The 576,716-nt window shown below is 44.6% G+C and overlaps 1 protein-coding gene across 3 annotated transcripts; it reads right to left on the bottom strand.

Moving 5' to 3' along the window:
• Nucleotides 1-253,088: 253,088 nt before the first annotated feature.
• Nucleotides 253,089-508,197, bottom strand: TRPA1 (transient receptor potential cation channel subfamily A member 1). Of its 3 annotated transcripts, XM_073583844.1 has the most exons (28): nt 508,064-508,197; nt 429,258-429,407; nt 423,588-423,750; nt 411,926-412,101; nt 407,172-407,279; nt 401,935-402,043; nt 401,705-401,853; nt 394,382-394,518; nt 364,541-364,589; nt 353,681-353,780; nt 349,740-349,840; nt 348,053-348,222; nt 343,350-343,514; nt 341,154-341,268; nt 339,959-340,125; nt 333,354-333,444; nt 331,331-331,390; nt 327,212-327,343; nt 319,319-319,389; nt 303,647-303,794; nt 296,596-296,685; nt 292,277-292,452; nt 289,405-289,534; nt 287,840-288,022; nt 284,943-285,011; nt 282,938-283,057; nt 268,048-268,145; nt 253,089-260,323 (listed from the first exon to the last, which is right to left on the bottom strand). In XM_073583844.1, exons 2-28 carry the CDS (start codon nt 429,381-429,383, stop codon nt 260,125-260,127), a joined length of 3,402 nt encoding a protein of 1,133 aa, XP_073439945.1. In that variant the 5' UTR covers nt 429,384-429,407; nt 508,064-508,197; the 3' UTR covers nt 253,089-260,124. The 3 variants fall into 3 exon arrangements, with proteins under 3 accessions (XP_073439945.1, XP_073439944.1, XP_073439946.1); XM_073583843.1 differs by lacking the exon at nt 508,064-508,197 and having other exon boundaries at nt 429,258-429,740; XM_073583845.1 differs by lacking the exon at nt 508,064-508,197 and having other exon boundaries at nt 401,708-401,853; nt 429,258-429,740.
• Between the last annotated feature and the right edge of the window lie 68,519 nt (nt 508,198-576,716).

Below are 576,716 nucleotides of genomic sequence, written 5' to 3'. Positions count from 1 at the left end.
ACCGTACCCTCAGGGGCACCATAGTACTTTTTATCAACTTTCTATACTGTTGTCGGATCCATACTGGGCCTGAGAGCGTCTGTGTTTGCCTCCTGAAATGTATACGGAGATTCAGTATGTTTAAACTATACTATATATACCATGTATCTAGTGATACTGTACCCTTTTGCAAATTTTTAAATTATTGTGTAATCCATACTGAGCCTGTGACCATCTGTGTCTGACTCATGAATTATATACGGAGATTTACAATTATCCCTAGACTGTATAGAGCTGTCCACTTCTGAAACAGTACCATATATCTCCTGGTAATTTTAGTCCATTTTCACAAAAATTATTATGTATGGTGAAAGAGGCCGTGGAAGTGGGTGTGGGGGGGCCAGCTGGTACTGATGGTGGTGGTGGTGCATCTGCTGGTATTGCCAAAAGCACAATAGCAGCTAAGGCAGGAGGAGTTGAGCCTGCATCATCAGCTGGCACAAGAAGGCCTTCAAGGCTCCTTTTTCTGGGAGTAGGTAAACTGCTTTTAAAGCCGGAGCATCAGGAACTGGTTTTGCTTTACATTGCAGAAAAAGACTCCAGCTCTATCGCCTCCTATTCTAAAGTTTAAAAAAAAATGCAAGCACTGAGTCGTCAGTGCAGGCTTCTGGTCAGGAACCACCCCTTTCCTTGTTTCCTTCACCCCCACTAAAAGTGAAGGATGCGGCAGCCCACACTTCAGATTACTCCATGGAGCTCTTTTCACAGGCAATGCCTGTGTTATCAAGTGAAATTCTGAATTCCCCAGTCCAACATGAATTGGAGATGGAGTGCACTGATGCACAGCCACTGCTAGATGATTCTGCTGGTACATTGACCCACAGCACTACATTCCCCTCGCACTTTACAGAGCCAGAATGTGACACTGATGAAACTCAGGTGCCCCTTCCCACATACTATACCACCTTACACGGTGACACAGAGGAAGGTGCAGATGAAAGTGCCAGTTCCCTGAGCAGGTGGGGGGTCCTACTTGTGGGCGACGGCAGTGGCACAGGGCCCCTCATAGTACGCAAAAGTGTCTCTGCCAGTGGGAGGGCCCACTCGCCGTCAGACATACCGTTGTACTATGAGGGGCCCTGTGCCAGTGCTATCGCCCACGAGTGGGCCCCCCTTGCTTGCTCAGGGCCACAGCACTTGCAGTACTTACCTCTCTCTGCTCCACCGCCATGACGTCTTCCGCCTTTCCTGACAGTGACATTCAGGTTACAGAGTGCGATGACATCACGTCTGTATGCCCTCTACCGAAACAGTACAAGTGCAGAGAGCTTGAAGATGGCAATGTTGAGGAGACCAGAGTAGAGCAGAGCCCAGCGAGGAGAGGTATTTAATTTTTTTAAATGTTGGGAGAATTTTTTGGGGAGCAATATACACTGGAGAATGATATATGGGGCCTATCATACACTAGAGCATCATCCATTTGGCCCATCATATACTGGAGCATTCCAAATGGGGGACATCAGACACTGGAGCAGCATTTATGGGGCCCATTATATACTGGAGCATTAGAAATGGGGCCCATTATATATGGAGCATTATTTGGGCCCATAACACACTGGAGCATCGTCCATGGGGACCAACATATACTGGAGCATTCCAAATGGGGGACATCAGACACTGGAGCAGCATTTACGGGGTACATTATACACTGGAGTATTAGAAATGGGGCCCATTATATATGGAGCATTATTTGGGCCCATAAGACAGTGGAGCATCATCCATGGGGACCAACATATACTGTAACATTATGTGGAGCTCATCATATACTGTATGGAACATTATATGGGACCAATTATTCTGTATGAAGAAATATATGGGGCTCATTATTCTGTATGGCGCACTAGGTGGTGGCAATAATACTGTATGGGGTTATTTACTGTCCATTTTTTGAGCTATTGTAAGTGACCCATAGTAGAAATTTGCAAATGGCACAGCAACAGTCAGCCATGGGTCATGCATATCAGAATCTGGCCCAGCATTTACAGCTTGGAATTTAAGTTTTAGGGTATGTGCACATGTAAGCTTTTTCTTGCATTTTTTTCACGTTTTTAGCAAATAAAACGCTTAAAAGAAGCATCCCATTCATTTTTATGAATTACGCACTTTTTGTGCATATTGATGCGTTTTTCCGTGAAAAAAACGCATCGTGGAAAAAAAATGCAGCATGCTCATTAATTCCGCATTTCTAGCTATTTTCTATGAGACTGGGATCGTTCCGGAAAAAAACCCACAAAAAACGCGATTTTTGCTCAAAAAACGTGCAGAAAATGCGTGGAAATAAACGTGCGTTTTCTGGGAAGGAGCCCGGTTTTCATGCAGAAATTTTCTGCACACGTGTGCACATAGCCTTAATGAGAACCTGGTGGTTAAGGGAGTGGTGTAAGCCCTCTTAGCGTGGAGACCTCACACCTCATGCAATACCTACAATTTTTTTTTTATTCCAGCTACACTCAGATGACACAAACATCAGTTTTATAGACTACTATTGATAGAAAAATGTAAGAATAGTAACACAGGTAGGTGTAGACGTTATGGTGGGTTGAGAAAGATGTGTTGTGCTAGGCGACACAAAAGCAGTAGTTGTGTCTACTTTCATAACAGCTGACCATCTCTCACTCTATCTGTGATAGGTAAACAAACGCACAGACAGGAGTAAGAAAAAACTTCCCAAACAGCTAAAATTAGGGGCAAAGACCAAGAAAAGTGGCATCAATTGACCCGCAGTAGAAATTTGCATATGGCACAGCAGCAGTCAACCATGAGCCATGCATGAGGTATCAGGCTCTCGCCCAGCATTTACAGCTTGGAATTTAAATTTTAATGAGAACCTGGTGGTTAAGGGAGTGGTGTAAGCCTTCTTAGATGAGAGACTTGATACCTGATGCAACACCTCCAATTTTTTTTTATATTTTCCAGTTACACCCAGATGGCACAAACATCAGTTTTATAGACTATCATTGGTAGAAAAATGTAAGGAAAGTAACACAGGTAGTTGACTGAAAGTAAGTGCGGGCCTGCTTGTCTGGAAGACCTTCCACCGAAGTCAACCTACCTGATGAAGACCCAAGTTGGAGTCTCCACATTTCCAAAAATAATTGTCACACACCTCTAGTGGCATCAATTTCCACAGAGTAGAAATATTATATTACAGTGGGTATAGAAAGTACTCAGACCCCTTTAAATTTTTCACTCTTTGTTTCAACGCAGCCATTTGGTAAATTCAAAAAAGTTCATTTTTTTTCTCATTTTTCCTCTGTACCCCATCTTGACTGAAAAAAAGCAGAAATGTAGATGTTTTTGCAAATTTATTAAAAAAGAGTAACTTAAATATCACATGGTCATAAGTATTCAGACCTTTGCTCAGTATTGAGTAGAAGCACTTTTTGAGCTAGTACAGCCATGAGTCTTCTTAGGAATGATGCAACAAGTTTTTCACACCTGGATTTGGGTATCCTCTGCCATACTTCTGTCAGGTTGGATGGTGAATGTTGGTGGACAGCCATTTTTAGATCTCTCCAGAGATGAGATGATCAATTGGGTTTAGGTAAGGGCTCTGACTGGGCCAGTCAAGAATAGTTACAGAGTTGTTCTGAAGCCACTTCTTTTATTTTAATTGTGTGCTTAGGGTCATTGCCTTGCTGGAAGGTGAACCTTTGGCCAAGTCTGAGGTCCAGAGCACTCTGGAAGAAGTTTTCATCCAGGATATCTCTACTTGGGCCACATTTATGTTGCCTTCAATTGCATTTCCTCCTGTCCCAGCAGCTGAAAAACACCCCCACAGCATGATGCTGCCACCACCATGTTTCATTGTTGGGATTTTATTAGGCATGTGATGAGTAGTGCCTGGTTTTGTCCCCACATACTGCTTAGAATTATCACCGAAAAGTTCTATTTTCATCTCATCAGACCAGAGAATCTTATTTCTCATAGTCTGGGAGCCCCTCATGTGTTTTTTAGCAAACTCTATGTGGGCTTTCATTTGTCTGGCACTAAGGAGAGGCTTCTGTCAGCCACTCTGCCATAAAGGCCCAACTGGTGGAGGGCTGCAGTGATAGTTGAGTTTGTGGAACTTTCTCCCATCTCCCTACTGCATCTGTGGAGCTCAGCTACAATGATCTTGCGGTTCTTCTTTACCTCGCTCACCAAGGCTCTTCTCCCATGAATGCTCAGGTTGGCTGGACAGCCAGGTCTAAGAAGACTTCTGGTGGTCCCAAACTTCTTCCATTTAAGGAATATGGAGGCCACTGTGCTTTTAGGAACCTTGAGTACAGCAGAAATTCTTTTGTAACCTTGGCAAGATCTGTGCCTTGCCACAATTCTGTCTCTGAGCTCATTGGCCAGTTTCTTTAACCTCATGATTCTCATTTGGTCTGACATGCACTGTGAGCAGTGAGGTCTTATAAAGACAGGTGTGTGCCTTTGCAAATCAAGTCCTATCAGTTTAAACACAGCTGGACTCCAATGGAGTATAATCATCTCAAGGATGATCACAAGGAAATGGACAGCATGTGTCTTAAATATGAGTGTCTTAGCAAAGGGTCTGAATCCTTGTGACTACGTGGTATTTCAGTTTTTCTTTTTTAATAAATTTGCAAAATTTTCTACATTTCTGCTTTTTTCAGTCAAAATGGGGTTCAGATTGTACATTAATGAGAAAAAAATGAACTTTTTTGAATTTACCAAATGGCTGCGATGAAACAAAGAGTGAAAAATTTAAAGGGGTCTGAATAATGTCTGTACCCACTGTAAGCCTATGACACACCTTCCACCACAAGCAATCCACCAAATGGAGACCCAACTTGGAGTCTCTACATTTTAAAAAATTGTTTGTAACATCAGCAGCAGTAGCAGGCACAGAAGACACCACAAAGATTGCACAGACTGCAATATAGAAAGATCAATACACGACACTAAAAACACTATTGCCTAGTCTGCCCAATCTGCGATTGGGATGCAAAAGTCAACGGAGATCCACGACTTTTTCATTTAAATTAAAGTTAGGCGGTCTACATTTTGAGGGGAAAGCCGGATGCGCTTATCCGTCAGGACATGTCCAGCAGCACTGAAGACACGTTTTTAGAGAATACTGACTGCCAGGCATGACAAAACCTCCAGAGCGTGACAGGCGAGCTTAGGCCACTCTTCCATTTTTGAAGACCAAAATGTAAAATTGTCTAAAACCTCCCTGATGGTATTGATGTTGAGCTCCAGATATTCCTGCACCATCCTCTCCAGTAGTTCACAACGTGTCAAACTATTACTCTGTTCTGCTGGTACATGGGCGGGTCCAAAAAACTACTCGCAGAAATTGCTTATGCCACTTACACTGCTGCTGCTTCTAATGTTTTGGTGATGATGCCTTGATGTTCCCGGGGTTGGACGTCTACAACTGGGATGCATAGAGGCGTATCCAGGGGGGACAGCTGGGGCAGGGGGGCACAGTCAGGCCGCCTAATCGAACAGTCCGCAGTGTCTCCCATGGTGGCTGCATTTTGCCACCTTCCCGAACTGGGAGTTGGCTGTTCTCTGTGCTGGTTGTCAAGCTAACAGCCGGCGCAGAGAAACTGCTGCATGCGGGCTCCCAGGGACACACACAGACTGACACCTAACAAGACACAAACGCAGCTGCTGTCCCGAGCCCTCCCACCCATGTGACGGATCACATGAGCGTGACATCATCGCAGGTCCTTCATGCTACTCGGATCTAGCATCTAGTATTAATAACAGCTATGTATGGCCTTACAGTCCCCTGACACTCCCCTATAACACCCCACAGTCAACAGCAGGGAGTCAAAGGGGGCAGCCATGAACCCCAGCGCAGTCGCCGAGGGATTTTCCACTGTTCAGTGTGAGTATTGGGTGATCATGCAGGTTCCAGGGAGCCACTCTGGACACAGAGTGTTAAGTGGTTAACCCTGGAACATGGTTGTAGTTATAAGAGAGAACTGCTTGTGCTATTAAACATGATTATTAAATCTTCCTATCTCACATTAACACACACACACCTCTGCTGAATGCAGTCTCACATGCTGCTTTGCTGTACATGGATTTCACAGGGACAAGTATTGGGGTGTGTCAAGATATGTTTTTTTTAGCAGTTTTTGGAGGGGAGTTCTCCAAAATCCTCTTCAATAAGTCAAAACGCATCATAAAATTGAAGCTTCTGCTCAGTGTCTATGTGCACATGGATTTTTTCAGAGAGGTTTTGGGTCAGAATTCTGAAAGGAAGCTCTTCAAATCCTCCTCAAAAATGCAAAACTCCTCAAAAACTTGGAGCTTCCACTCAGTGTCTATGTGCACAGTTTTTCAGGGAGGTTTTGGAGCAGAAACTGAACGGAAACTCATCAAATCCTCCTCATAAGGCCAGGATCACACTGCCATGTGTGATGTGAGAAACTCGCACGAGTCTCTCACATCAACACCGGCGCTGCCACCGGCACTCAGGACCGGAGCTGTGGCTGCATGTGTTTCTATGTATTTCTATGTAGCTGCAGCTCCGGTGTTGATGTGAGAGACTCGTGCGAGTTTTGTGCATCACACACGCTAGTGTGATCCTGGCCTAAATGCAATGCTCTTGAAAAACTCAGAGCTTCTGCTCAGTGTTTATGTGCATATGGAGTTTTTCGGGGAGGTTTTGGAGCAGAAACCTCATAAAAGATAAAAAACTCACAGACAGTTTATAAACGGGGGGGGGGTGTTGCGCCGAACCAAATTCTTTCCCCGGGTGCCAGAAAGACTAGATACACCTCTGGGGATGCACACTTTGTGCCTCCCTGCTGTCTTAGGGAAAACCACTCTTAAGATTGTCTACAAGAGTGTTTCAATATTCCAGCATTCGTGCATACCTTTCTGGGGGGAAATCATTTGGCTAAATTTACTTTTGTACTGTGGATCTAAGAGAGATGCAACCCATTAGTAAGAATTATTTCTAGCCCTAGGAGTATGAGCATCATGTTGAAGGTAGTGCAGCAAGAAGAAGACACCCATGTGTTGGGCACTTCTATGAGGTCCAAGTCCATGCTGTCTTGGTGGTGGAGTAACACTCAAGGTTGCATTCTCTGTCCCCTCCTGCCAAACACAGAAAACAGTGAGCGTATCATTATCCTTTTCATCTCCTGACTGTTTTGCGTCCATTACCTCATCCTCCTCAATTTGTTCCACGGCTCCTGCATCTTCATTAACAGTTTGCCTGGTACCATGAGCCTCCTGGATCACTGTAATCCATCCTCCCATGGCACCCTCCTGTGTGACGACAGTTCAGAAATTTGAAATATTGTTATCCCACCACTTTAGAGGAGCTCATTACGGTCTCTATCCGAAATGACATTCGCTTCACTGAGCGAGGGCTGGAGCGCTCCAGGTCCTGCCAACGATATAAGTTGGCTCCAAATTTTGCTAGACTACTGGAACCTCCCGGTCAGCACCCCGAGCCTCCTGAGGCCATGGAGGTGTCCCGCACGGGGTCCAGGGCCCGGTCCGCGCAGGTACCTCCAGTCTGCTTCTGCTGTCGGCAGACTGGGCACCTCGCTAACCAGTGCCCACAGCGCTCGGAAAACGCTCCCGTCTAGTTTTTATCGGAAGAGGCCTACTAGACACCGTGACTTTCTCCTCCAAGCTCCTGTTTAAAGGGGCGTTAGAATTTAATTCTTCCACTCTGGTTGTGGAGGTTTGCATGGACTCTGGGGCAGATGGCAATTTCATGTCATCTGCCTTCGCTCAACAACACGCAATCCCCCTGGTCTTACTTCCTCAACCAGTCACCATCAGAGTGGTGAATGGGGCGACACTCCCGTCCCAAATCACCCACCCGACGGCTCCACTGAGACTCCCTTTGTCTCCTTCTCATCAGGAGATGCTGTCTCTCCTTATTATGCCCGAAGGGATTGACCAGGTCCTCCTAGGGGTTCCCTGGTTACGATCTCATTCTCCCCACATAGAGTGGTCTTCGGGGAAAATCCTCGGTTGGAGCAAGTCCTGCGAGGGTAGGTGTCTGAGGGACTGCATACAGGTCGCTACTTCTGAGGTTCCTGCACATCTCTCCTCGCTTCCGGCCACACCACTCCACTGAAACTGCCCTAACTAAGGTCACCAATGACCTACTAGCCGCCAAGGTCAAGCAACACTACTCTGTCCTCCTCCTCCTGGACCTGTCCTCTGCCTTTGACATAGTGGACCATTCCCTATTACTACAGACCCTCTCATCTCTTGATATCACAGACATGCCCTATCTTGGATTGCGTCATACCTAGCAGACCGGACATTCAGCGTCTCCCATTCGCACACCACCTCCTCACAGCGCCCCCTATCCGTCGGAGTCCTGCAAGGTTCAGTCGTAGGGCCCCTGCTCTTCTCCGTTTACAACTTCGGCCTCGGACAGCTCATAGAATCTCATGGCTTTCAGTATCATCTCTATGCTGATGACACAGATCTACATCTCTGGACCAGATATCACCTCCCTACTAAACAGAATCCCTCAATGTCTGTTTGCTATTTCATCCTTCTCCGCTAGATTTCTAAAACGTAATGTGGACAAAACAGAATTAATCATCTTTCGCCCATCTCACATGACCCCCCCAACAGACCTATCCATAAAAGTAAACGGCTGCCTACTCTCTCCAGTCCCACAAGCTCGCTGCCTCGGGGTTATCCTTGACACTGATCTCTCTTTCAAACCACATATCCAAGCCCTTTCCACTTCCTGCCGACTACAACTCAAAAATATTTCACGGATCCGTACATTCCTCAACCGAGAATCTGCAAAAACCCTAGTCCATGCTCTCATCATCTCCCGCCTTGACTACTGCAACCTCCTGCTCTGTGGCCTCCCCTCTAACACTATCGCACTCCTCCAATCTATTCTTAACTCTGCTGCCCAACTAATCCGCCTGTCCCCCCGCTATTCCCCGGCCTCTCCCCTCTGTCAATCCCTGCACTGGCTCCCCATTACCCAAAGACTCCAATTCAAAACCCTAACCATGACATACAAAGCCATCCACAACCTGTCTCCTCCATACATCTGCACGAAACCTCCGATCCTCACAAGATCTCCTTCTGTACTCCCCTCTTATCTCCTCTTCCCACAATCGCATACAAGATTTCTCCTGCGCATCCCCTCTACTCTGGAACTCTCTACCACAACATATCAGACTCTCGCCTACCATGGAAACCTTCAAAAAGAACTTGAAGACCTACCTCTTCCGACAAGCCTACAACTTGCAGTAACCACCGATCCACCAAACCACTGCACGACCAGCTCTACCCTCACCTACTGTATCCTCACCCATCCCGTTGTAGATTGTGAGCCCTCCCGGGCAGGGTCCTCTCTCATCCTGGACCAGTCGTGACTTGTATTGTTTAAGATTACTGTACTTGTATGTATTATGTATACCCCTCCTCACATGTAAAGCGCCATGGAAAAAATGGTGCTATAAATAATAATAATAATAATAATAATAATAATAATAATAATAATAATAATATCAGCAGTATGCAGATGTGTTCTCCAAGAAGGCGGCAGAGACCCTTCCACCGCACCGCCCTTACGACTGTCCTATTGACCTCTTGCCCGGTGCTGAGCCTCCCCGGGGTCGAGTATATCCCCTATCTATCCCAGAGACAGAGGCCATGTCTCAGTATATCAGGGAGAATCTGGCAAGAGGATTCATTAGGAAGTCGGTGTCACCGGCGGGAGCGGGATTCTTCTTTGTCCAAAAGAAGAAAGGAGAATTACGTCCATGCATCGATTACAGGGGCCTTAACCGTTAAGAACAAGTATCCTCTGCCCCTGATATCGGAACTGTTTGATCGGCTACGGGGAGCGAGAGTGTTTACTAAGCTCGATCTGCGGGGAGCCTATAACCTGATTCGCATCCGTGAGGGGGACGAAAGGAAGACGGCTTTTAACACCAGAGATGGACACTATGAATACCTGGTGATGCCCTTTGGGCTATGTAATGCTGAAGCCGTCTTCCAAGACTTTGTGAACGACATCTTCCGGGATATGCTTATCACCTCGGTAGTAGTCTATCTGGACGATATTCTCATTTATTCTCCAGATATTGACTCCCACCGGAGAGATGTTCACAAAGTTTTCGATCTCCTGAGGGCCAACTCTCTTTATGCCAAATTGGAGAAATGTGTGTTTGAGCAGGAGTCCTTGCCTTTCCTGGGCTACATCATCTCAGCCCAGGGTTTGGCCATGGATCCTGCCAAGCTACAGGCAGTGATGGATTGGCAGGAACCCCATTTTCTCAAAGCGGTGCAGCGCTTTATGAGGTTCATAAATTACTATCGCCAATTCATTCCCCATTTCTCAACTTTGGTAGCGCCCTTGGTAGCCCTCACCAAGAAGGGTGCAAATCTCAAACTGTGGTCGGAGACTGTCTCTAAGGCCTTCGCCTCCATTAAGTCCCACTTTGCTAGCGCTCCCATTCTACATCGCCCTGATGTAGATAAGCCCTTCATCCTGGAGGTGGATGCCTCCTCCGTCGGTGCTGGAGCGGTCTTTTTCTGAAGGACTCGCAAGGTCGGAAGCACCCATGCTTCTTCTTCTCTAAGACCTTCACACCAGCAGAGAGGAATTATTCCATCGGGGACAGGGAGTTGCTAGCAATGAAGCTGGCCTTCTCAGAGTGGAGACACCTCCTGGAGGGGGCTCGCCACCCATTCCAGGTGTTCACCGACCACAAAAATTTGGCCTATTTACAGACAGCCCAGCGGCTGAATTCTCACCTTGTTCTTCTCCTAATTCCATTTCACACTGCATTTTCTCTACGGGGAGAATGTCCGGGCCGATGCTGTATCTCGCTCCGTGGTGTCATTGGAGGAGGAGCCACGGCTGATAGTCCCATCAGAGAGCCTGAGGACCATGGCTCCGGTTGCTCTCGAGTCTCTACCTCCGGGCAAGACTTTGGTCCCTGCCCATCTGCGACCAGAGGTCCTCTCTTGGGCCCATTCGTCCAGGGTGGGTGGCCATTTCTGGATCAAACGGCCCTCTGAACTCCTGGCGAGGACGTACTGGTGGCCACATATGGCCCATGACATCAGGGACTATATTCAGGCGTGCTTCTCTTGCGCCCAGAATCGGCCCTCTCGGCAGCGGCCTGCTGGGTTACTCTATTCTCTGCCGGTTGCGGCCAGGCCCTGGGAGATGGTCGGTATGGACTTTGTGGTGGGTCTGCCCAAGTCCAGCGGCAACACTGTAATTTGGGTGGTCACCGATAATTTCTCCAAGATAGTGCAACTGGTACCACTGTCTCGGCTACCTTCAGCACGGGGTCTGGCAGCGTTGTTTATCAAACATGTTTTCCGCCTGCACGACATGCCGGATAAGATTGTCAGCGACCGGGGTCCTCAGTTTGCGTCTGGGTTCTGGAGAGAGCTCTGTTCTCTGCTCAGCTTTGAGCTAAATCTCTCCTTGGCCTATCATCCCGAGATGAATGGGTTGGTTGAGAGAGCCAACCAGGCCCTGGTGACATATCTGCGATATTTTGTCTCGGCTAGGCAGGATGATTGGGCATCCTTGCTGCTGTGGGTGGAGTTTGCCTTGAACAACGCTGTGGCTGACTCCACCGGTCAGACCCCTTTCCTCTTAAACTATGGCCAGCATCCGCGCGTCCCCGTGCCCATGCTTGTGTCGTCCACCGACTCTAGGGTGGCGGACTGGGCGGTGGAGGCACGTGACATTTGAGATCGCACGCAGGATGCTATCCAGGACTCCAAGGAGAGAATGAGGTCCTCTGCTGACACTCGCCGGCGCCCGGCTCTGACCTTCACCCCTGGCGACTTGGTGTGGCTCTCCGCTCGAAACATCAGGCTGCGGGTGAAATCCGCTAAGTTCGCACCACGCTATATTGGTCCTTTCAAGGTCCTCAAGAAGATCAACCCTGTGGTCTATCGCCTGGCTCTTCCACCACACTTGGCCATCTCGGACACGTTTCATGTGTCTCTCCTTAAGCCGGTTCACATGTCCCGGTTTTATGAGCCATCTGCCAAGACATCAGACCTGTCGTCAGACGAGTTTGAGGTCAATGCCATCGTGGGATGCAAGATGATGTGGAGCAAAAAATTTTATTTGGTGGATTGGAAAGGTCATGGTCCAGAGGCTCAGACCTGGGAGCTGGTGGAGAACATCCACGCTCCTCTTCTCATTGCGGAAATTGAGCGGAGTAAGGCAGGGGCCCTAGGAGGGGGGTAATGTTAGGCCTCGGGTTCCTGTCGTAGCACAGCAGGAATCCCGAGGCTTGCTTCCGGCGGTCTCCCATTCCTCTCCAGCCGCAGAAGAGGTTGCTCAGCAAACTGGTCGGTCCCGGCGCTCTGCCCAGACCAGATCCGTGGGTTTGCTTGCTGCTGCCACCTCTGGCACAGCTATGGCAATACATGCTGCTCAGCAGCGAGATTCTCCAGTGACTAAGTCCCCATGTCGGGCCACTGAGCATGCCCGCGGAGTGATCTCCCATTGGAGATCGAAGGTCACGTGCTCAGGTCCTGCTTCTGCTCGGATTAGCACATCCGAGAAGCCAGGAAGGTCCCGGACACTCGCGGCTATAAAAGGTTCGCATGGCCGCTCGGCCATGCGCTAGGATAGACTATTTTCAGACTATATGGAGTGAGTGATTATGCCCGTATGAATGTCTCTGGTGACTGACTCATTATGAAACCCCTACCCTTGGTACGCATGTGTTGTGCAGCCTAGCCTGCTAGCACCCAGGCTTAGGCGTAGGTAGGTCAGAGTTGAGTCAGGTATTAGTCATCATCAGTGACTCGGCACGCCTCAGTGCAAGTGCTCCACACTCCATAGCCAGCGTCTATAGCGGCGTTCGTGGTAGCAACGCTGCGCGCTCAGTGGGCCTAGAGGGACTCTAACCCCATGTCATTGGGGTAGAGTTCTGTGGCCGTTTGCTGTGCACCCTTTGGCCGCGCTCTGTGAGCTAAACAGGCTCCGGCATCCACGTTCAGTGGTTGTGCGGCTCTGTGAATTAACAGAGTCCGCTCCTGCTCACACTGGGTGACGTAACCCACGTGTGACTGTTTTCACGCCACTCTGTTCTTCCGCCATTGTCTAGCAGCAGTGCACCACCTCTGCACGGTGGACCCCAGGCTGCGAACGCACCTACTACTACTTTATAACACCGAGGACCAATGGTCCTATGTCGGTTGGAAAACCGTTGGGCTTCTTCCTGAGAGAGGGACAACTTATCCACCACTTGGTCCCAAATTTGCTGCATTCTCTCTATCACAGTGTCCACACTTGGGCAGGTCAAGTATTCCACCTGCCCTGAAGAAAATCGAGGATGAAACCCAAAGTTACAGAAAAAGGGCGACATCAAAGTGGCAGAACTAGCTCTATTGTTTAGCGCAAATTCAGCCAAGGACAAAAATGAGACCCAGTCATCCTGATCAGCAGATATGAAACATCTCAAATAGGACTCCAAAGTCTGGTTTGTTCTCTCAGTCTGCCCATTGGTCTGAGGATGAAATGCAGAGGAGAAAGATAACAGAATTCCCAGTTTGGAAGAAATAGCTCTCCAAAATCTGGAAACAAACTGGACTCCTCTGTCCGACACAATGTTCTCAGGAATCCCGTGCAACCAAACCACCTGTTGTAAAAGCAAGGGCACCGACTCAGAAGAAGATGACAACTTTGGGAGTGGTACAAGATGGATCATCTTAGAAAATCTATCACAAATCACCCAGATAACAGTCATTCTCTGAGAGACAGGAAGATCGGAAATAAAATCCATTGAGATATGGCTCCATGGTCTCCTGGGCACCGGCAGGGGCATCAACAACCCACTCGAATGAGAACAGGGCTTGGACCGAGAACAAGTCCCACAGGACTGCAGAAAATTCCTGACATCATGAGATAAGGCATGCCACCAAAAAGACCGACTCACCAAATCTCTGGTACCAAAAATACCTGGATGACCAGCCAACGCGGAGCAATGAATTTCAGACATTACTCTCTTCCTCCACTGGTCAGGGACATACAATTTTCCCATAGGGCAACGTTCAGGTTTGTCCTTCTGAAATTCCTCCAGGGCACGTCTCAAATCAGGTGAGATGGCAGAAAGAACTACACCCTCATTTAGAATGGTAGTAGGCTCGGTCACCATAAGAGAATCCGCAAAGAAACTCCTAGAAAGGGCGTCCGCCTTAATATTCTTAGTGCCCGGAAGAAAAGAGACCACAAAATTAAAGCATGTGAAAAACAAGGCCCACCTAGCCTGTCTAGGATTCAAGCGTTTGGATGATTCCAGATAAATCAAATTCTTGTGGTCGGTGAGGACCACAACTTGATGTCTAGCTCTCTCCAACCAATGTCTCCACTCTTCAAATGCCCATTTCATGGCCAACAATTCCCGATTCCCCACGTCATAGTTACGTTCAGATGGGGAGAATTTTCGAGAAAAGAAGGCACAGGGATTCATCTTAGAAGTCACAGGATCTTTTTGGGACAAAATGGCTCCTGCACCAATCTCAGAAGCATCTACCTCCACCTGAAATGGGAGTGAGACATCAGGTTCCGTAGAAGCAGAAGTGAATCTCCGCTTAAGCTCCTGAAATGCCGAGACTGCCTTTGGAGACCAATTCACCACATCAGCGCCCTTTTTGGTCAGATCAGTCAGTGGTTTAACAATACCAGAATAATTACTTATAACTTTACGGAAGAAATTAGCAAAACCCAAAAACTTCTGAAGAGCCTTCAAAGAAGTGGGCTGAACCCAATCATATATGGCCTGTATCTTGGCCGGGTCCATTTCAATAGCAGACGGGGACAAAATGAATTCCAAAAATGAAACACTCTGTACACCAAAGAGGCACTTCGATCCCTTAACATACAGAGAATTTTCCCTCAAAATCCGGAACACAGTCCGGACATGTTCCACATGAGAATCCCAATCACTGGAAAAGATCAAAATATCATCCAGATAAATGATCAAAAACTTATCCACAAGGTCCCAGAAAATATCGTTCATAAAAGATTGGAAGACAGAAGGGGCATTAGTGAGCCCAAAAATCATCACCAGGTACTCAAAATGTCCCTCCGGAGTACTAAACGCCGTCTTCCATTCATCCTTGTGCTTGATGCGAATAAGATTATACGCCCCCCTGATGTCAAGCTTGGTAAACCAACAGGCACTTTTAACTCTGGAAAATAAATCAGAAATCAGGGGTAATGGGTACTGATATTTAACAGTGATTTTGTTAAGGGAACGATAGTCAATACATGGCCTTAATGAACCATCTTTCTTGGCCACAAAAAAAAGCACCTAAAGATGAAGAGGATAGTCTAATAGGACCCTTCTCCAACGACTCCTTGATATAAGATCGCATAGCATCACATTCGGGTACCGATAAGTTGAAAAGCCGACCCTTGGGAAATTTACAACCGGGCAACTCAACTGCACAGTCATAACTCCTATGAGGAGGCAAAGACGCAGACTTACTCTCACTAAATACATCAGAAAAATCAGCCAAATAGTCAGGAATATCATGAGACTGGGGAGAGGTGGAGAAAACATGAGTGTCACTATGAACACACTGACAACCCCAACTCACCACAGACACAGATTTCCAATCCAAAACAGGATTATGAGTCTGCAACCAGGGAAAACCCAGAACAATAGTATCATGCAAATTGCGCAACACCAAAAATGTACAATTTTCATGGTGGTCTGGGGCAACCCGCATTATCACCTGGGTCCAAAACTGGGGTTTATTCTCCGCCAAAGGAGTAGCATCAATACCCCTCAAATTGATAGGAGTCCGCAGGGGTATCATGGGAAAACCACAATGTTTAGCAATGTCCAAATCCATCAGATTCAAAGCTGATCCTGAATCTACAAAAGCCTTAGCGGAAAATGTAGACAAGGAGCAGATCAGGGTAATTGCCAAAAGGAACTTAGGCTGTACACTGCCCACAGCAAATGTGTGAGCAAAACGTTTTTCTCATTTAGGGCAGGCAGAAATAGTATGAGTGGCGTCCCCACAGAAAAAAACACAGCTTATTACGCCTTCTAAACTCCTGACGTTGCGCCCTAGACAAAACCCTATCGCATTGCATGGGTTCAGACGTTAGTTCAAAAGGCGGCAATGCCTCTCGTGTAGTTTTACATTCACGTAAACGCCGATCAACTAGAATGGCCAATGACATAGAATCGTCAAGACCAGAGGGAACAGGAAATCCCAAGATAACATCTTTTACGGTTTCTGCCAAACCCTTCCGAAAGAGAGCTGCTAGGGCATTGTCATTCCATTTAGTAAGGACCGCCCACTTTTGGAATTTTTGACAATATAACTCTGCAGAATCCTGACCCTGGTTCAATGCCAATAAGGTTTTCTCAGCTTGATCAATAGCACTAGGTTCATCATACAATAACCCCAAGGCTTGAAAAAATGCGTCCACATTAGCCAGAATAGGATCTCCAGGTGTCAGAGAAAAAGCCCAATCCTGGGGATCGCCGCGCAGCAGGGAGATGACAATTTTAAAATATATATACAATATACCAACGGCGCTAGTGTGCAGGGTTGATTCAGCAGCGAGTAAGGAACCCCCACACCACTAGGGGTGAAAATAAACAATTTAAACAAAATGATATTCGAGCTATGAATCAATGGAGAATAAAAATATATATATATAGTTACCTGTAGGATCAAGGCAACAAACTCATAAGCATTAGATGTTAGAGGATACTGAGTATTGATGGATCAAACATATAACTGCAAACATATTTCTGTTTTTATTTCTGTTTTTATTTCTGTTTGTAGTTATATGTTTGATCCATCAATACTCAGTATCCTCTAACATCTAATGCTTATGAGTTTGTTGCCTTGATCCTACAGGTAACTATATGTATATATATTTTTATTCTCCATTGATTCATAGCGCGAGTATCATTTTGTTTAGATGACAATTTTAACCTGCTGCACAGAACTCCCCGATGAGTTAGGTTTCAAGGCAAGAAATAGTTTACAATTATTCTTAAAATTCAAAAATTTACACCAATCCCCAGAAAACACATCACGAGTAGGAATTTTTGGTACAACAGCAGATGATTGAGCAAGATAGGCAGAAATTCCCTGCACTTCAGCAGCGAGCTGCTCAACACGATCGGACAATTGCTTAATCTCCATTAAAGAAAAAATCCTCCTACGGCCCCAGAGAAAAAGAGGAAAAAAATATGTTAAAAAAATTCTGACACTTTTTTTTTTACAATTCTTTCCTTCTTTTGAGTACCCTAGAGTCTGCAGTTAGGCTGGTGATTCTGCTATGATTGGGTCACTGAGGAGGAGAGCAAGCCCAAGCTAAGCTACAGAAAACCAGAGAGTTTGGTAACTAAGCGGATTGCAGACCCCTGATCCTATCCACACAACTAGCAGTAGCCGTGGAGCATGCCTACGATGATCCTAGATGCCTCAGCACAGCCGGAGAGCTAACTAAGCCTAAAGCAAGAAAGGGGAAATCTACACTTCCTGGGAGCAGACCCCAAAGGAAGAGACAGCCCCCAAACATATATTGTCGATGAGACAAGATGAAAACATAAATGCAGGCAGGAAAATAGACTGAGCAAACGATGGGGTCCACACTGACTAGACAAGACAGGAAAGGAAAGACACTGTCTGCAATCACGCAAAAAACCCTGCAAAAAAGTCCAAAACGTCTGATGCAAAAAATACTGAAGTCGCAAGACTTCGCCCACTATATCAGCGCTCTGGTATATTCTGAAAGTAGAGCAAAAAGAGGCCAATCTAATAAGGGCCAAAAACAAACTGGCACAAGCAGTAACATATGGATGGTGATTCAGCACAGCCCCAGCCGGAGCTGGCTGACCACACAAAACTGAAATAGACAAAACCAGATCAAATGCAAACAGAATAGCAAATGAACACTTAGCTGAACATGCAGGGACTGAGCTGGAAACTAAGACCTCAGGAGGCAGGAAGAAAATCACCAGCAGGGATAGAGGGAGTCAGCTGTCTTAAATCCCAATAAATATACTTGAAATTAGTTCAAAGACCACATATATTCTGGCACTTCAAAATATCCGAAACAAACATTTTTGGGTCAATATACCATGACAGCACCAAAAATCATGAAGAGATCCAGTATGAGAATAAAATATCAAATTTTATGGAAAAAACATTAAAAATACTATAAAATTACAAAAATGCCCAGCAGGAGGCGCTCAAAACATTCATGCCATTGGCTATTATAGTCACACAAACAAATGTGAATCCTTGCACATAAGTAATTATAAATAATTTCCAACAGGAGTATAATCTCTATAAATGTAGGGAATGTTCACACCACAGTATTAAAAAATATATTGAATATAAATCAGGCACAATATATGTAACTTAATTAAATAACCTCAGTGCCAAAATAACTAAATATATCATCAAAATAGCAAAAGGAAGCCAGATCCAAATAATGAATAAAATATAAATTTTATTGAGATATGATTAAAATAATCACATGATGATTGCTAAAAATATTAAAATGAGGGTACTACACAAAAAAAACACCACAACAGAAGGTAAGTGTGCAAAAAGTACTGCTAGTGCAAACAACGTAATACAGTTAAATGCAAAAGAGAATAAAGTACAAGCTCATTAGAACCATTATTGCCATTTACTTAAATGGAGGTAATAGTAACCAGGTAAAGGAGCGTAAACAAAGGACATCAGTAAACCGATATAGGCCTGTGCAACAAGTGGCTTAAGATGTCCTTTGAAAACGGAAAGGTAGAAGGAGGAAATGAGCCGACTTAGATTACCTCAAGTGGTGGGCAGAAGGTCCCCGACGCGCGTTTTGCCGCTGCTTTCTCAAGGGGCGCATGGAGAGACTGCTGAAGCGTCCTTTTATAATGAAATCAACTAAAGCTAAAGGTGTGTGGCGCTGCTTCCTGTGGGCGGTTCAGAGAAGAGACGTCACTGGTCGGCGTCATGCCTGACCGCGCCTCCCGCCCGCCCGACGCGTCAGAGCGGGGGAGAGGAAGCGGGGGCATAGAGACGCATCACCATAGCGACGCTCCGATCCGGCCGTCACTGCAGCGCATGGTGTAGCTTGTGCAGGGTAAAAGAACATGGCAAACCCGGGAAAAACCATATATACCACTAATACATGACAGCAGAGACATCAAATATGGTGCAAGTGCAGAATATATAGATATAATGGTATCAATTAGAGTGCGAAATACAACATTATATATTAGTATAAAGAAAAAGGAATATATATTTATTTTACATTAGACCACTAAAGGGTTTATACTGAACTATAATATATAAGTGTTAGGGACAAGCCCCAGTTATAATATTTTGAGGTAATTATAAAAAAGCGAAACAGATACATCAAAAAATTCATAAAAAGAGCACATCATTTGCAAGATAAAACCATGTGAAGTCATATGGCATCATGGGTGCAAGGACGTAGAAGGACGACATCAAACAGCATCGAATATCGAAAATAGATAGCCAACTATGAGGAAACGGAATAAAAACACAATTAACTACAAGGAACATTAAAATAGGATGATGAACAAGATTAAAATAAAATAAAATTAAGACTGAGTTACAAGAAATAGGCGAAGCTAATAACCTCATTGAGCCCATTAGGCTGTAAAGATTTAATTTTCGAAATCCAACGTGCTTCTAATTGCGCAAGCGCCCTTCTCCAATTGCCACCTCTGGCATCGATGTGTATTTTATCAATGCCAAAGGCTTTCAATAGATTGGCATTGCAATTATGCACTTGCTTAAAATGTCGCGCTATAGGTTTAAGAGAAGGAGTGTCCTGATTGTCCATGGCATTAGAGATATCACGAAAATGCTCCCTAATCCTAGTTTTTAAAGGTCTAGATGTTAGGCCTATGTAGATTTTAGGACAAGGGCAATATGCATAGTAGATTACTCCTATGGAGTTACAGGTAATGTGCTGCGTAATAGAAAAATTCTTACTATCACTAGAGCAAAAGGAGGAAGTCCGTACCATATTGGGGCAGGCAATGCAATCCCCGCAGGGGAAAAAACCCCAAGTGGGGCCTTGGGATCCAAACGACTTTTCAGGGAGAGGCCCAGGGTAGTAGCTATGGACAATGCGATCTTTGAGATTAGGTGATTTCCTAAATGTGATGGAGGGATAGTCAAGCAAGTGTTTAGCCAAACATGCATCCTCCCGCAAGATAGGCCAAAATTTCTTTAAAATACTTTGCATATCAAGGGAGCTGGCATTGTACGTGGTGATAAATCTTACCTTTGCTTCTTGCCTGTGCTTGGGTTGTGGTTTCAACAGCTGACTGCGATCAATTTTATTAACTGCCTTCAAATTCTTGCGGATGCATCTTCGCGAGTATCCTCTTTCCAAAAACCTGTTAGATAGCTCATTTGCTTGCTCTTTAAAGTTGACTTCGTTTGAACAAATCCGTTTGGCCCTAAAAAATTGTCCTTTGGGTATGCTCTTGATGAGCGATTGAGGATGCGAAGAAGATGCATGCAGTAGTGAGTTAACGGCAGTTTCCTTGCGAAAGATGTTGGTCTCCAAAAATCCACCTGGCGGGATGGAAATTTTTATGTTGAGAAAGTCAACAGAGGTTTGACTGTACTTGCACGTGAGACGTATATTCAAATTATTACTGTTGAGGATCTCAACAAAGTCGAGGAGATCCTGCTCTGAGCCCTGCCATACCATGAAAATATCATCGATATAGCGGGCCCAGAACAGGACCCCCTCGATATGCGCCACGGGTTTGGTAAAGAAGATCTCCCGCTCCCACATTCCCATGAAAAGGTTTGCATAGGCAGATGCAAAAGCCGCACCCATGGCGGTGCCCTGCTGTTGCAAATAGATACTCTGCTTGAAGATGAAGAAATTATGCTCCAGAGCAAATTTCAGCAGGGATAACAAGAATTTTGCAAAATCTGGGCTGTGTTCAGATGCAAGAAGGAAGGTTTTTACTGCCAATAAACCATCTTGATGTTGGATTGAAGTGTATAAAGCTTCTACATCCATGGTGACCAGCCACATATCATCGTCAAGGGGCATACCATCTATTTTTCTCAAGATATCTCCTGAGTCCTTTATGTAAGAAGGAAGGTCACGTACTAAAGGTTTTAGGTGAAAATCCAAAAATTTTGAAATGGTTTCAGTTAAATTCCCATTGCCCGAGACAATGGGACGCCCGGGGACAATGGGGCCTCTTTCTTGTAACTCAGTCTTAATTTTATTTTATTTTAATCTTGTTCATCATCCTATTTTAATGTTCCTTGTAGTTAATTGTGTTTTTATTCCTTTTCCTCATAGTTGGCTATCTAATTTCGATATTCGATGCTGTTTGATGTCGTCCTTCTACGTCCTTGCACCCATGATGCCATATGACTTCACATGGTTTTATCTTGCAAATGATGTGCTCTTTTTATGAATTTTTTGATGTATCTGTTTCACTTTTTTATAATTACCTCAAAATATTATAACTGGGGCTTGTCCCTAACACTTATATATTATAGTTCAGTATAAACCCTTTAGTGGTCTAATGTAAAATAAATATATATTCCTTTTTCTTTATACTAATATATAATGTTGTATTTCGCACTCTAATTGATACCATTATATCTATATATTCTGCACTTGCACCATATTTGATGTCTCTGCTGTCATGTATTAGTGGTATATATGGTTTTTCCCGGGTTTGCCATGTTCTTTTACCCTGCACAAGCTACACCATGCGCTGCAGTGACGGCCGGATCGGAGCGTCGCTATGGTGACGCGTCTCTATGCCCCCGCTTCCTCTCCCCCGCTCTGACGCGTCGGGCGGGCGGGAGGCGCGGTCAGGCATGACGCCGACCAGTGACGTCTCTTTTCTGAACCGCCCACAGGAAGCAGCGCCACACACCTTTAGCTTTAGTTGATTTCATTATAAAAGGACGCTTCAGCAGTCTCTCCATGTGCCCCTTGAGAAAGCAGCGGCAAAATGCGCGTCGGGGACCTTCTGCCCACCACTTGAGGTAATCTAAGTCGGCTCATTTCCTCCTTCTACCTTTCCGTTTTCAAAGGACATCTTAAGCCACTTGTTGCACAGGCCTATATCGGTTTACTGATGTCCTTTGTTTACGCTCCTTTACCTGGTTACTATTACCTCCATTTAAGTAAATGGCAATAATGGTTCTAATGAGCTTGTACTTTATTCTCTTTTGCATTTAACTGTATTACGTTGTTTGGAATAGCAGTACTTTTTGCACACTTACCTTCTGTTGTGGTGTTTTTTTGTGTAGTACCCTCATTTTAATATTTTTAGCGATCATCATGTGATTATTTTAATCATATCTCAATAAAATTTATATTTTATTCATTATTTGGATCTGGCTTCCTTTTGCTATTTTGATGAATTATTTTTTTAAGCTTTCCTATATCTAGGCGTTCCTAATTAAGATTTATAACTAAATATATCGTTGCTGAAAAAAATACAAAAATACAGTGTAGTACTAGAAACCCACATTAAATTGCACCTTAATGGTCGTGGCCCGATCTAATATATGCTACAGACTAAAATAAAAAGCCTCAATATGAGCAAGATTGAATAGTGTCAGAGCTGAAAAAGTGCTAGAGGATTGCTGCATAAAGCCTCAAAGGTTCAACATTAAGATTCAAAAAATACTGTGTGGAAGTAATCAGTGACAACACTACAGGCCACTCACACTGAATGTAACAAAAACCCACATTAAATTGCACCTGAATGATGGTAACCCAGTCTGATAAATACTGCAGATAAAAATAACCTCAATGTCAGCACAATTGAATAATATCACGGCTGAGAAAGTAATAGAGGATTGCTGCATAAATCCACAAAGGTTATACATAAAGGGAAAAAAAAGTAATACCTTTGAAAACGCTGATGCCAGGTCTCTGGTGAATGTGAATGACGCGACCTCCTTCACCCCAACATGTGTTTCGCACTAGCTTCTTCCGAGGGCATGTCTATGCAGTTGGCCCTGTGTGCTTACATATACCCGGGAACCAATCAGAGAGCATCATAAGGTAATGAAGGGGTGACCTTTCTGCAACATCACAAAACACCTCTTGTGGGGCATGCCCAGATCTGCACTGATGTATGAATCACTTCCCAATGATGCGCTCCCTTAGACTCCAAGCTGACATGCAAGAGGTCTAAGTGTGGAGCACTCATGAAAGCGAACACCAATGCCTAAACTGTGCAGGCGCACCTAGTGTTTGAGATACAGTGATCACAAAAAAAATTGTGTATAATAAAATTCCCAAAAGAAAGGGTTTTCTAAGTTTCATATATAATGATTTTACCCTAGAACGCATGACCATAAAAATCTACACTTTCACATACCTGGGGCCTTTTAGGCCCGTGTGCAAATAACATGGAATAACTCAAACAAAAATAATTTTCAAAGTTTATTTGAAAATTGCAAAGTAAGGATGCATTTCCACTAGCGCTGGTGTCTGCCAGGAGGAGATCTGTAATGGATCTGACCTCCTGGTGACCCCAGCTAAGGCTGGCGGAATCCCGGCATTCCAGCAGCCTTAACTGGAGTTACCAAGAGATCAGATCCATTACGGATCACCTCCTGGCAGACCCCAGCGCCAGTGGGAACACAGACTAAGATGTGAATAATTCAAAACATTACTATGTGCAAAAAAAAACAAAAGAGTAACTGAACGGGCTTAAAACGCCCAATATACGCATTTGATATAACTCTTTATAATAATGTTTTTTTGTCTAAAAGTTTTTTATATAAAAGTTGCAGTAAACATGCTGCAGGAATATCTCTTTTCAAAGGTTCCTTTTCTACTTTACTAATGACCGCAACAACTGATAGGACGAGTTCTCTTGTCATCAAAATGAAGGCTTCTCTGAATATCCTCAAATCTATTGACTGACATTGTAGCTTTGTAATGTGGATCTGAATAAGGGTTCATAAAGAGTTCTCTGATAGGAACATCGCATGATTTTGTACTCCCTGCCAGAAGAGTAAGGCCAATATAAGCATAGAGTTCCTCTTTTGTTATATTTTTCCATGTTTTTTTTCTTCCTGAAGCGATACGTTTTCCTTCTAAGTTAGTACACAAAACTACCTCATCTACAATATCATCTGAAAAAAATTTACAGAACATATCTCTTTTGGACAAGAATTGTGGAATTCCTACAGTTCCTTGAGCAACTCTTACAATATTCTGTGATGGGGTTGATCCATGAACCTCAGCAGTACTGTTCCAAGAAACATTAGTTTTGGATGTTCTATTTGTACGTTCTGCTGGATCCATTACTTCTTCATCATCTGAAGAATCACTGGACGATGAAGTAGAGACATTAGCTGGTGGCATGTACTCTTCATCAGACAAAGAAAGTTCACTGTCTTCATCACTATCAAAAATAATTGCTTCGATTTCTTGGTCAGTCAAACCCCTGGATGTAGACTGTGCCATTGAAACCTTAGAAGTCAATAAGCTAAAATGAAAAAAAAAAAGATTACAATCAGGGTTGTACACTCTTTGTTAGTGTGTGTGCTAATGGTAAAGTGCAGACCCCTCCTCTCACCTTCAGCAGGTCACCACTTTCTTTTAGGTGCAGTAGAAGCTTTTGGATTTTTGTAACTCAGAAAGTTTCTTTTTCGAGAAACAAGAAAGCTGACTCCTTCCTCCAAAGTCTCTTCAGCAAGTAGCACACAATGGACAGTGTTCAGGATGATGTCAGAGACGCATGACGTTGTGAGGGAGCTTCCTTCCCAAAATCACATGACCATGTAGTCAGGCAGAATTCACACTCTTCATAGCAACAGCAGAGTCATAAAGACTGAGTCAAAGTCTTCCCCAGCAACAGTGAAGACAAAAAGACTTAGGATCACATGTAAACCTAGTACGGGCCTAAAAGGCCCCAGGTATGTGAATATGGGGTATTCACAAAAAAGAGTTGTTATACCGAAATGCCTGTAACATAAAAATAAATGAACAACTGGAAATGACAAGCAACTATATAACTGAGGAATACCTAGAGTTTCAAAATTCTAACTAAAGTAATCTTGCAGAAAATAGAAAACAATTAACAGGGCGGGCCTGCAAGGCCCCAGGTATGCATTCTAGGGTTAAAGGAATAATATAATATAACTAGATGTGTATTTCCTGAAGGAAGTACAGATAGTGGTTTGAAATGGTGCCCAGGCTGCCCCTTTAAGAGAGACTTGCCTTCTGCCCCTGCAAGACTTTCAACTCAGGATCCGTTTTAACTGTGGGTGCCTCTCCGGGGCCACTTTGGCCTCAGGGTCCGATTTTGTGGGTGGGGCCCCTTAGGGCCCGATTTTGAGGGTGGTGCCCCTCAGGGTCCGATTTTGTGGCCGGGGCCCCTCAGGGTCTGATTTTGTGGCCAGAACCCCTCAGGGTCCGATTTTGTGGGTGGGGCCCCGCAGGGTCCAATTTTGTGGCCGGGGCCCCTCTGGGTCCGATTTGGTGGGTGGGGCCCCTCAGGGTCTGATTTTGTGGTCGGGGCCCCTCAGGGTCCGATTTGGTGGGTGGGGCCCTTCAGGGTCCGATTTGGTGGGTGGGGCCCCTCAGTGTCCGATTTTGTGGCCTGGGCCCCTCAGGGTCCGATTTTGTGGTCGGGGCCCTTCAGGGTCCGATTTGGTGGCCGGGGCCCCTCAGGGTCCAATTTTGAGGGTGGGGCCCCCTGGGTCTGATTTGGTGGGTGGGTCCACTCTGGGTCCAATTTGGTGGGGGGGCCTCAGGGTCCGATTTGGTTAGTGGGGCCCCTCAGGGTCCGATTTGGTCAGCGGGGCCCCTCAGGGTCAGATTTGGTGGGTGGAGCCCCTCAGGGTCCGATTTTGTGGTTGGGGCCCTTCAGCATCTGATTTTGTGGGTGGAGCCCCGCAGGGTCCGAATTTGTGGTTGGGGCCTTTCAGAATTCGATTTGGTGAGCGGGGCCCTTCAGGGTCCGATTTGGTGGGTGGTGGCCCATCAAGGTCCGATTTTGTGGCCGGGGCTCCTCAAGGTCTGATTTTGTGGGTGGGGCACCTCAGGGTCCGATTTGGTGGGTGGAGCCACTCAGGGTCCGATTTTGTGGCCGGGGCCCCTTAGGGTCCAATTTTGTGTTCGAAGCCCCTCAGGGTTCGATTTGGTGGCCGGAGCCCCTCAGGGTCCGATTTTGTGGGTGGGGCCCCCTGGGTCTGATTTGGTGGGCGGGGCCACTCTGGGTCCAATTTGGTGGGGGCCCCTCAGGGTCCGATTTGGTGGCCGGGGCCCCTCAGGGTCCGATTTTGTGGCCAGGGCCCCTCAGGGTCCAATTCTGTGGGTGGGGCCCCTCAGGGCCCGATTTTGTAGCCGGGGCTCCTCAGGGTCCGATTTTGTGGTTGGGGCTCCTCAGAGTCCGATTTTGTGGGTGGGGCCACTCTGGGTCCGATTTGGTGGGTGGGGCCACTCTTGGTCCGATTTGTTGGGCGGAGCTACTCTGGGTCCGATTTGGTGGGCGGGGCCCCTCAGGGTCCAATTTGGTGAGCGGGGCCCCTCAGGGTCTGATTTGGTGGGCGGGGCCCCTCAGGGTCCGATTTTGTGGCCGGGGCCCCTCAGGGTCCGATTTTATGTCTGGGGCCCCTCAGGGTCCGATTTTGTGATTGGGACCCCTCAGGGTACAATTTAGTTGGCGGGGCCCCACAGTGTCCGATTTCATGGGCGGGGCCCCTCAGGGTCTGATTTCGTGGGTGGGGCCCCTCAGGAGCCGAATCGGTGGCCTGGGCTCCTCAGGGCTTGAAATGGTGGACAGGATCCCTCAGGGTCAGATTCTGTGGCCGGGGCCTCTCGGTCCGATCTTGTGGGTGGGGCCCCTTAGGGTCCAATTTTGTGGGTGGGGCGCCCTGGGTCTGATTTGGTGGGCAGGGCCACTCTGGGTCCAATTTGGTGGGGGGCCCTTCAGGGTCCGATTTGGTGGGTGGGGCCCCTCAGGGTCCGATTTGGTGGGCGTGGTCCCTTAGGGTCTGATTTGGTGGGTGGGGACCCTCAGGGTCCGATTTGGTGGACGAGGCCCCTCAGGGTCCGATTAGGTGGGCGGAGTCCCTCAGGGTCCAATTTGGTGGGCGGGGCCTTTTAGGGTCTGATTTTGTGGCCGGGGCCTCTCCAGGTCCGATTTTGTGGCCGGGGCCCCTCAGGGTCTGATTTTGTGGGTGTGTCCCCTTAGGGTCCGATTTTGTGGGTGGGGCCCCTCAGGGTCCGATTTGGTGGGCGGGGCCACTCTGGGTCTGATTTGGTGGGCGGGGCCACTCTGGGTCCGATTTGGTGGGCGGGGCCACTCTGGGTCCGATTTGGTGGGCTGGGCCACTCTGGGTCCGATTTGGATGCCAGGGTGGCTCAGACTCCTTTTTGTAGGCCAGGGTCTATCAGCCTCCGATTTGGAGCCTTGGGTCACTCAGCTTTCGACTTGGCGCGCCGGCCCTTTAAGACTCATTTTGGTGCGCCGGCTCTTTAAGAATCACTTTGGCGCATCGGCCCTTTAAGAGCCAGGGTGGCTTACTGGGCTTCTAAATCCACTTTGGCGCACATTCTCTCTCTGGGGCATGCGTCATGTGATGAAGCTAGATTTGCATTTGTGCTGTGGGTTTTGCTTTAAGAGCTGATATTATGTGGCAGAAGCTCTCTCCTGGGGGCGTCATGTGACTTTCGTAGGCGTTGGCATAGTAATTGGGTGGGCCTGCGCATATCAATGAGCTCAACTGCTATTTCAATCGCCTCAGGGCATGTTTTAAGCTTCCCATTGAAAAGCATTGTAGACAGTGCTTCCCAATGACGGGAAAAAAAATTTTCAAACACAAATTGCGTAAAAACTACAAATCCGATCGACACGAAAAATACTTAGCACACCTCTCATGGACGCTGGCTTCGAAACGACACCTCAACGGAGTCTGTGCGTGTAGCGGTTCGGGCCTCATTAATTGCGGAAATCAACTGGAAAATAATAATAATAAGAATAAACTAGATGTGTATTTCCTGAAGGAAGTACAGATAGTGGTTTGAAATGCTGCCCAGGCTGCCCCTTTAAGAGAGACTTGCCTGCTGCACCTGCAAGACTTTCAACTCAGGATCCGTTTTAACTGTGGGTGCCTCTCAGGGGCCACTTTGGCCTCAGGGTCCGATTTTGTGGGTGGGGCCCTCAGGGCCCGATTTTGTGGGTGGGGCACCTCAGGGTCAGATTTGGTGGGTGGGGCCCCTCAGGGTCAGATTTGGTGGCCGGGTCCCCTCAGGGGCTGATTTGGTGGGTGGGGCCCCTAAGGGTCCGATTTTGTGGCCGGGGCCCCTCAGGGTCTGATTTGGTGGTTGGGGCCCCTCAGGGTCCAATCTTGTGGCCGGGGCCACTCAGGGTCCAATTTTGTGGGTGGGGCCCCTCAGGGTCCGATTTTGTGGCCGGGGCCCCTCAGGGTCCGATTTGGTGGGTGGGGCCCCTCAGGGTCCGATTTGGTGAGCGGGGCACCTCAGGGTCCGATTTGGTGAGCGGGGCCCTCAGGGTCTGATTTTGTGGGTGGGGCCACTCAGGTTCCGATTTTGTGAGTGGGGCCCCTCAGGGTCCGATTTTGTGTCCGGGGCCCCTCAGGGTCCGATTTTGTGGCCGGTGCCTCTCAGGGTCCGATTTTGTGGTTGGGGCCCCTCAGGGTCCGATTTTGCGGCAGGAGCCTCTCAGGGTCCGATTTTGTGGTTGGGGCCCCTCAGGATCTGATTTTGCGACCGGTGTCCCTCAGGGTCCGATTTTGTGGCCGGGGCCTTTGAGGGTCCAATTTTGTGGGTGGGGCCCCTCAGGGTCCGATTTTGTGGGTGGGGCCCCTCAGGGTCCGATTTTGTGGTTGGGGCCCCTCAGGGTTCAATTTTGTAGGTGGGGTCCCTCAGCGTCCGATTTTGTGGCCGGGGCCCCTCAGGGTCCGATTTTGTGGCCGGGGCCCGTCAGGGTCCGATTTTGTGGTTGGGGTCCCTCATGGTCCGATTTTGAGGGTAGGGCCCCTCAGGGTCCGATTTTGTGAGTGGGGCCACTCAGGGTCCGATGTTGTGGCCGGATCCCCTCAGGGTCCGATTTTGTGGGTGGGGCCCCTCAGGGTCCAATTTTGTGGCCAGGGCCCCTCAGGGTCCATTTTTGTGGGTGGGGCCCCTTAGGGTCCGATTTTGTGGGTGTGGCGCCTCAGGGTACAATTTGATGGGCGGGGCCACTCTGGGTCTGATTTGGTGGGCGGGATCTATCAGAGTCCGATTTTGTGGCCGGGGCCCCTCGGGGTCCGATTTTGTGGCCGGGGCCCGTCAGGGTCCGATTTTGTGGTTGGGGCCCCTCAGGGTCCGATTTTGTGGGTAGGGCCCCTCAGGGTCCGAATTTGTGAGTGGGGCCACTCAGGGTCCGATGTTGTGGCCGGATCCCCTCAGGGTCCGATTTTGTGGGTGGGGCCCCTCAGGGTCCAATTTTGTGGCCGGGGCCCCTCAGGGTCCAATTTTGTGGGTGGGGCCCCTTAGGGTCCGATTTTGTAGGTGGGGCCCCTCGGGGTCCGATTTGGTGGGCGGGATCCCTCGGGGTCCGATTTGGTGGGGGGGCCCCTCTGGGTCCGATTTGGTGGGCGGGGCCCCTCGGGGTCCGATTTGGTGAGCCGGGCCACTCTAGGTCTGATTTGGTGGGCGGGCCACTCTGGGTCCTATTTGGTGGGCGGGGCCCCTCAGAGTTCAATTTGGTCAGCGGGGACCCTCAGGGTCCGATTTTGTGGGTGGGGCCCCTCAGGGTCCGATTTTGTGGTTGGGGCCTTTCAGAATCCGATTTAGTGGGCGGTGCCCCTCAGGGTCCGATTTGGTGGGCGGGGCCCCTCAGGGTCCGATTTGGTGGACGGGGCCCCTCAGGGTCCAATTTGGTGGGCGGGGCCCCTCAGGGTCCAATTTGGTGGGCGCGGCCCCTCAGGGTCCCATTTGGTTGGCGGGGCCCCTCAGTGTCCCATTTGGTGGGCGGGGCCCCTCCGGGTCCGATTTGGTGGGCGGGGCCACTCTGGGTCTGATGTGTTGAGCGGGGCCACTTTGGGTCCGATTTGGTGGACTGGGCCCTTCAGGGTCCGATTTTGTGTCCGGGGCCCCTCAGGGTCCGATTTTGTAGCCGGTGCCTCTCAGGGTCCGATTTTGTGGTTGGGGCCCCTCAGGGTCCGATTTTTGGGGCCGAGGCCCCTCAGGGTCCGATTTTGCGGGTGGAACCCCTCAGGGTCCGATTTTGCGGGTGGGGCCCATCAGGGTCCAATTTTGCGGGTGGGGCCCCTTAGGGTCCAATTTTGCGGGTGGGGCCACTCAGGGTCCGATTTTGTGGCCGGGGCCCCTTAGGGTCCGATTTTGCGGGTGGGGCCCCTCAGGGTCCGATTTTGTGGCCGGGGCCCCTCAGGGACCGATTTTGAGGGTGGGGCCCCTCAGGGTCTAATTTGGTGGGCGGGGCCCCTCAGGGTCCGATTTTGTGGGTGGGGCCCCTCAGGGTCCAATTTTGTGGGTGGGGCCCCTCAGGGTCCGATTTTGTGGCTGGGGCCCCTCAGGGTCTGATTTTGTGGCTGGGGTCCCTCAGGGTCCGATTTTGTGGGTGGGGCCCCTCAGGGTCCAATTTTGTGGGTGGGGCCCCTCAGGGTCCGATTTTGTGGCTGGGGCCCCTCAGGGTCTGATTTTGTGGCTGGGGTCCCTCAGGGTCTGATGTTGTGGGTGGGGCCCCTCAGGGTCCGATTTTGTGATCGGGGCCCCTCAGGGTCTGATTTTGTGGTCGGGGCCCCTCAGGGTCCGATTTTGTGGCCGGGGTCTCTCAGGGTCCGATTTTGTGGCTGGGGCCCCTCAGGGTCTGGATTTGTGGGTGGGGCCCATCAGGGTCCGATTTTGTGGGTGGGGCCCCTCGGTCCGATTTTGTGGCTGGGGCCCCTCGTGGTCTGATTTTGTGGCTGTGGCTCCTCAGGGTCTGATTTTGAGGGTGGGGCCCCTCAGGGTCTAATTTGGTGGGCGGGGCCCCTCAGGGTCCGATTTTGTGGGTGGGGCCCCTCAGAGTCCGATTTTGTGTGTGGGGCCCCTCATGATCCGAATTTGTGGCTGGGGCCCCTCAGGGTCTGATTTTGTGGATGGGGCCCATCAGGGTCCGATTCTGTTGGTGGGGCCCCTCAGGGTCCGATTTTGTGACCGGGGACCCTCAGGGTCTGATTTTGTGGGTGGGGCCCCTCAGGGTCCGATTTTTTGGCTGGGGTCCCTCAGGGTCTGATTTTGTGGGTGGGGCCCCTCAGGGTCTGATTTTGTGGCCGGGGCCCCTTAGGGTCTGATTTTGTGACTGAGACCCCTCTGGGTTCGATTTTGTGGCCGGCGTCTCTCAGGGTCCGATTTTGTGGGTGGGGCCCCTCAGCGACCGATTTTGAGGGTGGGGCCCCTCAGGGTCTAATTTGGTGGGCGGGGCCCCTCAGGGTCCGATTTTGTGGGTGGGGTCCCTCATGGTCTGATTTTGTGGGTGGGGTCCCTCAGGTTCTGATTTTGTGGTTGGGGCCCCTCAGGTTCGAATTTTGTGGCTGGGGTCCCTCAGGGTCTGATTTTGTGGGTGGGGCCCCTCAGGGTCCGATTTTGTGACTGGGGCCCCTCAGGGTCTGATTTTGTGGTTGGGGCCCCTCAGCGTCCGATTTTGTGGCCGGGGTCTCTCAGGGTCCGATTTTGTGGCCGGGTCCTCTCAAGGTCTGGATTTGTGGGTGGGGCCCCTCAGGGTCTGATTTTGTGGGTGGGGCCCCTCAGAGTCCGATTTTGTGGCTGGGGCCCCTCAAGGTCTGATTTTGTGGCTGGGGCCCCTCAGGGTCTGATTTTGAGGGTGGGGCCCCTCAGGGTCTAATTTGGTGGGCGGGGCCCCTCAGGGTCTGATTTTGTGGGTGGGGCTCCTCAGGGTCCGATTTCGTGACCTGGGCCCCTTAGGGTCTGATTTTGTGACTGGGGCCCCTCTGGGTTCGATTTTGTGGCCGGGGTCTCTCAGGGTCCGATTTTGTGGGTGGGGCCCCTCAGGGTCTTATTTTGCGGCTGGGGCCCCTCAGGGTCTGGTTTTGTGGGTGGGCCCCTCAGGGTCTGATTTTGTGGCCGGGGTCTCTCAGGGTCCGATTTTGTGGCCGGGTCCCCTCAGGGTCTGGATTTGTGGGTGTGGCCCCTCAGGGTCTAATTTGGTGGGCGAGGCCCCTCAGGGTCCGATTTTGTGGGTGGGGCCCCTCAGGGTCCGATTTTGTGGGTGGGGCCCCTCATGATCCGATTTTGTGGCTGGGGCCCCTCAGGGTCTGATTTTGTGGGTGGGGCCCATCAGGATCCGATTCTGTTGGTGGGGCCCCTCAGGGTCCGATTTTGTGACCGGGGACCCTCAGGGTCTGATTTTGTGGGTGGGGCCCCTCAGGGTCCGATTTTTTGGCTGGGGTCCCTCAGGGTCTGATTTTGTGGGTGGGGCCCCTCAGGGTCTGATTTTGTGGCCGGGGCCCCTTAGGGTCTGATTTTGTGACTGAGGCCCCTCTGGGTTCGATTTTGTGGCCGGCGTCTCTCAGGGTCCGATTTTGTGGGTGGGGCCCCTCAGCGACCGATTTTGAGGGTGGGGCCCCTCAGGGTCTAATTTGGTGGGCGGGGCCCCTCAGGGTCCGATTTTGTGGGTGGGGTCCCTCATGGTCTGATTTTGTGGGTGGGGTCCCTCAGGTTCTGATTTTGTGGTTGGGGCCCCTCAGGTTCTGATTTTGTGGCTGGGGTCCCTCAGGGTCTGATTTTGTGGGTGGGGCCCCTCAGGGTCCGATTTTGTGACTGGGGCCCCTCAGGGTCTGATTTTGTGGTTGGGGCCCCTCAGGGTCCGATTTTGTGGCCGGGGTCTCTCAGGGTCCGATTTTGTGGCCGGGTCCTCTCACGGTCTGGATTTGTGGGTGGGGCCCCTCAGGGTCTGATTTTGTGGGTGGGGCCCCTCAGAGTCCGATTTTGTGGCTGGGGCCCCTCAGGGTCTGATTTTGTGGCTGGGGCCCCTCAGGGTCTGATTTTGAGGGTGGGGCCCCTCAGGGTCTAATTTGGTGGGCGGGGCCCCTCAGGGTCTGATTTTGTGGGTGGGGCCCCTCAGGGTCCGATTTCGTGACCTGGGCCCCTTAGGGTCCGATTTTGTGGGTGAGGCCCCTCAGGGTCTTATGTTGCGGCTGGGGCCCCTCAGGGTCTGGTTTTGTGGGTGGGGCCCCTCAGGGTCTGATTTTGTGGCCGGGGTCTCTCAGGGTCCGATTTTGTGGCCGGGTCCCCTCAGGGTCTGGATTTGTGGGTGGGGCCTCTCAGGGTCCAATTTTGTGGGTGGGGCCCCTCAGGGTCTGATTTTGTGGCTGGGGCCCCTCAGGGTCTGATTTTGTGGGTGGGGCCCCTCAGGGTCTGATTTTGAGGGTGGGGCCCCTCAGGGTCTAATTTGGTGGGCGGAGCCCCTCAGGATCCGATTTTGTGGGTTGGGCCCCTCAGGGTCGGATTTTGTGGCTGGGGCCCCTCAGGGTCTGATTTTGTGGGTGGGGTCCTTCAGGGTCTAATTTGGTGGGCGGGGTCACTCAGGGTCCGACTTTGTGGTCGGGGCCCCTCAGGGTCCGATTTTGTGGGTGGGGCCCCTCAGGGTTCGATTTTGTGGCTGGGGCCCCTCAGGGTCTGATTTTGTGGCTGGGGCCCCTCAGGGTCTGATTTTGTGGGTGGGGCCCCTCAGGGTCCGATTTTGTGACCGGGGATCCTCAGGGTCTGATTTTGTGGTTGGGGCCCCTCAGGGTCCGATTTTGTGGCCGGGGGCTCTCAGGGTCCGATTTTGTGGCTGGGGTCCCTCAGGGTCTGATTTTGTGGGTGGGGCCCCTCAGGGTCCGATTTTGTGACCGGGGCACCTCAGGGTCCGATTTTGTGGTTGGGGCCCCTCAGGGTCCGATTTTGTGGCTGGGGCCCCTCAGGGTCTGATTTTGTGGGTGGGGCCCCTCAGGGTCCGATTTTGTGACCGGGGACCCTCAGAGGGTCTGATTTTGTGGTTGGGGCCCCTCAGGGTCCGATTTTGTGGCCGGGGTCTCTAAGGGTCCGATTTTGTGGCCGGGGCCCCTCAGGGTCCGGATTTGTGGGTGGGTCCCCTCAGGGTCCGATTTTGTGGCTGGGGCCCCTCAGGGTCCGATTTAGTGGCTGGGGTCCCTCAGGGTCTGATTTTCTGGGTGGGGCCCCTCAGGGTTCGATTTTGTGACCAGGGCCCCTTAGGGTCTGATTTTGTGACTGGGGCCCCTCTGGGTTCGATTTTGTGGCCGGGGTCTCTCAGGGTCCTATTTTGTGGCTGGGGTCCCTCAGGGTCTGATTTTGTGGGTGGGGCCCCTCAGGGTCTGATTTTGTAGGTGGGGCCCCTCAGGGTCTGATTTTGTGGGTGAGGCCCCTCAGGGTCCGATTTTGTGACTGGGGCACCTCAGGGTCTGATTTTGTGGTTGGGGCCCCTCAGGGTCCTGTTTTGTGACTGGGGCCCCTCTAGGTTCGATTTTGTGGCCGGGGTTTCTCAGGGTCCGATTTTGTGGTTGGGGCCCCTCAGGGTCTGATTTTGTGGCCGGGCCCACTCAGGGTCCGATTTTGTGGGGGAAGCCCTTTAGGGTCTGATTTTGTGGGTGGAGCCCCCTGGGTCCATTTTGGTGGGCGGGGCCACTCTGGGTCCGATTTGGTGGGCGGGGCCCTTCAGGGTCCGATTTGTTGGGCGGGGTCACTGGGTCCGATTTGGTGGGCGGGGCTCCTCAGGGTCCAATTTGGTGGGCGGGGCTCCTCAGGGTCCAATTTGGTGGACGGGGCCCTTCAGGGTACGATTTGGTGGGCGGGGCCACTCGGAGTCTGATTTCGTGGGCGGGGCCCCTCAGGATCCGATTTGGTGGGCTGTGCCACTCTGGGTCTGATTTTTTGAGCGGGGCCACAGTGGGTCCGATTTGGAGGCCAGGGTGGCTCAGCCTCTGATTTGGAGGCTGGGGTGGTTCAGCCTCCGATTTGGAGGCCGGGGTGGCTCAGCCTCCGATTTGGAGGCCGGGGTCGCTCAGCCTTCGATTTGGCGCGCCGGCCCTTTAAGACTCATTTCGGTGCGCCTGCCCTTTAAGAATCACTTTGGCGCGTCGGCCCTTTAAGACCCAGGGTGGCTCACTGGGCTTCTAAATCCACTTTGGCGCACACATTCTCTCTCAGGGGCATGCGTCATGTGATGAAGCTAGATTTGCATTTGCGCTGTGGGTTTTGCTTTAAGAGCTGATATTATGTGGCAGAAGCTCTCTCCTTGGGGCGTCATGTGACGTTCGTAGGCGTTGGCATAGTAACTGGGTCTGCCTGCGCATATCAATGAGCTCAACTGCCATTTCAATCGCCTCAGGGCATGTTTTGCCATTTCCCCATTCAAATGCATTGGAGACAGTGCATTCCAATGACGTGAAAAAAAATTTTCGAACACAAATTGCGCAAAAACTACAAATCTGATCGACACGAAAAATACTTAGCACACCTCTCATGGGCGCTGGCTTCGAAACGACGCCTCAACGGAGTCTGTGCGTGTAGCGGTTCGGGCTGTATTAATTGCGGAAATCAACTTAATAATAATAATAAGAAGAAGAAGAATAAGTTAGCAGCGTTCGGATTACAATATAGTGGTTTTTTCAAACCACTATAATTATTAAAGTTCAAAAAGTGCCTATAGTGCAATTATAATAAAAATAACTAAAACCGCAGTATAATGACTCGGAATTAATTTTTATTCCTATACCATGTATGTGATAATTATATAATATTATATATTCAATAGTGTCTACGGTGCTAAGATAGTCACAAGAAGGAGTGGAATGGTCACAGAAAAGACTAATACCTTACATCAAAAATTAGAATAACCACAGGGAAATTCCAATACAAATATTCCACGCAGCAAAAAAAGGGAGAAGAGAGGAGAAAGAAAGAAAAAATCACAAGAAAAAGTAGAAAAAATAGGGTAGAAAGGAGCTTATGCCAACCTTTTTCTAGGGGCATGGGAGCGTAGTATCTTTCAGGATGACCTCATCCAAGGTGTGGACAAGGTCCATAACGGGATGAGGTATATTGATGATATACTCTTTACCTGGGAGGGTTCCTCTGATGAATTATGTGCTCTTATTGACAGGCTCAATCAAAATGAGATCAATGTGAAACTTACCTTTAAATATGGAAGAAGTTTGGAATTTCTAGATATTTTGATTTCTACCTCTCCTGACGGTCATCTGAATACCGACATTTTTCGTAAGCAAACAGCATCTAATTCCTTTTTGCTGGCACAATCTTCACATCTGAGATCTATGATAAATAGAATACCGATTGGTCAATTCCTTTGGGCAAAAGGAATTTGCTCAGATGATCAAGCATTTGAAAAACAGTCTGAAGATCTTGTCAGAAGATTTATAGAAAGAGGCTACAGCAAGAGATCAATTAAGCGGGGATATTCGAAAGCTTCAAAAATGAACAGGAACCAACTTCTCTATGGGCAATCCAAAAATAAGAAGGAATCATAAAATATGGATACGATACGATTTATTTCTACTTTTATTGGCCAATGGAAAGGTCTCACGGAGATAGTCCATAAACATTGGCACACTTTACTAATAGATCCGACTCTTAAGCAATTGCTTCCATCTACCCAGAATTTTGTGGCTAGAAGATCTAAAAATTTGAAGGACATCTTGGTGCATAGCCACTACGTTTCAGAAACTAATAAAAAAAGAGCAAAGAAAAATACGGGTAAACCCGGTTTTTCCCATGTGGCATTTGCAAGGGATGTCTTAGTTTGGTAAAAACAAGTACTTTTCAGAATCAGGATGGGTCCAAAACTTTTGAAATAAGAAGGCATATCAATTGTTCCTCACAGGGTGTTATTTATCATGCCCAATGTCCGTGTGGTAAGATCTATGTGGGTCTTACCTCACGTGAACTTAAGATCAGAACCCGTAACATGTGAGGGACATTGAAAAAGCCAAGAACATTACAGATGACTCCCTTTTGAAAACCTTGCCTAGGCATTTTAAACGTTACCATCAATGTAATGCAAGTGGTTTGATGATTAACCCCTTACCTACAATTGACGTAATATTCCGTCCATGTGACCATGGACCTAATTACCATGGACGGAATATTACGTCATCGCGATCAGCGGCGCCCACGTGGTGAGCGCCGCTGATCGCGGCCGAGTGTCAGCTAATTATCATAGCTGACACCCGGCACAATGTGTCAGGGGCGGTCACGGACCGCCCCCGACACGTTAACCCCTTGCACACCGCGATCAAACGCGATCGCGGTGTACCGGGGGTTAAAGGGAAGCATCGGCAGGGAGGGGGCTCCCTCCGTGCTTCCCTGAGCCCCCCACGGCAGCGCAATGTGCAGCGCTGCTGCGGGGGACTCCCTTCCTCCAGGCCCCCGAATCCAAGATGGCGACGGGGGCCTGAGGAAGCTGGCTTCCTCAGTGCCTGCAAAGCGCAGGCATGAGGAAGTCTGCAGCAGTGCCTGTGACAGATCGCTGATCTGTCACAGTGATCTGTGATGTGACAGATCAGCGATCTGTCACAGGACAGTGATGTCCCACCTGGGACAAGGTAATAAAGTAAAAAAAAAAAAAAAAAAAGTGTTAAAAATAATTAAAAAAAAATCGCTAAATAAATTAGTTAAAAAAAAAAAATATTCCCCAATAAATCCATTTTTTGAAAATAAAAAAAAAACAAAACAATAAAAGTACACATATTTGGTATCGCCGCGTCCGTAATGACCTGCCCTATAAAACTGTCCCATTAGTTAACCCCTTTAGCGAACCCCTTAAAAAATAAAAATAAAAAACGAAGCAAAAAATAATGATTTATTATCATACCACCGAACAAAAAGTGCAATAACGCGCGATCAAAAAGACGCATATAAATATCCATGGTACCGCTGAAAACGTCATCTTGTCCCGCAAAAAACGAGCCACCATACAGCATCATCCGCAAAAAAATAAAAAAGTTATAGCTCGCAGAATAAAGCGATGCAAAAATAATTATTTTTTATATAAAATTGTTTTCATTGCAAAAAACCGACAAAACATAAAAAAACGACCTAAATGAGGCATCGCTGTAACCGTACTGACCCGAAGAATAAAAACGCTTTATCAATTTTACCGCACGCGGAACGGTGTAAACGCACCCCCCAAAAGAAATTCATGAAAAGCTGGTTTTTGTTCATTCTGCATCCCAAAAATCGGAATAAAAAGCGATCAAAAAATGTCACGTGCCCGAAAATGGTACCAATAAAAACGTCAACTCGTCCCGCAAAAAATAAGACCTCACATGACTCGGTGGGTCAAAATATGGAAAAATTATAGCTCACAATATGTGGTGGTGCAAAAACTATTTTTACAATAAAAAGCGTCTTTTAGCGTGCGACAGCCGCCAAACATAAAAACCGCCATAAATCGTAAATCAAACCCCCCGTTATCACCCCCTTAGTTAGAGAAAAATAATAAAACTAAAAGAAAATGTATTTATTTCCATTTTCCCGCTAGGGTTAGGGTTAGGGTAGGGTTAGGGCTAGGGTTAGGGCTAGGGTTAGGGCTAGGGTTAGGGTTAGGGCTAGGGTTAGGGCTAGGGTTAGGGTTAGGGCTCAGATTAGGGTTAGGGGTGTGTTGAGGTTAGGGTTGGAGTTATAATTGGGGGTTTCCACTGTTTGGGCACATCAGGTGCTCTCCAAAGGCAACATGGCGTCTGATCTCAATTCCAGCCAATTCTGCGTTGAAAAAGTCAAATGGTGCTCCTTCCCTTCCAAGCTCTGCCATGTGCCCAAACAGTGTTTTACCCCCACATGTAGGGTATCAGCCTACTCAGGACAAATTACAAAACAACTTTTGGGGTCCAATTTCTCCTGTTACCCTTAGGAAAATAAAAAACTGGGGGCAAAAATATAATTTTGCGGAAAAAAATGTTTTTTTTATTTTCACGCCCAGGCGTTATAAACTTCTGTGAAGCACTTGGGGGTTCAAAGTGCTCTCCACACATCTAGATAAGCTCCGTGGGGGGTCTAGTTTCCAAAATGGGGTCACTTGTGGGGAGTTTCAATAGTTTAGGTACATCAGGGGCTCTCCAAACGCACATGACACCCGCATACCAATCCATCAAAGTCTGCATTCCAAAACGTCACTACTTCCCTTCCGAGCCCCGACGTGTGCCCATACAGTAGTTTTCTCCCACATATGAGATATCAGCGTACTCAGGACAAATTGGACAACAACTTTTGGGGTCCAATTTCTCCTGTTACCCTTGGGAAAATAAAAAAAATGGGGACTAAAAGATGATGTTTGTTGAAAAAATACGATATTTTTATTTTCACGCCCGGTCGTTATAAACTTCTGTGAAGCACTGGGGGGTTCAAAGTGCTCACCACACATCTAGATAAGTTCATTAGGGGGTCTAGTTTCCAAAATGGGGTCACTTGTGGGGGGTTTCCACTGTTTAGGTACATCAGGGGCTCTCCAAACGCAACATGACACCCGCAGACCATTCCATCAAAGTCTGCATTCCAAAACGTCACTACTTCCCTTCCGAGCCCCGACGTGTGCCCATACAGTAGTTTTCTCCCACATATGAGATATCAGCGTACTCAGGACAAATTGGACAACAACTTTTGGGGTCCAATTTCTCCTGCTACCCTTGGGAAAATAAAAAAATGGGGACTAAAAGATCATGTTTGTGGAAAAAATACGATTTTTTTATTTTCACGCCCGGTCGTTATAAACTTCTGTGAAGCACTGGGGGGGTTCAAAGTGCTCACCACACATCTAGATAAGTTCATTAGGGGATCTAGTTTCCAAAATGGGGTCACTTGTGGGGGGTTTCCACTGTTTAGGTACATCAGGGGCTCTCCAAACGCAACATGACACCCGCAGACCATTCCATCAAAGTCTGCATTCCAAAACGTCACTACTTCCCTTCCGAGCCCCGACGTGTGCCCATACAGTAGTTTTCTCCCACATATGAGGTATCAGCGTACTCAGGACAAATTGGACAACAACTTTTGGGGTCCAATTTCTCCTGTTACCCTTGGGAAAATAAAAAAATGGGGACTAAAAGATCATGTTTGTGGAAAAAATACGATTTTTTTATTTTCACGCCCGGACGTTATAAACTTCAGTGAAGCACTGGGGGGTTCAAAGTGCTCACCACACATCTAGATAAGTTCCTTGGGGGGTCTAGTTTCCAAAATGGTGTCATTTGTGGGGGGTTTCTACTGTTTTGGTACATCAGGGGCTTTCCTAATGCGACATGGTGTCCGATCTCAATTCCAGCCAAAAACGTCAAATGGCGCTGCTTCCCTTCCGAGCTCTGCCATACGCCCAAATAGTGGTTTACACCCACATGTGGGGTATCAGCGTACTTAGGATAAATTGCACAATATCTTTTAGGGTCCTGTTACTTTTGGAAAAATAAGAATTGAGGGTGAAAAGATCATTTTTGTGGAAAAAATATGATTTTTTAATTGTACTGCTGTACGTTATAAACTTCTGTGAAGCCCTTGGGGGTTCAAAGTTCTCACCACACATCTAGATAAGTTCCTTGGGGGGTCTAGATTCCAAAATGGTGTCATTTGTGGGGGGTTTCCACTGTTTTGGTACATCAGGGGTTTTCCAATCGCGACATGGTGTCCGATCTCAATTCTAGCCAAAAACGTCAAATGGCGCTGCTTCCCTTCCGAGCTCTGCTATGCGCCCAAATAGTCATTTACACCCATATATGGGGTATCAGCGTACTCAGGACAAATTGCACAAAAACTTTTAGGGTCCTGTTACCCTTGGAAAAATAAAAATTGTGGGTGAAAAGATCATTTTTGTGGAAAAAATATGATTTTTTAATTGTACCGCTGTACGTTATAAACTTCTGTGAAGCCCTTGTGGGTTCAAAGTTCTCACCACATATCTAGATAAGTTCCTTGGGGGGTCTAGTTTCCAAAATGGGGTCACTTGGGGGGGTTTCCACTGTTTAGGTACATCAGGGGCTCGCCAAACGTGACATGGCGTCCGATCTGAATTCCAGCCAATTTTGCATTGAAAAAGTCAAACGGCGCTCCTTCCATTCTGAGCTCTGCCATGCGCCGAAACAGTGGTTCCCCCCCACATATCAGGTATCAGCGTAGTCAGGACAAATTGCACAATAACTTTTGCAGTCCAATTTCTCCTGTTACCCTTGGTAAAATAAAGAAAATTGAACCTGAAGTATTTTTTTGGTGAAAAAAAGTTAAATGTTCATTTTTTTTTTAATATTCAAAAAATTCCTGTGACGCACCTAAAGGGTTAATAAACTTCTTGAATGTGGTTTTAAGCACCTTGAGGGGTGCAGTTTTTAGAATGGTGTCACTTTTGGGTATTTTCTATCATATAGACCCCTCAAAGTGGCTTCAAATGCGAAGTGGTCCCTAAAAATAAAATGGTGTTGCAAAAATGAGAAATCGCTGGTCAAATTTTAACCCTTATAACTTCCTAGCAAAAAAAAATTTTGGTTGCAAAATTGTGCTGATGTAAAGTAAACATGTGGGAAATGTTATGTATTAAGTTTTTTGTGTGCCGTATCGCTGTGATTTAAGGGCATAAAAATTCAAAGTTGGAAAATTGCGAAATTTTCAAAATTTTCGCCAAATTTCCGTTTTTTTCACAAATAAACGCAAGTTATTTGAATGCAATTTTACCACGAACATGAAGTACAATATGTCACGAGAAAACAATGTCATAATCACCAGGATCCATGAAAGCGTTCCAGAGTTATGACCTCATAAAGGTACAGTGGTCAGAATTGTAAAAATTGGCCCGGTAGTTAACGTGCAAACCACCCTTGGTAGTGAAGGGGTTAAGGGAATAGATCAAGTTGTTTTGGATATCAGAGGGGGAGATCTATCCAAGATCCTTGCCCAAAAAGAAAGCCAATGAATACATTGGCTGGGCACGATGAGTCCATTGGGCCTTAACGAACATTTAGGTTTTGCCTCCTTTTTGTAGAGATCTATTGTTTGTGGCAACTTTTTATGCGGTGGGTGGGATTTATTTTATTTTATTTGGTTTTAATTATGCCTGTGTTTGTTCCTATCTAGATTGAGCATCTGTTCCTTTTCATCTGCATGATTTTTTCCTTTGGGATATTCCACACTTTAGAGAAGATCCTTCCTGTTATATGAAGAATTGTTGAGGGAAGAAGAATAATTATATTATGAGGACTAATAATTACTATGTGTATTTTGCATGGTTATTCCTATGTACGTGATGATATCTTGGCTATAAGGGGATGGACTACGTCCGAGAGAGGACCCTCTGGGTCGCGGGTCTGGAGCCCCTGGGTCGAGCGCACCAGGTGATGACCGACCCCTATACAGGGATCGTTAGGGGCAAAACAGAACCGCGACAGCCGGTACCAGGAGGGACGGCTCAAGGACAAGGAACCAGAAGGTGGCTAGGTCACAGGACAGAGACAGGAGTGCCCGAGCAGGGTTATAGGAAACGGGGAACACCCAGGCGGCGGATGCTAGTAGGGAGAGCAGGATTAGCCACGGGAGCAGGAGGTATGCAAACGAGGGAGACGCCAGGGGAGGAGAGGGTGGCGATAGGCTGAAGGGGAGGGAAACAGGGGAGCAGGAGAGCGAGGGAGGAAGGCAGGACAACAAGGGAGCTGACAGGAGGAAGCAGGAGGAATAACAGGAGTAACTATAGAGGCAAGGGCGGCCAGGAAAGACGTGGGTTTAGCACAAAAATTCTCAGGCGTCCTCTCAACAGAGAGGACGCCTGAAATACCTTAGGGACCGGAAGGAGGAGAACACACGCCGCCCTCAATGCCGCCCACCGCCAGCAGAAGAGGAAGTGCTGGCGCGCACCCGCGGCCTAAGGAAGGGGTGCAGGGACGCCGCAGCGCTGGAGGCAGGACAGGTGTGCGTGCTGCGATGGAGGAGCCGGTAAGGGGAGGCAGCGTCGGGTGCCGCTGCAGAAGACGCGGCCCAGGGCATGGCCGCTGATGTTGCAGTACCCCCCTCCTTACATCCCCCCTTTTTGCATTTGGCCAGAAATCTTTTCAATATTAGGGGGGCGTTAACATTCTCTCACGGCTCCCAGGACGTCTGTTCAGGACCAAATCCCTTCCAATCAATAAGAAAGAGAGTCCTCCCCCTGACTCTTTTCATGGCCAAAATATCTTTTATTTCAAAGATGTCACCCGACCCAATAGGTAAAGGAGGGACTGCGGAGGCAGGTTGGAACCGATTCAGAACTACAGGTTTCAGAAGCGAGACATGGAAGGTGTTAGGGACCCGAAGTGAAGCCGGCAATCTCAGTTTATAAGCCACCTCGTTGATGCGTCTCTGTACTTCGAAGGGGCCGATTAAATGAGGACTCAACTTATAGGATGGGACTTTCAAGCGGATGTGTTGGTCGAGAGCCAGACCTTGTCGCTGGGATGATATGGAGGAAGATCCCTCCGTCTCTTGTCCACATGCTTCTTGATTCGGGCACTGGCCTTCTCGAGCGCCTGTCTGGTCTCCTTCCAAATCTCCGAAAATTCTACGGCGAGAGCATCTGCTGCTGGAACTCCTGATGATGCAGCAATGGGCAGCGGAACACCCGGATTCTGACCAAAGACCACAAAGAATGACGAGTAGGTGGTCGATTCGTTGGGATGGTTATTATGAGCGAACTCTGCCCACGGTAGAAGCGAGACCCAATTATTCTGATGGGCGTTGGAAAAGTGACGTAGGTAGGTCGTCAGGCCCTGATTAATCCGCTCCACTTGTCCATTGGTCTGTGGATGATACGCGGAGGAGAAGTCGAGAGATGTACCCATAAGCCGGCAGAGGGCCCTCCAAAAGCGAGACGTAAATTGGACCCCACGATCAGACACAATGCGGAGCGGGAGACCATGTAGCCTGAAGATCTGGTGAATGAAGATCTCGGCCAACTTCGGGGCTGACGGCAGTCCGGGCAAGGGGATAAAATGAGCCATCTTAGAGAAGCGATCCGCTACGGCTAGGATAGTGGTGCAACCAGCTGAGCGGGGCAAGTCGGTTACGAAATCCATTGCAATGTGCTGCCACGGAGCGTCCGGAACAGGTAACGGATGGAGAAGGCCAGAGGGCAGGGTCCTTGGGACTTTGTTTTGTGCACAGGTTGTGCAAGAAGCGACGAAATCCACCACGTCTTGGTGAAGGGTGGCCCACCAGTAATAACGGGAGAGAAGGGAGAGGGTCTTCTTGGTCCCCACGTGCCCAGCAACCTTGGAGGAGTGCCCCCAGCGCAACACCTCTGGACGTTTGTCTTTAGGAACGAAGGTCTTGCCTGGTGGGGGAGTAGAAAAGTTTACAGGAGCCACGGGGATCACCTTGGTGGGCTCGATAATATATGATGGACCCTCGTTCTCCTCAGGCGACTGTAAAGACCGGGAGAGTGCGTCCGCTTTGATATTTCTATCACCGGGCCGGAAGTGAAGCTTGAAATCAAACTGAGAAAAATACAAGGCCCACTTGGCCTGTCTGGAGTTGAGTCTCTGAGCGGATTGCAGATAGGCCAGATTTTTGTGATCCGTGAAGATAGTAAAGTGATGCACAGCCCCTTCGAGCAAGTACCGCCATTCCTCTAGAGCCATCTTGATGGCCAGCAACTCCCGGTCTCCGATGGAATAATTGCACTCTGCAGGCAAAAAGGACTTGGAAAAGAACCCGCAGGGGACCAGTCATCCCGAGGGAGCCTGCTGGGAAAGGACTGCCCCAGCTCCGGTGGAAGAGGCGTCCACTTCTAGAACAAAAGGCCTACTGGCAACCGGCCGATGTAGGACCAGTGCAGAAGCAAAGGCTCATTTCAGCGCCAAAAAGGCGTCTTCAGCCTCGGAGGGCCAGCTGTTAGGCTTAGTTCCTTTACGGGTCAGGGCCGCGATGGGCTTGGTCACCATGGAAAAATGCGGCACAAACTGTCGGTAGTAGTTCGCGAATCCGAGAAAACGCTGGATGGCTTTTATACCGACAGGACGGGGCCACTTGAGTACCACAGAGAGTTTCTCGGGATCCATCTTCAGACCGGAATCTGTGATTATATAACCCAAGAAGGGTAGCGAGGTCTGCTCAAAAAGACACTTCTCAATCTTGGAGTAGAGGTGATTCTCCTGAAGGCGATGCAGGACCATGCGTACGCTTCTCCGATGAGAGAATAGGTCTGGCAAAAAGATGAGAATATCATCTAAGTACACTACTACGCATGAGTACAGAAGGTCCCTAAACACCTCGTTCACAAATTCCTGGAATACAGCCGGAGCATTGCAGAGACCAAACGGCATGACTAAATACTCATAATGACCGTCACGGGTATTGAAGGCCGTCTTCCACTCGTCCCCTGCGTGGATCCGGATCAAATTGTAGGCTCCCCGTAGGTCCAGCTTCGTGAAGATCCGAGCCCCTCTCAGCCGATCGAAGAGTTCCAGAATAAGTGGAAGCGGGTATCGATTCTTAACCGTGATATCGTTCAGGCCCCGGTAGTCGATACATGGTCGAAGGGATCCGTCTTTCTTCCGAACGAAGAAAAAGCCTGCGCCAGCAGGGGATGAGGATTTCCGAATGAACCCATTGGCCAAGTTCTCCTGTATGTATTCAGTCATAGCCGTGGTCTCTGCTGGGGACAAGGGGTATGTTCTCCCTCTGGGAGGGGTGGCTCCAGGAATTAAGTTGACAGGACAGTCGTAGGCCCGATGCGGAGACAGAGAATCCGCTTCTTTCTTGCTAAAAACGTCTGCGTACGCGTAGTACGGTGCGGGAAGACCCGGAAGATCGGCCGGCATAGGCAGGGACCGAGGATGGAGGACGGACTGCAGGCAACGTGCATGGCAGGAATGGCCCCAGCGTAGAATCTCCCCCGAGCGCCAGTCGACAACTGGGGCTCGTGCAGCCTAAGCCAGGGTAATCCTAGGAGGACAGCGTGGGACTATTTAGGCAGGACGTAGAAGGCTATTTTTTCATGATGAAGCGCCCCAATTTGTAGGTCGACTTCGGCTGTAACCATGGTGACGAGCACAGGAAGAGGCTTTCCATCAACGGAGGCGATAGCACGCGGGTCTTTTAAGATGACCACCGGAATCTGGAGTTTATCCACCTCTTCTTGCCAGATGAAATTCCCAGCCGCACCCAAGTCCACATACGCCTCCACAGATGTGCGCTCCCGACCTGCAATAATTAAAGCTGACAAGGTAAGGGGCCGAGAGGAATCATGATCACCTAGGGAGGCCTCTCTTACCTGACCTAGGTGGAGGCGTTTCCCGGTCTCTCAGGACAGGTGCGCACAAAGTGATTGGCTCCCCCGCAGTACAGGCAGAGCCCGTTCGTCATCCTCTCCCTGCATCGCTGCTCGGTCAACCTGATCTGATCTACCTGCATGGGCTTGGGAGCGATGCTAGTAGCGAAAGGCGAGGAGCGCGGAATGGGCGCTTGATACAGCCTGAAGGGTCTGCGCTCCCTAACCGACTCTCGAGCGCGCTCCAAAAACCGCAGGTCTATGCGAGTGGCCAGGGATATGAGATCCTCCAGAGTGGTCGGGGTATCTCGTCCGGCAAGCTCGTCCTTAATTTTACCCAAGAGGCCTCTCCAGAAGTCCCCTACAAGTGCCTCATTATTCCATCCAAGTTCCGACGACAATGTCCGAAAGCGGATGGCGTACTGTCCCACAGTAAGGGAACCCTGGCGGAGTTTAAAGAGGGCCTCTGTAGTAGACGTTAAGCGTCCGGGTTCATCAAACACTCTACGGAACGTCTACAGAAAGATCTGGATACTAGACACGACAGGATCATCCCTTTCCCATAAAGGATTCACCCAGGCCAGAGCTTCTCCCTCAAGATGGGATACAATGAACGCCACTTTGGAGCGATCTGTGGGATATTGTTGGGGCAAAAGCTCAAAGTGCAGTCTGCACTGGTTTAGGAAACCCCGGCATAGCTTAGGATCTCCACCATACTGGGGAGGCTTTCCCAGGCGGGGTGGCGGAGACGAGACTGCGTCCCGGGGTGGGGTAGGGGCGGCCGCAGCAGACTGCAAGGCAAGCAGTCGATCATCAACGGATGCCATGTAACCCAAAATGTGAGACTGGGCATCGCGCTGCAGCACGAGCTCCTGCTGAAGACTAACTAGGAGGGGAGCATGCCCTGGGTCGGAGGTCTGCAGCGCGGATAACCGGGTGTCTATGGACATTATCCGGGTCTGATTTTCATGCAGGAACAGTAGTTCCTTCTGCGTGGCGGCCGCGGCACCGGCGGGGTCCATGGCCTGAGGATACTGTAACGTTCAGGGGATGGACTACGTCCGAGAGTGGACCCTCTGGGTCGCGAGTCTGGAGCCCCTGGGTCGAGCGCACCAGGTGATGACCGACCCCTATACAGGGATCGTTAGGGGCAAAACCGCAGAGGACAGAACCGCGACACCCGGTACCAGGAGGGACGGCTCAAAGACAAGGAACCAGAAGGTGGCTAGGTCACAGGACAGAGACAGGAGTGCCCGAGCAGGGTTATAGGAAACGGGGAACACCCAGGCGGCGGATGCTAGTAGGGAGAGCAGGAATAGCCACGGGAGCAGGAGGTATGCAAACGAGGGAGACGCCAGGGGAGGAGAGGGTGGTGATAGGCTGGAGGGGAGGGAAACAGGGGAGCAGGAGAGCGAGGGAGGAAGGCAGGACAACAAGGGAGCTGACAGGAGGAAGCAGGAGGAATAACAGAAGTAACTATAGAGGCAAGGGCGGCCAGGAAAGACGTGGGTTTAGCACAAAAATCCTCAGGCGTCCTCTCAACAGAGAGGATGCCTGAAATACCTTAGGGACCGGAAGGAGGAGAACACACGCCGCCCTCAATGCCGCCCACCGCCAGCAGAAGAGGAAGCGCTGGCGTGCACCCGCGGCCTAAGGAAGGGGTGCAGGGACGCCGCAGCGCTGGAGGCAGGACGGGAGTGCGTGCTGCGACGGAGGAGCCGGTAAGGGGAGGCAGCGGCGGGTGCCGCTGCAGAAGACGCGGCCCAGGGCATGGCCGCTGATGTTACAGTACCCCCCTCCTTACATCCCCCCTTTCTGCGTTTGGCCAGAAATCTTTTCAATATTAGGGGGGCGTTAACATTCTCTCGAGGCTCCCAGGACGTCTCTTCAGGACCAAATCCCTTCCAATCAATAAGAAAGAGAGTCCTCCCCCTGACTCTTTTCATGGCCAAAATATCTTTTATTTCAAAGATGTCACCCGACCCAATAGGTAAAGGAGGGACTGCGGAGGCAGGTTGGAACCGATTCAGAACTACAGGTTTCAGAAGCGAGACATGGAAGGTGTTAGGGACCCGAAGTGAAGCCGGCAATCTCAGTTTATAAGCCACCTCGTTGATGCGTCTCAGTACTTCGAAGGGACCGATGAAACGAGGACTCAACTTATAGGATGGAACTTTCAAGCGGATGTGTTTGGTCGAGAGCCAGACCTTGTCGCCGGGATGATATGGAGGAAGATCCCTCCGTCTCTTGTCCGCATGCTTCTTGATTTGGGCACTGGCCTTCTCGAGCGCCTGTCTGGTTTCCTTCCAAATCTCCGAAAATTCTACGGCGAGAGCATCTGCTGCTGGAACTCCTGATGATGCAGCAATGGGCAGCGGAACACCCGGATTCTGACCAAAGACCACAAAGAATGGCGAGTAGGTGGTCGATTCGTTGGGATGGTTATTATGAGCGAACTCTGCCCACGGTAGAAGCGAGACCCAATTATCCTGATTGGCGTTGGAAAAGTGACATAGGTAGGTCGTCAGGCCCTGATTAATCCGCTCCACTTGTCCATTGGTCTGTGGATGATACGTGGAGGAGAAGTCGAGAGATGTACCCATAAGCCGGCAGAGGGCCCTCCAAAAGCGAGAAGTAAATTGGACCCCACGATCAGACACAATGCGGAGCGGGAGACCATGTAGCCTGAAGATCTGGTGAATGAAGATCTCGGCCAACTTCAGGGCTGACGGCAGTCCGGGCAAGGGGATAAAATGAGCCATCTTAGAGAAGTGATCCGCTACGGCTAGGATGGTGGTGCAACCAGCTGAGCGGGGCAAGTCGGTTATGAAATCCATTGCAATGTGCTGCCACGGAGCATCCGGAACAGGTAATGGATGGAGAAGGCCAGAGGGCAGGGTCCTTGGGACTTTGTTTTGTGCACAGGTTGTGCAAGAAGTGACGAAATCCACCACGTCTCGGTGAAGGGTGGCCCACCAGTAATAACGGGAGAGAAGCGAGAGGGTCTTCTTGGTCCCCACGTGCCCAGCAACCTTGGAGGAGTGCCCCCAGCGCAACACCTCTGGACGTTTGTCTTTAGGAACGAAGGTCTTGCCTGGTGGGGGAGTAGAAAAGTTTACAGGAGCCACGGGGATCACCTTGGTGGGCTCGATAATATATGATGGACCCTCGTTCTCCTCAGGCGACTGTAAAGACCGGGAGAGTGCGTCCGCTTTGATGTTTCTATCACCGGGCCGGAAGTGAAGCTTGAAATCAAACCGAGAAAAATACAAGGCCCACTTGGCCTGTCTGGAGTTGAGTCTCTGAGCGGACTGCAGATAGGCCAGATTTTTGTGATCTGTGAAGATAGTAAAGTGATGCACAGCCCCTTCGAGCAAGTACCGCCATTCCTCTAGAGCCATCTTGATGGCCAGCAACTCCCGGTCTGCGATGGAATAATTGCACTCTGCAGGCAAAAAGGACTTGGAAAAGAACCCGCAGGGGACCAGTCGTCCCGATGGAGCCTGCTGGGAAAGGACTGCCCCAGCTCCGGTGGAAGAGGCGTCCATTTCTAGAACAAAAGGCCTACTGGCAACCGGCCGATGTAGAACCGGTGCAGAAGCAAAGGTGCGTTTCAGCGCCAAAAAGGCGTCTTCAGCCTCGGAGGGCCAGATGTTAGGCTTAGCTCCTTTACGGGTCAGGGCCGCGATGGGCTTGGTCACCATGGAAAAATGCGGCACAAACTGTCGGTAGTAGTTCGCGAATCCTAGAAAACGCTGGATGGCTTTTATACCGACAGGACGGGACCATTTGAGTACCACAGAGAGTTTCTTGGGATCCATCTTCAGACCGGAATCTGTGATTATATAACCCAAGAAGGGTAGCGAGGTCTGCTCAAAAAGACACTTCTCAATCTTGGCGTAGAGGTGATTCTCCTGAAGGCGATGCAGGACCATGCGTACGCTTCTCCGATGAGAGAATAGGTCTGGCAAAAAGATGAGAATATCATCTAAGTACACTACTACGCATGAGTACAGAAGGTCCCTAAACACCTCGTTCACAAATTCCTGGAATACAGCCGGAGCATTGCAGAGACCAAACGGCATGACTAAATACTCATAATGACCGTCACGGGTATTGAAGGCCGTCTTCCACTCGTCCCCTGCGCGGATCCGGATCAAATTGTAGGCTCCCCGTAGGTCCAGCTTCGTGAAGATCCGAGCCCCTCTCAGCCGATCGAAGAGTTCCAGAATAAGCGGAAGCGGGTATCGATTCTTAACCGTGATATCGTTCAGGCCCCGGTAGTCGATACATGGTCGAAGGGATCCGTCTTTCTTCCGAACGAAGAAAAAGCCTGCGCCAGCAGGGGATGAGGATTTCCGAATGAACCCATTGGCCAAGTTCTCCTGTATGTATTCAGTCATAGCCGTGGTCTCTGCTGGGGACAAGGGGTATGTTCTCCCTCTGGGAGGGGTGGCTCCAGGAATTAAGTTGACAGGACAGTCGTAGGCCCGATGCGGAGACAGAGAATCCGCTTCTTTCTTGCTAAAAACGTCTGCGTACGCGTAGTACGGTGCGGGAAGACCCGGAAGATCGGCCGGCATAGGCAGGGACCGAGGATGGAGGACGGACTCCAGGCAACGTGCATGGCAGGAATGGCCCCAGCGTAGAATCTCCCCCGAGCGCCAGTCGACAACTGGCTTGTGCAGCCTAAGCCAGGGTAATCCTAGGAGGACAGCGTGGGACTATTTAGGCAGGACATAGAAGGCTATTTTTTCATGATGAAGCGCCCCAATTTGTAGGTCGACTTCAGCTGTAACCATGGTGACGAGCTCAGGAAGAGGCTTTCCATCAACGGAGGCGATAGCACGCGGGTCTTTTAAGATGACCACCGGAATCTGGAGTTTATCCACCTCTTCTTGCCGGATGAAATTCCCAGCCGCACCCGAGTCCACATACGCCTCCACAGATCTGCGCTCCCGACCTGCAATAATTAAAGCTGACAGGGTAAGGGGCCGAGAGGAATCATGATCACCTAGGGAGGCCTCTCTTACCTGACCTAGGTGGAGGCGTTTCCCGGTCTCTCAGGACAGGTGCGCACAAAGTGATTGGCTCCCCCGCAGTACAGGCAGAGCCCGTTCGTCATCCTCTCCCTGCGTCGCTGCTCGGTCAACCTGATCTGATCTACCTGCATGGGCTCGGGAGCGACGCTAGTAGCGAAAGGCGAGGAGCGCGGAATGGGCGCTTGATACAGCCTGAAGGGTCTGCGCTCCCTAACCGACTCCCGAGCGCGCTCCAAAAACCGCAGGTCTATGCGAGTGGCCAGAGATATGAGATCCTCCAGAGTGGTCGGGGTATCTCGTCCGGCAAGCTCGTCCTTAATTTTACCCGAGAGGCCTCTCCAGAAGTCCCCTACAAGTGCCTCATTATTCCATTCAAGTTCCGACGACAATGTCCGAAAGCGGATGGCGTACTGTCCCACAGTAAGGGAACCCTGGCGGAGGTTAAAGAGGGCCTCTGTAGTAGACGCTAAGCGTCCGGGTTCATCAAACACTCTACGGAACGTCTCCAGAAAGATCTGGATACTAGACACGGCAGGATCATCCCTTTCCCATAAAGGATTCACCCAGGCCAGAGCTTCTCCCTCAAGATGGGATACAATGAACGTCACATTGGCGCGATCTGTGAGATATTGTTGGGACAAAAGCTCAAAGTGCAGTCTGCACTGGTTTAGGAAACCCCGGCATAGCTTAGGATCTCCACCATACTGGGGAGGCTTTCCCAGGCGGGGTGGCGGAGACGAGACTGCGTCCCGGGGCGGGGTAGGGGCGGCCGCAGCAGACTGCAAGGCAAGCAGTCGATTGTCAACGGACGCCATGTAACCCAAAATGTGAGACTGGGCATCGCGCTGCAGTGCGAGCTCCTGCTGAAGACTAACTAGGAGGGGAGCGTGCCCTGGGTCGGAGGTCTGCAGCGCGGATAACCGGGTGTCTATGGACTTCATGAAGGACATTATCCGGGTCTGATTTTCATGCAGGAACAGTAGTTCCTTCTGCGTGGCGGCCACGGCACCGGCGGGATGGCCTGAGGATACTGTAATGTTCAGGGGATGGACTACGTCCGAGAGTGGACCCTCTGGGTCGCGGGTCTGGAGCCCCTGGTTCGAACGCGCCAGGTGATGACCGACCCCTATACAGGGATCGTTAGGGGCAAAACCGCAGAGGACAGAACCGCGACAGCCGGTACCAGGAGGGACGGCTCAAGGACAAAGAACCAGAAGGCGGCTAGGTCACAGGACAGAGACAGGAGTGCCCGAGCAGGTTTATAGGAAACGGGGAACACCCAGGCGGCGGATGCTAGTAGGGAGAGCAGGAATAGCCACGGGAGCAGGAGGTATGCAAACGAGGGAGACGCCAGGGGAGCAAAGGGTGGTGATAGGCTGGAGGAGAGGGAAACAGGGGAGCAGGAGAGCGAGGGAGGAAGGCAGGACAACAAGGGAGCTGACAGGAGGAAGCAGGAGGAATAACAGGATTAACTATAGAGGCAAGGGCCGCCAGGAAAGACGTGGGTTTAGCACAAAAATCCTCAGGCGTCCTCTCAACAGAGAGGACGCCTGAAATACATTAGGGACCGGAAGGAGGAGAACACGCGCCGCCCTCAATGCCGCCCACCGCCAGCAGAAGAGGAAGCGCTGGCGCACACCCGCGGCCTAAGGAAGGGGCGCAGGGACGCCGCAGCGCTGGAGGCAGGATGGGAGTGCGTGCTGCGACGGAGGAGCCGGTAAGGGGAGGCAGCGGCGGGTGCAGCTGCAGAAGACACGGCCCAGGGCACGGCCGCTGATGTTACAAATTGATTTTTTGGCCTGTTTTTCAGGGATTCCAGCATTATAATATGTTTTGTATTATTATTCCTATTCTGTATTTGATGGGGAATAGGGAATTATTAGTCTAATTTTTACATCGTCTCATCAGAGTTCTGGTAGATTCTGTGAGAGCATGCTTAGATAAGTGTGAATCCTATTATTAGGTTTTTCTAGTCTCCTTTCTACCCTATTTTTTCTATTTTTTCTTGTGATTTTTTCTTTTTCCTCTCTTCTCTCTTTTTTTGCTGCGTGGAATATTTGTATTGGAATTTCCCTGTGGTTATTCTAATTATTGATATAAGGTGTTAGTCTTTTCTGTGACCATTCCACTCCTTCTTGTGGCTATCTTAGCACCATAGACACTATTGAATATATAGTATTATATAATTATCACATACATGGTATAGGAATAAAAATGAATTCCGAGTCATTATACTGCGGTTTTAGTTATTTTTATTATAATTGCACTATAGGCACTTTTTGCACTTTAGTAATTATAATATATTATTCCTTTAATAAAATCATTATATATGACATTTAGAAACCCCTTTTTTTAGGAATCTTATTATACACAATTTTTTTTGTGATCACTGTATCTCGAACACTAGGTGCGCCTGCACAGTTTAGGCATTGGTGTTTGCTTTCATGAGTGCTCCACACTCAGACCTCTTGCATGTCAGCTTGTAGTCACACTCACCAGAGACCTGGCATAAGCATTTTCATAGGTATTATCTTTTTTTTCCCTTTATGTATAACCTTTGTGGATTTATGCAGCAATCCTCTAGTACTTTCTCAGCCGTGATATTATCCAATTGTGCTGACTTTGAGGTTATTTTTATCTGCAGTATATATCAGACTGAGTTACCATCATTCAGGTGCAATTTAATCTGGGTTTCTATTACATTCAGATTGAGTTGCCTGTATTGTTGGCACAGATTATTTCCATACAATATTTTTTGAATCTTTATGTTGAACCTTTGAGGCTTTATGCAGCAATCCTCTAGCACTTTTTCAGCTGTGATACTATTCAATCTTGCTGATATTGAGGCTTTTTATTTTAACCTGCATCATATATTAGATCGGGCCATGCCTATTCAGGTGCAATTTAATGTGGGTTTCTAGTACTACACTGTATTTTTGTATTTTTTTCAGCCATGATATATTTAGTTATTTTGACACTGAGGTTATTTAATTAAGTTACATATATTGTGCCTGATTTATATTCAATATATTTTTTAATACTGTGGTGTGTATATTCCCTACATTTATAGAGATTATACTCTTGTTGGAAATTATTTATAATTACTTATGCGCAAGGATTCACATTTGTCTGTGTGACTATAATAACCAATGGCATGAATGTTTTGAGCGCCTCCTGCTGGGCATTTTTGTAATTTTATAGTATTTTTTAATGTTTTTTCAATAAAATTTTATTCTCATACTGGATCTCTTCATGATATTTGGTGCCATCATGATTTATTGGCCCAAAAATGTTTGTTTCTGTCTGAAACTCCAGATCTCCAATCGTCGTCCTCATTATCAGGTGGCAAGCCTCTGATAATCAGATCAGCTCCATTACCTCCAGTATCCACCAGAGGGAGCCCAGAAAGAGAACTCGCAACCCCTCTGTCAGTTTGACCAGCTCCACTACCTTCAGTAGTAACCAGAGGGAGGACTGAAGGAAAATTCACAACAGACTACTCAAAGTGTGCTCCAGCACATAGATGACCAGGAAAGTGAGGCTGATGAAGGCATCATTAGCGTTAACCATCTTAGTAGCCATTTCAAAACTGTGCACATGGGTGCAGAGGTTCTTCTCCTGTGCCCACTTTGCAAGCGTGATTTGCACCACGTCTGGACTGTGTTGGTCCAAGCAATGCAAAAGGACATACTGCACCAGGGTGCATCGCTGAAACATGTGCAAAGTTCAAATCAAATAGGAAGACCAAAAGACCCCTGTCAATGACCTGCATCGTGACATCGGCGGAAGTGAGCACACAGCGACCGTGCTTTCTGCAGCAGCACATCCAGGCCGAGATAGTGGTGTAGAAATTCTTGTACCACCAGGTTGAGGATGTCAGCCACGCAAGGCACGTGTGTGAAATTGCCATGGTGAAGGGCCACCACCAGGTTTGAACCGTTATTGCACATGGCCTTCCATGGCTCCAGGTTTAGTGGAGACAGCCATTGCTCTAGCTTGGCATGAATAATTGTCATTACTGCCCTCCCGATGCGATAGCATCGGGCCTCCATCTAGTATCTTTATATACATCATACAAATGTAGCAACTAAACACTCATAGACAGGCATGGAGTTGTTGCACCAAACATATTCCAATACCCCCACTCAACAACTTCTTATGCTGTTAGTCCTATTGCATTTCTGAAATCCACAAACTTGGCTCTTGATAATGGCTTTGTCAACCATCAGCTATCATCTTGTTAGACTCACAATAAACCAACTCGAGTACACCATGTTCCACTAAGTCACGTAAGTGGTGATGTTTTACTTCAATGTGCTTAGTCCTTGCACTAATCTTCTCACTGCTGGCAAGTTTAATGCATCCTTGGTTGTCCTCATAGACAACAGTTGGTTGAGCTAATGGCTTGCCGAAATCTTCCAAAAGTTGTGTTTCAACCAAATTACTTCTTGACTTGCATAAGCAGCAGACATATACAGTATTCTGCTTGTGTAGAAGATAATATGACTGACACTTGTTTTCTGCTAGATCAAGAAATTGAATTTTCTCCTAACTTGAACAAGTAACCACTTGTTGATTTCCAATCACTTGAATCTCCAGCCCAATCTGCATCCACATAACCTCTGAGAGTGAGATCTCCTGATACAGATATCTTAAGATTTAGCCTTTGAGTTTCTTTAAGATATTGAAGAATTCTCTTAATTGTATTCCAGTCTCTTTGGTGTGGCTAGCTTACATGTCGGCAGAGAATTCCAACTGTGGCTGTGATATCCGGACGAGTTGTGGTTGCTTTGTACAGAAGTGCCCCCACTGCTTTTCTGTAACTCTCATTGCTGTGTATCCAATCTTCTTCTCCTTTCAACTTTAAGTAGGATGGATCCATTGGTGTTGATGCACCTTTGGCTTCTGACACTCCAAACTGGTTTAGGATTGTGGAAATTTTAGAACTTTGTTTGAGAAGAAAACTCCCATCTCCTTCTCTCTGGATTTGGATACCCAAATAATATGTCACATTTCCAAGATCCTTAGTCTCAAAGTGCTGGTTGAGAATTTCACCTAGCTTTGCAATTTCTTTTTCTTCTTGATGACACATGATTACATCGTCTACATATAGGAGAACATACATCCACTTCTTCGCTACAATTTTCAAATACAAACATGGATCAGCTTGAGATCTTTTAAAGCCTTCATCCATCAAAACTTTGTTAATTTTCAAGTTCTAAGCTCGTGCCGACTGCTTAAGTCCATAGAGAGATTTTTGCATTTTACAAACAAGGTGCTCTTCACCCTTTTTAATATATCCCTCGGGCTGGCTCATGTACAACTCTTCTTCAATGTCACCATGTAGGAAGGCTGTTTTGATGTCAAAATGTGTCACTATCATCTTTTGAACTGCAGCTACGGACATTAAAGTTCTGAATGTGGTTTGTTTCGCAACTGGAGAAAATGTAGCATCATAATTTTCACCATACTTTTGCGAGTACTCATTTGCGACTAATTTTACCTTAAGCCGGTGAACTTTCTGAGTCATATTTGTTTTTGAAGGCCCACTAGCATCAGATAGCTCTTTTTCCTTGTGGTAGATCAGCAAGTTCCCATGTCTGGATTTGGTGAAGGGACTCCCATCACCTCACTAGCAGCATTTGTCCACTTCGGCTTCTCGTGGACAGTCAGTTTTTTCATCTTTTGCCATGACTGTAGCTCTGGTTCAGGAAGTGTTCTGACCATATAAGAAAGGCATCTAGCTGGGATACCTTTGTTTGGCTTTTCTGATCTTCTGACTGGAGGTTGACTTGGTTCTTCTGTGTTTTCCTTGGTGGCTTCAGAGCCTATCCACACTTCAGTGTTTTCCTTTTCGGCGTCTGGGTTTGGTGATTTGAGATTCTTGTTCTTGCTTCTTAGGTTGAACAACTGGTGTAACTTCATGGAATTTGAGAGATACAGAGTTTTCATCAATCACTACATCTCTGCTGATTGTTACTGTGTTGGTCACTGGGTGCAGGATTCTGTGTCCATTTTGAGTTTCGCTATAGCCCACCAGGACTCCTTGTTTTGCGTGTGATTCCCACTTGGAACGTTTTTCTTTGGTAACATACATTAACGTTTTTCTTCCATCCTGGGGTGCTTCAGGTTAGGCTTCTCGCAGTTCCGTAGCTCATATGGAGTTTTATTTATGGCTTTACCTGGCATTCAGTTTTGAATATAGCAAGCTGTCTTGATGGCCTCTCCCCAATATGTTGTAGGTAGATTCCCATCAAACAACGTATTTGTTCCACTTTCACAGAGTATGGTTCTTTCTCTCTGCAATGCCATTTTGTTCTGGGCTGTATGGAATGGTAGTCTGGAACATGATTCCATCCTGTTTCAAACTGGTTTGCACCTTACTACTTGTATATTCCGTTCCATTATCTGCACACAGGGCTTTTGTGATTCTTCCAAATTTGTTAAACACTACAGCAAGATGTTATTCAAGTTTCTGTGGAACTTCATCCTTACTATGACGCAGGTGGGTGACTGTATATCTGGCAAAACATTCACGAGTTTCTCTTAGATTGCTCTTATATTTAGGGAAATCCTGTGTCTTTAATGCTGTTTCTGCTCTGGATTCATTACTGCTGGTTACATGCTGTGCTTTTCTCTTGAATTCATCCACAAGTTTGCCTTTAACATACTATAGTGTCAGCTCATCATCTGGCCGTGCATTTAGTGCAGTCACGAGTGTGTCATAACTTTCTGGAAGACTACTTAACAGAAGTGCAGCAACATGAAAATCTTTACTTTCTTCTCCAATACCCCTTAGATGCTCCACAATCTCTAGGGTGTTTCTTATATAGTCCTGCATATTCTGTCCATCACTTAGCTTAGACTGATACAGCTTTCTCATGAGATTACGCTTATTGCTGAGCTGTGATCTTTCATGCACTTTCTGTAACTCATCCCACATCTCCTTTGCAGTTGCACACTTGCATATATGCACAATCTGATTATCATCTGCACTGAGGGAGATTGTGCTTTCTGATCCTTCTCTAGCCTATCATCTGGTAATGGATGAGGCACTTGTTCCTGAGTATAATGTCATGATGGGGGCAGACTTTGCAGCTTTAAGAATCTCTCCCCTCCCCCCATGTGCTCACCCACATATCCACTCTCTCTTTCCCCATGTGCTGACTTCTCCAATCTGTGCTCTCTTCTTTGACCTGTCTACCCCATGTGCTACCCCCTTGTCTGCTGTCTCTCTCCTTCCTGTGTTGTGTTCTCCCCTCATGTGCTGTCCCGTTTGAGTTGTCTCCCCCTGTGCTCTGTCTTTATCACCCCTGTGTCTGACCGATTCACTGCACCTGTGTGGAATTCGTGCAGGCACAGTGCGACGGTGTTCCGCTGGTGATACCGCGCAAGAGGCTGCGTGAGTGTGTGAGTGTGATAGAATGTGAGTGTCTGAGTGTGCGTGTGAATATGAATGTTAGTGTGTGTGTATGTGAGTGTTAATGTGAATGAGAGTGTGTGAGTGTGACTGTGAGAGTATGTGTGATTGTGACTGTGAGAGAGTATGACTGTGAGAGCGAGTGTGTGTTTGTGTGTGTTTGTGTGTGTGTGTGTGTGGTGCGACGGTGTTCCGCTGGTGGTACCGCACAATAGGTTGGTACCAGCAGCAGTTTCCATATTGAGACACCCAACACTTGGGTGTCCCAATATGGCGGTCGTTGAACTTCCTCCACTTGGAATTTTGGGATACGGTGACATCTGGACAGAACAGGAAATGAAAACATTGCAAGGCAATTATATAAATAGATAACAAAAAAATATTCCCAGAGGCTCACACAGGGAGAGCATGTGACTGTATTTCCTGTGTCTGTGTATGAGAGAAGCAGCCTGCTATAGATGCTGCACAGATAAACACACAATTTTTTTATTCCTGATCTGTTAAGCTTATCATATATTGTTTCTGTTTGTTCCTGAATAAAGAAGCTATGTTGTCACACACTTGGAGAGTATCCTGAATAATCTGCTGCCAACAAAAACCACACAAATACAGGAAGAACATACAAATTCCTTGCAGATGTTGTCATTTGTTGGATTTGAATTAATGAGTCACAACCCAAGCGCTGCAACAGGCATTACAGTGCTAACTATTAAAACACCATGCTACCCCGTTCACTCCTAAACATTGACAGCTCTTGCTGGCAGCTGGGCTGATGTGGTGGAGGCAGCTTTGCTTCTACAGCATAGGAGCAGGCAGTGCAGGGATGCTGAAGGTGGTCAGATCCATTGATCCAGCCAAATCTAGAGATCTGATCAGCTTCAGAGCAGTGCTTGCAAGCTGCATAGCAAACAGCTTGCAAGTGCATGCTCTTGCCTAGAAGACTAGCCACCTAAAATGGACGCTAATCTTGGCAACAAACTGACTGTTTACTACAAAATTAAAAATCCCTCTATTCTTGAGAACAGCAAGGATTTCTAATAAGTGGTAAATTGCAGCGTTGCTTGTTTTGATATGCACTTTGTAATTTCACCAATTTAATAGGATGAAAGAACCCCATTCATCCAATATATTGATGTACAATTTACTTTCATACTATGGACATATTGTCCTTGACAGTTGACGGATTCCATGGATAATATTCTGGTTTACAGATGATGAATATTTATCTGTAGTTAATAAAAGTGTTTACTTAGAGGTCTTAAAGGGAAGGTGGGTAGGAGGAGGGTGGGTGTTGTGAATTCATTTTCTGATCTGCCTCTGGTTTCTGGTGAGGGAACTGTTTGTGCTCACAGAAGAGTTGTGAGTTCTCTTTCCGGGCTCCCTCTGATGGTGGCAGGAGGTAATGAAGCTGATCTAATTAACAGAGACCTGCCACCTGATAATGAGGATGACGATTGGACATTTGGAGTCTCAGACTGGATTTAAGACAGCTGACTCCCTATTCCCACGCTGGTGAATTTTTTCCTGCCTCCTGAGGTCTTGGTTTCCAGCTCAGTTCCTGTCTTGTCAAGCTAAGTTTTCTCTGCTAATGTTCACATTTGATTTGGTTTTGTCTATTCAGTTTTTGTGTGGTCAGCCAGCCCCAGCTGGGGCTGTGCTGAATTTCCACTCTTATGTTACTGTATGTGCCAGTTTGCTTTTGGTCCCTTATTAGATTGGCCTCTTTTTGCGCTGTTCTCAGAATATGCCAGAGTGCTGATATAGTGGGTGAAGTCTAGTGACTTCAGGGTTTTTTTTGCTATCAGAAGTGTTGGACATTTTTTTGCACTGTTTTCTGGCGTGATTGCAGGCAGTATCTTTCCTTTCCTATCCTTTCTAGTTAGTGTGGGCCCCATTGTTTGCTCAGCCTGTTTTCCTACCTGTGTTTGTGCTTTCATCTTGTTTCACCGTCAATACATGTGTGGGGGCTGTCTATTCCTTTGGGGTCTGCTCTGGGGCAGTTTAGATTTCCCTTTTTCTTGCTTTAGGCTTATTTAATCCTCCGGCTGTGACGAGGCGTCTAGAATAATCGTAGGTACGCTCCACGGCTGCTGTTAGTTGTGTGGTTAGGATCAGGGGTCTGCAATCCACGTAGTTACCAAGCTCTCTGGTTTTCTGTGACTTAGCTTGGTTTTGTTTTCCTCCTCGGTGACCCTATCATAACAGGTGGGTATTATATAATGTTGTTACATAAAAATAATACAAATCCCCCCAAATAGAATATGTCAGTATCCAGCAATACACAATTTGTGTTTCTCACAGTATTGAAGCTTGCACAGTGTATCTTCACATGCCTCAATGTTCATGCCGATTCAACATATTTGTCAGTGGCTTTCTACATGATAACCTTAACATCACAAATATTTCTTGGTCACTTCTGCCACTATGTCAAGAGCTCTAAATTCCCATAACAGCATGTGCATTAAGAGGGTTTTATACCCACTCAGGGGACTTTCACAACAGCTGAGAGCTTTTCATGAGAATGTATAAATGGCAGAAGATTCTCTCATGACCTCTGCTGAGAAAAGATTTCATAGGCTTCCACATTTCTTAGGGGTGTGAATACAAAAACAAATCTATTATATAGTGTGCATTGTTATACTACATACACAAATAATAGATAGATTGATAGAGTAGAAAAACAGGCAGCAATCCAAACAAAATTGCATCAAAAAGTGCGGGTAATTTATTGATCCAGCTCAATTACAGATGATCAAGCACGCAAATGCTCAAGTGCCGGTACTCAAATCGACCAGGTTGGACACTCTGACGGGCTCTACTCGAGTAACGAGTATAATGGAAGTCAATAGTAAACTCTAGCATTTTACCGGAAAAACCTAAAAGGAAGACTGGAAGACAGGAAAATCTCTGAAATGGATGGAAACAATGCTCAAATATAATGGGAACAGCATGGGGAAGATGCTTAGACGCATTTCTGACTCTCAGGTCGTTGAGGGGAACAATGTTGTCAGAATATCATAACACTTTTACGGACTGAAAATAAAACATAATTAACACAAATGATCCAAAATAAGCGTGAAAAAAACTCAAATCAACTATATACACACAAAAGGAGGGTTTGATGAATGTATCACAACCAAGAGTATATATCACAAAAGTAGCATTTATTAATGTAATGTACCATTAAAATACATCATCAGAACTGCAAAGTGCCACAAATTCAGGGAAGGGTTATCTCCATATAATAGTCACTATAATAAATGCCACACCTAATATAGCCACATAATATTAAGTTATAATGATTGCAAATAGCAAAGTAAAAGTGCCCAAGGAAATGCAGGTTCTAATCTTAAAACATATGAAAGGATAGAAACAGGTTATAATTACTAAATCATAAAGTACATCAGTGCAATACTTGTAACTGTTTCAGAGCCTCCCATAAATGTAGCTAGATTGCTAAAAGACACCCATGTGTACCGCCATGACAGCAATGTATACTTACAAGGATAGACAAAATGGAGAGTGACCCTGTCCCTAAACGCCCCAACGCACGTTTCGTCAAGACTTCCTCAGGAGGCGTGCTGCAGGTTAGGGGTTCTGACTATTTAAATGACCACCAGCCAATGAAGAGCCCTGTTAGGAACGGCGGAACGCACTAAATAAAAATAAATAGTAAAGTGCATTCGCCGCTCGGGGTCCACCGTGCAGTAGGTGTTACACCGCTGCTGGGTAATGACAGATGAGCAATATGGCGGTATAATGCGCACGGGTTCAACTTCACCCGAAGTGCGCAAAGCAGGCTCTGTTCACACACAGAGGCGCCGCAACAAAAACATACAAAAATGCTGAGCCTGTTAGTGTCACAGACCACAGGGAAATGCACACACGGTATCGGGTCACAGGAGTGGAACCCAAGGCAGAGGAGCTGCATCCGTCTAGACCTACCGTGTGTGCGGCGTCGCTACTACGGACGCCAAGGAGGACTGCAACTGCAGCGTAGGACACTGCCGCTAGTCGACAAAGCTAGGAAGCAGGCGCTATGTCAGACGCTAGAGAAGAGGTGCAGTGTGCACAGTGGCCTAAGGCTTGCCACTGACTGGTGCTGACTATCTCTCTAGTTCCCTATCCACATACGTAATAGGAGGGAGGGGAATCTTAATGAGTCAGTCACCAAAATCATACATCCGTCACCATTCACACATAGCAGTATAGTCTAAACTAGCGCGTGGCCGAACGGTCATGCGTGCTTTTTATAGCTGTGCGGGACCTTCCAGATCTCCGAGATGGACCAATGAGATCTGGAGCAGGACCTGGGCACATGACTCCCGATTTCCAATGGGAGATCGTCTCATGAGCATGCCCAGTAGGAGCACAGAGGAACTTAGTTTCTGGAGCTGTCTGCTGCAAAGTAATCTTCTCTGCAGTAGATAGACAGCAGGAGACCGCAGAATGTGAGGCCCTGGATTCCTGCAGAGCAGATGCAGAAACCTGACGCCTAACAATCCTCAATTATATAAATAATTAAAGTGTAGACACAACAACATGTAAACAAAATAAAATAAAAATAAAAATTAAAAAATTCTCCATAATGTTCATATAGAATAGAAACGGTCCCAAATGCCGATCTTCAAGGCCTCAAAATCACATGGATCAAACAGAATAGGCACAGTCAAGTAGAAAACCATTCAACTAAAAAAAAAATGAGTAACGAGTACAATGGAAGTCAATAATGGAAGTCAATAGTAAACTCTAGCATTTTACCAGAAAAACCTAAAAGGAGGACTGGAAGACATGAAAATCTCTGAAATGGATGGAAACAACGCTCAAATATAATGGGAACAGCATGGGGAAGATTCTTAGATGCATTTCTGACTCTCAGGTCGTTGATGGGAACAATGTTGTCAGAATATCATAACACTTTTACAACTGAAAATAAAACATACAAAACCAAAGAGAGAATGGATTTTACAAGAAAAAAGTATTAGGAAACTATCTTTCCTTTATAATGACAATAATTGGCACAAATGGAAACTAGATGGATATGGACACTTAACACCAAATATCCCCTTGGTTTGAATGAAAGCATAATTTTTGCCCCTTTTCTATGACCAGTTATGCTTTTATTTTTAAAAATATTTTGTATTACTTAGTCCATATGACAATATTGAATATGTTATTTCTATTTTATTCTTTTATTACTTGATTTTAGCGAACACTCTATTTATTTACTTATAGATCTACTTCTATTTCATTCCTTTTATATAGTGTACATTTGCACTGTATTCGTCTTTGCACTTTTGTCATGTTCTTATATATTGTACTTGTATATTTCTTCATATGTAGCTACCTTTCGTTTGATACTGGAATTTTGTGGATCTTCCTCCTGCTGTATACACTTCATCAGTGTCTGTCGGATTCTCATCCCACAAAGTTTTGCCATCCTGCTCCTTTTGTTTTGGGGTTTGCTACCTTGGAGCAGTTGTATCTGGGAAAACAAAAGAACTGATTATTTTATTATTTTACTATCACTTTTACGTTTTATTCACTTTATATTCATTAATTATCTTTTATATTTGTATACATCAATTTTATTCACTTAGCATTATGTCATTATGTATTTATTGTATGTGATGAATTGTATCTCACTCATATCAGTATATTACCTTTCACTTAAAGTATTATTATCATTATTTTTTCTCATTAGTTTCCATCAATGATCTGTTATCTTTATTCATCTATTGTACCTTTATCCGTTACTATTTATGTCCCATTCATTATTCCAATCTTCTTTCACACTCCATCACTTTTCATGGATTATTACTTATTATTCTAATCTTCATCACTTAATAATTTTTACTTTCTTTTTCTGTTTCATACTTATGTGTCATATATTTTCACTTTAGTATTTAATCATTTCGTCATTTACCCATATTAATCCCTCCATTTGTAGCTCCCTTAAGGACCTTTTTCATTAGTTTTACCTTCCAGGACCTTCACATCACATGACCTCCTCTATCCAATAACAGCAGGTCGGGTGGAACACACGCTGTCATTGCATTCCAGGGGGCTCTACCCTCTGTGCTTATGTCCCTTGATGCCGTATCAGTTGATCGCGTCATCGGGGGTCACGTGGGCCGGCGACGTGGGACTCCCTGGCAACCTCCAATGTAGGCGCGTGTCGCTCATACCTGTTCCCTCTCCCATTGGCTGCTCGCTTCTTTTTATACCCTCTTTCCCTGGATGACACCACCCCCAGACAAAGGCAGACGCCGAAACGCGTGTCAAGGCTGGGCGCATCCTTGGGATTTTGCAAGTGTGCATATAAGGTATTTGTCCGGTGTTTCTGGGCTAGTCATATGTGTATATATATTTACATTACCACTCTCTTACCATTTGATCTCTTAGCCATTGCTGTAGCCTGCCCCCCTTTGTACCTAAAAGCACATGCACTTTATTATACCTCATATCTTGCACACATCACTTTTTTGTTTACATCTTCTTATGATTACAATTTTGAATGGCTTTCTTATATACGGCATTTGATTTATTCTAATATGCAGTTTCATATATTCTTTGCCATTCTAATATAATACCTTGCAGCTATTTTTTGTCCCTTGTTTTGTGCCCCCAAAATTCTGGTTATTGTTTTCCCACCTTACTATTGTTTTGTATGTTTTCAATAAAATTTGGCTCCTATATACTGTTATTTTGGACATATTTTGTTTTTTTCTTCATTCATGCTTTATAATGACTTGTATATAAGGCAACATTAAAGAGTAGAGTTGAGCGAAACGGGTCGAAAAAATTCAAAAGTCGCCGACTTTCGCCAAAGACGGGTTTCATGAAACGAAACCCGACCTTAGCGTGAGGTCGGCCACGAGGTCGGCGACCATCGCGCCAAAGTCGCGTTTCCAAAGATGCTTTTGCGCCCTTTTTCAGCCAATCAGGAAGAACGGACACTGTGGGCAACGTGATGACATAGGCAGCAGTTAGCACCATGTTTGTGAAGGGCATGCAAGTGATTGGCTTGCTTTGTGTGGCGTCACAGGGGGTATAAAAGGGCGTGCACGCTGACCGCCATGTTATTTATGCTGATCTCAGAATAGGGAGAGCTACTGCAGCTGCTGATTCTGTAGGGAGAGCGTTAGGCAGGGAAGAAGATACCAAAAACTACTTATGCTGCTAGCGATTTTGCCTGTACAACACACCAGTTACTGTGCAGTGCAAGGGGAGGCTATATTTCGGTGCATCAGCTCTGTTGGTTATTAGGCTGCCTTTTAAGGCTCCCTGATAGCTGCATTGCTGTTTTCACAATGCTGAGCAAACTGCTTTTTTCAAAGCAATCCAAATTTTATTGTTTTGTCCTGGTGAGTTACTGAGCGTTCATTTTTTCACACACCGTACAGCGGTGTACGCTCCTCACACAGTACCCTGTACCAGCTGTTATCACGGCCAAATTGAAGCTATCTACGTGTGTGACTCTGTAAGGAAAAGTCGAGGAGTTTGTCTGTTCTTACAGACCTACACTCTAGGGAGATTCCAATTCTGCCCAAATCTATTTACACCTTGTAGTTAATCATACACTAGGCAATTTCTGCCTGTCACATTGTGGTGTAATCTGTCCTGGGCCTGAGACAATAGTTCAGCGTCCTCCAATCTACAGTGAGATTAAAATTCTCACCAATACTCTATACAGCTTCTGCCTTCTCATACACCAGACAATTTCTGCCTGTCACATAGCGGTGTAATCTATACTGGGTCTGAGACAATAGTTCAGCATCCTCCAATCTACATTGAGATTCAAATTCTCACCAATACTCTATACAGCTTTTGCCTTCTCATACACCAGCCAATTTCTGCCTGTCACATTGCGGTGTAATCTATACTGGGCCTGAGACAATAGTTCAGCATCCTCCAATCTACATTGAGATTCAAATTCTCACCAATACTCTATACAGCTTTTGCCTTCTCATACACCAGCCAATTTCTGCCTGTCACATTGCGTTGTAATCTATACTGGGCCTGAGACAATAGTTCAGCGTCCTCCAATCTACAGTGAGATTCAAATTCTCACCAATACTTTATAGACCCTTTTCCTTGTTTTACAGTACCATATAGCTGTTATTTTGGGTACGTTTTTCAAAAAAATGAAGAAGTATGGTGGAAGAGGCCGTGAAAGTGGGCAGGAGTTGCCAGCTGGTCCTGATGGTGGTGTTGGTGGTGGTACTTCTGCTGGTTGTGGCAAAAGCACAGTAGCATCTAAGGCAGGAGGTGGTGAGCCGGCGTCATTGTCTGGCTCCACAAGGCTTCCTAGGCTTCCTTTTCTGGGAGTAGGTAAACCGCTTTTTTAGCCGGAGCTTCAGGAACAAGTTTTGGCTTACATTGCTGACAAAGCCTCCAGCTCTATCGCCTCCTCTTCTGAAGTTTCAAAAAATAAAAGCACTGCATCGTCAGTGGAGGCTCCTGGTCAGGAACAACAACTTTCCTGGTGTCCTTCACCCCTACCAAAAGTGAAGGATGCGGCAGGCCACACTACAGATTACTCCATGGAGCTCTGTTCTCATACCATGCCTGGGTTATCAAGTCAAATCGTGAATTCCCCAGTCCAAGATGAATCTGACATGGAGTGCACTGATGCACAGCCACTGCTAGATTTATCTGCTGGTACATTCACTCAGAGCACTACATTGTCCTCGCAGTGTACTGAGCCAGAATCTGACCCTGATGAAACTCAGGTGCCCCTTCCCACATACTATACCACCATACATGGTGACACAGAGGAAGGTGCACATGACATTGAAGAAGAGGTGATGGATGACCCAGTTGTTGACCCAAATTGGCATCCATTGGGGGAAGAGGGTGCCGCTGCCAATAGCTCAGAAGAGGAGGAGGAGCATCCGCAGCAGGCATCGACATCGCAACAGCTGTTATCTGGCAGGCCCGGAGCAGTCCAAAAATGGGTTACAAAAAGCAAAAGAGTTGCAGGACAGCTTGGCCAGACGGTCAAAATAGCACAGCGTGCAAGGCCTCAAAATGTCTTCCATAGTAGGACGTGTGCAGTGTGGCACTTTTTTTAACTAAATCCTAATGATCAGGCAAAGGTTATCTGTAAGAAGTGCACAAAGACCTTTAGCCGAGGGAAAAATCTGAGAAATTTGAATACCAGTTGCATGCTTAGACATTTAACCACCATGCACTTGCAAGTGTGGACGGACTACCAAACCTCACGTACCACAAGTGCAACTGCTCCCAAAGAAGGTAGTCAGCAATGCTACATTGTTTCCCCCACTGTAAGCCCACCGTTTAGCACACCACCAGCAGCAAATGTTGAGGTGTCATCGCAAGGCCAAAGCAGTCGTTGAATCACAATGTTATATCAACGAAAGACTGAATCTAGGCCATCAGAAAGAACACCAACTCCATCACCATCATCAACCCTCTCTCAGTCCGCCATGTCAACCGCTGCTTCCACCATATGCAGCTCTCAAGTCCAGCTCACCCTACCAGAGACTATGAGTATGACAAGAAAGTACTCATCCTCTTATCCGCGTACACTGGGTTTGAATGCCCACATTGCCAAACTAATCTCGTTAGTGATGATGCCCTACCGGTTGGTTGAAAGCGCAGCTTTCCGCGAACTCATGGCCTACGCAGTACCACGCTATGACCTACCCAGTCGCCACTTGTTTTCTTGCAAAGCCATCCCAGCCCTCCACCTTCATGTGAAAGACCGCATTGTCCATGCACTCAAGCAATCAGAGAGTGGAAAGGTGCACCTCACAACTGATGCATGGTCCAGTAGGCATGGCCAGGGCCGTTACGTGTCCATCACTGCGCACTGGGTTAATGTGGTGGATGCAGGGACCACAGGGGACAGCGGTGGTGGGACAGTGCTGCCTAGCCTACGGTATAGGAAACAGTTGGCTGTAGGCGGTCGACCCTCCTCCTCCTCCAGAAGCGAAAGCTCATCCACAGAGCGCAGTCGCACGAGCACTCCATTCGTAGCTGCCAGTGTTGCACACGAGGTGTCCCCCTATCGATCAGCCAGTGGAAATCGTCAGCAGGCTGTGTTGCAGATGATGTGTTTGGGCGACAGACAGACCACGGAGGTACTGGCCGACTACTTTCAGCGACAAACTGAGTCATGGCTGGGCAGTCTACATCTTGAGGCAGGCAAGGAAGTTAGCGATAACGGCTGGAATTTTGTGGCAGCCATAGCCCTTTCAAAACTCGGACACATACCTTGCTTGGCTCACACCTTGAACCTGGTGGTGCAGTGCTTCCTCAATAATTATCCGGAGTTAACAGGCCTGCTTCATAAGGTTTCAAAGACTGTGCTCGCACATCCGCCAGTCGCCGGTACACTCCAGTCGTGTGCAGAAGCTGTAGTGATTGCTCCACCTTCCCAAGCACCGCCTAATTATCGACGTTGCAACAAGGTGGAACTCCACCCTGCACATGGTTGAGCGGCTGTGCGAACAGAGGCAGGCCGTAATGCATTTCTGGGAGGATACACGGGCAGGCACTTTGAGGGCAGACATGGAGTTGACAGGTGTGCAGAGGTCGAAGCTGAAAGACCTCTGTAAAGTCCTTCAGTATTTTGAGGAATGCACACGGCTGGTAAGCGCAGACGATGCCATCATAAGCATGAGCATCCCACTTATGCGTCTGCTCATACAAACTTTGACGCACATTAAGAAGCAGGCGTCTGCAGCCAAGGTAGATGAAGAGGAGGAGGGAAGCCTTGATGACAGTCAGCCATTGTCTGCTCCGGGACCTTTCCTGGACGAAGTGGAGGAAGAAGAGTAAGAGGAGGAGGAGGAGGATGATGATGGGGATGATTATTTAGGGGAGGAGGATGCTTCTCGTGGGGCAAGAGAAAATGTTGGCGTGGCAAGGTCTAGTACAGGGTTTGTGCATGACTGGAGGGATGTGGATTTGCCAGAAAGTGCTCCTCCACCCAGCACTCGCAGTGCATCATTGACACCGGGAACATTGGCCCACATGTCAGATTATGCCTTGCAGATCCAAAAAGGGACCCCCGCATTGCCAAAATGATGAACGATGACGACTACTGGTTGGCCAGCATCCTGGATCCACGCTATAAAGGCAAATTCCAAAACATAATGCCACAGGAGAACCTTGACCTAATATTGGCTAACAAACAAGCAACTCTGGTAAACCGGTTGGTTGAGGCATTCCCAGCACACAGCAGCGGTGATGGTTCTCACACGAGCCGTAGGGGCCAGAGGCAGCTTGGAAGAGGTGTTCGTGGTGCACACATCAGAAGTGGCATTGGAGACAGGGGATTCATGACCATGTTGTGGACTGATTTTTCAAGTCCCGCTCACACGACTGGTAATACTGCATCGATGGAAAGTGACAGGAGACAGCAGTTGTCAACTATGGTTACAAACTACTTCTCGTCCCATATCGATGTTATCCCTCACAGGTCATTCCCATTTGACTATTGGGCCGCTAAACTGGACACCTGGCCTGAATTGGCACAATATGCCTTACAGGAGCTCGCTTGCCCAGCTGCAAGTGTGCTATCAGAAAGAGTCTTCAGTGCAGCTGGATCAATCCTGACAGGACCCATCTGTCAACCCAAAATGTGGATGATCTAACCTTCATTAAAATGAACCATGCATGGGTTTCCAAGGACTTTCTCCCACCTTCCCCTGATGACACCTAGGTTGTCAGAAAAATGACTTGCTTTGGTCCTCCTCTTCCTCGCACTTGCCCAATTTCGCCTTTTGCAGCAGCTGAATGTCCAACATCAACATATGCCATTTTGTAAACCTCCCTAACTGGGCTGCCTCCCCCCCCATGGCCGGGGTCACCACCTAGCACACCCAACCGTGCGAGTGCCATTGCCCTGGACAGGTGGGTGGGCTGACTCTTGGGCGCGGGCACTGGCACAGGGTCACTCATAGTGCAATCAAGTGTCTCTGACGGTAGGGGTGCACACCCGCCATCAGACACACCGCCGTACTATGAGGGGCCCAGTGCCAGTACCGACACCCACGAGTGTGCCCCCCTTGCTTGGGCAGGGCCACAGCATTTGCAATGTTTACCTCTCCCTGCTCCTCCGCTGTGTAGTTTGGGCCGTCAAATCCTTCACTGGGACAGCCACTACAAATTTGTTGAACTGATAGATGATGATTAAGACGTAGCTATGCCCTGTCCCGCTGGCCGGGCTCTAGCTTCAGATGATCAATGGCTTCCATTTCTTTTGGACCTTGACTCACAATGACATGCAGTGGTGGTTTATCATCAGCTTTCACAGTTTTCCTACTCACAGACGCGTGACATTCCGGCGCACATTTTTAAATGAGCCCTCTCATGCCAATCCGATAGAATCGCCTGTGGTTTCTGTCTTTTGCACTCCAAAGTTACGTGACAGATCATGATAGGCAGTGAGCAACATGTTTACATCTCTCCCTGTGATTAAAATTTGATGGAGATGAGTAACGCTGATGGGATCAACGGTACTGCGATACAGCAACACTTTCTTCACAAAGTTATGTTTTCGCTGTCTCCACACACAAATTGAGGGTCAGCATCGCCTCAGAGAATTGTGACGGCAGTTTTTCCCGTGATTGTTAATTCCTAGATTTCTGCAATCACTAGACTTTATGTCAGTAATTGTATGCATCTCATTTCCTTTGTCGGAGAGGCTGGACTGTCTTACTGAGACAGAAATATATATGAAGATTTAAAAATACCACCAAAAGTGTATACTGGTGTACGCTTCAAAAACAATTCCTTTTTTCTACTTTTTAGATTGTTGTCTAATCCATACTGAGAACACGGAGATTTTAAATGTTTAAACTACGCTATATATACCTGCTATCCAGTGATAATGTACCCTTTCTCCCCTTTGTCCAATCACGTCTAATCCATACTGGGCCTGAGACCATCTGAGCCTGCCTCCTGATCTATAGACATAGGTTTTTAATGTGTAAACTATGCTACATATATACGTGTTATCCGGTGAAACTGTACCCTTTATCAACTTTCTACAATGTTGTCGAATCCATACTGGGCCTCAGAACGGCTGCCGAGCTGTTAAGCAAGCTACAGCACCTGTGGTTTGGACATGTAATTTTTTCATTTTGTCAGGAATGCCGGTTAGGCCTAATTCCGTAATTGCGGTTGACCTGCACTTACTGGAAAATCATCGTTCGTGGGGAATAATTGGAATCCCAGATCCCCATCACTAACGGTGTTCAGCGGGTTATCAGCACCTGTAAGCGACAAAAGCTGGTCCTTTCAGTGTAGCGCGCATTTAGCCCCGGACATGTTAGGGCATGATAGACCTGCTATTGCTCGATCTCGCGTGTCAGAGCCTCGCGTATCCCTCTAGTAAGCTTGACGCGTACCGCGGGGGGCATGCCGGAGTCTCGGTCGTTAACGGAATAAAGCTGAGAAATTGCTGGCACAACTACAAACGGACATACCACACCACAAACAGAAACGGCAAAGCTTGCAATCTGTCCATCTTTTCTGTACCTTGTATGGTTGTGGTTTCCCGGGTGGAGTCAAATTAAGCCACAGGCTCCACTCCTGGTGGTGCCCTTTTGGACATTCCTTTAAGGTTCAGCTTTGCAATCATACAGCCCCCAGAAACCAAACACTTTGCCTTCATGGACGCAGTTTGGAGGTTCGTGGAAATAATGCCGCCCCATCGGCAGTTGCCATAATTTATTGGTGGGCAGTCCGACGGTATATGATCGTGTTCGATTTCAGAATTTTTTTTTTTTGGGGTTTGTATTTTACATTTTTATTCCAGCCTTTCTTGACTTCATAAGGGTATGATAAGCCTATATCTGTGTCTCCTCCACCTCCTCCTTTTACTCCTCCACCTCTTTTCTAAATGTAGTTGCCCTTTTCCATGTTATTTTTGTCTTCTGAGCATTTTGTCTGCTTTGGGACACCTTTAAAGGTGTTTTGTAATTGTTTTCTATGTGTTTGTATGTGTTTGTGTTTGCCTGCCATTGTTTTGAATGGGGTTCGACGGTGTTCTTCGAACGTTCGACGAACATTTGACGAACTTGTCTCCTGTGCAACGAACCAAAACACTAGCGGGGTGGCTCAACACTACTCCTGATATATTGAAGTACAAGGTTAATGTTTAAACTATGCTATATATACCTGGTATCTGCTGATACTGTACCCTTTCTGCCAGGAAGTCCTCCTCCAACCAACACTATAAGTGTATCATTGACACCTGGAACATTGTCCCACATGTGTGATTATTTCTTGCGGATCTTCTTGTTATATTGTGGTGTGATCCATCCTGAGCGTGGGCGTGTCTATGGGTTACTCCTGCAATTTAGATGTACATTTAAAAATTACACCAACACTGTATACAGCTCTACGCTTGGGATACATTACCCATTTACTGCTTGTTATATTCTGGTCTAATCCAAACTGACCAAGTGAGTTATTTTCTGACTGTGGAAATAAATACTGAAATTGACAACAATGACACCTACACTGTGTACAGCTGTACTCTTGAGATCCGTTACTGTTTTACGGCTTTTTAGATTGTGTTGTAATCCAATACTGAGCCTGAGAGTGTCTGTGTGTGCCTCCTCAAATATCTACAGAGATTTAGAATGTTTAAACTATACTATATATACCTGCTATCTGATGATACTGTACACTTTGTCTAATTTTTATATTCTTGTCTAATCCATACTGAGCCTGTGAGTGTCTCTGTGTGACTGATGGAATATATAGGGAGATTGACAATTATCCTTTGACTGAATAGAGCTGTACGCTTCTGAAACAGTGCCATATATCTGTTATTTTGGGTCTATTTTCTGCAAAATTTTGAAGTTTGGTGGAAGAGGCCGCGAACGTGGGCGTGGGGGGGGGCAGCTGGTGCTGATGGTGGTGGTTCATCTGCTGGTAGAGGCAAAAGCACAATAGCAGTTAAGGCAGGAGGTGTTGAGCCTGCGTCATGGTCTGGCTCCGGAACGCCAGGAAGGCTACCTTTTCTGGGAGTAGGTTAACCGCTTTTAAAGGCGGAGCATGAGGAACTGGTTTTGGCTTACATTGCCGAAACAGACTCCAGCAAATATGCCCTCCTCTTCTGAAGTTTCAAAAAATGCAAGCACTGAGTCGTCAAGTGCTGGCTCCTGGTCAGGAGGAACCCCTTTCCATGTGTCCTTCACCCCCACCAAAAGTGAATGATGCAGCAGGCCACACTTCACATTAGTCCATGTAGCTCTTTCTATCATACCATGCCTGGGTTATCAAGTCAAATCGTGAATTCCCAAGTCCAAGATGAATCAGACATGGAGTGTGGGTGGCCAGTCAGGGCAGTGGGGTTAATTGGTACTGGGCCGGTGTCTCACAGGGATGTGTCACGGTGGTGGTGACCCGTTCCGTGGCCCTGGGCGTCCATGCAAAGGGGTGAATTACGTTTATAGGTGAATGATACATGACGCCACCTGTCGTTTCTGATTAGATTGACCAGCGCTGCAGTGTCGCTTCTCTGGGACAGATGTTGTGGTGCAGCTAAGATGTAGAAGCCCTGCACAGGTAGGGCCGTAGTCGCAGGGCAGATGAAAGAGTTGATAGATGGTGTGCAGTGCAGGATGTAGCAGAGCCGTACGCCAGGCGCAGGAGAGAGATGACAGACACAGTCATGCAGTTCCTTTACCTGTACTTGGTAAGTGCCGTCCAGGACCCAGAGTACAGATGGAGAAGGAGTTGGTCAGCCTGGAAGTCAATTTGGAATTCTCTCTCTGCAGATAGGTAGTGTGGCCTCCGTTCTAGCGCATATCTGAGGTATTCGCATTGCTGAGTTCAAAGAAGTTACCCCTGTTGACTCTCTTTTGGAACTTTCTCGTATGGCAGGCAGCCATAGCCTTTTCCTTCTGGCTCCCACACGTCGATGCTGGGGCCTCCGAGTCTTAGTTGGGTACAGAGCATTTACAACTGCTACTTCCTCCGGTTTCGGCTGCAGGAACGTCAGTGTCCCTACAAACTCGGAGACCGGAATCCGGACCATGCGCTCCAGCTAGGAGTAAGCCTTAACTCTGCTCATCCTCCAGCTCCCCTTCTCACGTCCACACACTTCCCCTTCCCTGCACAGAGTGCCCTAACTTACCTCCTCCCGACCACAGAGAGCAGCTCCTCAGCAGTCAGGTTCAGAGGTCTCCCTGCTGGCCTGGAGTGGGAAGTGTGTTGTGTGTTGGTTGAACTGCTGGAGAGATCCTTCGTTGCTCCCAAGCATGACATCACACTCCCTAGGAGGAAGGTAATGCCACTGTGGTGACTGTACTCCTGGGGATGCCACGAGTGCACTGATGCCCAGCCACTGCTAGATGATTCTGCTGGTACATTGACCCAGGCCACTACATTCTCCTTACACTCTACACAGCCAGAATGTGACCCTGAGGAAACTCAGGTTCCCCTTCCCGCATACTATACCACCTTACAAGGTGACAAAGAGGAAGGTGCAGATGAAAGTGCAGGTTCCTTGAGCAGGTGGGGGGCATACTCATGGGCGATGGCACTGGCACAGGGCCCCTCATAGTACGCAAAAGTGTATCTGCCGGTGGGAGGGCCCACCCGCCATCAGACACACCGCCACACACCGCCGTACTATGAGGGGCCCTGTGCCAGTGCCGTCGCCAACGAGTGGGCCCCCCTGCTTGCTCCGGATCACAGCACTTGCAACATTGAAATACTTACCTCTCCCTGCTCCACCGCCATGACGTCTTCCGCGTGTCCTGACAGTGATATTCTGATCAGAGAGCGCAATGACATCACGTCTGTACGCCCTCTGCCTAAACAGCCAAGTGCATTGAGATGGAAGATGGGGACGATGAGGAGTCCAGATTAGTACAGGGGTTCTCTAGCGAGGAGACTTATTTAATTGTTTTCAATGTTGGGACAGCAATATTTGGGGAGCACTATACTCTGGAGAATGATATATGGGGCCCACCATACACTGGAGCATTCCAAAGGTGGACATCAGACACTGGAGCATCATTTACAGGGCCCATTATACACTGGAGCATTAGAAATGGGGCCCATTATATATGGAGCATTATTTGGGCCCATAAGACAGCGGAGCTTCATCCATGGGGACCAGCATATACTGTAGTATTATGTGGATCTCATCATATACTGTTTCAAACATTATATGAGACCAATGATTCTGTATGGAGAAATATATGGGCCTCATTACTCTGTATAGCGCACTATGCGGTGCCCATAATACTGTATGGAGTAATATACTGTCCGTTTTTGGAGCTATTGGAGAATTTAAAATCGATATCAGTCATGAGATGTAAAAAGTGAAGTATTTTTCATTGTACTATACCGCTATTTCTCTACCGTATCGGAGCATCATGATTTGGGGTATGTGTTAAAGGGGCGCTCTTTGGCCCAGGGCACAGGAAAACCTGGAGCCAGCCCTACCCCTCCACAACTTTAGCCAAATAACCCCCAGTTTTCAGTGCGTAACTATTATTATGAAGTAAATTAAGGTAGACAAGCTTCAGTAATAAAAACTGATGTTTTTGCCATTCAAATCGGCACTGTAGGTGTGTTTAATGTCCTCCACTCCCTGCCGACTTTGCTTCCCCATTTACTTGCATTGGGTTTCGTGTTTCAGTCAGCCTTCGACTTTTGACGATAATCGGCCGATTTCGTTTGACCCGACTTTTGAGAAAGTCGGGTTTCATGAAACCCGACTCAACCCGAAAAAAGGCTAAGTCGCTCATCTCTAGTGGCCATCGTTGCTTTAAGAAATGAAGGTCAGTCAGCCTGAAAAATTGGGAAAATTTTAAAAGTGTCCCCAAGTGCAGTAGCAAAAACCATCAAGCGCTACAAAGACACTGGCTCAAATGAGGACCCCCTAGGAAAGGAAGACCAAGAGTCACTTCTGCTGCAGAGGATAAGTTCATCTGAGTCACCAGCCTCAGAAATCACAGGTTAACAGCAGCTCAGATTAGAGACCAGGTCAATGCCACACAGAGTTCTAGTAGCAGACATATCTCTACAACAGCTGTTAGGCTACGTTCACACGTAGCGGAACTCTCGCGGAAATTACCGCGAGAATTCCGGAATTCCATTCCGCGGGAAAATCGCATTTTAAATTCCCGCGATTTTCCCGCGGAAAAACTAGCATTTTGCAAGCGTATTTAGCTTGCAAAATGCTAGCGTTTTCCAAGCGATCTGTAGCATCGCTTGGAGAACTTATTGACAGGTTGGTCACACTCGTCAAACATAGTGTTTGACAAATGTGACCAACTTTTTACTACTGAGGCCACCTATGCAGCATCAGTAGTAAAAGATAAAATGTAAAAAAAATAAAAAGTGGTGTTATTCTTACCTTCCGACGTCCCGCGCAGCCGTTCCCAGTAATCCTTTGCGAAAATGCCCGCGATGATGTCCGTTCTCGCGGGATCGCGATGTCTCGCGGTAATTCGCGATGACATCGCGCGAATGACCGCAAGACTTTGCGATCCCGCGAGAACGGACGTCATCGCGGGCATTTTCGCAAAGGATTACTGGGAACGAGAGCGTGGAGAGAAGCGGGAAGGCTGCTTCTATTTTTTACAGGAATATGGTACCCAGAGCCCGGAGGACAGTCTCCTCTCCTCCGGACCGTGGGTACCATCCGCAAATGTTCTGCTTACTTTCCCTATGGTGTGCACAGCCACATGCGGGAAGTAAGCGGAACAATGCATTCCTATGGGTGCGGGATCGCCGCGATTCCGCAAAATTAATGAGCATGCTGCGGTTTTTACCGCGAAGCGATTCCGCCGCAGCATTAGCACAGCATTGCGGAATCCCATAGGAATGCATGGGATGCTTATTTTTCGCGGCAAAATCGCATGGTTAAAACCGCCGCGGAAACGCGAAAAAACGCCACGTGTGAACTCAGCCTTAAGAGGAGACTTTGTGCAGCAGGCCTTCATGGTAAAATAGCTGATTGGAAACCACTGCTAATGACAGGCAACAAGCAGAAGAGACTTGTATGGGCTGAAGAACACAAGGAATGCACATTAGACCAGTGGAAATCTGTGCTTTGGTCTGATGAGTCCAAATTTGAGATCTTTGGTTCCAATGACAGTGTCTTTGTGCAACACAGAAAAGGTGAACGGATGGACTCTACATGTCTTGTTCCCAGCGTGAAGCATGGAGGAGGAGGTGTGATGGTGTGGGGGTGCTTTGTTGGTGACACTGTTTGGGATTTATTCAAGACTGAAGGCATTCTGAACCAGCATGGCTACCACAGCATCTTGCAGCGGCATGCTATTCCATCCGGTTTGCGTTTAGTTGGACCATCATTTATTTTTCAACAGGACAATAACCCCAAACACACCTCCAGGCTGTACAAGGGCTATTTGACCAAGAGGGAGAGTGATGGGGTGCTACGCCAGATGACCTGGCCTCCACAGTCACCAAACCTGAACCCAATCGAGATGGTTTGGGGTGAGCTGGACAGCAGAGTGAAGGCAAAAGGGCCAACAAGTGCTAAGCATCTCTGGGAACTCCTTCAAGGCTGTTGGAAGACCATTTCCGGTGACTACCTCTTGAAGCTCATCAAGAGAATGCCATGAATATGCAAAGCAGTAATCAAAACAAAAGGTGGCTACTTTGAAGAACCTAGAATATAAGACATATTTTCAGTTGTTTCACACTTTTTTGTTAATTATATAATTCCACATGTGTTATTTCATAGTTTTTATTCCTTCAGAGTGAATCTACAATTTTAATAGTCATGAAAATAAAGAAAACTCTTTGAATGAGAAGGTGTGTCCAAACTTTTGGTCTGTACTGTAAATACCACACAACTTTCCCCTATTTTATCACTGGACGCCTCAGGGCCACAGACCAGGTCACCGTCACCGTAACATCCCCGCTGAAGTTAACGGGCCCGGTACCGAGTAACCTAAGGCCCTGTGGGGTGCTCCACTGTCAGACCGAAAAGCATTCAGCAGTTTCTCTACCAGGGTCTACTTGTATTCATGCATTTGGCGCTACTATATCAGTGACGAAAGCAATATTGGTATGTTGTCCTTGTAGCAGGGATCCAGAAGAGTAGCTACCCAGTAATCTGCACTGAGAATGTGGTATCCCACAAAGTGGCCATTTCTATGGGATATCGGGTATATAGTGTGTTTTCATATAAATGCTGTGAATTTTTATATGGACTGTGCATTTTAAATACATTGGGAGACCTAATGACAGGCAGCACAAAAAGAGTTAATCTTCTCACAGGCTTGATCAGGTGACCCATCTCTGCTTTAATATGCAGAATTTTCTGTGAAAATAGCTCAGGGCAGTCAGCCAATGACTGCAGCTCTACAGTCACATAGAAGGAGGAGAAGCCAAGTCCTGTGAGATAGTTTTAATTTGAAGTGGCAGTTGGTGGTCAGACATCTTGAGAAGAGGATGCCATTTTGTAGGTGAAGGAATTACCTACCTTCTCCCGGCCTGCTTTGCTGAAAAAAGGGACTGACACAGTAAGAAGAGTTAATAGTCTTCATTTGAGGAAGACTACCATTGCAACTCTAGGAGGAAGAATTACCTGAGGGCATAAACAGAGCACAGTGCTGAAGAAGAAATATTCAGACTTAATAAAACCAGAGGTTAGTAAGATCTGCTGGTCTGCAGGTACTCAGCAATCATCAACAGTGAGTATAATCTGGTACCTCAGTTTTCTGCTGTTTGTAAATAATAATTTGCCCCATTACCTTCAGTAAAAACAATTCTGTTTTAAATTCTTACCGCTGCTTAATGACTGGGGCTCAAATGCATCAACTACTACCACCATCATCATCTTCTGCCTAGAGGCAGTTACTGTGCAAACATTGTATTGTGGAGTTTCCTGTGTGTGTGTAATTTGAGAAGGAAAGACTCTTCTCCTGACAGAAAGCTTGGCCACCGTAAGATACATCATACCCTGTCAGAAGTACAACCCTCAGCCATACACCACATGAGAACGATAGGGGCAACTCGGGGGTCACCACACAGGCACTGCAGCATGTATTGGCTCATGCATGTCAGGCTGCTGAGAGTCAATATCAAGCTGTATAGTCTGGGTCCTCTGTATCCCTCCAACCATGCTCCAGTGATGCACGTCAGCTGGTCTGAGTGTCACCGTGCTCTGAATACAGTTGTTCCTCATCATCATCATCCTCACAAACTGTCCCCTTGCTGTACAGTTGGAAACCTGGCCACTGTTGGGACAGTAACCCACCCTTCAAGTCATGTGTGAATGACATGCCTGATAACGGTGTGAATTGGCCTATCTCCTCCAGCTCCTCTATCTCCGGTGCCATCTCTTTCATTATGGCTTAAATTGTTTTTTGCAGCTGGCATATAAGTGGTATAGTCAGTGGCATTATCAGCGCTAGACATATTGGTGGAATATTCAAAGCAGCACAAGATAGCGCACACATGTCCCGCATTGGATCCCCACTCATTGGTGGTGAAGTGGTGTTGCTCTACCAGGCAAGCTGCAGGTAAAACTCCACTGTTGCTTGCTGCTTGCACACTCTCTACAGCAGAGGCAAGGTGGAGTTCCACCTTGTTGGTATGTCTGATATCAGCCAGTAAGTGGGAAGGCAGAGGTGATGCTTCGGTGCAGACAGGCGAGCAACAACAGGGTGAAAACAAAAAAATTGCACACATTGTGCCTGCATTTTCAGCAGAAGCTATGACATATGTGGGTAGTTTTTAGGAAGCTCTACACCACCAAGTTCAGTACATGCACCAGGTAAGTGGTGTGAATCAAACCAGCTAGGCCCAGAGCTGCCTCTCTAGGGCTTGGGGGATGAAAAGCTGAACACTTCCATGAGACGGTGTGGAGATTCTTGGTGACATTGGTGGTGGTTGTGGTGATGCTGTCATACCTCTCTTTTGTGGGAGGCCGATGGCCCTGTTATTCATGAGCTGAAGGAAGAGGCTGAGACCACAGTAGAAGAGGGAGCAGGAGGAGTTACCGATCTGTTAAGTTTTTAGAGGTGTGTATTCCACTGTGCCTCATGCTCGGAATTCAGATACCTCATCATACAAGTGGTGCTCAGGTTCAGAACATTTATGCAATGCTTTAGGATATGACGAGACAGCGTGCAAACCACCTGTCACTTGTCGGCAGCACATTCCATGAAGAAATGCTATGCCAAAGAACTCTTTTTAGCTGTCTTTGGTGTGCAGTGGCAGAAGCAGCAAACATACTGGCTAGGGGCCACCCATAGCGCTTTACAGATATTTGGAAGAGTGGTATATGACAGAAACTCATATTAAATCACTAATCTATGTGGTCTGCTTTTTTATTGCTTTTTTCTTGTACCATTGGTTTTAATTCTAATTAATAAAAGTATATATTTTACAATAATGGATCTATTCATTTTCTCTGGTGTAATTGTGCACCAGGGTTTGTATTTAAATCATTAAACATATGGTAATTAGTGTGGAGCGATACCTTCCGATATCGGGAAATATCGGATCGGATTGGATCGGACCAATACCCAAAAAGTATAGGATATCGCCGATTCAAATGGGACAGAAATATCGGAATTAAAATAAACCCTTTCTTTCCTTGTAGGTTAATTCTACATGAAGGAAAACAACTAAGAATAATGTAGAATGTATTGGGGGAGGTGGAGGAGACATTAAAGGCATAGAGGTTTAGCCCAATCAAATGGAATAGCAGGAATAATTTTTTTTTTAAGACGTCCGGAGTTACAAAGATATTGACTATGTTAACTTTTTTTATATTTTGTCAGATATGTATGTTTCACTACTTCCATGCTCTTCACCTTCTTTTTTACTTCTCCCACACTTTCTCCTTCATGATCCTCAGCAGCAGCATCTTTTTCATCAACTTCTTCTTCACCTTATTCATCTTCTTCTTCTTCTTCTTCACCTTCTTCATATTATTCTTTTTTTTTTACATTTTTCATATTCTTCTTATTCAACTATTATTCTTCTTCATATTCTACTTCTTCATCTCCTTCTTATTCTTCTTCATCATATTCTTATTTGTGACAGGCATTCCTGTAGTTGTTATCTAGAAAAGTTTGAAGATTACACCTTCCGTTCTGCCTGTCACAAAAGATTTACAAAAGGATTTGTACGCGTTCAGTTTGGCCTGCAGCAGGCATTTTCCAGGGGCACCACGAGGAGGAACGGATTCACCCCCATACACTGCTTAGTCTTCTGCTTATAATATCTTTTGCTCTGATTTTTAGTCTTATGCTTAATGTTCTTCTGCTTTTTGTTCTTCTGCTTTTTGTTCTTCTGCTTCTTGGTCTTCTGTCTCTTGTTGTTCTGTATCTTGGTGGTTGTCTTCATGTTCTTTGTCCTCTTGGTCATCTTCTTCAGGGTCATCTTTTTGGTCTTCTTCAGGGTCGTCATCTTCAGGGTCGTCGTCTTCAGGGTCGTCTTCAGGGTCGTCGTCTTCTTTGGGGTGGTCTTCAGGGTCGTCGTCTTCAGGGTCATCGCCTTCGGGGTCGTCGTCTTCTTCGGGGTGGTCTTCAGGGTCATCGTCTTCAGGGTCATTGTCAGGTAGATCCAGAGTGATTACAAAATACCATTTCAAAAAGCTTGAACTTGGAAATGTAGCAGAAGGTACAAGAAGGCTGAGGAACTGCCGAGAACCAGCTGACGGTACTGGAACCCGGATGGGTAGCAGAAGGAACAAGAGCCAATGGCACTACCGGGGACCAGCTGATGGTACTGGAACCCAGTTACTAAGCAGGAGGTACCTGTGCTAGAAAGCACTACCAAGGACCAGCAGACATTGCTGGAACTCGGATACCAAAAAGGAGGCACCTAAGCCAAAGGCACTGCCGAGAACCAGCTGACGGTACTGGAACCCGGATGGGTAGCAGAAGGTACCCATGAAAAACAAAGTTGCAAGGCCGTGAGCCGGCCGCAGTTACCGAAACCCACAGTCCTACAGGGGGTGCTTGTCCTATTAGCACTACGGAACCAGCCTTTATTGCCAGATCCCACAGCCCACATAGGAAGCACCTAAACTGCAGGCACCATAGAGTCGGCTAACCCGACCGCAACACGACAAGACAACGTTTTGGAGGCAAAGTGACGTTGACCTTACCCGGAAACAGCTGGCGTGCTGGAACCAGGCTGGGCAGGAGGGAGTACCCGTGCTAAAGACACTGGAACCAGCTGTAAATACTACCAGGGTAAATACTACAAACAGAGTGGAGACAGAGGCCTAATTGGAGCAAGTTTAAAATCTGTAGTTGTGTGATTGTGGACAGAGCAGGAGAAATTGCCGGACACACAGCTGGCGATCAGCTGACATTACTGAACCCCAATAACACTGGAGCATATGTTGACTGTGCAGACAGCACTTCTGAGCAGCAACTGGCGGTGTTGGAGCCCAGGGTAAATAGTACAAACAGAGTGGAGGCAGAGGCCTATTTGGAGCAAGTTTAAAATCGGTAGTTGTGTGAGTGTGGACAGAGCAGGAGAAATTGCCGGACACACAGCTGGGGATCAGCTGACATTACTGAACCCCAATAATACTGGAGCATATGTTGACTGTGAAGACGGCACTTCTGAGGACCAACTGGTGGTGTTGGAGCCCAGGGTAAATACTAGAGACAGAGTGGAGCCAGAGGCCTAATTGGAGCAAGTTTTAAATCAGTAGTAGTGTGAATGTGGACAGAGCAGGAGACATTGCTGGACACACAGCAGGGGAGCAGCTGGCTTTACTGAACCCCACAGGAGCTAGTGTTTTTCTCTGTGCAGATGGCACTTCTGAGCAGCAACTGGCCGTGTTGGAGCCCAAGGTCAATCAGGGTGTAGGCTGAGGCCTAATTGGAGCAAGTTTAATATCTGATGTAGTGTGAATGTGGGGGAAGCAGTAGACATTGCCGGACACACAGTAGGGGAGCAGCTGACGTTACTGAACCCCACTAACACAGGAGCTAGTGTTTTTCTCTGTGCAGATGGCACTTCTGAGTAGCAACTGGCGGTGTTGGAGCCCAGGGTCAATCAGGGTGTAGGCTGAGGCCTAATTGGAGCAAGTTTAATATCTGATGTAGTGTGAATGTGGAGGGAGCAGTAGACATTGCCGGACACACAGCAGGGGAGCAGCTAGCGTTACTGAACCCCACTAACACAGGAGCTAGTGTTTTTCTCTGTGCAGACGGCACTTCTGAGCAGCAACTGGCATTGTTGGAGCCCAGGGATTACAGTTCAGGTGGTAGAAACCTGAACACAACAGGAGACCTGGATACTGTTGCCAGCCAATTATTTAATCTGGAAGAGGACTGGCAAATTCCGGCGAGATCCAGGCCTTGTTCATTTTCAGAAAAGTAAGCCGGTCAACGTTATCCGAGGATAGTCGCATGCGACGATCTGTTAGTACACCACCTGCAGCACTAAAGACGCGTTCCTATAATACACTAGCAGCAGGGCAAGCCAGCACCTCCAATGCATACTGGCTAAGCTCTGGCCATGTATTCAGCTTAGAGACCCAAAACTTGAAGCGGGAAGAGCAGTCTGGGAGTACACTGAGAGGGCAAGACATGTAGTCTGTCACCATCTGACGGAAACGTTGCCTCCTGCTGACTGGAGCCGTCTGTGATGGTGTAGACATTTGTGGCGGGGACACAAAACTTTGCCACATTTGGGCCATACTAGTCTTGCCTTGTACTGAGGCACTGCTTCTGCTCCCTCTTTGTGCAGAGCTTCCTCCACTGCCTCGACGCACAGAGCTGCTTTGTAAAGCACTAGCAGCACTGCTCTCGGGTGGAATGAAGAACATGTTGGAATGCACCAGTGTGTCTTGGTATTCCCGCATTTTATGCTCCCGGTTCAACGGTGTTATGAGGCTTTGTAAGTTGTCCCGGTAGCGAGGATCTAGGAGGGTGTACACCCAATAATCAGCCATGTTGAGAATGTGGGCAATGCGGCGGTCGTTTCTCAGGCACTGCAGCATGAAATCAACCATATGCTGCAGACTCCCAACTGGCCAAGAAGCGCTGTCCCCTGCTTGAGGCGTCATATCTGCCTGCTCTGCATCACCCCACCCTCGCTCTACATACTGACTACTAGAGCATTGTGTACCTCCCTCCTCTGGAGAGATATCTTCCTCCTCCATTGACTCCTCCTCATCCTCCTCACAAAGTGTCCCCTGCCTAGGCCTTTGTGAGGAACCACGTTGCGCAGACTGTCCAGAAGCAGATGGCATTTGTGACTCCTCATCCTCCACCTCTTCCAAAACTTCCTCCCTTAGTGCTTGCAGTGTTTTTTGAAGCAGGCAGATAAGGGGGACAGTCATGCTGACTAGTGCATCATCTGCACTCGCCATCCACATGCAATCATTGAAGGCATGCAAAACGTGGCACATGTCCTTCATAGAGGCCCACTCAGTGGTGGTGAAGTGTGACCGGCGCGCAGTGCGACTTCTTTGTGCCTGATGCAGCTGGTACTCCATTACTGCTGCCTGCTGCTAACACAACCGCTCCAACAAATGTAACGTTGAATTCCACCTGGTGGGTAGGTCACATATGATGCGATGTTCCGGAAGGCGGAATCGGCACTGCAGAGCTGCAATGCGCGATCTTGCCATGCTGGAACACCGCAAGTGAGCGCACTTTATGCGGACCTTGTGCAGCAGCGCATCAAGATCCGGATAGTCCCTCAAAAAACTCAGCACGACCAAGTTGAGCACATGTGCCAGACATGGGATGTGAGTGAGGTTGCCTAGGCCCAGAGCTGCCACCAGATTTCGGCCATTGTCACACATTACCAAGTCTGGCTGTAGATTTTCTGGCAAAACCACACGTCGCTCTCCTGCTTGATGGCATTCCAGAGCTCCTGCACTGTGTGCCTTCAATTCCCCAAAGAAATTAATTTCAGTACGGCCTGTTGACGTTTGGCCACGGCTGTGCTCATATTGGTTGTAACAGGTAAGCGTTCACGGGTCCATGTGGAGGTAGAACGTGACGGCTCCTGCAGCGCTGATTCAGAGGAACTGGAGTATGAGGAGGAGTCAATGTGTACAGACTGGATTCCTGCAATTCTTGGAGTTGGCAGAACACGTACAGCGCCACTCTCAAGATCTGTACCCGGCTCCACAACATTTACCCAATGGGAACTGAGGGAAAAGTATCGTCCCTGTCCTTGGTTACTGGTCCACGCATCGGTGGTCAGGTTGACCTTGCTACTGACGGCCTTTAGTACCGCATGTTTAATTTTTCCCTCCACATGCTTTTGCAGGGCAGGGACAGCTTGCCTGCTGAAATAAAAGTGGCTGGGCATGTTGTATTGTAGGACTGCCAATGCCATGAAGTTACGGAAGGTGTCAGTCTCCACCAGCCTGAATGAGAGCATTTCAAGGGACAGTAGTTTTGCAATGCCAGCATTCAGAGCCTGTGTTCGGGGATGGTTTGCCGAGTATGGCCGCCTTTTCTCCCATGCCTGTGCTACTGATGGCTGTAGAGTGGTCTGGGAGTGTGAGGATGACAGGGAACGTGGTGCTGTGGGTGGAATTACACTGGGTCTCTGTACAGCAGTGCCAGAGGTTCTTCCATGGCGATCCTGTGAGGAAGCCGAACCAGCTGTGTGTGAACTGGAGGAAGAGGCTACAACACGAGCTGAAGAGGTTGTAGGTGGTGCTGTAGGTTGGACTACGTCTTCAGTGTGTCTTTGTAACTCCACCACGTGCTTGGTCTGCACATGTTTCCACATATTTGTGGTATTGAGGTTGCTGACACTTTTCCTTCTTTTCACTTTCTGATTACACAGCTTGCATTTGACAAAGCAAATGTCATCTGCAACTGTGTCAAAAAAGGACCACGCACTGCAAGTCCTGGGAGCATCCATTTTGGGTTTTGGAAGAGGAATCCTCCTAATGGGTGCTGAAGTGGAGGCTACAGGCAACCAATTCTGCCCCTTCCCTCTTCCTCTTGTTTTGGCAGTTCGGGGAATCTCTTCCTCAGAGCTGCTCCCACCACCTTCCTGTTCCTCACGCCATGATGGTTCAAGGACCTCAACATCTACACTACCCTCTTCAAACACCTGCTTCTCCTGGGTAGTCTCGCCAGCACAGTACGCACCAGAAAGTGGCACCTGAGTCTCATCATCAGACGCGTACTGAGGTGTGCTGACCATAGGCACTGGCCCACCCGCCTCTGCAGATTCAGAGAGACAAAGCAGTTGTGCATCACTGCATACTCCCTCTTCTTCACATTCTAGAATGCTGCTTGGCTGGCCCCCTCTTTACAAGCCAAGAGATTCAGAGAACAGAAGTAGAGATGGCTCCTGTCCTGGGCTCTCTGACTGCCTGGGCAATTTGGCAGGTGGTGAAGAGACAGATGGCTTCTCTTCAGTGCTCTAGACCTGAGAGGATGTGGAAGTAATTGAAGTCGATGCGTTAGCTGCCATCCATCCGACAACGGCTTCAATTTGTTCGTCCCGCAGCAGTGGGGTACGGCGAGCTCCTACAAAGCTGCGCATAAAGGACTGTTCCCTGGTAAAACTGGGGGATGCTGAGTCACTGGTGCCTGCAGCAGGCACAGAATCCCCACGTCCTCTCCCTGCTGAAACTCCACGCCCACGACCATGTGCCTTACTCCCTGCCTTCTTCATCTTGGTAGACTGATAAAGATAGGCAGAAAAGTACTAACGGCTTAGTGTGCTTATTACTGAACAGCTGCTAACAGGTATAAGAAACACTAATTTTATAAAGTGTGGACTACACTTTAATATGAGCTAATGTGGCCTACACAACTGTAAAGTAGAGTGTTTGGTGAACTTTATTTACGTGTTTTTTTTTCACAAAAAAAAGGATGTGACCAAAGATGTAAAAGCGATAGTATCACAAACTTTTTGTAGCTATTACAATGCAGGAAGGTAACCTACAATGCAATAGATGAGGCTACAAAAAATGCAGGGCACAAGCCAGCAGAAAGGCTCTTCTATCTGCTCCAATATAGTGTTTGCAACCAATCTAGCTGGATATGGATGGAAGCACACTAATAGGAGAAATTCAGGAAAAATAAGCAGCACTACAGCAAAAAAAGGACAATGTATGAGGCAGTGATGCATTTCTGAGCGGACTACAACCAGAAGTGGCTGCAGAACACACTACAGCGTGAGCTGCACTCACACACAGAGACCTCACAGACAGCCGTGAACAGTGCAGAGAACAGTGCACTAGCACTGAAAGGCTCCGCTATCTACTCCTATATAGTGTTTGCAACCAATGTAGATGCATACGGATGGAAACACACTAATAGGAGAAATCAGGAAAAATGAGCAGCAATAAAACAAAAAAAGGACTATGTATGAGGCAGTGGTGCACGCTGAGCAGACTACAACCAGAGGTGGCTGCAGAACACACTACAGCGTGAGCTGCACTCACACACACAGACCTTGCAGACATCTGTGAACAGTGCTGCAAAGCAAAAGAAAGCTTCACACAGCGGTTGCTAAACTAGCCTGGGTAAAGCACAATATAGCAAATCGCTATCTCTAACTGTCCCTCAGAGTCAGAAGAGCAGCGTCCTGTCCCTAACTGAATTCACAGCAGAGTGAACCCAAAATGGCGGCGGCGGCGGCGGCTTTTATAGTGCATCATGACATCATTTCAGCAGCCAATCACAGCCATGCCATTAGTTAACATGCCTACATGCCTAACAGGATGTTCCCACACTTCTTAGGATTCCTCATTGGCTGAATCAAATCAAACTGGCTCATAGCATTATGGGAACTTCCGATTCCGGTATTCGATATGCAAAAAGTATCGGAACTCAGTTTCGGAATTCCGATACCGCGAATATCGGCCGATACCCGATATTTGCAGTATCGGAATGCTCAACACTAATGGTAATATTTTAATACTAGAGGTTAAGACTATCTCGAATAGGGTCACCATGACGTGGTAGGATTAGAGTTGAGCGACTTTTGCTTTTTTAGGGTCGCGTTTCGTTTCGTGAAACCCGACTTTTCCAAAAGTCGGGTCGAGCAATATCGTCCGATTATAGGGAAAAGTCGGGGTCGTCCCGAAACACGAAACCCAATGTAAGTCAATGGGGAATAAAAGTCGGCAGTGAGAGGAGGACAGGAAACACACCTACAGTGCCCATTTGAATGCCAAAAGCATCAATTCTTCTTACTTAAGCTTGTCAACCTTAATTAACTTCATAATACAAGTTACGCACTGAAAAATGGGGGTTATTTGGCTAAATTTGGGGGGGAGGAGGGCTGGCTGCAGGTTTTCATGTGCCCTGGGCGAAAGAGCGCCCCTTTAACACATACCACAACTCATCATGCTCCGATACGGCAGAGAAATAGCGGTATAGTACAATGAAAAATACCTCACTTTTTACATCTCATGACGAGGCCCATCTATTTCTCCATACAAAATCATTGGTCCCATATAATGTTTGAAACAGTATATGATGAGCTCCACATAATGCTACAGTATATGTTGGTCCCCATGGATGAAGCTCCACTGTCTTATGGGCCCAAATAATGCTCCAAACATAATGGGCCCCATTTCTACTGCTCTAGTGTATAATGGGCCCTGTAAATGCTGCTCCAGTGTCTGATGTCCACCTTTGGAATGTTCCAGTGTATGGTGGGCCCCATCTATCATTCTCCAGAGTATAGTGCTCCCCAAAAATTGCTGTCCCAACATACAAAACAATCAAATAAGTCTCCTCGCTAGGGAATCCCTGTACTTGCCTGGACAGGTGCTGTAGCTTGCTTAACAGCTCGCCAGCCGTTCTCACGCCCAGTATGGATTGCACGTGATTGCACAAAGGTTAGAAAGGGTACCGTATCCCTGGATAACATGTATGGATAGCGTACACATTCAAAATATATGTCTATACAGCATGAGGCAGGCTCAGACGGTGTTAGGCCCAGTATGGATTGCACGTCATTGCACAAAGGTTAGAAGGGGTACCGTATCCCCGGATAACATGTATGGATAGCGTACACATTCAAAATACATGTCTATACAGCATGAGGCAGGCTCAGACGGTGTTAGGCCCAGTATGGATTGCACGTCATTGCACAAAGGTTAGAAGGGGTACCGTATCCCCGGATAACATGTATGGATAGCGTACACATTCAAAATATATGTCTATACAGCATGAGGCAGGCTCAGACGGTGTTAGGCCCAGTATGGATTGCACGTCATTGCACAAAGGTTAGAAAGGGTACCGTATCCCTGGATAACACGTATGGATAGCGTACACATTCAAAATATATGTCTATACAGCATGAGGCAGGCTCAGACGGTGTTAGGCCCAGTATGGATTGCACGTCATTGCACAAAGGTTAGAAGGGGTACCGTATCCCCGGATAACATGTATGGATAGCGTACACATTCAAAATATATGTCTATACAGCATGAGGCAGGCTCAGACGGTGTTAGGCCCAGTATGGATTGCACGTCATTGCACAAAGGTTAGAAGGGGTACCGTATCCCCGGATAACATGTATGGATAGCGTACACATTCAAAATATATGTCTATACAGCATGAGGCAGGCTCAGACGGTGTTAGGCCCAGTATGGATTGCACGTCATTGCACAAAGGTTAGAAGGGGTACCGTATCCCCGGATAACATGTATGGATAGCGTACACATTCAAAATATATGTCTATACAGCATGAGGCAGGCTCAGATGGTGTTAGGCCCAGTATGGATTGCACGTCATTGCACAAAGGTTAGAAGGGGTACCGTATCCCCGGATAACATGTATGGATAGCGTACACATTCAAAATATATGTCTATACAGCATGAGGCAGGCTCAGACAGTGTTAGGCCCAGTATGGATTGCACGTCATTGCACAAAGGTTAGAAAGGGTACCGTATCCCCTGATAACATGTATGGATAGTGTACACATTCAAAATATATGTCTATACAGCATGAGGCAGGCTCAGACGGTGTTAGGCCCAGTATGGATTGCACGTCATTGCACAAAGGTTAGAAGGGGTACCGTATCCCCGGATAACATGTATGGATAGCGTACACATTCAAAATATATGTCTATACAGCATGAGGCAGGCTCAGACGGTGTTAGGCCCAGTATGGATTGCACGTCATTGCACAAAGGTTAGAAGGGGTACCGTATCCCCGGATAACATGTATGGATAGCGTACACATTCAAAATATATGCCTATACAGCATGAGGCAGGCTCAGACGGTGTTAGGCCCAGTATGGATTGCACGTCATTGCACAAAGGTTAGAAGGGGTACCGTATCCCCGGATAACATGTATGGATAGCGTACACATTCAAAATATATGTCTATACAGCATGAGGCAGGCTCAGACGGTGTTAGGCCCAGTATGGATTGCACGTCATTGCACAAAGGTTAGAAGGGGTACCGTATCCCCGGATAACATGTATGGATAGTGTACACATTCAAAATATATGTCTATACAGCATGAGGCAGGCTCAGACGGTGTTAGGCCCAGTATGGATTGCACGTCATTGCACAAAGGTTAGAAAGGGTACAGTATCCCTGGATAACATGTATGGATAGCGTACACATTCAAAATATATGTCTATACAGCATGAGGCAGGCTCAGACGGTGTTAGGCCCAGTATGGATTGCACGTCATTGCACAAAGGTTAGAAGGGGTACCGTATCCCCGGATAACATGTATGGATAGCGTACACATTCAAAATATATGTCTATACAGCATGAGGCAGGCTCAGACGGTGTTAGGCCCAGTATGGATTGCACGTCATTGCACAAAGGTTAGAAGGGGTACCGTATCCCCGGATAACATGTATGGATAGCGTACACATTCAAAATATATGTCTATACAGCATGAGGCAGGCTCAGACGGTGTTAGGCCCAGTATGGATTGCACGTCATTGCACAAAGGTTAGAAGGGGTACCGTATCCCCGGATAACATGTATGGATAGCGTACACATTCAAAATATATGTCTATACAGCATGAGGCAGGCTCAGACGGTGTTAGGCCCAGTATGGATTGCACGTCATTGCACAAAGGTTAGAAAGGGTACCGTATCCCTGGATAACATGTATGGATAGCGTACACATTCAAAATATATGTCTATACAGCATGAGGCAGGCTCAGACGGTGTTAGGCCCAGTATGGATTGCACGTCATTGCACAAAGGTTAGAAGGGGTACCGTATCCCCGGATAACATGTATGGATAGCGTACACATTCAAAATATATGTCTATACAGCATGAGGCAGGCTCAGACGGTGTTAGGCCCAGTATGGATTGCACGTCATTGCACAAAGGTTAGAAAGGGTACCGTATCCCTGGATAACATGTATGGATAGCGTACACATTCAAAATATATGTCTATACAGCATGAGGCAGGCTCAGACGGTGTTAGGCCCAGTATGGATTGCACATCATTGCACAAAGGTTAGAAGGGGTACCGTATCCCCGGATAACATGTATGGATAGCGTACACATTCAAAATATATGTCTATACAGCATGAGGCAGGCTCAGACGGTGTTAGGCCCAGTATGGATTGCACGTCATTGCACAAAGGTTAGAAGGGGTACCGTATCCCCGGATAACATGTATGGATAGCGTACACATTCAAAATATATGTCTATACAGCATGAGGCAGGCTCAGACGGTGTTAGGCCCAGTATGGATTGCACATCATTGCACAAAGGTTAGAAGGGGTACCGTATCCCCGGATAACATGTATGGATAGCGTACACATTCAAAATATATGTCTATACAGCATGAGGCAGGCTCAGACGGTGTTAGGCCCAGTATGGATTGCACGTCATTGCACAAAGGTTAGAAGGGGTACCGTATCCCCGGATAACATGTATGGATAGTGTACACATTCAAAATATATGTCTATACAGCATGAGGCAGGCTCAGACGGTGTTAGGCCCAGTATGGATTGCACGTCATTGCACAAAGGTTAGAAAGGGTACCGTATCCCTGGATAACATGTATGGATAGCGTACACATTCAAAATATATGTCTATACAGCATGAGGCAGGCTCAGACGGTGTTAGGCCCAGTATGGATTGCACGTCATTGCACAAAGGTTAGAAGGGGTACCGTATCCCCGGATAACATGTATGGATAGCGTACACATTCAAAATATATGTCTATACAGCATGAGGCAGGCTCAGACGGTGTTAGGCCCAGTATGGATTGCACGTCATTGCACAAAGGTTAGAAGGGGTACCGTATCCCCGGATAACATGTATGGATAGCGTACACATTCAAAATATATGTCTATACAGCATGAGGCAGGCTCAGACGGTGTTAGGCCCAGTATGGATTGCACGTCATTGCACAAAGGTTAGAAAGGGTACCGTATCCCCGGATAACATGTATGGATAGCGTACACATTCAAAATATATGTCTATACAGCATGAGGCAGGCTCAGACAGTGTTAGGCCCAGTATGGATTGCACGTCATTGCACAAAGGTTAGAAAGGGTACCGTATCCCCGGATAACATGTATGGATAGCGTACACATTCAAAATATATGTCTATACAGCATGAGGCAGGCTCAGACGGTGTTAGGCCCAGTATTGATTGCACGTCATTGCACAAAGGTTAGAAGGGGTACCGTATCCCCGGATAACATGTATGGATAGCGTACACATTCAAAATATATGTCTCAGGAGGCAGGCTCAGACGGTGTCAGGCACAGTATGGATTTGACGGCCCAGATTACACAGCGGAGGAGCAGGGAGAGGTAAAGATTGCAAATGCTGGGGCCCTAGCCAAGCAAGGGGGGCCCACTCATGGGCGTCGGTACTGGCACTGGGCCCCTCATAGTACAGCGGTGTGTCTGACGGCGGGTGTGCACCACCGCCGTCAGAGACACTTGATTGCACTATGAGGGACCCTGTGCCAGTGCCCGCGCCCAAGAGTCGGCCTACCCACCTGTCCAGGGCAACGGCACTCGCACGGTGTCGTGCGCTAGGTGGTGACCTCGGCCATGGGGTGGGGAGGCAGCACAGTTAGGGAGTTTTAGAAAGTGGCATATGTTGATGTTGGACATTCAACTGATGCAAAAGGCGAAATAGGTGAAGTACCAGGAAGAGGTGGACCAAAGCAAGCCATTTTTCTGTCACTCTATGTGTCATCAGGGGAAGGTGGGACAAAATCCTTGGAAACCCATGCGTGGTTCATTTTAATGAAGGCTAGATCATCCACATTTTGGGTTGACAGACGGGTCCTTTTTTCTGTCAGGATTGATCCAGCTGCACTGAAGACTCTTTCCGATAGCACACTTGCAGCTGGGCAAGCGAGCTCCTGTAAGGCATATTGGGCCAATTCAGGCCAGGTGTCCAGTTTAGCGGCCCAATAGTCAAAGGGGAATGACCTGTGTGGGAGAACATCGATATGGGAGGAAAAGTAGTTTGTAACCATAGTTGACAACTGCTGTCTCCTGTCACTTTCCATCGATGCAGTATTACCAGTTGTGTGAGCGGTATTTGAAAAATCAGTCCACAACATTGTCATGAAACCCCTGTCTCCAACGCCACTTCTGCTGTGTGCACCACGAACACCTCTGCCAAGCTGCCCCCGGCCCGTACGGCTCGTGTGAGAACCATCACCGCTGCTGTGTGCTGGGAATGCCTCAAGCAACCGATTTACCAGAGTTGCTTGTTTATTAGCCAATATTAGGTCAAGGTTCTCCTGTGGCATGATGTTTTGTAATTTGCCTTTATAGCATGGATCCAGGATGCTGGCCAACCAGTAGTCGTCATCATTCATCATTTTGGCAATGCGGGGGTCCCTTTTTAGGATCCGCAAGGCATAATCTGACATGTGGGCCAATGTTCCCGGTGTCAATGATACACTGCGAGTGCTGGGTGGAGGAGCACTTTCTGGCAAATCCACATCCCTCCAGTCACGCACAAACCCTGTACCAGACCTTGCCACGCCAACATTTTCACTTGCCCCACGAGATGCATCCTCCTCCCCTAAGTAATCATCCCCATCATCCTCCTCCTCCTCCTCCTCTTCTTCCTCCACCTCGTCCAGGAGAGGTCCCTGAGCAGACAATGGCTGAATGTCATCAAGGATTCCCTCCTCCTCTTCCTCCTCATCAACATTGGCTGCAGACGCCTGCTCCTTAAGGTGCGTCAAAGTTTGCATGAGCAGACGCATAAGTGGGATGCTCATGCTTAGGATGGCGTCGTCTGCGCTTACCAGCCGTGTGCATTCCTCAAAACACTGAAGGACTTTACAAAGGTCTTTCAGCTTCGACCACTGCACGCCTGTCAACTCCATGTCTGCTCTCAAAGTGCCTGGCCGTGTATCCTCCCACAAATGCATTATGGCCTGCCTATGCTCGCACAGCCGCTCCACCATGTGCAGGGTGGAGTTCCACCTTGTTGCAATGTCGATAATGAGGCGGTGGTTGGGAAGGTGGAGCAATCGCTGCAGCTTCTGCATACGAACGGAGTGTACAGGCGACCGGCGGATGTGCACGCACAGTCTTCGCACCTTCTGGAGCAGGGCTGTTAACTCCGGATAATTTTTGAGGAAGCACTGCACCACCAGGTTCAAGGTGTGAGCCAAGCAAGGTATGTGGCTGAGTTTTGAAAGGGCTATGGCTGCCACAAAATTACGGCCGTTATCACTAACTACCTTGCCTGCCTCAAGATGTACACTGCCCAGCCATGACTCAGTTTGTCGCTTCAAGTACTCGGCCAGCACCTCGGCGGTGTGTCTGTCGCCCAAACACATCATCTGCAACACAGCCTGCTGACGCTTTCCACTAGCTACTCGATAGGGGGACACATCGTGTGCAACAGTGGCAGCTGCAGATGGAGTGCTCGTACGACTGCGCTCTGTGGACGAGCTTTCGCTTCTGGAGGAGGAGGAGGAGGAGGAGGGTCGAACGCCTACAGCCAACTGTTTCCTATACCGTGGGCTAGGCAGCACTGTCCCACCACCGCTGTCCCCTGTGGACCCTGCATCCACCACATTAACCCAGTGCGCAGTGATGGACACGTAACGGCCCTGGCCATGCCGACTGGACCATGCATCAGTTGTGAGGTGCACCTTTCCGCTCACTGACTGCTTGAGTGCATGGACAATGCAGTCTTTCACATGATGGTGGAGGGCTGGGATGGCTTTGCGAGAGAAGAAGTGGCGACTGGGTAGGTCATAGCGTGGTACTGCATAGGCCATGAGTTCGCGGAAAGCTGTGCTTTCCACCAACCGAAAGGGCATCATCTCAAACGAGATTAGTTTGGCAATGTGGGCGTTCAAACCCAGTGTACGCGGATGAGAGACTGAGTACTTTCTTGTCCTACTCATAGTGTCTGGGAGGGTGAGCTGGACTTGAGAGCTGCATATGGTGGAAGTAGCGGTGGACAGGGCGGACTGAGAGAGGGTTGATGATGGTGATGGAGTTGGTGTTCTTTCTGATGGCCTAGAATCAGTCTTTCGTTGACATAACAGTGGGATTCCCTGACTGCTGTGGCCTTGCAACGACACCTCAACATTTGCTGCTGTGCTAACCGGTGGGCTTACAGTGGGGGAAACAATGTAGCATTGCTGACTACCTTCGTTGTGATCAGTTGCACATGTGGCACTTGAGGTTTGGTGTTGTGTCCACGCTTGCAAGTGCATGCTGGTTAAATGTCTAAGCATGCAACTGGTATTCAAATTTTTCAGATTTTTCCCTCGGCTAAAGGTCTTTGCGCACTTCTTACAGATAACCTTGGCCTGATCATGAGGATTTTGTTCAAAAAAGTGCCACACTGCACTCTTCCTACTTTGGCAGACATTTTGCGGCCTAGCACGCTGTGATCTTTTGACCCTCTGGACAAGCTGTCCAGCAACTCTTTTGATGTTTGGAACCTGTCTTTGGAGTGCTCCGGGCCTGTCAGATAACAGCTGTTGCGATGTCGATGTCTGCTGTGGATGCTCCTCATCTGAGCTATTGGAAGCAGCACCCTCTTCCCCCAATGGATGCCAATCTGGGTCAACAACTGGGTCATCCATCACCTCCTCTTCTATGTCATGTGCACCTTTCTCTGTGTCACCGTGTATGGTGGTATAGTGTGCGGGAAGGGGCACCTGAGTCTCATGAGGGTCAAAATCTGGCTCTGTACACTGCGAGGACAATGTAGTGCTCTGAGTGAATGTACCAGCAGAATCATCCATCAGCGGCTGTGCATCAGTGCACTCCATGTCAGATTCATCTTGGCCTGGGTAATTCACCATTTGACTTGATAATCCAGGCATGGTATGTGAAAACAGCTCCATGGAGTAATCAGTAGTATGGCCTGCGTCATCCTTCAATCTTGGTTGGGGTGAAGGACACAAGGAAAGGTGTGGTTCATGAACATGAGCCCCCAATGACGACTCAGTGCTTTTACGTTTTACAACTGAAGAAGAGGAGGCGATAGAGCTGGAGGCTGAGTCAGCAATGTAAGACAAAACTTTTTCCTGATGCTCTGCCTTTAAAAACGGTTTGCCAACTCCTAGAAAACTAAGCGTTCGAGGCCTTATGTAGCCAGACGATGACGCAGGGTCAGCACCTCCTGCATTCGGTCCTATTTTGCTCTTGCCACTACCATCAGATCCACCACCAACACCATCATTACCAGCTGCCAACCCCCGCCCAATTCCATGGCCTCTTCCACCAGCCTTCCTCATTTTTGGTAGAAATGTAGACAAAATCCAACAAACTATATAGTAATGTAAAACAAGGTACAAGGTGTCTATAGGACAGGGGAGTTTTAGAATTTCTGCACACACTTGTGGACACTGGACACTTGTGGATTGTGTGCGGCCCACTGATATCTGAGCGCTATGTGACACGCTCGATGGCACAGCTGCCTGTAACCAAAGTGACGAGAGGATAATGGAGATTTTGAATCTCTGCGTACACTTGTGGACAGTGGACACTTGTGGATTGTGTGCGGCCCACTGATATCTGAGCGCTATGTGACACGCTCGATGGCACAGCTGCCTGTGACCAAAGTGATGAGAGGATAATGGAGATTTTGAATCTCTGCGTACACTTGTGGACAGTGGACACTTGTGGATTGTGTGCGGCCCACTGATATCTGAGCGCTATGTGACACGCTCGATGGCACAGCTGCCTGTGACCAAAGTGACGAGAGGATAATGGAGATTTTGAATCTCTGCGTACACTTTTGGACACTGGACACTTGTGGATTGTGTGCGGCCCACTGATATCTGAGCGCTATGTGACACGCTCGATGGCACAGCTGCCTGTGACCAAAGTGACGAGAGGATAATGGAGATTTTGAATCTCTGCGTACACTTTTGGACACTGGACACTTGTGGATTGTGTGCGGCCCACTGATATCTGAGCGCTATGTGACACGCTCGATGGCACAGCTGCCTGTGACCAAAGTGACGAGAGGATAATGGAGATTTTGAATCTCTGAGTACACTTTTGGACACTGGACACTTGTGGATTGTGTGCGGCCCACTGATATCTGAGCGCTATGTGACACGCTCGATGGCACAGCTGCCTGTGACCAAAGTGACGAGAGGATAATGGAGATTTTGAATCTCTGCGTACACTTTTGGACACTGGACACTTGTGGATTGTGTGCGGCCCACTGATATCTGAGCGCTATGTGACACGCTCGATGGCACAGCTGCCTGTGACCAAAGTGACGAGAGGATAATGGAGATTTTGAATCTCTGCGTACACTTGTGGACAGTGGACACTTGTGGATTGTGTGCGGCCCACTGATATCTGAGCGCTATGTGACACGCTCGATGGCACAGCTGCCTGTGACCAAAGTGACGAGAGGATAATGGAGATTTTGAATCTCTGCGTACACTTTTGGACACTGGACACTTGTGGATTGTGTGCGGCCCACTGATATCTGAGCGCTATGTGACACGCTCGATGGCACAGCTGCCTGTGACCAAAGTGACGAGAGGATAATGGAGATTTTGAATCTCTGCGTACACTTTTGGACACTGGACACTTGTGGATTGTGTGCGGCCCACTGATATCTGAGCGCTATGTGACACGCTCGATGGCACAGCTGCCTGTGACCAAAGTGACGAGAGGATAATGGAGATTTTGAATCTCTGCGTACACTTTTGGACACTGGACACTTGTGGATTGTGTGCGGCCCACTGATATCTGAGCGCTATGTGACACGCTCGATGGCACAGCTGCCTGTGAACAAAGTGACGAGAGGATAATGGAGATTTTGAATCTCTGCGTACACTTTTGGACACTGGACACTTGTGGATTGTGTGCGGCCCACTGATATCTGAGCGCTATGTGACACGCTCGATGGCAGAGCTGCCTGTGACCAAAGTGACGAGAGGATAATGGAGATTTTGAATCTCTGCGTACACTTTTGGACAGTGGACACTTGTGGATTGTGTGCGGCCCACTGATATCTGAGCGCTATGTGACACGCTCAATGGCACAGCTGCCTGTCACCAAAGTGACGAGAGGATAATGGAGATTTTGAATCTCTGCGTACACTTGTGGACAGTGGACACTTGTGGATTGTGTGCGGCCCACTGATATCTGAGCGCTATGTGACACGCTCGATGGCACAGCTGCCTGTGACCAAAGTGACGAGAGGATAATGGAGATTTTGAATCTCTGCGTACACTTTTGGACACTGGACACTTGTGGATTGTGTGCGGCCCACTGATATCTGAGCGCTATGTGACACGCTCGATGGCACAGCTGCCTGTGACCAAAGTGACGAGAGGATAATGGAGATTTTGAATCTCTGCGTACACTTTTGGACACTGGACACTTGTGGATTGTGTGCGGCCCACTGATATCTGAGCGCTATGTGACACGCTCGATGGCACAGCTGCCTGTGACCAAAGTGACGAGAGGATAATGGAGATTTTGAATCTCTGCGTACACTTTTGGACACTGGACACTTGTGGATTGTGTGCGGCCCACTGATATCTGAGCGCTATGTGACACGCTCGATGGCACAGCTGCCTGTGACCAAAGTGACGAGAGGATAATGGAGATTTTGAATCTCTGCGTACACTTGTGGACAGTGGACACTTGTGGATTGTGTGCGGCCCACTGATATCTGAGCGCTATGTGACACGCTCAATGGCACAGCTGCCTGTGACCAAAGTGACGAGAGGATAATGGAGATTTTGAATCTCTGCGTACACTTTTGGACACTGGACACTTGTGGATTGTGTGCGGCCCACTGATATCTGAGCGCTATGTGACACGCTCGATGGCACAGCTGCCTGTGACCAAAGTGACGAGAGGATAATGGAGATTTTGAATCTCTGCGTACACTTTTGGACACTGGACACTTGTGGATTGTGTGCGGCCCACTGATATCTGAGCGCTATGTGACACGCTCGATGGCACAGCTGCCTGTGACCAAAGTGACGAGAGGATAATGGAGATTTTGAATCTCTGCGTACACTTTTGGACACTGGACACTTGTGGATTGTGTGCGGCCCACTGATATCTGAGCGCTATGTGACACGCTCGATGGCACAGCTGCCTGTGACCAAAGTGACGAGAGGATAATGGAGATTTTGAATCTCTGCGTACACTTTTGGACACTGGACACTTGTGGATTGTGTGCGGCCCACTGATATCTGAGCGCTATGTGACACGCTCGATGGCAGAGCTGCCTGTGACCAAAGTGACGAGAGGATAATGGAGATTTTGAATCTCTGCGTACACTTTTGGACAGTGGACACTTGTGGATTGTGTGCGGCCCACTGATATCTGAGCGCTATGTGACACGCTCGATGGCACAGCTGCCTGTGACCAAAGTGACGAGAGGATAATGGAGATTTTGAATCTCTGCGTACACTTGTGGACAGTGGACACTTGTGGATTGTGTGCGGCCCACTGATATCTGAGCGCTATGTGACACGCTCGATGGCACAGCTGCCTGTGACCAAAGTGACGAGAGGATAATGGAGATTTTGAATCTCTGCGTACACTTTTGGACACTGGACACTTGTGGATTGTGTGCGGCCCACTGATATCTGAGCGCTATGTGACACGCTCGATGACACAGCTGCCTGTGACCAAAGTGACGAGAGGATAATGGAGATTTTGAATCTCTGCGTACACTTTTGGACACTGGACACTTGTGGATTGTGTGCGGCCCACTGATATCTGAGCGCTATGTGACACGCTCGATGGCAGAGCTGCCTGTGACCAAAGTGACGAGAGGATAATGGAGATTTTGAATCTCTGCGTACACTTTTGGACAGTGGACACTTGTGGATTGTGTGCGGCCCACTGATATCTGAGCGCTATGTGACACGCTCGATGGCACAGCTGCCTGTGACCAAAGTGACGAGAGGATAATGGAGATTTTGAATCTCTGCGTACACTTGTGGACAGTGGACACTTGTGGATTGTGTGCGGCCCACTGATATCTGAGCGCTATGTGACACGCTCGATGGCACAGCTGCCTGTGACCAAAGTGACGAGAGGATAATGGAGATTTTGAATCTCTGCGTACACTTTTGGACAGTGGACACTTGTGGATTGTGTGCGGCCCACTGATATCTGAGCGCTATGTGACACGCTCGATGGCACAGCTGCCTGTGACCAAAGTGACGAGAGGATAATGGAGATTTTGAATCTCTGCGTACACTTTTGGACACTGGACACTTGTGGATTGTGTGCGGCCCACTGATATCTGAGCGCTATGTGACACGCTCGATGGCACAGCTGCCTGTGACCAAAGTGACGAGAGGATAATGTAGATTTTGAATCTCTGCGTACACTTGTGGACAGTGGACACTTGTGGATTGTGTGCGGCCCACTGATATCTGAGCGCTATGTGACACGCTCGATGGCACAGCTGCCTGTGACCAAAGTGACGAGAGGATAATGGAGATTTTGAATCTCTGCGTACACTTTTGGACACTGGACACTTGTGGATTGTGTGCGGCCCACTGATATCTGAGCGCTATGTGACACGCTCGATGGCACAGCTGCCTGTGAACAAAGTGACGAGAGGATAATGGAGATTTTGAATCTCTGCGTACACTTTTGGACACTGGACACTTGTGGATTGTGTGCGGCCCACTGATATCTGAGCGCTATGTGACACGCTCGATGGCACAGCTGCCTGTGACCAAAGTGACGAGAGGATAATGGAGATTTTGAATCTCTGCGTACACTTTTGGACACTGGACACTTGTGGATTGTGTGCTGCCCACTGATATCTGAGCGCTATGTGACACGCTCGATGGCACAGCTGCCTGTGACCAAAGTGACGAGAGGATAATGGAGATTTTGAATCTCTGCGTACACTTGTGGACAGTGGACACTTGTGGATTGTGTGCGGCCCACTGATATCTGAGCGCTATGTGACACGCTCGATGGCACAGCTGCCTGTGACCAAAGTGACGAGAGTATAATGGAGATTTTGAATCTCTGCGTACACTTGTGGACAGTGGACACTTGTGGATTGTGTGCGGCCCACTGATATCTGAGCGCTATGTGACACGCTCGATGGCACAGCTGCCTGTGACCAAAGTGACGAGAGGATAAGGGAGATTGGATTGCTTTTAAAAAAGCAGTTTGCGGAGCAGTGGGTAAACAGCAATGCCAGCGTGTCAGGAAGCCTTAAAAGGCAGCCCAACAACCAACACCACTGATACACCACAATATAGCCTCCCCTTGCACTGCACACACAGTGACTTGTGTGTTGTGCAGGCCAAATCGCTAGCAGCAGAAGCAGTTTTTTTGTCTTCTTCCCTGCCTAACGCTCTCCCTACAGAATCAGCAGCAACCTCTCCCTATACTAATATCAGCAGAAGTAAGATGGCGGTCGGCGTGCACGCCCTTTTATACCCCCTGTGACGCCCACCAAAGCAAGCCAATCACTTGCATGCCCTTCTGAAAGATGGTCGTGACCCGTGCCTATGTCATCACGTTGCCCACAGTGTTCGTGGATCCTGATTGGCTGAAAAAGAGCGCAAAACAAACTTTTGAAATGCGACTTTGGCGCGTAAGTCGCCGACCTCGTGGCCGACCTCATCCTAGGGTCGGGTTTCGTTTCATGAAACCCGACTTTGCCAAAAGTCGGCGACTTTTGAATTTTTTCGACCCGTTTCGCTCAACTCTAGGTAGGATGGCTTTTACATTTTTTAGCAAAATTATGTTAATCAAGAATCACATTTTATTTTCATGCACTATTGCTATTTATTTATTTGCAGGGTATTTTTTCATTTTTTTCTAGCTTAGTTTTTTTTCTGTTTAATGGGAGTGTGAACATGTGCCTATGCATGATAATTTATATTCCAGTTCATTTGTTTCGTTTTCTTGGTTTGGACTTTAGTTTTACCGGTATCACTACTTTCCTAGTCTAAGCCTATGATGCCCTAGGCAATGACACGGAGTCCCAGTGACATTTAAAATAACCTATAAAGAAGGTCCCCCAACATTTATCAAGGTTAAATTTACAATTTACATTTTACTCAAAAATATACGTATTAAGAGAAAAATCAGACAGACTGAACATTTGAAAGTGGTCTCTTAATTTTTGGCAGAGCTGTATATGTACCATCCAACAAAGATGTCTGAATCTATCATATACAGAAATGAATAGCTGACCGATAACATGAACCATTCATCACTGTGAATACACTGAAAGTAGTTACAATCATTTAGAATGAGGAAAAAGGTAAAAAGTGCATAAATCAAAATCATGAAGTAGATTCATAACAAAGTGCCAGTTGCAAAAAGTGCAATGTGCATCAATGGAAGAGATCACTAAGAAAATACAGGTAATCCTGGGGGATGTTGGAATATCCCCTGGATATGCACTGCAGACAGAGCAAGATCCAATATATTATGCAAAAGTAATCCTAGAAAGTCAATCAATATCAGTTATCAGTATAATCCAAAGCCCTTGTCTGCAGACAAACCTGAGGTGTATTTACCCATACAGTAATGAACACGAGAGGTTATTCACAAGAACATTGCTATGAATAGGTATCCCAGAAAACAATTATAATCACAGTGATACAAAAGCAAAGCATAAGATCATGTTATCAAATCATGGCAAAAAGTATAATTACCCAAACCACAGATCACGTCAGTGTCATCCCTTGATGCACGTTTCTTTCAGTCTTCCGAATGCTGCTCCCATGGCAATTCCATGGAGCTGTAGGTAGAGGGTCTACTTGAACAGGAAGAAATTGTGTTTAAGGGTGAAGTCCAGAGCTTGAAGAAAGTCCCTTAGCCCAGATTCAATTGTGGTCATGGAAAGATAAAAGGTGACGGCTTTGAGGCTGTCGGTGTACCTTATTGAGGTACACAAAACCTCAATGTCCATTGACAAGCCACATATCAGACGCCAAGTGGATGCTATAAAACCTCTGCAAACACTCAGTAGAATCCTTTAAGTAAGAGGTTGTCCTGGTGGATTCATCCTGTCTTTATGGATCTTGGGTAATATATAGAGACACTGGCTTCTTTCATTGTCTGTGTATTCCATATTACCTACAGGTGTGAGATTCCAAATAACAAAGAAAGAAGACAGATTTAATGTGTCATACAGAAGGAGAATGAGTTGCATTGCTAATCTACAGATATAAACTTCACGTAAACAACAAAAAATGCAGTCCTTCAAAAATGAAACATTATTCTGGGTCCTCCAAGAAATGTGTACCCTATTCTTTTGAAAGCAACTTCTTCAACATAATTATTCCAGATGGGTGCAACCAGTTTTTCTCACTCATATTCTGAAAGCAATTAAAATGACTGTTAGGTAGTGATTTTCATTGGTCTAAGGAACTGGCCGCTGTACACAAAAATAGATTACAAAGGTTACTTTCCAAAGTACATTGATCATGGACAGTGGATGTGGAGTAGAATAATAAGGCATATATAAATTTACCAGTAGTTGCTGTATTTTCCACCCTAGGCTTATACATGAGTCAATAATTTTTCCCAGTTTTTTGTGGCAAAATTAGGGGGGTCGGCTTATACATGGGTCAGCTTATACACGAGTATATACGGTGTGTATATATATATATATACACACACACCATATATACTCGTGTATAAGCCGACCCATGTATAAGCCGACCCCCCTAATTTTGCCACAAAAAATGGGAAAAATTATTGACTCATGTATAAGCCTAGGGTGGAAAATGCAGCAACTACTTCTAAATTTCAAAAATAAAAATAGATACCAATAAAAGTAAAATTATTTGAGACATCAGTAGGTTAAATGTTTTTGAATATCCATATTGAATCAGGAGCCCCATATAATGCTCCATACAAAATACACCCCTTATAATGCTGCACAAAGGTGAATAATGGCCCCATAAGTTGCTCCATAGAATAATATGCCCCATATAATGCTCCATAAAGGTTATGGCCCCTTAAGATGCTGCATAGATTATGCCCCCATAAGATGCTCCATAGATTATGCCCCCATAAAATGTCCCATAGAATATGCCCCCATATGCTGCTCCATAGAATATGCCCCCATATGCTGCTCCATAGATTATGCCCCCATATGCTGCCCCATAGACTATGCCCCCATATGCTGCCCCATAGACTATGCCCCCATATGCTGCCCCATAGACTTTGCTGCCATATGCTGCTCCATGGAATATGCCCCCATATGCTGCTCCATGGAATATGCCCCCATATGCTGCTCCATAGAATATGCCCCCATATGCTACTCCATAGACTATGCCCCCATATGCTTCTCCATAGAATATGCCCCCATATGCTGCTCCATAGAATATGCCCCCATATGCTGCTCCATAGAATATGCCCCCATATGCTGCACCATAGAATATGCCCCCATATGCTGCACCATAGAATATGCCCCCATATGCTGCTCCATAGATTATTCCCCATATGCTGCTCCATAGATTATGCCCCCATATGCTACTGCTGCAAAAAAAAAAATGCCATACTCACCTCTCCTGCTCAGGATCCGGCACCTGTGATATTCACCTGTCTGGGGTCCATCGCTGCTCACCACTGTCTGCGCGTCCTCTGTCAGTGACTGTTCAGCCAGCAGAGGGCGCAGCGTGCACTAACCATGTCACTGCGCCCCCTGCTGTCTAAATGTCACTGACACAGGAAGCAGCAGATGGCGGTGAGCAGCGTGGGAACGAGGACAGGTGACTATCGCTATACTCACCCATCCTGGAACGTCTCTGCAGCCTTGCTTCTCCACTGTCTCCCTTCCTGCCTTCAGCGGTCACGTGATACCACACATTACCACTCATGAATATGCGCATATTCATGAGTTTAATGAGCTGCACCACGTGACCGCTGAAGGCAGGAAGGGAGACGGTGGAGAAGCGAGGGGGCTGCAGAGAATGCCAGGATGGGTGAGTATGATCTGTGCCCCCCACCCCCGCTGACCCCCAGGTATATGACTCGTGTATAAGCCGAGAGGGGGAATTTCAGCCCAAAAAAATGGGCTGAAAAATCTCGGCTTATACACGAGTATATACAGTGTGTGTGTGTATATATATATATATATATATATATATATATATATATATACCGATATATATATTTATTCTAATCCTCCTGCTTATGGAAGAATCTTTCAGCAACTGTATTCACCCTTACTTTCTGTTATGATTGTGCTGACACACTAATGCCCCTTTCACACATCAGTTTTTTATCATCAGTCACAATCCGTCGCTTTTTGAAGAAAATGGATCCGGCGACTGATGCAGCTGGATCCATTTTTTTTAATAAACTTGTATTAATGATGTATTGCGATGCATGGCCTTACGTTTCATCCGTCGTTCGCCGAATCCGTTGAAAATTTTTTTGTCCAGCGACCAGACACGACGCACAAAGAAATGTTTTTTTTTGTCCGTTGAAAAATCGGACAGCGGATTCGTCGCTATCTGTCGTTTGCTGGGATGAAAGCCTATGGGTGCAGGATCCGTCATCATCCGTCAAATGATGGATGCCGGCGACGGATCCGTTTTTTTTAACTGAGCATGCTCCTGACAGGTTAAAACACAAAAGAAAGAATAGATATATACACATAGAATATATATATATATCATTCAGACACATGTGTATATATATTTATAGTTCATAGAGTTCTACATAGCATAATAGCCGCTAAATCAATTGCCGGCTTCAGTAAAACTGAACTGACAACAAGGGAAAAAGTTCTGAAACTTTCCCATGCTAATCAGTTCATCTCCGGTCAGCCAGGGTGCCTGCGCAGACATGATTTAATTCATTCTGCAGTGGTTTACAGCAAGGCTGGTAGCATTAGCACCGGTCCCCATTGTAAACTAGTTAACCCCTTGTGATGGATTGCAGTGGGGGACCTGACTGAACGGCGGAAAGGTATGGATATTGTTGGCTTTTATTTTATTTTTTTTTACAAAACAAGGACTTTTGTTGGATTGGCAGAATAATAAATTTGGTAGAAAACTTTGTGTATTTATTTCATTAAAATAATTTTTAATTAAAGTGTGTGTCTTTTTTTTACCCTTTACTGCGATAGGATTAATAATGGAGAGGTGTCTTATTGACACCTCTCCATTATTAACCCGGCTTAATGTCACCTTTCAATAACAAGGTGACATTAACCCATTATTATTAACCCATGAGCCACTGCTAAAGGCAATGGGAATAGAGAGGCTAAATGTCAGAAAAGGCGCATCTTATAGATGCGCCTTTTCTGGGGTGGCTGGGGGTAGATTTTTTTAGCCGGGGGGGCAAAAACAACTCTCTAGGCTATTAATATCTGTCCTCACTCACTGGCTTTCCCTCTCTGGCGGACAAAATTGCACAGGAGCCCACGCAATTTCTTTCCACGATTATAGCCTTAAATTTAACCCCTAGAGTTCCAAAGTTTTCCTTGCACAAACGTAAATTGATTAAACACTGACATATATAAATTGTTATGATATGACATGGTTTACTATATGTAAACCATGTGTCATATCATGCCGGGTTCGGGAATGATTTTACAGAAGTCGGCAATTGATTTAGCGGCTATCATGCTATGTAGAACTCTATGAACTATAGATGTACATTATATATATATGTGTCTCAATGACATGTGTGTGTGTATATATATATATATATATGTATTCTATGTGTACTGTATATATCTATTCTTTCATTTCTAACATGTCAGTGTGATTTTACTGTACAGCACACTGTATTGCCGGCTTTTAAAAAACGGATCTGTCAAAACACAGAAGAAACGGATGGAAAAAATGTTGCGACGGATCTGTTTTTTTGCCGGATCTGCTAGCCAGCGGATTGTGACTGATGGCAAAAAACTGATGTGTGAAAGTACCCTTACACACTGGGTAACATTAGAGAGAAAGAACTACCAAAAAGAATAGCCTCACCTGTACCCAACTGGACCCTGTACAGACTAGAAAAGGCCCCAGCCATACAACTAAATATACATCCTTGAACTTGGCTCACTAAAAGGCAGTCTACTGGTTTCTTCTATCTCCTGAGGAAGCAGAGGGTAGGCTGCAACACAAATCCAACAAAGGTAAGTTTGCATGGAGGCACGAGAACCCAGGGTGAGAAACTAAAACAGGTTCACAAAGTATAGTCAGGGATAAATAAGGAGAATAAAAAAAACAAACAGATTAAGTGAAACCTCCCAAATCTAGTGATCACATAAATAGTTAACACCTAACAGAGTGTTATACATGAATTTTTAGAAATACACATGACTCTTTATGTCTACCTTGCTGTAGTTAAGGTCTCAGTATTTCTTCTTAAAATATTGAAGTAACATCCATTATCAATCTGGAAACATGCTAACTGTGTGGTACCCAAACCTTCACCTTCACAGCTCTTCTCCTTTGGCAACTTAAGGACCCAACATGTCAACTGATTCTCCAATGGGATCGTCAATTTTGGTGTTGAATGTTAGTGATAATCAGACTTTAGGAGCAGAAGGACAAAGTAAAGAACTATTTTGAGGAGAATAAATCCAGATCTTTTTCCATGACACAAATGTCAACATTTTCATAAAGGTTTTCCTTTCATTATCCTCTGATGACCACAAACCATGTTCCTTTTTGCACTTGTGAGACACAACAACACCAGAGGTTTTAAATCTATCACCACAGGAACATTAACAATGCAGGAATCATCTGTCATTACCATCCAAGAATTCTGTGTTTTCTCCCACTTTTGATTTAAGTTTGTAGTCACCATGTTTGTAAAAAGTTAGCTGTCACATGATACTATAGTATTTGGCCATTATTGGATTTATTTTCTCAGGAGACAGTGAAGAGATTTTCGTTATAGCACTGATGAGGTTGATGTCTTTGACAGATGTTGACCTATGATAAAAGTTTACATCTTTCAGTTACTTAGAGAACCCAGCTCTCAGCTCTACTGCAGGTGCAACATATTTATCTTGACTTGTGTACAAGAGTCAGATGATACAAGGGAATAAGGGTTATCTCAGATAGTAATGAAAATTTCAGTAAAAATTACTAAATATTTTGAAATTAGTTTTTTCTCCTAAATTGAATTGTTTTGTTACAACCCAGAAGAATTTTGTTTGTTGAAGCATCACTCCAGCGAATTTTTTTTTTTTTTTTTTTTTTTTTAATTGCACTGCTGGAGTAGTGTTTTAAACATAAGTCTCCTGCCCCTGTCTCATACTCACCTGTCGTCCCATTCATTCCTTTTCAGCATCACTCTGGTCCGTCTTCAGTGCAAAGTGAGCTGTCGGATTGCTCCAGTATCTCCTAAAAGCATAGGAGGTCCATAAGTCTTTGAAAACCTCATTCTGGCTCTCATAGACTTGTATTGAGAGCTTGTGACGTAACTTCTGACTTCCGACCAATCAGAATTTAAGAGCACCAGATGGCGCTGAGGGATCGGAGCGGCATCGGTAAGAGGTGAAAACACCGGAAGTTGAGTGTAAGAATGGGGGTAGGTGGTTTACATTTAAAGCACAGCTAGAGTACTAAAAAAATGCTGGAGTGGTGCTTTAACAGTTAACTAGAGATGAGTGAACCCGAACAATAACGTACAGGGTTTGTACCAAACACCTACTGTTTGGGCACAGACACCGAACACGGACTTCACCAGTAAATCCGTGTTACTGTTCGGGTTCGGGTCCACCACACACCAGTTGTTGGTCATGTTGTCATGTAAAATCATTACCGCCAGTCAGACAGCCGTGGCTCTCACAATGTCAAATGACAGTATGAGCCCGCAGCTGTGATCGGAGATAAAAAAGTTTACCCCCATCACTCGCGTCGGATGATGGGACTACTACTCCCATCAGCTGATAACAGTGAGAGCAGGAGGTGGCTGATGGGAGTAATCATCGGCTGCCGATGCTGTAAATAAATAATTTTAAAAAAAATGAGTGGATTCCCCTGTATTTTTGATAACCAGCCAGGCAAAACTCACAGCTGGGGGCTGAAACCCTCAGCTGTCATTGTTAGCAAGGTAGGTTATCAAGAATAGAGGGGTCCCACTTCCCATGCTGTTTTTTTTATTATTTAAATAAATTATTTTAAAAAAATGACATGGTGTCCACAAAGATTTAGTAACAGTAGAATTGGTAATGGATAAGTACTTTATGGACGCCTCTCCATTTTTAAGCTATGGGCTTGATGTCACCGGACAATACAAAGGTGACATCAACCCCACAAATATGAACCTCACTTGCTACCACTAAAGAGCAAGCGGGAAGAGCAGGGCAAAGCACCAGAATTGGCGCATCTAATAGATGCGCTTTTTCTTTGAGGTTGTGGGCTGCTGTTTTTAAACTTGGGGAACCAATATCAATGGCCTCTTACCAGCCTGAAAATACCAACCCCCCCAGCTTCTGCTTTAGCAAGGCTGGTTGCCAAAAATGGGGATCCCACATCATTTTTTTTAAATTATGTTTTTAAATTATTTATTTAAATAATTTAAAAAAACAGCGTGGTGACCTCTCTATTCTTGATAACCAATCTTACTCTTTCTGAGAGATGAGGGTTGCAGCCCCCCAGATGTCAGTTTTGCCTGGCTGGTTATCAAAAATACAGGGGAACCCACACCGTTTTTTTTTTTAATTATTTATTTACAGTGCTGACAAATGAATATTACCATCAGCCACTGCCTGCTCTCGCTGTTATTAGTGGCAGCAGGCGTAAGCTGATGGGAGCAGTGGTCCCATCATCTGACACCAGTAACCGGAGGTAAACTTTTTACCTCTGATCACAGCTGCGGTATCACGCTGTCATTTGACAGGATGGGAACTGCGGCTGTCTGACCAGCGGTAAAATATATGAAGCAGTGATTGCCGCACTGTCATGTGGCAAACACTGGATGTTTGAGCCAACCATTCAAGTGAATGGGGTCGGGGTTCAGTTCCAGGTACGGTAGTGGTGTCTGCCAATCTCTATTGTTAACCAGAGCAATATCTTTTATCCATGATGAACCTTAGTAAGACTGAAAGATTTGTCTTACCTTTGTCGAACTATTTTTTTATTGGTTAAATATTTAACTGACAAGATACAATTTTTTAAGGTAATACAAAGAATGAAGGTATAATAATTTTAGAAAGTATATGCAGAAAAGCAGGCAATCCGCACTCATGTACCACCGAACCAACCAACCCAACAGCGGGCTCACAAACGCAACAGGTTTATATGCCCGGACACACGGGTGCTCAATCCAGGAAGAAACATCACCAAAAGTCCATGCACAAAGTATGAATGGGATGGCACTCACCATCCTGTAAAATCCATGATTTATTGGAACATTAAAAAAATTTTAAACACTGGAGTAATGCGTGGGATACGGGTCATTATGACCCGTAGAAGCGCAACCACGCGAAACGGCCGTCGTCCTTGTATCCCACACATTACTCCACTGCTTAAGAATTTTTTAATGTTCCAATAAATCATGGATTTTACAGGATGGTGAGTGCCATCCCATTCAATTTTTGTGCATGGAATAATAATTTTAGGCATCATGCATGCAAACTTTTAAAGAATGGTATAAAACTAAGCCTCAAAAACATGCGGAAGACAAAGGCAATCCATGCACATGCTGCCCATTATGAGAAACCAAGAACCCCAGAACTGCAAAGCAACACAGCTAAACACTCTGCTTCTTAAATTTGAGGGACAGTGGGGAAAAAAGTGTTTTTTTATATTGCTTAGCCTCAAATCAAAGCATTTGGCACCTAACAAGTTAACTTTTGTTAAGCCCAAGTCGGTCTATTAAGACAGCAACTCATATATGGAGAAGTCCACACCCCCAATGAAAATACCCACTTGGCTTAACTAAAGATAATTCATTAATTTCCAAATATTTTGATGGCTAATATCTCCACAATGGAAAGGCGAAAAAAAATTACAATAATGTTTTATTCCACTCCGCAGCCACTATTACATCGTGAGCCCAGTTTAATATGTAAAATTTAGTGAAAGGTCCTTTTTACCACTCCTAATCCCTTCCCACTGTGTGACATAGATGAGGGGCTTGGCTTTGTTAAGATGGTTGATCCTGCCTCTAACAGCAGTAATCGGTTCTAGCTAGCAGTGGGTTACCATGATCATGACAGCTGGGGCCTACTCAAGGTCACGTCACTGCTCTCTTTTTACTCTCATGAAGCGCACCCATATGTTTGGCTTCATAGGAGATAATGAGTTTGTCTATATTTTGCAAAAATATACTAATTTGGTATATCAAACAATGGCAGGATTAAGTTCCCCAGGAGGCTAAAAGTTGTAAAATTGAAGAAAAAAATGTATTTACAAATGAAAAAAACATTAAAGCTTGAATGAGCTGAAAAATAAAGAAATAAAAAAATAGTATATTTAGTAGTCTGATGTATGAAAATGTGGAATTAAGTATCCTGTATAGTTAATACCATAAAAAGGAAAAAAAAATCAACATGGTACAGAATTCATAGCGCATCTATCAAACAATGCAATAAATAGCAAAATGTTATCCATAAACACAAGACAGATTGCCATACAAAAAGCAAGCCCTCATGAACGTCTATTGATGGAAAAATGAAACAACTTTGGAATCGCAGAAAAATAGTAAAACTACTATTTGTCCAGCAAAAACTAAGCCCTCGTATAACTATATTGACAGAAAAAAAAAGTTATAGCTATTGGAAGAGGTGTAGAAAAAAAAGAAAAGACATAAATGGATGTCCACGACTGCACAACCCTTTATTAATGGATTCAGGCAGGTTAAATAAAATTGATGATCCCCGCCATAACTTCTGTTGCTCCTCGGTATTCAGTGATGTATCCAACAATAGTCTCTTCGATGTCAAACACTATTTCTTTCTTTTCAAATTATATATGAATGCTGCAGCCAATCAGCAGCCACCAAGAGCTGCTGGCATGGAGACACAATAAAGTCCCAGCAAGGACAGTTGGAGAAACTTTACCCACTACATGCAGAGTGAAGAAGAATGGTGATATTGGCTGCAGGTAGGCTTCTTCTGGCTTTGCTGGCCACACTATTCCGGCCGGCAGATGGCAGTTTCTTTATAGATGATTGTATCCATTTGCAGGACTCCAGTCTACCTGTCATGTACCACTGACCTGTTCCCTGGATCTGGGTTCCTCAAATTGATCCACTAATTTCTATTTGCTGCCTAGCTCTCTCCACAGACAGAAATGAACGATCTTGTGTATGTGCACCTCGCTCCTCCAATGGCCGACTATAACAACAACAGTAGCTCTTCCTTCCACCAGGACTTCCTCTCAGGTAAGATGCCTTCTGAAAGTGTTCTTTTTCAATGCACCCTAGATTCCTTGTTACAAACCATCATTTTCTCCAATAGGAAACCTCCCAGGCTTCCGCACATTTTCCGAAACCACCTCGATCTTATCCATGCAGTCTTCTGCACCCTTATCAACGATTTCAGGGCCAAAAAGTCACTGTTGCTTAAAAGTAAGCTTCCATACATATAATGTCTGAATGTATAGTGCATCTATACATACAGTATTTCTACAGTGTATATATTGTATGTGCTGTTTGAACAGCTTAGGAATAGCTTTCAATAGTGTCCGGAGACTGAAATGATTCATTGACAGACTACAACGCGTTTTTCTGCATCGTAACCTACCTGCAAGATGATGAAACACCAGGTGAAAAAAGTGCTAGTATACAGTGCTCAGCATAAATGAGCACACCCCATTTAAAAAAGTAATATTTCACTGAACACAAGAACAATTTGAAAGTAATGTTAATCATATAACTTTTCTTACAAATTATTAATTTTTGTCAAGAAAAATATTCAGAATTGTGAATCCTCAGTGGTTGATACCTTTTAATGGCTAACTGAAAAGATGGTAACACATTGCAAGCTTTCGAGACTACTCAGGTCTCTTCATCAGGCATTGACTAATACAACATCTGAAGAATCACATATATGCACAACACAGCACAGAAAAAATGCAATAGATAAGACAAGTGACGTGAAGCAGAATTATCATTATGGGATAGGGAGAAAGATAAATATTGGACTAGTTCATAGATAAGGAGTCTGGATGTTTTATTGTCCTCTAATTGGAGTCTCCTAATGTGTTGTGATGCCCCCACAAGGTCTTAGGAGCAAATTCCTTAATTGATGTAAAAAGACATAAATCCAGTATGAATTTAGACAAAAAATTTGTATATATCAAAAAGTCAAAAACTGCCTTAATTGGGACAGCATGACTTAAAGAGGATCTGTCACTATTAGATTTCACAATACAACTCAACAAATTTTGGCCTACAAAAAATGGCGCTTACCCAAAAGGTATATGTATCAAACAAGTTCAGGAAGCATATAACCATAAAGTACACAAAGCTTTATTTTAATTGATACAAAAAGACAAAGACAATTATAAAAGGAGATGGATAGCAAGTTGAATACCACAATTACATATGTCTCAACAGGGTGTCTGGAGCTGCATCAAGGGATACATGTACATCAAAGAAGAATCACAATGCAATGTACTTAGTGTGAAAAATAAGTAAAAGGTATCAAAATATTGACATGTATAGAATTAAGGCTGCATAGGAGAACCACTAAAATTATGTCATAAAATATGCTCTCTGCTGAATATATAATTATGATGCTAGATCTCATCCATGCACTTAAATAATATAAAGAAACCAAAAAACGAGGTGTAAATCCCATATATATAAAAATACAATACTTCATTAGAAAATGTAATACAATATCACAAACATGATTAATTACATGAAAACTAAGTTGTTCATTCCAACCAACTGGTGTCATTGTATCAAGGGTTGAGATCCATTGGCATTCCCTACGTGCCAATGCCCACTTAACGTCACCACCTCGGGTTCCTAGATGAATACAATCTATCCCGCAAATCCTCAAATCCTTGATGTAATGCGGACCATTATGCGGACCATTATGAGACGACATTGGTCCATACTCCTGACTGACCCTATTTTATCAAAGCATCTGTCTAAAGGTCCACTTATGACTGCTCACCGCAGTAAAAATCTTAAAGATATTCTTTGCAGGAGCCACTATGTGGGAAATGTGAAGCCTATGTTATCTTTTGGAGGGCAAAGGATGGGTTTTTTCCCATGTGGTGACTGCCTGGCCTGCAAAAATCACGTGAGGGCAAGCAGCTTCTTGTCATCTAATGGTCAAAAAGAATTTCAAATTAGGCAGCATATCACGTGCAGGACGACAAATGTGATTTATTATGCTCGATGTACCTGTAAACTTATTTATATAGGTCTTACCTCAAGGGAATTACGTTTAAGAATGAGAGAACACGTGAGGGATATTTTGGCAGGACGTTAAGTAGATGATGTGAGCAGTCTAAAAACTATCCCACGCCACTTTAGGGTAAAGCATAATTGTAACCCAAAGGATTTGAGGATTTGCGGGATAGATTGTATTCATCTAGGAACCCGAGGTGGTGACGTTAAGCGGGCATTGGCACGTAGGGAATGCCAATGGATCTCAACCCTTGATACAATGACACCAGTTGGTTTGAATGAACAACTTAGTTTTGTTCCTTTTTTGTGAACCTCTGGCGTTGTCTTTTGGTTTTAAATATATTTTATTTCTCTGTGTGTCTTATTTTATTGTTAATATTCTTTCTTTTTCTTTTTTAGTATTACTCTGCTTTTTAGATATTACACATTAAGATCTCTGCTGGAATCATCTTATGATTGAATTGAAAGACTGAACAATAGACCATGTCTCAAGAAACAACTACATTGTTAATAGTCTGTTGTCACTTTATATAATAAATTTTATCTATCACTATTTAGTGGTTTTTTTGAACAATCCCTTCTGTTTCACTTAATGTATTATATTTTCATATATTTTACACTTTATTATTGTGTCACTATTTGTACTATATTGTACGCTATATATATATTTTCATAGGGCACACATATTCCCACACTTTTTATCATGGTCCATCCTATCTATGTCCTTCTTGTTTGGCATTTCAGTGTGTACAAGTTTTTATATTATTGGCGGTTTTCTTTTCCCACATCCAAAATGGCGGTCCGGTTACTTCCGGTACCGGAAGTGATGAGTGCGCATGTCTCTGTGGCCGTGGCGCCGGAGCGTCGCGTTGGGCGCTCTTTCAATGATGTATGCGGGTCTTTGACGTCAGCGGGGAGTTTTCCCCTGACCTGCCTCATCATAGAGCGCCGGGCGCGTCGCAACTTCCGGGTCGCGGCGGCATGACACACGCCGCTAATTGAGTCACAGGTGGACGCCTTATCCTGCAATGTATTTAAAGCAGTATGGACACACATAGGACACAGCCCCCCGAGGAAGCCAACGCGAAACGCGCATTGGGGCTGCGTGTCCTGGTATTCTGAGTAGAGGGACTATGGGTAAGAGTGGCACTACTTATATTTTGTGGCTATTCTTTGTTATTTACTTGGAGATTACTTTTCCTATTGGTTTTTCTAGCCATAAGGTTTTTCTATATTAAATTCTTAGTACTGGTCTCTTGTGACCTAAGGTTCTATTTGTTATTCTGATTCAATACAAATTTTGGCCTCATTTAATATGTGACTTTTTTGTAATTTTTTGACGGTTATTATGATTTATGTGCAGTAGTCGCCGCTCTCCCACCTTTTTATACATTCTTTCAGACCTGGTGTGACGTATCCTTTTGCTTACCCTTCCCTCGTATCATGTAATTAATCATGTTTGTGATATTGTATTACATTTTCTAATAAAGTATTGTATTTTTATATATATGGGATTTACACCTCGTTTTTTGGTTTCTTAATTTCTATGGTTGTCCCGATTGTTCGTTTTGGTCCTGTTTCGTCCCAGTATATTTGATTCTGGGAATTGGAAACATGTTTATATTATGGAGTCTGTTCTAATTTGTTTTTACTTAAATAAAATAGTAGTAAATGTAATCAGAGAGCACACAGTATAGTATAGACAATAATGCCATGTGAAAAAATGACTAACATACCAAAAATATATAGGCCTTAATATCATATAGTCAAATGACTGTCAAAAGATATAACACTCTATAGAAAAATGGGATGAAAGTACTAGAGATGATAAGCACCAAGTTGCCAGCATAGATGGCTAGAAATGACTGGCTCATAGGGTTCCTCCATAGACTGGTCCCATCCCCTGGATATAATGCAGCTACCCTTTAGAAAACAGCAAAATAATGATAGGCATATGACCTTGTGATACTGAAGTCCCCGATGCGCGTTTCGCCTTAGCTTCGTCCTGGGGGGTGAGTAGGTATGGCTACATGACTTTCCAGGCCATATATAAGGGCATAATCATAAAAATCACTCACATGTGTGAAGGCACAGCTACACAGCGCCTGGCATGTGACGTCATCCCGGTGCGCGTCCCACGGCCGCCCAGCCACCTCCTATCAGACACGTCATGATGTGGGTGCGGCAGAGACAGGCCACAGGGGACACGTCTACAAGGTAACGCACCACGCTGCGAGATGACGTCGCGGACTACGAGGCCCCTCCTCCACCCGGCGTGTCAAGGCAGAGGGGTGGTCCCAGCATCCAGCGAACACATACCCGCCGAGTATGCACGGGATGCTGGTGTATTGAAGAAGAGCACTGAGGAGAAAGAATTTTTTAAAAAAGAGGAAATAAGGAAAATAAAATAAAAAGAAGGGGCTAAATGTTATCACATAACCAATGCCATTATCCATGGGATTCCCTACACAAATAGGCAGTATTTCTATACACACACATGATACATAGTTATGTTGCTATAATGTATGGTGCCTGAAAGAAGGGGGGGGGAATGTTTTCTACCACTTCATTCCAGGGCACAGATGCATCACAACAGCATGTTTGATTCAACAGAAAGCAGGTATCTGTGAAAATAAATAATGACTTACTTAGCTATAATTTCCCATGTTAGGGGATACATCCATCAGGGACACTCGTGGTAAATAAGTAGAGGGACACCAGAAATACTATGCCCAGAGTTACTAATACAGAAAGGGAATTAAGTTCCATATAAACAAATTAACCCCTCATTTATTTTACGATGATATGTCAAAACCTAATGTCACAAAGCACTAGAGTCTCCCAGTACATTTGGAATAAGAATGGTCTGATAGGGTTGATTACAGACATCATAACAATGTAACAAACAGAAACTTTTATCTCCGCACATATACAAAGTAAATAGGACCACTTAAAACATAAGTGTATGTGTTAGGGTCAATAAATAGAGACCCTCCACATGTCCATCATGCTTCCAAGGGACCACAGATCGTCCAGATTTCCCATGAGTGGGAGCAGTTTCTCTTCAAAATCCAGTACTTGTTGCGGCTCGACGATTACTCAATCTCTCTACTGGAATCAACGATGCCACGATCGATTTGCCCATATATGCCACCGAGAGATCATAGAAATATAAAAGATACGATGCACTACAATAAAACTGACAATAAAATATAATTAAAAACACATACACCAAATGAATTAACCACACCTCTTATAAGAAAGAGGCAAAGCTCAGAACCTCATTAAGTCCTTTAGGCTGTACTGTGTCCAGTCTATATATCCACTCAACTTCTATCTGGGCCAGTTTTTTCCTCCAATTGCCACCACGTTGGTCAATAAAAACCTTATCTATACCACACACTTTAAGCAATTTAGGATTGCTGTCATGGAACAGCTTAAAATGTCTTGGAACTGGTTTAAGTGTGGTGTCATCTTCAGTCTCGAGAGCATTTTTAATGTCCCTATAGTGCTCTCTGATTCTGATTTTTAGTGGTCTAGAAGTCATGCCCACATATATTTTCCCACATTGGCATATGGCATGATATACTACACCAATAGAGTTACAGGTAATATGCTGAGTGATATTATACGTTCTACTACCATCACTGGACAAAAATGAAAATGCCTGTACCATGTTCGGGCACGAAATGCACTCTTTACAGGGGAAAACCCCCAATTTTTGACCCTTCACAATACAAATATAATTCTAGCTGGACTATTAATACTACTCATTTTAATGTCAGACATGGAAATGTTGATAAAGGATTACGGAATGTAGCCATTCTAAAACAGATTTTAAAAGTAAGTATACCATCCTCATCTGGTCTAAGATATCTATTAAGAAATGTATGTAAAATCGTATTATGAAATGTGGTGCAGGTCTGCTTTATCACTTAAGAAACAAATTAATTCAATGGTAAATATTCACTTGGTATTACATTTATCTAAAAGATGGGCTCAAAAGAAAAAGTAGCAAGTTTTTTAAAGCATTCCCACAACTGGACTGTCGGCTATCAACTCTAACGGAATGTGCTCTACCCCAGTCTCCTGTAAATAGGCATCAATAAATGATTATGAACACTTCTAAACATTCTTTTCTCAGTACAGTAACATTCACTTCAGAAACATGTGTCCTACATTTCAAGCAATCTCCATGAACAGCAGCTCATCAGATCTACATTTTTCACAAACAATGGAATTCTGGGTCTGATGTAAAAAAAAAAATCACAGATGTGCAATAAATGAGGAAGCAACCCGGAGTTACCAATGTAAAAACTAATTTTAACAAACGGTTATATGTCATGTCCTTAGCTCACACTCCCATGAGGTCTCCAGGCTAATTCACTAAAAACTCTATTTCATTTAGGCATATTCCATAGAGACTTCCAAAATATTAGGATTACATTTTTTAGTACATTATTTTTAGGAAAGAATTAAGATATTGATTAAAATCTAGATATGCACTTTAATGACTTGGATAGCAGTATCAAAATCAAGTATGATGGACAGATCATCAATTGTAAGGAGCTTTTACAAGAAATGAAGACTGCATTAATAAAAAAAAGTAAGGACAATAAGTCTCTCCAAATTATTAGTTAGTAGGGATGCATTTCATGTTTTCTGGCAGTAAGACATTTTTGTTGCATAGTTACTTAGGTTGAAAAAAGACCTAGGTGTAACAACCCTGCCAGCATCACTGAATGGCCTCCCATTCCCCACACACCAACTTACTCACTGCTCCAGGCCTTGCTGTGTATTCTATCTGCTGCTGGCTCCAAGTGTGCCTCTTGCTTCCTGGCTGTGTGCATAGGGGGGCAGTGCCAGAACTCTCTGGTTCTTATGGAATCAGGGTGCACTTGTCTAATTTGTCCCTAGCCAATTACTAAGAGGTCTTCAGTATTTAGGGCAGCTCCACCCAGTTGGTAGCTGCCTGAGCAAAGATTTACGGTAACTCAGTGTCTTGCTGCTGAGTAAGCCAGGTCCTGTCCTATGTTTTGCCTTCTCTGGAGGCTTTATTCCTAGTCTCTGTAGCTCTGTACTTTGCCTAGTACCTCCGTCCACCCTCCAGGAGGCAGAATATCCTGATCCCTGTACTATAGTTTCTTACGTTTCCTTGTACCTCTCTGCCCGCCCTCCAGGAGGCAGAATATCCTGGTCCCTGTGCTATTATTCCTTGTCTTGTCTTATCCTGGTCTCTATATCTTTGTTCTAGCCTTGTCTTGTACATGTCCTCTCTGCCCACCAGGAGGCAGTATTTCCAGGTCCCTGTGTCTTTGGTCTTGTACCTTGTCTCGTACAGTTACCTTGTCTGAACTCTGTCTTACCTCGGTCTCCTTGTCCGTGGCTCTTTTCCCTGCTGTGTCTTTCCTTTTGTCCTCTCCATTTGCCTGTGCTCCGCACTCCTGCGGCTCTGCCTGTGTTCCGCACTCCTGCGGCTCTGCCTGTGCTCCGCACTCCTGTGGCTCTGCCTGTGCTCCGCACTCCTGCGGCTCTGCCTGTGCTCCACACTCCTGCGGCTCTGCCTGTGCTCCGCATTCCTGCGGCTCTGCCTGTGCTCCATCCTCCTGCGGCTCTGCCTGTGCTCCACACTCCTGTGGTTCTGCCTGTGCTCCGCACTCTTGCAGCTCTGCCTGTGCTCTGCACCCTTGCAGCTCTCCCCCTGTGTGAACAGGTCCAAACCTGGTCCGTCATACTCCACTTCTTCCTGTCAGTACCCGTACCTGCACCTCATGTGTGAACAGGTCCAAACCTGTTCCATCATACTCCACTCCTTCCTGCCTGTTCCAGTACCTGCACCTGCTGTGTGTGTAGGTAAGGTGACCGGACGGACGGACGTGTCAGAATAGAGAAAGATAGGTTTGCACAGTTTAGACAGGTGTCAGTTACTACAGTGGGGAAACAGCTAGGAAAGTGTAGTGGACGTGCAGTACCTTGGGTTGACCATTAGATGGCAGGGAGGAGTGTGAGCAAAGGACTTGACATCAGCTTAGGGCTTTAGAAACCGTTGGTCATGGGGGGCGGAGTTACAGTGACAGGGGACCGGGAGAGATATAAATACTGAGGAAGGGTTCCAGAAGATTCCAGTCCCCAGGGGGAGCTCAGGTGACAGGAGGACTACGACAGTTCATGCTCTCTGAGGAGAACCAGACCAGGGGGACTGAGGAGAGAGAACGTCAGGGGGGTGGTCCTGACAGGAAGAACCGCAGAAGGGACGAGGCACTGGGTGTAAGACACCGTATTTGACACGACGACTGAACAGTAGAAGCGCTGTTGGTTTACGGGCCTAAGGCGGCCACAGTGACGGACCTGTCAGGAGTGTCGACGAGTGAAGAGGGGACGGTGTATGCATACACATCCCCAGTGTAACGTACAGTGTGTGGGAAGCGGCCCTCGAAATGGAGGGCCGTGAGGTGAAGGAAGTGCGGTGTGCTTCTGAGGCCGTCAGGCGGACGGCTAGTGAAAATAAACTTGGACCTGTTGCACCCAGAACCTGCCTCCATCTTGTCTCTGTTACATCTCTGCGCGGTAAGAAGAGGGACCACCCCCCACCCCCCAGCCCGGCCCACCGACCCTACATTTGGCGTAGCTGGCAGGATCACCGCCGCTAATATGCTATCTTCTGCGGCAGGCCTGCGTCTGAAGGACTGAGAAAAAACTTGGGCTGCTCTATTTTGGATTATAAACATCTGTGGACTACCAATTACTGACCTGTGGATTACAAATTGGGACGCTGTGGTGGATCTGCGTTGCTGCAGAGGATCCAAGGCAGCAGCTGATTCTGCCCAAGATGGCGGTATTACTCCAACGCAGGAGAGAGGTCCGGGTGTTTGCCATGGTTCTGGATGGACTGGGGCCCCCTCCATCGTACCCCTGGGGGAAATGATATGTGCCAGGAGGCCTCGGGCGCCTGGAGTGGCGATGGCGTCGGGAGATCGAGTCCCGCTGGGAGTCATGGACAGTCTTCCAGATCTCAGGAGGAGAAGAAGAGCGGTTGCGGACCCTACAGGAGTGGCCGCCAAAGACATCACCGGGAAGCCTCCCCGCGGAGCCCCTGAGCCTGGAGGTCAGCCCCGCCGGATGGCGGGGTGAAGAACAGAGACTGCGGGAGAAGCTGCGGGAAGATGTGACGGAGGCCGCGACGTTGGGGAAGGTGAGAGTTCCCCCGGCTCTGCCAGCGGCTCCACAAGAAGTCCCCACTACTGAGCCACAGCACGCGGCCCCCTGTGTATCCGAAAGGAGGAGGCCCTTACTGTTTACGCTGAGCTGAGCAGGGCCTCCGTTCCCGTTCCTGATTCATCATGCCCGGTGGCGACACGTCTGGTGTCGCCGGTGCGGAGACTGTCTACAAAAGGCGCTGCTGCGTGTCCCCTGCCGGTAGCGACCTCATTCCCGGAATCGGCAGCTACTCCGGCTCCGTCTGGAACTCCGGGTGCAGCCTATCCCGCGGCTGCGGCTATGCCGGCGTTGGAGCCGGCTGCGGCCTATGTGTCAGGCCCTGTGGCCCAATCTGTGAGAAATCCGACTGTCCCTGCCCGCCACCCGGTCCCAGCGGCTGCTGGGCCGCTGACATCATCAGCCGCCTCTGCCCGCCGTCATCATCGGTTAAGTCCCGCCCACCGGACTCCAGGGCTCGTACCGGACCCTCTGTTTGGGTCGCAGGAGTTATAAAGAAGAAGAGGGCCAGGGAGCAGGAAGTCTGGAACCTGCTCCATGAGAGGGGAGAGGCTGGCATGGCGGCTGCACGATCCCCGGGATGGCTCGTTTATACTAACTTGCAGAAAGGGACACTTCTTGCATCCTGGGAGCTCCACGGTTGTGGGGTCCCTTGCTACCAGCCACCAGGAGATGGCTTGAACTGTTGGGAATTCGTTATCTGCATAATGGTGTAATAGGGACAGTTTGCGTCCAGGTTAAAGGAAAATGTTTTTCTTGTTATAAGTGTTGAAATTGGTTTGCCTGACATAGCGGGGATGCAAAAAGAAAAGTGCCAATGTTAAAGGAAGGGGGAGAAAGCCTGTTATATATTTTTTTTTGTTTGTTTTGTTGGTTAAAAAGAAAAAATGGTAAATGGAAAAAAAAATAGAAAAAGGGGTACTATTGCTATTATAAAGTTGATTTGTTATGTAATATGTAGAGTTGAGCGATACCGTCCGATACTTCAAAGTATCGGATCGGAATGGATCGGCCGGTCTTAAAAAAAAGTATCGGTATCGCCGATTCCGATACCGGAAGTCCCATTCAAGTCTATGGGACTTCCGGTATCGGAATAAGAAAAACCCTGTTTTTGCCTCTCTGGGGTCTGTACGGGCCTTTCGGGGGGCTGTGCCGGCCTGCCAGGGGGTCTGTGCAGGCTCCGGTGGTCTGTGCCGGCCTGCCGGGGGGCTGTGCCGGCCTGCCGGTGGTCTGTGCAGGCTCCGGTGGGCTGTGCCGGCCTGCCGGGGGGCTGTGCCGGCCTGCCGGGGGGCTGTGCAGGCTCCGGGGGGCTGTGCCGGCCTGCCGGGGGGCTGTGCAGGCTCCGGGGGGCTGTGCAGGCATAGTCCGATGGGACTACAAGTCCCATCGGGCGATGCCTGCTACCATGACAGTGATTGACACATTAGCCAATGATGGGACAGTAGGAGTCCCATCATCCGGCTAATGTGTTGAATGTAAAAAAAAAAAAAAATTACATGCTACATACATGCTCCATACATACTACATGTAACATACATACTACATATATACTACATGCAACATGCATACTACATACATGCTACATTCATACTACATACATGCTACATTCATACTACATATATACTACATGCAACATACATACTACATATATACTACATGCATGCAACATACATACAACATATATACTACATGCATGCAACATGCATACTACATGTAACATACATACTACATATATACTACATGCATACTACATACATGCTACATACTACATGCATGCAACATGCATACTACATATATACTACATGTAACATACATACTACATATATACTACATGCATACTACATACATGCTACATACTACATGCATGCTACATACATACTACATGCATGCTACATACATACTACATGCATGCTACATACATACTACATGCTACATACATACTACATATATACTACATGCATGCTACATACATACTACATGCTACATACATACTACATACATACTACATGCATGCTACATACATACTACATGCTACATATATACTACATACATACTACATGCATGCTACATACATACTACATGCATGCTACATACATACTACATGCTACATACATACTACATATATACTACATGCATGCTACATACATACTACATGCTACATACATACTACATACATACTACATGCATGCTACATATATACTACATGCTACATATATACTACATACATACTACATGCATGCTACATACATACTACATGCATGCTACATACATACTACATGCTACATACATACTACATATATACTACATGCATGCTACATACATACTACATGCTACATACATACTACATACATACTACATGCATGCTACATACATACTACATGCTACATATATACTACATACATACTACATGCATGCTACATACATACTACATGCATGCTACATACATACTACATGCATGCTACATACATACTACATGCTACATACATACTACATATATACTACATGCATGCTACATACATACTACATGCTACATACATACTACATACATACTACATGCATGCTACATACATACTACATGCTACATATATACTACATACATACTACATGCATGCTACATACATACTACATGCTACATACATACTACATACATACTACATACATACTACATGCATGCTACATACAATACATTCATATAATACATACATAGACATACAGTACATATAACATAGAGTAACATACTTACCAATACTTGTCACATTGTTCCCCGAAGCCATTGTCTTTTACGGAATAAATATTAACATAACAAACCACAAAAATACTCACCCATGATCCGAAGCAGTCCACGAGTGTGTCCCACGACGATCTTGGGTAGAGAACTGCAGCATCAGCTGATGCTGCCGTTCTCTACGGGCTGCAGGAATCCAATGACGGAAGGTAGGTATCCTTCCGCACTGTATTCCTCCGCCACTTAAAAAAAAAAAAAAGTCCCTAGTCTCACTTTATGCCATTGCTGTGTGGGAATATTGAAAAAATATCGGAAGTCGGTATCGGAATTCCGATACAGCAAGTATCGGCCGATACCCGATACTTGCGGTATCGGAATGCTCAACACTAGTAATATGCAAAAGTAAATGCAACAGGTCCGGGTAAGGGAAGGTCTAAGGGACCAAAGGAAAGTGTGAGATCCGAAAGGGGTCTGGATGTGGAGGAGGTCTGGGAGACCGGGACGCCGACCATGACATATAACTGAAAGAAAATTAAAAGAGATGGAAGACGTGAGAAAGACAGCCATCCTAGGTCAGGTCCCCGACATCACGGACACCCCGGAAGAAAGAAGGCGGGCGCCGACAATGATCTGGCAGGTGTGAGGCCTCAATCATGGCATACCGGATAGTGGAAGGTGAAAGTAGGGGAGAGTAGGGGAAGGTACACGCCATAGAGAGAATATGGGTGTACCTAGCCCAATTTGAAAGACATTGTCATGTGGCGTACACGCTGGTGAGTAGCAGTAGGCTACTCAGAGCATGGTACTCTCAGTATGGTTCGGCCCCCGCAGGAAGTGGGTTTGGCCCAACAGCTGGTCCGACAACAGAGTGTAGGTGAAGCTTCAGAACGACGAAGGCAGGGATTACGACTGAATAGTAGAAGCGCTGTTGGTTTACGGGCCTAAGGCGGCCACAGTAACAGACCTGTCAGGAGTGTCGACGAGTGAAGAGGGGACGGTGTATGCATACACGTCCCCAGTGTAACGTACAGTGTGTGGGAAGCGGCCCTGGAAACGTAGGGCCGTGAGGTGAAGGAAGTGCGGTGGGCTTCTGAGGCGTCAGGCGGACAGTGAGTGAAAATAAACTTGGACCTGTTGCACCCAGAACCTGCCTCCATCTTGTCTCTGTTACATCTCTGCGCTGTAAGAAGAGGTACCATCCCCCACCCCCCAGCCCGGCCCACCGACCCTACATGTGAACAGGTCTCTACCTGTTGCTTCATATACCACTCCTGCCTGCCCTGTGTCTCAGCTGTGCCTGCCTGCCCTGTGTCTTAGCTGTGCCTGCCTGCCCTGTGTCTCAGCTGTGCCTGCCTTCCCTGTGTCTCAGCCATGCCTGCCTGGGTACCAGCTGTGCCTGCCTTGCCCATCTTCCTGCCTGTCAGTCGCACATGTCCAAGTGTCCTGTCCCCCAGTGGGATCAGCAGCCACAGCCAGACACCACCCTGGAGTGGCACCTGGCAGCTACCTGCCGCACAAGCCTGACCTCACCATCAGAGGCTCCAGCGAAGACCGAGGTAGCTGTCTTAGTCATGCCCCTTCCAGGGTCATCTGGTTTGTGGCACAGTTGGGCCATAACCCCCTCGCTTGCGCCAACCAGCCAAGGCATCAGAGTGACACTAAGTCTATCAAAATCAACCATTCTCCATCAATTATACATTTTTTTGTCACTAATTATCTATAACCCACAATGTTATGTGTGCTGAGGAAATCATCCAGCAATTTTTCTAAAAGCTGTTACAGTGTCTGCCATTACTGTCTCTTGTGGTAGGGCTTTCCACAGTCTGACTGTTCTAACTGTAAAGATCCCTTTCCTATTAAGCTGCCATAATCGCCTTTCTTCCACCCGTAGTGAGTGCCCCCTGGCCCTTAGCATGGTCTTTGGAAGGAATAAGTCATGTGCCACTCCTTAGTATTGACCCATGTATTCATACATATAAATAAGATCTCCTCTGAGACATCATATAAGAGGCCTTCCATCCCTTGTAATAATCTAGTCGCCCGCCTTTGAACTAACTTCTGAATATCCTTTTTAAAATGTGGAGCCCAAAACTGGATCTCATATTCTAGATGAGGCCTCACAAGTAGTGTTGAGCATTCTGATACCGCAAGTATCGGGTATCGGCCGATATTAGCTGTATCGGAATTCCGATACTTAGTTCCAATACTTTTTTCATACCGAATACCGGAATCGGAAGTTCCCATAATGCTAGGAGCCCGCTCGATTTGATTCAGCCAATGGGGATCCTCAGAAGTGTGGGCATATCCTGTTAGGCATGTAGGCATGTTAACTACTGGCATGGCTGTGATTGGCTGCTGAAATGATGTCATGATGCACTATAAAAAGCGCTGCAGCCGCCATTTCTGGTCACTCTGCTGTGAATTCAGTTAGGGACAGGCTGCTGTTGAAGACTGTGAGGGACAGTTAGAAATAGCGATTCTAAAAACAATATTGTGCTTTATCCAGGCTACATAAACCACCACTGTAGCTTGCTTTTCCCTAGCAGCGCTGTTTTCACAGCTGTCTGCAAGGGCTGTGTGAGTGCAGACCCACGCTGTGTAGTGTGTCCTGCAGGCACGTCTGCTTGTAGGCCGGCCAGCGTGTGTCTCTGCCTCATACACATTTTTCTTTTATTGCTGCTTTTTTTTTCTCCTGTATAGTGTGCTTCCATACGTATCCATATACGTTGGTTGCAAACACTAAAGGAGTGGACAGCGGAGCCTTTCAGCAGCCTTTCAGTGCTATAGCCCATTTCTCTGCACTGTTTTTGGCTGTCTGATAGGTCTCTCTGTGTGTGAGTGCAGCTCACGTTGCAGTGTGTTCTACAGCCACCGCTAGCTGTAGTCCGCTCAGCGTGCGTCACTGCCTCATACATAGTCCTTTTTTTGCAGCAAATTTAGCCAGATTTTTGCTCCTATATTAGTGTGCTTACAACCGCATCCATTGTCATTGGTTGGTTGCAAACACTATATAGGATTAGATAGAGGAGCCTTTTTGCTGGCTTGTGCCCTTCAGGGCCAGCCAGGCTAGTATCACCCTATTTTTTGGAGCCTCATCAATTGCATTGTAGGTTAGCTTCCTGCATTGTAATCGCTCCAAAAAGTTTGTGATACTATAGCTTTCAAACTTTGGTCACATCCTTTCCTTTCCTTTCCCCCCACCCAAAAAAAAAAAAGGAAATAAAGTTCACCAAACACTCCACTTTACAGTTGTCTAGGCCACATTAGATCATATTAAAGTGTAGTACACACACTCTTAGCCAAATTAGTGTTTCTTATACTGGTTAGCAGGTGTTCAGGAATAAGAACACTAAGCCACCCCTTTTTTACTTTTCTGCCTATCTTTATCAGTCTACCAAGATGAAGAAGGCAGGGAGTTAGGCACGTGGCCGTGGCCGTGGAGTTTCAGCAGGGAGAGGACGGGGGGGTTCAGCAGGGAGAGGACATGGGGATTCGGTATCTGCTGCGGCCACCAGTGACCCGGCATCCCCCACTTTTACCAGGCAACAGTCCTTCATGCGCAGCTTTGTAGGACCTCGCCGTACCCCACTGCTGCGTGACGAACAAATTGAAGCCGTTGTCGGATGGATGGCAGCTAACGCATCCACTTCAATGACTTCCGCATCCTCCCAATGCCAGAGCACTGAAGAGCAACCATCTGTCTCTTCACCACCTGCCAAATTACCCAGGCAGTCTGAGAGCCCTGGACAGGAGCCATCTCAATCTTTACTTCTGTTCTCAGAATCTGTTGGCTTGGAAAGAGGTGGCCAGCCAAGCAGCATTCTAGAGCGTGAAGAAGAGGGAGTATGCAGTGATGCGCAACTGCTTTGTCCCTCTGAATCTGAAGAGGCGGGTGGGCCAGTGCCTATGGTCAGCACACCTCAGTATGCATCAGATGATGATGAGACTCAGTTGCCAATTTCTGGTGCGTACGGTGCTGGCGAGACAACCCAGGACCAGCCGGTGCTTGAAGAGGGGAGTGGAGATGATGAGGTCCTTGACCCATCATGGCGTCAGTCACAGGAAGGTGGTGGGAGCAGCTCTGAGGAAGAGATTCCCCGAACGACCAAAAGAGGAGGGAGAGGGCGGGGGCAGACTTGGTTGCCTGTAGCCTCCACTTTGGCACCCGTGAGGAGCAATCCTCTTCCAAAACACAAAACGGGCGCTCCCAGGACTTGCAGTGCGTGGTCTTTTTTGACACAGTTGCAGATGACATTTGCTTTGTCAAATGCAAGCTGTGTCATCAGAAAGTGAAACGAGGGAAAAATGTGACCAACCTCAATACCACAAATATGTGGAAACATGTGCGTACCAAGCACGAGGTGGAGTTACACAGACACACTGAAGATGTAGGCCAACCTTCAGCAGCACCTACCACCTCTTCAGCTCGTGTTGGGGCCTCTTCCTCCAGCTCACACACAGCTGGTTCGGCTTCCTCACTGGAACGCCATGGAAGAACCACTGCCACTGTTGTCCAGAGACCCAGTGAAATTCCACCCACTGAACCACGTTCGCAGTCATCAGCACCCTCCCAGGCCACTCACCAGCAATCGGTAGCACAGGCATGGGAGAAAAAGCGGCCATACTCGGCAAACCATCCCCGAGCACTGGCTCTGAATGCCGGCATTGCCAAACTACTGGCCCTTGAGATGCTGTCATTCAGGCTGGTGGAGACTGACACATTCCGGAACTTTATGTCATTGGCAGTTCCACAATACAATGTGCCCAGCCGCTTTTATTTCAGCAGGCAAGCTGTCCCTGCCCTGCAAAAGCATGTGGAGGGAAAAATTAAAAATGCACTACTAAATGCCGTCAGTAGCAAGGTCCACCTGACCACCGATGCGTGGACCAGTAGCCATGGACAGGGACGATACCTTTCCCTCACTGCCCATTGGGTCAATGTTGTGGAGCCGGGTACAGATCTGGAGAGTGGCTCTGTACGTATTCTGCCAACTCCAAGGATTGCAGGAATGCAGTCTGTACATATTGAGTCCTCCTCCTACTCTAGTTCCTCGGAATCAGCACTGTGTGAGCCTGTTAGGAAAGATATGAGCACAGGTGTGGCCAAACGTCAACAGGCCGTCCTTAAATTAATTTCTTTGGGGAATCGGAGCCACACAGCACAGGAGCTCTGGAATGCCATCAAGCAGGAGAGCGATGTGTGGTTTGTGCCAGCGAATCTCCAGCCAGGTTTGGTAGTGAGTGACAATGGCCGAAATCTAGTGGCAGCTCTGGACCTAGGCAACCTCACTTACATACCATGTCTGGCACACGTGCTCAATTTGGTCGTGCAGAGCTTTCTGAGGGACTATCCGGATCTTGATGCACTGCTGCACAAGGTTCGCCTAGAGTGTGCTCACTTGCGGCCTTCCAGCATGGCAAGATCGCGCATTGCATCTCTGCAACGCCGATTCCGCCTGCCAGAACATCGCATCATATGTGACCTCCCCACCAGGTGGAATTCAACGTTACATATGTTGGAGCGGTTGTGTGAGCAGCAGGCAGCAGTAATGGAGTACCAGCTGCATCAGGCGCAAACAAGTCGCGCTGTGCGCCGGACACACTTCACCACCACTGAGTGGGCCACTATGAGGGACATCTGCCAAGTTTTGCGTGCCTTCGATGACTCCACGCGGATGGCCAGTGCAGATGATGCACTAATCAGCATGACTGTCCCCCTCATCTGTCTGCTTCAAAAAACCTTACAAGCACTAAGTGAGGAGGTTTTTGAAGAGGTTGAAGATGAGCAGTCAGAAATGCCATCTGTTTCTGGCAAGTCTGCGCAACGTGCTTCCACACAAAGGCCCAGGCAGGGGACACTTAATGAGAAGGATGACGAGGAGTCAATGGAGGAGGAGGAACACATCTCTCCAGAGGAGGGAGGTACACAAGGCTCTAGTAGTCAGTGTGTACAGCGAGGGTGGGGTGATGCTGAGCAGGCAGAGATGCTGCCTCAAGCTGGGGACAGCGTTTCCGGTCCAGTTGGCAGTCTGCAGCACATGGTTGATTTCATGCTGCAGTGCTTGTTAAATGACCGCCGCATCGCCAACATTCTCCACACGGCTGATTATTGGGTGTACACCCTCCTAGATCCTCGCTACCGGGACAACTTACAAAGCCTCATACCACAGTTGTACCGGGAGCGAAAAATGCGGGAGTACCAAGAAACACTTGTGCAGGCCATCATGTTCTCCATTCCCCCCACAAGTGTTGCTGGTAGTGCTTTTCAAAGCAGCCATGTGGGTAGAGGCAGTGGAGGAAGCTCTGCACAAAGAGGTAGCAGAGGCAGTGCCGCAGGACAAGGCAAGGCCAGTATGGCCCAAATGTGGAAAAGTTTTGTGGGACCGCCACAAACGGCTACACCATCACAGACGGCTCCAGTCAGCAGGAGGCAACGTTTCCATCAGATGGTGACAGACTACTTGTCGTGCCCTGTTAGTGTTCTCCCAGACCGCTCTTCCCCGTTCAAGTATTGGGTCTCTAAGCTGGATACATGGCCAGAGCTTAGCCAGTATGCATTGGAGGTGCTGGCTTGCCCTGCTGCCAGTGTATTATCGGAACGTGTCTTTAGTGCTGCAGGTGGTGTGGTAACAGACCGTCGCACGCGACTATCCGCCGATAATGTTGACCGGCTTACTTTTGTGAAAATGAACAAGGCCTGGATCTCACCTGAATTTGCCAGTCCTCTTCCAGAATAAATAATTGGCTGGCAACAGGATCCAGGTCTCCTGTTGTGTTCATGTTTCTATGACCTGAACTTTATTTCCTGGGCTACAGCAACGCCCGTTGTTGCTCAGAAGTGCTGTCCGCACAGACAAAACACTCGCTCATGTGTAAGTGGGGTTCGGTAACGTCAGCTGATCCCCTGCTGTGTGTACGGCAAACTCTCCTGCTGCCTACAACTTCTGACTACCTCTGATTTAATATGTTCTCTGATTTGCCCTCTGTCTCCACTCTGTTTTGAGTATTTCCTCTGGCCTACAACACCGCCTGTTTCTGCTCTCAAGTGCCGTCTGCACAATCCACACTTGATCCTGTGGTACCTGGGTCCTGTAACATCTGCTCATCTCCAGAGTTGAGCACGGCAATGTCTCCTGCTTTGTCTACATTCCCACTACTTGTAGTGGAAATGTGGACAGAGCAGGAGACATTGCCTGACTCACCTCTAGGGAGAAGCTGCTGTTACAGAACCCCAGTAACACAGGAACAAGTGTGGGTTGTGCAGACGGCATTTCAGAGCAGCAACTGGCGTGGTTGGAAGCCAGCGGAAATACTCGAAACAGAGTGAAGACAGAGGCCTAATTGGATTACGTTGACAGTTAGTAGTAGTCTAGAAACAATCGCAAACTGCCACCAAGTAGGCCTCGGCCTACTACCTGATTTTCCCTGGGCTCTGACACCGCCAGTTGGTGCTCAGAAGTGCTGTCCGCACAGACAAAACTCTCGCTCATGTGTAAGTGGGGTTCGGTAACGTCAGCTGATCCCCTGCTGTGTGTATGGCAAAGTGTCCTGCTCCCTCCACAGTCAAACAACCTCAGATTTACACCTGGCTCCAAGTAGGCCTCGGCCTACTACCTCATTTTCCCTGGGCTCCGATAACGCCAGTTGGTGCTCGGAAGTGCTGTCCGCACAGACAAAACACTCGCTCATGTGTAAGTGGGGTTCGGTAACGTCAGCTGATCCCCTGCTGTGTGTACGGCAAACTCTCCTGCTGCCTACAACTTCTGACTACCTCTGATTTAATATGTTCTCTGATTTGCCCTCTGTCTCCACTCTGTTTTGAGTATTTCCTCCGGCCTACAACACCGCCTGTTTCTGCTCTCAAGTGCCGTCTGCACAATCCACACTTGATCCTGTGGTACCTGGGTCCTGTAACATCTGCTCATCTCCAGAGTTGAGCACGGCAATGTCTCCTGCTTTGTCTACATTCCCACTACTTGTAGTGGAAATGTGGACAGAGCAGGAGACATTGCCTGACTCACTTCTAGGGAATAGCTGCTGTTACAGAACCCCAGTAACACAGGAACAAGTGTGGGTTGTGCAGACGGCATTTCAGAGCAGCAACTGGCATGGTTGGAAGCCAGCGGAAATACTCGAAACAGAGTGAAGACAGAGGCCTAATTGGAGTACGTTGACAGTTAGTAGTAGTCTAGAAACAATCGCAAACTGCCACCAAGTAGGCCTCGGCCTACTACCTGATTTCCCCTGGGCTCCGACACCGTCAGTTGGTGCTCAGAAGTGCTGTCCGCACAGACAAAACACTCGCTCATGTGTAAGTGGGGTTCGGTAACGTCAGCTGATCCCCTGCTGTGTGTACGGCAAACTCTCCTGCTGCCTACAACTTCTGACTACCTCTGATTTAATATGTTCTCTGATTTGCCCTCTGTCTCCACTCTGTTTTGAGTATTTCCTCTGGCCTACAACACCGCCTGTTTCTACTCTCAAGTGCCGACTGCACAATCCACACTTGATCCTGTGGTACCTGGGTCCTGTAACATCTGCTCATCTCCAGAGTTGAGCCCCGCAAAGTCTCCTGCTTTGTCTACATTCCCACTACTTGTAGTGGAAATGTGGACAGAGCAGGAGACATTGCCTGACTCACCTCTAGGGAGAAGCTGCTGTTACAGAACCCCAGTAACACAGGAACAAGTGTGGGTTGTGCAGACGGCATTTCAGAGCAGCAACTGGCGTGGTTGGAAGCCAGCGGAAATACTCGAAACAGAGTGAAGACAGAGGCCTAATTGGATTACGTTGACAGTTAGTAGTAGTCTAGAAACAATCGCAAACTGCCACCAATAGACCTCGGCCTACTACCTGATTTTCCCTGGGCTCCGACACCGCCAGTTGGTGCTCAGAAATGCTGTCCGCACAGACAAAACACTCGCTCATGTGTAAGTGGGGTTCGGTAACGTCATCTGATCCCCTGCTGTGTATGGCAAAGTGTCCTGCTCCCTCCACAGTCAAACAACCTCAGATTTACACCTGGCTCCAAGTAGGCCTCGGCCTACTACCTCATTTTCCCTGGGCTCCGACAACGCCAGTTGGTGCTCGGAAGTGCTGTCCGCACAGACAAAACACTCGCTCAGGTGTAAGTGGGGTTCGGTAACGTCAGCTGATCCCCTGCTGTGTGTACGGCAAACTCTCCTGCTGCCTACAACTTCTGACTACCTCTGATTTAATATGTTCTCTGATTTGCCCTCTGTCTCCACTCTGTTTTGAGTATTTCCTCCGGTCTACAACACCGCCTGTTTCTGCTCTCAAGTGCCGTCTGCACAATCCACACTTGATCCTGTGGTACCTGGGTCCTGTAACATCTGCTCATCTCCAGAGTTGAGCATGGCAATGTCTCCTGCTTTGTCTACATTCCCACTACTTGTAGTGGAAATGTGGACAGAGCAGGAGACATTGCCTGACTCACCTCTAGGGAGAAGCTGCTGTTACAGAACCCCACTAACACAGGAACAAGTGTGGGTTGTGCAGACGGCATTTCAGAGCAGCAACTGGCGTGGTTGGAAGCCAGCGGAAATACTCGAAACAGAGTGAAGACAGAGGCCTAATTGGAGTACGTTGACAGTTAGTAGTAGTCTAGAAACAATCGCAAACTGCCACCAAGTAGGCCTCGGCCTACTACCTGATTTTCCCTGGGCTCCGACACCGCCAGTTGGTGCTCAGAAGTGCTGTCCGCACAGACAAAACACTCGCTCATGTGTAAGTGGGGTTCGGTAACGTCAGCTGATCCCCTGCTGTGTGTATGGCAAAGTGTCCTGCTCCCTCCACAGTCAAACAACCTCAGATTTACACCTGGCTCGTAGTAGGCCTCGGCCTACTACCTCATTTTCCCTGGGCTCCGACAACGCCAGTTGGTGCTCAGAAGTGCTGTCCGCACAGACAAAACACTCGCTCATGTGTAAGTGGGGTTCGGTAACGTCAGCTGCTCCCCTGCTGTGTGGAGGGCAAACTGCTGCTGCCTCCAAATTGTAACTACTTCAGATTTAAACATTCTCTGATTTGGCCTCTGTCTCCACTCTGTCTCTAGTATTTCCCCTGACCTCCAACACCGCCAGTTCCTGCTCACAGTTGCCGTCCACGCATTCGACACGTGTTCCTGTGTTACTGGGGTTCTGTTACGTCAGCAGATCCCCCAATATGTGTCCGCCACTGTCTCCTGCGCTGTCCACCTTCCCACTGCAAGCGGTGGGAATGTGGACAGAGCAGGAGACAGTGGCAGACACACATCAGGGGATCTGCTGACATTACAGAATCCCAGTAACACAGCAACACGTGTGGATTGGGCAGACGGCTACTGTACGCATAAACTGGCGGTGTGGGTAGTCACGTGAAATCCTGGAAACAGAGTGGAGACAGATGCCTAATTGGAGCACGTTGACAGTCTGTTGTAGCCTACAAACACTGTAAAACTGCCACCAAGTAGGCCTCGGCCTGCACCCTGGTTCTCCCTGGGCTCCAACAACGCTAGTTGGTGCTCAGAAGTGCTGTCCACACAGAAAAACACACTCGTTCATGTGAAAGTGGGGGTCAGTAACGTCAGCTGATCCCCTGCTGTGTGGAGGGCAAAGTGTCCTGCTCCCTCCAAAGTCAAAATACCTCTGCTTTACACCTCGCTCCTAGTAGGCCTCGGCCTGCACCACGATTGTCCCTGGGTTCCAACAATGCTAGTTGGTGCTCGGAAGTGCTGTCCACACAGAAAAACACACTCGTTCATGTGAAAGTGGGGTTCAGTAACGTCAGCTGATCCCCTGCTGTGTGGAGGGCAAACTGCTACTGCCTCCAAATTCAAACAACGTCTTATCTTAAACTGCCTCCAAGTAGGCCTCAGCCTACAAAATGACTATCCCTGGGCTCCAACATCGTCAGTTGTTGCTCGGAAGTGCCGTCCATACAGAAAAACACACTCGTTCATGTGAAAGTGGGGGTCAGTAACGTCAGCTGATCCCCTGCTGTGTGGAGGGCAAAGTGTCCTGCTCCCTCCAAAGTCAAAATACCTCTGCTTTACACCTCGCTCCTAGTAGGCCTCGGCCTGCACCATGATTGTCCTTGGGTTCCAACAACGCTAGTTGGTGCTCAGAAGTGCTGTCCACACAGAAAAACACACTCGTTCATGTGAAAGTGGGGGTCAGTAACGTCAGCTGATCCCCTGCTGTGTGGAGGGCAAAGTGTCCTGCTCCCTCCAAAGTCAAAATACCTCTGCTTTACACCTCGCTCCTAGTAGGCCTCGGCCTGCACCATGATTGTCCCTGGGTTCCAACAATGCTAGTTGGTGCTCGGAAGTGCTGTCCACACAGAAAAACACACTCGTTCATGTGAAAGTGGGGGTCAGTAACGTCAGCTGATCCCCTGCTGTGTGGAGGGCAAACTGCTGCTGCCTCCAAATTGTAACTACTTCAGATTTAAACATTCTCTGATTTGGCCTCTGTCTCCACTCTGTCTCTAGTATTTCCCCTGACCTCCAACACCGCCAGTTCCTGCTCACAGTAGCCATCCACGCATTCCACACGTGTTCCTGTGTTACTGGGGTTCTGTAACATCAGCAGATCCCCCAATATGTGTCCGCCACTGTCTCCTGCGCAGTCCACCTTCCCACTGCAAGCGGTGGGAAGGTGGACAGAGCAGGAGACAGTGGCAGACACACATCAGGGGATCTGCTGACATTACAGAATCCCAGTAACACAGCAACACGTGTGGATTGGGCAGACGGCTACTGTACGCATAAACTGGCGGTGTTGGTGGTCACGTGAAATCCTGGAAACAGAGTGGAGACAGATGCCTAATTGGAGCACGTTGACAGTCTGTTGTAGCCTACAAACAATCTAAAACTGCCACCAAGTAGGCCTCGGCCTACACCATGATTGTCCCTGGGCTCCAACAATGCCAGTTGGTGCTCGGCAGTGTCTTTGGCACGGGGACTCCCTGTTGCCCAGCCTGGTTCCAGCACGCCTGCTGTTTCCGGGTAGTGTCAATGTCACTATGCCACCAATCCGTTGTCCTGTCGTCTTGCGGCCGGGTTAGCCGACTCTACGGTGCCTGCAGTTTAGGTGACTCCTATGTGGGCTGCGGGAACTGGCACTGAAGGCTGGATCCGTAGTGCCAATGGGACATGGACCCCCTGTAGGACTGTGGGTTTCGGTAACTGCGGCCGGCTTGCGGCCTGGCTACTTTGCTTTGAATGGGTACCTTCTGCTACCCACCCGGGTTCCAGCACTGTCTGCTGGTTCTCGCCAGAGCCTTTGGCCTAGGTGCCTCCATCTCGGTATCCGAGGTCCAGCACCGTCAGCTGGTCCTTGGTAGTGCTTTCTAGCACAGGTACCTCCTGCCTAGTAACCGTGGTCCAGCACCGTCAGCTGTTCCTCGGTAGTGCCATTGGCTCTTGTAGCTTTTGATACCCATCTGGGTTCCAGCACCGTCAGCTGGTTCTCGGCAGTGTCTTTGGCACTGGGACTCCCTGTTGCCCAGCCTGGTTCCAGCATGCCTGCTGTTTCCGGGTAGTGTCAAGGTCACTATGCCACCAATCCGTTGTCCTGTCGTCTTGCGGCCGGGTTAGCCGACTCTACGGTGCCTGCAGTTTAGGTGACTCCTATGTGGGCTGTGGGAACTGGCACTGAAGGCTGGATCCGTAGTGCCAATGGGACATGGACCCCCTGTAGGACTGTGGGTTTCGGTAACTGCGGCCGGCTTGCCGCCTGGCTACTTTGCTTTCAATGGGTACCTTCTGCTACCCACCCGGGTTCCAGCACTGTCTGCTGGTTCTCGCCAGAGCCTTTGGCCTAGGTGCCTCCATCTTGGTATCCGAGGTCCAGCACCGTCAGCTGGTCCTTGGTAGTGCTTTCTAGCACAGGTACCTCCTGCTTAGTAACCGTGGTCCAGCACCGTCAGCTGTTCCTCGGTAGTGCCATTGGCTCTTGTAGCTTTTGATACCCATCTGGGTTCCAGCACCGTCAGCTGGTTCTCGGCATTGTCTTTGGCACGGGGACTCCCTGTTGCCCAGCCTGGTTCCAGCACGCCTGCTGTTTCCGGGTAGTATCAAGGTCACTATGCCACCAATCCGTTGTCCTGTCGTCTTGCGGCCGGGTTAGCCGACTCTACGGTGCCTGCAGTTTAGGTGACTCCTATGTGGGCTGCGGGAACGGGCACTGAAAGCTGGATCCGTAGTGCCAATGGGACATGGACCCCCTGTAGGACTGTGGGTTTCGGTAACTGCGGCCGGCTTGCAGCCTGGCTACTTTGCTTTGAATGGGTACCTTCTGCTACCCACCCGGGTTCCAGCACTGTCTGCTGGTTCTCGCCAGAGCCTTTGGCCTAGGTGCCTCCATCTCGGTATCCGAGGTCCAGCACCGTCAGCTGGTCCTTGGTAGTGCTTTCTAGCACAGGTACCTCCTGCCTAGTAACCGTGGTCCAGCACCATCAGCTGTTCCTCGGTAGTGCCATTGGCTCTTGTAGCTTTTGATACCCATCTGGGTTCCAGCACCGTCAGCTGGTTCTCGGCAGTGTCTTTGGCACGGGGACTCCATGTTGCCCAGCCTGGTTCCAGCACGCCTGCTGTTTCCGTGTATTGTCAAGGTCACTATGCCACCAATCCGTTGTCCTGTCGTCTTGCGGCCGGGTTAACCGACTCTACGGTGCCTGCAGTTTAGGTGACTCCTATGTGGGCTGCGGAAACTGGCACTGAAGGCTGGATCCGTAGTGCCAATGGGACATGGACCCCCTGTAGGACTGTGGGTTTCGGTAACTGCGGCCGGCTTGCGGCCTGGCTACTTTGCTTTCAATGGGTACCTTCTGCTACCCACCCGGGTTCCAGCACTGTCTGCTGGTTCTCGCCAGAGCCTTTGGCCTAGGTGCCTCCATCTCGGTATCCGAGGTCCAGCACCATCAGCTGGTCCTTGGTAGTGCTTTTTAGCACAGGTACCTTCTGCTTAGTAACCGTGGTCCAGCACCGTCAGTTGGTCCTCGGTAGTGCCATTGGCTCTTGTTCCTTCTGCTACCCATCCGGGTGCCAGCACTGTCTGCTGGTTCTCGCCACAGCCTTTGGCCTAGGTGCCTCCATCTCGGTATCCGAGGTCCAGCACCGTCAGCTGGTCCTTGGTAGTGCTTTTTAGCACAGGTACCTTCTGCTTAGTAACCGTGGTCCAGCACCGTCAGTTGGTCCTCGGTAGTGCCATTGGCTCTTGTTCCTTCTGCTACCCATCCGGGTGCCAGCACTGTCTGCTGGTTCTCGCCACAGCCTTTGGCCTAGGTGCCTCCATCTCGGTATCCGAAGTCCAGCACCATCAGCTGGTCCTTGGTAGTGCTTTTTAGCACAGGTACCTTTGGTTAGTAACCGTGGTCCAGCACCGTCAGTTGGTCCTCGGTAGTGCCATTGGCTCTTGTTCCTTCTGCTACCCATCCGGGTGCCAGCACTGTCTGCTGGTTCTCGCCACAGCCTTTGGCCTACGTGCCTCCATCTCGGTATCCGAGGTCCAGCACCGTCAGCTGGTCCTTGGTAGTGCTTTTTAGCACAGGTACCTTCTGCTTAGTAACCGTTGTCCAGCACCGTCAGTTGGTCCTCGGTAGAGCCATTGGCTCTTGTTCCTTCTGCTACCCATCCAGGTGCCAGCACTGTCTGCTGGTTCTCGCCACAGCCTTTGGCCTAGGTGCCTCCATCTCGGTATCCGAGGTCCAGCACCGTCAGCTGGTCCTTGGTAGTGGTTTCTAGCACAGGTACCTCCTGCATAGTAACCGGGGTCCAGCACCGTCAGCTGTTCCTCAGTAGTGCCATTGGCTATTGTTCTTTCTGCTGCCACTACGGGTTCCAGTACTTTCAGCTGGTTCTCGCAAGAAGACAACCACCAAGATACAGAACAAAAGACAGAAGAACAAGATGCAGAAGAAGCAAAAGCAGAAGAACAGAAAGCAGAAGAACATTAAGCATAAGAACATTAAGCATAAGACAAAAAATCAGCATAGAAGAAATCAAAATTATAAGCAGAAGAAGACTAAGCAGTAAATGGGGGTGAGTCCGTTCCTCCTCGTGGTGCCCCTGGAAAATGCCTGCTGCTGCAGGCCAAACTGAACGCGGACAAATCCTGTTGTAAATCTTTTGTGACAGGCAGAACGTAAGGTGTAATCTTATAACTTTTATAGATAAGTACTACAGGAATGCCTGTCGCCATAAGAAAATGAAGAAAAAGAAGAATAGGAAGAAGATGAAGAAATAGCATATGAAAATTAATAATAGCTGAATAAGAAGAATATTTAGAATGGAAAAAAAAAATTAATGGGAAGAAGGTGAAGAAGAAGATGAATAAGGTGAAGAAAAAGTTGATGAAAAAAATGCTACTGCTGCGGATCATGAAGGAGAAAGTGTGGGAGAAGTACAAAAGAAGGTGAAGAGCATGGAAGTTGTGAAACATACATATCTGACTAAATATAAAAAAGTTAACATAGTCAATATCTTTTTAACTCCGAACGTCTTGAAAAAAAAAATTGGAATTAATGCTATGCCATGTGATTTGAATAAACCACTATGCTTTTAATGTCTCCTCCACCTCCCACAATACATTCTACATGATTCTTATTTGTTTTCAATTATGTAGAATTAGCCAACAAGGAAATAAAGGCCTTTTTTTAATTCCGATACCGGAAGTCCCATTGACTTGAATGGGACTTCCGGTATCGGAATCGGCGATACCCGATATTTTTTTCGTATCGGGCGATACCATCCGATACGATATTTTTGGGTATCGAACGGTATCGCTCAACACTACTCACAAGTGATTTTTAGAGAGGGGTAACAATGCAAAGAGATCAGCGGATTTTATTTCACTTTTCTACACCCTAAAATCTTGTTTTCTTTTGCAGCTTCTGCTTGACATTGAGTACTGCTGCTTAGCTTACTCTCCTGTTTTTTTTCCCCAAAAATACTCCCATTTAGCGTATATGCAGCAATAGGATTACTCCATCTTAGGTGCATTAATCTACATTTTTCAATATTAAATCTCATTTGCCAAGTGTTTGCCCATTCAGAAAACGTATCCAGATAGTTTTGTATCACGGTCAGTTTTTAGTATCCTACATATTTTGATGTTGTCAGCAAAGACTGACATTTTACTTACAATCTCATCCATGGGGTCTTTAATAAAGAGATTAAAAATAATTGGTTCTAGCGCAGATCCCTGTGGTCCCCACTGCTGAATATATCCCATTTATAGAACGTACAATTTATGACGACTCTTTGTTTCCTGTCAATAATCCATTTACCCATCTTCATATAGTTTCCCCCTCTTCCTGCTTTTGGAGCTTTAGTATAAACCTGTAATGTGGTACAGTATGAAATGCCTTTGGAAAGTCCAGATAAATCACATCAGGCGCATTACCAATATCCATCATAGAAACCCAACATGTTGGTTAGACATGACTTATCTTTCATTAATCAATGGTACAATGCTGCGCAAATTAATTGGGACAAAGCACTTTTTTAATTAAAATCGTAAGTTGGTTACCAGTCAGTGATTCAAACCAGTTTTAACTGCTTTGAACAGGTGTGAAAAAGGTGTCTAATATCTCAGCCTTTTCTTTGTCTTCTATAATCATTGTGTTATTTTCATCTTTTAAGCGGCCAATCCATTTTTTTCTCTTTGTCATTGATGTATTTATAACATTTTGGGGGATTTATTTTATTGTCGCTAGCATTTTTTTTTGCCACAAGCTTGATTTCTTTTTTACATTTTTTATTGAGAGTTTTATACTTTATATGAGGTTTGGTGCCACTCATGTGTGGTTTACCATATATGGTTCTAGACTAGAATTGATTAAATGTGATTGGCAGGCTGAACTTAGTCACCTAAATAAAGTTGATCCATTTGAGGTGAGTCAGGGATGAAAAAGCATTGCTGATTTGGAGATCATAGACCAGAAATCAAGAGTCATAAGGAAGAATTGTAGAGAATGGTCAGCTGTTTATATGCAAGTAATGTTGCATTCTACTTATCAGGGTGGCAATTACTATATTGGCCCTAAATGTATTACTTTATCTACTGAAGCCATAATCCCGCATAAAGTTCATATAGTCCAATGTTGAATACTTAGCAGCATGGTTTGGAAACTTTAAAGGAATCTGCTAGAAAGAACAACACCTTGAAACATCATAAATGAGCATGCAGGTCTTTGAAAACTAAATCCATGAACACCTTTATATCTTCTATTTGTTGCATTCCCAAGAAATTATAATTTCAATTAATATGCAAACGAGGCATTAAGTGCTCTGGGAGTGACAGTTGAATTAACAAGCCACTGCCTCTGAAAGTTCCCCCCCCCCCAACACCAGCCTCTTTAGCTTGATTATTACCTCACAGTCCCATATCCTTGCCTGATGACTGACATAACACAAACAGTGAGCTATCATTTAAGCTGTTCTTCAGCTTGTGCTGAGTGGGAAACAGAGGTTCCTTTAAGTGTGCTATCTGGTCCAGAGCACTTAAGGCCCCATTTGATTCTGAATTAAAATGCTAAGTTCTTGGGAATGCAGCAACTGATGGAAGATATAAAGGTGATGATAGATTTACTTTTCAAAGACCTACATGCTTATTTGCAGTTTGAGGGTTGATCTTACTGACAGATTCTCTTTAAAGATAATTTTCGCAACCTATGTCTCTATAGAAATATAGAAATTTGATTACAGTATAATGCTACAAGTTGCAATAGTTTTATTGCTGCACAATCCTACAAATTAAAAAAAAATCAGTAATAAAAACAATACCTAAACCAACACACAGTCAGACTTTAATTCTACTCATATTAATAAATGAAGTCATAATATTTAGACAGAGAATACCATTTCTATTTAATTCCAATGCCCAAAACATCTTCTAAGTGTCTGTGTGGCCTGACAGATGCATCGCAGACCACAGGAGCACTGCACCATTTAACACAATTGGCACAGTTCTTGGAGCATTAATGTCATGTTAAAAATATTTTTGTGAGTGAGAGAATGCAAAAAAGTGCTATCCATTGTTCATGGGTTTTCATGGGTTTACTGAGAAATGGCTCTCTAAAGTCTGTAGAATAATTAGATATATTTCATTATACAAAAAAAATCTGTCTGGGAGCTTACCTATTAGGCAAGCTATTTGTTAGTGCACAGACCATTGTTGTGAATTCTCTTGCTGGCTTCCCTCTGATACAGGAAAGATGTATATCTTTGTACCGTGTTAGCCAGTAGATAGAAACATATTTAGAATTGAGAGTCCTCAGTGGTTGATACCTTTTAATGGCTAACTGAAAAGATGATAACACATTGCAAGCTTTTGAGACTACTCAGATCTCTTCATCAAGCATTGACTAGTACAATGGCTTCCCTCTTGGCTTCTCTCTGGTGATTACTGTAGATAGTGGAGCTGGTCTGATTGTGAGTTCTTTTTCTGGGCTCCCTCTGGTGGTTACTGGAGGTAGTGGAGCTGATCTGATTGACAGAGGCTTGCCACCTGATAATGAGGAAGACAATTGGAGATCTGGGGTTTCTGATTGGGATTTAAGACAGCTGACTCCCTCTATCCCTGCTGGTGATTTTCTTCATGTGCCTCCTGAGGTCTGATGTCTCCTGCTCTTTCCCTGCATGTTCAGCTAAGTGGTTCATTTGCTATTCTGTTTGCATTTGATCTGGTTTTGTTTATCTCTGCTTTGTACGGGTCAGCTAGCTCTGGCTGGGGCTGTGCTGAATCACTGCCCATATGTTACTGCATGTGCCAGTTTGTTTTGTCCCCTTTTATATTGGTCTCTATTTGCTTTGCTTTAAGAATATACCAGAGTGCGGATATAGTGGGGGGGCGAAGTCATGCAACTTCAGTGTTTTTGTGCATCAGACGTGTTGGACTTTTTGCAGGGTTTTTTGCGTGATTGCAGACAGTGTCTTTCCTTTCCTGTCCTGTCTAGTCAGTGTGGGCCCCATGGTTTGCTCAGTCTATTTTTCTGCCCTCGTTTGTGTTTTCATCTTGTCTCACTGACAATATATGTTTGGGGGCTATCTATTCCTTTGGGGTCTGCTCTGGGGCAGTTTAGATTTCCCCTTTCTTGCTTTAGGCTTAGTTAGCTCTCTGGCTGTGCCGAGGCATCTAGGATTATCGTAGGTTCGCTCCACGGCTACTGCTAGTTGTGTGGACAGGATCAGGGGTCTGCATCCGCTTAGTTACCAACCTCTCTGGTTTTCTGTAGCTTAGCCTGGGCCTGCTATCCTCCTCGGTGACCCACTCATAACAGACCATACTTTGGGTCTACCACACGTCACCTTGGTGTATTATACACAACTTCATTAATGTTGATGTAGCGTAAGTCTTTGGGCCAAAAATGTGTGGACAACTCCACATTTAGAGCTTATACAGCCTGTATAGAGCTATACTGCAGTCACATCTAGGATATGATGGCATGCAATTGTATTTTACGAGTAACATCTATATCGTTATGTAGATAGCCAAAGCAATGACTCACTTTGACTTTGAAATTGAAAGGGTGACATAGATACATCTCCACCTCTTCTTGGTGCTGTATAGGATTGCAAAATAGTTATTAGGGACTCTTAACTGCCAGTGTCTAAACTATGATAGATCTAAAAAGAATGGAGAGGTCTGTAATTTTTATCGTAGGTACACTTCACCTGTGAGAGACTTAATCTTAAAAAACTTCCAGAAAATAGCATTGTATGATTTTTACATAATTAATTTGCATTTTATTGCATGAAAAAATTATTTCATACAATAGAAAAACAGAACTTAACCCCTTCATGACCGGAGGTATTTTCATTTTTGCATCTCTGCTTTTTGCTCCCCTTCTTCCCAGAGCCATATCTTTTTTTAATTTTCAGTAAATATGGCCATGTGAGGGCTTGTTTTTTGCGGAACGAGTTAGAAAACAGGAAAAAAATTTCCAAGTGCGGTGAAATTGCAAAATGGTGCAATTTCACAATTGTTTTTTGTTTTGCCTTTTCGCTATGTTCACTAAATGCTAAAACTGACCTGCCATTATGATTTTCCAGGTCACTACAAGTTCATAGACACAAAACATGTCTAGGTTCTTTTGTATTTAAGTGGTGAAAAAAAATCCAAAGTTTGTTAAAAAATAAATAAATTGCGCCATTTTCCGATACCAGTAGCATCTCCATTTTTTGTGACCTCGGGTTTGGTGAGGGTTTATTTTTTGCGCGCCGAGCTGACGTTTTTAATTATGCTATTTTGGTGCTGATACGATCTTTTGATCGCCTGTTATTGCATTTTAATGCAATGTTGCGGCAACCAAAAGAAAGGCAATTCTGTCGTTTTGACTTTTTTTCCCATTACGCCGTTTAGCGATCGGGTTAATTCTTTTTTTCTATAGATTGAGCGATTCTGAACTCGGCAATATAAAATATGTGCATGTTTGATTTTTTTATTGTTTTATTTTGAATGGGGAGAAAATGGGGTGATTTGAACTTTTATATTTTTTTTCTATATTTTTAAAAACTTTTCTGTAGTTTTTGCATGATTCAATAGTCTCTATGGGAGACTTGAAACTGCCATAACCCGATCAGCTCTGCTACATACAGGCGATGATTAGATTGCCTGTATGTAGCAGAATTGCTGCTGGGTGGCACTCATAGCAATCAGGCAGTGACAACCATAGAAGTGTGCAGGAGACCTCTGGTTGTCATGCCAATCACGATCACCGATGGGTGGATTTCCAGTGCTGGCGGAAGCGCATGTTAAATGCTGCTGTCATAGTTTGATAGCGACATTTAAAGGGTTAATAGCCGCGGGTGGATCGCAATTCAACCTGTGGCTGTTCCAGACACATCAGCTGTTCAAAACAGGTGACATGTGCTGGGAAAGTTGTGGGCTCACCGCCGGAACCCACATCAAAGGGAGGATGTCTGACATTGGTGTATCATTACGCCTGATGTCGTAAAAGGGTTAATATTTGATACAGAAACCTTTGTTTGCAATTATAGTGCTCAAACGTTTCCTGTAGCTCTTGACCAAGTTTGCACATACTGCAGCAGTGATTTTGTGCAATCCTCCAAACAGATCTTCTCCAGCTCTTTTATGCTTAGGGGCTGATGCCAGGCAACAATGAGTTTCAGCTGGCTCCAAAGATTCTCAATTGGGTTCGGGTCTGGAGACTGGCTAGGTCTCTCCAGGATATTGAAATTCTTCTTACAGAGACACTCCTTAGTTGCCCTGGTCATGTTTTTCAGGTCAATGTCATGCTGGAAGACTTAGGAACTACCCATCTTCAATGCTCTTACTATGGGAAGGAGGTTGTTGGCCAAAACCTCACGATACATAACCCCAGCCATCCTCCCTTCAATACAGTGCAGTCTTTCTGTCCCCTTTGCAGAAAACCTCCCCTCACAGTATGATGTTTTCCCCACCATGCTTCATGGCTGTGATGGTGTTCTTGGAGTTTTACTCATCCTTCTTCTTCCTCCAAACACGGCAAGTGGATTTGACACCAAAATGTTCTATTTTGGTCTCATCTGACCACATGACCATCTCCCATGCCTCCTGTGTATCATCCAGATGGTGGTTGGTGAACTTCAAACGGGACTGGATATATGCTGTTGGTAGCAGGGGGACTTTACGTGCCCTGCAGGTTTTTAATTCACGATGGGGTAGTGTGTTACTAACAGTAATGTTTGAGACTGTGGTACCAGTTCTCTTTAGGTCATTGACTATGTACTCTTGTGTAGTTCTGACCCTTCTCAGAATCATCATTACCTCACAAGGTAAGATTTTACATGGAGCCCCAGACCGAGAAAGATTGACAGTCATCTTGTGCTTCTTCCATTTTCTAATACTTGTGCCAACAGTTCTTGCCTTCTCACTAAGCTGATTGCCTATTGTCCTGTAGCCAATCCCAACCTTGTGTACGTCTGCAATTTTGTCACTGTTGTCCTTAGACAGCTCTTTAGTCTTTGCCAGGGTGGAAAGATTGGAGTAAAAATGATTGAGTGTGAGGACAAATGTCTTTTATACAGGTAATGAGTTCAAACAGGTGCAATTAATACAGGTAATGAGTGCAGAGTAGGACGGCATCTTGAAGAAAAACTAACAGGTCTGTGAGAGCCAAAAGTCTTGCTGGTTGGTACATGACCAAATACTTATTTCATGTCATAGAATGCAATTTAAATATTTAAATATCATGCAATGTGATTTCCTGGTTTTCGTTTTTAGATTCTGTGTTTCACAGAAGAAGTGTACCTACGATAAAAATTACAGACCTCTCCATTCTTTGTAGATGGGAAAACTTGCAAAATGGGAAGTGTATCAAATACTTATTTTCCCCATTGTATTGCATGTTTACATTCACATATACATATATCCATGTAGAACAAAATGCATCATGTACAAATCATGATACATGAGGAAAAAGCTTAATTGTTCAAACAATCCTCATGTGCCAGTGACTGTATTCATTGAAAGGCTCCCCCCCTACACAACTAAAGTTAATAAAAGCACTGCTGAACTCAACATCCAGGAATTGCAAATTACACATAATCAAAGCAAATCTGCCCTGCCTGAAGGAAAAAGAAAAAGAAAGGGGTCTAGCATGTCTGAACATGTGTGTCCGCCATATTGGAGACTAGCAATGTACAAATGCTAGAGAAAACCGAAGAAGACTAAGGCATGTCTGCACATGTGTGTTGGCTGTAATAGAGATCAGCAGCCATCTTCTCATGTCCCAATCCATTGAGCATTTCCACTAACATATTATCAACACCTAGATTTTGTACAATCGTCATATGCATTTGACGTTGTACGTCTGATTACTTCCCTTTATTTACCTAACTATAGAAGTATATATCTATACACCGTGTTAGTACTGTGCTGTATACCTTTAATGCACTAAGCCAAGCACTTTCTTTATGCACAGCACTTTTTTACTCTTGGAATTGAGTTAACATCATCAATACTGATTATAGATTATGCATTGCGATACCTGTAATTACCTACATTCATTATGCATTCATGACCAGCTATAGCAATTAGTTGCACGACTATCTGTGTGAATTATATGCACTTTAGCCTTTTGGCATATAGAATACATACTGTACTTGAATGATTCTCAAATATGAATATATATACACACGCGGCCAAAATTGTTGGTACCCCTCGTTTAATGACAGAAAAACCCACAATGGTCACAGAAATAACTTAAATCTGACAAAAGTAATAATAAATCGAAAATTTATGAAAATGAACAAATGCAAGTCAGACAGTGCTTTTCAACCATGCTTCCACCGAATTTTTTAAAAAATAAAATTCATGAAATAATGGTACTCTTGAAAATAATGTGACAAAAGGGACATGTTAAATCAAGGTGTCCACTAATTAGCATCACAGGTGTCTATAATCTTTGAATCAGTGACTGGGCCTGTATAGAGGGCTACAGATACTCACTGTGCTGTTTGGTGACATAGTGTGTATCATACTCAACATGGACCAGAGGAAGCAAAGGAAAGAGTTGTCTCAGCAGATTAGAAAGAAAATTATAGACAAACATGTTAAAGGTAAAAGTTATAAGACCATCTCCAAGCAGCTTGATGTTCCTGTGACTACAGTTGCACATATTATTCCATAGGTCTGTAGCTATCCTCCCTGGATGTGGCCACAGGAGGAAAATTGATGACAAATCAAAGAAACTGATAATAAGAATGGTAACAAAAGAGCCCAGAAAAACTTCTAAACAGATTACAGATTAAAGGTGAGCTTCAAGCTTAAGGAGCATCAGTGTCAGATCGCACCATCCATCGTTGTATGAGTAAAAGTGAACTTCATGGGAGACGACCAAGGAGGAGGACACTATAGTTGAAAAAAATCATAAAAAAGCCAGACTGAAATTTGCCATACTACATGTTGACAAGCCACAAAGCTTCTGGGAGAATGTCCTATGGACAGATGAGACAAAAATTGAACTTTCTGGCAAGGCACATCGGCTCTATGTTCACGGATGGAAAAATGAAGCATGTCAAGAAAAGAACACTGTCCCTTCTGTGAAACATGGAGAAGACTCTGTTATGTTCTGGCACTACTTTGCTGTATCTGGCACAGGGAGTCTAGAATCTGTGCAGGGTACTTTGAAATCTCAAGACTATCAAGGGATTGAAGAGAGAATTGTGCTGCCCAGTGTCAGAAAGCTTGGTCTTAGTCGCAGGTCATGGGTCTTGCAACAGGATAATGACCCAAAACACACAGCTAAAAACACCCAAGCATGGCTAAGAGGAAAACGTTGAACTGTTCTGAAGTGGCCTTCTATGAGCACTGACCTAAATCCAGTTATTCTTGAACTACCCTCTTTTCAGTAACAACGTTATCGTGAAGAACAAAATGACCGCAATGATGAAGAATTTGAAATTTAAGATGTCTCAGTTTATAAGGCATTTGACCAGCATGCGTTGTGTGATTTGGAATGAGATTTGGGACTATCAAAAAAGACTTCAGAACTCCTAGCTTTAAGACTGCATGAGAAAAACTTGCTCAAAAAAGGAGCAATGGTTTCCTACTTTTGATCCAAAGAAAGTGCGTTTCTGAAATATTTTAGAAGCGACAGTGCCTTTTTGTATTGCCATAATATGTAACATTTAATTGATGAATTGGGAATTCCAATCTATAATTCAAATGAATGGCAAATATTCATCGATAGCTCAAAGCAGAACTTAAAATATGTCCTCCTCTACAATGGAAATTTATTTGGTGCAGTCTCATTTGGCTATTTCAATTCTCTTTGTGAAGGATATGAAGACATAAAGAGAATCATTGAGGTCTCAATATCACACACAATTGGATCATCTGTGTTGACCTTAAAATGGTATGCTTACTTTTTGGTCAGCAACACAGATACACCAAGTATCTTTGTTTTCTGAACATGTAGGACAGCAAAGCTCATAAGAAGCATTACATGGAGAGGTAATGATCTCTAAGATCTGACCTCAAACCTGATGATTCAAACATTCTACATGAGACACTTGTTGGCAGAAAGAACATTATATTCCCACTTGTTCACATGAAACTGGGTCTCATGAAGCAATTCGTTAAAGCTTTGACATCGGAAGGAGACTGATTCAAGTACGTCATTTTGTCATTTCCTAGCCTGTCATTTGAAAAACTAAAGGTCGGTATGTTTGATGGTCCACAAAATCATCAGCTCATCAAAGATGAACATTTCACTGGGACAATAACAGAACTGCAAAAGAATGCTTTATTATCATTCAAAGACTTTTTGGGAAATACAAGAGCAAAAAGTTACACCGAAATTGTTCAGAAACTCATGGATAGCTACAAAATGCTTGGTTGCAACATGAGCATCAAGGTTCCTTTTTTATGCATTGCCATCGTGCTATTGTAGTAATCACAAGTACGGGGGATGCAGTGACGAGGCGTGAGACGGTTTGAGCTTTAAGGTGTAACTTTTATATCTATAGATGCCTTTGGGGCTGTCTTGAGCAATCGAACAAGCTAACAATAACTGCCCACGCAGGGGATCAATACAAGAAACAAACGGTAATGCAAACACGACTAACCCAGCGAAGGCCGGTCACTATAGAGCCGCGGTATGGCCGACTACGGGTCCTTAGTTATAAAAGTGTCACTTATCCTCTCTGACATCAGGCAGGGTCCTGAACGATGATGCTTCGGCGTTGCAGCCGCTGGGCCCAGCCGACGAGGATCTGACGAAGACTTCGGGTGTTCCTGTGCCCAGGCGAGATGGGGGCACAACAGGCCTTGGAAGAGTTCCGCAAGGCAGCGACCCCGGTGGAGGCGGTGCAGTGCCGCTTGGGGGCTGAAGAATGGAGGCCGCAGCCACGAACTGGAGCGGGGCGTCGTCTGCTGCAGACGGGAGCTGACGGGCAGCACCCGCTGGGCGGAGTCAGGCGGCGGCTGCCGCGGGTGGGAGCGGACGGACTGCACCCGCGGGGTGGAGTCGGGCAGCGTCTGCCGTGGGAGGGAGCGAACGGACCGCACCCGCGGGGTGAAGTTGGGTGGCAGCTGCTGCGGGCGGGAGCGGACGTGCCGCACCCATGGGGTGGAGTCGGGCAGCATCTGCTGCGGGCGGGAGCGGACGGGCCACACCCCTGGCGTGGAGTCGGGTGGTGGTGGCCACTAGGAGTGCGGCTGAACAGTCGGTGTCTCCCTCCTGGACGGCTAGGTGCCATCTCCCTTCTGCCTGTGATGAGTCTCCCTGCAGTCTCTCTGGTCGCTGCTCTCCCCGCTCTGCTCTGGCTCTGGCTTTTGCTCTGGCTCTCTGGCACTTCCTGGCTTCCTTCCTCCACCTCTCCTGTTCTGCTGACTCACCCCTCCTGGCATCCTCAGACCTTTTTATACTGGCTCCTTCCCCAACCTCTCTGGAACTCTCTATGTCCCGCTCTCTAATTCTGTCCCCCGGAAACAGTTTCCCTAGGAACCTTGGTGACAGCCCCCTTGGTTGTGGCCTGGGCACACAGCGGGGACGGCTCCTCCTACACTCCCCCATCCTGTATGCTTGTCAGTCCTCGGGCAAGGGCTTAGGGAGGCCTGGGCTGGTTTTCTGCAGCGAAAGTTTCTTTTGCCATACGAACTGGTCCTGTTCATAGTGTTCATGGGGCTTTCCAGCTGTCGTTCGCTCAGAGGGCCATGGTCCGACTGCGGTGGAGTCTTCTGGGGTGGCGGAAAGTGGCGGATCGACTGGGAATGGTGGGTTGATGGGTCCACAGGAGTATCATCTTCTGTACAGTCTGGGGTTCTTCTTCGTCGTCTTCATCCCAGACTGGTGGTGGGGGTTCCAGGACCTGAGGAGGGGCCTCAGGTCCTGCAGGGTCTGCGGATGTATAGGGTCGTAACATATTGTGATATACGGTACGAGTGGGGAGGTCCTTGTCTTTTTCTGATTGTATCTCCTACACTGGCCCATCGGGGCTTACCCTGCGCAATACCCGATAGGGATCCTCTTCCCAGCAGGGTTATAACTTGTGCTGAAGGCGCTGATCACGCACAAGTACTCGATCTCTGGTCCGGAAGTCAATGAGTTGAGGCAAAGCACCCCCGGGGTGTTCCAGGTCCTGAAGTTTGGTGTATACAATTCGGTGCAAGGTTTGCAACCGATGCCGATGGTTCCGGACCGACGAGGAGACCCCTGTCCATGGTTGTTTCTCTTCTGGATTCAACTCTACCTCCGTAATTCCTTTGCCTTCCCGGCCGAATAGCAGCGAGTAGGGAGTGTACCCAGCAACTCGGTGCACCCGGTTGTTATAAACCCATACCAGTTCAGGGATGTATTTAGGCCAGCGGGCATTACGGTCACTCTCCAGGGTGCGCAACATTTGAATCAATGTCCGATTAAATCGCTCGCAGGCCCCATTCCCTTGTGGGTGATATGGAGTGGTACGGGATTTGTCGATGCCATACAGTCGATGTAGTTCTTCCATGACTTTTCCCAGAAAGCACGCACCTTGATCTGAATGGATCCATTGGGGGCAGCCATAAACTTCGATACAGTTTTTGCAAATCGCATAGGCAGCTGATTCTGCGGTTTGATCTCGGGTAGGGGTCACCATGGTGAACTTGGTGAAATGGTCCACCATGACAAGACAGTGTTCATACCCTTGGTATGCCGGGCCAATGGTCACGTAGTCCACCATTAAGAGTTCGAGGGGCGCTGCGGTAACAATTGTCTGGACTGGAGCCCGCTGCATAGGTGGTTTAGCTAGTTTGCCAAGGCAAACAGGATCATGGGGTGCATTAAAAGAGGTCTGGATACACATGATGAGAGCATTATACTGCCTCTGTACAAATCTCTGGTTAGACCGCACATGGAGTACTGTGTATAGTTTTGGGCATCGGTGCTCAGGAAGGATATAATGGAACTAGAGCGGGTACAAAGGAGGGCAACAAAATTAATAAAGGGGATAGGGGAACTACAATACCCAAAGAGATTAGCAAAGTTAGGATTATTTAGTCTAGAAAAAACATGACTGAGGGGCGATCTAATAACCATGTATAAGTATATAAGGGGACAATACAAATATCTCTCCGAGGATCTGTTTATACCAAGGAAGGTGACGGTCACAAGGGGGCATTCTCTGTGTCTGGAGGAGAAAAGGTTTTTCCACCAACATAGAAGAGTATTCTATACAGTTAGGGCAGTGAGAATCTGGAATTCCCTGCCTGAGGAGGTGGTGATGGCGAACTCAGTCGAAGGGTTCAAGAGAGGCCTGGATGTCTTCCTGGAGCGTAACAATATTGTATCTTACAGTTATTGTTAGGTTCTTTAGAAGGACGTAGATCTGGGGATTTATACTGACAGAATTTTATAGGCTGAACTGGATGGACTAATGTCTTTTTTCGGCCTTACTAACTATGTTACTATGTTACATAGGCGACGGGCACGGCAAACTTCTTCCACGGCGGTCTGCAAGCGAGGGTGGTAGGCCTTTTGCTACAGCCACTGAAATGTCTTTTGCGCCCCAAAATGTGCCCCCTTCTCAAGGGCCTCGCGGGCAAGCCCGCTGAGTTGGGCTCCCGGTACCACGACCTGCCAAGTGATTGCTGATCTTGTCCGTGATACTGTTTTCCGGTACAATAGTCCTTCTTTGATCACCAATTTTTCCCACTGTCGTAACATTAATAAGGTATCCTGGGTTAAAGTTTGCCGCTGAGTGTCATTAGGTCGTTGGCCCGTGGCCACCCACTGACGCAGGGGCCCAATTTCTTCATCTTCCTGCTGCTGCTGGATCCATTTATCCTGAGACTGTTCTAGCATGCCCCCAGTGGGCCCTATGTGAGATTGTTCTTGGGTGAGGGCAGTGAGTTCGGCGGGGGCCAGAGCAAACAGCGTCTCTTCTCCCTCTAGTTCGTCGTTCCGACTTCGCCCTGGAGTTGTACGTCGGATCCTGGAGAGCGCGTCAGCATGTACATTCTCCGCTCCTCTTTCGTAAATGATCTTGCATTTGAATTAGGCCATCTGGGACACCCTTCGTTGCTCCTGGGCCCCTAGTTTGGCATTTTCGAGGTGGGCCAGCGGGTTCTTGTCGGTCCGTACTACCACCTCGGCGCCTGCCAGGCACTGTGCGAACCGCTCCATCATGGCCCACACTACCGCGAGGAGCTCAAGCTTAAAGGAGCTGTAATTGTCAGGATTACATTCAGAGTCGTGGAGTGATCGGCTGCCATAAGCGATCACTTTCTTCCGGCCGTCTTGGACTTGCGACAACACAGCTCCTAGCCCATGGAGACTCCCGTCGGTGTGCAGTATGAACGGCTGCGAGAAATCTGCATAAGCTAACACCGGGGCATCCGAGAGTGCGGCCTTAAGATCTTGGAAGGCCTCTTCCTGTGGTTCTCGCCACTGAATCTTCCATACATTCGCTCCGGCAGGGGCCCCTTTAGCAGGTCTTTCAGGGCCTGGGCTAGACGTGCAAAATTCTTTATGAAACAACGGTAATATCCGGCCAACCCCAGGAAGGCTCGTACATCTTTTACCGTCTCAGGAGTAGGCCACCCCTGGATTGCGGCGACCTTTTCCCGGGATGGTCTTACGCCTTCTGCAGAGACGGTATGCCCCAGATATCCGATCTGCGTCCAAAATAGGTGGCATTTCTGGGGTTTTACCTTCAATCCGTACTTCTGCAGCCGGCTGAGCACCTGCCCCAACTGCGACAGGTGATCCTCAAACGTAGCGGCATAGATGATGTCATCCAGGTATATCAGCGTGGCCTCGAAATTGATATCTCCCAGACACCGCTCCATCAGCCGTTGAAAAGTACCGGGGGTGTTGGCCAACCCAAACGGCATACGATTGAATTCGAACAGTCCCATAGGAAGAATGAATGCAGTCTTGGCTCGGTCTTCTTCCAACATTGGCACCTGCCAGTACCCGCTGACCAGATCTAAAGTCGAGAAATATGTCGCTTTTCCCAAAGTGGATAAGGATTCTTCAATGTGGGGCAGCGGGTACGAGTCTTTGATGGTACAGGTGTTCAACTTCCGATAATCCACACAGAACAGCAAACTGCCATCTTTCTTGCGGACCAACACGATGGGGGCTGCCCAAGGGCTCTGGCTTTCTCGAATAACTCCTTTTCACAGCATTTGGCCCAATAGAGTCTTTACCTCTTGATCGATCTGTGGGGGAATTTGCCGATATCATTCTGTAATAGGAGCCGCTCCTGCAGTGGGAATACCGTGCGTGATGGCCGTGGTACATACAAAATCGTCCTCATGTTTGGCGAATACCTCCTGATATTGGCCCAGAAGTGTTTTTACCTGGAGTATCTGGGCTGGGGTGAGGCCAGAGAGTTCTGCTCGCTCTTTTTCCAGGATAATTTGGCCCTTTTCTCCGGCCGAGGACCTGGGGGTCTGAAGGGATCGGATGGATACTGCCCATGGGTTCCCTGTCTGCACTTTTAGCTGGAACGCTGGAGCCGGGAGCACCTCCTCCAGGGGTCTCACTAGTTTTGCCATTTCGGTCCATGGTTTCAGAGCGATGTCTTGGTCTTCTAGGTTAACGCCCCGCACCAGGACGGTCCCTTTCCGCACGGTGGTCAGGGTGCGGGCCACCAGGACTCCGGGGGGCAGGCGCTCCGAGACGCTTGGCTCTACCTACATCTCCACTCCTTCCAGTGGGCTCGTTCAGGAGTGCGCTGTCGAACTCTCGCAATATATTCATACCCAGGGTCACCGGGTGTTTATCGTTGGCATCTCCCTGTGTCAGGATCACTCCTCGGCGGCCGAGTGGTTTGCCGCATAATGAAATCTGCATCCAGACTACTCCGACAACAGGAACTGGCAGCTGGTTGGTGGCTACCAGCTTTATCATGGACCCCCACTGGGGTCTTAGTGCTTGAGGAAAATGCCGCTGAAAATAAGTCTATGGCATGGTCGTTACTTGCGACCCTGTATCGACTAGGCATCGTACGGCACGGCCTGCAAGCTCTGCCCACACCACCGGACACCTCGCAACCAGATCCCCGGGACTTCCACAACCCCTCATCGTGGTTTCCACACGCCGCAGGTACTCTCGGGCGAGGTGGCCAGGTTCTCTGTACCCATAGCATTCCTGAGGCTGCAGGGGCCGACTGCCCCTGGGATTGCAGGGGCCCCAGGGTCCCGGGCCTGCCCCAGGCCGTTCACTCATGGCCTCGGGCCTTCTCTTCACCTCGGCCAGTTTTCCTCTGATATCCTTCAGCTCCCATTTCATGTCTTCCACTCATTGTGGCTCTTCAGTGGCATTCGCAAAAACTTCTGTGCTCCGGACCTTTCCCACGGGGACTGTCAACCCCTGTTCCTGCTCCCGCGCACGCTCCTGACTCCCCACCTCGGAGAAAGCCATATGCGGGCTTACCCTGACCTGCTCCCGCGCGGCTTGCTTAGTCAGAGGGTCTCGGAGTCCGGTCACTAAAAGGTCATGTAGGGTGAGGTCGATGGGTCCCACCCCCACGCCGTCCTTTCGCTCTATGGCGGTGTATAGTTCCTGAAGAGCATTCATGAACTGGGTGACCGTCTCCCCTTCCCCTTGCATACGACTGAACAACCGGGTTCTCAGTTCCCCCACATTTGTCGGATCCCCATGTGTCTCCTCCAATATCTGTAAGACCCTAACAAAGGTGTTACGCCGTCCTGGGGGTCTCAACATTACGGAATCCTGGGCCTCCCCGTCCAACACCATAAGAGCTACCTCAGCTTCCAAGTTGGAGGTCATCAGATGCATTCTAAACAACCCTCGCATCCGTTCCGTCCAGTTCCACAGAATGCTATTGGCGCCGGAGTACCTAGGCAGCTTTCTCAGCATATCCCCCAAGGAAAGGCTGGAACGGGGGCCAGTGTTGCACCCCCTTTGGACTGCAGCATCCCTGCTCACGCAAGGAGACTGCATCCTGCCGACTACGCCAAATGTAGTACTCGCAGGTACGGGGGATGCAGTGACGAGGTGTGAGACGGTTTGAGCTTTAAGGTGTAACTTTTATATCTAAAGTATAGATGCCTTTTGGCTGTCTTAAGCAACCAAACAAACTAACAATAACTGCCCACGAAGGGGATCAATACAAGAAACACACGGTAATGCGAACACGACTAACCCGGCGAAGGCCGGTCACTATAGGGCCGCGGTATGGCTGACTACGGGTCCTTAGTTATAAAAGTGTCACTTATCCTCTCTGATGTCCGGCAGGGTCTTGAACGATGATGCTTCGGCATTGCAGCCGCTGGGCCCAGCCGACGAGGATCGGACGAAGACTTCGGGCGTTCCTGTGTCCAGGCGAGGTGGGGGCACAACAGGCCCCGGAAGAGTTCCGCAAGGCAGCGCCCCTGGCGGAGGCGGTGCAGTGCTGCTTGGGGGTTGAAGAATGGATGCCGCAGCCCCGAATGGTGCTGCAGGGACCGCAGCTGGCAGCGGACAGGCCGCAGCAGCAAACTGGAGCGGGGCGTCGTCTGCTGCGGGCGGGAGCTGACGGGCAGCACCCACTGGGCGGAGTCAGGCAGCAGCTGCCGTGGGTGGGAGGGACGGGCTGCACCCGCGAGGGGGAGTTGGGCGGCGGCTGTTGGGCGGCGGCTGCCGCGGGCAGGAGTGAACGGGCCACACCCACTGGGTGGAGTCGGGTGGTGGCAGCCACTAGGAGTACGGCTGAACAGTCGGCGTCTCCCTCCTGGACAGTTAGGTGCCGTCTCCCTTCTGCCTGTGGTGAGTCTCCCTGCAGTATCTCTGGTCGCTGCTCTCCCCGTTCTGCGCTGGCTTTTGCTCTAACTCTCTGGCACTTCCTGGCTTCCTTCCTCCACCCCTCCTGTTCTGCTGACTCACTCCTCCTGGCGTCCTCAGACCTTTTTATACTGACTCCTACCCCAACCTCTCTGGAACTCTCTATGTCCCGTCCTCTAATTCTGTCCCCTGGAAACAGTTTCCCTAGGAACCTTGGTGACAGCCCCCTTGGCTCCGCCCAGGCACACAGCGGGGACAGCTCCTCCTACACTAACTTCACTAAAAACCATGTTACAGTCAGTGATAATCAAGGTGAACGATTCCATCAATTTTTGAAGGTAGTATAGGGATGGTAATAGGGTGGATAGATGTGCATATGATGGCTGCCTATTATTTGAGCATCAGGCGAGATTGTCCACAGATAAAACACTCCAGGAAAAGTTCTAAGTGTACATTTTTACTTTAAGTGCTTCCAACCTTTCCTACTTGACTTACAGTAGCAATATATCTTTTGTATGATCAAAGTAGCTTTAAATAAACATTACATTCGAGTTATTTTTGGCATTATTTTCCATTGTATGTGCATCTTGTATGGCTTTGGAGACAAAGTATCCTGTAGCTTTAAAAGTTAAGTGAATTCAGAAGCTAAAAACTAGACAAAATCAAGTGTCAAATCTAACTCAACAAAAATTGTGTACCTCAGCCTATCTATTAGCCATTCTATTATTCATGCAAGGGCTTGTTTCTTGTGATAAGTAGTTCTTACTAGTATAATTTTGCACTATATATAATGTATTATTTTTTTTACTTTTTTTGTGGGATGCAAAAGTAACAGCAATACTATTGTTTTTGTTCAGGTTTTTGTTACAACGTGCACTCTGCAGCATGATAATATATCATGGGTTGGTAAGATTGTGATAATTTAAAATTCTAACATTCCCACAAGCAAGTACCTAAACCTATACCTCTGCCAGCAAATTTTTGCCAATCAGTTAGCATCTTAACAATCTGTCCCCGACACACAGCCAAGCATACCTCTCATAATCATCTTTAAACATCGCTTTAGCTAAAAATTCTAAAGAAAATTCTCATGAAAAAGCTAAAATATGTGAAAAATAAAAAAAGGAATTTAAGTGGAAGTAAAAAAAATAATCTACAAAAACATTAGATCCTTAACAGCTATGTTAGCTTGTGTTCAAGCTTAAAGGGAACCTGTCACCATAAATTACAGTCTAATCTGCAGGCACCATGTCATAGAGCAGGGGAGAGGAGAAGATTTGCATATAGTTTGAGGAGAAAAACTTGTGTTTTAATTATTTACTCATCCTTCTGGAATTTTCCATCCAGTGACTGTCAGCTCTCTCTGTATTTATACTTATAAAATGAAAGCTGTCAGTCACGAATAGCCCCGCCCACAGGATAAAAAATCCCAGAAGGAGCAGAGGTTTAAATAATTAAAATAAAATCTTTTCTCACAAATCTACATGTCAATCTGCTCAGTTCCTACTGTTCTATAACATAGTACCTGCAGATGAAGACAAATTCCCTTTAAGTCTTGCTTCAGATCCGAACAAATTTAAAAAAGGCACAAAAAAGCAGCAAAAATGCAATATGTGATCATAACCTTATCCTTCCTTCTTTTCCTACGGATGAAAGCTAATAACCTGGGGTTTCCCTAAGCATAAGCATACTGTACCTTATTTTCATGTGACTCTTCCAACAATCAAGAAAAAAATAAAGTTATACTTCTTTCATGTCCTGAGGCTTGGTAGCTGGGTAATTGTAAGTTTTGATAGGCATAATGCTCTAAGTTTACATAGTTAAAGCCAATGTATTATTTATTCATCATAACAAATTTGACAGCTCAAAGCAGACTTCCGTGGCCAGATTTGGAGCAGCTACTCCAGTTATGTTGGCCCAGGAGTTGGTCATCACCAGCCCCTATGTAGAGTTCTGGCCTTCACTACAGATGCACCTGTCTTGTGTTTCCAGATTAGCTGCTCACCTGATGAGTGAGACAGGGGATAACCTAACAAGCTTGATTGGTTGGTTTTTCCAAAGGATTAAACAGAGTATATCAATAGAAGATATTTCTTGCAGTTCCAAGGGTCAAAGCAGTTAGTGCATGGTTAGGAGAATGGTCTGGAACACAACCAGGCTGTTATCCAAAAGGGTATGCATAAGCTAGCACAGATTAAAAGATAGAAACTAAAAAGAATGTAAGGGATTTGTCAATAACTGCTGATTGGCTTTTGTATTTGGTCTGTTAGCTCGATCACCTATTTGGCTAGAACTACATTTACATGCAGTACTTGGTCAGTTTTCCTTCAACACTGAATATGTGTCAGACAACAGAAAACTAGAGTTATAACCCCATTGGTTTCATTAACTGACAGTGGCCTAATGATTACGGTCACAGAGGGTGTGAAAACGACCAGGTCCATTCGGGAGGGGGGTCTGCCTATATCAATTTCACCTGGATATGTGTTGTCAAATGGGGAACATTGTAACAAAATGGAGTTCATTATGCTGGGATAGGAACAGTAAACCAGCAAAGGGAACATTATACCAGGATGCGGGACATTATACCAGAATGGGGACTTTATACTGGAATGGGAGACATTATAACAGGATGGGAATCATTATACCAGTAATGGAGACATTATACCAGAATGGGGGACATTTTACCAACATGGCGACATTATACGAGGATGGGGGACATTTTCCAGAAAGGGGCCTAGGATGGGGCAAAATGTTATTGCATGGGGCCTATGATGAGGGAGGTTATTACAGAAGGAGTTAGGAAGGGGGATATTATTGTAGGATCTAGAACGCTACAAGAGCCCACACATCTGATCAACATGCAGGTGTAGGATCAGATCCAAATGATGCCCCCTGCCCATCAGACTTTAGATACACCACTGTTAACTGATATTAATCTCAATTTCTGTTTAGTACTATTAAATATGGTATTATTACTTATTAATTGTAATGTAAATCATAGCAGTTTCTGAGTCGGAGACAGAAACAAGTTAGTCTGTTAATGTAAATTTTTATGTACAATACAGGAGGGACTTGAGAACTCACAGAAACGAACAACATTGGAGACCAACTCTGCAGAAGACCTAAAATCTATTGCACTCTCAGGCGAAGATGGAGATATGGCAGTGATTTCTTCACATTAATTGACACTAATGCAGTGCAAACTATTTGGTGAAAGATTGTTTTAATGGCTGAAATACTATAACACAGGACTTAGATTGCAGGTGCAGAAATGATATTCTACACTCCCGGGAGAACTAAATTGTTCTTACTGTGAAATATCAATTAAAATTTATAGTCGCCTGTGCTGGTTCAATGTCCTTTTCGTGGGAAGTTTTAACTCTGTTATTGAACTTTTGATTTTGCTTCAGAATGTATTATCCAGGCGTTTAGATTCACCGCAGAAAGCTGTGCATCTATTTTATAAGCATAATGAAAGATAGCTGGGTTTTTTCTATTTTTATGAGGTCATCGAAGTGACTTTTAAATGGGGCACCGGGCCAAACCTGATTCACACATCAGTTCATTAATTCACACAGCTGTCCAGAAACTTGGAATAATAACATGTGCAGCAAGGAATAGAGAGGGGTGAAACTTTTAAGACAATATTTCAATCAGCAGCCCTTGCTGACATCAGAAACAAGGAGCGGACAACTTAAACTTGTTGTGAACAGCAGCAACGGCGGAGCTAAAATAACATTTACAGTTTTCATTCTTTCCTTATGGCAAGCAACAGCTTAAAATGAATTGGGTGCTAAGAAGGTCATTTATAAAAAGTTGGGTTTTTTTCAGTTTTGTGCCAGTGCCAATGGTAAAAAATTAATAAGAAGTTCATGAAAATTGTGAAGATTTAGATTAATTTTAGGAAGTTTTGGGTAGCAAACCAATCTCCACTTTATAGGCCCCTTCTTAAAGTGTTAGACCCAACTTGGGCCCATCAGATGTAATCATTATTGGGACACACTATGCAGCTATATAAAAATAAAATAATTATGTGGTAAAAGTGCTAATATTGTTGTATTGTCATGATCTGACAGTTTTAAATTGCACTGGGTGAACTTTTTTTACTTTGGAAAATTCCAAGGTGTCTTGACTGTCCCCGGTGGTGGGTTTGATATTGCACTTTAGGTTTTTGTGCACTTAATCATGTATCAGGTGTGACACCCTATAAAGGTGTGCTAGGGGTGTGCAATCACTGCCTGTGATATTGTGAGTTTGTGTTCACTTTGAGTTGGAGAGCCTGGAGGAAGGATGGAGCTGGTGAGGAGTCCTGCGCAGCTTAGCCAGGGGGACGTGTTTCAGCTATGGTGTCTGGATGAAGGGCTGGCATGGCGTGGTGGAGTCACAGTGATGGTGTCAGCGGGAAGTGTCTGCATGGGCTGGTGGAGTGGCGACTATGGAGAGTGGCACTCACCATGTGGGACTTGGCTGCTGGACTGGACTCAAGCATGCTCGACTTCGTGTCAGAGGCTGAACTCGTCCTTGGGACTCTGGTTCTGGGCAGCTGCAGCTGGTGGTGGACTCTGCTCCAAGGCTGCACTAAGGTGAAGGATCCTGTTATGGTGATGGATCCGGGTGGAGGAGAAGACGCACGCAGGTGGTGGGCTCTGTTGCTAGGAGCGCACGCAACAGAGCAAAGCTAAGTGGTGTTTCCCCTGTATTGTCTCTTTCCTCATGTGTGTTATTAGTGCAGTGGTGGGATTAGTCTCCGCACCGACCCATTCCCTAGTGAGGGTTTAGGGTCAGGGTGAGTAAGGGCGTTAAGGTACGCGTGCGGCGACAGATGCGGAGCCTGTTTAGGGAATGTAAGGAGTGCAGGGACACTGGCTCAGGGGAGCTTAGGAGGTCTCCATGTCCCCATTCCCTATCGCAGGGCCCACCATTGTTAAAGTTTCCCAGGTTCCCCCTTTATTATTTGATTATTGTATGTATAACGTGTAATACCTAAATTCGCCAGGTGGAGGCGGCGTATCCACCTGCACGTTTTATTATTTAAATGCGCCCCACTGGAGGCGGTGTATCCAGGGTCACGTGTGTTATGGGTCCGCCTTGCGGAAACATCTGCGTCCTGACACACGTGATCATGACATGTATGATGTAAAGCCCTGAGGCCATCATACTATGCATGTGTGGGGAACTAGGGCCATCTTACTATATATATGGGGAGAACTGAGGCCATAAAACTATATATCTGGGGGGAACTGGCAACTTCATTCTATATATATGAGAAGCACTGGGACCAGCATACTATACATATGGGATAACTGGGGCCATCATACTATATACATGGGGGCAGTGGGCAAGGGCTTGCTGGCAAATTTTGGCCTAGGGGGCAAGCACAAAATAGTGGCCCATGATTAGCAATCTATACTTATTTGCTCTGATTCATTAAGGGGGATGTCCGAAACTAAATTTTATTTTTCTCCTAAATCTCTAGCTATTAAATCACATAATCTGATCTTTTTTTCTAATATACTTTAATTTAAAATTCCCTATCCTTCCCTCACTACTCTAATTGCTTTTTTTTCTATTACTACTAGTGATGAGCGAGCACTAAAATGCTCGGGTCGAGCAAATTGGAATACTCGGGTACTCGACCTGAGCAGCAAGCCCAAAGTTAGTCTATGGGAAATCCGAGCTTTTTTTCCGTGCTCCCCCCAGAGGTCTTTCTAGGATAACAACCATAAGGAAATGTATGGGGACAGTGCGCATACGACATGGGAACATCATGCAGATAGCCCCTGGAAACATTTCTGACTCCTAGGTCACCGCTGTGACCAATTTTGTCAGAGTGTGATGCCACTTTTACAGGCGCATACAAAAACGAAACCAAAATTGATTTTACAGGGAAATACACTACCGTTCAAAAGTTTAGGGTCACTTAGAAATTTCCTTATTTTTGAAAGAAAAGCACAGTTTTTTCCAATGAAGTTACCATTAAATGATTCAGAAATACACTCTATACATTGTTAAAGTGGTAAATGACTATTCTAGCTGCAAACGTTTGGTTTGCAATGCAATATCTTCATAGGTGTATAGAGGCTCATTTCCAACAACCATCACTCCAGTGTTCTTATGGTACTTTGTGTTTGCTAACTGTGCAAGAAGGCTAATGGATGGTTAGAATACCCTTGAAAACCCTTCTGCAAGTATGTTAGCACAGCTGAAAACAGTTTGGCTGATTAGAGAAGCTATAAACCTGACCTTCCTTTGAGCTAGTTGAGAATCTGAAGCATTATATTTGTTGGTTCCATTAAACTCTCAAAATGGCCAGAAAGAACTTTCATTTGAAACTTGACAGTCTATTCTTGTTCTTAGAAATGAAGGCTATTCCATGCGAGAAATTGCCAAGAAACTGAAGCTTTCCTACAACGGTGTGTACTACTGCCTTCAGAGGAGAGCACAAACAGGCTTTAACCAGAGTAGAAAAAGAAGTGGGAGACCCCGCTGCACAACTGAGCAACAAGACAAGTACATTAGAGTCTGTCGTTTGAGAAATCAACGCCTCACAGGTCCTCAACTGGCAGCTTCATTAAATAGTACATGCAAAATGCCAGTGTCAATGTCTACAGTGAAGAGGCGACACCGGGATGCTGGCCTTCAGGGCAGAGTGGCAAAGAAAAAGCCATATCTGAGACTGGCTAATAAAAGGAAAAGATTAATATGGGCAAAAGATCACAAACATATGACAGAGGAAGATTGGAAAAAAGTGTTATGGACAGACAAATCCAAGTTTGAAGTGTTTGGATCACACAGAAGAACATTTGTGAGACGCAGAACAACTGAAAAGATGCTGGAAGAGTGCCTGATGCCATCTGTCAAGCATGGTGGAGGTAATGTGATGGTCTGGGGTTGCTTTGCTGCTGGTAATGTGGGAGATTTACTTAACCAAAAAATAGGAGTATAAATAACCTATTATATATTTACAAATAGATGTGGGCCAAGAACACTATACAGATGTGGCCAAAAGTATTGACACCCCTGCAATTCTGTCAGATAATAATCAGTTTCTTCCTGAAAATGATTGCAAACACAAATTCTTTGGTATTATTATCTTCATTTAATTAAAACACAAAAGAGAATGAAGCAAAAAGCAAAACATTGATCATTTCACACAAAACTCCAAAAATGGGCCAGACAAAAGTATTGGCACCCTCAGCCTAATACTTGGTTGCACAACCTTTAGCCAAAATAACTGCGACCAACCGCTTCCGATTAAGTATCAATGAGTTTCTTACAATGCTCTGCTGGAATTTTAGACCATTCTTCTTTGGCAAACTGCTCCAGGTCCCTGATATTTGAAGGGTGCCTTCTCCAAACTGCCATTTTTAGATCTCTCCACAGGTGTTCTATGGGATTCAGGTCTGGACTCATTGCTAGCCACCTTAGAAGTCTCCAGTGCTTTCTCTCAAACCATTTTCTAGTGCTTTTTGAAGTGTGTTTTGGGTCATTGTCCTGCTGGAAGACCCATGACCTCTGAGGGAGACCCAGCTTTCTCACACTGGGCCCTACATTATGCTGCAAAATTTGTTGGTAGTCTTTTGACTTCATAATGCCATGCACACGGTCAAGCAGTCCAGTGCCAGAGGCAGCAAAGCAACCCCAAAACATCAGGGAACCTCCGCCATGTTTGACTGTAGGGACCGTTGGTGTGAGTTCATTTTCTGGTATACCAGTTGTGAGTTCTCCTTCCAGGCTCCCTCTGGTGGTAACAGGAGGTAGTGAGGCTGATTTAATCAGTAGAGATCTGCCACCTGATAATGAGGATGACGATTGGACCTCAGGAATCTCAGATTGGACTTAAGACAGCCGACGCCCTACTCTGGTGCTGGTGATTCCTTCTAACTTGTCAGGTCTTGGTTCTCAGCTCTGTTCCAGTCAGCTCAAGCTAAGTTTTTCTGCTACTGTTCACACTTGATTTTGTTGTTCTGTTCGGTTTTGTGTGGTCAGCCAGCCCATGCTGTGGCTGTGCTGAATTTCCACTCTTATTTATCTGTATTTGCCAATTTGCTTTTTGTCCCTTATTAGATTGGCCTCTTTTTGCTCTGTCTCAGAATATTCCAGAGTGCTGATATTGTTGGAGAAATCTAGTGACTTGAGGGTTAATTTTGTTATCAGAAGTGTTGGACATTATTTTGTAGGGTTTTGGGCAGATTGCAGACAGTGTCTTTCCTTTCCTTTCCTTTCTAGTTAGTTTGGGCCCCATCATTTGCTCAGCCTATTTTCCTGCCTGTGTTTGTGTTTTCATCTTGTTTCACCTTCAATACGTGTGGGGACTGTCTATTCCTTTGGGGTCTGCTCTGGGGCAGTTAGTTTTCCCCTTTTCTTGCTTTAGGCTTATTTAGTCCTCCGGCCGTGATGAGGCGACTAGGTTCATCGTAGGTACACTCCACGGCTGCTGCTAGTTGTATGGTTAGGATCAGGGATCTGCAATCTGCAAAGTTACCAACCTCTCTGTTTTTTCTGGGGCTTAGCTTGTTTAGGTTTTTTCCTCCTCGGTGACCCATTCATAACAGACTGTGTTCTTTTCTTTGAATGCCTCTTTTTTCTCCTGTAAACTCTATGTTGATGCCTTTGCCCAAAAAGCTCTACTTTTGTCTCATCTGACCAGAGAACATTCTTCCAAAACGTTTTAGGCTTTTTCAGGTAAGTTTTGGCAAACTCCAGCCTGGCTTTTTTATGTCTCGGGGTAAGAAGTGGGGTCTTCCTGGGTCTCCTACCATACAGTCCCTTTTCATTCAGACGCTGACGGATAGTACGGTTTGACACTGTTGTACCCTCGGACTGCAGGGCAGCTTGAACTTGTTTGGATGTTAGTCGAGTTTCTTTATCCAACATCCGTACAATCTTGCGTTGAAATCTCTTGTCAATTTTTCTTTTCTGTCCACATCTAGGGAGGTTAGCCACAGTGCCATGGGCTTTAAACTTCTTGATGACACTGCGCACGGTAGACACAGGAACATTCAGGTCTTTGGAGATGGACTTGTAGCCTTGAGATTGCTCATGCTTCCTCACAATTTGGTTTCTCAAGTCCTCAGACAGTTCTTTGGTCTTCTTTCTTTTCTCCATGTTCAATGTGGTACACACAAGGACACAGGACAGAGGTTGAGTCAACTTTAATCCATGTTAACTGGCTGCAAGTCTTATTTAGTTATTGCCAACACCTGTTAGGTGCCACAGGTAAGTTACAGGTGCTGTTAATTACACAAATTAGAGAAGCATCACATGATTTTTTGAACATTGCCAATATTTTTGTCCACCCTCTTTTTTATGTTTGGTGTGGAATTATATCCAATTTGGCTTTAGGACATTTCTTTTTGTGTTTTTTCATTTCAGACAAATTAAATGAAGATAATAATACCAAAGAATTTGTGTTTGCAATCATTTTCAGGAAGAAACTGATTATTATCTGACAGAATTGCAGGGGTGTCAATACTTTTGGCCACAACTGTAAAACCAAAAAAGACCACATACCAATTATACCAAAACTATAATAGTAGATATAGTCATTATTTTATTTAATTAAGAACACCAAACAGGACACATTAAAACCACAATACAAGACAAAATACAATTAAAAAAGCCAAGGGGGGGTGCAGGTCAGCTTCCTCACTTCTTCAGGGAGAGAGGAAGCAACGTGTGAAACGCGTGTTGGTGTGCAGGGGTGGCGGTGACAGCACACACACTATGAATCCGGGTTAGTACTCTAAACATCCACTTATCTCCATTCAGCTTATGTAGTTAACACTCTATTAAGGCACTTTATTGGGTAATATCCATATATTTTCACTGCACTTTACTTTATATATATTTCCCTATTCATGTTCCTTTCTTATATATGCTTACTGATTTATGTAGTTGAGATATATTTTTGGTTAAATCATGTTATAAATTTTGCTATTATGCTTACAGTTTTGTGTGTGCTGACCTGCCCCCCCTTGGCTTTTTTAATTGTATTTTGTCTTGTATTGTGGTTTTAATGTGTCCTGTTTGGTGTCCTTAATTAAATAAAATAATGACTATATCTACTATTATAGTTTTGTTATAATTGGTATGTGGTCTTTTTTTGGTTTTATATTTTTAATGTGGGAGATTTGTATAAGGTAAAAAGGATTTTGAATAAGGTAGGCTATCACTCCATTTTGCAACGCCATGCCATACCCTGTGAATTGCTCTTGATTGGAGCCAATTTCATCCTACAACAGGACAATGACCCAAAGCACTCCTCCAAATTATGCAAGAACTATTTAGGGAAGAAACAGGCAGCTGGTTTTCTTTCTGTAATGGAGCGGCCAGTGCAGTCACCAGATCTCAACCCCATTGAGCTGTTGTGGGAGCAGCTTGACCGTATGGTTCGCAAAAAGTGCCCATCAAGCCAAACCAACTTGTGGGAGGGGCTTCTGGAAACATGGGGTGAAATTTCTCCAGATTACCTCAGCTAATTAACTTCTAGAATGCCAAAGGTCTGCTATGCTGGAATTGCTGCAAAGGGGGCATTCTTTGACGAAAGCAAAGTTTGAAGGAGAAAATTATTATTTCAAATAAAAATCTCTTTTTTGAATCTTATCAATCTCTGGACTAGATTTTAAATTTTTAAATTAATTTGGCAAGTCATTTGATTAATAAAAGTATGACCCCAAACTTTTGAATGGTAGTGTATGTTAAGGGACATCCTTTCCAGGGTAATAATTTGTATGTAAGGCAAAAGAAATAACCCCCCAAAAAATGTTCATTCACCACTTTGGCTATGTTCATACATAGTGCTTTTGATGCTTTTTTTCATGGTTACCATTGCTTTCAACCAATACAAATGCATTTACTGGGAAATTTCATTGTAGCATTTAGCAACCTTAGCTGGCCATGTGGTGTGTGACACATCATCAGACACATCTTGTATCATTTATGAAGGAGTGACTCTGACAGTCACAAAGACTATTTTTATAGCGGCATCAGGAGTCATTACTATTCTTAAAGGGTCATTATAAAACAGTGTGTCTCCCATACAGTTATTACCTATGCATTGTGTGGGTGGGCTGGAAAAAATTAGGACACACCCCAATACCCCTTTCACGAGAAGTACAGGAGGGCCTCCTGCTAAAATGTTCCCATTATAAGAGAATAGGTCTCCCATAGTGTTTGCCTATGCATTGAATGCAAGGGCTGCCTTGCCCCAAAGTTACACGCACCCCAATAACCCTTGGAACAGACGTGCTGAATGGCCACATGAAACAAAAGTTCCCATTATTTTTAATTTGGTACTGCCATACTGTTAGCCTATGCATTGAATGCAAGGCCCGCCCTGCCCCAAAGTTACATGCACCCCAACAAGCCTTTTAATCCACGTACTGGATGGCGACAGGAAAACCAAGTTCACATTATTCTTTTGGTACTTCCATACTGTTAGCCTATGCATTGAATGCAAGGCCCGCCCTGCCCCAATGTTACATGGACCCCAATAAGTCTTTGAACCCACGGACTGGATGGCCACAGGAAAACCAAGTTCACATTATTCTTTTGGTACTGCCATACTGTTAGCCAATGCATTGAATGCAAGGCCCACCCTGCCCCAAAGTTACATGCATCTCCCTTGCCTTTGAACCCATGGACTGGATGGTCACAGGAAAACCAAGTTCACATTATTCTTTTGGTATTGCCATACTGTTACCCTATGCATTGAATGAAAGGCCCGCCTTGCCACAAAGTCACATCCACCCCAATAAGCCTTTTAATCCATGTACTGGATGGCCACAGGAAAACCAAATTTAAATTATTCTTTTGGTACTGCCATACTGTTAGCCTATGCATTGAATGCAAGGCCCGCCCTGCAAAAAAGTCACATGTGTTAGAATCTGTTCAGTTTGTGACTAGCCGCCATTTTCTTGTAGTGTTCTGGCTGCTGGTCTTTTTCCCCTGGTGCTGGGTTTGTCTTGGGTCAGGTGATTGAATCTCCCTTTATTAACCTGCACCTGTCTCCCATTCCTTGCTGGACAACACTGTTAATCTGCTTGAAGTCTGGCTTGGAGCCTTGCTTTGACTTCTGTGTGTTTAATTGGTGCAGTTCTGGGACCTCTGGTTCTGCTAGTCTTAGCTTCTGTTTTCAGTTTGTTTCTGCAGCCTTCTCTTTGTTTTCTATTAGATGACCCGTTTTTGTACTCAGTCCCTTAGATCTTTCAGGGACCCCTTCCCCCTATCTATAGGTCTTCGCTTGAGATTAACCTAGGATCATCGGTGGGTCTATTCACAAGGAATGGGTAGCCCACTCCATCGTAGGGTATCAGGCTAGTCGCAGTGCAGGGTCAGTTTTCCCCCCTCCTACCCTAATCCTGTGCAGTACTGGAACAGTTTGCCCAGCCCAAGAAAGTATAAAAAAAACCCTCCCGGATTTCTGCAATATGAACAGCATTCAAGATCTCACTCAACGCCTGCAACATTGTCAGGGGGTTAATATATGATGATCCAGATCAGGTCGCTACAACCGAGGCTAAACTCATACGGCTGAAACAGGGTTTGGGTGACGCTGAGGGATATTGTACCCAGTTCAGACGATGATCTGCAGAAGTTAGCTGGAATGTTCCAGCACTCAAAAGTCAGTTTTTAGCAGGTCTGAATTACAGGGTTAAAGACTTACTCATTGCATACCCTGCACCTCCTACACTTGAGGCTGCCATGCAGTTAGCCATCGGGGTGGATTGAAGATTGAGAGACAGGCAAAATGAGGAGAAGGCTTCAATTCTGCTGGATCCTGTCTCTCAAGAGACCCCCATGGACTATGGGGAACCGATTCAACTTGGCGCGATATCCTCTCGTTCCCAAGAAAGGGAGAGAAGGTTTTCTGAGGGGCTATGCCTTTATTGTAGTAAGATGAAGGGTGTCAGAGTAACCCTCCAGTTCGTATTGCATTTTTACGGTCCGCAGGAGTTTCTTTTTCTGGTAGTTCTATTTGTCATGGTCATACTATGGATTTTCAAGTGATGGTGGACAGTGGGTCTGCACTGAATTTGATCGATCAACAATTTCTAGACAAGTATAAGATTGAGCCTGTATCTTTATCATCTCCTTTTCCTGTAGTGATGATTGATGACACTCCGCTAGAGCATGGGTGCGTTTCCCGAAAGGTCACCGCTAGGGATGAGCGAGCATATTCGTGGGTACTCGTTACTCGGCGAGTAATGCAGTACTCGCGGTACTCGGTAAATAGCGAGTATTTCACTACTCGCCTCGCTATTCGGTTCTCCCGCCCAGCAGTTGCCAATCACAGTAATGCCGCACCCTTCTTGGTTGCAGGCGGCATTACTATGATTGGCTGGCCACCCAGCATCATAGGCTATGAGTCATCGTAGCCTAGCTCTATGTAAGCCCTGCTGCCGCCATTTTCTGCACATACCATGCAGAACACAGCTAGTGTAGGGAGAGTGTGAGCAGCTGCTAGGGAGAGTTGTGTTTTTTGGTTCAAATCAGCCAGAAATCCTCTGTGAAACCCAAAAGCTCTATTGAGAGCTGAAAGTATAAGGTGAGGGTGGGACTGAGTAGTGACCGTTTTCCCAGCTTTTTTTAGGTCACATTTACCCCTGCAGGGCAGGTTTTTTGTGCATTTACGTTGCTGTGTTCATGACTCGCCCCAGAGGCCATGGGGTACTCGGCGCCGGGTCCATTGACTTCAATGAGAGATGTCACAGTGGCTGTGACCCGGTCCGTGGCCTCAGGCAATCTTGTAAAAGGGGTTGTTTTGAATGGGGATAGAGTTTATGAGATGATTCGTGACTCCTCCTGTGGTTTCTGACCAGCGCTGCAGTGTTGCTTCTCTGGGACGGATGTTGTGGTGCAGCTGAGATGTAGAAGCCCTCCACAGGTAGAGCTGTAGTCCCAGGGCAGTAAAGATGAAGGGTAGGTGGTGAGGTAGTGGAGAGAGGTGGCTGTAGCAGTGCTGGATGAGTGGCGCAGGAATAAGTGGAGGACACAAGGGCTTGCAGTTCCAAGGCTTTACTCACAGTTTGGTGCACACAGATGCCCGCTTCAGTGCTGAGTCGTCCAGGAAAGCGGTCCAGATAACTTCCAGATAAGATGAAATGCACCTTTCCAGCCTTTCCTGTCAGTGTGTTCCTTTCCTGGCCGTCTCCCAAGTATACGCTGCCTAAACTCCATCTTCCACTCCAGCACTTCACAATTAGCGTTCCGGGCCAGCAGCTGCGAATCCTGTTCGGGCAACGACCCACCGTTCCTGTGACTCTATATAGCCGCCTTTCCGGTCGGACTAACTGTGGAAGGGGCGATGTCCACAAAGCAACCAAAGCTATCGGCTTGCTAGTGGCACCCAAAGGAATGCGAACTAGGCTAGGGGCCGTTCCCTTTGCGACCAGTCTGGTTCCTTCCTCCACCTGACAGCCGTCAGCGTGGAACGGGACCCACGGGATGACTTTCCAACCGTGTCCCAGGAAGGACCAATCTTCCTATGGAGAATCTGCTGTTTCTTTAGTCCAATCCGTAAGGCACTCCCCATACAGTTGGGAGCTGCGCAGACTACATCCTTCTCCTTCCCTCCCTCTCTGGGGATCTCAATATAACCTCAGCCTAGACGCCTTCACCTTGTTACGTTCCGCCCACCTCCCAGCACACTTCGTGTTCCAAGCTGGGAGCCATGAAGGGTGCTCTGCTACACTACTGTGTGTGTGTGTGGGTGTTCGATTTCTGGTTGGGTGCATCCATCCTACCCGGTCTTGGGATACCACACCTCTGGTTGAGGTGCAGTACCTCTGGGGCATCTGGACCCGCAGGGGCGCCACATTCACATTGAATAGGACGCACGCACGGTACTGCACAAGTGACACACAGCCAGCACCGCTGTTTTGTGTGGTGTCTTGGCTGCGTATTCTTGCCTTATACCTCAGGGCAGTTTTTTTGTGCTGTTGCGGTGCTGTGTTCACATAATCACAGCGAATAGTACGCACGCACGGTACTGCACAAGTGACACGCAGCCAGCACTGCTCTCTTGTGTGGTGTCTGGGCTGTGTATTCTTGCCTTACACCTCAGGGCAGTTTTTTTGTGCTGTTGCGGTGCTGTGTTCACATAATCACAGCGAATAGTCCGCATGCACGGTACTGCACAAGTGACACGCAGCCAGCACTGCTGTCTTGTGTTGTGTCTGGGCTGCGTATTCTTGCATTACACCTCAGGGCAGTTTTTTTGTGCTGTTGCGGTGCTGTCTTCACAGCGAATAGCACGCACGGTACTGCACAAGTGACACGCAGCCAGCACCGCTGTCTTGTATGGTGTCTGGGCTACGTATTCTTGCCTTACACCTCAGGGCAGTTTTTTTGTGCTGTTGCGGTACTGTGTTCACATAATCACAGCGAATAGTTTGCACGCTCGGTACTGCACAAGTGATACACAGCCAGCACCGCTGTCTTGTGTGGTGTATGGGCTGCGTATTCTTGCCTTACACCTCAGGGCAGTTTTTTAGTGGCAGCACCGCTGTCTTCTGTGGTTACTGGGGTGCTTAATCTCACCTTAAACCTCAGGGCAATTTTTTCCTGCTGCTGCGGTGCTGTTTGTAAAACACAAAGCAGTACTTGGCTGTAGTGCTACCTTGCACAAAGCACTAACTGCTCCTTGTTCCCAAATATCTGCATCTGAACATCTGCAACTATGGCAGAAAAATCCAAAATTCCTAAAAGGCTGTTGTGAAGGGACAGGGACGTGGACGTGGGGTCGTTGTTGCCCAACAAGGCAGAGAGTCTGGGAGATCGAAGAAGGATGATACATCTAGGTTCCTGGCGAAATTTCCCGGTCTGGAACATAAATGGGCCTGGAAGCCAGAAGAACAAGAGCAGATACTGTCTTGGATGGCTGATAAGGCCTCAACGAAATGTTTTAGCAGCACCCAATCGTCCATGACAAAACAGTCTACTGTCCATACAGATAACGTTGGGTCATCCTATTCTCAACCTGTTCATAGTTCATCACCCGTCCAGGAGTCACAGGAAACATTTGGCCCCAACCTTGGTCACTCCGAGGATCTGTTTGATCCATTTCCTTGCATTGCCTCTGGCCTCTCACCGTGCGACATTGAAGAGGAAGGTGAGGGAGTTTCGTCTGTTGAAGATTGCCAAATATTTGAAACCCCACGTCCAGAAGAAAGCCACTTTCATCCACGTGATATACAGGGTGAAGAGGTGGAGGTGATGGTGATGACACACAGTTGCCATCTGGCCAGTCGCCAATATCAACACGGAAGGAGGATGACTTGGACGACGAGGTGGTCGATGATGAGACCACCGATCCGACCTGGGCCGTTGGCACGCATAGCCAGCACGGCAGCACAGAGGATGAAGGTGGATACGTAGCACCAACAAAGGCACCAAGGGCTACTGGTTTGAGCAGAGTGTGAACTGTGTCAACTGTTGCCAAGAGCAATCTTTCTGTGCCCCAAGTCAAGGCAAGGGTGCATTCAGCCGCTGTCTGGAAATTTCTTTCCGATAGTCCTTCTGAACCAAATGTCATCTGTAGCATCGGCCATAGGTAGCTGAGCAAAGGCCAGGGCAAAGGGAACCAAAGCACCACCAGTATGCGGAAACACATGGCAGCCAAGCACCCTAGTCGGTGGGCTGAACAACAGGGTACCAAATCAGTGTCTGCGACTGCGGGTCATATCATTGCCATGTCGCCTGTGATACGTCCTTTCCAATCTGCTGGGCAGGAAGCAGGTGATCATCATACCTCTTGCTCACAAGCTGCGGTTGCACAGACTCAGGCCACAACAAGCTCATCCACTTGTTTGTCCCAGGAAAGCATCCAATTGTCCATGCCCCAGATGTATGAAAGGACGCGTAAATAGCAAGCTACACACCCACAAGCACAAATACTGAACGCGCACATTGCCAAGTTGCTAGCCATGGAGATCTTGCCATTTAAGCTTGTGGGGACACAGTCTTTCCGTGATCTTTTGGCTGTGGCTTCCCCACGATACTCGATTCCCAGCCGACACTATTTTTCCTGGTATGCCGTCCCAACATTATACCAGCACGTCTTATACAATATAAAGCATGCTCTCACCAATGCCATAACCGGGAAGGTCCATCTTACAACAGACATGTGGACAAGTACTTGTGGCCAGGGCCGATACATCTCTCTCACTGCACACTGGCTCAACCTGGTGGAGGGGTGGACAAAGTCTCAAACTGGACAATCAACACATATCCTACCCAAGCCACGAATAGCGGGCCCAACCTCAATCAGGGTTTCCGCCTCATCAAATACGTCCAGTCTCCCCTCTTCCTCCTCCTCTGCCTCATCATCCTATGCTGAATTACCCTCCACATCACTCCCAAGTTGAGAGCTGTGAAGCAGCGCATTGGCAAAGCGGCAAAACACTCTGCTCAAGCTGATCTGCTTAGGTGAAACACCACACACTGCAGCAGAGCTGTGGCACGGAATAAAACAACAGACCAATCAGTAGCTCTCCCCACTGCAACTTCAACCTGGTCTGGTTGTCTGCGACAATGGGCGTAACTTGGTGGCGGCTTTAAAGCTCGGGAAGCTGGTACACGTGCCATTCATGGCTCACGTGCTGAACCTGGTGGTGCAGAAATTTATAAAAACATACCCTGACTTGCCATACCTACTTGAGAAGGTGCGCCGTATTTGCACCCATTTCCGCCACTCTTCAACCGCTGTTGCCGGTCTTGCAGCGCTTCAAAAGCAATTTAATTTGCCAAACCACAGACTCATTTGCGACATGCCAACACGGTGGAACTCAACATATCATATGTTGACAAGGGTAAGTGAGCAGCAGAGGGCACTTTCTGAATACCAGCTAAAACATGCCCGTCACACTGAGACTCAGCCAAGACACATAACTGTCGAGTGGGTGTGGATCTCTGATATTTTTGAGGTGCTTGATAACTTTGAGTACTGCACCAAGCTTGTGAGTGGTGATCAGGCTATTATCAGCGTAACCATCCCTATGCTATGTCTGATGAAAAAATCACTGCAGAATCAAAAATGGAATCTTTGCGTGCCTAGCAGCTGGGTATGGAGCAAGATTTCACAATGGGTGATCCTACCCAGCCCAGCCAATATCATCAGGTAACATTGGGGGGATGAAGATGATGGTGAAAATGAGGGGGGAGAGGACTTCTTTTCAGTGGTATCGAGGGGACACCTCATTCTACAGAGGGGAATCCCAACCCCAGCTTCATGTCTGCCCAGCATGGGTGGGCTGAAGAGGAGGAGGTGGAGGAGGGGAGTCAGTGTGAGGAGAGGATGGGTATTGTTCCTCTTTCGGGGTCACAGAACATTTGCCTCTTTGCAGCTTGGCACACATAGCACACTTCATATCTGACTGTCTGTGCCAAGACCTTCGCGTAATCCACATTTTTAATAGCAACCTATACTGGTTGGCAACATTTCTAGACCCACGGCACAAGGACAAATTTCCTTTGCTACTAATGCAGTCACCAAGGGGTTTCACAATGGAATCCTTCAAGAAGGCCGTTGTCGATCACTTGATGGCAACAGCACCCTCAGACACCACTGCTAGCTGAGATACCAGCTATGTGCAACTGCATGCATTAATGTGGAAAGATACGCCAGGCAGGTCCAAAAGAGGTGGTGGTAAAATGTCCACAAACTGGGCTATCTTCAATAAACAGGATCATCACCAAGGACTAGCTGGAACAGTAGCAATGTCAAGGAGGGAGGAGTTGAACAAGATGGTCAACAACTATCTAAGTGACCATACTTGCGTCCTTCCTGATGCTTCTGTACTGTTTAAATACTGGGTATCCAATCTGCATAGTTGGCCTGACCTCTCCTTCTATGCCTTGGAGGTGCTGGCCTGCCCTGCTGCTAGTGTGATGTCAGAGCGTGTTTTCAGTGCTGCTGGGTGTCATGATCGTTGCTGGATCATGTCAGTTAAAAGTTCTGATAACCTTTTTTTCTCTGTGCTTGGAGATAGTTTTTGCCCCCGGTGGCCAGTATGGTCATTGCACTGGTGTTTTTGATAGTTTTTTCCCCCGGTGGCCAGTATGGTCATTGCACTGGTGTTTTTGATAGTTTTTGCCCCCGGTGGCCAGTATGGTCATTGCACTGGTGTTTTTGGTTTTAGTTTGCCCCCGGTGGTGGTGAGTGTAACTACACGGGAATCACTAACAGGTGTGTTTCCTCAATAAAGGCGGGTCAGTAGTGCTCACTGACGTTGGTGATATTATGAGTGTTTTTCAAGCAGCCTGGGTGAAGGAAGGAGCTGGAGGAGAGTCCTGGATTGGCAGCTATGGTGTCAGCAAGTTCTTGGAGGGCATGGTGGAGTGGTAGTTATGGTGCCAGTGAAGAATGCCTGCAAAGCTTGGTGGAGTGGCAGCTATGGAGTAGAGCTACACTCAGTTTGCTGGGCTCTGTCGCTGGAAAGCTACACTCGGGTGCCGGACTCGGTTGCTGGACAGTTGCACTCAAGTGCAGGACTCTGTGGCTCCAAGGTGGCAGTCTAGCGCTGGACGCTGTTGCTAAAGTGGCACCCAGGTGTTCGACACGGTCAGAGGGGATTTCCTTGTCGCTCTGAAAGAGGGGTGGCAGCTATTCAGGAGGAAAGCTGCATTCTGATGGTGGACTCTGTTGCCACGAGCAAGTGCAACAGAGTAAAGCTAAGTTGTGTTCCCTGTTTGTGGTTTTCCTTGGTGTGTATTAGTGCAGCAGTGGGGCCAGTGCCTGCACCACCCAGCTCCCTATCAAGGGATAGGTGTAGGGTGTGCTAGGGTCACAGGTTCCTGATCGTCGCCTGGTGTGGAACCAGCATAGGGAATGCTAGGAGCGTTAGGGACACTGACTCAGGGGAGTGCAGGAGGTCTCCAAGTCCCCGTTCCCTATCGCAGGGACCACAGTTGTATCTGTTTCCCCTTTTCCCCTATGTCTTGTTGTATTAGTTACCGGCCTGCGAGTCGTGTCACACAGGACATTTACACGTGCCGCGTCCTGTTGTATTAGTTACCGACCTGTGAGCCGCATCACTCAGGACTGGGCACGTGACACTGGGGCAATCACCACAGATACACGCACACTCTTGACAACAGAGATTGCAGACAGGCTGACTCAGAAAATTTAACAAGGACTGGATTTAGCAACAGTATTTAAGCCTTCCAGATGACAGTATCCCAACCTAAAGTCACCCAACACGTTTTTTTTTTTAAAATTGGTGATCACATCCATCCCTTCCCATACAAGCCCTTTTTCTTCTTCTTACATATGTTTTCAAAACCTGCTTCTGACACATGTACCTCATGGTCAATAAGCTAAAAACAATCTTACGTTAATTAATATTTCCCATCGGAGGCACTTGTGATGAGAGTGAGACCCTACTTCTTTCATCAACCATGGTATTATGCCCCTTGGGCTAATTTTTGGAGACACTATTGCTATGCCTGGACACTGGGCACAGCCACCTCTATGCTAGTAGTCCTAGTTTCATCTTAATTGTTTGGCCCTTCAGACCTGTCTTGCTTCCTTCATCAATTATGATACAGCCCCTTGGGCTAATTTTTGGAGACACTATGGCTATGCCTGGACATTGGGCACGGCCACCTCTATGCTAGTAGTCCTAGCTTCATCATAATTGGTTGGCCCTTCAGACCTGTCTTGCTTCCCTCATCAACTACGATACAGCTACTTGGGCTAATTTTTGGAGACACTATGGCTATGCCTGGACACTGGGCATGGCCACCTCTATGCTAGTAGTCCTAGCGTCATCATAATTGTTTGGCCCTTCAGACCTGTCTTGCTTCCTTCATCAACTATAATACAGCCCCTTGGGCTAATTTTTGGAGACACTGTGGCTATGCCTGGACACTGGGCATGGCCACCTCTATGCTATTAGTCCTGGCTTTATGATAATTGTTTGGCCCTTCAAACCTGCCTTGCTTCCTTCATCAACCATGATACAGCCCCTAGGGATAATGTTTTGAAGACACTATATCTATGCCTACACATTGGGCAGTAGAACAACAAGGACAGTAGTCCAAGCTTTATAATTGTGAATCCCTTGTGATGATGATAATGGGTGGCTTCTTCCTGCGTTAAACATAACACAGCCGCTAGGGCAGATTGCTCTCCTTACAACACTTACACGCTTAGCTGTCAGAAGATCGCCTCCATCATCAGTCGCTCTTACGGCTCTTCTGATATATCACTGGCACTGCGTAAGTGGCGTACGAGTCCCGCTCTTCCAGCAAAAAACCACAGGACTTCAAATAGTGTTTGTACATTCTAGTGAAGCAGTGGTGTAAAAACAATCGTGCAGCCCCTGACCAGGTGCCCCCATGTTATATACATTTGTTTACAGCATACATTTTTTAACATTTACACATTTTTCAGCCTTTTCCTCAGCCCCCAGACCACTTTGTAGGGTCCAGCAGACAATTACTCGCATTTTCCATTGACTTTCATTGGACTTGCTATACGTACCGAATACCTGAGTATTAGGGTATACTCGGTACGAGTATCGCGAGTCCGAATACTTCAGTACTCGCTCATCTCTAGTCACTGGGTTTCCACTCACTGTGAATATGGAGCGCCAGGAATCTTTACATTTGTTTGTACTTGATAAATTGCCTTTTCCAGTCGTTCTGGGGTTACCCTGGCTAAAAGTGCACAATCCTGTACTGGACTGGTCGTCAAATACTATAAGATCCTGGGGTCAGGAGTGTTATAGTAAATGTTGTGATGTACACTTCGCTGCTGTGGTGAAAAATGAGCTACCTGAGGCCATTCAGGAATTCTGGAAAGTATTTTCTGAAGTTGAGTCACAAGCTCTACCATAGCATAGAGATTACGATTGCGTTATTTGGGTTCGTCACAGGTGCTATTCTCCCTAAGAGTCTTTTATTTAATCTGACGATCCCTGAGAGGGAGGCCTTAAAGGAATACCTGCAGACTAGTCTTGCTGCAGGTCATATAAGACCCTCCAAGTCCCCTGTGACTGTGGGATTCATTTTTGTCAAAAAGAAAGATGGGGGTCTTAGGCCGTGTTTGGATTTCAGGGAGATTAACAAGATCACTGTGCACAATTCTATGCACCAGCATAGAAGAGGGTTCTTCACGGTAAGGGCAGTGAGGCTCTGGAATTCTCTTCCTGAGGAAGTGGTGATGGCCAACTCACTGAATGAATTTAAGAAAGGAATGGATGCTTTTCTTGTGAGTAACAGTTTAGAAGGTTACGAATAACATAATATTATAGGTAGATGGTTGACCCAGCTTAGAGGAAGGAATTTTTTTCCCTGTGGAGAAAATTGGCTTCTACGCTGTGGGTTTTTTGCCTTCCCCAGGATCAACAATGCAGAACAGCTGCACTAAAAATAGGCTGAACTAGATGGACATAAAGTCTTCCTTCAGCCTTCAAAACTATGTTACTGTGTTACTATGTTAATTCTTACCCCTTGCCGCTAATTCCGGATTTGTTTAACCAACTAGTTGGAGCCAAGTGGTTCTCTAAGATTGATCTCCGTGGGGCATATAATTTGCTGTGAATTAAAGAAGGCGATGAATGGAAGGCAGCATTTAATACCCCAGAAGGTCATTTTGAGTGTCTAGTAAGGCCTTTCGGCCTTATAAATGCTCCAGCGTTCTTTCAAAATTTCATTAACGACATTCTGAGGCCTTTGATTGGTAGGAGTGTTATCGTTTATTTGAATGATATTTTGATCTACTCGCCCGATCTGGAGTCGAATTGGCAGATAGTCCACAAGGTTCTGCAGATTCTGAGAGAAAACACACTCTTTGCTAAATTGGAGAAATGCGAGTTTGTGGTACAGAAAATTAGCTTTTTGGGGTACATTGTTTCCAGTGATGGGTTGTAGATGGACCCGGTGAAGGTTCAGGTTCAAGACCTGAATGCTTGAAGTCAATTCTGAGATTCTTGGGGTTTGCCAATTATTACAGAAAATTCATAAATAATTTTTCTGTTATCGCCAAACCCCTTACTGATCTGACTAAGAAGGGTGCCAATACTGTCCAATGGTCCCCTGAGGCTGTTAAGGCCTTTGAGCATCTCAAGGAGAAGTTTAGCTCTGCTCCTGTTTTGATCCAGGCAGACTAGACTAAGCCCTTTCTGGTAGAGGTAGATACCTCATCAGTAGGAGTGGGGGCTGCTCTGTCACAGGAGGGAGAAGATGGGTTACATCCCTGTGCGTTCTTTTCCAAGAAATTTTCAGAGGCGGAGCTCAACTACGATGTTGGGAACCGAGAATTGCTGGCTATTAATCTTGCGTTTGAGCATTGGCGACATTTTTTGGAGGGCACTAGACATCCTGCACAAGTCTTTACTGATCATAAGAATCTGATCTATCTGGATGCTGCTAAACATTTGAATGCTCGTCAAGCCAGGTGGCCATTGTTTTTTGCCCGGTTCCATTTCTCTGTGACATATATCCCTGGGACAAAGAATGTTAAAGCTGATGCTTTGTCTCGAAGTTTCTCCCCAGCGGTTAATACTGAAAAGGAGGAATCTATTCTGCAGAAAGGGGTGGTGGTGGCAGCTTTAGGTTCTGAGTTGGAAAATAGCATTCTTAAAACCCAGGATGCAGCACCAACCAACACTCCGTATGGGAAATTGTTTGTGCCTAAAGCCCTGTGGAGAGCTTTGTTTATGGAATGTCATGAGTCTTGTTTGGCGGGTCATCCAGGGATTGCCGAAACTAAAAAGTCGATCGGTCGGAATTTCTGGTGGCCGGGGTGGCTAAGAGAAATCGTCAAGTGGGTGGGTCAGCGTACCGTGTGTGCTAGGTCTAAGGCTTCTCATGCTCCAGCGGCAGATTTGCTGTGCCCATTAGAGGTTCCTAATTCCCCATGGATGCATCTTGCAATGGATTTTATCTCCGACCTGCCGGTCTCTGAGGGTTTTTCTGTCATCTGGGTTGTGGTAGACTGGTTTAGTAAGATGGGTAATCTAGTCCCGATCAATAAATTACTCTGCGCTAAGACACATGCCAGGGCATTTGTGAAAGATATTGTCGGACTCCATGGTGTCCCCACGGACATTTTCTCCGATAAGGGACCATAGTTTGTTGCTCAATTTTGGCATGCCTTTTGTGACAGACTTAAGGTTTATTTGTCATTTTTGTCAGGTTATCATCCAGAGCCCAATAGACAGACTGAGAGGAAGAACCAGGACAGACAATCAGGAGATGTGGTCGGAATATCTATCATTAGCTGAGTTTGCTCTCAATAATCATACGTCTTCTTCGGCTGGGTGTTCTCCTTTTTTTTGTTGTACTGGGAAACATCCATCTTTCAGTCCTTTTTCTAGGATTGGGGCAGCAGTGCCTGAGGAGGAGAGTTTTTCTGGAAATTTGGAAAGGGTTTAGACCAGTGTGCACCATAATCTGAATCAGGTTAATAGGAGGTCTAATAAATATTTTGACAAGAAAAGAAGGGAGGCAAGGTTGGTTGTTGGGAACATGGTTTGGTTGTCATCTAGGAATCTACGTTTAAAGATCCCTTCTAAAAAGTTGGGGCCTAAGTTTGTAGGACCCTTCAAAGTGGTTCAGATTGTCCACCCAGCAGCGGTCAGATTGGACATTCCATCATCCTGGAAAATTAATTCAGTTTTTCATGTATCTTTGCTGAAGATAGTTGACATGCCTGATAAGGTGGCTATGCCGTCTGCTCCTCCAATTGATGAGGACTGTGAGTTAGAGATTTCACGCATTCTTGATTCCAGGTGGCACAGAGGAGGCTTACAGTATCTCGTGTCCTGGAAGGGCTTCGGTCCCGAGGACAATTTCTGGTTAAAAGCTGTGGACGTCTCAGCCTAAAGATTAATTAAGGATTTTCCGAATTAGGCTCGGTCTAGAGGATCCGGGGGATCCTCTTTAAAGGGGAGGTACTGTTAGAATCTGTTCAGTTTGTGACTATGCACCATTTTCTTGTAGTGTTCTGGCTGTTGGTCTATTTCCCCTGGTAATGGGTTTGTCTTGGGTCAGGTGATTGTATCACCCTTTATTAACCTGCACCAGTCTCCCATTCCTTGCTTGACAACTGTGTTAATCCGCTTGAAGTCTGGCTTGGAGCCTTGCTTTGCCTTCTGTGTGTTTAATTAGTGCAGTTCTGGGACCTCTGGTTCTGCTAGTCTTAGTTTCTGTCTTTAGTTTGTTTCTGGAGCCTTTTCTTTGTTTTCTATTAGGAGGTGACCCGTTTTTGTACCCAGTCCTTAGATCTTTCAGGGACCCCCTTCCCCCTATCTATAGGTCTTCACTTAAGATTAACCTAGGATCGTCGGTGGGTCTATTCACAAGGAATGGGTCGCACACTCCATCGTAGGGTATTAGCCTAGTCGCAGTGCAGGGTCAGTTTCCCCCCCCCCTCCTACCCTAGTCCTGTGCTGCAGTACTGTAACAACATGCACCCAATAAGCCTTTTAACCCACAGGAAAACCAAGTCACATTATTCTTTTGGTGCTGCCATATTGTTAGCCTATGCATTGAATGCAAGGCCCGCCCTGCAAAAAAGGCACATGCACCCGAATAAGCCTTTGAACCCACGGACTGGATGGACACATGAAAACCAAGTTCACATTATTCTTTTAGTACTGCCATTCTATTAGCCTATGCATTGAATGCAAAGCCCACCTTGCCACAAAGTTACATGCACTCCAATAAGCCTTTGAACCCACTGACTGGATGGACACAGGAAAACCAAGTTCACATTATTCTTTTGGTGCTGCCATACTGTTAGCCTATGCATCGAATGCAAGGCCCGCCATGCCCCAAAGTTACATGCACCCCAATAAACCTTTGAACCCACATACTGGATGGTCACAGGAAAACCAAGTTCACATTATTCTTTTGGTACTGCCATACTGTTAGCCTATGCATTCAATGCAATTTCTGTACTGCACCAAAGTTACACACACCCCAATAACCATTTGAAATGACGTACTGGATGACCACATGAAACAAAAGTTGCCATTATTTATCCTTTTTTTAATACCATAACGTTCACCCATGAAGTGAATGCAAGGCCTAGCCCACATTTGCACCCTCCCAAATCCCCCTTGGAATTTATGTATAGGAGGGCCTCATAAAAAAAATGTTCCCATTACAAAGGAGCGGGTCTCCTATACTTGTAATGGCCATACACTTAGTGTATGGGCTGACAAACATTTTCCCCTGGGGGATACACATCAACATAGTGTGTAACCTTTTTTTTGTACGGGCATCATAAACACCTTGGAAAACAGTAGCATGGTTTCCTACTGTTGCTGCTGGGAAGGTGCAGGTTTTTAGCAAAAATATGGCAGATGAGTCGTTGGATGAAGTGATCAGGAAAATGGGCATGGTGATGGCAGGAATGGGAACGTACAGGACTAATAACAGCAGTGGCTATTGGAGGTATGAGATCCAGGATACAGCCACCCACCATCAATTACTAGAATGCGTTTCATGTCTGTCAAAAGATCGGTGGACTACAGTCCACAGATGTTATCCCTAATCTCACCTCTACTTTACCATCATGATGAATTAATAGGAAAAGCATGTGTTAGGCGTCGGATGCCTGACCCTGCACAGGAGGAATCTCAAGCCTTGCCTTCTGCGGTCTCCCATTCAGTCTCAGCTGCAGAGGAGCCTGCTCAGCAAAGACATTCCCAGCAACTTGCTCAGGTTAGTGCTGTCAGGTTGGTTGCTGCTGCCACCTCTGGGTCAGCTTTGGCAATCCGCACTAGCCCGCAGTGAGCAGCTCCAGAGACTAAGTCCTTTTTGCAGCCTTCTGATCATGCCCGTGGGACGACCTCTCATTGGAGGTCGGGTGTCAGGTCCTTCCCTAGCTCGGATTGGACCATCAGGAAGGTCCCGGAAGGATGCTGCTATAAAAGGTTTGCATGGCCACTCTGCCATGCGCTAGTATAGGCTGTAATTTGTAGTGGTATGTGTGATGATTAGTGTTGAGCGATACCGTTCGATACCCAAAAATATCGTATCGGATGGTATCGCCCGATACGAAAAAAATATCGGGTATCGCCGATTCCGATACCGGAAGTCCCATTCAAGTCAATGGGACTTCCGGTATCGGAATTAAAAAAAGCCCTTTATTTCCTTGTTGGCTAATTCTACATAATTGAAAACAAATAAGAATCATGTAGAATGTATTGTGGGAGGTGGAGGAGACATTAAAAGCATAGTGGTTTATTCAAATCACATGGCATAGCATTAATTCCAATTTTTTTTTTCAATACGTTCGGAGTTAAAAAGATATTGACTATGTTAACCTTTTTTATATTTTGTCAGATATGTACTGTATGTTTCACAACTTCCATGCTCTTCACCTTCTTTTGTACTTCTCCCACACTTTCTCCTTCATGATCCGCAGCAGTAGCATTTTTTTCATCAACATTTTCTTCACCTTATTCATCTTCTTCTTCTTCATCTTCTCCCCATTAATTTTTTTTTCCATTCTTCACATTCTTCTTATTCAGCTATTATTAATTTTAATATGCTATTTCTTCATCTTCCTATTCTTCTTTGTCTTCATTTTCTTATGGTGACAGGCATTCCTGTAGTACTTATCTATAAAAGTTATAAGATTACACCTTATGTTCTGCCTGTCACAAAAGATTTACAACAGGATTTGTACGCGTTCAGTTTGGCCTGCAGCAGCAGGCATTTTCCAGGGGCACCACGAGGAGGAACGGACTCACCCCCATTTACTGCTTAGTCTTCTTCTGCTTATAATTTTGATTTCTTCTATGCTGATTTTTAGTCTTATGCTTAATGTTCTTCTGCTTTCTGTTCTTCTGCTTTAGCTTCTTCTGCTTCTTGTTCTTCTGTCTTTTGTTCTGTATCTTGGTGGTTGTTTTCATGTTCTTTGTCCTCTTGGTCTTATTATTTAGGGTCATATTTCTGGTCTTCTTTGTTGTGGTCTTCAGGGTCGTCATCATCAGGGTCGTCGTCATGGAGATCAATAAGGATTACCAAAGACAATTTCAAAAAGCTTGATCTTGGAAATGTAGCAGAAGGTACAAGAAGACTGAGAAACTGGTGAGAACCAGCAGACAGTGCTGGCACCTGGATGGGTAGCAGAAGGAACAAGAGCCAATGGCACTACCGAGGACCAACTGACGGTGCTGGACCACGATTACTAAGCAGAAGGTACCTGTGCTAAAAAGCACTACCAAGGACCAGCTGACGGTGCTGGACCTCGGATACCGAGATGGAGGCACCTAGGCCAAAGGCTGTGGCGAGAACCAGCAGACAGTGCTGGCACCCGGATGGGTAGCAGAAGGAACAAGAGCCAATGGCACTACCGAGGACCAACTGACGGTGCTGGACCACGGTTACTAAGCAGAAGGTACCTGTGCTAAAAAGTACTACCAAGGACCAGCTGATGGTGCTGGACCTCGGATACCGAGATGGAGGCACCTAGGCCAAAGGCTCTGGCGAGAAGCAGCAGACAGTGTTGGCACCCGGGTGGGTAGCAGAAGGTACCCATTCAAAGCAAAGTAGCCAGGCAGCAAGCCGGCCGCAGTTACCGAAACCCACAGTCCTACAGGGGTCCATGTCCCATTGGCACTACGGATCCAGCCTTCAGTGCCAGTTCCCGCAGCCCACATAGGAGTCACCTAAACTGCAGGCACCGTAGAGTCGGCTAACCCGGCCGTAAGACGACAGGACAATGGATTGGTGGCATAGCGACCTTGACACTACCCGGAAACAGCAGGCGTGCTGGAACCAGGCTGGGCAACAGGGAGTACCCGTGCCAAAGACACTGCCGAGAACCAGGTGACGGTGCTGGAACCCAGATGGGTAGCAAAAGCTACAAGAGCCAATGGCACTACCGAGGACCAACTGACGGTGCTGGACCACGGTTACTAAGCAGAAGGTACCTGTGCTAAAAAGCACTACCAAGGACTAGCTGACGGTGCTGGAGTTCGGATACCGAGATGGAGGCACCTAGGCCAAAGGCTCTGGCGAGAACCAGCAGGCAGTGCTGGAACCCGGGTGGGTAGCAGAAGGTACCCATTCAAAGCAAAGTAGCCAGGCCGCAAGCCGGCCGCAGTTACCGAAACCCACAGTCCTACAGGGGGTCCATGTCCCATTGGCACTACGGATCCAGCCTTCAGTGCCAGTTCCCGCAGCCCACATAGGAGTCACCTAAACTGCAGGCACCGTAGAGTCGGCTAACCCGGCCGCAAGACGACAGGACAATGGATTGGTGGCATAGTGACCTTGACACTACCCGGAAACAGCAGGCGTGCTGGAACCAGGCTGGGCAACAGGGAGTACCCATGCCAAAGACACTGCCGAGAACCAGCTGACGGTGCTGGAACCCAGATGGGTAGCAAAAGCTACAAGAGCCAATGGCACTACCGAGGACCAACTGACGGTGCTGGACCACGGTTACTAAGCAGAAGGTACCTGTGCTAAAAAGCACTACCAAGGACCAGCTGACGGTGCTGGACTTCGGATACCGAGATGGAGGCACCTAGGCCAAAGGCTCTGGCGAGAACCAGCAGGCAGTGCTGGAACCCGGGTGGGTAGCAGAAGGTACCCATTCAAAGCAAAGTAGCCAGGCCGCAAGCCGGCCGCAGTTACCGAAACCCACAGTCCTACAGGGGGTCCATGTCCCATTGGCACTACGGATCTAGCCTTCATTGCCAGTTCCCGCAGCCCACATAGGAGTCACCTAAACTGCAGGCACCGTAGAGTCGACTAACCCGGCCGCAAGACGACAGGACAACGGATTGGTGGCATAGTGACCTTGACACTACCCGGAAACAGCAGGCGTGCTGGAACCAGGCTGGGCAACAGGGAGTACCCGTGCCAAAGACACTGCCGAGAACCAGCTGACGGTGCTGGAACCCAGATGGGTAGCAAAAGCTACAAGAGCCAATGGCACTACCGAGGAACAGCTGACGGTGCTGGACCACGGTTACTAGGCAGGAGGTACCTGTGCTAGAAAGCACTACCAAGGACCAGCTGACGGTGCTGGACTTCGGATACCGGGATGGAGGCACCTAGGCCAAAGGCTCTGGCGAGAACCAGCAGGCAGTGCTGGAACCCGGGTGGGTAGCAGAAGGTACCCATTCAAAGCAAAGTAGCCAGGCCGCAAGCCGGCTGCAGTTACCGAAACCCACAGTCCTACAGGGGGTCCATGTCCCATTGGCACTACGGATCCAGCCTTCATTGCCAGTTCCCGCAGCCCACATAGGAGTCACCTAAACTGCAGGCACCGAAGAGTCGGCTAACCCGGCCGCAAGACGACAGGACAACGGATTGGTGGCATAGTGACCTTGACACTACCCGGAAACAGCAGGCGTGCTGGAACCAGGCTGGGCAACAGGGAGTCCCCGTGCCAAAGACACTGCCGAGCACCAACTGGCGTTGTTGGAGCCCAGGGACAATCATGGTGTAGGCCGAGGCCTACTTGGTGGTAGTTTTAGATTGTTTGTAGGCTACAACAGACTGTCAATGTGCTCCAATTTGGCATCTGTCTCCACTCTGTTTCCAGGATTTCACGTGACCACCAACACCACCAGTTTATGCGTACAGTAGCCGTCTGCCCAATCCACACGTGTTCCTGTGTTACTGGTGTTCTGTAATGTCAGCAGATCCCCTGATGTTTGTCTGCCAATGTCTCCCGCTCTGTCCACATTCCCACCACTTGCAGTGGGAAGGTGGACAGCGCAGGAGACAGTGCCGGACACACATTGGGGGGATCAGCTCACGTTACAGAACACCAGGAACACAGGAACACGTGTGGAATGCGTGGACAGCAACTGTGAGCAGGAACTGGCGGTGTTGGAGGTCAAGGGAAATACTAGAGACAGAGTGGAGACAGAGGCCAAATCAGAGAATGTTTAAATCTGAAGTAATTACAATTTGGAGGCAGCAGCAGTTTGCCCTCCACACAGCAGGGGATCAGCTGACGTTACCGACCCCCACTTTCACATGAACGAGTGTGTTTTTCTGTGTGGACAGCACTTCCGAGCACCAACTAGCGTTGTTGGAACCCAGGGACAATCATGGTGCAGGCCGAAGCCTACTAGGAGCCAGGTGTAAAGCTGAGGTATTTTGACTTTGGAGGGAGCAGGACACTTTGCCCTCCACATAGCAGGGGATCAGCTGACGTTACCGACCACCACTTTCACATGAACGAGTGTGTTTTTCTGTGTGGACAGCACTTCCGAGCACCAACTAGCGTTGTTGGAGCCCAGGGAGAATTATGGTGTAGGCCGAGGCCTACTTGGTGGCAGTTTTAGATTGTTTGTAGGCTACAACAAACTGTCAACGTGCTCCAATTAGGCATCTGTCTCCACTCTGTTTCCAGGATTTCACGTGACCACCAACACCGCCAGTTTATGCGTACAGCAGTCGTCTGCCCAATCCACACGTGTTCCTGGGTTACTGGGGTTCTGTAATGTCAGCAGATCCCCTGATGTGAGTCTGCCACTGTCTCCTGCTCTGTCCACATTCCCACCGCTTGCAGTGGGAAGGTGGACAGCGCAGGAGACAGTGGCGGACACATATTGGGGGATCTGCTGACGTTACAGAACCCCAGTAACACAGGAACACGTGTGGAATGCGTGGACGGCAACTGTGAGCAGGAACTGGCGGTGTTGGAGGTCAGGGGAAATACTAGAGACAGAGTGGAGACAGAGGCCAAATCAGAGAATGTTTAAAGCTGAAGTAGTTACAATTTGGAGGCAGCAGCAGTTTGCCCTCCACACAGCAGGGGATCAGCTGACGTTACCGACCCCCACTTTCACATGAACGAGTGTGTTTTTCTGTGTGGACAGCACTTCCGAGCACCAACTAGCGTTGTTGGAGCCCAGGGAGAATTATGGTGTAGGCCGAGGCCTACTTGCTGGCAGGTGTAAAGCTGAGGTATTTTGACTTTGGAGGGAGCAGGACACTTTGCCCTCCACACAGCAGGGGATCAGCCGACGTTACCGACCCCCACTTTCACATGAGCAAGTGTTTTTTTCTGTGTGGACAGCACTTCCGAGCAACAACTGACGATGTTGGAGCCCAGGGATAGTCATTTGGTAGGCTGAGGCCTACTTGGAGGCAGTTTAAGATAAGACGTTGTTTGACTTTGGAGGGAGCAGGATACTTTGCCCTCCACATAGCAGGGGATCAGCTGACATTACTGACCCCCACTTTCACATGAACGAGTGTGTTTTTCTGTGTGGACAGCACTTCCGAGCACCAACTAGCGTTGTTGGAGCCCAGGGAGAATTATGGTGTAGGCCGAGGCCTACTTGGTGGCAGTTTTAGATTGTTTGTAGGCTACAACAGACTGTCAACGTGCTCCAATTAGGCATCTGTCTCCACTCTGTTTCCAGGATTTCACGTGACCACCAACACCGCCAGTTTATGCGTACAGCAGTCGTCTGCCCAATCCACACGTGTTCCTGGGTTACTGGGGTTCTGTAATGTCAGCAGATCCCCTGATGTGTGTCTGCCACTGTCTCCTGCTCTGTCCACATTCCCACCGCTTGCAGTGGGAAGGTGGACAGCGCAGGAGACAGTGGCGGACACATATTGGGGGATCTGCTGACGTTACAGAACCCCAGTAACACAGGAACACGTGTGGAATGCGTGGAGGGCAACTGTGAGCAGGAACTGGCGGTGTTGGAGGTCAGGGGAAATACTAGAGACAGAGTGGAGACAGAGGCCAAATCAGAGAATGTTTAAATCTGAAGTAGTTACAATTTGGAGGCAGCAGCAGTTTGCCCTCCACACAGCAGGGGATCAGCTGACGTTACCGACCCCCACTTTCACATGAACGAGTGTGTTTTTCTGTGTGGACAGCACTTGCGAGCAACAACTGACGATGTTGGAGCCCAGGGATAGTCATTTGGTAGGCTGAGGCCTACTTGGAGGCAGTTTAAGTTAAGACGTTGTTTGACTTTGGAGGGAGCAGGACACTTTGCCCTCCACACAGCAGGGGATCAGCTGACGTTACTGACCCCCACTTTCACATGAACGAGTGTGTTTTTCTGTGTGGACAGCACTTCCGAGCACCAACTAGCGTTGTTGGAGCCCAGGGAGAATTATGGTGTAGGCCGAGGCCTACTTGGTGGCAGTTTTAGATTGTTTGTAGGCTACAACAGACTGTCAACGTGCTCCAATTAGGCATCTGTCTCCACTCTGTTTCCAGGATTTCACGTGACCACCAACACCGCCAGTTTATGCGTACAGCAGCCGTCTGCCCAATCCACACGTGTTCCTGGGTTATTGGGGTTCTGTAATGTCAGCAGATCCCCTGATGTTTGTCTGCCAATGTCTCCTGCTCTGTCCACATTCCCACCACTTGCAGTGGGAAGGTGGACAGCGCAGGAGACAGTGCCGGACACACATTGGGGGATCAGCTCACGTTACAGAACACCAGGAACACAGGAACAAGTGTTGAATGCGTGGACGGCAACTGTGAGCAGGAACTGGCGGTGTTGGAGGTCAGGGGAAATACTAGAGACAGAGTGGAGACAGAGGCCAAATCAGAGAATGTTTAAATCTGAAGTAGTTACAATTTAGAGGCAGCAGCAGTTTGCCCTCCACACAGCTGGGGATCAGCTGACGTTACCGACCCCCACTTTCACATGAACGAGTGTGTTTTTCTGTGTGGACAGCACTTCCGAGCACCAACTAGCGTCGTTGGAACCCAGGGACAATCATGGTGCAGGCCAAAGCCTACTAGGAGCCAGTTGTAAAGCTGAGGTATTTTGACTTTGGAGGGAGCAGGACACTTTGCCCTCCACACAGCAGGGGATCAGCCGACGTTACCGACCCCCACTTTCACATGAACAAGTGTTTTTTTCTGTGTTGACAGCACTTCCGAGCAACAACTGACGATGTTGGAGCCCAGGGATAGTCATTTGGTAGGCTGAGGCCAACTTGGAGGCAGTTTAAGATAAGACGTTGTTTGAATTTGGAGGGAGCAGGACACTTTGCCATACACACAGCAGGGGATCAGCTGACGTTACCGAAGCCCACTTACACATGAGCGAGTGTTTTGTCTGTGCGGACAGCACTTCTGAGCCCAACTGGCGGTGTCGGAGCCCAGGGAAAATCAGGTAGTAGGCCGAGGCCTACTTGGTGGCAGTTTGCGATTGTTTCTAGACTACTACTAACTGTCAACGTACTCCAATTAGGCCTCTGTCTTCACTCTGTTTCGAGTATTTCCTCTGGCTTCCAGCCACGCCAGTTGCTGCTCTGAAATGCCGTCTGCACAACCCACACTTGTTCCTGTGTTACTGGGGTTCTGTAACACCAGCTTCTCCCTAGAGGTGAGTCAGGCAATGTCTCCTGCTCTGTCCACATTTCCACTACAAGTAGTGGGAATGTAGACAAAGCAGGAGACATTGCCGTGCTCACCTCTTGCGATGAGCAGATGTTACAGGACCCAGGTAACACAGGATCAAGTGTGGATTGTGCAGACAGCACTTGAGAGCAGAAACAGGCGGTGTTGTAGGCCGGAGGAAATACTCAAAACAGAGTGGAGACAGAGGGCAAATCAGAGAACATATTAAATCAGAGGTAGTCAGAAGTTGTAGGCAGCAGGAGAGTTTGCCGTACACACAGCAGGGGATCAGCTGACGTTACCGAACCCCACTTACACATGAGCGAGTGTTTTGTCTGTGCGCACAGCACTTCTGAGCAACAACTGGTGTTGTCGGAGCCCAGGGAAAATCAGGTAGTAGGCCGAGGCCTACTTGGAGCCAGGTGTAAATCTGAGGTTGTTTGACTGTGGAGGGAGCAGGACACTTTGCCATACACACAGCAGGGGATCAGCTGACGTTACCAAAGCACACTTACACATGAGCGAGTGTTTTGTCTGTGCGGACAGCACTTCTGAGCCCAACTGGCGGTGTCGGAGCCCAGGGAAAATCAGGTAGTAGGCCGAGGCCTACTTGGTGGCAGTTTGCGATTGTTTCTAGACTACTGCTAACTGTCAACGTACTCCAATTAGGCCTCTGTCTTCACTCTGTTTTGAGTATTTCCTCTTGCTTCCAACCACGCCAGTTGCTGCTCTGAAATGCCGTCTGCACAACCCACACTTGTTCCTGTGTTACTGGGGTTCTGTAACACCAGCTTCTCCCTAGAGGTGAGTCAGGCAATGTCTCCTGCTCTGTCCACATTTCCACTACAAGTAGTGGGAATGTAGACAAAGCAGGAGACATTGCCGTGCTCACCTCTTGAGATGAGCAGATGTTACAGGACCCAGGTAACACAGGAACAAGTGTGGATTGTGCAGACTGCACTTGAGAGCAGAAACAGGCGGTGTTCTAGGCCGGAGGAAATACTCAAAACAGAGTGGAGACAGAGGGCAAATCAGAGAACATATTAAATCAGAGGTAGTCAGAAGTTGTAGGCAGCAGGAGAGTTTGCCGTACACACAGCAGGGGATCAGCTGACGTTACCGAACCCCACTTACACATGAGCGAGTGTTTTGTCTGTGCGCACAGCACTTCTGAGCAACAACGGGCGTTGCTGTTGCCCAGGAAATAAAGTTCAGGTCATAGAAACATGAACACAACAGGAGACCTGGATCCTGTTGCCAGCCAATTATTTATTCTGGAAGAGGACTGGCAAATTCAGGTGAGATCCAGGCCTTGTTCATTTTCACAAAAGTAAGTCGGTCAACATTATCGGCGGATAGTCGCGTGCGACGGTCTGTTACCACACCACCTGCAGCACTAAAGACACGTTCCGATAGTACACTGGCAGCAGGGCAAGCCAGCACCTCCAATGCATACTGGCTAAGCTCTGGCCATGTATCCAGCTTAGAGACCCAATACTTGAACGCGGAAGAGCCGTCTGGGAGTACACTAACAGGGCAAGACAAGTAGTCTGTCACCATCTGACGGAAACGTTGCCTCCTGCTGACTGGAGCCGTCTGTGATGGTGTAGCCGTTTGTGGCGGTCCCACAAAACTTTTCCACATTTGGGCCATACTGGCCTTGCCTTGTCCTGCGGCACTGCCTCTGCTACCTCTTTGTGCAGAGCTTCCTCCACTGCCTCTACCCACATGGCTGCTTTGTAAAGCACTACCAGCAACACTTGCGGGGGGAATGGAGAACATGATGGCCTGCACAAGTGTTTCTTGGTACTCCCGCATTTTTCGCTCTCGGTTCAACTTTGGTATGAGGCTTTGTAAGTTGTCCCGGTAGCGAGGATCTAGGAGGGTGTACACCCAATAATCAGCCATGGGGAGAATGTTGGCGATGCGGCGGTCATTTAACAAGCACTGCAGCATGAAATCAACCATGTGCTGCAGACTGCCAACTGGACCGGAAACTCTGTCCCCAGCTTCAGGCAGCATCTCTGCCTGCTCAGCATCACCCCACCCTCGCTGTACACACTGACTACTAGAGCCTTGTGTACCTCCCTCCTCTGGAGAGATGTGTTCCTCCTCCACAATTGACTCCTCGTCATCCTCCTCACTAAGTGTCCCCTGCCTGGGCCTTTGTGTGGAAGCACGTTGCGCAGATTTGCCAGAAGCAGATGGCATTTCTGACTGCTCATCCTCGACCTCTTCAAAAACCTCCTCACTTAGTGCTTGTAAGGTTTTTTGAAGCAGACAGATGAGGGGGACAGTCATGCTGATTAGTGCATCATTAGTGCACTGGCCATCCGCGTGGAGTCATCGAAGGCACGCAAAACTTGGCAGATGTCCCTCATAGTGGCCCACTCAGTGGTGGTGAAGTGTGTCCGGCGCACAGTGCGACTTGTTTGCGCCTGATGCAGCTGGTACTCCATTACTGCTGCCTGCTGCTCACACAACCGCTCCAACATATGTAACATTGAATTCCACCTAGTGGGGAGGTCACATATGATGCGATGTTCTGGCAGGCGGAATCGTCGTTGCAGAGATGCAATGCACGATCTTGCCATGCTGGAACGCCGCAAGTGAGCACACTCTAGGCAAACCTTGTGCAGCAGTGCATCAAGATCCGGATAGTCCCTCAGAAAGCTCTGCACGACCAAATTGAGCACGTGTGCCAGACATGGTATGTGAGTGAGGTTGCCTAGGCCCAGAGCTGCCACTAGATTTCGGCCATTGTCACTCACTACCAAACCTGGCTGGAGATTCGCTGGCACAAACCACACATCGCTCTCCTGCTTGATGGCATTCCAGAGCTCCTGTGTGGCTCCGATTCCCCAAAGAAATTAATTTAAGGACGGCCTGTTGACGTTTGGCCACACCTGTGCTCATATCTGGCCTAACAGGCTCACGCAGTGCTGATTCCGAGGAACTAGAGTAGGAGGAGGACTCAATATGTATAGACTGCATTCCTGCAATCATTGGAGTTGGCAGAATACGTACAGAGCCACTCTCCAGATCTGTACCTGGCTCCACAACATTGACCCAATGGGCAGTGAGGGAAAGGTATCGTCCCTGTCCATGGCTACTGGTCCACGCATCGGTGGTCAGGTGGACCTTGCTACTGACGGCATTTAGTAGCGCATTTTTAATTTTTCCCTCCACATGCTTTTGCAGGGCAGGGACGGCTTGCCTGCTGAAATAAAAGCAGCTGGGCACATTGTATTGTGGAACTGCCAATGACATAAAGTTCCGGAAGGTGTCAGTCTCCACCAGCCTGAATGACAGCATCTCAAGGGCCAGTAGTTTGGCAATGCCGGCATTCAGAGCCAGTGCTCGGGGATGGTTTGCCGAGTATGGCCGCTTTTTCTCCCATGCCTGTGCTACCGATTGCTGGTGAGTGGCCTGAGAGTGTGCTGATGACTGCGAACGTGGTTCAGTGGGTGGAATTTCACTGGGTCTCTGGACAACAGCGGCAGTGGTTCTTCCATGGCGTTCCAGTGAGGAAGCCGAACCAGCTGTGTGTGAGCTGGAGGAAGAGGCCCCAACACGAGCTGAAGAGGTGGTAGGTGCTGCTGAAGGTTGGCCTACATCTTCAGTGTGTCTGTGTAACTCCACCTCGTGCTTGGTACGCACATGTTTCCACATATTTGTGGTATTGAGGTTGCTCACATTTTTCCCTCGTTTCACTTTCTGATGACACAGCTTGCATTTGACAAAGCAAACGTCATCTGCAACTGTGTCAAAAAAAGACCACGCACTGCAAGTCCTGGGAGCGCCCGTTTTGTGTTTTGGAAGAGGATTGCTCCTCACGGGTGCCAAAGTGGATGCTACAGGCAACCAAGTCTGCCCCCGCCCTCTCCCTCCTCTTTTGGCCGTTCGGGGAATCTCTTCCTCAGAGCTGCTCCCACCACCTTCCTGTGGCTGACGCCATGATGGGTCAAGGACCTCATCATCTCCACTCCCCTCTTCAAGCACGGGCTGCTCCTGGGTTGTCTCGCCAGCACTGTACGCACCAGAAATTGGCAACTGAGTCTCATCATCATCAGATGAGCACTGAGGTGTGCTGACAATAGGCACTGGCCCACCCGCCTCTTCAGATTCAGAGGGACAAAGCAGTTGCGCATCACTGCATACTCCCTCTTCTTCACGCTCTAGAATGCTGCTTGGCTGGCCACCTCTTTCCAAGCCAACAGATTCTGAGAACAGAAGTAAAGATTGAGATGGCTCCTGTCCAGGGCTCTCAGACTGCCTGGGCAATTTGGCAGGTGGTGAAGAGACAGATGGTTGCTCTTCAGTGCTCTGGCCTTGGGAGGATGCGGAAGTCATTGAAGTAGATGCGTTAGCTGCCATCCATCCGACAACAGCTTCAATTTGTTCGTCACGCAGCAGTGGGGTACGGCGAGGTCCTACAAAGCTGCGCATGAAGGACTGTTGCCTGGTAAAAGTGGGGGATGCTGGGTCACTGGTGGCCGCAGCAGACACTGAATCCCCACGTCCTCTCCCTGCTGAATCCCCCCGTCCTCTCCCTGCTGAAACTCCATGGCCACGACCACGTGCCTTACTCCCTGCCTTCTTCATCTTGGTAGACTGATAAAGATAGGCAGAAAAGTAAAAAAGGGGTGGCTTAGTGTTCTTATTCCTGAACACCTGCTAACCAGTATAAGAAACACTAATTTGGCTAAGAGTGTGTGTACTACACTTTAATATGATCTAATGTGGCCTAGACAACTGTAAAGTGGAGTGTTTGGTGAACTTTATTTCCTTTTTTTGGGGGGGGGAAAGGAAAGGATGTGACCAAAGTTTGAAAGCTATAGTATCACAAACTATTTGGAGCGATTACAATGCAGGAAGCTAACCTACAATGCAATTGATGAGGCTCCAAAAAATAGGGTGATACTAGTCTGGCTGGCCCTGAAGGGCACAAGCCAGCAAAAAGGCTCCTCTATCTAATCCTATATAGTGTTTGCAACAAACCAATGACAATGGATGCGGTTGGAAGCACACTAATATAGGAGCAAAAATCTGGCTAAATTAGCTGCAAAAAAAGGACTATGTATGAGGCAGTGACGCACGCTGAGCGGACTACAGCTAGCGGTGGCTGTAGAACACACTGCAACGTGAGCTGCACTCACACACCGAGAGACCTATCAGACAGCCAGAAACAGTGCAGAGAAATTGGCTATAGCACTGAAAGGCCGCTGAAAGGCTCCGCTGTCCACTCCTTTAGTGTTTGCAACCAACGTATATGGATACGTATGGAAGCACACTATACAGGAGAAAAAAAAAGCAGCAATAAAAGAAAAATGTGTATGAGGCAGAGACACACGCTGGCCGGCCTACAAGCAGACGTGCCTGCAGGACACACTACACAGTGTGGGTCTGCACTCACACAGCCCTTGCAGACAGCTGTGAACACTGCTGCTAGGCAAAAGAAAGCTACAGTGGTGGTTTATGTAGCATGGATAAAGCACAATATTGTTTTTAGAATCGCTATTTCTAACTGTCCCTCACAGTCTTCAACAGCAGCCTGTCCCTAACTGAATTCACAGCAGAGTGACCAGAAATGGCGGCTGCAGCGCTTTTTATAGTGCATCATGACATCATTTCAGCAGCCAATCACAGCCATGCCAGTAGTTAACATGCCTACATGCCTAACAGGATGTGCCCACACTTCTGAGGATCCCCATTGGCTGAATCAAATTGAGCGGGCTCCTAGCATTATGGGAACTTCCGATTCCGGTATTCGATATGAAAAAAGTATCGGAACTAAGTATCGGAATTCCGATACAGCTAATATCGGCCGATACCCGATACTTGCGGTATCGGAATGCTCAACACTAGTGATGATGGATGCTTGTGAAATGCTGACTGACTCATTATGAAACCCATTCCCTCTGATACGTATGTTGTTAGGGTTTAGCGTTCGAGTCAGTGCCGGGTAGGGGCTTTAACTAGCGCCGCCGTACTCCCAGCTACCATCACATGTTGGCACTACATTAGGCACTATGGTACAGCACGATCAGCGGCATCAGCCTGAGCGGAGCTATGCACCACTAATGCGCTTTCCAGACCAAAGCTTAGGCTGGTTAGTGGTGTCCGCCAGAGCTGCGCTGTACGTACTTTGTGCGGTATTGATTTATCAGCTGTGCCCTGTGGCTGTTAACAGGGCACAGCGTTCAGTAAGGGTCTCTCCCTGGGATCGCAGTTGCGGCACCGAACGCTGGTGGGTCTAGAGGGACTCTAAGCCCGTATCCTTGGGGCAGGGTCCTGTGACCAAAACAATAGTGTTCACTCTGTGGTATCGTGGCCCTGTGAAGCAACAGGGTTCACCTCCTATTCACCGGGTGAAGCTAACCCGTGTGTGTTTGCTATACCGTCAGTTTCTGTCCGTATTACCGAGTAGCAGTCTACCATCTCTGCACGGTGGACCCCGGGCTGCGAACACACTGCATTACCATCTTTTATTATTCGGTGCGTTCCCCCAGCCCTAACAGCATGTGGATTTGATGGAGCTGTTCTTTTCTTGCCGAAGAAACTAAATAAGATCAATGAGGTGGTTTGCTGCCCATGCAATGTAGAAATCGTAAGCAGAGACCAAGAAGATAAGGAATTCGGCACTCACCAGATTATTTAAAACCAAAGTCCTTTATTTTCCATCCAAGGTATAGACAAGGTTAAAATCGGGCAGGTACGTACAGGCATGCAGGGAACATGAACAGACGACGGCCGTTTCGCGTGTTACAACTCTTCAACGGGTCCAGGTGGGAAGCATTGGTTTTAAATAATCCGGTGAGTGCCACATTTCTTATCTTCTTGATCTCTGTTTACATGGATATTTTTTCAGGCTGAGCACCTGAATACTGTTTTTTTTTGTACTACTGATATCTATCTAGAAAAGTGCAGGAAAAGTCAGCTCACCACTAGTAGTCCATTTCGATATCCAGCTTTCTTGATGGTGTTGATGGGTAAATATCGAAAGTCGAGGCTGCAGCCCCTGAAGATTCAATCCTTCTTAGTGCTTATTTTGGACTCAGAGAAGCAGGTCTGTGTCCTACCAGAAGAAAAGAAAAACAGGATTATAGCATCAGTGGTATTGGCCAACTCGGTCATGTTGCTGAGGAAAGCGATGTCCCTTCTAGGATCAATGACATCATGAATTACAGCCGTGTAGTGGGCCCAATGTCATTTCATGTCCTTTCAGCAGGATGCCCTAGAGGTGGAAAGAATGCTTGCAGGATGTCTAGAGGGAAAGATTATGCTCTCCCAGCAGGAAGCAGTAGACTTCATGACCTGGTGGCTGGATCCAGGGAATCTATAGTGGGGCGTGGCATGGTCCCTCCAAATATCGGATGTAATAGTGACGTATGCAAGCGCAGAAGGATGGGGCGTGCATCTCAAGAGCCAGAAGCAGGTCGTTCCTCAAACTACAGGGAACTGCTAGCAATAAAGAATGCAGTAATAGAATTTCTTGCCCATCTGGAAGGGAGCCATGTTCACATAATGTTGGACAATTGAACTTCTGTAGCCTATTTAACCAGCAGGGTACAAGATCCTGGCCCTTAATGCGGTTAGCTCAGGAAATTCTCCAGGTTATGGAGGAACATCAGCTGCAGATGTCAGACCTACACATAAAGGGGAAGGAGAACAAGGAAGCAGACTTCCTTAGCTGGACAACCTTAAAACAGTGGGAATGGGAACTGGATCCATCTATCTTTCAACAGACTGAATCTTTGGTGGCAACCAGACATAGACTTATTTGCCAACAGGAAGACAGAGATCTTCTGTTCCTTGTACCCAAGAGAAATTCCATGCATAGTAGACGCCTGCAGATCCCTTGGGATTTCTGACTAGCTTATGCATTTCCCCATTGATGTTGATCCCGGCAGGTCTGACGAAGATTTGGGAGGAAGGAGCAGATGTCATCCTCATTGCTCCTTTTTGGCCCAAAAGACCATGGTGCTCTTGGATGAGGAGGATGTCAGATCCCTGGAATCTCCCGGATGTTCCAAGTTTCCTGAAGCATGGTCCAGTGTCACATCCTCAGAACTCAGGTCTACATTTGACAGCCTGGATTTTGAGAGGGCGCTACTAACACAGAGGGGGTTCTCTCTGGCATTGGTAGCTACTCTGATGCAGAGAAGGAAGCCTATAACAACTAGGATTTATGGCAGGATATGGGCTAGGTTTTTAGCTTTCTCAAGGCAGTCTATTGGGGGTACTGTTCCAATCAGAGATACTTTACAGTTCCCTCAGAAGGATATGGAGATGGGCCTTTCCACCAGCACCCTTAAGGTGCAGGTATCCGCCTTAAGGGCCCTATACAACTATAACCTGTCGGCGGACAGATTGGTGGCTTGGTTCATTAAAGCATGCCAGAGCTTGTACATTATAACAGTCCCATATACCAAATATTTTGGTAGACTGCTGTACAAATTATTCTTGTATTCCAGTAAATGGTTATCTGCATTTTATGAGCAACCATAGGTGCATTTCATGAATGTCATTTCTATAGGCATCCTCTATCTCACCTCTTCTAAAACAGTCCCTACCAATTATCATGGAAAGTAGCTGAAAGAGCAAACTGATATTTTTAATTACATTTTAATTATAATAGGTTATGGCCCTCAAAAACAATGCTCATTAGCTTCACACCAAGTCTTAATATGCCTCCCAGGTACTATAAAACAGTGTTTGCAGGGTAAATGTGCATGTACTTCGCTACCTCGATGATACTGTACACTATGAACTCATAATTACTCCTTGGAGAAGTAAGGAGTGTTGGAGCTGAGAGGAGGAAGCACTTTCAGAAAGGATGTGAATAAAGACACATTCCCGACCTACCATCATCACAAGATAGAATTATAATGACTGAAATTTCCAGGAAATAGGTTCACAATGTGTTTGTTGGGTTTTAGTGGCTTTGGGATAACATTTTATATATTGATTATGTGTAACTCTGGAGAGGTTGCACTGAGAAAAGCTTTATTATTCATATGTTTTAAGTATGTAAATCATTGGAGCCAAATCCTGCTAAGTGTAAAGTGATATCTTAGCTTCGAAATACATAGACATTTCCTATCATGGATCAGTCACATGAGGACAGTTAGTATGGAAAATGTCTGTTTTATTCTTAACTCTAGAGGAAATGACACTGCTTGCACACATAAGACCTAGAAAACACAATATTAACAAGATCTTTATATATTTATGCAGGTAGCTAATGGAATAAACTATGCAGTTTCAAAGGGTCTCCATGTAGGAACAGTGAGCGCCAAACTTTCCCTTAAGTAGCTGGTTTTCCAAGAACCTAACATTTAAAAAAATTGTAACAAAGTGGTGTGTCACAAAGTGTGAGGATTTCATGTGTATTTAAACTAGAATAAAAGCTATTGACACTTTTAGGATAATATTTTTTGTCTATGAACCCATGAATTTGAGGCTGAAAAGTTTTAGAGATTCTTTTTTTAAAAAAGGATTGGCTTAGTTTTACTTCAGCAGCCTCTACACATCACAATATATATTTGTTACAAAATGATGATCACACTCATTTGATGGATCATGTCAATAGCCTTATCTCTGCACGCCTGTACAATCTTCTCAATAGAATTTATGCATAACCTGCAGAAGCCAAAGTAGGCAAATTTCATGATACTTATTGCAAAAAAAAAGTAGCCAAAAACACACACATTAAACACTCATATTGTAAAAAATAATCATCTAAGGCAGGGGTCTCAAACTCGGCTTGGAATATGGGCTCACATAGAAAAAAATAGAATTTGGGGGGCTACATTCTTTGCAGGACAAAGTAACAATCTTAGTGAAAACTTATTTTTTTCTGTACACCATTTGAACATTTTTACCGTGTTTATTTTTTTTTATATCTTGGGTCTTTTGGATGTGGTGATAACAAACGTGCACTTTTTTGTTTAATTTAGTTTATATATAAAACAGGATGTTTAGTGGCAAAGTATATCTTCATGCTTTATTTTGATTTTTTTTTAATTTTTTCAATTTTGTTTCCCCCAATTTGCCACCTACAGTAATATCGTCATACAAATGCCACCATTTAGTAATTCTGGCAAACATCCTGTATTAATGTGCCCCATCATTGTCTCCATCTTGTAGTAATGTCCCCCATCCTGGTTCCCATCTTGTCGTAATGTCCTCCATCCTAGTCACCATCTTGTAGTAATGTCCCTCATCCTGGTTCTCATTTTGTAGTAATGTCCCCATCACGGTCCCCATCTTGTAATAATGCCCCATCCTGGTCCTCATCTTGGAGTAATGTCACCATCCTGATCCTCTTCTTGTAGTAATGTCCTCATCCTATAGTAATGTCCCATCTTGGTCCTCACCTTCTAGTGATGTCTCCCATCTGGTCCTCCTCTTGTAGTAATGCCCCATCCTGGTCCCTTTCTTGTACTAATGCCCTGTAAGGTAGAAGACGGCGGGTACCTGTATCATGACATGCTGAGGCTGCATTACTTGTTGCCTGGGAGAAAGTATAGGGGACCAGATAAGCCCCATGACCCGGTGAGAGAGGGCCTGGCTAAGCCGGGCGGTGAGGAGAAAGCGTTTCGAAGAAGCAGTCAGTTTCCCGCCATCAGGAACAGTGCATCAGTGTGTGCAGCGCACTACGCACCCAGCACAGCAGAGCCAATACGTGCCGCGACCAGGCTTACCCGAACATTCCAGCGGGACAGTGACAGTGTAGAGCGCCGGGCGCCCAGATAAATGTCGAGCAGCGCTCGTACGGAGGAGCGTAGGCCGGTTACAAGACACTGTGGTGTGCTTCACTCTGCTGGCCAGCGCGCATCAGCCCATTCTTGACACAGGAAATCCTGCAGCTTCCTTCACGTTGACTGTACGTGCTTATGGACTAGGGTTTCAGCGGGTAAAACTGGAGACTGCCTGCTGCCACCAGAAGTTGAACCATTGACAGAAGAATCCATCTCAGGATTCTATGCCAGCCGTCATTGGTACTACAACCCCCATCATACAGTAAATCAAGGATGACTTGCGGCAGTCGCCACTGTAGCTCCAAATCCATCCAGAGACAGGAGTGGCCCTGAGTCTCGTTTGCCTGTTGTACCTCGCCAAGAAATTGGACAATCCCGAGCAGAGAGACATCTGACTTGTTTCAAGTGTGGTGACGTTGGACACTATGCCCGAGACTGTGCGAGAAGGGCCTCTTACTCAGCAGCTGTTAAACTAGTTGGCTCCGTGGTTGGGGGATGATGCCTGGAGCCTGAGAGGCCAAGGAGGAGAGAAGTCAGTCCCAGAAGTTTAATTTCAGTGAGTCCCCTGGTATAGGCTGAAATAAATGGTCGAGCCGTCCGCTTCCTGGTCAATACCGGTTCACAGATGTCCACCATGCCGGAAGCATACTTCAGATGTCATTTTCCTGAGGTGATACGGCCGGAGTGGGGCCCAGTAATCAAGCTGACGGCGGCCAACCAGTTGCCCATCCCGGTTGCAGGGGCGGTCTGGATGCAAATTACAGTGTGCAGCAAAGATGTGGGCAGGAAAGGAGTTTTGCTGACCGCCGGAGAAAATAACAATGGCCCTCCAGTGACTGGGGATAAATGTGCTGAAAGAATTCAGGACTCTTTTGATCAGCAAGTCACCAGATGCTTTTCTGGACCAATGGAGCCCATGAACGCCCCAGAGGAAGGTGTTTCAACAATGGATATGGGTCGCCCAGGCCCAGGAAATTTCGAGTGAAGGGAAAGTTATAGGAAAAGTGATAGTCCCTGCAGCTGCTAAACTTGTCCTTCCCGCCTGGCCAGACTGTGCCTATGTTGCCCATATGAGCTTCTACACCCCTTGAGGGAGTGGGAGTCCAGATAGAGCCAACCTTAATGGACCAGATACCCTCAGGACTTTTCATTGCTTGGACATTAGCTATTGTCCATGAAGGTAACGTGGTGGTGCGGTGTGTCAACATGGGGGAGGACAACCTTACTCTCCCGCCCAAAAGTGTAGTGGCATTACCATGACCCCGGAGCACCCGCCTGGAAGCATTTAGTAGGGGCACTGAATCTTGGCACAAATGCAGGCTGAATTGATGGGACTCTCAGCACAACAGGTGCAACACGTGGAAGCAATACTGGAACATTACCAGGATGTCTTTGTTAGTCATGAAGATGACTTCTAGTGCACTACAGCCATAACCCACGAAATACCCACAGGAAGTGCCACACCTATCCGGGAGAGATACCAGCAGATACCACCTCAGATGTACCAGGAGGTGAAAGAAATGTTGGCGCACATGCTGCAGAGTGGAATCATACAGGAGAGCCAAAGCCTGTGGGCTGTTCCCATTGTCCTAGTTCAGATCAAAAATTGGACCCTGCGTTTCTGTGTTGACTATAGGCGACTGAATGCCTGTACGGTGCGAGACTTTTACCCCATACCGAGAATTAAGGAGTCGCTATCTGCCTTGGGAAAGGCAAAGTATTTCTCATCCCTGGATCTGACCAGCAGATACTGGCAGGTGCTCATGGCTAAACACGACCAGCCGAAAACAGCGTTCATACTGCCCATGGGATTGTTTGAATTAACGATTGGCCTGACTAACACTCCTGGGAGTTTTAAACGATTGATGGAAAGGTGCTTGAGAGATCTGAACTTCGAAGCAACACTTATCTACCTGGACGGCATCATTGTCTATGGAGCCATCTTTGAGGAACATCTCCGGTGGCTGGAGCAAGTGTTGAGTAGACTACAGAAGCACAGCCTGAAGGTGAAGCCCCAAAAATGTCACCTTTTCTGGAAGCAAATCAAGTACCTGGGTCACATCATATCCGCCAAAGGGGTGAGACCTGCACGTGAGAAGATAGCGGTGGTTCAGGACTGGACCACCCGAAGACAGTGAAGGACTTTACGGCCTTTCTGGGGCTGACTGGGAACTATAAGAGGTTCGTGAAAAATCTCACCTGTATCGCTAATACGCTGCTGCAGCTACTACAGGCAGTGCGGCCTGGTTCGAAGAATTGGAATAAACAATTGGGAGACAGTCAGGAAGGAGCCTTCTGAGCCCTGAAGATGGCCTTGACTGAAGCCCCAATACGTGCCTACATGGACATCTCACAGCCTTTCATTCTTCACACCAATGGAAGTCTACATGGCCTGGGTGCCATGCTGTCACAGATGCAGGAAGAGAATGAACAAGTGATTGCCTACGGGAGCCGGTACCTCCATGACTCAGAACAGAATGTCAGAGCTGTGAACTTACCAAACCTCTGGATCAGAGAACTCCAACACAGACCATTGGGACTTCTGCTCCACTAGAGTTTGTTGATGATTGATTACTTGACCATGGGCCCAGCTCATCTCGGGTATGAACGTTGTCTGGTGATGACTGACCACTTCACCAAGTTCGCTGTGGTGACTCCAACTAGGGATCAGGCTGCTGAGTCGACTGCACAGGCTATCTATCAAAACTTCATCCGGGTGTATGGTTGCCTGAAGAGGATCCATTCTGACCAAGGCGCTTGTTTCCAAAGTCGAGTGACTGAGGAGCTACATCGGCTGTACCAGATTGAAAAGTCGAGGACGACGCCCTACTATCCTCTGGGGAATGGAGCCTGCGAGCACTTCAATCGGACTTAATTCAGATGCTCTAAATATTGGAAGAAGATCAGAAAGTACGGTGGCCTGAGTATGTGGCTGAATTGGTCTGGGTGTACAACAATCGAGTGCACAGTACAACAGGATATACTCCATATACCCTGCTGTTCAGGCAAAATTGACGGGAAATCACAGAGCTGGAGTTGGATCCGGAAGAAGACAACCCAAGGATAGGGGTGTCTTCCTGGGTCCGAGACTATCGACACCGACTGCAGACTCTTCACTGGATGATGCAGACTAATTTTCAGGAACTCCAACACCATGAAACGTCACCTATTTGAGGGACAGCTCTCAAGGCCCAAGATCGAGTGTTGGTCCGAGACAATCCCTTTGTAGCTTGAAGAGGAAAATTTACATATTCCAGATGCCTTCTGGGAAAAGCAAAGAGTCTCCCTCAGCAAGAAAATCGTTTGGGTACAGCCGGGACCAGCTGCTTGGAAAGCATCGCCAAAATGCGCTTCTTACAGCGAGAAAATTTTTGCCTCTAGGACATTATTGCAAGAAAGCTTGGCTGATTGGGTAAATTACATAAGAAGGAAAATACACAACAGATTACACAAGAAGGTTACACACAGTAGATTAAACAAGAAGGAAGACATGACCGATAGGATACCAAAGCTCATCAGTTCCAAGGATGTCCACCCATTTCTTCTGATACATGTTGGCCCCAATGACATGGCAAGGAAGGACATACTGACAATCTGCAAGGACTTTGAAGAGTTGGGGAAGAAAGTAAAGGAACTGGATGCACAGGTAGTTTTTTCTTCTATCCTTCCAGTAGCTGGGCATGGCAACAGTAGATGGAACAGAATCCTTGATGCGAACAACTGGCTAAGACGATGGTGCAGTCAACAAGGATTCGGATTTCTGGACCACAGTGTGAATTACCTGTATGACAGACTCCTCGCCAGAGATGGACTACACCTCAAAAAACCTGGGAAACACACAGAAGAGTCGCTACACTCATCAGCAGGGCGTTAAACTAAAAGAAGAGGGGAAGGGAAGAAAAACATTAGACTCAAACATGAAGCCAGAAAATATACTGATGAAGGTTATGAGAGGCGGCAAAGAAGACCCAAGACAACATACTCAAAATGGAGGTAAGACAATTTCTAAAACAATCCACAGGGAGGAGATTGGAACAAAACAAAATACTATAAACTGCATTCTCGCAAATGTTACTTGCATTTTTTTTTTTTTTAATACCCAACATAAAAAAACTTATCAAAAACACATCATGCGAACGTAGCCTCAGAGTTTGCTCAGAGTTTTATCAGTTTTTCTCGTGTGCAACAAAAAAATAAAATAATGGGGGCTTTTCAAGCTTCTGCTATCAAACAGTTCGTGAAAAAATGACAATACACAGATGGCATCTGATTGCTGTCTGATTTTTTTTCACAGACTCATAGATTTGCATTGGTGAGTATGATCTGTGCAGGAGTGGATACTGACAGCTTGGGGCCCCTGTGCAAGAAATGTGTCTTGGCCATCCCTCCTTTTATGGCGACAGCGCTACATATACTGTGTGTGTATATATACAGTATATATATATAGCCACACACACATACATGTATATATATTACATAGTCTCCTTTATTATGTATATTGCTGTCCCTTATTACACAGTGCCCTCTTTTTTTATGTAGGCACCGTCCTTTACATGTCAGATTATACAGAGTCTATGATACATACCGTCCTCTCTTGTTAGATGTATAATGCAATGACGACTGATGAAGCATAGGAAAGCTTCTTTTCTAATACAGAAGCTGATGGACTGGTTGTTTGGTCACCGGCTGCTCCGTCAGCATTTTATATCTAACAAAAGAGGGGACTATGTCATAAAAGCGGATGCTGTGAATAACAAAAATAATACGAATAAACTATATAAGAGACAGCACTGTACATAACAGCAGAGGAAGCTATATAATGAGGGACAGCACCATATATAATTAGAGAGGAAGGTATGTAATAAGGGACAGTGTTATACATAATACAAGAGGAAACTATGTAATAAAGGAAGGTGTTATACATAATAAGTGAGTACACTATGTACTAAGGTACTGTGCTATACATAATAAGCGAGTACACTATATACTAAAGGACTGTGCAATACATAGTAAGTGAGTATACTATATACTAGGGGACTGTGCTATACATAATAAGGCTGCATCTCTGTATCTGTGTGAAGTGTTGGTGTGCTGCCCGCTTTTACAGACGCATTGAGCATGTCCTATTCTGATCCTCAAAATCGGATCAGAACAGAACATTCTCTGACATTCACAGATGTCATTCTCAGATCAGTGATTTTCAATGCATTGAGTCCGATAAAAAAACCTGGAAGCACACGGACATTTCACACAAATGTGAGATTGTGGCCTAAGGGATTTTACAAAAAAATTATCACTCCGCGTCACACAGTGCAGATACAGAATAATATCTACATCAAGGCACTTATCGCTGAAGACTCGTCTGATTAAAGCCATTTTCTGCTGTTTCTTCTCCATCTGATCAGATCTTCATGACGACATCTCCCAGCCACAACTCGTCTTGTCACGAAGATCTTTGCAGCTCTGAAAATAACAAGGTCAACATACATTGCTTGCATACATGTGTCTCCCCGTGAATACAGATACGTACCCCACCATTAATATACTATTAGCCACGCACCATTAAAAATATAAAGTGATAAGCAGCACTGTGTCCCCCATTAGCTATAATCTCTGACTCACAATAATATAAATTAGTCAGTCTGTGACTCTCCTCAATTAACTGTAAGGCTATGTGCACACGGAAAATGTGCAAGATTTTACAGTACAAGCAAAGTGAATGAGATCCCTGAAGTTTCATGCACACGCTCCATATTTTTTTCTTGCAGATTTGCAGCAGATTAAAATCTTCATAATGTCAATTCTTGCACCACACTTCACCTATACTAATGGGGAAAATACATAACAAAAGCATGGGAAAAATGTGGAAAAAAAAGTATTTTACGCAACTTTCTTCCTGCCAATACATTATTATATGCAGCAGAATTTTCTCCTGCAAATCCTGAACCTGTGCACATAAACTTAGTCCCTGTCCTGTGACCCTATCATTCATTATAAGTCCTTGATAGCATCAAAATTAATTTTGGGGTGGGAGAAGATGCCATCAAGTACTGAGCATCCTCCACCACCTCCCAATTCATTATAAGTCCCTGACAGCGGCTTCTCCCACCTTTCAGTTCATTATAAAGTGTCCTATGCACCTTATCGCCTCCTCTCCCAGTCCCCAATAAATTTTAAGTCCCCGATAGCATCAAAATGAATTATGAGAAGGGGAAGGACGCTATCAAGGGCTTAGCACCCTCCTCCACCACCCAATCATTTTACATCCTTATTTAACGTCTTCCTCCAACTCCCCCTGTTGTTCCTATCTTCAAAAAGGGGAAAAAGGTGGACCCAGGCAACTATAGGCTGGTGAGTCTGACTTCTATACCAGGAAAGATCTTTGAACAAATTATTAAACAACATGTATGTCAGTACCTGGATAAGAATGAAGTAATTAAACAGAGTCAGCATGACTTTGTAACTAATAAGTCATGTCAGACTAACTTAATTTCCTTCTATGACGGAATCACTGATTGGGTGGATCAAGGAAATGCTGTAGATATAGTATATCTTGACTTCAGCAAAGCATTTGACAAAGTATCTCATACAATCCTTATTGAAAAAATGACTAAGTATAGAATGGACAAGGCAACTGTTAGGTGGATTCATAACTGGCTTAGTGATCGGACCCAAAGAGTGGTCGTAAATGGCTGCACATCCAGTTGGAAGAATGTCTCAAGTGGGGTACCACAGGGCTCTGTCCTGGGCCCTGTATTGTTCAACATCTTTATCAACGATTTAGATGAAGGAATTGAGGGTAAACTGATTAAATTTTCTGATGACACAAAGCTAGGAGGGATAGCTAATACTAGAGAAGAGAGAGAGAGGATTCAAAAAGATATAAATAAACTGGAGAAGTGGGCAGCAACTAACAGAATGGTTTTTAACAGGGAAAAATGCAAAGTACTACATCTGGGCAATAAAAATGAAAAAAGCATATACAGAATGGGAGGAATAGGGCTAAGCAACAGCACATGTGAAAAAGACTTGGGTATACTAATAGATCACAGACTGAATATGAGTCAACAGTGTGATGCAGCAGCAAAAAAGGCAAATGCAATTCTAGGATGTATTAACAGAAGCATACAGTCTAGATCACGTGAAGTCATTATTTCCCTCTACTCCTCTTTGGTCAGGCCTCATCTGGAATATTGTGTCCAGTTTTGGGCACCACATTTTAAAAAAGACATCAACAAACTGGAGCAAGTTCAGAAAAGAGCGACCAGAATGGTGACCGGTCTGCAAACCCTGTCTTATGAGGAAAGGTTGCAGGATTTGGGAATGTTTAGTTTGCAAAAGAGAAGACTGAGAGGAGACTTAATAGCTGTCTACAAATATCTCAAGGGCTGTCACAGTGTAGAAGGATCAACTTTATTCTCATTTGCACAAGGAAAGACTAGAAGCAATGGGATGAAACTGAATGGGAGGAGACACAGATTAGATATTAGAAAAAACGTTTTGACAGTTAGAGTGATCAATGAGTGGAACAGGCTGCCATGAGAAGTGGTGAGTTCTCCTTCAATGGAAGTCTTCAAACAGAGGCTGGACAGACATCTGACTGGGATGATTTAGCGAATCCTGCTTTGAGCAGGGGGTTGGACCAGATGGCCCAGGAGGTCCCTTCCAACTCTACGATTCTATGATTCTATGATTCTATGATTCTAAGTCCCACTTCCTCCCTTCCCAATCCCCTCATCACCTCCATCTTTGCTTTCTCCACCACTCCCGTCATTGCCTTCTCCACCACCCCCATCATTGCCCTCTACACCACCTACACACACACAGACAGACACACACGCAGACACACAGACTCACACACACACCACCAATTACCTCTCCGCACGTTCCCCACAGCCGCACACACACACACACACGCAGACAGACACACACCACCACCACTTACCTCTCCGCACGTTCCCCGCAGCCACACACACACACGCAGACAGACACACACCACCACTTACCTCGCCGCATGTTCCCCGCAGCCGCACACACACACGCAGACAGACACACACACACCACCACTTACCTCTCCGCACGTTCCCCGCAGCCGCACACACACGCAGACAGACAAACAGACACACACACACCACCACCACTTACCTCTCCACATGTTCCCCGCAGCTGCGCACATACATACACACACAGAGCACCACTCACCTCTCCACACATTCCCCGCAACATCTTCATCTCTGGCAGCTTTCTCTCTGACACAGGAGCGCGCTGAATGCTGACGTCATCCAGCCACGCTGCTGTATCAGACAGGAAGCGTGGGCAGGAAGCAGGATGGATCGCTCCCTGCCTGCTGCACATGAGGGCAATCTGGCCAGGGGTCCCCCAGAGCCTCGGGGACAGATAAACAGGTCAGATTGCTCTCAGTGTTAGCCACCCTGCAGGGGTCCACCTCCGGGCTCCTGTGCAGTCGCACCGTCTGCACATGTGATATGTCCACCCCTGCATCTGTGGCTCGAAACAAAAACAGAAAAGTCTCTGATTTTGTGGACAACTCTGTTTGTGAAAATATTTCAACTTGTGACAGCTCCATAGACTATAAAGACTATATGTACAAGTTCTACTGGTGAAAAACACAGAACTTGTATTATGAAAAGATGATGTCCTTTTGTCCAATAGCCTTAGTGTCCACTCTCACTTTCAGTATAGAAGCTTTCATATTATCGCTGGCATCAAATTTGCTGGTACATATACATATCTGTACGTATTTTGGTGATTTACTGCCACCTAGTGGTATTTTCTAAAATATACAATGAGGATGCACAAATATGCGTCCATGTCTAACAAAAAAATATTCTCAGCCAATAAAATGTATACTTTATTTATACCTTATTAAAAAAGGAAACTTTATATGTGTTCCCAGTCAAAAAGCAACAATCATACAAAAAAACATATATATAGACGTTTGTTTTTAGATAATCCTGTGTTCAAAAACACAAGGACACATGTAAGAAATCCAGGACTTTAAAGTAGGTGAGGGAGGGGGAGGAAAAAATGCAACTCAATGCTTTCCCCTGTGACCTTACCCCTTTTGATTGACCTACCTGACCACGGAATTTGGCACCCTAATAAAGCACGCAAGTTATAGCGCCCCCACTCCACAGCGTTTTGCCCTAGATGATCTTAGGCACTAGAACCCTGCACAAGAGGGAAAGATACAGGCCAGCATTATGGCTTATGATATACAGGAATATAAAAAAAGTGACGTGACTAAAGTGAAAATAAGACAAAATAAGTAACAATGCCACAATGTATGCTTCCATAGATACAGTACGGATCATAAACATTCAACTTTATGGTATTGTCAGTGCCCATAATAGGCCCAATTTTCCAGTGAAATTGTGAGTACATAGATCCAAAGCAATTGTAGTAAGGCACAGCCTGTCACTCAATATAGAATCCCAGGGCTAGCAGCGGATACTGTGTCCAGGTCCATACGCCTAGGCACTACACCTGCACGTGTTCATGTAACCTGATCTACTGATACAAGACTGTTAAAGTGTCTCAGGCATTAACCTCTTAGGATTATAAGAAATTTATTTTTCTCTAACATTAATTGGTTCAAGTATCGAAAGATATTAACCCATACCCACCAGGCATAAACTCTTACAGGCATAAAGCCCCTAGAGACTAAGGCCTCTTTCACACATCAGGTTTTCGGCGTCAGGCGCGATCCGGAGCTTTTTACTAAAACCGGATCCGTCGAAATGCAATGCCGGATCCGGTTTCCCCCCCATTGACTTGCATTAGAGCCGGATTGAGCCGGATGGCCATGCGTTTCATCCGATTTTCGCCGGATCCGGCAATGTGACGCGATCCGGCGTCTGGAAAAAACGAAGACTGTAACGTTTTTTGTCTCCGTCGAAAAAGCCGGACACGCCGGATCCGGCGTGTCCGGCTTTTTCATACAATGAAAGCCTATGAGCGCCGCAATGCGCCGGATCCGGCGACAGCCGGATCCGGCGGGCCGGATCCGGTTTCTTTGGTCTGAGCATGCTCAGTAGCTCTGCCCACAGGACATATATAAAAGCAAGACAATGGGACCCTCAGCCACACCCAACATGCCACCCAAGCCAAGAACCAGGAGCAGGAGAAGGCAGCAGACATCTGCAGCAGCAGCACCATCAGCACCACCCCAAATGGAGCAGCATGCTGAACAACGGGAGGGGAGTCCAGCAGCAGATGAGAGACGGTAATTATCAAATCCCCCATTCCTCCAAACTAGGGCTATGGAATATCAAGATATTCATTGGCCCTTTGTTTTTCTTTATTCAACAGCCGCCCAATAGATGCAGCAGCAGCAGCAATGGCAGCAGCAGAAACACCACCCACAGCCATGGAGTCTGGCCATGAGGAAGACAGCACATCTTCTGGGAGCCGTCCCTCGCATCGTCAGCATTTGACGGTAAGTTTTTATTTCCAAAATCCATCATCTCTGTAATATATGTGTATTCATTGCCTTTTATTTCAAAACAGGAATCACAAGATGAAGAGGAGCTCCCAGAAGAAGAAGGAAGGGGTGGACAGACACTTGGAGTGGGCTCACAATTGGTAAGTTTTTTGCATCAAACGCAGAAACACAAGATCACACTACACACAACACATAGAAAACAATGTTCTGCAGACCACACACAGCAAACAAATGCCTACATCCAAAGACATAACATTTTTTGTTTTCTTCTCTAGTCTTCCCAATCTGGTGCTCGGCCAAGAGGTCCTCACAGTGCCTCCCAGGGTCGTCGGCGACAGCAACGCGGCGATCACCAGCGTGTAAGTATAAATATTTTTGCTTAGTTTTTTTTGCACTTTTTATTTCATTTCTTTTGTGGAGGCTAATTATGTTATTTTTGTCTTTTTCTTTAACAGCCTTCACAGCGTGCTCCCGACTCTGACGGTGAGGATGGAGGGATTGATGTGGACCGCCTCATCAATCTCGTCAGAGAAAGGGAGCCGCTCTGGAATATGGCTGACCGACGCCACGCTGACCTGATCGTTACCCGACGACTCTGGGAGGAAATCTGTTCGCTCCTTGTGGACCGCTGGGAGGACCTCGAAGCTCGGGCCCAGATTAAAGAGCGTAAGTATATACAGTACCGGTTGCTTGATTTAAACCAGTGTTTCCCGAACTCCAGTCCTCGTGGTCCCCACGGATCATGTGTTCAGGATTTCTATTTACTTTGGAAATCCTGAAAACATGACCCCTGGGGACCATGGCGGTCTGTGAGGGATCGTTTCAAGAAGGAGTTCAATAAAGAGATGCGGGCCCCGAGTGGATCTGGAGGACGCAGGAGCAAGTACAAGTACGCACGAGCCCTGTCGTTCCTCCGGGAGACAATGCTCACCAGAAGGTAAATATTACACACCACATGTGACAAAAAAATGTTTAGATGTAACTTTTTTTTTTCAGCCAGGGCCATACCATGTCACTATTTTAATTGTTTTTTTTTCTCTTTATTCCACAGCACGGTGAGCAGCACTCGGGAGCCTGCACGATTGGACCCTTCTGAGGCGATCCCTGAGGAGACCGGCACCGAGGGACACTTCGACCGCCCCGGTACATCTGCACCTTCCCAGCCTTCCCACACATTCGACCCATCTGTCCCATCCACCAGCACAGGAGCATCGTGGCCGCCTACATTACATGAAGCTGCTGGTGAGGAGATCGCTTTCCCTTTACCCCACCCTTCTGCCCCTGCCACCTCTAGTACACCTGCGGGTACTGGGCGGCAGCGGCAGAGGGGTCAGGAAAAGACTTATGCGCCAGAGTTCTTGCATCTGAATGCATCTTTCCAGAACTGTCTAAAAGTCTTGTCAGAGCAAATCTCCGCAGGCTATCAGCAGATAAACTCCAGCATTCTGGAGGTGAAGACACTTCTGCAAACCATGCATTCAGAAGCAAGATCTTCGCCAAACCACACCTTTTTCAGGTCTGTTGTGGAGCGCATGGAAACGCTCTCTCCTGCCCAGCAGATGCATGTAATGCATTCATGCCACGCTGCTCTCCAGCAAGTTACCTCCCAACCTCCTCCTCCTCCCACCACAGTAGTTCCTCCACCTGCACCCCCTCCAGCCACTTTCCATCCTCCCCCTCCTATTACATCTACACCCCCTCCAGCCACTTTCCATCCTCCCCCTCCTATTACATCTACACCCCCTCCAGCCACTTTCCATCCTCCCCCTCCTATTACATACCATCCACCTCCCCAGCACCATCCACCTCCCCAGCACCATCCACCTCCCCAGCACCAGCAACCTCCCCAGCACCAGCAACCTCCCCAGCACCAGCAACCTCCCCAGTACCAGCAACCTCCCCAGTACCAGCAACCTCCCCAGTACCTGCAAATTCCCCAGTACCAGCAACCTCCCCAGTACCAGATATCTCCCCACTTCCAGCAACCTGCCCCGTACCAGACATCTCCCCACTTCCAGCAACCTGCCCCGTACCAGACATCTCCCCACTTCCAGCAACCTGCCCCGTACCAGACATCTCCCCACTTCCAGCAACCTGCCCCGTACCAGACATCTCCCCACTTCCAGCAACCTGCCCCGTACCAAACTCCTTCCCCATACAACTTGCCATCAACATCATCTGCTCCTACAGTCCCTGCCCAACCCTCCACTCCACCACCCACCACCTCTTCTGCTTCCCACATGTCCACCCATTCTGTAGTTTTTTCCACACCTTCACCTCTAACTGTTCCTTCCCCACCACGATCCCAGTCCTCTCTCCACACTCCCAGTGTCGAAGTGTCCCGCAGCCCCTCCAGCAGTATTTCCACCACACACTACACAGATTTATAATGTGTGTATTTAAATAAAAATGACCAGTTTTATGGTTTCAAAGCTTTATTAAACAAGTTTATTAAAATTTTAAAAAAGTTTACTAAAAAAAACATTTTTCAATAAAAGTTAAATTATTTTACACTGGTTGTCTGTCATTTCTTTCTGCGGCGAAAAAGGTTAAATACAGGGTATTTAAAAGGTGAAATGGTATTCAAAACTAGGTATATAACTGTGGGTAAATTTTAGCTTTTTGCCACAGTTGTGTTCCTGGTTGTGTTTGAAGCAAAGTATTTCACCTAAAAAGTTTTGTTTATTGTTGGTGATTTCCTAACAATGTACACAACTTTTGTTAAAAGGTGAAATACTTTGCATAAAACACAACCAGGTACACACCTGTGGCCTAAAGCTAAAAATAGAGACCATGACAAGATAGCCAACTTTGGTTGGCAAAGGTATATACTGTTGGTACAGAAGGTACACAAGTTTGGTTAGGGCACAAATCTTTCACACTCTGTCATCCTGCCAGTGTACTCTGCCTTCAGGTGACAAAGTATAGTGCAAAATTGTCCCTCATTACTGAAACCGTCACAGAACTTCTAGTGGTAATGTCATGGTAATCTTGCAAGGTGGTTTCTTCAGAGGTGTCCTCAATGGAAATGGGTTCCTTGCAGGTAACAAAATTGTGGAGTACCACGCACGCTTTGATCACCTCGTCCACAGTTTCTGTCTTGAGGTTGATCGCAGTCAATAGGACCCGCCATTTGGCTGTCAGAATACCAAAGGTACATTCAACCATTCTTCTTGCTCTTGTGAGGCGGTAATTAAAAATGCGTTTTGGTCTTGTCAATCCTCTGCTAGAGTACGGTTTCAAAAGGTGTTCTGACAGCTGGAAGGCTTCATCCCCTACACAGACAAATGGCATAGGTGGACCAGATGTTTGCGGCAGCGGTCTAGGTGGTGGGAACTGGAAGGTGTTTCCATACAGTTTACGCCCCATGGCAGACAGTTTGAAAACTTGAGAGTCATTGGAGCGGCCATAGGCCCCAATATCAACCGCAATAAATTTGTATTCCGCGTCAGCGATGTCCATGAGGACAATTGAAAAATATTTCTTGTAATTGAAATATTCCGATCCCGATCCAGCTGGCTTTACAATGCGGATATGTTTCCCGTCCACAGCGCCCAAGCAGTTGGGAAACTGACATATCTGTTGAAACTTGTCAGCAATTTCAATCCACCTCTCTGTTGTGGGCTCTGGTAAAAACTCTTCAGCTAAGGAGTCCCACAGTGCACGGCATGTGTACTTCACAATTCCAGATATGGTGGAAATCCCGAGTCTGTACTGGAAATGCAGTGACGAAAGGGATTCTCCAGTTGCAAGAAATCTGTGGGGAATTAAAAAACAATAAATTAGTTTTAAATCACAGCATTACATACCAAAACTGAGCTATAACACTTGGAGATACAAACTACCACCAACAAGATTGCAGTGAAAGTGTGCTCTGATGCGATCACATCCAATAAATGTGGCTTACCTTAAAGTCACCATCAGACGCTCTGCAGGTGAAACAGAGAAGCGGCAATAGGTGTCCGCTTTTCTTATGAGGTGTGCAATGTGCTCCACCAAGTAATCAAAATTCTCCATTTTCATCCTAACATATCCAAAAAATTTATCCGGGTTTCGTCGAAGGTCCATGCAGAGTGTAGAATAGACCCCACGCGTCATTCTCTTGGCTGTGATGGGGTGATCCACAAACGTCGTCTACGATGCCTGATGCGCTGCTGTCTCGCTCTCTCCTTCTCCAGAACAATCACCCTCAAACGATTCGCCTCCGCTATAAAATCCGCCAAATTCTTCAAAATATTTCCAATGACAACATCCATCTTCGCCAGTAACTTGCTCTTTTCTCCAACCTGCACTTTCTCCTCTACAACCTGTCAAAGAAGGGCTGTAGGAACATGCTATATATAGTTTTCCAGTAGCCAATCCCGTTCGGAAGGCCACAAGGGTCAATTTTAAAAACCGGATCCGGCGTAATCCGTCGAAAAACGGATAGAAAAACGGATGAACCGGATGAGACGGATCCGGTTTTGTCTGTCAAGAAAAAGACGGATCCGGCAGAAAACCGGATCCGTCACATCCGGTTTTACAAAACATTTGCCGGATCCGGCGTTCCGGCACGACGCCGGATCGCGCCTGACGCCGAAAACCTGATGTGTGAAAGTAGCCTTAAGCTCCATTGCCTGTTCCAATTTCTTCCGGATTCACCAGAGCACTACACGTGTTATAGACAGTTGGTCATTGCAGTAACCTCCAAAATCACTGCCTTGTAATAGGATCTTATATAATTCTCCACTTTTAACTTCATAATCTGCAGCAGTCGGCAGACTGACCAAGGCCAATTGTAGGCCGAAACGTCCTTTGTGACTGCCACAATAAAAACTTATTTTCAAAAAGGATCATTCAGTTGAGTGCCAAGTTACTTTATTATTCACTTGGGTCTGGGTAACCTACTTGTGCACCTTGTAGTAGTGCCACGCTATACTTTACTCAATATAGAATCCCTACATAGCTACCAGTTTACCGCAACTTCAACAAATATCCTCCTATCTGTTCTTCATTCATCAGGAGGCTTTTGAGAGGTAACCTTTCAGGAGGTAGAAGATCCACTGTGATTTCAAAAAGTCATGGTGCCTGTTTCTCAGTATGTTTGTCTCTTACATATACAGTATATACCGTATTTTTTGGATTATAAGACGCACCCCAAATTTTGAGGAGAAAAATAGGAATTTTTTTTTGTTAAAAATGGTGGTGCTTCTTATAATCCATGCACCTTATTGCTTACCGGGGGTGGTGGCTGTGGTGAAGTGGGGTCCCAGGGTGGCTGCTAAGGAGGCAGGAGTGGGGTGATGCTGCAGGCCGCAGGCTGGGATGAGGGGGTGTCCAATGGACAGTGCGCCGCTGCAGATGTCAAGACACCGGTTACAAGACACTGTGGTGTGCTTCACTCTGCTGGCCAGCGCGCATCAGCCCATTCTTGACACAGGAAATCCTGCAGCTTCCTTCACGTTGACTGTACGTGCTTATGGACTAGGGTTTCAGCGGGTAAAACTGGAGACTGCCTGCTGCCACCAGAAGTTGAACCATTGACAGAAGAATCCATCTCAGGATTCTATGCCAGCCGTCATTGGTACTACAACCCCCATCATACAGTAAATCAAGGATGACTTGCGGCAGTCGCCACTGAAGCTCCAAATCCATCCAGAGACAGGAGTGGCCCTGAGTCTCGTTTGCCTGTTGTACCTCGCCAAGAAATTGGACAATCCCGAGCAGAGAGACATCTGACTTGTTTCAAGTGTGGTGACGTTGGACACTATGCCCGAGACTGTGCAAGAAGGGCCTCTTACTCAGCAGCTGTTAAACTAGTTGGCTCCGTGGTTGGGGGATGATGCCTGGAGCCTGAGAGGCCAAGGAGGAGAGAAGTCAGTCCCAGAAGTTTAATTTCAGTGAGTCCCCTGGTATAGGCTGAAATAAATGGTCGAGCCGTCCGCTTCCTGGTCAATACCGGTTCACAGATGTCCACCATGCCGGAAGCATACTTCAGATGTCATTTTCCTGAGGTGATACGGCCGGAGTGGGGCCCAGTAATCAAGCTGACGGCGGCCAACCAGTTGCCCATCCCGGTTGCAGGGGCGGTCTGGATGCAAATTACAGTGTGCAGCAAAGATGTGGGCAGGAAAGGAGTTTTGCTGACCGCCGGAGAAAATAACAATGGCCCTCCAGTGACTGGGGATAAATGTGCTGAAAGAATTCAGGACTCTTTTGATCAGCAAGTCACCAGATGCTTTTCTGGACCAATGGAGCCCATGAACGCCCCAGAGGAAGGTGTTTCAACAATGGATATGGGTCGCCCAGGCCCAGGAAATTTCGAGTGAAGGGAAAGTTATAGGAAAAGTGATAGTCCCTGCAGCTGCTAAACTTGTCCTTCCCGCCTGGCCAGACTGTGCCTATGTTGCCCATATGAGCTTCTACACCCCTTGAGGGAGTGGGAGTCCAGATAGAGCCAACCTTAATGGACCAGATACCCTCAGGACTTTTCATTGCTTGGACATTAGCTATTGTCCATGAAGGTAACGTGGTGGTGCGGTGTGTCAACATGGGGGAGGACAACCTTACTCTCCCGCCCAAAAGTGTAGTGGCATTACCATGACCCCGGAGCACCCGCCTGGAAGCATTTAGTAGGGGCACTGAATCTTGGCACAAATGCAGGCTGAATTGATGGGACTCTCAGCACAACAGGTGCAACACGTGGAAGCAATACTGGAGCATTACCAGGATGTCTTTGTTAGTCATGAAGATGACTTCTAGTGCACTACAGCCATAACCCACGAAATACCCACAGGAAGTGCCACACCTATCCGGGAGAGATACCAGCAGATACCACCTCAGATGTACCAGGAGGTGAAAGAAATGTTGGCGCACATGCTGCAGAGTGGAATCATACAGGAGAGCCAAAGCCTGTGGGCTGTTCCCATTGTCCTAGTTCAGATCAAAAATTGGACCCTGCGTTTCTGTGTTGACTATAGGCGACTGAATGCCTGTACGGTGCGAGACTTTTACCCCATACCGAGAATTAAGGAGTCGCTATCTGCCTTGGGAAAGGCAAAGTATTTCTCATCCCTGGATCTGACCAGCAGATACTGGCAGGTGCTCATGGCTAAACACGACCAGCCGAAAACAGCGTTCATACTGCCCATGGGATTGTTTGAATTAACGATTGGCCTGACTAACACTCCTGGGAGTTTTAAACGATTGATGGAAAGGTGCTTGAGAGATCTGAACTTCGAAGCAACACTTATCTACCTGGACGGCATCATTGTCTATGGAGCCATCTTTGAGGAACATCTCCGGTGGCTGGAGCAAGTGTTGAGTAGACTACAGAAGCACAGCCTGAAGGTGAAGCCCGAAAAATGTCACCTTTTCTGGAAGCAAATCAAGTACCTGGGTCACATCATATCCGCCAAAGGGGTGAGACCTGCACGTGAGAAGATAGCGGTGGTTCAGGACTGGACCACCCGATGACAGTGAAGGACTTTACAGCCTTTCTGGGGCTGACTGGGAACTATAAGAGGTTCGTGAAAAATCTCACCTGTATCGCTAATACGCTGCTGCAGCTACTACAGGCAGTGCGGCCTGGTTCGAAGAATTGGAATAAACAATTGGGAGACAGTCAGGAAGGAGCCTTCTGAGCCCTGAAGATGGCCTTGACTGAAGCCCCAATACGTGCCTACATGGACATCTCACAGCCTTTCATTCTTCACACCAATGGAAGTCTACATGGCCTGGGTGCCATGCTGTCACAGATGCAGGAAGAGAATGAACAAGTGATTGCCTACGGGAGCCGGTACCTCCATGACACAGAACAGAATGTCAGAGCTGTGAACTTACCAAACCTCTGGATCAGAGAACTCCAACACAGACCATTGGGACTTCTGCTCCACTAGAGTTTGTTGATGATTGATTACTTGACCATGGGCCCAGCTCATCTCGGGTATGAACGTTGTCTGGTGATGACTGACCACTTCACCAAGTTCGCTGTGGTGACTCCAACTAGGGATCAGGCTGCTGAGTCGACTGCACAGGCTATCTATCAAAACTTCATCCGGGTGTATGGTTGCCTGAAGAGGATCCATTCTGACCAAGGCGCTTGTTTCCAAAGTCGAGTGACTGAGGAGCTACATCGGCTGTACCAGATTGAAAAGTCGAGGACGACGCCCTACTATCCTCTGGGGAATGGAGCCTGCGAGCACTTCAATCGGACTTAATTCAGATGCTCTAAATATTGGAAGAAGATCAGAAAGTACGGTGGCCTGAGTATGTGGCTGAATTGGTCTGGGTGTACAACAATCGAGTGCACAGTACAACAGGATATACTCCATATACCCTGCTGTTCAGGCAAATTTGACGGGAAATCACAGAGCTGGAGTTGGATCCGGAAGAAGACAACCCAAGGATAGGGGTGTCTTCCTGGGTCCGAGACTATCGACACCGACTGCAGACTCTTCACTGGATGATGCAGACTAATTTTCAGGAACTCCAACACCATGAAACGTCACCTATTTGAGGGACAGCTCTCAAGGCCCAAGATCGAGTGTTGGTCCGAGACAATCCCTTTGTAGCTTGAAGAGGAAAATTTACATATTCCAGATGCCTTCTGGGAAAAGCAAAGAGTCTCCCTCAGCAAGAAAATCGTTTGGGTACAGCCGGGACCAGCTGCTTGGAAAGCATCGCCAAAATGCGCTTCTTACAGCGAGAAAATTTTTGCCTCTAGGACATTATTGCAAGAAAGCTTGGCTGATTGGGTAAATTACATAAGAAGGAAAATACACAACAGATTACACAAGAAGGTTACACACAGTAGATTAAACAAGAAGGAAGACATGACCGATAGGATACCAAAGCTCATCAGTTCCAAGGATGTCCACCCATTTCTTCTGATACATGTTGGCCCCAATGACATGGCAAGGAAGGACATACTGACAATCTGCAAGGACTTTGAAGAGTTGGGGAAGAAAGTAAAGGAACTGGATGCACAGGTAGTTTTTTCTTCTATCCTTCCAGTAGCTGGGCATGGCAACAGTAGATGGAACAGAATCCTTGATGCGAACAACTGGCTAAGACGATGGTGCAGTCAACAAGGATTCGGATTTCTGGACCACAGTGTGAATTACCTGTATGACAGACTCCTCGCCAGAGATGGACTACACCTCAAAAAACCTGGGAAACACACAGAAGAGTCGCTACACTCATCAGCAGGGCGTTAAACTAAAAGAAGAGGGGAAGGGAAGAAAAACATTAGACTCAAACATGAAGCCAGAAAATATACTGATGAAGGTTATGAGAGGCGGCAAAGAAGACCCAAGACAACATACTCAAAATGGAGGTAAGACAATTTCTAAAACAATCCACAGGGAGGAGATTGGAACAAAACAAAATACTATAAACTGCATTCTCGCAAATGTTACTTGCATTTTTTTTTTTTTTAATACCCAACATAAAAAAACTTATCAAAAACACATCATGCGAACGTAGCCTCAGAGTTTGCTCAGAGTTTTATCAGTTTTTCTCGTGTGCAACAAAAAAATAAAATAATGGGGGCTTTTCAAGCTTCTGCTATCAAACAGTTCGTGAAAAAATGACAATACACAGATGGCATCTGATTGCTGTCTGATTTTTTTTCACAGACTCATAGATTTGCATTGGTGAGTATGATCTGTGCAGGAGTGGATACTGACAGCTTGGGGCCCCTGTGCAAGAAATGTGTCTTGGCCATCCCTCCTTTTATGGCGACAGCGCTACATATACTGTGTGTGTATATATACAGTATATATATATAGCCACACACACATACATGTATATATATTACATAGTCTCCTTTATTATGTATATTGCTGTCCCTTATTACACAGTGCCCTCTTTTTTTATGTAGGCACCGTCCTTTACATGTCAGATTATACAGAGTCTATGATACATACCGTCCTCTCTTGTTAGATGTATAATGCAATGACGACTGATGAAGCATAGGAAAGCTTCTTTTCTAATACAGAAGCTGATGGACTGGTTGTTTGGTCACCGGCTGCTCCGTCAGCATTTTATATCTAACAAAAGAGGGGACTATGTCATAAAAGCGGATGCTGTGAATAACAAAAATAATACGAATAAACTATATAAGAGACAGCACTGTACATAACAGCAGAGGAAGCTATATAATGAGGGACAGCACCATATATAATTAGAGAGGAAGGTATGTAATAAGGGACAGTGTTATACATAATACAAGAGGAAACTATGTAATAAAGGAAGGTGTTATACATAATAAGTGAGTACACTATGTACTAAGGTACTGTGCTATACATAATAAGCGAGTACACTATATACTAAAGGACTGTGCAATACATAGTAAGTGAGTATACTATATACTAGGGGACTGTGCTATACATAATAAGGCTGCATCTCTGTATCTGTGTGAAGTGTTGGTGTGCTGCCCGCTTTTACAGACGCATTGAGCATGTCCTATTCTGATCCTCAAAATCGGATCAGAACAGAACATTCTCTGACATTCACAGATGTCATTCTCAGATCAGTGATTTTCAATGCATTGAGTCCGATAAAAAAACCTGGAAGCACACGGACATTTCACACAAATGTGAGATTGTGGCCTAAGGGATTTTACAAAAAAATTATCACTCCGCGTCACACAGTGCAGATACAGAATAATATCTACATCAAGGCACTTATCGCTGAAGACTCGTCTGATTAAAGCCATTTTCTGCTGTTTCTTCTCCATCTGATCAGATCTTCATGACGACATCTCCCAGCCACAACTCGTCTTGTCACGAAGATCTTTGCAGCTCTGAAAATAACAAGGTCAACATACATTGCTTGCATACATGTGTCTCCCCGTGAATACAGATACGTACCCCACCATTAATATACTATTAGCCACGCACCATTAAAAATATAAAGTGATAAGCAGCACTGTGTCCCCCATTAGCTATAATCTCTGACTCACAATAATATAAATTAGTCAGTCTGTGACTCTCCTCAATTAACTGTAAGGCTATGTGCACACGAAAAATGTGCAAGATTTTACAGTACAAGCAAAGTGAATGAGATCCCTGAAGTTTCATGCACACGCTCCATATTTTTTTCTTGCAGATTTGCAGCAGATTAAAATCTTCATAATGTCAATTCTTGCACCACACTTCACCTATACTAATGGGGAAAATACATAACAAAAGCATGGGAAAAATGTGGAAAAAAAAGTATTTTACGCAACTTTCTTCCTGCCAATACATTATTATATGCAGCAGAATTTTCTCCTGCAAATCCTGAACCTGTGCACATAAACTTAGTCCCTGTCCTGTGACCCTATCATTCATTATAAGTCCTTGATAGCATCAAAATTAATTTTGGGGTGGGAGAAGATGCCATCAAGTACTGAGCATCCTCCACCACCTCCCAATTCATTATAAGTCCCTGACAGCGGCTTCTCCCACCTTTCAGTTCATTATAAAGTGTCCTATGCACCTTATCGCCTCCTCTCCCAGTCCCCAATAAATTTTAAGTCCCCGATAGCATCAAAATGAATTATGAGAAGGGGAAGGACGCTATCAAGGGCTTAGCACCCTCCTCCACCACCCAATCATTTTACATCCTTATTTAACGTCTTCCTCCAACTCCCCCTGTTGTTCCTATCTTCAAAAAGGGGAAAAAGGTGGACCCAGGCAACTATAGGCTGGTGAGTCTGACTTCTATACCAGGAAAGATCTTTGAACAAATTATTAAACAACATGTATGTCAGTACCTGGATAAGAATGAAGTAATTAAACAGAGTCAGCATGACTTTGTAACTAATAAGTCATGTCAGACTAACTTAATTTCCTTCTATGACGGAATCACTGATTGGGTGGATCAAGGAAATGCTGTAGATATAGTATATCTTGACTTCAGCAAAGCATTTGACAAAGTATCTCATACAATCCTTATTGAAAAAATGACTAAGTATAGAATGGACAAGGCAACTGTTAGGTGGATTCATAACTGGCTTAGTGATCGGACCCAAAGAGTGGTCGTAAATGGCTGCACATCCAGTTGGAAGAATGTCTCAAGTGGGGTACCACAGGGCTCTGTCCTGGGCCCTGTATTGTTCAACATCTTTATCAACGATTTAGATGAAGGAATTGAGGGTAAACTGATTAAATTTTCTGATGACACAAAGCTAGGAGGGATAGCTAATACTAGAGAAGAGAGAGAGAGGATTCAAAAAGATATAAATAAACTGGAGAAGTGGGCAGCAACTAACAGAATGGTTTTTAACAGGGAAAAATGCAAAGTACTACATCTGGGCAATAAAAATGAAAAAAGCATATACAGAATGGGAGGAATAGGGCTAAGCAACAGCACATGTGAAAAAGACTTGGGTATACTAATAGATCACAGACTGAATATGAGTCAACAGTGTGATGCAGCAGCAAAAAAGGCAAATGCAATTCTAGGATGTATTAACAGAAGCATACAGTCTAGATCACGTGAAGTCATTATTTCCCTCTACTCCTCTTTGGTCAGGCCTCATCTGGAATATTGTGTCCAGTTTTGGGCACCACATTTTAAAAAAGACATCAACAAACTGGAGCAAGTTCAGAAAAGAGCGACCAGAATGGTGACCGGTCTGCAAACCCTGTCTTATGAGGAAAGGTTGCAGGATTTGGGAATGTTTAGTTTGCAAAAGAGAAGACTGAGAGGAGACTTAATAGCTGTCTACAAATATCTCAAGGGCTGTCACAGTGTAGAAGGATCAACTTTATTCTCATTTGCACAAGGAAAGACTAGAAGCAATGGGATGAAACTGAATGGGAGGAGACACAGATTAGATATTAGAAAAAACGTTTTGACAGTTAGAGTGATCAATGAGTGGAACAGGCTGCCATGAGAAGTGGTGAGTTCTCCTTCAATGGAAGTCTTCAAACAGAGGCTGGACAGACATCTGACTGGGATGATTTAGCGAATCCTGCTTTGAGCAGGGGGTTGGACCAGATGGCCCAGGAGGTCCCTTCCAACTCTACGATTCTATGATTCTATGATTCTATGATTCTAAGTCCCACTTCCTCCCTTCCCAATCCCCTCATCACCTCCATCTTTGCTTTCTCCACCACTCCCGTCATTGCCTTCTCCACCACCCCCATCATTGCCCTCTACACCACCTACACACACACAGACAGACACACACGCAGACACACAGACTCACACACACACCACCAATTACCTCTCCGCACGTTCCCCACAGCCGCACACACACACACACACGCAGACAGACACACACCACCACCACTTACCTCTCCGCACGTTCCCCGCAGCCACACACACACACGCAGACAGACACACACCACCACTTACCTCGCCGCACGTTCCCCGCAGCCGCACACACACACGCAGACAGACACACACACACCACCACTTACCTCTCCGCACGTTCCCCGCAGCCGCACACACACACGCAGACAGACAAACAGACACACACACACCACCACCACTTACCTCTCCACATGTTCCCCGCAGCTGCGCACATACATACACACACAGAGCACCACTCACCTCTCCACACATTCCCCGCAACATCTTCATCTCTGGCAGCTTTCTCTCTGACACAGGAGCGCGCTGAATGCTGACGTCATCCAGCCACGCTGCTGTATCAGACAGGAAGCGTGGGCAGGAAGCAGGACGGATCGCTCCCTGCCTGCTGCACATGAGGGCAATCTGGCCAGGGGTCCCCCAGAGCCTCGGGGACAGATAAACAGGTCAGATTGCTCTCAGTGTTAGCCACCCTGCAGGGGTCCACCTCCGGGCTCCTGTGCAGTCGCACCGTCTGCACATGTGATATGTCCACCCCTGCATCTGTGGCTCGAAACAAAAACAGAAAAGTCTCTGATTTTGTGGACAACTCTGTTTGTGAAAATATTTCAACTTGTGACAGCTCCATAGACTATAAAGACTATATGTACAAGTTCTACTGGTGAAAAACACAGAACTTGTATTATGAAAAGATGATGTCCTTTTGTCCAATAGCCTTAGTGTCCACTCTCACTTTCAGTATAGAAGCTTTCATATTATCGCTGGCATCAAATTTGCTGGTACATATACATATCTGTACGTATTTTGGTGATTTACTGCCACCTAGTGGTATTTTCTAAAATATACAATGAGGATGCACAAATATGCGTCCATGTCTAACAAAAAAATATTCTCAGCCAATAAAATGTATACTTTATTTATACCTTATTAAAAAAGGAAACTTTATATGTGTTCCCAGTCAAAAAGCAACAATCATACAAAAAAACATATATATAGACGTTTGTTTTTAGATAATCCTGTGTTCAAAAACACAAGGACACATGTAAGAAATCCAGGACTTTAAAGTAGGTGAGGGAGGGGGAGGAAAAAATGCAACTCAATGCTTTCCCCTGTGACCTTACCCCTTTTGATTGACCTACCTGACCACGGAATTTGGCACCCTAATAAAGCACGCAAGTTATAGCGCCCCCACTCCACAGCGTTTTGCCCTAGATGATCTTAGGCACTAGAACCCTGCACAAGAGGGAAAGATACAGGCCAGCATTATGGCTTATGATATACAGGAATATAAAAAAAGTTACGTGACTAAAGTGAAAATAAGACAAAATAAGTAACAATGCCACAATGTATGCTTCCATAGATACAGTACGGATCATAAACATTCAACTTTATGGTATTGTCAGTGCCCATAATAGGCCCAATTTTCCAGTGAAATTGTGAGTACATAGATCCAAAGCAATTGTAGTAAGGCACAGCCTGTCACTCAATATAGAATCCCAGGGCTAGCAGCGGATACTGTGTCCAGGTCCATACGCCTAGGCACTACACCTGCACGTGTTCATGTAACCTGATCTACTGATACAAGACTGTTAAAGTGTCTCAGGCATTAACCTCTTAGGATTATAAGAAATTTATTTTTCTCTAACATTAATTGGTTCAAGTATCGAAAGATATTAACCCATACCCACCAGGCATAAACTCTTACAGGCATAAAGCCCCTAGAGACTAAGGCCTCTTTCACACATCAGGTTTTCGGCGTCAGGCGCGATCCGGAGCTTTTTACTAAAACCGGATCCGTCGAAATGCAATGCCGGATCCGGTTTCCCCCCCATTGACTTGCATTAGAGCCGGATTGAGCCGGATGGCCATGCGTTTCATCCGATTTTCGCCGGATCCGGCAATGTGACGCGATCCGGCGTCTGGAAAAAACGGAGACTGTAACGTTTTTTGTCTCCGTCGAAAAAGCCGGACACGCCGGATCCGGCGTGTCCGGCTTTTTCATACAATGAAAGCCTATGAGCGCCGCAATGCGCCGGATCCGGCGACAGCCGGATCCGGCGGGCCGGATCCGGTTTCTTTGGTCTGAGCATGCTCAGTAGCTCTGCCCACAGGACATATATAAAAGCAAGACAATGGGACCCTCAGCCACACCCAACATGCCACCCAAGCCAAGAACCAGGAGCAGGAGAAGGCAGCAGACATCTGCAGCAGCAGCACCATCAGCACCACCCCAAATGGAGCAGCATGCTGAACAACGGGAGGGGAGTCCAGCAGCAGATGAGAGACGGTAATTATCAAATCCCCCATTCCTCCAAACTAGGGCTATGGAATATCAAGATATTCATTGGCCCTTTGTTTTTCTTTATTCAACAGCCGCCCAATAGATGCAGCAGCAGCAGCAATGGCAGCAGCAGAAACACCACCCACAGCCATGGAGTCTGGCCATGAGGAAGACAGCACATCTTCTGGGAGCCGTCCCTCGCATCGTCAGCATTTGACGGTAAGTTTTTATTTCCAAAATCCATCATCTCTGTAATATATGTGTATTCATTGCCTTTTATTTCAAAACAGGAATCACAAGATGAAGAGGAGCTCCCAGAAGAAGAAGGAAGGGGTGGACAGACACTTGGAGTGGGCTCACAATTGGTAAGTTTTTTGCATCAAACGCAGAAACACAAGATCACACTACACACAACACATAGAAAACAATGTTCTGCAGACCACACACAGCAAACAAATGCCTACATCCAAAGACATAACATTTTTTGTTTTCTTCTCTAGTCTTCCCAATCTGGTGCTCGGCCAAGAGGTCCTCACAGTGCCTCCCAGGGTCGTCGGCGACAGCAACGCGGCGATCACCAGCGTGTAAGTATAAATATTTTTGCTTAGTTTTTTTTGCACTTTTTATTTCATTTCTTTTGTGGAGGCTAATTATGTTATTTTTGTCTTTTTCTTTAACAGCCTTCACAGCGTGCTCCCGACTCTGACGGTGAGGATGGAGGGATTGATGTGGACCGCCTCATCAATCTCGTCAGAGAAAGGGAGCCGCTCTGGAATATGGCTGACCGACGCCACGCTGACCTGATCGTTACCCGACGACTCTGGGAGGAAATCTGTTCGCTCCTTGTGGACCGCTGGGAGGACCTCGAAGCTCGGGCCCAGATTAAAGAGCGTAAGTATATACAGTACCGGTTGCTTGATTTAAACCAGTGTTTCCCGAACTCCAGTCCTCGTGGTCCCCACGGATCATGTGTTCAGGATTTCTATTTACTTTGGAAATCCTGAAAACATGACCCCTGGGGACCATGAGGACTGGAGTTTGGGAAACACTGATGTTGTATACTAACCACTTTGTCCTTTCTCGTTTCAGGGGAGAGAATTGTGAAGCGGTGGCGGTCTGTGAGGGATCGTTTCAAGAAGGAGTTCAATAAAGAGATGCGGGCCCCGAGTGGATCTGGAGGACGCAGGAGCAAGTACAAGTACGCACGAGCCCTGTCGTTCCTCCGGGAGACAATGCTCACCAGAAGGTAAATATTACACACCACATGTGACAAAAAAATGTTTAGATGTAACTTTTTTTTTTCAGCCAGGGCCATACCATGTCACTATTTTAATTGTTTTTTTTTCTCTTTATTCCACAGCACGGTGAGCAGCACTCGGGAGCCTGCACGATTGGACCCTTCTGAGGCGATCCCTGAGGAGACCGGCACCGAGGGACACTTCGACCACCCCGGTACATCTGCACCTTCCCAGCCTTCCCACACATTCGACCCATCTGTCCCATCCACCAGCACAGGAGCATCGTGGCCGCCTACATTACATGAAGCTGCTGGTGAGGAGATCGCTTTCCCTTTACCCCACCCTTCTGTCCCTGCCACCTCTAGTACACCTGCGGGTACTGGGCGGCAGCGGCAGAGGGGTCAGGAAAAGACTTATGCGCCAGAGTTCTTGCATCTGAATGCATCTTTCCAGAACTGTCTAAAAGTCTTGTCAGAGCAAATCTCCGCAGGCTATCAGCAGATAAACTCCAGCATTCTGGAGGTGAAGACACTTCTGCAAACCATGCATTCAGAAGCAAGATCTTCGCCAAACCACACCTTTTTCAGGTCTGTTGTGGAGCGCATGGAAACGCTCTCTCCTGCCCAGCAGATGCATGTAATGCATTCATGCCACGCTGCTCTCCAGCAAGTTACCTCCCAACCTCCTCCTCCTCCCACCACAGTAGTTCCTCCACCTGCACCCCCTCCAGCCACTTTCCATCCTCCCCCTCCTATTACATCTACACCCCCTCCAGCCACTTTCCATCCTCCCCCTCCTATTACATCTACACCCCCTCCAGCCACTTTCCATCCTCCCCCTCCTATTACATACCATCCACCTCCCCAGCACCATCCACCTCCCCAGCACCAGCAACCTCCCCAGCACCAGCAACCTCCCCAGCACCAGCAACCTCCCCAGTACCAGCAACCTCCCCAGTACCAGCAACCTCCCCAGTACCTGCAAACTCCCCAGTACCAGCAACCTCCCCAGTACCAGACATCTCCCCACTTCCAGCAACCTGCCCCGTACCAGACATCTCCCCACTTCCAGCAACCTGCCCCGTACCAGACATCTCCCCACTTCCAGCAACCTGCCCCGTACCAGACATCTCCCCACTTCCAGCAACCTGCCCCGTACCAGACATCTCCCCACTTCCAGCAACCTGCCCCGTACCAAACTCCTTCCCCATACAACTTGCCATCAACATCATCTGCTCCTACAGTCCCTGCCCAACCCTCCACTCCACCACCCACCACCTCTTCTGCTTCCCACATGTCCACCCATTCTGTAGTTTTTTCCACACCTTCACCTCTAACTGTTCCTTCCCCACCACGATCCCAGTCCTCTCTCCACACTCCCAGTGTCGAAGTGTCCCGCAGCCCCTCCAGCAGTATTTCCACCACACACTACACAGATTTATAATGTGTGTATTTAAATAAAAATGACCAGTTTTATGGTTTCAAAGCTTTATTAAACAAGTTTATTAAAATTTTAAAAAAGTTTACTAAAAAAAACATTTTTCAATAAAAGTTAAATTATTTTACACTGGTTGTCTGTCATTTCTTTCTGCGGCGAAAAAGGTTAAATACAGGGTATTTAAAAGGTGAAATGGTATTCAAAACTAGGTATATAACTGTGGGTAAATTTTAGCTTTTTGCCACAGTTGTGTTCCTGGTTGTGTTTGAAGCAAAGTATTTCACCTAAAAAGTTTTGTTTATTGTTGGTGATTTCCTAACAATGTACACAACTTTTGTTAAAAGGTGAAATACTTTGCATAAAACACAACCAGGTACACACCTGTGGCCTAAAGCTAAAAATAGAGACCATGACAAGATAGCCAACTTTGGTTGGCAAAGGTATATACTGTTGGTACAGAAGGTACACAAGTTTGGTTAGGGCACAAATCTTTCACACTCTGTCATCCTGCCAGTGTACTCTGCCTTCAGGTGACAAAGTATAGTGCAAAATTGTCCCTCATTACTGAAACCGTCACAGAACTTCTAGTGGTAATGTCATGGTAATCTTGCAAGGTGGTTTCTTCAGAGGTGTCCTCAATGGAAATGGGTTCCTTGCAGGTAACAAAATTGTGGAGTACCACGCACGCTTTGATCACCTCGTCCACAGTTTCTGTCTTGAGGTTGATCGCAGTCAATAGGACCCGCCATTTGGCTGTCAGAATACCAAAGGTACATTCAACCATTCTTCTTGCTCTTGTGAGGCGGTAATTAAAAATGCGTTTTGGTCTTGTCAATCCTCTGCTAGAGTACGGTTTCAAAAGGTGTTCTGACAGCTGGAAGGCTTCATCCCCTACACAGACAAATGGCATAGGTGGACCAGATGTTTGCGGCAGCGGTCTAGGTGGTGGGAACTGGAAGGTGTTTCCATACAGTTTACGCCCCATGGCAGACAGTTTGAAAACTTGAGAGTCATTGGAGCGGCCATAGGCCCCAATATCAACCGCAATAAATTTGTATTCCGCGTCAGCGATGTCCATGAGGACAATTGAAAAATATTTCTTGTAATTGAAATATTCCGATCCCGATCCAGCTGGCTTTACAATGCGGATATGTTTCCCGTCCACAGCGCCCAAGCAGTTGGGAAACTGACATATCTGTTGAAACTTGTCAGCAATTTCAATCCACCTCTCTGTTGTGGGCTCTGGTAAAAACTCTTCAGCTAAGGAGTCCCACAGTGCACGGCATGTGTACTTCACAATTCCAGATATGGTGGAAATCCCGAGTCTGTACTGGAAATGCAGTGACGAAAGGGATTCTCCAGTTGCAAGAAATCTGTGGGGAATTAAAAAACAATAAATTAGTTTTAAATCACAGCATTACATACCAAAACTGAGCTATAACACTTGGAGATACAAACTACCACCAACAAGATTGCAGTGAAAGTGTGCTCTGATGCGATCACATCCAATAAATGTGGCTTACCTTAAAGTCACCATCAGACGCTCTGCAGGTGAAACAGAGAAGCGGCAATAGGTGTCCGCTTTTCTTATGAGGTGTGCAATGTGCTCCACCAAGTAATCAAAATTCTCCATTTTCATCCTAACATATCCAAAAAATTTATCCGGGTTTCGTCGAAGGTCCATGCAGAGTGTAGAATAGACCCCACGCGTCATTCTCTTGGCTGTGATGGGGTGATCCACAAACGTCGTCTACGATGCCTGATGCGCTGCTGTCTCGCTCTCTCCTTCTCCAGAACAATCACCCTCAAACGATTCGCCTCCGCTATAAAATCCGCCAAATTCTTCAAAATATTTCCAATGACAACATCCATCTTCGCCAGTAACTTGCTCTTTTCTCCAACCTGCACTTTCTCCTCTACAACCTGTCAAAGAAGGGCTGTAGGAACATGCTATATATAGTTTTCCAGTAGCCAATCCCGTTCGGAAGGCCACAAGGGTCAATTTTAAAAACCGGATCCGGCGTAATCCGTCGAAAAACGGATAGAAAAACGGATGAACCGGATGAGACGGATCCGGTTTTGTCTGTCAAGAAAAAGACGGATCCGGCAGAAAACCGGATCCGTCACATCCGGTTTTACAAAACATTTGCCGGATCCGGCGTTCCGGCACGACGCCGGATCGCGCCTGACGCCGAAAACCTGATGTGTGAAAGTAGCCTTAAGCTCCATTGCCTGTTCCAATTTCTTCCGGATTCACCAGAGCACTACACGTGTTATAGACAGTTGGTCATTGCAGTAACCTCCAAAATCACTGCCTTGTAATAGGATCTTATATAATTCTCCACTTTTAACTTCATAATCTGCAGCAGTCGGCAGACTGACCAAGGCCAATTGTAGGCCGAAACGTCCTTTGTGACTGCCACAATAAAAACTTATTTTCAAAAAGGATCATTCAGTTGAGTGCCAAGTTACTTTATTATTCACTTGGGTCTGGGTAACCTACTTGTGCACCTTGTAGTAGTGCCACGCTATACTTTACTCAATATAGAATCCCTACATAGCTACCAGTTTACCGCAACTTCAACAAATATCCTCCTATCTGTTCTTCATTCATCAGGAGGCTTTTGAGAGGTAACCTTTCAGGAGGTAGAAGATCCACTGTGATTTCAAAAAGTCATGGTGCCTGTTTCTCAGTATGTTTGTCTCTTACATATACAGTATATACCGTATTTTTTGGATTATAAGACGCACCCCAAATTTTGAGGAGAAAAATAGGAATTTTTTTTTGTTAAAAATGGTGGTGCTTCTTATAATCCATGCACCTTATTGCTTACCGGGGGTGGTGGCTGTGGTGAAGTGGGGTCCCAGGGTGGCTGCTAAGGAGGCAGGAGTGGGGTGATGCTGCAGGCCGCAGGCTGGGATGAGGGGGTGTCCAATGGACAGTGCGCCGCTGCAGATGTCTGGTGCTGTGGGGGTGTACAGTGCTGTGGATGGTCGGCGGGGATCTCCAGCGCTGCTGTGCGGGTCTCCGGTGCTGCTGTGGGCTCTGCCGACATTTTGTGAAAGGCCAGAGCCCCCGCAGTTCAGTGGTTTCCTGTGCTGTGCAGTCCACGAAAATGGTCACCGGGGGGCGGCGCATGCACCGATGGAGATCTCGGCAGATGAGATTTCAGCGCTGACAGAAAAAGTGACTTAAAGAAATCTACAAAATTAGGCCTATATAGCTCAGCTCCACCGCACAATATTGCCAGTAAACCTCCAATAACCTCATAGGCGAACACTAATGTGAACACAGTTTTACCTACCAATATATTGTATGTGGATGTATAAACAAGAATCTCATCTGCAGCCATAGCACACTTTACTAATCAGAGTATCTTTTAGTTAAATAAAAATATATATAATTGAATAATTATTCCATAAACAAAAACAATGACATATACACAGCTATAAGGGCAGGTGCAGAGGAACATTTCCTCTCCAGCAGAGAAAATCCGATTATGCTATTCAAAGTTTGATCAGAGTAACATCCGGTTTTCTTGAAGGTGGAGAAAAAAAAGTTTCTCCACCCTCCCCATAACGTCAGTCTGTGAAAATCGCACTGTACTCTGATATCATTTTAGTGAGGTCTAATTTTCTTCACGGACCCACAGACATGAATAGACAAGTGCCATCCGATTCTCAGAGGCAAATCGTGTATGCTGCGATTTTTTTTTTTTCTCATCCTTGGACCAATCGTCTGAGGAAAAAAACTGGATATGTGCACAGCCCCATAGATTAACATGGGGACGAGTGATATCCTTCAAAATGATGGATAGCATTCGTAAGATTAAACTGGTTGTCTGTATGTTGTTGTCTTACCCTGACCCTACCATTACCAGTTTAGTTTATGTTTTGGTAACTACTAATTAACTCTGGCTGAATTCTTGCCGTTTCTGACAGTTTAACTAATTCTCTGTTTGCATTTGCTGTATATTTGGATTGAGATTTTAGGGTTTCTGGAATCTCACTGTAATTATTGTTGCCTCTAGCATCAGAAATCACTTGTCAAGAGGCGCCATAGGTAGATAGCATGATTGTCCGACAGTCTAATGTGTATGGGGGCCTCTCAAGTCTCCCGCACAGATGATGGAATTCCATTGGTCTACCCTTTTTGTTTTCCTGGAGATCAGCTGCCCCACAGGAGCATCCCAGACGCTCTCTAATAGAGGACACAAGAACGCTCATCAATGTATGACCTTTTTATTCTCAGAACAGTGGAATTGCAGAACTTCATTGACCACATTACAATATGGGGAAACCAGGACAGTGATGGCGTGAGACGCACTCCTCTGGTGCTCTGAGGTAATTTCCTCTAAAATCTACAAAAACTTGGCCAATAATCACAATTCCTCACAAAAATGTCAAGAAACATCTATTAAACGTCTTACCCACTTTTTGGAGGAAGATTTTTACATTTAAGATATTTTTCCTGTGATGATATTTCCTAATTGCCTCGCAGCTGACAGACTTCTTTTGACTGACTTTTTTAATTTATTCATCATAAAATTTATTATAGTGCTTTAAAAAAAACACTATCTTGTAATCCGAACGCTGCTAACTTATTCTTCTTATTATTATTCAGTTGATTTCCGCAATTAATGCGGCCCGAACCGCTACACGCACAGACTCCGTTGAGGTGTCGTTTCGAAGCCAGCGTCCATGAGAGGTGTGCTAAGTAATTTTCATGTCGATCAGATTTGTAGTTTTTCCGCAATTTGTGTTTGAAAATTTTTTTTCCAGTTATTGGAATGCACTGTCTCAATGCATTTCAATAGGAAAATGTTGCCACAGAGAAAACATGCCCTGAGGCGATTGAAATGGCAGTTAAGCTCATTGATATGCACAGGCACACCCAGTTACTATGCCAACGCCTACAAACTTCACATGACCTCCCCAGGACACAGTTTCTGCCAGATAATTTCATCTCTTAAAGCGAAACCCACAGCACAAATGCAAATCTAGCTTCATCACCTGAAGCATGCCCCTGAGAGAGAATGTGCGCCAAAGTGGATTTAGAAGCCCAGTGGGCAAAACTAGCTCTTAAAGGGCCGACACGCCAAAGTGATTCTTAAATGGCCGGCGAGCCAAAGTGATTCTTAAAGGGCAGGTGCACCGAAATGAGTCTTAAAGGGTCAGCGCGCCAAATCGAAAGCTGAGTGACCACAGGCTCCAAATCGGAGGCTGAGCCACCCCGGCCTCCAAATCGGAGGCTGATCGACCCTGGCCTCCAAATCAGAGGCTGAGCCACCCTGGCCTCCAAATCGGACCCAGAGTGGCCCCGCCCACCAAATCGGACAGAGAGTGGCACCACACACCAAATCGGACCCTGAGGGGCCCCACCCACCAAATCAGACTCAGAGTGGCCCCTCCCACCAAATCGTCCCCTGAGGGGCCCCGCCCACCAAATCGACCCCTGAGGGGCCCCGCCCACCAAATCGGACACTGAGGGGCCCTGCCCACCAAATCAGACCCATATTGGCCCCGCACACCAAATCGGACCCTAAGGGGCCCCACCCACAAAATCGGACCCAGAGTGGCCCCGCCCACCAAATCGGACTCAGAGTGGCCCCGCCCACCAAATCGGATCCAGAGGAGCCCCATCCACCAAGTCGGACCCTGAAGGGCCCCGCCCACCAAATTAGACCCTGAGGGCCCCGCACACCAAATCGGACCCAGAGTGGCCCCGTCCACCAAATCGGACCCCTAGTAGCCCCGCCCACCAAATCGGACCCTGAGGGGCCCCGCCCACCAAATCAGACCCAGAGTGGCCCCGTCCACCAAATCGGACCCATAGTAGCCCCGCCCACCAAATCGGACTCTGAGGGGCCCCGCCCACCAAATCGGACCCAGAGTGGTCCCGTCCACCAAATCAGACCCCGAAGGGCCCCACCCACCAAATCAGACCCCAAGGGGCCCCGCCCGCCAAATCAGACCCAGAGTGGCCCCGCCCACCAAATTGGACCCCCGAAGGGCCCCGCTCACCAAATCGGACCCTAAGGGGTCCCACCCACAAAATCGAACCCTGAGGGGCCCCGGCCACAAAATCGGACCCTGAGGGATTCCGTCCACCAATTCAAGCCCTGAGGAGCCCAGGCCACCGAATCGGATCCTGAGGGGCCCCACCTTTCATATCAGACCCTGAGGGGCCCCACAGGCCAAAGTGGCCCCTGAGAGGCACCCACAGTTAAAACAGATCCTGAGTTGAAAGTCTTGCAGGGGCAGCAGGCAAGTCTCTCTTAAAGGGGCAGCCCAGGCACCATTTCAAAGCACTATCCGTACTTCCTTCAGGAAATACACATCTAGTTTTAATTTTGCAATTTTGCTCTCTTTTATGTCATGGATTAATTCTTCATCGAAATTTTTGTGATTAATTGACATCAAATCACTTGGAGACTGTTTCTTCTGAGGTAAAATACCAACACCTCAGATGACATCTATTCAACCCAGCTATAGAGGGATTGTTATTCAGTTTTTATATTAGCCTCCCTCGGATAAAGACAGAGGCTACAGTGGATTACAATAGGCTGTTATTCATTGGAATTTTCATCAGCTTTACTAAGAAACCCGATTCCAGGTGGTGGTTGATAACACCGAGCTGCTGTGGGCAATAGCGGTGGTCAGAATTACTTTTACAGTTCATACAGTGGAATTGTTATTCAGTTTTTTACATTATCTTCCCTCAGATAATAACAGTGGCTGAAGTGGATTTCAATAGTTCGTTATTCGTAATTTTCCTCAGTGCAATCTGCTGATTGACAATTTTGACTCACTGCAGGTGAAAGGACATTACTAATACAGCCAATTGAACTTATAGTGAACAGGCAATTTAGTTTAAACAAGTGTGTTCTCTTTTGAGTTTCATACTGTGAATAATTTTAACATTATTTTCTTTCTGTGATACCTCATCTAAGGCATTTATTGTTATTGATACCACACATGAATGACTTTATGAGAATTCCTATTTATTAGCATATACCTACTATTTTCGCTATCTGGTGCAGTTTGCTGTTGGGGTTTTATTGTTCTTTATATATTATTCTCTTGGAGTATTAAGAATTGTTATTGCAGAGTTATAGGAAATTTAAAGCTTATATTTAACCCCTAAAGTACACAATTTAATAGATCAGTTCTGGACTAATACAGTAATTCTTATTAGAACATGAAAACCTCAAAAAGAGGAAAAAATCCTCCAAAAAATTCAGATACAAACCAGAAAGGCCTAAATGTATCTGCACTAATACAGGGTGCAGCGGACCCAAGTAAAATGGCAGCTGCACAGGTGCATAAATACCAAATGAAACAGCCAGCCTACAATCAGGGATTGGCCGTGTGGTACACCAGTGCAGAAGAAATAATCCGCATGTGGCAGTGTTCACACAGAGAATGCAGGGCTTCTGGTTCACAACCTCTTAGTAACACCATATAGGGGGGCTGCCCAGTGCCAACTAGAATGCATCCCGTGTGAACAGAGGCCACAAGTTTGCAGAACCATTTGGGCCCAACTGCACCCTAAAAGAAATATAAAAAGTGCACAAAAACATATCAATATATGTAAGGTATTGGTTGATATTAAGGCCTTAATATGGAAGCTGGCAAACTGCGTCAAAGTTCCTTATACTTGCCAGTCCTACTCTAACAGGAAAACCTCAAAAAGAGGAAAAAATCCTCCTAAAAATTCAGATACAAACCAGACAGGCCTAAATGTATCTGCACTAATACAAGGTACAGCGGACCCAAGTGAAATGGCAGCTGCACAGGTGCATAAATACCAAATGAAACAGCCAGCCTACAATCAGGGATTGGCCGTGTGGTACACCAGTGCAGAAGAAATAATCCGCATGTGGCAGTGTTCACACAGGAAATGCAGGGCTTCTGGTTCACAACCTCTTAGTAACACCACTTAGGGGGGCTGCCCAGTGCCAACTAGAATGCATCCCGTGTGAACAGAGGCCACAAGTTTGCAGAACCATTTGGGCCCAACTGCACCCTGAAAGAAATATAAAAAGTGCACAAAAAACATATCAATATATGTAAGGTATAGGTGGATATTAAGGCCTTAATACGGAAGCTGGCAAACTGCGTCAAAGTTCCTTACACTTGTCAGTCCTTCTTATTAGCTGATCCATTATAACAGTCTATTTTCTCTCACACTTATAAGAGTTACAAATACCTGGAAAATGTCTAACAATAAAAGTTAATCCTCATAAAAAAACACAAAACAATAACAGAAGCAATTGACTTAGTCATATTCCGTTAAAAACATCCCCTATCTGTGGGAGCCCAAGAAAATCAAGATCTCCAATTAAAAAAAGACAGATAACAACCTTTGATGGAGACTCTTAGATCTAAATTGGAGGTCCACAACAAATTTTCTGTGCTTCAGACAGCCGATCCTGAAGACATGGATTCAGCATCTTCATCAAAAAGGAAAGGCTTGAAAGAGTGGGGTAATGATCGTTTCTCTGCAACTAATTCATCAGATGAATTTTCTAATACCTACTCTCCAAATCCTAGCCCCAAAAAATCTCGCTTAAGTTTGACGGGATCAAGTGCGGTATTTTCTGAATCTTTTAACAGTCACTCCATGGAGGCATTTATGACCAGTCTTGCCGATAAAATTAGCACTAGACTTTAACCCCTTCATGACCCAGCCTATTTTGACCTTAATGACCTGGCCATTTTTTGCAATTCTGACCAGTGTCCCTTTATGAGGTAATAACTCAGGAACGCTTCAACGGATCCTAGCGATTCTGAGATTGTTTTTTCGTGACATATTGGGCTTCATGTTAGTGGTAAATTTAGATCGATAATTTTTGCTTTATTTGTGAAAAAATCAGAAATTTGGCGAAAATTTTGAAAATTTCGCAATTTTCAAATTTTGAATTTTTATTCTGTTAAACTAGAGAGTTATGTGACACAAAATAGTTACTAAATAACATTTCCCACATGTCTACTTTATATCAGCACAATTTTGGAAGCAAAATATTTTTTTGTTAGGAAGTTATAAGGGTTAAAAGTTGACCAGTGATTTCTCATTTTTACAACAAAATTTACAAAACCATTTTTTTTAGGGACCACCTCACATTTGAAGTCACTTTGAGGGGTCTATATGGCAGAAAATACCCAAAAGTGACACCATTCTAAAAACTGCACCCCTCAAGCTACTCAAAACTACATTCAAGAAGATTATTAACCCTTTAGGTGTTTCACAGGAACTAAAGCAACATGGAAGGAAAAAAAGGACATTTTAATTTTTCCAACAAAAATTTTCTTTCAGCATCAATTTTTTCATTTCCACATGGGCAACAGGATAAAATGAATCCTAAAATTTGTTGGGCAATTTCCCCTGAGTACACCGATACCTCATATGTGGTCATAAACCACTGTTTGGGCGCACGGCAGGGCTCAGAAGGGAAGGAGCGCCATTTGACTTTTTGAATGGAAAATATGCTGGAATATTTAGCGCTTGCCATGTCGCGTTTGGAGAGTCGCTGTGTGCCTAAACACTGGAGCTCCCCCACAAGTGACCCCATTTTGGAAACTAGACCCCCCAAGGAACTTATCTAGATGCATAGTGATCACTTTGAACCCCCAGGTGCTTCTCAAATTGATCCGTAAAAAAAAAAAAGTACTTTTTTTTCACAAAAATTATCTTTTAGCCTCAGTTTTTTTCATTTTCACATGGGCAACAGGATAAAATGGATCCTAAAATTTGTTGGGCAATTTCTCCTGAGTATACCGATACCTCATATGTGGTCATAAACCACTGTTTGGGTGCACGGCAGGGCCCGGAAGGGAAGGAGCGCCATTTGACTTTTTGAATGGAAAATTAGCTCTAATCGTTATCGGACACCATGTCGCGTTTGCAGAGCCGCTGTGTGCCTAAACATTGGAGCTCCCCCACAAGTGACACCATTTTGGAAACTAGACCCCTTAAGGAACTTATCTAGATGTGTAGTGAGCACTTTGAACCCCCAAATGCTTCACAAAAGTTTATAACATAGAGCAGTGAAAATAAAAAATCATTTTTTTTCCTCAAAAATGATTTTTTAGCACGCTATTTTTTATTTTCACAAGGGTAACAGGAGAAATTGGACCAAAAAAGTTGTTGTCCAGATTGTCCTGAGTATGCTGGTACCCCATATGTGGGGGGGGCGCTGTTTGGGTGCACGGCAGGGTGCAGAAGGGAATGAGCGCCATTTGACTTTTTGAAATGAAAATTAGCTCCAATCGTTAGCGGACACCATGTCGTGTTTGGAGAGCCCCTGTGTGCCTAAACTTTGGAGCTCCCCCATAAATGACCCCATTTTGGAAACTAGACCCCCTAAGGAACTTATCTAGATGCATAGTGAGCACTTTGAACCCCCAGGTGATTCACAGAAGTTTATAATGCAGAGCAGTGAAAATAAAAATTCTTTTTTTTTCCTAAAAACATTTTTTTTAGTTGGCAATTTTTTATTTTCACAAGGGTACTAGGATAAATTGGACCCAAAAAGTTGTTGTCCAGTTTGTCCTGAGTACGCTGGTACCCCATATGTGGGGGGAACCACTGTTTGGGCACACGTTGGGGCTCAGCAGGGAAGTAGTGACATTTTGAAATGCTGACTTTGATGGAATGGTCTGCGGGCGTCATGTTACATTTGCTGAGCTCCTGTGTGCCTAAACAGTAGAAACCCCCCACAAGTGACCCCATTTTGGAAACTAGACCCCCCCAAGGAACTTATCTAGATGTGTGGTGAGCACCTTGAACCCCCAAGTGATTCACAGAAGTTTATAATGCAGGGCCGTGAAAATAAAAAATCATTTTTTCCCTAAAAAAAAAATTAATTTTAGCACGCAGTTTTTTTTTTCACAAGGGTATCAGGAGAAATTGGACCCCAAAAGTTGTTGTCCAGTTTGTCCTGAGTACGCTGATACCCCATATGTGGGGGATGACCACTGTATGGGCACACGTCAGGGCTCGGAAGGGAAGTAGTGACGTTTTGGTATGCAGACTTTGATGGAATGGTCTGCGGGCATCATGTTACATTTGCAGAGCCCTTGATGTACCTAAACTGTGGAAACCCCCCACAAGTGACCCCATTTTGGAAACTAGACCCCCCAAGGAACTTATCTAGATGTGTGGTGAGCACCTTGAACCCCGAAGTGCTTCACAGAAGATTGTAACGCAGAGCCATGAAAATAAAAAATCTTTTTTTTCCTCAAAAAATGAATTTTTAGCTCGCAAATTTTTATTTTCACAAGGGTAACAGGAGAAATTGGACCCCAAAAGTTGTTGTCCAGTTTGTCCTGAGTACGCTAATACCCCATATGTGGGGAGGGACCATTGTTTGGGCACACGTCGGGGCTCGGAAGGGAAGTAGTGACGTTTTGAAATACCGACTTGATCGAATGGTCTGCGGGCATCATGTTACGTTTGCAGAGCCTCTGATGTGCCTAAACAGTGGAAACCCCCCACAAGTGACCCCATTTTGGAAACTAGACCACCAAGGAACTTATCTAGATGTGTGGTGAGCAGCACTTTGAACCCCCAAGTGCTTCACAGAAGTTTATAACGCAGAACCGTGAAAATAAAAAATCATTTTTTTTCCTCAAAAAATGATTTTTTAGCCCACAATTTTTTATTTTCACAAGGGTAACAGGAGAAATTGGACCCCAAAAGTTGTTGTCCAGTTTGTCCTGAGTACGCTGGTACCCCATATGTGGGGGGGAACCATTGTTTGGGCACACGTCAAGGCTCGGAATGGAAGTAGTGACGTTTTGAAATGCAGACTTTGATGGAATAGTCTGCGGTCGTCATTACGTTTGCAGAGCCCCTGATGTGCCTAAACAGTGGAAACCCCCCACAATTGACCCCATTTTGGAAACTAGACCTTCCAAGGAACGTATGTAAGATGTGTTGTGAGCACTTTGAACCCCCAAGTGCTTCACAGAAGTTTATAATGCAGAGACGTGAAAATGAAAAAATCATTTTTTTCCACAAAAATAATTTTTTAGCCCCCAATTTTTTATTTTCCCAAGGGTAACACGAGAAATTAGTCCCCAAAAGTTGTTTTGCAATTTTTCCTGAGTACGCTGATACCTTATATGTTGGGGTAAACCACTGTTTGGGCACACGTCAGGGCTTGGAAGGGAGGGAGCACCGTTTGACTTTTTGAACGCAAAATTGGCTGGAATCAATGGTTGCACCATGTCACGTTTGGCAACCCCCTGATATGCCTAAACAGTGGAAACCCCTCAATTCTATCTCCAACCCTAACCCCAACACACCCCTAACCACAGCCCTAACCCTAACACATCCCTAACCACAAGCCTAACCCTAATTCCAACCCTAACCCTAATTCTAACCCTAATTCTAATTCTAACCCTAATTCCAACCCTAACCCTAATTCAACCCTAACCCTCTTTCCAACCCTAACCCTCTTTCCAACCCTAACCCTCTTTCCAATCCTAACCCTAACCCTCTTTCCAACCCTAACCCTCTTTCCAACCCTAACCCTAACCCACTTTCCAACCCTAACCCTAACCCTCTTTCCAACCCTAACCCTCTTTCCAACCCTAACCCTCTTTCCAACCCTAACCCTAACCCTCTTTTCAACCCTAACCCAAACCCTCTTTTCAACCCTAACCCTCTTTTCAACCCTAACCCTAATGGAAAAATAAAAATAAAAATATTTTCTTTATTTTATTAGTTGTGCCTACCTATGGGGGTGATAATCGGGGGGTTTATTTACTTTTTCTTTCATTTTGATCACTGTGAGAGTGATCAAAATGAAAGAATGGAATCTGCAGCCGGCAGATTCGGGCAGGCGCACTGCGCATGCGCCCGCCATTTTCTAAGATGGCGGCGCCCATGAACCGGACCCGCCGGACACCGGGAGCGACAGGGGGACTTAGAAGGTGCCAGGGGAGGTGAGAGGGGGTGAGGGGGTTATCGGAATCTGGCGGGGAGCAGAGGGAATGGGAGGGGGGCAGATGATGACAGCGGCGGCAGATCGCCGCTGTCATTCAGTGGCGGGGGGCGATCGCCGGTGTGGGGGGGTGGAATCGGTGTCTCCAGCCATGTCCGATGCTACAGCAGCATCGGCCATGGCTGGATTGTAATATTTCATCATTTTTCATTGATGAAATATTACTATCGCTCTGATTGGCTGTTTCACTTTTAACAGCCAATCAGAGCGATCGTAGCCACGTGGGGGCGAAGCCACGCCCCCTGTGGCGAAGAACAAAGTCCCCTGTATCTGCGGGTCGGGTGACCTTTCAGTGACCTAGGTCACCCGACCCGCAGGGGGGCTTTAAAGTCATGACGCCACATAGGCGTCATGGGTCGTTCTGGCACGACTTTTCATGACGCCTACGTGGCGTCAAAGGTCGTGAAGGGGTTAATTAGATCTTGACAAACAAACCAAAATTTTCCAGGATGTATTCAGTAATAAATTGGAAAACCAGGAAAAAAGACTCGGATATGGAATAAAAATATGAAATTATTTCAAAGGAGAAACAAAATACAGAGGTAGAGATTCAGAAACTAAAGCTTAAATTGGCTGACATAGAAGATAGGTCAAGATGAAATAACATCAAAATTAGGGGTATTTCTGAGGATGTTACCCCTAATAGACTTCCTGATTTATTAAATCTGTCTTCAAACACTTGCTGCCAAATTTAACTGATTATGATTTAATAGTGGACCATATCCATAGGCTGCCAAAACCATCTAATATCCCAAGAGAATTACCAAGAGACACTATGCGGATTCACTTTTACTATATCAAGGAAAGGATCCAGAACTATGTCAAAGTAAAAAAGGGCTTCCCAGAACCTTATGGTCATCTTAGGTTATTCTCTGACCTCTCCAAAGAGAGCATTGAGGGATGAAAGCTTTTTAGACCCATTACATCAGTCTTAAGAGACAAAGAAATCCCGTATAAGTGGGGTTTCCTTCTGAAACTGATGATCAATTTTAAAGGAAAGACATCGGTCGTATTCTCACCGAAAGATGGGTATGAATTCCTGAAGATGAATGGCTTTGCTCTTCATACAGGCAAAAAATGGTTCTCTAGGCTCCAGACATGTTACCTGAGATCTAAAATATATATTCTGATCTAAAAATTTTATACCGCCTGAATTGGTTATTGTTTAATATTTCATGATGCTTTAAGTGTTGTACTTTTCAGTGGTGCGCTAAGTTTAGATTGGGCCATTTTATTCTTACATTAAAGGTTGTTTCCTCGGGTAGTGCATCACACGGACTTTCCCCCAACACCAGGAGAATCCGTGGTGTAGGATTCTTTCTAGAAATTTGAATTTTGTTTATTTGTTTCATAGTTTGTAGTTTATTTTTATACAAAAGCCCTTAGTTTTCTTTGTAATTAACCAACGGTCCATTGTTTAGTAATATGACTATTAAGTTGTGTTCTTATAATGTAAGGGGACTTAATAGTCCTAATAAACGCTTTAACATCCAGAGAGAAATTTTCAAATCTTTAGCAGACAGTTTGTTTACAAGAGTCAAAGTTTAAACGAAATAATCACCCAGAATTTTGTTTACGAAATTACCCTATTAGTTTTGAGTCGTCAAGTTCCTCAAAGAAGGCAGGAGTCATCACTATAATAAAGAATTCTTTATCTTTTGAATTGTTAGAAGAGGTTTCTGATATTAATGGACACAACCATATCATGGTTTGTAATCTAAACTCTCAAATCTACACAATAGTTAGTCTATACGTCGCAAATAAGGGTCAAAATTAAATTTTTAAATAAAATAATTAAAAATGTTGATCAAATGAAAAGAGGTATTTTACTGATGTTGGGAGACTATAATATTGTACCAGATAACATTCTTGATTCATCCTCTACTAATAGATGCAAATCTCCCTCACTATATTGTTGGATTTTTAAGAATGAATTATTTGACTCATTTAGATGTCTTAATTCCACATCGAAGGAATATTCCTATTTCTCTGACACTAATTTATCTGCTTCAAGGATAGATCTTATTCTGACAGATATATTTTCCCTCCCTAGATTCAAATCCATTTCTTTAGGTAGTAAAACTATTTCTGACCATGCCCCATTGTTTTCTGAATTTGAAGAAGGCCATACAATTAACAATCAATTTTTATGGAAGTGTAATTCCTCAATATTTCAAAATTCCAAATATCATAAAGAAATTTACCTGGCCCTAACTAATTACTTTAGAGAAAGCCCTTTTGATTCTATGAAGCCCTTTTTACAATGGAATGCTCATATAGCGGTCATTAGAGGTACCTTAATACAAATCTCATCTAAACTAAAAAATTTCAACAGAAATAAAATCAAAGAATTACAGTCCATGATAAGGAATTGTCTCTGACTAATACTTCTTCCCCTTGTCCCAAAATAAAATCAGATCTATTGAAATTAAGAAATGAATTGAAAGCCATTGTATTCTCTTTTTACGACTCAGCAGTCAAAAACTCCAAATTTAAATATTACATATCTTTAAACAAGCCATCTAAATTTATGTTCAATAGAATCAAAAAGCAAAGAATTTGAAACAGGATTGATAAGATTACTACCCCCAAAGGAATTACACTTCTACACCCACAAAAAAATTGTTAATTTATTTGCAGAGTTCTATAAAAAATATAATTGAAATGAGAATCCCTCCCATCCTACACCCAATGAGAAAACGATTAAAGATTTTTTATCCTCAATAAATCTTCCTAAGATTACTATGGATGATATGGAGTTTCTATCCTCTCCTTTTAATGATGAAGAAACATGTAATATTATAAAACAACTTCACTGCCATAAAGCGCCTGGTCCTGATGGATATAGTAATAACTATTACAAATCTTTCAGCAAGATTCTGGTACCTAATTTAACTCAGATTTTTAATGCTGCTGCATCTACAGGTTCATTCCCGAAAGAAAATCTTGAAGCTAATATAATTCTTACTCCTAAACCAAACTTAAACCCAGACCACATAATAAATTATAGGCCTATTTCCCTCATTAATACTGATTTAAAAATTTATTCCAAGATCATTGCTAATAGACTAAATTGCATTCTGCCCAGTTTAATTTCAGACAATCAAATTGGTTTTATAACACACAGTCTGTTGAAGGTACCAGATGATTAATAAACATAATTCAATTAATAAATTTAAGAATAAAAAACACTTTCACTTTCCCCTTTCTAGAAAGAATTCTTTTTATTTGTATTTCTCATTTTTGCTATTTTAAATATTGTAATCCAGCATATAGGTCTCATGTTGGTAGGCACATAAGATTTTTGAATTTTATTTTTATTTTTAATTTTTATGTTTCACTTTTGTCATCTCTATTAATAATTAAAGTATAGGTTTAGTTTTATATGTATATTCTATTAATGTAGCTATTTCAGCTTCCATTGTACTCCATGGACAATCCTATGTTTGTTCCATCTGGTCTCTCATATATGCCTCCAATATAGTGGATTTAAGTCTATGTAATCACTCTGATACAGGCGATGTTTAAATCTAAATTGTAGCAGAGTGGGAGGAGTTAAACTGGAAGGCAGGGGGTTATTAGGACGGGCTAGGGTCAGTGCCTGTAACCTTGATGAAGAGGGACCGTGTCCCTCGAAACGCGTTGTTCAGACTGACCCCTCACACTCCCCGTCCAGCCTAGCAGCTGGTCCTGTGACGTCACGCTCCCAGCTGTCTGTTCCCTGCAGTGTGTTGGTGGCGGTGCTATGGCCAGAGCCCGCCGTCAGCCTCTGCCTTCACAGAGCTCCCTGCTCTCTGTCCTCGCCTGTTAGCTGGATCTTATCAACCAGCGTAGCTCTGAGAGCGCACTCCCACATGTCACACTCTGCTTCATTGCCTGAAAGCTGAACTCGGCAAACCAGCACCTTATCACTGCAAGTAAGTGTCCAAAATTGCTGTCCCCCATTGATGTGGGTTAAAGTGCAATGAGCGTGGTTTAACTACTTCCTCACCACCATCTGTCAGCTAGTGTGTGCCATTGTAATCTCTGCCTTGAGTGTGATTTTTGGCCTTTATTCATTTGGAGTTTCTAGGGGCTAATGAGCTTAACTCACACAATGTTTGTGTGAGTCACCGCTGTTTATTAGTAACTGTGTGCAACATCAGTTAAAGGCTATATTTCAATTATAACCTTGGTTGTTGTGTTTTTTGGCCTTTATTCAACTGTTACTTCTTTAGCATAAGCGCAGTGAAGTGTGTTTTATTCTTAAGTTTGCTATATTATTCTTCAGGACTTGCACAGCGCCTGGTCTTCACTAGCAGCTATTGCAGTAGTTTTCTTAGGGGAGCGCCAGTGTGTAGAATTTATTGTTTTATTGTTTTACAATTGATAAATTCCCAAAAACGTTGTTCTGCTGTGATTTCCTTAAATGCTGAAAAGGCATTTGATCGCTTGAATTGGAATGATTTAAATTGTACTCTACAAAAGTTTGGCTTTAATATCCCCTGTATTACAAAAATTATGGCCCTATATTCCAATCCACAAGCAAGAATTTATGTTAATAATCATCTTTCTACCCCTTTTAAAATTACTAATGGAACTAGACAGGGATGCCCACTTTCTCCTTTATTATTTGCTTTAGCAGTAGAGCCCCCTGCTCAATTAATTAGGGTTGACCAAGATATTAAAGGCATTAGTACTAACTCCAGAAACTATAAAATTAGTTTATACGCTGATGATATTTTATTAACCCTGACAGAACCATCTAAATCCATCAATAAGATTAAAAATCTACTCAATGAATTCTCTTTTATCTCATATTTTAAAATAAGTGTCACCAAATCTAAAATTCTACATTTTAATTTAAACTTTTCTCAAATTCAAGAAGTTAAAAACGTATCCCTATGGACCTTGGCAGAAAAAGACTTTGTATATCTAGGTTTCAAATTTTCTAGGGATATTAACTCTTTGATCTCTACTAATCTCAATGATCATATTACTTATATTATTAAGGATTTTAATTTTTACAATGATACAGGACTTTCATGGTGGGGGAAAAGTTTAATTGTCAAATCCATTATTTTGCCCAAAATATTATATGTTTTTTGATCTCTCCCGTTATCTATTTCGACCTCATTTTTAACCAGCCTACAATCTCATATTCACATTTTTGTGTGGGGTAATAAAAGGGCTAGGATTGCTACTAATCAATTATTTAAAAGCAAACCACATGGTGAAATGGGTCTGCCCAATCATTACAGCATATTATTATGCTAATCTCATAAAGCAGTCTATTTGGTGGTGGCCTAGCCTATATTACCCATCTTGGATTGACTTGGAATTATTTTTCAATAAAGATACCCCACTAAACAAAATTATTTTCAATCTGCTGATCAAAAAAGGGACTTTCCCTATTAATCATCCTTATTTTCTTAGCGATTTCGGAAGCTTGGATGAAATTATTCAGACTTAGAAGGCAAATTCCTAAATCAGAAATTATAAAAGTACTCCCTCTATCGTTGGTTGAGGTTATTGCAGAGTTTAATCTAGATCCACTCTGGGCTAGTTGTGGTGTTACCAAAATTCAAATCATTTACGATGGTAAATTTTTCTACCCATTTACACAAGTCAAGGCCACATTTTGGATTCCCTCTTCTGACTTTTTACAATTCTTAATCTTGAAGAACCAAATAGAGCTTTTTCTGCAGACCAAACCATATCTCTCTTAACCTTCTGTCCTTATGTTAAAAAATTTAGGTCATAATATTTTTTGGAGCATTAAATACCCTTATAAATGTTTTAACTTGGATCAAACCTTTTGTAGATCACCTTACATGATTACTGAAAGGTGGAGGTCCTCTTTCCATTTAGAGATAGACGATTGGGAAAAGGTGATTATAACAACGTCATTTTATAAATTATTATCACGATGGTACTATGCTCCCTCTAGATTAGCCAAGATCAACTAAGACAACTCCCCAAATTGTTGGAGAGAATGTGGACAGATTGGTTCTCTTTTTCACATTTACTGGTCATGTCCAAAGATCAGACCATTATGGTTAGAGATTCAGTCCTTGGTTGGTCAAATTTTAAATATTAATGATTTTATTTTAACCCCTCAGTTGGCCTTACTTTCTATGGGCATTGATCAGTTCAATTCATCCTTAAGACAACTTATTCTTCACTTTTTTTTAGTAACCAAAAATATTATTGCTCTTTTTTGGAAGTCCCCTAATATTCCCTCATTACAAGATTTAATTAATTAAACTTCTTTACATAAATCTTATGAAAATAAAATTGCTATTTCAAATAACTGCTTTAACAAATTTGCTTGTAAATGAAACCATTGGATAAAACTATTTCAATAAGGACATTGGTTTGTATTTCTAGTTTATATTTGTGCAATATATTTAGACTATGTTTTTGATCTGACAAATATCTATCTGTTCTATGTATTTTATGGATTGATTGCATGACAATGCATTATTTCCCTTTCCCCCTACCCTTTCCCTTTCCCAGTTATTATAAATTTTAATAAAATATATTGGAAAAACAATATGGGGAAACCCATCATGAAAGTTTTAGAAATTCATTGGGGCAGCATGGAAATCATTCTTTTCCAGTATTCCCAAGTCACCAGATTTGTAGCTCATATTTACCCCTTGACTTTAATAAAAGCAAAATGATAATGTAATAGCCCAGAGTTGGGTATTACTATATTATTTTATTATGTTATTTATAATACTGAAGTTTAGGTAAGGATTTGTATTATTACTGTGTGGTTCACTATGATTCAGCTATTATTACACCATCGTAGGTAGTTAAATAGTTAGACTCCTCACTGAGCTGCTAACTAGGAAATTAGTTTGATGAGTCGAGTTGGGTGCAATAAAATTGCTGCAACTGTTAGAATAGAGTTAGAACCGAGCCAGAGGACAGCCAGAAAACATGTAAGGGAATTATTACCCCATTCTAGTGGGCCATATGGTGACGGACTGACCTGAAAAAATAAGTAGGTTACCCAAAGAACTAGTACCTGAGGGGGTTGAAGGAATTCCCTGGGCCTGCACGGCATACTCAGCCTAGTTGGAGGCCCAAACACCGTGGACTCAGGAGGAGTGCTGGCCCAGAGGGTAGTCCTCCATAACGTGGATGAGAATACAGGCATCTTACAAAACAATGAAGGTTAGAGGGAGAAGGGATGTTGGGGTCCTTTGGGGAATGCCACCCCAGTGGGATGGAGAAAAATTCCATTGTGTCAGCCTGGATAGCAGGACAGGCTCTGACGACACTTGCTGTTTATCATGCCTCAAATGTGCAGTTTCTTGCATCTGTCACTTTGTGCCTGTCTGTTAGAACTTTGGTCATCTGAAACATACTATCACCTATGGCTTTGTGCCTGTTTAGCTGCTGTCAAACTAAATTTCATCTGGATTACTTTTAAAACTGCCTGCTGACTCTCCTGTCTCACTCTGACAGTGACATGGGCAGTCACTTTCTTTGACCTGGCACCTTGCCACTGCAGGGCCTGCTTTGACTTACTGACTGGATTAGTTTTTTGTTACTTCCCAAATCTTATAAACTCCCCTGATGAATCCCCACCATTGGAGAAGAAACGCGTAGGGAGTATTCAGCCCCATATCACTGGAGGTATCACTATAGGGTCCACTTGGGGCCTGTCCTTGTTAGGACAGGAGCAATACTGGGGCAAGACAAGGAGTCTAGGAAATTAATACATACCGCTTATGTCTCTCTCCCCATATATATTCCCCTTTCCCTTGTTTGGATCCATCTCCCGACAAGGTACTTCCGGAAGGAGGCCGGGATCTTTTGTCCATCAACAGTGATAAGACCATTTTTTAATAAGCACTGGTTTGCACAAGCACTTTATTTGGTTTGTTTGAGATATTTGTCTTTTTAATAATTGATTAAAGGTTATGTTTTAATATATGGGGACCCCTGCAGGCTATGTTCGCGACTCTCCTGTCTCCCTTCATCACGGTAACACCACTTGAAATGCCACCAAACACTATAGAGGTGAGGGGACAGAACTTCCTGTGTTAACCCTCGTACGCCCAGAGCCATGCACCTATGTCACCACACTGAGGCACCAGGCGCGGCCACCACCCCTCATGTGTCAATGAGAAGAATCTGGCCCATGCCCGGTGTATTGGGTTATCCGCGCTCCATGTGTTACAACTGGACATTAATTGTATTACACAAAGAAAACAATCATTTAGCCAAAAACTGACTTTTTATTTGCACTTCACAACTTTTTACAATATATTGATTTTTTTATACAGCAGTTTGTCAACTGCCTGACCTTAATGGCATAGTATAACAATTGTAATCAGAGATCTTTACAATCTTACATTATCAATGATATAATAACAAACATTTAGTGAACAAGGCATAAATGTATTACATTCAAAGTCTCACAAACAGGAACAGAAAGAAATTATATTGCAGAAAAGAAATTATCTGGCTGTGAACTTACATAGAATTATCAAAATGCAATTAAATTATCTCCTGGGATTGAATGGGAAAGGTAACAGTTCTTATTCCACTTCATTTTACAGTGCGCACCTGGACAGTCCGAAAATAACCTTCTGACTACTGTGCACAAGTGTAGTGGGCATGTTTTGTGGAGGGCATTCCATCAACTACAGTTAAAGAGGTTGTCCACTACTTTAACATTGCTGACCTTATCCTTAGGTCATCCATGGGAGATCGGTAAAGATGCGACACCCGGCAACCCCGACAATCAACTGTTTTGGGTGTCGTGCCAGCCAGAACTGCTCAGTTACAGAGCTGCACAAACAGCCATATAACATCCTTCATTGTAATCCTGCACTGATACTAATGTGATGACTGTGATGACTGTTGAGCATGACCCTTGTGTACACAACACAAATTGAAGAGAAATCTAATAGCGACAGAAATGCTAGCATGTTATAAGAGCTCAGAGGCCAAGAATTTGTATTATATATACATATATATAAATAATCATGTCCGAAAGTTTAGGCACCCTTGAATTCTTTCCAGAAAATGAAGTATTTCTCCACCAAAATTATTGCATTTACACATGTTTTATTATTCACATGTTTGTTTCCTTTGTGCCCATTTGAACAACACAAAAAAATAAGAAAAAAAAGGCAAATTGGACATAATTTTACACAAAACTCCCAAAATGGGCAGGACAGAATTGTTGGCACCTTTCCAAAACTTTGGGAAAATAGCTTTGCTTTAAGCATATGATGCTTGTTAAAACTCACCTGTAGCAAGTAACAGGTGTGGGCTATATGAAAATCACACCTGAAACCAGATAAAACAAGATAAGTTGACTAACTATTTGCATTGTGTGTCTGTGTTACACACTAACCATGGAAACAGAAAGATGAGAAGAGAACTATCTGAGGACTTGAGAAACAAAATTGTTGAACAATATCAACAATCTGAAGGTTACAAGACCATCTCCAGAGATCTTGATGTTCCTTTGTCAACGGTGCACAATATAATCAAGAAGTTTACAATCTATTGAACTAAAGCTAATCTCCCTGGGCTTGGTCAACAGATGAAATTGATGAAACATTGCAACACATGATAGTCTAGATGGTGGATAAACAGCCCCAATCAAGATACCAAGAAATGCAAGCTATACAGCAAGCTCAGAGTGCATCAGTGTCAGTGCGAATTATCCATCCACATTGAATGAAATTAATTGCTATGGCAGGGGACCCAGCAGCACCCACTGCTGACCCAGAGTCATAAAAAAGCTAGACTGCAGTTTTCCAAAAAATATGTGAGTAAACCAATATTCATCTGGGAAAACAACCAAGATAGTGTTTGTTTAAGCACATCATTCAACTGTTTACTGGAAAAGAAATTACTGTACAAAAGAACACAGTACCTACAGTCAAATATGGTAGAGGTTCATAGATGTTTTTAGGTTATTTTTCTGCCTCTGGCATTGGGTGCCTTGACCGTGCACAAAGCATCATGAAATCTGAAGATTACCAAAGGATTTTGGGTTACAATGTAGTGCCCAGTGTCAGAAAGCTGGGTTTGTGTCCCAGGTTAAGGATCTTCCAGCAGTATGATGATGTCAATAATACTTCAAGAATCACCCAGAATTGGATGGAAATAAATCACTGGAGAGTTCTGAAGTGGTCAGAAATGACTGAGTCCTGATCTAATTCCCATTGATCACCTGTGGAGAGATCTTAAAATTGCTGTGGGCAGAAGGCACCCTTCAAATATGAAAGACCTCAAGGAGTTTGCAAAAATAAGTGGCCCCAAATTCCAGTTGAGTGGCGTAAGAAGCTCGTTGATAGTTATAGGAAGCGATTGATTGCAGCTATTTTTTCCAAAGGGTGTGCAACCAAATATTAAGTTGAGGGTGCCAACAATTTTGTCCGGCCTATTTTGGGGGTTAAAATTATATCCAATTTGCCTCTCCCGACGCCTGCGCACTGCAGGACTCTGCTCTGCCCTCAGCAGGACAGAGCAGTGCGCTTGCACTGCAGCCATAACAGGACGGGAGAAGAGGATGTCATCGCATGAAGAAGGCAGGCGTCTGACCGGACCGCAACGCCCACCAGACCGGACCGCCCACCCCGGTGAGTATAATATAACATGTTTTTCTTATCTTTCAGGTTACATTGGAGGCTTATCTACAGCACTACAGAATGCTGTAGATAAGCCCCAGATGTCTATGCCAGCAGCTGCAAGCCGAAAAAAAGGGTGACAGATTCCCTTTAATTTTGTGGAACAATTTCAAGGGTGCCAACACTCTTGGTCACGACTGTTTAACCCATACATATATCAGTAACATAATAACTTGATTGAAAGAATAGCTACTTTCTAAAGTTGGGCCAAATGATTCACAGCACCCTTGTACATCAGTCAGCATTGATAGTCCATGGCTGCTGGACCAGAGCTCAGCAAACCTCCTCCAACCCATTAGTATCCTCAGCGCCTCTTCTAACTATCAGGCGCGGTGCGATGTTATGCACGTGTTGCGCCACAATGATGGTGTTGCACAAACCCTTCTAATGAGAAGAATAGTTGAGGATGCCAGCAGGTAGAAGCACGTGCACAGTCTTTGGTGTGGCAACCACTGACTAGCTGCTGGACCAGGGTTCTGTAAATCTTTTTACTCAATTCAAACAGAATAATAAAAACTGACTAGATGTCTCAGAGTAAACTATAAAAAGGCAGAGTACGTAATTAAGTTAGTACCATTTGATACTGTCTTGAAGACAGAATAGGAGCAGGTTTGCATGTAAAGCAAACCTCATACCTCTTCCAGATATTCCATACTCACTTTTTTTTACTTTTGGTTAATATAGTAGAAAAATCCCAAATTTTTCAGAATATGCATGTTTTTGCCCATAAGGTGACATTTTGTTATCATCTTGAAATATGTGGACCATAAACTTTTGTTTCTTTTTCCAAGGTGGCTTTTATGCCGCAGCTTTCTCATGATTTCTGGAGCTAAGAGGAAATGTAAGCAAGGATGCCTCCATTGCCCAACCAAACATTTTTTTTTTAATTTTTTAAAGCTCATGTTCAGTGTTAGGCTACTTTCACACATCAGGTTTTCGGCGTCAGGCGCGATCCGCCGGAATGCCGGATCCGGCAAATGTTTTGTAAAACCTGATGTGCCGGATCCGGTTTTCTGCCGGATCCGTCTTGTTCTTGACAGACAAAACCGGATCCGTCTCATCCGGTTCATCCGTTTTTCTATCCGTTTTTCGACGGATTACGCCGGATCTGGTTTTTAAAATTGACCCTTGTGGCCTTCCGAACGGGATTGGCTACTGGAAAACTATATATAGCATGTTCCTACAGCCCTTCTTTGACAGGTTGTAGTGGGCAGAGCTACTGAGCATGCTCAGACCAAAAAAACCGGATCCGGCCACCGGATCCGGCTTTCGCCGGATCAGGCGCATTGCGGCGCTCATAGGCTTTCATTGTGTGAAAAAGCCGGACGCGCCGGATCCGGCGTGTCCGGCTTTTTCGCCGGAGACAAAAAACGTTACAGTAGCCGTTTTTTCCAGACGCCGGATCGCGACACATTGCCGGATCCGGCGAAAACCGGATGAAACGCATGGCCATCCGGCGCGATCCGGCGCAAATGCAAGTCAATGGGGGGGAAACCGGATCCGGCATTGCATTTCGCCGGATCCGGTTTCTGTCAAAAGCGCCGGATCGCGCCTGACGGCGAAAACCTGATGTGTGAAAGAGGCCTTAGTGTTCTGGCATTGCTGTGCAATTACATGCATTTACCTGTCTTTATTTTTTTTAAAAATACACAATAAAAATACCTTTACTCTGTCACATAAATATATCCAATTATTGACACAATGATTACCACTTAAAATACAGAAAAGACAGGCGTAAAATATATTTAACATAAAAAAATAAATAAAATAATTTCATGGAATTACATAGAGAACATGGCATTATCCCCTATTCTCTAGTACAAAAATAACCAAGCTGATGCTTACTTAATCTCTTTTTTATAAGCTAATTTCCTTTTTATATGGGAAACTCCAAATAAAGAGCATGTAAAAAATGATAGTTTGCCAAAGTTCATTTTTTAGTGATGAGCGAACCTACTCGGATAAAGTGTTCTCCGTGCACGCTCGTGTGCTAACCAAGTGTCTTCGGCGTGCTTGAAAAATGTTTTAGTCCCTCGTCTGCATGTCTCGCGGCGGTTCGACAGCCGTAGCATATGCAGGGATTGCCTGTTTGTTATGCAATCCTTGTATGTGTTGCTGATGTCGAACAGCCGCGAGACATGCAGGCATGAGGTTTAAAACGTATTATTCGAGCACGCCGAAGATACTCGGTTAGCACACGTATGCTCGGAGAACACCTTATCCGAGTACGTTCGCTCATCATCACTATTCACCTTGTAATGATGTGGTTATAAGTCACGTTATTGGCAAGTTCAAAAGAAAAGAGGTAAGGGTTACAAATTCTGACATCAGGCTGAACTTACAGATGGATTTACTTATTCTGCAGCCAGGTTGGAAATGCCAAATTGTTTCATAATTTTTAATCAAACTGTATTACAAAAATGAATTTTGCCCAAATTGGCTGCATTTAATGGGAAGCTGTCACCTCCAAAGACATCATTATTAACCTGCGGATATAATGCTAAGCTGGGATTAAATAGCATTCTCTGACAGGCTTATTGGAAGTGTAGCTACATGGAAAAAATGTAGTTATATTGTCCCTGCAGCCACTTCCAGTCATTGAGGCTACAAGCTGTTACAGACACCACTCAATACATAGTAAGCTGGCAGCAATCAATCCCTGGCACGTTGATTGACAGCCTGCTTTACACACACTGCAGAACAGACAGTCAATCAGTGTGAGCGGGAGGGATTAGTCGCGCTCACTGTATGAGGCTGGACAGACATCTGACTGGGATGATTTAGCGAATCCTGCTTTGAGCAGGGGGTTGGACCAGATGGCCCAGGAGGTCCCTTCCAACTCTACGATTCTATGATTCTATGAGTTCGCTCACACTAGCGTATAAATCGGACAAGCGCATTCCGATAAAAAGGTATTGCACTCGGAACAGTGTTATTTAATAAGGCAGTGCAGATCAGCACATTTTTTTCTCAACTGTACTTGGCATGAGTTAAAACATTTAACTCCGAAATCGGATTGGTGGAAGAAAAAATTCAGGTGCCATGTGGGCCATCAGTATAGTATCCGGATTTTATGGATATATTGCAATTCTGTAAGATGCAAAACTATAGATGATCCTTTAAAAGATTAATAGCTGCTGAGTAAAACAAACGAGTTGCACATGGATGACAAGTGAGAAAAAATTGTCCCATTCCCCTGGATGGGAATGAGACAGATTTTATATGCGCTAGTGTGCGTGAACCCTATATGTGACTGTAACCTCTCCCTGCTCTGACCCAATCACTGGAAGCGAGCTACTGGAAGGAACCTATTGATTTATTTTCTCCTTGTAAACTCACAGTCAAGATTTAATACAATTTACTGGCAAACTACCACTATGTCTTCAGGCAAATATTTTTTGAAGTCACAAGTTTCCTTTTAAGTAAAGATAAATAGCCCCTACCGGTGTCCATATCATTTAAAGAGACTGTCAGCACAGGATGACTGCTAAAACTAAATCCTGCCACTTGTGCTCCATGCATGTTGGGACCAATCATCTATATACACCTTCCCACCTGCTTGTTCTCTCTCTATCGCCACTTTCCTCTTGTTTGATCGATGACAGCTCTGGCTTCATAGAGTCAGAAAATGGAGGAGATAGAGGGAAAACAAGCAGCTGGGAAGGTGTATATACATGACTGACCCCACTTTGGAGAGTCGGGCACCTGTACTTGGTTTGAACAGTCATTCTGTGCTGACAGAGTCCATTTAATTACATAGGGATCACAATGCAGATCAAGCATTTAGGAGAGCAGCAGATGAAAACACTACTTGCTTTTTATGTAAATTTGGAAAAGAAACTAGAAAATAGAGATGCACTTCCTGGCATTGTATCTGGGTTGGGTTCTGTAGCCTGATATTTCTTGGAATATCATCAGAAGCTCTTCAAAATCAGCAGTCAAAGTTTTTAATTTGAAGCTATTTTCACATTGATTTTTTCCAGGAGTTTTTTTTAAAGGGACTCTGTCCTTTGTTTGAACTGTCGTTCTGTGCTCACAGCTGGTCGGTGTGTCATGGCAGGGCCGATCATTTATATAGACCTTCCGAACCAGCTTGTCTTCCATATATCTCTGCCCTTCTCTGGTTCTATGAAGCCAGAGAAGTCAATCAAATAAGGGAATGGTGGGGATAAGGGGAAAACCAGCAGTTAAGAAGGTGGATCTAAATGATTGGCTCCACCATGATGTGCCAAGCGGTGGCACTTAGTTTGTACAGTCATCCCGTGCTGACAAAGTCCCTTTAAGCAGAAATTCTCCAAAATCCTTTTTAAAAAACTTTCAAACTAAATACCCAACAGATCTTGACAAGAATCTCCTTTCTTTCAGACTGGATAAAAGGGAAAGAGTAATTTTTACATGTGACCTCCCAGGGATACATTTCATAAAATAACTCCTGAATCAAGGTTTGCAAACTAAAATCATATTATCAGGGCGAACCAGTTTTGGTATGGGACAAGATATACACCATGATTATCACATTTTAATGCAGCAAACACAATCAGCCCTGAAATACGATTCTATGGAAAGACGAATACATGAGCAGTACTGCAGCAGTTCAACAAGCTTTACATTTTACATTTTACAGCTTTCACCACACAATCCCATTTGCTGTCTTTGCGTTCCATCTTCTGTTTATTCGGTTTATTATGTTGAAAGCTGCCATGCTGGTCTTCATCATCCGCCTCTGATACGATCTCCATTTTCTGAATGATTAGTTTGATGAGTTCATGCTGCTTCTGCATTGCTGTGGACAGGTCCTTCAATCTAAAATTGTAAATATATTAGTCAGTTTCAATTATCCAAAGTGTTTTCACCAAAGTTTACTTGTAAAAATAAAACACATTTTAGAATTCAAACTCTAGAAATTATTAAATTGATCTTAGCTCAGATCAGGCTGAGGGACTTGAAGTAAAAATCCATGTCAGAATTGTCACATAACACCCATTTGAAGTTTTTTCTGCCTAATATTGAAATTGTAATTTTAATAGACATTCTGGAATTGATTTTAACAGTGAATATACCAACCTCATAAAGGCTAAGAGATCTAATTACTATATATATATATATATATATATATATATATATATATATATATATATATATATATATATACACACATACAGTGTACAGTTGTGGCCAAAAGTATTCACACCCCAGCAATTCTGTCAGATAATACTCAGTTTCTTCCTGAAAATGATTGCAAACACAAATTCTTTGGTATTATTATCTTCATTTAATTTGTCTTAAATGAAAACACACAAAAAGAATTGTCCTAAAGCCAAATTGGATATAATTCCACACCAAACATAAAAAAGAGGGTGGACAAAAGTATTGGCACTGTTCGAAAAATCATGTGATGCTTCTCTATTTTGTGTAATTAACAGCACCTGTAACTTACCTGTGGCACCTAACAGGTGTTGGCAATAACTAAATCACACTTGCAGCCAGTTGACATGGATTAAAGTTGACTCAACCTCTGTCCTGTCTCTTTGTGTGTACCACATTGAGCATGGAGAAAAGAAAGAAGACCAAAGAACTGTCTGAGGACTTGATAAACCAAATTGTGAGGAAGCATGAGCAATCTCAAGGCTACAAGTCCATCTCCAAAGGCCTGAATATTCCTGTGTCTACGGTGCGCAGTGTCATCAAGAAGTTTAAAGCCCATGGCACTGTGGCTAACCTCCCTAGATGTGGACGTAAAAGAAAAATTGACAAGAGATTTCAATGCAAGATTGTGTGGATGTTGGATAAAGAACCTTGACTAACATCCGAACAAGTTCAAGCTGCCCTGCAGTCCGAGGGTACAACAGTGTCAACCCGTACTATCCGTCGGCGTGTGAATGAAAAGGGACTGTATGGTAGGAGACCCAGGAAGACCCCACTTCTTACCCCGAGACATAAAAAAGCCAGGCTGGAGTTTGCCAAAATTTACCTGAAAAAGCCTAAAACGTTTTGGAAGAATGTTCTCTGGTCAGATGAGACAAAAGTAGAGCTTTTTGGGCAAAGGCATCAACATAGAGTTTACAGGAGAAAAAAGAGGCATTGAAAGAAAAGAACACGGTCCCTACAGTCAAACATGGCAGAGGTTCCCTGATGTTTTGGGGTTGCTTTGCTGCCTCTGGCACTGGACTGCTTGACCATGTGCATGGCATTATGAAGTCTGAAGACTACCAACAAATTTTGCAGCATAATGTACGGCCCAGTGTGAGAAAGATGGGTCTCCCTCAGAGGTCATGGGTCTTCCAGCAGGACAATGACCCAAAACACACTTCAAAAAGCACTAGAAAATGGTTTGAGAGAAAGCACTGGAGACTTCTAAGGTGGCCAGCAATGAGTCTAGACCTGAATCCCATAGAACACCTTTGGAGAGATCTAAAAATGGCAGTTTGGAGAAGGCACCCTTCAAATATCAGGGACCTGGAGCAGTTTGCCAAAGAAGAATGGTCTAAAATTCCAGCAGAGCATTGTAAGAAACTCATTGATGGTTACCGGAAACGGTTGGTTGCAGTTATTTTGGCTAAAGGATGTGCAACCAAGTATTAGGCTGAGGGTGCCAATACTTTTGTCTGGCCCATTTTTGGAGTTTTGTGTGAAATGATCAATGTTTTGCTTTTTTCTTCATTCTCTTTTATGTTTTTTCATTTAAGACAAATTAAATGAAGATAATAATACCAAAGAATTTGTGTTTGCAATCATTTTCAGGAAGAAACTGAGTATTATCTGACAGAATTGCAGGGGTGTCCATACTTTTGGCCACAACTATATATATATATATATATATATATATATATATATATATTGTGTATTGGCAAATCTGGTGACAGATCCAGGTAAACCTTTTAAATTCCAAGTGCGTAAATTTATGTCGCATGGTCCCGAGTTTTAACCTTATGTAAATTTACGGTACAAGTTTAAAGCTCCTGTAATATAGCAGATGTAGGTCCTGTACATGACTCTCAAGCACAGTCTAGAACCCTGGGGAAAAGATTGAAGTTGGTTATTATTCCTACTGTCTTTGCCAAATTCAGTTGCAACAAACAGAAGCATCAACACTGCTGATGCTTTTGTAGGATTTGGTGATCACATTATTGCTGGGTCTCTACCCAAAACAGCAGAACTGATGGGTTCTATCAGACCCATATCAGCTCGGACAGTGAATTACATCACTGCAGTAGGCTGCTTACCCCTGTGAATTGGCCTCCTATGGAAATCCAGGTTACAGTGGATAAAATGAGCAATCAAGAAAAAAATATGTTTTCAAGGGATATTTTATTATCTCCTGGGGGCAAGTTATGCAAAATATATTTATAAAACACCTGCAAGTAAAATTAATAAAAAAATAAAAAGTCCCCTTCACAAAAATAATTTAAGAAAATACATTTTATTGTACACATATTGGTAAAAAATTGCAATTTGCAACATAAAAAAGCTAATCCAAAAATCAAATCATCTAAATCAAACCAATATTTGGTATGACAATTCCATGCCTTTAAACACAATTGATTTTTCTAGGTATATTTGCTCACAAAGTCAGGGATTTTGTAGGATTATAGTTAGATATATAAGTAAACAATCATAACAAACTAGTGTAATTATTTTCATATGTAGGTTGAACCACAGCCATTAACTGAAACTGAAGTAGCTGTGTATGAGGCTTAAAGAAAACCAATCAGCAGGATTTTGATCAGTAAACAATAGACACTGTCGGGTTGGCACCGTTATACTGATTAAAATGATACTTTGGTTGAAGAAATCCGTCTTGTGGTTGTTGTTTAATATTTATTTGTAGTTTTCAGCTAATGAGTTCCTGGCACACCAGGGTGGCCTGTGGGTGGGCTTTATGTGGTGCTCTGCTTACATATTCATCAGTGTGGGCATATGGCAGGTCACTGATCCTTCAGTGACTTGCCCCCTATTTTACATACTGCATATCATATTGTGGGGTTACAAAGAATAAAATACATTAATAAAAATGGTGACGGCGGTAGCGCCTGCATTGTAGCATAATACATGGCAAATATGCCTATATGCATTTATGCTTTAGTCCTATACTATCTATACTATTGTGAGAAAAAAATCTTCATCAAAATGGCACCGGCCATGTGTCCAGCCAAAGGTAACCACGCCCCTCCCAGCATCAGAATGTTTGATTTCAAACAAAGCAACCAACCCACTTGAATAGAATACACAATTAGAAAACATCATTGTTACAAAAAAAATCAATCAAAGCAGCATATATAACAAATATACAAAATTATATTTTGCTTTTTACAGAAACACCGACATGTCAACCCTATCATTCAGACCTATTGGACCTGTTGCACAGGTCTGTAGAATCCACCTAGCCTCCCTTCTCAAAAGCAGACCATGCAAGTCACCTCCCTGTCTGGGTAAGTTAACCCTTTCCATACCAGCAAAACGGAGGACTTCGGGATTTCCTCCATGTTGTTCCCTAACATGACGAAGATTTTTTATATGCAATAAAGGTGGATGTTATGAACGGTGATTACCAACCTTATTTTTCTTTGTCAGGGATGAAGGATTAACTCCGAAACGCGCGTCGGGGCTGTGTTTCTCTGTGATCGGCAGGCCGTGCTTAGGTATATACCCCTTTTATTTTCCTCCTCTGTTATATTGCTCCCTAATTTGTATGCACATTGGCACTTTTTATGGTTACACTTGTTTTTTTGTATATTGCACTTGGCACTTTTTTTTCTCTGTTAAAGAGCCATATATTTTACTAAAGAGCCATATATTTTGCTAAAGAGTAATATATTTTGCCATCACATTGATATATTATTGCAATATTGCACCTTGCACTTTATTTATTTTTATTATTATTTTTGTTTAAAATATGCATTATTCACATTGAATGTTTTTGCACCTTGCACTCTTCTTTATTAGGTCACATTTGATGATTTTATGACTATGCATACTTTGTGATTAGGTTATATTTTGCTTTTTTAGGGTGTTTTTACTAATTTAGTATTCTCTATCATCACTATTATTATTATTCATTAATTGTTTATACATTTTTTAAGAGAGGAATTTTTATAGGCTATATACCCAATTTATTTTTTTATGTATATATCTCTGACTGATTATTGCTGGCCTGTTGTGTCTCTGATATTTTATTATATACTTAGTTATTAATTTTTAATTATTTTACACAGAGAACACGTGTTTTGTGTTACCATTTGTTACCATATCTGAATAAAGGTATTTTTATAAAAAAGATATATTGTTTTTTTATTATTTATTTGTATTTTTTTATTTATTTTTTATATTTACCATAATTTATGAAACTTCTTACATTGACCACAAATTCGAATTTCCTCTTGTCGGCCTTTTTTACACAAATAAACACATATATACAGTACATACATACATATATATATATACCATAAATACACACAGATATATTGTACATACACACACATACCATAGATACATACAGACATACACCGTGCATACACACAGATACACATACATACACTGTACATACCTATACCATACATACACACTTATATACACATATAGTATCCAAATATACACACATATACCGTACATACACAAACTTACATACATGCACATAGACAAACACCATATATACATACACACATATACCGTACATACATGCATGCACACATTTACCATACATACATAGATACATACACATATATCATACATACATACACAGATACAAACATATACATTCACACACACATACTGTACACACATATGTAAAAATACAAACACACACATACTAATCTACGACCTCAGGTGTTCTGTTCAGATGGGCCATGGGGCTCGGCCACATAGTGCATAGATAAGCTGGAGAGGACTGCAGGACCCACTGTGGGGGATGGAGACACAGAGCACAGAGGATTTCAGCTCCCTGCTGCTGCAGAGCTCTCCAGTGCAGTGAGCTCCCCACCCCCCCGGTCTCCTCTCTGAGATGTCCCGCGCAGTGAGTCTCTTCCCCTGACCTGTTTTCCAAGATGCTGCAGCCTGCCTGGAATGGCACAGTGGAGGAAGCAGAATACAGTACACAATGTAAGTCCTGCTCTTCCTCCACTGTTGTCCACAGTGTGCTGTGCGACCCGGGCCAATGACAACCAGAGAGTACTCACCATTGGGACCCGCCATGCAGGAGGACAGAGACGGCAGCCAGGGATTTTTAAATTGACTGTTTCAGGGATAGAGCACCTGTTCTCAGGGCATAAAAGCGTTTAGTGTGTTTTATTGTGAGGAATTAATTGGCGATATAATGGTGCCGATGCTTTGCTTCTTTCTTTGGATTCATTTGTTCCATACATGCCTTAACTTTTACACAGCATGGTATACAGTGGCATGTAAAAGTCTCAGCACCCCTGGTCAGAATTACTGTTATTGTGAACAGTTATGAAATTTGAAGACAAAATGATCTCTAAAAGGCCTAAAATTAAAAATTAGAGTTGAGCGAATTTGTTTGCATTCAGTTCCGAATACGATCGGCAGCGAATATTGTTTTTGCAATATTTGTCGAACATAGCTGAACGTCATTATAGTCAATGGAAGTAGACATTACCGAATATGTTCAGAACTGATCATCAAACATACTTTCGGCGCGAATAGGGAAGCAATATGGCACGAATATAACAAATTCAGATTTGGCGACCAAATCCAAACAAATTCTCTCAACTATGCTAAAGATGACACAATTCCTTTGCATGTTAAACAAAATATATATATTGTAATTTTTTACATTTTAAATATTAATAAAAAGGAAAATGGACCTATGCAAAAGTTTGGGCACCCTAGGAAATGTTTGTGCTCAGATAAATTTGACCAAGGTTTCAGACCTTAATTAGTCTGTTAGAGTTATGGCTTATTCACTATCTTCGCTAGGAAAGGCCAGGTGATGCAAATTTCCCAGCTTTATAAAAACCCAACGTCCTCTAACATTGTGCCAAAAAAAGCAGCCATGGGTTCTTCTAAGCAGCTGCCTAGCACTCTAAAAATGAAAATGGTGGAGGCCCACAAAGCAGGAGAAGACTATAAGCTGATAGCAAAGAGTTTTCAAGTTGCCCTTTCCTCAGTTCGAAATGTAATTAAAAAATGGCAGTTAACAGGAACAGTTAAGGTCAGAATAAAGTCTGGAAGACCAAGAACATTTTCAGTAAGAATTGCTCATAGGATCAATAGAGGGGCAAATCATAACCCCCGTTTGACTGCAAAAGACCTTCAGAAAGATTTAGCAGACTCTGAAGTTGTGGTACGTTGTTCTACTGTTCAGACGCACCTGCCCAAATATGACCTTCATAAAAGAGTCATCAGAAGAAAACCTCTCCTATATCCTCACCATAAAATTCAGCATCAGAAGTATGTAAAAGAACATCTAAACAAGCCTGATGCATTTTGGAAAGTTCTGTGGACAGATCAAGTTACAATATAAGTATGTGGATACATTCATCAAAGGTACAGTGGGAGAAATATGGTAAGTATTTGATCCCTTCCTGATTTTGTAAGTTTGCCCTCTGACAAAGACATGAACAGTCTATAATTTAAGGGTATGTGCACACATTGCGGGTTCTCCTGCGTTGTACAGTACCATTAAAGTCAATCTAAAATAAAAAACGCTATGCACATGCTGCGGAAAAATCAGCAGCATAAACGATGCGGGTTCATTTCCGCAGCATGTCAAATCTTTGTGTGGATTACGCAGAGTTTTACACCTGTTCAATTATAGGAATCCGCAGGTGTAAAAGCGCAGGTGGAATCCGCAGTAAATCTGCACTAAATCCGCAGGTAAAATGTAGGTCAATTTACCTGCGGATTTAGCAAAATATGTGCAGAAAAATCCGCAGGGTAATCCGCAATGTGTGCACATACCCTTAAGGGTAGGTGAATTTTAACATTGAGAGATAGAATATCAAAAATAAAATCTAGAAAATTACATTGTATAAATTATATAAATGTATTTGCATTTTGCAGTGAGAAATAAGTATTTGATCCCTCTGGAAACAAGACCTAATACTTGGTGACTTAATACGACGGCACCATATTGCTAGAGCAAAAAAAATTACTTTCTCCAAGATGGCGCCGCAGGCACCTGTGCAGTAGCAGCACAGTAGCAGTTATCGGTGATTATGTAAGCTAGGAGGCAGGTCACTGAGGGATCAGTGAGTAACCTGTCAGAAGCCATACATATGAATACCTAAGCAGAGCACCACATGAAGACACAGGCCCTTTCCGGGGCATGAGTATATACTGTAATTAACTCAAAATTGAAAACAAAGATTAAACAACAACCACAAAACGAATTTCATCAACCAAGGTATCATTGTAATCAGTATAATGGCGCTAACCTAGCCCTGTCTGTAGGTTACTGTGTACAATCCAGCTGACAGGTTCCGTTTAATAACTTTATTGGTTGAGTCATAAATTATTTTAGAGTTATTGCAAATCAGACAAAGAAAGAAACAAATAAATATAAAAATACAAACCTATTCTTCTGCTTCCAAAGTTCCACTTCCATTGTGGCATCATTGCTGGGAGCTTCAACTCTAAAATCTTCACAAGTAAGGAAATAGCTGAACATGCTCTAAAAAAATGGAGATATTATTTTTTTTGGCAAACGGAGGGACTGAGATGTGGGCATAACTTTTCTAGTCGAAAATTTACCATTAAATGTATACAATTTGAATCATGGCTCAAGGAATCTCATTCTGCCCCAACAACATTTATAGCAAATAGGAAAAATTATATTTCATAACTAGCTGCCTGAATCCACCTGACTATGCATTTACCTTGGTTCTTACCATTACCATTTTCTACATTTTCCTGCATTTTGGGTGAAACTTAATTAATATCCACATAAATGGAAGTTAATTCAAGTTATTAAAAAGTAAAGTCAGCAAAACATGCTATTTGTGGGATTGGCCAACAACAATGCTATTTGTATGGGATCTGTCATGGTTATTCAGGATCATGGACAAATGGTGCAGGGGTTAATAGGGAGAGCCTCTCTTTGATGCCAGGGAGGGTTTTTATAGCTTCAGGTGAGCACCCCTCCCTGTCGTTTATACTCCTTGCTTGAGTGTTGCCGACCCTGCTTCGTTTGTGCTCTCTCCTGTCCCTGTGTGCTTGATTGGTATATGACTCGGTTTTGACTACCGTAGCGTCTCTTAGATTGTGATTCTGTTCCTGCGTGACCTCCTGTGTATGACCACTGGCTTTGTCTTGACCTCCCTGTGATCGCCCTTCTGTACTATTACTGACGTCCTGTGTATGACCTTGTGCTCTGTCTGACCATGCACTGATATCTGTCTCTGTTTCTACTTGCGCCTCCTGTGCATGACCCCTGGCTTGTCTGACAACGGATTATTCTCCTCTCCCTGCAGTGTCTATAAACACTGTCATCAGTGCTTTTGGAGGCTGGCTGTAAGCCCCGCCCACCTTCTGATGCGCGGTCACATGACCGTAAGATCCTGCGGGCATCAGAGTGCTTTGCTGTCGCTCCTCCCCTCCCGCAGATCCTAGAGCAAGGTTTCCATCGCTATAGCCACGCTCCTGCCCAAGCAGACAGTGAGTTCCATTTCTCTGTGTTACTGTCCATACCTGGTCCCTCTGCAAACCTGTCACTCACACTTGCTGTACTATAAGTGTGACACGACTGTACCATTTCCTGTCTCCTCTCCTCTTGCTTCCCTCTGACCGGACGGGTGTGTGTGTGTGTGTGGGGGCTTCTGCCACTGTCATGGATCCGATGCAGGCATTGTCTGAGCAAGTTAAACAGCTTTCACAGATGTTCCAAAAGATGAATGTGGAACAACGCAGTCTGGCCCACACCCAGCAACAGCTGGTCAGCACTGTGCAAGGGGCTATGGCTCCTGAGAAAAGGGATGTAGCTCTCACGTCTCCTAATTCTCCGGTCAAATTGCCCGATTTCTTTTCCAGAGACAAAAAGGAGTTCAGGGCTTTTCAGGAGGGATGCAAATTATTTTTCTCCCTGAGGCCCCGTTCATCCGGGGGAGAATTTCAAAGGGTGGGGGTAGTTATCTCCTTGCTGCGGGGTGCCCCTCAAGCTTGGGCATTTTCGCTAGCACATACAGCACCCGAACGTATGACTGTAGATGCGTTCTTTGAGGCCTTGGGCCGTATTTACGATGAGCCTGACAGAGTACGCCTGGCAGAGGACATGGTGATGACTGCACGTCAGGGTCGTCACTCTGCGGAGTGGTTTTGCTCGGAGTTTCGGCGGTGGTCAGCCGAGGTCACCTGGGATGATGCTGCACTCCGGGGACTGTTTCGTAGAGGTCTGTCAGAACGCCTTCAGGACGCCCTGGCCCTGCACCCGCCTCCCGACACTCTGGACGAGGCCATGACCCAGGCGGTACGGATGGATCGCCGGCTGAGAGCCAGAGGAGTGATGCACTCCGAAACATCTCTCTTCTTTGGAAGCAAGGAGGTAGAGGCTAGTTCTATGCCCATGGAAATTGGCGCCACCTCGATCAGAGAAAAGGAGAGGAGACGTCGACGTGATAAACAACTGTGATTCTACTGCGGGGAATCAGGGCACTGGAGGAGAGACTGCCCGAAACTACTAGGTTTGGGTGGTGATCGAGGAGGCTGCCCAGACCCCCAGGTACTTTTTTCCTCATGCTCTAAATTTTTGCTAAGTATTGAACTGGTGGTAGACAATAATCATTTTATTTCTACAGCCTTGGTCAGTTCCAGCACTGTCTCCAGGGTCAAGATAGGGACAGTCAGGTTGGGGACCCCCCTGAAAATCGTAGCCATTGACTCCTCCCCCATTCGGGTATCTGTTATGTTACCAATAATTTCGTTTTACAGGTTGGTTCCTCCCATGTTGAGGACATGAGATGTTTTGTGATGGACAACCTGCTTGAAGGGCTGGTGTTGGGCATGCCGTGGCTTCAACGGCACAACCCGGTAATTGATTGGGAGAAAAGAATAATTGTTAAATGGGGCCCAAATTGTATTGACTGTTCCTATAAATCTGTGTGCTGTGTTTCTTCTGCAAAACCTGTCTATGAGTCTTCTGTTTGTCTGGAGGGTATTCCGGAATACCTGAAGGAGTTTGAGGACGTGTTCTCCGAAAGCGAGGCCGAGGCATTACCCCCACACAGGCCGTATGACTGCACCATTGACCTGATCCCTGGGGCCAAATTACCCAAAGCCCGTCTATTTAATTTGTCAGGACCCGAGTGGCTGGCAATGAAAGATTATATAGCAGAAAGTCTCCGGAAAGGTCATATTAGACCTTCAGTTTCCCCGATAGCAGCGGGGTTCTTCTTTGTAAAAAAAAAAGATGGTGGCCTGCGTCCCTGCATCGACTTTCGGGAACTCAACAAAATCACCATCAAGAATGCATATCCCTTACCTCTGATTCCAGATCTGTGCAACCAACTCTTGGGGGAAAAGTGGTTCTCCAAGTTAGATCTTAGGAGGGCGTATAATTTGATAAGAATAAAAGAGGGAGATGAATGGAAAACTGCTTTTCTCACCACTGAGGGGTTATTTGAAAACCTTGTGATGCCACTTGGCCTCGCTAATGCTCCAGCAGTTTTTCAAAACTTCATCAATGTAATATTTGCGGCCCTAATTGGCCGCTTTGTTGACATTTATTTAGACGATATTTTTATTTATTCAACTGACGAGCACTCTCATTTGTCACATGTGAAAATCATTATTCAGAGACTCAGGGAGAACCAATTATTTGTCAAATTGGAACAATGTACATTCTTTGTTCAGGAGCTAACCTTTTTAGGGCTTATCATTTCTCCACAGGGGTTTCGGATGGATCCAAAAAAAGTGCAGGCCATTGCAGAGTGCGCTCAGCCCCAGGACTTAAAGGGTCTCCAGCGCTTTTTGGGGTTCGCAAATTATTATCGGAGATTTATTAGAGGCTTTTCGCAAATAGTGAAACCCCTCACCGACCTCACATGTAAAGGGGATGATATCAAAAATTGGTCCCTCCCGGCCAAACAATCCTTTTTAATTCTGAAAAATTGTTTTATGTCTGCTCCGATACTGGTACAACCTGATCCATCCCTGCCTTTTGTTGTGGAGGTCGATGCTTCCGAGGTGGGGGTGGGGGCTGTTTTGTCTCAGGGACCAGCTACTCTCACAAATCTCAGACCCTGTGCATTTTTTTCCAAAAAATTCTCTCCGGCGGAGAGAAATTATGATGTGGGAAATAGGGAGCTCCTGGCGATAAAGCTGGCATTTGAAGAATGGAGACATTTTTTGGAGGGGGCAGAACATCCAATTACGGTCATCACGGACCACAAAAATCTGGAGTACATTGAAACAGCGAAAAGATTGACTCCCAGACAGGCCCGGTGGTCACTTTTTTTTCTCGGTTTCAATTCTTTATTACTTTCCTGCCTGGATCCAAGAACGTGAAGGCGGATGCTTTGTCACAAAGTTTTGAACCATTGTCTGCCCCCGAGCCACCGTCATCCATTCTTCAACCCGGGGTGGTTATTGCAGAGCTATCGTCAGAATTGGAGCGAGAGATTGTGGGGACTCAATCTTTAGCTCCAAGGGCCAAGCCTCCTCATAGATTGTTTGTACCACAGCATCTACGTTCCGAGTTGTTACGGGAGTTTCATGACTCTAAGTTGGGTGCTCACCCAGGTATTGCGGCCACATGTGAGGCCGTAAAAAAAGTGTTTTGGTGGCCATCTATGTCTACAGAAATTAAGGATCATATCATTGCGTGTGGGGTTTGTGCCCATTCTAAGAGCTCTCATTTCCGGCCGGCCAGGGAATTGGTACCTTTACCAATTCTGAGAAGGCCGTGGATGCATCTGTCCATGGACTTCTTCACCAATCCCCCTCCATCCCGGGGTAACACGATGGTCTGGGTAGTCGTGGATAGATTCTCAAAGATGGCACATTTTGTACCCATGGCCAAACTACCCTCAGCAGAGGTTCTTTCAAAGTATATCCTTTCACAAATCAGTCGTCTCCATGGGGTACCTACTAATATTGTATCCGATAGGGGGACACAATTTATAGCAAAATTTTGGCAAGCCTTTTGTAGGAAGTTGGGGATTTCTCTGTCTTTCTCCTCAGCATACCATCCGGAGAGCAATGGACAAACGGAGTTCACCAATCAGTCATTGGAACAAATCCTCCGGTGTTTAACCTCAACATTGCAAGATGACTGGTGCGACGCACTGCCCTTGGCAGAGTTCGCTTTTAATAACCGGATTAATCAATCCACAGGTAGGTCACCTTTTTTAATTAATCTAAGATTAAACCCGCATTTTGGTGAGGTTTCACGTTTGGATTCAAACTGTCAGGGGGCGAAGATTCGGTCAGGCAGATTGGTGATCTGTGGGCAAAGGTTCGAGCAAGTATTGGGAAGGCGCAGGAAAAGTACAAACACTATGCGGACAATAAGAGGGATCCAGGTAAGACCCTACATTGTGGGGACAAAGTATGGCTCTCGACACGAAACATAACCTTAAAATTGCCATCCGCAAAGTTGAGTCCTAAATTCATTGGTCCATATGTGATAATGGAGGTGATTAACCCGGTGGCTTATCGCTTGCTCCTTCCATCTTCTTTAAAATTGCATAACGTTTTTCAGAAATCCTTACTCAAACCTGTAGGTTCGGTGAGGGAGGAAACCACACCGTTACCGCCTCCGGTATCGGTGGATGGCCATTTGGAATTCTCGTTGGGTTCGCGGTTCTCTGCAGTATCTCGTCCATTGGAAGGGGTATGGTCCGGAGGATCGATCATGGGTACCGGCTAGGTCGGTGCACGCAGATCATCTGGTCAGGGCGTACCATGTGTGATATCCGGGGAGGCCTGGGGGTCCGGAGGCCCCTGTTGAAGGAGGGGTACTGTCATGGTTATTCAGTATCTTGGACAAATGGTGCAGGGGTTAATAGGGAGAGCCTCTCTTTGATGCCAGGGAGGGTTTTTATAGCTTCAGGTGAGCACCCCTCCCTGTCGTTTATACTCCTTGCTTGAGTGTTGCCGACCCTGCTTCGTTTGTGCTCTCTCCTGTCCCTGTGTGCTTGATTGGTATATGACTCGGTTTTGACTACGGTAACGTCTCTTGGATTGTGATTCTGTTCCTGCGTGACCTCCTGTGTCCTGTGTATGACCACTGGCTTTGTCTTGACCTCCCTGTGATCGCCCTTCTGTACTATTACTGACGTCCTGTGTATGACCTTATGCTCTGTCTGACCCTGCACTGATATCTGTCTCTGTTTCTACTTGTGCCTCCTATGCATGACCCCTGGCTTGCCTGACAACGGTTTATTCTCCTCTCCCTGCAGTGTCTCTAAACACTGTCATCAGTGCTTTTGGAGGCTGGCTGTAAGCCCCGCCCACCTTCTGACATGCGGTCACATGACCATAAGGTCCTGCGGGCATCAGAGTGCTTTGCTGTCGCTCCTCCCCTCCCGCAGGTCAAAGAGCAAGGTTTCCATCGCTATAGCCACGCTCCTGCCCAAGCAGACAGTGAGTACCATTTCTGTGTGTTACTGTCCATACCTGGTCCCTCTGCAAACCTGTCACTCACACTTGCTGTACTATAAGTGTGACAGGATCTTGCCAACTGTCCATGTAGGAAGATTTTAGATGAAAGAGGGACCGGCATTTTAGATTTATATATCACTAGCTGAAGAGCTCGGCGTTGCTCGGGCATAGTAACTAACTGCCGTCCCACTCTCTCCCTCTGCAGCCCAGCTCTCCACTCACCGTCCCGCTCTCTTTCTCCGAAGCCCAGCTCTCAACCTGCTGTCCTGCATTCTCCCTCAGCAGCCCTGCTCTCTCCCTCCACAGCTCCTGTCTTCACTAGCCATCCTGCTCTCCCTCAGCAGCCCATCTTTTGCTCTGCAGTCCCACTGTCTCCCTCTGCAGCCCAGCTCTCCATCCACAGCCCCATTCTCCAATCGTCTTCCTGCATTTTCCCTCCATAGCCCCACTCTCTCCCTCAGCAGCCCCTGTCTCCAACTGGCCATCCTGCCCTCCGCAGCCCCGCTCTCCACTGGCTGTCCTGCTCTCTCCCTCTGCAGCCCCGCTCTCCGCTCGCCATCCTGCTCTCCACTCACTGTCCTGCTCTTTCCCTCTGCAGTCACTGTCTCCACTGGCGGTCCCGCGCTCTCCCTCAGCAGCCCAGCTCTTCACATGCATCCCCCTCTCTTCCTCCACAGCCCCTCTCTCCATGCGCCATCCCGCTCTATCCCTCCGCAGCCCCACTCTCTATCCATGTCCTGCTCTCTCCCTCCACAGCCTCGCTGTCTTCCTCCACAGCCCTGCTCTCCACGTGCCATCCCGTTCTAACTTTCCACAGTGTTACTCTCCATCTCTGTCCCTCTCTCTCCCTCGCAGCTCCACTCTCCACCCAAGTCCCGCACTTTCCCTCTGCAACCCCACTCTCCAGCTGCCAGTAGGTGGGGCTATGTGAAGTAGGCATGGCTTGATATATACACACACACATGCATACATACACACAGCTTTATATATATATATATATATATATATATATATATATGTATTTGTTGCCATGCGAGATAAGCCACTGCCAGAAGGGTGAGGAAGCGACTTTGTCTGCTGTTTCCAGTAAAAAAAAATTATTTGCGAAGTATGTATATTATATTATGAAGTCGTGTGTTGATATTATTGACCAACACATGCCTAATGCTGACCATATGTTTACATACAGTATGTGTATGAATCTGTATGTACACTATGTGCAGTCATTTGCTATTTTCCCAAGACATCTTCATGAATATATACAGTTGATGTAGATTCCATGTTTATTGAAGACTAACAATTTTGACAGGAGCTTATCCCACAGGAAGAAAATACTGAAAAAACTAAATTCACATTTTCAATTCTTTGTGAAGATGAACCTTAAAGGGGTTGGCCTATGATTAAGTTTCCTCCAACATGTGACGTACATACACATAACATATTTGGTCAAAAGATGTGACACCAAAACAGTTAAAGTGGCATCCTAACTTTCCATCACACCCTGATCACCCAATTGGACATGAAGGCCTTTGTGTCTGTTATTCAACCTATGTAGCCCTGCTATAGAGCTTAATGGAAGATCATGGAAAACACATTGGCCACACCGTCCTGCATATGATGGGGGGCATGTGTGTCTTTGTTCCTTTGTGCATGGGGCTTCCCTAATACACAACCCTGCTGACAGGCAGGAGACTGGGCTTCTGGAATATTCTTCAGCAGATGTTTAAGGGGCAGGGTGTGAACACTTCTGCCCATCCAAAGGCCTGATCCCAGGAGAGGGAGAATAATAAACCGCATGTTTAGTGAGGGAGTTGGTGCAGTGATGTCGAGGGGCAAAGATCTCTTGCTGAGGTTCTGGTCCCCATGTATGGATGGCCTTTGGAGATTGGAGATCGGTGGCCAGCTGGATCTTGATACACGTGCTATGGTATTAGAATAGTTCCTCAAATCCAGACGACTTATCCCAAGGACTGATGCTGCCTGGAGCTGGATACACATGCTACGGTTGTGGAATCCATCGTCTAGAAGAGCATGGACTGTGACTACATACTATACTGATGGGACGGGATATATAAAAGCTGTGTGCCAGCAGAAAGATGGGAGACAGTGCATATCACCTGGTACATGGGCAGTGGAAGTACCATCCCCAGGTTGGGATCTTGTGGACTGGGGGCATTGCATTGTGGTTATCTACTCAAAAGTGCAGTAAGACCATGGACATACAGTAAGAAATAAAAAATAGCTGCATCGTTAACCTGCCTAGGTGACTACTACAACCCACAACCACAGATCCTCACATCAATTAATAGTAAATATAATATAGTAGAGTTGAGCAAAACAGGTCGACTAGATTCATAAGTCGCCGACTTATGCCAAAGTCGGGTTTCGCCAACCGAAACCCGACCGTAGCGTGAAGTCGGCCATGCGATCGGCAAAATGAGCGTCAAAGTCTGATTTCCCAGAATGCTTGCAGGTGCCTTTTTTCAGCCAATGAGCAAGGATGTACACTGTGGGCAGCGAGTTGACATGTGCAGCGTCCACCACCTTCGTAGAGAAGGGCATTGCAGTGATTGGCTTGCTTTGGGGGGCGTCATAGTGTCTATAAAAGCCCTGACTGCCGACCTCCATTTTACTTCTGCCAATCTTAACAGTAGGGAGAGGTTTCTGTTTATCAGTAGGGAGAGAGTTAGGGCAGTAAAGATATAAGAAGTTCTTATGTGCTTGTGCTGATAGCAATTGTGCTGTACAGTTAGTGTGCAGTGACGGGGAAGATTTTCTTGTGTGCACCAGCGCTGGTTATTAGTCTGTGTGTACACTGCTGTGCAGACTGCTTTTCACACAGCAATAATACTTTTATTCTTTTTTTCTGCACAGTTACCGACCGTTCATTTTTTACCACACCATATAGAGATGTACGCTCCTCACACACTACCGTGTACCGGCTGGTATCACGGACAAATACATGCTGACTGTGTGTGACTCCGGAAATAAATATGAAGATTTAAATTTTCCCCTACACTGTTATGAACGGGTAGCCGAGGAGGAAATAAAAACACCACAAGCTAAGTCTCAGAAGGCCAAAGAGGTTGGTAATTATGCAGACTGCAGACCCCTGATCCTAACACGCAACTGGCAGCAGTCGTGGAGCGTTCCTACGGTGGTCCTAGATGCCTCGTCACAACCGGAGAACTAAATAAGCCTAAAGCAGGAAAAGAGGAAAACTAACTGCCCCAGAGCAGACCCCAAAGGAGAGACAGCCCCCCACATTTATTGACGGTGAAAAAAGATGAAGACACAAACAAAGGCAGGAAAATAGGCTGAGCAAACGATGGGGCCAAACTAACTAGAAAGGACAGGAAAGGAAAGACACTGTCTGTAGTCTGCCAAAAAACCCTACAAAATGTCCAACACAACTGATAGCAAAATTAACGCTGAAGTCACTAGACTTCTCCCACTATATCAGCACTCTGAAATATTCTGAGACAGAGCAAAAAGAGGCCAATCTAATAAGTGACAAAAAAAGGCAATTTGGCAAATAAGAGTGGAAATTCAGCACAGCCCAGCCGGGCTGGCTGACCACACAAAAAACTGAAAAGACCAACAAGAGCAAGTGTGAACATTAGCAAAAAATGAATTTATCTTGAGAAGACTGGAACTCAGCTGAGTCCTAGACCTGAGAAGCAGACTGAATCACCAGCACCAGGATAGGGCGTCGGCTGTCTTATATCCAGTCTGATACTCCAGAGATCCAATCATTATCTTCCTCACCAGGTGGCAGATCACTACCACTTAAACCAACCTCACTACCTCCTGTCACCACCAGAGGGAGAACGGAAGGGAAACTCTCAACTGGTGGAGCAGAAAAAGAGCTCATAACACTACACCATATACAGCTGTACGCTCCTCATACAGCACCTTATATCTGCTGTTTGTATTACGGTCAAAGACATACTGAGTGAGCATCTGTGTGTGACTCCGAAAATATATACAGAGATTTAAATTTTTTCCTACACCGTATACAGCTGTACGCTTCTGATACAGCAGCGTATATCTGCTGTTTGTATTACGGTGAAATCCATACTGAGTGAGCGTCTGTGTGTGACTCTGGAAATAAATACGGAGATTTAAATTTTCCCCTAAACGTTTACAGCTGTACGCTCCTCATACAGTACCGTATATCTGCTGTTTGTATTACGGTCAAATCCATACTGAGAGAGCGTCTCAGTGTGACTCCAGAAATAAATGCGGAGATTTAAATTTTCCCCTACACCATATACAGCTGTATGCTCCTCATACAGTACCGTATATCTGCTATTTGTATTACGGTCAAATCCATACTGAGTGAGCGTCTGTGTGTGACTCCAAAAATAAATGCGGAGATTTAAATTTTCCACTACACCGTATACAGCTGTACACTACTCATACAGTACCATATATCTGCTGGTATTTTTGGTACATTTTCCCAAACATGAGGAAGTATGGTGGAAGAGGCCACGGACATGGGTGGGGGGGCCATCTGGAACTGATGGTGGTGGTGGTGCATCTGCTGGTAGTGCCAAAAGCACAATAGCACCTAAGGCAGGAGGTGTTGAGCCTGCCTCATCATCTGGCTCCAGAAGGCCTGGAAGGCTCCCTTTTCTGGGAGTAGGTAAACCGCTTTTAAAGCCGGAGCATCAGGAACAGGTTTTGGCTTACATTGCCGAAACAGTCTCCAGCTCTATCGCCTCCTCTTCTGAAGTTTCAAAAACTGCAAGCACTGAGTCATCAGTGCAGGCTCCTGGTCAGGAACAACACCTTTCCTTGTGTCCTTCACCCCCACCAAAAGTGAAGGATGCGGCAGGCCACACTTCAGATTACTCCCTGGAGCTCTTTTCACATACCATGCGTAAGTTATCAAGTGAAATCCTGAATTCCCCAGTCCAAGATGAATATGACATGGAGTGCACTGATGCACAGCCAGTGCTATATGATTCTGCTGGTACATTCACCCAGAGCACTGCATTGCCCTCACAGTCCACTGAGCCAGATTCTGACCCTGATGAAACTCAGGTGCCCCTTCCCGCATACTATACCACCTTACACGGTGACACAGAGGAAAGTGCAGATGAAATTGAAGAGGAGGTGATGGATGACCCAGTTGTTGACCCGGATTGGCATCCACTGGGGGAAGAGGGTGCCGCTGGCAATAGCTCAGAAGAGAAGGAGGATCCGCAGCAGGCATCGACATTGCAGCTGCGGTTATCTGGCAGGTCCGAAGTAGTCCAAAAACGTGTTAAAAAACAAAAAGAGTTGCAGGACAGCTTGGCCAGACGGTCAAATTAGCACAGCGTGCAAGCCCTGAAAATTTTTCCCATAGTAGGAAGAGTGCAGTGTGGCAGTTTTTGCCCAAAATCCTATTGATGAGGCAAAGGTTATTTCTAAGAAGTTCGGAAGGACCTTTAGCCGAGGGAAAAATCTCCGAAATTTGAATACCAGTTGCATGCTTAGACATGTAAACACCATGCACTTGCAGGCCTGGACGGACTACAAAACCTCTGGTAGCACACGTGCACCTGCTCCGACTGAAGGTAGCCAGCAACGCTACATTGCTTCCCCAACTGTAAGCCCACTGGTTAGCACACCACCAGCAAGAAATGTTGAGGTGACGTCGCAAGGCCAAAGCAGTCAGGGATCACAATGTTTTTACAATGCAAGACTGCATCTAGGCCATCACCACCACCACCATCATCACCATCACCAACCCCCTCTCAGTCCGCCATGTCCACCGCTAGTTCCACCATATGCAGCTCTCAAGTCCAGCTCACCCAAGCAAAGACTCTGAGTAGGACAAGAAAGTACTCATCCTCTCATCCACGTACACTGGCTTTGAATGCCTACATTGCCAAACTGATCTCATTAGAGATGATGCCCTTCCGTTTGGTTGAAAGCGCAGCGTTCTGAAAGCTCATGGCCTATGCTGTCCAACGCTATGACCTACCCAGTTGGCACTTCTTTTCTAGAAAAGCCATCCCTGTCCTCCACCTGCATGTGAAAGACTGCATTGTCCATGCACTCAAACAATCAGTGAGTGGAAAGGTGCACCTCACAACAGATGCATGGGCTAGTAGGCATGGCCAGGGCCGTTACGTGTCCATCACTGCGCACTGGGTGAGTGTGGTGGATGCAGGGTCCACAGGGGACAGCGGCGGTTGGACAGTGCTGCCTAGCCTATGGTATAGGGAACAGTTGGCTGTAGGCATTCGACCCTCCGCCTCCTCCTCCTCCAGAAGCGAAAGCTCGTCGACAGAGCACAGTCACACGAGCACTCCATCAGCTGCTGCCAGTGTTGCACACGAGGTGTCCCACTGTCGAACAGCTAGTGGTAAGCATTAGCAGGCTGTTTTAAAGATGATGTCTTTGGGCGACAACAGACACACCGCGGAGGTACTGGCCGACTACTTGCAGCGTGAAACTGAGTCATGGCTGGGCAGTCTACATCTTGAGCCAGGCAAGGTAGTCAGTGATAATGGACGTAATTTTGTAGCGCCCATAGCCCTGGCAAAACTCAGACATACCTTGCCTGGCTCACACCTTGAACCTGGTGGTGCAGTGCTTCATAAATAATTATCCTGAGTTACCAGCCCTGCTGCATAAGGTGCAAAGACTGTGCTTGCACATCTGTCGCTCGCCCATAGACTCCAGTCGTATGCAGAGGCTGCAGCGATCACTCCACCTCCCCAAGCACCACCTAATCATAAAGGTTGCAACAAGGTGGAACTCCACCATGCACATGGTTGAGAGGCTGTGCGAACAGAGGCAGGCTGTAATGCATTTGTGGGAGGATACACGGGCAGGCAGTTTGAGGGCAGACATCGAGTTGTCGGGTGTGCAGTGGTCAAAGCTGAAAGACCTCTGTAAAGTCCTTCAGTGTTTTGAGGAATGCACACGGCTGGTAAGCGCAAACGACGCCATCATAAGCATGAGCATCCCACATATGCGTCTGCTCATGCAAACTTTGATGCACATTAATGATCAGGCATCTGCAGCGGAGGAGGAGGGAAGCCTTGATGACTGTCAGGCACTGTCTGCTCAGGGAACTGTACTGGATGAGGTGGAGGAAGAAGAGGAAGAGGAGGAGGAAGATGAGGGGGATGATTATTTTGGGGAGGAGGATGCTTCTCAGGGTGCAAGTGAAAATGTTGGCTTGCCAAGGTCAGTTACTGTGTTTGTGCGTGACAGGAGGGATGTGGATTTGACAGAAAGTGCTCCTCCACCCACCACTGACAGTGCATGATTGACACCTGGAACATTGGCCCACATGTGCGATTATCTCTTGCGGATCCTAAAAAGGGACCCCCGCATTGCCAAAATTATGAAGGATGATGACTACTGGTTGGCCAGCATCCTCGATCCATGCTATAAAGGCAAATTACACAAACATCATGCCACAGGAGAACCTAGAGCTAATATTGGCGAACAAACAAGCAACTCTGGTAAACCGTTTTTTAGAGGCATTCACAGCACACAGCAGTGGTGCAGGTTCTACCACGAGCCGTACTGGGCAACATGGAAGAGGTGTTCGTGGTGCACACAGCTGAAGTGGCGTTGGAGACAGGGGTTTCATGACCATGTTGTGGACTGATCTCTCGAGTAACGCTCACACGACTGGTAATACTGAATCGATTGCAATAGACAGGAGACAGCAGTTGTCAACTATGGTTCAAAATTACCTCTCCTCCCCTATCTATGGTCTCCCTCACAGTTCATTCCCCTTTGACTACTGGGCCTGTAAACTGGACACCTGGCCTGAATTGGCACAATATGCCTTGCAGGAGCTTGCTTGCCCTACTGGTAGTGTGCTACCTCCATTCCTCCATTTGCAGCTGCTGAACCTCCAGCCTACACCTCAACATATGCCAGTTTTTCCACCTCCCTAACTGGGCTGTACCCCCCACAATTTTAGCCAAATAACCCCGTTTTCAATGTGTTACTATTATTATAAATTAAATTAAGGTTGACAAGGTTAAGTAACAAGAATTGATGTCGTTGCCATTGAAATGGGCACTGTAGGTGTGTTTACTGTCCTCCACTCACTGCCGACTTTTATTCCCCATCGACTAGAATTGGGGTCGGGTTTCGGTCGGAACTCCAACTTTTGCCGATAGTCGGCCGATTTCGTTCGACTCGACTTTTGGTGAGATGAGCGACTTTTGGTGGTCCGAAACCCGACTCGACCCTCCCGGAGGCAAAGTCGCTCATCTCTATAATACAGTATATATGTCCTATATTCTTCAGGTCAGCACAGTTATAAGATGTCATTTTGCCATGCATTGTGAATTCGATAAAAAGTAAATAAAAATAAAATCTGTGCATTCCTGTTTTTTAGCTTTGTATATTCTTAATTCCACTCCTGAAGTAATTGTTGTTTTGTTTTCCTATATTGAGTGAAAAAATATGCCTATTAAAATATAGGGATTAAAAGAAAAGTCAAAATAAATTAATAAATAAACCGTATACTTTTTTTAATTAGAAGAGAAATGTAATACACTGCTTTCGTACTCATTGAGGCCAATATAAACCTTATTTAATGGAATCCTGTAGTCAGCGTGAACAAGTGTAATTTGCAATATGGACAAATAGATGAATATGTGCAAAAAATCATTAATATATTCCTCTAAGGCTGGGGTCACACTTGCAAGAAACTCGCACGAGTCTCGTGTCTCAATACCCGGCACTCGGGACTGGAGTGTGCGGCTCCATGTATTTCTATGCAGCTGAGCACTCCGATCTGAGTGCCGGCGGCAGTGCCGGGTATTGAGACACGAGACTAGTGCGAGTTTCTCGCAAGTGTGACCCCAGCCTAACATGATAACGCAGAACAATACTCACTGATTTGATTACCATTCCCCATATTCTTGGCCGATTGGGGTAAACAATAGCACTGACTTGATCCACTCGCTTCAAGAACCAGTATGGCAATTTCTTCTCTAAATTTGTATGGAGATTCACCTAAACATAGCAAGATACAAATAAGTGCTACAATAATTGATAGATATTTCTGCTATTTCATCTGATGAAGGCAGTGATCAACACTGATCAAAGCACAATGGGAAAGTCTAAGTAAAAGCTTTATTGTGTCACCTACATCCGGATGGAGTACAAATTGTCCAGCAAATAAAAAAGTTGTATTGAATATAAAAAGTATAACCACTGCATTAACAGTGCTGCTGGCAGAAGAGGGATCTTAAAGTCCCATCCCCAGGTCCGCCAGGAAATGCCCATTAACTGAGCGTGCCCTCCTTTTAGGGCCAGGAAAGCCCCAACTTAGTTGGGATTGTACCCAAAAATTCAGGACAGTCCCAGAATGTTCAGGAATGTTGACAACTATACAAAAGGCAAAGGGGTAAAACAACAGTTATTCATGTCTTTAAATTAAACCTTTTGGAACAAAATGATTATTTAAATGAAGTACAGGTGATTGGTGCACCCTAGTTGTGTCTGAGCAGCTTAGTGTATCTTACCACCTACTTGTTTTCTATCTATCTACTTCCTCTTCTTCATTGATTGACAGATCTGGCTTTATAGGAGCCTGATTGTGGAGATAGATGCAAAACAAGTTTGTAAGAAGGTGCACTGAATTCCTCGGCCATGTTAAGAGTGCAAGAGGGGAACCTGCCCTTTTTTTGGAATGTAAATTTGTGCTGGCAGACTCCTTTTAAAGAGAAGCAACTGAAGAAAAAAAAATATATATAGCTTATGAGCCCCCGAATCTGATAAGTTACTAGTAGAGGCAATCTGTCACCAGGTTTTTGCAACCTCATCTGAGAGCAGCATTAATTAGGAAAAGAGAAGCTGATTCCAGCGATCTATCACTTAGATTACTGGGTACAGCAGTTTTGACACAATCAGAGTTTTTAGATGTAGCATGTAGCAGAGCTCAGGAAGTTGACCCCACCCACACCACAGCTTTCTGTGTACATTGTATAGTGACAGTAAACTGCCTGATGCAGGAGGGGGTGTGGTCAGACCAGGGATCATGTGCACTGTAGTCCAGGTAGTGATAATCTCCTGGAGATAAAGTCTCCATTGAATGGAAACAACAGCACACAGCCTAATAATTAACACATCCCTGAAATCTGTGTCTCAGCTCCTATCATAACAAACACTTGCTGACAGATTTCCTTTAAGAACCCTTTGTAGGTTTAAAACATGCAGGCTATGTGATTTTGGATTATATAAGCTGATTCACAATGTTTTTAATAAGTTTAATTGTACATTAAAATTCCATTTTAAACTTGTTTTCTCATTTGCTGATGTTGGAACTTCCATATAATTAGTCTGCCACGAGTTTAATGGCCACAAAGGCAATCACAGCTCCAGGTAGGATGGTAAAATACAAGTGTAAGCCTACTGTACTGTGCTGTGCTGGCATATACACTTTGCAGACATTTAAAAAGGAAAAGGACTTTGATTTATTATGCAAAGAAACAGACAAGTGTTCTAAGGATGAGTTCTAATCGCAGCACGACCGCCATTTCTCTGCAGTAAACTCTCTCTATTGTCTCCGTTTTTGGCTTTGAATATTGTCTCCCCTGTTCTAACATGCACAGAAATCTTGCTTTCCTGTACTGGAGCATGCATTGTACTCTTCCCTGCTGTGTGCCAGCTTAAGAATTTTTTTTTAACCCCTTCAAATCCATCCTGTGCGAAGAGATGGTGGAAGCAGTAAACACAGAGCGACCCCTGTTTGACAGACCCTCAGTCAGAGTACCTGAGACTGAGATTACCATACAAATGATGAGTGCAGAGGATCCTGACTATCAAAAAGATCTTGCAAATTCCAGAGAATAAATAATGCATAATTTTATATTACACAGAAACTTTTAAAATTCACCTGCATTGCAATTCTCTTAAGAGCTGCATTCCGCTGTACTTCTGCGATGTCACCTACAGCCAAACCAATCTATGGGTTCAATAAAAAAAGAGCACAGTTAGTCCAGACACAAGTCAACATAGGTGAAAAAAGACTCATATCTAACATATTCATTTTTTATCATGAAAACACCAAAAACGACCCCATAAGGATATTTTAGAAAATATCCCTAATTATAAGTCAATTTCTAAAACTGACCCCATAAGGATATTTTAGAAAATATCCCTAATTATGAGTCAATTTCTAAAACTGTAGTATTGTTTTTGCCATTTCCACTTCTTTCCAGCTTTTCTCGTATTTACCGTATTTTTCGGACTATAAGACGCACCGGACCATAAGACGCACCTAGGTTTTAGAGGAGGAAATTAGGAAAAAAAAACTGAAGCAAAAAATGTGGTAAATTCTGTACTTAATATCCCCTATCCTGGTAACTATGGCCCTCTCATCCCCATCCTGATACACATGGCCCCCTCATCCCTATCCTGATATGAATGGCACTCTTCCCTATCCTGGTATGCATGGCTCCCTCATCCCTATCCTGGTATGCATGGCCCCTTTATCCCTATACTGATATGCATGGTCCTCAACCCCATCCTGGTATGCATGCCTCCTCATACCTAACATAGTATGCATGGCTCCCTCATCCTTATCCTGGCAGGAATGATCGTCCTCATCCCTATACTGGTATGCAGGGTCCCCATCTCATCCAAATATGCATGGCCCCATCCCTATCCTGGTATGCAGGGCCCCATCCTCATCCTGGTATGATTGGCCCCATCCCAGTCCTGGTATGCATGGTCCCATCCTTATCCTGGTATGATTGGCCCAATCACGGTCTTGCTATGTATGGCCCCATCCTTATTTTGGTATGATTGGCCCCATCCCAGTCCTGGTATGTATGGTCCCATCCTTATTTTTGTATGATTGGCCCTACCCCCATCCTGGTATACATGGTTCCATGCCGCTGCCGGCGGTCACGTGAGCCGCCACTTAAGAGAATTGAATATTCTGAATATTAATTTCTCTTAAGTATCGGCACATGTGACCGCCGGTAGCAGTAGGAAACCGGTGACTGACACTGTGCTCTACTGAAGAACAATGAATACTCACTGCTCTCTGCGATAAACTGTCCCGGTGAGTATTTCGGCAGCTGTACTCTGCTTGTGAGCAGCGTATGACATCCCTGCAATGCGCTGCTTACAAGCATTAAGCAGCCTCTTGCAACGGAGCAGGACGCTGCGAGGGAGCGGAGGAAGGTAAGTGTACTAGTTTGTTTTTTTAATCTTTTCTGATGGGGCCATGCATACCAGGACCAGGATGGGGCCAATCATGCCAGGATGCCAAAAAGAAATGAATATTCATTGCCCTTCAAACCCATGGGCGTGGAATGTAGTGAATATTCATTTCTCTTTAGCAGCGGGCAGAGGAGTTAGCCGGAGCCGCCAGCTCCTGCCTCTGTGACCAGCTGCTCCGCCGAAACCGCTCCCCCACCTCCCTACCACAGCCAGAGCCGGTACATCCGGACTATAAGAAGCACCCCCCATTTTCCTCCACATTTTGGAAGGAAAAATGTGCGTCCTATAGTCTGAAAAATAAGGTACTTATATATGCTCTAAATGGAAATGCGCAATAAACGAGTGTCGCCCTACTCCATTGTATAGTTCTTGGAGTTAAAGAATATGGGCCAGGCATTTAGTCTTCGTTTGATTTATTTCATGTAGAGAGTCTTTCCTTACTTTAAAAGTTATTGTTAATGGATCCAGGGGGTCAGGGGGCAAGGAAAAGAATCCTATACTCACCTCCAAGACTGGCGTCACTCTTCCACTTTCAGTACTATGCCCTCAGGGTATCAACATCTAGAAAAGGCATAACGTGACTTCACATTCTGTCCAAGTGGAAGGAACTGGCTCAGACAGATTATGAAGGCTGCAGTCAATCAGCTTTGCAGTGGTTACATTATGCTTCCTCCGGATAACGATGATGACCAAAGACCAACAAGGGACAAAGTATCAAGTGCCGAAGCATGGTGTCGGTCTTGGAGGTGAGTCTGGGTTTTTATTATATTTTACCACAGCCTGGGCTTATTGACAATGGCTTTCAAACTAAGGAAAAGCTCCCTTTAAGCATAAGTGCTCTCACTTATTATGTTTCCTTAACCTTTGGGGAAAAATCATAATCAAACCTCTTAATAGTTAATGTTGGTTTAAAATGTATCTCCCATACTTGGCTTTCTATGGAGGCTCTACACATGGGTGACAAACATCAATGTGCACAATAAATTTGTTGTGGCAGCAAGAATGAATGTGACTGGAGGAATCAGACAAAATAGATGGTCCAAGATCATTTGTGTATGTTTGTTGGATATATATTATACATTTTGGGTGAATATACGTTGTTCCATGCAAAATGTTTTCAAGTCATACAAGACATCTAACATATATCTATACTAATATTTATGCTTGTTTCATTCTTTATATATAGCTTTTTTACATTTATTCTTGTAGAATATTTTTTACTTTTGTGTATTTTGTTATCATAAGGATTTTCACTATTTTCTTACTGAAGAAAGTATTATTTAGCTGGATATCTTGGGACGAACATAAAGCCTCATATAATTTGTTGAGCATGTACCTTTAAATAACAGAAAAGAAAAAAACAAAAAACAATCAGAAAATACAAACCAAGGAGACACATATAAATCCACACACAAGCACACATGGACCCATACATAAGCACACGTACGCACACATACACACGCGCTCACACTATATCCCTGCTTTGATCAGTTCTATTTTGCTAGACACTAAGTGATGAATTACCATCAACATTTTTTTTCTACTATATTAAGTATGACTCACAAGTAAGTTCATCAGAAGGATTGGGATTAATAAAGTGAACACAATCAGATGAATAAATGTTAAAATTGGATATTCAATACGATCTTCAAGTAATGGTTCCAGAAAACTATCGTGGTAGTTGATGTCTCCAAGCATCATGGTAAAGGTCTGCATTAGAGATAGAATTGGAGTCTTGAATGCTGTCTATAAAAGAAACAAACAAAACAAGGTTAATTAAAATCACATCATACAGTTATGTAGCAAAACAATATTCAACAATGATACTGCTGTAAAGACTGAGAACTGAGAAATAGGAAGAACTTCCAAAGTAGGTAGAACATTAAAGGAAACTTAAGTGATCATCCAAGTAATGAATACTTAATATAGGATAAAAAAATGATCAAAATGATGTAAGAGATCAATATGCTAAGTATGACAGTCTATCTATGCTTCTAGGACTGCAGAAAACATTGTGCATATTATATGTGAATCCTAGACATTACAGCATGGCAATGCACAGTATTAAAGCCCAGGTTGGGCAGAAACCAGCTCAACTAGCTAGTCGGCACTATGAAATGTTTTATTACTTGTACACCAAGAAAGATCAAATTGGCTCTTACTTTATAGGGAACCTGTCAGGCAATTCATAATGCCCCAAACCATGGGAAGCATGATTGGCAGCCTGACTTCACAATTGCAGCTGGATTTTTTTTTTCTCTGAAATATTCCAGCATTTCAGAGAAAACTTAGTTTGAAAATCCAGAAAAGTTTCATTGCCAGAGACCAAACTAGTCCAGGTGCTGCCCCTTCTGGCTTTTCCCCATCACCACAACAGGTGATTGACAGGTTTTCCCAAAATACACACGAAGGAGGGACCTGTCAATCAGCTGCAGCAGCACTGGGAAGAGGCGGCTGGGGGCGGAGCAGGACCAGTCTTGTCTCTAGCTATGGTACCCGACCGGTTCGTCAAAGCATATTTTCTCAGAAGAGAATTATATTGCTACAATTGTACAGCCACACTGCAATGCATGCTGCCCACGATTTGGGCACCTTGAATCGCATGACAGATTCTATTTCGCTACAGTACCTCATAATCAGCGGTATTCTGCCTGTAAATTGACTATCTACTGTATGTCAATGGACTACATACTGTAAAATAAGATATAGTACCTGCCAATAATTTCCAGTTGATCTAACTATACATGTTTTACAGTTGTTGACCTAAAATCTTTTAGTAAAAGATTCTATTACGACTAGCGTGCTATCAGCTCAGGTGGATGAACGCACAGATCCCGGTTCCTCAAGGCTGTCACTTTGCATATCCATATTGATGTATTGATGAAGGATCTGCTGGAGTGACATGCATCTCACTCATTAAGATGATGACATATCAGCCTTCACAGAAATGTCACTATCTACATAATACCATCCTTCTGTTGACTCTGTCCGAGGGAAAAATTGGACACGTGCACAGGTCCATAGACTAGTATTGGTCCGAGTGCATTCTGGACCGAAATAAAGGTTACCTGCATCTGCCTTTAGCCTGCTAAAAAACATCTAACAACTAACTTAAAAATCTAACATACCTGTGGAGACAGCACTGCGTAGAAGCTTAATCCAAATCCCAAAATCAGGAAGAAGAAGATGAGGATAATTCGCACAAGTGTTCTCAGGATCTCCCAAAACATCACTATATAAATTCCACATGTTTCAAACCTACAATGATTTTTAATAAATGACATTGTTAGTTGCCATTACTGTCATTAGCTTTTTTTTTAGTTGAATGGCAATGTTCAAGAAAGTGCATTATAATATTACATTGGACACTACTCATGTAATATCTCTATAGGGATGTACACTGACTCTCCAGGTTCAGCTCTGCTTTTATATTGATCTTATCCACCTCTAGGGTGTATTGTAACCAACTCAAAATTCATTGACCTGACATACTTTTGAAATACTGTACTTTTAGGTAATTGTTGAGTTACTGAATGTATGATTTATCAACACATCTAACTCATCATTTGACATGAACCATTTTCTAATAAAAAGAAGAAATATTTTAAAGGTGTATATATTAAACTGTTTTCCCTAGATACAGTCAGTACTTCTCGCTCTATATGTCTTGAGATAATGACAAGTGGTCAAAGATTGCCATATTGAAAGGTGTAGAGTGAGTGGCCACAGGGAAGGTTGTGCCAGAGTCTATGAGAAGCAACATTTTGCCCTCCCCCTATCCAATGACCATCTCCGCTTCTACTTAGTGTACTATAAGCGTCACTCACAGCTACCTGTGCAGAGTGCATCGCAAGTTAGTTTGTCATCGATATGAAAAGCTACCTTTGTCCTCTCTGTCACTGCCTATACTGAGCGCAGCAGCTAATGGCAAACTACTCTCATCTGCCGCACTTTGCATAAGCAGCAACCAAGATGAAAAAAAGATGAGCAGCTAACGTATGACGTTTTACTGAGTCGTGTGCACTATGTTATACTGTCTTCATTCATACTATTAGATGATTTTACACTTTTATACCCCTAATGTTGGTTAGGACCAGGTTTACACTTAGGGATAGAGCTAGAGTTAAGGTTAAGCATAGGGTTAGGTTTAAGTTTAGTTTTTAGGATTAGATTTATTTTTAGTGCTAAGGATAGGATTAAAGATAGGGCTTTACCTCGTCATAACATTAGGGTAGTAAACTTCTTACATGAAAATGTGATGAAAAATTAAAAAGCAGAAAAAAAAAACATAACTTTTTGTTTTTAAAATTGTAGATCTGATTTCAACAAAAAGCAGAAAAAACTAGGAGGTCCAAGCACAACTTATTCTATCAGTATTTTCCTAAAATGACAAGATTCCTTTCACATGCATAATTGGCTCCAGAAATTATTTATCTCATCCAGGGAAAGCTGGGTGAGGTATAAAGAATCCAGAAAAGCTAGATATCCCTAGCAAAGCCTAGTTTGTGAAATGCTCCAGTAAATTCTGAAAGCCTGACATTTTTAAATATTATAGGTAGGTTTGGGGTAGGGTCTGTCTTTCGCTTCCAGATTTGGTTTTCTCTCTAGCCCTCTGACAGTACCAGTGTTGGACTAATTCATTACTGGGACTTAGAAAGGTGTGCAGTGTATGCACTTCAGATAGAGGAAAGATGAAGGCAAGAAGGTGGCTGTTCAATAGACTCTGCGACTCAAATCTGTCAGTCTCCAGTTGGTGTTATTGGAGGTAACACTTTTTTTTGTTACTTTTTTCATGTGGTGCTAGTAGTCCACATGCGCAGTCAGGGAAGCTGATGTCTAGTTAATTTGTGTTTTGTGCCTGGATATGAAGGCTGTGTATTTATTCTGTACTCCAATAATGTAGAGCAGGAGCGGCCGTGGTTGAATCAAACCTGTCCCTGACTCTTACCGCACTTGATACCATTTTGCCCAACGCTAAGTGGCTAACTTCCACAATGTGTATACATGGGACTATGGGATGGAGAATATGTATGATGGGTATATGGGCATGGGACTATGGGATGGAGAATATGTATGATGGGTATATGGGCATGGGACTATGGGATGGAGAATATGTATGATGGGTATATGGGCATGGGACTATGGGATGGTGGATATGTATGATGGGTATATGGGCATGGGACTATGGGATGGAGGATAATTATAATTTTCTATAACTAACCACAGTTAGTTACTATGCCCGGGCAGCGCCGGGCTCTTCAGCTAGTATTTTGATATTATTGATCAAGTAGCCTTCACCCTGGCAAAAAAGAATAGCACTCTATTGTTATACTTCTGGTTTTGATAATTGTGGGATAGATTCTGTAGCTGGATAATATCCTAAACAAGTCACGGCTTTACTTGTCCTGGGTGTTATAGAACACAGTCAGTCACCTAAACCAGGCAGAAAATTTAGGCCACATTCACATGTTCAGTATTTGGTCACTATTTTACATCAGTATTTGTTCCACTCCTGGTTTCGGCTCACAACCAGAGGAAAAGTATAATAGAAACACATCACCACTTCTGTATTTATCACCCATTCCTGATTTTGGCTTACAAATTCTGATGTAAAATACTGACCAATTGCTGAATGTGTGAACGTGGCCTAAAAAGGAGACTGGGAGAGCAAGAAAGCCAAGCATTGGTGAAATTCTCCAATCAGATGGGGCAAAAAATTGTTTATTGAAGCATTTGGGATTAAATTAGTAATGTAATATTTTAGTTTCATGCAAATAATGCATAACCGACCCATCTGTTCTCCTGACATGTATTTTAGTAAATGTATACCCTGTGAGAGCATTGTGCTGTTTCTCTTTAATATCTCCTAGAAAAGTATAATAATTGTCAGCTGAATGCTACCGTTCCCCTGTAGCCCTCCATTGTTTGACACTTTTAACCCTGATAAGGCAGATACTATGTTATAACCTATTACATGTATGAGCTATTATGTCTTATTACCTCTGAAGATAAATCAAAAAGTTGACCCATGATGTGAACACAGCCATTGCTGCACATTGCCATTTCCAACCTGATACGTAAAGAGGATTTGTGCAGAGAGATGATGCAAAAAGGATGGCGGTAATATGGATTGCCCAGTCTATAATATTACTACTGTCCAAAAGATACTTGAGTTTCTAAAATGTAAAAACATATACAACATAAATAATAATAACAGTTCAGATAATAAAATAAATAAATGCTTAGTATAAACCCACAATACATATTTTTAGTAGTGTTTTTTCAGGTATTAAGTAGAGTCCCATTAGATAAATGCCCCCAAAAGCATATTCATACCATGCTTTTTAGTTTCTTATAGTTGTAGTTGAAAGAAATATATAAATGTGGTTGAATTCCTTGCTATACGCACCTACAATTCTGTCCCTCTTTCACCGGCACCTCTCCCTGCTCTGCTTATTTATGGGGTACAGTGTGCCGAGCATGGCGTCACGGGTCTTATATAGACCTGATGACGCAATGCAGCCAGCCAATCACAGTAATGCCACAACCAAGATGGCAATGGCATTACAGTGACTGCCAGGCAATCCTCACATGTAAATTGGCTGTCTAAGGCTGGTTTCACATTTGCGTTTTTTAGCGCTGGAAAAAAACGCATACCTGCGCATGCGTTTTTTCCCCTATATTTAACATGGGTGCGCATACCTGCGCGCTGGTAAGCGCATGTATGCGATTTTCATGCGCTGCGTTTTTTTGGGGTGTGCGTTGGGATTTTCCAGACGCAGCATGTTGCATTTTTTGGCCCTGCAAAAAAGCGCATGCGCACATATGCGCACGTTTTGCGCTAAAAATGGCCATTATAGCCTATGGATGTGCATATGTGCGCACTGGCATGCTCATGTATGCGTTTTTTTGCATATGCGTTTTTTTTTTTTAACCATGGAATTTAGGGGTTTGGGTTAGAGTTAGGGTTAGTTAAGGGGGTTTAGGGTTAGGGTTATGGTCAGGGTCAGGGTTAGGGTTGGGGTTTGGGTCAGGGTTAGGGTTAAGTATGGTTTGGTTAAGGGTTAGGGTCAGGGTTAGGGTCAGGATTAGGGTTAAGTATGGTTTTGTTAAGGGTTAGGGTCAGGGTTAGGGTTAGGGTTAGGGTTAGGGTCAGGGTTAGGGTTAAGTATGGTTTTGTTAAGGATTAGGGTCAGGGTTAGGGTCAGGATTAGGGTTAAGTATGGTTTTGTTAAGGGTTAGGGTCAGGGTTAGGGTTAGGGTTAGGGTCAGGGTTAGGGTTAGGGTTAGGGTCAGGGTTAGGGTTAGGGTCAGGGTTAGGGTTAGGGTTAGGGTCAGGGTTAGGGTCAGGATTAGGGTTAAGTATGGTTTGGTTAAGGGTTAGGGTCAGGGTTAGGGTTAGGGTTAGGGTTAAGTATGGTTTTGTTAAGGGTTAGGGTCAGGGTCAGGGTTAGGGTTAGGGTTAGTTAGGGTTTAGGGTTTGGGTTAGGGTTAAGTATGATTTGGTTAAGGGTTAGGGTCAGGGTTAGGGTTAGGGTTAGGGTCAGGGTTAGGGTTAGGGTTAGGGTCAGGGTCAGGGTTAGTAAAGTCATGGTTTGGGTAGTGTGAGGGGCCACCTAAAAATGTTGGAAAAAAACGCAAACGCGGTAAAAACGCACTAAAAACGCATACAAACGCATAAAAACGCTGCGTTTTTTTCATGCATGCTCATAAAAATGCTTGAAAAAAACGCAGCAGTTGTATGCTTATGTATGCGTTTTTTCAATGCGTTTTTTTGCGGGAAAAACGCGCTGCAAAAAAAAGCAAGTGTGAAACTAGCCTAAAAAGCGCCAAACATGCGGGACGGGGACTCGAGCATTCAAAATGAGCATCCCGACCACACTGATGGTCGAGTGAGTACTCGCTTATCACTAGTATCCTCTGTTCTATATCAAGTCTTGTATTTGGTTTTAAGATTGCATAAAATACATTAGAAAACTGTGTCTGTGAATATATTTTGTCTCCAGGTTCAGAAATGGATGTTTGGTGTCTTTTATTTGGACAAAGACAAAAGCGTTGATGAAGAAAAGAATAGTATATAGAAATAAAGGTAGTCTTTTTTATCTTTTTTCCTATTTTTTTTCCTATATTAGAAACCATATTACGTGTTTATTGTCTACAGAAGAATGATGCGTTCAATTTGGCTTTCCTCGTTTCAGTTTTAAGTTTGGAAAACAAATCTAATTTATATATTTGACATGAAAAATGAGAAATTAAGGGGGTATTGTTTACTAAGAAATGTTGTTCTTTCGCATCATTAGGTTTTTGACCTTATATTACTGGTACTATCGGAGTGCCCTAGGTTAAAGAGCATCTGTCAACAAGTTTATGATGCTCAGTCTGAGAGAAGCATAAAATAGGGACAGAGACCTTGACTTCAGCAGTGAATAACTTACTGGACTGCTTACTGTAGTTTTGATAAAACATTGCATAATATACTACAACCCTCAGTATTCATGATCTCCATTTATTAACATACTATTGATAAGCAGCCTTTTGCCTATACACAGTGAATCCGGAAAGCTATAATTTAGTGGCAGAGATGGGGTTAAGCAGTGCTCATCTTTGAAAGGACTAGCAGAGCTGTAGATAAGATGGATAAAAGACAAAACAGTGACGGTATCAAAACTACAGCAAGAAGCTCAGTAAGTGACAGCATATTTTGTGCTCCTCACAAATTGGTAAGCAATTCATAAACCTAAAGTTGGTAGCAGGGGCATATAGTCCATCTACTAACATACTCAAGAGTACAGCAGTAGAAATAAATTAGTTTTCTGTGGTTATTTAAAACGTATCAGTGGACCACTATGCTATTTGCTCTATCACAGACCAGAAGTTATAATGTAAGAGTTAATCAAAGTTTACTGCATTGTTGGAGATATGTGATGTAATATATGATCTGGCCCTTAGAGTGCAGCAGCGAGAGGTTGGAGTTGGAGCGCATGGTTTTGGCACTTGATGGGTGGTTAGGTGGAGTTGAAGGAAAGTCCGAGTGGAGGTGAAGCTGCTGATCTTTGGGAAAAGACTGGATAGGGCGGTGCAATTTTGGATCTGTTGTTGATGACTCTGGGATGCGTTGTTCGGCTTGACATGAGCTGACTTGGTGAGGACAACCAAGTACACAGCATCTTGGGCTAGGCCACATGAGGCCTTATCTCTAAGGACTTAGGGAAGCCCTGTGTTGGAGAGATCAGCATTCCCTAAGAGCTTCAGATGGCATTTCTGATAACTCAGTACACAGCACAAAAAGGAACCTTCTACTTCAGTCTCAGGATGTATCGGTACCGTCTTACATCTGAAAATATATGTGCATACAGTATATAAAAAGCTTTATAAAGGTCCAGTTATGTAGGAGAAAAGGACTCTTCTGTAAGAGACTGTCACGAGGTCACCGTGACAACGAGGAGAAGGAAGACTGCAGCATCTGATTGCTCCTAATCCTGCACTGAAAAGAAACACTTCATCTTCTTTTAATGCGGTGCAAGTTTCTTTTGGCAGTACAGGGTTGAATCAGCCTTATTGGGAGCTCTGGGAGTCTGGGCTCTCAGCTGAGCACGGTTAGCCACTCTTATCACCTATATAATCTGGCCTCTGACTGACACATCGTCAGAGCTAGCTTATGCTGCATGGCTGGGAGGATAAGAGTTAAGGGTTACATGAGAAGGAGTTTGGTGGGTTTATCAGTGACTGTTACTTGGGTTAGTAAGTGTAATAATTCCCTTTACTTTTCCTTCTTTGGTTTTTCACCATCCTCCACTCCCCGGTGTGTTCCTCTATAATATGTGAGTGAACATTTGTATGCCTGGTATTTTCAGTTGCCCTTGATCATGGTGCCTTGTTCGTCTGGTTGGTGTACTGCAGTGCACAGCAGTTCCCATCTTCCCTGGTTGGGGAAAAGGTACAGACAGAGGGCGGATACAGGAGATAAGGCACGTGGCCCCTGGCATCTCCACCTTCAGAAGTAAACCGGGGAATAGGGCGAGACCGAGGTTTTTTTGTAAACTACTTAGTAAATATTATATTATCTAATCTTTTTGCATGTGTGCATGTGGCTGTCCATCGTCCACGTTTAAGTGATGTCATGACCACTGGTGACCTAACCGATGAGGCTACCGTATGGCTGTAGGGTCTGGTGGTTGAAACATAATTTCCTCCAGTCTAGCTGAGAACAGCGGGGAGGTTAGTTAGATTTTGCTGCATGGTACCAGCGTGTCTGGAAGTCAGGTAAATTTCTGTCATGGCTGAAATAAATTCTGACAAATAATCTGTACATAACATACCTGTTGAAAGATCTGAACAATTTCTTTTATAATCCCAAAGATACTCATGAGCATTACAATGCCCAAGCAAGTGCGTGTGAAATACGAGTCCTGAAAGTAAGCAAGATTAAGATATAAGGATCTAATCAATTACTGTGTCATCGTCTTACTGTGTTATAGAGCATTGTAAATAAAAGCTAATATAAGGAAATATATTCAGGTGATTATTGAAGTGGAGTTGCCACCAAATTTCACTTTACAAATTGTACACATTAATAAATAGACCTCTTAAATTTATATGGCATGAATGAACAAGGATATCCTCCAGCGCGGTAAAGATAAAATTTCACGTTTTGGTTTGAGACCATGACTAAGACCCTATAGTCGAAACGCGTTGGTCCGTTATCCCCTGGGATACTTTTTGTGTTTCCAACATGTACTTTTAATACGTTCTAAATAAACATGAAGTTTTATCTTTACCGTGCTGGAGGTTATCTTTGTTCATTCCTGCCTCTTGAATATGCCTGGGACCATGCGTGAACTCTACTTCGCTGAAGAGCTTTCAAAATGGTGAGCTGACTTCCCAACTCTCCCTTGTCTTTGCACATACATCTTAGATTTATATAGTCTGTTGCATTTACTATGAAAACCCAGGAAAAATGGTTGCAAAATAAGTTCTGAAAGTTTAAACTCAATTTCTGCCACCCTGCCTTATTGAAAGCTCCTGAGCGTCCCTCTTCCCTGCTGCTGAAATGTTGCTCAGTACAAACTGCAGAGGTGGTGAGGGGTTATGGGGTACACTTGATCTCATGAGATCTCTCCCTCTCTAGCTGGACTCATAGAGTGATCAGTTTAATATCAAGCGTATACAGCCAATTTCCGCATTGTTCCTTCTGCAGGCTACATGGACAAGGGTACGTTTGCGCAGTGATTTTTCCATTGTGATTTAAAGTGCATATTCCATGCTGACATCTGTGTTTCAGGATTCTACCCACATGATTTTGGAAAGTGCTTCAATAAGTGACCATTGTTGGAATAGTCTGAACCTGGATCCTTTCTGAAAAACACTGAGGCTGAGTGCAGACGTACTTTTTAGCCCTGCCGATTTTTCCGCGCAGAATGGAAGAAATCCGCAGGTCAAATGACCTGCATTTTTCCTGCGGATTTCTTCCATTTTTCATGCGGTTTTCATGCGGTTTTTGTGCGGTTTTCCATTGCAGTTTTCCCCCTGCGGATTTGGTGACAGGGGAGATGGAAAACCGCACAAAAGAAGTAACATGCTGCGGATTTTGTACCGCAGGAAAACCGCGCGGAAAAATCCGCAGCGTCTGCACAGCGGGTTTTTTTTTCATTGATTTTAAGGCTACTGTACATCACAATGCGGATATGCAATGTTTCTGCGCGGTAAATTCCGCTGCGGATCCGCTGGATATCTGCATCGTGTGCACACAGCCTGAATATTGCCAATCTGCGTGCCAATCTGGTGCAGAAATTTTTCGGTACTTTTCAATCTTAGGTTCCAGCCACAGATTCCACAAATGTGCATCAGATTTTTATGACTTAAAAAAGCTCAAATAAATATGCTCTAATAGTAATTGTCTTCTGAACTTAAAAAAAAAAAAAAAAAAAGGTTAGCGGTCCTTTGTGATAAAAAAAATAAATAAATAAAAAAGTTTGAAATATAAAGGATGTGTTTCCTATTTTTCTTTAAAATTTTTCCCAATGTCTGCAAATAAAAGGATTATAAATAGGTCTGAAATGTCTTCTAAATTGTCTGCAAGCAATTTGATACAGCGAAAAACCTCAAGGACACTTCATTATACACAGCACACTATATATTTCAGATTGCAAGCAACAATAGTCAATAGCCACTGCAATTATTATAAAAATATTCACTTTATTATATTTTAATATTAAAAACACAAGTTCATTTTTACAGATGATCTCAAGAAGAAATTCTACAATGCCCAGAAACAACAACAGTGTTCCATACATAGAGTGTAGTAAATGTAACAAGTGCCGCTATGTTGCTAAAAGAAATTCATTCATTGACAATAGTGGCAATACAATTAAAATTAATTCCTTCATTAAATCATATAATGTTACAGTTGTAAGGGACCTACTGGATCATCTGGTCCAACCCTCTGCTCAATGCAGGATTCACTAACCCATCCTAGATAGATATCAGGCCAACCTCTGTTTGAAGACTTCCATTGTAGGAGAACTCACCACCTCTCGTGGCAGCCTGTTCCACACATTGATCACTTTCACTGTCAAAAAGTTTTTCCTAATATCTAATCTGTGTCTCCTCCCATTCAGTTTCATCTACTCCTAATTGTGATACTACACGTACGGTTTATATTATTTTCTTTACACTGTACAAAGCTAAGAAAATTAAAATCCAGAATAGCAGAACATACTGTATATCAGATACAGTTAAACAAAAAAACTGTCAATTCCTCAGGTGCAACCAAACATTTCCTTTAAAAACACAATGGCAATTTAAATAGCTTTTGTTTCTTTGGATTAAAAAGGGATAACAACCTGAGTGGGGTGAAGACAGGAGGAAAGCGTTGCTCAGTCTTTGGATGCTAGAATTGAACACCCAGTTTCCCCATGGTATGAACTAACTGTGGAGGGTCTATTTGAATAAATATTTATAGTTCTTTTCTTTATTATTTTGTTCAATCTATATTGTTTTCGTATATAATCTGTATATATGATGTCATCGGAAGAGGAGCAACTTTTGATTTTAAAGTCATTCCTTGCATGCCGCAAGTTACGATTAAGGCCTCTTTCACACATCAGGTTTTCGCCGTCAGGCGCGATCCGGCGCTTTTGACAGAAACCGGATCCGGCGAAATGCAATGCCGGATCCGGTTTCCCCCCCATTGACTTGCATTTGCGCCGGATCGCGCCGGATGGCCATGCGTTTCATCCAGTTTTCGCCGGATCCGGCAATGTGTCGCGATCCGGCGTCTGGAAAAAACGGCTACTGTAACGTTTTTTGTCTCCGGCGAAAAAGCCGGACACGCCGGATCCGGCGCGTCCGTCTTTTTCACACAATGAAAGCCTATGAGCGCCGCAATGCGCCTGATCCGGCGAAAGCCGGATCCGGTGGCCGGATCCGTTTTTTTTGGTCTGAGCATGCTCAGTAGCTCTGCCCACAAGACATATATAAAAGCAAGACAGTGGGACCCACAGCCACACCCAACATGCCACCCAAGAAAGCAACCAAGCGCAGCAGGAGAAGGCAGGAGACCACTGCAGCACCATCAGCACCACCACCACCCCAAATGGAGCAGCAAATGGAACATGCTGAGGAGGGGAGGCCAGCAGCAGATGAGAGACGGTAATTATCAAATCCCCCATTCCTCCAAACTAGGGCTATTGAATATCAAGATATTCATTGGCCCTTTGTTTCTCTTTATTCAACAGCCGCCCAATAGATGCAGCAGCAGCAGCAGCAGCAATGGCAGCAGGTGGAACACCACCCACAGGCATGGAGTGTGGCCACCAGGAAGACAGCACATCATCTTCTGGGAGCCCTCCCTCGCATCGTCAGCGTTTGACGGTAAGTTTTTATTTCCAAAATCCATCATCTCTGTAATATATGTCTATTCATTGCCTTTTATTTCAAAACAGGATTCACAAGATGAAGAGGAGCTCCCAGAAGAAGAAGGAAGGGGTGGACAGACACCTGGAGTGGGCTCACAATTGGTAAGTTTTTTGCATCAAACGCAGAAACACAACATCACACTACACACAACACATAGAAAACAATGTTCTGCAGACCACACACAGCAAACAAATGCCTACATCCAAAGACATAACATTTTTTGTTTTCTTCTCTAGTCTTCCCAATCTGGTGCTCGGCCAAGAGGTCCTCGCAGTGCCTCTCAGGGTCGTCGGCGACAGCAACGCGGCGGTCACCAGCGTGTAAGTATAAATATTTTTGCTTTGTTTTTTTGCACTTTTTATTTCATTTCTTTTGTGGAGGCTAATTATGTTATTTTTGTCTTATTCTTTAACAGCCTTCACAGCGTGCTCCCGACTCTGACGGTGAGGATGGAGGACTCGATGTGGACCACCTCATCGATCTCGTCAGAGAAAGGGAGCCGCTCTGGAATATGGCTGACTGCTGCCACGCTGACCTTATCGTTACCCGACGACTCTGGGAGGAAATCTGTTCGCTCCTTGTGGGCCGCTGGGAGGACCTCGATGTTCGGGCCCAGATTAAAGAGCGTAAGTATATACAGTACCGGTTGCTTGATGTAAACCAGTGTTTCCCGAACTCCAGTCCTCGTGGTCCCCACGGATCATGTGTTCAGGATTTCTATTTACTATGGAAATCCTGAAAACATGACCCCTGGGGACCATGAGGACTGGAGTTTGTGAAACACTGATGTTGTATACTAACCACTCCTTTCTCGTTTCAGGGAACAGAATTGTGAATCGGTGGCGGTCTGTGAGGGATCGTTTCAAGAAGGAGTTCAATAAAGAGATGCGGGCCCCGAGTGGATCTGGAGGATGCTGGAGCAAGTACAAGTACGCACAAGCCCTGTCGTTCCTCTGGGAAACAATGGTCACTAGAAGGTAAATATTACACACCACATGTGAAAAAAATGTTAGATGTAACTTTTTTTTTTCAGCCAGGGCCATACCATGTCAGTATTTTAATTGTTTTTTTTTCTCTTTATTCCACAGCACGGTGAGCAGCACTCGGGAGCCTGCACGATTGGACCCTTCTGAGGCGATCCCTGAGGAGACCGGCACCGAGGGACACTTCGACCACCCCGGTACATCTGCACCTTCCCAGCCTTCCCACACATTCGACCCATCTGTCCCATCCACAAGCACAGGAGCATCGTGGCCGCCTACATTACATGAAGCTGCTGGTGAGGAGATCGCTTTCCCTTTACCCCACCCTTCTGCCCCTGCCACCTCTAGTACACCTGCGGGTACTGGGCGGCAGCGGCAGTGGGGTCAGGAAAAGAGTTATGCGCCAGAGTTCTTGCATCTGAATGCATCTTTCCAGAACTGTCTAAAAGTCTTGTCAGAGCAAATCTCCGCAGGCTTTCAGCAGATCAACTCCAGCATTCTGGAGGTGAAGACACTTCTGCAAACCATGCATTCAGAAGCAAGATCTTCGCCAAACCACACCTTTTTCAGGTCTGTTGTGGAGCGCATGGCAACACTATCTCCTACCCAGCAGATGCATGTAATGCATTCGTGCCACGGTGCTCTACAGCAGGTTACCTCCCAACCTCCACCTCCCACCACTGTAGTTCCTCCACCTGCACCCCCTCCAGCCACTTTCCATCCTCCCCCTCCTATTACATCTGCACCCCCTCCAGCCACTTTCCATCCTCCCCCTCCTATTACATCTGCACCCCCTCCAGCCACTTTCCATCCTCCCCCTCCTATTACATACCAGCAACCTCACCAGTACCAGCAACCTTCCCAGTACCAGCAACCTCCCCAGTACCAGACATCTCCCCACTTCCAGCAACCTGCCCCGTACCAAACTCCTTCCCCGTACCAAACTCATTCCCCATACAACTTTCCATCATCATCTGCTCCTACAGTCCCTGCCCAACCCTCCACTCCACCGCCCACCACCTCTTCTGCCTCCCACATGTCCACCCATTCTGTATCTTTTTCCACACCATCACCTCTAACTGTTCCTTCCCCACCACGATCCCAGTCCTCTCTCCACACTCCCATTGTCGAAGTGTCCCGCAGCCCCTCCAGCAGTATTTCCACCCCACACTACACCGAGTTATAATGTTTTTTTTGTAATACAAATGCCCATTTGGTTGGTTTCAAACCTTTATTAAAAAAGTTTTTTTAACTTTAAAAACAGTTTACACAAAAAAAAATATTTTAAATAAAAGTTAAATGATTGTTTACACTGGTTGTCTGTCATTTCTTTCTGCGGCGAAATATGTTTAAAAAAAAGGTTAAATACAGGGTATTTAAAAGGTAAAAAGGTATTCAAAACCAGTTATATAACTGTGGGTAAATTTTAGCTTTTTGCCACAGTTGTGTTCCTGGTTGTGTTTGAAGCAAAGTATTTCACCTGAAAAGTTATGTTTATTGTTGGTGATTTCCTACCAATGTACACAACTTTTGTTAAAAGGTGAAATACTTTGCATAAAACACAACCAGGTACACACCTGTGGCCTAAAGCTAAAAATAGTAAGACCATGACAAGATAGCCAACTTTGGTTGGCAAAGGTATATACTGTTGGTCCAGAAGGTACACAAGTTTGGTTAGGGCACAAATCTTTCACACTCTGTCATCCTGCCAGTGTACTCTGCCTTGAGGTGACATAAAGTATAGTGCAAAATTGTCCCTCATTACTGAAACCGTCACAGAACTTCTAGTGGTAATATTTCCAATGACAACATCCATCTTCGCCAGTAACTTGCTCTTCTCTCCAACCTGCACTTTCTCCTCTACAACCTGTCAAAGAAGGGCTGTAGGAACATGCTATATATAGTTTTCCAGTAGCCAATCCCGTTCGGAAGGCCACAAGGGTCAATTTTAAAAACCAGATCCGGCGTAATCCGTCGAAAAACGGATAGAAAAACGGATGAACCGGATGAGACGGATCCGGTTTTGTCTGTCAAGAACAAGACGGATCCGGCAGAAAACCGGATCCGGCACATCAGGTTTTACAAAACATTTGCCGGATCCGGCATTCCGGCACGACGCCGGATCGCGCCTGACGCCGAAAACCTGATGTGTGAAAGTAGCCTAAGACTGGTATACGGTCGAAACGCTTAAACAAGATTCTTACCAGCTTCTCTGTATCATGCACTTTTTAATAAGGAAGAAATAACACGTGGATTGTTTGTGGTCCCATCAGCTTTATTTATTTTTCTTCACACTAAAAGTGAATGCTGGTTGTGCTCGATTTCAAAGTGAGAGAACGATGAGTGTGCCATATTAAACGGTAGAAATAGCAAATTAGTATTACTTTTGAATCGTAAGCTATACAGTACCAAAACCTCTTTCAGATATATGTATATACCAGCAATGAATTCAGTGAGACAACATAAATACCTCAAGCTGTAAAGGTTTCACTTCTGCAGTTGAATTAGTGCCATTGGTGTTAGGTGTTCCAGCGTTTACGATCAGAAGGGTCAGAGGAATAAGCCCCAAAGAGTAAATAGCCAAGTTTACCAGATGTGCTTTAAATCCATATGCTCTCCTAGAAAAGACGCAAAATTGTAAATTTGCTAAAGTAATCTATAGGGACATAACTATGATAGGTTCAGGGGTTGCAATCACACCCCGGCCCTGGAGCTTTCCACTGGATGGGGGAAAAATGTTAAGACATAGTGGTCCCAACAATGCACTATTCATCATGCACTATTGATGATTCTGCTGTTGTAATCATGAACTTAAGGTGGATCCAGTGCTACATTCAAGCACCGATAGTGGTTCTGCTCACTCTCCTCAGTCTTGCCAGCTCACTGCCTCGGGGAAAGCCTTGACTCTGCTCTCTCCTTCAAACCACATATTCAAGCCCTTTCCACCTCCTGCTGACTCCAATTCAAAAATATTTTCCAAATTCGTGTATTCCTTAATGAAGATTCTGCAGAAACTTTAGTGTGTGCCCTCACCTCCTGCCTTCACTACCGCAACCTCCTTTTCTGTGGCTTCCTTTCTAACACTCTTGCACCCCTTACTTCCTTTTTATGTCCTCTTCTCACAATCACATCCAAGATATCACCCTTGCATCCCCCATACTGGATCTCTCTATCCCAAAATATCAGACTTTTTCCTACCATGGAAACCATCAAAAGGAACCTGAAGACCTATCTCTTCTGACAAACCGACAACCTGCAGTAACCCTTGTTCCACTCTTCCACTGCACGACCAGCTCTATCCTCACCAATCCCTTGTAGACTGAGTCCTTGTGGGGAGGGTTCTTTCTTCTCCTGTAAGAGTCAGTGACTTGTATTGTTTAAGATTAATGTGCTTGCTTTTATTATGTATTTTCACATGTAAAGTGCCATGGAATCAATAGTGCTATAATAAATAATACAGTATTTGTTGATTTTGGAACATGTGCTGGTAGTGTATTCATGTAGTTATGGTGGTTCTGATGGTGTACTCAAGTACAAATGATGGTTCCAGAGCTGTATTTCTATACTAATGACAGTTCTGGTGCTGTATTCATGTACTGTCAATGGTTTGGATGCTGTATTCATGTACTGATAGTGGATCTGGTGCCAAATGCATGTACTGTTAGTTTTGGTGATATATGCATGCATTGATGGTGATTCTGACGCTGTATTAATGTGCTGATGTCTGTTCTGTTACTGCTCAGAAGTAGAAATCTTTATCTTGTCAGATGACATGTTACATGGCATTGTTAATAAAAAAGTGAGTTGACTGACAAGTTAAGGATTATTATTACAGATGAGTGAGCACTAAAATGCTTGAGTGCGCGTTGCTCTAACAGAGCAATTTTGAATGCTCACATGCTCGTTTCGCGTAAGAACAAGTTTTTTTAGGCTTATAATGAATGAAATGTACTCTAAGACATTGATTACCTTATCAGTGATCAACATAGTGACAATAAAAGTTTTGAAAGTTCTTTTATAGGGTTATATATCATTGAAATGTACCCAAGAACATGTAATGCTGTATGGCTGAGAAATGTAACCCAGCAACATTTAAAAAAATTTTTTTTAGTCTTTTATAACGAAAGAATGTACTCTAGAACACAAAATAGTATATGGGAAAGAAATGTAAAGAAACAAGCAAAAGTTGCAAACACTTTTTTCTACTGTTATATGACACAAAAATGTGATATAAGGCACTGTGAGAATCATGTGGGAATAGTGGATGAGGGCAGGTATATCTCGCCCAGATTCCTTTCCTATGTGGCCTAGTCTGGTCAGTATCGCACCTGCTTGCTAATGAATAATGGGAGGTGGATATAAAAGGATGCAAGGTGGTTGTGTGAGTGTCTCAGCCTGGGAACACAGAGAGCCTGTCTGTGTGAGAGACACACGTGAGTGGAAGCAGTGCCCACTGCAACTGTGGTTTGGCTGGACGCGAGAAGCCCGCCAGTTGGTAGTTAGGTTGTCCATTGTTTAGTTAGTGCCGGACAGGCAAGGATTTGTTTTATGTTTTATTTCCTTTTGCATTGCTTTCACCGTTAATAAACCTGACCCAGGGTCAGTTATACACGAATCCCAGCTCTGCGCCTGAGTTTCATGCTGAACGCACGTGACCTTTGACCCCAGCAAAGGCGATCCCGGAGTGTTTTATCACATTGTGGTGGAGAATGCGGGCATCACGTTGCAAGCATGAGCATGGAGGACGTGGTGAAAGCGCTGGTACAGTCCACCGCCGTCCAGCAAGAAGCTAATCGGGTGATAATGGCCCAGCTGAAGGAGTTGGTGGACATGACAGTTACCGATTGTTCGCTTCTCCAGCAGGTGGCGCAGCGCTTGGCAAGCTTACCTGAGCTTAACCTGGAAGCCGAGTCGAGAGTGATTCACGTGAGTCGGTACTGGCAGAAAATGACGACCGAAGATGACGTCGAGGCATACCTGACCACGTTTGAACGGACGGCGGTGCGAGAAAAATGGCCGAAGGCACGATGGGCCGGCCTGATTGCCCCGTTTCTTTCCGGTGAGGCCCAAAAGGCTTATTATGACTTAGAGCCTGAAGCCGCGCAGGACTTTGACAAGTTGAAAGCCGAGATCTTGGCCTGGCTGGGAGTGACGACCGCTGTCCGTGCACAGAGAGTGCATCAATGGACTTATCAGCCGGATAAACCACCGCGGTCCCAGATGTTCGACCTGATCCACGTGACGAAGAAGTGGCTACAACCTGAGGTGTTGACAGCGCCAGAGATAATCCAGAGAGTCGTCATGGACAAGTACCTGAGAGCTCTACCGCCAGTCCTGAGGAAGTGGGTAAGCCATGGAAATCCTACGACAGCAGATCAACTGGTGGATCTGGTTGAACGTTACTCCGTGGCGGAAGGACTCCGAGACGACGCTACCCCACCTCGTTCTTCATCATCTCCATGTGGAACCGGTAAGACTGTTCCAGGGAGTAGGGGAGATGGAAAAATCCCTAAGACAGTGGGGGAGGAAAACGGGACTGCCCGCACTGCGAGGCCGAGAGTAACGAACTATGGTCTAAGCAAGGGGCCCGTTAGGTGTTTCCGCTGCCAAGAGATGGGACATATTGCTGCGAACTGTCCGGTCACTACTGAACCCATGCAGTGCGACGTCACAGACTCTAAAAACCGCATGTCTATGGTTGCACGGGTGGTGAGTGTGAATGCCGGTCAAAAGGATGTGGAAAAACACTTGTGTGATTTAATTGTTGATGGCAAAAATGTGGTGGCATTGTTAGACTCGGGAAGTGTGGTGACTCTGGTGAAGGCCAGTCTGGTGTCAGCCCCGACTGGACCATCAGACAAATTTTCTGTAACATGTGTGCATGGAGACACCTGTTCGTACCTCACCACGGTCATATGCATTACTACTTCCTGTGGGTCTGTGCAACATAAGGTGGGACTCGCCCCGGCGTTATTGCATGATGTAATCCTGGGCCGGGATTTTCCCCACTTCTGGCAATTGTGGGAGAATCAGTTGATACCCCAGGGTAATAGTGTACATGATTCTTCTCCCAGGGCGCGTGTGGGTCCCGAACCCCTGGAAGAGGTCTCCCCGGAAGACTCTGGGGAAGAGTCTGCGGGAAATGACCTGCAGTTCCCGTTTTCAGTCATGGCGGGTGATACGGAGGAGACCGGGGAAGAGGAGGAGGCCGACAGCCGTCCACCTCCCCGTTTGCCGGATTTAGAAGTTCAGAAAGATGACTTCCAAAGCGAGCAAATAAAGGATCCTACCCTTTCTCAGGCTAGGACAAATGTAAAAGTGATAAATGGGGTACCCGTAGAACCTGGCTCTAGGCTGGCATATCCTTATATGGTTCTGGAGAATGATTTACTCTATCAGATAGAGAAAAAGGGGGAAGATACGGTGCAACTATTAGTCATGCCAAAACCCTACCGGCGGCAGGTGCTGGACCTGGCCCATGGACATGTGATGGGAGGTCACCTGGGAGTCCAGAAAACCACCGAAAGGATATTACACTGTTTTGTTTGGCCAGGCATGCATCACGATATTCGTGTATATTGTGAGTCTTGTCCTGACTGCCAAGCCTCTGCACCTAAGCCCCGGTTCTGTAGCCCTTTGGTACCCCTACCTATTATTGAAGTCCCGTTTGAGAGGATTGGGATGGATTTAGTTGGGCCCCTTCCACGGTCTGCAAGTGGACACCAACATATCCTGGTCATCTTGGATTATGCCACTCGTTACCCGGAGGCCATCCCTTTGCGTAACACAGCCACCAAGACGATTGCCAAGGAACTGGTGCATGTGTTTAGTCAGGTCGGTATACCAAAACAGATACTCACCGACCAGGGGACCCCCTTTATGTCCAGGATAATGAAGGAGCTCTGCCGATTGTTACAAATCGAACCGTTACGCACATCCGTGTATCACCCTCAAACAGACGGGTTGGTTGAACGGTTCAATAAAACTCTGAAGCAGATGCCGAGAAAGGTGATAGACAAGGATGGGAAGAACTGGGACTATTTACTTCCGTATTTGCTTTTTGCCATCAGGGAAGTACCCCAGTCTTCCACGGGATTCTCGCCTTTCGAGTTATTGTACGCCCGACGTCCTCGCGGACTGTTAGACGTTGCAAAAGAAACCTGGGAGGGTCAGGTTACTCCATTTAAAACAGTGATAGATCACGTCACACAAATGCAGGACCGTATTGCGGCTGTTATGCCTATCGTCAAAGAAGACATGATACAGGCTCAAGGAGCCCAAAAAAGAATCTATGATAGGGGCGCCAAGATCCGTACGTTTGCACCCGGAGATAGGGTGTTGATCCTGGTCCCCACGGTGGACAGTAAGTTCCTGGCAAAGTGGCAGGGCCCCTTTGAGATCAAGGAAAGAGTTGGTGAAGTAAACTACAAAGTATACCAGGCAGGTAAACGGAAACCTGAACAGATTTATCATGTAAATCTGATAAAGCCCTGGAAGGATCGGTCTGCCTTGTCAGCGGAGCTGGCCCGTCCTGTCTGCTCGCATACCGTACCGGAGGTACGGGTTGCAGAGACTCTCTCGGAGCGGCAAAAGGCTGAGGTCAGGCAGTTTCTACTTCACAACCAAAAGTTTTTCTCAGAAAAACCCGGGCAGACTATGCTAATGAAACATGACATCGTAACGGAACCTGGTGTCACAGTTCACGTAAAGCCCTACCGAATCCCGGAAGCGCGCCATGAAGCAGTTTCCCGAGAAGTGAAGGCAATGTTAGAGTTAGGAGTCATTGAGGAATCGCACAGTGCGTGGTCCAGCCCGATTGTGCTAATTCCTAAACCGGACGGCACCATCCGGTTCTGCAATGACTTCAGGAAACTGAATGCGGTCTCAAAATTTGATGCCTATCCTATGCCCCGGGTCGACGAGTTAATAGATCGGTTAGGAAAAGCCCGGTATATTACAACCCTAGATCTAACAAAGGGGTATTGGCAGATCCCTCTGGCTGAGGCTGTCAGAGAAAAGACAGCATTTGCTACGCCGGAAGGTTTATTTCAGTAGGTGTATATGCCGTTTGGACTGCACGGGGCATCGGCGACCTTCCAGAGACTGATGGATCGAGTCTTGAGGCCACATAGGTGGTACGCTTCGGCCTATTTGGATGACATTGTCATTTACAACTTGGACTGGGAGACTAATCTCCAGAAAGTACAAGCTGTGATTGACGACCTGTGGGAGGCAGGTCTAACCGCGAACCCCAAGAAATGTCACATCGGGCTAGAAGAAGCCCGGTATTTGGGGTATGTAATTGGGAGGGGTGTTGTTAAACCCCAGGTTGATAAGATTCAAGCGGTTCAGGACTGGCCACAACCTGTCAACAAGAAGCAGGTGCAAGCCTTCCTGGGGATCGCCGGCTATTATCGCCGGTTCATACCCAATTTTGCAGCCATCGCTACCCCCCTGACGGATCTTACAAAAGGGAAAGACTCCGTCATGATTAAATGGAGTTTAGCGGCTGAAGAAGCCTTCCATAGCCTAAAACGGGCACTTTGCTCTCAGCCCGTACTGGTGACTCCGGACTTCCGCAGCGAGTTTGTGGTACAAACGGATGCCTCTGATACCGGTATCGGGGCCGTACTCTCACAAGTGAGGGACGGAGTGGAACACCCAGTCCTCTATCTCAGCAGGAAGCTGAATAAACACGAGCAAAGGTATGCAGTCATAGAAAAAGAGTGCCTCGCCATTAAGTGGGCTCTAGAGGCCCTCAAATATTACCTGGTGGGCCGAAAGTTCAGGCTGATCACTGACCATGCCCCTCTCAAGTGGATGCACTTGAACAAGGAACGGAATAGCCGGGTGACCCGGTGGTTCCTTGCCCTGCAGGCCTAGATTTTTACGGTGGAGCACCGCCCAGGGGTACAGATGGGGAATGCAGATGCCCTGTCCCGAGTGCACTGTTTGGCGGGTGTCATTGCTCGACCAGAGTGGTCTGAGCAGAGGGGGGGATATGTGAGAATCATGTGGGAATAGTGGATGAGGGCAGGTATATCTCGCCCAGATTCCTTTCCTATGTGGCCTAGTCTGGTCAGTATCGCGCCTGCTTGCTAATTAATAATGGGAGGTGGATATAAAAGGATGCAAGGTGGTTGTGTGAGTGTTTCAGCCTGGGAACACAGAGAGCCTGTCTGTGTGAGAGACACACGTGAGTGGAAGCAGTGCCCACTGCAACTGTGGTTTGGCTGGACGCGAGAAGCCCGCCAGTTGGTAGTTAGGTTGTCCATTGTTTAGTTAGTGCCGGACAGGCAAGGATTTGTTTTATGTTTTATTTCCTTTTGCATTGCTTTCACCGTTAATAAACCTGACCCAGGGTCATTTATACACGAATCCCAGCTCTGCGCCTGAGTTTCATGCTGAACACACGTGACCTTTGACCCCAGCAAAGGCGATCCCGGAGTGTTTTATCACAGCACCTAAAACTCTATGGATGAGTAATCTAATCCTGAACTGTTTTTCAATGCTTTCAGTATGTTTTATATACCACCATAATGTAACAATAACCATGTGAAACTGTATGGGTGAGTCATTGAATCCATAATATTTTGAATGAAAATATTTTGAAAGTGTAGTTGCTGTATTTCTACAGTACAGTCAAAGACTTTGTAGAAAGTGCAAAGTCAGACAGAAAATATGATTAGGGTTATCCATAGACCCCTGAAAGGCAACAACTGGTGGGCCCCATTAAAGTATTAAGTTTTACAAACACTTTATGTGCTGCTGACATCTGGTAGTGTGGAAAAATGTGGGCTAATCCAAACTTTTTTCATTTTGTATGTGAGTCTAGCTGCAATCTTTGTTGACAGGCAAGAGTGCCTTTGTTATGACCCCCCTCGACAGAGAAAAAAAAACAACAGCACCTCAAGGAATAGAAGAACAGCTCATGCCAGGTGTCCAGCTTTGAAACCCAATAGTTGAAAGTTGCAGAGGAATTAGGAAATGCGATGGCTGTTTAAAAACGTTTCCCTCCTTGTCAAAAAAAAACTTGGTCATGAGGCTTTGAGCACTGGGCTGGTGTCATGAAAACTGGCCCACGTCTTTGACGGTGTACACCTACTTCTTATGTGTGTGTCTCTGGCCTCTACTCCTTTGTACAAGGAAGCTTGCACCCTGCTGCTAGCGTTGTCTGATAGGAATTTTTTTCAACATATTTTCCACATTGGCTTTCTGTTATAGCACCATTTTAGAAGACTTCTCCACCTCAGAAAGAAGAGATGCAAAGTTCTCCTTGTAGCGTGGGTCTATCACAGCAAACAATCAGTACTATTTTTCTTGCCAAGATGAATGTCACGCAAGGGTCACGGGAAAGGCAGTGGTCCATAAAGTCGGCCATATGTGCCAAGCTCGATACAGCCAACCCTTTCCTGTCTCCACCATGAGGATGACTCTCCGTCTCCTCCTCCTCCCTATATTCCTCCTCATTTCCATTCTCAGCCCATCCACGTAGGAGGAGACGGGACGAAGGCTGTGTGGTTACTAGCCACTGTTGCGCTAGCCACCAGCTTCTGTTTCTCCTCCTCCCTGCTCCTCAGCATCCACCTCATCATTGTTATCCTATCTGCACTGAACAGATGAGATGAAGCTACAATCTCTCTGTTATATCTTCCTCCATCCCCGCCTGGTCTGCATGCAAAGATTCATGTTTAATTGTGAGCAGCGACTGTTTATGTAGGCACAGAAGCGGGGTAAACCCAAAGGTACGAACAAGGATATAAACTGGTATCCATGCAGCGTGTAAGCGCACTTTCACACTTGGCCACTGAATGGAAAAAAACAAAGACAGAAACAATGATTAAATACCCTGCAGTAAAAATATAGCATAGTGCATGAAAATATTATATGGCACTTAGTTAACATGTTTTTGATTTAAAAAAATGTGAAAACAATCCCATCTATTCACGGTGACAGTAGTTAGGACAGTCCTAACTCTAATATTAAAACCTTACCATTTGTCAATTGACATGCATGTGGATAAGTGCATATAAAAGCGTGGCCTGCCTTTACTTTGAGCTTGCCATTATATTGAAGAGGTCTCCCATTTCTGTGTGTCCACTAGTTGGACCCAGTCCATCTCAGCCCTTATCTACAAGCGTGTCACTTGACAAACAGTAAGGCTTTTAATATTAGAGTTGGGACTGTCCCAATTATGGTCACCGTGAACAGGTGGGATAGTGTTCGCATTTTTTGTATAAAATGCATGTTAACTGAGTACCATATATCATTTCATATACTATGCTATTTATTTATTTACTGCACGGTATTTAATCATTATGGTTCTGTCTTTGGTTTTAACAGAAGCAGGACAGTTGCGCTGACTATGGCGTCACCGCTCACCATATTTGTGGAGTCCTCAAAGTCTTGGAGAACCACACAAATGTCAGACATCCATGCCCACTCTTCAGTTATGTGCAATGGATGACCAGAATACTGACAGGCGTGAGGAAGCTGGTACTCCAACCACTTGCCTCTTCTGCGCAAAAAGCCTTGCCAGTTTGTGCGGTTGCATGTGCACCTTGTGGAAATAGGTGCAGACACGACGTACCTTGACCAGAATCTCTGTCAAATCAGGGTATGTTTTCAGAAACCGCTGAAATACCTAGTTGAGCACATGTGTCAAACATGGAATCTGTGTGAGTTTGCCAAGCTTCACAGCCGCCACTAGGTTACTCCCATTATTACACACGATCATGCCTGGTTGGAGGTTTAGGAGTAAAAACCACAGCTCTGTCTGGTCTGTTATTCTTTTAAGTAACTCTGTCACTGTGTGCGGTTTGTCTCCTAGACAAATTAGCTTCAGCAGAGCCTGTTGCTGCTTTGCTGAGGAAATGCAGTTTCCAGCTTCCGGCTGATGTGATTGACATGCTCTGAGATATCAAATTGGAGATGGAGGATGAGGAGGAGCAGGAGGGTGTGCAGGAACTGCTGTAAGAGGTGGAGGAAACCCTGATAGAAGGAGGGCCAGCAATCCTCAGCGCAGGGCCGGTTTTAGACAAAGTGGGGCCCTAGGCAAAAGTTTAAAGTGGGGCCCCAAATGCTAACATTGTAAAATCATACATTTAGGTTACATTATATGAGCAGGATGCCGATACAGTTGCAGAGGGGCCTGGAGCCAGTGCTGGCACTGTGGCCCCCAAATTCAGGGGCCTTATATCGGCCGACGGTCTGCCACTATTAGCATTACACAGGAGCGTTGCTAGGGTCAGAAAAGATTGGGGGCCCAAGCCCCAAAGACAAAGAGTTGTCCCCCAACCCCCTCTTAATTTTTTTTTTTAACACTGCAGATAACACAGCAGGGCTCCCAACCGTCCTGGATCCAGCGGGACAGTCCCGATTTTGACACTCCCATCTGCGGGATTGTAGTTTTCCCGCACTGCAAATCAGCCGCCACGCCCACCTGTCATTTCAGAAGGGACTGTGTATCGACCGCCATACAATTCCCTCTATGCACAGCATACTCCAGAACAGAAGGCCTCCCCGGCTCACGTGACCAGTCACATGACTGTGACCTCATCCTATGTAACACCAGAGAAAGCAGTGATAACTCTCTGAGAACAGATAATATAGTAGATGTCACCTGCAGTCCTATGTAACACCACAGATAGTCTTACTCTGAAACTCTATGGCTATGTTCACATGCATTTTTTTCAGTAGCCAAAACCTGTCCTATTGGCAGTAAAAATGTTGCGTTCAAAAACCTGTTTTCATCTTGTTTTCTGGTGTTCATTACACTTTTTTCAGCTTTTTTTAAAGTGAGGATGTTGCTTTGTCTACAGTATGTTTAAGGTCACGATCACACGTTGAGTATTCGGTCAGTATTTCACATCAGTAAGTGCAAGTCAAAACCAGGAGGGTGAGAAATACAGAAGTGGTGATGTGTTCCTATTATACTTTTCCTCTGATTGTTCCACTGCTGTTTCTGCATTACAAATACTGATGTGAAATACCGACCAAATACTGAACATGTGAACGAGACTTAATAGTTTAATTCACCAAAACCACTTAAAAAATTGCAGCGAAAAATACCGTTGCAATATCTGCAGCTTTCTTTTTTATATTCTTTCATTGCTTTTTACGGGTGAAAACACACTGAAAGAAGTGACACGCTGCAGATTTAAAAAGCGCTACAGTCCTGAAATTCAGTCAGAAAAAAAACAAGCGCATGCAGGAGATTCCGGAAAACTCATATGTTTTGCTGGCACTTTAAAAAGCCGCTCTTGGCCATTTTCATATGCAGAATTTCTGCAGCTTTTTCTTCTGCAAATAAGAAGTTTACAGCATTTTACAGCACAAGCAAAGACTGAGATTTTCAGAGATCTCCTGCACACCCTTTTATTTTCTCCTGACTGAATTTCACAACTGCAGCGTTTTTTAAATCCGCAGCGTGTCACTTCTTTCAGCAATTTTTTTTCACCCGTAGAAAGCAATGAAAAAGTTTTAGAAAAGCTGCAAATGTCACAACGTTGTTTTTCGCTGTGTTTTTGGTGAATAAAAAGAACTTTATTAAACATGTACTGTAGACAAAATGAATACTATACAAAAAAACCCAGCAAAAGCTCTAAGGGTCTGTGTCCACAGTCAGTAAACTCTGGATGCTGCGTACATCCGCAGCATCCAACCCACAGCGGCCAGATGTTACAGCACAGTGGATGGGATTTCTAGAAATTCCATGTCCACTATGCGTGCACATACGCCCGCACCTCACCCGCAGAGACGGACATGCAGTACGACTCTCCAGACCCCAGCATGTCAATTCATCTTGCATAGATGCGAGTCTCCGCAAGAGAAATCTCACCCCTACGATGTATTGGACGCGGTGATTCCGCACGGTTCAGTGACCACACGCGGAATCACCTGCGTTTAACAGATGGCAGCACTTTGGATGGAGCACATGTCCGCTGTGTCCAAAGTGCTGCCATTTCCGGATCGTCTGCACATACCATAAAAAATGGTTTTGAAAGCAGTGTATTTACTGCCAAGAGAGAGGCTTTGGCAGCAAAAAAAAAATGCAACAAAAACGCTGATTCCTATGCACACCTGTACTATATATATGGATGGATTACCCTTATTATTTCACATGGGAATTCATTTATTTCTATATAATAAATCCCCTGATTCAGCAGACTATATCCCTGCCTTGTGTCATCCAGACAGTAGTGACAGGAGGTCGCCCTGTCACATTACAAGCAGTGATTAGTGACTGTGGTCAGAGCTGATGCTGATCGCTGCTGTATGTGGCTGTGAATCCTGATCCTGCAGCTATCAGCACTGAGCTCCGGACCACAGTGAGTAAATCACTGTACTCTGACCTGTTATTGCTGCCCTTACGTACCAGGTTCTGTGGCTTCACTTAGGCATATCCATTCTCAGGACAGTGCTAGGAGCAGCCATGATCAGGACTAAGGAGGAGACATACAGAGCTTCAGGCATGGTCCTGCACTGTCACTGTGCTGTAATCGGCCCCTCCCCCTCAACTTTTAACCTAACTGCAGGGAGAAAGAGACGGGGGTCTCAAGGGGCTTTGCGAGACAGACGCTCCGGACTTCAGAGCAATGCACAGCATTATTCACTGCTGTACACCCTCTGGGCACTTCATAAATGGACTTCAGATGCAGGGGGCCCCCTTTGTAGGTGGGGGCCCCAGGCATCTGCCTGGTCTGCCTGGTCCAAACACCGGCCCTGCCTCAGTGTCGGTACCACATGTGCCGTGCCATGTTGTAACTTGGCCCCAGCCTGCACATTGTTCTCCCAGTGTGGAGTCACGGAAATGTAGCAACTCTGCCCTCAAGCACTTGTCCACATGTCAGTTGTTAAGTGGACAATTCCAGTAATTGGGTTGGTAAGGGCATGGGTGATGTCCTTGAACACGTGCTGGTACAAGGCGGGGATGAAAAAGTGGTGCCTTGTGACCAAGAGACATCTGCCGCCATGTGTCGGTGGAAATCCTCCATGTCTATGAGATTAAATGGCAACATTTCCACAGCAAGCATCCTGGAAATGTAGTGCACGTTTAGCAACTGGGCCTCGTCTTCCAACAACGCACCCTGGTCCTCCTTATTTCGTGACTTAACAACTACAAGACTTAGTAGCAACTGTGTCTCATCATCATCTTCCTCATCTTTATCCCAAATTTGCCGTTCACCACCATCATTGGTGGTGAATGTGCATGGTATCCATGGGTGCTCTAAGTTTTGTGCATCACTAAACAACATGTCGTCCTATCCCTCTTGGAGCATTCAGGTTGAGAGGCCACAATCAAGAAATGATGTAGTAAAGAGCTCCTCAGAGTGTTCTAGTGTGGGATCACTAGTCTCCTGGGAGAATTAAGTGATCCAGACTTTAGGCAGGTGAGATTGGACCGCGTGGAAGACTGTGTGGTGCTGCCAAGCCTGCTGGCAGCATTATCTGCTTTCCAACCAAGCACCTGTTTGCACTGCTCTGGCTTCAGAAGTGGTGTATCATGCATCCCTGCAAAGTGGGATAGTAACTGATCTGTCGTGGATGGGCATGTTTCTTGTGCTCCAGCAACAGGTGTACAGTAGTCGCACCTACCCCATGTCCTTAGCATCTGCGTGCACCATCATCCGCACTTCCACTTCCCCGTCCCTTAATGCATGTCTTATGCATTTTGTAATTGCTAGTCTCTTGAAAACAAGTTTATTTTTAGTAAAAGAAAAAATGGTCATTTGCAGCAATCACGGCAGTTTTTGTGAATTTACTCCACCGTAATGTAACAGAATGCAAACACGTATGGATGACAATCAAATTCAATCCAGAAAAATGTTTCAATGCTTTTGTTCACTTTTAGAGATCACAGAAATTTACTGCATAATATGGAATAGTGTACGGCTGAGAAATGTAGCCCAGGAAATTGTTTCAATCAAAAAGGACCTCAAAGCACATAATACTTGATGGATCAAAATATATTTAATTTTTCCAGCCCTTGCAAAAAAAATCTGCAGTTATATATTTTCCAACAGACTGCACAGGCCTAATCCCCATCTACAAACTGGATTCTGTCACGCTCCCTGCTCCTGTGACCCTCTCTCCCTCCCTAGGCTAAATGCAGATGGTATGTGCTGCAAACTATTAGCCCTTGGAATGGCTGTTAGTTTGATGGTTCAGGTTCAGCACCAGTATCTACACTACAGGCCTCTGATTCACTATATTGTGCACACACAGGCCTGGACAAGTACTCTCTCCCTCCAATACGAAGTGTCAAAGAGCTGTGCAATGGTGTCAGTGTGCTGAGCAGGGTGGCACCTGTCCTTTTCTAACCTTTGATGTCACATGGTCAGCCAATCACAGTAATGCCACAAACAAGAATGCTATGGCATTACAGTGATTTACAATCAATCCCCGCATGCTTATTGGCTGCATAACAGGCGGCAGAGATGCGGGGTGGGGACTCAAGTTTTACATCAAGCACCGCGCATTACTCGCTGAGTAACGAGGACATCCGAGCATCATGACACTCGAGTAATAATAGAGTATCACAGAGCATGTTTGCTCATCCCTAATTACTACATGTGTATCTATTTTAGGAGCATTAAACTTTTGTATTTAATAATGGGCAGAAGGATGGGTGTCCATCTACATTTTATGTAAATTCTGTAATCTCATGACATGCGTGTATAACATGTGGCGCCCCGGAGGGTTCAGTCGCCACATTGGTACTGCACCTCCTCCTGAGGTTTGGTACCCCACCATCCAGGTAAGGTGGAGACACCTGACCACACTCCAACATCTGCATCCCACACAACATAGTATTGTAGCAAAGCACCCTTTGGTGGCTCCTTGCTTGGAACACGAAGCGTGCTGGGAGGCGGGTGGAGTTTAGTCTGCACCAAAAGAGCCTGAAGAGTTGAGGATTTAGTCAGTCAGTCTGACAGAGTGAGTGGAGGAGTCAAGATCCCGAGTGGGATGGATGAAGGAAGTGCTGCAGCCAACCACAGTGACCTGGGTCCGCTGGCACAGGAAAGAGACATTGATGGGAAGCCTGACTCTCTCCATAAGAATGAAGGATTAGTACGGAATGTAAGGAGAGGAGGACTAAGGATCAGGGTTAGAGCAGAACCCTTCCCAAGTTCACAGGGCAAGGCCGGGGTCCGGTCCCCGAGGTTGTTTGGATACTAATGGTCCTGCGACAGACACCGGAGGAATAGACGTTGTCACCACTTTATTCCCACACAAGACTTGGGGGCACAACAGCAATGATAGTGAGCCGGGACTTGGTAGCAAGGAGTCCCCGAAGCAGGCTACAGCTGTCTGCCGTACAAGTAGAGTTCATAGGAACATCTGACAGGAGGAACTCCAGTGTAACTCAGTACTGAGAGTACTTCACTATAGGCACAAAAGGGAGATGTTCAGAAAAGGCACGCATGTTGGCGGAGTGTTGGAACGGGGTACTTCATCTTGTCTGGGGGTTGGCTGAGCTCCTGACCTGGAGGACACAGCATGGATGCGGGCACCTATATGCACAACAGACTGAGTAAAGCTTTGGAACCTCATGCCCTGTTGTCCTCCACTTATTCCTGCGCCAACACACTCAGCACTGCTACATCGCTGTGCCTGGCACCGCACCATCTACATCTCCTCCCTATCTCTTCACCTACACTGCCCTGGGACTACAGCCCTACCTGTGGAGGGCCACAACATCCTTGCTGCACCACACCATCTGTCCCAGAGGATCTGTCTGAAGCGTCGGCTTAACATTTTCCTTACCGAACACCACAGGTGGCGTAACAAATCATTCACTCATAAACTTTAATTAGCATCTGCACACTCAACATTCCCCTTTTTACAATGGATGCCCAGGGCCACGGACCGGGTCACAGCTACCGTGACAATTCCTACTGAAATCCACCGGGCCCGGCTCCGAGTACCCCACAGTACTACATTATATCTCATCTCTGTATTTTATTTTTGGTGTTACATGTACTACATTATCTGTACTCAAAGAGGTAAGCCTGTGTTATCTAGGAATGGGAATATTTACAACACAATTTACAGGAAAATGTGTCTATAATTTTGGTTTGAAATTCGAAATCTAAAAAGATATAAAATAAAATATTACACTATCATATTACATACTTACCATTTCATGAGCAAGTATTCTTTACAAACTGGATGCGACAAGAGTTCCACACGGTTGTGTTGTACCATAGCCTATAGTAGTAAATGAGGAAAAATTACAGTTTGCCACTTACTGTATATCTTTACAATAACACGAACTGAGAGAACATGACATTTACACATTGGAAAAGATTGTTACAGTTTTCATAGAGTTAAATGATAGTATTAATACAGTTAGCTTCCCCTAGTTATTGCATGTTTGTGCTGTATTTTTTGGGGGATATTAAGACGCACTGGACCATAAGACGCATCTAGATTAAGAGAAGGAAATTAGAAAAGAAATGGAAGCAAAAAATGTGGTCAATTCTGTACTAATATCCCCTATCCTGGTATGTACGGCCTTTCATCCCTATCCTGGTATGCATGGCCTCCTCATCCCTATTCTGGTATGTATGGCTCCCTCATCCCTATCCTGGTATGCATGGCCCCCTCATCCCTATCCTGGTATGTGTAGCTCCCTTATCCCTATCCTGGTATGCATGGCTCCCTCAACCCTACCCTGGTATGCATGGCCTCCTCATATCTATCCTGGTATGTATGGCCCCCTTATCCCTATCCTGGTATGCATGGCTCCCTCATACCTATCCTGGTATGTATGGCCCCCTCATCCCTATCCGGGTATACATGGCCCCCTCATCCCAATCCTGGTATGCATGGCTCCCTCAACCCTATCCTGGTATGCATGGCCCCCTCATCCCTAACCTGATATGCATGACCCCCTCATCCCTAGCTTGGTAAAAATGCCCCCCTTAACCCTAGACTGGTAGGCATGGGACGTCATGCGCTGCTTACAAGCAGAGGTCAGCTGCTGGGATACTCACTGCTCTGCACACCAGGACTATGTGCTTGGAGAGTAGTGAATATTCATTTCTCTTGAATAGCGGGCACACTGTTAGCCTCAGCAGCCGGCTTCCTGCAGCTGCCGGGCATTCATGTGTGCCCACTACTAAAGGGAATGACTATTCATTGCATTCCACACCTATGGAGAGCAGTGAATATTCATTCCCTTAAGTAGCAGGTAGCAGGCATGTGAAACGCCTGGCAGCGAGTTGCTGAGGCTAACAGTGCGTCTGCTATTAAAGAGAAATGAATATTCACCGCTTTCCAATGCCATGGGTGAGGAATGCAGTGAATTTAAATTTGTCTTTAGCAGTGGGCACAGGAGTTAGCCGCCGGCTCCGGCCTCCTGTGACCCGCTTCTCCACCACAGTCAGTCCCCCCTCTCCATCCACAACCAAAGCAGGTACATCTGGACTATAAGACACCCCCTCCCCCATTTTCCGCTACATTTTTGGAGGAAAACAGTGTGGCTTATAGTCCAAAAATAAGGCAGGCTTTCTGGCTTTGAAGCATACTGTGTCCTATCACACAAAGCCTTTTGATAAGAATGGTGCACATTCCAGGTTAATAGGTTTCTAAAACTGTCCTGATTCTCATGCTAACTTACCATTCAATTTTTTTTCAGTGGGTGATTTCTCTTCATCAGCATTCCTCTATAGATACAGGAACTTCTCCCCTCCCCCCATCATACCAGCACACATTGCTACTGGCATTGACCACAAGCTTGAATCCCTTGATTAGAAGCTCCCCTCTGTTTTGCCTTTTAACTCCTGAAAGGGAATATGTCACAAGGTTTTTGTCTATTAATCTGAGAGCAACATGATGTAGAGACAGAGACCCTGATTCCAGCGATGTACTTGCTTAGCTGATTCCTGTGTATTTGGTAAAAATCACAGTTTCAGCAGGAGATTATCACTAAAGGACTAATGAACCTGAAGCCACATAGTCCTCCTTATTCACGAGCTCTGTGCAACCCGGCCCCCAGCACAGATTGGTAGCTTTCTGCCTATGCACAGTGCACCCTGAAAGCTATGAATCAGTGATGTAGGCAGAGTTATACAGAGCTTAGCATTCAAAAAACTGTTAGATCTGCAGCAGATTATACAGTCATTTTATCAGAGTCTCTGCTCTATATCATGCTGCTGTCAGCTGGGGAAGCAAAAATTATGGTGAGATATTCCCTTTAAGTACCGGACAATATTTCATTTTTATTTTTGTTTTCCTCCCCATATTCCAAGAGTCATAACTATTTTTTTTTCTGTCTACATAACTGTATGAGGACGTTTTTTAGTGGAAATAGTTATGGTATTGAATTTCATCATTAATTTTAGCATTCCATGCCCTGGAACATTGAAAGAAAATCCAAGTGCAATTTTGAAAAGAATGCAATTCTGCCATGTTTTGTTTTCAGTTTGTTCACCGTTCATTCTGTAGCAAAAATTACTCTGGAACATGATTATTCTTATTCTCCAGGTCAGTACAATTACATAGATACCAAACTAGCATAATCATTTTTTTAATGAAGTTGTGAAAAAAATGTAGATATTTTTTCTGCATTTTTATAGGGAGGAGTGGTGGCCGAAAAAACGCAGTTCTGCTGTTATGATTACTGGTCTTGTTAAGGCTTTTATCAAATGGGTTAATTTTATATTTTGTTAGACCGGCATTTAAAAATAAAGAAATAAAAAGGAATCCTGTTTGTTATCATTGTGAATTTAATAAGGGAAAAGGAAGATGATTCAATTTTTTTTATATATTTAAAAAGTGGATGTATTTTTTACTTTATCTTTTAATCTTTCTGGGAGACTTAAACAGACAGAGGTCTGGTCACTTATACTGTAAATTGCAATATAATAGTTTTGCAATGTATAGTGAATATCTTGGGTTCCTTCACAGAAGTACTAAGATGGCAGAGACGGGGGGCAGGTTGATGGTTGCCATAGCCGATTGTGGAGCACTGGCAGGCGTTCCATTTCAACACTGCTGTCAGAGATTGAAAGTGGGGTTTAAAGAGTGTATTTCACCTGTATAACATTTTAAGCTGCAAACAAAAGAATACAGCAGCACTCTGTAAGTGATAATATGTATGCAGACATTGAATATATGAAATTTGGACTGTCCTACTGCTATATAAAATATACTGTTCCAATTCATGAGAGCCCACAAGCCACAACAAGCTGTACCTTTCTTTGATCGGATAAATGTGATATTTATCAAACATGCCTCTCCCTCTTGCTTGTATGTTATGCAGACATAGCAGCTTGCAACTGTTCACGCTTTAATTTTTTTTCTTTTTTCTGTTCGGACTTGCTGGTTGCCCTATCCTAACTCTCTAGAATGCTGTTTCTCCTGTAGCCACTGCACCCACGCCAGTCATGCATCTTCTGGTTGGCCACTGTGGTGTATAGTGGTGGACAGCACTACTGTTGTTGGTGATCATTCTCTCATGTTTCTGTAAGAAACAGCTCTCAAAATAGAGCAATTTAAAAAGAAAATCAGTGACAACAAGCCCTAACTTCTCTACATTCAAAACAGTACTCTTGTTCAGTGTCCAGGAAAAAGAGGATCATTTTTTGAAAATCTTGATTAAAAAAGCCTTCGTAATTGCCTAATCATTTTGTAATTAGCAAGCTATCTGCAAACCCCCCAAAAAAGGAAAATATCTCACTCTTGTTGAGGAGTGACTGATTTGTAGGGCGCAATAGGTGCACCACATAGGTGCATTACCGTGAAAAAACTCCACAGTCTCAAAGGTTCAACCTTCTATACTTGGCTCAAAAGTGGTTGCAACCTGAATCTTCATCTCAGCGCAGATGAGAGTCAGCGCAATCCTCGGTTGCCAAGGGAGGTCCCAGGAATGCCAATGACCAGATGAGCTATGGTCGAAAGGTACCAGGCAGTCAAGAGCTCCTTGGGGAGGCAAGGTTTTTAACATCACCATACTGGGATTCTGAAAGGGGGTCTGACATCCAAAAGAAGGAACTAGAGTTACATCCAGTGGGTGTCCGAGGGCCCAGGAAGAGTCAGATTTGTTGCCAAAGGTCACATATTATAATGTGATTTGTTGAAGGTGTCACACCCCAGGCCACATAGCTGCCTGTTGCTCCATGACCACTGAGCCAATGGACTGTAGCATAGGCGCTGCTCATATTTTGCATACCTTGCCTGCAATACTGTCCCTCAACGAGTTGTGGGGCCATAGGCATGTCCCATATGAGTGAACAAAGTGCAAATGACTGGTCTGTTGGACTCAGGAACTTTGGTAACCTTAGTGAGGGCTTAAATTCCTCATTGGCTAATTCCTGTAATTCCTGGGAAGATGCTGTATCGATGGGGACGCTAAAGACTACCTTGTGGCCAGAGTGGTCAAAGACACACACTACAGCACCAAGTCCCATGAGGTTGGTGCAGTCAAGGACCTATTATATCCTGTTATAATAGGACAGGACTTGGCTTTATTCTGGTACTAGAGGGAGAAATCCTGGTTGGTCTGACGACAGCCTGGCTGCTCTTAAAGAAACCTTGTTGCAAGCCACAGCTGCCAACTTTCCATTTTGTGTGCTTGTTGGTGAAGAGGATGAGGCAGGATCTCCATAGGCCAACATCCCAGACCTGGAAGTGTCCAGGGGAAGCTTTGGAACCACTCAACCCATTAATTTAACTCTGAAAGGGGCATTTGATAATGTGACTGTACTCAATGGTTTTGCTCAGGAGTTGGGGGCTGACACCCGATATCGTTATTTTTGCCATAAATTGGGAGGTACTATATCAGGTCACCAAGCAGAGGGGTAAGATAATCAAGCAGTTATTGATGCCAGGGGCATATAGACGCAAGGTGTTAGATATGGCTAATACTCATGATAGGGGATCATCTGGAGGTAGACAAAACCCAGGAACAGATACTCTAGATGTTCTACTGACCAGGTTGCCACTGAGAAATCATGAATAATTAAAGGTCCTATACCACATGCCAGCTGACCTCCCAAGTGGCTCACTTCTGTAGTCCCTTAGAGCCATTGCCAATCATTGAGGTTCCATTTAAACTAGTGGGACCCCTGTTAAGTCTGCCAGAGGGAATCTGTATATCCTGGTGGTCCTGGACTACTCTACACGGTATCTGGAGGCCGTACCACTACGAAACTCCTACTCCAAGTGTATAGGTCAGGAGTTGGTTGATATCTTTTCCAGATCGGTATTGCCTAAGGAGTTTCTAATGTCTCAATAGACTCCATTTATATCAAAGGTGATGAGAGAGTTATTCAAAACCCTGCACATCACACAACTCGGGACCTCAATCTACCATCGAAAGATGAACGGTTTGGTTTTAATAAAAGCTCGAAGGCCATGATACAGAAAGACAGTTGAGACTGGGACTGTCTCCTGCCATATCTTTTATTCTCCATCAGAGGCATTCCATAGCTCTCTACTGGTTTCCCCACATTTGAACTGTTGTATGGCTGACACCTCTGTGGACTTGTGGATCTGGCGAAGGAAACCTGGGAGGCGGAGCCTACATCCTACAGGCGTGTAATTGAACAAGTGGCCAGATGTAAGAGAGAGAATTGCTCATTGTTAAAAAACACTTCCTTAAAGCACAAGAGGCACAGTCGAGGGTGCACATTAGATCGGTGAGGGTGAGACACTTAAAGACTGTGGATCGGGTTCTGGTCCTGGTAACTACAGTGGAAAGCAAATTTCTGGCCAAAGTGGCAGGGCCCCTATGAAGTAGTTGAAAAAGTGAACATCAGCTATGAAGCCCTATCAGGGGTACCAAGTAAACCTGATTAAGCCAGGGAGCCGGTGGAATCTCCTGTTCTCAGAATTACCGGGCTGTACTCTGATCATAGAGCATGAGGCTCTCATATCAGAGCCGCATGTTCGGGTGAACTTGAAGCAGTATCAGATTGAGGTGATCTCGAAAGAGGTGAAGCTGATGCTGAGCCTAGGAGTCATTGAAATGTACAAGAGTGGCTGGTCCTGTCCCACAGCCTTAGTGCTGAAACCAGATGGAAAAGGGTAGTTTTACAATGACTATAGTAAGCTAAATGAGATCTCTAATTTCAATACATATCAAATGCCCCATGTCAATGAACTGATTGAAAGGCTAGGGCTGCCCCTACACATTACCAGACTTCACCTCACGAAAAGGGTATTGGGAAAATCCCATGTCCCAAGATTCCAAAGAGAAGACTATTCTCAACACCAGACAGTTGCTTCCAATACCCAAGGATGCGGTTTGGGTTGCAAGGAGCTTCAGCTACCTTCCAGAGAGCCTAGGACCGGATCCTAGCTCCCCACAAGAAGTATGCCACCTACCTGGATGACATCATGATTTCAGCCAGGATTGGGGAGGTCACCTAAGCAAAGTCCTGTCGATACTTGATGCTCTAATGGTTTCTTGTAAACCCGAAGAAATGTCCCATGGGAATGGAGGAAGAAAAATACCTAGGCTATGCCATAGGAAGGGGTTAAATCAAGCCACAAATAAAGTTGATATGATCCAGAGTTGGCCACAACCTCTCGGAAAGAAGCATGTCAGAGCATTTCTGGGCATTGTGGGACACTATCCCTAACTTTGCCATGATAGCAGCCCCTCTGATGTATCTCCTTAAGGGGACGAAGTCAGCTAAGGCTATGTCATCTCCAGAAGATGAGACGGTCTTCCAGGGACTGAAGCTAGTGTTGGTGGCACTGGATTTTTCTAAGAAGTTTATGGTCCAGATGGATGTGTCAGTTGTTGGGCTGGACAATGTCTTATCACAAGATTTGAACGGGGCAGAGCACCTCATAATATATCTACTGTAAGCTGTCATCCTGCTAGAAGAACTACTACATAGTGGAGAAGGAATGACTGGCCATCCAGTGGGCATTGAACAATCTAATGTACAACCTTTTAGCCAGGAAATCAAGGCTAGTATCATACCATGCCCTTCTGAGGTGGATGGAGGAGAAGGGGAACAATGCCCTAGTTACCAGGTGTTTCCTAGCACTTCAGGATTTTTTCTTCCATATACAGCATAGGTCCGGAAAACTATATGGCAATGTTGACGCTTTCTCGAGAATCTATTCTTTGATGGCAGAAGGTGCCAAGCCCACTGGCTTTGGGCACTGGGGATATGCAAGATGACCGCCTGACAGGTCCTTGAGGAGAGATGTGTATTATCAAGGCTGGTAGGCTCAGTGACGTTAGTCTGGAAAAGCAGGCTCCAGCACACGCAGTGCTGAGAGAGTTAATACAGCATGTCCATGGCCCAGCTTACGAACAGTCAAAGAGACAGGTGGGACTGGCTGCTCACATATCCCCACCCCAGGGGCATGGTACAGCACATTAAAAGGAGACCAGTTGTTTCATTCAGTGTCTGTGCGAGAAGGTGTACAGACCTCCAGTATTGCTTGTCTTTGCTAAAGGACTCTAAATCTGGACTCTAACCCAAGCGGGCGAACCCGCACTACTGTATAAACTATTTATTATGTTTCACTTTGTGCCGGAAAAGTCAGGTTTTTTTGGTACTCTCAGCAGCTTATGGAAGTTTTAATAAACCAACCCGGACGTTTTACTGAATCCGCTTCCCTTGCCTACCTCAAACCCCATCTGAGTGAGTAGAAATCCTACACCATTTATACAATTTAGGTATCCAAAAAATTCTTATACTACAGTGTTGTCTACCTCTGATTACCATCCACTTTCGAGTAGCCAGGTCGTTGAAATAGTTTTTTACATATATTTTTTGTTCTGGTGCTGGATTTCTCCACTTAAAAAAAAAAAACCTTTGTTTCTATTACAGAGCTGAAAACATGTTCAATTGACTTGTAGCTTAACTCATAGTGGTCTAAACATATTTTACAGGCACTTAGAGGCTTTTTAATTATGTGATTGTACAAATTTTTCCACTATGAATTGAACTTTGGGAAAAATTTGACGATTTATAAATTCAGATGATTCGCTCATCTCTGTCCACATAAAATAACCTCATGACTCATACATCAAAGCAAACTCAGAAACACATTGACTTACATTTAAAGTGGTGAGAGGCTCATAATAAACTTTGTTGGCTGTCTGGTTTTTGTTGGCTGCTAGGTTTGTGTAGCCTTTCCTTGATTTCTTAAAGGTGAGAGGGCATTGTAGGTACCGGAAGTTGTACTCAACCTTAGGAACAAAAAAAGTTAATTAAAATTTGCTAATTATGATATCTAAATCTCTGCTGCCTACATTGTTATTCATCCATGCACAGATTCAAATATTTGATTTTTCCTGAGAGTGCAGAAAATGTTTCACCATACGATCATATTTAGTTCACACGTGATTGTTACTCCCTTGCTCAAAAACCACCAGACATTAATTTCACCTTCAAATAATCTGATAATCCTAAAGATTCACAAACTTTCCCCACTCACAGACATGTGATATTAGATCATTTTCCTCACTTAAAAATATCATGGTCTAATATTTTTGACTAATTTGTTTTACTTGGTTCTCTATATTCAGGACTGATGTAGTTTTATGTAAAATTTAGTTAGTAATTGATCGTAATATGCACATAGGCTGTCCTTGTTGTCACCACCACATGTCCTTTTTACTTTGCACGATGTGCTGCTATTAACAATGATTATTTTAAGCAAATGAAAAGATCAAACAAGCATTTAGCGTGTAGATTAGGTGATTTATACTGCACCGTTATTTGATAACGAGCGTTCTTAAGCTAGTTTCACACTATCGTTTAGCAGGGCTGCGGATGGCAGCCTTCTTCCTCCGTGAAGCCCCGCCCACTGCCTCACCTCTTTCTTCATCTCCACCTACATCTGCATGCATCCTGCGTACCCTATCTTTAACATTGGGTACGCAGGCTATGCGGATGCCTCTGCATGCATCATTTTGATATTTTGATGCTGTGCAGACGGCAGCAAAATGCAACACGTTGTGTTTGGTGCAGCATCAAAACGATGCATGCGGAGGCATCCGCATACATCCGCATGGCCTGCGTACTCAATGTTAAAGATAGGGTACGCAGGACGCATTCAGATGTAGGCGGAGCTGAAGGAAGAGGTTCGGCAGTGGGCAGGGCTTCATGGAGGATGGAAGAAGGAAATAGGCTACCATCTGCAGCGCTACAAAACACTAGTGTGACGCTAGCCTTAGACTGCACAATGACCGGGAACAAGAGTTCCTAACTGCACCTTAACATTGATTTCCAAAATAAAGTACACAAGCCTCTTAAAGTCTAAAAGATCTATTTAATAACATTTGTGACTCTCGGCCATTTCCGTGATTATGTCCTCACACATGATTTTGCAGCATTTGTTTTGGACAGCCCAGGAGCAAACCTCCATACACATTCACCTTTTCTCAGATACATCATTTTCCATTGTTCTCAATGTCAGAGACAAAACAATAAATTATAGCGCCAGATGGTGACTGAATAAGATGTGTTTACATTTACGACAGATACCACCGTAGCCTCACTTATCCCATCAACGCTTAATGTTGTTGTATTTTTAATTATACCAGGAATAATAGCGCTGGTGTTGTGTGCTATGTGTCACTCTCTTTGAGCAATATATATCAATATATACAATACTTTGCAAAAGTTTTTGGCAGGTGTGGAAAAACTGCTGATAAGAAAGAATGCTTTCAAAAATTGAAGAGCTAATAGACTATTTTTAGATTTTTGCCAATTAATAAAATGTAAAGGTGAATAAACAAAAAAAAACCCTTTAAATTAATTCTCACTTTGACTTCAAAGCAGCATCTTTTCCTCTAGGTACACTTGCACACAGTTTTAGATGAACTCAGCAAGGAGGTGGTTACAAACATCTTGGAGGACAAACCACAGATCTATCTTCTGTGCATGTAGACTTGCACAAATCTTGTTTGGAGTTGTCCTGCTGCAGAAAAAATTTGGAGCCAGACTCCTCCCTAATTGATACTGCATGGTAGACAAATATCTGCCTGTATTTCTTACAATAGAGGACACCATTAAGATTGACCAAATTTCCAACTCCATTTGATGAAATGTAGTCTCATATTAGCAAGTAATCTCCATCATGCTTTACTGCTGTCCAGCTACCCTCTGTTCCAGCCAAAAATGTCACATTTCGACTCAGTCCAGAGCATCGGCTTCCCAATTCTTATGGTTTTGTACACAGTTAAGTCATTGACCTTGCTTCCATGTTGAAGGTATAGCTTTTATTCTTAAATGAAAACCACTTTTGGCCTGACTATTTTGAACAATACATGGGTGTAGCTGGTTTCATACAAATAGAGAAAAAGACCAGCACATCCAAGCTAGTGTGAACAGGTGCCAACCAAAAAAAGCATATTAGTTAAAAAAAAGATAAAGGTTGCACCATGATTTACCAAGAATGATTACTCTAAAACATAGAAACTGCATTACTGCCATAGAAAATGCCATTTTCTATGACACTGAAACTGCATTACTGCCATAGAAAATGCCATTTTCTATGACACTGAAACTGCATTACTGCCATAGAAAATGCCATTTTCTATGGCAGTAATGCAGTTTCAATGTTCTAGATCTAGAGTAATCATTCTTGGTAAATCATGGTGCAACCTTTATCATTTCTTAACTTGTAGCTGATTTCAGCCAGATCTGAGCTGCTGGCACTGCTGAACATCTTCCTATTTCACAGGAAAGTATAATGTACTTTTTTTTGCTGCACTAATTTTCCTTGGTCAACCAGTGCATCTATGATTCCAATGTTGGCTATTTATAATGTAATAACATCAGAAATGCATCTGATTGGATCAAAATTTATATTGAAGAATAACACTGACCTAAAATATACAGACAAAGTCATTAAGAACTAGTTTCAGCATAAAGAGGAAGTGATGATATGGCCACAACAGAGCCACTGATCTCAACATCATCGAGTCTGTCTCAAAGAAGAGAGAGAAGGATTTGTGCATGCGAACACTGTGGCTCTCCATGATGTTGGGAACAACCTCCCTGCCGAGTTCCTTCAAAAACTGTGTACCACTTGTTAGGAGTCAGGTTCCTGCGTCTGCTCTGCAGGAATCCAGACCCTTACATTCTACGGTCTCTTGCTCTTTATCTACCGCAGAGGAGATTGCCTTGCAGCAAATCTCTCCAGGGGCTAAGTCCCTCTGTCCTCCTACTGAGCATGCTCATGAGACGGTTTCCCATTGGAGATCGGGAGTCATGTGCTCAGGTCCTGCTCCAGATCTCATTGGTCCATCTCGGAGATCTGGAAGCTTCCGGAAGGTCCCGGCTGCTATAAAAAGCACGCATGGCCGTTCCGCCATGCGCTAGTATAGACTATACTGCTATGTGTGAATAGTGACGGATGAATGATTCTGGTGACTGACTTATTATGAAACCCCTTCCCTCTGATATTACGCATGTGATTAGGGAATTAGCTCAGTAGTCTGCGCCAGTCTGTGGCAAGCCTTAGGCCACTGTGCACACCGCACCTCTGCGATAGCGTCCGACATAGAGCCTGCTTTGCAGCTGTGTCCTCCAGCGGCAGTGTCCTGCGCCGCGCTGCAGTTGCAGCCCTTCTTGGCATTCGCAGTAGCAACGCCGCACTCACGGTAGGTGACGCAGCCCCTCTGTCTTAGTTCCTGCTCCTGTGACCTGATACCGTGTGTGCATTTACCTGAGGTCTGTGACTCTAACAGGCTCAGCCTTTTTTTGTATGTTTTTGTTGTGGCGCCTCTGTGTGTGAACAGAGCCCGCTCTGCGCACTTCGGGTGAAGTTGAACCCGTGCGCATTATACCGCCATATTGCTCGTCTGCCATTACTCAGCAGCGGTTGTAACACCTACTGCACGGTGAACCCCGGGCAGCGAACGAACTTTATTATTATTTTTATTTAGTGCGTTCCGCCGTTCCTAACACCACTGTACCTTGAAGAATTGATGCTTTAATGATAATTTTAATGCAAAGGGCGGTCACCCCAAAGATTGATTTGATTTAGATTGTTCATTCACTTTGCCTTTTGTTCATTGCTAAAAGTAAACTATTAACACGGCATTCTTAATTTGCAGCTTTTTTTTTTACATGTGTCTAAAACTTTTGTGCAGTAGAGCATATGCACATAGGGCAATATAAAGCAATAAACGATAGCTAACACAATGTGCACTGTGGGAACTCACATAATAATCCCAGTTTTTCTTGTCCCCTTGTGATTCAATCATACATCTATCCAACAGAGTCTAGAAGGCAAAGTAAAATCACAACATGGTTATGGTTAAGTTCATAAGTAGAGAGATTTTCTCCTGCAGATATAACCCCAAATACACATTGCATGGGGATTTTGCTGTAAGTTTTCATTCAGATTTTCCAGCAGATTTCACCCTTTTATATCTACAACATAATTGTCAGCCTAAATACTAAGCAGGTTTTTATTCAGCTTAATTTAACTACAGGAAATATAAACTTAAAGAGGTACTCCCATTTCCAGGATCCTATCCTAATATGTAGTATATATAATAATAATATTGGCAAACATCTCCAATTAGAAATGTAGTATAGTTTTTCTAATTTACAATGTCTCTTTTCCTCATGTGCAGGCATTGCAGGACCTTAGGTATCCATAGTTACAACCACTAGCAACTAGCTAACTAACTGTCGCTATATCAGTGGTCGTAACCATGGATACCTAAGGTCCTGCAGTGCCTGCACATGAGGAAAGAGACAAAGCAAATGAGAAAAAATGATGGTTTTGCCACTGTTCTTGAGATGCCACCGGCGTCTTTTAGGACTTGTGCACACGTTGTTGATTTGGTGCATTTTTGCCATGCAGATTTGCTAGCAAAACCCAAAGCAATCCTGATGCCAGCAAAGTGAATGAGAAACCAGAAGTGTTATGTACATATTGAGTATTTTTGACTTGCAGATTTGGTGAAGAAAATAATCTGCAGCTTGTCAATTCTCTGTGCATTTTTGCCAATGTTTTTTGCTCAAAGCGGTCAAAAAACGCAGGCAAAAAATGCACCAAAAAGTGCATTTTTGCAGCTACGTTTTTCCTGCCAAGAGAAGCAGAAATGATGCAGAAATTTCTGCATCCATTTACTCAACATGTGCACATAGCCTTACTCTCTACCTCCAAGCAGAACCTGCCTTTTAACCGCTTTAGGGGTTTCGAATCTCAAAAATATGCAACTATGTAAAAAAAAACAACTCCTATTTACCAGCTTAATCTTTCTGCGCTGCTGAATTAGGGACTGGTGGACACAACAGAATTTTCTATTAGTCTCTCCTGTAGTCAGGTTTGGTAAAAATATATTTACACTATGTATATTGCAATTTCACTGAAAATATGTTTCACACAGATTTCGATGTGGAGTTTTCTTTGAGTATGCCATAAATCTGTGGCAACAATCCAGGAGAAATCTGCAATATATGAAGTATGCTGTAGACTTGGTAATATGCAACATGCCATAATTTCACATATAAGCAAGCCAATAACAAACAATAAAAGGGAATCTGTCACCAGGTTTTTGCCACCTGATCTGGGAGCAGGATAATGTGCAGACAGAGATCCTGATTCCAGTGCTGTGTCACTTACTGAGCTGCTCAGTTTAATTTTAATAATATCCTGTTGATAAATCCTTGATTTTATCATTAGACGACTAGTAAACCTTCTGCCCAGTAGTCAAGCATATTCATGAGCTCTGTATAACTCTGCCGCCAACACTGATTGGCAGTTTTATGCCTACACTGTGCATAGGCAGAAAGCTGCTATTCAGTGGTGTAGGCCGGGTTATGCAGCGCTCGGTATTCAGAGAAATGATAGATCTGTAGCAGATAAAGTGATTTTAACAAAATAACTGCAAATCACCCAGTAATTGACATATCACTGGAATCAGAAAATAAGCTCCTACATCATGCTGCTCTAAGGCCAGGTTCAGACTTGCAAGAAACTCGCACAGGTCTCGCATCTCAATACCCGGCACTCGGGACCAGAGCACTCAGCTGCATAGAAATACATGCAGCTGCACACTCCAGTCCGAGTGCCGATGGCAGTGCTGGGTATTGAGATGCGAGACTCGTGCAAGTTTCTCGCATGTCTGACACTGGCCTCAGATTACATAGCAAAATCCTGGCGCCGATATAGTTTAATATAAGCACAAATTACAGATGTATATTTTTTATCATGTTCAACAAAATCCTCACCTTTAAGCTTTCTGGTAGATAATTTACCATTTCCAGAATTGGACACTTATAAGCAGAACTGTCTGAAAATGTAACAAGCACTTCCTCCCACCTACAATAAAACAGCAATGATATGAAATTATATCTGCCAACACCAAAGTTCTGCATATATACAGATATAGCAAAAGTAAAAAAGTCCAACACCCCACGAATAGTATCGTTGGCACTTGTTACATCTCTACATGCACATTTACATATTTGCACAATCAACTACATTGACTTTTTCAAAGGTAACTTAATAAGAAATAACTTCGATAAAATCTCTCACACAGTACACTCACTAGATTAAATAAAAAAGGATAAATAAAATAAAAAGAGTCCTAACTAGTGATGAGACTACTTCATTCATGCATAGCTAGCATCAGTCATGTCCAATGTTTGTGACTGGTGCTGCAAATTAGATTCTGTTATTTGCAACACCAGACACCACACATAGCTCTATATATAAGACCGGAGTCACCTTTTCTGAGGTGGCTGGGGGCAGATTTTTTTAGCCAGGGGCCCCAAAAACAATGGTCCCTCTCTAGGCTACTTGTCATGATCCAGGTTGCACAAAGTAACCATTTTTTCCCCTTGGCTGTGTGCCAAAGGTGGTTTTGCCCCGGTGGCCATTAGGGTCATTACACTTTGGTTACCTTAGTTTGTGCACGTAATTATGTATCAGGTGTGATAGCTCTATAAGAGAGTATCAGGTGTGTTAATAACTGTTGGTGATAAAGTATTCATTTGCAAGCAAGCCTGGGTGAAGGATGGAGCTAAAGGAGAGTCACAGGCAGCTCAGTGAGATCCCTGGAGTGTCAGCTATGGTGTCTGCAAGGAGTGCTGGCATGGCGTGGTAGAAAAATTCTTAATAAATATAATTCTGGATTAATTATTCAACGGCTCATATACAAAAAAATTAATCCTTAAAAGATACTTTATTAACCAATCATTAAAAAGTTTTCAAAACTTCAAGAAACAGGCAAACAAAAATAGGCTTATTGCTGATTTTCAAAATCCAGCCACAAACACTAGAGAGTCGTTCCAATGTCAGGTAGAGGGTCACAAACCTATTTGTCCCTATAGGGCCCTATATCTCTCTCCTACCTGACAGCGGAGGTTGGCACCCTCTTGATACGCAAATGGCGCCCCCGCTCCTCGGCGGCTCTCCCTAATCACCCTGTTGACTCCTATCTAAATGACATCAGCTTGGAGTACAACAGATGGCCGGGGACAAAAATATAATAGATAATAACCCCATGCCACAAACCACCAAGACAAAAATATAAGGAATAGTAACTGGAAAAAACTCTAATTTTTGGCAGATTTGTAAACATTTGCTTTGGGAGGAAAAGGGGTCTAAATAACCCTATTTAGGTGTCTCCCTGCCTGACAGCGGAGCTTTTACACCCTACGTTACTCTGGTGCCCCCGCTCCACGTGGGCTGACCCTTACTGACCCCTACACTTCTCACCCAGAAAGAGGAAAGAGGGTGTCAGAACATATGGCCAAGGGAGACAGGGGTAATAACTTAGAATTATCCCTGAAAAAATCCCCCCCAAAGACAAAAAATGTTTTAATAATAATAATAAAAAAAAAAATAAAATGTATCTGCAAACTGATGTATACAGTGTATGGGATAATAGTGCATTAGCAAAGGCACTTGCAAGTAAAGGGGGTAAGATATCAATCAGAACAGATACACAATCATTTAAATGTTCTTAAGCAGCATTAATGTACATTTCTCACGTCACAAAACGCTGCTATTGCCTCTAATCCCCAACAACACATTTTTCATATTGCATCATGCCCAAAACAATGAGCCATTGATCGATCAGGCTCAAAATTGCACTGTCCCAAAAAAAAAAAAAAAAAAAAATCAGCAAATTAACAAATATGTAAAAACTTAGCTCATGGCCACTGAAAAATCACCTCAATATATATAGTAGGTGGGGTGATAGTATTTTGATACCTGCAACCAGGCATGACATCTGATGCTCGGAGGGAGCATTCATAATACATCATGGGCCTCCTGATGAACTCCTTTTACGGGAGGGAAACGCGTCGAGGCGATTTTTCATTGGCCATGAGCTAAGTTCTTACATATTTGTCAATTTTGTTGATTTAATACTTGGGGATAGTGCAATTTGAGCCGGGTGATCAATGGCTTATTGTTTTTGGGCATGAAGCAATATGAAAATATGCTGTTATGGGGGATTAGAGGTAATAGCAGCGGTTGGTGATTTGAGAAATGTTTATTAATGCTGTTTAAGAATACTCAGATGGTTGTATATCTGTTTTGATTGATACCTTACCCCCGTTATTTGAAACTGCCTTTGTCAAAGTACTATCACCCCGCCTACTATATATATTGAGGTGATTTTTCAGTGGCCATGAGCTAAGTTTTTACATATTTGTTAATTTGATGATTTTTTTTTTTTTTGGGACAGTGCAATTTTGAGCCTGATCGATCAATGGCTCATTGTTTTGGGCATGATGCAATATGAAAAATGTGTTGTTGGGGATTAGAGGCAATAGCAGCGTTTTGTGATGTGAGAAATGTACATTAATGCTGCTTAAGAACATTTAAATGATTGTGTATCTGTTCTGATTGATATCTTGCCCCCTTTACTTGCAACTGCCTTTGCTAATGCACTATTATCCCATACACTGTATACATCAGTTTGCAGATACATTTTTTTTTGTTATTATTATTATTATTATTATTATTATTATTATTATTACTACATTTTTTGTCTTTGGGGGGGGATTTTTTCAGGGATAATTCTAAGTTATTACTCCTGTCTCCCTTGGCCATATGTTCTGACACCCTCTTTCCTCTTTCTGGGTGAGAAGTGTAGGGGTCAGTAAGGGTCAGCCCACGTGGAGCGGGGGCACCAGAGTAACGTAGGGTGTAAAAGCTCCGCTGTCAGGCAGGGAGACACCTAAATAGGGTTATTTAGACCCCTTTTCCTCCCAAAGCAAATGTTTACAAATCTGCCAAAAATTAGAGTTTTTTCCAGTTACTATTCCTTATATTTTTGTCTTGGTGGTTTGTGGCATGGGGTTATTATCTATTATATTTTTGTCCCCAGCCATCTGTTGTACTCCAAGCTGATGTCATTTAAATAGGAGTCAACAGGGTGATTAGGGAGAGCCGCCGAGGAGTGGGGGCGCCATTTGCGTATCAAGAGGGTGCCAACCTCTGCTGTCAGGTAGGAGAGAGATATAGGGCCCTATAGGGACAAATAGGTTTGTGACCCTCTACCTGACATTGGAACGACTCTCTAGTGTTTGTGGCTGGATTTTGAAAATCAGCAATAAGCCTATTTTTATTTGCCTGTTTTTTGAAGTTTTGAAAACTTTTTAATGATTGGTTAATAAAGTATCTTTTAAGGATTGATTTTTTTGTATATGAGCCATGGCGTGGTAGAGTCGCAGTTATGGTGTCAGCAAGGAGTTCGTGCATGGATTGGTGGAGTGGCAGCTATGGTGTAGAGCTGCACTCAAAATGCTGGACGTTGTTGCTGAGAGCTGGACTCAAGCATGCTGGACTTTTTGTCAGAAAAGCTGGACTCATTTGCGGGACTCTGTTTCTGGACAGCTGCACACAGGTGTGGACTCTGTTTGCTCCAAGGCTGCACTATGATGCTGAGAAGGTCCATTTCTGGACAGTGCACCAAGATGTTGGACACGGTGGAGGAAAAGATGCACGCAGGTGGTAGGCTCTGTTGCTGGGAGCGTAAGCAACAGAGCAAAGCTAAGTGGTGCTTCCCTGTTTTGTTACTTTTCCTTATGTGTGTTTAGTGCAATGGTGGGATTAGTTTCCGCACCAACCAATTCCGTAGTGAGCGTTTAGGTGCAGGGCGAGTCAGGGTTTTGTGGTTCCTGATCGGCGCCCGGTGCGGAACCGGTCTAGGGAACGTTAGGAGTGTAGAGACACTGACTCAGGGGAGTGCAGGAGGTCTCCACGTCCCCGTTTCCCTATCGCAGGGCCACCATTGTTATTGTTACCCAGGTTTTCCCTTTTCCTTTGTCTTATTGTATTAGTTACTGGCCTGCGGGCCGCGTCACATAGGACAATTACACGTGCTGCGTCCTGTTGTATCAGTTACCGGCCTGCTGGCCGTGTCACTCAGGACGGGGCACGTGACACTACTAATATATGCCCTCAGTCACTGGCTTGCCCTCTCTGGCGGAGAAAATTGCGCGGGAGCCCACACAAGTGTTTTCCGTGAATTAAACCTTTAATTTAACACCTACAGATCCAAAATTTTACACAACTACAGTACTAACATTATTAGTGAGGGGCATATATAAATCTAATGGATATGTAATGGTTTACTGTATGTAAACCATGTCTCTTATCCTGTCGGGTTCTGTAATGATTTTACAGAAGCCTACAATTGAATTATCGGCTATTCTGCTATCTAGCTCTGTATGAGATATATATATACACTCACTGGCCACTTTATTAGGTACACCTGTCCAACTGTGTGTTAAGACTTAATTTCTAATCAGCCAATCACATGGCGGCAACTCAGTGCATTTAGGCATGTAGACATGGTCAAGACAATCTCCTGCAGTTCAAACCGAGCATCAGTATGGGGAAGAAAGGTGATTTGAGTGCCTTTGAACGTGGCAAGATTGTTGGTGCCAGAAGGGCTGGTCTGAGTATTTCAGAAACTGCTGATCTACTGGGATTTTCACGCACAACCATCTCTAGGGTTTACAGAGAATGGTCCGAAAAAGAAAAAAAATCCAGTGAGCGGCAGTTCTGTGGCCGGAAATGCCTTGTTGATGCCAGAGGTCAGAGGAGAATGGGCATACTGGTTCGAGCTGATAGAAAGGCAACAGTGACTCAAATTGCCACCCGTTACAACCAAGGTAGTAGAGCATCTCTGAACGCACAGTGCGTCGAACTTTGAGGCAGATGGGCTACAGCAGCAGAAGACCACACCGGGTACCACTCCTCTCAGCTAAGAACAGGAAACTGAGGCTACAATTTGCACAAGCTCATCGAAATTGGACAGTAGAAGATTGGAAAAACGTTGCCTGGTCTGATGAGTCTCGATTTCTGCTGCAACATTCGGATGGTAGGGTCAGAATTTGGCGTAAACAACATGAAAGCATGGATCCATCCTGCCTTGTATCAACGGTTCAGGCTGGTGGTGGTGGTGTCATGGTGTGGGGAATTTTTTCTTGGCACTCTTTGGGCCCCTTGGTACCAATTGAGCATCGTTGCAACGCCACAGCCTACCTGAGTATTGTTGCTGACCATGTCCATCCCTTTATGACCACAATGTACCCAACATCTGATGGCTACTTTCAGCAGGATAATGCGCCATGTCATAAAGCTCGAATCATCTCAGATTGGTTTCTTGAACATGACAATGAGTTCACTGTACTCAAATGGCCTCCTCAGTCACCAGATCTCAATCCAATAGAGCATCTTTGGGATGTGGTGGAACGGGAGATTCGCATCAGGGATGTGCAGCCGACAAATCTGCGCCAACTGTGTGATGCCATCATGTCAATATGGTCCAAAATCTCTGAGGAATGCTTCCAGCACCTTGTTGAATCTCTGCCACGAAGAATTGAGGCAGTTCTGAAGGCAAAAGGGGGTCCAACCCGTTACTAGCATGGTGTACCTAATAAAGTGGCCAGTGAGTGTATATATATATATATATATATATATATATATATATATGTATATAGAGAGAGAGAGACTATATATATGTTTTCATTAATACTTGAGGCCATGGATCCATTATATGTCCATTTTGCAAGCTGGCGAGAAAATCTCACCATATGAATGCCATACGGATGTCACATGGATGCTTAGATGCGAGAAAATCGCATTCTCGCATTGCAAACAGATGACATACGGATCACTGTTCAGGGAACATTTTTGCAATTCTCGTCCATAGAAAACGGACCGTGTTTTTATACGTTGTGTGTGACTCCAGCCTAAAAGAAAGTCTCTGAGTTTTTCTAAACTCATAGAAACAGTTTACTACATGGCTCAATTGTTTGTATAACTCCCATAGATTGGAATAGAGAGAACTTCTTTCCCATTTAATATCCACACTGATTTAGTAGCCATGTTACCAAATAACACCGGTGAGGAAAATCTCCTTTTCTGAGCAAGCAGTGCTTATCAAAAATGGTACCTGTGCCAATTGGACATTTTATGGTCCATCCTGTGAATAGTTGCTGGCTGACTATAACCTTACCCTTTGCAGCTATTTGGTAGATTGTCCATGCACCACTCCTGTTACTCCAAGATGGACTTTGAAGGGTTCTTCACTAAATCAATGAGTAGTACAAATAGAAAAACCTAAAGCAACGAAGTTATCTCTAACAAATATTCTTTATTGATCATGTCATATATAAAAATAACATGGAAACGTTTTGGCCATAAATAGTCTGTCGAGCCAGAAGGAAAAATTTGCTCTGGCTTGACAAAGACTGTCACAGAAATGTTACCATGGTTTTTTAAATGAGACATAGTTAAACCAGAATTGTTTAAGGGATAACTCCAATACCTTCCCAAGACATATTATTTCCAGAATCCAATGTTCTACCTTTCACTGTGAATTGCAGTGGAGACCACATCCTTTCTTCCTGCACGAATTGCCTCATGAATGAAAGAGGCCTCAACTGCATTTAGCGTTAACGCTGCTCCATTTTCCAGCAGAAGACCAACTGCTTTGGAATGTCCCTCAAGGGCGGCTAGATGAAGAGCTGTGTTCTACATTAATGAAGATATTTTTGTTAGTTGTCTTTTAATGCATAGAAGGACTTTATTGATCATCTTTTTTGTCTTCATATGGAATTAACTTTATGAATGGTTCTAATTCATGAATTAATATCCAAGTCCTTCCTCACATCTCCATCCCCTTTTTTTCTTACCTAGTTGGCATTCTATCTTTAATCTACCGGCTATTCCCATCATTTCATTCTCCCATGGGTCCCACAACCCAGTGTGCCTATTTTATAATATAAATGCTGTGAGGGCCTGGAGACAATAACTCGTAAAATGGAGAGACGGTGAAGATGTGATCTGACACAAAAACAGAGCTGGTAAAGGTTTGGTCTGGCACAATGGAGAGTTGGTGAAGGTGTGGTCTGGCACGCAGAAAAGTTGGTGAAAGTATGGTTGGGCACAATGGAGATATGGTAAAGGTTTGGTCCAACACAAAGAAGAGTTGTGTAAGGAGGGGTCTGACGCTTAAATGCTGCTGAATGCGTGGTACACAACACAAAAGAGCTGATGAAAGCACATTTGGGTTCACAGAAGAACTACAGAGGGTGTCGTTTAGCACATAGGAAAGCTGACAAAGTAGTAGCCTGGCATATAGAAGAGCTGTAAAGGGGTTCTCCACTTTGGACAATCCCTATTTGTCAGGAAGATCCATTTATAATAAGCAGAGTAGAATATGTCCCCCTATTATGACCCTCTATCTATTATGAGTCCTCCAGTTATCACCCTGTAATCTAGGGAGAAACCTGGCAGTAAGTGATCAGTTTTCCTGTAGATTTACCATAGGTAAAATCAACATTACATTTTACTTATACAAATTAAAGGATTGTGTAATGGACAGGTCCATCAATGACACAGAAGCTCTCTGAAACCAGAATCCTTTCTGGTTGAAAGATTGGGACACTTAAGAGAAGACCCCCATAATTCCACACTAGAATGCATAAAAAGGGGTTTTCTAAACTGAACAAACCCAAATAACTGATCATACTAATAAATGCGTATTATCATCAAGATACCTTTTCTTTGTCAGGTTTATCAATAAGTGCAATAGATGTATCCAGAAGAACCCTGATGGTACGAGTATAGCCTCCAGAAGCAGCATAGTGTAAGGCTGTCCACCCTCGATAATCACTGAAAATAGAAGAACCCAAAGCAACATTGTTTAGAAAATAGATAATAAATAGATAAATCACAGCAAAAAAAAAAAAAAATAAACAACATATTTACAAGTGTTTTCACTTCATTATTTTATAAGATAGTGGATAGTTTGGCATCTATATGACTTGACTGTTGTTGAACAGTTGGAGATTTATGTACCGCACTTTCCTTGGTGATAGGTCAATAGAAATTGGCATAAACACCTACTGGAGTAATCACACAGATGTGGCACTTTCATTTCTCGGTAAAGGGAATTGAATTAATTTGCAAGACCATTGCTAGACCAGGTTCCTATGTGAATCAATTTGCTCATCTCTACTTCTGGGTATTAGCCTAAAGGCAAGTCTAGGGAACAGGTTTGTGTAACAGGTGGAAAGTCAGAACATTTTTCTGTAAACTGTTTTCCTATTAATAGTTCCTTTACAAAAGGTGACAATTATTTCAAGAAACCTGTCACGTCATCTGTTAGACATCAGGTTTCTTCCCCTGCACAGGAGGAATCCGGAGCCTTGCCTTCTGCGGTCTCCCATTCATTCCCGGCCACAGAGGAGGCTGCTCACCAAAAACGTCGATCCCGGCGTCTTGCTCAGCCTGGTGTTGTCGGTTTGGTTGCTGCTGCCACCCCTGGTTCAGCCTTAGCAATCCACAATAGCCAGCAATGAGCAGCTTCTGGGACTAAGTCCTTCTTTCGGTCTACTGATCATGCTCGTGGGATGACCTCTCATTGGAGGTTGGAGGTCACATGCTCAGGTCCTGTTGATGCACCGATTGGTTCACTAGGAAGGTCCCAGAAGGCTGCAGCTATAAAAGGTTTGCATGGCCGCCCGGCCATGAGCTGTTTTAGGAAATAATTACAGACCATGTGGAGTGAGGATGTTGCATGCATGTATGAATGTCTCTGGTGAATGACTCATTAAGAAACCCCTACCCTTGGTACGCATGTGGTGTGCAGCCTTGCCTGTTAGCGCCCAGGCTGAGGTGCAGGTAGGAAGCAGAGTCTGAGACCAGCATCAGCTCCAAGTGGTGGCTTGTCTGTATGCCACGGTCACGAAGCAACGTGTGAAACGCGCATTGGAGTGTGAGGTGGCAGCGTTCACATGCACAGCATGAATCCAGGTTGGTAGCTTATTTAACCTTTCACCTCGATAGCTTAGTTACTTTAATGATGAAATTTGCACTATGCACTTTACAGCTTCTTCACTGATCATGATGCTTTACTCTTTGATATTTATATGATGGATTATATATAATGTGAGTTTCTGATGTGATGGGTAAGGCGGATTTAAAATAAACTATACGCACCTATGCACTGCACTTTAAATTAAATAACATAACTATTTATGTTCCGCTTTCCCACATCTCTGAAACAACATATTTTTGGGATAATAACCCTTTATATTTCCTGCAGTGTATGCTGACCTGCTCCCTCTATAGGAATTTTTTATTTTTATGTTTTTTAACAAAAATCCTTGTTGGTGTCTATGTAACTAAATAAAATTGTATATTCACCATTGATTATTCTAAGAGTTTTTTCTTTTTAAGTTGTCTGTTTTGGTTTTGGATTCTAATGTGTCCACTTAAATTAATACATATATTTTAGGGTGAAAATGTCCTTTCTCTGTTTGTTTGGAATAAGATTCTCATGCAGGTCTTATGTGCAGCCCATAGAACTTAATATATATCATAAATATTTACATGTAAGAAAAAAATGTTGATTTCTCTGAAATAAGAAGTCGGATAGCAGATATCAAGGTACCATTTTATTCAGCTTTCCATGACATACATGACCATATGCTGTAAATGGCTTTGGAGGTTGATCGCACTGAGATTCCTTTTACTTGAATGGATATAATAAAAAAAAATGTGTGTAGGACTCTGTTCTGCCCAATTGGAGATTAGTAGAGTGCTCCACACATTACTGTCAGCATTTTGCAGCACTGTGCTAAGAGTATACATCTGGATCACAAGTAACGTATATTTGCAGAAGTGATTTAAACGTGGCGTAGATTTACATCTAGAGGATTAAATATTTTACTTAAAGCTTATTTACATACCTTAAGAGAAGAGCTCCCTTCTTAAGTAAAAGAAAAACTATTCTATCATGTCCATTTTCTGCAGCCAAGTGCAGGGGTGTCATTCCTTTTTCATCTGCATCATTTAGAAGAGTGGCATCCGGCACAAATCGTAGGAGCCGCTCACACGTGTTGTAGCGACCATAGCTTCACAAAGAAACAGGAATGTGAGTTTAGAAATATAAAGTCCAATCACTACTATGTATACAAAGAATAATAAAGAAATAGTCATATGTAAAGGTATGAACTAATTCTACCTATGTGAACTGGTTCTTGAACGAGTTCACAAGTCTATGAATATTAAACCTGGATCTGTTATAGTTCCAATATTCAGGATTGTCTTGGTTAGTGACATATTAAATTAGAAATACCATCAAGCTTAACATAAAAACTCAATGAAAGAGAATATGTCAGCAGGTTGTTGCTATAAATTTTGAGAGCAGCTTAATGTAGAGCAAGAAAGCCTGATTCCAGGAATGTATCACTTACTGGTCCAATTGTGTAGTTTTCATAGACTACCTAAATATTACCCTGACTGCTGGTCACATGAGCTGTAGTCCAGGCAGTGTTAATCTCCTGCTGATAAAACACTTTTTGCATTGAAACGACAATACACAGCCTAAAAAGTGACACATCCCTGGAATCAGGGTTCTTGAGCTCTATATTATGCTATTCTGAGATTAAATTTAAAAAAAAACCTGCTGATAGATTCCCTTTAAAAGAAAAGGCCATTTTCTGGCCGAAACATTTCCTTTAACTTTGCAATGTAGTTGGTTAGTAAAGTTTTGTTTATGTGGGCTGTGCTAGAGGACACCACTGGAGCAACACTGTTTTCTAGAAAAGATTTGATTGGAACACAGAGGCAGAGTATATTTTAAAGCGTGGTCCAGCACAAAAGCCTGAGCAGAAGCAATCATAGCACCAAGAACATAATAGAGGTAAAAGGAGCAGTCAGGTGACAAGGGGTCACCAAGAAAGATAGGCATCATTATAAGTGCAGTGCCAGCTTCCTGGTCAACCCCCAGTGCACCAGAAAAGCAGCAGAATCTGTTTGTTGGTTGCTGCCCTATCAAATTAGTTTGATCCTAGCTGCAAAGTCAGGAGTCAGAAGAACTGAGCAGTGAGCGAAGTCAAACTTAGAAGAACCATCAGATAATTTGCTATCCAGGGAATCCAGTTTCAAGATACTACTCTTTTAAGGAAAAAAATGGATCAAAGCTTGGTAATGCTTTAAAATAGGCAAAGAAATTCATTTTCACCAGTTTCAGTCCCTACAGCTCCAGCAGTGCACCTCTACCAACGCCAATGCTGGTTTACACAGCTTCATCGTTAACGTTCCATATACAATATGTGAACTTAGTGGAAAATCACTGGCCTCAGCAGCACAGCTGGCTCCAGGTTTTCATGGGTCCCAAGCAAGAGCGTCTCAGTGGGCCTTTTTAACACCTACCATGATTCATGATACACAGTTAAGAAATATAGGTATTTTACAATGCCAAAGATTTCACTTACTTCTTACATTACATGAGTGATATCTATTGTAAATTCAACAATAGCTCAGAAACCGGTGAATGCGTGCAGCTCACAGTGCACGCACTGGAACGTGTCACACAAGCTGTGCTCCAGAAGATGCATTACAAAGTTCAATACAAACAGTATAAACAATCTCAACTTCCAGAACACACTTCCTGCTTCTTGCTCAAATCAACGCAAAGCGAGCTACAGGGGGGAAAGGATTAGCCCAAGTGCACATAAATCAGAGGGGAGCATTGACTCAAAGTCACTGTTTAATTCAGTTCTTGGCAAGGACTGATCCCCTTCACTGCCTCCCTGCTTAAAGGCTGTCATCCTTGGCAGACTCTATGCAACCACTTATCCAACAGTGCCACGTTGCCAACAATACATATAGGTGGACCAAATAAACTGATCAGAGGCATACCTATTTGGTGAAACAACTGCATTTGACCTACTGAATTTCTGGAGGTCTTGACTATCTTCAAAAGGAGAAGTTTAGGACCGTCCTCTGCAGCAGAAGGTTTGGCTAGAGTCGGGTCCCTCTTCTCTGTGAACTGACAATGGTTATGTGTCAGGAACTTCGTCATCCATAGACTGGGAACCTTCTGCAGTCTCCGGAACAGTTCCCTTACAGGCGTAGTAGGTGGAGGACCACTGGGGATGAGCAAACTTGCATAGGGAAGGTCAGGTTTGGGAGCCAGGGGGAAGGCCGATAGGGATATTATAAGGCCGGGTAGGTGGCCCCATTAGCAGAGCCGGTCCCCATCTGCTTTTCCATTTCAGTCTACTTCTCTTGCATAATTTTCAGGGAACTCTGCAGATCTTATACTACTCTAATCAGAGCCTCTTAATTCATTGCAGCCACCGAGGGTTGCAATAGTCTGGGTCAATACCACTTCGGAAGCATAGCTTTCTTCAATGCTCTCAGCCACAGCGTCCACCAATATTTGCCAAAAGTTTAAGGTAGGGTCCACCCTATCCTGCATCAGGTGAGTACTGTATAGTCCCAGGATAAATTGTTCATAGTAGCTGGTCCACAGAACCCATGCTGCCTACTCTGCCTGCCTCTTTCTTTTGCACCTCTGCTACTGCTTCGTGTTGCACCATGGCATATTTGGAGACCCCTTCCTGCTGCAGCCAATAGAAGAAGTTTTCACAGCGATGTACCGCGCTAGCTATTTCTTCCAGAAAAGTCATTATCTCTTTCAAAGTGTTATGCATGGCTTCCTATTGCAGGAGGACATTTCTGTGAGCCTCACCCTTCAGGTTGGCCAGAGCGATCTCCACTTGTAGCTCTGGGCTGACATTATAAATGTTAGCAGCCCTCTGCATTCCTGTCATCCAGTCGGACAGTGGCTTATTCCGGCCATGAAATATGGGCTGCATGCAAAACCACATGCCCGTAGGAGGGCCATTGCAGTGGTTCCACCATTGCCTGTGATACTGACATTAACATTACTACCATTGTTGTTGGCTGCCTCCATCGCTGTGGCCATACCCTGCTTGTAGTGCCACTTTGAGTGATGCCTTAATGACACCACCAGGCATGACTCAAATATAGTACAGTAGATGAGTGGGCAGAAACAAAACACCGGTTTTATTAAAGTACAGGATTTTATGTTTGAAAATAAGATTAAAGGTTCCTGTAATAACTGCAACAATATGTACAAAGAAAAATAGCTGGAATGTTTCACCCAAGCTGTGTTCCAGCACTTGGAATACAAAATTCAATATAAACAGTATAAACAATTTCTTCATACTACTCTATTCTAAATTCTATCTGGCTTCTAATAATCAAGCCACGCTGCTACAGCGCTTTAACTAAAGAAACCTGCTCTACATCCCAACTCAGTTGAACACCGGTGTCACAGTTCTGCAGCACTGAGGAGAAAGTCTGCTGGCTTCTGCTTCATCCCAATGTAGAGGAGTCGAGTTTGCTGTGTTGCACTCCTCCTTCAGGTTAACTGCTCTGTCTTTGTCCGATTCTGGGCTAGTCTCTTCCCACTTTAAATGCTGAGGGATCATTGGTACCACAGAGTTTCTTTCTCTCTCCAAATTACAGGTGCTTGGGGGAAAACCGACTCAGCTGTCCTATTGCGATCCTTTGCTTCTAACATTGTCCTGGTAGCCGATCCTACAGTCACCAGAAACTCTCTTCTTCCTTATAGCTGCTAATTCGTTTAACAGCCTATCAATGTTCAGACACCCTTATTAGTTTGTCTTCCTGACACAGGTACAAGTCTCTCCCTGTCATCACGTCAGGAACAGACACTTTTCATGTTTCTTGCTCAAACAAACACACAGTGAGCTGCAGGGGGGAAGGACTAGTCGAAGTGCACTTAAAATGAGAAAGGAGAATTGTCTCTTAAAATCACAGTGTAATTCAGTTCTTGGCAGAGGTTAACCCCCTACAGAAGCATTACCTATCTTTGCCCCAATAGATTCTGATAATCGACCACCCTTTCAAACTTGCTTTGCTGAAGTTGCTCTGTAAACTGAATCTATTTGCAGTATATAGAGACATCTGCATCCAACAGAATGTCTCTGCTGCAGAGCTCTCATTGATTAAAATAAAGGCAGCATACTGTGATTTCTCTGAAATTGATGGTGCAGTGTGCAGCGCTGTTGTATGCATTGCTGGATTTCAGAAAGATGTAGGACTCTGCTAATCAATTGCATGGCAAAGTTCTAACTTATATTATAGGGTTGTCCAAAACTATGATATTGATGATCTCTCCTTAGGAATGGGTCATTGGTATCAAAATAAATCCTGGTACCCCCACTGATCAGCAGTTCCTATGGCCTCCAAACGTACACTGTGTTAGAAGCCAAAAGTCCACAGCTCCGTACACTGTCTAGTGGCCATTCTTGGGTAATATAGAGTAGCTTGAAATTAATTCACCAGGAACTAAGCTACAGTACCAAAGAACAACCACTAAATAGTGTGCAGAGCTGTGGTGTATAAGTCTCCATACTGTAAAATGTGTACTTCTGGCCTGCAAACAGCTGATCGATGGGGGGACATGAGTTTGACCCCAGCTGATCTAATATTGATGAGTGTCCTAAGAATAGGTCATCAATATTCTAGATGTGGATGTCCTTTAAGTACTAAGCTATATTACACTTTAACTGAACATTGCATCAATAAAGTACAAAATAATATAACATACAAAGCAGCAAAGTGCAGAGCTGATCTTTTATTCTTGGTCTTGGAATACAGCGACACATTAAGTCCAAGTAGATTGTTTACAGAATTCGGGACACCATGGCGGCAGGCGTAATGTAAGGGGGTGCAGCCGTCTGCATCTTCATCGCTCACAAGACTTTTGATGTCTGCCCTCTAGTATAGAAATTATAGAAAAATATATTGTCAATGTAAGTAGGGAATAAATGAGAAAAAGAATATAAAGTCAGAACATACATATAAATATATATCGGATGTCAGCTTTAAAAAAAACCTTTTAGATATGAAAGATATTGGTTTACTTTGATGAAATCAGTCTTGAACAGTGTTTGTTGCCAACAAAGGCATTAACAGAGCAAGAAGAAGCTTCTTCCACTGTGCTGATAATGATTTCAGATCTATATAAAAATATGAGCCAATTAGGTTCAGGACCCCGGTGACTTTTTGTTTCTGTTACAGAGGTCAAAATCCTCCAATACTCCCCACGTTGCCAAAAAGTTAAAAAGGTTGTCCAACTTCAAAGCATTTTGCACAAGCAAGGGACGGGTAAAAAATGCATATGTATCCTCACCCAGCTGTAATCCCTGTAGATTCAGCCCAAGCAGCTATAGTATTCTCACGCTGGACATGAAGCTATGGCATCCCATTCATCAGTTACCTGACCACCAAGGAACTTGATTGGCTGTAGCGATCATGTGAATGCACCGTTTCAGTCACTACACCATTGCAGCCTATCATGGACCTCAGTAGTCAGGTGACCAAAGAATGGAACGTTAAAGCCTACGGTTCCACCAGAGACGTCTGCGATCGGGCTTAAAGAGTAGACATCATTTTATTATTTACCGATTTCTTACTTCTATTAAAAAGAAAATAATAAAGTGGATAAACCCATTTAATAGGCAAAATTTAGAATGATATTAAAGTTATAAACTAATATTTGTGCTGTTTGTGTGCCATAAATCTAAGCTAAGAAGAAATATAGATTTCTGCAATAATTTAATCTCTGATAAATGGGTGAAGTGAAAGTTGACATTTCCTCCACTAAGCCCTGGCAACTTTCTAGAACAATGTTGACAATAGCATAACAATAAAAATGCTACAATTTTTTGGGCACAAAACAGACATGGGTCAAATTCAGTGACTTTTTTCCATCAGTTAACTACATAAATACAATAAAAAAATCTTGCATAATATTTATTGTGTGCAGAAGGGGTGTCCTGATCTCCTGTTCTTCCTCACTGTGACTGGACTTAATGAATGTCGCAGCAGGGTAGAGCACGTGAGCTGTGTGCTCTTTAATGTTTACGGGGCTGACGGACATAGCTGAGCACTCTACTTGGCCGATTCCCACTGTCTTATGAGATACATTCAATCTCTAACCTCAGGGAAGAGTAGAGGGGGTTTGGATAGACAATTCTATGGATACATGATAGTACCTGATAGTCAAGGTGTCCACAGTTCTGTTGACCCTTTAATTAGCAGTTTGGTGGTGGTTCAAGGAGCTGAACCCCCACCAATCTAACAATGATTGTCTAAATTTAAAAGTCCTGGAAAACTCTGCTAAGTAATAATTGCCGCCCAACAGGCAGATGTGACCTAAAAAAGTATTAATAGTTGTAATACAAGTAAGACTAGAACAATAAAGCCATTCACAATTTCTAAGATTTACTTACCTGTAGAAATTCTTCTCTGATGTTCTTTAAACCTCCCGGCTGCAAAACAGTCAGGTGAAGAAAATTCCTTCCATAATTATCTGTTAGCTTTACATCAGCTCCTTAAAAAGGGTATAAAGCATATCCGTGCATTTATAAGTCACAAAAATGCTAGAGTTTAATAGTATGGCTTATTGATAAGTTATCTCTCCACCATATAGAAGTTTGTTGACTGTTATACTGTTATTCACAATACCTACATTTTAAAGCTAAAGCAAATAAAATAAATTTTGTAACAAATTTTAAAAAATTCTGCTTCTTTCTCCATTTATAAGCCATTTTTTCCTGACCCTAAATTCATTATTTACGATACTCTGAAAAATTGCACAAATTTCTTGCTCAAGACAAGAGGGACTGCCAACTCAGAGGTGTAAGATTGTAGCTGCCTGTTAAAGTCTATGCGGAGGGGAGGAAAAGATGAAGGGAGGAGCAGAATGAGAAAAAGGGAGGCAGATCCTTCTGGGGTTCTCTATCAAGTGTAAATTTCACCCCTTTGCTGGATTTACAGTCACATTGTTAAGTATTGCTGTGTATTGTCCTCTATGCTGCTTTTGCTTCTGGACATATGCTACATAGAACCAGTAGAGCAGGTATCCTTTGTGTCTCTGTCTCCTGTGTATGGGGACATCATTGTTGCTACCATCACCTATTAGCTTAGAGGTAGCTGAGAGTTAAACATAGCATGTGCAGAAGCAAAACCACATAGGGAATGAATGGTGTGAAGGTCGAACTTGGGATTCCACTCAATCAGGGATAGAAAGTCCACACTCTGCTGATTGATGTGGGTTTCAGCGGTCAGACCCCCACCGATTAACAACCTATCAACTATACGTGTTTTCACCTGGAAATCACATACTACCCTTAAACCCCCTGCAGGTAGCTCTCCATCTCATGGTAGCTCTAAATAATCTGAAAAAAGTTTGTAAATACAGTTCACCCCATCCAATGTATGTATGTTGTGCAGCGTGGTTTTTTGGGCAATCCACTCCTCTATGCACGGGTAAAGCTGGTGAGGTATTGAACTGCTTTGTACAAAGTTAGGAAGAGGTTTTTCAGTCAAGCCAAGTGAATTAAAAGCAAAAATACATTATAACAAGAAAATAAACCTGACGCGTTTTGAGTCTGACTCCTAATCGTAGATATAGTTCAAAAAAGACAAAGCTACAAGTATAAAAACACAAGATAAAAGCAATCTAAGGAAATACCCTGTAGTAGCAATAATAGAGACCATCCGGAATAGGGTCTCTTTGACGTGGTGGTATGGTTTTTACATTTTTTGGATAAAAATTGTCAGCTAAGTACCTTATATTATTTTCATGCACGATTGCTATTTTTTTTTACACCACAGTATTTGCTTATTTTACTTTTATCCTGGGTTTTGACTGTTTATTGGCCAGTGTGAATATGTGCCTACACGTTGCATGCACACCAACTTATATTCCAGTTTCTCTTTAGACTTTAGTATAAAACCACATAGAGGCCATAGATAACCATGTAACAAAAAAGGAGCCTTATAATGTAACTAAGTCTTATACAAATAAGCAGAAGCTAAGTCCTGTGAGTGCCACATGCATAAGAATCTATAGTGCATTATAATTATTAATTTCAGCTATTGAAAAGAAATCAAGAAAATATATGGTGTCAGCATAAACTGAAATTGACCATCTCTTGTGAATATTTTGTATCAGTGTGGAGCTGTTACACACTACAATAGTCAATTGTAGCTACTGTATAGAAAAAAAGTATAATTCTTAATTGCATTATAAAGGTTTTTTTTCTTGTTTTGCTACATGGTTGTCTATGGTACATATGCTTGTCCACAACATCCCATTCTAGCGTTATTCCGGTGCTGTCAATTTGTGATGTCATCTAATTAGTGGCCTTTGTGGTTTTTATACTTGTAGTTTTTTCCTTTTTTAATTAATTCTACTATTAAGAGTCAGTTAGACTCAAACGCGTCATTATATTTTTTCTGCCCATGCTACTATTTTAATGAAGGCATAATAGTTTTCTTTTTTTTTGCTTTGAATTTGCTTTGCTGCATTGAAAAAACACTTTTCACAACGCTAAATATTATTGTCTCCTGGTAGCCCAGGCATATAATTCCATTATTGATTATTTTGTCAAAGCCATCATCGCCAGAACATAGCTCAAGAAACCACCGCTAGGGTTTGTGCTCTATGATTCAGTTATATCCAGTACAGATCTATTCCATCTAATACCCAGTGCGGCTCCAAGGTATTTTTCATAAGTGGCAGTGGCTCAATAGCAAAAGAAAGCTGTTTTTTTATTATTAAAATTACTTTATATAACCAAATCGAGATGAGTGAATTAATTTAAGGCAAAAAGAATTTTGAATTTTTAGGAATTTGCTGAACCTGGTATATGTGACCAATTTAATTTTTTTTGTTAAGCTGCAGATGATTATATTGGCTGGAGAAAGATCACATGATCTAAACGGGCTTCACTATAATGCCTTGAAGCTATAAAAACACATGATATAGCTAAATCAATCAGGTGATAAGATGTGACTTTCATGGCTTGCATAAAAGACTTAGTGGAGGAAACGTGGATATTCCGCGCTGCTGATGAGTACATAAAAGATCAAAGACCAAGAGTTTGTATAAAAGTGGTTTTTAATCTACGCGTTTCAAAGCTTTTGACTATAACATGTACATTTATGTGGCTATATCCTGAGGAAGAAGTGTGTATACTTCAAAATGTGTAGATTAAAAAACGCTTTTATACGTCAGCAGCACGGAATATCCACGTTTCCTCTTCCAAGTCTATTGTATCGGTGGGATGATCTGTGGATCTGCAGCACTTCGAGTTTCCTTACCAGTACATTGTTGTATGATCATAGCTTCATCAGGTTAGCACAAACTTTTATTTATCTACTATGATTTAATCTGGCTAAGACCCTATTGTGCTTTTCTGTTCCCCAGCTCCTACACATGTATAGCCTGTACAAAAGCAGAAGTAGGGAATGCAGCATCCATTTTGAGTTGAAGGTGGATAAATCATAGAATCATAAAATGTTAGAGTTGAGTGAGAATGTTAGCGAGAGGACATCACAGCCTAGCCATAAGCCTTAGTTTCCACCTGTTTACACCTGTTTTTCTGTTTGGAAGTGATGGTTAGTCATTGATATTTGTATACTTAAGCTGTAGCTGTCTGACTGAGCACTCCACCCATTAGCCTATGGTGGTTTTAATCACAGCTTGATCCTACCTACCTACCCATATAATTATAGGCCATCAGCCCAGGAGAGATATAATGCTAGGTTAGGTACCCAGCAAAGAAGATTGCCTTGTTGATGGCTATTAAGCACACATGAATTGCCCAATTTATGCCCTAAGTATCTTAATTTACCTTTCTTAATAGAGCATCAATGCAATTCCAGCTTCATATATTCCATGTTTACATACTATAGTGTCAGAGTTTAATTTGTTAGCCATACTGTAAGTTTATATAGAAAAAGACAAACACTGAATAAACTGTACAGATAGTGTGTGACAACACAACAGTAAAGATTAATGTGTGTTTAAAAGAGGATTGTGTCAACCACATTTTTAAGGCGAATTGACGGTTTTGGAGTACTTTTGATTTGCCTAAAATCAATTTTCCTTGGAATATTCGGAAAGTTTCAATTTCAGAAGATTCATTCATCTTAACAGCAAAACAATATTATGCCCAGTTTTTTTTATTTCAGAGGTATTGCTAGGTAATGCTGTGGCCGTTTTGATCCTCAACATTAAACAAGGGTGCTCTGAGCAAAGTTTCTTTGTTGGAAGGATTAAAGATTTATCACTTTGTGTCAACTGCATGCATCATCACAAGAGCGGGTTAATATCAGATTAAGAACAATAAGGCCTGATCAGTAGTAAGTGTTTGCTATGTACCGTTTTCAAGAAGTACATTTACAATCTTCCAAGAAGAACACGAAGTAGCCATCAAAAGAGGTGTGCGTAACTCATTATCCACACTGTCAACATTTGCTCCCTGTAAATATGAGAACAATGTGAGTACACAGAGGAGAAAACCTGAGATAAAATATATAAAACCAATAACTGTATAGTTAATCAGTGGAAAGACACTAACCTGTGATTATTAATTGACTAATGGCTGCAAATCGCACCACCATAATACCATATAAATTGTAAAGTCACAAAATAAATATCAGTAAATGACTGAATATGAACATGAGGGTAATTTATTACTTAACAACTTCATGTGCTCAGTAGCTACAATAAATTTTCCATTCACTTATCTTAACAGAATATGTAGTTTTATCTAGTATTAGATACTTTTATAGCTTTCTGATGGAAGAATACCTAGATCTAAATGGTAAAAATACCTGAGTTGCATATATATGTTTAAAACACAATTGCTGGTTGTATGTGCCACAACATCTTCTACTAGTATGCGTTGAATATTGACAAGCTCATGCTTTTATAAGAACAGTCAACTCAATAATAGGAGAAATTAGACTTTTATTCATGTAGGTCTATGTAGTACCCTCTTTCTTTTTCATCAAGAAACCAGAATGAAAGAATTCACCCTAGCAGGAATGTAAGAAATGTTAACTATATGCAAGATTAATGAGCTGTCCCTCTCTTTTGCAAACCAAACTTGTAATTACTAGGCAGAGCTGAGCTCTGTTTGTTGTTTGCTGCTGACAGATCAGTGATGTAAAACTGTAAATGCTATTCAGTTGTTGCATATGACAAAAGATCATCCTCTGCCATATACATCAACAGAGCAACATTTGCAATTTCACGAAATCGGAAAACCAGGGGAAGAGTCTTGAGGAGATCATTTGCATATTCCCAGTGCCTTCTGGGATAAGTGAAGAGTCTCCGCGAGCTCAACGATCACTGGGTTTTGGCCGTTGCAGCTGAAAAGAGGAAATCGGAAAACCAGGGGAAGAGTCTTGAGGAGATCATTTGCATATTCCCAGTGCCTTCTGGGATAAGTGAAGAGTCTCCGCGAGCTCAACGATCACTGGGTTTTGGCCGTTGCAGCTGAAAAGAGGAAATCGGAAAACCAGGGGAAGAGTCTTGAGGAGATCATTTGCATATTCCCAGTGCCTTCTGGGATAAGTGAAGAGTCTCCGCGAGCTCAACGATCACTGGGTTTTGGCCGTTGCAGCTGAAAAGAGGAAATCGGAAAACCAGGGGAAGAGTCTTGAGGAGATTATTTGCATATTCCCAGTGCCTTCTGGGATAAGTGAAGAGTCTCCGCGAGCTCAACGATCACTGGGTTTTGGCCGTTGCAGCTGAAAAGAGGAAATCGGAAAACCAGGGGAAGAGTCTTGAGGAGATCATTTGCATAATCTGGGCTCATCTTTCATCGTTTTTAAGAAATCTCAAGATGGAAGAGGCCAGGAGCCATTTGGTGAGCTGCATTTCTTGCTACATGTTCACAGACTTACCAGTGGAAAAGCCAAACTTCACATGCCACAAATGCAAGCTTGTGTCCCTGTTGGAGGAAAAGTTGCAAAATCTCGAAGAGAGGTTAGCTACGTTGAAGATCATTAAGGAAGGTGAAGAGTTCTTGGACAGAGCAGAATTATCTCTTCATGTTACAGAAAGAGAAGAAATTCGAAGTGCACCTGAAGAAACAGAGGAATGGAGACATGTGACCCAGAGAAGCAGGAGGATCAGGAGGCAGTCAGCACCCATACTGCTCAGAAACCAGTACCAGGCTCTCACGCAGGAAAACAATGAAGAAATACATCAGGATAAGACTTTGCCAACAAGCAGCAACCTTGTACGCCTTCAGAGTCCTCCTGGATGGAGAAAGAAAAATGTTGTGAAGAAGAAACGGAGAGTGGTGGTCATGGGGGATTCCCTGTTGAGAGGAACTGAGGCCGCTATCTGCAGACCGGATATAACTTCAAGAGAAATGTGTTGTCTTCCAGGTGCAAAAATTAAAGATGTGTCTGACAGGATATCAGGACTCTTCAGACCTACAGATGACTACCCATTCCTGCTACTACATGTGGGGACAAATGACACTGCAAGAAACGACCTGGAAACCATCTGCAGAGACTTTGAAGACTTAGGCAAGAAAGTGAAAGAACTGGGAGCGCAGGTGGTCTTCTCTTCCATCCTCCCAGTGGATGGCCATGGAACAAGGAGGTGGAATAAGATTCTGCAGGTGAATAACTGGCTACGTCGATGGTGCCGTCAGCAACGATTTGGATTTCTGGATCACGGAGTGAACTACTTATACGATGGACTACTTGCTAGAGATGGGGTGCACCTTACGAAGACTGGAAAACATGTATTTGGAAGTCGCCTTGCTACACTTGTAAGGAGAGCTTTAAACTCGAACAACATGGGAAGGGAAGCAAAAGACCAGAAAAAGCCATACACCTGACAAATGCTATTGAGAACTCTGCTATTAGAAGTGGAAAGGAAGAACAAAGACGAAAGAATCTAATTAATAAAAATATTGGAGAAAGAGAAACCAATCACAAACTAAAATGTTTCTATACTAATGCACAAAGCATGGGCAACAAACAAGGAGAATTGGAACTACTAACACAGGAAAAGAAATATGATGTCATTGGAATCACTGAAACTTGGTGGGACAATACACATGATTGTAATACAAGACTAGAAGGATATAACTTATTTGCAAGAAACAGACTTGATAAACGAGGAGGGGGTGTCGCATTGTATGTTAGAAACGCGTATATCTGCACAGAGATTGAAGCTTCAGAGACTGGGAGTTCTGTGGAAACTGTTTGGGTAAGAATACAAGGACAGAACAATGGAAAGGACACCATTGTAGGCATTTACTACAGGCCGCCTGTGCAAGCTGAAGATATGGATGAACTCTTTATGCATCAAATGGCCAAGTTCTCCAAAAAATATGACATAGTTGTCATGGGAGATTTCAACTATCCAGACATTTGTTGGGAATCTCTCTCAGGCAAAACTAACAGGTCAAGGAAATTCTTATCCTCTCTTGCTGACAACTTTATCTTCCAAAAGGTAAGGGAGAAAACAAGGGGAACTGCTACCTTGGATCTAATCCTTATAAACAGGGAGGAAATGGTTGAGGAGGTAAAAGTGGCTGGGACCCTAGGAGGTAGCAACCATGCTATTTTAGAATTTTGGATAACTAGAGGCGGAAGACCTGTGAAGACTCAGACATCAAGGTTAGATTTCAGAAAGGCAGATTTTAAGGGATTCAGAAAGAGAATTGGAGGGATCCAATGGCTGGATATCCTTAAAGACAAAAATGTCCAGGAAGGATGGGAAATCTTGAAAAATGAAATTCTCAAAGCACAGTTGTTAACAATTCCGAAAAGAGGGAAGAATAGGAAGCAGTTAAGGAAACCAGGATGGATGAACACAGAACTTAAGCACATGCTAAAAAGGAAGAAAAAAATGTTTATAAAATGGAAAGAGGGAGGCATATCTAAAGAAGAATATAATGCTGTCTGCAGAACCTGCAGGGCACAAATCAGATTATCTAAAGCTGAAAATGAATTGAGGCTTGCAAGAGATGTCAAAAGCAATAACAAAGGATTTTGGGGATATGTCAAAAGTAAAAGAAAAGTCAAAGATGCTATAGGATTTTTACAGGATGAAAATGATGAAATGGTAAGACAGGATGTTGAGAAGGCTGAACTTTTAAATTCCTATTTTGCATCTGTTTTCTCTCAGAAAGGAAATGTAACATCAACTGTTATTCACTGTCCTATTAAGGGAATAGAAGAATCCAGGATATCTATAAACAGAAAGATAGTGAGGAAACACTTAGCTAGCCTAAATGAATTCAAGTCTCCAGGTCCAGATGAATTACACCCCAGAGTACTGAAGGAGATAGCAGAAGAAATTTTTGAACCCCTCTCTATAATCTTTGAAAATTCTTGGAGAACAGGAGAAGTGCCAGAAGACTGGAGAAGAGCAAATGTTGTTCCTATCTTCAAAAAGGGGAAGAAGGTGGACCCAGGTAACTATAGGCCGGTGAGTCTGACTTCTATACCAGGAAAGATCTTTGAACAAATTATTAAACAACATGTATGTCAATACCTGGATAAGAATGAAGTGATTAAACAGAGTCAGCATGGGTTTGTAACTAATAAGTCATGTCAGACTAACTTAATTTCCTTCTATGACGGTATCACTGATTGGGTGGATCAAGGAAATGCTGTAGATATAGTATATCTTGACTTCAGCAAAGCATTTGACAAAGTCTCTCATACAATCCTTATTGAAAAAATGATTAAGTATGGAATGGACAAGGCAACAGTTAGGTGGATTCATAACTGGCTCAGTGATCGGACCCAAAGAGTGGTCGTAAATGGCTGCACATCCAGTTGGAAGAATGTCTCAAGTGGGGTACCACAGGGCTCTGTCCTGGGCCCTGTATTGTTCAACATCTTTATCAACGATTTAGATGAAGGAATTGAGGGTAAACTGATTAAATTTGCTGATGACACAAAGCTAGGAGGGATAGCTAATACTAGAGAAGAGAGAGAGAGGATTCAAAAAGATTTAAATAAACTGGAGAAGTGGGCAGCAACTAACAGAATGGTTTTTAACAGGGAGAAATGCAAAGTACTACATCTGGGCAATAAAAATGGAAAAAACATATATAGAATGGGAGGAATAGGGCTAAGTGACAGCACATGTGAAAAAGACTTGGGTATACTAATAGATCACAGACTGAATATGAGTCAACAGTGTGATGCAGCAGCAAAAAAGGCAAATGCAATTCTAGGATGTATTAACAGAAGCATACAGTCTAGATCACGTGAAGTCATTATTTCCCTCTACTCCTCTTTGGTCAGACCTCATCTGGAATATTGTGTCCAGTTTTGGGCACCACATTTTAAAAAAGACATCAACAAACTGGAGCAAGTTCAGAAAAGAGCGACCAGAATGGTGACCGGTCTGCAAACCCTGTCTTATGAGGAAAGGTTGCAGGATTTGGGAATGTTTAGTTTGCAAAAGAGAAGACTGAGAGGAGACTTAATAGCTGTCTACAAATATCTAAAGGGCTGTCACATTGTAGAAGGATCAACTTTATTCTCATTTGCACAAGGAAAGACTAGAAGCAATGGGATGAAACTGAATGGGAGGAGACACAGATTAGATATTAGAAAAAACTTTTTGACAGTTAGAGTGATCAATGAGTGGAACAGGCTGCCACGAGAAGTGGCGAGTTCTCCTTCAATGGAAGTCTTCAAACAGAGGCTGGACAGACATCTGACTGGGATGATTTAGCGAATCCTGCTTTGAGCAGGGGGTTGGACCAGATGGCCCAGGAGGTCCCTTCCAACTCTACGATTCTATGATTCTATGATTCTAGTCAGCAGCAGCCAACAAACACAACTCTGCCCGTCTAAAAATTACAAGTTCCATGGTCGAGGAGTGAAGGAGAGCAGAGTTCTGCTAGACATCAGCTACATTATCTATAAAAAATGGGGGAAGATATACTGATCTACAGGAGATGGCAAAACATATAATCAGGCAGGCAATGTACTTTAAAGGGGTAGAAATTGTATAAAGCTTATTCTAAAGGTAGAATCTATGTCAGAGGTGAAGTCAGAGCAGAGCAATTCTTACAGTAAGTCATCTGAGCAAGACTGCACTGCGCATGATCAACCAGGAGAACTATATCTATAGCAGAAAGCAACTGGAGAGTAAATAGTATGGAGGGCATTCTTTTGGGGGTGATACATGCAAAATCAGGCAGATTTAAAAATGAGTCACATTGGCACAAATTAATAAATATATGTGTAACTTATTATAAGACCACATTGTGATTTTTGCGAATAACCCTTTAAGACTTCTCCCATGCATTTCCATTGCCTTATGTTGTCCTAATTGGTTAAACTTCTCCCCAACTTTGAAACCTTCACAAACCACCTAAAAATCCACTTCTTTAGAAAAGCCTACAGCCTACAATAACCCTGCAGCCACAACTCTATCAAATAAATAATAACCCTGCAGCCACAACTCTATCATATAAATAGCTTCCACCCTCATTTACTGATACATTCCATCTTTCTATTCTGGATCGCAAGTCCTCAAGAGAAGGGTCCTGGGCTGTCACTCATTTAGTTGCGATAATTGTGTTTGACTAGCCCTTACTCAATCTAAACATCTTTACTCAACTCCCGTACTGGTTTGGTTCCAATGGTATCAACACTCGCATTCACGGGGCTCACATGGGGTTCTGTCTCTTGAGTCCTGTGCCCAATGCACCCTGGCATCGTAGAAGTAAAAATAATTAAGAGAAAGCCGGGGCTGCGGCTGACCGCTTACTCCCTTTTGATTTCTTATACATCTGAGGTCGGGAAAAGTAACGCCAGTGTGCATTAGGTGCAGGGCTCAAGTGACCTAAAATCTCACGCAAGCCCCGGGAATGTGAGTGCTGACAAAGCTTTAATGGGGGTTACCATTCGGAGTGAGAAGGGATTGTCTTAGTAATGGACTACCCCTTTAACGGTGCAGATGGACATGTGAATCCAGTGTTTACTTGATCACTTACATATTGACGTAATATGCACATGCTGTGTGATAAATAGGGAGCTCAGCATTGAATATTTTGGGGTGCGCAGAAGGGTGTTCTTTAACCCCTTTCTGCCATCTGACGTACTATCCCGTCCACGGTACCCGGGCCCGTATGACCGGGGACGGGATAGTACGTCGGCGCGATCAGCGGCGCCCACGTGGTGAGCGCCACTGATCGCGGCCGGGTGTCAGCTGATTATCACAGCTGACACCCGGCACAATGTGTCAGGGGCGGTCACGGACCTCCCCCGACACGTTAACCCCTTGCACACCGCGATCAAACACGATCGCGGTGTACCGGGGGTTAAAGGGAAGCATCGGCAGGGAGGGGGCTCCCTCCGTGCTTCCCTGAGCCCCCCACGGCAGCGCAATGTGCAGCGCTGCTGCGGGGGACTCCCTTCCTCCAGGCCCCCGAATCCAAGATGGCGACGGGGGCCTTCGGGGGCCTGCGGAAGCTGGCTTCCTCAGTGCCTGCAAAGCGCAGGCATGAGGAAGCCTTCTGCAGTGCCTGTGTCAGATCGCTGATCTGTCACAGTGATCTGTGATGTGACAGATCAGCGATCTGTCACAGGACAGTGATGTCCCACCTGGGACCATTTAATAAAGTAAAAAAAAAAATAAAAGTGTAAAAATAATTTTAAAAAAATCGCCAAATAAATTAGAAAAAAAAAAAATAAATATTCCCCCAATAAATCCATTTTTTGGAAATAATAAAAAAAACAAACAATAAAAGTACACATATTAGGTATCGCCGCGTCCGTAACGACCCGCCCTATAAAACCGTCCCATTAGTTAACCCCTTTAGCGAACCCCTTAAAAAATAAAAAACGAAGCAAAAAATAATGATTTATTATCATACTGCCAAACAAAAAGTGTAATAACGCGCGATCAAAAAGACGCATATAAATAGCCATGGTACCGCTGAAAACGCCATCTTGTCCTGCAAAAAACGAGCCACCAGACAGCATCATCAGCGAAAAAATAAAAAAGTTATAGCTCGCTGAATAAAGCGATGCAAAAATAATTATTTTTTATATAAAATAGTTTTCATTGCATAAAACCGACAAAAACATAAAAAACGACCTAAATGAGGTATCGCTGTAACCATACTGACCCAAAGAATAAAACCGCTTTATCAATTTTACCGCACGCGGAACGGTGTAAACGCACCCCCCCAAAAGAAATTCATGAAACGCTGGTTTTTGTTCATTCTGCGTCCCAAAAATCGGAATAAAAAGCGAACAAAAAATTTCATGTGCCCGAAAATGGTACCAATAAAAACGTCAACTTGTCCCGCAAAAAATAAGACCTCACATGACTCGGTGAGTCAAAATACGGAAAAATTATAGCTCTCAATATGTGGTGATGCAAAAACTATTTTTACAATAAAAAGCGTCTTTTAGCGTGCGACAGCCGCCAAACATAAAAACCGCCATAAATAGTAAATCAAACCCCCCGTTATCACCCCCTTAGTTAGGGAAAAATAATAAAATAAAAAAAATGTATTTATTTCCATTTTTCCATTAGGGTTAGGGCTAGGGTTAGGGCTAGGGTTAGGGTTAGGGCTAGGGCTAGGGTTAGGGGCGTGTTGGGGTTCGGGTTGGAGTTAGAATTGGGGGTTTCCACTGTTTGGGCACATCAGTGGCTCTCCAAATGCAACATGGCATCTGATCTCAATTCCAGCCAATTCTGAGTTGAAAAAGTCAAATGGTGCTCCTTCCCTTCCAAGCTCTGCTATGCGCCCAAACAGTGTTTTACCCCCACATGTAGGGTATCAGCCTACTCAGGACAAATTGCAAAACAATTTTTGGGGTCCAATTTCTCCTGTTACCCTTAGGAAAATAAAAAATTGGGGGCAAAAATATCATTTTTGTGGAAAAAAATGATTTTTTTATTTTCACGTCCGAGTGTTATAAACTTCTGTGAAGCACTTGGGGGTTCAAAGTGCTCACCACACATCTAGATAAGTTCCTTGGGGGGTCTAGTGTCCAAAATGGGGTCACTTGTGGGGCGTTTCAATAGTTTAGGTACATCAGGGGCTCTCCAAACGCACATGACACCCGCAGACCATTCCATCAAAGTCTGCATTCCAAAACGTCACTACTTCCCTTCCGAGCCCTGACGTGTGCCCATACAGTAGTTTTCTCCCACATATGGGGTATCAGCATACTCAGGACAAATTGGACAACAACTTTTGGGGTCCAATTTCTCCTGGTACCCTTGGGAAAATAACAAAATGGTGATTAAAAGATCATGTTTGTGGAAAAAATACAAATTTTTTATTTTCACGCCCGGGTGTTATAAACTTCTGTGAAGCACTGGGGGGTCAAAGTGCTCACCACACATCTAGATAAGTTCCTTATGGGGTCTAGTTTCCAAAATGGTGTCATTTGTGGGGGTTTCCACTGTTTTGGTACATCAGGAGTTTTCCAAACACGACATGGTGTCCGATCTCAATTCCAGCCCAAAACGTCAAATGGAGCTGCTTCCCTTCCGAGCTCTGCCATGCGCCCAAATAGTGGTTTACCCCCACATGTGGGGTATCAGCGTACTCAGGACAAATTGCACAATAACTTTTAGGGTCCTGTTACCCTTGGAAAAATAAGAATTGAGGGTGAAAAGATCATTTTTGTGGAAAAAATATGATTTTTTAATTGTATGGCTTTATGTTATAAACTTCTGTGAAGCCCATGGGGGTTCAAAGTTCTCACCACACATCTAGATAAGTTCCTTAGGGGGTCTAGTTTCCAAAATGGTGTAATTTGTGGGGGGTTTCCACTGTTTTGGTACATCAGGGGTTTTCCAAACGCGACATCGTGTCCGATCTCAATTCCAGCCAAAAACGTCAAATGGTGCTGCTTCCCTTCCGAGCTCTGCCATGCGCCCAAATAGTGGTTTACCCCCACATGTGGGGTATCAGCGTACTCAGGACAAATTGCACAATAACTTTTAGGGTCCTGTTACCCTTGGGAAAATAAAAATTGGGGTGAAAAGATCATTTTTGTGGAAAAAATGATTTTTTAATTGTTCCGCTGTACGTTATAAACTTCTGTAAAGCCCTTGTGGGTTCAAAGTTCTCACCACATATCTAGATAAGTTCCTTGGGGGGTCTAGTTTCCAAAATGGGGTCACTTGTAGGGGGTTTCCACTGTTTAGGTACATCAGGGACTCTCCAAACGTGACATGGCGTCCAATCTGAATTCCAGCCAATTTTGCATTGAAAAAGTCAAACGGCGCTCCTTCCATTCTGAGCTCTGCCATGCGCCGAAACAGTCGTTCCCCCCCACATATCAGGTATCTGCGTACTCAGGACAAATTGCACAATAACTTTTGCAGTTCAATTTCTCCTGTTACCCTTGGTAAAATAAAAAAAATTGAACCTAAAGTATTTTTTTTATGAAAAAAAGTTAGATGTTCATTTTTTTTTAAATATTCAAAAAAATTCCTGTGACGCACCTAAAGGGTTAATAAACTTCTTGTATGTGGTTTTGAGCACCTTAAGGGGTGCAGTTTTTAGAATGGTGTCACTTTTGGGTATTTTCTATCATATAGACCCCTCAAAGTGGCTTCAAATGTGATGTGGTCCTAAAAATAAAATGGTGTTGTAAAAATGAGAAATCGCTGGTCAACTTTTAACCCTTATAACTTCCTAACAAAAAAAAATTTTGGTTCCAAAATTGTGCTGATGTAAAGTAAACATGTGGGAAATGTTAGTTATTTTCAAAATTTTCGCCAAATTTCCGTTTTTCTCACAAATAAACGCAAGTTATTTGAATGAAATTTTACCACTAACATGAAGTACAATATGTCACGAGAAAACAATGTCAGAATCACCGGGATCCATGGAAGCGTTCCAGAGTTATGACCTCATAAAGGTACAGTGGTCAGAATTGTAAAAATTGGCCAGGTCATGAACGTGCAAACCACCCTTGGGGGTGAAGGGGTTAAGTTTCATTCTTTGGGCTATGTTATTGATGTACAGAATTTTAAAGCTTATTTAGAAATGTGATTTTAATTTACTTGCGATATGATTTTGGTATGTTTACAGTGCCATTGATTTTTTTTATTCGTGGTTGTGGCTGGAATTAGATTTGTTGCTGTAACTAATGTCATTATTGATTAAGTACTTATTTTATCACAGTAAATTGACAAAGTCAATTACTACAGCAGACAGCGGCCAACATTTCATTTGTTTACACAGTTAATTAAAAATGTAGTTACCATTGATATTAAATACTGTGCCAACTCCACGTGATCAAACAGGCATGATCTATAAGAGAAAAACATATGGCGTAAAAGTAAATGCAAAGAGAAAAGATAAATAATTAATAGAGGCAAACACGATAAGAGCATTTATATTATTAACACAGTTTTAGAAAGTGTAGCAGGTCACCGGTTTACTGAAGCATTCACAATGCACATTTTTAAGTATATAAAGAAAATATAGTAAAGAGTGTAAGGTATATTATCTAAGTAGGATGATATGTGTGGAAGCTAATACAGAGCCTAGCAAATTTGACCCAAAAATGGCATCTCCTCAATGACACCATGATCAGAGACTGTGCACACTGCATTCACACTTGGTGCCCCGAGCTATGATATTGGGGGTCAAATTAGGCAGACTCTATACTTTCTTTCATACAGAATTTCCTAATTAGAGTTTTAACTCAATGTACAGATGTAGAAGGTCTTTTGTCATCTATAGATGATATCTCAAACAATGCCACCTTATGAGTATAGTGTAGGTAAAGGTGAGAGGCTGGGATAGAATGAATTGGCCAAAGTATCCTTTCATTAAACACAAAGCATAAATGAACTTTAGGTAGCAATAGCTATCCCCAAATATTCCATCCAGTAGCGTAGCTACTGGGGGGGGCAGAGGGGGCCATTGCCCCGGACCCAGTCACATGCAGGGACCCACTAGTAGACATGGCCAGTATCTGAGGTGTCAGGGAGAGAGCAGCACAAGGCTGGCTCCCCAGTCTGACAGACTGCACAGTGGCAGGTTGCAGAGCCTCAGTCTGTGCAGTGTGCGGTGCTGTTGTCTCACCAGAAGAGCTGCTTTCTGGCTGGCAGCAGCTGCAGTTTCTGCCCTGCAGGCTCTGATTGTATCAGACACGTTGGGTCCTAGTGCCCGCTGTGTGCAATAAACTGGACACTTCCTGGTCCTGCTTCAGTCACTGCCTGCAAACATCGGTAAGTGGGGATGGGATGTATTAAATTCATTCAGCTTATGCACGTCATGGTCACTGTGGGAGTGAATATGAGAGGGGGTATTCTGAGGCAGGGGGGACAGATCACTGGGGGGGAATGTGAAAGGATTGGGATATTGTGGGGGCTAGGGCACTTGGGGTGAATATGAGGATGGGGTATTGTGAGTGAGGGGGGACAGGGCACTGGGGGTGAATGTGAGAGGATGGGGTATTGTGAGGCAGGGGGGGATAGAGCATGGAGGTGAATGTGAGAGGATGGAGGTATTGTGTGGCAAAGGGGACAGGGGAAAGGGGGTGAATGTGAGGATGGGGTTATTGTGAGCTGGGGGGACGGAGCATTGGGGGTGAATGTGAGAGAATGAGGTAATGTGAGGCAGAAGGGACAGGGCATGGGAATGAATGTGAGAGGATGGGGGTATTGTGAGGCAGGGGGGATAGAGCATGGAGGTGAATGTGAGAGGATGGAGGTATTGTGTGGCAAAGGGGACAGGGGAAAGGGGGTGAATGTGAGGATGGGGTTATTGTGAGCGGGGGGGACGGAGCATTGGGGGTGAATGTGAGAGAATGAGGTAATGTGAGGCAGAAGGGACAGGGCATGGGGATGAATGTGAGAGGATGGGGGTATTGTGAGGCAGGGGGGATAGAGCATGGAGGTGAATGTGAGAGGATGGAGGTATTGTGTGGCAAAGGGGACAGGGGAAAGGGGGTGAATGTGAGGATGGGGTTATTGTGAGCTGGGGGGACGGAGCATTGGGGGTGAATGTGAGAGAATGAGGTAATGTGAGGCAGAAGGGACAGGGCATGGGAATGAATGTGAGAGGATGGGGGTATTGTGAGGCAGGGGGGATAGAGCATGGAGGTGAATGTGAGAGGATGGAGGTATTGTGTGGCAAAGGGGACAGGGGAAAGGGGGTGAATGTGAGGATGGGGTTATTGTGAGCGGGGGGGACGGAGCATTGGGGGTGAATGTGAGAGAATGAGGTAATGTGAGGCAGAAGGGACAGGGCATGGGAATGAATGTGAGAGGATGGGGGTATTGTGAGGCAGGGGGGATAGAGCATGGAGGTGAATGTGAGAGGATGGAGGTATTGTGTGGCAAAGGGGACAGGGGAAAGGGGGTGAATGTGAGGATGGGGTTATTGTGAGCGGGGGGGACGGAGCATTGGGGGTGAATGTGAGAGAATGAGGTAATGTGAGGCAGAAGGGACAGGGCATGGGGATGAATGTGAGAGGATGGGGGTATTGTGAGGCAGGGGGGATAGAGCATGGAGGTGAATGTGAGAGGATGGAGGTATTGTGTGGCAAAGGGGACAGGGGAAAGGGGGTGAATGTGAGGATGGGGTTATTGTGAGCGGGGGGGACGGAGCATTGGGGGTGAATGTGAGAGAATGAGGTAATGTGAGGCAGAAGGGACAGGGCATGGGAATGAATGTGAGAGGATGGGGGTATTGTGAGGCGGGGGGACAGGGCACGGGGTGAATGTGAGAGAATGGGTGTATTGTGAGGCAGGAGGGATAGAGCATGGAGGGTGAATGTGAGAGGATGGGGGTATTGTGTGGCAAAGGGGACAGGGGAAAGGGGGTGAATGTGAGAGGATGGGGTATTGTGAGAGAGGGGGGAGAGGGCACTGGAGGTGAATGTGAGGGGATGGGGTATTGTGAGGCAGGGGGAAAAGCGCAAGGGGTTTGAATGTGAGAGGATGGGGGTATTGTGTGGCAGCGGACCAGGACACAGGGGGAGAATGTGAGAGGATGAGGGTATTGTGAGGCAGGGGGGACAGAGCACTGAGCGTGAATGTGAGAGGATGGGAGTATTGTGTGACAGCGGGAACAGGGCACAGGGGTGAATGTGAGAGGATGGGGGTATTGTGGGGTCAGGGGGACAGCACTGAGGGGTGCATGTGAGAGGATGGGCTGTTGGGGTGTGAGAGGGGGACAGGGGGAGGTAGTGATCTTTTTTTTACTTGTGAGCTTGTTGATATTTTAATAGTATATTAATATTTCAGTAGTATTATTACTACTCTACATAGGGGGAGTCAGTTAAATATTAAGTGGGCATTTAAGAAGCATTATTATTTATAGGGGCACCAATAGGGTAACTACCGGGTGGCAGACGGTGCTGAGGCGGCTTTCAGTCAGTGCCGGGATGAGGATACAGCTACCACATTCTATACACAGAGCGATGACTGAAACCATGGCAGTGCAACCCTTATGACTGGAAGAACAAGGCTGTCAGGAGGAATACAGTTAATTTTCTCCCATTAAAGGGGCTGTCAGTGCGGGCGTTGCAAGGTGTCAGAATGCTATTAACTATTATACTGTGTATTGGAGGAGCAGTGGGGACACCATTATATGTATAGGGGAACTCTGGGACATCATACTGTATGTACAGGAGCTGTGTGCCTACCATACTGTGTATAGGGGAGCTGTGGGATCATCATACTGTGTATAGGGGAGCTGTGAGATCATCATGTGGTGTATAGGGGAGCTGTGGGCCCAGCATACTGCATACAGAGGAATTATACATGGGGAACTCAGGGGACATTACTGAATGTTAAGTAGGCACTTAAACATTATTGTTATAGGGGCTCTCAGTATTGTGACCATCAAAGTTGCACATGGAGTATTATTACTTTCTAGGGGCAAAATTTGGAGGGCACAGGTAATTAAAATTTTCTAGGGGGCAATTTTACCCTCTAGAGAGCACAAAGGAGGCATTATTACAATGAAAGGGGCACAGTGGTGGCATTACTATGCGGGGCAGTAAGAGGAGCTCTGTTTTTGTACCACACAGCAGGTGCAGTAATAGGGGCACATATGGCAGCAGCGGCTCAGTATTGGGGTATCGGCAGGATAAGGAGTTTGTGCAGGTTGGGAATACATTTGCCCATGGAAACACGAGAAGCAATGGGATGAAACTGAACGGGAGAAGATACACATTAGATATTAGAAAACACTTTTTGACACTGAGGGTGAGCAATGAGTGGAACAGGCTGCCACGAGAGGTGGTGAGTTCTCCTTCAATGGAAGTCTTCACACAGAGGTTGGACATACATCTGGCTGAGGTGGTTTAGTGAATCCAGCATTGAGCAGGAGGTTGGACACGATGACCCTGGAGGTGCTTTCCAACTCGAACATTCTAGGGTTTCATGATTCTACATGTGAACGGTGCTGGAAATGTGAGAAGACAGCTGTGTCTTTGTTGTAATCTCGGCAGATGAGTGCTGGCTGTAGAAGTCAACATGTCGGTCTGGACCAGATGGAAAAGACGGGAAAATAGGTATTAGACCTACCGGTAATGATGTTTCCAGGAGTCCATCCTGACAGCACCATGGAGGACGTCCTCCTCCTCCTTACAGGGACAGGAAAGCACATGAGAGGATAAAAGGTCCCGTCCCACCCCCTTTCCCTCAGTGATTTAACAAGTATCACCGCATGGATAATGTAATAACTAGAGTTGAGCGAAACGGGTTGAAAAAATTCAAAAGTCGCCGACTTTTGGCAAAGTCGGGTTTCATGAAACGAAACCCGACCCTAGGATGAGGTCGGCCACGAGGTCGGCGACTTACGCGCCAAAGTCGCGTTTCAAAAGTTTGTTTTGCGCTCTTTTTCAGCCAATCAGGATCCACGGACACTGTGGGCAACGTGATGACATAGGCACGGGTCACCACCATCTTTCAGAAGGGCATGCAAGTGATTGGCTTGCTTTGGTGGGCGTCACAGGGGGTATAAAAGGGCGTGCACGCCGACCGCCATCTTACTTCTGCCGATCTTAGTATAGGGAGAGGTTGCTGCTGATTCTGTAGGGAGAGCGTTAGGCAGGGAAGAAGACAAAAAAACTGCTTCTGCTGCTAGCGATTTGGCCTGCACAACACACAAGTCACTGTGTGTGCAATGCAAGGGGAGGCTATATTGTGGTGTATCAATGGTGTTGGTTGTTGGGCTGCCTTTTAAGGCTTCCTGACACGCTGGCATTGCTGTTTACCCACTGCTCCGCAAACTGCTTTTTTAAAAGCAATCCAATCTCCCTTATCCTCTCGTCACTTTGGTCACAGGCAGCTGTGCCATCGAGCGTGTCACATAGCGCTCAGATATCAGTGGGCCGCACACAATCCACAAGTGTCCACTGTCCACAAGTGTATGCAGAGATTCAAAATCTCCATTATCCTCTCGTCACTTTGGTCACAGGCAGCTGTGCCATCGAGCGTGTCACATAGCGCTCAGATATCAGTGGGCCGCACACAATCCACAAGTGTCCAGTGTCCAAAAGTGTACGCAGAGATTCAAAATCTCCATTATCCTCTCGTCACTTTGGTCACAGGCAGCTGTGCCATCGAGCGTGTCACATAGCGCTCAGATATCAGTGGGCCGCACACAATCCACAAGTGTCCACTGTCCAAAAGTGTACGCAGAGATTCAAAATCTCCATTATCCTCTCGTCACTTTGGTCACAGGCAGCTGTGCCATCGAGCGTGTCACATAGCGCTCAGATATCAGTGGGCCGCACACAATCCACAAGTGTCCACTGTCCACAAGTGTACGCAGAGATTCAAAATCTCCATTATCCTCTCGTCACTTTGGTCACAGGCAGCTGTGCCATCGAGCGTGTCACATAGCGCTCAGATATCAGTGGGCCGCACACAATCCACAAGTGTCCACTGTCCACAAGTGTACGCAGAGATTCAAAATCTCCATTATCCTCTCGTCACTTTGTTCACAGGCAGCTGTGCCATCGAGCGTGTCACATAGCGCTCAGATATCAGTGGGCCGCACACAATCCACAAGTGTCCACTGTCCACAAGTGTGTGCAGAAATTCTAAAACTCCCCTGTCCTATAGACACCTTGTACCTTGTTTTACATTACTATATAGTTTGTTGGATTTTGTCTACATTTCTACCAAAAATGAGGAAGGCTGGTGGAAGAGGCCGTGGAATTGGGCGGGGGTTGGCAGCTGGTAATGATGGTGTTGGTGGTGGATCTGATGGTAGTGGCAAGAGCAAAATAGGACCGAATGCAGGAGGTGCTGACCCTGCGTCATCGTCTGGCTACATAAGGACTCGAACGCTTAGTTTTCTAGGAGTTGGCAAACCGCTTTTAAAGGCAGAGCATCAGGAAAAAGTTTTGTCTTACATTGCTGACTCAGCCTCCAGCTCTATCGCCTCCTCTTCTTCAGTTGTAAAAAGTAAAAGCACTGAGTCGTCATTGGAGGCTCATGTTCATGAACCACACCTTTCCTTGTGTCCTTCACCCCAACCAAGATTGAAGGATGACGCAGGCCATACTACTGATTACTCCATGGAGCTGTTTTCACATACCATGCCTGGATTATCAAGTCAAATGGTGAATTACCCAGGCCAAGATGAATCTGACATGGAGTGCACTGATGCACAGCCGCTGATGGATGATTCTGCTGGTACATTCACTCAGAGCACTACATTGTCCTCGCAGTGTACAGAGCCAGATTTTGACCCTGATGAGACTCAGGTGCCCCTTCCCGCACACTATACCACCATACATGGTGACACAGAGAAAGGTGCACATGACATAGAAGAGGAGGTGATGGATGACCCAGATGTTGACCCAGATTGGCATCCATTGGGGGAAGAGGGTGCTGCTTCCAATAGCTCAGATGAGGAGCATCCACAGCAGACATCGACATCGCAACAGCTGTTATCTGGCAGGCCCGGAGCACTCCAAAGACAGGTTCCAAACATCAAAAGAGTTGCTGGATAGCTTGTCCAGAGTGTCAAAAGATCACAGCGTGCTAGGCCGCAAAATGTCTGCCAAAGTAGGAAGAGTGCAGTGTGGCACTTTTTTGAACAAAATCCTCATGATCAGGCCAAGGTTATCTGTAAGAAGTGCGCAAAGACCTTTAGCCGAGGGAAAAATCTGAAAAATTTGAATACCAGTTGCATGCTTAGACATTTAGCCAGCATGCACTTGCAAGCGTGGACACAACACCAAACCTCAAGTGCCACATGTGCAACTGATCACAACGAAGGTAGTCAGCAACGCTACATTGTTTCCCCCACTGTAAGCCCACCGGTTAGCACAGCAGCAAATGTTGAGGTGTCGTTGCAAGGCCACAGCAGTCAGGGAATCCCACTGTTATATCAACGAAAGACTGATTCTAGGCCATCAGAAAGAACACCAACTCCATCACCATCATCAACCCTCTCTCAGTCCGCCCTGTCCACCGCTACTTCCACCATATGCAGCTCTCAAGTCCAGCTCACCCTCCCAGACACTATGAGTAGGTCAAGAAAGTACTCAGTCTCTCATCCGCGTACACTGGGTTTGAACGCCCACATTGCCAAACTAATCTCGTTTGAGATGATGCCCTTTCGGTTGGTGGAAAGCACAGCTTTCCGCGAACTCATGGCCTATGCAGTACCACGCTATGACCTACCCAGTCGCCACTTCTTCTCTCGCAAAGCCATCCCAGCCCTCCACCATCATGTGAAAGACCGCATTGTCCATGCACTCAAGCAGTCAGTGAGCGGAAAGGTGCACCTCACAACTGATGCATGGTCCAGTCGGCATGGCCAGGGCCGTTACGTGTCCATCACTGCGCACTGGGTTAATGTGGTGGATGCAGGGTCCACAGGGGACAGCGGTGGTGGGACAGTGCTGCCTAGCCCACGGTATAGGAAACAGTTGGCTGTAGGCGTTCGACCCTCCTCCTCCTCCTCCAGAAGCGACAGCTCGTCCACAGAGCGCAGTCGTACGAGCACTCCATCTGCAGCTGCCACTGTTGCACACGATGTGTCCCCCTATCGAGCAGCTAGTGGAAAGCGTCAGCAGGCTGTGTTGCAGATGATGTGTTTGGGCGACAGACACACCGCCGAGGTGCTGGCCGAGTACTTGAAGCGACAAACTGAGTCATGGCTGGGCAGTGTACATCTTGAGGCAGGCAAGGTAGTTAGTGATAACGGCCGTAATTTTGTTGCAGCCATAGCCCTTTCAAAACTCAGCCACATACCTTGCTTGGCTCACACCTTGAACCTGGTGGTGCAGTGCTTCCTCAAAAATTATCCGGAGTTAACAGCCCTGCTCCAGAAGGTGCGAAGACTGTGCGTGCACATCCGCCGGTCGCCTGTACACTCCGTTCGTATGCAGAAGCTGCAGCGATTGCTCCACCTTCCCAACCACCGCCTCATTATCGACATTGCAACAAGGTGGAACTCCACCCTGCACATGGTGGAGCGGCTGTGCGAGCAGAGGCAGGTCATAATGCATTTGTGGGAGGATACACGGCCAGGCACTTTGAGAGCAGACATGGAGTTGACAGGCGTGCAGTGGTCGAAGCTGAAAGACCTTTGTAAAGTCCTTCAGTGTTTTGAGGAATGCACACGGCTGGTAAGCGCAGACGATGCCATCCTAAGCATGAGCATCCCACTTATGCGTCTGCTCATGCAAACTTTGACGCACCTTAAGGAGCAGGCGTCTGCAGCCAATGTTGATGAGGAGGAAGAGGAGGAGGGAATCCTTGATGACATTCAGCCATTGTCTGCTCAGGGACCTCTCCTGGACGAGGTGGAGGAAGAAGAGGAGGAAGAGGAGGAGGATGATGGGGTGATTACTTAGGGGAGGAGGATGCATCTCGTGGGGCAAGTGAAAATGTTGGCGTGGCAAGGTCTGGTACAGGGTTTGTGCGTGACTGGAGGGATGTGGATTTGCCAGAAAGTGCTCCTCCACCCAGCACTTGCAGTGCATCAATGACACCGGGAACATTGGCCCACATGTCAGATTATGCCTTGCGGATCCTAAAAAGGGACCCCCGCATTGCCAAAATGATGAACGATGACGACTACTGGTTGGCCAGCATCCTGGATCCACGCTATAAAGGCAAATTACAAAACATCATGCCACAGGAGAACCTTGACCTAATATTGGCTAATAAACAAGCAACTCTGGTAAATCGGTTGCTTGAGGCATTCCCAGCACACAGCAGCGGTGATGGTTCTCACACGAGCCGTACGGGCCGGGGGCAGCTTGGCAGAGGTGTTCGTGGTGCACACAGCAGAAGTGGCGTTGGAGACAGGGGTTTCATGACAATGTTGTGGACTGATTTTTCAAATACCGCTCACACAACTGGTAATACTGCATCGATGGAAAGTGACAGGAGACAGCAGTTGTCAACTATGGTTACAAACTACTTTTCCTCCCATATCGATGTTCTCCCACACAGGTCATTCCCCTTTGACTATTGGGCCGCTAAACTGGACACCTGGCCTGAATTGGCCCAATATGCCTTACAGGAGCTCGCTTGCCCAGCTGCAAGTGTGCTATCAGAAAGAGTCTTCAGTGCAGCTGGATCAATCCTGACAGAAAAAAGGACCCGTCTGTCAACCCAAAATGTGGATGATCTAACCTTCATTAAAATGAACCACGCATGGGTTTCCAAGGATTTTGTCCCACCTTCCCCTGATGACACATAGGGTGACAGAAAAATGGCTTGCTTTGGTCCACCTCTTCCTGGTACTTCACCTATTTCGCCTTTTGCATCAGTTGAATGTCCAACATCAACATATGCCACTTTCTAAAACTCCCTAACTGTGCTGCCTCCCCCCCCATGGCCGGGGTCACCACCTAGCGCACGACACCGTGCGAGTGCCGTTGCCCTGGACAGGTGGGTAGGCCGACTCTTGGGCGCGGGCACTGGCACAGGGTCCCTCATAGTGCAATCAAGTGTCTCTGACGGTGGTGGTGCACACCCGCCGTCAGACACACCGCTGTACTATGAGGGGCCCAGTGCCAGTACCGACGCCCATGAGTGGGCCCCCCTTGCTTGGCCAGGGCCCCAGCATTTGCAATCTTTACCTCTCCCTGCTCCTCCGCTGTGTAATCTGGGCCGTCAAATCCATACTGTGCCTGACACCGTCTGAGCCTGCCTCCTGAGACATATATTTTGAATGTGTACGCTATCCATACATGTTATCTGGGGATACGGTACCCTTTCTAACCTTTGTGCAATGACGTGCAATCCATACTGGGCCTAACACCGTCTGAGCCTGCCTCATGCTGTATAGACATATATTTTGAATGTGTACGCTATCCATACATGTTATCCGGGGATACGGTACCCCTTTTAACCTTTGTGCAATGACGTGCAATCCATACTGGGCCTAACACCGTCTGAGCCTGCCTCATGCTGTATAGACATATATTTTGAATGTGTACGCTATCCATACATGTTATCCGGGGATACGGTACCCCTTCTAACCTTTGTGCAATGACGTGCAATCCATACTGGGCCTAACACCGTCTGAGCCTGCCTCATGCTGTATAGACATATATTTTGAATGTGTACGCTATCCATACATGTTATCCGGGGATACGGTACCCCTTCTAACCTTTGTGCAATGACGTGCAATCCATACTGGGCCTAACACCGTCTGAGCCTGCCTTATGCTGTATAGACATATATTTTGAATGTGTACGCTATCCATACATGTTATCCAGGGATACGGTACCCTTTCTAACCTTTGTGCAATCACGTGCAATCCATACTGGGCGTGAGAACGGCTGGCGAGCTGTTAAGCAAGCTACAGCACCTGTCCAGACAAGTACAGGGATTCCCTAGCGAGGAGACTTATTTGATTGTTTTCTATGTTGGGACAGCAATTTTTGGGGAGCACTATACTCTGGAGAATGATAGATGGGGCCCACCATACACTGGAACATTCCAAAGGTGGACATCAGACACTGGAGCAGCATTTACAGGGCCCATTATACAGTAGAGCAGTAGAAATGGGGCCCATTATGTTTGGAGCATTATTTGGGCCCATAAGACAGTGGAGCTTCATCCATGGGGACCAACATATACTGTAGCATTATGTGGAGCTCATCATATACTGTTTCAAACATTATATGGGACCAATGATTTTGTATGGAGAAATAGATGGGCCTCGTCATGAGATGTAAAAAGTGAGGTATTTTTCATTGTACTATACCGCTATTTCTCTGCCGTATCGGAGCATGATGAGTTGTGGTATTTGTTAAAGGGGCGCTCTTTCGCCTAGGGCACATGAAAACCTGCAGCCAGCCCTCCCCCCCACAAATTTAGCCAAATAACCCCCATTTTTCAGTGCGTAACTTGTATTATGAAGTTAATTAAGGTTGACAAGCTTAAGTAAGAAGAATTGATGCTTTTGGCATTCAAATGGGCACTGTAGGTGTGTTTCCTGTCCTCCTCTCACTGCCGACTTTTATTCCCCATTGACTTACATTGGGTTTCGTGTTTCGGGACGACCCCGACTTTTCCCTATAATCGGACGATCTTGCTCGACCCGACTTTTGGAAAAGTCGGGTTTCACGAAACGAAACGCGACCCTAAAAAAGCAAAAGTCGCTCAACTCTAGTAATTACACTTTAATGATACAATCATATTACAGCATATGATATAACATGAACAGGGAGGGAACTACCCTTGCTGTCAGGATGGACTACTGGAAACATCATTACCGGTAGGTCTAATACCTATTTTCCAGGACGTCCACCTGACAGCACCATGAAAAGTACCAAAGCACCTCCTCAGGGTGGAATTACCGCCTGGAGAACCTTTCTCCCAAATGCGGTCTGTTGACCAGATAGTACATCAAGCTTGTAGTGCTTGCAGAATGTATTAAGACTGGCCCAGGTTGCTGCTCTACAGATCTGATCAACCGAGGCGCCCGCTCGCTCGGCCCAAGAGGCAGATACTGCCCTTGTAGAGTGGGCCTTTAAAGTATCTGGCGGGTTTTCGCCTTCCGATCGGTAGGCGTCTGAGATTACTGAAGTAATCCATCTTGCAATGGATGGCTTAGAGGCTTTTCTCCCCTTGTTCTTACCCCCAAAAAGTATGAACAGATTTGGGTCAATAAGCCAACTATTGGTGGCCTCTAGATAGTTTATAGCTGCACGTGTCACATCCAGTGAGTGGAGATGCAGTTCCTTTTCGTTATGGGGATTGTCACAGAAGGATGGTAACACTTTCTCTTGGTTTATAGTTTGGTAAGAGGCTACCTTTGGGATAAATGCTGGATCTAATCTCAAGATTATATGATCTTCTCTAATCTGGCCTGGACTTCCCCTATTCTCTTGGCCGTGGTAATGGCTACAAGGAAGGCTGTTTTGTGAGTAAGAGCTGAGATGGTCATCTCTTCGCTGGGGACATAGGGATCCCTACATAGAGATCTGAGGACCAGGCTAAGGTCCCAAGGCAGGGTGAGCTGCCTAATCCTGGGGCAAAGACGTTGCGTGGCCCTTATGAATCTTACTACCCAAGGATGAGAAGCTAAAGGGTAATCAAAGAAGGAGCTCAAGGCCGAAATCTGGACCTTTAAAGTGCTGGGCTTAAGGCCTTTATTATTCCCCGACTGTAGGAAGTCTAGGACACTGGGGAGGTCAGGGGTACCTGCCATGAGGTCGGACCTGCTACCGTCCAGACAGAATCTCTTCCATATTTTCCGGTAAATTGCGGATGTGACCGATTTCTTGCTGGCCTGTAGGGTAGATATGACCTGATCTGATAAGCCTTTTGCCTTCAGGATGTCCCTTTCAGGATCCAAGCCAAAAGGTGGAGTCTTGCTGGATTCGGGTGGCGGTTCGGGCCCTGGTGGATGACGTCTTTCTTCAGGGGTAGCTCGACTGGGCTTTCCACTGCCATGGCCCCTAGTAGGGGAAACCAGCTTCTCCTCGGCCAGTATGGAATGATCATTATCACCCTCGCGCGGTCCTCGCAGATTTTTCTGAGTACCGCCGGTATGAGCGCCAGTGGAGGGAATGCGCAAGAGAGGGGTTCTTCCCAGGCGTGGCACAGGGTGTCTACGCCTTCAGGGTGGTCCGCCGGGTTCAGGGAGTAGAATCTGGAGACCTTTGAGTTTTTTCGATTTGCAAATAGGTCTATTCCCCAAACGCTGACACAGCTGATGGAAAATCTTTGTTCAGTTCCCACTCTGTCGGGCAGACCTGCTGTCTGCTTAGGTAGTCCGCTACCACATTCTGGGAACCCTCCAGGTGGACTGCCGTTACTGAGAGGACAGTTCCCTCTGCCCAGGTGAACATTCTTTCTGCTAAGGCTTGGAGCGGTCGATGCCTGGGGCCTCCCTGGTGCTTCAGGAATGAAACTGCTGTTACACTGTCGACCAATATTTGAACATGTAGATCCTTCAGGACCGACCGGTTCCGCCGCAAGGTTTCCCAGACTGCAAAAAGTTCCCTGAAGTTGGAGGATCTGTCTCTGATGTCTACTGGCCATCTTCCCTGAAAGATATTCCCTTCTACGTTGGCTCCCCATCCCCATGTACTGGCGTCTGTGGTGACTACCACGTATGGAGAGGTTGCCCATAGTACGCCCACCTGCAGGTTCCTGGGCTGTGTCCACTACCGTAGTGACTTTTTCACCAAACCTGGCAGTCTTATGGGTTTGTCGAGTGAAGCCTGATGCCTGTCCCATATTGCGAGGATTTCCTTTTGTAAGGGTCTCGAATGGAACTGGGCCCATCTGATGCATGGAATGCAAGCCGTCATTAGGCCCAAAACCTCCATTGCCCCACTTTTGGAGAAGTGGTGCTTCAAGAGGTCCTCGGCTCTGTTTTGAATAGTCTTTTGCTTCTCTCTTGGTAGCAGGAATATTCTGCCCCCTGAGTCCAGGAGAACTCCCAGGAAGACCTTCCTGCTTTCTGGTAACAGGTCTGACTTCTGCCAGTTGATCACCCAGCCGAGGAACTCCATTACTGTAACCGTTCGGTTCCTGTCTCGAATGAGCTCTTCTTCGGATCCTGCCACTAGGAGGAAATCGTCTAGGTATGGTATGATCACGATACCCTGACTTCAGGTAGGCCACTACCTCTGCTACCAGCTTTGTGAATATTATGGTATGATCATGATACCCTGACTTCAGGTAGGCCACTCTCTCCACTACCAGCTTTGTGAATATTCGGGGGGCTGAAGCCAGCCCGAATGGAAGGCATTGGAACTGGAAGTGGCAGGTCTGGGTTGGTAGTCTGACTGCGAATCTTAGCAGTCTCTGGGATGAGGGATGGATAGGGACCTGATAGTGCGCACTCTAAGTCGAGGGTACACATGACAGCGTCCCTGTCTATTAGATGTATTGCCGACCGAATTGATTCCATCTAGAACCTCTTGTACCTGATCCAGGCATTCAGAGGTTTTAAGTTTATAATAGTTTGGGCCTCGCGAGATGGTTTTGTAACGGAGAACATGGAGGACTAGAGTCCCTTTCCCCTCTCTGTCAGAGGAACTGGTACTATAACCTCTGGCTTGAGCATGTCCTGTAGGTCCGTTCACATGGTGAAGTCTGCCGGGACTACTGTGGGGGCAATATATCTGTTGGGGGGGAGGGGAGCAAACTTCTATGTTGTAGCCCTCCGCAATGGTTCTGAGGACCCACTGGTTGTGGGTAACCCGGGCCCAATTTACTGCGAAGTGGCAAAGTCTTCCCCCGATTACTATGGCGTCATTGCCTCCTAGATCTTGAGTTTGACGCAAAAAGGGAGCCCTTGCTTCTCCCACCCTGGCTATGGGAGCTTCTATAGGAGCTCCTGTTGTACCTACCCTGACTTCTAAAGTCGGTCTGTCTCCTAGAGAAGGGGCCTCTCTGAAAGGGCTGGGGCCGCATAGGTTTTTCCTCTGGGAAACCTTTACTTTTGTCGTACACTAGCTCTAAAATGCTATCTAGGGCTGGTCCGAACACCCTTAGGCCTGAAAAGGGGATGGAGCATAGCTTCGCCTTAGAAGCGTTATCCCATGACCAGGATTTAAGCCAGACCACTCTCCGAGCTGCATTAAAAAGGGAGCTGTTCCTGACTGCAAGCCTTACTGATTCGGCTGACGTATCTGACAGGAACGCCGTGGCCGATTTCATGAGGGGAAGGGATGCTAGGATCTTGGATCTAGGGGTCTTGTTGGATAGGTGCTCCTCCAACTGCCCCATCCATAAGAACATGGACCTGGCCTCTGAGGTGGCTGCTATGTTAGCCCTAATGAGGGCTGCCGTCGTCTCCCATGTCCTCTTTAATAGAACGTCCACCTTCCTGTCCATCAGGTCCCCGAGACTTGATGAGTCCTCGAACGGGATGGCAGTCTTTTTGGTGCCCTTAGCTACGGGAACATCGATTTTAGGAATTTCCTCCCACAATCGTGTTTCCTCGGGGTCAAAGGGTAGTCGACTTTTAAAGTCACGGGATAGTACGAGTCGACGTTCCGCCTCCTTCCACTCCTCTAGGACCATCGTTTTGATGTGTTCGCTTACAGGGAACACAGTCTGTCTCCGAGCCACCAGTCCTCCGAACATCAGGTCCTGTCTGGACTGTGGTTTAGGAACTTTCTCAATTTGCATAGTGTTCCTCACCGCGTGGACCAATTCGTCCGTGTCCTCTAGCCTGAACAGGTATTTTCTGCCTTGGTCCTGCCTGTCCGCCGGGATCTCCCTTCCTCATCTGGATCCGAGTCCGAGAAGTCTGACCCTTTGATAGAGCTTGCTTCAGACACTGGCTCTGCCTCCCACCTCAGATGCTTGCGGCTTGGCCCTGGACTGGGGGACTGCTGCTGTGCGAGGCTGGATCTGGAGGCTTGGACTTCCTCCCGTATTAGGGATCTCATCTCTGAGAGGAGGGATGGCTGCTCATCTCTTATGACCCTTGATGTGCAGGGTCCACAGAGGGTTTTGCTATGGGTGTCTGACAGCTTTACCCTGCATACAGGGCATCTGACCGACTTGGATGTGGCCTTGGTGGGGTCCTTAGTCACTGTCGGGGGGGGCTGCTGGGGTTCCCTTATCCTATTGATATAAGATGGGGATAGTCTGGTCAGTTGTCCTGGGCTGCTGGGATGGCTGTGGGGAGGGTAGTCTGCGAGAGGAGCACTTACCCCTCCATTCGCCAGAGCCTCTGCGTCCATTACTGCCGCCGGATTCCAGGGAGACGCTAGGCTTCTGAAGCGCATGCTGTTTCAAACCCGGCGCGTGACGTCACTGGCAGTGACGCGCGTCCTCTCGCGATAGGGCGGGAATCGCGCTGACCGCTTCTGCCCAGACGTTAGCCCTGCCTGCGCCTCTGAGGGTGCTCTGTCTGTGACGCCGGCGCCCACACAACCAGCTGCCTGCGGGGAACTGGCCTTCGACCTGCCGCAGCGGCCGCTGCCTGGATCCGAGAGCCTCCCACCGGGAGCAGCGGCTCCCTCCAGGAGCATCATCCTGCTCCTGGCCTTTGGGGCAGAGGGACTCCCCACTGGGAAGTTTTGGCCCCGGGCGTCTTGACAGGGGGAAGGTTTGGACTGGCCGCCCGATCCCCCTGAGCCCTCTGGTAAGCTCCTGAGCAATCCTCTCGCATGAACCTCCATGCAGGGACAGGAAAGACGCAGAGGGAAAAGGGGTGGGACGGGACCTTTTAACCTCTCGTGTGTTTTCCTGTCCCTGTAAGGAGGAGGAGGATGTCCTCCGTTGTTCTGTCAGGTGGACGTCCTGGAAAAGAACGTTATCTGTAAGTCACCATCTATAACTGTGCAGTAAACTCTAAATGTCCTGCAGGACTGGTATCTACCACTATATGTCACCATAAGGCGGCAATATCAGTGCTGATCTTAGAATAGACTTTTATTTTCAATAACAGGGTGGTCATCTCCTGAGGTTCCCCTATACCACCATAGTTATAATCATGATTACCTGGCTAGAAGCCACAGGCGGACACAGACAGAAAGGGCCCCTGTGCAAGAACAATATATGATCCCTTTGCAGCCCAAGAGCTCCTAAAAATGCAAAATTGCACCCTTTTTGGAGATAGAAAAGGGCCCCCTTACCTCTTGCGCCCATGTGCGGCCGCACAGGTTGCACCAATGTCCTCCTTTTATGGGCCCACTCAGATGTTTCGCCCCCCCCTGAGCTGAATCCCTAGCTACGCCTCTGATCCCAAGCAACGGAAGGGTAATGGTCCTCGATGCCCCATAAGTCCAATCAATCAAATTTATTATCGCCAAGTACATATTACATATATACAAGGAATTCTTTGTGGCCAAGAGGCAACATAATATATAACAACAGATACAACAAGTAACATCTAACAAGACAGATACAGTATATAGTCTACACATGACGATTTAATTGTTGAACAGAGAGTGGATAGAAGCTGTTCATATGGCGGTTGGTGCTGCATTTGGGGACTCTGAAGCAACGTCCTGAAGGGAGTAGTTGGAATGAGGAGTGTCCCGGGTGAGAGGGATCGGATGAAATTTTCAATGCGTGGGATCGAATCCTCTTATCATAAAGATCCTGGATTTTAGGCAGGGGGAACCTATAATTCTCTCTGCTGTTCTGAAAGTCCTTTGTAAGCGGAGTTTGTCATGCGCAGTGGCTCCCCCATGCCAGACTATCAGAGAGGAACAAATCACAGATCTGATGACAGCATTAAAGAATAAGATCAGCAGATTCTTAGACAAACCATATCTTTTCAGCTGACGCAGGAAGAACATCCTCTGTTGTGCTTTTCTTATAACAGCATCCACGTTTTTCCCCCATTTAAGATCATGAGAGATGATAACACCAAGGAATTGGGTCTCTGTGACCCTAAGAACCACTTCGTCATGGATGTAGATTGGAAGTATCTCATGTTGATCTTTCCTAAAATCCACAACCATCTCAGCAGTTTTTTTAGTGTTGAGTACAAGATTATTGGCTTTACACCAGTCACATATTCTTTCCACCTCACTCCGATACAAGTCTTCAGCATTTCCCCTGATGAGACCAATCAGTGTCATATCATCGGCAAATTTCAAGATTTTTACTGAGTCTGCTGAAGAGATGCAATCATTCGTATAGAGAGAAAACAGTAACGGGGACAAAACACACCCCTGAGGTGCCCCGATGTTTGTGACCAAGGTGTCCGAAGTGAATGGTCCAACTTTTACACTCTGTATCCTGGCAGTCAGGAAGTTATAAATCCACAAGCATAAGTTGAGAGGGACTCCAAGAGCTACCATTTTCTTATGAAGTAAATTCGGATCAATGGTATTGAACGCTGAGCTAAAGTCCATGAAAAGAATCCGGACATATGAGTGCAGTTCATCTGTATGATCCAAAATGTACTTCAGTGCCAGATTGACAGTGTCGTTTGCCGAACGATTCTCCTTATAGGCAAACTGAAGCGGGTCCCATAGCTTCTGCGTGAATTTTATCAGGTGGGACATCATAATTCTTTCGAAGACTGGTGAGTCTACTATATAAGTCTGGTGAGTCTACTATATGCAGGCCATTACTGCTCAGGTCGTATAACCTCTAGCCAATTCCACACCGGCTCAGATGCATCATAATAAAAACAACCTGGAGTCTTATGTTATCCACTACCCACGGGCCCACCAAGGCCCCTTCCTGCATGACCAAATTAAGTTCACCTGTGGGGTCCTGAGCCAATGCAGACTCCCCCCTCAGCCATCCCATATGAATGGTATCTCCAACTCTAAGGACTCCTACCCCCAATGCTCACTGCCGTGACAATATTGAAAAAAATTCCATAGTTACCAAAATTTCCCATCTCAGCTGAAACACTCAAAATTACCTACTTATTCTAAACAAATACCCAGCTTTCATAACCCCCTCCTGGCCTCCACCTTATTTGATCTAAAACTGACCCTAATCTCTACCCCTCCTTTTCCTCACATCATACACTTATTTTAACCCCTTACATTCCTGCACAAACCCTGTCATAATGGCCTCTCTTCCAGGTTTACAGCCCATACTTTAAAAAGGCTATTGGCAAGTCACTCCAGAATATTCCCTTCCTTACCTCCTCTTTTCTCTGTCCCCTCCCGCCCCAAGCCATGATTCCCTACATGACCTTGAACTCCTGATTTCTAAGTGAAATATAGCGAGTAGACACAACTGGATGAAATTAATTGACCACAGCAGCCTTTTATAAAACACATAAAATAAATGAACATTAGATAGCAATGCCTATCCCCAAATATACCAATCAGTGTAACAGAAATAGTCTTCAGAACCCCATAAGTCTGGTGAGCACGCTATATGTATGCCATGACTGCTCAGGTCGCATTACCACTATCCAATTCCCCACTTGCTCAGAGGCACCATAATAAAAACAACAACTTGGCATGTTATGTTAACCACTACCCACAGGCCCACCAAGGCACCTTTCTGCGGGCGTCCCACTACTTGTCATGACCGAATTAAGCCCACCTGAGGGGTCCAGAGCCATTTCTGGCTCCCCTCGATCATCCCATGTGAACCATGTCTCCAACTTCAAGGATTCACGCCCCCCTCTGCCACCAATGTAAATGTTTTGAACCTCTCAAACATTTACTTCCTTCCATATCCTTAGACCAATCCATCTTGGATTACCAGTGACCACACATCAAATGAAATGATTAAATGTACATCATCATGTCTCCAAAATTCCCCCTCGCCAGTTTCAAGTACAGAATGACGGACCGCTACCGCCTTATTCCTTGCTATGAACTTGGCCACTGCCCTGTTAACCCTGTTCCTTGCATTATTAAAACTAGCAACTGAACAGACTCCCCATCAAACTTTCCTCAGAATAATATCTGTAAACACCTTCGGGAACATCACCCATAACCTTAGTAGATCAAAGTTAATATCTTTGATAAGCTCATGGAAATGCCTCTTGCCCAGATTATTACAACGTTATTGCTGATGAGAGCAATAACTGAAATGCTATGCCAAAAACACTTAACATTCTGCCCCTTGCATAATTTCACAAACTTGGACCCGGGGTCCTATCTCATAGCCATGCAGGCTGAACATAAGACAGATTCCCACCTCCCCAAGCGTTTAATAGCCTCATCAATTAAACCAATTCTGGCAGCCTCTGTCGCACCCCCTATCGTGAACGAATGACCACGATAATGAGACATATTCACTTCACCAGACACTAAACATCTCTTAAAAGACTGCCAAAACTTGATAATGGGTCAAAAAGGGCAGCACAGTGTCTCATTGCTTAGCATTAAAGTGTTGCAGCACTGGGGTCCTGGGTTGAAATCCAGCCAAGGACAACTTCTGCAATGAAATTGTATGTTCTCCCTGTGTTTCCCTGGGATTCCTCTGGGTACTCCAGTTTTCCTCACACACTTCAGAGACATACTGAAAGGAAAATTAGATTGTGAGCCTCAATGGGGACAGTGCCGATAATGTCTGTAAAGTGCTGTGGAATTAGTAGCACTATATAAGGAAGTAAAATAAATAGATAAATAAAAAAGATCCATTCACATGGATCAAAATAGGGAGTTAAGAGGATGCCGCCCAGACTCAAATTCCCTCAACCATTGTATCAGGCACATGGAAGACCCTGGGACCTTAAAAATGACTACTCTGAACCCCTTACTTTCCTGGTTTGTTTTGGATCTGCAAATTAAAATCTAGACTTTGTCACTGTAGAAAATCACATATTTCTTTGACAATCATCTAACAATCCTTTTCTAAGGGCTATTCAACCCCCCCAATCTGAAAGCCCTAACTAACCCCTGCTCCATCCTTTTAAAGCCTGTACCACCATAAACTTTACTAACATCTCTAGATCCTCTTGCTGAAGCTCCAGAAGCCAAATGCACTGCATCCACTGAAGAATGAGGGCTACTTAATCTGGCTGAAGAGCTTTCCCTTACCACCATGGGGCTCAATGCAGAAGCAGGAGTATCCATGCTGGGTCCTGACATAGTGCCCTTGCTGACAAAAAGAGGGCTCTATGCAGGAATCAAAGCCAACATGTAATGGCTATTGGGGGCAGTGCCAGCAGAAAGCAGCCCTGACATCTACATACGTAGATGGATCCGAAAGGGTAGCCATCATGGTTCCCTGCTCCCCACCCCATTTTTGTTGCTGAGCTGGCCCCAGGAAACTTCCTGACAGTGATCTTGAGACCCCGCTGATGCTTGCTGTAGCAGGGGAAGCTGACACCTCCCCTTGTTGCAGGTTCTGCCAAGATTGTGGATTACTCAAAGGCTGGGACCAAACCGCAGCCTGACCCGGAAGGTCCCTGGAGGGGTTTGGTTTCCAGAGCCACAAGTGAGGGTGAATTACGAACTAATGAGTGCAACAGGCCTGGTCATCCGCAGCTAGCGTGACATCTGGGCTGGCTGAATGGAGTCAGCTCCAGACCCCCCCCCCCAAGCAGATTCTTCACTGATGCCTGCAGTCATTCTTCACCTCGGGAGTAGCCCTCCTGATCTGTATCAACAACAAATATGAACCTAGCATTCAACTTAAAGGTATTTGTAAAGCGGTTTATTGTAGTACACGAAAAAAAGACGTTTCGGTCAATGTGACCTTCTTCAGTTACGTGTGGTATATAGATTGTGTAGAGCTTATAGGCATCTATCAGAAAGGTGCTTTAGGCATTGAAGAGAAAGATCTCTCTAAGGTAATGAGCTTGTCAGTATATAGGAGAGGGGCAAACGTGCCTCAAGATGCGGTGTCCACCGGCCGGTAACCTAAACTCCTATTCAAAGAATTATGTGGCATTATGCTTTATGTCTTTTATGGCACCCAGAGTGAGAGATATATAATTCTCTATTTTTGGTCAAATATTGTGCTTATGCTGCAATAGCAATTGTAATAGCAATAATGTCTGCAGCATGATGTCCTTATAGGTCTTAGTATCCCCGGTCTTCATAATAATAGTGTTTAGTGTGTCGCACCCGATGTCCTATGTCCTTCATTTTTGTTATATTATCTATATAACTGTTTTAATATTACATGTTGTGGTGTAGTGACCACTATGTCCGCTAGGGGGCGCTGTGTGGGTGTCCCAGGACGGGCCTACAGGCATATCCATTGTGGTAATGGATATAGGATGCTGAATGACAGTTACGGTATGTATCCCAAGGTAGGTGGCCTTGGGATGGAAGCTTGAATATGTGTATTGATCAGCAGAGGCACTGCTGAGCTGTTGTTACACTGTCAGCGAGAGCTACCTATAAACCCACCTAGGGGCGGTGTCTAGAGCGCCTTAATAGAGTGTATGAATGCTCGTAGGACCTGTGATGAGGTCATAGCCATGTGACCCAGTGGGCGTGGCTACAGACCATATAAGGTAACCAGAGTAGGTCACAAGAGAGAGAGGGCATGGATCTGATTGGGCCATGTGGAAGGTCCTGGCAGGCCTAGGTGGAGGAAGGTGGTCTACCTTCCTGAAGACCACGTGCTGAGGCTGCTGACCCGGTGAGACCTATGTATGCTGGCTGTATGTGAGGAGGGATAAGCCTCCTGTGTTTTGCTGAGGCTCCAGGACTGAGCCTGAAGTAATGGACATTTTTATGCTTGCTTTCGCCTGAGCTAAATGCTATTCCTGTGTCTGGCTGCAGATAGAGCTCTGTTATGGACATTGCCCTGGCCTGAGTGTGAACAGGGCATGAGGGAACACAGCCCAGCTAAGGACTGTTTATGTTGCTTTTGACTGCTGTGAAGGCTGGAAACTGTGTTTTGTTACTGTGACGTTTATGGAGCAAATAAACCGAAAGGACTCGTTTTAACTCTGAATGTGCCAGTGTTTACCTCCAAGACCTGCAAAGTGGGTAATCCCTGTCCACTCACATGGTGGAACGCTACAATGTAAAATGGATATTTAATAAATTTATACGATTTATTAGGTGTTTTGTACTCCTTTGGTCCTTTCGTATACAAGTTTCAATTTTTGTATAGAAGAACTGAAAAATTAATTTTTTGATGATATTCTAATTTTGTGAGAAGCAGTTGTATATTACAAAGTTGAAAAAGCCCTCAAACTTTATTTTTATTAAAGGGAACCTGTCGCCATGTCTTTCAAAATCCAGTCTGCAGGTCCCCAAAAATACCTTTTATTCTACTCGTATACATTGTGAGCCCATCCGATGGGCATCTCTGGTCTTGATCCTCCTTCCCTGAATCATGTGGATGATATGTCCTACATCATTCACACAGTGTCCTCCATCATGCTCTGGTGCAGCATTACTCTCTTTGCCCTGCCAAGGGCAGAGCAAAGCACACTAGTGCTCACATGTCTGGAAAAGACCAAAGAGCATCGATGACCCGGAAGTAAAGCCAGTGCATGTATACTTTGTTCTGCTCTTGGCAGGACAGAGAGAAGTGCACCTGCACAGGAGCACAATGGAGGACACTGTGTGGATGACGCATCATCCACACAAAGCAGGGAAGGAGGACGGCGGTTGCAAGAAGAGGTGAGGTGCAAGATCAAGACCAGCGATGCAAGAGACCGGACCACTCCATCTGTAATTATAATAAAATATATTTTATGGGATCTGCAGATTGGATTGAGGACTTTTTTTACAGCATTCTGGAATGCTTAAAAAGGCCTTAATGTTGATGGCCGTACTTTATATGGGAGAAACCTGGTGACAGGATCCCTTTAAATGGCAGATGCATGCAACTATATAGGTACAATGTATCATACAGGGAGGGTTTTCACTGTCTATAGAAAGGCATTTATGTGGCCCCTAACTCAGTAATAATGCCCTTTGAGTGCCCTTTTAAAACAAATAATGTCCCTGACGTGCCCCCTTTATTAAGTATTAATGTCTCCTTAAAAAGTCATGTTGAGCTCTGAGTGCTCCCTCCAAAAGTAATAAGGCCACCTTTGTGCCAACCTTCGCAAAAAAAGTAAAGTTTATATTTACCTAATCCAAGTGACTGAGAGCTCTTCTCTGGATATGGAGTGGGCCAGCACATGTGGTGAAATGCACTAACTTGATTGCACTGCAATGCGCGTCGGGGCAGATGCCCACTTCTCAGGGATTCTGGCTATATCTTGCATAGGTAACAATCTCCATCAATGTTGCCTTCATTGGCTAAGCACATGGCTATTAGCAGTTGATGGATATACTTTTACAGTTATGATATTCAGAACCTTTTCCCTATGCAGGGACTGTACCCCCTAGTTACTTACTGCTGTGACATTATGGTTGGTGATTTAAGGATCTAACTGAATACTATCAGCAGCATTGTGTGCGATTTCTTGTTACATGCAGCCGTGCCCACGGTGTGTCCGCTCCAGATGTTCACAGCGTGTATATTTTTGTGACATATAACATATACATTCCCTTTTCCCCACCATAGGATCAAACTGTATCAGCATTGTATTGACATTGATACCGGTAAAACTAACATTCATCAGAGTACCGAGGTCTGGCTAGAAGTCAGAGGTACAGTATGCGCGCTTTATTTTTCCATTCAAAATATTGCATCTCTAGAAATTTTGCACCCAAGTAAACCACCCGTGGGTCTCTTCACATCCCCCCCCCACGCTTTGCCACTGGTTTCATAAATCTGACCATAAATTTAAGTTCAATGTGAAGTTAGGTGCAGAAAATTTCTTTACTTCATTAGTGCAATCAATATTCTTTGAAAACAGCTATTGTACAGCATGTGTTGGATCCGTGGTACTTGACTGGTGTATCGAAACACTGTTCTATAACACAACTAAGACTCCATTTGTAGAGGCAGTGCACAGCAAGACTAAATAGGAGCCAATGAGTCACCACTAGTCATACGTTGTTATATAATCCTGGCTGACAAATATTATTACTGATCCAGCATTATAGTTATACTATAAATCACAACCCTTGAGCAGGTAGTCCACAAAATACCAGACGGCGATCATAACCTACGCCTTATCGGTAAATATGAAAATGCTAAAAGAACATTACTGCATATATACTGTTAAAACAGCAGTGCCGAAACATTTATTAAGGTTTTTTGTTACCAAAGGTTATTCTTAGTTTCTTAATAAGTTATACAATTTCCTAATATCTTTTATATATATCAATTCCTTATGTTTGCAGTGAAACAGTATAAATATTCATTCAGTCCGTGGGCAGGTTATATCAGGCACTTGCTGTTTTATCTCAGCAAGGTATGTCTGACTCTGAAATACTTGGGCATTACAGAGAAAAATATACTTTTGGGAATGGAGAACGCACTATAGACGAGTCGAGCAGTCAGGTCCCCTGCGGCCTAACCTTTCCCACTGCCAGGTCTTGGGCTATACGTGCAAATAGGTAGAGACCTGTCGATCCATGGCAGCAGGCAGGGAGAAATCTCCGGGATCCAACTGTCTGACTAGTCTACAGCACAGTCTTGGTCCCAGGTGGTTTTTAAAGTATGTTCTTCTCTTAAACATTGCACCATTTAAGAGTCAAACATACCTGGCTGAGATAAAACAGCAAATGCCTAATACATGCTGCCTACGGATTGGGCAGCGTGTATCAGCTGACAGGTTCACTCTAAAGAGTAACTAAACTGTCTCAGTGCTTTTGTATATTTGATAGGCACTTTAATTTCCTGAAGATCGATTGAGGTTCTAGTCCTAAGACCCACAACAATCACTCACTAGACCCATGAACAGTGTGCAGCTCAGCAGACAGGAACTTGCTGTTCCCATCTGAGCACATACGCAGAGTAGGATAGGGATTGACTAGAAAGCTTAGATTGTGAAAGCCAGAGCACAGACCAAGATACTCTTGAAAATTATTGGGTATCTTGAAGAGGGCTCTGTACACAGGAGATGTCCTTTCTATCTGAAAGATTTGGAGCACTACTGTAAGGAAAAGTGGATAAAGATTGCCAGTAGTAGATGTGCCATGCTGATTTACTACTACTCAATAAGACTGAATGCTATCATAAATTCTAGTGATGCTTCAACAAACAATTAGCTGAAAGGTGTTCATATTTATGCATTGTAACAATGCTACTCACTTGAGAGCGATCTGAGGTATCACAGGAACCGTTTCTATGTAAAGTCTGGCTGCTTTATTTCAGTCCTCATATACCACATCACACGAAAACTTAAATACAGCCTTTGTCCGGCACAAAGTAAAACATAATGTAACAAGCCCATACAATAGTGTTGGTTAGCCCACCTGGCTAAGAGTCCAGCTTCTTAGTCCTTTAGCAAAGGCACTCGATCCAGGAGATCTGCACACCTCCACACACACAGCCATGTGTCAAACTAACAGCTCTCAATTTGCAAAGTAAACCACACCCAGGGAATGCGATATGGTGATCAGCTGTCTCTCCCCCAACTCTTCAGCTTCTTATAATCAATGTGTCATGGCTGATTAACCCCTTTTAGTCCTATATGAACTAAAGCATTACCCCAAGTTTATCTCTCAAACACTAGATGTCCGACAGCCACCTTACAGCATCCACATTATTTTAGTTCTTCATATCTCTTTTTCCACGCAAAAAGCTTTCAGTTTGCTTTTCAATTGATCTTTACGGATTATCGGTGACAATAAAGGTGCAATAAGCTCCAAAACAATTCTCCTTGAAATCTTTTTTCACGTGGAAAAAATTTGGCATTTTAACAGAGGTGTGTAGACTTTCTATACACACTGTAACGTGTTGTAGCAGGTTGAAAAAAATTACGGTAATTAAAAAATGGAGGTCATTATCCGGTACCTGACACTGTAGAGTTGGAAAAAATAATTAGAGCTGCTGCTCCATATGTAACTAAAAGAGTGGACAAAGGAAGCAGATGGTGAGCAGGATGACATAATCTATGCTCATCTCCGAAAGTATTTAAACCATAAAGTGGTTAATTTATTTACATGTAGTCCATAGACTGCAGATATATCTGTGTGGCTCTCTCCTTACTAAATTAAGCTGCACAGTATTATATCTGATCAAGACTTATTGAGCTTTTAACAAACGTTTTGTGAATTACAGCAAAACTAGTCCGAACTGCTAAATATTATTATACCTGCAATCATCCCCAATGAGCTGTATAAAATATATATATATATATATCTGTAGATCACACATCAGTACATTGCAGTCTGCACATATGGACATATGGATATACTGTGTGTATAGATATATATATATATATATATATATATATATATATATATATATATATATATATACACACTCACTGGCCACTTTATTAGGTACACCTGTCCAACTGTGTGTTAAGACTTAATTTCTAATCAGCCAATCACATGGCGGCAACTCAGTGCATTTAGGCATGTAGACATGGTCAAGACAATCTCCTGCAGTTCAAACCGAGCATCAGTATGGGGAAGAAAGGTGATTTGAGTGCCTTTGAACGTGGCATGATTGTTGGTGCCAGAAGGGCTGGTCTGAGAATTTCAGAAACTGCTGATCTACTGGGATTTTCACGCACAACCATCTCTAGGGTTTACAGAGAATGGTCCGAAAAAGAAAAAAAATCCAGTGAGCGGCAGTTTTGTGGCCGGAAATGCCATGTTGATGCCAGAGGTCAGAGGAGAATGGGCAGACTGGTTCGAGCTGATAGAAAGGCAACAGTGACTCAAATTGCCACCCGTTACAACCAAGGTAGGCAGAAGAGCATCTCTGAACGCACAGTGCGTCGAACTTTGAGGCAGATGGGCTACAGCAGCAGAAGACCACACTGGGTACCACTCCTCTCAGCTAAGAACAGGAAACTGAGGCTACAATTTGCACAAGCTCATCGAAATTGGACAGTAGAAGATTGGAAAAACGTTGCCTGGTCTGATGAGTCTCGATTTCTGCTGCGACATTCGGATGGTAGGGTCAGAATTTGGCGTAAACAACATGAAAGCATGGATCCATCCTGCCTTGTATCAACGGTTCAGGCTGGTGGTGGTGGTGTCATGGTGTGGGGAATTTTTTCTGGGCACTCTTTGGGCCCCTTGGTACCAATTGAGCATCGTTGCAACGCCACAGCCTACCTGAGTATTGTTGCTGACCATGTCCATCCCTTTATGACCACAATGTACCCAACATCTGATGGCTACTTTCAGCAGGATAATGCGCCATGTCATAAAGCTCGAATCATCTCAGATTGGTTTCTTGAACATGACAATGAGTTTACTGTACTCAAATGGCCTCCTCAGTCACCAGATCTCAATCCAATAGAGCATCTTTGGGATGTGGTGGAACGGGAGATTCGCATCAGGGATGTGCAGCCGACAAATCTGCGCCAACTGTGTGATGCCATCATGTCAATATGGTCCAAAATCTCTGAGGAATGCTTCCAGCACCTTGTTGAATCTCTGCCACGAAGAATTGAGGCAGTTCTGAAGGCAAAAGGGGGTCCAACCCCTTACTAGCATGGTGTACCTAATAAAGTGGCCAGTGAGTGTATATATATATATATATATATATATATATATATATATATATATATATATATATATATATACAGTACATTCATATGTGCAGACTGCAATGTACTAATGTGTAATCTACAGACATATGGACAGGTTTAAGATAATACTTACAAACCCTCACCCCAAGGTCTTTACGATTGCATTAGACTCGACAAGCCTTTCAGCACTGCCTTCTTCAAGATGTGATGTCCGCACAGAGGGACAGAGTATTTATGGGGGGACCGATGCCAAATCAGATGTCTATACAATCAATGATGTGGTGCCCATCATGTGACTATGATTTACACCGGTCACTCAGACCAATTTTGGGTTAGGTGTCATGTATGGCATGATGGAAGGTATGATGGCGCAATGACGTCTCTAGCCTCACATGAGGGTCTCCATTAGTCCATGTTGATGTTTTTTCATCCACTGTAGATTTGTTTTTTGTAACCTCTATCTTGTCATTAGATAATTACATAAAGATAAATGATTACTTTTTCAATATAAGTGCACAAGAACTATTGGGTTATTTATTTCTGTTGTAATTTACGCCACTTTTGTGCCAATGACTTAATTTGGAGTGGGTAGACGATATTGAATGTTGCTATTCCTTGAAAATCAAAATGGCAGTGAGCAGCTTATTCCTATGTTAAGAGAAAGCAGACGTCTGTAGTACAAATTACTAAAGTGTTTTTTTTTTTTAAAGTTTTGAAACTTTCAGTTTCAGGATCACATATATTGCATTTTGGTAAGAGTCTGTTTTAAAGGGAACCTGTCAGCAAGATTTTGCAGAGTAACCTACAGACAGTGTCAGGTCGGCACCATTATAATGATTAAAATGATACCTGGGTGATGAAATCTGTCTTGTGGTTGTTGTTTAATCTTTGTTTTCAGTTTTGAGTTAATGATATGCTCGTGCTCATGGGTGGCCTGTGGGCGGTGGTCTTTATATGGTGCTCTGCTTAGGCCTCTTTCACACTTCAGTTTTTTGCATCAGTCAGAATCCGCCAAAAGGATGGATGGCGGATCCGTTTTAGTACTGATGACAACGGATGGCACCCGTCCGTTTTTTTGAGGGATCCGACAAATGAAGAATTTTAAAGGAATCGCAGCCGAGAGAGAGAGAGAGAGAGAGAGAGAATTTTTTTTGTCCGGCACCCAGAAAGAATTTCGGAGGATCCGCCACAGAAAAAAACGTTGCAAGCTCCGTTTTGAAATCTTTGAGGATGGTAACGGACAGGAACTTTTGGCGGATCCGCAAAAAAACGGATGCAACGGACGGCAATCCGCCAATAATGGAAGTCAATGGGGGAAAAAAAGAGATCCTCAAAAGAAAATTGCGGATCCGTTTTTTTCAAAACCTGGCGGATTGTGACTGATTGTAAAAAACTGAAGAGTGAAAGAGGCCTTAGCTATTCATCTGTGTGGCATTGGACAGGTCACTGAGGGATCCGTGACCTGCCCCCATTTTACATAATGAATATTATATATATATTTGAAAAAAATAAATCACCTTCTGCAGGCAGGCTCCAGCGGCAGCATGATCGCATCTATAATGTGTATTTATTTATTGTTTTGATGGTATATATACTGTAAATCGAAAAAATTTCACCATACCCTGAAAACACCTCACAGGGTGTGAAAGTTAAATTATTCAATTATAATAGTACATACTTTTACATACTGTAAAACCCCACTAAAGTTTTCATGTAAGTGTACTTACTTATGAAGTGGAGTTTCTTTATTTCCATCTGGCAAATCCAGAATGTTGTTTTCTCCGGTGTATGAGGACACCATGAATTTCACAATTTCGGTTGCTCCTTGAGTGGCAGCAAAATGAAGAGGAGTGGCGTTATCTATCTACGAAAGAAAAAGTTACGTTTTTATTAGCACAGAAAGAAGTGACAACTACATGAGGATCTGAGGTGACTTTAAAGCGAATCTGTCATCACTAAACCACATATATCATCGGGTAGTAAAGCACAAATGCAAACTTACCTTTGTGGCCTCGAATACACCTAGTGGCCAAATCATTAAGACTGGCTTTCTGCACACCATCCTTAATGAATGACTTGCTGGAATAAAATGTCCCAAATTCATTCAAAGGCTCTCGTGACATAATTAATTTGGTGCATCTTCTCAGTGATGCGCTCCTCCATGTGCATCGCTAGAAAGGCTACTCCATTTAGAGACTGGAGCATCATTTCTGGAGTACATAACGCCAGCACTTTTAAGGGCAGCACTTCTCTTCAGCTTCCATCAATTTTGGTGGACCCGTTTCAAACTGGCATGAAAATGTCAAAATTCACCAAATACATTGAAAAATCGCCCTTTTAGGGTATGTGCACATGTTGCGGATTTTGATGCATTTCCTCAGCATTTTTCAATGTGTGGAATTGCATAAAATCCACAGTGCAGTGTGCACACAATGTTATCCATAGAGAAGAAAGTGGATAGGTATAATCCATCCCATGCAAAAATATCCTTTATTGTGGCATCAAGTTACCAACAGCAGGCAGATAAAACCATGGAGCAAGTACAGACGACGATCGTTTGGCGCTTATATTGCGCTTCAACAGGTGACCTATCCACTTTCTTCTCTATGGATATACAGACTATTTTCCTTGGAAGTGGCACCCGTGTTCCCTGATGTGTGTGCAGCTTCATTAACCCGAGGCCATACAGCTGTGCCTTTGTCCTGCTTTTTTTCTTTTTTTCTTTTATGGTATGCACACAATGTAAATTAATGGGAAATCAAAAATGCTCAGCACATGCTGCGGAAAAAAAAGTGTGCATTTGCAGCGTTTTATTTTCTGCAGCATGTCAATTCTTTTTGCTGATCTGCAGCGTTTCTGCACCCATTGACTCGCATTGAGTCGGGCACTGCCACAGCAAAACTGCAGGTCTAAAAAAGATCTGCATTTTTGCTGCGGATGAAACGCAGATCGGGGGGAGGGAAGTGTGTGGGCGGTGACTGCGTGCATGTATAATGTGTAGGCGGTGACTATGTGCGTGTATGTGTGTCTGTGGGTCTGTGTGCGCGTGTCTGTGGGTGTCCCTGTGTGTGTGTGTCTGTGTAGGCAGCCATTGTCTGATGGGACTACTGCTCCCATCCGGCAATGAATGCTCACAATGACAGCATTGCCGCTGATGGGAAAGGAGTTCCATCAGACAATGGCTGTGATCAGTAGTGAAAAAAAAAACCATACGTAACATACAACATATAACATACAGAACATACACATAACATACAACACATAACATAGAGTACATACTCACCATGTACATCAAATTCCCTGACGCCATCGTCTCCTTTAATAAAAATCAAATAATAAGCCAACCTATACTTATCTTTCCGCCGTAGTCCAATTATTAATGAGTGTCCCACGACGAAGTTCTCCGGTGTAGAACACTGACATCAGATATTAGACAGGGCTCTTTGATTAGTGATTAGCGCTATTGCTTTGCAGCACTGATGTCAATGGTTGAAGTCTGGACAAGGGCAAAATGTTTGTATGAGGAGATGAATATTTCCCATGTTCCCCCTTGAAGAAACAAGTATAATGTTGGGCTGTATAATGTGAACAGTGTTATACGTTAATGATGTTTGTATGTGTAATGATTTGCATTGTTAGTGATTAAGCTGTATTCTGCCCAGCAACAGGTAGTTGGCAGTGAAAGTGAGAGTTAAGAGTTGTGACTAGCGCAGAGAGAAAGGGGTTATGTAGCAAGATCAGAGAGGACTTCCTGGTAATGATGCAGATAGGGCCTGGAGTGCATTGCAAGTGGACCTAAGGTCCAATGTGAGCAGTTCTGCATTCTAGGCTGTACCTGAGTAGAGAGAAGACAGAAAAGAAAAGATAGCAAGATGCAGAAGTGACTAAGAGACAGAGTGATCTACTGGAGAAGGGTCCTGAGAAAGGACGCCTAACTGCAAGTCCCAGATTTTGTAACTCTTGAAAGTAAGAGGTCTAGACAGAATGGAGAATGGGAATTGAATAAAGTGTCCCAGTGGATGTTCCATATCGTCAGCATTATAGAAGACTAGCTGAAGAGCCCGGCGTTGCCTGGGCATAATAGCCAACTGTGGTTAGTTTTAACAAATTATAATGATTATATTGCACATAAAAACATTTCACATCATATATTCAACACTACAGATTTGCAACACAAATTAACTAACGATTACCCAAGTATTGATAGTATTTTATTTTCAACTCATTCAAGAGCCTTTTGATTAACAACATGAGTAACTGTGTATCTAACCCTATCCTGTGTGATAATTTCTGCTGAGCTGTGTGTCTAATCCTCTCCTGTGTGATACTGACTGCTGAGCTGTGTATCTAATCCTATCGTGTGTTACTGACTACTCAGCCATGTATCTAACCCTATCCTGTGTGATACTGACTGCTGAGCTGTGTATCTAACCCTATCCTGTGTGATACTGTGTGCTGAGCTGTGTAACTAATCCTCTCCTGTGTGATACTTTCTGCTGAGCTGTGTATCTAATCCTATCATGTGTTACTGACTACTCAGCCATGTATCTAACCCTATCCTGTGTGATACTGACTGCTGAGCTGTGTATCTAACCCTATCCTGTGTGATACAGTCTGCTGGGCTGTGTACCTAATCCTATCCTGTGTGATACTTTCTGCTGAGCTGTGTATCTATTCCTATTGTGTGTTACTGACCACTCAAACATGCATCTAATCCTATCCTGTGTGATACTGACTGCTGAGCTGTGTATCTAACCCTATCCTGTGTGATACTGTGTGCTGAGCTGTGTATCTAATCCTCTCCTGTGTGATACTTTCTGCTGAGCTGTGTATCTAATCCTATCATGTGTTACTGACTACTCAGCCAAGTATCTAACCCTATCCTGTGTGATACTGACTGCTGAGCTGTGTATCTAACCCTATCCTGTGTGATACAGTCTGCTGGGCTGTGTACCTAATCCTATCCTGTGTGATACTTTCTGCTGAGCTGTGTATCTAATCCTATTGTGTGTTACTGACCACTCAGACATGTATCTAATCCTATCCTGTGTGATGCTGACTGCTGAGCAGTGTATCTAATCCTATCCTGTGTGATACCATCTGCTGAGCCGTGTATCTAACCCTATCCTGTGTGATACTGACTGCTGAGCCGTGTATCTAATCCTATTCTGTGTGATACTGACTGCTGAGCCGTGTATCTATTCCTATCCTGTGTGATACTGACTGCTGAGCTGTGTATCTAATCCTATCCTGTGTGTTACTGACTGCTGAGCTGTGTATCTAATCCTATTCTGTGTGATACTGACTGCTGAGCCGTGTATCTATTCCTATCCTGTGTGATACTGACTGCTGAGCTGTGTATCTAATCCTATCCTGTGTGATACTGACTGCTCAGCCATATATCTAATACTATCCTGTGTGATACTGACTGCTGAGCCGTGTAGCTAATCCTTTCCTGTGTGATACTGTGTGCTGAGCTGTGTATTTAATCCTATCCTGTGTGATACTGTGTGCTGAGCCATGTATCTATTCCTATCCTGTGTGATACTGACTGCTGAGCTGTGTATCTAATCCTATCCTGTGTGATACTGACTGCTGAACTGTGTATCTAATCCTATCCTTTGTGATACTGACTGCTGAGCCATGTATCTAATCCTATCCTGTGTGATACCGTATGCTGAGCCGTGTATCTAGCCCTATCCTGTGTGATACTGACTGCTGAGCCATGTACCTAATCCTATCATGTGTGTTACTGACTGCTCAGCCATATATCTAATCCTATCCTGTGTGATATTGACTGCTGAGCCGTGTATCTAATCCTATCCTGTGTGATGCTGACTGCTGAGCTGTGTATCTAATCCTATTCTGTGCGATACTGTGTGCTGAGCTGTGTATTCAATCCTATCCTGTGTGATACTGTGTGCTGAGCTGTGCATCTATTCCTATCCTGTATGATACTGACTGCTGAGCTGTCACAAGAGTTTAATGCATCCCCACACACACAGTATAAAGTACCCCCCCCGAGTTTAAAGTAGCCCCGTCACAGTATAATGCAGCCCCTCAGACTATAATGCAGTTACCTCAGATTAAAATGGAGCCACACAGAGTATAATGCAGCCCCCCACACACAGTATAAAGCAGCCCCCCAGAGTATAAAGCAGCCCCCTCACAGTATAATGCAGCCCCACACACAGTGTAATGCAGCCCCTCCCACAAAGTATAATTACCCCCCACAAACACACATACCATAGTGTAGCACCCACACATACACAGTATAATGCAGCCCCCTAAGAGTAAAATGCAGCACACTCATAGGGTAATGCAGCACCCTCAGAGTATAATGCAGCCCCACACACATACAGTATAATGCAGCCCTCTCCTGTGTGATACTGACTGCTGCGCTGTGTATCTAATCCTATCGTGTGTTACTGACTACTCAGCCATGTATCTAACCCTATCCTGTGTGATACTGACTGCTGAGCTGTGTATCTAACCCTATCCTGTGTGATACAGTCTGCTGGGCTGTGTACCTAATCCTATCCTGTGTGATACTTTCTGCTGAGCTGTGTATCTAATCCTATCGTGTGTTACTGACTGCTCAGACATGTATCTAATCCTATCCTGTGTGATGCTGATTGCTGAGCAGTGTATCTAATCCTATCCTGTGTGATACCATCTGCTGAGCCATGTATCTAACCCTATCCTGTGTGATACTTACAGCTGAGCCGTGTATCTAATTCTATTCTGTGTGATACTGACTGCTGAGCCGTGTATCTATTCCTATCCTGTGTGATACTGACTGCTGAGCTGTGTATCTAATCTTATCCTGTGTGTTACTGACTGCTCAGCCATATATCTAATACTATTCTGTGTGATACTGACTGCTGAGCCGTGTAGCTAATCCTTTCCTGTGTGATACTGACTGCAGAGCAGTGTATCTAATCCTATTCTGTGTGATACTGTCTGCTGAGCCGTGTATCTAATACTATTCTGCGTGATACTGTGTGCTGAACTGTGTATCTAATCCTATCCTGTGTGATACTGTGTGCTGAGCCATGTATCTATTCCTATCCTGTGTGATACTGACTGCTGAGCTGTGTATCTAATCCTATCCTGTGTGATACTGACTGCTGAACTGTGTATCTAATCCTATCCTGTGTGATACTGACTGCTGAGCCATGTGTCTAATCATCTCCTGTGTGAAACTGACTGCTGAGCTGTGTATCTAATCCTATCCTTTGTGATACTGACTGCTGAGCCGTGTATCTAATCCTATCCTGTGTGATACTGTATGCTGAGCCGTGAATCTAACCCTATCCTGTGTGATACTGACTGCTGAGCCATGTACCTAATCCTATCATGTGTTACTGACTGCTCAGCCATATATCTAATCCTATCCTGTGTGATATTGACTGCTGAGCCGAGTATCTAATCCTATCCTGTGTGATACTGACTGCTGAGCTGTGTATCTAATCCTATTCTGTGTGATACTGTGTGCTGAGCTGTGTATTCAATCCTATCCTGTGTGATACTGTGTGCTGAGCCGTGCATCTATTCCTATCCTGTATGATACTGACTGCTGAGCTGTCACAAGAGTTTAATGCATCCCCACACACACAGTATAAAGTACCCCCCCGAGTATAAAGTAGCCCCGTCACAGTATAATGCAGCCCCTCAGACTATAATGCAGTTACCTCAGATTATAATGGAGCCACACAGAGTATAATGCAGCCCCCCACACACAGTATAAAGCAGCCCCCCAGAGTATAAAGCAGCCCCCTCACAGTATAATGCAGCCCCGCACACACAGTGTAATGCAGCCCCTCCCACAAAGTATAATTACCCCCCACAAACACACTATAGTGTAGCATCCACACATACAGTATAATGCAGCCCCCTAAGAGTAAAATGCAGCACACTCATAGGGTAATGCAGCACCCTCAGAGTATAATGCAGCCCCACACACATACAGTATAATGCAGCCCACCAGAGTATAAAGTTGCCCCCTCAGAGTATAATGCAGCCCCATACCCACACACATACAGTATAATGCAGCCCCCCAGAGTATAAAATTGCCCCCTCAGAGTATAATGTAGTCTCACACACAGTATAATGCAGCCCCCCACACACACAGTATAATGCAGCCCCACACACACAGTATAATACAGCCCCCCACACAAAGTATAATGCAACCCCCACACAGTGTAATGCAGCCCCCAAACACACAGTATAATGCAGCCCCCACACACAGTATAATGCATCCCCCCACACACAGTATAAGTCAGCCTCCTCACATTCACAGTATAGTGCCATCACCACAAACACAGTATAGTGCAGCCCGCCACACACACATAGAATAATGCAGCCCTCACACACAGTATAGTGCAGTCCCCCCACACACAGTATAGTGTAGCCCCCAGACAGTATAATGCAGCCCCCACATGCACAGTATAGCGCAGTACCCACACACACACAGTATAGTGCAGCCCCAAAACATACACAGTATATTGCAGCCTTTCATACATAGCCTATAATACATGCACATACACAAACACACTATAATGCGCGTGCGCACACACACACACACTACTCACCCCTCCTCCTCATTCCCCCGCTGCTCGGCTTCTGCTGAGCGTCTCATCAGCTCCAATGTTGGTACACGGTGCTGAACCAGAGGCAGAGGGGAAGTGATGGGAGAGGGAGCATCACATGACACTCTCTCCTCCATCATTTCTTTCAACTGTATTGGCATCAATTATGCCGATAAGTTGAATTCACGATGGGGCAGGGCGGTGCTGCTCCGGGCCCCTCTTACTCAGGGGTCCCATAGCGGCTGTGTGGTGTGCCACTATTAGCAGCACACCACTGGCCCTGGAGGAGTGGACATCTGCCTGGTCTGCCTGCCTCAAACACCATCCCTGGTGGCGGGGCACAAGAGAGGAGTACCTCGCCCATGACTACTGCCCTGCGCCACTTTTGTTCCAGTCATTCTTATCGGTCCTAATTCCTAACTTCATGTGTCAGAAATGATAATCTGGTTAAATAGCAACTACCTGTTTACGGTCAATTTGTGCTCCATATCCAATGCATGCTTTCACAACTTCCAAACGCCCATTTTGTACTGCCACATGCAGTGGACTGCTTTTTTCATTATCTGTGAAATTGATGTGATCTTCGATGCTAAATCCAAATTCTTCACCTAAAATAAAAGTTGCTGAAAGGTGAATTTATTACGGTTTATAAATACTTCATTTTTAGTAATAATGGTAATGAATGATACCTTTCTTTAGAACCAGCTCCATGCATTTTAATGACCCAGTAAAAACAGACATATGTATCGGAAAGCATCCTATCTTGTTTCTTTTGCACAGCTTTGCACCATGATTCAACTTTTAAGACAAAAACAAAATGTTGTTGAAAGATAAATAAATCACCCATTAAGTGGTCACTACACAGGGTGGGCCATTTGTATGGATACACCAAAATAAAATGGGAATGGTTGGTGATATCAACTTCCTGTTTGTGGCACATTAGTATATGGGAGGGGGGAAACTTTTCAAGATGGGTGGTGACCATGGGGGTTATTGTGAAGTTGGCTATTTTAGATCCAATATCAGTGTGTCAAGAGTGGGAGAAGAGGGTTGCATTGACAATCCAACACAATGGGCAGCACTTTGAACACATTTTATAAGTGATCATAAACTTGTAAATAACTCATGAAAAAATAAACTTACATTAAAACCAAGCACACCATTGTTTTTCTTGTGAAATTCTCAATAAGTTTGATGTGTCACATGACCCTCTTCTCATTGAAAAAAATAAAGTTGGATCCAAAATGGCCAACTTAAAAATGGCCCCCATGGTCATCACCCATCTTGAAAAGTTTCCCCCCTCCTATCTACTAATGTGCCACAAACAGGAAGTTGATATCACCAACCATTCCCATTTTATTTAGGTGTATCCATATAAATGGCCCACCCTGTACAATCAGAAAGCATAATCTCTGCTACATAATAAATAATAATAATCTTTATTTTTATATAGCGCTAACATATTCCGCAGCGCTTTACAGTTTGCACACATCATCACTGTCCCTGATGGGGCTCACAATCTAAATTCCCTAGCAGTATGTCTTTGGAAAGTATGTGCAAAGTATAATCTGTCTCTGATAGCAGAGATGCCTTAACCCTTTCACGCTATGGTCATTTTTTTTTTTTTTCATTTTTATTTTATCCTCCCCTTCTTCCAAGAGCCATAACTTTTTTTTATATTTTAACCAATATTGCCACCATATGAGGGCTTGTTTTTTGTGGCACGAAATATACTTTTAAATAGCACCATTGATTTTACTTTATAGTGTACTAGAAAACGTGAAAAAAATTACACATGATAAGGTTTTTAATATTAGACAGTGTAGGACCGCCCCGATCAGAGTAACCTTGTCGATGGTGGGACGACTTTTATGCTATATTTGATTAAATACAGTATTACTAAGAACTCTGAATTATTTAAATGCACTTTTGCTTTTTATTTATTTAATTACAGCAGGGTTTTTCTCATTTTGTCTTTTGTAGGTTTTGTAAATTCCCAAAGGGGTATAATTTCCAAAATGAGGTCACTTGAGGGGCGATTCTGCTCTTTTAGCAATTAAGGGCTCTGCATATGGAGTCCTCAAACTGTTCTAGGAAAATCTGTGCTCCATTCATCCTGAGACTCTCCATATGGCTAGATAGTACTGTACATCCACATATGGGGTATTGCCACATTCAGTAGAAATTGCTGGACAAATTTTGATGCAATTCTTACAAACTTCATGTGTGAACATTAAAATCTAGGGCTAAATCAAAATTTTGGACGCAAAAATGTACTCATTTTGTCTTCACTTCCCAGTGGTAAAAAATTCTGTGACACACCTGTGGTGTCATTATGAGCACTGCACCCATAGATGAATTTACTGAGAGGTGTAGTTTGTAAGTTGAGGTCACTTATGGGGAGGTTCTGCTGTTCTGGCACCTCATTGGCTCTCCCAGTGAGTCATGGCACCTGCAAACCATAACAGTAAAATCTGGCACACCTTCCCTTCTGAGCTTTGCACTGTGCCTGAAAAATATGTCCTGATTAGATGTAGGGCATTGGCACAAAAATGGACCTCAGTTTGTTGAAAAAAGAATTCCTATTAGTTATTAGAAAAATTAAATCTGGGGCTAAAACAACATTTTCACGGTAAAAATGTAATTTATTCTTTCTTCACCGCTCAATGTTTTAACATTTTGTGAGGCAAACGTGGTGTCAATATGATCACTGTGCACCTAGATGAATTCATTGGGGAGTGTAGTTTGTAAAATAAGTTCACATGTAATGGATTTCAGTTGTTCTGGCACCTCAGGGGCTCTGCCAATGTGACATGGCACCTTCAAACCATTCCAGCAAAATCTAAACACCAATATGGCACTGCTTCCCTTCTGAGCTTTGCATTGTGCCTCAAAAGTAGTATTCCCCCCACATATGTGTACTTGTGGATTCAGAAGAAATTGCACAACAAATTGTACTGTTACTTTTATGAAAATGCCAAAGTTGGGGCTAAAATAATATTTTTGTGAGGAAAATGTTATTTTATTATTTTCACGGCTCAACGTTATAAACTTCTGTGAAGCACCTGGGGGTTCAAGGTGCTCACCAAACATCTGAATGCATTCCTCCAGGGGTCTATTTTCCAAAATGGTTTCACTTGTGGAGGGTTTCCACTGTTTAGGCACATCAGGGGCTCTCTAAATGGGATGCTCCTTCCTATCCAAGCCCAGCCGTGTGCCTAAACAAAGGTTTTCTCCCTCATATGGGGTACCAGCATGCTTAGGAGAAATTACACAACAAATTTTGAGGTCCGTTTTTTCCTGTTACCCTTGTCAAAAGAACAAAAATTGTATCTCAAGTAAATTTTTTTTGTGAAAAAAAGTTAAATGTTATTTTTTTTTCCACATTCCAATGTGGTTTTGAGCACATTGAGGGGTGTAGTTTTAAGAATGGTTTCACTTTTGAGTATCTTCTATCATATAGACCCCTCAAAGTGGCTTCAAATGTGATGTGGTCCCTAAAGAAAATGGTTTTGTAAATTTTGTTGGAAAAATTAAAAATCGCTGGTCAATTTTTAACCCTTATAACTTCCTAACAAAAAAAAATTTGGTTCCAAAATTGTGCTAATGTAAAGTAGACATGTGGGAAATGTTATTTATTAAATACTTTGTGTGACATATTTTTCTCTGATTTAAGGGCATGAAAGTTCAAACTTGGAAAATTGCAAAATTTTCCAAATTTTCGCTAAACTCCCATTTTTTCACAAATAAACACAATTCATACCAAAGAAATATTACCACTATCATGAAGTACAATATGTAATGAAAAAACATTCTCAGAATCACTGGGATCAGTTGAAGCGTTCCAGAGTTATTACCTCATAAATTGACAGTGATCAGAATTGCAAAAATTGGCCCGGTCATTAAAGTGCAAACCACCTTTGGGGGTAAATGGGTTAAGTAATGAAAATAAATTTCGAAATTTGCATGAAAACATTTTTTGTTTGTCGCCATTTTATGAGACCCTTACTCTTTTGATTTTTCATAATCAGAGACTGGGTGAGGGCTTATTTGTTGCACTCTGAGCTGATGTTTTTATTGATACGATGTTTTGATCATGACTTGTTGCATTTTATTGCAATGTTGCGGCAAAGTAAAAAACTTAATTTTGGCGTTTTGATTTTTTTTGCTCGTTAGGATATTTACTGATCTGATTACCTTACTTTATATATTGGTAGACCAGACATTTTTGAATGCAGCAACACCAAATATGTGGAGTTTGCTTTATTGTTACATTTTCTATGGGGCAATATGAGGTGATTTGAACTTGTGTTCTTTACACATTTTTAAAAACCTTTTTTTCTCCGTTTATAGTATGTAATAGTCCCATTAGAAGGCTTGAACCTGCGATCGTCAAATCACTTGTGCTGTACATAGCAGTGGTTCAGCAATGCTATGTATAGCAGAAAAGACTGCTCCATAGCAGATATTTGCTATGAACGCTGGCCGCGAGCTAACTGGTTAACAGACGTGGGTGGAGCGCCGAGCCACCCGCAGCTCTTGAAGTCACATGATTAAATAAGCTGTCATGTGCTGGGAAAGATGCGGCTCCTGAGCCCGCATCAAAGTCAAGGACACCACTTATGACATAAATATGCATCATATGTTAAAAACACCACTTCAGCAAGTTTTTTTTATTGCAGCGGTGGAATGGTGATAGTAATCTTAGTAACCTGCACTTAGTCTCATATTTACAAGCCACCGTCTTCTTTTTTTTATCATAGCCTCTCTGATCGGCCTATACCAGTTTGTGACCTTCCAGATTACTCCAGAGGTATCTTCTGAATGTAAGTCTATGAGGGCCAGAACGAGGCTTGTAAGTCTAAAACTAGGACGGGGACCTTACATTAGTAGCACTATGCCATTGCTGAAATAAAAAAAATTGCTGGAGTGGTGCTTTAACATGTTACAGGAAATTAAGTCAGGTCTTATCTTTCTGCTCCCACTTTGAGCTATGTCAAACTGCATAAAGGCATAATTAGAGAGGCAGACTTTTCATTTTGGGCAGGTAAGTGGAAATGTGATCGATCAGCAGAGGATCGAGTTTGAAATTAATCTTCTGACATTTGGTGTTCTATGCAAATATTAACACTTTGTGATTTGAATAAAAAAAGGCAGCCATTATTGTTAACCATTTAAGGCTGCTCTTCCTTTCAGGCATTAGGGTCAATGCGTATCTTGAAGTCACGATATTGAAAAGTCATAACATGCAGCACAAGCTTGCAATGCGCATTGACCGAACTGGAAGTCCTGACCTATAGTGAACAGGACAGAGATGCGGAGCGCGATGGCAGAAAGAAGAATGAACGCCCGGAAGCAAGCAGTCAGGCACTCAAAAACGTGAGCATTGAGGTATAAGTTTGGCGTAACTTGCAAATTTGAAACCCTAACATTCCTCTCATCACAACAGGTAAGAAATTAGACAATGACCAGAACAATTCATGCTCCCAAGTGGTGGATATTTCAGTTCTTATAGTGTTGGAAAAATGCTGATGAAGCGGGGATAGCAAGTTACAGAACATAAAAAGTCAGGACAGTTCCTGAACATACTTTTTCACATATATATTCCCTACTACAGAAAGTCTATATAAGGGCCAGCCACAATATCTGAACACAACTCAATATAATTTACTGTCCTCACAGATAAAAACACCATTTTATAGCTACTGATTGTTATCACTTATTACAACTAGGTGTGCGCGTTCTGAATAATTTATGTGTGCTTGCTAAGTTTAATTGTTCTGTTAAATATTAATGTGTATTGTCACCCATTGAGTAGAGCTGCTCTGGGATAAATCCTCACTAAGAGGTTCTATAATTGTTCTACACCTTCATTTACACAAATCAGCAAATAGATTTATTGATGCAACATAATCTGTAAACTTACCAGCATTAATAAAGCTTCTGGATTATCCTGGTAGCATGCCTGCATAATTGGTGTGTTTCCCAGATCACCTTCTAGATTAACATTGGTAGTGCTATTATCGAGTAATGCCTGCAAAAGTGTGTGGAATGAATTTAGATTTAGGAAAAAAAAAAGCAAATATCAGTAACACACATTTTAGATTTTGTGAATTGTGCTTTAAAGAGCTGTACAATTTAGGAAAAATTAATCCCAAAGGACCACTAAAATACATTCTAAAATATGCTTCCCTCTCCATTGCATTGTTTTTTATATATCAGACATATATCTTTTCGATGGGGGTGGCTCTAGTAACAGTGGAGGCATTTTTATCCTGCTTTTTATTTATCTATTTTTCATAAAACCTTTTGGGGCATTTTAACATTTACAGTGGAGGAAATTATTATTTGATCCCTTGCTGATTTTATAAGTTTGCCCACTGACAATATCAAAAATAAAATCCAGAAAATTACATTGTATAAATTAAATAAATGTATCTGCATTTTGCAGGGTTAACAGCCGGGGGTGGATCGCGATTCCACCCGCCACTGTTTGGGGCACATGTCAGCTGTTCCAAACAGCTGACATGTGCTGGGAACGGTGTGAGACCACATCAAAGGGAGGGACATGGCGTGCTCCTGTTGTGAAGGGGTTAAAGATTAAACAATCTCTAAAAGGGCTAAAGATGACATATTTCCTTTGTATTTTAGGCAAAAAAATATGTTTTCAAGTTTTACATTTTAAAAACTACAAAGAGAAAAAATGGCTGATGCAAATGTTTGGGCACCTTGCATGGTTAGATTCTAGTAACACTCCCTTTTGCAAGTTTCACAGTTTGTAAACGCTTTTTGTAGCCAGACAAGAGACTTTCAATTCTTGTTTGAGTGATTCTTATCCATTCTTCCTTGGAAAATTCTTCAAGTTCTGTGAGATTCCTGGGTTTTCTTGTGTGCACTGCTATTTTAAGGTCTAGACACAGATTTTCAATGATGCTCAGATCAACTGTGAGGGCCTTTGTATAACCTTCAGTTTGTGCCTTTTAAAGTAGTCTATCGTGAATTTTCATGCATGTTTACGATCATCATCCATTTGTAGAAGCCATCTTCTTTTCAAACTTCAGCTTTTTTGCAGATGGTTTTATGTTTGCATCAAGAATTTATTGAAATTTAATTGAATCAATTCTTCCCTCTACCCGTTTAATGTTCCCTGTGCAGTTGGTTGCAACGCAACCCCAAAGCATGATTCATTCACCCTCATGCTTAATAGTTGTTGAAATGTTCTTTTCTGGAACTTCTGTGCCCTTTTTTCTTCACACTTACCTTTTGATGATTATGTAAGGAGGAAGACCGTTTTGCGGATATCTGTACTGAACCGGGTCAGGAACTGTTGAGGCTGTGTCCCATGTTGCCCGGGGGAAGGAAGAGGGGACCGGACAGGATCTGGAAGGAGGGGGCCCGGGTGAAGCGGAAACCAGGGGAAAAGCGTGCAAAGTGAGGCAGAGTTTCCCACCGTCAGGCAGAGGACAGCAGGGTGAGCAGCACGCTCCGCACCCCGAGCACCGGGGCTGCGACATACTGCAGTTTACCACTCCCGGTATCACTAGCGGGACAGTAAAGAGCGACGTATGCCCAGTGACTGTGAGTACCACGCATGTGCGGAGAAGCGAGGGCCGGGTAAAGGACAGTAACTTGTGGCCCTCTCTGCCATCTGTTACACATCAGCCCACGCTTAACCCCAGGATTTCTGCAGCCCTTTTTGCTTTGGATGCACGGGCTCATGGACTTGGGGCTCAACGTGTAAAACCAGAGACCGCCCTTTGCTGCAATTAGATGGATCATCGTTTGAGGGACCCCATCTGTGGACATTTCCCCGGCCTCTTGCCGGTGCTATAACCACCACAGGATCATCTGCGTTGGAGGAACATAAAGGACACGAAAAATTTGATAATTGGACTGTTATTATTTTGCACCTGCTTTTCTCATTTAACCATTTATTTCCCAGTGAGGAGTTTACCCTGTTAATTAAATTGTTAAATTTGTTAACCCTTACTCTGCCTTCTTTGCGTCATTGAATCCCGCAACCTGCTTACAATTATATCCAAAGAGTTCTATTTTAAGCTCATTGGTCCACACAGTTTGTTTCCAAAATGCATCAGGTTTGTTTAGATGTTCTTTTGCATAGTTCTGATGCTGAATTTTATGGTGAGGACGCAGGAGAGTTTTTTTTCTGATGACTTCCATAAAAGCCATATTTGTGCAATTGTCTCTGAACAGTAGAACAATGTACCACAACTCCAGAGTCTGCTAAATCTTTCTGAATGTTTTTTGTAGCAAAGCGTGGGGTTGCCTCTCTAGCAATCCTGTCACTGAAATTTTGCTTGGTCTTCCAGACCTTATCTTGACCTCCACTATTAACTGCCATTTTCTAATTATATTTAAAACTAAGGAAAGGACAACTTGAAAATGCTTTGTTATTTTTATAGCCTTCTCCTGCTTTGTGGTCCTTCACCATTTTCATTTTCAGAGTACTCAGACAGCTGCTTAGAAGAACCCATGGCCGCTACTTTTTGGCACAAAGTTAGAGGAGGCAGAGTTTTTATAAAGCTGGGAAATTTACATTACCTGGCCTTTTCTAATGATGATATGAACAAGCCATAATCGTAACAGGTTAGTTAAGGTCTGAAACCTTGTTCAATGTTATCTGAGCACACAAATCTCCAAGGGTGCCCAAACGTTTGCATGTTTTTTGCCTAAAATGCAAAGAAAATCTGTAATCTTTAACTTTAGCCCTTTTAGAGATCATTTCATCTTCAACTTGCTTAACTGTTCACAATAACAGTAATTTTGACCAGAGGTCCACTAACTCTTGCATGTCACTGTATATCAAACACATTTATTTGTTTGTTTTGATGTAGGGAGGGGGGCAGCTACTAAGCATGATTTGAATTGGCATAATATTTTTAATGCATTTTTTTATCAGTTAATTTTTTTTATTTATTTAATACATTTTGACCTGATATGGCCGTAAAAGACGCATGGGGGGCATTATAACTTTTAAATACTCTTTTTCTTTTATCTTATTTCCCCTGTAACTAGGACTGGTATATTAGCCCTAGTTAAGGGCAAATTCAGCTTCTTGACTGTTTGGTAGAACTGAATGGGTGTCCAGTCGCTTTCATTTTTTCCCTACTCCCAGTGATCACATGATCGTTTCATTTGGGGGGGAGACTTGTCAGTTCTTCTCATAATATATACACAGCACTTTTTCAGTGCTGTATATACAGCAATCAGTAAGGCAGAGATGGCTATTAACCTTCTATGCCTTCTCTATAGGGAGCCTGACTATGCCTGATAGTTCCCCACTCTCTCAGCTCCATGATCTCAGCTGCTGTACTATAAAGTGATGTTATAGAATGCTACTGCAGATTATAATGCCGACTGCCCAGATGTTTAAATTCTATGGGTGGTGTATGATTAGCTAACATAAATTATAAAAATTAATATCAGAGAAAGTCACAGAGAGTCAGAAAATAACTGTGAAACGCCCTGGATATCCATGTAACCCTACAAAAAATACATCCACAGCCTGAGGGCAGTGTAAGACCATAAGTGCACCCCAGTGGGTGTCTGGTTGCTTATTGATTTATTCTGGTCTACTTTGCCAACATATTTAACCTAAGGAGGTGTGTTTTCATCTCTCTTCTTTTTGGACCTTGTTAATTGTTTTCTTTGCAAGTCCAATTACATTTACCGAATTGGACTTGTGTTGGACAGTCCTGGGCCTCATATACACTGCAGTACTTGTTCATACTAATGTTGTTGTTATCAGTATTAGCATTAGCTGATGAACTACAGCATACCACACTATTCTGGACTTCTCACACTGAGGGCTCACCCACATGAGCATATACATCGGACGAGTGCTATTTGATGCTTTGATGTGTAGCACTCGGATGAAGTTATTCTAAGGGACAGTGATAATCAATGTTTTTTTTCTCTCATAACAATTTGGAATGAGAAGAAAATTGCAGCATGCTGTGTTTTGCAGTGTAAATTGCATGGCATGCACCCATTAAAGTATATGAACAAACTTGGATCAGAGTTTTATAGGAGTGTCACTAGCACATGCCAGATTTGGGATTCAATTGTCTTTTTTTACTTATTTGCGGGTTATCAATATATTATCAACGTTTTGGTTCATAGAAACGTTGCCATTTGGGCTTATTAAATTCCTCTTTTTTTCAACTTTATTTTTTGCTGCCTTCTTTCTATGATTTCTATCCATGCATTCATCCATTCATCATCTACCTATCTATTTTAAGGGTGCTGGCTGTGAAAATCCTGTGCTTGGCTGATGAAATTTTGTGGTTCCTTTTGAGATGTGTGCGTAAAAATAAGACGGCATAGGGGTGGTCTGTGTGCCATCTGTTTTTTTTTTGTTCTCGCACCCATAGACTTGCATTGGTGAATTTTGTCTTTTATACACAGACATACGCAGCATGTTCCGATTTTTTTCTTCAGCCCAATTCCAAATGAGGAAAAGCTTACAGACGAACACTGCCTCACTGAATAACATTAGTGCAATGCAATTTTTACTCATATTCCACCCGGCATGGGAGCAAACCCTTTGGCAAGTTGTGGTTCACCTAAGCAATTTCTCATAATTTTCATTATACTTAGCTTTAATAATTCACCCAAACTATACAGTATAAATTGGTGAAATATGATAGGGGTGCGTACCTCTACTATATTGTTATAATGCATTTGAATAGCAAGGTGAAGAGGCGACAACCTGTAGTAGTTCACTATGTTTGGGTTCGCTCCTCGGCTAAGAAGCACTTTCACGCTGTCCACCTGGTTCTTAAAAACGGCCCAATGTAGAGGTGTACTGCCTTTATCATCCAATGTATTGAGGGCTAAAATCCAAAAAAGACAAACAAAAATGTTGGTTATTTCTTCATTAAGATGACTCTTTTCAGCATCTCAGACTTGATGAGACATATGGTACACATACAATCTGTCAGGTTCAGTTACATCAATTTTTCAAGTGCGTTGAAATTGCAAAAAAAATAGTTTTTTTTTTTACCATGTTCACCACACTGACCTGCCATTATGATTCTCCAGGTTATTACAAGTTTCTAGATACCAAACATGTCTAGGTTCTTTTTTACTTAAGTGGTGAAAAAAAAATCCAAAGTTTGTTAAAGAATACAAAATTGCGCTATTTTCCGATACCTGTAGCGTCTCCATTTTTCGTGATCTGCGGCTGGGTGAGGGCTTATTTTTTGTGCACTGAGCTGATGTTTTTATTGATGCTATTTTGTTATAGATTTGATATTTTAGTTGCCCGTTATTGCATTTTAATGCAATGTTGCAATGACCAAAAAAACTTAATTCTGGCGTTTCGATTTTTTTCTTGTTACGCCGTTTCCCAATTGGATTGATTATTTTTATTATGATTGATCATGTGATTCTGATCACAGTGATACTAAATATGTGTATTTTTGTAATTTTTTTATTCTATTTTGAGAGGAGCAAATGGTGGGTGATTTAAACTTTTATATTTTTTAATTTTTAAAAACATTTCTTTTTACTTTTCACTTTCTTCTATAGTCTTTATGGGAGACTAGAAGCTGTGAACATCCAATTGCCTGTGCTATACACAGCAGGACTGCAGCCCCACTCTATATAGCTAAAATTACAACTTTCTATGAGCGCCGACAGCTGAGCAGCAGTGATGGGCGCGTAGCATCATTGCTCGGTAGTAATGAGCGAGTATACTTGTTGCTTGGGTTTTCCCGAGCATGCTCGGGTGGTCTACGAGTATTTTGGCATGCTCGGAGATTTAGTTTTTGTCATCTCAGCTGCATGATTTGAATACATGTGGGGATTCCCTAACAAACAGGCATTCCTCACATGAATTCAGGCTGTCTAGCAGTCGCAAATCATGCAGCCGAGACGTCGAAAACGAAATCTCCGAGCACGTCAAAATACTCGGAGACCACCCTGGCATGCTCAGGGAAACCCGAGCAACGAGTATACTCGCTCATCACTACTGGGCAGCACTCATAGCAATCTGGCAATGACAAGCACAGGAGTCTCCTGCACATCCTGGGTTGTCATGCCGATGGGAGGGGGTTGACAATGGCATTTAACATGTTAACAGCAGTCGGTGGATCGTGATTCCATCCGTGGCTATTAGGGGCACTTGTCAGCTGATCAGATCAGCTGTCATGTGCCAGAAAAGGTGTGGGCTCAATGCTGGAGCCCGCACCAAAGAGGGGAAAGGGATATCTGACACAGTAGTATTTCAGATGTTGGGAAGGGGTTAAACGCTGTAACAATTTATTTTCTTGTGTCACAATGAATTTCGCTCATCCTGTATTTGTTGGGCATATCAGGTGACTATATTATATGTAATGTTTTTGGTACCAAAATCTTTCATGTTGACTATGGTGGCCACAATATTAATATCTGCCAACTGCATTTCCTTAATAATTTAGACTAGAGAGTATTGATTAGTTATTATGAGGAAGGAGAAGGAAGTGCACCTACTCTAAGCTGTATCGTAATTAGAATTTCACCATTATTTTTATGTTGCCAGATAATAGCTGCACTTAGTACGATGGAAATGGAAATAGACACATTTTAACATATTTTAATAAAGGTTACATTTTATAATTTCATCCAGTCAGGTCAGTGACTATAGTTTTTAATTTAGTGGATATGCTTATATTGTGGGTTCATACACTGTGATATTTTTGGGGGGATTTGATGGTAGGGCATCTCAGGGGCTCTAGTAATATGACCTGGTGTCTGTCAACTATTTCAGACAAGTCCGCTCTCCATTATGGTGCCCCTCTCATTTTGTGTTTTGCAGTATACCCAAAACGGAGTTACTAAACATTATTTTGTGGTCCGTTTTCTCTTATCCCTCGTTAAAATTCAAAATTTGGAGCTAATGCATCATTTTAGCTTAGAAATTTTTTTTTTTTATTTCAAGGTTCAGTTTCATGGCCGACGGCTCAAAATGGTCACTATACCCTTGAAAGAATTCCTTTTACATACAAACAAGTGTGAAAGAATTCCTGTGACAAGAAACATTTAAAGTGTGGCCAACTAAATGAAATTTTCATAGAGACGAAAGTGGATTGGCACAGTCAGTCCCATGCAAAAAATATCCTTTATTGTGGCATCAAATTACCAACAGCAGGCAGATAAAACCATGGAGCAAGTACAGACGATCGTTTAGTGCATCCAGTGAATCTACGGGTCCCTCTGCAATAGCGCGAAACGGCCGTTGTCAGCCTTTATGCACTCGTGCTACCACTCCCCCGACTGTGACATGTAACCAGATATGTCAATAAACAGATTCTTCACCTTCCGTTGAGTGTGACCACTTTCTCTCCATGGATTCTAAGATTTGAGTACTACAAGGTCAAGCACCCGGGAGTCCAAGCTGTTGGTTTTCTGCCTGCCGCACACGATTAGTCCAGTCACGGTAACAGCGGTGCCGTCCGCTCTTTTTTCTTATTTATCAGTTTTATAATTCAGCCCAGGTATAGAGCACAGTATATATCTTACATCTAATAACCTGAGGATCAGCCATAAAAATACATCACAAGAATGACATCTGTTACCTCCGAACCAACCTTTGTTATCTCTAATTCAAACAGGAAGACAAATACTGTCTTATCTCATCAGCTGCTTTCTATAAAATCATTGTAATTACACATTTATAGAATTAAAGTGACATTGCTTTCTATGAAAGAGAACACATGGGGTTAATCGGCAGATAAAGCCTTTAATGCGTAAAGTCATCTTAATTTTTATTTCATCAATAGTACTCATAAAAATAAGCAACTTTGTAATATGTCTTATCAGTGAAATCTTGAATTGATCAGTTATCAAAATTCTCAATTCTGAGGGAGGTAAAATCTGTACTCAGTGTAGACAGACTTTCATGTCAATTTCTCTTGCGTTTTATTTGCGGATTTTCCCCATAGGTTTGCATTAGATATGGAAAATCCTCAGGATAGCACTCAGCCCAATGTTATACTATGGGGCAGTGCTGATCTGCGATTTCTTTTTTATTATGCCAATTCGACATGAGAAAACAATGGGCGCATGCTGTGAGAGTATCTGATCGGATCAGCAAATCCGCTGCGGATCCGCAGCAAATCTGCACAGTGTGCACACACAGCCTTAGGCCGGGGTCACACTAGAGAGGAATACGGATGAGTGTGAGGCATTGAAAGCACGCATTACACACGGACAAATGATTCTCTATGGGGCAGCTCCCAACAGCCGTATAATTCTCGCCCGTATTCTACGGTCCGTGCCAATCGCAGCATGCTGCGATTGTCAGCGTACTACGCCCGTAGTACGCCAATACAAGTCTATGGGTGCGCAAAAAATACGGATTACACACGGCCCACACGTGTGACTTGCGAGAAATACACAGGTCTTTTGGCAGGTGACAGGAAATGGGCCAATCCATCATCAGGAAGCTTAGACATGCAAATGAGCTCAAAAAGCGCTCCAGACATCCAGGAAGTACGCCTCCACAGAGTACATCTCCGTCATGGCGCCATATTTTCTCAATGTGGAGATGCTTATTGTGTTAGTGCAGGAGGGGCCAGAAATCTGGGACCAACGTGATGCCCATTATGCCAACCGGGCAAGAAAAGAGGCGTCATGGAGGCGCATATGTCGCCAGATGTTCCACAATTTTGGTGATCGGCCACATGAGGAGCAGCAGCAACTGAGTAAGTACAACACAAAAACTGTTTAAAATTACCTCACATCAAAAAATGCATATAGAATCAGCCCCCCCCTTCCTGTGCTTGTGCTTTTTTCCTCATGAGGCGGATAGATTTTGATGTGGTTTTACACTGCCTTAATTTGGCCCAGGCCACAAGCTCCTCATCCTCCTAGCCAACCAAGTTAGTAAGTGTAGTTACTTGATACATGAACTACTGTGACCCTGTGTATCTGGCCTGGATGCCCCAATTATATATGCCACCCTGGGTAGAAAGCACACCCCAGAAGGCCACATGCCTAGGCTACTGGTAGCAAATTTGACCTATCAAATATGTGAAATTGAGAATATTTCCTGTCGCATTGCAGTGGAAGATGTGATGAGACGCTGGCGCAGCATCCGCGACCAATGCAGGCGGGAACGTCAGCAGCGGTCCAGGAGTGGTGATGCGGGCCACATAAAGAGGAAATACATATGTTATGACCGCCTCTCCTTCCTCGCCCCTATTCTGGATCTGAGACCGTAAGTAGATAACTCACACCACATTACACAGATACTTTACAGGGCCAAAAATATTTATTTATTTTTGGCTCTGTTCTATTTCATAACAGAACTCAGTCCAACCTTACGGAGAGAGGAACTGGCTCAGGAACAGAGCCCATCATTGATCCTGTAAGGGATGAGGTGGCTGGCCTATCTTCTCCCCCTACAAGAAGCATGGGTGAAGAATCTTCTCAGGAAAACCCAGTGCCTGCGCCAAAAACCCCACCACCAGGACCACATCCACAACCAGGACCATCTGCTGCTGCACCATCAGCCATACAGGAGGAGCAGGGCAACATGAGCAGCAGCCCAACTGCCCAGATCCGGGGCTCCCAACAGCCTGCTGGACCATCCCAGCGAGGAAGAAGGCGCCATATCCCTGCCCAAGATACCTGTACCAATGTGGACACAGGGGTCTTCAACTATCTGTCTAGAGTCAATAATGATGATGGCGAGGAGGCATACTCACGCAGCCTGGCCCTTTATCTTCGTGCCCTTTCCCGTGAGGTGAGGCTCCGTATTCGAGGATGTTTTCAGATCCTGCTTGATGCAAGCACACACCCTAATACCCCATATGAGTTATTTGAATATCTGGAGAGGTGGCAGCTTTCACCCAGAAATCTTATGCGCCTTAGACCACCCACACACATGATTGCTCAAGCAGGCTCTGAGGATCCTCAAAAACGTGGGCCTACACCTCACCCCCTTTCTCCCCCTAGCCAACCTTTACAACAGCAGCCACATATGTCTGGCTCTAGCCAACCTCACCAATATGGCCACTTTTTCCCACCCAGTGTTGGAGGATGGTCCCAACCTGGTTGGGGACGACATGGCTATATTGGTGGGTATGAGACACGGGCCTACCCGACCCAACAAGATGCCCCTGTTCATTATCACTCTGACCTGTACCAAGCCCAATCCCAGGAGGCAGTACACTACCCACATCATGGGCAACAGTATGCCCTCACACAGGACGATGGGCAAGTTGGGCAAAGTAGCCAGCAGCAAACACCGGCTGGTCTTCCGCCTTCTCCTCCCCCAGCGTACCAAAATTTATAATATTTCCATTTTGCTATTGGCTAATGTTATTTTTGCTGTTTTCAATGTGTGAAAATTTTATTGTCACACAATGTTCACATCTGCAAAAAGGCCAATTTGGCCCATTGCCACATTTCTGATATGGCAAGAATATGTTTTGCTTTAAAAAAAGCAAAAAAAAAGGCAAAAGTAAGCATTTGTCTACTACATTTTACGTGTCTGTCTCAATTCTAAAAAAACCGTGTCAGCATACTAACATACGCTTACCAATGCAATTCAACAGTCATAGAATCAGAAGGGGAAGAAATATATTTAGACACACAGAAAACAAAATATTATAACATAGACGCAGCATGCTCTTGAAAAGAAGTTACCCTCTCAGGTGACATAAAGTAATTTGTGAAAATATCAGGCACTTTGAGGCCAGAGAGCGGTCTACGTTGAGGGTTGATAGGTGGTCTCGCCCTACGCACATTGTCCATCCCACGCACAACACCAGCAGAGGAGGAACAATCATGTATCCTGGTGAAGTTATGAAGAACCACACAGGCTTTAACTACTTCATTAACATTTTGTTCACTCAGCTGAATTGCAGACTGGAGTATCAAAGAGTGGAAAAGGAACACTCCACCAGTCGCCGAGCACGTGATCGGCGCAAGTTAAAAATTCTGCGCCGGTGGTCAAGGTTGCGCCGGGGATATGGCCTCATGACATTGCGCGTTAACTGAAACGCCTCATCTGCCACAAGGACATAAGGGACTGATTCTTGAGTGGAGCCTGGTAGCTGGCGTGGTGGTGGTAGATCCAACTAGTTGGTGCGTTGCCGCCGAGCCATAATGGAAGTATTGAAGACTCGAGAGTCTCCCGTCCTTCCATAGGCCCCAATGTCAACAATTATAAACTTGTATTGAGGGTCGACCAGAGCCAACAATACAACAGAAAAGTATTGTTTATAATTGAAGAATTGGGAGCCAGAGTTCGGCGGTTTACGCACCTGGATATGTTTGCCATCAAGGGCCCCAATACAATTAGGAAACTGGCATTCCGCCTCAAAGTCCCTTGATATCCTCAACCAGTCTTCCATCCTGGGCTCGGGCATGATGAGTTGATGTAGTCTTGACCATATTTCACTACATGTCGACCTGACTATGCCAGAAATGGTAGATCTTCCAATCAGAAACTCATGGTGGAGGGCGGCATAAGACAGGCCAGTGGACAGGAAGCTGAAGAACAACAGAAAAGGAACATTTTAGAATGCACAAATTATCCAAAAAACAGGTACATACATAACAAACTTGTTAGGATTTCAGATCTACTAACACACACATATTTGGTCACACAATGACTAAGTGATATTCAGTACATATTACACATAACATTCTGGTCTGTAAGTTTCAACATATCTGGAATAAGATGAGAGCATTAAAATTAGTCTATAAAGCAATAAATACATACTTTGGGCAACACATCATGAACATAGAGAATGTGGTTGTGTATTACATACCGTAATGTGAGTAGAAGTCGCTCCTCTGCAGATATAGCTTTGCGCATCCTTGTGTCCTGAAAGGTTATCCCAGGGCGCACTGTCTCCAAGAGTAGATCAAATGTTGCAAGGCTCATGCGACAGTATTGGTAGAATTTTGCAGGATGCTCCCGCAGAGAAGAATAGAGGCAGTGAAAATGACCTCTTGTGAGTCGTTGCCTCAAAAGTGGATGTACCCACATGCATCTCCTCCTCCGCGGATCCACTATCACTGGGTATGGTTGACCAAAGCAGCGTGACAAAAGCCAGTTGAAGAGAACCTGCTCAGTTGTGTTGAAACTCAGACTGTCTGCCATGTTGCACATATAACATGAACACACCTAGTGAAGGCAAGGACACAAATGGACAGAATGGAGGCTGCCACCTGTTCCTGAGGCAATAAATAGGGTGTAGGCTAATGATTTAAATAGTTAGCAGGCCTCAAAACCGTTAAATGTCCATTTTGCAAGCCAGCGAGATTATCTCGCAATATGGATTCCATACGGATTACATACGGATGCTGACATGCGCAAAATACGCGACCACACCTTGCTTACGGATGACATACAGAGCACTATTTAGGGGTCATTCACCCGTATTACGCATGTAAACTGCGGACCGTATTTTGCGTCGCTTAGTGTGACCCCAGCCTTAAGGGGAATAAAGGAATAAAACGTACAGTGAAAAGTAAAAAAAAAAGTTCAAATTACCTCCCTTTCCCTCCATAAAAAATTAAGAAATAAAAACAATTACTAAAGCAGCAAAAACAAAAATGTGCTGTTTGTTCTTTTTAAAGTGAGATCTACGAAAATATAAGATAAATTAATTCGGCACTAGGAAAAATTAAAAACGTCAGCATTGCAGTTTTTTAGTGGCCACAATACCGCAAAAGAATATAACTACTAATCAAAACATTGTATTTACACAAAAATTGCATTAATAAAAATAGCTCAAGGCGCAAAAAATGAGCCCTCACAAAACTCCATATGTCGAAAATTGAAAATGTTACTACTCTTGGAAGATGGCAACACAAGCAAATTTTTTTTTCTTTTCAAATTTTTTTTTTTTTTACCACTTCAGTAAAGAAAAAATGTTGCATGTTTGGTATCAGCATAATAGTACTGACTTAGAGAATCATATTTTCATGCCACTTTTAGGGTAAAATGAACGTTGTAAATTAAACCCCCAAAAAACAATAGCTGAATTGCACTTTTTTGCTGTTTCACTATAATTGGAACTTTTTCGCGCTTTCCTGTACATCACATAATAAAATGGTTGGTGTCATTTAAAACTACAAGTCGTCTCTCAAAATATAAGCCCTCATATGGTTATGTAGACGGAAAAATATAATGTTACGGCTCTTGGAACAAGGGGAGGAAAAAGCAAAAGTGCAAAAACGAAAAATTGCTAGATCCTTCAGGACATTTGACATATATACAGCTCTGGCAAAAATTAAGAGACCACTTCGAAATGTTCAGTTTGTCTGATTTTTCTCTTTATAGGTATATTTTTGAGTAAAATGTAAATTGTTCTTTTAGTCTATAAACTTCTGACAACATGTCTCCGAATTTCCAAGCAATAAATTTTGTATTTTTTACCCGTCAAAGAAAATGGTCAAAATTAAATAAAAACAAAACAGTGCTTTCAGACCTCAAATAATGCAAAGAAAACAAGTTCATAATCATTTAGAAACAACAATACTAATGTTTTAACTCAGGAAGAGTTCTGAGTTCAATATTTTGTGGAATAACCATGATTTTTAATCACAGCTTTCATGCGTTTTGGCATGCTTGCCACCAGCCTGTCACACTACTTCTGGCTCAAAAATTTAAGCAGTTCTTCTTTGATGACTTGTGACTATCCACCATCCTCTTGATTACATTCCAGAGGTTTTCAATGGGGTTCAGGGCTGGAGAATGGGCTGCCCATGACATGCCCCTAAGGCTGTGTGCACACTTAGCGTTTTTTTTTTTAGTTTTCGTGGCGCTTTTAAAGGCACGATTTTGCCACGCAAATGCAAAAAAAAGCATCCCATGCAATCCTATGGCATTCCGCACATACTTTGCTAATGCTGCGCATTTTTCCCTGGCGGGATTGCATGACGGAAAAATACGCAGCATGTTCATTCTTTGTGCGGAATTGCGAGAATTCCGCACACATAGAAATGCATTGTTCCGCTTACTTTCTGCATGTGAAAAGTAAGCGGAATGTTTGCGGATGGTACCCACGGTCTGGAGGAGAGGAGATTCTCCTCCAGGCTCTGGGTACCATATCCCTGTAAAAAATATTATTATTTATTTATATAGCGCCATTAATTCCATGGTGCTGTACATGAGAAGGGGGTTACATACAAAGTTATAGATATCGTTAACAGTAAACAAGTTTACAATGACAGACTAGTGCAGAGGAGAGAGGATCATGTCCTTGCGGACTTATATTCTACGGGATAGTGGGGAAGAGACAGAAGGTCGGGGGTGCAGCAGCGCTCTGGTGGTGATGAGGTGGCAGCTCAGGCGGTGGTGAGGCGGCAGAATGGTTATTGCAGGCTGTAAGCTTTCCTGAAAAGATGGGTTTTCAGGTTCCATTTGAAGGATCCAAGGGTGGTAGATAACCGGACGAGTTGAGTCATGGAGTTCCAGAGGATGGGGGATATTCGGGAGAAGTCTTGGAGGCGGTTATGTGAGGAATGAATAAGTGTGGAGGAGAGTAGGAGGTCTTGGGAGGATCGAAGATTACGTGAGGGAAGATATTGGGAGATTAGTTCAGAGATATAGGGAGGGGACAGGTTGTGGATGGCTTTGTAGGTCAGTGTTAGTAGTTTGAACTGGATTCATTGGGGAATTGGGAGCCAGTGGAGGGATTTGCAGAGGGGAGAGACGGGAGTAGCGAGGAGAGAGGTGGATTAGTCGGGCAGCAGATTTGAGGACAGACTGGAGTGGTACAAGAGAGTTAGCAGGGAGGCCACAGAGGAGAGTGTTGCAGTAGTCAAGGTGGGAGATGATGAGGGCATGTACAAGAGTTTTAGTAGATTGAGGGCTGAGGAAGGGATGGATTCTGGAAATATTTTTGAGTTGGAGGCAACAGGAGGTGGCAAGAGTTTGGACTTGTGGTTTGAAGGACAGGGCAGAGTCGAGAGTTACTCTGAGGCAGCGGATTTCAGGTGTGGGAGAGAGCGTGATGCCGTTCACCATACATGGCTGCTTCCTTCCACTCTTGTGTAGTTGATGGTAACAGAGGCAAGCCAAGCCAAAAATAGAATTAAAATAAAAAATCGTGATATTCTCACCTTCCGGCATCCCACGCAGCGTTCCCGATCCTCGCGATGCTCCAACCAAGTCCCGTTCCCAGTGATGCCCTGCGACAATGACCTCTGATGACTTCACGGTCTTCTTCAGGAATTCCGGACGTGTGCACATAGCCTAACAGCCTAGCATGGAATCGCGATCTAGCCGCAGCTGTTAACTTGATAAATGCAGCTGTCATTCTCTGACAGCAGCATTTAACATGATTGCGACAAAACCGTGTCACTAGCTCCACCCATGGGCACACCTGTCAAATGTTCGCGGGGCGCACATGCATTGGCATGACAACCCGAAGTCTGCAGGAGACCCCCGTGGTTGTCATTGCTGATCTGCTATGTGTAGCTAAAGGCATAATGGGAAAAAAAAGTTAAAACTCCAGAATTACCTTTTTTTGGCAGCTACAACATTACAATAATGGTCAATTGAAAGATCATATCTACCTGAAAATGGTATAATTAAAAACAGCAGTTTGGCCTTCACCCAGCCCCAGATCCTGAAATATGGAGACACTACAGGTCTCGCAAAATATCGCCATTTTTTAACAAGCTGTTTTATTTAAGTGGTAAAAAAATCCAAACTATACATGTTTGGTATGTGCAAACTTGTAATGGCCTGGAGAATCATAATGGCAGGTCAATCTTACTGTTTAATGAACATGGTAAAAAAAAACAAAAAACCAATTGTGCAATTGCACTTTTTTGCATTTTCATTGCACTTGGAATTTTCTTCCCACTTTCCAGTACATTATATGGTTAGATCAATGGTGATGATTCAGATGAACAATGTTTTTCTTTGTGCAACTGCGCACTACTTTTTTCTGAGTCTGTTGAGACTCACTCTTTTAAGTCTAGGGATGTGTTAAAAAAAAAAAAACAGATCCCGCACGGAGCATCCTAATGGCATCTCATTTTTATGGATCCATTTCTATCATGTACCTAGGAAACTATATTTGATCATGTATATTTTTAATGTATTTATATGAAAACGAATTGCACATGAATGTCACATAGACGTAAGAAAGGGACACACGAATGGCACACGATATGAATATTTGAAAAAAAATCACCCACAAAACTGGAACGATTTTTGATAATTCATCTGTAACCGCCCTAAAGCTAAGAAGGATTTTAACCATTTATAACTAAAACTTGTCTTTTACGCTCTGAGCTCTAGCAATGTCATAGATTAGGTAATGAACACATAGTTGGAATCACAAGGGAGAAATGAAAAACTTACCTTCTTCCGAAGTCTCGTTGATAATCATTAACATCAACTCCAAGTGTCCATATTTTGACGCACAATGAAGTGCTGTACCCTCGTATTCATTTCTAGCCATCAGACATGATGGGTTCTTCAATATGAAACTCCGGATACGACACATGTTGCCCTCTTGAATAAGCTGAAAAATAACAGGAATAATAAAGGTTATTCACTTATACAGTATATATTTCAGTATATTACATGGACAAGTTATTGCTGGGATCTACTGTATCTTGATAAAGTATTAGTGTTCCACATTTTTTCATGTTACACCCACAAACTTAAATTGATTTTATTTGAATTTTATGTGATATTAAAGGTGTGCCCGATGCTATCGCATCGGGAGGGAAGTGTGTGTGTATGTGTGTGTGAGTACGTGTGTGTGTATGTGAATACGTGTGTGTGTATGTGAATACGTGTGTGTGTATATGTGGGTGCATGTGAATACGTGTGTGCATGTGAATATATGTGTGTATGTGAGTACGTGTGTGTGTGTATGTGAGTACATGTGTGTGTATGTGAAAACGTGTATGTGAGTGTGTGTGTGTGTGTGTGTGTGTGTATGTGAATATGTGTGTGTGTATATGAGGGTGCATGTGAATACGTGGGTGCATGTGAATACGTGTGTGTATGTGAGTACGTGTGTGTATGTGAGTATGTGTGTGTGTGTATGTGAGTACGTGTGTGTGAGCGTGTATGTGAGTACAGGCGGCGGTGAGGGGGTTCAGCGGTGGCAGGTCCAGCCGTGGGGGGGTCCTGGCAGCGACCAGCTGGCAGGATAGACCGCAGCTTGTAGCCTGTGCACAGGCCGCAAGCCGCGGTCTTTCCTGCCGGCTGTGACAGAGGTGGGTGGGAGGGCAGCGGCGGGTCCGGCGGGGGGTCCTGGCGGCAGGCAGCCGGCAGAAAAAAACACGGCTTGCATCATCCCATCAACTCTGATCAGCTTCCCTGTCCCTATTGAAGAAAATAATTCCCACAGCATAATGCTGCCCCACCACCACGTCTTATGGTGGGGATGGTGTTTTCAGGGTGATGTGCAGTGTGAATATTCCACCATACACAGCAATTTGCCTTTAGCCCAAAAAGTTCTCATCTGACCAAAGCACCTTCTTTCACATACTAGTTGTGTCCCCTTCATGGCTTTTTGAAATGGGATTTATGTGTAGACTCTGATTATGCCATTCAAAAATAAATATGCTTTCATCAAAATCTTTCCATTGCATGTCTGCTGAAGGTGAACCTACACCCCAGCCTCAAGTCTTTTGTAGCATCTAACAGTTTTTTTTTCCTGAATTGCCTTATACGTAGGTCCATCCATATTCTCATCAACTCTGACCAGCTTCCCTGTCCCTTCAAGATGGGGATGGTATTTACAGGGTGAAGTGCAGTTTTAGTTTTCAGCCACACACAACATTTTGCATTTAGAACAAAAACTTCTAATTTTGCCTCATCTGACCAGAGTATCTTCTCCCACAAGGTAGCTATGTCCCTTGTAAAGCTTTTTGAAAACTGAAAACAGAACTTGTTATGGCTTGCATTTAAAAGTGGCTTTCTTCTTGCCAGTATTTCAAAAAGGCCAGATGTGTAGAGTATACAACGAATAGTTGTCCTGTGGACAGATTCTCCCACTTGAGATGTGGATCTCTGCAGCTCCTTCAGAGTGATCATGGGGCTCTTGGCTACTTTTCTAATTAGTGCTCTCCCTGCTTGGGATGTCAGTTGTATATGCTGAGGTTAGGATGAAAGTTTAAGTGGACGGCTATGTTTTGGTAGCTTTATCTCTGACCTGTCTGGTGTGCTCCTTGGTTTTCATGATTCTCTTTGATCTCTCATGTTCTCAAACAAACCTCTGAGGCCTTCACAGAACAGATATAGTTGCGCTGAAAATAAGTTACACATAGGTGGACTCAGTTTACTAATTATGTGACTGAGGCAATAGGTCACTCAGGATTTTATTTATGAACATCAGGCTATAGGTGGCAGAATATGAAATCATGTCCCAATGTTCAGAATTATATTTTTAAAATATTTAGAAAACCATGTATCATATCCTTTAGATCTCACAAATACTTGCTACTTTGTGTTGGTATATCACATAAAATCCCATTTAAAAAAAAAATAATTTCAGTTGGTTGGACTAACATAAAAAATGTGGAAATGTTCATGGGGTATGAATCATTTTTTAATGCATGTATGTGTCTCACAAATTATTGTTATATTCTGAGGAAAGCCAGGTAGAAAATGGTTAAGTCTTAGCACTTCAGATCCTGATGAGGTGCACCTGGCTAGCTGCGCATATAACCAGGCTATGTTTTCACCTCAGTCTCTCAGCCTGCTGAGGGAGACAAGTCATATCTCTCTGAATGGACACTGCACAGGTCATGTGCTTCAAAACTGCAAGTGTCAATGGTTGCTATTGATAAGTTGTTTTGTGTGACTGGCCAGGGCCTAGGGACTTTGTTTATTGTCTTGTTTTTCCTGTGCTGTGCAACCAGTGAAATAAAATTGTCACAAATATCAGTATAACCACACATTTCCTGATTGTGTGCCACAAGCAGACTGCACCATACCTTTTTACCCTGGGAAAGGTAAACCGCACAATGGTTACGTCACAATATGCCGATAACCATATCTCATTCAGATAACCACTTGTCACCAACAATATTTAGAGCAATGTAATAAAAGTACAATAACTGCAGCGTCATGCTTTCTAATGATAATAAAATCTTGGCTGCCATTATCCTTACAATGTTACAATGGCCTCAGGTTACAATATTTTCAACACACAATGCTCTTCTATATACTAATGTAACCTGAAACCATATTCACTGTACAATTCCACAGATGCTGATAGTCACAGTGCAGTACATGATTGATTGAATCAGCATGGGCATTAAGACCACCCCTCCCACCACTACACAATAAATGGGTGTCAGACTATCATTGCTTTGGCAATCGTTCATCCGTCAGAAATGTCAGTCATCTCTCTCATACACAGGAGCACTCGCTCAAACAAGATATCTGTCGGCAGCTTATCTCCGGGGAACAATGCGATTGGTAGTTTGAAATCAGACATGTCCCATCAATATTTTTGCATCCAGTTGGCTGGTGCCACCAAACAAAAAAACAAAAAAATGTTGGCCGTACATGTCCTTATCGGCCGATGCGGCTGACATTAGATTCATGTGCATGGGTGGCTTTATACTGGAAAACCCCTTGATTCAGGGACAAGTACATTGAACATCATATGAGGGTAACTATTATATCTTTATGGTATATGATATATTCTTTATGGGAGCCTTATAAAACTTCTATCTTACAAATAGAAAGTAATTTATAACTTCTTGCAGTTGATTCTAACTTATTTGTGAAAGAACTTGATTTATCTCAAGCACTCTTTGAATACAAGTTGACAGCGGCCTACCACCAATGGCGGCACTTCACGTAGCCGTTATGGGACCCGTGAGTAAGTCCTGCTCTCACTCCGCCTGGCATTGCATGTGTAACTGTGCCGGCATCCTGGATGCTGATACAGTTGAAAACAATGATGAAAGAGGGAGCCGTCAGCTCCATCTTCAACATCTCATTGCAGCGGGTACAATGACATTACTTCATCACGCCTGCTGTGCCGAGCTTCAGAACAGAGTTACAGAGACTGGAGCAACTGGGGAATGAAGAGAGGTGAGTTATTTATTTCATTATTTTAAAGCAATGAGTACATTGTGGGTCCCATTATACTGTATGGAAGGCTATGTATGTCCCATTATACTATTGGAGAGCTCTGTGTTTGCGATTATACTATTGAGATTGCTGTATGGGGCAATATACTATATGGAGGGCTATGTGGGGCCATTATACTATATGACGGGCTATGTGGGGGCCATGATTCTGTTTGCAGGTGGGGGGGATTATCTGTTTGGAGGACTATGTGAGGGATCATACTGTGTACAAGAAATTATACAATGTGAAGGTTTGCGTTGGGTCCATCATGCTGTTTTGGGGCCATTATACTGTGTGGAGGGCTATGCGGGGGTCATTGCACTGTTTGGAGGCCTATTGGGGGCCATTATACAGTGTGGGGGGTTGTGTTGGACCATGAAACTGTGTGGAGATGTATGGGGGCCACTGTACTGTATGTAGATGCATTATACTGATTGGAAGGCTGTGTTGGGGAATCAAACTGTATTGAGGTCACCATACTGAGGCGGCTGGTACTGTTGTGTGATCACACTGTGTTCCGGGGGGCACTTTTGTTGGAATACTTTATGGGTGAAAGGAAAGGGGAATCTAGAGGCATAAGTAGAAGTAGAAGGAAAATTACAACAATGCAGCTGGGGGGGTGGGCAGACACACTCAGGAGCAGCTTACATTCTTTTGCTCTTTTACAAGACCTTTGTTGAGGTGGATCAACACAATTAATTTGTTTTGTTTTTTGTCTGTCATTTTTAACCCACTTCTTTCACATCTTTTTATTAAAAGAAAAACATAACTAAATTATTTTAGAAAAACTTAAAAAATTGAAACAGATTGTATGTTTTGCAAGCTATATGTACATTTGGCAAAATGACCTGGATAATGTAGCACAACATCACGGATCAGCAGCAAGAGGTCACATCTCTCCCAAAACACTTCATGTGTACTTCAAAACAAAATGTGTGGTTTATACAAATTGTCAGTTCCCTCAAAATGCAAAGTCTCTTGACCTGTGTGTCACACAGTGTTTTGAGGATGAATTCAGCTCTACTCCCCCCTGCAGATTCCTCAGACAATAGCCACATTTACAAATGAAAGGATGCTAATTGGAGCCATCAGAGTCCTCAGTTTGGACTAAGGGTCATTTGACCCTCCTTCAGGACTTCAGGGGGAGCTCGAAATTTCTGGGAATTCTAGTGTTTAAAATACGGATGCAAAATACTGACCAAATATTGTACTTGTGACCATGGTCCTACCTTTCCATTATTAACACAGGAGAAAAGATGCATGAAAACAGATCATAGATGGATCGCACATGGACATCACAAGGATATTATATGGACGTAAAAAACAGAAACACTGATTATAACATGGATGAAAATCCATAGTTTTCTGGATGAAGCTCGGAAGATATTTCATATGCTCCTCTCACCATGGCCTAAGACTGATGTTTGACCTATAACATAGCTTAGCTTTGAACCCTCGGTAAACCTAAATTTATTTTTTGAGGGTAATGGGCATAATTTTTTATTTCCGGATATATGAGAGGGAGGCATCTAATAATAGAGCAGGGCAGAGGTATGGAAATGACATTTGCCTCTGGGCTGCTTATTCTGCGGGTGCTGCGCTGCTCATGGTCGCACTCATGTTACAGTTCCTCCATACAACCCGATTATAATGTGCATTAAGAAAGTCAGGTTCACTTTGGCTTAGTAATGATTCATCACTTTTTAGATGTGCAAAACAATTTTTTTTGCTTTTTTGGCTACAGTAGTTGCTGTATGTGCTGACAGACACCAGGGAAGCGGCAAGTAATTCTACAACCCTAGGGCATCTTTGCTGGATATGCAATGCCAAGTATACAAGCAAAGCCTAATCTGTTGAGATCAAGTGACTCCTAGATATGAGCCTAGACATAAATATACTTATATACAGCATTATAAACTCACATACCTTAAATATAAGCTTTGGGTCATCCTCCATGGAGGTGCAGGAGTCAGAGTTTAGGATGACCCCATCATACGGCCCACTGTCCTTCTCTCCAGCGGGCTGGAACATTCTCCTGATGGACTTCTTCATATTTCATCTGTTATTTCCTTCTTCCTACAGGTAAAAATGCGACAGTCACCATAGATATTACAGCAGGCGTTCGCAGGGGTGAGATCTAGAGGTGTCTGTACAAGTGACACAAAGGATTCATATATATTCTCTGCTCTTTCATAAACTTGACCTTCAACATGTGAAGGAACCGAGATGGAAATATAAAGTTGCACTGATTTTATGTGTCCTACTGCTGTCTGTCAGAATCAGAAATGTTCAATGCATGCTGCTGTGTATAATGTAAGTAAATGGTAGTCTGCAGAACAGAAACTCCCTCGTCAAGTCCCGCCTAAGCATCAGAAGCCAACCTCAAGAGCGAGTCCTGACAGGCTATGTGTAGGATTTCTCCAGAGTTACCGCACTCAGTGGATATCAGGCACCTTTTATAGTATTCCTAGCGTCATGTGTGGTGTCATGGACAGACCATGAGGTGACATATTGCAATGACTAGATAATCTTATTTTTCACCATACTGTACTACTGGAGAAGGAGCTATGGGAACAAAAAAAAGAAATTCTGCTTTGTGCTGTGGTCTGGAAGGAGCCTTTGTAACTTTTCCCTTTAGACTTTGCTGGATTTGTTGATCTAACTGAGATATGATTGTACAATTTGTAATGTTTAGTTAGTGTTATAATATGCACGGGCGCCAAGGTTTTCTGCCTCTCTGACAACACTTACAGTAATTATAGACAACAGACAGCCTCTATACTGCAGTAATTTAGAACTGCATCTTATACAGCAGACAGCAGTACTGCATATTATATGTTATTTATTATGTGTTGCTTATAGAGCGCCATCATATTCCACAGAGCATTACAAACATCATCATTGTCCCCATTGGAGCTCACAATCTAGACTCATCAGTAAGTCTTTGGTGTGTGGGAGGAAACCGGAGAATCTGGAGGAAACCCATGCAAACACAGGGAGAACATACAAACTCTGCAGATATTTTTCTTCATGGGATTTTGAACCCAGACCCCAGGACTGCAAAGCAACCATGCTAACCACTGAGCCACCATGCTGCCCCAATATGTTGTAAGATTGATAGATAATAGTGTATTACTTTGTAGGAACATTCCTTTAGCTAAAAAATCTAAGTTTTGCAAGTTGACAGTTCTTCACGATTCCCTCACTTACACCCTCAGAGAGTCGGTCAGCAGAAGGTGACAGTATAAACTAAGCACATAGCTTGGCAAGGGATACAATATAAAATTCTCACCTTTAGACTGGGGTCACACTTGCGAATGCAATGTGAGAAAATCGCGTGAGCCAGAACCGGAGCGTTCAGCTGCATAGAAATACATGCGGCCACACACTCCGGTCCCGAGTGCCGGCGGCAGTGCCGGGTATTGAGCAGAGAGACTCGTGCAAGTTTCTGCATTGCACTCACAAGTGTGACCCTGGCCTTAGGCTGGAATCACACTAAACATATAAAAAATTAGTCTGACTCTCCCTGCCAAGAGTTGCATGAGTGTAATGCAAATGCCATGTGAGCACAATCCGATTTTTCACTCCTAGAATCCGATTTACATCCAAATGCAGTGCAATTGTGATCCAATTGCAATGCGATTTTAACATGAGCTTTTACAAACAGCAATTCTCTATGTCATTTAAACATTGTTTCCAAAGGTAATATTCTTCAAAACACACACATATATCTACTAGGAGCTGGTAGCTAGTAGATAGAGCAGTCACACAAGACTCAAGATCCAGACAAACCAATCTCAGCACAGCCTGGATTGACTACAGGAAAGCCTATGACTCAATGCCACACACATGGATCTGTGAATGTTTGGCTCTCTACAATGTCAACAGGAAAGAACCTTACTCAGAAACTCAATGGGGCTATGGAGAACAACAATGGAAGTCAATTCAAGAAAATTAGCACAAGTGACCAGCAAATGTGGCATATACCAAGGTGATGCACTATCCCCATTGCTGTTTTGCATAGGTTTGAACCCCCTCAGTCAGATAATTGCAGAGTCTGGCTATTGTGGTGTAGTAACCACTGTGTCTGCTAGGGGGCGCTGTGTGGATGTCCTAGGAGAGAGGATGAATGGGAGAATACTGAATGACCGTTGTGTATCTCAAGGTGGGTGGCCTTGAGATGGAGACTTATGTGTGTGTTGATCAGCAGTGATAATGCTGAGGTGCTGTTTCAACGTGTCCGGGAGAAGTTTCCAGGTAGCTGGTAAGTTGGGCGGAACTAGTTACCTACAAATCCACCCAGGGGTGTGGTTGAGAACGATATTGTAAAGTGTGTGAGAATGGTTCAAGGACCTGTGATGAGGTCATAGCCATGTGACCCGGTGGGTGTGGCTACGGACCATATAAGGTGGCCAGGGTAGGTCACATGAGGTGAATGCAGGGACCTGGTTGGTCCTTTTTTGGAAGGCCCCATCTGGGAGAGATGGGGGCTGTCTTCCTGACAGCAAGGAACGCTGTGTTGAATGGCTGCACGTGCCTGATGATTCCCTGGAGGGAATGGACGTCTGCAGCGTGATGAAGGAACTATGAGGAAACCCTGACGTGGGTGAGATAACTGAGGCTGAAGAGCCTGTGTATGCATAACCTGTGTGACCACAGGGATTACAGAGCTGAACTGTCATGGATGCTATGCTGATTAAGTGAACTTTATGTTATGGCTGTGGGTTTATGATGCTGAATAAACTGCATGGACTATGATTGTTTTGTGGAAAACCCACGCTGGATCTGGTTTTGTGGTGGCTGAGTATCCCCTACTTGAATAACAGCGCTACCTTACACTACGGATACAAGTTCAAGAGTGGAATCACCATCAGCCACCTCCTCTACATGGATGACATCACGCTGTATGCGAAAAACAAACGAGACATCAATTCATTGATCCAACTGACAAGGATCTACAGTGAAGACATTGACATGTCCTTCGGAATGGAGAAGTGGAGCCGGTTGGTAATAAAGAGGGGCAAGGTAATCAAGACTGATGGAGTGGAATTACCAGCAGGGCATATAGCAGATGTACAGACATGCTACAAGTACCTCAGTATCCCACAGGGATACGGTAACCATGATGAGGAGGCAAGGAAAGCAGCAACATCCAAATACCATCAAAGGGTAAGACAGGTCCTGAAGAGCCAGCTCATTGGGAAGAATAAAATCTGCACCATCAATACATATGTCCTGCCAGTTATCAGATAACCTGCTGGCATAGTGCGCTCACCCAAAGAAGAGATGGATGCTGCAGATGTAAAGACATGAAAGCTCCTCAGAATGCATGGAGGTCTCCACCCTTAGTCTAACACCCAAAGATTGTATACCAACAGAAAAGAGTGTGGTTGAGGCTTGATAAGCATCCAAGTCACCATCATGGATGAAACAAGGAGTATCCAGGAATACATCAGAAAAATGACACCAAAAGATGAGATGCTGAGAGAAAATCTAAGACAGCAACAACAACAGATCTGGAAGGAAGAACAGGAACATGAAGCACCATGGGAAGATAAGCCACTGCATGGGATGTACCATCGACAAATAATGGAGGTAGCAGACATGTAGAAATCCTACCAATGGCTGGAGAAAGCTGGACTCCGAGACAGCACAGAGGCAATAATCATAGCAGCACAAGAACAAGTACTAAGTACCAGATCCATAGAAACAGAAATCTACCACAGAAAACAAGACCGAAGGTGTATACTACGCAAAGATACCTCAGAAACAGTCCAACAAATAGTGGCAGATTGCGAAAAGCAAGCAGGAACAGCAAAAACCGAACGCCACAACCAAGTAGCGGGAATTGTATATAGGAACATCTGCACAGCATACGGGCTAAGTCCCCCTAAGTCCAGGTGGGAGACCCCAGAGAAAGTGGTGGAGAATGTAAGTGCTAAAATCCTGTGGGACTTCAAGATCCAGATGGATAAGCAGGTGTTGGCTAACCAACCAGACATTGTGATAGTAGACCAGGATCACAAGACAGCAATGATAATAGATGTGGCAGTGCCAAGTGACAGCAACATCAGAAAGAAGGAATATGAGAAGCTGGAGAAATACCAGGGACTCAAAGGAGAACCAGAGAAGATGTGGAAGGTGAAGGCAACAGTGATTCCAGTGGTTATAGGAACACTTGGAGCAGTGACCCCTAAGTTGAGAAAATGGCTACAACAGATTTCAGGAGCAACATCTGAACTCTCTGTCCAGAAAAGCGCAATGCTGGGAACAACTAAGATCCAGCACAGAACCCTCAAACTCCCAGGGATCTGGTAGAGGACACGAAAATGGAAAATTACAAAAGATACCACCCCCATTGGAGGGTGAGAAGGAATTTTTTTATTATTTATATAATAGATAGAATAAAAGAGAGCAATTCATGTGCCGCACGCAGTAAAGTCACAGTGACAGATTAGAACAGAATAGATAGTATAGATATGTACACATAGCATAGGCAGATTTATAGATGTCAGTGACACATACAAATACAGTATATGTGTATATAAATTACATAGATAGAAGAAAAACTGGCAATTCAGCAGCCATGTACAGTGAAATCACAGCAGGAGCCGACAGCATAGAAGAGATGGATTGCATACAGTAAATACACATAGAAAAGGTAGATATAAAGAAGTCAGTGACATATACATTTAGTGCAGACTGTGCAGTTTACTGTACATTTAATTAATAAAAGATTAGTGTTCTGAAAGAAATGGCGTGGGTTCCCGAGGAATTTTCTTAACCAGCAGAGGGAAAGCAGACGGCTGAGGACCGATGTTTATAGCCTGGGAAGGGGGTAAAAACAATGGAGTTTCCCCAGGCTGTGCAGACAGCTGCGGGCTGATATTAATAACCTAGGAAGGGGCCATGGATACTGGCCCCCCCAGGCTAAAAACATCAGCTCTCAGCCGCCCCAGGCGCGATCCGGCGCTTTTGACAGAAACTGGATCCGGCGAAATGCAATGCCGGATCCGGTTTCCCCCCCATTGACTTGCATTTGCGCCGGATCGCGCCGGATGGCCATGCGTTTCATCCGGTTTTCGCCGGATCCGGCAATGTGTCGCGATCCGGCGTCTGGAAAAAACGGCTACTGTAACGTTTTTTGTCTCCGGCGAAAAAGCCGGACACGCCGGATCCGGCGCGTCCGGCTTTTTCACACAATGAAAGCCTACGAGCGCCGCAATGCGCCGGATCCGGTTTTTTGGTCTGAGCATGCTCAGTAGCTCTGCCCACAGGAGATATATAAAAGCAAGACAATGGGACCCTCAGCCACACCCAACATGCCACCCAAGCCAAGAACCAGGAGCAGGAGAAGGCAGCAGACATCTGCAGCAGCAGCACCATCAGCACCACCCCAAATGGAGCAGCAAATGGAACATGCTGAGGAGGGGAGTCCAGCAGCAGATGAGAGACGGTAATTATCAAATCCCCCATTCCTCCAAACTAGGGCCATGGAATATCAAGATATTCATTGGCCCTTTGTTTCTCTTTATTCAACAGCCGCCAAAGAGATGCAGCAGCAGCAGCAGCAGAAATGGCATCACTGGCAGCAGCAACAGCAGCAGCAATACCCACAGCCATGGAGTCTGGCCATCAACAGGACAGCACATCTTCTTCTGGGAGCCCTCCCTCGCATCATCAGCGTTTGACGGTAAGTTTTTATTTCCAAAATCCATCATCTCTGTAATATATGTCTATTCATTGCCTTTTATTTCAAAACAGGAATCACAAGATGAAGAGGAGCTCCCAGAAGAAGAAGGAAGGGGTGGACAGACACCTGGAGTGGGCTCACAATTGGTAAGTTTTTTGCATCAAACGCAGAAACACAACATCACACTACACACAACACATAGAAAACAATGTTCTGCAGACCACACACAGCAAACAAATGCCTACATCCAAAGACATAACATTTTTTGTTTTCTTCTCTAGTCTTCCCAATCTGGTGCTCGGCCAAGAGGTCCTCGCAGTGCCTCCCAGGGTCGTCGGCGACAGCAACGCGGCGGTCACCAGCGTGTAAGTATAAATATTTTTGCTTTGTTTTTTTGCACTTTTTATTTCATTTCTTTTGTGGAGGCTAATTATGTTATTTTTGTCTTTTTCTTTAACAGCCTTCACAGCGTGCTCCCGACTCTGACGGTGAGGATGGAGGGATTGATGTGGACCACCTCATCGATCTCGTCAGAGAAAGGGAGCCGCTCTGGAATATGGCTGACCGCCGCCACGCTGACCTGATCGTTACCCGACGACTCTGGGAGGAAATCTGTTTGCTCCTTGTGGGCCGCTGGGAGGACCTCGATGTTCGGGCCCAGATTAAAGAGCGTAAGTATATACAGTACCGGTTGCTTGATGTAAACCAGTGTTTCCCGAACTCCAGTCCTCGTGGTCCCCACGGATCATGTGTTCAGGATTTCTATTTACTATGGAAATCCTGAAAACATGACCCCTGGGGACCATGAGGACTGGAGTTTGTGAAACACTGATGTTGTATACTAACCACTCCTTTCTCGTTTCAGGGAACAGAATTGTGAATCGGTGGCGGTCTGTGAGGGATCGTTTCAAGAAGGAGTTCAATAAAGAGATGCGGGCCCCGAGTGGATCTGGAGGACGCAGGAGCAAGTACAAGTACGCACAAGCCCTGTCGTTCCTCCGGGAAACAATGCTCACCAGAAGGTAAATATTACACACCACATGTGAAAAAAATGTTAGATGTAACTTTTTTTTTCAGCCAGGGCCATACCATGTCAGTATTTTAATTGTTTTTTTTTCTCTTTATTCCACAGCACGGTGAGCAGCACTCGGGAGCCTGCACGATTGGACCCTTCTGAGGCGATCCCTGAGGAGACCGGCACCGAGGGACACTTCGACCGCCCCGGTACATCTGCACCTTCCCAGCCTTCCCACACATTCGACCCATCTGTCCCATCCACCAGCACAGGAGCATCGTGGCCGCCTACATTACATGAAGCTGCTGGTGAGGAGATCGCTTTCCCTTTACCCCACCCTTCTGCCCCTGCCACCTCTAGTACACCTGCGGGTACTGGGCGGCAGCGGCAGAGGGGTCAGGAAAAGAGTTATGCGCCAGAGTTCTTGCATCTGAATGCATCTTTCCAGAACTGTCTCAAAGTCTTGTCAGAGCAAATCTCCGCAGGCTTTCAGCAGATCAACTCCAGCATTCTGGAGGTGAAGACACTTCTGCAAACCATGCATTCAGAAGCAAGATCTTCGCCAAACCACACCTTTTTCAGGTCTGTTGTGGAGCGCATGGCAACACTATCTCCTACCCAGCAGATGCATGTAATGCATTCGTGCCACGGTGCTCTACAGCAGGTTACCTCCCAACCTCTACCTCCCACCACTGTAGTTCCTCCACCTGCACCCCCTCCAGCCACTTTCCATCCTCCCCCTCCTATTACATCTGCACCCCCTCCAGCCACTTTCCATCCTCCCCCTCCTATTACATCTGCACCCCCTCCAGCCACTTTCCATCCTCCCCCTCCTATTACATACCAGCAACCTCACCAGTACCAGCAACCTCCCCAGTACCAGACATCTCCCCACTTCCAGCAACCTGCCCCGTACCAAACTCCTTCCCCGTACCAAACTCCTTCCCCGTACCAAACTCCTTCCCCATACAACTTTCCATCAACATCATCTGCTCCTACAGTCCCTGCCCAACCCTCCACTCCACCGCCCACCACCTCTTCTGCCTCCCACATGTCCACCCATTCTGTAGCTTTTTCCACACCTTCACCTCTAACTGTTCCTTCCCCACCACGATCCCAGTCCTCTCTCCACACACCCAGTGTCGAAGTGTCCCGCAGCCCCTCCAGCAGTATTTCCACCCCACAGTACACAGATTTGTAATGTGTGTTTTTTGTAATAAAAATGCCCATTGGGTTTAAAACCTTTATTAAAAAAGTTTTTTGCACTTTAAAAACATTTTACAAAAAGAAAAAAAATTTTAAATAAAAGTTAAATTATCGTTTCACAATGGTTGTCTGTCATTTCTTTCTGCGGCGAACTATGTTTAAAAAAAAGGTTAAATACAGGGTATTTCAAAGGTAAAAAGGTATTCAAAACCAGGTATATAACTGTGGGTAAATTTTAGCTTTTTGCCACAGTTGTGTTCCTGGTTGTGTTTGAAGCAAAGTATTTCACCTAAAAAGTTGTGTTTATTGTTGGTGATTTCCTACCAATGTACACAACTTTTGTTAAAAGGTGAAATACTTTGCATAAAACACAACCAGGTACACACCTGTGGCCTAAAGGTAAAAATAGTAAGACCATGACAAGATAGCCAACTTTGGTTGGCAAAGGTATATACTGTTGGTCCAGAAGGTACACAAGTTTGGTTAGGGCACAAATCTTTCACACTCTGTCATCCCAGTGTACTCTGCCTTGAGGTGACATAAAGTATAGTGGAAAATTGTCCCTGAAACCGTCACAGAACTTCTAGTGGTAATATTTCCAATGACAACATCCATCTTCGCCAGTAACTTGCTCTTCTCTCCAACCTGCACTTTCTTCTCTACAACCTGTCAAAGGAGGGCTGTAGGTACATGCTATATATAGTTTTCCAGTAGCCAATCCCGTTCGGAAGGCCACAAGGGTCAATTTTAAAAACCGGATCCGGCGTAATCCGTCGAAAAACGGATAGAAAAACGGATGAGACGGATCCGGTTTTGTCTGTCAAGAACAAGACGGATCCGGCAGAAAACCGGATCCGGCACATCAGGTTTTACAAAACATTTGCCGGATCCGGCATTCCGGTACGACGCCGGATCGCGCCTGACGCCGAAAACCTGATGTGTGAAAGTAGCCTAAGATATTCTAATTCTGGCACTTAGGCTAACTCTTGTTACTGACATCTGTATATCTACCTATTCTATGTGTACTTACTGTGTGTAATCCACCTATTCTATCCAGTTTGCTCCTGCTGCTCCAAGAAGGGTTACCGTGACGTGGTAGAGTGGCTTCATATACATTTATTGCAAAAACGTATCAACTAAATACCCTGCTCTTGTTATCATTTTTTACTAGCACTGGCTGTCTACTGTTATATATTTTTTACAGCAGAGTATTTTTGCACGTTTGCCCTACTGACCTGTTCATTCTTGTGCATCTCTTATGTGTTTTTAATCCACTAATTTCTTGCTTATGCAAGCTATGGGAGATTCCCGCCTCTCTCTTGTGGGACATGCACAAGAGCCATTTTGCCCAGCGTGCCCATACCGTGCAGCGCTTTTCTGAATCCTGCTCATGTAGGTATTGTTCACATGATCAGGTTTTAAATACATTAGATTGGACTGCTCCGAGAAGGGTTACCTTGACATCGTGGAGTGGCTTCGTATACATTTTTTTGCAAAAAATACATCAACTAAATACCCTTTTCTTGTTATCATTTTTTACTAGCACTGGCTGTCTACTGTTATATATTTTTACAGCAGAGTATTTTTGCACATTTGTCATACTGTGTTTTTTCTTTGTGGTTCAGTCTTCAGGTGGTGTGAACAGTTTCCTACTGACCTGTTCATTCTTGTGCATGTTTCATGTGTTTTTAATGGACTGATATTAATAGCCTAGGAAGGGGCCATGGATACTGTCCCCCCAGGCTAAAAACATCAGCTCTCAGCCGCCCCAACAAAGGCGCAGCTCTAAGATATTCTAATTCTGCCACTTAGGCTAACTCTTGTTACTGACATCTGTATATCTACCTATTCTATGTGTACTTACTGTATGTAATCCATCTATTCCATCCTGTTTGCTCCTGCTGTAATTTTACACTACGTGGCTGCTGAATTGACAGCTTTTTCTCTATCTATCTATGAAATATATATACATATATATGTATGTGTGTGTCACTGACATCTATATATCTATGTATTCTATGTGTATATCTATTCTATCTATTCTATTATAACCTGTCACTCTGTGATTTTACTGTATATGGCAGATGAATTGCCGGCTTCTCAAAGGAAATCGGTGCATAAAAATCGGACAGCACTCGCATGGTCTGAGTGCTATGCGATTTCTTTTTCTCACACCTAAAGGCTTGCATTGGCGAGTCTCAGCCGAGTATTGGTCACAATCGCAGCATGCTGCGATTTTACACACCGAATATGGCTGAGAAAATAAATGCTGATGTGAGCTGCCCCATAGATAAACACTGGGCCAAGTGCTATGCGATGTTTTGTCACATAGCACTCGGCCGTATTTTATGGTAGTGTGACTCCAGCCTTAGTGTTTTAATTGTTGCCTCTGTTCTATAGAATTTGAAGTTTAATCAAATATGCTAATTAGGGTGCATGGTTTCACCTTTCCCAGCCTTCCTCAATGGTGGTTGACATCACTTACTTGCCTGGACTGAGCAATGTCCACAGTCAAGTCAGTGCTGTCAATTTCCTAAAAGGAAATATAACCCCTACTAATTTAATCATCCCACAAACACTAATTAAATGCAATACCAAGGTACAAGAAATATGCAAGGACAGAAGTAGATATGGATACAAAATTGGCAACAATCTTTATTAAATAATTTTCAAATTAACAAACATAAATTAGATTGGTGTGTGAGCGAATAAGGGAAAACTACCCCATTGATGAGACAATGCAGAGTGACATCTAAGCAAAATGTGAATGCATCTTAATTCTTGTCACAGAATAACTAGATATGGGGTAATGATTGTTCCAAAGGTGTAAGTGACATATATACCCATAAGGTGCAATCAAAGATGAGCACGCATTTGATCCAAATATAAGAAAAAATAAAGAAGTATAGATTAAGGTGCCAGCAATATTATTGTCCCATGCGTTGAATTACATAAGGTGCAAATAGCACATACACTGTGTTCCAAATTATTATGCAAATGATGTTTTTCTCTGATTTTCCTAAATAGTCGGTACAAATGACAGTCAGTCTAATAAAAGTCATCACTAGTGTTGAGCATTCCGATACCGCAAGTATCGGGTATCGGCCGATATTAGCGGTATCGGAATTCCGATACTGACTTCCGATACTTTTGTCATATCGGATACCGGAATCGGAAGTTCCCATCATGCTATGAGCCTGCTTGCTTTGATTAAGCCAATGGGAATCCTCCGAAGTGTGGGCACATCCTGTTAGGCATGTAGGCATGTTAACTATTGGCATGGCTGTGATTGGCTGCCGAAATGATGTCATGATGCACTATAAAAGCCACCGCAGACGCCATTTCTGGTTCACTCTGCTGTGAATTCAGTTAGGGACAGGCTGCTGTAGAAGACTGTGAGGGACAGTTAGAAATAGCGATTCCACCAAACATCTAGTGCTTTACCCAGGCTACATAAACCACCACTGTAGCCTTCTTTGCCCTAGCAGCAGTGTTCACAGCTGTCTGCAAGGGCTGTGTGAGTGCAGCTCACGCTGTGGAGTGGGTCCTGCAGCCACGTCAGGCTGTAGGCCACCCAGTGTGATCACTGCTGCCTCATACATCTTTTAATTTTTGAGCTGCATTTTTTACATAATTTCAATCTAGTGTGCTTCCATCCGTATCCATATACGTTGGTTGCAAACACTAGTAGTAGACAGCGGAGCCTTTCTGCAGCCTTTCAGTGCTAGTGTCCACTTTGCTGCACTGTTCACGGCTGTCTGAGAGGTCTCTGACTGTGTGTGAGTGCAGCTCACGCTGAGTAGTGTGTCCTGCAGCTACGTCTGGTTGTAGGACGCTCAGTGTGCGTCAGTGCCTCACACATATTTGTATTTGAGTGCAGCTCATTTTTTCTTCTATTAGTGTGCATCCATCCGTCTCCATCTACGGTGGTTGCAAACACTATATAGGAGTACACAGCGGAGACTTTCTGCAGCCTGTCAGTGCCAGAGCCCACTTAGCTGCACTGTTCACGGCTGTCTGAGAGGTCTCTGACTGTGTGTGAGTGCAGCTCACGCTGAGTAGAGTGTCCTGCAGCTACGTCTGGTTGTAGGACGCTCAACGTGCGTCACTGCCTCACACATATTTGTCTTTGAGTGCTGCTCATTTTTTCTTCTCCTATTAGTGTGCATCCATCCATATCCATCAACATTGGTTGGTTGCAAACACTATATAGGAGTAGATAGAGGAGCCTTTTTTTCTGGCTTGTGCCCTGCCGGCGCAGCCAGATTAGTATTACCCAATTTTTTTGGAGCCTCATCTTTTGCATTGTAGGTTACCTGCCTGCATTGTAATAGCTCCAAAAAGTTGGTGATACTATCAGTTTCAATTCTTTGTTCACATACTTTGAGTTTGTTTCCAACAAAGAAACCACAAAAAAAGTTCACCAAACACTACATTTGGAACTTGTGTAGGCCACATCAGCTCCTATTAAAGTGTAGTCCACACACACTTCATAAAATTAGTGTTTCTTGTACCTGTAACCAGCTGTTCAGGAATAAGCACACTAAGGCCCCTCTTTGTACTTTTCTGCCTATCTTAAGCAGTCTGGCAAGATGAAGAAGGCAGGGAGTAAGGCGCGTGGGCGTGGGCGTGGAGTTTCAGCAGGGAGAGGACGTGGGGATTCTGCAGGGAGAGGACGTGGGGATTCTGCAGGTAGAGGACGTGGGGATTCTGGGCCTGCTGCGGGCACCAGTGGATCAGCATCCCCCAGTTTTAGCAGGCAACAGTCCTTTATGCGCAGCTTTGTAGGACCTCAACGTACCCCACTGCTGCGGGAGGAACAAATTGAAGCCGTTGTCGGATGGATGGCAGCTAATGCATCGACTTCAATTACTTCCGCATCCTCTCAGGACCAGAGCACCGAAGAGCAACCATCTGTCTCTTCACCACCTGCCAAAGTGCCCAGGCAGTCAGAGAGACATGGACAGGAGCCATCACAGTCTCTACTTCTGTTCTCGGAATCTGTTGGCTTGGAAAGAGGGGGCCAGCCAAGCAGCATTCCTGAATGTGAAGAAGAGGGAGTATGCAGTGATGCGCAACTTCTTTGTCCCTCTGAATCTGAAGAGGCGAGTGGGCCAGTGCCTATGGTCAGCACACCTCAGTACGCATCAGATGATGACGAGACTCAGTTGCCACTTTCTGGTGCGTACGGTGCTGGCGAGACAACCCCGGAGAAGCAGCTGTTTGAAGAGGGGAGGGAAGATGATGAGGTCCTTGACCCATCATGGCGTGAGGAACAGGAAGGTGGTGGGAGCAGCTCAGAGGAAGAGATTCCCCTACCAGCCAAAACAGGAGGCAGAGGGAGGGGGAAGACTTGGTTGCCTGTACCCTCCACTTTGGCACCCGTTAGGAGCATTCCTCATTCCAAAGGCAAAACGGGCGCTCCCAAGACTTGCAGTGCGTGGTCCTTTTTTGACACAGTTGCAGATGACATTTGCTTTGTCAAATGCAAGCTGTGTCATCAGAAAGTCAAAAGAGGGAGAAATGTCAGCAACCTCAATACCACAAATATGTGGAAACATGTGCGCACCAAGCACGAGTTGGAGTTGCAGAGACACCCTGAAGACGTAGGCCAACGTACAGCACCACCTACCACCTCTTCAGTTCATGTTGGGGCCTCTTCCTCCAGCTCACACACTGCTGGTTCGGCTTCCTCACAGGATCGCCAAGGAAGAACCTCTGCCACTGTTGTCCGGAGACCCTGTCAGATTCCACCCATAGCAGCACGTTCCCATCCATCACAGCCATCGGTAGCACAGGCATGGGATAAAAGGCGCCCTTACTCGGTAAACCATCCCCGAGCACAGTCTCTGAATGCTGGCATTGCCAAACTTCTGGCAGTTGAAATGCTGTCATTCAGGCTGGTGGACACTGACACCTTCCGGGACTTAATGGCATTGGCAGTCCCCCAATACAACGTGCCCAGCCACTTTTATTTCAGCAGGCGAGCCGTCCCTGCCCTGCAGAAACATGTTGAGGGCAAAATAAAACATGCGCTACTAAACGCCGTTAGTAGCAAGGTCCACCTGACCACCGATGCGTGGACCAGTAACCATGGACAGGGACGATACCTTTCCCTCACTGCCCACTGGGTCAATGTTGTGGAGTCGGGTACAGATCTGGAGAGTGGCGCTGTACGTGCTCTTCCAACGCCACGGATTGCAGGACTCCAGTCTGTACACATAGACTCCTCCTCCTACTCAAGTTCCTCAGAAACAGCAGAGCAGGAGCCTGTTACGACTGATATGAGCACAGCCATGGCCAAACATCAACAGGCTGTACTCAAATTAATTTCTTTGGGGAATCGAAGCCACACAGCGCAGGAGCTCTGGAATGCTATCAAGCAGGAGAGCGATGTGTGGTTTGGGCCAGCGAATCTCCAGCCGGGCTTGGTAGTGTGTGACAATGGCCGAAATCTGGTGGCAGCTCTTGGCCTAGGCAACCTCACACACATCCCATGTCTGGCACGTGCTTAACTTGGTCGTGCAGAGCTTTCTGAGGGACTATCCGGATCTTGATACACTGTTGCACAAGGTCCGCATAGAGTGCGCTCACTTGCGGCGTTCTAGCACGGCAAGATCGCGCCTCGCTGCTCTGCAGCGACGATTTGGCCTTCCGGAACATCGCATCATATGTGACCTACCCACCCGGTGGAATTCAATGTTACATATGTTGGAGCGGTTGTGTGAGCAGCAGGCAGCAGTCATGGAGTACCAGCTGCATCAGGCGCAAACAAGTCGCACTGTGCGCCGTTCACACTTCAGCACCATTGAGTGGGCCTCTATGAAGGACATCTGCCTCGTTTTGCGTGCCTTCGATGAATCCACGCGGATGGCAAATGCAGATGATGCACTAGTCAGCATGACTGTCCCCCTTATCTGCCTGCTTCAACAAACACTGAAAGCACTAAGGGATGAGGTTTCGGAAGAGGTGGAGGATGAGGAGTCCCAAATGCCATCTGCTTCTGGACAGTCTGCGCTACGTGTTTCCTCACAAAGGCCTAGGCAGGGGACACTTTGTGAGGAGGATGAGGAGGAGTCGATGGAGGAGGAAGACATCTCTCCAGAGGAGGGAGGTACACAAACCTCTACTCAGTATGTACAGCGAGGGTGGGGTGATGCAGAGCAGGCCGAGGTCACACCTCAAACAGGGGACAGCGGTTCTTTGGCAGTTGGGAGTCTGCAGCACATGGTTGATTTCATGCTGCAGTGCCTGAGAAACGACCGCCGCATCGCCCACATTCTCGTCTCGGCTGATTATTGGGTGTACACCCTCCTAGATCCTCGCTACCGGGACAGCGTACAAAGGCTCATACCAACGTTGAACCGGGAGCGTAAACTGCGGGAGTACGAAGAGTCCCTGGTGCAGTCCATAATGTTTTCCATTCCACCCGACAGCATTGTTGCTAGTGCTTTACAAAGCAGCTCTCTGCGTCGAGGCAGTGGAGGAAACTCTGCACAAAGAGGGAGCAGAGGCAGCGCCGCAGCACAAGGCAAGACCACTATGGCCCAAATGTGGCAAAGTTTTGTGTGTCCACCACAATTGTCTACACCATCAGCGACGCCTCGAGTCAGCAGGAGGCAACGCTTCCGTCAGATGGTGTCAGACTACATGTCTTGCCTTGCCGCTGTACTCCCAGATGGCTCTTCCCCCTTCAAGTTTTGGGTTTCTAAGCTGGATACATGGCCAGAGCTTAGCCAGTATGCATTGGAGGTGCTGGCTTGCCCTGCTGCCAGTGTATTATCGGAACGCGTCTTTAGTGCCGCAGGTGGTGTACTAACAGACCGTCGCACGCGACTATCTTCCGATAATGTTGACCGGCTGACTTTTCTGAAAATGAACAAGGCCTGGATCTCCAAAGACTTTGCCATTCCTCTTACAGACTAAATTAGTGGTTGGCAACTGTATCCAGGTCTGCTGGTGTGTTCATTTTTCTACCACCTGAACTATAATCCCTGTGCTTCAACACAGCCAGTTGTCGCTCAGATGTGTCGTCTGCACAGAGAAACACACTAGCTCCTGTGTTAGTGGGGTTCAGTAACGCCAGCTGATCCCCTGCTGTGTGGACGGCAAAGTCACCAGCTCCATCAACATTCAAACCACTACTGATTTTTAACCGTGCCCAACTTAGGTCTCTGGCTCCACTGTCTCTACTATTTCCCCTGGCCTCCAACCCCGCCATCTACATCTCTGAAGTGGCGTCAGCACAATCTACACTTGTTCCTGTGTTCCTGTGGCTCAGTCCCATCAGTTTATCCCCTGATGTGTGTCCGGCAAGGTCTCCTGCTCTGTCCACATTCCCATAACCAGTAGTGGGAATGAGGACAGAGCTGGCGAACTTACCGGACAAACATCAGGGGATCAACTGACGGGACTGAGCACCAGTAACACAGGAACAAGTGTAGATTGTGCTGACGCCACTTCAGAGATGTAGCTGGCGGGGTTGGAGGCCAGGGTAAATAGTAGAGACAGTGGAGCCAGAGGCCTAAGTGGAGCATGGTTAGAATCAGTAGTAGTCAACAACCTCCATAAAAACCGCTGCCCATTGGCCTCTGCATGCAGCATGCGTAATCCTGGGCTCCAACAGCATCAGTTGGTGTTCAGAAGTGTCGTCTCCACAGAGCCAAACACATTCGTTCAAGTGTTAGTGGGGTTCAGCACTGCCAGCTGTTCCCCTGCTGTGGAGATGGCAAGTCTCCTGCTGCCTACACCTGCCAAAATCCAGTAGGCCCCAGCCTGCTCCTCGCCTAATCCTGGGCTCCAACAGCGTCAGTTGGTGTTCAGAAGTGTCGTCTCCACAGAGCCAAACACATTTGTTCAAGTGTTAGTGGGTTTCAGCACTGCCAGCTGTTCCCCTGCTGTGGAGATGGCAAGTCTCCTGCTGCCTTCACCTGCCAAAAGCAACAGGCCCCAGCCTGCTCCTCGCCTAATCCTGGGCTCCAACAGCGTCAGTTGGTGTTCAGAAGTGTCGTCTCCACAGAGCCAAACACATTCGTTCAAGTGTTAGTGGGGTTCAGCACTGCCAGCTGTTCCCCTGCTGTGGAGATGGCAAGTCTCCTGCTGCCTACACCTGCCAAAATCCAGTAGGCCCCAGCCTGCTCCTCGCCTAATCCTGGGCTCCAACAGCGTCAGTTGGTGTTCAGAAGTGTCGTCTCCACAGAGCCAAACACATTTGTTCAAGTGTTAGTGGGTTTCAGCACTGCCAGCTGTTCCCCTGCTGTGGAGATGGCAAGTCTCCTGCTGCCTTCACCAGCCAAAATCCAGTAGGCCCCAGCCTGCTCCACGCCTGATCCTGGGCTCCAACAGCGTCAGTTGGAGAGTGTCATCTCCACAGAGCCAAACACATTCGTTCAAGTGTTAGTGGGGTTCAGCACTGCCAGCTGATCCCCTGCTGTGTGGATGGCAAAGTCTCCTGCTGCCTACACAGTCCTACTACTACTGATTTTTAACCGTGCTCCACTTAGGCCTGTGGCTTCACTGATTTTCGTATTTCCCCTGTCCTCCAACCCCGCCAGTTACAGCTCCGAAGTGGCGTCTGCACAATCCACACTTGTTCCTGTGTTCCAGGTGTTCAGTCCGGTCAGTTAATCCCCTGATGTGTGTCCGGCAATGTCGCCTGCTCTGTCCACATTCCCATAATGGGAATGTGGACAGAGCAGGCGACATTGCCGGACACACATCAGGGGATTAACTGACCGGACTGAACACCTGGAACACAGGAACAAGTGTGGATTGTGCAGACGCCACTTCGGAGCTGTAACTGGCGGGGTTGGAGGACAGGGGAAATACGAAAATCAGTGAAGCCACAGGCCTAAGTGGAGCTTGGTTAAAATTAGTAGAAGTCTACAACCGATCTTAAAATTTCTTCAATGCAGCCTCAGCCTGCTCCGTGCTTGTCCCTGGGCTTCAACACAGCCAGTTGTAGCTCGGAAGTGCCGTCCACACGGAAAGAGACACTTGCTGCCGTGTCTCAGTGGGGTTCAGTAACGCCAGATGTTCCCCTGCTGTGTGGATGGCAGTCTCTCCTGCTGTCTCCGCATTCCAAAGACAGTGAGCCTCAGCCTACACCCAGATTTTGCCTGGGCTTCAACACAGCCAGTTATAGCTCGGAAGTGCCGTCCACACGGAAAGAGACACTTGCTGCCATGTCTCAGTGGGGTTCGGTAACGTCAGCTGTTCCCCTACTGTGTGGATGGCAGTCTCTCCTGCTGTCTCCGCATTCCAAAGACAGTAGGCCTCTGCCTACACCCTCCTATTTCCTGGGCTTCAACACAGCCAGTTGTAGCTCGGAAGTGCCGTCCACACGGAAAGAGACACTTGCTGCCGTGTCTCAGTGGGGTTCAGTAACGCCAGCTGTTCCCCTGCTGTGTGGATGGCAGTCTCTCTCTCCTGCTGTCTCCGCATTCCAAAGACAGTAGGCCTCAGCCTACACCCAGATTTTGCCTGGGCTTCAACACAGCCAGTTGTAGCTCGGAAGTGCCGTCCACATTGAAAGAGACACTTGCTGCCGTGTCTCAGTGGGGTTCAGTAATGTCAGCTGTTCCCCTGCTGTGTGGATGGCAGTCTCTCCTGCTGTCTCCGCATTCCAAAGACAGTAGGCCTCTGCCTACACCCTCCTATTTCCTGGGCTTCAACACAGCCAGTTGTAGCTCGGAAGTGCCGTCCACACGGAAAGAGACACTTGCTCCCGTGTTTCAGTGGGGTTCAGTAACGCCAGCTGTTCCCCTGCTGTGTGGATGGCAGTCTCTCTCTCCTGCTGTCTCCGCATTCCAAAGACAGTAGGCCTCAGCCTACACCCAGATTTTGCCTGGGCTTCAACACAGCAAGTTGTAGCTCGGAAGTGCCGTCCACACGGAAAGAGACACTTGCTGCCGTGTCTCAGTGGGGTTCAGTAACGTCAGCTGTTCCCCTTCTGTGTGGATGGCAGTCTCTCCTGCTGTCTCCGCATTCCAAAGACAGTAGGCCTCTGCCTACACCCTCCTATTTCCTGGGCTTCAACACAGCCAGTTGTAGCTCGGAAGTGCCATCCACACGGAAAGAGACACTTGCTGCCGTGTCTCAGTGGGGTTCAGTAACGCCAGATGTTCCCCTGCTGTGTGGATGGCAGTCTCTCCTGCTGTCTCCGCATTCCAAAGACAGTAGGCCTCTGCCTACACCCTCCTATTTCCTGGGCTTCAACACAGCCAGTTGTAGCTCGGAAGTGCCGTCCACACGGAAAGAGACACTTGCTGCCGTGTCGCAGTGGGGTTCAGTAACGCCAGCTGTTCCCCTGCTGTGTGGATGGCAGTCTCTCCTGCTGTCTCCGCATTCCAAAGACAGTAGGCCTCTGCCTACACCCTCCTATTTCCTGGGCTTCAACACAGCCAGTTGTAGCTCGGAAATGCCGTCCACACGGAAAGAGACACTTGCTCCCGTGTCTCAGTGGGGTTCAGTAACGCTAGCTGATCCCCTGCTGTGTGGATGGCAGTCTCTCCTGCTGTCTCCGCATTCCAAAGACAGTAGGGCTCTGCCTACACCCTCCTATTTCCTGGGCTTCAACACAGCCAGCTGTAGCTCGGAAGTGCCGTCCACATGGAAAGATACACTTGCTCCCGTGTCTCAGTGGGGTTCAGTAACGCTAGCTGATCCCCTGCTGTGTGGATGGCAGTCTCTCCTGCTGTCTCCGCATTCCAAAGACAGTAGGGCTCTGCCTACACCCTCCTATTTCCTGGGCTTCAACACAGCCAGTTGTAGCTCGGAAGTGCCATCCACACGGAAAGAGACACTTGCTCCCGTGTCTCAGTGGGGTTCAGTAACGCCAGCTGTTCCCCTGCTGTGTGGATGGCAGTCTCTCCTGCTGTCTTCGCATTCCAAAGACAGTAGGCCTCTGCCTACACCCTCCTATTTCCTGGGCTTCAACACAGCCAGTTATAGCTCGGAAGTGCCGTCCACACGGAAAGAGACACTTGCTCCCGTGTCTCAGTGGGGTTCAGTAACGCCAGCTGTTCCCCTGCTGTGTGGATGGCAGTCTCTCCTGCTGTCTCCGCATTCCAAAGACAGTAGGCCTCTGCCTACACCCTCCTATTTCCTGGGCTTCAACACAGCCAGTTGTAGCTCGGAAGTGCCATCCACACGGAAAGAGACACTTGCTCCCGTGTCTCAGTGGGGTTCAGTAACGCTAGCTGATCCCCTGCTGTGTGGATGGCAGTCTCTCCTGCTGTCTCCGCATTCCAAAGACAGTAGGGCTCTGCCTACACCCTCCTATTTCCTGGGCTTCAACACAGCCAGTTGTAGCTCGGAAGTGCCGTCCACACGGAAAGAGACACTTGCTCCCGTGTCTCAGTGGGGTTCAGTAACGCCAGCTGTTCCCCTGCTGTGTGGATGGCAGTCTCTCCTGCTGTCTCCACATTCCAAAGACAGTAGGCCTCTGCCTACACCCTCCTATTTCCTGGGCTTCAACACAGCCAGTTGTAGCTCGGAAGTGCCGTCCACACGGAAAGAGACACTTGCTCCCGTGTCTCAGTGGGGTTCAGTAACGCTAGCTGATCCCCTGCTGTGTGGATGGCAAAGTCTCCTGCTGCCTACACAGTCCTACTACTACTGATTTTTAACCGTGCTCCAATTAGGCCTGTGGGTCCACTGTCTCTCGTATTTCCCCTGTCCTCCAACCCTGCCAGTTACAGCTCCGAAGTGGCGTCTGCACAATCCACACTTGTTCCTGTGTTCCAGGTGTTCAGTCCGGTCAGTTAATCCCCTGATGTGTGTCCGGCAATGTCGCCTGCTCTGTCCACATTGCCATAACTAGTTATGGCAATGTGGACAGAGCAGGCGACATTGCCGGACACACATCAGGGGATTAACTGACCGGACTGAACACCTGGAACACAGGAACAAGTGTGGATTGTGCAGACGCCACTTCGGAGTTGTAACTGGCGGGGTTGGAGGACAGGGGAAATACGAAAATCAGTGAAGCCACAGGCCTAAGTGGAGCTTGGTTAAAATTAGTAGAAGTCTACAACCGATCTTAAAATTTCTTCAATGCAGCCTCAGCCTGCTCCGTGCTTGTCCCTGGGCTTCAACACAGCCAGTTGTTGCTCGGAAGTGCCGTCTTCACAGAGTAAAACACTAGCTCATGTGTTTGTGGGGTTCAGTAGCGTCAGCTGTTCCCCTGCTGTTTTGATGGCAATCTGTCCTGCTGCCTCCCAATTGACAGCACATCAGGCCTCAGCCTGCTAAGTGCTTGTCCCTGGGCTCCAACATCGCCAGTTGCTGCTCATAACTGACTTTGGCACGGGTACTCCCTCCTGCCCAGCTTGGTTCCAGCCCTGCCTGCTGTTTCCGGGAAGTTTCAATGTCAGTTTGCCACCCCAAGTTGCCATGTCGTGTTGCGGTTGGGTTAGCCGAGGCTAGGGTGCCAGCAGTTTAGGTGCTTCCTATGTGGACTGCGGGTTCTGGTAAGAAAGGCTTGTTCCGTAGTGCCAGTAGGACAAGCACCCCCTGTAGGACTGTGTGATTCGGTAACTGCAGCCAGCTTGCGGCATGCCAACTTTGCTTTTCAGGGGTAACTTCAGCTGCCCCTCCGGGTTCCAGCACTGTCAGCTGGTTCTCGGCAGAGCCTTTGGCCTAGGTGCCTCCATCTCGGTATCCGAGTTCCGGCAATGTCTGCTGGTCCTTGGTAGTGCTTTGTAGCACAGGTACCTCCTGCTTAGTAACCGAGTTCCAGCACCGTCAGCTGGTCCTCGGTTGTGCCATTGGCTCTTATTCCTTCTGCTGGACCTCCGGGTGCCAGCACTGTCAGCTGGTCCTCGCTATTTCCATTTGCTCTTGCAGCTTATGCTACCCATCCGGGTTCCAGCACCGTCAGCTGGTTCTCGGCAGAGCCTTTGGCCTAGGTGCCTCCATCTCGGTATCCGAGTTCCGGCAACGTCTGCTGGTCCTTGGTAGTGCTTTGTAGCACAGGTACCTCCTGCTTAGTAACCGGGTTCCAGCACCGTCAGCTGGTCCTCGGTTGTGCCATTGGCTCTTATTCCTTCTGCTGCCCCTCCGGGTGCCAGCACTGTCAGCTGGTCCTCGCTATTTCCATTTGCTCTTGCAGCTTATGCTACCCATCCGGGTTCCAGCACCATCAGCTGGTTCTCGGCAAAGCCTTTGTCCTAGGTGCCTCCATCTCGGTATCCGAGTTCCGGCAATGTCTGCTGGTCCTTGGTAGTGCTTTGTTGCACAGGTATCTCCTGCTTAGTAACCGGGTTCCAGCACTGTCAGCTGGTCCTCGGTAGTGCCATTGGCTCTTGTTCCTTCTGCTGCCCCTCCGGGTGCCAGTACCGTCAGCTGGTTCAAGAGGACAAAGAACAGGAAGACAACCACCAAGATGCAGAACAACAAGAAAGAGAAGACAAAGAAGCATAAAAAAACAAAGCAGAAGAACATTAAGCATAAGACTAATACTCTGAGCAAATGATATTATCTTATTTATAAGCAGAAGAAGACTAAGCAGTGTATGGGAGTGAGTCCGTTCCTCCTCGTGGTGCCCCTGGAAAAGGCCTGCTGCTGCAGGCCAACCTGAACGCGGACAAATCCTGTTGTAAATCTTTTGTGACAGGAAGAACGGAAGGTGTAAACTTCTAACTTTTCTAGATAACAACTACAGGAATGCCTGACACAAATAAGAATATGATGAAGAAGAGTATGAAGAAGATGAAGAAGTTGAATATGTAGAATAATAATTGTTGAATAAGAAGAATATGAAGAATGTAAGAAAAGGAAGAAGAAGAAGAATGTAAAAAAAGGAAGTAGAAGAATTTAAAAAAAAAGGAAGAAGAAGAAGAATGTAAAAAAAGGAATAAGAAGAAGAATGTAAAAAAAGGAAGTAGAAGAATGTAAAAAAAGGAAGAAGAAGAAGAAGAAGAAGAAGAAGAAGAAGAAGAATGTAAAAAAAGGAATAAGAAGAAGAAGAAGGTAAAAAAAGGAAGAAGAATAAGAAAGAAGAAGAAAGAAGAAAGAAGAAGAAGACATACATGTCTGGCAAAATATAAATGAGGCTAACATAGTCAATATCTTTGTAACTCCTAACATCTTTAAAAAAAAAGTTTAATTCCTGCTATTCCATTTGATTGGGCTAAACCTCTATGGCTTTAATGTCTCCTCCACCTCCCACAATACATTCTACATTATTCTTAGTTGTTTTTCTTCATGTAGAATTAACCTACAAGGAAAGAAAGGGTTTTTTTTAATTCCGATATTTTGGCCCCATTGACTTACATTGGTTCCCGGTATCGGAATCGGCGATACCGATACTTTTTTTTTAAGATCGGCCGATCCATTCCGATCCGATATTTTCAAGTATCGGCTGGTATCGCTCAACTCTAGTCATCACCCATTAGAGTATGCATCAAATTTTATTGAAGAAACCTCCCAATGATAACAGTATAATCTCCAAAATGAATAAAAACTCAAATTGCACTGTTCCAAATTATTATGCACAGTAGAATTTCTAAACATTTGATATGTTTTAAAGAACTGAAAATGCTCATTTGTGGAATTTGCAGCATTAGGAGGTCACATTCACTGAACAAAAAGGATATTTTGGAGTTAAATGGCTTAACAGGCCAAGTTACATGTTAACATAGGAACCCTTCTTTGATATCACCTTCACAATTCTTGCATCCATTGAACTTGTGAATTTTTTGGAGAGTTTCTGCTTGTATTTCTTTGCATGAAGTCAGAATAGCCTCCCAGAGCTGCTGTTTTGATGTGAACTGCCTCCCACCCTCATAGATCTTTTGCTTGATGATACTCCAAAGGTTCTCTATAGGGTTGAGGTCAGGGGAAGATGGTGGCCACACCATGAGTTTATCTCCTTTTATGCCCATAGCAGTCAATGACTCAGAGATATTCTTTGCAGCATGAGATGGTGCATTGTCATGCATGAAGAGGATTTTGCTCCTGAAGGCACATTTCTGCTTTTTATACCATGGAAGACAGCTGTCAGTCAGAAACTCTATATACTTTGCAGAGGTCATTTTCACACCATCAGGAACCTTAAAGAGCCCTACCAGCTGTTTCCCCATGATTCCGGCCCAAAACGTGACTCCTCCACCTCCTTGCTGACGTCGCAGCCTTGTTGGGGCATAGTGGCCATCCACCAACCATCCACTACTCCATCCATCTGGACCATCCAGGGTTGCTCGACACTCATCAGTAAACAAGACTGTTTCAAAATTAGTTTTCATGTATGTCTGGGCCCACTGCAACCATTTCTGCTTGTGAACACTGTTTAGGAGTGGCCGAATAGTAGGTTTATGCACCACAGCAAGCCTTTGAAGGATCCTACACCTTGAGGTTCGAGGGACTCCAGAGGCACCAGCAGCTTTAAATATCTGTTTGCTGGTTTGTAATGGCTTTTTAGCAGCCACTCTCTTAATCCGATGAACTTGCCTGGCAGAAACCTTCCTCATTCTGCCTTTATCAGCACAAACATGTCTGTTCTCAGAATCAACCACAAATCTCTTAAAAGTACGATGATCACGTTTAAGTTTTTGGGAAATATCTAATGTTTTCATCTCATGACCAAGGCATTGCACTATTTGATGCTTTTCAGCAGCAGAGAGATCCGTTTTCTTTCTTAAATTCCTTGAAATCTGTGCCCTGCTTAATAATGTGGAACATCATTCTTAAGTAGTTTTCCTTTAATTGAGCTCACCTGGTAAACTAATTATCACAGGCGTTTGAGATTGATTTCAGTGATCCAAAGAGCCCTGATACACAATACCATCTATGAGTTTATTTGAAAAACAAAAAAATTACATCTTTATGACACTTAAATCCAATTTGCATAATAATTTGGAACGCAGTGTATAGTAATGAGGAAATGATCAGGCTCGCCCACCAATCACCAGTTCTTCATTAGGGGTCTTTTCTTCCAATTGCCAGTAAAGGACACATGAGTATGCAAAACCATTGGGTGGAATGGTGAACTCAGTCTCTTGGACACACCAGGGCAAGTCTGAGAACGGGCCTTTGAAATCATCTTATTTGATTGGATTGATCGATATCCACTAGTGAGGAGCGAGTGTGCTCGCATATCGTGTTATCCGAGCATGCTTGGGCATTATCCGAGTATCTTGAGCATTATCTGAGTATCTCGGGTGTGCCCGAGTAACATGTTCGAGTGCCTGCGGCTGCATGATTCAGCAAACAGGAAGTCCCCATATGTGTTGTGCTGTCTAACAGCTGCGAAACATGCAGTTATGGGGACTCGGACATATTACTTGAGCACGCCCAAGAAACTCAGATAACACTTATGCCTGCTCGGATAATGATATCTGAGCATGCTCGTTCATGACTAATATCCACTTATGCACACCGCCACTACATTTATTTGGAGTAAAAGAACAGATTAATCCAGCTCACCGCACTGCCTTGCTGGTAGGATCCAAATCCTGCGCACGGATTTGACTAGGCAGTCAATCAATAGTAGAAAAAAGGGAAGAAAGTTCCAGCGCTAGGAATGGAAAATTAAAAATCCATTTTATTGTGCCAATGCATATTAAAATTCCAGCAGGTACAGCATATCAGTCGGATGACTGCAGAACAACGCATTTCGACGCCTCAGGTCTTAATCATGTTCTGACTAGAGTTGAGCGATACCGTCCGATACTTCAAAGTATCGTATCGGATGGTATCGGCCGATCTTTAAAAAAAGTATCGGTATCGCCGATTCCGATACCGGAAGTCCCATTCAAGTCTATGGGACTTCCGGTATCGGAATAAGAAAAACCCTTTCCTGCCCTTGTACAGCCTCTCTGGGGTCTGTACGGGCCTTTCGGGGGGCTGTGCCGGCCTGCCAGGGGGTCTGTGCAGGCTCCGGTGGTCTGTGCCAGCCTGCCGGGGGGCTGTGCCGGCCTGCCGGGGGGGCTGTGCAGGCTCCGGTGGTCTGTGCCGGCCTGCCGGGGGGCTGTGCCGGCCTGCCGGTGGTCTGTGCAGGCTCCGGGGGGCTGTGCCGGCCTGCCGGGGGGCTGTGCCGGCCTGCCGGGGGGCTGTGCAGGCTCCGGGGGGCTGTGCCGGCCTGCCGGGGGGCTGTGCCGGCCTGCCGGTGGTCTGTGCAGGCTCCGGGGGTCTGTGCAGGCATCGTCCGATGGGACTACAAGTCCCATCGGGCGATGCCTGCTACCATGACAGTGATTGACACATTAGCCAATGATGGGACAGTAGTAGTCCCATCATCCGGCTAATGTGTTAAATGTAAAAAAAAAAAAAAATAAAAAAAAAAAATTACATGCTACATACATACAACATGCATACTACATACATGCTACATTCATACTACATACTACATACATGCTACATTCATACTACATGCAACATACATACTACATATATACTACATGCATGCTACATACATACTGCATGCTACATACATACCACATATATACTACATACATACTACATGCATGCTACATGCATGCTACATGCTACATACATAACACATATATACTACATGCATGCTACATACATACTACATGCTACATACTACATATATATTACATGCATGCTACATACTACATGCTACATACATACTACATATATACTGCATGCTACATACATACTGCATGCATGCTACATGCATGCTACATACATACTACATACATACTACATGCTACATACATACTACATATATACTACATACATACTACATACATACTACATGCATGCTACATGCATGCTACATACATACCACATACATAACACATATATACTACATGCATGCTACATACATACTACATGCTACATACATACCATATACATACTACATGCATGCTACATACATACTACATGCATGCTACATACATACTACATGCTACATACATACTACATATATACTACATGCATGCTACATACATACTACATGCTACATACATACTACATATATACTACATGCATGCTACATACATACTACATATATACTACATGCATGCTACATACATACTGCATGCTACATGCATGCTACATACATACTACATACATACTACATGCTACATACATACCACATATATACTACATACATACAATACATTCATACAATACATACATAGACATACAGTACATATAACATAGAGTAACATACTTACCAATACTTGTCACATTGTTCCCCGAAGCCATTGTCTTTCCGGAATAAATATTAACATAACAAACCACAAAAATACTCACCCACGATCAGAAGCAGTCCACGAGTGTGTCCCACGACGATCTTGGGTAGAGAACGGCAGCATCAGATGATGCTGCCGTTCTCTACGGGCTGCAGGAATCCAATGACGGAAGGTAGGTATCCTTCCGCACTGTATTCCTCCGCCACTTAAAAAAAAAAAAAGTCCCTAGTCTCACTTTATGCCATTGCTGTGTGGGAAATTCCCACGCAGCAATGGCATAAAGTGAGACTAGGGACTTTTTTTTTTTTTAAGTGGCGGAGGAATACAGTGCGGAAGGATACCTACCTTCCGTCATTGGATTCCTGCAGCCCGTAGAGAACGGCAGCATCATCTGATGCTGCAGTTCTCTACCCAAGATCGTCGTGGGACACACTCGTGGACTGCTTCGGATCGTGGGTGAGTATTTTTGTGGTTTGTTATGTTAATATTTATTCCGGAAAGACAATGGCTTCGGGGAACAATGTGACAAGTATTGGTAAGTATGTTACTCTATGTTATATGTACTGTATGTCTATGTATGTATTGTATGAATGTATTGTATGTATGTAGTATATATGTGGTATGTATGTAGCATGTAGTATGTATGTAGTATGTATGTAGCATGCATGTAGCATGCAGTATGTATGTAGCATGCATGTAGTATATATGTAGTATGTATGTAGCATGTAGTATGTATGTAGCATGCATGTAGTATATATGTAGTATGTATGTAGCATGCATGTAGTATGTATGTAGTATATATGTAGTATGTATGTAGCATGTAGTATGTATGTAGCATGCAGTATGTATGTAGCATGTATGTAGTATGTATGTAGTATATATGTAGTATGTATGTAGCATGTAGTATGTATGTAGCATGCATGTAGTATATATGTAGTATGTATGTAGTATGTATGTAGTATGTATGTAGTCTGTATGTAGCATGTAGTATGTATGTAGCATGCATGTAGTATATATGTAGTATGTATGTAGCATGCATGTAGTATGTATGTAGTATGTATGTAGTATGTATGTAGCATGCAGTATGTATGTAGCATGTATGTAGTATGTATGTAGTATATATGTAGTATGTATGTAGCATGCATGTAGTATGTATGTAGCATGCATGTAGTATGTATGTAGCATGCATGTAGTATGTATGTAGCATGTATGTAGTATGTATGTAGCATGTAGTATGTATGTAGCATGCATGTAGTATGTATGTAGTATTTTTTTTTTTTTTTTTTTTTTTTTAACATTTAACACATTAGCCGGATGATGGGACTACTACTGTCCCATCATTGGCTAATGTGTCAATAACTGTCATGGTAGCAGGCATCGCCCGATGGGACTTGTAGTCCCATCGGACGATGCTTGCACAGACCCCCGGACATCAGCACAGCCCCCCGGCAGGCCGGCACAGCCCCCCGACAGGCCGGTACAGACCCCCACAGGGTGCACAGACCACCGGCAGGCCGGCACAGCCCCCCGGCAGGCCGGCAGAGACCCCGGGCAGTCCACACAGCCCCCCGGCAGGCCGGCACAGCCCCCCGGCAGGCCGGCAGAGACCCCCGGAAGGCCCGAAATGACGGCGCATCATGATGCGCACACACCGCGCATCATGATGACGTCAGGCCGTCAATCAACTGAACTTCCGATTCCGATGCCGAATTCCAATATTGAAAAAATATCGGAAGTCGGTATCGGAATTCCGATACAGCAAGTATCGGCCGATACCCGATACTTGCGGTATCGGAATGCTCAACACTAGTTCTGACATTAAATGCAACCAACTTCCCTATGTTGGATTCTCCCACCTCCAATAATCAGAAACAGATGTGTGAACTGCTCCAAAGGAGCTCCTGATATGGTAATGGTAGGAAAGCCAAACAGAATGGAAGGAAAAACAGTCAGTGTAGACAACATAACATAAATAACATGCATAATATACTTTATCTTTTTTTCTCTCTTTCTTTCCTTTCCCCTCTCTTTCTCCCTTTTCCTTTTTCCTTTTAAAAGGAGATATAAAAACTCCTAATGTAAAATAAAAAAGATGAATATGAACATCAATAATTGCAACCACATATTTTAAAGTACATATCACATATTCATGTCCCATAAATAATGTACCATAAATTATACTACAAAAGGATATGTACAAAAAGAAAAAAAAAAAAAAAAACACGCAATCAAATATATAGGTAAATTCAGTATCCACCAAGACATCATCCCATCATTATTAGGGACAATTCCTAAGAGAAATTTTTATCCACATTAAATAAGTATGATGTCTACTGGATACACAAAAATCACATAATCTGAACTGTATCAAAGAGCAGTCTTTTCTCTTCCCTATTTCTCTCCTCCTACCCCTTCTTCCTTTGCTCATTCCTTTCTTTATCATATTTTTATCTATCAGATTAATATAAAGGAGAAAAAAGAAAAAAAAAAAAAAAAAAAACGAAATGAAAATATCTCCAAAAAAACTTTTTAAATTTTTTTTTTCTCTTTTCCCCTTTCTCTTTTCTCCTCCTTTCTCCCTTTCTTCTTTTCCCTCTCTCCCTTTCCTTCCTTTCTCCTTTCCCTTCTCTTTTCTCTTTCTTTCTTTTTATTTTATATAAAAATATTTGATAAATCTCCAAATGAGAAAACCCCAACCAATACACAACAAACGATCCATACAATATATTGCAACCCCTGAATGAGAGTCTGGGATAAACGTATTTAATAATGCAATATAAGATCCTGTCGGCTATTCATTCCATCTGGATATCTTGTGCCCAGGGTGAAGATCCAGAAGGACTCCCTGTTCAAGAGTTTCCTTCTGTGATCTCCACCCCGAATCGGTCTGTGCACCTGTTCTATTCCCATGAAGTAAAAGCCACTGACATCCCCCTTGTGAACTGTGGCAAAGTGCTTTGAAACTGCCGAAACCGCAACAGCATTATGATTAGACACATCTGAGAGATGCCTCCTGATTCTGACCTTCAGGGGTCCCGTGGTGCAACCAGTGTATTGGATGTTACAAATTCTGCATGATATTAAATATACAATGTAGGAGGAATTACAATTTATTAAGTTTTTAATGGTAAATGTTTTTTTATTTACCATAGAAAAAAATGTTTTTCCTTTTTGTGCAAAATTACAGGTTTTACATCTAGCTGCACCACATTTATAAAAACCCTTTAGTGTCATCCATGAGGATCCTTCTGTCTGGCCACTCTCACTAGTAAAAAGACTGGGGGAAAGAATAGTGCTAAGTGTAGGTGCCCGTTTGGCAACATACCTAATATTATTCTGAATCACCTGTTTTAGAATGGGATCCTCATTAAGGATTGGTAGGTATTTTCTCACAATGCTAGTAACCGTATTGTACTGGTTACTGTAATTGGTTGAAAAGACAATATTATTATTAGTTTTATTTTTCAGATAAGATGATTTATGTTTAAACAGTAAGTCTTCCCTGTTGATTTCACGTACAATTGATTTAGCTCTATTAAGAATCCAGGGACGATACCCCCTCTTGGAAAGCCTGCTGCAAACCTGACTTTCTTCCCTATTGTAATCACTGGATTGGGAGCAATTTCGTTTTATTCGAATCAATTCCCCCACCGGAATATTATTCTTGGTCTGTACCCCATGGCAGGAATCTGCCGTTAAGATGGAATTAGTGGCAGTAGGTTTGCGGTAAGGAGTGACTATGACCACATCCGAATCACTAATAGATAAAGTGACGTCCAAAAAATTCATTGTGGTCAAATGATGATGAGAGGTAAATTTTAGATTAAATTCATTAGTATTCAAATATGAAACAAACCCCTGTATACTATCTTCTGGACCACACCAAATCATCAGCAGGTCGTACAAATATCTGCCATACCATAGCAGGCATTTGGAAAATGGATTCTCATCCGAATACAGGAAATCCTCCTCCCACCTCGCCATAACGATATTTGCAAGGGAGGGGGAGAAGCGAGCTCCCATACTAACTCCTCTGCACTGCAAATAAAAATTTTTGTCAAAAGAAAAATAATTATGCTTTAGGAGAAAATCAGTAGATGAGATTAAAAAATCTTTCAAACATGTGTCATAGTCACTAAATCTGTCTAAATGTTGGGATAGGCAGCGTAATGCAACGTTATGAGGTATGGATGGATATAAAGATATCACGTCGCATGAGAGCCAGGAATAATGAGATTTCCAACAAAAATTGTCCAGAGCCTTAACCACCTCCTTTGTATCCCTGATATAACCTGGTATATCAAGAATCAAAGGTTGTAGAAAATGATCTATCCAGCCTCCCAAATTCTCCCCCAATGAGCCAATGCCTGAAACTATTGGTCTCAGTGGGGGAGGAAAAATGTTTTTATGAACTTTTGGGAGACAATGGTAAATCGGAACCACAGGGTTTTTATTAAATAAAAAATCCTTAGTTTTCTCACTAATAGCACCTACACAGACTCCTTCCTCTAGATTTTTCAATAATAAATTATTATAATGTCTAGTGGGGTCCTGATCTAACTCTATATAGGTGTCTATATCCTGTAGGTCCTGAAGAATCAATTTTTTATATAAACCTGAATTCAACAGTACAATGGCACCCCCCTTATCAGCCTCCCTGATTATAAGATCAGGGTTAAGTTTTAACTCTTTCAGAGCCAATCTTTCCCTGTGTGTTAGATTATCCTTAGGGGGAACCATTGTATCATTCAATTCTATAAGTTCAGTGACAATAAGCTCCTGGAACAAATCCAGTATTGGGGGTCGTGATTGTACCGGATAATATTCCCGATTAGAAAGTGCAGGTTGAGCAAGCATGTTGGATTTAACCAAGGCAGTATCACAATTGGCAGAAAGGAGTCTAAGATCCATTACAGCTTTCTGTTCACAAAAGGAAAAAAAAAGTGTTACTACAATTAGGAATAATCACATCAGTATTAATATTGACATCAACGTCCTGTGGGGGGATCCCATTGTTGTTGTCAAAAAAATGACGTTTTAATGTGATGTTACGTGCAAATTTATTCAAGTCCAATATAGTCTGGAAAATGTTGAAGTTTGTAGTAGGGGCAAATCCCAAACCCCTGCTCAACCAAGAAATCTGCTCTTCAGATAGCACGTAACTAGACAAATTCCACACAGGAAGGGTTAATGTCTCTGATGTTGATGGTATACACGAGAGGCATTGTTTCTGGTGTTTCCTGCCCGCTCTTCTGGTACGTTTTTTGACTTATTTTTTTGGAACACTTGTGCTGGATTCTTGTTAATATATTGTTTAGATCTAGTAGTGATGCCAGATATGTCCAATGAGGAATTGGAAAAATCAGTTACTCCATCTGAGGTGGAGGGCAGAGATGTATCACCTGTAGAGTCAAAGTTGTCAAAATTGACTCGATTAAAACTGGAGTGACGTCTCCTTCTAATAATCGATCTTGGTTTATAGTTCCAGGTGTAAATCTCATTTTTGGCATAATCCGTGGAGTCTCTCATAAACTTCTTCTTTTTAATCTCCATAATATTTCTCTCCAATTTTGACATTTTTGTTTGTATTTTGTCATAGGAGATTTTATATGAGTCCAAGTTATTAAATTTCTTGAGAGAATCCTTTATATTAAGTATATTGGATTTTGTCTGCACCAATTCCAGTTCCTCCTGTTTAACAATTAAATGCATCAGTTTAATGGAACAGTCACTTAGTATATTATTCCAGTTTGTAGTGAACTCGGTGTTATATTTAGTAGTAGGAAATTTTCTTAAACGTAAACCTCTAGGTATCATACCTTTATCGATGTACGTCTTTAAAGAGGTAGAATCCCACCAAATCTTGAGTTCTTTGACCATGTTCCGTTCAAGATCCAGCATGTGTTCTGAGAATGAATCCTGTTCAGATGATGGTGATGCATTTTCCGTTGCATTAAAAATTGATGCCAATTTGGAAAGTCTAGTAGTATATTCATCTTGATCCATAGGAGGATCTACACCAGGATCCGACATTTAGATGTTAAAAATATGCAATTCCAATATGGCAAAATCCTCAGTCGGGAGCACGAGATTCAAAGCCAAGGTAAATGGAGTAAAAGAACAGATTAATCCAGCTCACCGCACTGCCTTGCTGGTAGGATCCAAATCCTGCGCACGGATTTGACTAGGCTCTCCTACCATTACCATATCAGGAGCTCCTTTGGAGCAGTTCACACATCTGTTTCTGATTATTGGAGGTGGGAGAATCCAACATAGGGAAGTTGGTTGCATTTAATGTCAGAACATGATTAAGACCTGAGGCGTCGAAATGCGTTGTTCTGCAGTCATCCGACTGATATGCTGTACCTGCTGGAATGTTAATATGCATTGGCACAATAAAATGGATTTTTAATTTTCCATTCCTAGCGCTGGAACTTTCTTCCCTTTTTTCTACTATTGATTGACTGCCTAGTCAAATCCGTGCTAAGGATTTGGATCCTACCAGCAAGGCAGTGCGGTGAGCTGGATTAATCTGTTCTTTTACTCCATTTACCTTGGCTTTGAATCTCGTGCTCCCGACTGAGGATTTTGCCATATTGGAATTGCATATTTTTAACATCTAAATGTCGCATCCTGGTGTAGATCCTCCTATGGATCAAGATGAATATACTACTAGACTTTCCAAATTGGCATCAATTTTTAATGCAACGGAAAACGCATCACCATCATCTGAACAGGATTCATTCTCAGAACACATGCTGGATCTTGAACGGAACATGGTCAAAGAACTCAAGATTTGGTGGGATTCTACCTCTTTAAAGACGTACATCGATAAAGGTATGATACCTAGAGGTTTACGTTTAAGAAAATTTCCTACTACTAAATATAACACCGAGTTCACTACAAACTGGAATAATATACTAAGTGACTGTTCCATTAAACTGATGCATTTAATTGTTAAACAGGAGGAACTGGAATTGGTGCAGACAAAATCCAATATACTTAATATAAAGGATTCTCTCAAGAAATTTAATAACTTGGACTCATATAAAATCTCCTATGACAAAATACAAACAAAAATGTCAAAATTGGAGAGAAATATTATGGAGATTAAAAAGAAGAAGTTTATGAGAGACTCCACGGATTATGCCAAAAATGAGATTTACACCTGGAACTATAAACCAAGATCGATTATTAGAAGGAGACATCACTCCAGTTTTAATCGAGTCAATTTTGACAACTTTGACTCTACAGGTGATACATCTCTGCCCTCCACCTCAGATGGAGTAACTGATTTTTCCAATTCCTCATTGGACATATCTGGCATCACTACTAGATCTAAACAATATATTAACAAGAATCCAGCACAAGTGTTCCAAAAAAATGAGTCAAAAAACGTACCAGAAGAGCGGGCAGGAAACACCAGAAACAATGCCTCTCGTGTATACCATCAACATCAGAGACATTAACCCTTCCTGTGTGGAATTTGTCTAGTTACGTGCTATCTGAAGAGCAGATTTCTTTGTTGAGCAGGGGTTTGGGATTTGCCCCAATACAAACTTCAACATTTTCCAGACTATATTGGACTTGAATAAATTTGCACGTAACATCACATTAAAACGTCATTTTTTTGACAACAACAATGGGATCCCCCCACAGGACGTTGATGTCAATATTAATACTGATGTGATTATTCCTAATTGTAGTAACACTTTTTTTTCCTTTTGTGAACAGAAAGCTGTAATGGATCTTAGACTCCTTTCTGCCAATTGTGATACTGCCTTGGTTAAATCCAACATGCTTGCTCAACCTGCACTTTCTAATCGGGAATATTATCCGGTACAATCACGACCCCCAATACTGGATTTGTTCCAGGAGCTTATTGTCACTGAACTTATAGAATTGAATGATACAATGGTTCCCCCTAAGGATAATCTAACACACAGGGAAAGATTGGCTCTGAAAGAGTTAAAACTAAACCCTGATCTTATAATCAGGGAGGCTGATAAGGGGGGTGCCATTGTACTGTTGAATTCAGGTTTATATAAAAAATTGATTCTTCAGGACCTACAGGATATAGACACCTATATAGAGTTAGATCAGGACCCCACTAGACATTATAATAATTATTGAAAAATCTAGAGGAAGGAGTCTGTGTAGGTGCTATTAGTGAGAAAACTAAGGATTTTTTATTTAATAAAAACCCTGTGGTTCCGATTTACCATTGTCTCCCAAAAGTTCATAAAAACATTTTTCCTCCCCCAATGAGACCAATAGTTTCAGGCATTGGCTCATTGGGGGAGAATTTGGGAGGCTGGATAGATCATTTTCTACAACCTTTGATTCTTGATATACCAGGTTATATCAGGGATACAAAGGAGGTGGTTAAGGCTCTGGACAATTTTTGTTGGAAATCTCATTATTCCTGGCTCTCATGCGACGTGATATCTTTATATCCATCCATACCTCGTAACGTTGCATTACGCTGCCTATCCCAACATTTAGACAGATTTAGTGACTATGACACATGTTTGAAAGATTTTTTAATCTCATCTACTGATTTTCTCCTAAAGCATAATTATTTTTCTTTTGACAAAAATTTTTATTTGCAGTGCAGAGGAGTTAGTATGGGAGCTCGCTTCTCCCCCTCCCTTGCAAATATCGTTATGGCGAGGTGGGAGGAGGATTTCCTGTATTCGGATGAGAATCCATTTTCCAAATGCCTGCTATGGTATGGCAGATATTTGGACGACCTGCTGATGATTTGGTGTGGTCCAGAAGATAGTATACAGGGGTTTGTTTCATATTTGAATACTAATGAATTTAATCTAAAATTTACCTCTCATCATCATTTGACCACAATGAATTTTTTGGACGTCACTTTATCTATTAGTGATTCGGATGTGGTCATAGTCACTCCTTACCGCAAACCTACTGCCACTAATTCCATCTTAACGGCAGATTCCTGCCATGGGGTACAGACCAAGAATAATATTCCGGTGGGGGAATTGATTTGAATAAAACGAAATTGCTCCCAATCCAGTGATTACAATAGGGAAGAAAGTCAGGTTTGCAGCAGGCTTTCCAAGAGGGGGTATCGTCCCTGGATTCTTAATAGAGCTAAATCAATTGTACGTGAAATCAACAGGGAAGACTTACTGTTTAAACATAAATCATCTTATCTGAAAAATAAAACTAATAATAATATTGTCTTTTCAACCAATTACAGTAACCAGTACAATACGGTTACTAGCATTGTGAGAAAATACCTACCAATCCTTAAGGAGGATCCCATTCTAAAACAGGTGATTCAGAATAATATTAGGTATGTTGCCAAACGGGCACCTACACTTAGCACTATTCTTTCCCCCAGTCTTTTTACTAGTGAGAGTGGCCAGACAGAAGGATCCTCATGGATGACACTAAAGGGTTTTTATAAATGTGGTGCAGCTAGATGTAAAACCTGTAATTTTGCACAAAAAGGAAAAACATTTTTTTCTATGGTAAATAAAAAAACATTTACCATTAAAAACTTAATAAATTGTAATTCCTCCTACATTGTATATTTAATATCATGCAGAATTTGTAACATCCAATACACTGGTTGCACCACAGGACCCCTGAAGGTCAGAATCAGGAGGCATCTCTCAGATGTGTCTAATCATAATGCTGTTGCGGTTTCGGCAGTTTCAAAGCACTTTGCCACAGTTCACAAGGGGGATGTCAGTGGCTTTTACTTCATGGGAATAGAACAGGTGCACAGACCGATTCGGGGTGGAGATCACAGAAGGAAACTCTTGAACAGGGAGTCCTTCTGGATCTTCACCCTGGGCACAAGATATCCAGATGGAATGAATAGCCGACAGGATCTTATATTGCATTATTAAATACGTTTCTCCCAGACTCTCATTCAGGGGTTGCAATATATTGTATGGATCGTTTGTTGTGTATTGGTTGGGGTTTTCTCATTTGGAGATTTATCAAATATTTTTATATAAAATAAAAAGAAAGAAAGAGAAAAGAGAAGGGAAAGGAGAAAGGAAGGAAAGGGAGAGAGGGAAAAGAAGAAAGGGAGAAAGGAGGAGAAAAGAGAAAGGGGAAAAGAGAAAAAAAAATTTTAAAAAGTTTTTTTGGAGATATTTTCATTTCATTTTTTTTTTTTTTTTTTTTTCTCCTTTATATTAATCTGATAAATAAAAATATGATAAAGAAAGGAATGAGGAAAGGAAGAAGGGGTAGGAGGAGAGAAATAGGGAAGAGAAAAGACTGCTCTTTGATACAGTTCAGATTATGTGATTTTTGTGTATCCAGTAGACATACTTATTTAATGTGGATAAAAATTTCTCTTAGGAATTGTCCCTAATAATGATGGGATGATGTCTGAATTTACCTATATATTTGATTGCGTGTTTTTTTTTTTTTTTTTTTTTTTGTACATATCCTTTTGTAGTATAATTTATGGTACATTATTTATGGGACATGAATATGTGATATGTACTTTAAAATATGTGGTTGCAATTATTGATGTTCATATTCATCTTTTTTATTTTACATTAGGAGTTTTTATATCTCCTTTTAAAAGGAAAAAGGAAAAGGGAGAAAGAGAGGGGAAAGGAAAGAAAGAGAGAAAAAAAGATAAAGTATATTATGCATGTTATTTATGTTATGTTGTCTACACTGACTGTTTTTCCTTCCATTCTGTTTGGCTCTCCTACCATTACCATATCAGGAGCTCCTTTGGAGCAGTTCACACATCTGTTTCTGATTATTGGAGGTGGGAGAATCCAACATAGGGAAGTTGGTTGCATTTAATGTCAGAACATGATTAAGACCTGAGGTGTCGAAACGCGTTGTTCTGCAGTCATCCGACTGATATGCTGTACCTGCTGGAATTTTAATATGCATTGACACAATAAAGTGGATTTTTAATTTTCCATTCCTAGCGCTGGAACTTTCTTCCCTTTTTTCTACTACATTTATTTGGTTGGCCAGAGATGGCTAAGTGCTGTCCCCTTAAATATGTGATAAGCTCTAGATCCCCAGTGCACAATTTGTAACAGGTACTCGACCTACTTTGATGCATTTATTAAGAATATCTTCATATATGCTAGTGAGGCTGTTCACTGTCAGACCTCTATGACACTAGGTCTTTCAGGGCACACCTGCTACCTCTTTTACCCTATAGCCATGTTCCTGGCCACCCTGGACCTGCACACTGTGCTGACCAGTACCTGACTGTTTATATGACAAAATGAGCTCGATGAACATATTGGTGACATGACTCTGACAAGCATTAATCAGGGAAAGATTGCGAATCACCTGCAGCAAAATAAACGTCAGGCAAGCGCAGCTCGATAAATTACTTCAGTCTTATAAGGTTCACTTCCATAAATATATGTACAAAAGATAAAATGATATACAAATAATCAAATATTTCAGATCAATTACCTCATACAATGTTCAGGTGCATGACTGAACAAGGCAATCCTTAGGGAAATTAATAGATTTATCTCAGTACAGTAAATCCTCATAGGAAGTAAAAGAGAAACTTTCCAATTTCCTCCTTGTGAGTGTTCATAGGCTTATAGTCATTATATCGAGGAAGGGCAGCTACTTTCTGACCAATTATACATGATATGGATCATTAGAGGATCTGGATATAATTCTCTTTTAGATATATTTTATTATGTATGTCTATGAGAACCTCTGAATGAGTTGAGAGATGAGTAATTGAGTATAAATAAATCCCTGATTGATGAGGGGTTCCGTTAGAAGTAGTCCTCTGTATGTGACAGAGGACATTATTCGACTCACTTTGAGCTGAATTAGGCGGAGTGATTGAGATAAGGGATTTTTGTTATCTTCTCTTTGTAAAATCAAATGACCGCCGAAAAGTGAAAGAAAAAAATCCCTAAATGAGCACGTATGAATGAATCATCACACATTATTTTGTGTCAAGAGATTGTTACCTTTCTAGGTTTGTGGGAGATCCCGGACAGATGCATTATAGATATTTCAAATCTACATCTGAGACTGAATGAATTGAGTAATGATAAATGTTAGGAGTCAGATTTCTGCCCTGACTATGCAGGAATCTAGACCCTCACATTCTGCAGTCTCCTGCTCTCTGTCCACTGCAGAAGAGATCGCAGAGGAGATTGCTTTGCAGCAACCCTCTCTGGAGGCTAAGTCCTTCATCCCATCCTCTGAGCATGCTCGTGGGACGATCTCCCATTGGAGTTCAGGAGTCAGGTGCTCAGGTCCTGCTCCTGATTCCATTGGTCCAGCTCAGGATTCTGGAGACTCCCGGAAGGTCCCGTTCGCTATAAAAAGTGCGCATGGCTGTTCCGCCATGCGCTAGTATAGTCATACCTGCTGCTATGTGTTTGTTGATGGATGTATGATCTGGTGAATAACTCATTTGAAACCCCATTCCTATGATATTACGAATGTGAGAGGGATTGAGTTAGAGCCAGTATTAGTGCCAGCGCGCCATAGCTTTACAGCAACACCTGCTAGCGTCTAACATCGCGCCAGCGTTACTGCGGTGTTATATTGCGGCTTCCTCTATGCCGCGCTGCTGTAGCAGCCTTTTGTTGTTCATTGGCAGTAGCAACGCTTTTCACACTAACGGTAGGTCTTGGCTACTGCAGTGACCTTTTACCAATTGTGTGTCGCTGATTCCCTGTGCTGCTCACAGGCTCAGCGTTGCGTTAATTATTATTTGTTATAGCAGCTCTGTGTCTTTAACAGAGATTGCTTGTGGCACCTGGGTGAAATCAAACCCTATGCACACTATCGCCATAGTGCTCTGTCATCTCCTAGCTGTGGTTTTTCCATCCACCGCACGGTGGACCCCGAGCGTCAAACACACTTTATTTATATTTTTATTTAGTGTGTTCCACCGTTCTTAATATTATACTAGTGCCAGGGTCTGGCTAGAGATGGCAGATCAGCAGCAACTCCTGCAGTGTGTGTGACAGCTCGAGGGCCGCTTGGCCACTCTTGAGAGGGCTCTCGCAGCTACACAAGCCACTGATGCTGCTGTACAGGCACTCACAGACGCGGTAGGACATATGTCCATGTCCTCCCTTGTGCTGACAGTTACTCGCCTCCCGTTGCCCTATAAATACTCTGGTGATGGCGCCTCCTGCAGGGTTTCATCAGTCAGTGCTCAATCCACTTGGAGCTGCTGGTGCACAATTCCCTACAGAATGGGCCAAGGTGGCATTTATTATTTCCCTACTGTCGGGCAAGGCGTTGGAATGGGCTTTCTTACTTTAGTCAGCGGGTTCTTTTAGCTGTGGGTGAGAGGCGAGGGCAAGGAGCCTTCTGGATATACCTTGGCAGGCTCACTCTGACTTGCTATGTGTGGGCTATAAGACAGAGGTCCAGACACACAGAAGGGCATTTCAGAAGCAAGATGAGCTGTCTAAGTTGAAGTAGCCTTCCCACAATCCATGGAGCTGGGCTGGATGGAAAAAGGCCTATTCCTATTCTAGCCAGCTGATCTAACGGGTGAGAGGCAGAGCCTTCTCGTTACATCCTGTAGGTCTACCGGGTGAGAGGCAACAAGCCTTCCCGCTACACCTTGGCAGGCTCTCTCTGACTTGCTAAATGTGGCCTGTAAGACAGAGGTCCAGGCACACTGGGAGGGCATTTCAGAAGAAAGGTGAGCTGTCGGCAAAAAAAGGTTGAAGCCATGGCAACTTTTTCTGTGTACAGTCGGTACCCGCAATGGGATCCAAGACGGCTATGCAAATTGTAAAAGACAGAGGAGAAAGTCAGCAGTGAAACAAGTGGGACAAATATTGAAAAAGGCAAAAATACCAGAGTGTGAATGTTTGGATGTACAAAAAGGCACAGACAAGGGAAGAAAATAGCAAGTGAATAAATGATGCTTGAGAATGTACAGCAGTATGAAAGGTGTATTATGAATGTTTTGATTGACAAAGGTTAACCAGAGACCCAGACAAAACAGATGGACTTGTAAACACTGTGATCAGACTCAGACAAACCCAGACTGAATAGCTACTTGTGTGACCTGTGCTACTTACCTAAGCAAATTGCACTAAATCCTATCCAGACAAGATCATAAGAAGCTGACATAATAGTGTGGTTAGTGGGTAGTGGGGACATTGACCTTTGAGGAGTAAGCTGACAGTAGACATCAGACGACCAACCTCATCAGGACCTAGAAGGGCGACTAGAATAAGAAAGATGCAGGTGCATTATCCCTGGAGCCCCTCTGACCAGCTAGCTTTGTTGAAGCAGTTGCCTGATCCTGAAGACCAACCATTCCCGTTTTACAGACACATAGAGGAAATACAGCAGACATATAGGTGTACCTGGGCAGACCTAGAGAGGTTGGTGAGTTTGAGGGCAGGTGACGCACTAGGACATATAATTGAGACACATACAGATGTGGCAAAGAATCAGGCTTGGGGCAATAAATCTGCACGGTCTGGGGAGATGTACTGTGAGTCACTAAGACAATGGGCTACAGTGGAACAATCAGAGCAGTCTGAACTCCTGACTTACGTGACACAGCAAAGAGGAGAGAGTGTAGAGATGTACTTTGGACGGTTACAGCTGAAATGGGCAGACATGGGGTACATTTGCATAAACCCACTTGATGTTAGAATACTGGTGAATGCATTCATTGACGGTATGAACAAAGACTTACGAGACGCAGTACAGACAGCCAGACCTGAATGGAGATATGTAGATCCGAAAGACCTCCTTAAGGTGGCTAAAGTAGTTGAGCAAACAAGGACGATAAGACGACCTGTCATGTATGCTGGAGCACAAGGAAAACAGTGGAGATGTAGTAAGGTACCAAGGGACCTAGAAACAGTGAGGTGCTGGAATTGTGGTACTTACAAAACTTATTGTTAGTGACAATACCCCTATGAATTTACTGGGAGCAGATGTGCTGAGTGCGATCCAGGCCACCATACAGTACTCTCCTGAGGGTATTACAGTCACAAGTCCCCTCTCAGATAAACATTTGTGTAAGATTGCAGCAATGGTGTATATGACAAAAGCAGTGAAACTAACACCTGACCCCAAAATACCTGAGGATGAAGAAATGGGACAGGTGCCAGACACTGTTTGGGCAAGGGGAAAAACTGATGTGGGTTGGTTGCCCATTCCCCCTGTCACGATTAAATTGAAAAAAAAGGAACCACTCCTCCTTGTTTAAAGCAATACCCCTTGAGCCTAGCCAAATCTTTTGCCCCGAGCAGAGATATTAGAGAGTATGTTAAGGCAGGGGTTCTGGTGCAAAGATCTTCCCCCTGCGACACCACTTTGTATCTCATTAGAAAAAAGGACTCAAGGGTTTGCTGACACTTACAGAAAGGTTCATGACTTAAGGGCTATTAATGATGATACAGTGAGTGTGACCTCAGTCGTCCCTAACACACACACAATACTGTCACAGATCCCAGTAATGTCAAAATGTTTCACAGTCATTGATTTAGCAGGTGTATTTTTCTCTGTACCCCTGCACCCTGACTGTCAGTATCTTTTTCCTTTACTCAGAAAGGTGAACAATATTGTTGGACAGTCCTCCCACAAAGGGGGAAAGAAATCCCCTGCCATCTATTCAGCAGCAATGGCAGGGATCCTTGAGTAGTGGCAATCACCTCATCCGCTGATTGTACTACTACAGTACGTGGATGACCTTTTGCTGTTCTGCCTGGACCAGAGGTCCTGCAGGGAAGCTACAGTTTCCTTGCTATGTTTTTTTTTATCAGAAAAGGGTTGCAAGGTCTCACGTGACAAATTACAGTATTACAAACAAAAGGTGACATTTTTGGGACATTGTATTGCCGAAGGTACCAGACACCTGACAGGAAACAGGCAGTTCAAAATTTTCCCTCTACCCAGGTCACATCAGCATCTATGCACCTTTCCTAGGCTTAGTGACATACAGTAGGACTTGGATAAGGCCTGCTTCACAAATGTTGCAACCACTTTATGACTGCTTGTCATCAGACCCGTATGACCTCACACAAAATGCAATTGATGCCTTCCATTCTCTCAAACTGCTCATTGTTTCAGCCCCGGCCTTAGGCATTCCAAATTATGACCAGCCATTTTTCTTGTTTTGCACAGAGCAGGGAGAACATGCTACCACATTACTAACACAACAACATGGAGGGAAACAGAGACCAATAGATTACTACTCAGCACAATTAGACCCAGTGATCAGAGGGTCACCTACGTGTGTCTGTGCGGTAGGAGCAGCTGCACTACTACTACTAGGAAAGGCATGTGAGATCACGCTGACGTTTCCTTTGACAATCTATTCCCCGCATGACATCCATGCCATACTCGTACAAGTTCAACCAAAACATCTGTCTATGGCCAGACAGCTCTGACTTGAGTGTGCTCTACTAATTCTTGAGTATGTTACCCTCAAAAGATGTAACGTTCTGAATCCAGCCACCCTCCTGCCTGTGGATTCAGAAAAGGGGGAATTGGTGACCGTATTAGAGAGTGAGGAAGGATACTTTGACATGACGCATGAACATGACTGCATAGAACTGATGAGTCAGGAGACAGTTGGTTTTGCACACGTTCATGAAAAACATGTTCCTAATGCAGACTTTGAGTTTTTTTTGTAGATGGCTCCAGATACCACCAGGATGGACGATTCTACACTGGATATGCAGTAGTATCCTCACATGAGGTAATCCAAGCGGAACCACTCTCTCCTCACATGTCGGCGCAGGAGGCAGAGTTGAAGGCACTCACTGAGGTGTGTAGAGCCACTGTAGGTAAAATCGCTAATTTTTACACTGATTCGAATTATGCATGGGGAATAGCCCATGATTATGGCCCTTTCTGGAGAAGCAGAGCGTTCCTTACATCAGCCGGTAATTCCATTAAAAATGCAGAACTGGTGAAACAATTGATGAGGCATTGATGTTACCAGTCCAGGTTGGCATTGTCAAGGTAAAAGCACACACAAAAGGTGACTCCGTGGAGGTAGAGGGCAACAGAAGGGCGGATGAGGCTGCTAAAGTAGCAGCAAGGCGGCCTAGAGAGAGCAGTGGATGGTGGCAGGGAGTCAGCATATTCCACCCACATTGAGCCTAGATGTCCTGAAATCCCTCCGGCAAAAGGCTGCCCAAACAGAGAAGGTACACCGGGGGAGACTGGGAGCTGAGCTGAACTCAAATGGAGTATGGGAGAATAAGGATAAATTGTGCCCACCAAAGTCCCTGTTCCCAATCATGGCGCAAGCAGCACATGGCCCCACTCACACCTCAAAAAGTCACATGTGTGCCATGGTAGATGCCTTCTGGATCGCTCCTGGTTTCACTTACTCAGCCGCGAAACTTGTACAGTCATGCCTCATCTGTGCACAGCACAACCCAGGTAAAACAGTAAAAGTCCCTAAGAAAGCGACACCTAGGCCTCTCTACCTGTTTCAGAGACTGCAGATTGACAACATACAGCTACCAAGGTAGGAGTGTATGCAAATATCCTAGTATGTGTACATTAGATCTCTTCCCTGGTTGGCCAGAAGCCTATCCGGTAAAATGTGCAAATGCTAAAACGACTGCAGACAAACTGATGAAAGAGCTGATCTGCAGGTATGGTGTCCCAGAAGCCACGGAAACAGATAGGGGTACACACTTCATGGGAGAAATAATGAGGGAAGTCTTGCAGGCCTTGGGTGTACAGCAAGCATTTCACACACCATATAGGCCACAAAGTAGTGGGAAAGTGGAAAGACTAAATGGGACACTTAAACTAAAAATTCAAAAGGCCATGGCAGACACAGGAAAAAGCTGGGTAGAGTGCTTGCCTCTTGCACGCTTTTCAGTCAGACACACTCCAAATAGAAACACAGGCTTGTCTCCCTTTGAAGTCCTGTTGGTAGTGCACCAAAGACTGGTCTGTACTTCCCACAGGTGCTACAAATGCAACACGTCTCTATGACAGCCTACGTCCAGGCCTTGCAGGAAACCTTAATGTGGTGCATAAACATGTGTTCTCATCCATTCCAGATCCTAAAGCCAGTGCAGATGTGCATCAGCTGAATCCAGGTGATTGGGTGGTTATACCCAGACATGTGAGAAGGAGCCTGGACCCATGATTTGATGGCCCCTTCCAAGTCCAGCTGACCACATCCACCTCAGTAAAACTTGAGGGAAAGCCCACCTGGATCCACGCCAGTCACTGCAAGAAGGTCCTGTCAACAGCAGAATGACTGTTCTCCTCATCACCTTGCTGGCAGTGACAGGATTACTGCACTCTACAGAGACACAGGACAAACTCTTAAATGCTGACTGGGACAACAAACTTATTCAGCATCATGCTCTTCTTATAAAGGACATGGAAGGACAGAAACTGGAAGACTGTTGGATCTGTACACACAACCCAGTATCTGCGAGGACTATGCCATACTTGGCCTTACCTCTGGAGCCATAAGAGGTATTAACCCCACATTGCATACACAATGAGACTTGGAATCAATCTAGGTTTTGGGGAAAAGATGTGCCCTGTGATATATCTGTCTCATTGGCTATAATCGGATGGGCCGCTAATCCCCGGTTTCAGTTCAATATAACGCGGCCTAAGGTACAAATGTGGTGGCGGAAATATGATTCAGATGTCAGAAATACGGTCGCCAGGAGGAGGACTGAAATCCCACACTCAGACCCCATTCCCAATGATGGACTGTGGTTCAGTCTTCAACACAATGGAGTAAACACCTGTGGTGAGAACAATAATTGCTTCAGCATATACACGCATGATCAGACACAGGTTAATGAGACGGTGTACCAGGATGGTGTTGAAGGCTGTAAAGCATCTACGGGTAAAATAATAAGGAAAGAAAGGGGTAAATGTACATCTGGTATGAGTGGAAAACAAATGAATAATACTTGGTGTGCCCATAAGCCTATGTCAGGACTTTTGAGTTTATACCAATGTTTACAGAACCCTGGTCACGTTTGTGTTCTCCCCGAATATTCTTGGTTTGCGGACATCGTGCCTAAAGGTGGGTGAGCCCAGACATAAGAGGGGTTTGCACTCTTGCCAAACTAACACCAGCCACTTTCATAGTTCCTCATAGTAAAATAGACACGGCAGCAGTTCTAATTCATACTCTATATAGAAGGGCTGCAGACAATAAGCCCCGGCCAAATGGTAGGCCGCATCTAGTAGAACATACTATAGTACTAGATTACCTGTCAGCAAAAGAAGGAGGAATGTGTCAGATAATTGGTCCCACCTGTTGTAATTATATCAACCCTGCTGGCAATCTCCAGATCAGGGCCAGTATAGACAAAATAGGTGAACTTAGAGACCAATGGTTAAAACAACACAGTGCAAACAGACTCCTGGGGGGTAACACTTCTCTTTTCTAAATCCAGCAAATTGGTTTAATGGCCTTGCAGGATGGATTTTTGGTATTGTACTGACTTGTATGCAAATTTTGTTGTTTTGCTTATTGTTTTATGTAGCCGTAAAAGCGCTAATATATGTATTACTTAAGCTACTGAATAATGTATGCATAAAAAAAGAATCTAAGGCTGAACCTTCTGTAGTGTATCATAGACCCCAGGTAGCCATTGCTGATGGGGAAAGTGAGTGTCCACACTGAGGGTGGATGGGCGAAGCAGGTAGGAAGCCCCCTTATGGGTACTAGACCCATGAGACAGTAACTCCTTTGTGGACATCAGCTGACCCTGTGGCAAAGGTTATACCATTTACAAAAGGGGGAAATTGATATAGAAGAGTTAATAGTTTGCTTTTATATCCCTTTAAATGCCTTTAAGACTTCAATTGCCTGTTGCCTAATATTGCTAGAACTATTCTTATGTGGACTACTAGTCTCTGTGTTCAAGGAAACTATACTTGTTATCATATTTGTTCTCAACAACATGTTCTTGGTACATTGTAAACATGGCATAACTCTGAGGGTGTTGGTGGGGGCTACATGAGCTCCATAGAATTGCATATTGTTGTAAATGTTATAAAAGTTTCCTTGTATTTCATTACGTCAGATAAAGTGATTTGACCATGGCTCGTGTGTTGAGTCTCTTGTCTCCAAGCGCTTGTCATCAGAAGGGCAAAAAACCTCATAATTCGGACTCACTGGTGATCTGGCACAGCTGACGCTTAGTCAGAACATAAAGCAGCTACAACAGTTTTGGCGCCCAAAGTTCTCATAGATATATTCAATTCATAGAGTAACACGCTGTATTACTGACCTTGCCCAACCAAAACTGAATGCTTAAAGAGAACCCATCATCAGTTCAAAAGTGGCCAGTTTTACTTCCCAAGAGGAAGAGGACCCTGCCCTGGAGGGCTTACATTCTACAGGATTATAGGGAAGAAGACAATAGGTCGGGGGTTGCAGTAGCTCCGATGGTGTGGAGGTGGCCGTGTGGTCATTATAAGTTGTAAGCTTTCTTGAAGAAATGGGTGTTCAGGTTCCATTTGAAGGATCCAAATGTAGTGGATAACCGGACGTGTTGGGGCACATATTTCCAGAGGATGGGGATATACGGGAGAAATCTTGGAGGCAATTGGGTGAGGAGCGAGTAAACACGGAGGAAAGAAGGAGGTCTTGGAAGGACCAGAGATTACGTGAGGGAAGATATTGAGAGATTAGTTTGGAAATATACGAAGGAGAAAGGTTATGGATGGCTTTGTAGGTCAGTGTTAGAAGTTTAAACTGGATACGCTGGGAAATTGGGAGCCAGTGAAGGGATTTGCAAAGATGGGAAGCAGGAGTGTAGCGAGGAGAGAGATTAATTAGTCGGGCAGCAGAGTTAAAGATGGACTGGAGTGTTAGAAGGTAGGCCACAGAGGAGAATGTTGCAGTAGTTGAGGCAGGAAATGATTAGGACATGCACAAGCATTTGGGTAGAGTGAGGGAAGAGGACAGGGCAGAGTCAAGGGTTACTCCGAGGCAGCGGATTACCGGGACAGGGGAGTGTGTGAATTCATTTATTGTGATAGATAGATCAGGTAGGGAAGGTATGCGAGATGGAGGAAAGATAATTAGTTCAGATTTGTCCACATTGAGTTTGAGGAAGTGAGAGGAGAAGGAGGATATACCTGATAGACATGTTGGGATTCTTGAGAGGATAGAGGTGACATCCGGGCTAGAGAGGTAGATCTGTGTGTCATCAGCTTATAGGTGATACAGGAAGCCATAGAACTTTATGAGTTGTCCCAGGCCAAGGGTATAGATTGAGAAGAGAAGGAGTCCTAGGACAGAGCCTTGAGGGAGACCAACAGAGAGGGGGTGAGATGAAGAGGTAGTATGGGAGAAGGAAATGCTAAATGTGCGGTTGGTAAGGTATGAGGAGATCCAGGAAAGGGCAAGGTCTTTGATACCAAAGGAAGAGAGGATCTGTAGTAGGAGGCAGTGGTCAGCTGTGTCGAACGCAGACGACAGGTCTAAAAGGAGGAGTACAGAGAATTGTCTGTTAGCTTTGGCTGTAAGTAAGTCGTTAGTAAGTTTGGTCAGGGCAGTCTCAGTGGAGTGGTGGGGACGGAAGCCAGATTGTAGGTTGTCAAAGAGCGAGTTAGATGCAAAGAGAGAGGAAAGTTCAGTGTGGACGTGCTACTCAAGGAGTTTGGAAGCAATGAGAGCAAAGATATGGGGCAATAGCTGAACATAGCGCTCGGGTCAAAGGGATGATTTTTTGAGGATAGGTGTGATTGTGGCATGTAAGAAAGCAGAAGGGAAGGTACCAGAAGTTAGTGATAGATTGAACAGATGGGTTAGGGATGAGATTAGTGTAGTGGTGAGGTTGGGGAGGAGGTGGGATGGGATGGGGTCAAGTGCACAAGAGATGAGGTGTGATTTGTAGAGAAGATGAGCAAGCTCTCCTTCAGCAATTTTGGAGAGGGAAGTTATGGGGTTTGGGCATTGGTGTGGCATACAAAGGGATTGTGGTGGTTGGACAGCAAAGTCTTGCTTTGTTTGGCCTATCCTATTTTTAGGAATGTGGCAAAGTCCTCGGCAGAGATTAGGGAAGTCGGAGGGGGCAGTGGTGGGTGGAGGAGGGAGTTAAAAGTATTGAACTGTTTGGGGTTGTGGGATAAGAAAGATACAAGGTATGTAAAGTAGCCCTGTTTAGCAGAGGTGAGAGCTGATTTGAATGTGTGTGTTGCTTGTTTGAGTGCAGTGAAATAATCTTGTGAATGCGTTTTCTTCTAACGCTGCTCTGCAATTCTGGATGCTTGCCAAAGCCTTTTAGTAATGTTATTGTGCCAGGGTTGTCTAGTGATTTGTCGCAATTTGTTATGCATGACAGGGGCAACTGAGTCGATGGCTTTTGCAAGAGTGGCATTGTAGAAACTAGTGGCAGTGTTTGTGTTGTGGAGTGAGGATATGGATGCCAGTGGTAGGATAGAGTCAGAGAGCGTATGGGTGTCTATGTGTGTGAGGCTTCTGTGAGGGTGCGCATGTTGCTGGACATGGGTGACAGGTGAGGAGGACGGAATGAGAAAATGAGTAGATTGTGATCAGATAGAAGGCGAGGGGAGGTTGTGAAGTTAGATAGGGAGCAGAGACGGTTGAAGACCAGATCTAATGTGTGTCCTTCTGTGTGGGTGCCTATGGAGGACCACTGAGTAAGTCCAAAAGATGAAGTAAGGGATTGAAGTTTGGAGGCTGCCGACTGGTGGGTGTCAGGCTATGTACCCACGTATGCAGAAAAAAACGGGCTCCTTCCCAGGAAAAATGCTCGTTTTTGGCGTGTTTTTTTGCGCGATTTTTGCACATTTTTTATGCGTTTTTTTACAGGAGCATCCTCCTGCTCATAGCATATAGTTAGAAATGCGGATTTTTCCGCAAAATTAATGAACATGCTGCGTTTTTTACCACAATGCATTTTTTTTGCGGTAAAAAAAGCATCAATGTGTAAAAAATTGCGGAACTCATTAAAAAGAATGGGATGCTTCTTTTAAATGTTTTTTAAGCGCTTTTGCAGGGAAAAATGCTTAAAAACCGTGAAAAAAACGCTTACATGGGTACACAGCCTCAATGGGGATGTTGAATTCACCGATGATGATGGTGGGAATATCAGCAGCGAGAAAATGAAGAAACCAGGTGGAGAATTGGTTAATAAAGGCAGTGATCAGATCCGGAGGTCAGTATATGATGGCCATTTGGAGGTTGGAGGGGGAGTAGATGCGGACAGAGTGGACTTCAAAAGAAGGGCGATTAGATCATGAGATTCAATTCCTTCAATTCTAGCATTGGTCTAGCCACATTGACAAATCAGATTGAACAAATTAGTAAATCCTAGCCCTAATTAACATAAAGAGAGGACCAGGTAGTTTATTTCCAACCAAAGAAGCCCAGTAAGAACTTTATAATGACTTTTTCAGGCGCATTCTGCCCCGAAAACTGCCTAAATATGCTCAATAAACATTCAAAAGAATGGATGTATGCATTTCTATATAAAAACTACATAATGTCCATATGTTCAGTCTTTTAAGCATATTTCAACAGCTTCAGTTTCCAAAAATGCCAAACAGTTAAAAGAAGTGACCTGGGCATTGTTCTGGTGATTTTTTACTCTGAAGATGCTCCATACTTTATAACAGAAGTCAATGGGAAGGTTCAAAAGATGATGGAAAGAAGGCCGGGCATCTTTCTTTCACTGTTTCTGCAGCGTCTTTGGTTAGAAAACCTCTGGTGGTTTCTTATTTTAGAGTTAAATATACAACTAAAAAATGTGCTTAAAAAGACGGCACAAAAATGCTGGAAGACAAAAACGCCAGCTGTCAAGAAAGTGAAAAAAAAAACACCCGGGAAGCAACAAAAAAAAGCTAAAAAATTAATATCAATTAAAAAAAAATGCCATCATTTCCTAAAGCATCTTCCCCTTGAAAAACTCAGGGGAATCCCTTAAGGTATTAACTGTTAGGTGGATTCATAACTGGCTTAGTGATCGGACCCAAAGAGTGGTCGTAAATGGCTGCACATTCAGTTGGAAGAATGTCTCAAGTGGGGTACCACAGGGCTCTGTCCTGGGCCCTGCATTGTTCAACATCTTTATCAACGATTTAGATGAAGGAATTGAGGGTAAACTGATTAAATTTGCTGATGACACAAAGCTAGGAGGGATAGCTAATACTAGAGAAGAGAGAGAGAGAGGATTCAAAAAGATATAAATAAACTGGAGCAGTGGGCAGCAACTAACAGAATGGTTTTTAACAGGGAGAAATGCAAAGTACTACATCTGGGCAATAAAAATGAAAAAAGCATATACAGAATGGGAGGAATAGGCTTAAGCAACAGCACATGTGAAAAAGATTTGGGTATACTAATAGATCACAGACTGAGTATGAGTCAACAGTGTGATGCAGCAGCAAAAAAGGCAAATGCAATTCTAGGATGTATTAACAGAAGCATACAGTCTAGATCACGTGAAGTCATTATTTCCCTCTACTCCTCTTTGGTCAGACCTCATCTGGAATATTGTGTCCAGTTTTGGGCACCACATTTTAAAAAAGACATCAACAAACTGGAGCAAGTTCAGAAAAGAGAGACCAGAATGGTGACCGGTCTGCAAACCCTGTCTTATGAGGAAAGGTTGCAGGATTTGGGAATGTTTAGCTTGCAAAAGAGAAGACTGAGAGGAGACTTAATAGCTGTCTACAAATATCTAAAGGGCTGTCACATTATAGAAGGATCATCTTTACTCTCATTTGCACAAGGAAAGACTAGAAGCAATGGGATGAAACTGAATGGGAGGAGACACAGATTAGATATTAGAAAAAACTTTTTGACAGTTAGAGTGATCAATGAGTGGAACAGGCTGCCACGAGAGGTGGTGAGTTCTCCTTCAATGGAAGTCTTCAAACAGTGGCTGGACAGACATCTGACTGGGATGATTTAGCGAATCCTGCTTTGAGCAGGGGGTTGGACCAGATGGCCCAGGAGGTCCCTTCCAACTCTACGATTCTATGATTCTATGTATGTGAACACAACATCTTTTAGACACCGGTGTTGAGACTGAGTTTTTCCTGCAGAAGTATCTTCGGGAAAATGCTGCATTTTCCTGTAGCATCTTTTGCTGTTTTTTTGGTTCTCTTTTTGCAGCAGTTTTGCTACCAGCGTTTTTTTTTAACTTGTATTTATGAAATAGTGTACGCCACCTGAAGAATGATCAGCTCACAGCTTTGGAATCTGGTTAAAAGATGTTCAAAAGACTAAACATATGAACAGCAAGACATTTATACATTGCAGTGCTTCTGCTCATTCTCCAATTTTGTGCCTTTTTTCAGGCAGTTTATGTTGCGTACCAATCTTAAAAACGAACTCAAGTCTAACTTTAGACAAACTGGGATATCTAGGACATAATTCACACCAATCAAGTTCTAGTGACATTTTCTAAATTTTTCCAGGCAAGAAAACCTTCAGTACATTGATAGTTGGTCATATATTCCATAACACCTCAGCAGTGCCACAGGCTGATCGCCTCCATGCCACATCACTTTGAAAAATGAATTATTTTATTCAGTATCCATACAGTATTTATTTATAAAACCACATATAATTCATCGATGGCATTTCTTTTCTCTAGATGTCATGAGGTCTGTGAGTTATTAGCTCACGTTTCATTCCCTGATACATTTGGTTACAATGCATTGGCAATTTAATTTGTTACATGATATCGTGAGAAATCTGGAAGAAGAAAATGTATCCAGTGCCCGCTGTAATTAAATGTGTATTTTCCTGTTAACCTGACATCTGTATTGGTATATTCCTCTATTGTTCTTACAGACTTTATTATATTACACACTTTTCAGACAATAATGGTAGCGTTAGCTTACCTTCTGTTCCTCAAACATTACTTCCGTGCCAGCATTTTAAAAGGGCATTACATAAAAATATAAATTATAGGTGTACTGTATATAATCCTACTTAAATGTGGAATATTGGTTGTCCTTATAGCTACAAAGTGGACCAATAAGCTTTAAACTCCCCTGAGGCACAACTTTCTGTATAATACAGTTCATACATTTAGCTGAAAATCTACCTGCACCAATGTTCCCATGTGATACCGGATGCTCACAGCGGCAAGTCTTCAGTGACTACATACAGAAAGTTGTTGCACTTTTTTCTAGCCACTTGTTAAAAAAATATTTTGGACTGCCCCTATCTAATGAGGTTCTTGATGAAGTTACGCGCTAAGATCACGTTCAGTATTTGGTCAGTATTTTACCTCAGTATTTGTAAGCCAGAATCAGGGGTGGAACAATCAAAGGAAAAGTACAAGAGAGACACATCATCACTTCAGTATTTATCACCCACTGCTGGTTTTGGCTTACAAATACTGATGTTAAATGATGACCAAATACTCAATGTGTGCCTAAAAGTAACTCAGGGGCTCATGAGGGCTTGAAATTGGGTTTAAAAGAGATGCATTTCAAAAAATCCTTAGAGAAGACACTGAAATGTGTTGTAGTGAAGTAACTGATATATGCAATATCCTAATTAAAAGAAGGGGAAGGCTGGGATGAAGAAGACATTGTACCAACAAAAGGGTTGTTGGGAAGTTTTATGTATTCGTTAGTTGTGTGACAAAAAATAATGTATTTTATCTCTATGGCCGCTGTTGGGTGTTCGGTTCTCCTACAGGCTATGCATAAAGCCGTCCCTGGGAATGCGGGAGGTCTGTCCACTAAGGAAACCATATAGTAGATAGGGATACAGATTGTTCTACAATAGGGATTATTTAATAGAGTGGAGATTAGTAAATAGTTTGTAAGGGGCTAAATGGGGTTTTATAGAAAATGTTTCAGTCAGTCAGAGACAGTCAGACAGACAGTCTAGTCAGAGTCTAATACTCATCAAGTGAAAGTCTAGGTGGAGTGGAGAGCCAAGCTAAATATAGCAGAGTTTGCAGGTTCTAGTTCAGCTAAAGTTCAGTATAAGTGAACAGGTCCAGTCAGTATAAGTTTCCTAGAAGAATGAAGGCACAGCTTCGATCATGTTTGGACGCCAGGACAATCTTGGACCTAAGGTCCAGAAGAGGTATGGAGAGTCATGCTTCTGTCTCCGTGATGAGGAAAATGTCAGTCGGGTCGCAGAGTGAAGTAAAGATGGTGGGTCACAGGACAGAATATGGACAAGAACTGATGGATCACAAAAAACAAAGGAACATCACTAAAAAGAGACTGTGTCTTAATCTGGATGCTGCAGCCTTGTGTAAATGAAGTGTACAGTAAAGTCGAACTTGTTAACCCAGTCACAGAGTCTTCTGTCTTGCTTGTAACCAGAAACGGTTTCAAGGACAGATAGGTAACAAGGGCTCCAAAAGCAAAAGTGAGTAAAGAACGTACTCCAACATACCACACACTCGACCCAGACATCCATTTAGAATAGGGATTGGGGGCCAAACAGAACTCTGTTCCGGTTCCGTTCCACAGCAAACACACAATTCTGTGCACCGGCCTCCCTTCACAATATCCTAATTTTTTTATGCTGACCTGACCGTTATCACATCGGACATCTAATGTGTACCTACTAAATACCACCCTTAGGCCAGGTGCATAGCACTGTACTTTTGATCTTAGTGCGATCTGACAAAACACCAGATCACACTTGGACCAACATTATTCTATGGGGCTGCACACATGTCCGATTTTTTCCCTCAGTCAGAGACGGTCCGAGAAAAAAATCACTGCATATCCGAGTTTGATCTGATATTTGGATGAGTGCCTGAAAATTATCTGACTGCACTTGGATGACAACTGAGTACAGTCTGATTTCTGATCCATCTCCCCCTCCTCAATCCAAGAGAATAGGATCACGCTATAACTCACTCTGATCAGAGTTCGACCAGAGTGTAATATGCACTCACACGAGTTTCGCGTCTCAACTGCTGCTGGCACTCGGACGATGCGCTCAGCTGCATAGAAATACATGCAGCCCACACACTCCGGTCTCGAGTGCCGGCGGCAGTGCCGGGTATTGAGACGCAAGACTCGTGCGAGTTTCTCGCAAGTGTGACCCCAGCTTAAATGTCCCGATTCTCTCAGATGATCAAATGAATAAATGTGGGCACCTAACCTTGTATACATATCTATATGAATACGTAGCACAAATATCATTGTTGGATTTGTGTGTGCATATCCTTCACACAGACAAGGCAGATCCCAAGCATAAAACAGAGAATTTTGAGGCTTTGCAGGGAATGGTAGTCTGGAGAAAAGGGTCATGCACTTCAGCCAGAAGCCATGCTAGTTAATTCAACAAGAGACCTGTCTTGATTTGCTGACAAATTGGACTGGTCTGTGTTGATTAACTATTGATGACTTCACAAAAGAGGAAAAACATTCTGTCCTAAAAGATATGTAAGGTGCCCTGAACTGGCCATTTGTGGAAATGTTACACCCCAGAGTCTGGTTGTCACAGTTACATTGCCTCCCTCTAAGAGGTGAAGTCATGCTTGGAGGCAGAAAGGGGACCCCCCATGCCAGGAAACATAGATTAAATCACAATTCCTGCTGCAGGTCAGAAAAGGGAGTTGCCTTACAAATTCTGGCCAGCGGAGGGGGTTGGTGAGTCAGCTAGAAGTGAGCTGAGGGAATTGTCATGGGAACGAGAGCAGCTGTGAGCGAGCAAATGACAAGACAGTTAAACGTGAGGTAAAGAGATCTTTCTGGAAAATCCAGTCAGTTCAAGACAGGGAGCTGATCTGTGAGGAGCTGGTGAGGGGAAGCTGATCTGTGAAGAGGGAAAGGACAAGAGTAGAGACAGAGAGGGTCTGGGGAAGCTAAAAACTGCATATAGCAGACCCCAGAGCGAAGCGCTAATAGAGAGAAAGAGGACGCCAGAGTCCTACGCTGACAGGAGCTGTATGCCCTGATAGCCGAATCTGAAAGTACATGGGATTGTAAATTCCTATGCGACATTGAACACCTGAGGGCACGGCAGCAGATAAGGAGCCTGGGGCTGACAGTGAAAAGGACGGTACCCGTGGAATAAGCTCATGCTGACAGCCATACAGGTTAGTGAAATCATCACGCAGTTGAGGGTCTCAGCTTAGTTACAAACAGCAGAAACTCACACAAAAAGCGCAGAAGGAAGGTCCTAAACCCCCACCTGGCAAGGTGGATCCCCTGAATGCCTCCAGGCGAGCCGGATTCATTCCATCACCTGTATGTGATACTCCGGATTGCAACCAATTGCCAGTCAAAGGTAAAGAAACTGCACCTCTCTGTGTCCTCTCATTTCTCTGCACCCCAACATTCACAGCCATCTTAACTATTAATCAAACATCTTTGCCCTGGGACTATTGATCTACCTGTGGAGAGCTATTTTCACCTCAGCTGCGACACACCAACAGTCTCAGGGGAACAACACCACAGCGCTGGTCACCTCTGACCAGAATACCTCAGGTGGCATCACGTATTTAATTATCTATAAACTTTATCTTCATTTTTACCACATCTAACAACATCACAAACAACTTTCCCCCCTATTTTATTATTTAATGGACGCTCCAGGGCCACGAACCGGGTCACCGCCGCTGTGACACCGTCCCCCATTGAAGTCGATGGGCCCTGTACCGAGTACCCCACGGCCCTGCCTGCGATGCTCACGCACTCGGGGCACTCCAGAAGCCATCGCCTTTACTTTATACACACATTAGTATTTTTTATCAGTATTTGTATGCCAAAAATAGAACAGAAGAGCAGTGGCGGGTTCGAAACTTCTGCTGAAGGAAATGCAATTGCAGCCGGAGCAAGCCATTAACCTGGGTGAAGGGGGCGTGGCCAGGGTGAGTAAGCAAAAAGGGTCTGCGCGGGAACGGAGGGCAGATTCCTGTCAGAATGCTAAGCAGGTGCGGATCACAGCTGCAGTGAGGACAGCGATAGACCGCAGTGTGCAAAGACTGGGTGACAGCGTGAGAGACTCACCCATACCAGAGGGTGCTCAGGGGAGCGTGCGACGGACAGAACAGTGCAGTACGGATGTCCGGGTGTCGGCTGATATCTAGGGAGGCGCACGCCTGGCAGAACATTGCAGCGCAGCCATTAGGGTGACGGCTGCTTCCCAGAAAGACACGCCGAGTGGATCCTTGTGGAGAGCTTAATCCTATTCCTCTGCAGTTACATGGACTAGGAGCTCAGAGGGCAAAACCGGAGACCGCCCGCTGCCACCAGAAGCAGGACTGTGTGTTTGACGGGGACACCGAAGATGCTGCACCGACCGCCTTCGGCATTTTACTACCCATGGAACCTTCAGAGAGTGATGGGCTGTGGAGCCACGATAAGTGAACTGTTATCAAAAGACTGTCTAGTTTAACAACTGTTATTCAGTTTAGTTTTTGTGCCCCTTTTCCCCTGCTATCTCCCTGCGAGGAGTTTATTGCTGTTGGACAATAAAATATAGTTAATCCCTGCTCTGCAGCATATGTGTTACTGCATCCCAGTTCCTGCTTATTACAGATGGACAAAAAGAAACTAAACTATTGAAAGTGACCATGCAACCCCAGATAGCAAAAGTGAGATAAGGCTGGAGTGATAGATGAGTTGAAGCAAAGCAGGTTAAAAAAAAGAATCGAAGAAAAAGATAAATATGCTTTAAATTAAGAAGTGAGAAGGAAAATAAGTATTGGGAATAGAAAATAAAAGAAAGGTTTTGACGTGGTGTGACGTCAATGAAAAGAGGGGAGTATGTGTCTGTGTGATATAGCAGACCTGTGGGTGTTAATGTAAAGTACAGTGCTTTGCAAAAGTATTCGGCTCCCTGGAACTTTTCAACCATTTCCCACATATCATGCTTCAAACATAAAGATACCCAATGTAAATTTTTGGTGAAGAATCAACAACAAGTGGGACACAATTGTGAAGTTGAATAAAATTTATTGGTTATTTCAAATTTTTGTGGAAATGCAAAAATTGAAGAGTGGGGCATGCAATATTATTCGGCCCCTTTAACTTAATACTTTGTTGCACCACCTTTTGCTACGATTACAGCTGCAAGTTGCTTGGGGTATGTCTCTATCAGTTTTGTACATTGAGAGACTGAAATTCTTGCCCATTCTTTCTTAGCAAATAGCTCGAGCTCAGTGAGGTTTGATGGAGATCGTTTGTGAACAGCAGTTTTCAGCTTTTTCCACAGATTCTCGATTGGATTCAGGTCTGGAATTTGACTTGGCCATTCTAACACCAGGATACGATTTTGCTTTATGTTTGGGATCATTGTCTTGTTGGAAGACAAATCTCCGTCCCAGTCTCAGGTCTTTTGCAGACTCCAGCAGGTTTTCTTCAAGAATGGTCCTGTATTTGGCTCCATCCATCTTCCCATCAAATTTAACCATCTTCCCTGTCTCTGCTGAAGAAAAGCAGGCCCAAACCATGATGCTGCCACCACCATGTTTGACAGTGGGGATGGTGTGTTCAGGGTGATGAGCTGTGTTGCCTTTACGTTAAACCTATCGATTTGCATTGTTGCCAAAAGTTCGATTTTGGTTTCATCTGACCAGAGCACTTTCTTCCACATGTTTGGGGTGTCTCCTAGGTGGCTTGTTGCAAACTTTAAATGACACTTTTTATGGATATCTTTGAGAAATGGCTCTCTTCTTGCCACTCTTCCATAAAGGCCAGATTTGTGCAGTGTGTGACTGATTGTTATCCTATGGACAGACTGTCAGCTCTAGAACTCTGCAATTCATCCAGAGTGATCATGAGCCTCTTGGTTGCATCTCTGATCAGTGTTCTCCTTGTTTGAGATGAAAGTTTAGAGGGACGGCCGGATCTTGGTAGATTTGCAGTGGTATGAAACTCTTTTCATTTCAATATGATCATTTGCACAGTGCTCCTTGGGATGTTTAAAGTTTGGGAAATCATTTTGTATCCAAATCCAGCTTTAAACTTCTCCATAACAGTATCACGGACATGCCTGCTGTGTTCCTTGGTCTTCATGATGCTCTCTGTGCTTCAAACAGAACCCTGAGACTATCACAGAGCAGGTGCATTTATACGGAGACTTGATAACACACAGGTGGATTATATTTATCATCATTAGTCATTTAGGACAACATTGGATCATTCAGAGATCCACAATGAACTTCAAGAGTGAGTTTGCTGCACTGAAAGTAAAGGTGTCGAATAATATTGCATGCTCCACTTTTCAGTTTTTACATTTCCACAAAAATTTCAAATAACCAATAAATTTTGTTCAACTTCTCAATTGTGTCCCAATTGTTGTTGATTCTTCACTAACAATTTACATTTGGTAACTTTATGTTTGAAGCATGATATGTGGGAAAAGGTTGAAAAGTTCCAGGGAGCCGAATACTTTTGCAACGCACTGTAGCTGCATGTATGAATATAGCAGAGCTGTGTATGTTGATGTAGCAAAGTTCTGTGTCTGTACACTGTTCGAGCATCATACTGTGTTGGAGGGCTGTATGGTCAACATACTAAGTCTGTTAAAGATTATGAGGAAGTTATAATGTATGCATGAAAATTTACTGTGGGGATATCATACTGTTTGTTGGCCTATGGTAGCATCATATTGTGTGTGGGGACGATTGTGAGAGCATCATATTTTATGTGTGTGTAGGATTGTGGAGGATTCGTGCTGTGTGTGTGATGCTGTGGGTCATCATAGTCTGTATTTACTGCTGGGTGGGCATCAGGGCAGGTTTTAGGCAAAGAGGGGCCCAAGGCAAAGTTTAAAATGAGGTCCCAAATGCTAACATATTGCACATCACACAAAAGCATTTCAATTGTATTTACATGCACTAAGTTCAGGCCGCTAAATGAGGGTGATGGACAATGCTGAAGTCGTTCAATGCTTGTTTCCCGGCCTCTTTCCACCATCTGAGAAAGAATGATGGGGACAGAACGATCACTAATGGATCACTAACAGATCACCATACAGTATCATGTTATCAGCAGCATATCTACAGTTTACACCCCATAGTCCTCCATATAGTATAATACACTCCCTATTGTCCTCCATATAATATAATGTGTCCCATAGTCCTCCATATAGTATAATACACTCCCTATTGTCCTCCATATAATATAATGTGCCCCATAGTCCTCCATATAGAATAATACACTCCTCAGTCCTCCATATAGTATAATACCCCCCCAGTCCTCCATATACTACAATACACTCCTCATAGCCCTCCATATATTAAAATACACTCAGTCCTCCATATAATAAAATACACTACTCAGTCCTCCATATAATATAATACACTTCTCATAGTCCTCCATATATTGAAATACACTGCTCAGTCCACCATATAGTTGTCATGATCCCAGTGCAGATTTTTGAACTGCACGTCAGGGGTTAATGTCTGGAGCTCAGTGCAGGTTTTGACCTGCACACCTGGGGTTAATGATTGTGGCCTCTCTTTGGTTCTGGGAGAGCTTCTTAAACCCCTGGGAAGCTCCAATCCATGTCAGTTATACTTTTGCCTTTGGCCGAGTGTGGTGACCTCTGTGTGCCTGTGCCTGTTCGTTGCTATAGCTTGTTTATATGGTTCTGACCCAGTTCTGTTCCCCGTTGTGAGTTTGCCTGTTGATTCTGTACTGCGCTACCCTCTCTGTGTATGACTCGTTGCCTGTGATCTGACTACTCTCTGCTCACCCCTCTTGCACCTCGCAGCTATCTCTGTGTATGACTCATTGGCTATGTCCTGACTATCCTCCCTGTCTATGCCCCTTGGTAACTTTGTCTTGCAGTTACCCTGCTAGGAGTTCTCTTGCAGCTCCTAGCTCTCTTCTGTATTGGCCACGCCACCAGCAGTCACGTGCTTCAGGTCCTGCTGTTCTGAAGCACGCACCTACTCGGCTGTTGCCCGATCCACAGGTATCTTTGAGCACAGTATGCTTTACTCAGGACACGCGCACTGGCTCAGTGAGCAAGTTCAGTGCGATGTTCCTGACATTATAACTGACCTTGAATTTTTTTTCTCTCCTCACTTCTGCAGCATGGATCCAATGTGTGCTTTATGTGAGCAGGTGAAATGCTTGACTCAGTCGCTGCAGAAGCTAAGTTTGGAACACCAAGCTCTGGCCCAGTCCCAACGGCGGGTTGAGGACTCAGTTCAGGGGGTGCTTACCGCAGGCTTTCAGCAGGTGGGGAATAGAGATGTCATTTTAGTCCCACCCGAATCCCCGGTAAAATTGCCAGATACGTTTGCTGGTAACAAAGATGAATCCAGAGCGTTTAAGGAGGGCTGTAAGCTCTTTTTCTCTTTGAGACCCCGCTCCTCTGGGGATGAGAAACAGAGGGTGGGGGGTCATTATGTCCCTGCTTAGGGGGTCCCCACAAGCCTGGGCATTTTTGCTTTCCTCTTCTGCCCCGGAGAGAATGTCTGTGGATGCGTTTTTTGAAGTCTTAGGGCTTATTTATGATGAGCCTGATAGAGTGCGTTTGGCTGAGGACAAGGTGATGAGTGTCTGTCAGGGGGAGCACTTGGCCGAGTGGTTCTGTACTGAATTCAGACATTGGGCAGCCAAGATTTCTTGGAGTGATGCCGCCCTTCGGGGGCTGTTCCGTAGAGGCCTTTGTGAATGTCTGAAGAATGCCTTGGCACACCATCCTCCACTTGACTCCCTGGAGGATGCGATGGCCCAAGCGGTTCCCATGGATCGCAGACTACGGGCTAGAGGCATTATGCAACTGGAAACACCATTATTCTTTAGTGGAGATGAGACCCGGACTCTTCCTGTGGCTATAGAGGTGAGCGCTGTCACCTGTGAGGAAAAGGATAGAAGACGCCGCCAGGAGAAGCAGTTGTGCTTCTATTGTGGGGAATCTGGACACTGGAAGAAGGACTGCCCCTCCTGTCCGTCATCCTCCAAGATGGCGGGAAACGACTAGGTCTGGGTAGTAGTCGAGGAGGCTACCCAGACCTTCAGGTACAATTTTCCTCACGTGCAAAAATGGTGCTGCAGGTGGAACTGGAACTTGGTAATGGTCCGGTTCAGACTACTGCTTTTGTTGACTGTGGTTCTGCTGTGAACCTGATTGATACCAAAATTATGACTCTTAATAAGATAGGGACAGTCAGGCTTCAGGATCCTGTTAAACTTGTGGCAATTGACTCATCCCCTCTTACCCAGGACGGTATCCGTTGCAGGTCTGAACTTTTTTCTCTAAAAGTGGGTTCCACTCATGTGGAAAAACTAAGTTGTCTTGTGCTAGATAACTTGCCTGCAGGACTGGTACTGGGGATGCCTTGGCTTCAACACCATAATCCTACCATTGATTGGGTTACAGGGGAGATCACTCAATGGGGATGAAAGGATAAATGTGGTAACCTGGGACACCTTGTTAATGCTGTTAAATCCGTATCTGTGTCGTCTGTCGGTCTGGAAGGTATTCCTGAGTACCTGAAGGATTTCAAAGACGTTTTTTCCGAAAGTGAGGCTGAGGTGCTGCCACCACATAGACCATACGATTGTGCCATTGATTTAGTACCCGGAGCCAAGTTACCTAAGGCTCGATTGCTCAATTTTTTCTGGGCCTGAGCGCCAAGCCATGAAGGAGTACATAGCTGAGAGTCTCCGCAAAGCGCATATCAGGCCTTCTGTGTCACCTGTGGCAGCAGGATTCTTCTTTGTGAAGAAAAAAGATGGTGGTTTGCGGCCGTGCCTCAACTTTTGGGAACTGAACAAGATAACGGTTAGGAACACTTACCCGCTTCCCCTCATCCCAGACTTATGTAACAAGTTAGCTTTGGCCCAATGGTTCTCCAAGTTAGATCTCCGGGGGGCCTACAATCTGATAAGGGTTCGGGAAGGGGACGAGTGGAAAATTGTGTTCCTCACATCAGAATGACTCTTTGAAAACCTGGTAATGCCGTTTGGGTTAACTAATGCGCCCGCTATTTTCCAGAATTTCATCAATGTGGTGTTTTCTGACCTGAAGGGCCATTTTGTTATTATTTATTTGGATGACATTTTGGTGTATTCCCCGGGCAGCCAATCTCACTTGCAACATCTACAGACAGTTCTCCAGAGACTCAGGGAGAACCAATTGTTCGCTAAATTGGAAAAATGTTCGTTTTTGTACAGGAACTGTCTTTTTTGGGGTTGATTGTGTCCTGTGAGGGGTTTCGTATGGATCCTAAGAAGGTGCTGGCGATCGTTAACTGGGTTCAGCCTCGAGATCTCAAGGGGCTCCAGCGCTTCTTAGGATTTGCAAACTATTATCAGAAATTCATTAAAGGTTTCTCACAAATGGTTAAACCACTCACGGATCTTACCCAGAAGGGCGCTGATGTAAAAAATTGGTCTGTACTCGCTAAGGAGTCCTTCTCAGCTATTAAGAAATGTTTCATGTCCGCCCAGGTGTTGGTCCAACCAGACCTGTCCAAACCATTCATTGTGGAAGTGGATGCTTCTGAAGTAGGGGTGGGGGCAGTGCTGTCCCAGGGTCTGGCCACCCTTACCAATCTCAGACCCTGTGCCATCTTCTCCAAGAAGTTCTCTTCAGCCGAGAGAAACTATGATGTAGGCAATAGAGAACTTATTGCGGTCAAGCTGGCATTTGAGGAATGGAGGCACTTTTTGGAAGGGGTGGCTCACCCTATCACGGTTGTCACGGATCACAAAAATTTGGCATACCTTGAATCTGCTAAGAGGCTTACTCCTAGACAAGCCCGTTGGTCACTTTTTTTTTCACGATTTCAGTTCTCCATCACTTTTCGACCGGGGTCCAAAAATGTTAAAGCGGATGCCCTGTCTAGAAGTTTTGACCCGGTATCTCCCGCCGAGCAGCCATCCTCCATTCTTCCCCCAGGGGTGGTAGTGGTGGGGGTCTCATCTGAGTTGGAACAAGAAATTCTAAGGGCTCAGGCCCTAGCTCCGGCAACCAGGTCAGGGGATAAATTGTTTGTTCCAGATTTATTGCGGCCTAGACTTCTGCAGGAGTTTCATGAGTCTAGGCTGAGTGCTCATCCAGGTATCACGGCCGCTAGAGAGGCAGTAGCCAGGGGTTTTTGGTGGCCTCCACTAAGGTCCGATGTCAAGAAATTTGTTTCTGCTTGTGGTGTGTGTGCCCATTCCAAAAGCTCGCATAACCAGCCGGCTGGGGAACTCATACCTTTACCGGTTCCTGATAGGCCATGGACTCATCTTTCCATGGATTTTATTACCGGCCTTCCACCTTCCAGGGGCAATACCGTAATCTGGGTGGTAGTGGATAGGTTTTCTAAACAGGCCCATTTCATTCCCTTGGCAGCATTACCCTCAGCAGAAACATTGTCAAGGTTGTTTGTGCAGCATGTGGTCCGATTGCATGGGGTACCCCTGAATGTGGTGTCTGACAGAGGTGTGCAGTTTGTGGCCAAATTTTGGAGGGCGTTCTGTATGAAATTGGGCATCTCACTCTCCTTCTCATTGGCATATCACCCGGAGAGTAATGGTCAGACAGAACGCACCAATCAATCCCTGGAACAAATTCTCAGGTGTCTGACCTCCGCCAGACAGGAGGATTGGTGTGATGCGTTACCGCTGATAGAATTCGCTTTTAACAACCAGGTGAGTCAGTCCACCAATATGTCCCCATTCCTGATTAACTATGGGTTTAATCTGCATTTTGGGGAGTTTTCACGGGTGGATTCCAGTTGTCCAGGGGTAGAGGGGTCCGTTCAACAGTTAAAATACCTCTGGGCTGAAGTCCAACGTAATATCTCTCGGGCCCAGGGGAGGTACAAATATTTTGCTGACAAAAAGAGAGCCTTGGGTGACATTTTTCAGATGGGAGAGAAGGTTTGGCTTTCCACACATAACATCAACTTAAAGGTACCATCAGCTAAGTTGGGACCAAAGTTCATTGGTCCGTACGAGATTATGGAGATAGTCATCCCAGTGGCATATAGGTTGCGTCTCCCCGCCTCCTTAAAAATATCCAATGTGTTCCATAAATCTCTGTTGAAATCCGTAGGGTCTGTCAAAGAGGGTCTCCGAGCCTGTTGTTCCTCCAGTGCTGGTGGAGGGTCAATTGGAGTATGAGGTCGGACATATTGTGGACTCTCGGCGCCGCTCTTTGCAGTACCTGGTCCACTGGAAGGGATATGGACCAGAGGAGCGCTCATGGGTCCCTGCTCGCTCTGTACATGCAGATCGCCTGGTTCGGGCTTTCCATGCCAAGTACCCGGGGAAGCCTGGGGGCCCAGAGGCCCCCCGTTGAGAGGGGGGTACTGTCATGATCCCAGTGCAGGTTTTTGAGCTGCACATCAGGGGTTAATGTCTGGAGATCAGTGCAGGTTTTGACCTGCACACCTGGGGTTAATGATTGTGGCCTCTCTTTGGTTCTGGGAGAGCTTCTTAAACCCCTGGGAAGCTCCAATCCCTGTCAGTTATACTTTTGCCTTTGGCCGAGTGTGGTGACCTCTGTGTGCCTGTGCCTGTTCGTTGTTATAGCTTGTTTATATGGTTCTGGCCCGGTTCTGTTCCCCGTTGTGAGTTTGCCTGTTGATTCTGTACTGTGCTACCCTCTGTGTTTGACTCGTTGCTTGTGATCTGACTACTCTCTGCTCACCCCTCTTGTACCTCGCAGCTATCTCTGTGTATGACTCATTGGCTACGTCCTGACTATCCTCCCTGTCTATGCCCCTTGGTAACTTTGTCTCGCAGTTACCCTGCTAGGAGTTCTCTTGCAGCTCCTAGCTCTCTGGAGTTTAGGCCATGCCCCCCGTAGTCACGTGCTTCAGGTCCTGCTGTTCTGAAGTACGTACCAACTCGGCTGCTGCCCGCTCCACAGGTATCTTTGAGCACAGTTCACTTTACTCAGGACACGCGCACTGGCTCAGTAAGCAAGTTCAGTGCAGTGTTCCTGACAATAGTATATTACACTCCTCATAATGCTCCATATAGTATAATAAACCACCAGTCATCCATGTAGTACAATTCACTTCCCATAGCATAATGCATCCCATAGTTATTATTATTATTTATTTATATAGTACCATTAATTCCATGGTGCTGTATATGAGAAGGGGTTTCATACAAAGTTATAGATATCGTTAACAGAAAACAAATTTACACTGACAGACTGGTACAGAGGGGAGAGGACCCTTTCCTTGTGGACTTACATTCTACGGGATAGTGGGGAAGAGACAAAAGTTCTTCATATAGTATAATGTATTCCCCATAGTCCTCGATACAGTATAATGCAGCCCACATATAGTATAATGCAGCCACCCCATAAAGCATAATGCAGCCACCCCACAGAGTATAATGCAGCCACCCCAGAGTATAATGCAGCCCCGCCATACAATATAATGTAACCCCCCATAGAATATAATGCAGTGCCTCTCTTATAGCATAATGCATCCACCCCACAGAATATAATGTAACCCCCATAGAATATAATGCAGCCCCCCTCATATAGTATAATGCAGCCCCTCCATAGAATATATGGCAGCCCCCTCATAGAGTATACTGCAGCCCCTCATAGAATATAATGCAGCTCCTTATATAGTATAATGTAGCCCCTCCATAGAATACAATGTAGCCCTCCTCATATAGTATAATGCAGCCCCAATAGAATATAATGTAGCCCCCTCATAATGTATAATGAAGCCCCCATACAATATAATCTAGCACCCCATAGAATATAATTCAGCCCCCCCATAGAATACAATGTAGCCTCCTCATATAGTATAATGTAGCCCCCTCATAGAGTATGATGCAATCACCCCCCCATAGAATATAATAAGTATACTACAGTCCCTCATAGAATATAATGTAGCCCCAAATAGAATAGAATACAGTCCACCTCCCCATAGAATATAATGTAGCCCCCCATATTATATAACACAGCCTCCCCCATAGAATATAATGTATAATGTACCCCCCATGGTATATAACACAGCCACATAGTATATAACACAGCCACATAGTATATAGCACAGCCGCATAGTATATAGCACAGCTGCATAGTATATAGCACAGACGCATAGTATATAACACAGCCCACATAGTGTATAACACAGTACCATATGGTATATAGTACAGAGCTGCATAGTATATAGCACAGCACCACATGGTATACAGCACAGCACCACATGGTATACAGCACAGCCCCACATGGTATACAGCCCTACATGGTATACGGCACAACCCCACATGGAATACAGCATAGCACCATGGTATATAGCATAGCACCAAATGGAATTTAACAACCCCCCCGAGAATGGCCCCACAGTCCAGTACTCACTGTTACATTAAAAAGAAACACAATCCTCACCTCTCGTGCCCTCGCTGCTCCCAACTCCTGTCTCAGTGGCTCTGCACTGCCGGCACACAGTGAGTGCGCGATGACATGATCATGACTAAGACTTAGGCTGAAACGCGTCGATCTTCCTCACTGGTGTGCTAGTGCCTGACACTATGTTTTTGCATTTTTTAAGGTTGCTCAGTAAAAATTTATTTTTTAGCCACCTCCGCTTACAGCTGGATATTTTTCTTCTTCCTGTTCATGTTCATTGTGGCGGCTCATCACGATCCATGCTGGGCGTTAATCAGCCTAAGGGAATTGCTACAGACTGGTAACCTGACTTTCACTTCTTTTTTTCTGTCAATTTGATAAGAGAAGCTTAAACAGAACATGTCACCAGAAAGAGCACTCTTAGCTTGTAGATATGGGGTTAATCTGCAGATTAATAGCGTTACTATCCTACTCGGTTTTTGCACTCAGCTGAACGCTGCAGGGAGGAAATGAACTTTATTCCCTACAGCAGCATTCTGGTTTCAATCACGGGGTGCGCTGCCGTTGCTGGTTCAGTCACCGCTCAATGCTGCTATAACCGCGCCCTCGGCCCTGACTGAGAGCTGGCCCCAATGCAGAAGGAGTGTCAATTAGGGCCGTGGGCGTGTTACAGCCGCCATTCTGTATACTCAGAGCAGTGACTGAACCAGCGCTGACGCCGCCCCCGTGATTGAAACCTGAACACTGCCATGGGCAATAAAGTTCACTTTCTCCCCACAGCATTCGGTTAAGTGTGGGTGCCGGACAGGTTAATAACGCTATTTTACTGCAGATTATCCCGATATCTGAAGAAAACTGCATCAGTTTTTTTTTTCCATCTGAGAAAAAATGATGAAACTCTGACTAATCTCTGGTGAAAATAAACAGTGATGAAACTCGGATCGATTTTTGCATTCGAGAAAAATCACTGATGTTTGAATAAGTACTTATACTGATAATGCATTAAAATACATAAGTGTTGCAATGCATTATGAAAGTGATCAGAGGTTCGCATGTTCAAGTCATCTGTTAAGATTAAAAAATAAAGAATAAAAAAAAATACCTTCTTCCTCACAAGCTAAAACAACTACTGTATACATAATCGGTATTGTCTTGTAAAGAAATTAAAAAAATCAGCAAAACATCAACAAAGAAAGATATGTAACAGCATAAAAAAGTAGTAATATAAAAATATATTTATATTTATTCATAGTTTATTGTGTGTGTACATATTTATGTATATAAAATACAACTGATCTTATATTAAAAATCCCTACTTGGTTATAGAAACATAAATTATCCCACCAGTTAGAAATCTAATGAAATGGAAACATCTATGAATTGCAGAACTTCACTACTTTACCGTACAGCCTGTGTGTATTAAATGTGATTTCCCGTTACTTATCAGAACCATTATTGGCAGATACGGTATGTGTGATTTATATGCATTTCTAACTGCAGAAAGTAAATAGAATAAAAATAAAAGATCTGATCTTTTCCAGAGACAATCGTCTCTCTTCCATGGATATCAGCAAATATTTCCTGGCCCTCAAAATAAGCCAAATTTCATTGACATAAGAAAGGCAATCACATTACACTTGTTGAGAAACCATTTGTAAACATGTTAACGGTGTTGTGGTGGTGGTAAGACTTTAAAGAAGCACTCCTCCCATCAAAGTTGTTATCCTCTTTATATATTGCAAACATCATATTATTTAGCACTGTGTAATTAAAATTGCTCATTTTTCCTTTCTACCCAGCTAATTCTTCTCTTTTCTCTGCTCTATATAGAAACGGAAAGTTTCTTGTCCCTGCAGAAATCTTTCCTCTCCAACCCCTGACCCAACTGTTCTGTCACTTCCCCCTGCCAATGACTTTTGCAGTGACTCGTTAGGGGGATATCGCAAGAGAGAGGCCAGAAGATTGCAGTGTTTGATTTCACAAACTTATGCACTGATAATAACTGCTTCACCATCTTATTAAGCAGTGCAGTTTATTTCCTTACTGGCACTGAATTAATCAGTTCAGTTCATCTCCTGAAGTTCTCCAACCTGGATTGTCTCAGCTGTTCAGTGTTGGCCATTAACCTCTGATATGTACAGCGGCATGTACAAGATTTGGCAGCCCTTGTCAAGATTACTGTTATTGTGAACAGTTAAGCAAGTTGAAGATGAAATGATTTCTAAAAGGGCTAAAGTTAAAGATGGCACATTTCCTTTGTATTTTAGGCAAAACAAAACATTGTCAATTTTTACAATTTAAAAATTACAAAAAGGAAATGGGTTGATTGAAAAGTTTGGGCACCGTTGGAGATTTGTGTGCTCAGATAACTTTGATCAAGGCTTCAGACCTTAATTAGCCTGTTAAGGTTATGGCTTGTTCACTATGATCGTCAGGAAAGGCCAGGTGTTGCAAATTTTCCAGTTTATAAAAACCCAGCTTCCCATGGGTTCTTCTAAGCAGCTGCCTAGCACTCTGAAAAGGAAAATGGTGGAGTCTCTTAAAGCAGGAGAAGGCTATAAGAAGATAGCAAAGGTTTTTTCAAGTTTCCCTTTCCTCAGTTCAAACCATAATTAAGAAATGGCAATTAACAGTAACAGTGGAGGTCAAGAAAAGGTCTGGAAAACCAAGCAAAATTTCAGTGAGAGCTGCTCATAGAATTGCTAGAGAGGCAAATTAGAACCCCCGCTTGACTGCAAAAGACCTTCAGAAAGAGTTATCAGAAGTTTTGGTACATTGTTCTACTGTTCAGAGACACGTATACAGATATGGCCTACATGGAACATTCATCAGAAGAAAAACTCTCCTGTGTCCTCACTATAAAATTCAGCATCAGAATTATGAAAAAGAACATCTAAATAAGCCTGATGCATTTTTTTAAACAAGTCCTTTGGACTGATGAGGTTAAAATTGAAGTCTTTGGCCACAATAATCAAAGGTTTGTGTGGAGAAAAAGGGCACAAAATTTCTGGAAAAGAACATCTTGATGATCATTAAGCATGGGGGTGGATAAATAATGCTTTGGGCTTGTGTTGCAGCCATTGGCATGAGGAACATTTCATGGGTAGAGGGAAGAATGGATTCAATGAAATTTCCACAAATTCTTGATGTAAAGATAACATAATCTGTAAAAAAGATGAAGTTGAAAAGAAGATGGCTTCTAAAAATGGATGATCCTAAACACGTGTCAAAATTTACAATTAAAAGGTCCAAGGTGAAGGCTTTACAATGGCCCTTACAGTTCCCTGATCTAAACATCATTGCAAGCTGTGATAATTGCAGAAGGGGTTGCTACTAGGTACTAACCATGCAGGGTGCCAAAACTTTTGCATCTGTCGGGAACACCGGCGTGCTATGGGGGCCCAGTGCCAGTGCGTGCATGTCGGCCCCCCTGCTTGCACATGGCCCTGGTACTTGCATTACTTAACTCCCCCCGTTCCTCCACTGTGGCATCTTCCACGTCTCCTGACTGTGACGTTCAGGTCAAAGGATGCGATGAAGTGATTAGTGTGTGCCCTCTGCCTGAACAGTTACAGTGCAGAGTGCGGAAGACAGCAATACCAAGGAGTCTGTAGCAGAGCAGCGGCCAGCAAAGAGAGGAAAGTATATCATTTTTTATTTTTTTCATGTTTGCAGCATTATATGGGGCGTATCATATACTGAAGCATTATATGGGGCCCATCATATACTGGAGCATTATATGGTGCCCACTATATATGGAGCAATATATGGGGCCCATTATATACTGGAGCATTATTTGGGACCATCTATACTGGAGCATTAAAGGGTGCCCATTATATATGGAGCAATATATGGGGCCTATCATATACTGAAGCACTACATAAGGCCCATCATATACTGAATGGAGCAATATATATGGCCCATTATACTGTTTGGAGCATTATATGGGCTCATTTTACTATATGGTGCAATATATGTTGCTCATTATTCTTTATAGAGCATTATATGAGACCCATTATACTGTATGGAGCATTATATGGGGCTCATTATGCTGTATGGAGCAATATATGGGGCTCATTATTTTGTATGGAGCAATACGTGGGGTCCATTATTCTGTATGGAGCAATATATGGGGCTCATTATACTGTATGGATGCAATATATGGGGGTCATTATTCTGTGTGGAACAATATATCGGGCTCATTTATTTTGTATGGAGCAATATACAGTATGTGGCTCATTATACTTTATGGAGCATTATATGGAGTCCATTATTCTGTATGGTAAAGAAGAACCCCAAGATCACTGTGGCTAAGCTCCACAGATGCATTAGGGAGATGGGAGAAAGTTTCACAAAGTCAACTATCACTGCAGCCCTGTCGGGCCTTTAAGGCAGAGTGGCCCTGACGGAAGCCTCTCCTCAGTGCCAGGCATAATTATGAAAGCCCACATAGAGTTTGCTAAAAAACACATGAAGGACTCCCAGACTATGATAAATAAGATTCTCTGGTATGATGAGATGAAGATAGAACTTTTTCGTGATAATTCTAAGGGGTATGTGTTTAGAAAACCAGGCACTGCTCATCACCTGCCCAATACAATCCCAACAGTGAAACATGGTGGTGGCAGCATCATGCTATGGGGGTATTTTTCAGCTGCAGGGACAGGATGACTAGTTGCAATTGAAGTAAACATAAATGCGGCCAAGTACAGAGATATTCTGGATGAAAATCTCTTTCAGAGTGCTCTGGACATCTGACTTGGCCGAAGGTTCACCTTTCAACAAGACAATGACCATAATCACACAGCTAAAATAACAAAGGAGAGGCATCAGAACAACTCTGTGACCATTCTTGACTGGCCCAGCAAAGCCCTGACCTAATCCCAGTTGAGCATCTCTGGAGAGACCTGAAAATGGCTGTCAACCAACATTCACCATCCAACCTGACAGAACTGGAGAGGATCTGCAAGGAAGAATGGCAGAGGATCCCCAAATCCAGGTGTGAAAAACTGGTTGCATCCTTCCCCAAAAAAACTCCTGGCTGTACTAGCTCTAAAGGGTGCTTCTACTCAATACTGAGCAAAGGGTCTGAATACTTATGACCATGTGATATTTCAGTTTTTCTTTTTAAAATAAATTTGCAAAAATTTCTACATTTCTGCTTTATTCAGTCAAGATGGGGTGCACAGTGTACATTAATGAGAAAAAACATGAACTTTTTTTGAATTTACCAAATGGCTGCAATGAAACAAAGAGTGAAAAATGTAAAGGGTTCTGAATACTTTTCGTACCCACTGTAGATGGTTTGTTTGGTTCTGCAATGGTCTACTTGCTGAATTAGTGCAAAAGTTATGCTATTAAATAGCAGAAGTGAGAATAAAGAAAAAAAGTCAAAAGAATAGTGATAATTAAGATTTATGTAAGAAGTAAGAAAATTGAACTAAATGGAGATTGTGTTGCATGAAACATAACTCTTTGAAGATAATTTTCACTTTTCAAGAGATTATCTACCTGTCAGTTACATTCTGCTCAGTTCCTCTGAACCGGGGCCCTTAGAGTCATTCACAAGCTGTACAGAAATTCCTGCAATTCCCCATCGAGGCAACATACAGGTGCAGGGAATGGTAGTTGGCATTGGGTGAAGGGTCACATAATCTACATCAGTATCATTTGATAAAATGGTTGGTAGATGGTAGATGAATTAATGCAATTTAGTGCATTCGTTTGTGAATATTATCAACTTAAAAATATTATATGCACAATATAAATTATCTCAAAGTATCAACTCAAAAAAATCAGTTTGGTGGAATGACACATGAAATAGTACTGCTATGGGATTGTGAGTACCATATTTACATTTTCACTTTTGGTAAATTTTAACCCCTTTCCAACATTGGGTGTGATAGTATGCCGATGTTGGACTCCCCCACCTCTCCAGGCACATGTCAGCTAATATATACAGCTGACTTGTGCCCACAACGCAATTCCACCCGCAGCTGTTAACCCATTAGATACCGCTGTCAATCTTTGACAGCGGCATTAAACTCACGCTTCCAGCAAGCACGCCAGAAATCCCTCCCATCGGTGAGCCTGTCACGTGATCGCAGGTCACGGATGGTTGGCATGAAAACGAGAGGTCTCCATCAGACCTCTATGGTTGTCATAGCCAGATTGCTATTAGCGCCACCTGGTGGTCGGCGCTCATAGCAAGTGAGCATTTCTGCTACATACAGGCGAACCGATCTTGCGTTTATTTATGAAAAAAACAGAAATATGGCAAAAAAATTTTAAATTTTGCCATTTTCAAACTTAATTTTTATGCCCTTAAATCAGAGAGATACTGTATGTCACAAAAAATACTTAATAAATAACATTTATCACATGTGTACTTTACATCAGCACAATTTTGGAAACAACATTTTTTTGGTAGGAACTTATAAGGGTTGACAAGCGATTTCTCATTTCTACAACAAAATTTACAAAACCATTTTTTGAGGGACCACCTCACATTTGAAGTCGCTTTGAGGGGTCAATATGACAGAAAATACCCAAAAGTGACACCATTCTAAAAACTGCACCCCTCAAGGTGCTCAAAATCACATTCAAGAAGTTTATTAACCCTTTATGTGCCTCACAGGAACTGAAGCAATGTGGAAGGAAAAAATTAACATTTAACTTTTTTTTACAAACAATTTAATTCAGAACCATTTTTTTTTATTTTCACAAGTGTAAAAAGAGAAAATGAATCACAAAATTTGTTATGCAAATTCTCTTGCTTATGCCAATAACCCATATGTGGGGATAAACCACTGTTTGTGCACACGGCAGAGCTCAGAAGTGAAGGAGTGCTGTGTGACTTTTTCAATGCAGAATTGGCTGGAATTGAGATCGGATGCCATGTCACGTTTGGAGAGCCCCTGATGTGCATAAACAGTGGAAACTCCCAACACGTGACACTATTTTGGAAGCTAGACCCCTTAAGGAACTTATGTAGATGTGTAGTAAGCACTTTGAACCCCCAAGTGCTTCACAGAAGTTTATAATGCAGAGCCTTGAAAATAAAAAATCATTTTTTTTCCTCAAAGGATTTTTTAGCCCGCAATTTTTTATTTTCACAAGGCTAATAGAAATTGGATCACAAAGGTTGTGGTGCAATTTGTCCTGAGTATGCTGATACCCCACATGTGGGGGAAAACCACTGTTTGGGCACATGGGAGAGCTCGGAAGGGAAGGAGCGCTGTTTGGAATGCAGACTTTGATGGAATGTTCTGCGGGCATCATGTTGCGTTTGCAGAACCCCTGATGTGCTTAAATAGTAAAAACCCCTCATTCTAACACCAACCCTAACCCCAACACACCCCTAACCCTATTCCCAACCCTAACCATAACCCTAACCACAACCCTAACCCCAACACACCCCTAACCCTAATCCCAATCCTAACCATAACCGTAACCACAATCTTAATCCCAACCTTAACCACAACCCTAACCATAACCTTAACCACAAACCTAACCCCAACACACCCCTATCCCTAATCCCAACCCTAACCCTAATCCCTATTCCTAACTCTAATCCCAACCTTAACCCTAATTCTAACCATAATTCCAACCCTAACCATAATTCTAACCCTAAACCTAATTCTAACCCTAACCCTAATGGAAAAATGAAAGCAAATACATTTTTTTATTTTATTATTTTTGCCTACCTATGGGGGTGATAAAGGGGGGGTTATTTACTATTTTTTTATTTTGATAATTGTAATAGGGTCTATCACAGTGACCAAAATGAACCAATAGGAAAAATCTTCCTATTGTTGTTGGGTGCCGGCCGGCAGATCTCGGCGGGCACACTGCGCATGCGCCCACCATTTTCTTCCCAGAAGAAGATAGTGGAACCCATGGAGGAGAAGCACGCGGCCGAGGACCACCGGGAGGTACCGGGGGGATCGGGGACCCTATTTCTCTCTCTTCTGAGAGGAGACCCGAATCATTTTCTCTGGGGTCTCAGCTACCCCTGGCGCTGTGGTTTAAGTACCCTTAACTACCATAATAAAAAAAGAAGTGATCCAGCTGAGTGCTCTGGTGATTTATTGAGTGCTGTTCAGACAATAGAACGTTGTTTACGCGTTTCTGGCTAGATAATGATTATGATTAAGGGTGTCTAGCCAGAAACGCGTAAACAACGTTCTATTGTCTGAACAGCACTCAATAAATCACCAGAGCACTCAGCTGGATCACTTCTTTTTTTATTACTGCTGTGCGGCCAGGGCAGGGCCGGATCCGAGTCTGAGGTGCGGTGAGGTCAGACGGTGGTGAGCTGGACTTTCAAAAAAACCCTTAACTACCGCCGTTAAAAGGCATATCGGTGGTCATTAAGGGGTTAATATTCATACAATTTGTTTACAGTATTGTTTACTATGTTTACTAGCCTGTTCCTATTTTCTCATATGTCGTTCCCAAATAGTTACTTTCCCCATGTTACATAATCCACAAGTTCTTTCCAAGCAATGAAATTCCACAAAATTGAGATTTTCTATATTTGAGAACTAAATTAATAAATGTTTTCAAAATGATATTTTCAAGGTGAGATCACATTTACAAGTATTAAAATTAATACTCTTTCTGCCTACAGTTGCCACTAGCGTTAGAAACATATTGCTCACTATTTAATATTGTGCTCAAACCAAAAAAAAAAAGAGAGAGAAAAAACACACAGTATGACAAATGTGCATGAATACTCTGTTGTAAAATATATGTAACAGCAAGCAGCAAGTGCTAGTAAAAGATGATAACAAAACCAGGGTATTTAGTTGATGCATTTTTTGCAAAAAATGTATATTAAGCCACTCACCAATGTCACGGTATACCCATCTCGGAGCAGTCCTAAAACCTGATCATCTGAACAATACCTACATGAGCAGGATTCAGCAAAAGCTGCCCGGTATGGGCATGCTGGCAAAATGGCTCTTTATGTGCATGTCCCACAAGAGAGAGGCAGGAATCTCCCAAAGCTTCCATGAGCAAGAAATTAATAAATTGAAAACACATGGGACATGCACAAAAATGAACAGGTCAGTAAGATAATGTTCACACCACCCAAAGACTGAGACACAGAAAAAACACACAATATGACAAACCTGCATGAATACTCTGTTGTAAAATATATGTAACAGTAAGCAGCAAGTGCTAGTAAAAGGTGATAACAAAAACAGGGTATTTAGTTTATATGCTTTTTGCAAAAAATGTATATTAAGCCACTCCACCACGTCACGGTATACCCTTCTCGGAGCAGTCCTATCTAATGTATTTAAACCTGATCATGTGAACAATACCTACATGAGCAGGATTCAGAAAGGTGCTGCCCGGTATGGGCACACTGGGAAAAATGGCTCTTAATGTGCATGTCCCACAAGAGAGAGATGATATTTTCAAGGTGAGATCACATTTACAAGTATTAAAATTAATACTCTTTCTGCCTACAGTTGCCACTAGAGTTAGAAACATGTTGCTCACTATATAATATTGTGCTCAAACCAAAAACAGTATGCTCCCCATAGTGGTGGTGTCAGATAGACAGAACTTTATCATTTAAAGTTAACCTGTCAGCAGGATTGTGATTAGTAACCTACAGACACTGTCAGATTGGTGCCATTATACTGTCTTGCCTGTGCAGTAGCTTCTATCACTTTCCAATACATGACACTGAGCAGGTGCCATCACCAGTGCCATTTTGCTATTTTGGAAATGCCATCACCAGTGCCATTTTGGAAAAGAGATTAAAAAAATTCGGCTTCATGAAGATGGTGTCAGCACCACCTGTGCAGTAGTATCCATTGGATCGATGCTACTGTGCCGGCACTGCTGGCACCATATTGATGGAACCTAATTTTTCTTTCTCTGACAAAATGACACCGGCGCCTGCAGAGTAGCATCTATTGTGTTCCGATAAATGCTACTGCACTAGCGCCATCTTGATGAATCCTATTTTTTTGTCTTCTCAGACAAAAGGGCGCCGGCAACTACGCTTGCGCAGTAGCATCTATCGGAACACGATAGATGCTACTGCGCAGCCACGGCCAGTAGCGCCATTTTATTTGAAAAGAAAGTTTCTTAAAACTATGTGTAATTAAAGCGAAAATATGCATGTTAACCCTTGCCTACACTTACCTGATGAATTAATTTTAATTTTCAAACCATATTATCTTCACTATTTTAAATAGGGGCAGGTCAGTGAGGATCAGTGACAAGTCATAAGCCATACTGATGCATATGTAAACAAAGCACCACATAAATCCCTGACCACAACCCCTTACACAGGCCGCCCCAGAGCACGAGAATCTCATTAACTGAAACTACAAATACAGATTAAACAACCACAAGACTGATTTAATCAACCATGGTATCATTGTAATCAGTATAACAACGCCGACCTGACACTGTCTGTAGGTTACTGAGCACAACCCTGCTAACAGGTTCCCTTTTAAACTATCCACAGCGCCCTGGAACAGCCTCGCGCATTGTGCTCTAGTCCTAAATGGTGCTGCAACTCCCTCTGGTTAACTTAGAATCTGATATTGATCAACAAACCTAAAGCTAGGTTAAAACCTCAGGATGATTAGATATGCACTAAACCCCTTTAAATTACTGAACTACAACAACTTTCATAAAAGTTCAAGACCAGGATCAGTCAGCATACACAATTAGAGTGTCAAGATGCTGTTCATATTTATTTGATTCATTATACGTATGGGAAATGTACATTTTTTTTTGTAAATTTGTCATTCAAAAAAATGATATAAATATTTATTACAAATATTAACTAGAAAAAAATAATGTTCAGAGAATTTCTCTTAGATGGTAAGCACAGGGCAGTAACCTTTCACCATCTCACTAGTAGTTTCCTTAAATGTGTGTGCGCATAGAATTCTTGGATACTTATGAACAGTAAATATCGAAACATTGTTCATATAGTTTATACGAAGACTGTAGCATTAGATTATAAATTATACAAGAGCTTTTAGGAAAGCTAAAAATCATAAGTAACTATATACAGTATATATATATATATATATATATATATATATAATTTTACCTTTTCCTAAGAGCTCTTGTATAATTTGCCATCTAATGCTACAGTCTTCGTATAAACTATATGAACAATGTTTCGATATTAACTGTTGTACAATACAAAATAAAACTGTGGTACCTTGTTAGCCAGAAAAATAGATGTAAATACTTATGTCCCCCCAAAAAATTGCGATATTAACTGTTAATAGGTATCCAAGCATTGTTTCTGCTTTTACAGAAGCCTAATTTCAATACATTGTATTGTATCCTCTGCATTCTTCCGATACGTTCGATGACAGTGCTATCTTTGTACAATTACATCTTAATTGGAGATTATATATGGGGCATTAGCCAGTAATGCTGTGTAAATGCTAGAAAACAAGTCGGACTTACTATTTGCAGCGGGATCCTGATAGCGCTATGTTCTCCTGATGTCCTGCGAAAGAGATTCCCAGAAATAAAGGCTTGGGTCCACAAAGATCTCCGTCCTTTATAGGTCTACGCCTGTGGTCAAGCAGAGTCATTGGTCATGTCACGTTGTGATTCATTTGTGTCAATATTCCTTCTCTGTGCCTGTTTTACAAACAAGATGGGAGGAGGAAGTGTATAAAAAGGGAGGCTGGCGAAACCTTTAAAAGGAAAAAGAAAATCTGTCTCCATTATGACTTTTAGACATTCTTACTTTAAGGACAAGACCATGTGCGAGGTCCTGTAATGAGATAATGTGCAGACTATTTGTTCCTGCCTGCCTCTTACAAGAAATATTTTATTAATTATATTTATTTTAAGCGAGATAATTGTCTGTAAAGGTAATTTTCAGTATACTTATGGGATTCAGATTTATGGCTCGTATAAACTTGTGGCTTACCAGCTAAAGTGCTTGACATTTGCTTCAAAGATCAGCGTAAACATAGGAAGTGCGTGTGATAATAGCGCTGTTATTTATATTCTTGGTGGTATTGCTATAAAACGTGCACGCATATTTCATCATTCTGGAAGTGTGCGCTATGGTCATTATATTTTCTTTTATCATTACACCAATGGTAAAAATAATGTGTTTTTCTTCCCATCATAAACAATGAATATTTGATAAGACTATGACATCTATAAAGCAAAATACAAAATATATGCTTATGCGAGAAAGCTATGAATAACATGCCCAATGCTGTTACAGATTTCTTTTGCTGATATTCTCCTTGTTTGAGAGTTTTTTTCCCCGAATTAGTGCCCCTCTTGTTCATTGGTTGGTATTGGTTTCACAGCTCAATTCCTTTCTATTACATGGGGCACATATGCAATGCTAAAAAAGCAGACTTTTTTTTACTGTCATACAGCTCTTTTAAAGAGAAAGCAATTTACTTATTTAAAGGGAATCTGTCACCAGGGTTTTGCTAGTCCTTCTGAGAGCAGCATGATGTAGTGGCACAGGTCTGATTCCAGCAATCTGTTACATTCTAGGCTGCTTGCTGTCATTTTGATAAAAATCACAGTTTCGCTGCTGCAGAATGCCTTTAGCTCTGAATGCTGAGCTCTGTAGAACCCGCCCCCATCTCTGATTGGCAGCTCACTGTGTACTCTGAAAGCTGTGAATCAGTGATGGGGGCAGGGTTATACAGCTCTCATGAATATGTATGACTACATAGCAGAGGTGGCTACTAAGTGGGGAATTAAGCTAATTTCTCTGTTAAGATACATTGCAATGTTTCTTATAGTCTCTTATTGACAAATGCAAAGTTTGAAAGTACAGTTCCCATTTAAAAACTTTACTGTGTTGGCCCTATGGGAGACATACTCTTTCTTTCTTTTCGTAGTATTTATCTAGGCAGTACAACATTATGTTTTTATGCAGCTTCAATAAATATCTATGTATACACATATAAATGAAATGTATGTAAATTATTAATATGCTCTTTCCTTTCATCATCTACATTTTTATTATTATCAAAACGTAATCCTTTTCGTAAGCCAGCTCTTTGGGGCAGTGAGCCTGGTGATAAAATGGGCTCAGAGGAGAATGTAAGGGTGCTTCAGCTTAACAAGCTGTTGCAGGAGTCACAAAATGTCCCTTTGGCTCATGTGAGTATCCCAGTACTGGTAAACATCTATGATAGTTGGTGAACCTTTTTCCAATTTTGCAATGGCACCCAAAAGCTTCAAGATACTGCACTGATTCAGTCTCCACCATTAAAACATACATCACACAGGAGGCTAGTGCTGGCAAAGAGGAGTGCCACCTGTGTATCATTTACTCTCAGTATAACTACAGTACAGTACAGCTGTTCTGTGAAGATTTCAGAAGTTTGTTTGAGAACATTAGGGATCAAATAGCATCAAGAAAATTAAAGAACACATCAGACAGGTCAGAGATAAAGTGGTGGAGGAGAGTAAAGCATGGCTAGGTTATAAAAAAATAGCCTAAGCTCTGAAAATCTTACGGAATCTTGTTCAATCTAGGAAAGCACTAATTAGCACTAATTAGAGAAACAGCCAAGAGGCCCATGATTATTCTGGATGAGCTTCAGAGATCCAGAACTTAGTCTTCTCATAAATCATTAAAGTTCATCATATAAGTGCACTACAATGAATTAGACCAGAATTCAACCAGAAAGGAACTGAAGGTAACTGGATACATAGTCACAGAAAGCAATGCTTCTGCTTGTTTCCACTATTACCAATGTGGTCTTTCATTTTCACTACACATGTTTGGTATTGCCATGTCCGGACCAACCTGCTTCATAAAACTGTTACACTAGCTAACCCCTTCAGTGAACACCGTAAAAAAAAACAGGCAAAAATTATTGCTTTTTCATCATCCTTGAAACAAAGAGTAGAATAAAGATTGATGAAAAAGAAGAATGTAAATAAAAAAGATATTGCTGAAAACATCACCTTGTCTTGCAAAAAACAAGTTTCCATACAGCTCCGTCAGCGGAAAAATAAAAGTTATAGCTTTCAGTATAAAGCAATGCAAAAATAATTATTTTTTTCTATAAAACAGTTTTTATTGTGTAAAATTGCCAAAACATAAAAGCTATATAAATGTGGCATAGCTGTAATCATACTGATTACCCAAAAACTAAAACGGTCTTATCAATTTTTTCACAAGCGGAACAGCATAAAAAAATCCTGAATAGCTGGTTTTTGTTCATTCTGCCTGCCAAAAATAGAAAGCGATCAAAAAAGGTCATGTGACCGAAAATGGTACCAATTAGAATGTCAACTTGTCCCGCAAAAAGCAATCCCTCATAAGACTCTGTTGGCCAAAATATGGAAAAATTATAGCACTCAAAATATGGTGATACTTTGCAATAAAAAGCATTTTTTAGTGTGTGACAGCAGCCAAACATAAAAACGATATAAATCTGGTATCGCTGTAATTGCACCGACCCAATAAATAAACTTGCCTAATCACTTATACTGTATGAGGAATGGCGTAAAAAATGAACAAAACCAATTATTCACCTGTTGCTGATTTTCTCATTCTACCTCCCAAAGATGACAGTAAGGCTCAGCTTACATTTATCCTGTGCTCTATGCCGAGTGCTTACACCGGAGTTTCTGTGCAAATCTCTGAAAACCCCAGGTGAAAGATTCCTTATTCACTGTGGACACCATCTGGCCTGTGATTCGGTGGGCGGTGACCGTCATATTTTAGGTGTGCAAAAAAGCGAGGTCAACCACAGTTTTGTGTACTTCTGAAAAGTATACTGCTGAACAGAGGCCAGATGAAGCCTCTGGGCTTCATCTGACTCACGTAACTCAGAGATTTAGATGGAAACCCTGAAAAAAGTGTACAGCGTAGAGCACAGGATAAATGTGATTCAAATTGTTATGTAAAAGGTTCACAATAAAAGTGTCAAATCAATCCACAAAAAAGGAAGTCCCCACTCAGGTCCCTCATCTGTTAATGGAAATATAGGTGGCTTGCACGTTACTGGTAGTACAAAGGCTCTGGAAAAGCGTTATGGCCCTCGCCACTCAAAAGAAATCAAGAAAAGTCTGCACTCAAATCCAAATGTCCACCTCCCTTCTGAGCCCCAGTGTGCATAAACAACATTTAGCATCCACATCTGTGGCATTTCTGTAACCATTAGAGCCCACCTTATTTATGAATGTGTGTCTCCAGAAACACGAGCTGGGCACTACAATGGCAGCTTGCAATACAGTTTACAATTTTCCCTCGGCAACACCCACTGCTGATTGTTTCTGGAAAACAACCAAGGAGTCAATATCGTCTCTACACCTGTAGATAAATTTCCAAAGAGGTATAATTTCCAAAATGAGTTCACTTGAGTTGAGATTATGCTCTTCTAGCATTTAGGGGCTCTGCATATCAAGGCTGCAAACTATTCTAGGAACATCTGCTCTCTGGGAGGCAAATAGTGCTCCATCCTTCACAAGCCTCGCCGTGTGGCTAAGCAGCACTGTACAGCCACATATGGGGTATTTCTACATTCAGCAGAAATAGTGGGACAAATTTTGGTGCCATTTTTACCAATTTACCCTTGTGAAAATGTAAAATCTGGGGCTAAAACAAAATTTTGGTGGTAAAAATGTAATTTTTTCTTCACAGCCCAATGGTATAAAATTCTGTGACCCAAGTGTGGTGTCAATATGATCACTGCACTTATAGATAAATTCATTGAGAGGTGTAGTTTATAAAATGGGGTTCTGCTGTACTGGAACCTCAGGGACTCTCCCAAGATTTGGGACCGTCTGCAGTCTATGCAATCTATATGCCTGAGAAGCGACCCACCTCAGGTTAAAGGTACCATAGTCATAGATACCTGGGTATCCCTAGCTGAAGCGCTTAAGGACATTTGTAATATATTTATACGTATTGTTATTCTAGGTTTGTATAGGTTATACTCAGTGTGCCATTCCAGGGGGTCCCTTGATATCACTACATTCGATTTACACTTGTTCCCTGATTACCTGAATTGACCTTTCTGATAGGTAAATTTATTACAAATCTCTGTGTAATACACTCTTCAGGGAACCTTGGATTGGCATAGTGATTTCAGTTCCGTCTGAGTGAGTGTACTGTATAAGGGTATTCAATCTGTTCCTTCCATACTTCCATATACTAAGTTCTAATTTATCTGCTGTTTGAGTAAAAACTCTTTTAGGATTTCTGCCTCAGTTTCAGTTTGTGACCCACTGGATCTTATTCGGACCTCCGGTCATTACATTCTCTTGGAGAATTGTTGGTGTAATCTCTCTTGCATCTCCTCAACCTAAGTGTATACCCTCATTTGTTTACCAGTGTTGTCTTTAGTTGTAGTGGGGGCTAACTAGGGCTTACCCCATTCCCCCATCTAGGATCTATTGCTGGGACAGTCAGGGATTAGGCTCCTGCCATGCAAAAGGTGTGGAAACTCAGTTCTACTTCTACTCCAATTCCTCCTTCCCTAGTGTATGGTTTCCCACCCTCTTCCATTCGTGGCGCACTTAGTTTTTCCCTCAACCTGCGTGACAATAATATGGTGCTCCTTCCCTTCTGAGCTTTGCACTGTGTCTGAGAAGTATTTCCTGATTACATGTAAGGTATTGGCTCAATCAGGAGAAATTTTTACAACAAACTGAGGTCCATTTTTTTCTATTTGCCCTTGGAATAATGTAATTATTCTTTCTTCTTCGCCACATGGTATAAAATTCTGTGAGGCACAGGTGGTGTCAATATGATCACTGCAGATGAATTTATTGCTGGGTGTTGTTTGTAAAATGAGGTCACTTATAAGAGGTTCTACTGTTTTGGCACCTCAGGGGCTCTGCTAGTGTGACATGGCAACCCTCAAACCATTTTAATAAAATCTAAACTGCAATATGTTGCTTCCTCTCTTCTGAGCTTTGCACTGTGCCTCAGAAGTAGTGTTCGACCACATTTGAGTCATCAGCGTACTCATGAGAAATTGTACAATAAATTTTGGGGTCCAATTTCTCCTGCTATACTTGTGAAAAAGAAAACATTTGAGGCTAAAGCAACATTTTTGTATGAAAAATATTTTTTCATTTTCACAAATCAACATTGTAAAATTGTAAAAATCCATGAAGCACCTGTAAGTTAAAGGTGCTCACCACACATCTAGATAAATTCTTTGAGGGGTCTACTTTCCTAAATGAGGACACATGAGGGGGGTTTCTACTGTTTAGGCATACCAGTGGCTCTCCAAATGCAACATGACACCTGCAGACAATTCTATCAAAGTCTGTGTTCCAAAACATCAGTCCTTCCTTTTTGAGCCCTGCCATGAGCCCAAATTGTAGTTTTCCCCCACATATGGTGAGTCTGCGTGCTCAAGAGAAATTGTGCTACATATTTTGGGATACATTTTCTCCTGTTACTCTTGTGAAAATAAAAAAAATTGGGGCTAAAATAACTTTTTTGTGGAAAAAATATGAATTTTTATTTTCACAGATTTACATTCAAGGTGCTCACTGTCATGGTTCCACCCCTCAGGGTGTCTGGGATGCAGTTACTGACAGATCGGCCGTCCAATCAGGTACAGGGGCGTGCTGAAGCTGTCACTACTTTGATGGACAGTATGGCCATCCAATCTGGTACAGGGGTGTGCTGAGCTGTCAGTGTGTTAATTGACAGCTCTACTAGCCAATCTGTGACTGGGAGGCGTCAGCTGTCTCAGGTGTTCACTAGTTCACTATCCTGGGTAATTGCAATGCCTACTTAATGCCACAAAGAATTCCTTGTATATATGTAATATGTACTTGGCGATAATAAATTTGATTGATTGATTGATTAACTGAGCAGCTTCTCCCAGACTACTGCCACATGTACATTCATCTTGTGAGGTTTGTGCTGTGTGCTCTCCTGTGCCTTGTGTTCTGTTTGCTTGATCTGTTGCCTGACTTTGGACTTCGTTCTGACCACCCGCCTGTTTAACCCCTTCATTTGTGATCCATTAACCTCCCGGTACTCTGACCTCGGAATGTTACCTGACTACGCTTTTGTCTCTTCCATCTGTTTATAACGTACCCTCCTGGCTTTTGACCTAGGACTCCTTGACCATTCCGACTCATGGTTTGGCTGTGAGAAGTGACTGGCGTCACATTAAGTCTGGCCGCTACGTTTTTCTGTTTTGCCAGTATGGATCCTGTTCACACGCTTTGTGACTAAGTGGCGAATTTGATGCAGATGACTCAGGATCTGGCGAAGGATTGCCAGAGTCTGTAGTCTTCACAAAACCAGTTGCAGGGTCAGATAAATAACTTGATGAAGATATCCCATAGCCCCCCACTGCCGGCAGTGGCTGTGATGTCAGTACCCTCTGATGCACAGTTGGTCTCTCCCGAACCTGTTATATCCATCCCTGATAAATTTTTGGGAGAGAAAGACCAGTTTAGGGTATTCAGGGAGAGCTGTAAGTTATTTTTTACCCTGCGCCCCTGTCATCAGCGGATGGGAATAATTATGCCCCTTCTGCGAAGGGGTCCTCATACCTGGGCATTTTCTTTATCCCCACAAGCCCCAGAACGGTTTTCCGTGGATGCCTTTTTTGACAGTTTAGGTCTGATATATGACAAACTTAACAGAATGCAGGTCGCGGAGGCTAAGATCATGAACCTGGCTCAGGGGGGTCGCACAGCTGAGGACTACTGTGCTGAGTCTCGGCAGTGGCCCACAGAAGTTCTATGGAACGATGCTGCTATCAAGTGCCAGTTCCAAAGAGGCCTTTCCGAGACACTCAAGGATGCTCTGGTCCTCCATGACACCCCTTGTTCTCTGATGGAGGCCATGACTCAGGCCATATGAATGAGCTGCAGAATCTGTGAGAGACATAGTGAACATCAGGCCGCATATACTATTCCTCCAGAGCAGGTCCATTTACCCGAGGTTAGAGTTGCCAGTCTTCAAGTTGCGGAGAAAAGACGGAGACAAGATCTTAGACTTGGTCTATACTGTGGTCTCTCTGGACATTTTCTTAAGAATTCCCCAACTTGTCCTCAAGCTATCAAACCATCGGGAGAATGTCTGAGTCTGGATGATGGCTGAGGAGGTCACCCAGACTCCCAGGTACCTTTTTCTTCCTCTGATATAATACTGATAAATTTGATGATTTCCTTTGAGAACCAGGTGTTATCAGCATTGGCGTTCATTCACTGTGGGTCTGCTGCTAACTTTATTGATTCAGGACTGGTTCTGAAGTTAGGCTTAAGTCATCGCCCTTGACAAGACACCATTAGCTCACAATGTGGTCGAGAGAGCAATGGTGGATTTCACTCTCCAAGTGGGAGGTCTCCACTCTGAATCCATCTCCTGTTTTGTGTTGGATAATTTACCTGGGGATGTGTTCTTGGAAAAAGAAGCGGAGGTACTACCTCCCCATCATCCCTATGATTGTACTATTGATCATATTTCTAGCGCCAAGTTGCCAGAAGCTCGCCTTTACAATTTGTCGGGGCCTGAACGAGCCGCCATGAAAGAATGTTTACAAAAGTTTACGGAAGGGTCATATCCATTCTTCCTCTTCCCCTATAGTTGCTGAATTTTTCTTTGTAAAAAGAAAGATGGGGGTCTCTGTCCTTGCCTTGATTTCTGAGAACTAAACAAGATCACGGTTAAAAATACTTACCTACTTCCACTCATCCCTGACCTATACAATCAGTGTTTTCTAATCTTGATCTTAGAGGGGATTACAATTTGATATTATCCGGCAGAGTGATGAGAGTGGAAAACGGCATTTTTAAAGTCTGAGGGTCTTTTTGAAAACCTTGTCATGCCTTTTGGATTATATAATGCACCTTCTGTGTTTCCAAATTTTATGAATGATATTTTTTCTGATTGCATTGGAAGATTTGTTGTGATTTACCTCGATGACATTTTAATTTTCTCACCAGACTTGGACACTCACCAGGCACATGTCCGTGTTGTGTTGCAGAGGTAAAAGTCCCCTTCACACATAGCGAGATCGCTAGCGAGATCGCTAAAGCGTCACCGATTTTGTGATGCAATAGCGGTATCGCTAGTGATCTCGCTACATTGAACACTTACCTCCGACCCAGCTCCCCGCTGGATATCACTGATCACGCGAGATCGGCCTGGTCCATTTTTCGTCGTCGGCTTCCTGCTGGCGCTGACCAGCGACTCCATGGACGCGGGCGGAAGACGTCACCCTCGCTGCGTGTGACAGGTAAGTGACGACCGCCGACCGCTGCTGCATTGCTGGTGAGATCTGCCTATTTGGCAGCCCACTAGCGACCATTTAGCGATGCACCAGCAATCCTGACTGGGTCGTATCGTTGTCGGGATCACTGGTGCATCGTTAAATGTAACGGGACCTTAAGGGAAAACTCTCTGTTTGCTAAATAAGAGAAATGTGTTTTTCTGTGCCAGAAATCTCTTTCTTGGGGTATTATCTTGTCAGCAGAAGGGTTTAAGATGGACCCTGGGAAGGTGCAGGCCATAATTGATTGGGTTCAATCTCGTGATCTTAAGGCTTTGCAGCACGTTCTGGGATTCGCCAACTATTACAGAAAATTTATCAAGGGTTTTTCATAGATTGCTAAACCACTTACTGACCTTACACGTAAAGGGGCGAATCTCAATGTTTGGTAACCGGGTGCTATCAGGGCTTTTGAAAAATTAAAAGAGTGTTTTATGTCAGCACCCATTCTGATCCAGCCTGTTGTTCAAGAACCGTTCATTGTAGAGGTGGGTGCTTCGGAGATTGGAGTGGGGGCAGTCTTATCACAGGGGCCCAAAACTCTGACTAACCTGCATCCATGTGCTTTTCTTTCTTAAAATTTTTCCCCGGAATAGAGAAAAATTAAAATGTGGGTAATCGGGAGTTACTTGCTGTCAAACTGGCCTTTGAGGAATGCAAGCATTTTTTAGAGGGGGCAGTTCATCCAGTTAGGGTGATCATGTATCACAAGAATTTAGCTTACTTTGAATCAGCTTAAAGGTTAACTCCTAGACAGGCCAGATGGTCCATGTTTTTCTCTCAGTTTAATTTTTCTATTACATTCAGGCCTGGGTGAAAGATGATGCTATATCTCATAGTCTAGATTCCATTTCCCCTCCAGAACCCTCATCCTCCATTATTCCTCAGGGTCTTGTGGTGTCTATGGTAACCTTGGAATTGGAAGAGGAGATTCATAAAGTCCAGTCATTAGTTCCTTCCACTTCCCCAGAGTCCAAATTATTTGTGTATGTGTACCTAAGATTGCGGGTGTTACAGGAATTTCATGATTCTGTTTTAAGTGGTCAATCCTGGGGTTCCTGCCACAAGGAAAGCTGTTGCTAGACTTTTTTGGTGGCCATCCATGCATAATGATATTAAAGATTTTCTATGTGCTTGTGAAGTCTGCGCACGCGCCAAAGTCAGTCATAGCCGGCCGGCTGGAGAATTGGCTCCCTTGCCTATTCCTGAAAGACCATGAACTCATTTGTTCATGGATTTCATTACAGATTTAGCTCTGTCTGATGGGAAGACTGCTATTTGGAAGATAGATGATCGATTCAGGAAGCAAGCTCAGTTTGTTCTTTTGTCAGGATTACCTAATGCAGAGACACTCTCCAGGTTGTTTATTTCTCATATTGTAAGGCTACATGGGATCCCTCTGAATATTGTGTCTGATAGGGGAGTACAATTTTAAATTTTGGAGAGCTTTTTGCAGTAACCTAGGAATTGACTTGTCATTCTCATCTGCTAATCACCTTGAAACCAATGGTCAGACTGAGAGGAAAAATCAATCTTTGGAACAAAATTTAAGGTGCTTTGTGGCAGCGTGACAGGAGGACTGGTCTTCATTTTTACCTCTAGCTGAGTTTGCTTTCAGCAGTCTAGTAAATCAATATGCCATAACCTCATCATTCTTCTGTAATTATGGTTTTCATCCCCATTTTGGTGAATTTTCTAGGATCACTTCTGAATGCCCTGGGGTGGAGGTCGCCGTATAGAGACTTGGGGATTTCTGGAGTGAGATTCAGAAGAATATTGGGACTGCTCAGATTCACCAAAAAGGAAAGGCCGCTATAAGACGTTCGGTGGGTCCTGTTTATAAGATTGGGGATAACGTTTGGTTGTTGTCTAGGAACATTAAACTTAAAGTGCCGCCAGCGAAGTTGGGTCCAAAGTTTATTGGTTCATATGAGATCCTAGAGGTGGTCAATCCTGTGGCATTTGGATTACAGCTTCCTCCAACCCTTCACATCACTAACGTATTCCATAAATCCCTATTAAAGGAATATGTCCCTTCTGCATTGTCTCCTTCATCCCCGCCTCCTCCGCTTTCAGTAGACGGTGGCCTGAAGTATGAAGTTCAGAGGATTGGGTATTCTCAGAGGGTCCATAATTCCCTCCAGTACATCATCCACTGGAGGGGATACGGACCAGAGGAGAGATCCTGAATCCCTGCTCAAGATGTGAAGGCAGATTGGTTAGTCAGGGCCTTCCATCTAAAATTTCCTTGGAAGCCTGGGGGTCAGGTGGCCCCCTAAAAGAGGGGGTACTGTCACAGTTCCACCCCTCAGGGTGTCTGTGATGCAGTTACTGACAGCTCAGCCATCCAATCCGGTACAGGGGTGTGCTGAAGCTGTCAGTAATTTGATGGACAGCATGACCATCCAATTTGGTACAGGGGCATGCTGAGCTGTCTGTGTGTTGATTGACAGCACTACTAGCCAATCTGTGACTGGGAGGCGTTGGCTGTCTCAGGTGTTTAATATCCCGGGTAATTGCAATGCGTACTTAGCTCAGCAGCTTCTCCCAGACCACTGCCAGACATCCATTCATCTTGTGAGGTTTGTGCTCTGTGATCTCCTTTGCCTCGTGTTCTGTTTGCTTGATCTGTTGCCTGACTTTGGACTTAATTCTGACCATCCGCCTGTTTAGCCCCTTCAGTTCTGATCTGTTAACCTCCCGGTACTCTGACCTCGGAATGTTACCTGACTACGCTTTTGTCTCTTCCTTCTATTTATGACGTACCCTCCTGGCTTCAGGCCTTGTTCTCCTTGACCTCTCTGACTCACGGCTTGGCCGTGAGAAGTGACTAGCGTCACCCTCACCACACATCTACATACATTACTTGACAGGTCTAGTTTCCAAAATGGGGTCATTTGTTGGCAGTTTTCACTGTATAGGCACATCAGCATCTTTCCAAATGAGACATGGCATCCGCTAATGATTCCAGTCAATTTTGTGGTCAAAAAGTCCAATTGTGCTTCTGAGCCCCGCCGTGCGCCCATACAGTATTTTTCACCCACATACAGTGTATCTGTATACTCAGGAGAAATTGCACAAAATATTTTGAGATCCACTTTCTCATGTTACCCTTGTGAAAATAAAAAAATGGGGCTAATAGAACATTTTTGCTTAAAAAATGTGTACTTTTTTATTTTCACTGCTATACATTATAAACTTCTGTGAGGCACCTGGGGGTAAAGGTTATCACTACACATCTAGATACATTCTTTGAGGGGGTCTAGTTTCCAAAATGGGGTTACATGTAGAGATTTCCACAGTTAAGGGATATCGAGGGCTCTTCAAACGCAAATTTTGCTCTGCAAAGACTTGCTGTGCACCAAAATAGTAGTTTTTTTCCCACATCTGGGGTAACGGCATACTCGGGAGAAATTACTTAACAAATATTGTTGTCCATTTTCTCCCGTTACCCTTGTGAAGATAAAAAAAATTGGGTCTAAAGTAAATTCTTCATAAAAAAGGTCTGTTCAATTTTTCCTTCCATATTCCATTAATTCTTATGGAGTACCTGAAGGGTTAATAAACTTCTTGAATGTAGTTATGAGTACTTTATGAGGTGCAGTTTTTAGAATGGTGTCACTTTTGAACATTTTCTGTCATATAGGCTTCTTAAAGTCACTTCAAATGTGATGTGGTCCCAAAAAAAAAAATGGTTTTGTAACTTTGTTATAAAAATAAGAAATCGCTAAGATGGATATTCTTCCCAGGTTTTTATACCTGTTCCAGGTGGTTCCGGTTGTACCGCCGAAGACATTCTTCCAGACCATCAGATCTGCGCTAATTCGCTTTATCTGGCAGGCTTCTAGACCCCGTTTAAAATATTCTATCTTAATTACTCCAAAATCCAGAGGTGGTGCGGGTCTCCCTGATCTGGAACTTTACCATAGGGCCTCCTTAGGCCTCTTTCACACTTCAGTTTTTTGTATCAGTCAAAATCCGCCAAAAGGACAGATGGCGGATCCGTTTTAGTACTGATGACAACGGATGCCACCTGTCCGTTTTTTTGACGGATCCGACAAATGAAGAATTTTAAAGGAATCGCAGCCTGGAAAAGGAGAGAGAGAGAGAATTTTTTTTTTTGTCCAGCACCCAGAAAGAATTTCGGGTTAAATGAGTGTCTGGAGGATCCGCCAGAGAAAAAAACGTTGCAAGCTCCGTTTTGAAATCTTTGAGGATGGTGACGGACAGCAACTTTTGGCGGATCCTCAAAAAAAACGGATGCAACGGACGGTAGTCCGTCACAATCCGCCATTAATGGGAGTCAATGGGGAAAAAAAACGGATCCTCAAACGAAAAATTGAGGATCCGTTTTTTTCAAAACCTGGCGGATTGTGACTGATTGTAAAAAACTGAAGTGTGAAAGAGGCCTTACTTGCACGTTTATTTGACTGGCAATTCAACTACCACTCTAAACAATGGGTTCAATTGGAGCAAACATCTTTTAGTATCACATTGCGCCATCTTCCATGGATCCGACGTTATGAGTTAGGTGCAAATGAATCTGAGGAATCCACTGGCTTCTTGATTCGGGAAGTTCTACAGATATGGAATCGTTTTAAAAATAAAAAGAAATTTATTAGCACCCTAAATCCACTGACACCAATATTTGGTAACCCTGATTTTCCCCCAGGATGTCACAGAAACCAATTTCTGGGTTGGCATAGTAGTTCTGACTTAAGACTAGGACAGGTTCTGGTGGGGGGGGAGTGTTCCGTCCTGGGATGCCTTACGAGAGAAGTTCCCCGATGGGGCTCTCTCCTGGATGGAATACAATCAATTGAGATCATTTTTTCGGGGACGTTTGGTCGATCGTTCTTCTGTTCCCCCCATGACACGGCTGGAAACTTTACTACAACAACAGAGCCCTCCCTCTCTTCTGATTTCTCTTTTATATCAGGAATTCCACACAGGAGACTCGGACAGGGCTCCGAGCTATATCCGAGCGTGGGAGGATGAGATGGGATGTAAATTTTCAGATGAAGACCTTGACAAAGCATACCTCTTCACGCATAAAATGTCTCCGGCTGGGGGCGCACAAGAGAAAAACTTTAAGATACTGACCAGGTGGTATCTGTCCCCCGTCAGACTAAAATGTATTTTCCCGTCCGTAGACGATGTCTGCTGGCGTTGTGGAGCTGAGAGGGGTACGCTGCTCCATATATGGTGGCAGTGCCCTGCTGTACGATCCTTCTGGGAAAAGGTGTTTCGGGCTTATCAAAAGATTACTGGGAAATATGTTACCCCCTCCCCACAGATTGCCATCCTATCAATTCTCCCGGGATCTATATCCACTCAGAAGAAGAGCCTTCTTAGGTTTTGTATTACCGCGGCGTGGATGGTAATCCCACGTCACTGGCGCACGACAACACCGCCAACTATGGCAGAATGGTTGGCGGAATTTGCAGACATTTTCCGTATGGAGGAATTATTGGCTGAAATGGAAGGTGATAACACCCGGTTGGTCCGAGCGTGGCAGCCTTGGGTCTTATTCAAGGAAACAACTGAACTCCCTCGATTGCTCGAGGAAGCTCCTTAATAGTCGGTTCGGAAATCCGTGGCCCGCTTTTCCTTTCCTCACCCCCTCCCCTTCCCCTCTCTTTCTTTTCCTTTTCCCCCACATCCTCTCCTGTGAGTTTCTTTTCCCTTTCTTAACTTCTTTCTTTCTTTGTCTTGGGAGTGCACTCCCATTGGTTACAAGCAAATGTGCCGTTATGTATGTTCACAATTATTATCTCCTTATATTTGATCAGGGATGCTGATAATGTACTGGAGGACACACTGAGCATAATGACACTTTTTACATTTTGTTTTATTATATATGAGTAGCTATGGTATGAAAAATGCTCTTACAGTTGAGTCAATTAAGATACGAAGACAAATTCCTGTTTGTTCTCTTACATAAGATAATTTTGAGGAAGGTGCGTCGATCTTCGCTCGACCAAGGCACACGAACATATGAGCCGGAAGACATCTTACCTTTACAGGGGACTGATTATACTGTAACCAAGTGTGGTTTGGTGTACAATTCTTGTTGTTGTCTTGTTGTCTTATATGTTGTGTCTAATTGTTTTAATAAAACAGATTCAACATAAAAATAAGAAATCGCTGGTCAACGTTTTACCCTTAACTTTCTAACAAAAATATTATGTTTGAAAAATTGTGCTGATGTAAAGTAGACATGTGTTACAGATTATTTATTAACTATTTTGTGTGACATAACTGCCCGGTTTAAAGACATAAAAATAAAAAGTTTAAAATGTGCAAAAATTTCCAAATTTTCACCAAATTTCTGTTTTTTTCACAAATAAATGCAAGTCATATCATTTTTTTACCACTATCATGAAGTATCATATGTAATGAAAAATCATTCTTAGAATCAGTGGGATCCATTGAAGGGTTCCAGAGTTATTACCATAAAAAGTGACACTGTTCAGAATTCTAAAATTTGGCCCGGTCATGAAGGGGAAACCAGTCTTGGTGGTTAAAAGGTTTAAAATTCTGTTGCCTGCACCAACACAATGCTTCTCACAATGCCCTTTCTCCTCCTTTCATCCTCAATCCCTGCCTATTTAGGCAGAGCTGATTCAAATTGGCCTGAAAATGCCACAGTTCAAAACATTTTTGCACAACATGGAGCTGTGCAACAATTTTGCAACTTTTTAAAATCTTGCTGCATATAAAGAACAGCTCTGATCCTCCTCCAAGATCCATGGAGGGACTGACGAGATGCGTAGAGAGGAGGTACAATAGCGCTGTCACACATGAATATGCACGCATCTCCACTCCCATAGGCGTGGAGCGCATATTCATTACCTTAATGGCAGTGTCTTGTTACCATTCAGCATAGGAAATGCTGCCAGTGCCAGGACAAAAGAGATGCAGGGACTGGCAGAGACTGCGCCAGGAGGAAGGTGAGTATGACAGGCAACAGAGGAGGACGCCGAGCCGAAATGTATGACATTGTGATCAAAAAGGTACCGTGACAATCAAGTCACAAAAAAAAAATCTAAATGGTCCTGACTTTTTGCATTTGGCTTGTCGTGGTACCTCACAGGCAACAACGTGACCCCAATCAGTCGCACTTTGTGACAGCCGCATACAATGACCTTTATCTACATGTCCTGCGTGTGTCACAGTCATAATGTAGCCGCAACTCCTCACATCTGTCAGACACCATGTGCTGTACACTGCTGGCACATGAAATCATTACATAATGACAATTTTCACATCAGGACCCACAAGTCACAAATATAACATACTAGCTGAAGAGCCCGGCGCTGCCCAGGCATAGTAACTAAGACACCAGAAACGCATTGAGAACGGAAGCATCTATATCTTCTATGCTGGCATTTTAACCTCTACCCTGTATCAATTGAAGTGAGTAAAATAAATTTGTTTTCACTACATCGTGGAGCTGGAAAACCTTTTTCCATGTCTGAACCAGAGCGCTGAGTGGAACTGTCCTAACTTCCATACAAGGGACCCCTTTAAGAGAGGCCTGGGGTGAGAATCAGAGCACTGAGGGATTTACCTTAACTTCCATACCGGAGATCCCTTTAAGAGAGGCCTAGGGTCACTACCAAAGTGCAAAGTGCATTTGCCCTGACTTCCATACCGGGGATCCCTTTAAGAGAGCCTGGGATCAGAACCAGAGCACTAAGTAGATTTGCCCTGACTTGCATACAGGAGATCCCTTTAAGAGAGCCTGGGGTCAGTATCAGAGCATTTGAAGGCAATTGCCCTGAGTTCCATACCGGGGATCCCTTTAAGAGAGGTCTGGGGCAGAACCAAAGCACTGGATGGATTTGCCCTGACTTCCATACTGGAGATCCCTTTAAGAGAGGCCTGGGGTCAAAACCAAAGTGCTATGTGCTCCTTTCTGTGGGGCAGACAATGGCTGGGAGCTTATGTTCCCAGGGATGCCAGATTCCTCCCACTCAGTCAGTGTCTGCTGAGGTGTTGACAAGTGGGAAAACTTGCTCATAGCAACCAATCATAGCTCAGCTTCTTTTAACCAGCTCTGGTGAAATGAGAGATGCTTAGTGATTGGTTGCAAGGAAAACTGTTGTTCATAGCAACCAATCACAGCTCAGCTTCTTTTGAACAGCTCTGGCGAAATGAAAGATGCTTTGTGATTGGTTGGTGACACACACATACATACAGCTTTATATATATATATATATATATTTATATATATATATATATATATATATACACACATATACACACATAGATTGATAGATAGATATAGATAGATATTTATTGCCCACTTGTATTTTCTTTTCATCTGCTCCTCATGAACTGAAAATAAGAGTATAATAAAAAAGATAAATTTTATATGTTTTCAATTCATGCAATATCTTTCTTTCTCATATATTTCTGAATAGATCTTCCAGAATTTCCATTTAGAATTCTGGGAAGATTTCCAGAATTTTGCATATCCAAGGGGGAGGACGAGGGAGGACGCTGAGCCATGCATACAACTAGGAGACCTGGGAAGCCATGCATGCAACAGTGGAAGCAACACATACCAGGACAAGGACGGGGAAGCCAAACAGAGCAGGACAGGGATGGGGGACAATTCATACCCAGCTTATACTCGAGTCAATAAGTTTACCCAGTTTCCCGTGTCAAAACTAAGTGCCTCAGCTTATACTCAGGTTGGCTTATACTCGAGTATATACGGTATATGCCCCCCTTATGGTCAATGCCAGATCCGAAATAACAAAAGAACTACAAGCTGCCCCCTCCAATCCAGCTTGGACATCTGTTACAGGTATTGTATAGCTTCACGCATGCAGTTTACAATGTGAATATGCGGTTACTGTTTATACTGTTTATACTGTGTAAAGTATATGTTTGTGAGTAGTAATATGTCACTATATAACATAATGTGTCATGTGCTAATGACTTTTATGTTATACTGTGCTAGGGATGAGAATAGGGACAGTTAATGACTCAGATAGGTTTAGCATGTAGCATTGGTAAGTGTTATGACAGAGTAGTTTTGGGTTAGTGCTAAAGGGGGCACTATAGAGGCAGAAATGGAGATTATATTTAGATAAGATAGTGTTAGGCCACAGGGGTACTGCACCTCATCCAGAGGTGTGGTATCCCACCCTCAGGTAAGGATGGAGCACCACCCAGGACTCCTAGCACTAGCATCCAGCACACACCAGGTTATTCAGGGCATCTGGGTGTACCCTTCGGGAGGATGGCCTGAGGTAAAAAGGAAGATTGTTCTAGAAAGAGTCAGTTGGTGGAGTCAGCGGAGGAGCAGGACAGACATGGGGAGAGTAAGGGTCAGAGAGACACCTCTAATAAGAAGAAAGCACCTAAGAGAATAGAAGTTGTCCTAGGGACACGGGTAGTGCGAAAGCCAACCATGGGGCCCGTTTCCTGGAAAGGAAGGACCAGGTCACAGTGATGGAACCGGCCCCTAGTCTAGTGGAGAATACCAAACAAGGCTCAGCTAGCAAACCAGAGGCTGAGGTAACTTAAGTGCCCCAGCTACAACCACAAGCATTCCTCAAAAAGGCAGCCATAGAGATAGAGGACCCCGGGCCTGACCCACGTTGCTCAGCAAGGTCCAAGGCTGCTGGCTTGGGGACACTGCTTGTGAAGGTGCAGGGCAGGAGAGAAAGAGGAGATCAGCGCAGAGAGACGGCCAAGAAAGGTAAACATAAAGGTCAGTTCTGAAACGGTGTTCCCAAACTACCTGGGAGTTTGCTGGACCCCTCCCACAGAGGACACAGTGCCAAGTGGGTCACCGTATATGCAGGAATTGTGAGTAAAAACCCTGAAACTGCACCAAACTGTGTTCCTCGAGTCATTTGCGTCTCGCCTGCCTTACACCGCATTTACCATCACTGTCACTTGCTCAACTGCCCAGGGACACAGCTCTACCCATGGAGAGCTTCACCATCTCTGCTACCCTAACATCATCCCAGAGGATCTACAGTGCAGCGTTGGCTATCATTGCCGAATACCACGGATGGCGTCATGATTCCATTTTCCCTCCCATTTTTCCCATCATCTTTTCCCCATTGTCATCCATCATCCTTCATTAAATATCCATCTTTACTGGACGCCCAGGGCCATGGACCGGGTCACTGCCACCGTGACACATCCCCCTTTAAAGAACCTGACGAGCCCGGTACCGAGTAACCTAAGTCCCTGTGGGGGCGCTCCAGAAACTTGGTGTCACATACAGTATCACTGAGCTCGGCAAAGCTGGGTACTAGGAGCCCGGCAAAGCTGGGTACTGTGTGCCAGAGACTTTAATATATTGTGAGCCAGGGACTTCGTTATACTGTGCATGCCCGTCAAAACTGGGTACTTGGAGCTCGGCAAAGGTTGGTACTGTCTGCCAGAGACTCTAATATATTGTGAGCTAGAGGCTTTAATATATTGTTTGACAAAGACTTATTTGCATTGCTAGAGACTTTATTTTATGGTGTCCTAGAGATTTTAGTGAGCTGGTGAGCAATCTCCATAACAGCACCACAGGGTAAGCATGCCTATCAGCCCACAAACATAGCTGCATCACAGGTGGGCTTGTCAAATTGCAGCTATGACTGCGTCACAGGGTGTGCACGCTTAAGCTTTGAAGATAACTGCCATAGCTGTGTTGAGAAACGAGCAGGAGCTGAAAGGAATGAGCTGCGGTGGGCGGGGCCAGAGAGTGAGTGCAGAGATGATGCCTGCCCACTGCCCATATTACCATGTGATGCAAATGTGTCTGTCAGGAGGAAAGACCCACCTCCTGCATTACTTTGACAGGCATAAAGAGCAGAGGTGCAGGATGCAGGATGAATTCGGCATTGTTGCACTTGATGTAGATGTATATTTAATGTTATCATTTACATATAATATTGATATTTATATTTAATATTTAACTAATTTTTTATAAGATGAATATTTATAGGATGGTATTTATTTGTAACGTTAAAGAAAAGTGCCTCCCATAAAGGGAAGAAGAGTTACTTTTTCAGATATTTTACCCTGTTGAAATGCATTTCAGAAAATGTTGTATATTTTTGTAACACCTGTTTTGCTCTGTTCCTGCCCGGAAAGTAGAGTTCTGAACAATGAAAGATTGTGGGGCACAAGTGGATTTAGGCAGCCTGAAAGGATCAGTGGCTAGGCTGTGGGGTAACTTCGGTGACGTCTGGGACTAACTATCTGACCAGTATTTGATTGGCATCATGAATTTTCGCCCAAGATGGGGAAAGTGGATGGGGAGCACCTAGAATCAGCTAGCTTGATTACCCAGAGAACTGCGGGACTGGATACCACATTGCCGGAGGTTGTGATGACAGAAAAGATGAGAGAGAGCTCAGGAGAAGAAGCTCTGATGACATATGAAGACTGCTAGATTAAATTTCCTTTGAAGATGCACAAATTAATTAAGTAAAGTTTTAGTAAAAATGATCTTGGACTTTGATACCATTTGTGTGTGCCTGTGATGGATTGGAGCTCTGAATGCTGTGAAGGATTCTGACTCAGAGGTGGGTGAACTACGTATATGACCCACACAGTACACCACAAGATGGACACTTTATTTCTGTAGCGGAGCATCGGGGTGTGATGAGGAAGCAACAGCAGACCCTCGCAATGACTACCACCCTGGCTCCTATTACAGTGGAAAATATGTATTTGATCATTAACAAAAGTTCATCTCAATATTTTGTTATATATCCTTTGTTGGCAATGACAGAGGTCAAACGTTTTCTGTAAGTCTTCACAAGGTTGCCACACACAGTTGATGGTATGTTGGACCATTCCTCCATGCAGATCTCCTCTACAGCAGTGACATTTTGGGGCCTGTCATTGGGCAACATGGATTTTCAAATCCCTCCAAAGGTTTTCTATGGGGTTGAGAGCTGCATCTTTTAAAGTGGATGAACTTGCCCAATTGGTGGCTGACTAAACACTTTTTTTCCACTGAAAGTGAATAAAATAAATAAATCCTATAGCAAGCTGTATCTTCCTAGAACTGACAAATGGCCCAGATCTAAATATTGCTTACTAAGTTACATCCACACACCTCCACTTGATGTGCTCTTGTGTGGGGAGATTGTGGGATGTGCTGGGTCTGTTAGAATTTTATGAGATCCCCAACTTCTTGGATATCTTCACCTCTGAAGGCTCCAGATTGTAGATATTGATGTCATTTTTCTTATCATGGTTTTACTGTTACATAAATATCAAACATTGTCTAGTTCCCATCATCTATTGGACCCTTATTAAGTTGGATGGGTTATAATGGGCCCACTGCAATGTGAGTATATGCGTCAAGTCCAATCCTTCTCTGTGAAAATCTGCATTCCATAATATTCCAATATTCCCAATATTCATATCTGGACAATGTAAAGACAAAGGCTGGAACATTCTCACCAAAATTCTTTGAACCCATGATGCTTCTTCCTTGGAACAAAGGCAGCCCATGAACTGCTCCTCCTCATTGTAAACTAACCTCAGACTGGCTGTCCTTTTCCCAGCAAATTTTCCTGCTGTAAATAGCTGGCCACTGCAAGAGGTCTCTGCTGCAAAGGGAGATTGAGGCTCTTCCTATGTTTCTAATTTCCTAATTTCTCTTGTTATAATAAGTTTCTTTCTGCCTTCCTCACATGGTCAATATAAGGTACAATTTAAAAAGTAGGTTGAAGTGCAAGCTCTTCTCCCTTCTGAAGATGTCTTTATGAGCTTTATTTTTTTTCTGACAGTTCTATTTAAAAAAAAAACTAAAAATGTGTTTAGTTGCAGGTTTTGTATCTTTACAATGTTTTTCATGTCTTACTTTGTTTTTTCAATTTCATTTTCAGGGTATACAGCGCTGGCAAAAATTAAGAGACCACTGCACAGCTTTCTAAAAATCACCATTTCTACATGTCTGACAGCCATTGCATTCCAGTGTCAGTTGAATTCCAACCAGAGTACACCTCATTCTACCTTAATGTGCTTCTGATTAGGTGATCACCTGAACCAAATCTTATTTAACGAGGGAAAGTCTAAAAAACACTGCTATGGTGTTCACAATCCTCTTGCAATAGGACAAGCTGGATGGCCATGCAAGTGCTAGGAATAGTCCAAAATTAATTTGAATGAAAAAATAACTTTTAACCATGTCAAAGGAGTTGAAAAAAAAAGTCTTGAGTGAGGAAAAGACTGGCTTAATTCTGGGTTTACTAGCAGAGGGATACAGTGAGAGTCATGTTGCAGATATCCCTCAACTATCCGTCATTCTGTCCCATGCCGTAATCCATGTCTGGGGGAAAAACCGTTTTCAACCTGGACGGTGCCAAGGTGCGACCGTCAAGGCTGACAACCTCTGGTGACTGAACTGCTGCGAGCGCAGCCTCAGTGACCGGTGGTGGCGTCATCGAGGTTGCTTCCAGTTGCTGAGGCTGCGTTCCCTGCTGGGCTAAGCTGCCGTGACCTCGGTGAGATCCCCACCAGCACCGTGAGAAAACTCTCACCATGCTAGTGGGGATCACTCAGGTGAACCCACGTTGTTTTTTTTAAATTATTTATTTACCGCCCAGGAGCCAGCTAATGAATACACCCATCAGCCGCTCCTGCTCTCACTGTTATTAGCGACAGCAAGTGCCAGATGATGGGAGCGGTAGTCCCATCAGCTGATACCAGTGACCAGAGTTAAACTTTACACCTCCAATCACTGCTGACAGTGCTGACTGTTCACGCTGTCTTTTGACAGAGTGGGAACCGCGGCTCTCTGACTGGAGGGGATGATTTTACTGCCGATCAGAAGCGTTGTTTGCCACGTTGTTATGCTCATGACAACATTGCAAACACTGGATGTTCGGGCAACACCATTCAAGTGAATGGGGTCCGGGTACTGTTCTTGTGCCCGAACCCAAACTTAGCTTAAATCAACTTAAGTCATTCACTTACCCAACTTGGCTACCTTCCTGACCTCAACTGTCTCCTGATTTTGTCTTGTACCTGGCCTCTCTGGCTTTTACCTGACTAGTTGACTATCATCTGTCAGCTTGCTCCATCAGTCAGCAACTACTGGACACAACCCAAAGATCCAAGGGTGAAGGCCAAGGTACCTCTGTGACCAGCTAAACAGAGTGGCTTGTGAAAACTCTAATTGTGGAAGTCTCCTTAACAACTGCTATATTTCTACATACAGTTCTACATACAGTTCACACCCTATTTCTTTGCTCAAGAGAGATTTGAACTGTTTTTGTGGATGTTGAGTTCAGGAGGCAAGAATCATGGGAAGAAAAGGCTCATAAGTGGAGAAAGAAACGTACTTCTTTGATAAGGTTTATCACAATGTTTTTTATATATGTCTCTTGTATTAATTTATGCAAAGTTTGTTGAAATAACAGTGACTAATAAAATAAAATAAAGTTGTTTCTTATTTGCTTTTATCTAGATCTTTATACCAATTATATTGCATGGCGGTGAATATTGAAATATGTGAAATATGCTGTCGTAGCTCACTTCTGTTCTGACTATTGTAAATTAAGCAGCCAACTGTGCTAATGTTTGGACACAGATGACAGTGGAGGAAAAGCACTAATATGTATGGGGCTACACACATCCTGTTCTGTAAGTCGAGCAAAATGCAAATTAGCAGAAACAGAGGTTTATAAGGAAAATACATCTTTACATCAGGAAGAAGGAAATGCAGTATTCCATTGAATTTCTAATGAATTTTTCATTTAATTACACTTTTAGCGATTCTTTTGAGGAAATGACAGAATATTATATGTTAGTTAATAAAAAGCAAATTAATAAATATTAATTTACAATATTTATCAATTGTGGGCAGGTTTTTTTAACTAAGAGGTTAAACAGTAGCAATAATCTTGCAAAATATTAGACTGTTCAGGCAATCTGGGTTGAAACACTGTGTAGATGAATAAAAATAAGCGTTCCAGGAAGAGTTGTTGGCACTTTATTACTCAAGTGAAATTAATAGTCTACATTATCCTTACCAGAAAAAGTGAAATTGTTAACGGTATTATGCGCTAAAACCTATAAAACTCATCATAAGCGTCATGTAGTCTTATAGTTATAAACCACATTAATACAGCTCCTGGCTTTGCATCTTCATTTCCACTTATCACCAGCACAGAAAAATCCACAATTTCTCTCCAACATGTATGGTATCGGTCTGATGACTTGTGGATCTGCAGCAGTTAGATATTTTTGCTCCTTCACTGTAGTGTGATTCACAAGTTTAGCACTACCTGATATTTTTTATAAATTTTATTCTGGGTAAGATCCTATTGCGCTTATCTGCTCCCCCGCCCCTGTATATCTATTATATACTTACCTAAAATTGACCGTCATCCACTTCCGTCTGGATGTCCTCGAATCCCACAATCCACCGTGCCTCACTGGAAGTACGCCGACCGCCATATTGGAAATACCTAAGTGATGGGTATTCCAATATGGCACCCACTGGTGGTTCCAGGCCCTTGCGAAGTACCACCAGCGGGACATCCACGCCGGACCCCCCCGCCGCTGGACCCGCCGCCGGACCGCCGCCAGGACCCGCTGCCAGACCCCCACTAGAACCTGCTGTCGCCTGACTACACGAGCCAGGTCCCACCTCTGCTTGCCCACGCACCTCCGTGCAGTCACACCCGGCAGGAAAGACCGTGGCTTGCAGACTGTGCAGGAGATGGGGTGCGGGCGCACTCTGGTGGCGCCGCACCCCATCTCCAGCACAGGCCACAAACCACTGTCTTTCCTGCTGGCTGTGACTGCACGGAGAGCACGGTGGGGGAGAGGGGGAGAGACAGCCGCCAGCCCCAGTGCCACAGAGCTGCCCCCATCGTGATGTCACTGCCCTCCCGATGCGATAGCATCGGGCCCACATCTAGTTCTTATAATAATTAGCATCGTTGATGAATGATTTTTAATAATTTAATTAAAAAAAGAGAAATAAAATGAATATGTAGTTAATATAGACTATGCCAGAAAAGTAGACATATTTTAATATCGTCTACAGTCATTAACTACTGCCTAATTTGAGTATATAAGAACAATTAAACTAATTCTGTGCTTTGTTTTGGAAAAATGGTACAATGATTTTTTTTTTCAATTTTAAAGTAAAGTTTGAGCAGATTTACTTTAAATTTGTCCCTCTTGTGGACAAATAATTGAAGGTAATCTGTCATCAATATTTGAGGATTAATCTCCAATATTTTATGATCATTCATCTTAGAGAGAAAAAGGTAAATTATAATTTTTGCTTTATATTCTGCTGGAGGTATTCTGAATTTTTTTTAGGGGTGCATACCTCATAATAAATTTGGTTCCCCTTTGGGCTGTGTATGGGCCAGAAAATTATAATTCTAAAGTGCCATACATTTTGCATAGTCAAGGTAGTCACTCTCCGCAAGGAGAAACCTTACCCCTTAGACCTCAGTCCAGAGCCTCTCAACTAACCAAATCAATTCTCATACTTTGCACTGATGAAAGGCAATAGCCTGAAACATTGTGTCTGTAAATTGAGACTGATTTGGATTGCCTCCTAAGTCATATTGCAAGACTCATAAAAGGGTTTATTGTGACATGTAGGATCGCTTCTTCCAACAGGTGGCCCTATAGAGTTCAAGTCCTCAATCTCTCTGAAGAGGCAATTTGCATATACATTTCAGATTCTTTTTTGGGATGAATTATAGTAAATTTGTTGTTCAGTGGTTGGCCATGCTTCATTATGCTGAGCACCACAATTTTTCTTTTTACACCAGAAAACTGTTGCAGAGGGATGGTAAATTTCTCCCATGAATTTGTTACTGTCTCCAAGTTCTCCCAGTACTAATTGAATGCAATGTTGTGATATGCTAATAAAGCTCTGAGCTTGATGTAACAAACCTCACAGTCACTTGGTGGCCACTCAGGCATATACATCTGTTGACAGGGTATCATAAAAAAACACATTCTACCCATCTTGGGATATGTTGATTGTAGAAGTAATGTAAGGAAGGTCATATATGAATGTAAGGTCACATGATCAAGCCATCAGTTATTAAAAATGGCATTATAGGGCTAGATAAAGGGTCAAGTGCTCATTAATATTGAGGAACAGTCTATTTTGATTATAGTGGGTTACTTACAAATGCTCCATTGACATAGCGATGCACCATTTTGGTGCACCTTGGTTTTTTGGGTCCATATCCATTATAAAACCTGAAATTTTTGATCTCTGTATAAAAGCTGTGTGTGCAAAATGGTTCATATGCTTTGGGGTTAATAATACTAAAATCGCTGCCTCTAAAGTAATAAATGTTATTACAAAGCCAATATAAAAGATGTTTACACTTGTAATAAACCTCGTTAAAAAGAACTCAACTCATGATGATTCAGCAAGAGAAATGTGCAGAGAGACATAATCATATTGAGAATGTTTTTTCTTGCTTCTTAATGTAATTTGCTGGAAAATTTGGTGTTTTCATAATTCCAATTTCCCTCACATCAACATTTAGTAATGTTTATGAAGGATTTTATCTTGTGGAGCAGATGTGGAATGAAGTAATATTGCTTACGCAAATGTAATCCTGTATTTATTTCCTATAAACGATAGCATTTGTACATTACTTATGAAGAAGTCAATGTGGATTTCATACTTGACTCCATCTGAAAAAACAAATCTTTTGACCCATCAGTCATGGTACACATTGGCACCACTGACAAAGTTAGAGGGTACTGATTTATCCTTAAAAATGATTTTAGGGAACTAAAAGAGAAAGTGAAGTTTAGGACCTCCAAAATGATGATTTTAGAAATAATGCCAGTTCCATGGGCGTCACCAGAAAAACAGAGGGAGCTTAGGGAGTTAAATAAGTGACTTAGAAATTGCTGCCATAAGGAAGTGTTTGGGTTCATGTAGAACTAGGCCAACTTCTATGTCTGCCACCCACAGACTACAGTGCGGAAAGATTGCACCTCAATGGGAATGAGCTAGCTGTGTAACGGGAAAGGGTATGGGCATTTAGATGCCGCTGCAGACACCGAGTTATCCCAAGCAAAGCTGCACCATGAAAATCCATTCTCTTAAGACAGCTTTGCTGTTGTGTTCGAGCGCCTTTGACCATGTTCTCCATTTCACTCTATACTGTTAGATAATAGAGAGAAAACAGATTTCCTGCAGGAATTACACTACATCAAAATGGGACATTAATTGTACATAAGTAAAAAACTGGATAAGGGACATGAAACAAAGAGTTTTAAATGATACATATTTTAAACGGATTAAAAATCAGCCGTGGGAACCACAAGAATCTGTGTAAAATCAAATCTTTTTAATTCCTTCATTACCTTTCTTTACTCTCAATCCCACCCACAAGGTCGATAAAGTGTCAGTCTTTGCTGATGACACAAAACTTTAAAGGATAATAAAAGTAAGCTAGGCAGCAGAACTCAAAGTCAAGCAGCAGCTGCAAAAGGAAGCAAATATTTTGGTTGTTTAAAAAGAGTGAGAAAATATGGTGATCCATAAGTACCATCCATAACTTACTTGTAAGGAGGCCACATCTTGAATATGGGATCCATTTTAGGGCTTTATATTTATAAAAGGATATTGGAAAGTAAGTCAGCTCAAAGTTGAATAAGTAGGTTATTACATGGGAAGGGAGGTCCCATCTATAATGAAAGGTCAGAAAGGTTTGGCTTGTTTAGCTTATGCTAGTTTCACACTAGCGTTCAGCAGGGCTGCAGAGGACTGCGTACTTCCTCCTTTCTTCCTCCGTGGAAGAAAGGAGGAAGTACGAAGTATGGGGCAGTGCCCCGCCCCCTGGCGCACCTCTTCCATTCAGCTCCGCCTACATCAGCATGCATCCTCCTGTGTACCAGTCTTTAACATTGGGTATGCAGGCCATGCGAATGTATGCGGATGCCTGTGCATACATTCGCATGGCCTGCGTAGCCAATGATAAAGATAGGTACGCAGGACGCATGCTGACGTAGGCGGATCTGAATGGAAGAGGTGCGGCAGTGGGTGAGGCTTAACGGAGGAAGAAAGGGGGAAGTATGCAGCCCTTCACAGCCCTGCCGAACGCTAGTGTGAAACTAGCCTTAGAACAAAAGACGTCTCAGAGGAGATCTTATTTATACACATGGACAAAATAGTTGGAACCTTTCTGTAAAAGTGAGAAAAACCCACAATAGTCACTGAAACAATCTGATACTAACTAAAGTAATTTTCAAGTTTAAATTTACTGAAGTTCAACTAATGAAAATCAGATATTACTTTTGAATTGTGATTCAACAGAAAAATGTAAGAAAAACTAATACTAATGAAGATGACGTGGACAAAAATACTGGAACCACTAAAAATGCCATCATGAAGTGCAATGGTATTGTGACTTGGTGTTGGGAAGTAAGGCTGTGCTTAACTCTGTGATGTTTTTTAAATTTATATCCTTTTGGTGAATTGCTTTTGATTTTAGTATAGGGACTCACAAGACAATGAGAACACATGTAGGGGAGCACGGTGGCTCAGTGGTTAGCATTGCAGTGCTAGAGTGATGGGTTCAAATACCCCCAAGGACATCTGCAAGGAGTTTGTATGTTCTCCAACGTGTTTGTGTGGGTTCCCTCCTGGTACTCCGGTTTCCCCCCACATTACAAAGACATACAGATAGGGAATTTAGATTGTGAGTCCCATCGGGGACGATAATATGTGCAAACTGCAGAATATGTTGTTGCTATATAAATAAAGAGATTATTAGTCAATTAATTGGGTTGCAAATGTGCATATTTTATCCAAGGTCCTTCATCTGCACCAAAAACTGGATTTGCACCACGTCTGTACTGCATTGGCCCAAGCTATGCAAAAGGACATAGTGGACAAGGGTTCGTCACTGCTGCCACAGTCGCTGCAACATGTGCAGAGGGGAATTCCATTGTGTCGGACAAACGGTTAACCGGTAGGTAGAAAGACAGCCATTGCGCAAACTTGGCCTAGGTAGCTGTCCACAATTCTTGAGCTGTGTGACTGCAATCTCCAAGTCATATTAATTTAAGCACTGCCTGATTGTGGTGAGCCTTGGCTGTGCAGTACGGAGGTGGGGGGATTCCCTCTGCACTGTTGGAACGCGTGTCTCATTAAGGGAGAGGTTGAAAGAGCAGGTGGAGGCCCAAGAGGAGGTGGTGGAGGCAGAAGCAGTGGAGGAAGTCTTAGATACAAAGGTTTGTCCCATAAGCTCTGTGGCTTCTGAGACTTGTGGTGCAGCCCCTTGCCCACATGCCAGAAAAGCCACCAGAATCACCAAATACCCAGTCAGCAACATGCAACACCCCTGCGCATGTTTGCTCTTCCACGTGCCAGTGGTGAAATGCAACCAAACAGACATAGATTTTTTCAAGGATTCCAAGACTTGTGGAGCAGCAAAAGGACCACCTGCCCCCACAGACACAACCGTCGCCCAGTGCTAAGTCAGCGAGATGTAACATCCTTGCCCATGTTTGCTCATTTAGGTCTCAGTGGTGAAATGGACCCTGGCAGATATAGATTTTTTTCACTGAATAAGTATTGTCGGCAATATGTTGGTGTAGTGCAGGCACAGCTTTCTTAGAGAAGTAATGGTGACTAGGCAACTGGCACTGGGGGACTGCGATGGCCATTGGCTTTCAGAAACTGTCTTCATTTCAATTTCCCACACAGCAATGGCATAAAGTGAGACTAGGGACTTTTTTTTTTTTAAGTGGCGGAGGAATACAGTGCGGAAGGATACCTACCTTCCGTCATTGGATTCCTGCAGCCCGTAGAGAACGGCAGCATCATCTGATGCTGCCGTTCTCTACCCAAGATCGTCGTGGGACACACTCGTGGACTGCTTCGGATCGTGGGTGAGTATTTTTGTGGTTTGTTATGTTAATATTTATTCCGGAAAAGACAATGGCTTCGGGGAACAATGTGACAAGTATTGGTAAGTATGTTACTCTATGTTATATGTACTGTATGTCTATGTATGTATTGTATGAATGTATTGTATGTATGTAGTATATATGTGGTATGTATGTAGCATGTAGTATGTATGTAGTATGTATGTAGCATGCATGTAGCATGCAGTATGTATGTAGCATGCATGTAGTATATATGTAGTATGTATGTAGCATGCATGTAGTATATATGTAGTATGTATGTACCATGTAGCATGTATGTAGTATGTATGTGGTATGTATGTAGCATGTAGTATGTATGTAGCATGCATGTAGTATATATGTAGTATGTATGTAGCATGTAGTATGTATGTAGTATGTATGTGGTATGTATGTAGCATGTAGTATGTATGTAGCATGCATGTAGCATGCATGTAGTATGTATGTAGCATGCATGTAGTATGTATGTAGTATGTATGTAGTATGTATGTAGCATGCATGTAGCATGCATGTAGTATGTATGTAGTATGTATGTAGTATGTATGTAGCATGCAGTATGTATGTAGCATGCATGTAGCATGCATGTAGTATGTATGTAGCATGCAGTATGTATGTAGCATGTATGTAGTATGTATGTAGTATATATGTAGTATGTATGTAGCATGTAGTATGTATGTAGCATGTAGTATGTATGTAGCATGCATGTAGTATATATGTAGTATGTATGTAGCATGTAGTATGTATGTAGCATGCATGTAGTATGTATGTAGTATTTTTTTTTTTTAACATTTAACACATTAGCCGGATGATGGGACTACTACTGTCCCATCATTGGCTAATGTGTCAATCACTGTCATGGTAGCAGGCATCGCCCGATGGGACTTGTAGTCCCATCGGACGATGCCTGCACAGACCCCCGAAGCCTGCACAGACCACCGGCAGGCCGGCACAGCCCCCCGGCAGGCCGGCACAGCCCCCCGGAGCCTGCACAGACCACCGGCAGGCCGGCACAGCCCCCCGGCAGGCCGGCACAGCCCACCGGAGCCTGCACAGACCACCGGCAGGCCGGCACAGCCCCCCGGCAGGCCGGCACAGACCACCGGAGCCTGCACAGACCCCCTGGCAGGCCGGCACAGCCCCCCGAAAGGCCCGTACAGACCCCAGAGAGGCTGTACAAGGCAAAAACAGGGTTTTTCTTATTCCGATACCGGAAGTCCCATAGACTTGAATGGGACTTCCGGTATCGGAATCGGCGATACCGATACTTTTTTAAAGATCGGCCGATCCATTCCGATCCGATACTTTGAAGTATCGGACGGTATCGCTCAACTCTAAAGACAAGCGTAATTGGGGTGTCATTTCTGAGGACTGTACTGTGTATGATGTTAAGGTAGAGGAAGAGGAGGAGAGGCCACTTGATGCAGCGCTTGCCATCTACTGGAAGACATGCTCTTTCTCACCCTCATCTACAAGGTGTACCGCTGTGCAGCTGCAAACAAGTTGCCCATCCAGTAACAGATGTTGTCAGATGTCTTTGGATAGGACAAGATGGTATTTGTTCAGAAGAGCTTCCAGTAACATTACCACTAGTGATGGACGAGCACTAAAATGCTTGTGTGCTCGTTGCTGGGGTCGAGCAAATTGGAATGCTCGGGTGCTTGATCCGAGCAACGGGCCCCATGTAAGTCTATGAGAAACTTGAGCATTTTTCCGGTGCCCCCCCCCCCCCCCCCCGGCAGTCTGCAGAGGGACTAGAAATTGCAGAAATCGATGGGAACAGTGCTCAAATGACATGGGATCTGCCGCATGGGGAAGACCCCTGGAGGCATTTTTGACTCCCAGGTCACTGCTGTGAACAACGTTGTCAGCGTTTTACACCACTTTTCCAGACTCACAATAAAACATACAAAAACAAAACCATAATAGATTTTTGTGGGAAATATGTTAAGGAACATCCTTTCCAGAGTAATGACTTGTATATAGGGCAAAATAAATAATCAAAAACAAAAATGCTCCTCCACACCTTGTGTTATGTTCACACATAGCATTTTTGATGCGTTTTTGAACTTTAGCATTGCTTTCAACAAATGCATTCACCCAGAAATGTCATTTTAGCATTTTACAACCTTTTCTGGCGATGTGGTGTGTGACACATCATTAGACACATCCTGTTTCATTTATGAAGGAGGGACTAAAAGTCACAAAGCCTATTTTTATAGGTCCATCAGGTGCCCTTTATTATCCTTAAAGGCCAGCAGTCGGCCCTCACTACTTTTAAAGAGCCATCAGCCGGCTATGCTTTGTTGTTTCCATTATTAAACAGTGGGTCTCCTATACTGCTATTGCGTATGCAGTGATTGGCAGGGTTGCCCAAAATTTGGACGCATCCCAATACCCATTTGAAGAGACGTACAGGAGGGCCTCCTGAAAACAATGTTCCCATTATAAGGAAGTGGGTCTCTCATACTGTTTGCCTATGCACTAAATGCAAGGGCTGCCAAAAATTTGGAGGCACTCCAATGCCCCTTGGAAGAGATGTGGAGGAGGGCCTCATAAAAACATGTTCCCATTAGAAATGAGTGGATCTCCTCTTCTTGTAATGCCCATGCACTAAGTGTATGAGATGACAAATATTTACCCCTGGGGGGGATACATGAACATACTGTATAACTTTTTTTACGGGCATAATAAACACCCTTTAAAGAAATTATGTGGGTGTTGCATCACGGACCACGGTTACCCTGGTGATATGGTGGTGGAGGATGAGGAGAAGAAGGAGGACCACAGCAAATAGCCAAAATCAGGAAGCGTGTACCCATGTGTGGGTGTGAAGAGGTGCATGGGAATAGACCTCCCATAAAAAGACACTGGATTTGAGTTTATGTTACACTGCTATCATTCGGTGGTGTTGAGAAGTCTGGCCCAATCCAGACCTTGTTCATTTTTATAAGAGTCAGCCTGTCAGCATTTTCAGTTAACAGGCAGATGCGCTTATCAGTTATAATTCCACCAGCGGCACTAAATACCCGCTCTGACAAAACGCTAGCAGCAACAGGACAGGCCAGGACCTCCAAGGTGTAGAGAGCCAGTTTCTTCCACGAGTCCAGATTGGATACCCAATAATTATAAGGCACAGAGAAATCACGGAGGACATTGGTACAGTCAGCAAGGTACTCCCTCAGCATCTTCCCAAACTTTGCACTCCTTGTCAGCGTACCCCGCACCTCAGGGCCGGTGCGATGGGTGGGTCTGAGAAAATGCTCCCAGAGCCACGCTGAGCAGATGGCATAACAGTTGTGCAGGTAGTACTGTCTATAGCGCATGAAACTAGCTCCTGTTATTCCTCCTCCTCCTCCTCTTCCTCATTATCCACATTGGGATGAGATGAGGCTGGGCTGTGTGTCATCATCCTGTATGGTTCCTTGCTCCATCTCATCGTGCTCTGCATGTAAAGAATCCTCTTTAATTGTGAGCAGAGAGTGTTTCAGAACACAGAGAAGGGGGATGGTGATGCTAATTATGGCATCATCACCGCTCACCATCTTGGTAGTGTCCTCAAAGTTTTGGAGTATGGTACATATGTCTGACATCCATGTCCACTTCTGAGGTCTTGTGTGGAGTCTGAACTGAATACCGATGGCCATTTGATGATGGTAGTCAACAACTGCCCTCTTCTGCTCACAAATCCTTCCCAACATCTGCAGTGTAGAGTTCCAATGCTTGGAGACATCACACACCAGTCAGTGAGCTGGAAGTTTCAAATGCTGCTGAAGCACGGCAAGGGCTGCTGAAGCTGTAGTTGACTTTCTAAAATGGGCACACAGGCAGCATACTTTGACAAGCAGAGCCGTCAGCTCTGGTTAGGTTTTGAGAAACCGCTGAATCACGAGGTTAAGCACATTGGTCATGCATGGTACGTGTGTGAGCTCGCCTCACCTCAGAGCTGCCACCAGGTTCCGGCCATTGTCACACACAACTATGACTGGGTGTACATTCAGCAGTGTCAGCAACAGATCTGCCTGCTCTTTCAGAGCTGTTCACAACTCTTCAGCATTGTGCGGTTTGTCACCTAAGCATGTTAGCTTCAGCACAGCCTGTTGCTGCTTGGCTGAGGCAGTGCTGCAGTGCTTCTAGCTTGTGACTGATGTGGTATTTTCAGAGATGGAGGCTGAAGAGGAGGAGGAGAGTGAGGTGCAGGAGCTGTAGACTCTGGGGGCAACCCTGATTGATGTAGAGCCCGAAATCCTTGGCGCTTGGAGGACGTGTTCCATCCCAAGGTCCGACTGGGTTCCGTCTTCCACTATGTTAACCCAGTGTGCCATCAGCGAGATGTACCGCCCTTTCCCACAAGCACTTGACTATGTGTCCATGATTAGGTGGACTTTCCCAGTAACTGCATTGTTGAGAGCACGGCTAATGTTGTGGGACACGTGCTTGTGTAATGCGGGATTGGCACACCGGGAGAAATAGTGGCGACTGAGGACTGAGTACCGAGGGACGGCGGTCGCCATCAGGTTGTGGAAAGCTTCCATCTCCACGAGCCTAAAAGGCAACATTTCAAGCACAAGCAGTTGCGACATGTGGGAATTTTTTAGTGTGGCCTGTGGGGCGTTGGCTGCGTATTTGTGCTTCCATTCCAAGAACTGGGGTATGAACAACTGAATGCTGCGCTGGGATAAGGACACTGACGTGTTTGCTGATGGTCCTAGTTGAGTGTGTGCAACAACAGGTGCAGGGCAGGAGGCATCTTCGCATGTACCATGGACAGGGGATTGGCTTGCATGCACAAAAGCGGAAGAAGAAGTGGTGTCACCCGCAGACACTTTTTCTGGACACTGAGATTCGGCCCACAGTCGGGTGCTTTGCTGCCATGTGCTTGATCATGCTGGTGGTGGCCAGGCTGGTAGTTTTGCTACCCCTACTAATGCTTGCCTGGCAGGTGGTATAAATAGTCTTTTTGGGTTTTCGGCAGCATCTTTAAAAAACAACCAGACGCGGGAAGACCTAACAATTGGACTGTCAACATCTATCGTGTTGGTGTTAAGGGGAACGGTTGCCCACCTTCTGTCTGCAGCCACCACACTGCTTCTTCCTGACTGTTGGGGTGCTATGCCTCCCTCCCCCTGTGTGCTGCTGTCCTCACGCTGCACGTTCTCCGGTAAGGTTGGGTCAGTTACTATATCATCCACCACCTTGTCTTCCACTTCCCCACCCTGGTCCTCCTCTTGACTTTCTGGCAACTGTGTCATATCATCGTCCACTTCTTGTGACACTTTCCCACCATTGCCTTTGTGTGACCGTGTCTACGCAAATATTTGAGCATCGCTACATGCAATCTCCTCTTGCCTCGCTTCAAGTGTCCTGGCAAGAGGCCCGAATCTATAAATGGAAAAGTGAACAGCTCTTCAGAGTGTCCAAGTGTGGGATCAGTTGTTTCCGGGCACTCGGCATGATGGGAGGAAGGAGGATCAGGGTGAGGAATATGCGGTCCAGACTCACGGCTACTGAAACTTGACCGTGTGGAAGATAGGGTGGTGGTGGTGATGGCAAAGTGACTGGAGGCATTATCCGCTATCCAGCCAAAAACCTTTTTACACTGCTCTGAGTTCAATAGTGATGTGCTGCGGTCCCCTAGTAATTGGGACAAGAAGGTCAGGAGAGAAGATGTGGGTGTTTGTTGTGGCACAATTTCAGCTTGCCCACGGCCTCGACCTCTGCAAGCACCATCACCATCACATCCTGTTCCCCGTCCCTTGCCCCGCGTCTTGCCCATTTTAAATGGAGGTCATTGTTTTCCACATTTACTACAAATGGCTGAATTTGGAGCAAACTTATATGTGATCCGTGTGGTGGAAAACCACAGTTTTAAACAGCTGGCTTGTAGGTAACTATTTTTAAGAGCAAACTGGTGTCAATGACTTTGCTAACAAACTGCAACAAAATCTAAATGGAGGTCAGAAATGGCGCAATTATATGCGATCCATGTGACGGACAAACAAGACAAACAACAGTTTTAAATAGATGGATTTTTTAGCGCTGTGATATGGACAGGATCTTTCTGTATTCTGCAATGCCAACAAGCAAATGGAGCAGGAAAACGGTGTTCTCTGGATTGCTTTTTAAGCAAATAATTAGGATTAAGATCCCAAAAAATTATTCCTGGCTCCTGATACCTGCAGCTATGTCTATAAATATCTGTATAAGCAGCAGACAGAACTGGAATGGACCCTCTTGCTATATGCACTGCAGTCTGCCACATACACTGCCTGCATGCCTAGCACTGATATCTATGCAGCTGGATTAGTCCTCAGAAGGACTGTTAGTTGAGATGGATATGTGTATAATATATTGTGGTATACCTACACTATCTAAGAAACAAGCAAATCTCTCCCTAGCTCAGCAGCACCTCTCCCTACACTGCCTGATTCTGGAGTAGACTGTGACGAGCATGGCGGTGCCAGGTCTGATATAGACCTGATGACGCTGTGCGGCCATCCAATCACTGTAATGCCACAACCAATATGACTGCAGCATTACAATGTGTGGCAGACAATCCCTGCATGTTCATTCGCTCTCTAAAAAGTGCCAAACATGCAGGGAGGGAATCCGAGCTCCCACTGAACAACCCCGGAAAACTCGGCGAGCTCCGAGCATCTCGAGAAGTGAGATGCTCGAGCGAGTACCGAGTAGTGGCGAGTATGCTCGCTCATCATTAATTACCACCTAACCAACGTACACGTCAGATACCAAGCTAATTTTCTCTTCCACCATGACCTCGCTTTTTCCCACTCATGATGGATGTGCACCTCCCTTATTTTAACCAGCTGTTTAACAACCCTAGGTCCAGAACTATCTGTCATCTGTCACTAAATCAACAATCAGTATTTATTTTCTGAGATAGTGTGCCTGCACAACATTACTTCAAATGATTTTGATTAGGAAATGTGAACTCTTGCCTGCACGACAATATTAGCACAAATGATTTTGATTAGGAAAAGGGGCCTGGTGCCTGAACAACAATATTAGCCCAAACAATTTTGATTAGGAAATGTGGACTCCTTCCTGCACCCCAATATTAGCCCAAATGATTTTATTTAGGAAATATAGACTCATGCTTTCACAACAATATTAGCCCAAACAATTTTGATTAGGAAATGGGGCCTCATGCCTGAACAACAATATTGACCCAAACTTTTTTGATTAGGAAATGTAACCTCCTGACTGCAACACAGTATTAGCAAAAATGATTTTGGATTAGTAAATGTGACCTCCTGACTCTTGACTGCAATACAGTACTAGCCCAAACAATTTTGATTAGGGAATGCGGACTCCTGCCTGCACAACACTATTAGCACAAACTAGTTAGATGTTGGAAGGTCGATTTCACACAGGACATGATCCTATCTAACTATATGACAACTTACAGCAGCTGCAGCAGGAGCAGCCGCTCTGCGCTGATACACTGACAAAATGATGCCAGCAAAACAACATGTCTGCTTTTTATATGGAGAGGGACATGTGATTTAGCAGCCAATGACAGAAGCCCTTGTGTCTGGACATTGTGGATGGTTTCTGTACCCTGATTGGCTGCTGGAATCTACACACATTAAGTTAATTTAAAAAAATAAATAAAAAAATTACACTCCACCGCTCCTTTGACCTCTGACCACCCCCTCCCCTCATGCATCATACAGCCCCACTATCTTAGCCAAAGTCATAACAAAAGCATTAGTGGCAATGCGATCATTTACCGAACTGTGCCCAAATTTTGCCAACTGAGGGAAAATGGTTGTGAATCCGAACACTAATTCGAAGCTATGTTCGTGCAAAATTTGAAATTGGCAAAAGATTTCCAAACGAGCTTGCTCATCTCTACTCTCTATCAATCCTACGAGCAGCTCCCACTGAAGCTTTGCTTGGTCTTCCAGACCTTATCTTGACCTCCACTATTTCTTCTAATCGCCATTTTTCAATTACATTTTATACTGAGGAAAGGGAAACTTGAAAATACTTTGCTATATTCTTATCGTGTCCCCTGGTTCGCGGACCTTGGTCAAAGTTATGTGAACGCACAAATCTCCAAAGGTGCCCAAACTTTTGCATTGGCACATTTTCCTTTTTGTAAATTTTACAATGTAAAAAATGACAATATGCAGTGAGGAAAATAAGTATTTGATACACTGTAGGTGGGAAAACTTGCAAAATCAGCAAAGATTGGAGAGGTCTGTAATTTTTATGGTAGGTATATTTCCACTGTGAGAGTAAGAATCTAAACACAAAAAAAAGCTAAACAGAAAATCACATTATATGATTTTTAAATAATTTTATTGCATGAAATAAGTAATTGATCACCTACCAACCAGGAAGAATTCTGGCTCTCACAGACCTGTTAGGTTTTTTTTAAAAAAAGCCCACCTACTCTGCATTCATTACCTTTTATTAATTGCATCTTTTTGAACTCATTACTTGTATAAAAGAAACCTGTCTACACACTTAATCAATTAAACTCCAATCTCTCCACCGTGGCCAAGACTAACGAGCTGTCTAAGGACACCAAGGACAAAATTGTTGACCTGCACAAGGCTGGGATGGGCTTCAGTACAATAGACAAGCAGCATGGTGTTAGCAGCACAATTATGAGAAAGTGGCAGAAACACAAGATGACTGTCAATCTTCCTTGGTCTGGGGTCTTGTCTCGTAGGAAAAGAATGATTCTGAGAAAGGTCAGAAATCAGCACAAAACTACAATGGAGGACATAGTGACCTGAGGAGAGCTGGGACCACAGTCTCAAACATTACCATTAATAACACACAATGCTATCATGAAATAAAATCCTGCACTGCACACAAGGTCCCCTTACTCACACCAGCACATGCCCAGGCCCGGTGGAAGTTCACAATGACCATCTGGATGATCCAGAGGAGGCATGGGATACATTATTGTGGTCAGATGAGACCAAAACAGAACTTTAGTTATCAACTCCACTTGCCGTGTTCGCAGGAAGGAGGAGTATAACTCCAAGAACACCGTCCCAAGCATGAGGCATGGTGAGGGAACATCATACTTTTGGGGTGCTTGTCTGCAAAGGGGACTGGACGACTGCACTGTATAAAGGGAAGATGGATGGCATCATGTATCATGAGATTTTGCCTAACAATCTCCTTTACTCAGTAAGAGCATTGAAGATGGGTTGTAGCTGGGTCATCCAGCATGACAATGACCCGAAACAGACAGCAATGGTTACTAGGGAGTAACTATGTAAGAAGTATTTAAAGGACCTGGAGTGGCCTAGCCAGTCTACAGACATTAATCCAATAGAAAATCTTTGGAGGAAGCTGAAACTTCACAGTGACAGCCCCAAACACTGAAAGATCTGGAGAAGATCTGTATGGAGGAGTGGGCCAAAATCCCTATTGCAGTGTGTGCAAACTGAGTCAAGAACTACATGAAATGTCTGAACTCTGTAATTGCAAACAAAGGTTTCTATACCAAACATCTTATAAGTTCCTTTTTTCCTATTGTATCAAATACTTATTTCATGCAATAAAATGCAAATTAATTATGTAAAAATCATACAATTTGATTTCTGTTTTTTTTTTAATATTCGGTCTCTCGCAGTTGAAGTGCACCTACAATAAAAATTACAGTAAGTGGGAAATCTTGCAAAATCACCAGTGCATCAAATACTTATTTTCCCCACTGTATTTTTTTTTTACTAAAATACAAAGGAAAATGTATAACCTTTTACTTTAGGCTTTTTAGATATCATTTCATTTTTCACTTCCTTAACTGTTCAGAATAACAGTAATTTTGGCCAGTGGTGCCCAAACTTACATCCCACTGTAGGAATGCTATATGGGGTAATACTGTTTATAGGAGACTATGTGAGGCTCACAATGTGTATATATAGAGGATAAGAGAGGTCTCACGCTGTATATAGTAGGCTTTATGGGAGCTCATGCTGTATATAGGGAGGCTATGGGAATGTTCATACTGTATTTAGGATTCTATGTGGGGTCTCATATTGTATATAGGGGCTGTGTGTGGGCTCTTACGATATATAAGAGGCTGTTAGCATACTGAATTCTGATCAATATTAAGTGATACAATTAATTTTAGTATAAAATAATTATAATTAATATTTAAATTGGGAAGAATTAATTTCAGTCTATTGATTCTGCTCTCTACAACATGCATGGTCTCTCATGTGACCCCTTTGATATATGCCCCTAGATCAGGGGTGGGCACTGGGTAATTAATTTTCCAATGTGTGCATTCTATATCCTGGTGTATGTGTATGCATCACTGCTATCAGTGTCTTATTTGGACACCTTTGCATATGTGTATTTGTGTATTCAGCTATTGGTCATATTGTTATATACATATATACATACATACAGTATACATATATATGAGCCTTCAGCTCATCTGCATTGTTGGGCCTGGTGTCTCTCATCTTACTCTTAACAATACCCCATAGATTCTCTATGGGGTTAAGGTCAGGCGAGTTTGCTGGCCAATAAAGCACAGTGATACTGTTGTTTGTAAACCAGGTATTGGTACTTTTGGCAGTGTGGATAGGTGCCAAGTCCTGCTGGAGAATGAAATTTCCATCTCCAAAAAGCTTGTCGGCAGAGGGAAGCATGAAGTGCTCTAAAATTTCCTGGTAGATGGCTGTGCTGACTTTGGTCTTCATAAAACACAGTGGACCTACACCAGCATATGACATGGCTTCCAAAACCATCACTGACTGTGGAAACTTCACACTAGACCTCAAGCAGCTTGGATTGTCTGCCTCTTGGATTGTGTGTGCTTACAGTAGCTCATTCACCAGTGGTTGTCAGCCTGGATGGTCACATCTTGGCACCGTCCTGGTTGAAAACTATTAATCCTCCAGAGATGGATTACAGCATGGGACAGAACGACCGACAGGTGAGGGATATTGTTGCTTTTTTATTTTTGTTTTATTACAGAAGAACGAGTGCTTCTGTGGAATTAGACATTAGATGATTATAACTGTTATTTTTAAATAAAAAAATAAAAGTTTTGTTTTATTTCTAATAAAAGACTTTATTCTGGCTGTGTCTTTACCATAGAACTATAAGATTAGTAATGGATAGGTGTCTTATAGATGCCGCTTCATTACTAAGCTGTGGGCTTGATGTAACCTGACAATACAAAGGTGACATCAACCCAACAAACATAAACCCCACTTGCCACAGGGCAAGTGGGAAGAGCCAGGCAAAGCACCAGAATTGGCGTATCTATTAGTTGTGCCTTTTCTGTGCAGCTGCGGGCTGCTATTCTTAGCCTATGGGGGTCAATATCCATGGCCTGAGAATAACAGCCCCAAGCTGTCTGCTTTAGCAAGGCTGGTTGTCAAAAATAGGGGGGACCCCACACAATTTTTTAAAATTATTTAAATAATTACAAAATAAGATGTGTGGAGATTCTTGATTACCAGCCTTGTTGAAGCTGACAACTGACAGTTGCAGCCCTCAGCTGTGAGTTTTGCCTGGCTGGTTATCAAAAATACAGGGGAATCCACGCTGTTTTTTTTAAAAATTATTTATTTACAGCGCAGGGGCCGGCTGATGATTACACCCATCAGACACTCCTGCTCTCTGTGTTATTAGCAGCAGCAGGTGTAGAATGATGGGAACTGTAGTCATATCAGCTGACACCAGTGATCGGAGGTAAACTTTATACCTCCAATTACAGCTGAGTGCGCACGCTGTCTTTTGACAGTGTGGGAACTGCAGCTCTCTGACTGGCGGGGATGATTTCACCACAAATCAGAAGCAGTGTTTGCCACGCTGTCATGCACATGACAGCGTGGCAAACACTGGATGTACGGGCCCCCCATTCAAGTGAATGGGGTCCGGTTCCGGGTACTGTTCTGGTACCCAAACACAAATTTTTTGTAACTGTTCGGCCGAAACCGCCGGATGCGAACATCCAGGTGTCCGCCCATCTCTATTGAAGAATAAAACAGACCTTTAAGGTACTGATACTGTAGTGTTTCTCACATCAACTTACAGTCACCATATGTGACTATACAAACTACAGTACTTCCCTATATATTACTTGAATGTTAATAAATTGAGACTATCACTCCCATTTTCAGTCTGGCAAATCAGCACTGAAGTTGTACACCACAAGCAGATTAGGCTTTTTTCTATTCCTATGTGGAAAGAGATGTGCACCTTGACCTCCTATTTTTACACTGTAAAAGTATAAAATGTCCCTCTTTGGCTGGCCATCATCTTTTATACTGGCTGTGTAACTCCTCCTGATTGACTGGAAAAGACCATGTGATTTCATAGATGCAATGTATTATGGGGAAGCCCTTTTGAGGAAGCTATTATTAGGAAGCCCGGCCATGCCTGATTCATCAGCCTGTTCACTTCGGCAATATGTGAAGTGACAGTTGACATTTCTCTTTTTGGTGATCCTCGTGAATTGAATCCCAGAGTGTTCGAATTCACACTGACTCACAAATTTCAGTAAATTTTACTGGATGCCAATCCTCTATACATTGATTTGCTCATCTTTACTGGTGTGCTCATCCACACTTATAGGTCTGAAAGGCAATGGAAGATACAAAAGTAGATTATCGCAAAAGTTTTTTCACAACAACTACAGCATCAATTTCAAGAGGTATCTCTAGTGTTTGTTTGCAATGTTATTATAAGAACTCATAAGATCATGAGGACAGGTGTTTCCAAATACCAATACCTCATCTTATCTCATGTTTATCATTTTATGATTTTGAAGGATGTGGTCTGGCATTCTGTTGTTGGAGCCAGAATTTGATGTAAGTGCTTTGTGATCTGCCTAATCTAATAACAAAATGAAAGCCGCTAATAACGCTCAAGAAAAGAAAGGCCAGAGTTGCTAAGTCATGAAAAACCAAGTCAAAATACCTAGGACAAATGAAACCAAGGTTAACCCCTTACAGACATCTGCTGTACTTGGAAAGACGATGTCAAGTGTGCACATACGGAGCGTGCTCTTGAGCTTCTCTCCAGCCATACACAGAGGGTGTTGGCTGTGTTGTAGTGTTGGCAACTGCCTCTAACAGAATTTAGGCCTGATCGCTGCTGTTTAACCATCTAAATTGTCAATCGCTGTCAAACATGGATTGTGAAAAGGAAAAGAAAATTATGGGTCTTAGAAGAAGGGAAAGAAAAAATGTAAAAAATTGATTTGGTTAGAAAAAATAAACTTGTACAAGAATGATGGAAAGAGAACAGTGTGAAGAAGGAAAGGAAGGACTCTTTATCTGAAGGATATCGCAACATCTGTCAATGTTGTAGACTCACTGGAACTGGATCACTGCTGTTTGATTAAGTGAATGTGTACAGAAGTACAGGATGAATACTAGTTTGTATAGATCTATACATTTTGCTCAGATTCCTAAAATGTATAAATGCTGAAAAACTGAAAGGACAGAGTTTTGCAGTACAAAAATACTACATAATCAAAATAGTCTGTTGTTCAAATAAAGTTTTTTTGTAATATGTTTTATAATGGATTTTTTTTATATATAAAAAGAAAATCAGAAATTTCACAGTGGCTGCTAAATCAAATAATGACTATAATAATACATTTATTTTTATAGTTAATTAAATAAAAAAAATTGATCCAAAAATAACTTGTGCTATATATTATCATAGAAACCACATGTTGTTACTTATATCTCTACAACAAGAGAAAAAGTGAACAGAAACCCCCTGAGGAAGTGTGGATGAAACGCGCGTCGGGTGGAGGAACACAGCTTGGACATCACACATTTATGTAAGTTTTATGTTGTTACACTTTACTGTGCCTATTATTTATCATGGCGCTGGTGGCTATGTGTACTATTACTGAAAGAAAGTAATTTAGTAGTTATGATTATGCCGATGCAGCAATCATAAGCATTACTTTGTAATATACCTAGTTGCTTTTATAAGATTTAGTCATTATAGCGCTTTCTGTCAGTTTTTGATTAGTGTTTTTTATATCTTGAATTGATGAATGGGCATAGTTTTCTTACCTTGTGATACTTATAATCAAATAGGTGAGTTTAATGATGTCCTTAGCCAATGATGTTCCCTAGATTTTTTGGAGGCATTTGTAATTTGTTACTTATTAAATTTTTATTAATTGTATATTTAATAAAATTGCAATTTTAATAAGGAAAAAATAGTTTTCTTATGTTTTTCTGTTTACTTTTTCTCTAGGTGAAGAGATATAGGTAACAGCATGTGGTTTCTATTTATTTTTATAGCCCCAACATATTCAGCAGCGCTTCACAAATCAGAGAGGGCATGTAAGAACTACACAATACATTAAACAGTTATATATATATTTTAACAAATCAAACAAAAGGTTTAAGGGCTGTGCTCAAAGGCTTACTATCTATGATGAAATGTGGGGACACCAAAGGTAAAAATTGCAAAATAAATAGGGGTTTTCAAATAACCTTGCATGAAACAGTCATCAGACAGTATCTGTACAAGTACAGATACAAAATGCTATTGGGTGCATGGATGATGTGGAAGCAGATGATAGGAAGGACGTGATTCTGAGGAAAACTTAGGAAGGGAGAACAGGGAATAATAAAAATAATGAAGTGAGGTCATGGTCCTGTCTAAAGATCTGTTTTTAGAGCATGCTTAATGTCCTGGTTCCACCACTCAGTGTGTCTGTGATGCAGTTATTGAAAACTCAGTCATCCAACCTGGTACTGGGGCGTGTTGAGCTGTCATTGTGTTGATTGACAACTCTGCTGTTCAATCTCAGACTGGGAGGTGCTGGCCGTCTTCAGGTGTTCATTGTCCCAGGTGATTGCTAGGATACTAAACTGAGCTGTTACTGCCAGATGTACATTCAGCTACTGTGTGGTTTTTCTCTTTGGCCTTTTGTTCTGTTTGTAGATCTTTCGTTGCCTGACCTTGGACCTCATTCTTACCTTCTGTCTGTTTAACCCCTTCTGCTCTGATCCACTATCCTCCTGGGTTTCTGACTTTGTAATGATACCCAACAATGCCTTTGTATCTTCCTTTTGTTTGACGTACCTTTCTGACTTTTGACTTCGGACCTCTTGACAATTCTGCCTCATAGCTAGTCCGTCTGGCCAATACGTTTTTCTTTCTCACCAATATGGAGCCTGTTCACATGCTCTATGACCACGTGGCGAATTTGAAGTAGATGACTCAGGATCTGGCTAAGGAATGTCAGAGTCTGGAGTCATCTCAATATCAGCTGCAGGGTAAGATAATTAATTTGATGAAGACCCCCTATATCCCTCCACTGCTGGCAGTGGCTGTGACATCAGTACTCTCTGATGTACAGTTGGTCTCTGTGGAATCTGTAAGGCCCTCCTGATATTCTGACCTCGGACTCTTCCTGGGGTCCATCTGTCTCTTCCTTCTGTTTGACGTACCCGCCTTGCTTCTGACCTTGGACTCCTTGATTATCCTAACTCATGGCTCGGCTGTGAGAAGTTACTTAGTGTCACACAAAGCGTTCAGATCACAAAGTAGAACCCAATCAATTATAGTCTGCAGTGAACCTTTCCAGGGTCCATCTTAAAACCTTGTAATGACAAGATAAACCCAAAGAATGAAATTTCCTGAACAGAAAAAAAACACATTTCTCAAATTTAGCAAACAAAGAGTTCTCCTTCAATCTCTGCAACATAACACGGACATGTTTCTGGTGAGAGTCCACATCTGACAAGAAAATTAAAATATCATCAAGGTAAATCACAGCATATCTTTCAATGCAACCACTGAAAATATATTTCATAAAATTTTGAAACACCAGGTGTGATAGATAATCCAAATGGGATGACAAGGTTTTCATATATACCCTCAGATGTTAAAAATGCTTTTTTCCACTCATCACCCTTCCAGATGCATTTCAAATTGTAAGCCCCTCTAAGATCAAGTTTAGAAAGCATCCTGCCCCCCCAGAAGCTGAGTATATAGGTAGGGAATGAGTGGAAGTGAATAAGCATTTTTAGCCGTGATTTTGTTTAGTTCTCTGAAATAGAGGCGATGATGGAGACCCCCATCTCTCTTTTTAACAAAGTAACATCCAGCAGCTACAGGGGAGGAGGAAGGATGGATATGATCCTTCTGTAAATTTGATTAACATATTCTTTCATGGCTGTCCATTCAGTCCCAGACAAATTGTAGAGGCAAACTTTAGGCAATTTAGCATTAGGAATAACATCATAGCACAATATTAAGGACGATGGAGAGGTAGTATGCTCACCTCTTTTTACTACATCAAATCTCTGAAGTCCTTCAGATACCCCGGCAGACCCTTCAGACTAGCGCAACATGTTTGTACAGTTGTTAGACATTTCTTGCAACAATTGGGGCTCCTTTTAACAATCTCCATCTGACACCAATCAATTATAGGATTGTAAATCTGCAACTATGGAAGCCCCAGTAGCAACCCAGCAGTTAAATTATCCAACACAAAAAAGAAGATTGATTCAGAGTGGAGTGCTCCCACATGAAGACTGAAATCCACCGTTATCCTTTTGACCAAATTCCAGGCTAACGGTGTCTTGTCAAGAGCAAAGATTTGAATGGGTCTTTCTAAACTAATTGTTTCTAGCTCTCACTTCAGAACCAGTCCCACATTAATAAAGTTAACCACAGACATACACTCAATGAATGTTGATAACACCTGGTTCTCGAAGGATAATAGCATATTTATCAATACTTTATGAGAGGAAGAAAAAAGTACCTGGGAGTCTGGGTGACCTCCTTGGCCATCACCCAGACACAGACATATTTCTAAAGGGTTGCTAGTCTGAGGTCAAGTTGGGCAATTCTTTAGAAAATGTCCAGAGAGACCACAGTACAGAGTCCGATATCTTGTTTAGGACTTTTCTCCAGAAAACAAATGCTGGCAACTCTAACCTCCAATGGCTCCACTGAAGTAAATGGACATGCTTCAGGAAAGTATAGTGAGCAGCCCGCTGTTTACCATGTCTCTCAGGGGCTCTGCTGTCCATTCAAATGGACTGGGTCATGACCTCCACCAAAGAGCAAGGGGCGTCATGAAGTACTAGAGCATCCTTAAGGGTTTCAGAAAGACCTTTGTAGAACTGGCACCAGAGAGCAGAATTGTTCCACAGAATTTCAGGGGATCACTGCCTGGAATCAGTACAGTAGTCCTCAGCTGAGCGATAATCTGTGACAGGTTATATGATCATAACCTCAGTAACCTGGATCCTGTAAGGTGCGTCATATATCAGACCTAAGCTGTCATAAAAGGCGTCAATAGAAAACTGCTCTGAGGCTTGTGGTGACAAAAAAAAAACTAAGGTTTAAGGATCACCTCGCAATAGGGACTTAATTATTCACACCTGCTGGAACTCCTCCCTTGAAGTCTGGCAGCGCAAGGTAAAAAATAACCTACATCTCTCTCTGAATACCCTTAACTGGTCTTTCCCTGCTAAAAAATAAAAAATTACCAGGAAGACATATTACAGGTTCAGGAGAGAGTAACTGTACATCAGAGGGTACTGACATCAAAGCCACTGTTGGCAGTGAAGCACTATGGAGGTTTTCATCAAATAAATTATCTGACCCTGCAACTGATATTTTGATGACTCCAGACTCTGGCATTTCTTAGCCAGATCATGAGTTATCTGAGTCAAATTGCCACCTAGACACAGAACGTGTGAACAGGCTCTATACTGGTAAAAAATAAAAACGCATTGGCCAGATGTAATGTGATGCTGAGTCACTTCTCATGGCCAAGCTGTTAGTAAGGATTTTCACGGAGTCCAAGGTCAAAAGCCAGGAGGAAGAGGTCATAAACAGGTCATAAACAGAATCAAGAGATAAAGGTGTAGTCAGGTAATGTTCCAAGTTCAGAACATTGGATAGCTTGACAATCACCTGGGATAATGAACACATGGAGACAGCCAGCACCTCCCAGTCTAAGATTATACAGACGAGTTGTCAATCAACACACTGACAGCTCTGCACACCCCTGCCCCAGACTGGATGACTGAGATGTCTAACAAAGTACTGACAGCTTCAGAACGCCCCTGTACTAGAGGAATGGAGGTATTTTTTGGAGGGGGGTTCATCCAGTTACTGTGATCACTGATCATAAGAATCTAGCTTAAATTGAATCAGCTAAAAGGTTAACTCCTAGACAGGCCAGATGGTCTTGGATCTTCTCTAGGTTTAATTTTACAATAACTGTATTTTTTGACTATAAGACACTTTTTCCACCTAAAATTGGAAGGAAAATTGGGGGTGGTCTTATAGTCCAAATGTAGACATATCGGGGAGTTGCGGCAGCGGTGGAGCAGGGTCCCTTCCTCAGGAAGCCAGAGGCAGCAGAAGTATGGCAATGCTGCAGGCCCAGTGTCAGTGGTGAGCAGAGCAGAGTGCATCACTGGTTTCTCCAGCAGTCATTTTCCTGAAGCTGTGGGTTGCCGGAGGCAGCTCGTGCACAGATTGGGATCATGGCCCAGCTGAGATCTCAATCTGCGAATGTGTCGCCTCAAACAGCCCATTTCCTCAAGATGTAGGCTTCAGAGAAATGGTCACTGGAAGCTGCTCCTAGATTTCAATCTGTGCATGTGCCGCCTCCTGTGGCCCACGGTTTCAGTAAGATGACAACCGGGAAACCAATGACGTACTCTGCTCTGCTCAACGCCAACATCAGGCCACAGCATCACCACACTTTTACCACCGTCGGCTTCCTGAAGATGGGACCCTGCAACATGCAACACACTCTGCTCTACCTCACCTCCGAGCCCTGGTACGCAGCATCACACCGCTTGGATTCTGCCACCACCGGCTCCATGTGGAAGGGAACATGTCTCTTATGATCTTGCTCCATCACCAAGAGCCCCCAGATAAGATACCTTAAATTCAAACTGTAAGACAGACCCCCATCTTATAAAAATCTTTTTTTTTCTATTTTCAGCCACAAAATTTGGGTGCGTCTCATGGTCCGGTATGTCCTAAAGTCCAAAGAATATGGTACATTCAGGTTGGGGTCTAAGAATGTGAAAGATTACTCATTCGCTCGTAGTCTCGATTTAATTTCACCTCCAGAATGTCCGTCCTCCATTATTTCTTAGAGCATTGTGGTTTTTGAGGTTTCTATGGAAACCTTGGACTTGGAAAAGGAGATCCATAGAGTCCAGATGTTGGCTCCTTCCGCTACTCTAGGGTCCAAATTATTTGTGCCTGTATACCTAAGATTGCAGGTGTTAAAGGAATTTCAGGATTCCATCTTGAGTGGTCAGCCTGGGGCTACTGCTACACGGAAAGTCATTGCTAAACTTTTTTCGATGGCCATCCATGCATAATGATATTTTATATCTATTTGGGCAGTCTGTGCACGCGCTTAAGTCAGTCATAGGGGGCCAGCTGGGGAATTGGCTCCATTGCCAATTCCAGAAAGACCATTGACTCATTTGTTCATGGATTTTATCATGGATTTGTCTCTGTTTGGTGAGAAAATTTCTATCTGGCTGGTAGTTGACCAATTCAGCAAACAAGCTACAGTAATGTTGCTCTTTTGTGAGGAAAACCTATAGCATTGACACTCTCCAGGTTGTTTAATTCTCATATTGAAAGGTTACATGGGATCCCTCTTAAAACTGTGTCTGATAGGGGAGTACAATATCTCCAAATTCAGGAGAGCTTTTTTGTAGTAAACTCTGGATTGGCTTGTGATTTTCATCTGCTTAGGCTAGTTTCACACTTGCTTTTTTTTGCAGCGCGTTTTTCCCGCAAAAAAACGCATTGAAAAAACGCATACAAATGCATACAAACACTGCGTTTTTTTCAAGCATTTTTATGCGCATGCAGGAAAAAAACGCAGCGTTTTTGCGCGTTTGTATACGTTTTTTGTGCGTTTGCGTTTTTTTACAGATTTTGGAAAAACCCAACAAAAAAGAAAAAACAACCATTCAACAACACACAAGACCAATGGGACTTCATTGTGGGTGTGGTATGTTAATATATAGACCCTGTCTACAGTATTCTTCACATTTGCTTGATTCTTCTCGTGACCATGGATCTGCGCTGGAAGAGTTTTCACTTCAGCTTGGATTTGGACATCGCGATGGCTCAGGCGTATGCAGTTGCTTGCCATGAACAAAGGAAGAGAGAGAGGCAGCGAAGACGGCGGCGTATGTGGATACATCCGATTGTTGAACTCCGGGAGAGCCGTGGGGCATACCACACCCTCTACAGCGAGCTCCAGTCAAACCCGGAGAAATTTACAGATTATATCCGGATGTCCCATGAAAGTTTCATGGATTTGCCTGCTCGTGTCCAACAATCCATCCGGAGACAGGACACACAGCTCCGTCGTGCGATTCCTCCTGAGGAACGGCTACTGGTGAAATTACGGTATGTTTTAAAAACCAAGGGGTGCGGTCTGATGGTTTTTTTTTAAATTTAGTATTCAAAACCTTGGGTAATTAGTTTTCGTGAATGTACTAATATTTTATTTTATAGTTTTTTAAAATAATATACATAAATATTAATTTTACTTCTTTGTCTGTTCACAGATTCCTGGCGACTGGAGAAACCCTATCTTCACTACACTTCCAGTACCGTATTGGAATCTCTACCTTGTCTGGAATTGTTGCTGACACCTGCCGGGCTCTCTGGAATGTTCTTTGTCCAGAATTTATGCCCCTGCCCACCGCTGAAAAGTGGATGGAAATTGCTGACAAATTCTGGACAGTATGCAATTTTCCCAACTGTTTGGGAGCTGTTGATGGTAAACACATACGGATCATCAAACCCCAAAGAACGGGATCCGAGTACTATAATTACAAAAAGTACTTTTCAATAGTACTCATTGCGATTGCGGATGCCGGATGTATGTTTGCAGCAGTGGACATTGGAGCATTTGGCCGTGGTAATGACTCACAGGCTTTTAAAAACTCAGACATGGGCCGGAGGTTGTATGGCAACCAATTTAATTTCCCTATGCCACGGCCTCTTCCTCACACCGAAGCTCCGCCACTGCCCTTTGTAATGGTTGGCGATGAGGCTTTTCAAATGTGCGGAAACTTACTGAAACCCTACTCCAGCCGGGACTTGGACCACACCAAAAAAATATTTAATTACAGGCTGACCAGGGCCAGAAGAACTGTCGAGTGTGCTTTTGGGATTCTTGTCTCCAGATGGCGAATTCTGGGCACGGCCATTAATCTTAAACTTGAAACAGTCGATGAGGTGGTGAAGGCCTGTGTGGTTCTACATAACTTTGTGATGGCTAAAGAGCACCCGACCTTTGAACTGGACGATGATGCTCCTAACCCATTGCCTGAATTCACTCAGCACACTCTCAGGTCATCCGTTGAAGTTGGCCAAATGAGGGACCAATTTGCGGCCTACTTTATTTCTGATGTAGGACGGGTGCACTGGCAAGATGAAATGGTGTAATGTTTTTGTTTGTTTATGGTAATAAAAAACCTTATTTGATACCATTACTGAGTGCACTATATTTTTTAAACTCCAATTAAATAAAAAACTTCCCATGTATAACTGAATTTTTTGATGTTCACACACCTGGGCAGGTAAATAGACATATGAGTTAAAATGCAGCATTGCTAGTCTGCGTGAAATATATTGGAACGAGCAAAGCTGCAGGCCATGAATCAGGAAACCATTTTTTTTCAAGAGAAAATTGTGCAACTAGTTGAAAAAAAAGTATGTGATTTTCTCAAAACACAACCCTCAAAACCCAACCCCAATGAAAGTCCATGGGGAATACAAGTCAGCATTGAGTGGATGAATGTAATCTGCTCCATTCCAACTTACAAGTTATTACACTAGGCCTTGGAATGACTATACTAGGCCGTGGTATTTCAAATATGAGTATAGTAGGCCTTGGGCCTACTAGTATAGTCATATGTGAAATACCACGGCCTAGTATAGTCATACCAAGGCCTACTCGAATTTTACCAACTAGGATCTTGTTTCACGAAAAACAAACTGGTGAAACTTGACAAGTTTCAACAGTTTGTTTTTCATGAAACCAGATTCTAGTTGGTAAAACTAGAGTTATTACACTAGGCCTTGTAATGACTACACTAGGCCGTGGTATTTCAAATATGAGTATAGTAGGCCTTGGGGCTTGTAGTATAGTAATATGTGAAATACCACGGCCTAGTATAGTCATACCAAGGCCTACTCGAATTTTAACAACTAGGATCTTGTTTCACGAAAAACAAACTGTTGAAACTTGTCAAGTTTCACCAGTTTGTTTTTCGTGAAACAAGATCCTAGTTGTTAAAATTCGAGTAGGCCTTGGTATGACTATACTAGGCCGTGGTATTTCACATATTACTATACTACAAGCCCCAAGGCCTACTATACTCATATTTGAAATACCACGGCCTAGTGTAGTTATTACAAGGCCTAGTGTAATAACTCTAGTTTTACCAACTAGAATCTGGTTTCATGAAAAACAAACTGTTGAAACTTGTCAAGTTTCACCAGTTTGTTTTTCGTGAAACCAGATTCTAGTTGGTAAAACTAGAGTTATTACACTAGGCCTTGTAATGACTACACTAGGCCGTGGTATTTCAAATATGAGTATAGTAGGCCTTGGGGCTAGTAGTATAGTAATATGTGAAATACCACGGCCTAGTATAGTCATACCAAGGCCTACTGTAATAACTCGATTTTTAACAACTAGCATCTTGTTTCACAAAAAACAAACTGGTGAAACTAGAAAGAAACTTATTTTTAAGACAAGTTTCAACAGTTTGTTTTTCATGAAACCAGATCCAAGTTGGTAAAACTCGAGTTATTACACTAGGCCTTGGTATGACTATACTAGTCCGTGTTATTTCACATATGACTATACTAGGCCTTGGGTTGGTTTTTAACATGTATTTACCCATCAGTGTGTGTGAGCGGCGCAAACAACATTAATGAAACTTTGTAATGGTGAACCACAAATGTAAATTTATTTTTAATCACAAAAATAAACCAAAAAATTATTTTTTCCGGCGTTTGGGGGCAGATGGTTTCAATTTGGGGGTGTGCAGGGAATATGCAACACTTGCAGTTGAAGACGGTGTTTGAGGGGAAGGGGCAACAAAACTTGTGGGGGAAGGTAGTCCAGTTAAGGGAATTAAACTAGGAACACTTGGAGGAGAGGAAATCTGTTCAGGTACATTAGTTGTAATGGCATGTCGCCGTAGGCTTGTGTGCCTGGACCGACTTTGGCCCAATGCCCGCCTTGATAGATTTCGCCTTGAACTAGGGGCAAATATTGAATGTAGGTCCCCCGTCTGCTGGTGTGGCTGCTGCTGCTGCTGAGGTGGCTGCTGCTGCTGCTGAGGTGACGGCTGCTGCTGAGGTGGCTGCTGCTGCTGCTGCTGAGGTGGCTGCTGCTGCTGCTGAGGTGGTTGCTGCTGCTGCTGAGGTGGCTGCTGCTGCTGCTGAGGTGGCTGCTGCTGCTGCTGAGGTGGCTGCTGCTGAGGTGGCTGCTGCTGCTGAGGTGGCTGCTGCTGCTGCTCTTCGTTGGCAGTGCTCATCCTTGCAGGAGGACTGGTGGCGGCAGTGATGGTCCAGGTTTGCAGAGTGGTGGTGGCAGGGCTACTACATGTTGTTGTAGCGGCAGGGCTGTTCCATGTTTGCCTAGTGGTGGCTGAGCTCCACGCATGCATGGGAGTGGCGGTGGTGCTCCAGACAGGAGCAGCGCTTGCCATGGTGGTGTCGGTGAAGTGACCAGCTGCACTCAGACTTGTGGTGGTGTAACGGTGGGTGTCCTGGCTTTGAATAGAGGTGTCCGTGCAGTGGTATGCAGCACAAGTCGGTAGTGAGGTGAAGCGAGTCAATGGTGGCACAGGTGGAAATGACACCACTGACTGCTGACCGTACCGATTATGCTGCATAGCCTGCAAGAAAGCATTGTTGCAGGCCTGCAGCACATTCAGCTGTTGCTCAGGACTAAGGTGTTCCGCCATGCCCTTTTCAATCTTACTAAAAAAATGGTGTGCTGGTCTGTTGAGGTCGGCCTCCAGACGGTCAAGGCGCTGTTCTACAGAATTGAAGCGGTGTTCAAAGTGGTTAAAACCACGTTCCATGAGTGCAAAACCGCTTTCAACTCTGTCGGACAGTGACTTGAGGCTGGAATTAAAGGCCTCGCTCAAATGCATAAACTCGGGCAAGACATTCCTGTCCAAGGCCCTCTGCCGCTGGCGGGTAGTGCCCGCATAACCAGTGGCAGAGACCTGGGACAGGGGAACACCTGATGGCCCAGCTTCCTGGTCACCAGCTGTGTGTGTGGTTGCTTCCTGGCTGTCGGATGGCTGGGACGGGTCAGAGGACGTCCGAGGAAGGACCGCTCCAGGGCCAGGTTGCAGGGTGCTGCTCCAGGTGCTGTGGAAGAAAGGAAAATCATTACTACCATGCCTTTACAAGAAGCATCAGCTGTGGATTAGAAAAACACAGATTAATAAAAATAAAAACCCAAAATTTATAATACTTACGATCTCGTGGCAAGGACCGGTCTTAGGAACTGCAACGCGTGATAGTGACGGTATCTAGTTCTTGTCCTTGACGCAGATCCACTGCGAACCTGGCCCTCAGCACGAACATCACTGTTGAAGCGGTCCTTGATCGAACGCCAACGTGTTCGGACTTTGTCCACTGTTGTTAAAAAAAAAACAGTGCCGTCAAGGACAACAGTCACTGCGGCACAATGTAGCAATACAATACTCAAAGCAGTCACTGTAGACCCCGATGACACTGTTGGGTTTCCTGCTAGAATACACCTAGCATGAAACCCAACAGGGCCGTCAAGGACAACAGTCACTGCGGCACAATGTAGCAATACAATACTCAAAGCAGTCACTGTAGACTCCGATGACACTGTTGGGTTTCCTGCTAGAATATGCCTAGCATGAAACCCAACAGTGCCGTCAAGGACAACAGTCACTGCGGCACAATACAGAGCAGGGAAATACTCACTAAACGCCTTTTTGGAGGATGCTGTGGCGCTGTCCCAGCCATCCATCAACGCTGCGGCCACCTCATTCCATAGCCGCCGGGTCACCACAATGTCCTTGTGCAGCCGGTCACGGCTGTCCCACAACGGCGAACGCTCCTGGACCAGGCTGATGAGCTGCTCATTATCCAGGTAGACGTCTTCATCCCGTTGTGGAACCTAGACAAAACACATTCATTAGAATAATCAAATTTAAATTGAATAAAAAGTTACAAAAAAAGAAACATAAAAAAGAGTAAAAATAGAAGATAAAAAATAAAGAACATTACAAATCATTTGATACATACATTCCGTATCACCACCGGGACTTGGCTTCGCTGCTCCTGCTCTTCGCCCTCACTAGTCCCGTCCGCAGAAGATGATGATGACGATGTCTTAAAAAAGTTGAAAAAAACGTAAGAGATTTGGAGAAGCAGCAGATATACTTACCAGATGCACGAAAATAATCACCTCACGGTCTGCTTGCGCCAATTCCTGCCGCGATGGGGAATACTCGGATTCTGAAGACATACTGCATGTAAAAATAATAAAAATCATTAGTACATACATAATTTAAAAGGACAGGCATATAATGTAATATACTCACATTCTTCGCTGATAGAAGATGGGTTCCTTGTTGACTGTCTGCTCTCCAATCTGTCAGTGTAGTAGTGGCAGAGTTTTGGCAGGCACCTCCTTTATATAGACTTTTTTTTTTTTACTTTAGAAGATTACAACTAGGACAACAAGTGGACACCACCAAAAAAACGCAGCGCTAAAAAAACGCATACATGCGCATGCCAGTGCGCACGTATGCGCATCCATAGGCTATAATGGCCATTTTTAGCGCAAAACGTGCGCATGCGCTTTTTTGCAGGGCCAAAAAATGCAACATGCTGCGTCTGGAAAATACAAACGCACACCCCAAAAAAACGCAGCGCATGAAAATCGCATACGTGCGCATGCCAGCGCGCAGGTATGCGCACCCATGTTAAATATAGGGGAAAAAACGCATGCGCACGTATGTGTTTTTTTCCAGCGCAAAAAAACGCAAATGTGAAACCAGCCTTACCACCCTAAAACCAATGGTCAGACTGAGAGGACAAATCAATCTTTGGAACAAATTTTAATGTTCTTTGTGGCAGCTTGGCAGGAGGACTGGTGTTTGTTTTTACCTCTCATTGAGTTTGCCTTTAACAGTCAAGTAATTCAATGTACTGGAACCTCACCATTTTTCTGTAATTATGGTTTTCATCCCTATTTTGATGAATTTTCTAGGATTAGTTCTGAATGTCCTGGGGTGGATGTCACTGTACACAGAGACTTAGGGATGTCAGGAGGGAGGTTTGAATTTTGGGACTCCTCAGATTTATCAAAAATGGAAGGCTGATAGACAACGTTCAGTGGATCCAGCTTTTAAATTTGGGTAAAGTTAGGTTGTCATCTAAGAACATTAAACTTAAGGTGCTGCCGGCAAAGTTGGATCCAAAGTTTATTGGTCCATATGACATCCTTAAGGTGGTAAATCTGGTGGCATTAAGATTAAAGCTTTCTCCATCCCTTCGCATCCTTAACGTGTTCCATAAATCCCTATTAAAGGAGTTTGTCCCTTTGGCATTGTCTCACTCATTCTCGCCTCCTCTGGTTTCAGTCGACGGTGCTTGGACCATGAGGTTCAAAGTGGTGTGGATTCTCATAGGGTCTAAAATTCCTTCCAATACTTGAAGGGGGATATGGACCAGATGAGAGATCCTGGGTCCCAGCTCGAAATGTGAAGGCCAATTGGTTAGTCAGGACCTTTCCTCTAAAATTTCCTGGGAAGTCTGTAGTTTCAGTGGCCCCCCCCATAGAAGAGGTGGTACTGTCATGGTTCCACCCCTCAGTGTGTCTGGGATGCAATTATTGAAAGCTCAGCCATCCAATCTGGTACAGAAATGTGCTGAAGGTGTCAGTACTTTGACAGCTCAGTCGACCAGTCTGAAGCAGGAGCGCTGAGCTGTCAGTGTGTTAATGGACAGCTCTGCCGTCAAATCTCAGACTTTAAGGCTCTGACTGTCTTCAGATGTTCCTTGTCCCAAGTAATTGCCAGGTTAATTAACTGAGCTGTTACTCCCAGACCTCTGAGAGACATACATTCAGCTACTGTGTGGTTTGTCTCTCTGTGCCTTGTGTTCTGTTTGTAATCATTGCCTGACCTTGCACCTCATTCTGACATTACCTATGTTTAACCCTTTCTGCTCTTATCTGCTATCCTCCTGGTATTCTGACCTCATAACGTTATCTGACAACGCCTTTCTGTCTTCCTTCTGTTTATGATGTACCTTTCTGTTTTTTAACCTTGGACCTCTTGACCACTCTACCTCACGGCTAGTTCGTGTGTAGTGTCTAGCATCACACTTGAACTATGAAACTGTGGATACTGGAAATTAACTGGATTGTCTGGGGTAGTGCATTCCAGAGTACTGGCGCAACATGACAGTTTTGCATCCTGCTATTTTCATTAGCTGCCACATGGGCATAAGCAAATAGACTGTCTTTGACCCTACTGCTTTATATATAAGTATTTTTTGCTCATACCCTGATCAACTTGGCCTCTATGTTTAACAAAAGATCCACTCTAAAAATAGGTGATATTATAACTCCCCTCCTCTTCCTCCCTTTCATAGAAAGGGAGGAAGAGGAGGAGATCTGTAACATCACTTATTGTAAGAGGTGGACCCTTCATTGTAGTCCTGTCTGATATGACATAAGAGACTACTGAAAAGTCATCTGTAATTAATAGGAAGTCATAATTAACATTTATCCCAGTGGCAATTGTAATTTTTTTTATATATAGATAGATTTGTATATACAATTAATATTTTAATTGAAGATATATATTTTAATATAGATTTTAATATGGAAAAATGAAAGAAAAAAACAATTAAAAATGCATTTAACATAAAAACCTTATTAAAACAATTCCATTTTCCAATGACAGAATATCTGCAAAATATTTGTGCATTATCAATAATAACTGGAGTCAAGGTTACTTATCTTCTTAAAAAGTGAACAATGCAGACCTTACTTACCATTGCTATTGCAGTTCCATTACTACCTCTTCATTGCTCCCTAACAGTGTGTTGATAAGGCTAAAGTGGTGATGTAGTGTCTGTAGCACATCACCACAGTAGCCAATCACTGAGTTACAGCCCAATGGCCTGTGAAATGGGGGAAGTATCTAAAAATAATGGTAATTCATATAATTCTTAAAAGGTGAATGCAATGTGGAAAGATATAGTAAAAAAATAAACCAGGATCTAGGCAATCAAATGACAATAAATGGTTAATATTCACTTTAAATCTGGCATTACATGCTCAGTTGATCAATATCTATTGCTGCCAACCTTTCAACGCGTATGTATACTTAGCTCAACTTGGCTCAATAGATAGAGGATAATAAGCCTATACCAGATACCTCTGGCAGCAATTCTTTCTTAAAGGCATTATTACATTTCTGTAAACATTCTTTTGTAGGTTGCTATAACTGTATAAAAATGATTAGTCACTAGACATGAGCGAGCATTTTAACGTTCGTTCAGTTCAATTGGCCGAACTTTAGATGTTTGCTGAACCTGTTCGCTGAACGGTTTGATGAATGTACCCAAACCCCATTGGATTCAATGGGAGACCAAACCAATATATACACACCTTAAGGGGTGACAAAAAGCTTCCCAAGCAGCTAAAATTAGGGCAGACATCATGAAAAGTGTTATCAATTGACCCACAGTAGAAATTTGCAAATGGCACAAGAGCAGTCAGCCATGCGCCATGCATGAGGTATCAGGGTCTGGCTCAGCATTTACAGCTCTGATTTGAAGTTTCAATGAGGACCTGGTAGTTAAGGGAGCTGAGTAAGCCTTCTTAGCTGGGAGACCTTATAACTCATGCAACACCTCCAATTTTTTTTTCTAGCCACACTCATATGGCGCAAGCATCAGTTTCATATAGTACTATTGGTAGAAAATTGTAAGGAAAGTAATACAGGTAGTTGACTAATCAATTGACCTACAGTAGAACTTTTTATAATGGCAAAGAAGCAGTCAGGCATGGGCCATGGATGAGGTATCAGAGTCTGGGCCAGCTCTTACAGCTTTGAATTGAAGTTTCAACAAGGACCTGGTGGTTAAGGGAGGAGTTTAAGCCTTTTTAGTTGGGAGCCCTGAAATCTCATGCCTCACCTCCAATTTTTTTTTCAGCCACTCTCAGATGGTACAAACATCAGTTTCATACAACACTATTGGTAGAAAAATGTAAGTGAATGAAAGTAAGTGCAGGCCTGCCTGTCTGTGATCCCTACTTCTACAGGAAACATACATGAAGGAGACCCAAATTGAATTCTCCACATTTCAAAAAATTATTGTCACACACCACTAACGTGGGCATCAATATCCACAGAGTAGAATTACTATAAAAACCTCTGACACACCTTCCACTACCGGCCACCCACCAGATGTAGACTTAACTTCGAGTCTCCATATTTCAAAAAATTGTTTGTAACATCAGCAGCAGTAGCAACAGCAGGCACAGAAACCACGACAAAGGTGTAAAGACTGCAATAACGCAATGCATGACACTAAAAACAACACCATTGCCTAGTCTGCCCAGTCTGCAACTGGGTGCAAAAGTCATTGGAGATACATGACTTGATCCTTTTGATGAAAGTTAGGTGGTCTACACTTTTAGGTGACAGCCGAATGCGCTTATTTGTCAGCACACTACCAGCAGCGCTGTAGACACGTTCTGAGAGAACGCTTGCTGCTCGGCTTGACAAAACTTTCTAGGCATGACAGGTGAGCTCAGGCCACTCTTCCATTTTTTGAAGACCAAAATGCAAAAGGGTCCAAACCCCCCTGATGGCATTGATATTGAGCTCCAGATACTCCTGTGCCATCCTCTCCAGTCACTGACAATGTTTCAGACTTATGCTTTGTTCTGCTGGTGCCCGGGCTGGTCTAAAAAATGTATGAAACTCTCAGAAATTTCTTGTGCCACTTAAACTAGTGCTGTTAATGCTTTTGCGATGACTCCTTGACGTTCCCGGGGTTGGACGCCTACAATTGGGATGCACACTATGTGCCTCACTACTGTCTTAGGAAAAAACACTCTTTATATTGTCTACAAGTTTGTTTTGATACTGCAGCATATGCGCGTCCCTTTCCAGGGGAAAGTATCTGTCTAAATTTACTCTTGTACCGTGGATCTAACAGAGTGGTAATCCAGTAGTAAGCACTATTTCTAACTCTAAGAGTACGGGCATCATGTTGAAGATGCAGGAAGTGCAGCAAGAAGGAGCTCAAGTGTCTGGCACTTCTATGAGGTCCACGTCCATGGCATGTTGGTGGTGGGGTAACAATCAAGGTTGCTTCCTCTGACCCCTCCCATGAATCACTGACAACTGAGAGGGGATCATTATCCTTTTCATATTCTAAGTGTTGCCATTCCATCACCTCTTCCTCCTTGTCCTCCTCCATTTGTTCCTCAGCTCCTGCCCCTTTTATAACAGTTTGTATGGTACTATGAACCCCCCTCAATCACTGTAATCCACCTTCCCATAGCACCTGCCTGTGCGACAACAGTCGGGAAATTTGAGATATGGTTATCCCTTCCGCTTCCTTCTCTGCTTCCACTTCTTCCTCTGGGACCACCACCTACTCATACAGACTATTCAAAGTGTGCTCCAGCATTTAGATGACCGGAATAGTGATGCTGATGATGGCGTCATTAGCGCTGACCATCTTAGTAGCCACTTCAAAATTGAACAGAAAGGTGTAGAGGTCCTTCATCTGTGCCCACTCTGCAAGTGTGATTTGCACCATGTCTGTACTGTGTTGGCTTACGCTATGTAAAAGAATAGCTTGCACCAGGGCTTGTCGTTGCTGCCACAGTTGCTGCAACATGTGCAGAGTGGAATTCCACTGCATTGGAACATAGCAAATCAAATGGTTAACCGGTAAGCTGAAAGACACACTGTAGCGGGGTGCGATCATGGGAAGTGAGCACACAGCGACTGTGCTTTCTGCCGCAGCGCATCAAAGCCGGGATACTGGATGAGAAATTGCTGTACTGCCAGGTTTATAACATTCTTTTACATGACCACAGCTACAGGGCCAAGGGCTGGCTCCTGTGCTGAGAGCAGGTGGAGTACAGAGAACAGGATAAACTGCTGGACTGTAAGTGAGATGCAGGCAGAGATGTTATGGTGGATTAAGAAAGATGTGTTGTGCTAGCTGACTCAAGAACTGCAGACATGTCCACTTCCGCGACAGCTTACGGGCTCTCACTCCTAACTGTGTGAAAAGACTTGGCACAGTGACAGAGGAGGGAGAATCAGCACATATGGTTAATGGGACTGCTCATGGTAGGACTGCTGTGAGATTCCAAGACTAAGGCAGGTTGATTGAGCATGTACCGGATCATGCATGAAGATGTGAAAATCTTGCAATTTTTGCCTCTGCTGATTTTTTTCTTGCATATTTGGCAGATAATGTCAGTTGGGTCATCCTTTACAGTCTCAAAAAGGCCCATTCCAGGCAAATCTTGCCACTCCTGTGAACTGCACACTCACGACCAGTGCTGGTCACAGCAAGAGTTGGGCCTGAGGATGCAGTGCTTATTGTGGTTGCATCCCTTTGTGTCTGGGCGGGAAGCTGCAGCATAACTTCCTCATCTTCCTCCTCTTCCACCTCCTCTGCTGAGTTACTTAGTTGTGTACCTCTGGTTTTACACCAAGTGGGATCTACAGCCTCAATGTCTTCCTCTCTGTTCTCACACTCCTCACCCTAAGAGTCACCCTCTTCCTTTTCCTGCCTTGACACCACAGTACAGTCTGTGTGTTCCTCTGGCATCTGACTATCATCATGATCATCTACACCCACAGTGGCAAACGTCTAGTGATGAGAATCTGGATTCTGCTTGGACTCTACTTCATCCAGCCCCGGGTCCAACATGAAAGCATTTTTGGCATTGGTGCTGATGGCTTCCTCCTCTGGATTCTGTGAATCTTTGGAGCAGTCCTCTGATGCCCATTGAATACAATGTGTGAACAGCTCTACAGAACAGTCCATCTGTGGTTCCCTACAGTCAATTGAGCATTTGGAAATTTGTGATGCTGGGGGGAAACAAGGGTGATTCAGGTGCCACCTCTGAGGATTGTAGTGTCTTTGATGTTAAGTTGGAGGAAGAGGAAGAGAGGCTACTTGATGCAGTGCTTGCCATCCACTGGAGAACATGCTCTTTCTGGCCCTCATCTACAAGGCGTACCCCTGTGTGACTGCCAAAGAAAGAAAGTGGAGTAGCCCATCCAGTAACAGATGTTGTCAGTGGTCTTTGGATAGGTTGAGACAGTCTTTGTTCAGGTGAGCTTTCATTAACATTAACACCTAACCCACATACACGTCGAACATCAAGCTTATTCCTCCTTCCACCACAACCTCGCTTTTTCCTATTTATGTTGTATCTACTCTTCCCCTCTTGTAACCTGCTGTTTCACAACCTTAGGCCCACAACTGTTAGTTACCAGTCAATAAATGAACAATCACTATTTATTTTCTTACTCTACCTGAACAACAATGTTATACTTAACAATTATTAAGAGGAAATGTGGCCTTCTGATTTCTCACTGAAACAGTTTAATATCAAACTATTTGAATGAGCAAATTGGGACTCCTGGCTGAATCCAAATATTAAGCCTAATGATTTTTAAGTTGAAATCTGGCCTTCTGATTTTTCACTTGCAGCACTATCAGGAGCAGCTTCTCTGTATTGTGACACTGAGTAAATGACGCCAGCAAAACAAGATGTCAGCTTTTTATATGGCCAGAGATACAGTTGTGGCCAAAAGTATTGACACCCCTGCAATTTTGTCAGATAATACTCAGTTTCTTCCTGAAATTGATTGCAAACACAAATTCTTTGGTATTATTATCTTCATTTAATTTGTCTTAAATGAAAAAACACGAAAGAGAATGAAGCAAAAAGCAAAACATTGATCATTTCACACAAAACTCCAAAAATGGGCCAGACAAAAGTAATGGCACCCTCAGCCTAATACTTGGTTGCACAACCTTTAGCCAAAATAACTGCGACCAACCGCTTCCGGTAACCATCAATGAGTTTCTTACAATGCTCTGCTGGAATTTTAGACCATTCTTCTTTGGCAAACTGCTCCAGGTCCCTGATATTTGAAGGGTGCCTTCTCCAAACTGCCATTTTTACATCTCTCCACAGGTGTTCTATGGGATTCAGGTCTGGACTCATTGCTGGCCAACTTAGAAGTCTTCAGTGCTTTCTCTCAAACCATTTTCTAGTGCTTTTTGAAGTGTGTTTTGGGTCATTGTCCTGCTGGAAGACCCATGACCTCTGAGGGAGACCCAGCTTTCTCACACTGGGCACTACATTATGCTGCAAAATTTGTTAGTAGTCTTCAGACTTCATAATGCCATGCACACGGTCAAGCAGTCCAGTGCCAGAGGCAGCAAAGCAACCCCAAAACATCAGGGAACCTCCGCCATGTTTGACTGTAGGGACCGTGTTCTTTTCTTTGAATGCCTCTTTTTTTTCTCCTGTAAACTCTATGTTGATGCCTTTGCCAAAAAAGCTCTACTTTTGTCTCATCTGACCAGAGAACATTCTTTCAAAACGTTTTAGGCTTTTTCAGGTAAATTTTGGCAAATTCCAGCCTGGCTTTTTTATGTCTCGGGGTAAGAAGTGGGGTCTTCCTGGGTCTCCTACCATACAGTCCCCCTTTTCATTCAGACGCCGATGGATAGTACGGGTTGACACTGTTGTACTCTCGGACTGCAGGGCAGCTTGAACTTGTTTGGATGTTAGTCGAGGTTCTTTATCCGACATCCGCACAATCTTGCGTTGAAATCTCTTGTCAATTTTTCTTTTCCATCCACATCTAGGGAGGTTGACCACCGTGCCATGGGCTTTAAACTTCTTGATGACACTGCGCATGGTAGACACAGGAACATTCAGGTCTTTGGAGATGGACTTGTAGTCTTGAGATTGCTCATGCTTCCTCACAATTTGGTTTCTCAAGTCCTCAGACAGTTCTTTGGTCTTCTTTCTTTTCTCCATGCTCAATGTGGTACACACAAGGACACAGGACAGAGGTTGAGTCAACTTTAATCCATGTCAACTGGCTGAAAGTGAGATTTAGTTATTGCCAACACCTGTTAGGTGCCACAGGTAAGTTACAGGTGCTCTTAATTACACAAATTAGAGAAGCATCACATGATTTTTCGAACAGTGCCAATACTTTTGTCCACTCTCTTTTTTATGTTTGGTGTGGAATTATATCCAATTTGGCTTTAGGACAATTTTTTTTGTGTTTTTTCATTTAAGACAATCTAAATGAAGATAATAATACGAAAGAATTTGTATTTGCAATCATTTTCAGGAAGAAACTGAGTATTATCTGTCAGAATTGCAGGGGTGTCAATACTTTTGGCCACAACTATATATGACTTTGGCAGCCAATCACAGAAGACCTTGTGTCATGACGTGGTGGATGGTGTCTTCGCCTTGATTGGCTTTCAGAATCAACACACAAAGTTAAGGGGAAAAAAAGAGCGCGCCTCTCTTCTAGCCTTTCCATACTCCCTTCCCCGTATCAAACATGTCACCCCGTCCCCCCGCTCATCATACATAACTACTATCATAGTAAAGTAATAACAAATTCATTAGTCGAAGCGTGATAATTTACAAAACTGTGACTGAATTTTGCTGACTTTAAGTCAAAATACTTGTGAAACCAAACACAGATCCGAATGTGCTGCGTTCGTGCCGAGTTAGAAATTGGCGAACATTTTCCACACAAGTTTGCTCGCCTCTAGTTCGCATTTGTGATGTTAACCCGGGGTATTTTTCTAATGCAGATAGTACTAAGAGGCTTGTTTGGTGCATCTGTGCCAGGTTTTAAGGGCAGCCTGAGAGATGAGCAGGTGTGGCTGCCTGCACACCTCAAATCTGGTTGTACAGTGGGTTCGAAAAGTATTCAGACCCCTTCAAATTTTTCACTCTTTGCTTCATTGCAGCCATTTGGTACATTCAAAAAAGTTAATTTTTTCTCATTAATGTACACTCTGCACCCCATTTTGTCTGTCAAAAAACAGAATTGTTGACATTTTTGCAAATGTGTTAAAAAAAACCTGAAATATCACATTGTCATAAGTATCCAGACCCTTTGCTCAGTATTGAGTAGAAGCACCCTTTTAAGCTAGTACAGCCATGAGTCTTCTTGGGAATGATGCAACAAGTTTTTCACACCTGGATTTGGGGATCCTCTGCCATTATTCCTTGCAGATCCTTTCCAGTTCCGTCTTGGAAGGTGAACCTTCAGCCAAGTCTGAGGTCCAGAGCTCTCTGGAAGAGGTTTTCATCCAGAATATCTCTGGCCGCATCCATGTTTCCTTCAGTTGCAACCAGTCGTTCTGTCCCTGCAGCTGAAAAACACCCCCATAGCATGATGCTGCCACCACCATGTTTCACTATTGGGATTGTATTGGGCAGGTGATTAGCAGTTCCTGGCTTTTTCCACACATACTGCTTAGAATTATCACCAAAAAGTTCTATCTTCCTCTCATCCGATCAGAGAATCTTATTTCTCATAGTCTCAGAGTCCTTCATGCATTGTTTAGCTAACTCTATGTAAGCTTTCATATGTCTTGCACTGAGGAGAGGCTTCCGTCAGGCCACTCTGCCACAAAGGCCCGACTGGTGGAGGGCTACAGTGATAGTTGACTTTGTGGAACTTTCTCCCATCTCCCTATTGCATTTGTGGAGCTCAGCCACAGTGATCTTGGGGTTCTTCTTTACCTCTCTCACCATGATTGCTCAGTTTGGCTGGACGGCCAGGTCTAAGAACCTTGAGTACTGTAGAAATTAATTTATAACCTTGGCCAGATGTGTTCCTTTCCACAATTCTGTCTCTAAGCTCCTTGGCCAGTTCATTTGACATCATGATTCTCATTTGGTCTGACGTGCACTGTGAGCTGTGAGGTTTTATAGAGAGGTGTGTGCCTTTACAAATCAAGTCCTATCAGTTTAATTAAACACAGCTGGACTCTAATGAAGGAGTAGAACCATAGCAAGAAGGATCACAAGGAAATGGATAGCATGTGACTTAAATATGAGTGTCTGAGTAAAGGGTCTGGATACTTATGACCATGTGATATTTCAGATTTTCTTTTTTAATAAATTTGCAAAAAGTTTTACATTTCTAGTTATTTTTTCAGTCAAAATGGGTGCAGAGTGTGCATTAATAAAAAAAATGAAGTTTTTTGATTTTACCAAATGAATGCAATGAAATAAAGTGAAAAATTTAAATAGGTCTGAATACTTTCTGTACCCACCTCTCTTTTCATTAATTAAAAATAAAGATATGAAAAAATAAAAAAATATATATGTTGTATCGTCACATTTAGATAAGTCTGAACTATCAAAATATAAAAATAATCAACCCAGGTAGTAAACACCGTGGATGAAAAAAAATTAAAGAACACCAAAATTAAAAACATTACAGGTCTCAGAATATACCCCAACATGATATTTTTCACCATTAAAATAATTTAAAAAAAATGGTTGTTTGGTATCACCATAATCATATTGATGAGGAGAATCATATTGCAAGGTAATTTTTACCAAACAATGTACACCATAAAAACAATATCAAAATTGTAGGGGATTTTTCCCAATTTGTCCCTACTTGTAATTTTTCACCTGTTTTCCAGTACACTATATGGTAAAATAAATGATGTCATTCAAAAGGACAACTCTTCCCGCAAAAAAACAAGCCCTCATACATCTATGTAGAAAAAATAAAATTAAAAAAGTTATGGATATGGGAAGTAGGCGAAAATATAAAAAGGGAAATTGGCTATGTCGTAAAAGGGTTAAGATGCTAATATACTCGGCTTTTAATAATTTTCAAAATTAGTCATATTCTGAAATACTTTCTATTCAGAATTTGTGAACTCTTAAATATGTAAGCAATGCAGTGAAGTGACCCTGCCAATGATCATGTGTCACATTTCAAGAGTAAAGTATTCCTGAAGACAAATCCTCCGTATTAGCACCTACTACAAAAGATATTGATAGAACCAGCTGTCTCATAACTCACTGCAATAAGTATATATTTCCAAACAGCTTTTTAAACCTTGGGGAGATGAAGAAACTGTTCAAGCTTCATAAATGCAGAAAGATTGTAAAGACTGATGATGTTACATGTATGAGAACAGATATTGCTGCAAGTCTTTAAATTGTGCAGTAATGTGAACTACCTGATAGGGCACTGTGCACAAATCTAAGTTCCATGCACCATGTGAATCAGTAGTCTGTGGTATGTGCAGCATGGCGATGACTCTTACCATGCAAACTAAGACGTAGCTGTGATCATTCAGATTCTTCTCCTCTAACACAGACTATTAGTTGACGAGCGGCATCTGTCTGTGCTCTGTAGTCTGTCGACTCTGTGCTCTAGTACATTACCAGGTATAGGAGAATTTTGTATGCTTTCATCTTTAACCCCTTTACAACCGCCGATACGTATTTTAATGGCGGCAGTTAAGGTTATTTATTCCTCAGCCCTATTTTAACGGCGCTGAGAAATAAGGTTATAGTTCCCCCAGTGTCGGAAAATTTCCGGATTCTTGGCTATCGGGGGTAGCTGAGACCCCAGAGAACATGATTTGAGTCAGCTTTACCGTCCCCAGTGTTGCAATCGCTGTTATTCATCGAATAACAGCGACCACAAAAAAAAAGAAGTCCAATTTCCCATTTATTTCTCTCTCCTCTGATATGATCTAGCACATCAAAGGAGAGAGAAATGGGGTCCCCAGAGACCCACCGGTACCTCCTGCATCCCCCGGTCCTGTCCCCCAGCCCTTGGCATCTGGAAAGAAAATGGTAGGCGCATGCGCAGTGCACCCGCAGAGATCTTCAGGCCGTCACCTGGCAGCAATAGGAGATTTTTTCCAATTGGATCATTTTGATCACTGTGATAGACCCTATCACAGTGATCAAAATAAAAAAATAGTAAATCAAACCCCCATTATCACACCCTTAGTTAGGTAAAAAATAAAATTTAAAAAACTGCATATTTCCCATTAGCGTTAGGGTTGGGGCTAGGGTTAGAGCTGGGGTTAGAGCTAGGGTTAGGGTTGGGCTAGGGTTAGGACTAGGGTTAGACCTAGGGTTAGTGTTGGGGCTAGGGTCAGGATTGGGGATAGGGTCAGGGTTGGGGATAAGGTTGGTGTTAGGGTTGTGTTGGGGTTAGGGTTGTGTTGGGGTTAGGGTTGTGTTGCGGTTAGGGTTATGGTGTTGGGATTAGGGTGGTGTTGGTGTTAGGGTTATGGTTAGGGTGGGTATTAGGGATAGGGATGTGTTGGGGTTAGGGTCTGGATTAGGGCTGTGTTAGGGTTGCAGTTAGAATTGGGCAGTTTCTACTTATTAGGTACATCAGGGGTTCTCCAAACTTGACATGGCGCACCGCTATTGATTACAGCCATTTTTGCATTTAAAAAGTCAAAGGGTGCTCCCTCCCTTCTGAGCCCTACGATGTGCCCAAACACTGGCTTTCTCCCACATATGGGATATCGGCATAGTCAGGAGAAATTGCACAACAAATTTTGTGGTCCATTTTCTCCTGATACCTTTGTGAAAATAAAAAAGTTTGGTTCCAAATTAAATTTTTTGTGAAAAAAGTAAAACCAATCTTTAGGCGCAGGGCAGTGCTCAGAAGGGAGGGAGCATCATTTGAGATTTTGAATGTGAAATTGGCTGGAATCAAGAGAGGACGCCATGTCGCATTGGAGAGCCCCTGATACTCCATTTGTGGGGTGGACCCACTGTTTGGGCGCATGGCAGAGCTTTCAAGGGAAAGAGCACCGTTTTGGAA

The sequence above is a fragment of the Dendrobates tinctorius genome, unplaced genomic scaffold, assembly GCF_039654945.1.
Source record: "Dendrobates tinctorius isolate UK_male_01 unplaced genomic scaffold, ASM3965494v1 ptg000082l, whole genome shotgun sequence".
Lineage (NCBI taxonomy): Eukaryota > Metazoa > Chordata > Amphibia > Anura > Dendrobatidae > Dendrobates > Dendrobates tinctorius.
This window is presented reverse-complemented; position numbering and strand designations above follow the sequence as displayed.

Coding starts and splice junctions, on each gene's coding strand:
- TRPA1 (XM_073583844.1), bottom strand. CDS start 429,383: ATGAAGAAGTCCATCAGGAGAATGTTCCAGCCCGCTGGAGAGAAGGAC. Junction 401,854..401,934: donor GGAGCTGGTTCTAAAGAAAG/GTATCATTCATT, acceptor CTTTTATTTTAG/GTGAAGAATTTGGATTTAGC. Junction 333,445..339,958: donor ACTGCAATTCACAGTGAAAG/GTAGAACATTGG, acceptor GTTTTATTGTAG/GTGGGAGGAAGTGCTTGTTA.